General features: G+C 41.2%; 5 protein-coding genes across 8 annotated transcripts; 2 read left to right on the top strand and 3 right to left on the bottom strand.

The window, feature by feature from the left end:
* Positions 1-27,470: 27,470 nt before the first annotated feature.
* On the bottom strand, positions 27,471-38,788 carry MCAT (malonyl-CoA-acyl carrier protein transacylase). The gene is made up of 4 exons (XM_070755316.1): positions 38,160-38,788; positions 35,362-35,449; positions 31,735-31,952; positions 27,471-29,373 (listed from the first exon to the last, which is right to left on the bottom strand). The coding sequence occupies exons 1-4, from the start codon at positions 38,577-38,579 to the stop codon at positions 28,951-28,953; spliced, it is 1,149 nt and encodes a 382-aa protein (XP_070611417.1). The 5' UTR covers positions 38,580-38,788; the 3' UTR covers positions 27,471-28,950.
* Positions 36,610-56,525, top strand: TSPO (translocator protein). 3 transcript variants are annotated; one of them, XM_070755319.1, is made up of 5 exons: positions 36,610-36,740; positions 39,744-39,892; positions 50,359-50,551; positions 53,825-53,963; positions 56,231-56,525. In XM_070755319.1, the coding sequence occupies exons 3-5, from the start codon at positions 50,364-50,366 to the stop codon at positions 56,405-56,407; spliced, it is 504 nt and encodes a 167-aa protein (XP_070611420.1). In that variant the 5' UTR covers positions 36,610-36,740; positions 39,744-39,892; positions 50,359-50,363; the 3' UTR covers positions 56,408-56,525. The 3 variants fall into 3 exon arrangements, with proteins under 3 accessions (XP_070611420.1, XP_070611419.1, XP_070611418.1); XM_070755318.1 differs by having other exon boundaries at positions 39,693-39,892; XM_070755317.1 differs by lacking the exon at positions 39,744-39,892.
* A 3,587-nt stretch (positions 56,526-60,112) lies between these two features.
* Positions 60,113-89,442, bottom strand: TTLL12 (tubulin tyrosine ligase like 12). Of its 2 annotated transcripts, none has more exons than XM_070755309.1 (14): positions 89,057-89,442; positions 79,820-79,992; positions 78,497-78,695; positions 77,097-77,256; positions 75,488-75,621; positions 74,102-74,178; positions 71,847-71,963; positions 71,546-71,740; positions 68,199-68,310; positions 65,593-65,744; positions 65,414-65,495; positions 63,044-63,112; positions 62,503-62,641; positions 60,113-60,782 (listed from the first exon to the last, which is right to left on the bottom strand). In XM_070755309.1, the coding sequence occupies exons 1-14, from the start codon at positions 89,174-89,176 to the stop codon at positions 60,631-60,633; spliced, it is 1,881 nt and encodes a 626-aa protein (XP_070611410.1). In that variant the 5' UTR covers positions 89,177-89,442; the 3' UTR covers positions 60,113-60,630. The 2 variants fall into 2 exon arrangements, with proteins under 2 accessions (XP_070611410.1, XP_070611409.1); XM_070755308.1 differs by lacking the exon at positions 89,057-89,442 and adding an exon at positions 81,004-81,200.
* Positions 89,443-109,626: 20,184 nt separating this feature from the next.
* Positions 109,627-335,017, bottom strand: SCUBE1 (signal peptide, CUB domain and EGF like domain containing 1). Its single transcript, XM_070755321.1, has 23 exons — positions 334,908-335,017; positions 316,163-316,285; positions 279,123-279,251; positions 256,288-256,422; positions 211,058-211,183; positions 207,454-207,570; positions 203,971-204,060; positions 189,955-190,071; positions 168,173-168,295; positions 153,296-153,412; positions 146,560-146,682; positions 145,385-145,504; positions 143,777-143,869; positions 139,418-139,537; positions 136,070-136,228; positions 131,107-131,310; positions 127,461-127,622; positions 122,717-122,884; positions 120,723-120,884; positions 117,858-118,055; positions 114,462-114,614; positions 112,158-112,237; positions 109,627-109,779 (listed from the first exon to the last, which is right to left on the bottom strand). The coding sequence occupies exons 1-23, from the start codon at positions 334,993-334,995 to the stop codon at positions 109,627-109,629; spliced, it is 3,060 nt and encodes a 1,019-aa protein (XP_070611422.1). The 5' UTR covers positions 334,996-335,017.
* Positions 335,018-412,612: 77,595 nt separating this feature from the next.
* MPPED1 (metallophosphoesterase domain containing 1) lies at positions 412,613-494,142 on the top strand. The gene is made up of 6 exons (XM_070754719.1): positions 412,613-412,764; positions 416,983-417,164; positions 427,831-428,056; positions 480,290-480,405; positions 489,084-489,197; positions 494,024-494,142. The coding sequence occupies exons 1-6, from the start codon at positions 412,613-412,615 to the stop codon at positions 494,140-494,142; spliced, it is 909 nt and encodes a 302-aa protein (XP_070610820.1).
* The last annotated feature ends 1,412 nt before the right edge of the window (positions 494,143-495,554 follow it).

The raw sequence follows: 495,554 nt of genomic DNA, 5'->3' as shown, positions 1-495,554 counted from the left end.
CATTTATTACCTATTTCTGTAACAAACTAATCAGCAAATCAATATTTCATTTTTTAAGCAAAATATAGAATAGTGTCCAAGTTAGTTGGACGTATTCTTTTCTAAAGCGGTTTACTTAGCCATCTCTGCTTAGTTCCATCAGTTTTTTAAACTAGTCTTCCATGATGGGAATTAATGGAATATTTTCCCACCATTTTTGTCCATAGAGCACTCTTGTTACTGTCAACATGTATAACAAGAAAATTACCATCCCTCTCCATTCCTTGTCCATTAAATCTGAAAGAAAAGTATCTGGTTGGATGTTTATATCCATTTTGTAAATCTTTCGTATTCAATTATTATGAATGGTGCATTTATGCACGCTCCTTACATTAGTGGCTCTTTTTTATTCTTAAGGGGGAGTTTATTTCCAAAATTATGGGGAGACTCTGAAATGATCTTGCTTCTTAATCTGAGCCGCTCCGAGTCTTCGGAGAAGGGCAGGATACAAGTCTAATAAATTATTATTATTATTATTATTATTATTATTATTATTATTATTATTATTATTATTATTTGTTCTGCCGGGCTCTCTGATAGGAGCCTCCTGAAAATTCAAGGGTACAAATTTCAGACACACACACGTTTCAAAATGCAAAACAATGTTCTTTATCACAAAAGTCAATATAAATTAAGCACTCTTTTTTTAAGGCAAAGAGCACTCTTCCCAAAACAACCTGGTAGTCTGTACAAGTTCCCTTAAACAGTCATTAAGTACTTAGCTAGCAGCTGTGAAGAAACCTCACACCCCTTCTTCTTCCAAGGAAGTGAGACACACACACACACTGCTCTGCTTTGGTGTCAAAGGTGTGAAAAAGCAACAAAGTCCAGCAACACCAGATTCCTGACGAACTGCGATCAGATATTCTTCCACAACGGCCAAACCCACATGCTGCTATTTATAGCAACAGCCCTAATTACTGGAGCCCCACCCAAACACAGGTGGCCTCACTTATTTCCTTTAATATGTTCTTACTTGGTCTCTTCTACGCATAATTCTGCACTTGCATGGGTCCAAAACATTATCATCTGAATAAATGGAAGATAAGGGAGATTGACTGCCTGGGCTGTGTGCCAATCCCTCCTCTGCCGAGTCACTCCCACCTTCTTCTTCGTCCGAGGAAACTAAACTCTGAACTGATTCTGTCGGCAATAACACAGGCCTGTGACATGTTGAATTTTCCCCTGCATCCACCTCCCCATTCCCTGGGGCAGGAGCTGAGCCAGAGCCAACCACAACAATTATTATTATTATTATTATTATTATTATTATTATTATTATTATTCAGTCCTAGGTGCTTGGGAAGTGCCCGACTGGTGATGAAATGCGAAATCCAGCATAGTGATCTCATTTGCTGTGTTGTATTGACATCATTATTATTATTATTATTATTATTATTATTATTATTATTATTATTATATATTTAAAACCTGGTATACTGTATTCTTATCATGAGACATGGTGGAGCAACGGTTAGAGTACAGTACTGCAGACTGCTTTTGCTGCAAACTGCCTGCAATGTGGCAGTTCAAATCTCACTAGGCTCAAGGTTGACTCAGCCTTCCATCCTTCCAAGGTGGGTCAAATGAGGACCCAGATTGTTGGGGGAAATATGCTGACTCTGTAAAACGCTTAGAGGGGGCTATTGCTATCATCTACAGCTTTGATTAATCAAGATTTTTAATCTATGATTTTATTTTAAAAATGTAAAAGGAAGTAAAGAAAAAAAAATACCAGTAAAATAGAAATAAAAGGGAAAAGATACAAACATACCTCTAATCTTCCTTTAGCACTTATTAGTGCTATTATACATTTACCTCTGTCTTCGGAGAGGGGCGGCATACAAATCTAATAAATAAATAAATAATAAATAAAATATTAGTTATCTCTCTCTTCTTTCTTTAATCTGTCCTATCTAATCTCAAAACCAAAAAACAGACATTCTCTTTTTTTTTTGCAAAAAGTCAGCAGTAAATATAAGTACTGGTCCCCCCCCCCATCAAAGAAGTCTTCAAAGTTACACAACCATTCAAGGTTATGATAGACCCTGAAAAAGTATTTATGACCCGGTTCTAAAATTATGTCCACTGCAGTTTTCCCTCAGTCATATGAACAAAATTTGCACAGAATCATCCTCATGTTGCTATAGCTCAGTGGTTCTCAACCTGGGGGTTGGGACCCCTTTGGGGGGGTTGAACGACCATTTCACAGGGATCGCCTAAGACCACGGGAAAGACAAATTTCCCATGGTGTTAGGAACTAAAGCTTCTATTGTGGCGCCTTGGAATATATTTTTACAATCGGACCAATCAGGCGTTTAGAGTGGGGGTGTCCCTCTGACCTTCCTGCCAATCAGCTTAAAGCTCTGGTGGGAGAATTGGCGCTAGACTTATGGTTGGGGATCACCACAACATGAGGAACTGTATTAAGGGGTCGCGGCATTAGAAAGGTTGAGAACCACTGCTTATAGCATATCCTCCCATTCCCTCCCAGCCCTGCCAGATCCACCCTGGCTTGAGACTTTTTTCTTGATACTCTCGGTTCCCTAGGGCAGTGTTTCCCAACCTTGGCTTCATTCATTCATTCATTCATTCATTCAGTCCAATATACAATGAGAGTTTTAGTGGGTATATTACACAGGGCAAAACCCGAACTCAGAACAATCTACATACATATATATATACAGTATATATATACATATATATGGGGGTTTTTTTTTGAATTTGAAAATTATATATATATACAATTATATATATATACATTATATATATATATATATATATATATATATATATATATATAATATTTATATATATATAAAATTATATATATATACACATAGTAAAATAGTAAAATACATGATAAAGGTTATAGAGGAGATACTCATAGTAAAATATATATCTATGAAAGAATATAAAAGAAGATATAGTAATAGAACATATCAATGAAAGAATAGAAGAAGAGATATAGGAACAGAAGAAAGGAATAGGAGATATAGCAGAGCAATAGGACAGGGGATGGAAGGCACTCTAGTGCATTTGTACTTGCCTCTTACTGACCTCTTAGGATTCTGGATAGGTCAACCATAGATAATCTAAGGGTAAAGTGTTGGGGGTTTGGGGATGACACTATGGAGTCCGGTAATGAGTTCCACGCTTCGACAACTCGGTTACTGAAGTCATATTTTTTACAGTCAAGTTTGGAGCTGTTAATATTAAGTTTAAATCTGTTGTGTGCTCTTGTGTTGTTGTGGTTGAAGCTGAAGTAGTCACCGACAGGCAGCATATGATCTTGTGGGCAATACTTAGATCATGTTTAAGGTATTCGCTGGCTGGGGAATTCTGGGAGTTGAAGTCCAAATATCTTCAAGTTGCCACGGTTGGAAAACACTTCCCTAGAAGCCTTCGTCCTGCTTCCAACTCTATTGAGTCCCACCCTTTCTTCTCCCATCACCAATCGGTCACTTTTAACTGTAGATATAATTCTGGAAGCTCCCCAGATCCCTTTGGAGAAGGTTGCTCCATCTCTTGAGTTCCTTGCAGACCATGTGGCTCCATCCTGGAAACATGTGCTATTTGGGGAGTGGCCACCCTGGTATTATCTTCGCTTTGAAAATTGAACTTTGCACATGTAAAAAAATATTTAAAATAAAAATCAGGAAATGGGGAAATGTAAAGTCCTCACAACTGGAAAGAATTATAGCTACTAAAACAGTACTCCTCCCTTAATTATTTTTATTTAACGATTTACCAGGTCATTTGATTTCATTAATCTTTTGATGACAACAAATATATATATTGATTTTATACTTTCTGGGAAAAGATTGAGGCTTGTAAACAATTGTTGTTTTAAAATAAAAGGAGTTAGAATTCCAAACTTATCTTTTTATTATGAAGCTTTCCAATTACAGAATGACATATGGTTATTAGCAGAGATGGAAACCAACATCCAAGTTGAAATGGAAGCAATAAAAAGCATTACTGAGATAATCATCTCAACTTATTTTGCAGGTTAATCATGTTACTTAAAATTAAAGCAACTCCCCAGCCTTGGGAAATCCTCTGCGGAAAAAATATATCTTTTTTATTTAATGCCGCAGACAAGTGTTTTTATAAAGGAATAACAGTGGTTTTCACTTTATGTACAGGATGGAATGAGCCATAATTGCTTGTAAAGTATGAATTACTGTAAGGGTGAACCACCTGCTATTTAGGGTTAGAGTAACTTTTTAGGGTTTTTTTTTAAAGGTTAGTATGTCACTTTCCCTATTTGTAATCTGGATAGGAAACAGTTGAACCCAAGCAAATAAGCATCTGACTGTTGCAGAAATGAATAGATTTACAATAAAAATTAAGGATAAACAAGACTCAGAGTTTTATACAATTTGGAGAAAATAGTTAATGTAATGTAACTTCAATGTAAAAGAGATAAAGAAATGAGAAATATAATTGAAAGAACCCAGATGAGAGAAAGAGGAAACCAGGCGGCATTAAGATAAATATGTAACACATATTTATAATTAAATTAGAAATAGGTTCGAAATCGAATTGAAGAGCTAAGAACTTGATTATTAGAACTGAAAAATGAAGGAAATCATTCAGTCTATTGATTTTTAGGTTAAAATTATACAGTTTCTTTTTTCTTAGATAGACTGAATAATTTATGATTTATAATTAATGTGATTCAGGATTTTTAACTACTCTTTATATAATAGATCTTATAAGTATGTTGTTATTCATTGAATATATATGTATTGTTATGTATGTATGTTTTTATGGTGGAGAAAAATAAAAAACTATTTTAAAAAAGAAGCTTTGGCTTCTGATTAATAGAATTTATTAGAAAGAATGTTAAGATTACAGTAAGCACTCCAGTGAATGATCGAAATGAAATATATATATATTTAATGAGGCTGAAATAGATCTATCCTAGTCTCCCTTAATTTTCAAATTCAGCAAAAAAAACATGTATATAAGTGCACTGATGTGCCTATCGTCCCCTGTCCAATTGTCTTCCCTTATAGAAACATAGAAACATAGAAGTCTGACGGCAGAAAAAGACCTCATGGTCCATCTAGTCTGCCCTTATACTATTTCCTGTATTTTATCTTAGGATGGATATATGTTTATCCCAGGCATGTTTAAATTCAGTTACTGTGGATTTATCTACCACGTCTGCTGGAAGTTTGTTCCAAGGATCTACTACTCTTTCAGTAAAATAATATTTTCTCATGTTGCTTTTGATCTTACCCCCAACTAACTTCAGATTGTGTCCCCTTGTTCTTGTGTTCACTTTCCTATTAAAAACACTTCCCTCCTGGACCTTATTTAACCCTTTAATATACAGTATTTAAATGTTTCGATCATGTCCCCCCTTTTCCTTCTGTCCTCCAGACTATACAGATTGAGTTCATTAAGTCTTTCCTGATACGTTTTACGCTTAAGACCTTCCACCATTCTTGTAGCCCGTCTTTGGACCCGTTCAATTTTGTCAATATCTTTTTGTAGGTGAGGTCTCCAGAACCGAACACAGTATTCGAAATGTGGTCTCACCAGCATTCTATATAGCGGGATCATAATCTCCCTCTTCCTGCTTGTTATACCTCTAGCTATGCAGCCAAGCATCCTACTTGCTTTCCCTACCGCCTGACTGCACTGTTCACCCATTTTGAGACTGTCAGAAATCACTACCCCTAAATCCTTTTCTTTTGAAGTATTTGCTAACACAGAACTGCCAATACAATACTCAGATTGAGGATTCCTTTTCCCCAAGTGCATTATTTTACATTTGGAAACATTAAACTGCAGTTTCCATTGCTTTGACCATTTATCTAGTAAAGCTAAATCATTTACCATATTACAGACGCCTCCAGGAATATCAACCCTATTGCACACTTTAGAGTCATCGGCAAATAGGCAAACCTTCCCTTATCTTAAATATCATACATATCTATCTATCTATCTATCTATCTATCTATCTATCTATCTATCTATCTATCTATCTATCTATCTATCTATCTATATTGGACAAAGAATAAATAAATAATAAATAATAATAAATAATATATATATGATTTATATGTGTGTGTTTTTGTATTTTCACAGGTTTTCACGAAGAAACCCGAATATGCCAAGACCCCCACACACACATAATTTTTATAAGTATAATAAAGTAGGAAAAATTATTATTATTATTATTATTATTATTATTATTATTATTATTATTATTATTATTATTATTATTATTTAGATTTGTATGCCGCCCCTCTCCATAGACTTTATTATTACATGCAAATTCTAGGAAGCATTTCCTTTTCTCCAATACAAGATGACAGGCCAAAGAAAACATGGAGTTCCCTAGGCAGAAACTGAAGAAGAACCTGGGCTGAGGCGGGAACACCTAGCCCGGCTTTTGTTTTTGGGCCGCCGCTTTCCAGAGCGGAGGCCGGACGGGGGTAAGAGAGGGCAGGGCCAACCGGGGCGAGGCTGAGGGGGCGCGTGGCCAATCCCGCGCCCGGCTTCGCTGAGGCCCTCCCTCCCCTGGCTTTCCAATCCCCGCAATGGGGTTGAACGAGGTTCGTCGCACGCTTCCGTCGGCCTCCTCCCAGTCCTCGCTTTCGTCTCGGCGCGGCTGCGGGACAGCTGGCGCTCGGCGGCGTGGCTTGGCGTGGAGGCTGAGGTGAGGCGCGCGGCTGCCGGCTTGGATGGGACCGGGCGGGGGAGAAGCAGCAGGCAGTCGCGGCGGGGCGCAGAAGGGAGACTCTGTGGGGGCTGGAAACGGAGCGACGGAGTAGTTGCGCCGCTCTTTCCTCCTTCCTTACTCCACGTCTGAACTCTTGCAACCCGTGGGAAGTGCGTGCAGGTTGCGCTTTAGCTATGAGGGACAACTCTCCATGTTTGGCACGTATGAAGTGCAGGGATATAAATATTAATATAATTAATAAATATAAATATTAACCTAGGGACCCGCGCCATTGACTCAACTCATTCTTTTTTAAGGGAAGAAAACTCGGTTAGGGAATGTTGGCCCTTTAAATAAAAATTAAAAATTAAAATTTTTTAAGGCCATGAAGATCTGCCTTTTCCGGCAGGCCTGGGGCCCATGAATTAACTACCATGGCCGAATTGTATGAATGCTGTATGTACGTTGATTATTTAGCTTATTATGGGTTTTAATTTGGATTTTGTTAAATGGCATACAGTATTTGACTTCTTTGTAATTGTTTTGATGTTTTATATTGTAAGTTGCCTTGAGTCCTTTGGGATTGGGCGGCATGGAAGGAAGGAAGGAAGGAAGGAAGGAAGGAAGGAAGGAAGAATGAGAGGGAGGCAGGGAGGAAAGAAAGAGGGAAGGAAGGAAGGAAAGACAGAAGGAAAGAGAGGAAGGGAGGGAAGTAAGGGAGAATGAGAGGGAGGCAGGGAGGAAAGAAAGAGGGAGGGAGGGAAGGAAGAGATAATAAGAGGGAGGGAAGGAAGGAAGGAAGGATGAGAGGAAGGGAAGGAAAGGAAGGAAGAATGAGAGGGAGGCAGGGAGGAAAGAAAGAGGGAAGGAAGGAAAGGGAGGGAGGCAGGGAGAGAAGAAGGAGGAAAAAAAAAGAAAGAAAGAAGTCGCTGGGCAATCCAACAAATTGCTTCAAAGGCTGGTTTGACAGGTACCATCTTAAAACATCACATTCCTCTTTTCCTGGGGCAAAAGAGAGAACGCTTTTTATAGGATGTGTCTGCTATGACAGGTGCCTGCAAAAGCAAGAGGAAAGAAAACCATTCCCCCCCCTCCCATAGAGATTTTTTTCATACCGATCTGGGACAGTCCTTTAAATGCTGAGGTTGGTGCCAGTGAAAGGGGGAAAGGCAGAGGGACTCCATTTTGAAATTGTTGGGCCCATCGGGTGCCAAAAGGAGTCATTGGAGGAGGGCTGTCCTGTTTATAGTGCACCTGTTGATGGAAAAACAGGAAGAGAAATAGCTGCGGTCATGTGAAAAACACACCTAGGATTTGCACCTCCCACACTAAGGCTCATCTACGGTAATTTGCTTTCACTTTGCAGCATGTTTTCCAGACAACTGGGGGTAAAACAGGCCTTCTTTTTTACTTGATATACACTGCTCCAAAAAAAATAAAGGGAACACTCAAATAACACATCCTGGATATGAATGAATGAAATATTCTTATTGAATACTTTGTTCTGTACAAAGTTGAATGTGCTGACAACAAAATGAAATTGATTGTCTATCAGTGTTGCTTCCTAAGTGGACAGTCTGATTTCACGGATGTGTTCCCTTTATTTTTATGAGCAATAAAAATATACAGTATATATATTTACTATATGTGTGTGTGTGTATGTGTAGATTTTCACAGGTATATGTATGTAGATTGTCGTGAGTTTGGGGTTTGGGGTTGAGTGTCTTTGCAACCTTTTGGCAAAATCACATGATATCCATGAAACATCGCAAAGACATTCAAAATATTACATGGGGATAAAACCCGAACTCACAACAACCTACATGTGTGTGTCTGTATATATATATATATATGTATGTATGTATCACAGGTTTTTGCTGAATTTTTAAAATTAAGGGAGACTAGGATAGTGCTATTTCGGCCTTGTATGTGTGTCTGTGTGTGTGTATGTGTGTATGTATGTATACACACACACACACACATATATATATATATATATATATAGAGAGAGAGAGAGAGAGAGAGAATTTGTTACCTGAGAGATTGACAAAATAACTTTTTAAATATAGTTTAAATGCTTGGGGAGTTTTTTCCACTGAAAACAGGATTGCAAAGGCATTGTGCAATTTTCAAAAGCAAATTTTGTACGCTTTTGCGTTCCTTTGATAAAAACGTTTGGAAATTTAGAAATCAGTATAAGCCAGTGCTTTTCAATTATTTTCTGTTACACCCCCCTTTCCGCCCCAGAAGATGTAAACATTTCACACACACCCAACTCTCCGCCACGACTGTATCGTGGCCCGGGCCACCTGACCAGCCATCCCCAAATTGCGCCCCACTATGAGACGCACATCCTACACGACACTTGTACCAATATCTCTGTCGCCTTCCTCAGCATTGTATCCAGAGCAGCCCGTTCTAAAAGAAAAAGTCTCACAAAGTTTGAAAAGTTTGAACTCGCGAGACGTTTTCTTTTAGAACAAGCTTCCCTGGACACAACGCTGAGGAATGTCATGGGAGGTACCAGTACAAGTGTCAGGTAGGACACATGTACTACTCCCTACAATAAAAAAAACCATGCACCTCGCCTGGCATCGCTCTGCCCCCCCCACCCCCGGGCGGCTGCTTCACTATTTGAGAAGCATTGTACAGTGGTACCCTCGACATACGAATCTAATTCGTTCCAGACCCGAGCTCATATGTCGATCAACTCGCATCTCGAACGAATGCCTTTAGACTTTGTTTTTTGCGCCGAGATAACTGGAAGCAAGGAATTCTTGCGCCACCTAGTGGAAGCTCGGCTCATATCCCGAATTTGAGCTCAGCTATCGAACAGAAATTTTGCTCGCGTCTCATTCGTAACTTGGAATACTCGCATGTGGAGCAGCTCGTATCTAGAGGTACCACTGTAATTGGACCTGTTCAGTTGGCATCCTCGCTACATCTTTGTTCTCATAAACAAAAAGGCTTTCAAGTAAATTAGATGTTCCAAAGTCCCAGGCAGACTAACCACCTCAAAGAATATCCTGTAGAGAGATTAAAGGACACAAATTTCCAGAGTTTGGGATTTGGGGGGGTTGGCATTGTTTGTATCCTTATTTGGATTTTCTTCCATGGATCTTTTTGGGTTGCTTGTGTTCAGTTCTTGGTCTGAAATGCAAATATCGAATTCAATGGTTTGAGGGGAGGTTTATTTATATTTTTACTATGGATTGTATATCAAAGAAAAGTGGACATCAGATCTTTTTTAGCATGGGAAACACAGAGCCATTATCTATCCTTTGTCTTTTAGAATAGAATAGAATAGAATAGAATTCTTTATTGGCCAAGTGTGATTGGACACACAAGGAATTTGTGTGCACATAAAAGAAAAAGATACATTTGTCCAGAATCATGAGGTACATCACTTAATTATTATACAGGTCAAATAAGAAAGAAAGTCCAGCAAAGGGAAAAAAATCTCCAGAGACAGTAAGTCTAGGCATACTGCCAAGAATATAAGGGTTGAGGAGAGGCAGTTTCTGTAAACAGGGCAATAAAGATTAGGCTAGTGATGGCGAACCTATGGCACAGGTAGAGCTTGGAGCCATATCTGCTGGCACGTGAGCCGTTGCCCTAGCTCAGCTCCAATGTGCATGTGTGTGCCAGCCAGCTGATTTTTGGCTTCCAAAGAGCCTCCTGGGAGATGGGGGAGGGCATTTTTACTCTTCCCCAGCTCCAGGGAAGACTTTGGAGCCTTAGGGGGGTGAAGAACAAGCCTACTAGGCCCACCAGAAGTTGGGAAACAGGCTGTTTCCAGCCTCTGGGGTGAGGGGGAAGCTGTTTTCGCCCTTCCCAGGCATTGAATTATGTGTGTGGGCACTCGCACATGCACCCGAGGAAAAAAGGGTTCGCCATCACTGGATTAAGTTATAGAAACAGCACCAAAATGTTGTAATTCCTTACAGCAGCAATGGTGAACTTTTTTCCCCTCGGGTGTTGAAAGAGGGTGGGCGTGTGCTATCACCCATGCGCAAGTGCCCACACTTATAATTCAATGCCTGGGGAAGAGCGAAAACAGCTTCTCCCGCGCTCTGGAGGCCAGAAATGGCCTGTTTTCCAACTTCTGGTGGGCCCAGCAGGCCCATATTTCACCCTCCCCAGGCTCCTAGGGCTTCCCTGGAAGCGGGCAGAGTAAAAATGCCCTCCCCATCCTCCCGGAGGCTCTCCTGAAGCCAAGAACGCCCTCCCAGAGCCTCTGTGCGATCCAAAAATCAGCTTGCCGGCACACACATGCACGTTGGAGCTGAGCTAGGACAACAGCTCATGTACCAGCAGATATAACTCCCCGTGCCAACTATTGATCCCGTGCCATAGGTTCGCCATCATTGCCTTACAGGATTACCCCTGCAAAGTGGAAAAAACAAAAGGAGATTTCTTCCAACAACTGGTTCTCCAAACTATTTAGAAAGATAACAACCAGTTCAAGAGGACCTGTTAGAACCAGTAGAGCCCCATGTAATCCATCCCAAATGCAGGAGAAGAGATTCACGCACTTCAGGAAACCGAGCTGGTGGGACTGTATCTAATGCACAAATCCCAGCGACCGATTAGTTCCCACAGAGTCGGCCTTCTCCGGGTCCCGTCGACAAAACAATGCCGTCTGGTGGGACCCAGGGGAAGAGCCTTCTCTGTGGTGGCCCCGGCCCTCTGGAATCAACTCCCCCCAGAGTTCAGGACTGCCCCCACTCTCCTTGCCTTTCACAAACTCCTAAAAACCCACCTCTGCTGCCAGGCATGGGGAAATTGATTCCCCTCGGCCGTCCCGTTTTATGTATGCGGAGAGGGGCGGCATACAAATCCAATAAATAATAATAATAATAATAATAATAATAATAATAATAATAATAATAATGGTTTGTTTGGGTTGTATGATTGTTTTTAAATTAAGGGTTTTAACTGTTCTGTTTTTAATCATTGGATTTGTATTGTGTTTTGTTGTTGTAAGCCGCTTCGAGTCTTCTGGGAGGGGCGGCATACAAATCTAATTAATAATAATAATAATAATAATAATAATAATAATAATAATAATAATAATAATAATAATGGGAAGGCAGAGGCCAACATGCAGATTGAGTGCTATGATACGTGGCTAATTGAACACAAGAACAAGGGGTGAACACAAGAGGGGTCAACACAAGTGAACACAAGAACAAGGGGACACAAGAACAAGGGAACACAAGAACAAGGGGACACAATCTGAAGTTAGTTGGGGGAAAGATCAAAAGCAACATGAGAAAATATTATTTTACTGAAAGAGTAGTAGATCCTTGGAACAAACTTCCAGCAGACGTGGTAGATAAATCCACAGTAACTGAATTTAAACATGCCTGGGATAAACATATATCCGTCCTAAGATAAAATACAAAAAATAGTATAAGGGCAGACTAGATGGACCATGAGGTCTTTTTCTGCTGTCAGTCTTCTATGTTTCTAATTGTGCGGCACTGAAAAATGGCTGATGTCCCTGGACAAATCACCACATACAAGGGTGTGTGGGAAGAACGTGGGTGAACAAGTGCCAGGGGAGGAGCACCAGGGGAGGGCAGCCAAGGATGAATGGCCGGGGTGGGTCAGCAGCAGTGGGGTGGCAAGGTGAAGTGGGTACCACCATGTGGCTGCGACCAATTGTCCCATTCCTTGTTTCACAAGTATTAAAGGGGGAACTGGGTGTCCTAAGTAGTAGCCCCGAGTCTTCGGAGAGGGGCGGCATACAAATCTAATAAATTATTATTATTATTATTATTATTATTATTATTATTATTATTATTATTTTGAGGCTCATTTTGCAATTTACAACTCAATTTTTTTGCCCCATTCAGCTGACAAAAGACTGAACACTATCAAAAAGATTTGAAAGGCGCACATCGCCAAGTGCCACATTTTATACCTGTTCTTTTTCCAATAGCCAAGATGGTTTGCATTGCAAAAAATTAGGAGTAGAAGAAAAAAAAAAACCTAGGAGAATGGGCTAAGTTGGAAGTGCATAAATGTTCATTGCAGGGGAAAATGTGTTGTAAAGTTAAATTCAATCTTTGAAAGGAACTGTTTGAAGTATAAACAATGACTCAAGGTCACTGACTTTGGTGTTGTCACAGGAAATAACATGTAGAGGGATGAGAAGATAAACCAGGAAATATTCTGGGAAATAAGCAAACGGGAAAGAGGGTTTTTCTATTGTTATGATTGAGAAATTAATGGACTTCTTCCAATATGGAGTAAGTTTAGTATTTGCAAAGGTATGATAATATCAATTTTTAAATAATTATTTGCACTTCTGAGGAATATGTATGTCTGTAGGGTATATACTATATGTATGCAGTGAAGGGCTTCCAAACTTTTTACTACTACACTGTGGGCGTGACTTATGCAGGACGCCCTGTATTTTCTTTCAACATCTTTCAGTGCAAATTGGGTGCTCTGGGGTGGAGCTCCATTTTCACTACCCCACTGTGTCCCCCCCCCCCGTTCGGGCAGTAGCCCACCCCTGTATATATGTATGTAATGTATGTATGTACAGTGTCCCCTCAATTTTTGCGGGGGATGCGTTCCGAGACCGCCCGCGAAAGTTGAATTTCCGCGAAGTAGAGATGCGGAAGTAAATACACTATTTTTGGCTATGAACAGTATCACAAGACTTCCCTTAACACTTTAAACCCCTAAATTACAATTTCCCATTCCCTTAGCAACCATTTAGATTATTACTCACCATGTTTATTTATTAAAGTTTATTTAAAAAATATATTTATTAAAGGCAAACGAAAGTTTGGCGATGACATATGATGTCATCGGGTGGGAAAAAACGTGGTATAGGGAAAAAACCCGTGAAGTATTTTTTAATTAATATTTTTGAAAAACCGTGGTATAGACTTTTTACAAAGTTTGAACCCGTGAAAATCAAGGGAACACTGTATATCTAGACTAGCATGTTTTATTATTAAAATTCTGGTCTTCAAAGGAAGCTAGTAAAAGCTTCCAAGAGTGTAAAAATATGGCCCACTATCTTATACTGTATGTAACTTCTGGAATAAAAAGGCAAAATCCTGAACCTTTAAAAAAAAAAAGATTGGCTGGGGATAGCAATAGCACTTAGACTTATATACTACTTTACAGTGTTTTACAGCCCTCTCTAAGTGGTTTACAAAGTCAGCATATTGCCTGCAGCAATACGGATCCTCATTTTACCCACCTCGGAATGATGGAAGACTGTATCAACCTTGAGCCTGGTGGTAGTTGACCTGCCAAACTTCAGGCAGCCAGACGTCTCTTTGGTGCCTTATTTTTATGTATTGTATATTCTATGAGGGTATCTTTCAAGTATAGTGATACCTCTACCTACAAATGCTTCTACTTATGAACTTTCCTAGATAAGAACCAGGTGTTCAAGATTTTTTGGCCTCTTCTCAAGAACCATTTTCCACTTACAAACCCGAGCTTCCGAAACTAACCGGAAAAAGCAGGGAGAAGCCTCCATGGGGCCTTTCTAGGAATCTCCTGGGAGGAAACAGGGCCAGAAAAGGCAGGGAGAAGCCTCTGTGGGGCCTCTCTAGGAGTCTCCTGGGAGGAAGCAGGGCTGGAAAAGGCAAGGAGAAGTCTCCGTGGGACCTCTCTAGGAATCTCCTGGGATGAAACAGGGCCTCCACCCTCCCTGTGGTTTCCCCAATCGCACACATTATTTGCTTTTACATTGATTCCTATGGAAAAAAAATGCTTCTTCTTACAAACTTTTCTACTTTAAGAACCTGGTCACGGAACGAATTAAGTTCGTAAATAGAGGTATCACTGTATATTGATACCAGAATGAATTGCATTACAGATGGCATAATTATTAGGAATCAGACATATGAGGAATAATATGTGGATATTATTCTTCAAACCCTCTATGGGACACTGAATTATTGGATCACTGCTCTTTAGATAACTATATATACAGTAAAGATTAGATTATAATTCTTTATCGGCCAAGTGTGATTGGACACACAAGGAATTTGTCATTGGTGCATATGCTCTCAGTGTACATAAAAGAAAAGATACATTTGTCAAGAATCATGAGGTACAACACTTAATGATTGTCATAGGGTACAAATAAGCAATCAAATCATACTAGGAAACAATATAAATTATAAAGATACAAGCAACAAATTGCAGTCATAAGTGGCAAGAGATAAGTGATGGGAGTGATGAAATTATTAATAGTAATAGTAATGCAGACAGTGAATAGTTTGACAGTGCCAAGGGAATTATTTGTTTGGCAGAGTGATGGCGTTTGGGAAAAACGTTTTGTGTCTAGTTGTTCTGGTGTGCAGTGCTCTATAGCAGTGTTTCCCAACCTTGGCAACTTGAAGATATTTGGACTTCAACTCCCAGAATTCCCCAGCCAGCGAATGCTGGCTGGGGAATTCTGGGAGTTGAAGTCCAAATATCTTCAAGTTGCCAAGGTTGGGAAACACTGCTCTATAGCATCGTTTTGAGGGTAGGCGTTGAAATAATTTATGTCCAGGATGTGAGGAGCCTTTAAACATTTTCACAGCCCTCTTTTTCACTCCTGCAGTATACAAGTCCTCAATGGAAGGTATTTTGGCAACAATTTTTTTTTCTGCAGTTCTGATTATCTTCTGAAATCTGTGTCTTGTTGGGTTGCAAAACCAAACCAGACAATTATGGAGGTGCAGATATAAAAGTATAAATGAGACACGTATGATACAATTGTACTTTGACCACATCTAGACTCTTTTCTGTAGGGCAACATTAAACAGACTCGTAAATCTTTTTAAATACAACAATGGTTTTTTCCCCAATTTGTTTCTCAAATTAAGAAGAATAAAATTATGGTACATTTTGATATTGGCCTGATGGTTTTGCCGCAACTATGTATAATTATTTTTAGAAGTAATTGGTGCAGAACCACTCATGAATATCTAAATCAGAGAATGAATCTATTAAAAAACTAGCCACAAATCCTGCCTTATTTTCTGGATCCCTTAGTTAGGAGAAGCCAGGATCAGGTGTCCCGACAGCATGGCAAACTTGGTTACCTGTGGCAGATTCAGTAGCTCACTTTACCCATGAGATAGCTTTTTGGCCTTTAATATGTGTGAATTGTTGTGAGCCGCTCCAAGTCATCGGAGAGGGGCGGCATACAAATCTAATTAATAATAATAATTATATTATTATTATTATTATTATTATTATTATTATTATTATTATTATTATTATTATTATGTCAATACAACACAGCAAACGAGATCACTATGCTGGATTTCGTATTTCATCACCAGTCGGGCACTTCCCAAGCACCTAGGACTGCGTGATGTAGCGGTGAATTATGTTTGCCGATCCCAGTAAAGCGGCCTTTTGCAATTGACAGATGGAGATTTTGTCAATTCCGATGGTTTTCAAATGTCCGCTGAGATCCTTTGGCACTGCGCCCAGCGTGCCAAGTACCACTGGGACCACTTTCACTGGCTTATGCCAGAGTCGTTGCAGCTTGATTTTTAGATCTTTGTATTTCACTAATTTCTCTAGCTGCTTCTCCTCAATTCTGCTGTCTCCTGGGATTGCGATGTCAATGATCCATACTTTCTTTTTCTCCACGATCACAATGTCTGGTGTGTTATGCTTCAGAATTCGGTCAGTCTGAAGTCGGAAGTCCCACAGTAGTTTTGCTTACTCATTTTCGACCACTTTTTCAGGCTTATGATCCCACCAGTTCTTTGCCACTGGGAAATGGTAGTTCCGGCACAAGTTCCAGTGGATCATCTGTGCCACAGCATCATGTCTATGCTTGTAGTCAGTCTGTGCGATCTTTTTGCAGCAGCTGAGTATGTGATCGATTGTTTCCTCTGTTTCTTTACAGAGTCTGCACTTTGGATCGTCTGTTGATTTTTCAATTCTGGCTTTGACAGCATTTGTTCTAATGGACTGTTCTTGTGCTGCCAGTATCAGTATTATTATTATTATTATTATTATTATTATTATTATTAGACAGGGTTTCCTATTTACCACTGCTACTGGTGCTATGCGCGCACAGCTCTGGGTAATCGTTGGGTGTGTATGCACTTCCACGCGAGATTTGGCTTCTGCGCATGCGCAAGAAGTGAAATCTTGCGAAAGGATGCATGGCCGCGTGAGATTTCGGTGGGTTTTTTTGCTTTCGTGCATGCACAGAAGCAAAAAATTGTCGAAAATTGCCAAAATCTCTTGCGCATGTCCTCTCGCAAGATTTCACTTCCTGCACATGTGCAGAAGCCAAATCTTGCTTAGACGTGAGCGCCCGTACACTAAGTCTCCTGGAGCCGCGTACAGCTCCATTTTAGCTTCTGGTACACAGTGTGGTATGTACTGGCTAACAACCCATTATTGGTGTGAATGTAGCAATTACATGAATTTACCTCTTTGGTATTTTATTTATTGCTTCTTGAAATGTGATAAAATTGTGGAAGATTTGTGCTCTTGAACTTTTTTTTGTTTTCACTCCAGATCATGCAATATTAATAATAATAATAATAATAATAATGGTATGTTTGTGTGTATGTTTTTGCTTTTTAATAAGGGGTTTTAGTAACTTTTAAACTATTAGATTTGTGTACAGTGTTTTATTGTTGTTGTGAGCCGCCCCAAGTCTGCGGAGAGGGGCGGCATACAAATCTAATTAATAATAATAATAATTATTATTATTATTATTATTATTATTATTATTATTATTATTATTATTATTATTATCAACTCCCCCCCAGGGATTAGGAGTGCCCCCACCCTCCTTGCCTTTCGAAAGCTCCTGAAGTCACCAGGCATGGGGAAACCTATATACCCCAAGCTATTATGGTTTTATGTATGGTCTGTTAGGTTGTGTGATTTTCTTTGTGTAACAAGGGTTTGAAATTGTTTTTTAACATTAGATTTGTACATGGTGTATTGTTGTTGTGAGCCGCTCTGAGTCCTCGGAGAGGGGCGGCATACAAATCTAATAAATATTATTATTATTATTGTTGTTGTTGTTGTTGTTGTTGTTGTTAATTAGATTATATTAGATATGTAACGTTAAAAAACAATTTAAAACCCTTGTTATACAAAGAAAATCACACAACCTAACAGACCATAAATAAAACCATAATAGCTTGGGGTATATAGGTTTCCCCATGCCTGGTGACATATATTAACTATAATAGAATAGGGTAGGGTAGGGTAGGGTAGGGTAGGGTAGACTAGAGAACAGAACAGAACAACACAACAGAATACAGAGTTGGAAGGGATCTTGGAGGTCTTCTAGTCTGACCCTATACCATTTCAGAAAGATGAACATACTTACTTTGATTTTCTTGTGTTTTCTTCAGGCAGATGTAACTATGGCTCAGACAGGTCAGATCTCTAGACACTATTTTCTCTCCACTTCGGAAGACATGAATGCCGTTCTGGAAGAGGAGACGCCCGACAGATCTGTGTTCATATCGGACTTTGCAGAGCAAGTGGAAATGAATATCAGGTATGGTACATTTTGGACAACTGGGCATCCCCGTTTCGTAAGGCATCCCAGACGCTGGGCAAAACAGTACAAAGCAGAACCATGTCCTAGTTTCTAGGCACCTACATCAGCCTTGGTAGCAGCAGGCTAAGTAGCAGGAAGTTATTGTCATGAGTAGCCACAGCAGAGAAACAGCTTCTGTGTTTGTTGGTCATTGTTTCTTTGTGAACACAGAACATGGAATTCTAGGGCTGGAAGGGACCCCAGAGGGTCTTCTATTCCAACCCTGCTTAAGGCAAGAGCCTAACACCATCCCAGTAAAATAATTGTCTAGCCCATGGGTAGGCAAAGTTGGCTCTTCGATGACTTGTGGACCTCAACTCCCAGAATTCCTGAGCCAATCATGCTAGCTCGTGAATGATGAGAGTTGAAGTCCACATGTCATAGAAGAGCCAACTTTGCCTACCCTTGGTCTAGCCCAGTGATGGCGTACCTGTGGCACGGATGCCACAGGTGACACGCAGAGCCATATTGAGTAGTTGTCTTAGCTCAGCTCCAACGTGTATGTGTGTGCCAGTCAGCTGATTTTTGGCTTGCAAAGAGGCTCTGGGAGAGCATTTTTGGCTTCCAGAGAGCCTCAGGGGTGGTGGTGTTGGGTTACCCTCCCCTCCAGGGAAGCCTTTGGAGCAGGGGTCCCCAAACCTTTTACACAGGGGGCCAGTTCACTGTCCCTCGGACTGTTGGAGGGCCGGACTATTAAAAAAACTATGCACATAACATATTTTAAAGTAAAAAACAAAATGGGAACGTACTGTTTAGAGATGAGTTCGAGGGGGACGTTCTCACCGCTGTCGCTCTGGATTTGGATGCGGAGGTGCCTCAGCGAGCGGGGAACAGAGACTAACCGCCTCCTCTGGGCGCAATCCCCGCTTTGGCGGGAGGCACCAGCGATAGACACAGGTGGTGGGGAAGGAGAGGAAGCCGCTGCTGCCCCCCGCACCGCCCGCCATGGATGGGCCGGTGCTTTGAAGTTCACGGCGGAGTGCTCAGCCTTCCCCCCCCCCCCTCCAGCAACATGGCAGGCTGGCAGTGGAATGGGGAGCTCCTTCATTGCTGCAAGACTTCCCCACACTTTCCTTGCCACTCCCCGCCCCAACTCTGATGCCCAGCTCCCCAATGCAGCCTTGGAAAAGACTCGTGGGCCGGATAAATGGCCTCAGTGGGACTGAGGCCATTTATCCGGCCCGCAGGTCGTAGTTTGGGGACCGCTGCTTTGGAGGGCAAAACACAAGCCTACTGGGCCCATCAGAAGTTGGGAAACAGGCCATTTCTGGCCCCCAGAGGGCCTCCGGGGGATAGGGAAAGCTGTTTTCACCCAGCCCAGGCATTGAATTAGGGGTGTGGGCACTCACGCCTGCGCGATAGTGTAAGCCCACGCTCTTGGCACCCAAGGAAAAAAAGGTTTGCCATCATTGGTCTAGCCTGTGATGGAGCACTCACAACTCCGGAGGCAACTTATTCCATGGGTTATGCTATTAGATCTTTGGTGGATGATTGTAATAAAATTCAAAATTAAACACACCACTGTAGAAACTAGGACACTGTAGCTTGGAAGACTGACCCTTGGATCTCCTCAGCAGGAAATACCCCACCACCATCACATATTTGCTCAAATTGGTTCTTGGCCATTTGACCTTTACACACTGCTCAACAAAATAAAGGGAACCCTTAAACAACATAATATAACTCCAAGTAAATCAAACTTCTGTGAAATCAAACTGTCCATTTAGGAAACAACACTGATTGACAATCAATTTCACATTCTGTTGTGCACATTCAACTTTGTATAGAACATAAGAATATTTCATTCATTCAGATCTAGGATGTGTTCTTTGAGTATTCCCTTTATTTTTTGAGCCGTATATATTGTGTGTATATATTCATTTTTTTAGACCCATAATCCAAGTTGGTCACCAGCTTGCAGTAATTGGAGATGAGTGTAACAGGAGATACAGTGGAAAATTGGAAGATCCATTATTTCAACTTGCTAAAGGGTAATTTTCAATATTCTAATTATTATAAGTTTAGGAATACAACTAAAATATGAATGGGAGATTATTTTTGAATGATCTCTAACTTTTTTTAAAAAAAATCTTGCAATTACAAACAACAGAGATCTTGACACTTAAAAAATTACAGTAATACCTCGTCTTACAAACGCCTCATCATACAAACTTTTTGAGATACAAACCCGTGGTTTAAGATTTTTTTGCCTCTTCTTACAAACTATTTTCACCTTACAAACCCACCACTACCGCTGGGATGCCCCGCCTCCGGACTTCCGTTGCCAGAGAAGCACCCGTTTTTGCACTGCTGGGATTCCCCTGAGGCTCCCTTCCATGGGAAACCTCACTTCCGGACTTCCATGTTTTTGTGATGCTGCAGGGGAATCCCAGCAGTGCAAAAACGGGCACTTCGCTGGCAACGGAAGTACGGAGGTGGGGTTTCCCAGCAAGGGGAACCTCAGTGAAATCGCAGCATCATAAAAACACAGAGGTCCGGAGGTGGGGTTTCGAGGACTTCGGTGTTTTTGCGATGCTGCGATTTCACTGATGCTCATTTCACTGGGAAACCCCACCTCTAGACTTCCGTTGCCAGCAAAGTGCTCGTTTTTGCGATGCTGGGATTCCCCTCCTGGGATTCCCCTGCAGCATCGCAAAAACACAGAAGTCTGGAGGTGGGGTTTCCCATGGAGGGGAGCCTCAGGGGAATCCCAGCAACGCAAAAATGGGCGCTTCGGCTGGCAAAAATGGTGAATTTTGGACTTGCACGCATTAATCGCTTTTCCATTGATTCCTATGGGAAACATTGTTTCATCTTACAAACTTTTCACCTTAAGAACCTCCTCCCGGAACCAATTAAGTTTGTAAGACAAGGTTTCACTGTATTTGTGATAGTTGTCCATCTCACATGAAAGTGATGTTTTTTGTAAAGTAAAGGAACAATAGTTTACTTGCTTTAGATCAGTGGTGGGTTACTGCCAGTTCAGACCAGTTTGCCCAAACCTGTGGCGGAAATTTGTCCCTACTCGCCAAACCAGCATTGATGGCCAGCTGGCCATGCCCACGAATCGGTCCTCCAGTTGCCACTCCTTAAAAGTGGCTGGCAAAGAACTCTGCACATGTGCAAAGGCTCCTTTTTACAATCTTGCACTGTTGTTTTTAATTTGTGCCAAATATCTGTTTTTTGATACTGAGCTATATTACAGCCCAAAATACATGATTAAAAACAAAATACCAAATTTTAAATCTTCCGAGGAATGCTACACGAGGCAAAAAAGTTACATTTGCTCTTCGTTTATTGTGATGCTGTTCATTATGATTTATCCCCGTTGCTCTATCATTTATTAAAATCTGTAATCTTATCACATTACAAATGTGTAATAGGATGTAGTAGTCTGTCAATGAGCTACCCAACTTTTCACAGAATACAAACTTGCAGTTGTGGCATCATGGTCAAGATTCAGCAGTATTAGCCACAACATTAAAAGGGAATGGTAAGTGGGACCCCAGGCATCTAAGAATTGGTCTCCTTAGGGTCCTGTCGACCAAACAATGTTGGCTGGTAGGATCTAGAAGAGCCTTCTCTGTGGAGGCCCCAGCCCTCTGGAATCAGCTCCCCCTGGAGATTCACTGCCCCCACCCTCCTCTTTTAGAAAGAGTCTAAAAACGTATCTTTGCTGTCAGGCCTTGGAACATTAGACCTTCCCCTGTCCAACAAAATGTTGTTAGCTTGATTACTGTATGAATGTGAATGAATGTTTTAAATTAGAAATCTAAGAATTGTTTTAGTATATTAATTGGACAAACTATTGTTATGTATTTTGGTATATGTTGTGAGCCGCCCCGAGTCCACGGAGAGGGGAGGCATACAAGTCCAATTAATTCATTAAATAATTAGATAGATAGATAGATAGATAGATAGATAGATAGATAGATAGATAGATAGATAGATAGATAGATAGATGATAGATAGATAAGATAGAGATAGATAGATGATAGATAGATAGATTAGAATGATAGATGATAGATATAGATAGATAGATAGATAGATGATAGATAGATGATAGATAGATAGATGATAGATAGATAGATGAGATAGATAGATAGATAAGATATAGATAAGATAGATTAGATAGAGATAGATAGATGATAGATAGATGATAGATAGATAGATACATGATAGATAGATAAATAGATAGATAAGATAGATTAGATAGAGATAGATAGATGATAGATAGATAGATGATAGATGATAGATACATGATAGATAGATAAATAGATGATAGATAGATAGATAAGATAGATTAGGTAGATTAGATAGAGATAGATAGATGATAGATAGATAGATAGATAGATAGATAGATAGATAGATAGATAGATAGATAGATAAGATAGATAGATGATAGATACCGGTAGATAGATATAGGCAGGCAGGCAGGCAGGGGTAGGTTCTGCTTACTTCCAAACCGGTTCGCATCGTGTTGGAAGTGCAAGTTTTTCTAAGTCACGTCAGGTAAATGACCCTCTCCGCATGTGCAGAAGCCTTCGCACATGCTCAGGAGATTCTTTGCCAATCGCTTTCAAGGAGCAGCAAGTGGGGGACCGATTCAGGGGTGTAGCCAGCCGAGTTGGAGAGCAGAAACCTGTCCACTTTATATTACTATGCAAAAGTATCTGTGGACAAAGATGTAGGTCAGCTTCATCAACCTGATAGGCTCAAGTGGAATGATCAAAGATCTGCTCCATTTTTATGTCTACAAAGCAAGCAAATCATGTTGCAAAGGTCCTTGCTACCCTATCAGATGTTTGTTTTAGTAAAAACCTATTTATTGCTTCCTTACCAGAACCATTATGTTTTAATAATTAATGTTTTGTTTCCTTTTAAATAGAATAGTGGACTGTGTTTGCCAGTCTCCGTTTAGGGACAAAAATGTAATAAAAGCTGTTGGGAGTTCTTTCGACAAGAGCTGGAGGAAGAAGATTATTGACTATGTCTGGGTAAATTCCATTTATTTTTATTATTGCAATAATGATGATACTGTTATACAGTGAGACAACTAAATTAGCAAAAGCAGTTTTTGTTTCTTACAACACAATTCTGTTTCTATTCTGTTCGTCATTGCTTGGTGTAGAAAGACATGGATAGCTCTTGATGAAAGTGCAAAACCTTCTCATATTCTGGGTGATAACACACTGCCATCCAGTTGATGGTAGATAAGAGGTAGAGAAGATGATAAATTGGATAATCTATAGGTTACTAAAATGTCCGTAACTTTTAAATGGCTGAAATGGTGCATTCTAAGACAAAACGTTTTGGGACTGAGGTACTTCAAATGGGATAACTTACAGAATGTACCCATGACCCATGAAATTCAAGTAGGTTGCTTGGCTGCATAGCTAGAGGTATAACAAGCAGGAAGAGGGGGATTGTGACTCCCTTATATAGAGCGCTGGTGAGACCACATTTGGAATACTGTGTTCAGTTCTGGAGACCTCACCTACAAAAAGATATTGACAAAATTGAACGCGTCCAAAGACGGGCTACAAGAATGGTGGAAGGTCTTAAGCATAAAACGTATCAGGAAAGACTTAATGAACTCAATCTGTATAGTCTGGAGGACAGAAGGAAAAGGGGGGACAGGATCGAAACATTTAAATATGTTAAAGGGTTAAATAAGGTCCAGGAGGGAAGTGTTTTTAATAGGAAAGTGAACACAAGAACAAGGGGACACAATCTGAAGTTAGTTGGGGGAAAGATCAAAAACAACGTGAGAAAATATTATTTCACTGAATGAGTAGTAGATCCTTGGAACAAACTTCCAGCAGACGTGGTTGGTAAATCCACAGTAACTGAATTTAAACATGCCTGGGATAAACATATATCCATTGTAAGATAAAATACAGCAAATACTGTAGTATAAGGGCAGACTAGATGGACCATGAGGTCTTTTTCTGCCGTCAGTCTTCTATGTCTATGTCTAAATTTAAATTTAATAAAATATTTATGACATAAAATTATCATGAAGCTTTTATGGAATAATTTATCTTAAAACATTTCCTGTGGTCAACTCCTGATGTTTGACTTTCAAGACAGACACATCTTATGAATACAGGCAGTCCTCGACTTACAACCACAATGGAGCCCCAAATTTATATTGCTGCGAAATTCGTTAAATAAGTTTTGCCTCATTTTGCAACTTTCCTTGTCAGTAGTTAATTGAAATCACTGCAGCTGTTAAATTCATAACACGGTCATTAAGTGAATCTGGCTTCCCCCTTGAGGTTGCTGGTCAAACGGTTGCAAAAAGGGAGGGATCACATGATCATGGGACATTGAACCGTCATAAGTATGAGTCATCAAGCATCCAAATATAAATCAAGTGACCATGGGGAGGCTGTGATAGTCTTAAAGTGTGAAAAATGGTCATAAGTCACTTTTTTCAGTGCCGTTAACTTTGAATGGTCACTAATTTATTTGATTTATGTGCCACCCAATCCCATGGGACTAAATGAAAGGTGGTAAATCAAGGACTACTTGTATCCCGCTGAATTTTAAAGAACTTTTGAAATACAGTACTGTATACAGTATTAGAAATTCTGCCATTGTTGAATATATCAAGATATTGGGTCAGAAAATACAGTGTAATCAATTATCTGGTTCATATTTCTATATGTGGTGGCTATGCCCAAAAGCTTAAAAAATATTGGACGAAAATACATACAGTGGTAACTCTACCTAAGAACGCCTCTACTTACGAACATTTCTAGATAAGAACCGGGTGTTCAAGATTGTTTTGCCTCTTCTCAAGAACCATTTTCTACTTACCAACCCAAGCCTCTGAAACTGTAACCAGAAAAGGCAGGGAGAAGCCTCCGTGGGACCTCTCTAGGAATCTTCTGGGAGGAAACAGGGCTGGAAAAGGCAGGGAGAAGCCTCTGTGAGGCCTCTCGAGGAATCTTCTAGGAGGAAACAGGGCCAGAAAAGGCAGGGAGAAGCCTCCGTGGGGCCTCTCAAGGAATCTCCTAGGAGGAAACAGGGCCGAAAAAGGCAGGGAGAAGCCTCCGTGGGGCCTCTCTAGGACTCTCCTGGGAGGAAACAGGGCTGGAAAAGGCAGGGAGAAGCCTCTGTGAGGCCTCTCGAGGAATCTTCTAGGAGGAAACAGGGCCGGAAAAGGCAGGGAGAAGCCTCCATGAGGCCTCTCGGGGAATCTCCTAGGAGGAAACAGGGCCGGAAAAGGCGGGGAGAGGCCTCCATGGGGCCTGTCTAGGAATCTCCTGGGAGGAAACAGGGCTGGAAAAGGCGGGAAGAAGCCTCTGTGGGGCCTAAGAATCTCCGTGTCACTTCCCTGCTGGCCAAACAAGCCAGGAGGGACACGGGTCCAGCAAACAGGTGGTGGAACTCACAGCTCCAATGGCCTTGTCCACTTCTATCAGGTGGGAAAGACAGAGAAGCCTCCGTGGGGCCACTCTAAGAATCTCCTGGGAGGAAACAGGGCCTCCACCCTCCCTGTGGTTTCCCTAATCGCATGCATTATTTGCTTTTACATTGATTCCTATGGGAAAAATTGCTGCTTCTTACAAACTTTTCTACTTAAAGAACCTGGTCACGGAACGGATTAAGTTTGTAAGTAGAGGTACCACTCTATGTTTGAAATGGTGACCCGAGGTGTCGTGGGTCATCTAGTGATAATAGTTGGTATAAATTCTTAAAACCCAAATTAAAGTTTTATACACCATTGTTGCTTAAAAAGCTAGACCCCTGGTTCCTAACGTGCAGCCCATGCCCCACGGAGGGGGGGGGATTTGAATTTTAATAGCGGCAATTGGAACCTTGTTTAAACCAAGTTAATGGCCTTTTAGGCTTCCTCCACATGAGTACGAGTTCACTTTTTGAATACAGTGGTACCTCGACATACGAGTTTAATTCGTTCCAGACCCGAGCTCGTAAGTCGATCAACTCGCATCTCGAACAAATGCCTTTAGACTTTGTCTTTCGCGTCGAGATAACTGGAAGCAAGGAGATTCTTGCGCCACCTAGTGGAAGCTCGGCTCGTATCCCGAATTTGAGCTCGGGTGTCGAACAGAAATTTCGCTCACGTCGCAGCTCGTAACTTGGAATACTCGCATGTGGAGCAGCTCGTATCTAGAGGTACTACTGTAGTAAGAATTACATATCTGGGGGGGAGACATCCGGATTTTAGAGATGCTTAGGTGGGGCATGGGCAAAAAAAGGATCGGAACCACTGAGCCAGACCTATTTAGAAGGCTTGGTGACCTGAGGCAAGAACCTTCCTGCTTTTGTCTTACTCATAAAAATTTAATTTTTTCCCCATATGCTCTTTCGCTAAAACTTGTAAGGAAACAGAATGCGCCGTACTCATTCTCCTTCCCCTTTCGTTTGTAACTTTTGACAACTCTTAATCCAATTCTTTATTCTCCCCACAGCTTGTTTGGATTCCCCTGAGCTGTGCATTCCAGAAATGGGGGCCGGCGGCCCTGATGGCAGCTTTCACCTGGTGGCTGCACGAACTGCAGAACTGACACTGAATTTCCATAGATGGTCATTGCTGGACATTGACCATTCTTCAAGTCACCCTGGAGGTGGCATTGATTTTGTTTGCATTGTTAAAGTTGCCTAAGAAAAGCTCTTTTTTCTATTTAAAGTGTAGGGTAGTGCTGGGTCACTGCTATTTTTCATACTTTTAAAAACAGAATTATTAATATGGGTTTGTTGCTGGGTAACTACCTGAATTCCTTGTCTTAATATATACCCGTAGGGTTAATTCATATCTATCTTTTATACCTTTATGTCTACTTCATGGGGAGATTTTATGTATTAGAAAGAAGGAATGCTGGCCATCCTTTTAAATTCTATTTGCAGTATAAAATATCTAAAGCAATTGCTTCTTCTTACAAACTTAAAAATAAAACTAAAGTTCCATTTATAATTTATAGACGTATTTGGCTGTTTCTGTGTCTTTCATGGGCTAGATTGAAGATATTGCAGAAACGGAATTTTCATCCTTCAGCTGTGTTTTTAACCAGGAATTAGTGGGGTTTTTTGTTGCTCTAGTCTGAGAGATCAATGCTGTGTCATTTCAAGAAGAGGAATATTTGCTTCCGTGATACCTTGGATATAAATTCCACAAATAGTTCAAAATTATGACTCCAAAATAAGACAATTACATCATGTAAAAACCATGTTTTAACTGGGCTTCATTCAGATAGTACAAGTGGCTGCAATACCATACATGTAAATACTGATCAAACATGTATACTAAATGTGTGAAGAACACATTTATTGATAAATCTGCCCTTTGGATATAATCAGACACTTATACGTTGCTTTTTCATGGCTGCATTTTTCAAAGTACTTCAGTGATATAATCTGGATGACTAATTTATTGCTTGACATCATTAAATATAATGGCCCTGATATGCATACATGAGCATTTATTTTGTTCCAATAGGGCTTCTGATCAAATAGGTTTCCATGTTGTCGAAATCATCGTAAAAATATAAGCATACTAACAGCAGGGATAATATCCCAACCAATAAACAATGGTGATAGCTTAATTCAAGCTGGCTTTAGAAAGAGCGTCAGAACATTATTGCTGATGTACCCTGGAAAACTGACCAGCTAAAGAATACCCCAAAGAAGTCATTATAGAAAGGTCTTATTGTGTCAATCTGCGGAATATACAGTAGTACCTCTAGATAAGAGTTTAATTCGTTCCAGAACGGAGCTCGTATGTTGATCAACTCCTATCTGGAACAAATGGCTTTAGACTTTGTTTTTCCCCGCCGAGATAATCAGAAGCAAGGATTCTTGCGCCACCTAGTGGAAGCTCGGCTCATATCCCGAATTTGAGCTCGGGTGTCGAACAGAAATTTCGCTCCCGTCGTGGCTCGTAACTTGGAATACTCGCATGTGGAGCAGCTCGTATCTAGAGGTACTACTGTACTCAGAAAAATGGGAACGCCACGATACATTATCCAAATGAAATATACAGGTCAGGAAGCCACACTAGAGACAGAACCTTATGAAAATCTTCTGAATTAGCAAAGAAGTGCAACCAGGCTAGCTCTACATTTCAGTGTCGTCATACAAGCTTACATTGCATTCAGGTGGAAGACTCCATAAGGTCAGGCAGACTGCAAATGCAGTTTTTACTCTTCACTTGTGTCACCAGGACAACTAATTGAGGGGTAGGCCTGTTAAAATAGGTACATATCAAATACAGGTGAAACTCAAAAAATTAGAATATGGTGCAAAAGTTCATTTATTTTAGTAATGCAACAGAAAAGGTGAAACGTAATATATGAGTGAGATTCATTACATGCAATTCTAATTTTCTGGGGATTGTGGATTTGGGGTTTTCATCATCACAATTATGACAAATCATGACTTGCCTTGCATATACTGAGTCTCTCTTATATACTACGTTTCACCTTTTAAGTTGCATTACTGAAATAAATGAACTTTTGCATGATATTCTAATTTTTCGAGTTTCACCTGTACATGCAAGGCACTCACAGGCAAATAAATTAATTTGACAAAAGGCTCAGAAATACAATGGAGAATACTTTTGCTCCAGACATGACAATAAACCCGTGCAAAAAAATTACCCAAGCAGCAAATTACTTTCCATTCCTTGCAAGGCTCTCTACATATCTTCATTTGTTTCATCTTCAGAAACATCAATACTACTATAATATTTTGAGGCCTTTAAATTGCAACTTTTTAGAATTGCACCTAACTGTTTTCCAGGTCCCACTTCATATGTATAAGGAAACTTTTTTCCTTGACTCCTTTCATAGATTATGTGCATAATTTGCTCCCATTTCACTGGCGAAACCAATTGTTCCACTAAACAACGCTGAATCTGTTCCGGTTGCCTGTATTTCTTGCTATCCACATTTGAATAGACCGGGATGAGGGGTTGTTGGAAGCTGATTGATTCAAGAGCTTCGGATAAAGGTTGCATTGCTGATTCCATTAGGCGGGTATGAAAAGCACCACTCACAGGGAGCATTTTTACACGTGCAAATGAAAATTTCCTTGAATTATTCTGTAAAAATTCCAAAGCCTAAGATTAAAAAAGAAAAAAATAATTACTTCACTCATCTGCTTCAGTATACAGTGATATACCTCGTGATACGAACCCCTTGTCATATGAACTTTCCAAGATATGAACCCAGGGTTTGGAAAATTTTTGCCTCTTCTTACGAACTTTTTCCGCCTTATGAACCCGCCGCCCGAACGCCGAACCCAGAAGTTCGGCAAAAATTCGGGTTTGGGTTCCTGCCGAGAAGCCCCGCCGCCCGGTTGTCGCCTTTTGAAACAGCCGGGGGGCTTCTCGGCATCCACCCGAACGCCGAACCCGAACTTTTGCTGAACTTCAGGGTTCGGCGTTCGGGAGGCCGCCGAGAAGCCCCGCCACCCAGCTGTTGCCTTTTGAAACAGCCGGAGGGCTTCTCGGTGTTCTCCTGAACGCCGAACCCGGAGCTTTGGCAAAAGTTTGGGTTCGGCATTCGGGAGGCCGCCGAGAAGCCCCGCCGCCCGGCTGTCAGCTTTGCAATCGGGAGGCTCAAACGGAGGTGGGGAATCCCAACAGGGAATTCCATGGGCGGAGCTTTGACGTCACTCCAGGAAGGACGTCTTCGTGACGTCAAAGCTCCGTGGCGCTTAGGTGCTTAGCAGACTGATGGAATAGGGGGCAGTTTTTGTGCCTGTTGTTTCGGCATGCCATCAGAGCTTTTATTTATGCAACAAATTAATTATTGTAATTAATTACTTTTGTAATAATTATGATTTGTATTTATCTTTATATAATATGTAAACGTATTAAAATATTTATAATATACAGGTAGTCCTCAACTTATGACAACTGAGCCCAAAATGTCTGTTGCTAAGTGAGAAATTTGTTAAGTGAATTTGGCCCCATTTGGTAACTTTTCTTGCCACATTTGTGAAGTGAATCTTCCCCATTGACTTTGCTTGTCAGAAGGTCACAAAAGGTGATCACATGAGTCCGGGGCGATGCAACTGTCCTAACTATGAACTACTTGCCAAGCATCCAAATATAAATCCCATGACCACGGGGTTGATCCAATGGTCATAAGTGTGAAAAATAGACATAAGTCACTTTTTTCAGTGCTGTTGTAACTTCGAACAATCACTAAGCAAACTTGCTAAGTCGAGGACTGTGTGTATTTGCGTGTGTATAATGTAATATAATGTAATGTAATATAACTGCAGAAAAAACAATTGCTGCCAACCTGCCTTCCACTGAGGACCTGCACAGTGTACGAGTCAAAAAGAGGTCTATGAAAATATTTACTGATCCCTCGCATCCTGGACATAAACTGCTTCAACTCCTACCATCAAATTGTCACTATAGAGCACCGCACACTAAGACAACTAGACACAGAACAGTTTTTCCCCCAAGTGCCATCATTCTGCTAAACAAATAATCCCCTCAACACTGTCTAACTATTTACTAAGTCTGCACTACTATAACTACTAGTTTTTTTCTCATTATTCCTCTCACCCATCTCTTCCCACTTATAATTGTATGATAGTAACTTGTTGCTTGAATCCTTAATATTTTTATTGATATTGTTTTCTCATTGCTTATTTGACCCCTATGACAATCATTAGTTTAGTTTAGTTTAGTTTAATCAGATTTGTATGCCGCCCCTCTCCGCAGACTCGGGGCGGCTCACAGCAACAGCAATACAAGACAAATCCAATATTAAATTAATTTTAAGAACACAAGTTAAAAACCAATCATACACACTAGCATACCATACACAAATTTTATAAGCCTAGGGGGAAGGAACATGTCAATTCCCCCATGCCTGACGACAGAGGTGGGTTTTAAGGAGCTTACGAAAGGCTAGGAGGGTGGGGGCAACTCTGATATCTGGGGGGAGTTGATTCCAAAGGGTCGGGGCCGCCACAGAGAAGGCTCTTCCCCTGGGTCCCGCCAAACGACATTGTTTAGTTGACGGGACCCGGAGAAGGCCAACTCTGTGGGACCTAACTGGTCGCTGGGATTCGTGTGGCAGAAGGCGGTCCCGGAGATATTCTGGTCCGGTGCCATGAAGGGCTTTATAGGTCATAACCAACACTTTGAATTGTGACCGGAAAGTGTTGTACCTCATGATCCTTGACAAATGTATATTTTTCTTTTATGAACACTGAGAGCATATGCACCAAAGACAAATTCCTTGTGTGTCCAATCACACTTGGCCAATAAAGAATTTTATTCTATTCTATTCTATTCTAATATATATTATATTATATTATATTTAGTATTTACATTGCAGTAATTATTATTGCATTTAGTAATTAATGGATGCAATTAGAGCATCTCAGGCTGGGGAAGATGACTTGTTCTTCGAGGTATCTTTACACGGTCAACTTTAATTGCTTTTAATAATACCTGTAAGTGTCCTGCAATGACTCTGCTGTCTGGGAACAGGTAATTTGAAACTTCACATACAGGATCTTCTATGCCCAGTGTCTTGCAGTATTCACGAGCTTCCAAACAGGCAGTTTTATAATCTGAGTCTCTTCGGCCAATAACAGAGAGCATCCCACTTGGTGTGACTTCGGAGGCCTCCTGCATGGCTTCGGCCCGTGTCTTAACAGCATACAGGGCTATGGGGGGAAAAACATCTCAATAATAGAGCCAAACTCAAGTTTGATTGTTGCCTCAGAGCAAAAATGGCTGTAGCAGTAGAAAATCTAAAACACTAACAAACTACAAGGACCCACTACTGTGGTCATTCAGAAAGAAAAACAGATGATATAATCTTAATGTATTTCTTCTATATTGTATTGATAGTTAAGCAAAGATTCCACAAAAAATGTATATAATATATAGTAAATTTAAATAGTGATACTTTTTACAGCATCAGTATGAAATAATACCCTCTTCATATATCTGACAAATAGAACAGGGTATTTAAAAATAGGAAAGTAGTTTTTAAAATTCAAATCAATACATTTGTAAAAATTGCATCCCAGAGTGGGCCTTCTCCAGGTCCCGTCAACTAAACAATGTCGTTTGGCGGGACCCAGGGGAAGAGCCTTCTCTGTGGTGGCCCCGGCCCTCTGGAACCAGCTCCCCCCAGAGATCAGAATTGCCCCCACCCTCCTCGCCTTTCGTAAGCTCCTTAAAACCCCACCTCTGTCGTCAGGCATGGGGGAGTTGAAATATTCCTTCCCCCTAGGCCTATACAATTTATACATGGTATGTTTGTGTGTATGTTTGGTTTTTAATAAGGGTTTTAGTTATTTTAAATATTAGATTTGTTATATGCTGTTTTTTATTATTGTTGTTAGCCGCCCCGAGTCTACGGAGAGGGGCGGCATACAAATTAATAAAATAAATAAATAAATAAATATTTATAGGATAGTGAAAAAGCATCTTGATAACAATGTGGTTTTTCTCAGAAAGAAAAGCGCTGGAAATTACCAACTTTAAAATTTCTTAGGAAAAGCTGAATCCTGCACCGGGCGCATGTGCGTTCCAATAGCGCCGGGAATGGTGGCCCGCTTCTGGTAAAGGGTCCTCTTTCCCAAAATCATAGTAAGTAAGGGATATAAAGAAACTTTATATAGTTTATATAGTTCATATTATAACTAACCCAGAAGTGTTTATATTATTTCCTTTTTGTATTACTAATAATTTGTTTATTGCTTTTTGATATATATATATACATATAAGTATATTATTATTATTTTTTGTTCAAAAAAAAATATATATAAAGAAACTCAATTAATAATCTTAATCTTTAAAAAAAAAATCTATAATTAAATTTAATGATAATGTAATCTTCAAGTGTGGCTTTTCTGCTTAGATCTTGTAACAGTTAGAGCTTTTTATATTTTGTATTAGTTAGACTTCTATGATAAGCGGAGCAACAATAGCTCCTTAAATGTTTAATGTTGTATGTGTCTGTTCGTTTAAAAAAAAAAAAAAAAAGAAACTTCAAAACCATTTAATCTAAGTCCCTCACACTTTCACTTTGGTTATCAATTGCGGCAGCTGTGCAAGGCATTTCAAGGATATTTTGCAAAAATGCTGACTCAACCAAAGCATCTTTCTTCAAAGCACCGAGAAGGCTGTTCTGCAAAAATACTCGGCCTGTTTCACTGGCATCCCCTACATCAGTGTTTTTCAACCAGTGTGCCGCGAGACATGGTCAGGTGTGCTGCGAAGAAGGAAGCTCAGGTTCCAGTCTCACAACTTTTTGCTGAGAGCAAGAGACAGAGAGAGAGAGAGAGAGAGAGAGAGAGAGAGAGAGAGAGAGAGAGAAATCAAGAGAGACAGAAAGGGAGAGAAAGAAAGCAAGAGAGAGAGAGAGAGAGAGAAATCAAGAGACAGAAAGGGAGAGAAAGAAAGCAAGAGACAGAGAGAGAGAGAGAGAGAGAGAAATCAAGAGAGACAGAAAGGGAGAGAAAGAAAGCAAGAGAGAGAGAGAGAGAAAGCAAGAAAGGAGTGAGACAGAAAGGGAGAGAAAGAGAGAGAGAAAAGGAGATGAAAGGGGAGAAATGAGAAAAAAGGAGAGGAAAAAAGAGAAATGAGAAAATGATTGAGGCAGAGAATGAGAGGAAAGAGAGAGAAACAAAAGAGAGAGAGAAATGACTCTTGATTTGAAGCATATGATAAAAAGCACCCAAAGAATAAACCCCCAGCCCTCACCTGTTTTTGGAAATGGTTCAAGAGTGTGTACACACACACACACACGGGGGAGGGGGGGGGAGGAGACAGGGATGGAAAAAGAGAGGAGAGTGTCTTAGAGTGTCATTTTGGTTGGTGGTGTGTCCCAGGATTTTGTAAATGTAAAAAATGTGCCGTGGCTCAAAAAAGGTTGAAAATCACTGCTCTACATAACTGTTACTTGAATACCCTTATGCACATAGCGACAACTTGAGAAAAAGAAATCCTGGTAAAGGGAGTTGAAATTATGATTTGAAATCATGCCTATAATGCCTGCGTAAGCTATAGTTTTCTACTCATCAATTTAGAATTCGACAGATAAACACAGAAATTAAAAAGAGGCTTTGCAGGCATAACTTGTGACTGAACAAATCAGACAGGGAAACAAATGTATCTTTACTTCAAAATGCAACTGAATTTTGGAGACAAATAAAGCCGAGTGATGACAACACATGAAGCAAAAGAAGATGAATAGCTTTACTGTTTAAAAGCTTACACCATGGATTACTGTAGACCATAATTAAATAGAACGGCCAATCTGAATTACTTTTTACAAGAAACATTTAACTTGATTCTTCAAATTTAAAATTTCACAAAAACTGCTTTTGAAGACCAGTGCTTTAAATATAGTAATATATATTCAATTTTTTTTTTTACAGAACTGCACAATTGTACTGAAAATGAATGAATTTATAACAAATTTCAAGTGTACCAAATGGATGCAAATTTCCATGGATGTTCTGTGTAAGGTCTATGAACTATAATTCCTGTGCTTCAAAGAAGCATTTCTGCATCCTCTTTTTTCATTGAAATAAACTGCAATAAGTTTCACATTTCAACAAAAATAATCATAAGCAACTTTTCTTATTTAACTTTACTACATATGAAATTCCATTTTAAAGTTCTTGCAAAAAGAAAAATCAGGATTGTTGTATTTCATCAATTTGTGAATAAACAAACAGAAATATGTGAATCAACAAATACATCACAGCTATATTAAGCAATAAATGTGTAACCTGGCAAGATATATAGGAGTTCCAGTACCCTCTTGATATTGTTGCCTAAGGGTACAATGCATACTATTATTACCACTTGCCTCATTTTTATTTTTGCTGATCAATAATTTTTTAGTCACATATTTTTGTATTTTAGGAGAATTATAATGAATTTTTTAAACCAAGAGAATTGTTCGTAACGAATTTTTATTCCTCACGTGCATTCCTTTAATGTAGATACTGTATTTAGTGCCAAAAAGTTGTTCAGGCTGGTGTAGCTCAAAGCTGAACAAAAATTGTGCATTCCAAAATAAAACATTTATGTATATTGATACTTGCTTTATACCTTCTGCGTAATCTACGGCTCCCGAAAAAACAAGGGCAGCATATTCTCCAATGCTGAATCCAGCAGCGGCAACACAGCTCTCAACAACCTGTAAAAAAAAATAATTGTTAATCACTTTTGAAAATATGTTCAGAAGTGCACTGATGACATCATGTATTTTGTAAGGAAATATCTGCAAGAAAAGCACCAAGCTCAGAGACCTCAGAGGATCTCATGTATTCATAGAACTAAACTATCATTTCCAGAAAATTCTAAATTGAAAACAATCAAGCTGACTTTTCACTTAACCTTAAGACATTAAGGAACGAATGCTTTGCTCTTAGATGGGGAAAGTCAGGTATTTCTTTATGCTTTAACATTTTTGGCATAGCACTATTCCAAGAATCAGTATTTATATGAAAGATGCCTTCCTATTAGTCTCAGATAGGTGAAAATGAAAATGATAAAACATCTGTAAACAGTGAAGGGCTACCAAAATTTTTACTACCCCACTGTGGACGTGGCTTATGCAGGACGCCCTGCATTTTCTTTCAACATCTTTCAGTGCAAAATGGGTGCTCTGGGGTGGAGCTCCATTTTTGCTATCCCACTGCGTCCCTGTCTCCCGGGCAGCAGCCCATCCCTGTCTGTAACCTCCCTTAGTGTATTTGAGAATAACTAAGGCTGAGGTTATGGTCTTCTCAATGCCCAGGAAAAAACACAGACCTTTGGAAAACACTGCAAATTCAGAATCTCTGCCCACTTCTCCGTTTTTCAAACCAAGAGAATGAAATAAGCTCTCTTTAGGAGGGTTGCATAAGGTCCTAGTGGAAAGTAGAATTTAGTAGAATTTTCTAATTTCCATTTTCAGCTCCGAACTCAAAATATTCTCAGATTGAATATAGTCTCAATTAAGCACTGTCTAGTAAAACATGTCTTTGGGGCTAGTATTTTCGTTTCTAAAATTACAGATTTATACATTTTACAAACCGGCAGGTAAATAAATAAACCCAGATAAACCCAGCTCTTCTGCAAGCAGGTGTAAATCTGTTCATCATAGTCATCACTCAACAATTACAACTGAGAGTTGTAACTTTCACTGATCAACACAGTTGTAAAAGTGGAACTCTCTCAGAGTCACAGCAGCGTCCCACGCTCATGCGATTATCGATCTCCTGCTAACTTCCTTGTTTATATTTTCCCACAAATGCCAATCCTAATCACGTGGCGTGGATACTGCACTGTAATTTGCAAGCTGTTTTTCAACTGCCTGGGTTGCAGTCACGTGATCCTGGGGACCGTTGGGGCAGTCAACAACTACAAGGACCGGATCGTAAGTGCCCCTCTTAAAGAGCTGTGGAAACTGAATGGTCACTGAGCAAGCGGTGCAAGAACTATATGTAAGTCCGTCAAGCTTTTATGTTGCAATTTTACAAAATCGGGAGTTGCCATATTGTTTGGAAAGGTTTTTAAAATCCTGAATTCTTTTTTAAGCACTTTAAAAAAATCCAAGTGCTTTTAAAGCACTTGTTAAAGATAGTTAAAGAATGAATATATTCCAGCAATGTGAGTTAAGTTTCTCAGGCAGCCTATTCTTCCATATTCTTCTGTTGTCTGTTTCCAGAGAGAAAATACTTGCTCAGGTCTCTTTCAACCACTTCACCTGGCTTATTGTCCAAATGCTACAGCTTCTCTCAGGATGGCAAACTTTTGCCCCTTTTAACCATTTTGATCGTTATTCCCCAGTCAAACAACTTGGATCTAAGTAACCATAATTTGCCTTTTCAGAATTTATTAGTTCATCCAAGACAAAAATTAACCCTCAAGCGGTTTCCACACCCCTTTGCAAGGGAGGCACCTGATTTTATGATTTTAGGTGAGAACATAATGTGCTAAAGAGATTATAAGGTGCTAAAGACTTAATTGTACCTCCCACAGAAAAAATTCATGCAGCAGCTGTGGCTTTTGTGAGAACACTCCCTGAATCCCGCCAATACATCATAAAAAAAAAAAGAACCATTAATGAGCTTGGATGTCTTCTGCAGAGGGAACAGCTTCAAAGTTTTAGAACTGGAAGGGATATTGGAGGTCTTCTAGTCTAGCCCCCTGCCAGATATCCCGAGAGCACCCCAGGCAATGGGGCTGGCCACAAGGCTCCAGCAATAGAATAGAATAGGATTGAACAGGACTAGAACAATAATAGAACAGAACAGAATAGTGAATGGGACTAGGAAGAATACAATAGAATGGGAATAGAATAGAATGGGAATGAAATGGAATAGAACAGGGAATGGGAATAGAATAGAATCAGAATAGAATGGGAAGAACAGAATAGAATGGGAATGGGATAGAATAGGAACGGGAATAGGAAGAATAGAATGAAATGGGAATAGACTCAGAATAGAAGAGAATAGAATGGGAATGGAATAGAACAGGGAATGGGAATGGGATAGAATAGGAACAGGAATAGGAAGAATAGAATAGGGAATGGAAATGAAATGGAATGGGAATAGAAAGAATAGAATAGAATGGAAAAGGAATAGGAAGAATAGAATAGGGAATGGGAAGAATCGAATGAGAATGGAAGAGAATGGGAATGAAATGGAATAGAATAGGAATGGAAAGGGAATAGGAAGAATAGAATAGGAATAGAATGGAATGGGAATAGGGATAATAGAATAGAATTCTTTATTGGCCAAGTTTGATTGCACACACAAGGAGTTTTGTCTTTGGTGCATATGCTCTCAGTGTACATAAAAGGAAAAAGACGTTCGTGAGGAATGCCCCCCCCCTCCGCGCAGAGACCCCTCCTTCCTCACCCAGGGCTGCTGGTGGTGCAGCTTCTCTACGGCAGCCAAAGAGCAGACGAAGACGGCGGGCTGGCTGTGGACGGTGCGGTGGAGCCGGGCGCTGGGGCCGTCCTGGCAGAGGCCCCACAGGTCGTAGCCCAGCACGGCTTCGGCCACGCGGAAAAGCTCCCGCACGTTCGGATAGCGCAGCAGCCCGCGGCCCATCCCCACGAACTGGCTGCCCTGGCCGGGAAAGAGCAGCACGGAGGTTTCCTCGGGGGCGGCGCGCCGGGCCTTCTGTGTCTCCTCGGTCACTTCGACGGTAGCGTTTTGCAACAGCTCCTGCACGCTGGCCGCCCCTCCGCCTCCGGGCAAAGGAGTAAACGGCTCCCGACTCAGCCAGCGCCTCTGAGCCAGCCGCGCCGCCATGCTGGCCCCGCGCAAGCGCATGGCGACCGGTCCGGCGGTTGCTACGGCAACCCTTACTTTCCTGACTAGGCCTCGTTTTAAAAAAAAAAACGTCCGCCGAAAGTTTAATGAAAAAAAGTTTCCCGCGTTTTCGGGAACGGAGGTTCGGCTGCTCCCCCGCACACACCAAAAAACGTGACGTCACTCCGGGCGCAAGCGCAGTTTCGCCCCCCTTGCTAAGCTTCTAGTTCAGGGATAGGCAGTTGGCTCTTCTATAACTTGTGGACTTCACCTCCCAGAATTCCTGAGCTAGCATGATTTTCTCAGGATTTCTGGGAGTTGAAGTCCACAAGTCAGAGAAGAACCAACTTTGCCTACTCCTGCTCTAGGTCACAGGGATCTCCAACCTTGGCAACTTTTCAGAGTTGTGGACTTCGACTCCCAGAATTCCTCAGCCAAGAAGGATGTGGGCAGAATAGGTTGCTCTGAGGCACCGAAGGACTCGCACAATTATTTACGGGGATGGGGCATCTGGCTTGGCTTTTCACCCTTTGCCCATGAAGTTCTTTCTCTTGGATCCTGGCGTGTGGCAAAGCCAACTCCAGACTGGACAAATTTGACTTGTGGAGTTTGAGCGACGGGATAATTCTGCCTTTCAGGAGTCATAATTTTCTGTTCCTTCTCATAAAAGATAGCATGTGCTATTGAATTAAACTGAGGCTGAGAGCTTGATAGCAACGCAGAAGAGCTAAAGTCATTCCCATGGCCTTCTGAGTTTTATTTTTTTAAATTATAAAGTATTTTTATTAATTTTTATAATATAGAATACCCAACACATAACATATAACAATGTGCTCAGTGTTTAAGTGCCCGCCACCAGACTTCATACCCCTCCACCAAAATGGGGGCATATTTTGTATACTGTATACCATTTAAACTCAAGAGCAAGGCTTTTAATGTTAAATTGTTATTTTAGACTTTTAATATTAGATTTGTTATTGTATATTATTTTATCACTGCTGTGAGCCGCCCCGGGTCTGCAGTGGGGCGGCATACAAATCTAATAATAATAATAATAATAATAACAACAACAACAACAACAATATATCTATTTACATACTGTATTATAAAGTGATTCTAATTTATTCTTTATAGCTTGGTCTCAAATTCTACTGACCACATATCCTTGTCCCATCGTCCCATCAGTTCCTTCAGATTGGTTTCATTGGCCGAAATTTATCCTCTTATCCATAATCTCAAATTGAATGTGATCCACCATGTACCGATACCAGTTTTGTATTGTCCATTTTGTTGCATGGGCCATGTGGTGCGGGAGCATTGATTGTGCACATGAGGTAAGTTAGAACCCACCCCTGGAGTCAACTGGGTTGCTCCCAGTTCAGACCAGTTCTTAGAATTGGTAGCGCCGGCGGCTGGTGGCTCTGCCCACCGCCCGGGATGCTTCTGTGCAAGCGTACGCACAAACTGGTAGCAAAATATTTTACAAACCACAATTGGAGTGTTTTAACTTCTTTGGTTAGAGAGCCAGTTGATCTTAATCTATGACTTATAAATTGCAGCAAATATTTAGAGACTTTTGGCTTACCTAGTAATATTTAGAATTAATTGGACTTCATCAGGTTTAATCAAACCTGTAGTAATGTAATAATGACAGCCTCGCCCCAGTTCAAGGGTGTAGCTTCTGGCGACTGGCCCTTGTATATATATGTGCAGCATTGCAAGCCGCAACCCAATTTTTCGGAACTGCCTGTAGGAGAGGATTTAATTTCTTTCAGCCGTGACTTGGAGGTGCGTGGTAGGATGCCAGGTGAGCTATTTTCCTCTTGGTGGTCCAATCTCTGACTCTAGCAGTGAACTTAAGATGGGGGTGTGCAGTGAAGGGCTACCCAAATTTTTACTACCACACTGTGGGCTTGGCTTATGCAGGACACCCTGCATTTTCTTTCAACATCTTTCAGTGCAAATTGGGTGCTCTGGGGTGGAGCTCCGTTTCGCTACCCCACTGCGCTAGCCCACCCCTGGGGGTGTGCCTGCTCACGTGTTTTTAAAATCTCTCAATCAAAAAAAAAAATCAAAAGTTTCTCCAACTAAAAGAATTGAGAGAAATCCCCTTTTCAGTCTGCCACAGATCTCTCCAAGCATTTTGGAGTCCTTTGGTTGTTCATTCAATTGTTTCCTGTGGGCTGTGTATGCACATTTGCTATGTATTTTAGGAAGTGCATGCAGTCATCTGCAGAAACTCTTTGTAAAGTAGTCCAGCAGGGTCTCCTGGCCCAGGAAAAGGTGGTAACATAAAAAGCAATGAGGATGAAGATAAAGGACCCTTCTATCAGTGGAGTTTCAGGGGGACTATGGTAACTTATTTTAGGGAGGCTTCCAGGTACTGAAACCTAGGAAATCTGCCGCCAGACATGGGGGAACTAAGATACACTTTCCCCCTAGGCCTTCACAATTTTATGTATGGTATGTTTGTATGTATGTATGATTGGTTTTTATATAATGGGCTTTTAACTGCTTTTTTAGTACTGTATTGGATTTTGTTGTACTGTTTTACTGCTGTTGTTAGCCGCCCCGAGTCTGCGGAGGGGGCGGCATACAAATCCAATAAATAATAATAATAATAATAATAATAATAATAATAATAATAATATAGTTTTGCCTAGTTTCCTGTCAAGCTCCTGACAGCCAAATAACAATGGGCTGATATATGTCATAATCATGTCTCACAGAGGCTTCTACAACCAGATTTAGTATTGGATTGCATTGCATTGGAATGGAATACAATAGAATAGAATAGAATTCTTTATTGGCCAAGCGTGATTGAACACACAAGGAATTTGTCTCAGGTGCATATGCTCTCAGTGAACATAAAAAACAAGATACGTTCGTCAAGAATCATAATGATTCTTGGCGAACGTATCTTGTTTTTTATGCTAATAAAAGACAAGATACGTATCTTGTCTTTTATGCTAATACTTAATGATAGTCATAGGGTACAAAGAAGCAATCAAATCATATTAGGATCCAGCCAATATAAATCGTAAGGATACAAGCAACAAGGTTACAGTCATACAGTCATTAGTGGAAGGAGATGGGAATATTAAAAACAGTGCAGACTTAGTAAATAGTTTGTCAGTATTGAGGGAATTTATTTATTAGAAGATAAGCGACTACAATGGGTGGCAGAAATTGCAGGCTGAATATTTTCACTTTCCACCTTATGCAACCCTCCTAAAGAGAGCTGATTTCATTCTCTTGGTTTGAAAAATGGAGAAGTATGCAGAGATTCTGAATTTGCAGTGTTTTCCAAAGGTCCATGTTTTTTCCTGGGCATTGAGAAGACCATAGCCTCAGCCTTAGCTATTCTCAAATACACTAAGGAAGGTGACATTGAAAAAAACTTCATTGAATAGTTTTTTCAACCTTAGTTTTTCAATTGAGAAGTTGAAAAATCTTCAGAACAATCTTTTCTTCATGGTTCCAAGAATACTCCAGGAGCATATGCATGAAATCATACAGAGGTTGACTCAAGATAGTCTTTTAAAAACTGAATACTGTATGTTGTTAATTAGTATCTAGGCCACCAGAAAAAAAAGATGAAGGCACATAATTTATATCAGTACATGAACAATACTATGTGCACTGCTCAAAAAAATAAAGGGAACACTTAAAAAACAGAATATAACTCCAAGTAAATCAAACTTCTGTGAAATCAAACTGTCCACTCAGGAAGCAACACTGATTGACAGTCAATTTCACATGCTGTTGTGCAAATGAAATATTTAATGAGAATACTTCATTCATTCAGATCTAGGATGTGTTATTTGAATGTTCCCTTTATTTTTTTTTTGAGCAGTATTATTACAAGGAAAGCAACCTAGGAAATTTTATACATATGCTAAGCACATAATTTCTATCAGTACATGAACAATACTATGTACACTGCTAAAAAAAAATAAAGGGAACACTTAAAAAACAGAATATAACTCCAAGTAAATCAAACTTCTGTGAAATCAAACTTTCCACTCAGGAAGCAACACTGATTGACAGTGAATTTCACATGCTGTTGTGCAAATGAAATATTTAATGAGAATATTTCATTCATTCAGATCTAGGATGTGTTGTTTGAGAGTTCCCTTTATTTATTTGTTTGAGCAGTCTAATTACAAGGAAAGCAACCTAGGAAATTTTATACATATGCTAACCAATCTCCAATTGGAGATTGGCAACTGGCAAACATTATAAACATTATTTTTACTAATGTATTGATTAATCCCAGGCGACCAGGGCAGAAGCAAAGAGCTGGATTGTTCTGTTCTCTCTCTTTTTCTTTTAAAATCAATTTATGATAGGTTCTACATCTCTTGCTTTCTCTGGATAGGTTAGCATAGAATGTTTGCATATGGTTGATTGAAAGTAATGTTACGGTTTTAATTGTTCAAAAAGTTAAGCATTGGAAGTAGAAATGTGCCTGTTGAATTTCAAGCAGTGACCAGACTCCTTAAAGTAACTGAAATGGGGTGTTGGAATTCCCACATTACCAGGAAACTTTCTAAAATTAAGTAATTGCCATGGCTGATCAATTTGTATTGGGGTTTGCAGAAAAAAAAATCTAGCACTACATTTAATACAGGCTTAAATGACTTGTGAAGCACATTATGCAGCAATGTACTGTGGAGACATTTTGACAAGCAGTTAGTCTACATCAAGTTGTCTCATCCCGATTTTTACCTCTGCACCAGTGTTTGCAATGCATAAAACCTCCAAAGATATAAAGAGGAGAGTCGATGCTTTCTGCAAGTTACTCGGAGAAAGATGGTAACATTATAATGAGAAATAAGAGTAGTTGTCATTTTACTTCTTCACTTGCTACTGAGAGCTACAAATTAATAGACAGGAATTCTCTATTACATTTTGAAAAATAAAAGGCAGGGTCAGATGATTCAGATCCTTTAAACTACAAGAGAAAAGTATTTGTCCTAGTTCAATGAAGAATAAGATTAACCATAGTTTGCACTGTGTTAATACTGTAGAACAAACAGTGCCTTGTTATGTACTTTGACATACATATAAGGGCTGGACTAATCAATCCAAATAGTATTAATTGATTAATCTATTCCATTGATTAATTGCCATGAAATTCCTCCTTATTTCCAGATTGGATCTCTCTTTAACAAGTTTTTACCATTTGCTTAGAAACATAGAAGACTGACGGCAGAAAAAGACCTCATGGTCCATCTAGTCTGCCCTTATATTATTTCCTGTATTTTATCTTACAATGGATATATGTTTATCCCAGGCATGTTTAAATTCAGTTACTGTGGATTTACCAACCACGTCTGCTGGAAGTTTGTTCCAAGGATCTACTACTCTTTCAGTAAAATAATATTTTCTCACGTTGCTTTTGATCTTTCCCCCAACTAACTTCAGATTGTGTTCACTTTCCTATTAAAAACACTTCCCTCCTGAACCTTATTTAACCCTTTAACATATTTAAATGTTTCGATCATGTCCCCCCTTTTCCTTCTGTCCTCCAGACCAGTGGTCCCCAACCTTTTTTCCACCAGGGACCAGTTTCAGCAAGACAATTTTTCTATGGCCCGGTGGGGGCGGAAAGGGGTGTGGTTTTGGGCGGGATTAAGCATGAGGGTATAGCTTATCATTCCATTGTCTCCCTTCCCTCCCCCCCCTTTTTAATTTTGCGGGGGAACCGAGGTGACAGAGGGAGGAAGTGTAGGAAGGGGCGGTTTCCTGTCTCTTTCCCCTCATGTTCACTCGGGACTGCCGTTTGCCTTTCAGCAGATTCAGAGGACACCCCCCCGCCACCGCCCGCTCCGGCTGGGATTCCAGCAAGGAATCCCAGAGGAGGGGGAGGTGCCTCCATGGACACAGTCACCTTCCTTTGTGATCGCTGCCTGCTTGGAGTGCCCACCACCAGATCCGGTAATTTTCTTGCAGCAAGGAATCCTTCCAAAAGAAAATTACCGGAGCTGGTGGTGGGGGTTTCATGGTCACACGCACACCACTGGCTTCGCTCCCACCCAGGACCCCGGGAATAGGGTGGGGGAGCCTAGCAAAAAAAAAGAGCTGCACAATGCCAAAGCCTTTCCGTTTGAGCTGCAGGCAGAGTAAGGGCTTTGCAAGGGCTTCGCAAGGAGGAAATAGACCACTTTCGACAAGAGAAGAAAGACAGGAAAGGAAGAAAGCAAGCAAGCAAGTAAAGGTTTTCTCAGCCCGATGGAAACGGCGGTCCCGAGTGAACACGAGGGGAAAGAGACAGGAAACAGCTTGGCACTCGCCGGCTCCACAACAGCTGCTGACTCCGCGGACCGGTGCAACATGCCTTGCGGCCCGGTACTGGTCCGCGGACCGGTGGTTGGGGACCCCTGCTCCAGACTATACAGATTGAGTTCATGAAGTCTTTCCTGATACGTTTTATGCTTAAGACCTTCCACCATTCTTGTAGCCCGTGTTTGCTTCTTGTTTTACGCTCAGATGCTTTGGAGAATAAGTTGAACCCCTTTCCTCTATGATAGCCCTTCAAGTACTGGAAGATATTTCACACTTTGTTAGACTAGACATACTCCCTTAATTAGTTAATGGATGGTTTCCTTAATTGTTCATTATAGAGTTTAGCCTTATCATCTTTGTTGCTCGTTTGTACTTTTTTCTAAAGTCTCAGCACCTTTTTGTATCATGGTGTTCTCACTAAACTAGTGCATCATAGAGTGGTACTATCACTTATTGTGCTCTTGATGCTAATTCTCTGCTGCTGCTGGCTAGGACTATATTGGTTTTTTGGGGCAGCTGCAGCACACAGCTGGCTTATACTTATGGTTGACTCCCAGAACCCCCTCACAGTTACTATTGTTGAGCTAAGTACTGTACTCTTTATTCTATACCTGTGCATTTGTTTTTTTTCTAGGCTAAGTGCAAAATCTTACTTTTCTCTTTCTCTTCTCCCTCCTCCAATAGCCTTGGGAGGAAACAGTTGCAGATACTCATACATTATACTGTATTCTCCTTCTCTGTTTTAGGAAAACCAGCAAGCTCCACAGGAGTGGGGTGGTTTTTTGGGTGCAGATAACAAGTGGGTAACTGGTAAATCCTTCAGGCTCTCATCAGAATTTAACTACAGTATTTGCCAGCAGAAGTGCATGGCTAGTTTATTTGCATGGCTAATTTAATTTAATTTAATTTAATTTAAATTAATGGCTAGTTTAAGTGTTGGTTATGACCTTTAAAGCCCTTCATGGCATCGGACCAGAATATCTCCGAGACCGCCTTCTGCCGCACGAATCCCAGCGACCGATTAGGTCCCACAGAGTGGGCCTCCTCCGGGTCCCGTCAACTAAACAATGTCGGTTGGCGGGCCCCAGGGGGAGAGCCTTCTCTGTGGCGGCACCGACTCTCTGGAACCAACTCCCCCCGGAGATCAGAACTGCCCCTACTCTTCCTGCCTTCCGCAAACTCCTCAAAACCCATCTTTGCCGTCAGGCATGGGGAAACTAAACATCTCCCCCTGGGCACGTTGAATTTATATATGGTATGCTTGTGTGTATGTATTTTAGTATATGGGGTTTTGTTTTGTTTTTTAATTTTTCAATATTTTAATTAATTGGATTATGTATTGGATTGCTTTTCACTTGTTGTGAGCCGCCCCGAGTCTTTGGAGAGGGGCGGCATACAAATCCAAATAATAAATAAATAAAAATAAGTGCATGGCTAGTTTAAAGTGTTTGTGGACATAAACACTTTAGAAAATGTCCAGAGATACTTTACGAGAAGAGCCCTCCACTCCTCCACTCGCAACAGAATACCCTACGCAACTAGATTTACAATCCTAGGTTTAGAAAGCTTAGAACTACGTCGCCTTAAACACCACCTAAGCATAGCCCATAAAACCATCTGCTACAACGTGCTTCCTGGCACGGGTACTTCAGCTTCAACCACAACAACACATGAGCACACAACAGATACAAGCTTAAAGTAAACCGCTCCAAACTTGACTGCAGGAAACACGACTTTAGTAACAGAGTATTTGATCCATGGAACTCACTACTTGACTGTGTAGTATCATCACCTAACCCCCAAAACTTTACCTCAAGACTATCTACTGTTGACCAACAGTACACCAGCGTGCCTACCATCCCGTCTTAATGTTTCTCTTTCACTAGTATCATGTATATAAACATGTTATATATTTCTATGCTACCAATACGTACTTGACTAAATAGATAGATGATAGATAGATAGATAGATAGATAGATAGATAGATAGATAGATAGATGTCAATCATGGAAGCTAAAGAAAGCCAGCAGCAGACAGCAACGAACAAGGAGCAAGCAGGCAAACCTCAACAGCCACTCCCAGGAGCTCTGCAGGACACGTGGGCTCCCAATCATAGAAACATAGAAGACTGACGGCAGAAAAAGACCTCATGGTCCATCTAGTCTGCCCTTATACTATTACCTGTATTTTATCTTAGGATGGATATATGTTTATCCCAGGCATGTTTAAATTCAGTTACTGTGGATTTACCAACCATGTCTGCTGGAAGTTTGTTCCAAGGATCTACTGCTCTTTCAGTAAAATAATATTTTCTCATGTTGCTTTTGATCTTTCCCCCAACTAACTTCAGATTGTGTCCCCTTGTTTTTGTGTTCACTTTCCTATTAAAAACACTTCCCTCCTGGACCTTATTTAACCCTTTATCATATTTAAATGTTTCGATCATGTCCCCCCTTTTCCTTCTGTCCTCCAGACCAGTGATTTTCAACCTTTTTTGAGCCACGGCACATTTTTTACATTTATGAAACCCTGGGGCACATGGAGCGGGGAGGGGGCGGCTTAAAAAAGTTTGGACAAAAAAATTATTTCTCTCTCTCTTCCTCCCCTTCACTCTATTTCTTTCTCTCTCCCTCCCTCTTTCTCTCCCTCTCCATCCCTCTTTCTTTCTCTTCCTTCCTTCCTCTTTTTTGCTGTCTCTCTCCCTCCCTCCCTCCCTCTATGTCTTTCTCTCTCTCTCTTTCCCTCCCTCTTTCTCTCTCTCTTGCTTTCTTTTTCTCTTGCTCTCTTTCTTTCTCTTGTTTTTTCTATCTCTCTTGCTTTCTTTCTCTCGCTCTCTCTCTTTCTCTTGTTTTCTCTCTCTCTTGCTTTCTTTCTCTCTTGTTCTCTTTCCCTCTCTCTCGCTTTCTCTCTTGCTTTCTCTCTCTCTCTCTCTCTTGCTTTCTTTCTCTCTGAGCTTCGCGGTACACCTGACAATGTCTCGCGGCACACTAGTGTGCCACGGCACACTGGTTGAAAAACACTGCTCCAGACTATACAGATTGAGTTCATGAAGTCTTTCCTGATAAGGTTTATGCTTAAGACCTTCCAACATTTTTGTAGCCCGTCTTTGGACCCGTTCAATTTTGTCAATATCTTTTTGTAAGTGAGATCTCCAGAACTGAACACAGTATTCCAAATGTGGTCTCACCATCATCATATCCTTCGCCATGTTCTCTAAATTTACAATTTACCAAGCAAATTTCATTACTCAGTACTTAAAGCTTTACTTCGTAATTTCTGGCAGGCACATAGTAGCCCTCCCTTTTCTTTTTTGATTCTGAAACGAGAGTCTGTTTCATGATATGTAGAATCCTTTTTTTTCTGGGCTTAATCATCTCTTTGTAGGTTGATTACTGGAAAGTAGTGTGGTATCTAGAGGTTGAATTTATGCTGCCATCTTGAAGCTTCACTTGAGTTGGAAATTATATATAAATTCACTATACGTAATTTAGGTACAGTTTAATACTGTCCCAAAGAACAATTGTACAAAAGGTGCTTTGTAAATCTATATAATCACTCTGCAGAATTTACATTATGAAACAAGTGAGAACAATTCGATATGAAACTATCATTTACAGTATTTACTTCATTTTAGCCCTCCAATGACCATCAGACCTCTGGTTTTGAAATTAGTTTCTGTTCTTGTTAGACAGGTTGCATGAATCTTATAAAAATGTAGGTAAACTCTTCTTACTTTATATTATAAGCAAGATCCATCACAGTAAAGAGAGATTGCCATCGAATTCATTTTTTAAAAATGTGGATAAAATAATAGTTCCTCCTAGGAGTAAGGGCAGGGGTGGGCTACTGCCCAGATAGGGGGGAACGCAGTGGGGTAGTGAATATGGAGCTCCACTTTGCATTGAAAGATGTTGAAAGAAAATGCAGGGTGTCCTGCATAAGCCACACCCACAGTGTGGTAGTAAAAATTTTGGTAGCCCTTCACTGAGTAAGGGATATACCACTTAGAAAAAGCAAAACATGACTCTTCACTCCAGCATTTAATGAAACTCCCTCAAGGGGAGCTGAGGCCTTAATAAAAGTTTTATGTTAGGCACACCCTGGTTGATAGAACCTCTTTCTAAGAACACAATTTGCCCAGGTGCAACTGCAATAATTCCAGACACTTCTAGGTAACCTAAGCATTTATTACTGTCAATTACTGGGTTCATCTAACCTATTAAACCATTTTATTTTTCAAGAAGCTATTATTTTGAGCTCAGGCCAAAGTACTAGGATATAAATCTTGGCTTATAACTACAGTGTCAGTTCTTGGGCAACAGGATAGCATTTTTGCCGTTGCCTTCTGGGATATTTTTTCAACTTCCTGGCCTAACCTAGAACATGGTGATTTCCCCACTTTTTTGAGACCAACCAAATTACTCTATGCCAGAGTTCCCCAACCTTTCCAGATTAGCAATCTGGAGCAGGGAGAAGGAAGGGATGGTTTTGTGGGAGAGGCAGGCGCGTATGGACGCAAGAGCAGCCATTGTTTACGGGAGTGGGTTTGTGCCCATGACAGGAATGAGGCCCCAAGCCCCAACAACACTCACCTGAGTGGAGCTGTGAGTTCCTGCTATGCTCACATGAGTGGGGCCCGGTTGTGAATAGGCTGTGGCCCGGTAGTGGGCCCCCTCGCTCTACACAACTCAAGCAAAATGAATCCGTGCCTAGTTTAGTTGGGCCTGCTCAAGATGCAATTTGCATAATTTGCATAGCCACCGCTGATTGGCTGATGTAGTGGCGGCTGAAATAAACTGTTGTCACTGGCTGGCTGGTTTCAGGGAAGCTCTTAAAAGCGATTCTTCATTCTCGCGGTTCTTCATTCCACGGAAACATAACCACTTCAGACTACAACTGGAGGGGAAGGGAGATCAACGTTTTGGACCTAATCCCAAACACTAACCTAACTATAAGGAGGAAAACCTTATGGAGAACCTTCAGGTGAATATAAATGAAATATCACCCAGGATTGCTAATCCTGACAATGTTGACATGGGATCCTGCAATTGAGGAGCAGTACAAAGATTGTGTATTGGAATGTATCTAGACCAATGTTTCCCAACCTTGGCAACTTGAAGATATCTGGACTTCAACTCCCAGAATGCTGGCTGGGGAATTCTGGGAGTTGAAGTCCAAATATCTTCAAGTTGCCAAGGTTGGGAAACACTGATCTAGACCAAGGGTAGGCAAAGTTGGTTCTTCTATGACATATGGACTTCAACTCCCAGAATTCCTCAGCTAGCATGATTGACTCAGGAATTCTGGGAGCTGAAGTCCACAAGTCATAGAAGAAGCAACTTTGTCTACCCCTGATCTAGACCAACCCTGCTGGTCCAGGGTTTAGGCAATGATGCTTTTGCTAAAATAGATTCTAAGTCTTCCTTTAATGTGCTGTTTTCCTGGCTTTTTTGAAATTGTACATTTTGCAAAAACAATTTTCATTGTTTTCTATGTGCCTTCATTTCAGGGACCATGATGGAAGGGATTTCATCCTGGATTCCAGCTATTGGCTTGACCATCTTGCCTAATATAGGAGGTTTTTTGGGCGCCTCGGTAGTCAGGAGGGCAATGTCCTGGTATAGATCCTTGAAACTGCCTCCCTGGCGTCCACCAAACTGGGTGTTTGGACCCGTGTGGGGAATTTTATATACGTCAATGGGGTAAGCGTTTTATTTGTTTGGTTAATTACAGGGCAAATTGGTCTGCTATGGTGAATGTCTAAAAATTCTGTCCGTGTGGTTAACTGATATCAGCCCAGGGGGTAAAAAGTAGCCAGCTTTTAACAGATATTGAGGTGAGATGAAGCTGCTGCTATTCATTTAATTACTCGATTAAACCAACTTATAGGTTAGCATAATTATTGTAGGACAGTGAGGGCGAACCTTTTTTAGTTTGCATGCCAAGGACAGGGTTGGGGGGGGTGTGCACGCATGTGTGCCCACACATAATTCTATGCGGGGGGCTAATAACTCTTGCTAATTTAATGTCTATATCTAAGCTGCTTGCTTGGATGTTTTTATGGCAGTCTAGGGATTTCCTGCTATAGTAATTTCCCATTCAAGTATTAACGAACAATCCCTGAATGCTAGGAGTTTCAAGAAGGGGGTTTTTTTTGTCAATCCCATCTGAAAATGTTAAGAGTTTGAAATTGGAATGGAGGAAATATTTCTTCATTTCTTAAAAGTGGTTGCTTCTTCTTAGAATGCATCTTTTAGCGCCATCTGAAGCGGAAACCCGCCCTGAAATAACGCCATCTAAAAGGGAATTAATTTCATTTAAAAAAAATAGGATATCACCTTTTACTGTACTCGTAGAAGAATAATCCCATGTCAACATCTAATAAAAGATTAAATACCTGCATCAAGGTCACATTTTAGTGGACATCTCGGTTCAAAACGCTCTTTCTAGTTTTCAGTTTCTATATTTAACTGAAATCTTTCTTAGGTAATGTGCTTCTCACCCTACCCAAGTTAAATCCTGCCTCATTTGACAGCCTCTCGATGATTTAGGTCGATCTCAAAATGGGCTAGTCTTATTTAATATTAGATTTAAAACTACTAAGGTAGACTGGCAAGTTGTGGGAAATGAGTTTCATATGGTTGCCTGGACAGGTTTCTACAAGGACCAGTTGAAAGTTTGATTTGAGGGTGCCTTTGATCTCAGATGATCTTGAAAAAATCATGGCTGGGCTTAATTAGTGGTTAACTGGAAAAAATCAAAGAAATCCCAGAGCTAAGACTCCATTGAGAGCCCCAGGAAAAATGCTATGATGATGATTAAGTTGGCTATTATGCAAACTGCAAAGACTACTGTACAGGTGAAACTCGAAAAATTAGAATAGCGTGCAAATGTTCATTTATTCAATATTGCAATTTAAAAGGTGAAACTTAATATATGAGAGAGACTCATTATATGCAAGGATAGTTCAAGCCGTGATTTGTCATAAATGTGATGATTATGGGGTACAGCCCCCATTTCAGAAAATTAGAATATTACATGGCTCCATAAATCAACACCAACTGTGTAAACTTTTGCATCTCATTTGGAAACCAAGGACCTAGAGCAGTGATGGTAAATCTTTTTCCCCTCGGGTGCCAAAGGAGCATGCGTGTGCGCTATCGCACATGCACGAGTGTCCACACCCATAATTGAATGCCTGGAAAGGGCAAAAACAGCCTCCCCCACTCCACAGAGGCCTTCTGGAGGCTGGAAATGGCCTGTTTCTCAACTTCTTGTCGGCCCAATAGGCTCATGTTTTGCCCTCACCAGGCTCCAAAGGCTTCCCTGGAGCCAGGGGAGAGTAAAAACAACCTCCCCCATCCCACTGGAGGCTCTCTGGAAGCCAAAAACGCCCTCCCAGAGCCTCTGTGTGAGTCAAAAATCAGCTGGCTGGCACACATATGCACCTTGTAGCTGAGCTAGGGCAACAGCTCGCGTGTCAGCAGATATGGCTTCGTGTGCCACCTGTGGTACCCGTGCCATAGGCTTGCCATCACTGATGTAGAGTATGGAGGAAGAATGGAGAAGCAAACACTGCAAGATGCTTGAGGTCCAGTGTAAAGTTTCCATAGTTGGTGTTGATTTGGGGAGCCATGTTATCTGCTGGTGTCGGTCCACTGTGCTTCATTAAGTCCAGGGTCAATGCAGCAATCTACCAGGAGATTTTGGAGCACTCCATTCTTCCATCCACATACAAGCTTTATGGGGGTGGTGACTTAAATTTTCCAGCAGGACTTGGTACCTGCCCACACTGCCAAAAGCACCAAAAACTTCTTCAATGAACATGGGATTACTGTCCTTGATTGGCCTGCAAACTCGCCTCACCTGAACCCCATAGAGAATCTATGGGGCATTGCCAAGATGAGAGACATGAGACCGAACAATGCAGAAGAGCTGAAGGCCGCTATTAGAGCATACTGCTCTTCCATAACATCTCAGCAGTGCCACAGGCTAATAGCGTCCGTGCCACGCCGCATTGAGGCAGTAATTGCTGCAAAAGGGGCTCAAAGGAAGTACGGAGTACATATGCATGCTTATATTTTTCAAAGGTCCGATATTGTTGTATGTGCAATCCTTGTTTTATTGATTCTATGTAATATTCTAATTTCCTGAGATGGTGGATTTGGGGTATTCATGAGCTGTACCCCATAATCATCACATTTATGACAAATCACGGCTTGAACTATCTGGCCTTGCATGTAATGAATCTCTTTCATATATTAAGTTCACCTTTTAAGTTGCATTACTAAAGTAAATGAACATTTGCAGGATATCCTAATTTTTGGAGTTTCACCTGTATATGCAGGAACAGAATTGAGTTTGGAGACTGTGATTGCGAAGAAGATATATGATACCAGTATTTTTCTAATGAGTTGTAGACAATATATATATATTGTCAAATATATATATATATATATTGTCTATATATATATATCACAGCATCACAGCATCACAGCAAATAAGGAGCTGTGATGTTCCTTCAATACACCAGGGTGATTCGACACAAAAATATATAACCCTTCCCTGGTGCAGAGCTGAAGGGATTGGATACTGTAGCCTAGAAGATAATTCTCTGCCTTACAAGGCAAAGGTTGCAGGTTCACGTCCCAGGGGGTATGGCTAGCTAATGAGGCCAAAATAAGGCTGAAATAGATCTCCCTTAATTTTCAAATTCAGCAAAAAAACATGTGACATATATATAACATAACATATATATAACATAACATATATATAACATAACATATATATATAACATATTATATATATATACATCTATATATATAATATATATTTATATATTTATAAATATCTCTTTGACTTATATTTTAAATGATTTCAGTATTGTAAATAAACACATTTAAACTGTGTTTGTTTTTGGTCTTAAAAAATCCCCATGTCCAGTTTCTTTTCTGACTTATCTTTCATTCTTATAGATATGGATCTTACCTGATATGGAGGGACTTGGGAGGTTTAAATCAAAAGTCCTTTGTTCCACTGGGACTTTATGTGGGGCAATTAGCCTTAAACTGGTGTTGGACTCCTATCTTCTTTGGACAACGTAGAATAGGACTGGTAAGTTATGTAAAATATATGCACACTGTACATGTCATTGGCCCTAGGAGTCGGGGGTTCCAGGACAATACAACATGCAACAATTTATGTGTCACAATAAATTTATAAATACATAAACTATTTATTGCAGACTTTGGAAAAACAGAGTTTCCTTTTATAAATAAATAAACCTACCAACCTGTTTTCCCAAGGTCTGCAATAGTTTACAGTATTATTAAATTTATAAATGTATTCTGACACATAAATTGTTGCAGGTTGTATTGTCCTAGAACCCCCCATCCAGTACAGTAACAGGTTGCTACTGGTACGGGCCACACCATAGCTCCAGTAGCAAAAATGGAGCTGAACATGCAGCTCCATGCCTCTGGTGGGCGCATGGGTGTGTCCAAGCAAGGTTTTGCTTCTGTGCATGCGCAGAAAGCAAAATCTTGCAAGGGGATGCGCGAGATTTGCTTTTGCATACCAGAGCTGCGCGCAAAGCACACTGATGGCAGTGGTATGTAGAAATCCCTGATTGTACCTACCTACCTACCTGTTATGCTTCAGACCTAAGAATCCAAACAAAGGAAGAATCCCTGCGCAGATATTTCAAGACAAAACACTTTTGTATAGAGAAAGGATTTATACTGGCAGAATCATGCTTTTTAGTCCATGTTGCCAACTTTCTCAGTGAAATTGGTTAAGAGCCCAGGCCAATTAACATTCCTGAGATAAGGTCTCAGTCCCAAGTAAATTTACAGAACTCCAGGGTTTTATTTTCTTCTTTCTCAGACAGCTGCATCTGTGTTCGTTAGCTTTCAAAGAATAACCAGTTTGTCAGCAAGGCATTTCTGGAACTCCGGACACAAGACCTACATCATTGAAAAGTTGAAACTCCCCAGCTCATTACCCAGAAATCCTCCCTTTTATACTGTATGGGTGTGGTCACAGATCCCCAGAGCTAAAAATGACTAGACTTCTCTCACAGACTTACTATCCCATAAAGCTTTCCCTGTCTGCTTCTAAACCTTCTGACCCAGGCATCTAATAGGGGCTCCTGACCCCCCAGGTCCTCATCCCCCTGAGTCAAGGGAGACCATCATTGGGGTTTCTACAGTCTCTGGAGGTTCCTCAGGTTCTAGCTCTTCCTCACTCTCACTTGCTGTTTCAGCTGACAAGAATGCTGGCCTAGGATACCAAGACGGCCTCGATTCATCCTCAAGGTCTGTCACTAATTGGCCAGGTCATGGATCACTCACAACACTACCTACCTACCTACTGTGGTGGTATTCAGCTGGTTCTATCCAGATTGGGTGAACCGGTAGCACTGACTACGAATAGCCCCACCCACCCACCCACCCGGATGTAAGCAGTGTTTTGTGACGCTGTGCGCATGTACAGATTAGGCACGTGCGAGCAAAGTGTGTGTCTGTAAACCATTAGAGAAGATAAGTGACCTACCTAACCTACCTTTTAGATTATCACTCAGTTTTTTTCGAATACTACTAATAATGCCATAAATGTCCTCCGACTGGCCTTTACTTATATTAGCTGCTGTCTCAGCTCCCCTAGTCCCATCTAGTACAGTGATACCTTGTCTTACAAACTTAATTGGTTCTGGGATGAGGTTCTTAAGGTGAAAAGTTTGTAAGACGAAACAATGTTTCCCATAGGAGTCAATGGAAAAGCGATTAATGCGTTCAAGCCCAAAACTCACCCCTTTTGCCAGCTGAAGCGCCTGCTTTTGTGCTGCTGGGAATCCCCTGAGGCTCCCCTCCATGGGAAAGCCCACCTCTGGACTTCTGTGTTTTTGCGATGCTGCAGGGGAATCCCAGCAGTGCAAAAACGGGCGCTTCACTGGCAACGGAAGTCCGGAGGTGGGGTTTCCCAGCGAGGGGAGCCTCAGTGAAATCACAACATCGCAAAAACACAGAGGTGTGGAGGTGGGCTTTCCCATGGAGGGGAGCCTCAGAGGAATCCCAGCAGCGCAAAAACGGGCGCTTCGCTGGCACCAGAAGTCCGGAGGTGGGGCATCCCAGAGGCGGTGGTGGGTTTGTAAGGTGAAAATAGTTTGTAAGACGAGGCAAAAAAATCTTAAACCCCGGGTTTGTATCTCGAAAAGTTTGTATGATGAGGGGTTTGTAAGACGAGGTATCACTGTATATCCATCCATTGGGGGGAGCCTATAGTTGCCCGGTTAATGCTACCTGCCAGGAGAAAATGGTGACAAAACAAATGTAGCGCTGTTCTTTCTTACTTTTAAATGCATCTTTATTTTTCTGTTTCAGGCGTTGGTCGTTCTATTTCTCACTACGGGAGCAGCAACGGCTACAACGGTGTCTTGGTATCATGTGAACAGATTTGCAGCATGTTTGATGTATCCGTACATAGCTTGGTTAATGTTTGCCCTTCTGCTCAATTTCACCATCTGGAAGGATAATCCTCATAAGAAAAACCAGAAATAGAGTTTAAAAAAACAACAACGTTCCACCATCTTTAAATGCGAATATAATTCCAATCCTCCATTGTTGCCTTAGTAGATCATGTTAATAGAGATTTGGGAAATAAAAAAGGGGAAATTTAGTCTGTGTCTGTAACCAAGTTGATGTTAATTCCGCAGAGGCTTTTATACGCGCAGGAGGGGACACCAGTGGAACTTTGGAGGTCAAGACTGGCTGGCACCAGCAAGTCCAACTGCTGCTGGCTTATTTATCGCAAGATTTATTGATCTTCAGGTCAATGGAGTGTGAGCAGGGAGGAGGGTGTGGGGAAACGTCTAAGGATGTGTACACAACAATGTGGGAATCAAAGCATGGACAGCCTCAGCGATCAGGTCTGATTTTCATATTGTACTTGATTACACATTTTAGTGCGTGTATTACCTACAAAACAGTATAGTACAGTGATGGCGAACCTTTTTTCCCTTGGGCGCCAAAAGCACATGCGCACACACTATCCTGCCTGTGAGAGTGCCCCCACCCATAATTCAATGCCTGGGGAGGGCAAATATTGCCTCCTCTGCCCCCCCAGAGGCCCTCTGGAGGCCAGAAACAACCCACTTGCCAGCTTCTGATGGGCCCAGTTGGCCCGTTCTTCACCCTCCCCAGCCCTCAGAAGCCAAAAATGCCCTCAAAGTGCCCCTGCGTAAGCCAAAAATCAGCTGGCTGGTGCGCACATACGTTCTGGAGCTGAGCTAGGGCAACGGCTCATGTGCCAACAGATATGGCTCTGCGTGCCTTTTGTGGTACCTGTGCCATAGGTTTGCTATCACTGGTATAGTAACTTTACTAAACATGGTTTTACGTTGTTGTAATAATGCGGGATTTTCAGTTCAACAGTTTGGATTGCAGGACAGTGACAGGCGGCAGCTGGTGCGCCCAGGTGTGCGGCTCCGGTAGGTCTCGTGCAGCCAGGAATGCAGCTCTGTAGATCTGGAGCCGTGCACGTGCACAACTGGGAGATACTGGCGATTTCTGTCGGGTTTTTGGCCAAATCTCGCTCACACGAGGATGCTCATGCGAGATTTTGGTTGCTGTGCATGCGCAGCAGCCGAATCTCATGCGAGCAAATGCGCGAGTGCACCTTGAGTACTAGTGACTGGTGGCCCATCACTGCTGCAGGATCGATTCCTGTCTCAACAGCAATATTGGATTCCTACCGGTACGCTTGACGCCATCGCACCGGTAGCAAAAAATGGAGCTGCGTGTGCAGCTCCAGGTGACTGGCGGGTAGGTGTGCACGCCCACACGAGATTTGGCTTCTGTGCATGCGCAGGAAGCCAAATCTTGCATGAGGACACTTGCGCAAGTGAGTTTTCACCGATTTTCGGTGGTTTTTTGCTTTTGCACAGCAAAAAAATGCTGAAAATCGCCAAAATCTTGTGTGCGTTCTCATGAGATTTGGCTTCCTGCGCATGTGCAGGAGCCAAATTTCACGCAGACATGCACGCGCCCCCACCATTCGCCAGAGTTGTCCACGCAACTACACCGGTAGCGCCGGCAACACTACCTTGCCTGCCCAAGAGTATTTATTCAAATAAATGTGACAGATTAGCAAACTGGAAAAAGAAAGATAAGAAAGTGGGCAGCAATATTAAATAAAATCAACACATTTCAGTAATTATTATTATTATTGTTAGTCACACAATCAACCAGATGTTTAGGTTGGATTTGACATTTTCATCCATTTATTGAGTCTCTACTCGCCCTGCGATAGGTAGATGTTACCGTTTGATGGTGTTATAGAGGCTGTCGCAGGATGGAAGCTGTTACTCTACTTAGCTGCCTTTTGCAATTGGCTGATGATTTTGTCAATGCTGATCTGTTCAAATGGCGCTCCAGATGTTTTGGGATTGCACTCAGGGCATTTAGAGGTAGTCCTCAACTAATGACCAGAACTGAGCCTGCAATTACAATGTTTAAGTCATGCTTAATTGTTAATGAGTAACCATGCGTGATTGTACTTTTCTGCAGTGGTTGTTTAGTGTCATGGTGGTTGTTAAATGAATGCCACATTCTCTTAAGCACACGTGGTCATCAGAGCATTATTTCCACAAGGAATTCTCCTTATGGGCCAACTGCGTGCAAACAAAAGTGTCGAGTTTTCTAAGGAGATGTAAACAATCCATCTGGTTTATCAAGACTACAAAATATAGAAGGTTCCATTTGAAGGATCTCAGCTTCATGCTCTATGATCCAAGTGATACATCCAGCCCAGGTTCTTTCAAACACCTATGAAAGTTAAACAACTCTCTCTCTTTGGTAAAGGTGCCCAGTATATGCCAGCTATTATAAACTGTTTGAAGCCAAGATGTTGGCATATAGGAGTTCAGTTAAACCCAGACACTAATTATGATAAGTAGGATTCTAAACAATCTTCTTAAGAAAGTTATTCTGAGTAGTGCAATGTGTGTCCTGACAGAAGAAAGAATCCTACATTCAGGTTCTTTTTGCCAATAATAATACTAGTAATACTAGTAATACTAGTAATACTACTACTACTACTACTACTACTACTACTACTAATAATAATAATAATAATAGTGGAACACTCATAAAGGAGGCAGAAGGACTAATACTGGCGGCACAAGAACAGGCCATTAGAACAAATGCTGTCAAAGCCAGAATTGAAAAATCAACAGACGATCCAAAGTGCAGACTCTGTAAAGAAACAGATGAAACAATCGATCACATACTCAGCTGCTGCAAAAAGATCGCACAGACTGACTACAAGCATAGACATGATGCTGTGGCACAGATGATCCACTGGAACCTGTGCCGGAACTACCATTTACCAGTGGCAAAGAACTGGTGGGATCATAAGCCCAAAAAAGTGGTCGAAAATGAGCAAGCAAAACTACTGTGGGACTTCAGACTGACCGAATTCTGAAGCATAACACACCAGACATTGTGATCGTGGAGAAAAAGAAAGTATGGATCATCGACATCGCAATCCCAGGAGACAGCAGAATTGAGGAGAAGCAGCTAGAGAAATTAGTGAAATACGAAGATCTAAAAATCGAGCTGCATCGACTCTGGCATAAGCCAGTGAAAGTGGTCCCAGTGGTACTTGGCACGCTGGGTGCAGTACCAAAGGATCTCAGTGGACATTTGAAAACCATCGGAATTGACAAAATCTCCATCTGTCAATTGCAAAAGGCCGCTTTACTGGGATCGGCAAACATAATTCGCCGCTACATGACGCAGTCCTAGGTGCTTGGGAAGCGCCCGACTGGTGATGAAATACGAAATCCAGCATAGTGATCTCGTTTGCTGTGTTGTAATGATAATGATAATAATAATAATAATTATTATTATTATTATTATTATTATTCGTAAAATAATTCAGAGTTTAAAGAATCCGTGCTTTACCAATCGCAAAGCAGACCAACCACAAACCAGACCTTGTTTTTAAAAAAACTCCCCAGAATGATCCTGAAACAACTGTAAAGAAGATGAAAAGAACTGGCTCTTACTGGCATTAATTAAAAGCTGGTGGATAGACATAAAAAGATTGGCACTGGTGATTGAGGCATGGTTTGAATCTTTCATCCTAATGGAAACATCTCGAAGAAACATGTGATATAAAAGGGGCACCTTTGGCTTCTTCCACTGCATCTTTATCTAGAAATCCAAATGTTGGATGTGACATCAAATTCAAATTAGTCATACTTTGCTGATAATTGTTTATTAAAAAAAATTGAAATCTCACAGGTCATAAGAGCCAGCCGAAGCTTTTGAAATGATTCTTTCATATTATTATTATTGAAACAAAGCATCTTAAAGGAAGTAGGGTGAGGACATAATTCTGTTGGATAAAATAATGGCTTCAATTACGACAAATGCAGCATTATCAAGAAAGCAAAGCAGGCTGAAAAATGCTGTACAAATATATTTCCACAGAAAAAAATTAAAAACATGCTAATTTTAGCAAAATAAAAACCAAAATCGATTTGCAACTCGGTGATCTTCAATATATGTAAAAGCATCCTTTGTTACACTGACAAATTAAGCAGACTGGTGCGTACATGTTCAAAAGCAAGCTACTTCTTTCATGTAAATTACGCATATATTCTATATGACGCACGGGACATTTTGTTCTGACAGACGCTACAGGAAAAATATTTTGCACAAGCAGCTCACAGAACTGAAATAGACCTTTCTTAAATACCACATTATGCTATGCGGACCTAAACAATAGAAGTTACGTGGCAGTTATCGGGCTCATCCAAAAACAGAGTACAGAAAACATCGTTGAAGAAGGATGGGTGATATTTGCATGCTCTGTCACAATCAGGGTTGAAATTCACCTCTAGAATCTGGGGTTGCATATGTTGCTTCCCTAGAAGACAGAGAAGTACAAAAATAACAGGTGAACGATAAAACAAAGGAAACGTCTGCATTGGTTGCCGATCAGTTTCCGGTCACAATTCAAAGTGTTGGTTATGACCTATAAAGCTCTTCATGGCACGGGGACAGATTATCTCAGGGACCGCCTTCTGCTGCACGAATCCCAGCGACCAGTTAGGTCCCACAGAGTGGGCCTTCTCCGGGTCCCGTCAACTAAACAATGTCGGTTGGCGGGGCCCAGGGGAGGAGCCTTTTCTGTGGCGGCCCCGGCCCTCTGGAACCAACTCCCCCCAGAGATTAGAATAGCCCCCACCCTCCTTGCCTTTCGTAAGCTCCTCAAAACCCACCTCTGCCGTCAGGCGTGGGGGAACTAAGATAATCTTTCCCCCTAGGTTTCTACAATTTATGCATGGTATGTTTGTATGTATGATTGGTTTTATAACAAGGGTTTTTAACTGTTTTAGTATTGGATTTTTACATTCTGTTTTTGTCACTGTTGTTAGCCGCCCCGAGTCCACGGAGAGGGGTGGCATACAAATACAATCAATCAATCAATCAAATAAATAAATATTTTTTTTTTTAAAAGGAAGCAGAAACTGGCTTCCGATTGGTCTCTGAATGCAATTCAAGGTGTTGGTTATGACCTATAAAGCAGTGTTTCCTCAATTATTTTCTGTTACGCCCCCCCACCCTCCCTTGCTGGGACGATTGTCTGCTATATTTTCACTGAAAAAAACCTTATCAGCATGATTGGGGTTTAATGTGTTTAAGGGAGGCCTTAATTTATTTGGCTTCATGCTGTCCGCTGCTAACATTTTTAGACACAGTAAACCTACCGGTCTTTCCTCGTCTCCCATCATAGTCACAATGAAGCCAAGCGCTACATACACTTTGTCATACTTCCTCATTTTAGCCTTTGGGAGACGTACGTTTGTCTCATTATCTCTGTTAAATATTTTTCCATTGTATCTCTTAAGGGTTTGTTATATACACTTCATATCTCCTACTCTGTGCTGTGTGCTATTGTTCGATGCAAAAGAAACCCTACTCCCCGTGGCCAAAAAAGCACATTCCCCGGGGATCACGTGCCTCCCCTGGCATCGCTCTGCGCCCCCCCAGGGGCCCCCACCCCACTATTTGAGAAACACTGATATAAAGCCCAACATGGCTTAGGACCAGATTACTTATGGGACCGTCTTCTGCCTCACACGTCCCAGCGACCGATCAGAGCTCACAGGGTTGGCCTTCTCCAGATCCTGTCAGCGAAACAATGTCAGCTGGCAGGGCTGTGGGGAAGGGCCTTCTCTGTGGTGGCTCCAATCTTATGGAACTAACTCCCCCTGGAGATTTGCATGGCCTCCACCCTTATGGCCTTTTGAAAGGCCTTAAAAACATGACTTTGCCAGCAGACCTGGGACCGTTGAGCGTTATTCTCTGCTCCAGCCTGTAGTTATGAACAAATGATGTATGAATGTTTATATTGGGGTATTAAACTGTATTTTTATTAACTGTATTTTCCTCTGTGAACGTCCTTGACAACTCAAGGGTTCTGCATACTCCTTAACATATACCACCTACTAATAACAGGGATAAAACTCCTTCCCAGATGGTTGGGATTATAATCCAGCTTTATTTTTATTTGAGACTTTGTTGAGTTTCAGAATATTCCCCAAACTGTCTGCGGGTAGAATGAAACAGGTGCTAAGACTCACCGTTACCAGATGGTTCCCATTTCAGCATCAGGTCAATGGCATAGACAGCTCGTGAAGATGGATAATCACAGATGCCAAGGGGGGCCGGTTTGGCACTAGCTGCTTGGAACAACTCAACAAATGCCTTAAAGATGTCTTGCTAAGGATTACAAGAAATGCAAATATTGATACATCTGGGCACTTTTTCATGTTTAAAAATCAAAAGGGTGGTTTTTTTTTAAAAAAAAATGTTTTCAATACAGTATCATTTGGGTCCCTTCTTTAAAAATTAGTCTTTTGCTCCCTCTTGTAGTTAAAGTTGAAATAATAATTAACAATTAATTTTTGCCTGTTTACTACTTTTAAAATTTTTAATTAAAAAAAAAAATTAAATTAGATTTTAAGTGATTGGTAACAGCGAAGGGAAGCAAGGTGATACAAAATTAAATCAGGAGCAACTGAGTCTGCGGAGAGGGGCGGCATACAAATGCAATAAATGAATGAATGAATGAATGAATGAATGAATGAATGAATGAATGAATAAATAAATAAATAAACTTACTTCAACAGTTTTCCAAGAATATTCCGAGTATTGCTTCTCAAAAAGTTGAATAAATTCATTATAATGGATCTGCAAATCAAAAACGATTTGATTATATATTTTCTCCCTTGCTTTTATTTTAACTTTTTGAGGTAGAATTTCTTCTTTGCCTACTGGTTGTTCTATAAGAATCTGAAACACCTTCAAAGAACAGCTAGCATTTCAAGCACTAAATCCATGGCTGATTTTGAAATTCTTACCAAAAGTTATTAATTTTCTTGGTTTATCCAAAGATTAAGGAAAAGAAAGTCGCCTTGGTTAATCAGCATTTGGCTGGCTCATTACAGACTAACTACACTGTGCCTCAAGCATGTAAATGATTTAGCTTTACTAGATAAATGGTCAAAGCAATGGAAACTGCAGTTTAATGTTTCCAAATGTAAAAGGAATCCTCAATCTGAGTATTGTATTGGCAGTTCTGTGTTAGCAAAAACTTCAGAAGAAAAGGATTTAGGGGTAGTGATTTCTGACAGTCTCAAAATGGGTGAACAGTGCAGTCAGGCGGTAGGGAAAGCAAATAGGATGCTTGGCTGCATAGATAGAGGTATAACAAGCAGGAAGAGGGAGATTATGATCCTGCTATATAGAATGCTGGTGAGACCACATTTGGAATACTGTGTCCAGTTCTGGAGACCTCACCTACAAAAAGATATTGACAAAATTGAACGGGTCCAAAGACGGGCTACAAGAATGGTGGAAGGTCTTAAGCATAAAACTTACCAGGAAAGACTTAATGAACTCAATCTGTATAGTCTGGAGGACAGAAGAAAAAGGGGGGACATGATCGAAACATTTAAATATATTAAAGGGTTAAATAAGGTCCAGGAGGGAAGTGTTTTTAATAGGAAAGTGAACACAAGAACAAGGGGACACAATCTGAAGTGAGTTGGGGGAAAGATCAAAAGCAACATGAGAAAATATTATTTTACTGAAAGAGTAGTAGATCCTTGGAACAAACTTCCAGCAGACGTGGTAGATAAATCCACAGTAACTGAATTTAAACATGCCTGGGATAAACATATATCCATCCTAAGATAAAATACAGAAAATAGTATAAGGGCAGAGTAGATGGACCATGAGGTCTTTTTCTGCCGTCAGACTTCTATGTTTCTATGTTTTTCTTGGAATGCATATATAAACATTTAGCATATTCATTCACTCAAACATCAATCCATACTGTTGTGTTATGAGAAACAATACAAACTACAATTCCTGGAATGATATTTTTTAAAGCTTTGGTAGGTATTTTTCACATTTGTATCTTCAAGTACAAGTATCCTTTGGCTTGAAATCTGTCCACCGGAGCCAAATTTACATGAAAATAACACTCTGCGCATCGACAAAGCCTCCTGTGGATGCGAAGGCCAATTTAACCCGGGTGCAACAGCCCAAACCCAAACCGGTAGCACTGTTCATGGTAGCCGGCGAAGGTTTTTCTTATTTTGAATGTTCCGGGCAGGCTGGCAGGGGGATGGGGAGCGCGCCCGCCCGCCATTGAAAATCACCTTTGCCGGCCTCTGCTGTGAGAAGAACGGAGAGAGAACGAGAGAGAGTGAGAGCAACAGACAGAGCAAGAGAGAGAGAAAGTGAGAAAGAGAGAGAGAGAGAAAGAGGGGGAGAGAGAGAGAGAGAAAGAAAGCAAGCAAGAGAGAGAGAGAAAGAGAGAGAGAAGAGAGGAAGGAAGAGAGAGAGTCAGAGAGAGAAAGAAAGCAAGAGAGAGAGAGGAAGGAAGAGAGTGAGAGAGGAAGAAAGCAAGAGAGAGAGAGAAGAGCGGAAGGAAGAGAGAGAGAGAGAAATGTTAGAAAAAAGGGGAGAAAAAAAGAGAAATGAGAAAATGATTGAGGCAAAGAATGACAGGAAAGAGAGAGAAACAGAGAGAAGTGACTCTTGATTTAAAGCATATGGTAAAAGCACTTAAATAATAACAGAGAGAAAAAAACCAACCCTCACCTGTTTTTATTAATAGTTATGTTTTTGGTTTTGCTGGTTGTTTTAGTTTTAATAGTAATGGATTTTGTTTTTCTTAAATTGTTAATTTCTTTTAATAAAAAAGAAGGGATTTATTTATACATACATACATACATACACACATATATACATACATACATACTTCTATGCCGTTTAGTCCCAAGGGGACTGCTGCTCAGACACTATACTTTTCCGCCCACACCGAAAAAAAATTAGAGGGAACATTGACCGGTAGGGAAAGTAAGTAGAACCCACCCCTGATCCAGTCCTATGGCCCCCACCTTCAACCTAACATGCATCCTGATATATTAACATGATTACAGTTTGAAGGTAACTTCTCATTTTCCTTTATCACTTACTTACTTGCTTTAAAGGTATCTCAGGGGCATAGTTCATAACAGTAAAATGCTTCTCGTAATCGTCTAAATTGTCAAGTGAAAATGGCCTTAAAGAGGGAGGGGGAAACAGACAGAGACACAAAGTCAGTTTATGAATTTCAGAAACCCTTCAAGCTTAATACCACTGTAGAAGATGATGATCACCTGTTTGAGAACCGGAGCCAGAACACATCGTAAACATACAGCTTGAGTGGGTTGACTGATCTCAACAGCACGATATATCGAATATCAAATTTAACCAGTCCCACATCTTCAAGATGAAACAAAACCGGATCTTCAATATATTTAGACACTACCTAGAAGAGCAGAAATGGTTTTTAAAAGATAGAAATAAATTTTGCTTAGAACACAGGCAATTTTGGGCAGGCAAGATAGTTTATAATTCTGAACCAGCTCTTCAAAACAAGATAGTGACAACAGATACTAAAGAAATTTCAGACGTGCCATTTTGAAAGATGAGGAACTCAAAACTCTCTAAATAGGTATGTCAACTATCCAGAATAATAAAATAACCAGTAGAATTTAGGAACATAAAGAGAAAAAGTGTTCGGAAACTTCAGATCGTGCAGAATGCAGCTGCGAGAGCAATCATGGGCTTCCCAAGGTATGTCCATGTTACACCAACACTCCGCAGTCTGCATTGGTTGCCGATCAATTTCCGGTCACAATTCAAAGTGTTGGTTATGACCTATAAAGCCCTTCATGGCATCGGACCAGAATATCTCCGGGACCGCTTTCTGCCGCACGAATCCCAGCGACCGATTAGGTCCCACAGAGTTGGCCTTCTCCGGATCCCGTCGACTAAACAATGTCATTTGGCGGGTCCCAGGGGAAGAGGCTTCTCTGTGGCAGCCCTGACCCTCTGGAACCAGCTCCCCCAAGATTAGAATTGCCCCCACCCTCCTTGCCTTCCGCAAACTCCTTAAAATCCACCTCTGCCGTCAGGCATGGGGGAATTGAAATATCTTCCCCAGGCCTATGCTGTTTATGTATGGTATGTTGTGTGCATGTTTTTAAAATTATGGGTTTTTAGCTTTCTAATTATTGAATTTGTATTATATATTGTTTTCTGTTGCTGTTGAGAGCCGCCTCGAGTCTGCGGAGAGGGGCGGCATACAAATGTAATAAATAAATAAACAAATAAACAAACAAACAAACAAATAAACAAATTGAATGGCATCTACCTAATACTTACAGTTCTTGACTTACAACCATTTCCTTTAGTGACCATTCAAAGTTTCACTTATGTCCATTGTAGCATCCCTTTGGCCACGTAATCAAACATTTATTTAGGATGGTTCCAGTATGCCAAGCAAAATCAGTAGGGAAGTCAGATTGAATTAACCACCGTGTTACTAACTTACCAACTGTGGCAATAAATGTTGTAAAATGGAGGACAAAACTCATTAAAAAAATCATCTTGCTTAGCAACAGAAATTTTGGGTTCAATTGTGATCATAACTCAAGAACTCCTTCCTGTAACCTTTAACTGGGTGAAATGAAAAGTGAGAGATGCGCCAATCTCTGGTTAAGAGGCGCATCTTGCAGTGGGGCGCAGTTTGGGAGTGGCAGGTGAGACAGGGGCTGAAGCGGGGCTGCTAAAGGAAGGGAAATTTTCCAACCTTTTCCTGAGGGTGTAGCTTGGTGGTTCATGTGAGTGGGCGTAGGCATGACATCAAGTTGGCCACACCTACCCAGTCACATGACCATCAAACCACACAAACCACAAAATAAGATATGCCTACAGAACTGGCGGTAAAAATTCTTAGAATCCTCCCCCGGAAACAATGTATAACTTATGATCAAGATTGAGTCCAAAATTTATATTGATAAGCAAGGCATTAGTTAAGTGAGGTGTGCCCATATTTTACAATATTTTTTTGCCAGAGTTGTTAAGTAAATCCAACTTCCCCTCTTGACTTTGCTTTTTGGGATCACATCACCCCTGGATGCTGCAACGATCATCAATACATGCCAGTTGTCAAGTGCCCGGATTTTAATCACATGACCATGGAGACGTTGCAACTGTTGTAAGCATGAAAATCAATTGTGACTTTTTTCAGCACCATTGTAACTTCAAATGATCACTAAACAAATGGTTGTAAGTTGAGGACTTCAGTAATTTATACTGAAAAATTAATGATGTGTTTTGGAAAAGAATGCACTGAAATTTCTTTAGAGAAGAGTGTAAGGAATGAAAAACTGCCAGACCAAAATTCCCTTACTGTCCTGAAATAAAATAAGACAAATAGGACAAAATGTGACTAAACAATGTCGTCTGGCGGGACCCAGGGGAAGAGCCTTCTCTGTGGCGGCTCCGACCCTCTGGAACCAGCTCCCCCCTGAGATTAGGATTGCCCCCACCCTCCTTGCCTTTCGCAAACTCCTTAAAACCCACCTCTGCCGTCAGGCATGGGGTTGTTTTGGTGTTAGATTGATTGTGTGCTTGTTTTTTAATATTCTGGGGTTGTTTTTTATGAATTTTTTAGCTTAAAATTGTAATCGGATTGGTGGGTATTGGATTTGTTATTATGTATTGTTTATACCATTGTTGTGAGCTGCCCCGAGTTTGCAGAGAGGGGCGGCATATAAATCCAATAAATCTAATCTAATCTAATCTTTATATTAGCTACCAAGGAAACATAATGCTTCCAACACTGTGAGGTTGCAGCCCCAAAGGAAACTTGATTTGCTTCAGACTTTTCCAGTAAAATAGTAACCATGTTTTGCAAGATGTCTTTCGTTCTGACCTTAGGGATGCTCTCTCTCTGTCTGATGATGTTGTTAAGGTTCTTGGTGATGTGAATGTCCATACTTCTGGCCAGATTCCATGGTTTGCAGATCCAATGGTTGTCTTTTCCTCTAGATCAGAATCCACAGAAGAAAGGGCATTGGGTTTAGTGTTTGAAAGTAAGCGCCTTTTTCTCAGGTCAGCTTTTTATCATGGTGTCACAAGTTTAATGTTTGTTTTATTTAATTCCAATCCTTTGATTAAGAAACCCAAATTATTCCCGTAGACGTACATGTGGGAAATCAGCATGGCACATGGATTTAGATGTTGAACCAGGACTTGAGAGACAGGATCAAATCAGTGATGAAATGCTACTGGTACGTCCCGGTTTTGGGGGTACCGGGAGCGGCAGCTGCCGTTGGTAAATGTAATGTATGGTGTGATTGGACTGTATGATTGTGTATTACATCAGGGTTTTTAGTTGTTTTTTTAAATTATTAGATTTGTGCTATATGTTTATGTCTGTATCTATTCTGTGAGCCGCCCCGAGTTTTTGGAGAGGGGCGGCATACAAATCTAATAACTTTTGCCAGACCCATCCTTGAATACAGCTCATCTGTCTGGAACCCATACCACATCTCGGACATCAACACCCTTGAAAACGTCCAAAGATATTTCACCAGAAGAGCCCTTCACTCCTCCACTCGAAACAGAATACCCTACGAAAATAGACTAACAATCCTGGGCCTAGAAAGCTTAGAACTACGGCGCCTAAAACACGATTTAAGTATTGCCCACAAGATCATATGCTGCAACGTCCTACCGGTCAATGACTACTTCAGCTTCAACCGCAACAACACAAGAGCACGCAACAGATTCAAACTTAATATTAACCTCTCCAAACTTGACTGTAAAAAATATGACTTTAACAATCGAGTTGTCGAAGCGTGGAACTCATTACCGGACTCAATAGTGTCAATCCCATCCCCCAACATTTCTCCCTTAGACTATCCACGATTGACCTCTCCAGGTTCCTAAGAGGCCAGTAAGGGGCGTACATAAGTGCACTAGTGTGCCTTTCATCCCCTGTCCAATTGTCTTTCCTTTATCTCATATATCATATATATTTTCTTCCTTTCATATATCTTCTCCTCTATTTTTACATATTATCTTTATATATATTACTTCATGTCTATTCTCTTCCATATGTATTGTGTATTGGACAAATGAATAAATGAAAAAATAAAATAAATAAAATAATAATAATAAATAAAACTGGTGGCGGCAGTAGCGCAAGGCTCCTCCCACTGTTCCTGATGTCACCATTTTCTTGTTTTTTATACTCTTTGCATGTGCAAAGCCTTCTGCAGAGGATGAAAAAACATGTCTGACAGAGGCATGCACATGAATGGAGTGAGAGCGCATGCACAAAGCATGCGCTTCCGAATTGGTAGGGAAGGTAAGTAGATTTAACCGTTGGATCAAATCCATCCCTCAGCCATGGGATCTCATGAAGTGACTTTGAATTAGTCACTCTCTAGCTCTAGAAGGGGGTAAGCTCTTTAGAGCTCCTGAATAAAACAGTATAAATCTAAATACGTACCTATAAATACATACATACAAATCTAAATGCACTAGTCACTGTTCTGCCGGCGTGTCTCAACCGCCCGTAATTACAGGGTAATTAGTCCAGGAAGCCACACACCACACCATAAAAGTAAAACCCAAAAGTTTTTATAAACAGAAAAACAGAAACAGCTCCCTTTTTAAATGTCAAAGGGATTTTCTGGTACACACAAGGCACAGGTTAAATGCAGTCCAATTGCTCACCCAATAACTGGGAAATTGAGTCCAATTCTAAAGTCCAGAGAGTCCACACACAATCCTGAAGAGCAAAAACCACGATCTTGACGAAACAATGAATCAGATAAACTGCCATGAGGCTAAAACACCAGGCTGCACTTTTATCTGTAGCACTAATTACAGCAGCCCCACCCAACCACAGGTGGCCTCATTTTCTCTTGTAATAACCCTTCAGTTGTTGTCTCCTATGCATCACTCTACACATGCGTGGATGTGTCTTTAATTCTTGTTCAGAATCCAGGGATGATACAGATGACTGATCTCCTCCTGGGCTGTCTGCCAAACTCCCCTCTTCCCTGTCACTCACGCTTCCTTGGTCAGAGGAGACTTGGTCGGCAGATTCTACTGGGAGCAAAACAGGCCTGCGGCATGTGGATGTCTCCCCCACATCCACCTCCACATTCCTTGGGGCAGGAGCTGGGCCAGAGCTAACCACAACAGTCACCAGTGAACTAATAATCATCATAATTATAAGAAAAAGTATCTATGACAGAAATACCTCTTTGTTATTTGAATGCTTTCACACGCACTGGAATCCTACTCAGGTGGAAGCTTCAAGTTATTTATGCCAACTCACGATACTACTGTGCCCACGAATTCCCATCAATTTATAGTAATATCAACACATATCTGACCTAAAGGGAGAGGCCCACTCTTGCTATTCACATGTTCAACTGAAGATATGTGAAGAGGACTATTGTCTAATACACGGTAACAGAGCCCAAGTCAATAAGAAACTTGAGTTTCTTATTGGCGAAGCATATCTATATCTAATTTTCTGCCCCTTTCTCTCTCCGTGTTATAAAATTGGAGAACTTCAGAGGCATCATACAGAATTGAGGCATTATTTCACCTCCCAACTCTAGGAAAAATGAATACTCCTGGAAGTATTATAAAGACTCCTTTTAGCTCTCTCTATCTGATAGATAAAATTGAACGGGTCCAAAGACGGGCTACAAGAAGGGTGGAAGGTCTTAAGCATAAAACGTATCAGGAAAGACTTCATGAACTCAATCTATATAGTCTGGAGGACAGAAGGAAAAGGGGGGACATGATCGAAACATTTAAATATATTAAAGAGTTAAATAAGGTCCAGGAGGGAAGTGTTTTTAATAGGAAAGTGAACACAAGAACAAGGGGACACAATCGGAAGTTAGTTGGGGGAAAGATCAAAAGCAACATGAGAAAATATTATTTCACTGAAAGAGTAGTAGATCCTTGGAACAAACTTCCAGCAGACATGGTAGATAAATCCACAGTAACTGAATTTAAACATGCCTGGGATAAACATATATCCATCCTAAGATAAAATACAGAAAATAGTATAAGGGCAGACTAGATGGACCATGAGGTCTTTTTCCGCCGTCAGACTTCTACGTTTCTATATCTATGAAGTTTGTATGCTGCCCCGAGCTCTCAGAGAAGGACGGCATACAAATTTAATAAATAAATAATAATGAGTGCCAACATTAGGGAGGATGAAAATACACAGCGGCCCTGTACCTGCTCTCACACTCCTGATAGAAACTGATGAATTGTGGCAGTTCTGTACAAAGATTGAACGTATGAGGCAGCCATTTCGGTCCCTCTGAATCCCCAACTCTTCTCGAAACGGAGGCCAGGCAATCCTTCACAGTGAGGAGATTTTCACATGGAAACTGATTCACCATCACGTGAGGTTTTTCTTCACTTAGTTTTCTGGAAAAGCAGGAAGGCATTTAGCACTGGGGACGCCTGAATCAAATATACAGATACTGAATAGGTGGAAAAATAATTGTTACTTGCAGGGAAATAGCTGTGTAACCTGTAATCTTTGAAGTGGGAGAAGATGTAGAGAATATCAGCTCCTTCTTCCAAGTCCGTAAACTCAAAACGGGGGTGGCTGAGGTTCTGACGCACCTGCTGGAGATCGGTGTAAACTCTAACAGAAAGATTGGGGAGGCAAACAGAGGTTATGCAATTCAGAAGTTGTAACACATCTGACACTCTTGAGAAATATTTCTATTCTACTGTGGGGAGTGATTTGCATATGTCAACCCTTCTGAGCTGCTGTCTAAACCATGTAATATTAGCAGCTGGGCAGACATAGGGGAAATTTTTCCCCAATAATTTATTTTAGGCAACTTAGGTTAATGTCAGCACTTCAAAATGGGCTTAAATACTGATTGGAAGACAATAAAAGTCACCAAAGAGTCATGTATGAGTATCAACTCTTGTGTTAGGGTCTTTATTTTTCACATTTTTGAACTGGATTCTGGGAAGTATGTACAATAAAGATTTAACAGTATGGGTAGGCTGCTGGGGATTTGGGAGAACCTTTAGCTAAGATTCTATGCAGTTCAGAGAACTCCCAAATTTCACTCTTGGCTGGCCCTGCCCAACCCATCTCGCCTCTCCTAAGAACCCCCACACATCCTGTTCTGGATGCAGATAAGTGCAGGGAGGCTCAGGGAGGGAGAAAAATGGCCCAACCGGAAGCTCGGTAAGGCTGGAAAGAGGCATTCACATGGCCTCTAGAGCCTGGGGAGGCCCTTTTCGCCCTCCCAGAGGCTTAATGAAAGCCTCTGGCGACTGGGGAGGGCAAAAACGCCCCCTCCGCCTTGGTGCAGGGGGCTGAATAGGCCCCACCCACCCAGCAACTGGGCAGAGTACCCCTTGCTAAACTTTTTTAGGCCCACTTGTTCTGCCGGGCTCTCTGGTAGAAGCCTCCCGAAAATTCATGGGTACAAATTTCACACACACACACACATTTGAAAGTTCAAAACAATGTCCTTTATCACAAAATTCAAAAGAAACAAAGCACCCTTTTTGTATTGCAAATAGCACTCTTCCCCAAAACAACCTTGTAGGCTGTACAAGTCCCTTAATCAGTCCTTAAGTACTTAGCCAGTAGCTGTGAAGAAACGTCACAGCCCTCCTTCTTCCCACGAAGTGAAACACACACACACACTACTCTGCTTTGGTGTCAAAGGCGTGAAAAATCCACAAACAAAGTTCAGAAACAGTGAGGCACGATCCTGAAGAACTGCGATCAGATAATCTTCCACAACGGCCAAACTAGCACGCTGTTATTTATAGCAGCAGCTCTAATTACTGGAGCTCCACCCAAACACAGGTGGCCTCTCTTATCTCCTGTAATATGTCCTCACTTGGTCTCTTCGATGCATAAGTCTGTGCCCGTGTGGGTCTAACACTTCGTCATCCGAATCGACCGAAGATAATGGAGATTGGCTTCCTGGGCTGTGTGGCAAGCCCCCTCTTCCAAATCACCCCCACCTTCTTCTTCGTCCAAGGAAACTGCACTCCCTGACTCTGCCGGCAACAAAACAGGCCTAGGACATGTTGACGTTTCCCCTGCCTCCACCTCCACATTCCCTGGGGCAGGAGCTGGGCCAGAGTCAACCACAACACCACTGGAGTATATATAAAAGCTAAAAATTATAAGGGGGGAAAGGGTGATTAAATACTATTAAAACTAGTTAAAGAGCAAAAGGAGGCTAAAGGAAAGCTGCTGAGAGATCAAAAAGAGCAAGGATGGATACCACTTCTATTCCGCTCTTGCCAAGGATCATCCATGAGTGTGACCAATGCTGAAACCTAACTGAAAAAGATCCAGATAATCTGTTTCCCTCCAGGACCCTCTGAAGTTGCAATGCAACTGCCTTCTCAAACACCTTCCCTAAAAAGGGGAGATGGAAGACTGGACAAAATTGTTTAGAATAGTAGGGTTCCACTGTGACAGCTTCTTGAGGAGTGGACAACAACAACGCCTCTTTTTCTTTTGATTACCTTTTTCACATTAATATATTTTCTATCTACTTCCATCATCTATTTTCTTCCTACACAAATTCATTGTTGCAAAAATTTTAAGAGTAACATTCATTTCTGCTTCTCTGCATCTTGTTGTAATTTCCCATTCCAGAAGAAAAAGGATTAATTAGAATCTACATCTTAGACCAGCAAACGGAATCTATCTTTGAAAAGCTGCTTTCATTCTTTAAACATAGGCACGGCAGTTAGATGCTTATCTAGAAGGCAAAAACATTTGGAAATACGTACTTGAAGATTTTGTTCTTCTCATAAATGGGAAGCTTTATTGAAGTAGGCAGTTTTTCTTTGTTTTCAGTTAACATAGCCTAAAATGCAGACAAATATAGAACCCCATCAGTTTTAATTTTCACGTTGTCCTTTGCAAGCAATCACTTCTGAATTTCAGCATGAACAAACTGTTCGCTTGGTAGCCTACTGGGCACAAAAGGGCGATGCGATCAGAAAAGGAGATGGCTACAATTAAAGCTACCCAACAAATAACCAAAGGACATGGCTTTGATTAAAAAAAACATTGTCCATGGAGTTTATGCTACATTAACCATGCTTGTTAAGAACAAGTTTCAGTCTCCAACACCATATCACCCAGAACATGACTTATGCCTAGGGAAATGGGCCTATTTCCTCGTCTAGATCATTTATGAAAATGTTGAAGGCGAGTACAAGTGCACTAGAGTGCCTTCCGTCCCCTGTCCTATTGCTCTCCTATATCTCCTATACCTTTCTTCTATTCCTATATCTCTTCTTCTATACTTTCATTGATATGTTATATTACTATACCTTCTTTTCTATTATTTCTTAGATATATTTTACTATGAGTATCTCCTCTATAACCTTCATCATGTATTTTACTATGTGTATATAGATATATAGATATGACGGTCTTGGTATATTCGGGTTTCTTCCCGTGTAGGATTTGGAAATTTCTGGCAACGTTTCGATGAGGTCCCATCATCTTCAGGCTGGTGTTTCTGTCCTTGTTCTAAGGCGAACACTGCGAGACCTAAGCTGCCTTCCTTCTATAAATACTGGTGGCTGGGTGGCCACCAGTATTTATAGAAGGAAGGCAGCTTAGGTCTCGCAGTGTTCGCCTTAGAACAAGGACAGAAACACCAGCCTGAAGATGATGAGTGGGACCTCATCGAAACGTCGCCAGAAATTTCCAAATCCTACATGGGAAGAAACCCGAATATACCAAGACCGTCATACCTGTACCCGTGAAAATCTACGAAAACATATATAGATATATACCCACTAAAACCCTCATTGTGTATTGGACAAAATAAATAAAATAAATAAATAAATAAATTGGACTCAATACTGAATTTTGAGATATCCTGCTGCATTCTTCCCTCCATGTAGATTATGGTAGTCAGTGAACCAATTATGAATCCATCTGGTGGTGGTACTAGTATCTTTGACTAGATTTTCAGCAACAGCTTGCTACTACCTCCTTTCTTTGTTAATTAAAAAAAATGGAATGTGTGAAACCATTAAAATGTCTGCATCTTACCTCCAGATGAAAAGTCACCACGAACTTCCTAAAATGTTCTGGCAGGTCTGTAGCTAAATTATATGAATTATTAAGTATCTTTTCTTATTAAAAAATATGCATACCTGATAGTGATCATCTGAGGGTTCAGTGATGAAACAGCTAATATTGAGTAGTTCACTGGATCTCCATGGCAGCAGGCGACATTTTCTAATTAAACAATCAGTTTCCCCATAGGCATAATCCCGGGTGACTTCTTCTGCAAAGAAAAGAATTGAAATAATTCAAAAGTGTGCAGTGAATATAGAAGTCGATGAAAGAGCAGACTTCTGAGATTCTGCCCAAAGCATGGCTGGCAGAATAAGCATCTACTTGAGATTGCATTAAGACTGAATGTGAACGTTTGTTGTGAATTCCAGAACTGAACTGAACTCACAATCCTTTGCTGACCAAATGCACTCCTGCTGATGCCTTCTGCATTCCAACAATGCAATTTTGGGGATGGAGGTGAAGAAGGCAATATGTTGCTATTGCCCCTTTTGGACAATTGAGATTTAAAATCACCCAAAATCTACCAGCAGAGTAGAATCTTATCTCTTATCTCTTGGTTTAGTGGGGGATATTCATGTCAGAGAAAGGAGTTGGAATAAATACTGCAGTTGCTAGGAAAAGCAACTGGTGGTTCTTTAATTTGAGAAGGTATGGGAGAGGGAGGGAGAAAGAGAGGGAGGGAGGGAGGGAGAGAGAGACACACACACACACACAGAGGGGGTAAGCAAGTCTTGCCAGGCTTTTTTGTAGCTGCACCAGATCTGAAAGGGCCTACCCCTACAACTTAAGTTTATCTTAACTTTAGCCACTTTCTAGAAGCAGGTGAACTGAGATCTTCTATAGCAGGGCTGTCAAACACGCGCTGGCCACATTCATGCCCGGTTTAGCGAAGGGGGAAAAAGTCGCAATGCATCATGTGACACCCCTGTTCTAGAGTATGTTTGGGATTTGATGCCAGGATTATTTAAAAAAAAGTTTTTTTTTATATTTCTAAGGAAGTATGTGAAACATAGAAACATAGAAGACTGACGGCAGAAAAAGACCTCATGATCCATCTAGTCTGCCCTTATACTATTTAATAATAATAATAATAATTTATTAGATTTGTATGCCGCCCCTCTCCGAAGACTCGGGTGGCTCACAACAACAATATTATACTGGCACAAATCTAATATTAAAAAACCCTAAAAACCCTATCATAATTAAAAACCAAACAGCACATACATACCAAACATAAATTATAATAAGCCTGGGGGAAAGGTGGATTTCCTGTATTTTTATCTTAGGATGGATATATGTTTATCCCAGGCATGTTTAAATTCAGTTACTGTGGATTTACCAACCACGTCTGCTGGAAGTTTGTTCCAAGGATCTACTACTCTTTCAGTAAAATAATATTTTCTCATGTTGCTTTTGATCTTTCCCCCAACTAACTTCAGGTTGTGTCCCCTTGTTCTTGTGTTCACTTTCACGTATGTGGTGCTGGATTGGGACTATAAACATATAATTTACAAATATGATCTCCATTTTCCTACCAACAACAAAAGCAGTGCTTTGAAGGAAAGCCATAAAACCCATCCCCCTATCCAGTTTTCAAAGAATCAACGTTGAATTTGCAAGCAGTTGATACGATTGGACATTTATCCTACTCCAAAAGCCGAATGGGAACCCAGACATACTTACCACCATTCTCAAGGTCTCTTAAGGGCCAGAGAATAGTGAAAGCAATTTGTTGTGGCACATAAAACAAAGGTGCAGTTGCAAAAGTGGGTTTGTCTGAATGCTGGATGCGGGATCCAAATTCATCCATAATGTACCAAACTGGGATTTTCTCCTCAGCTGTCTGTTAAAAAAAAAGCACAAAAGAAAAAAGAAGAAGCAAAGATGCCCCTGTAAGAAGTTATTTTAATATAACTTGGCAACCCAATGTACTTCTGTTACGTTTCATTTTCTTAAATATTTCCTTTCCTAGTCATTTCAACAATTTTTAAAAGATTGTTGATAAATGTAACTTTTTAAAAAGTTTTTTATGTGTCCCAAAGCAAAAAAATATTGGAGGGAAATCCATAAATGGTTGCAGGAAATGACTGATACAAAAATTGAATATACACCGGAATTATTCTTATTAGGTATTGTAAAGAAATCATACCCTTAAAACAGTAAGTACTTAATGATACACATAGCGACAGCGGCTAGAATCATCTACCCGCAATGGTGGAAAGATCCCCAGATACCGTTGGAGAAGGAGTTTATTTAAAATCTACGATTGCATGGAAATGGACAAGCTAATGGTGGAGTTGAACGATCAAAAAGACTCGGACTACTATAACATTTGGACTAAATTTATTTATTTATTTATTACTTAGATTTGTATGCCGCCCCTCTCCGAAGACTCGGGGCGGCTCACAACACGTGGAAACAAATCATAAATAATCTAAACAGATTTAAAATATTTAACGATTTAAAAAAGACCCCATATACTAACAGACATACACTCAGGCATACCATATATAAATTAAACATGCCCAGGGGAAGATGTTTCAGTTCCCCCATGCCTGACGGCAAAGGTGGGTTTTAAGGAGTTTTCGGAAGGCAGGAAGAGTAGGGGCAGTCCTAATCTCCGGGGGGAGTTGGTTCCAGAGGGCCGGTGCCGCCACAGAGAAGGCTCTTCCCCTGGGGCCCGCCAACCGACATTGTTTAGTTGACGGGACCCGGAGAAGGCCCACTCTGTGGGACCTAATCGGTCGCTGGGATTCGTGCGGCAGCAGGCGGTCTCGGAGATATTCTGGTCCACTGCCATGAAGGGCTTTAAAGGTCATAAAAACGGGGGGGGAAAGGGCAAAACACCAGTAAGAGATGGATGTGGGGGGAAAAAAAAGACAACGAAGAAAAATAGTGTATACAATGTACAAATTATACATTGTATTATTATCAATGTAAATATATAGATGTTGATCTACCTGAAAATGTTAAGTTGTAAAAATAATAAAATCCATAAAAATTACTCCCCCCCTCCCCCCCAAAAAAAGCTGCCTTACAACACCAGAGCTAGATCTCTTTCAGTCACTCTGGTATGGCCATACCCCACATGACAGCTGATAGGTCTGATTGTATCTCCACATGTCTTCTAACACTTGGTTGACCACGGCCTCATCTGGAACCTCTCCATGGAAGGCTATTCCCATCAAGTTGGCCATTCTGTGAAGAAGTCCAGGAACCTGCATAAGCTGCTGGCGGGCATGTTCCACACGGTACGTCCAGGCGTGATCGATAAGAAAAATGCTTGGAAGACAAAGAGATGTTAAACATAAACCTCACAGAACATAAACTCCTGCAGCGATAGAAGTCTAAGAGCAAAGCAAAAGATTAGACATTTGATTTTTTGAAATTCCTTTTCCACTTCAGACTACAGGCAGTCCTTGATTTATGATCAGAACTTTAAGCTCAACATTGCTATCACTAACTGAAATGGTTGTTAAGTGAGTTTTGCCCCATTTGAATATCTTTCTTGCCACAGGTGGTAAGTGAATCATTGCATTGCTTGTTTATTTATTTATTTATTTTATTTATTGTTAGAGTTGGAAGGGACCATGCGGGTCATCAAGTCCAACCCCCTGCCTAAGCAGGAACCCTATAGCATCCTAGCCAAATGGCAGTCCAATTTCCTCTTAAAAATATCCAGAGTATTGGAGTTCACAACGTCCGCTGGTAGGTTGTTCCACTGATTGATCGTTCTGACCATCAATAAGTTAGTAACATGGTTGTGAAGGGAATCTGGCTTTCCCACCGACTTTGCTTGTCAACAGGTCATAAAAGGATATCATATGAACCCGGGACACTGTACTGCTATATGATAACTATGAATCAGGTGCCAAGGGTCTGAACTTTGATCATGTGACCATGGGGATGCTGAAATGGTTGTAAGTGTGAACCACAGTCATGAGTCATGGTTTTCAGTGCCATTGTAACTTCAAAAGGTCACTCAAATAAACTGCTGTAAGTCAAAAACTATCTGTATTCTCCACATACTTATATAAAATTTTATTGAAGTTATTACAATATACGGTAAAATGCAAAGGAAGCAAAGATAATAGGGAAATTGGGGAGGGGGAAAAGAGGGGGTAAGTGAAAAAAGAGAAAAAACCACATTAATTTGCAACTTTCTTCAGTGCGGTAGAATAAAAATACAGCAACTCTTTACTTTCACATATTTAGTGAATGTGCTAGCTAGCCATTTCTATAATAATGAACGTATCTAATCAAGATTTTCAATTTATTCCTATTTTGAGCACGAAGTCTAAAAGTGGGTTTCAGTAGAAGTAGAAAAGTATTTCTTACATTTGACTCACTATAAAATACTTCATAAACATCACAAAAACTAAAAGTATTTTCAAGCAATAACTCACCTATCACAACTTGAGGCCTGAAGACCATTTTCATTCGTGACTATCACTTTGTAACAAAGTTCATCGGCAAGATTGGGTTTCCTTTTCAGTTCCTCCTCGGTTTCTTTGTTACCATTTTCCTCGTTTGCTTCCTCCACCTGCATTATCCCAAAATATTCACCAGCATCGAAGACCTAGAATCGTAAGAACAGACATTGACAACTGAAGAGGAAACACCCCAAATTGATATGGTGCTGGTTAAATGTCCTTTTAAGTCAAAGTATTAGAGCAGACAGGAGCATCAGAGAAACTTGGCTAGTCTCAGAAAAGCTAAGCTTTTGGTTGGGTATGACCTATAAAGCCCTTCATGGCACCGGACCAGATTATCTCAGGGACGGCCTTCTGCTGCACGAATCTCAGCGAACAGTTAGGTCCCACAGAGTGGACCTTCTCCAGGTCCCGTCAACTAAACAATGTCATTTGGCGGGACCCAGGGGAAGAGCCTTCTCTGTGGCGGCCCCGGCCCTTTGGAACCAACTCCCCCCCAGAGATTAGAATTGCCCTCACCCTCCTCGCCTTTTGTAAACTTCTTAAAACCCACCTCTGCCGTCAGGCATGGGGGAACTGAGATATTCTTTCCCCCTTACGCATGGTATGTGTGTATGTATGTTTAGTTTTTATAAGGTTTTTTTTAGTTATTTTAGTATTGGATTGGATTGTTACATGCTGTTTTTATCATTGTTGTTAGCCGCCCCGAGTCTACGGAGAGGGGCGGCATATAAATCAAATCAAATCAAATCAAATCAAATCAAATAAATTAATTAAATAAATAAATAGAATGAATGAATGAATGAATAACTTACTAGCTAGATCAGATATTTATAGCTTGCTTGCTTATTTATTTATTTGTTTATTTGTTTGTTTTTAAATTTATTTATTTATTAAAATAAATAAACAAACAAATTTTAAAAAACAAACAAATAAATAAATAAATAAGCAAGCAAGCTATAAATATCTGATCTAGTTAGTAAGTTATTCATTCATTCATTCATTCATTCATTCATTCATTCATTCATTCATTCATTCATTCAATTTTTATGCCGCCCTTCTCCTTAGACTCCGGGTGGCTTACAACATGTTAGCAATGGCACTTTTTACGAGAGACAGTATATTGCCCGCACAATCTGGGTCCTCATTTTACCCACCTCGGAAGGATGGAAGGATGAGTCAACCTTGAGCCGGTCATGAGATTTGAACCGCTGATCTATAGTCAGCTTCAGTGGCCTGCAGTACAGCACTCTACCTGCTGCGCCACCCCGGGACTTGAGGGACATATTCATCAGGAAATGCCGGGTTGTGGAATACAAGTGAATATCAAAACATCTTCTTAGAAAACGACAATGGCAAACCACTCCTGCTTTGCTGTCAAGGAGCTAGGTGGCATATATTTTTAATAATAATAATAATAATAATAATAATAATAATAATAATAATAACAACAACAACAACAACAACAACAATAATAGAAATAATAACAATAATAGAAACTATGCTGTTGATTTGAGTTCCAAGCTTGGCAATCTGGCTGCAAATGCTTCGTTACCATTCAAGGTGTGTTTTGAATTGTGCTCATCCGTCAGAACACAGGTCTTTAAATACCTTTTTATGCAAATTAATTTGAGTGTTGTTTGTTTGGATATTCATTTTAAATAAAATAAAATTTTATTTTGCTAGATAGGGTCCAGGGTTCAAATCTGTCAAAATCCATCTGGATCTTTAAGCCTATCTTCTGGAGTGTTGGCTATTCCTGCCAGTTTAGTGTCATCTGCAAGTTTGAGTTTCACTTTTATTCCCTGATCTAACATGCTTTTCAGAGTGCAAGACGTACCTTAGTTTTGGGGAGGAAAATAGGAGGAAAAAATGGCTTCATTCATTCATTCATTCATTCATTCATTCATTTATTAGATTTGTATGCCGCTCCTCTCCGTAGACTAAAGCTAGCATCTTTATTCTGGTCAGCTTCAGCACATTATTTTATCCCCTGATTAGGTCTTTAAAAACCCCCAAAACAACCTTATTTGGAGCGAGTAGCCTTAAACAAGATCTAAGTATTGCCCACAAGATCATATGCTGCAACGTCCTGCCTGTCGGCGACTACTTCAGCTTCAACCACAGCAACACAAGAGCACACAACAGATTTAAGCTTAATATTAACCGCTCCAAACTTGACTGTAAAAAATATGACTTCAGTAACCGAGTTGTTGAAGCGTGGAACTCATTACCGGACTCCATAGTGTCATCCCCAAACCCCCAACACTTTACCCTTAGATTATCTACGGTTGACCTATCCAGATTCCTAAGAGGTCAGTAAGGGGCGAGTACAAGTGCACTAGAGTGCCTTCCGTCCCCTGTCCTATTGCTCTCCTATATCTCCTATACCTTTCTTCTATTCCTATATTTCTTCTTCTATTCTTTCATTGATATGTTCTATTACTATATCTTCTTTTCTATTCTTTCTTAGATATATTTTGCTATGAGTATCTCCTCTATAACCTTCATCATGTCTTTTACTATGTGTATATAGATATATACCCACTAAAATCCTCATTGTGTATTGGACTAACTAACTAACTAACTAACTAACTAACTAACTAACTAACTAACTAAATAAAATAAATTTAAAAAGCCTGCAAAGACTTAGGGCTGGAAAAAACCTTCTTCGGAGATAGTAGCAATGAAAAAGCCTGCAGAGCCTGGAAGATCATTAGTGTCTTATTAGGGATGAAAAAAAGGGTTGGGGGTTTTTTGGGGGGGGGGGGGAAGGTGCATCTTACACTCTGAAAAATATGGTAGATTGTTTATGAAGATGGGGAAGAAATTCGGTCCCATTGCTTCCTTTCTTCCATGTAAATGTAGTTCCATTGAGGACTATACGCCGAGTGCGATTTTTTGGCAAGTTACAAATCCATCTGATGGTGATGTCGTCAATCTTTTTTTTTGGGGGGGGGGGGGGGAAAGCATCCAACCTAAGACGCTTGCATGACTGCAGAGTTCAAAAGGGGTAATGACATAGTTCCCTCTAAGCTGAGCAGTGAGCAATCGCTCACTTAAAAATCATCATCAACTCAGAGTTTTCCAAACCTGCCCAGAAGCCGAGAGGGAAAGAGTGAGAGGGAAGGAGAGAGAGAGGAAGAGAGGAAGAGAGAGAAACAGATAGAAAAAAGAGAGGAAGGAAAAGAGAAAGAAAAAGAATGGGAGTAAGGAAGAGAGAAAGAAAATCAAAATCTAGTTTGAAACTAGCTCAACTATTTAAGTGGCATTTTGATATTGATAGAGTTGCCCTATTATGAGCTCACTGTTATAGACACACAGTACAGTATTTTATTTTGAAATTCTCTGAGGCAAAACAGGGTGGGTTTTTTGTTTGTTTGTTTGTTTGTTTATTTATTATTTCTGTGCCGCCCAGTCCCGAAGGGACTGCCGCTCAGACACTATACTTTTCCGCCCACCCCCCCAAAAAATTAGAGGGAACACTGGGTAATGATTGAACTTTGGCGACTCACTGTGTGACTCATTATGCGTATCTAATTGCTCCGCTTCCCACAAAATCAATACAGATTTCGGATAGAAAAATAGCTCAGTCTCACAAAGTTATGGCAGTATCAAGTTTTAGCTCAGTAAACATCTTTGTTAAAAGATTTCACTGTGTGGACATGGCTTCCAGGGTGTTTTTAATTGCTTACTTCTTCTTTCTTTGTTCTACCCTTCCTCCCACCCACCGCAGCACAGTGAGAATTACAGGTAATTCTCAACTTACGAACAAAATTCACCCCGAAATTTCTATTGCTAAGGAAGACAATTAAGTGAGTTTTCTCCCATTTTATTACTTTTCTTGTCACTGTTGTTAATTGAATCACTGCAGCGGTTCAGTTGGTAACAACATTGTTGTTAATTGAACCTGGCTTCCCTAATAATTTTGTTTATTAGAACATCATAAAAGTTCACATGACATTACGACTGACATGCCAGTTGCCAAGTGCCTGAGTTTTGATCACGTGACCATGGGGAAGTTGCAATGGTCATGTGAAAATCGGTCGTAAGTCATCGACCGTCTTCTGCCTCACACTTCCCAGCGACCAATCAGATCCCACAGAGTTGGCCTCCTCCGGGTCCTGTTGACCAAAACAGTATCGGCTGACGGGACTGCGGGGGAGGGCCTTCTCTGTGGTGGCTCTGGCTCTCTGGATCCAACTTCACCCAGAGATTCACACCACCCACCACCCTCCTGGCTTTCCAAAAGGCCTTAAAAACATGGCTTTGGCGCCAGGCACGGGGCTGTTGAGCAACAACATACAGCTCTGGCCCATAGTGATAAATGATTGATGGATGAATGCTTTTAATTTTACTTACTTATTTGTTTGTTTATTTAAATTATTTATTTATTCATTCAATTTTTATGTCGCCCTTCTCATTAGACTCAGGGCGGCTTACAACATGTTAGCAATAGCGCTTTTTCACAGAGCCAGCCTATTGCCCCCACAATCCGGGTCCTCATTTTACCCACCTCGGAAGGATGGGAGGCTGAGTCAACCTTGAGCTGGTGATGAGATTTGAACCGCTGACGTATAGATCTACAGTCAGCTTCAGTGGCCTGCAGTACAGCACTCTACCTGCTGCGCCACCCGGGTTTTACGCATTGTATACTGTTTTTATTGTTGTACACCGCCCAGAGTCCATTTTGGAAATGGGTGGCTTATAAATTGAATTAATTGAATTGAACTTTTCAATTCAATTCATTCAATTGAACTTAGCATCATTATAACTTCAACCAGCCACTAAAGGAATGGTTGAAATACTACCTGTACTTCAAAACAGCCCAACTGCATTTTCTTGGGATTAATTAATTAATGTTATTGCTATGCAAAGCAGCTACATCTTTTTCTGGGATCAGAGCTGGGGAAGCTGCTGCTGTAGCTGTTCAATTTTGAAAAGAGGCATGGTTGTTTTATTGAGTCTAAGCTTGTACTCTGAATTGAATTCATTGCTCTACCCAGCCCTCTTGTGGGAAAGTGTGGCATAATAAAGAACTAATTAAGTTAGTTCTGCTTTCCATTTGGCTGTTTACAGAAATTATTAGAGCTAACATAGACATCCTTGGCAGCAGTGAATTACACTGGATAGGCAGCGCTTGGTAAAAATCAGACAATTTTATGGTTTATTTTTCTGGAAGTGATGTCATCAGACGAAAAGGGGTTGCATTCTGCATAAGCAAATAAGCAGCCCAATTTATTGAGAATCACGGAGTATACGGCGATTGCATAACATCCATCCACATAATCCACATTCAAAGCAAGCCATTGAAAATCACCAGACTACAAATCTACGCCATCCACTGTAGGCCAGGATGACTATGAAATTAAAACTTGTTTACAGCGAGCTTCATTGTGTTCTCAAGCAAATATCTAAAAAGGATCTTTGGTATACTATGGGCGTTTTCAGTATAAAGGCAGGCCAAGGACAATGTGCAAGAATAGTAGGCAAGTTTGCGCTTGGTGAATGGAATGAAGTTAGCAATCCATCTAGTACAATTTTGCCAGGAAAAACATCTCAACATAATGAACCCATGGCTTATGTAACACAAGCAAATGTTATTTATTTATTTATTTATTTATTTATTTATTTATTTATTTATTATTTAGATTTGTATGCCGCCCCTCTCCGCACGTGGACAGCACCAAACAGACAATACTGAAATCAGACAAGATTTCATTTTATACCAACAATGCTGAAGAAGTTCAGATGCAACTGTTAAGACACTTCTCCTGGTGCTGATTGTAGCTTAGACCAGTGTTTCCCAACCTTGGCAACTTGAAGGTATCTGGACTTCAACTCCCAGAATTCCCCAGCCAGCATTCGCTGGCTGGGGAATTCTGGGAGTTGAAGTCCAAATATTTTCAAGTTGCCAAGGTTGGGAAACACTGGCTTAGACTATCAGCTATTCATAGCTAAACTGATGCTTAAACTGTGCAAGGTTAAAAAAAGAAAATACTGTCCAAAATTCAACATGAATAACATCTACCATATTTTTGGAGTATAAGACGCACCTTAGTTTTGGGGGAGGAAAGTAGGGGTAGGAAATCTACCTATCGAGTATTCACCTGGCAAATGTCCTTTGTTTGTTTAGCCTCAGCACATTATTTTATCCCCTGGTTAGGGCTGGAAAAAATCTTCAAAGCGAGTGGGAACGAAAAAAAGCCTGCAAAGACTTAGGGCTGGAAAAAAACCTCTTTGGAGGGGGTAGGAATAAAAAAAGGCTGCAAGCTGGGAAAGTCATTAATATCTTGTTAAAAACTGAGAAAAAACTTTTCCCGAGGAAAAAAGCATGTACTAATTTATATGCTTGAGACAAATTATAGTCGGGTGTATAATTAATATAATATAAATATGGTGACTTTAATGCTAATATAATGCTAATATCTGTATATTTATTTTATTTATTTATTAATCAAATTTGTATGCCGCCCCTCTCCGTAGACTCGGGGCAGCTAACAACAGTAATAAAACAATATAAACAAATCTAATATTTAAGTTAATTTAAAAAGAAACCCCAATTTAAGAAACCAATCATACATACAGACATACCAAGCATTTTTTTTTTAAATAAGCCTAGGGGGAAGGGAATATTTCAATTCCCCCATGCCTGACGACATATACTACTATTTGATTTTCTTCTGTACTTACTATCGTGTTTTCTTTTGTAAAAAGTGGAAAATTAATAAAAATATTTTAAAAGAAAAGAAAAAATACACACCCCTTAGTTCAGTGATGGCGAACCTATGGCATGGGTGCTAAAGGTGGGACGCGGAGTCATATCTGTTGGCACGCAAACCGTTGCCCTACTTAAGCTCCAACGTGTGTGCCGGCCAGCTGATTTTTGGCTCACACAGAGGCTCTGGGAGGGCGTTTTTGGGTCCCAGAGAGCCTGGGGTGGGGGAGGAAGAGGGAGGACGTTTTTAACCCTCCCCGAAGCTCCAGGGAAGTATTTGAAGCCTGGGGAGGGCGAAACAGGAGCCTACTGGGCCCACCAAAAGTTGGGAAACAGGTTGTTTCCAGCCTCCAGAGTCCAGAGGACCTCCAGGGGGTGGGGGAAACTCTTTTTGCCCTCCTTAGGCATTGAATTATGCGTGTGGGCACTCGTGCATGCATCATGGTAGCGTGTGCACATGCTCTTTCATTATCCGAGGGAAAAAAGGTTCACCATTACTGCCTTAGTTAATGTATCAATATTTACATTTTACCCATAGGGTGTTCTTACAGCTATTGCTATTGACATATTAATTAGACAGGTTATCTATATTATATCTAATGTTGTTCAACTTTCACCACCTTTCTCTTATCATTTCCCAATTGTTCCATTTCACGCAAATTCTACATTCTATCAAATACCATTTTTAAAAACAAAATTATTCTTTAAACAAAATAAGTTCCTATACTTTTATGTTTATTTGATTACTGTATTCTAATGTTGTATTTTCCTCGTTTCTAACCATTCATAAAATATATTACTGTCAACTGTATACAGCCTCTTGTTATGCCCTTTCCTAATAGGGCATTATAAATAAATGTTGTTGTTGTTATTATTATTGTTGTTGTTGTTATTATTATTATTATTATTATTATCATTATCATCATCATCCAAATTTTGTAATATTCCGAATCTTCTCTGTTATGGTTTTCCCCCCCCCCCATTTATTTATTTTATTTTTTCTTTATTTGTTTTGTCAAGTACATATTGGTGATATACAAAGGTATAATAATATTTACATACATGATGCTAGTAAAAGAGAAACATTAGGATAGGGGACAAAAGGCATGCTGGTGCCCTTATTGCCCTTTGCGTTCTTTCACGCAAATTCTACATTCTATCAAATACCATTTTTTAAAACGAAATTATTCTTTAAACAAAATAAGTTCCTATACTTTTATGTTTATTCGCTTATTGGACTCTAATGTTGTATTTTCCTCGTTTCTAACCATTCATAAATAGAATAGAAATAGAACACTCGAAATAGAATACCCTATGAGACTAGACTTTCAATCCTGGGCCTAGAAAGTTTAGAACTAAGACGCCTTAAACATGATCTAAGTATTGGCCACAAGATCATATGCTGCAACGTCCTGCCTGTCGGCGACTACTTCAGCTTCAACCACAACAACACAAGAGCACACAACAGATTTAAACTTAATATTAACCGCTCCAAACTTGACGGTAAAAAATATGACTTCAGTAACCGAGTTGTCCAAGCGTGGAACTCATTACCAGACTCCATAGTGTCATCCTCAAACCCCCAACACTTTACCCTTAGATTATCTACGGTTGACCTATCCAGATTCCTAAGAGGTCAGTAAGGGGCGAGTACAAGTGCACTAGAGTGCCTTCCGTCCCCTGTCCTATTGCTTTCCTATATCTCCTGTACCTTTCTTCTATTCCTATATCTCTTCTTCTATTCTTTCATTGATATGTTCTATTACTATATCTTCTTTTCTATTATTTCTTAGATATATTTTACTATGAGCATCTCCTCTATAACCTTCATCATGTCTTTTACTATGTGTATATAGATATATACCCACTAAAACCCTCATTGTGTATTGGACAAAATAAATAAATAAATAAATAAATAAATATTACTGTCAATTGTATATGGCTTCTTGTTATGCCCTTTCCTAAAAGGGCATTATAAATAAATGTTGTTGTATTATTTTTATTATTATTATTATCATCATCATCATCATCCAAATTTTCTAATACAGTATTCCGAATCTTTTCTGTTATGGTTTTTTCTACCATTTATTTATTTATTTATTTATTTATTATTTGTTTTGTCAAGCACATATTGGTGGTATACAATATTTATATAAATGATACTAGTAAAAAAGAAACATTAGGACTGTGGACAAAAGGCACGCATGTGCACTTATTGCCCTTTCCGTTCTTTTTTTTTAATGAGCCACCAAAGAAAGTTAAAACCTCCGCACGACTTTAAAGTCCCCTGAGAAGAGGCGGGAAATGGAGCCAACGTTATTATTAAAGAGACGAAAGCTTCCCAAAAAAGGGGGGGGCTCATGAGGGAAGCTTTCCCCCCTCAACTGCATCGGAGGAACTGGGCTTCCCCCCTCTCGAGATTTCAGGCCCGTAAAACCCCGCCGGTTCTTCGCCTCCCGATGGAGAAGCGCAGCCCGGCCTCCTGCACCCACCTCGTTTTCCAGCTTTCGCCATAGGCTGGGCCAGTAGCGCTGAGGTACCGCTGAGGCGCTGAGCGCGGGCCCGTGCAAAGCCACGAACGCCACATATGCCTCATTCTCGTCCGCCGCCATGCCGCCGCTCGGCCTCCTTCGCCCGCCTTCTCCTCAGCCTCTCTCTCTCTCTCTGGCCGAGGCCCAAGCGGGCGGAGCCTTAAAGGAAAAGCCCGGGCTTGCCCGGGAGGCGGCGTGGTTGCGTCGGGCTCTTCGTTGGGAGCCTCTCTCCCTGTGGCCCTTTTTTTTACGGGGCCTGCGGCGCCTCAGGGATCCTTGGCGAGGGGGGAAGGGGCTCCGTCTTCCCTCAATAGGTCTCCTTTCTTTGCGGCCTCCGTTTTATGTCCCGCCCGAATTGGGGATTTTGGACGAATCTTTTTTTTTCCAAAGCAGCTGGAAGGAAATTGAGGGACAGAACCGCTTTAATAAAAAAGATTGTGGAAGAGCGGTTGTTCAAGGCGGGGGCATGATGGGGCCGCTTAAAAAGTTCCAGGTTTTAAAGTATTTCACACATAAAAAGAGGCGAAGCTGTTGTCTTAACTCTTTTGACACCCCAAGTCTTGAAAACAAAACCGAAGGGCTAGAATGCCTAAGGATTCTTTCTTTCTTTCTTTTTCTTTTTTCTTCCTTTTCTTTCTTCCTTCCTTCCTTTTTTCCTTCCCCCTTCCTTTTCATTTTCCTTCCTTCTTTCCTTCCTTCCTGCTTTCCTTCCTTCCTTCCTTCTTTCTTCCTTCCTACCTGCCTGCTTTCCTTCCTCCCTGCCTACTTTCCTTCCTTCCTTCCTTCCTTCCTTCCTTCCTTCTTTATAGTAGTAGTTTGTATAAACATCCGTGAAAAGTAACAACAAGTAGGACAGGAACACAGTGGGTTGTTTATTATGCACACTCCTTACAAGCCTCTTAGAAACCAGGAGAGGTCAACTGTAGACAATCTAAGATTAAAGTTTTTGGGGTTTGGGGAACAAACCACAGAATCAGGTAGTGCATTTCCAGGCATTGATCACACTATTGCTGAAGTCGTATTTTCTGCAGTCGAGTTTGGAGCAGTTTACATCGAGTTTGAATCTATTACTTGCTCGTGTATTGCTGCGGTTGAAGGTGAAGTAGTCTTTAACAGGAAGAACATTTTGGTATATTATTTTATGAACTATATTTAGATCAGATTGGAGGCGACACAGTTGCAAATTGTCTAATCACAGTATTTTAAGTCAGGTGAAATAAGGTATTTTGTTGTGAGCAGAGGAGTAACCGACTATTCTTGTGAAATATTTCTGGACTCTCGATTGCAATGATATTAAGTTTGTAAATTTAATTTACAAATGTGGGTAAATAGTGTGTGTTGCATGATTCAGCGAAGGCATCAAACCAGAAAATTAGTAATGTAAGTTGCACATTTGAGTTTGGGTGTTGTTGGGTTTTTTTGCACATTCTTTGAATAAATATGGGCGGGCAATTAGAAGTCTTACAAGATTCCAAAGGCAGCATCATGGTCTCCTGCCAGGTTTAGAGTTCAAAATCATGAAGGCTCAGCAGCATAAATAACATGGGGAGAGAGGAAGATATAGGTAGTCTTTCACTTACAACAGCTCATTTAGTGACAATTTAAAGTTAAATGGCACTGAAAAAAGTGGACATGACCAGTTTTCACAGTTACCGCCATTGCAACATCATCAGAGCCATGTGATCAAAATTCAGATACTTGCCATTTATCACAGTCTATGATATCATAATGTTTATGATGGTTGCAGGGGTGTGTCATGTGATCCCCTTTTGTGATCTTCTGACAAGCAAAGTCAATGGGAAAACCAGATTTACTTCACCCTGTTACTAACTTACTAACTGCAGTGATTTACTTAGCAACTGCAGTAAGAAAGGTGGCAAAATGGGACAAACTTCACTTAACAAATGTTCTGTCGGGCTCTCTGGTAGAATCCTCCCAAAAATTCACAGGTACAAATTTCAGACACACACGTTTGAAAATTCAAAACAATGTTCTTTATAATGAAAATTCACTTAAACCAAGCCCTCTTTTGATATAGCCAAGAGCACTCGTCTCCAAACAAACTGGTAATTTGTACAAGTCCCTTATCAGTTCTGTGATACTTAGCTTGCAGCGGTGAGGCAACTCACAGTCCTTCTTTCACAAAGTGAAACACACTTTGCTCTGGTTTAGTTTCAAAGCGGGGAAAAATCAGCACACAAAGGCAGTGTTCTCTCTAAAATTTTTTTGGGGTGGGCGGAAAAGTATAGTGTCTGAGCGGCAGTCCCTTCGGGACTGGGCGACACAGAAATAATAAAATTTCCCTCTCGGCTTCTGGGCAGGTTTGGAAAACTCTGAGTTGATTATGATTTTTAAGTGAGCGATTGCTCACCTCAGCTTAGAGGGAACTATGCACAAAGGTCAAAGTCAGCAAAGCAGCACGAAACACAAAGATCAGATAATCCTCCACAATGGCCAAACCCACAGGCTGCTATTTATAGCAGCCTCACTAATTACCACAGCTCCACGCAACCACAGGTGGCCTCATTTTCTTTTATAATAATCTCTCAGTTGTTGCTTCCTATGCATCGCTCTCCGCATGCGTGGCGGTATCGTTAACTCTTGTTCCGAATCCAAGGAGGAGCTAGATAATTGATCTTCTTCTGAGCTGTCTGCCATACTCTCCTCCTCCCTGTCACTCATATCTTCTTGGTCAGAGGAGCCTTCATCAGCAGATTCCACCGGGAGCAAAACAGGCCTGCAGCATGTGGATGTCTCCCCCACATCCACAGTCCTTGGGGCAGGAGCTGGGCCAGAGCTAACCACAACAATTATGATAGGTGGATTTCACACTGAGAAAGAAAACACCAAGCCATTACAGAGCTTTATAGGTGAAAAGCAGCATTTGAACTGTAGCCAAAATGATTGGAAAGCTAGTACATGACTCAAAGTATTGATATTACATACTCATTGTGGTGAGTGCCAACACCTGAATTGTGTTCAGGGCTAGCCCATCTAATGATATATAACAATAATCCAGTGTGTAATAGGCCTGAATCTCTATTTGTGATGTATTTCCAACTTCTTTTCTGCAAATAGCCAAATCCATAGTAAGTGTATATTCTGTCCCTGGTAAAGTCTCTACAACAGAGTTCCCCAAACTTGGCAACTTTAAGACTTGTGGACCTCACCTCCCAGCATAGCTGGATGGAGAATTCTGGTAGTTGAAGTCCACAAGTCTTAAAGTTGCCAAGTTTGGGAACCCACTGATTTTGACTGAAGACGTTACTTGGGTGAATGGTCTGCTTAACCAGTTGTAGTGGATACTTTCTAAGGCAGAGTTCTTCAAACTTGGCAATTTTAAGACTTGTGGATTTCAACTCTCAGAATTCAATTCTGGGAGTTTGAAGTCCACAAATCTTAAAGTTGCCAAGTTTGGGGAGTCCTGCTCTAAAGTTTAACATAACTGCTAAAACAAGGGAGTTTAACAATAATGTTTTCAGAGCTAACTATCAGAGTCTCCCATTAAGCTTATTTAACAATTCAGATTCAACCTCTACCATAAGAAGACTTTGTGCACTAAACAGAGACAAGAAAATCCTGGTTTCTGGAGAAAGATATAAGCTACAAAAAAATCTTACGTTTTTTTCATATACAGTGTTCCCTCGATTTTCGCGGGTTCGAACTTTGCGGAAAGTCTATACCACGTTTTTTCAAAAATATTAATTAAAAAATACTTTGCGGGTTTTTCCCTATACCATGGTTTTTCCCACCTGATGACATCATATGTCATCGCCAAACTTTTGTCTGCCTTTAATAAATATTTTTTTTTAATAAACTTTAATAAATAAACATGGTGAGTAATAATCTGAATGGTTGCTAAGGGAATGGAAAATTGCAATTTAGGGGTTTAAAGTGTTAAGGGAAGGCTTGTGATACTGTTCATAGCCAAAAATAGTGTATTTACTTCCGCATCTCTACTTTGCGGAAATTCAACTTTCGCGGGCCATCTCGGAACACATCCCCCGCGAAAATCGAGGGAACACTGTACAGGTAGTTCTCAACTTACAACTATCCAATTAGTGACCATTTGAAGTTACAATGGCATTGGAAAAAAATAGACCTTTGACCACATTTCACACTTATGACTGCTGCAGCATCCTCATGGTCATGCGGTCAAAATTTGGGCAACTGAGATGTATTTATGACAACTGTCTGCCAGATTACTTATGAAGAGGCAGCCTCACCCTTTTGATGATGGGCTAGCACGGGTAGGAAAAGTTGTCTCTTCTATGACATGTGGACTTCAACTCCCAGAATTCCTGAGCTAGCATGATTGACTCAGGAATTCTGGGAGTTGAAGTCCACAAGTCATAGAAGAGACAACTTTGCCTATCCCTGGGCTAGCAAAAGCTGGACAGATGGAGACAATCAGGGGTGGGTTCCTCCCGGTTTGGACTGGATCGCCCGAACCTATAGCAACCTGTTGGTGATGTCACACAGGTCCGATTTGGTCGGTACTGGTCCGCAGGCACTGCCATCTTTTTTGGGGAACTTTTTGTGACTTTTTTTCTCCTGTTTGGATGGCTTCTCCTCTTCCGCTGCTTGAAAAAAGGAAGGGTTAATACTGACCTTTATTTCTTTGCCTGAAGCCCAGCTGACCAGCTCCTTAGCTGTGTTTTGGGCTGATTCCTGCTAATGAGCATGCGCGGAAGCCAAATTAGATTAGATTTAGATTTATTGGATTTATATGCCGCCCCTCTCCGCAAACTCGGGGCGGCTCACAACAAGGTAAAAACAATACATAATAACAAATCCAATACCCACCAATCCAACTACAATGTTAAATTAAAAAATTCATAAAAAACAACCCCAGAATATTAAAAAAAAGAAGCACACAATCAATCTAACACCAGAACAACATGGGCAAGGGGGAGATGTTTCAGTTCCCCCATGCCTGACGGCAGAGGTGGGTTTTAAGGAGTTTGCGAAAGGCAAGGAGGGTGGGGGCAATCCTAATCTCAGGGGGGAGCTGGTTCCAGAGGGTAGGAGCCACCACAGAGAAGACTCTTCCCCTGGGTCCCGCCAGACGACATTGTTTGGTCGACGGGACCCGGAGAAGGCCAACTCTGTGGGACCGAACCGGTCGCTGGGATTCGTGCGGCAGAAGGCGGTCCCGGAGATATTCTGGTCCGGTGCCATGAAGAGCTTTATAGGTCATAACCAACACTTTGAATTGTGACCGGAAACTGATCGGCAACCAAATTGCATGAGGGGACGTGCGCGTGTGCGCTTGCTCTGCTTGCACGTATGAGCATAACATTGCTATGTGAAACGGTGGTGAAGGTCAAGTGGAACCCACCCCTGGAGACAATGTTGGAAATGTGTTTGTTTCCTGGCAACTTGCTTTTGCCTACAGAGATCCGGTGTGGCGCAGTGGTTAGAGTGCAGCACTGCAGGCTACTTCAGCTAACCGCTAGCTGTAGTTCAGCAGTTCAAATCTCACCACCGGCTCATGGTTGACTGAGCCTTCCATCCTTCCGAGGTGGGCAAAATGAGAACCCAGACTGTTGGGGGCAATAGGCTGATTCTGTAAACTGCTTAGAGAGGGCTGTAAAAAAAAGCACTATGAAGCGGTATATAAATTTAAATGCTATTGCTATTTGCCTTGAGGACTAGTATTGACTTCATCTGAGTAGCTCTGGAACGCATTGGGGTTGAGCTGATTCTAGCACAGGGAATTGTTGGGGAATACCCCTTCAGGCTTGGAAGCCTTAATAAAGACACACCTGTGATGGGTGTTTGCATGAGTGGGATAGCACACACTGTCTTGGGATCCTGGGATCACCATTTGTAACTGTTGTGGTTCAGCCTGAGGCTTCTCAGGGACCGGCTGCGTCTCTGCTGGCTCCATGCCCGGAGGAGGATGACAGCGCAGAGGAGGGGCTGAACAGTCGGACGGGGGAGAGGAGAGTCAGGAATGGGATGAAGGAGAACAGCATGAGAGGCCCGGGGGGGGCTCTCCCCAGCCAGTAGCTTGGAGTCATTAGATGATGACGCACAAGCTGTCATTGACATTAGACAGAGACGTTCAGAGCAACGAAAGGAGCAGTTAAAGAAATATTATCACCATTGAATAAGAAACAGCTGGGTTTGGGTGTGGTCCTCATCAGCAGGGTTTAAAAGGCAGGCAAGGTCTTGAAGCCATGTGGAGTGTTATCAATTGGAGTTGTGGTGACCTGTTTTGATTCTCAGCGTCTCTGATCTTGGCTTGTGGCCTCGCAGTCTGGAAGACTCGTGGGAGGCGTCTGTTTGCTATCTACAGCTTCGTCTTGGCAGCAAGAATCTGGTATTGCTTCATGGACTATTCCCTTCGTGTATATATTTGAAGTTCCAGCGTTTTTCCTGTTTGTAAGGACATTTTCTGTTACCTGTGTTTTCCTTGAATTATATAAACTGCCTTTGCCTTTTACCAGTGTGTCTGCATTCTCTTTTTGGGTTGGTATTGGCTTCTGGAGTGACCCAGACAGAACAGTAACCTTCCCCAGATGGGAGAAACCAGATTCACTTCATGACTGCACGATTCACTTAACTCAAGGGTTCTCAACCTTCCCAATGCCACAAACTTTTCACCTTACAAACCTTGTCCTGGAACCAACTAAGTTCATAAGCCAATGTATCACTGTATGTGTTTTCCGATGGTCTTAGGTGACCCCTGTGAAAGGGTCATTCAACCCCCAAAGGGGTTGCGACCCACAGGTTGAGAACCGCTGACTTAGCTGAAGCTATTCACTTCACAAGTGTGGCAAAAAGATCGTAAAATTGGGGGAAACTCACTTAACAATTGCCTTGCTTAACAACATAAATTTTGGACTGAAAATTGAGTCCTTCCAGAAAACGGTTCCTTAATCAGTGGGGCTTTTTCCCCACTCCATTGGCAGATAGCTGGTTTTGCTGCCAAAACTTGTCCAACTGCTGTCTGCATTTTAGGAGGTGCTGATTTCTACTTTTAACTTGCATTTCACAATTTTGCTTTTTGTTTTTCATTCTTGATGAGTGGATTAGAAGTTAATTGCCTGTCGAAGTGTGGTTAAGATTGACATCCTCTTGATGGATTACAATTAAGGATTTTTATTGCTTAAAGTGCAATATGATTTACTACAAGGAGCGGCTGGATAAAACTTCAGCCTTTTGCCTTAATGTGATGGGGACTTCAATTATTTTAGTTATTTATTTATTCGATTTTTATGCCGCCCTTCTCCTGTGACTCAGGGCGGCTTACAACATGTTAGCAATAGCACTTTTTAACAGAGCTAGGCTATTGCCCCCACAATCCGGGTCCTCATTTTACCCACCTCGGAAGGATGGAAGGCTGAGTCAACCTTGAGCCGGTGGTGAGATTTGAACCGCTGACCTTCAGATCTACAGTCAGCTTCAGTGGCCTGCAGTACAGCACTCTATCTGCTGCGTCACCCCGGCTCATTGAAGTTACTCATTGAAGTTTTGTATATAATGTATTAATTTCAAGGAACTCTGATATCCCCCCCTCTCGCATGTATTCCTGCCTCTGGTTCTTCAGACCAAGTGGTGTTTTTTTAAAATCCTTGTTAGGACTCTGTCCATAATTTATAATATATTGGCTGCAGGTGTTGCAGATTGCCACAAGAGGGAGCTGGAGTTTATAGGTTATTTCTCGACTAGATGGACCATGAGGTCTTTTTCTGCCGTCAGTCTTCTATGTTTCTATGTTTCTATGTTTCTCTGAGTCACCCTCTTTGTCTCTCTTTGTCTTGCTACTCACTGTTAAGTTTACTCTGCAATTCTCCGCATGCTGTAAACTGTAGTCATGTATTACAGCTAAAATGTGTTTAGGCTTGATACCTTTGTTTGCTGATTATGATTGTGATTTGTGATTTATTAGACTTGTATGCCGCCCCTCTCCGGAGACTCGGGGTGACTCACAACAGTGATAAAAACAGTACATGATGACAAATCTAATAATTAAAATCTAAAAATAATGATAGTACATTTAAAAGTCTAAAAACAAGAAACCCCAATATATAAAAACATACATACAACCCTATCATACACAAATACTACATAGGCAGGGGGAGATGTCTCAGTTCCCCCACACTTGACAACAGAGGTGGGTTTTGAGGAGTTTACAAAAGGCAAGGAGGGTGGGGGCAATCCTAATCTCTGCAGGGAGCAGATTCTAGAGGGTCGGAGCCGCCATAGAGAAGGCTCTTCCCCTGGCTCCCGCCAGACGGCACTGTTTAATCGACGGGACCCGGAGAAGACCAACTCTGTGGGACCTAACCGGTCGCTGGGATTCGTGCGGCAGAAGGCGGTCTGGCAGATATCCTGGTCCGGTGCCATGAAGGGCTTTATAGGTAATAACCAACACTTTGAATTGTGACCGGAAACTGATCGGCAACCAATGCAGACTGCGGACTGTTGGAGTAATATGGGCATATTTGGGAAAGCCCATAATTGCTCTTGCAGCTGCATTCTGCACGATCTGAAGTTTCCGAATACTCTTCAAAGGTAGCCCCATGTAGAGAGCATTACAGTAGTCGAACCTCGAGGTGATGACAAAGACAACTGGTAAGAAAGGCTATGTACTTGATAATATTTGGATTGTTATTCTGACTTACGATGTATATGACTTTAGACTGTTTATCTGACTATGTTATTTCTCAAAGTAAACTTTAATTCAAGTTAATATATCTGTGTGTAGCCAAGTAGTTATTCACAACTAATCTCAATTTAAACATTTCTGTACGTTCACAAGCTGTATGTGCTCATACATTAACAATCTTTCTCTTTTCTCACTGTGGTAATTGCTATGTAGCTTATTTTAAAGTGGTTGTTTGAGAGTTCAATGCTAGGTAATGGCAGATATCCTAGGGCACAAAAATAAAAATATCTGAAAACTCCATGTGGTGTCAGGAAGGGCATCCAGCTAGTAAATGCTCAGATCTATTCAATCACCCCAACTCTATCCCAAATTAAGAGAGTAGATAATTGTCGAAAGGGAGTTTATTTAATGTAAGAGGAAGTTGTATTGTTTGGGAACACACTGAAATACTTTTGGCCTTGAGCATTGCCCAGTGACTGTTTATCTTGTGCACTAAATCAGTGATTTTCAACCTTTTTTGAGCCGCGGCACGTTTTACAAAATCCTGAGGCACAACACCAAACAAAATGACACAAAATGACACTCTAACATAGTACATATTATACATAGACATAACCAGCTGAGACTGAGGCTTCATCTAGTGGTGGCAACATTTACCTCCAGTCCTGACTAGGATTAGAAATCGGGACCATGGGGAGGAGTAGCAGCTTCAACTACTCGCCGTGGCCACACAATGGCAAGTGCGCGGCAGCCCGAATGGGGACCTTCCTGGGTGTGGATGAGAGGCGGACTGCTATTGGTTCATCGCTGGTGGTTGGGATGAATCCTAGAAGGTGATTGGTCAGTGAGCGTTCACTGTGCCTCCACTCTTCCTGTCGCTGATAGCTGGAGGGATTCTGAGGGGAATGTTTTTGTAAATGGCCTCCGTGGGCTATATCCGGCACATGGGCTGTAGTTTGGGGACCCACGGCACACCTGACCATGTCTCACGGCACACTAGTTGTAAAACACTGTACTAAATAACTGGCAATATAGACATTGAAGCCTATTGACAAACAAATAAATTGACATGAGTAATTTTAATATTACATATTAAGTACAATTTAAGAGTTATCCAGTGGTGAGATGGGTGCCCAGTACATTTAATAAATAAAAAATAAAATAAAAACATATTAAGTAAAATGCCCCCAGAGAATAAAGGAGGCAAAAAGAGAATCGGAGGACTTTATTGTTCAACTTTTTATGAAGAATTTTGAGCAGAAAATATTCCTGAATTTACAAACAAATTTACAAATTTACAAACAAACCAAAAAAGGAGATGACTGCATTAATTTGTTAGGCATTGACTAGTAAATTGTCAATGGCTAAAAACCTAAATGAAAAATTGGATCAAATATTGGAAGAATTTACAACAGTTAAACCAACTGAAAAAGGATGTTAGGAATATTTATGTAAGAGCAGAAAAGTCAGATATGCAAATTGGAGCAATCAATTTATTATTAATGGATTCGAAGGAGAAAGTTTTATTGGAGAATTAGGGGCTTGCCAGAAAGTGAAAAAAAAAGGTATTAATATCAAACATATAATTATAACATTAATTACAAAATGGATGAGGAATGATAATTTGGATTTTCCCAGAGAAGGTGATAAAATGTATAGACTGAGTTCAATATGTGCAATTAGAAGCCGACTGTCAAGAGATCTTTTGATCCAATTTGTAAGAAAAATCTATTAAAGAACAAGTGTTGCTGAAACATTGTAAACAGTGCCCACTGTTCGGAAAAATTTTAATTACAATTCTTAGAAAATCTTGGCATATCTTTTATAACAGAAATAACACTGTCTTTCGTTGGGATAAACTAGGAGGAGTTATCTTAATTTTTCAAAACCAACATTTTAGACTAAATTCTATAGCACAAAGTCCAACATTTTGGGGAGAGATGTGGAACGATAACATTTTTCAAAAGAAAACAGGAGGACAATGGCAAAAGAAGTCAGATATAAGTTCGGGACATGCCACAGAGATAGGAACCATAGTTGAACTTGAAGCACTGGAAAGTTTGTTGTTATAAACAGGATGGGTTGTAACTTGGAATGTAAAGGGGGCAAATTCCCAGAAAAAAAGCAAAAAACAAACCAAACCAAATCCCAAACCACCTTTCCATTATTTAGAAAATGAAAATAGGCAAAAAATATTTAGATAACAAAACATTGGGTTTGGAATATATTTCTGCCAATCACAAAAAGAAGATTAATGTTATAGTTTTATACATAATTCCTCAATTACAACTACAGCTATTACTAGCTAATGGCCAAGGCAGATATGTACAGTAATTGTTCAAATTGAATACAAGGACTAAAATTCATTGTTACTGGTTTATACTGTATAACCTATATCAAGGAAAGGCTAAAGTTTTTGAACATTTACTCTAAACATTTATTTTCTTTTTCTTACAACACTGGTGCATTCTTGGAGATCGGAATGAGGTAGCAACCCTATAACTGGACATATTCTTAAAGGGGTAAAAGTAATGCAAAAAAACCTAACTCAAATATTTTTTGAGTCGACAGACACTTTAGATATACTTAATGCATGGAGATACAAAAATGGACTCACAAAAGACTGTACCTTTTTTCCAGAAAGACAAATCTTTGACATGATACGGACTACCAAAAATTTGGCTCATAAGATAATTGAAGGATACATTATTCTAAAATCTTTTTCAGATCACAATCCAATGACTGCATTTTAAAATTCAGATTGCAGTTTTTAAAGTAAAGGTTAAATGAATCCATATTGTAAAGACCATAAATTGTCAAAGAATGTAAAAAAAAAAATTCAAGATTATTTTAATAATATGGATAAGGGAGCCAACTTGACCACAGGTTGGAATGCCTATAAAACTGTGATAAAAGGTTATTTGATACAATAGATACATGGATTAAGAAGAAATTGGGTGAAAAAAATTCAAAATGTTTTAGGTGAGATAAAATGAAGGGTAAAAATAAAAAATCATTAGAAGACCAAAACACATTTAATTAATTAAAACTATTGCAATAAATTTTTTCTCTGTTAACAATTTCAGACATGAAAAAGATATTGAAATATACAAAGCAGATTTTTAAAAAAACATGCAAATAAACCAGGGAGATAGCTGTACAAATTAAGAAAACAAACTGAAAGGAAAACAACTAAAATTATTAAGGAAGGAAATAAGACTCACATGGATAATAAAAATATCCAACAACTTTTGGGGACTTAATTTATAGGAGGAGCAAGAAACTATATACAAAACCAAAATTTACCCAAATTATTGGAAGAACAAAAGAAAATTATGAACAAAGTAATAACCTTTGAAATAACAGAAGCAATATGAACAAATAAGATAGGTAAAGCAAGGGGACAAGATGGTTTAGAGTGGGTTTATAAAATGTTTGAAGATCAGTTATTATTTTCAATGAAAGATGTAATGAATTCTATTTTACACAGACAGTCTATGGTTGATTCATGGAAAGAAGCATAGATTGCTCTGATGCTCAAGGAAGGGCAGGACTTAACTCTTACCATGTATTATAGTCTTCTTAATGACTACAAACTTTTTACATCCAACTTAGCTGAAAGACTAAAAACATTTGACAAGATGATGGTCATGAAGATCAGTGTAATTTATTAATTAAAAGACAACTAAAGGACAATGTAAGAATCGTCTAGGATATAACTGAGTATTTACAACAATGCAATGACAAATAGTCTGTACATTTTTTTAGATGCAGAGAAAGCTTTTGATAATCTAAATTGGGATTTCAGGTTTAAAGTAGTTGAGAATATGGAGTTTTATACAAAAACTGAAATCTATTTATACACCACAGAAGGCCGAGATTATGGTCAATGGAGAATTGATGGAACCGGGTAAGATTCAGAAAGGAAAAGACAAGGAAGATAAAAGGGAAGATAAAAGAAAACTGGAAAATAACACTGAATTTAAGATTGTAAAAAATGGTAAAAATACCTTGCATTTAACACTAATAAAATATCTATCTTGTATAAAACTAACTATATTAAAATGTGGAATGAGATAAAACTGGATTTTCATAGATGGGAAAAACTAGATTTGTCACAAATGGGAAGAATTTCAGTTATTAAAATGACTGTTTTATCCAAAACGTTTTTTGCAGGGATGAAACCCTCTGAAGCCTGCTATTGGTTCACTGCGCTTCCACATCACAACCGCTACTGTGCAGTGCTGAAAAAGGAGCATTTTGAAGCCATCAGAGTCTGCAAAGGTAAGTAGATCAGCGAGGGGGGAAATCAGCTGTGCTGCACGATTTAAATTAGCCAGAAAGCAGGAAATCCTGCTTTCTAGCTAATCTAGATCAGGTAGCACAGCTGATTGTTGCACAGCTGATCGTCAGATGTAACAGTTCGCTTGAACCTGTACAATTTTTTGCTACCAGTTTGGGTGAACCATAACATTTCACCCCTGTTTTTTTGACTCAATTTTACCAATTCTGATAAAAGAGCTGTCTTTTAAACCAGTGTTTCCCAACCAGTGTGCCACGGCACACTAGTGTGCCGCGAGACATGGTCAGGTGTGCCGCGAAGAAGGAAGCTCAGCTTCTGGTCTCACAACTTTTTGCTGAGAGTGCGAAGAGCAAAAAGTTGTGAGACCGGAAGCTGAGCTTCCTTCTTTGCGCCTTCCAAGTTTTCCGGCAGCTGCAGCGCCCTGCCCAGCTTGAACTTCCCTGGCAGCGGTAGCAGGTGAGCTTTGGAGTCTGGCGGCAGGGCGGCGGTAGTAAGAGGGCGGCGATAGCAGCAGCAGCAGGCAGTAGCCACTAGGCGGCAGCAGGGTGGTCAGCTGCGAGCCAGAACTCCAGGACAGAGGGATCGACAGCGGCAGCTGGACATGTTGCTGTATGCCGTACATGCTGGCATTGTGTGGCTGGCACTTGCCTGCTGGCTGGGCCGGGATGGAGGCTCCAGCCCCACGCCCATGCCCAGCGCAACGCCAGCATGTACGGCATCTAGCAACATGTCCAGCCGCTGCCATCGGTGCCTCTGTTCCGGAGCTCCGCCTCACAGCTGACCACCCTGCCGCCACCTCATGGCTACTGCCCAATGCCGTTGCTGCGGCGTGGTGTACGAGAAAGAGAGAGAAAGAAAGAGAGATAGCAAGAGAGAGAAAGAAATAGCAAGAGAGGGAGAGAAAGAGAGGGAGAGGGGGGAGAGAGAAAGAGAAAGCAAAAAAGAAAGAAAGATAGCAAGAGAGATAGCAAGAGAGGGGGAGAGAGAAAAAGGGAGAGAAAGAGAGAGAAAGACAGCAAGAGAGAGAAAGCAAGAGGGGGGGAAGGAGGGTGAGGGAAAGACATAGAGGGAGGGAAGGACGGAGAGAGAGCAAGGAAGGAAGGGAGAAACAAAGAGGGATGAAGAGAGAGAGAGGGAAAGGGAGAGAAAGAAGGGGGAGAGAGAGAAATAGAGTGAAAGGGAGGATGAAAGATTTTTTTTTGGTCCAAACTTTTTTCAGCCCCCCCCCTCCCCCCTGGCTCAATTTTCCCCAGGATTTTGTAAATGTGAATAATGTGCCGCGGCTCAAAAAAGGTTGGGAAACACTGTTTTAAACAACAGCAGGAGGATATTTCCAAATTTGACTTCTTCTCAAAATGGCTGCTGCATGGAAAGTTTATGTTTATGTTTATTGGATTTGTATGCCACCCCTCTCCGTAGACTCGGGGCGGCTAACAACAGTGGTAAAAACAACATGCAACAATCCAAAATTAAAACAGCTAAAAACTCTTATTTTAAAACCAATCATACATACAAACATACCATACATAAATTGTAAAAGCCTAGGGGGAAAGAATATCTCAGTTGCCCCATGCCTGACGACAGAGGTGGGTTTTAAGAAGCTTAAGAAAGGCAAGAAGGGTGGGGGCTATTCTAATCTCTGGGGGGAGTTGGTTCCAGAGGGAGGGGGCCACCACCACAGAGAAGGCTCTTCCCCTGGGTCCCGCCAAACGACATTGTTTAGTTGAAGGGACCTGGAGAAGTCCCACTCTGTGGGACCTAACTGGTCGCTGGGATTCGTGCGGCAGAAGGCGGTCCCGGAGATATTCTGGCCCGGTGCCATGAAGGGCTTTATAGGTCATAACCAACACTTCTTCCCCCTTACTGACAATCTGCTGATTTCACTGCCAAAGCTGACTTCATCTACCTTAAAAGGCTGACATTTTCTTTTCTCACTGCTTTGGATAGCGCTGGTATTGATGGAAAAGTCATAGTGCAATTCTTCTGGTTCTGATGTCACTAGAGCATTGATTCTCCTGATAGATTGTCTTTAAATCAAAAGAGGAAATTGATTATTACAATGAGCATATTAATCAAGTGGATCCCTATTTTGCTGAGGTTTCATGAAAAAAAAATCCAGATATTTTCTTCCTGAGAGAAACACTTACAACTCATTCAGTTTGCGCTCTGTTCAATCATTCCATTACGCGATCTGGAGACTAGGTGTTGTGATTCAGCCTGAGGCTCCTCAGGGACCAGCTGGAGCTCTGCCGGATCCATGCCCAGAGGAGGAGGATAGTGACCAGGAGGGGGAGGACCAGGCAGACGGGGGAGAGGAACGTCAGGAAGAGGAGGAGGGAGAGCAGCCTGAGACCTCCGGGGGGGGGGCTCTCCCCAGCTAGTAGCCTGGATTCATTGGATGAAGACGCACAGGCTATAATAGACACGAGGCAGAGACGTGCAGCTCAAAGAAGGGGCCAATTAGGAAGGTATTTCCATCCCTGAATTGGCAACAACTTGGTTTGGGTGTGGTTCTCCTCAGCAGGGTTGAAAAGGCAGGCCCGCCCTTACAGTCTTGTGGAGAGTTATCAACTGGGAGTCCTGTGACCTTGCTTCGATTCTTGGCGTCTCTGATCTTGGCTTGTGGCCTAGAAGGCTGAAAGACTTGGGGGAGGCGTGGGTTTTATTATCTCCAGTGTTGTTGTTGCCAGCAAGAATCCTGTTTTATTGCCTGGCCTTCATGAAACCTCTGTGAAGCTTCATTGTGTTCCTGTCTGTAAGAACAGTTTTTGTTACCTGTGTTTGCTTTCCAGTATATAAACTGACTTTGCTTTTTACCAGTGTGTCTGGATACTCTTTTTGGTTGGTGTTGGTGTCTGGGGGGACCCAGACAGAACACTAGGTATGTCTCCACTTGCGTTAGTAATTGGAAGCTGTTCTTTGAAGATCCCTTGGACTTGGTTATATCCTGACTTTGCAGATTTCAGTCAAAGTATTGTCCATTCACACTGTATATATTGTTCCATAATCTGGTGGGAAAGTCAGTTGTACTTTGTATAAGTAGTGTCAACTTGTTATGGAACCATGACTCCTGCATCACTGATCACCTGATTACCTGATCCCATATCATTCTTTCAGTGGTATCCTCCCTGCCAAATTGGCTGGAATTGGCCACCAATGCAATAAATTATATACCCTGATAACACCATTCAACACCATTAGCAAGTAGAACTGGAACTAGAGTTAGGCAGTAATTTCACTACAGTGGTACCTCTAGATACGAGCTGCTCCACATGCGAGTAATCCAAGTTACGAGCCGCGATGCGAGCGAAATTTCTGTTCGACACCCGAGCTCAAATTCGGGATACGAGCCGAGCTTCCACTAGGTAGCGCAAGAATCTCCTTGCTTCCATTTATCTCGGCGCGAAAAACAAAGTCTAAAGGCATTCGTTCGAGATGCGAGTTGATCGACTTACGAGCTCGGGTCTGGAACGAATTAAACTCATATGTCGAGGTACCACTGTATTTCAGTTTAGAGCCAAAGTGGCGCAATGGTTAGAAAGCAGTACTGCAGGGCTAACTCACTGCTCACTCCAAGAGTTAAATTCTGAGCGGCTGAAGTTTAACTAAGCCTTCCCTCCTTCCAAGGTGGGTAAAATGAGGACTCAGATTGTTGGGGACAATATGCTGATTCTATAAAATGCTTAGAGAGGACTGTAAAAGCATTATGAAGTGGTATATAGTGCTATTACTATTACTAATTTCCATTGGTGAAGGAGGGCTTTGCAAAGTATTCCGCGGTGGGCAGCCTCAATGGCTACAGCAATGCAGCCCGAGAAGGACCAGCTTCAAGGAACCAACAGCTGGTCCTTCTCAGCACTGCGCTGCTGTAGCCTCTGAGGCTGCCCACCACGGAGATCCCCTCGCACGAACAGAGGTGGCGGCGGAGGCAGCAGCCTCAGAGGCTGCAGCAATGCAGCACCGAGAAGAACCGGCTGTTGTTCCTTGAAGAAGCTGCCACCGCCGCTGTGTAAGTCGGAATATTCATGTAAATCGGAATATTCTGACTTACACCAAACTCGGCTTACGACGGACCATGGGAACGGATCCCCGTCGTAAGTCGGAGACTACCTGTACTAGAAAATGGATACATTTTTTTTTGGCTTCTGTATATTATTTATCTTTTAAAGCAGAATGCAATTTGAAATAAATTACTGTTAGGAGCAGGGGTGGGCAACTAGGAGTTCGCAGGGGTTCAGGAGAACTTCTAGCTAAAATTCTGTGCAGTTCGGGGAACCCCCAATACCCATTCCTGCCCCCCCTCTCCCAGGAGTCCCTAAGTGGCCTGTTTTGGATGCAGGTAAGTGCAGGGTGCATGTGGAGGCTCAGAAAGGTCAAAAAACAGGCATTCCAGAAGTTCGGGAAGGCTGGAAATGGGCCTCCAGAGCTTGGGAAGGCCGTTTTTGCCCTTCTGTGGGCTTGATGAAAGCTTCCGGTGCACGGGGAGGGCAAACACCGCCCCTGTGCAGGAGGCCGACTAGGCAATGTACCCTATGGCCACGCTCACCCAGAAACTGGACAGAGAACTCCTTACTAATTTTTTTTAAGCCCACCCATGGTTAGGAGTAATTTTTCAGTACTCCTAAATCAATATCAGAGCAGGGCCATCTTAACAGCATTATGGGCCCTGGGCAAAGCTGTGTACTGGGGGCCATATGACAATTACTTACAGGAATAAAAATGTAAATGGTCAATAAAATTAAGCATGTATTTGCATGTTAGTATTAATTTAAAAATGCAGTAAAATATTAAAAAATACTATATTTTTCAGAGTATAAGACGTATTGGAGTATAAGACACACCTTAGTTTTTGGGGAGGAAAACAGGGAAAAGAATCTGCTTACCAGGTATTCATCTGGCTAACGTCCTTAGTCTGGTCAACTTCATCACATTATTTTATCCCCTGGTTAGGACTTTAAAAAAGCTTTATTTGGAGAGAGTAACAATGAAAGAGCTTGCAAGCCAGTAAGAGCTGGGAACATCATTAGCACCTAGAAAGAAACATTTGGAGCAAATAGAGCAATGGAAAAAACCCTACAAAGACTTTGGGCTTAGAAAACATTCTTCGCAGAGAGTAACAGTGAAACAGCTTGCAAGCCAGTAAGAGCTGGGAACAACATTAGCACCTGGTGTGGGCTGGAAAGAAACATTTAGAGCAAGTTAGACCAATGGGGAAAAAACCCTGCAAAGACTTAGGGTTTTGAAAACATTCTTTGCAGAGAGTAACAGTGAAAGAGCTTGCAAGCTGGTAAGAGTGGGAACATTGTTAGCACCTGGTTAGGGCAAGAAAGAAACTTATCCAGAGCAAGTTGGAGCAATGAAAAAAACCCTGTAAAGACTTAGGGCTTGGAAAACATTCTTCGCAGAGAGAAACAATGAAAGAGCCTGCAAGGTAAGAACTGGTAAGATCGTTAGCAACTAGTTAGGGCTGAAATAAAAAAGCTACATTCAGAGTATAAAACACACCCAAATTATCAGCCCCTTTTATGGAGGAAAAAGGTGAGTCTTATCTTCTGAAAAATACGGTATATACATACAATGACAATAAAGTATGCAATGTATCTGCTAGATTTCATGGGGCCCAGGGGCAAATGCCCATCAGACCTCTGCGTTAAGACATCCTGTGTCAGAGTGTTGTGAAAAGTTCACAATTTTACTGGTTTACATATAGAAGAGTAGTTCTGTTCTTCCTGCCAATTTTTCCCTGCTGATTTATTACCGAAAATGTTTGGATTACAACATCGAGTAGAATGGAAGAAAGTAAGACTACTTTTGTGGCTAATTTAATCATTCTCCTAGTTTCATGGGCAGGGAAGAGAACTTGGGATTTTCAATTCTTGCCACTTTTCTTCCCTGATCAAATCCTGTTAAACTCTCTGCCCGTTCTCGGAGTTTCCTATGCCAACCACAGCAGATATTGTAGTCAGCCTTGATGCCAATAAGTAGAGTTAGAATAATGTATTTCTCCTCCAAAACTCAGAGATTCATAATAAAACCATTATGATAAGTAGATCATATTGAGCAAGGATTATAAGCTGTCGACCCACGAATGCACACATGAAAGGACAAAATAATTTATCTTTCCCAAGGTCTAAAAAAACCCCCTAGTCCTTTGCAGAGAGAGGGAGGGAGGGAGGGAGCAGTGGTGGGTAACTAAGAACTGGTAGTGTAGTGGTGGAAGGCTCCGCCCACCAGCCCGGGATGCTTCTGCACATGCGTAGAAGCGTTGTGTCTTCGTGAGCGCACACACGAACTGGTAGTAAAGAGTTTTAGAACACACTACTGTGAGGGAGGGTGTGAGGGAGAGAGGGAGGGAGGGAGGGAGAGAGGGAGGGAGAGAAAGAGGAAGGAAGGGAGAGAGAGAGGACATGAATTTCTTTCCCTATTTCATCACAACTAGTACTAGTACCAAGCATCTGAGCTGTGGTTTATTCCTCTGAAAAACATTATTACAGTAGTACCTCTAGATACGAGTTTAATTCGTTCCAGAAGGGAGCTTGTATGTCGAACAACTCGTATCTGGAACAAATGGCTTTAGACTTTGTTTTTCCCCTCCGAGATAACCAGAAGCAAGGATTCTTCCGCCACCTAATGGACGCTCGGCTCGTATCCCGAATTTGAGCTCGGGTCTCGAAAAGAAATTTCTCTCCCCTCGTGGCTCGTATCTTGGAATACTCGCATGTGGAGCAGCTCGTATCTAGAGGTACTACTGTATATGAATGATATTTCTGTTGCCCTGGTATTCACAAGCAGATCCCTGTTAGATTTTGTACATATTTAGATATTCAATCAAGAGCAAAAAAATAGCTACTAGTTTTCCCCACTTAAGACTCTTCCTTCTTGGTATAAAATTTAGCAGAGAAACCAATTCTGTGTCTAATTCAACCAGTGCATTTCATTTTCAAAACAGACTTTTAAAAATGTTATACTGGGGGCAAGAAATCTATGGATTGTAGGATTATTCTTGCCTAACCCATTAAACAAAAGTTAAGGCAACTATATTTTATCTTCATCTTCTTTTTGGTTTATAAAAAAAAAAAGTCTCCATAAAACCCCCAAAAGGAAAACAATGAAGTTTAGATTCCTCTTCCCAAAATTTCACATATAAAGTTCAAGTGCAATTCAAAATCCAAGTATCATTTATACTACATACTTTTTCTATCAATAATTCTTCTTTGCAGGTAGTTTCTTCAAAAAAGATGAACAGGGGTCTTCGTGGTTAAACCCAACATCTTCTTTATGCGGTAGATGAATACGGTTCCTTTTCTAAAACAAACGCTTCTCTATGATAAACTGAAAATAAAGTTGTGCAGCCAAAATATGGATCATCAACTGGATGTGTTCTGGAATTCCAAGATACTTTGCTTCGAGGTGAAAAAAAAATTCCCATCAAATATTGGAGATTATAAAACAATAGTTATTCTTCAATATACAATTTAAGATAAAGATGGGCAGGAAATCTTAAAGTCAGCAAAAATGTTTCTACAGTCAAACTCAATACAATATTGGACAGGAATGCGAAAGAACCCAAAATAAAACAAAAACTCCTGGGAAAAAAAGCACTAGAAGTTATTTGTATGGTCGTAGAAATCTGGAAACTTTTGATCGCAAGAGCTTTATAAACGATCTTGGAAACATCTCCTTCGATTCTTGCGCTGTGTACTTGAAATAGTTTTGAGGATGGGCCAGTACATCGAAAAGCGCTTTAATCAATTTCTTGTCCTGTGGGAAACAGAAGAAGCAAACACACATCATTTTGCAATGGCTTTCATGCCCTCCCATTTGGCTAGGCGGGTGGGTTGCTCCTTCTGCTCCTACCGGTGCGCTGAGCATGCAGCTCCACGTTTTTGCCGAGGGGACGAGCGTGCGTGTGAGATTTGGCTATTTTTTTGCCTCTGCGACCGGTTAGGTCCCACAGAGTGGGCCTTCTCCGTGTCCCGTCGACTAAACAATGTCATCTGGCGGGACCCAGGGGAAGAGCCTTCTCTGTGGTGGCTCCGACCCTCTGGAACCAGCTCCCCTCTGAGATTAGGATTGCCCCCACCCTCCTTGCCTTTCATAAACTCCTTAAAACCCACCTCTGCCGTCAAGCATAGGGGAACTAAAACATCTCCCCCTTGCCCATGTTGTTTTGCTGTTTGATTGACTGTGTGTTTGTTTTTTATATATATTGAGATTATTTTATGAATTACTTAACTTAAAATTGTAATTGGATTGGTGGGCATTGGATTTGTCACTATGTACTGTTTTTTTTTTTTGCTATTGTTGTGAGACGCCCCGAGTCTGCAGAGAGGGGCGGCATATAAATCCAATAAATCTAATCTAATCTAATCTAAAACCCACCGAAATCTCACACGTGTGTGTCCCCTCGCAAGATTTTTCTTCCTGCCCATGCGCAGAAGCAAAATCTCAGTTGCGCACACACGGCAGAGATGTTGAGCTGCGCGCACAGCTCAATTTTCGCAACTGGTACAATGGCATCAACTATACTGGTAGGAACCCTGGGCGTTTGCCCAGGTTCGCCTGGTGCACCAGTTGCGGCCCTATTTGGACAGGGAGTCACTGCTCACAGTCATTGACGTCCTTATCACCTTGAGGTTCAACAACTGCAACGCTCTCTACCTTTGAAGAGTGTTCAGAAACTTCAGATTGTGCAGAATACGGCCGCGCGAGCAGTCATGGGTCATCCAAGATACACCCATGTTTCGTCAACACTCCGTGACCTGCACTGGTTGCCGATTAGTTTCTGGACACAATTCAAAGTGTTGGTGACCATGGCATTGGACCAGAATACCTACAGGACTACCTTTTGCTGCACGAATCCCAGCGGCGGATTAGGTCCCACAGAGTTGGCCTTCTCTGGGTCCCGTCGACTAAACAACGTCATCTGGCGGGGCCTAGGGGAAGAGCCTTCTTTGTGGTGGCCCTAGCCCTCTGGAATCAACTCCCCCCAGAGATTCGGACTGCCCCCATTCTCCTCGCCTTCTGCAAGACCCTAAAGGCCTATCTATGTCGCCAGGCTATGTGCAATTAATGTATCCCCTTTCTGACCATTAAGAGTTATGTGTGGTTGTGACTGTATTGTATTGATTGTTTTTAATGATGTTCTGCCAGGCTCTCTGGTAGAAGCCTCCCGAAAATTCACGGGTACAAATTTCAGACATACACACGTCTGAAAATTCAAAACAATGTCCTTTATCACAAAATTTAAAAGAAACAAAGCACCCTTTTTGTATTGCAAAGAGCACTCGTCCCCAAAACAACCTTGTAGGCTGTACAAGTCCCTTAATCAGTCCTTACGTACTTAGCTAGTAGCTGTGAAGAAACGTCACAGCCCTCCTTCTTCCCACGAAGTGAAACACACACACACTTTTCGCTGCTTTGGTGTCAAAGGTGTGAAAAATCCACAAAGTTCAGAAACAGCGAGGCACAATCCTGAAGAACTGTGATCAGATAATCTTCCACAACGGCCAAACTAGCACACTGCTATTTATAGCAGCAGCTCTAATTACTGGAGCCCCACCCAAACACAGGTGGCCTCTCTTATCTCCTGTAATATTTCCTCAATTGGTCTCTTCGATGTATAAGTCTGCGCCTGCGTGGGTCTAAAACTTCGTCATCCAAATCGACCGAAGATAATGGTGATTGGCTTCCTGGGCTGTGTGCCAAGCCCCCCTCTTCCAAGTCACCCCCACCTTCTTCTTCGTCCGAGGAAACTGCACTCCCTGACTCTGCCGGCAACAAAACAGGCCTAGGACATGTTGACATTTCCCCTGCCTCCACCTCCACATTCCCTGGGGCAGGAGCTGGGCCAGAGCCAACCACAACAAATGATAGTTGGTTTTTAGTCATAGTTTTTAATTATTAGATTTGTATTATATTATATTGTTCTTTTGTTGTTGTGAGCCGCCCCGAGTCTTTGCAGAGGGGCGGCATACAAGTCTAATAAATTATGATTAATTATTATTAACCTGCTAGTGCATTTGGCCCCCACTGCGTAAGATTTTCTTTCCCTAAGAATGGAGTCACCCAATTTTAAGAAGCACCCTGCAACGTCTTAAGTAAAAGCCACTAGGAAAGACTAGGGATGAAAAACTCACTTTTAAAATTTCTTGGTGATTTTCCGAAGCGTATAAACGTCCATCACGAACAATGTCTTCTATTAACTGCTGATAGTCCTCTGAAAAGTGAATGGCAAAAGGACCAAATCAGTGGTTTAATTTCCATTTTTTTGCTGACAACAACATCCAGGCAGATTAGTCACATGTTTTGAAGTGATCCTGAATTTAAACACAGGCTTTTTGTTTATTTAAATGTATTTTATTTGTTTATTACATTTATATGCCGCCGATCTCCCTCTCACAATCTTGGCGTCAAGGTGCAGTCCAATGGGTTCCGTTGGCCTTCTCCGGGTCCCGTCGACCAAACAATGTCGTTTGGCGGGCCCCAGGGGAAGAGCCTTCCCTGTGGCGGCCCCGGCCCTCTGGAACCAACTCCCGCCAGAGATTAGAAAAGCCCCCACCCTCCTTGTCTTTCGCAAATTACTTAAGACCCACCTTTGTCGCCAGGCATGGGGGAGTTAAGTTATCCTTTCCCCCTAGGCTATTACAAGTTATGCATGGTATGTTTGTGTGTATGTTTGGTTTTTTATAATAAGGGTTTTTTAATTAATTGGATTGTTCATGTTGTTTTACCACTGTTGTTAGCCGCCCCGAGTCTGTGGAGAGGGGCGGCATACAAATCCAATAAATAATAATAATAATAATAATAATAATAATAATAATAATAATAATAATAATAATAATGGCCTTTTAGGACAACATCTCAGAGAGGGGCGGCATACAAATCTAATAAATTATTATTATTATTATTATTAACTACAGGATATGGAGATAGAAACAGGAGCGAAATCCTCTGAAATCTGCTACTGGTTCCCTCTGCGCATTCATGCGCGCATCAGACATTACCACACAGCGCTGAAAAAAGAGCATTTTGAAGCTATCAGAGTCTGCAAAGTTAAGTAGAACAGCGAAGGGAGGGATTCAGCTGTGCCAGGTGATTTAGATTAGCTAGAACGTAGAAAATCCTGCTTTCTAGCTAATCTAAATCCCCTTGCACAGCTGATCATCGCACAGCTGATTGTCAGATATACCGGTTTTCCTAAACCGGCAGCATTTTTTCCTACCAGTTTGAGCGAATTGGTCCAAACTGGTAGCATTTAACTTCTGGTTACAGGATCTTAGAAGTGAAACTGATATATTTCTCCTCAATGCATAAAACAAATAAGTATGACTGTATTTATTTTTTTGAGGAAAATACCCTGAATTGGTACAAAGGCATCTTCTTTCTAGTAGAAATATGATAGGTCTCTCTTGAGTTTTAAGCATGGTTAAACATTTCATCAATAAATGGTTTCTAAAATTGTGTGATCATCCATCATTAATAAAACAACTAGGGAAAGGGAGCCAAGTAAACTTTCAGTTACTAAAAAATACTTTTGGAGTACTTTCTGGATATTTAAGTTAAAACAATTTGTAAATAGTAATTACAGTGATACCTTGTCTTAAGAACTTAATTGGTTCTGGGACGAGGTTTGTAAGGTGAAAAGTTTGTAAGACAAAACAATGTTTCCCATAGGAATCAATGGAAAAGCGATTAATGCGTGCAAGCCCAAAACTCACCCTTTTTGCCAGCCAAAATGCCCATTTTTGCGCTGCTGGGATTCCCCTGAGGCTCCCCTTCATGGGAAACCCCACCTCCAGACTTCTGTGTTTTTGTGATGCTGCAGGGGAATCCCAGCAGCGCAAAAACGGGTGCTTTGCTGGCAACGGAAGTCTGGAGGTGGGGTTTCCAGCGAGGGGAGCTTCAGTGAAATTGCAGCATCGCAAAAACACAGAAGTCCTTGAAACCCCACCTCTGGACTTCTGTGTTTTTGTGATGCTGCGATTTCACTGAGGCTCCCCTTGCTGGGAATCCCAACCTCCGGACTTCCGTTTCCAGTGAAGTGCCTGTTTTTGCACTGCTGGGATTCCCCTGCAGCATCGCAAAAACACGGAAGTCTGGAGGTGGTGCTTCCCATGGAGGGAAGTCCAGAGGCGGGGCATCCCAGTGGCGGCAGCTTGGGTTTGTAAGGGGAAAATAGTTTGGAAGAAGAGGCAAAAAAAATCTTAAACCTCGGGTTTGTATCTCGAAAGGTTTGTATGACGAGGGGTTTGTAAGAAAAGGTATCACTGTATATATTCCTGTATGGAAAATCATGACCAATACTGATTCTAAAAATGCTAAAGGAAAAGTAAGAGTCCAGGAAATTTTATATCCCTTCTTCTCTATTAACATGATTTTTTTGGGGTTTTTTGTGCATATACACCTACTGTATATTAGAAAAATACTGGCGTATATTTTACCGTCATATGTTACATAGGGCACTTGAAATCCTTTTCCGCTGTTTCCTTCGTTTGATTTGAACTGAATCCACAATTTCCGTGACCGGGAGGTAAATGCTATGGGTCGCTCATAGGTTTGGCAGGTTTCATAGGTAGTAATTGATGTAGGTGAAGCTTAAAAATAAAAAAAAAATAAACGTAACAGATTTTAAAACCTTGCAAAAATAGAATTTAATGTACATTTAGCATTCTCTGTAGTCGAAGTTTAGCAAGATCTCTATACAGTAGTACCTCGACATACGAGTTTAATTCGTTCCGGACCTGGGCTCGTAAGTCGATCAACTCGTATCTGGAACGACTTTTCCCCATAGGAATTAATGTAAATAATTCTAATTGGTTCCAGCCCTCAAAAAAGTCACAAAGTTAGTCCAAATTATGCAGAAAGACATGTTTTTAATGAAGAAATGTACATGTACATATACAGTGATCCCTCGATTATCGCGAGGGTTCCGTTCCAAGACCCCTCGCGATAATCGATTTTTCGCGATGTAGGGTTGCGGAAGTAAAAATACCATCTGCGCATGCGCGCCCTTTTTTCATGGCCGCGCATGCGCAGATGGTGGAGTTTGCGTGGGTGGCGGGGAAGACCCAGGGAAGATTCCTTCGGCCGCCCAGCAGCTGATCTGCTCGGCAGCGCAGCAGCAGCGAGCAGACGAAGATCGGGGTTTCCCCGCCGCCCACGCAAAGGGGAAACCCCGATTCGGCTCCTCGCTGCTGCTGCGCTGCCGAGCAGATCAGCTGCTGGGCGGCCGAAGGAACCTTCCCTGGGTCTTCCTCGCTGATGCCCCCGCTCTCCCGCACGCACGCCACCCGCCAGCAAGAGGGGGAGAGATAGAGAAAGAGAGAGAAGGAAAGAAAGAGATGAGAGAGGGAGGAAGAGAGTGTGAGAGAGGAAGAAGCAAGATAGAGAAAGAGAGAGAGAGAAAGAAAGATGAGAAAGGAAGAGAGTGACGTCATCGGGTGGGAAAAATCGCGATATAGCGTTTCGCGAAGAACGGGATCGCGAAAATCGAGGGATCACTGTAAATGAATAATAAAGTTTCTTACACTTAACTTGTAAACTTTCTTAAACTTTTACATTTACATATGTACACAGTAGCCTAATCATCTGTTTTTGCCTTTTTGGCTGCACTTTCACTTGGAGCAGCTCTTTTCATAAGAAATTTATCCAATGACATCTGCTTTTGCCTGCTTTTCAAAATGTTGCGAAAGTGAGTCAATGAGGTGTCATTGAAAAGTGCTGCTGAACGACTCGTGGCTACTTTCTCTGGGTGATTTTTTTCGATGAAACCAACAACGTTCTCCCACTGCGCTAGCATCGCTTTTATTTCACTGGTAGGAATGACTTCCTGTGGTTCCTGTACCTCTGTATAGTCCTTCAGATAGAAATATTTCCTAATTATCCATGTTTTCCTGGGTACTGAACACTGAAGCTCCCCTATGCAAAACCTGTATTCTGTCACTGAGTTAAGACCATTATTCAAATTATATCCCACTATCTTGCAGCTGATCTAATTAAACCGGCATTAGCAGAATTTCAGGAATCATTTGTAAGTCTTATTTGGACTCGTGATTATGCTAGTCCAGGGGTCTCCAACTTTGTAAATTTAAGTCTGGAGGAGTTGAAGTCCTCCAGGCTTAAGGTTGCCAAGGTTGGAGGCTCCTGTACTAGTCTATATTCTGAGTGTTCTGGTTTCTGGTAGAAGTTTAGTAATTACAAATAACTCTCATTAAATGCATCATTTCATGAATAAAGCAACTCCATTTATTTCTCTGCTCTCCTGTATTTTCAACACATTCCAGACATCACTCGGTCCGTTATCTCTCTCTTAGCCGCATTTCTCACATTCCTTTTCCTGCTTCACTTAGACAAGATTTATTTCCTAACTACTTAGCTGTAAAACGACAGCAGCACTGACTAAATACAATACAAAATACTTGGCTTACTTTAGCGTGGCGAAAACACCTCCATATTTCTTTTCAGCAACGTTGAAACTCCACCCTTCTTCTCCACTAGCCCCCTGATGTGCCAAATACCTCACTACAATATTTAACCCATTCCTCTCCTTAATATCTTCTTCCAGACCTTTGCTCTCTACGTTTCTGAATCCTTCTGAATTTAGGATTAACCCAGTGAGCGTCTGATTCTCCCTCACTAGATCTGAACTCATAGCCCCATCCTGTGGCTGGCCTCCCACCTGTTCTACTACCTGTAACCCCGGGCCCCCCACTACTTCATAAACACTATCTGAATCCAAGTCCTCAATATCTTCATCATCCTCCAACTGATCAAGGGTATGTACAACACTGAGTAATACTAAATAATGTCATTTAATATTTTTTTAAAATACTGTAGTTTTTATTATATTACAAAGGTTAAAAAGGAAGAGCAAATATATCTTGTTTTACATCACTGTTTCAACATACTTATAGTTGTATACGGTAATCATTGTGCTTATCTTCTTAATTATTTTGTACAGATATTCCATGTCATTTCAAAGCGAAAACATTGTTATATCAACATTGAGATTAAATTCTAAACTTTCTATATAAATACTTTATACACTATTGCCCTTCATTCGCCCGTACCCCCCCATAGAACTGTTTTGTAACAGTTCAAAATTTCTTTAATTGTTGGTATGCGGCATATGGCGGCCGCGGTTTTTAAAGGTTTTCTTCTGTCATACCCTTTATCTAAGGTCAGTTTGGATTGAGTTTAATATCGAATCAAGTGAAGATTTTCAGAATCTATTGTTTGTTCACTATCATTGTTATTTTCATGTAAGTCCTCAATATCTTCATCATCCTCCAACTGATCAAGAGTATGTACAACACTGAGTAATACTAAATAATGTCATTTAATATTGTTTGGAGGTAGAAGTAAATTGGACAGAAGAAAGCAAAATAAAAGTAAAAAAGATCCAGAAGTGATTATTATACAATTCTGCAGAGACCATGGTCATTATCCAAGACTAGCCATTTAGACACTATTGAAAGTGTTATTTATTTATTTTATTTATTTATTTATTTATATACAAAATGTGACAAAAACTTCATCAGATATTGACTGTAGAGTCAATTCTCCCTACAGATGTAGCTTCTAAATCGGGGTGTCAAAGTCACATTATCATGGTGGCATCACGTGATGTATAGGGACTTTCCCCCACCTTCGCTAAACCGGATGTGGGCGTGGCCAGCGTCTGACCCATCAGGCCGGTGGGCCAGGAGTTTGAAACGATAAGCATTAAGTCAACACTATGAAGTTTTGCATAAATAAACATCACTTCTGAATCAGATAAATTATTCAGTGACAGTTTTCTGAGATGGTTTTCTGGCTTTTCAAGGGACAAAGCTTACCACTTTTTCTCATTACTAAAACATCACCACACTCATCTTCAATTGGGAGGAAGATCTCTGGAACCACAATGAGGATCCGTCTCTTTGGAGGTGGGCTTATATTCCAAGTGCACTCAACATTGGCTGGATAATCTCCTGGATAGTTGGGGGATTCGATGTACCCTGTATAGTCTCCAAGTTCTCCACCACATTGTTGATCTAGAGAGAGGGGGAAGAGGGAGGGAGAGAGAGAGAGAGAGAGAGAGATGAAGTCAGACTGAGCTGACCTACTCGTGTTTTACTTCCCTGTTTCTGCAACAAGGATTCTCTTCATCTACTCATTGGTCTTACCTTTAAGAAGCTATACAACAGTAAATCATTTAGCAAATTAAAATTGCTCCATGAATATTATTTTGGATGATTTTACTTTGGGTTCTTGATCTAACTGTTAAATCAGAGGCTGGAGGCCGATGAAGAGGATAACAGCTCTTTATTTAATAATCAGGAACATCTAAAGTGACCAGCTCGCAGGCAGGTAGTGACTTAAAAAACAAGCGGCCAAACCCGCACCTTATATACTTTGTTACTAGCGCTGGGATTGGTGACAATGTTTCAAGACTTCGCGCCGGAGCTTCCTATTGGTTGCGCCCGGAGGCTCCTTATTGGTCGCACCTCAGCTTCCCATTGGTTGCGCTAGCAGGCTTCTTATTGGTCGCCCTGCTGCAATCAGTGATCACCTTATTTCTAACAACTTGCAAACATAACACTAACTATAAATCTGATTGCGCTACGTTCTGTAAGCCTAGGAGTGAATATCTGTCTTTGACTGTGCTTTAAAATGGTGGGAGTGGAAACACTGTTCCTCTTTGCAACTCCTTAAGTTCAGGTCACCCCTGGTCCTTCTTTTCACTAGACTAGACATAACCACCTTGCCTCCAAAAGTTGTGAATGCTCCAACACTGGAAGTTTTTAAGAAGAGGTTGGATAACAATTTTTTTGAGGCCCCTTCCAACTCCGTTGTTGTTGTTATTATTATTAACTATTATTATTGTTTATATGTTTTAACCTCCAGTCGCCTGAACTGGAGTCCTCCAGTTGTTCTTTTCTGCATTCCTTCTAGAGTCACAGACTCTTAGGCTGTCTACTTTGCTAAAAAAAGACATTACAGTGTTCCCTCGATCTTTGCGGGTTCCAACTTCGCAAAAAGTCTATACCACAGCTTTTCAAACATATTAATTAAAAAATACTTCGTGGTTTTTTCCCCTTATACCACATTTCCCCCCGCCCGATGACATCATATGTCATCGCCAAACTTTTGTATGACTTTTAATAAATATTTTTTTTTAATAAACTTTAATAAATAAACATGGTGAGTAATAATCTAAATGGTTGCTAAGGGAATGGGAAATTGTAATTTAGGGGTTTGAAGTGTTAAGGGAAGGCTTGTGATACTGTTCATAGCCAAAAATAGTGTATTTACTTCCGCATCTCTACTTTGCGGAAATTCGACTTTCGCGGGCGGTCTCGGAACGCATCCCCCGCGAAAATTGAGGGAACACTGTACTTCTTTCTTACACAGAGAACAGACTGCCAAGATAGTGCTTCCACAATTTTTACATTATTTTAAAGGAAGTGAAAACACATTGGAGAGATATTGAGACCTTGATTTTATAGTAGAAGTAAGAAGGATTTGTCTGGCAAAATTGCCTTGATGCTCAAAAACAGTTTACTTGATGTGATCTGAGGCTGGGATACTTAGCATCTCACTGTCTTACTCTACTGCTACGGATAGATCAGGCTTTAGACGGGCTGAGTGTAGAAGTTTAGTTTAGTTTAGTTTATTTAGATTTGTATGCTGCCCCTCTCCGAAGACTCGGGGCAGCTAACAACAATAAAAAACAATGTAACAAATCTAATATTAAAAAGTAATCTAAAAAACCCCAATTTAAGAGACCAATCATACCAACAAACATACCATGTATAAATTCTATAAGCCTAGGGGAGAGGGAGAAAACAAATTTCAATTCCCCCATGCCTGACGACAGAGGTGGGTTTTAAGGAGCTTACGAAAGGCAAGGAGGGTGGGGGCAACTCTGATATTTGGGGGGAGTTGATTCCAGAGGGTCGGGGCCGCCACAGAGAAGGCTCTTCTCCTGGGTCCCGCCAAATGACATTGTTTAGTTGACGGGACCCGGAGAAGGCCAACTCTGTGGGACCTAACCGGTCTCTGGGATTCGTGCGGCAGAAGGCGGTCCTGGAGATATTCTGGTCCGGTGCCATGAAGGGCTTTATAGGTCATAACCAACACTTTGAATTGTGACCGGAAACTGATCGGCAACCAATGCAGACTGCGGAGTGTTGGTGTAACATGGGCATGCCTTGGGAAGCCCATGACTGCTCTCGCAGCTGCATTCTGCATGATCTGAAGTTTCCGAACACTTTTCAAAGGTAGCCCCATGTAGAGAGCATTACAGTAATCGAACCTCAAGGTGATGAGGGCATGAGTGACTGTGAGCAGTGAGTCCCGGTCCAGATAGGGCTGCAACTGGTGCACCAGGCGAACCTGGGCAAACGCCCCCCTCGCCACAGCTGAAAGATGTTTCTCTAATGTGAGCTGTGGATCGAGGAGGACGCCCAGGTTGCGGACCCTCTCTGAGGGGTCAGTAATTCCTCCCCCAGGGTTATGGAAGTGAATTCTGCATTTTGATAATGTTTTAGACAGCAGTCAAGCAATTTCTTCTGTAAGATTTTCAAACTCAACTCAATTTAATAGTACAAGTGTAGCTTACAGACGGGCTATGACTGGCAATAAGGTTGAAGATTAAGTGCTCCCAGGGCATTCAAGGCAATATTGCAAGTATAGCTGATGATAGTGGGAAAACTTACTTTTACAGTGTGTAACGTTAGTGGACCCATCAAAATCTGTGCTTGTATTTCCAGGGCACGTGATGCAATAATTCTGGCCAAATTCAGGTTGGTAGGTTCCTACAGGACATCTGATACATCTGTGGGTTGTAGAGTTGTAGTAATGGCCAGGAGAACAATGAACTGTTTAGAAGAGTGGTAGGTTATTTTATAAAGTATGCAAGATAAAAGGAACAGAGAGAGAGAAAAAAGAAACGTATCAGGCTGGCACTAGGCAAAAAGTCTTATTCAGGATGCATTTGCGACTTTTTAAGGCAAATAAACTGAAGGCACAAAAGACCAGCCTTAAATGATCATACTTTGGATGCATCATGCGAAGACTCAGTTCTTTGGAAAAGGCTCTGATGATGGAAGGAAAGGGAAGGAAGAGTGAAGGGCTGCAAAAAACTTTACTACCGTGTTTCCCCGAAAGTAAGACAGTGTCTTACTTTCTTGTTACCCCCAAAAGCCCCACTACGTCTTACTTTCGGGGTATGTCTTACATTGGAAAAAAATTGAAAGGGTCGCGTTCCTGAAGGCATCTCCCCGGAGTCCAGAAGGGCAGCCGCAAGCGGCGTGCACGCGTGGAGCCACAGACGCGTGTCGGGGAAGCGTGTGTCTGGAGGGGAGGAGCCGCTCTGCACAGTTGGGCAGCCCCACCTGCCTGCCGGAAAGGAGGCGGGCGAAGGAGGGCGCAGCTCCGGCCGCTCGCCTCGGAGCTGGTCGGCCTCGCTGGCCGCTTGCAGCCGAGCCTCGGCAGGACTCGGTTGCTGGGACGAGCGCCTTCGCTGCAAGCCGCCGCCCGCTCGGCTCACTTCGGACCAGCGCCGTCCTTCGCTTTGCCAAGCCAGGGAAGAGGCGGTGGCGCCGCGGCGAGGCGAAGGCGAGGGGCGCGCGGGGAGCTTGGAAGCGACGTCATTGGGCTGCCCCCCCCGGCAATACCCCCGTGTTTCCCCGAAAGTAAGACATATGTCTTACTTTCGGGGTACGGCTTATATTAGCCGACCCCCCTGAAACCCCCGATACGTCTTACAATCGGGGGTGTCTTACTATCGGGGAAACAGGGTACTACACTGTGGGCGTGGCTTATCGTGTGGGTGTGGCTTGATGGTCATATGACTGGGAGGTGGCTTAAAGGTCATGTGACTGGGCGGGAGTGGCTTACCGGCCAAGATAAGTTTTCAAATAAGTGCTTGGACTCTTTTTCAGTTGATTAAGTCACATGATTTAAACAGCCACAAAAAGGACCAACGATAGACAGCATTATTTGTTGAGGAGCACCGTCACGTTTTAAGGTTTTGTTCTGAACCCACAAGGTTCAGTATGATAAGAGATTAGGCAAGTAGCTCAGTTTTCTTTAATTGCTATAAAAGTTCAGTTCTAGATAATGATTAAAATGATTAAAGCGTTTGTGGGTAAAAACATACCGTTTAATTATTTCTTGTTTTAAAAAGTAATTAAGGATCATATTAAGGGACTAGAAGAGGAAGGAAAATAAAAAAACTATTAAGTATTCAATAAAAAGTGCATAAACCTATTACCCCCACTGTGTCCCCCGCACCCACGGGGGCAGCAACCCATCCCTGGACCAGCATACAAATGCATGTTGGAGCTGATCTACGACAACGGCTCACGAGCCAGCAGATATAGCTCCGCATGCCACCTGTGGCACCCATGCCATAGGTTCGCCATCACTGTTTTAGGATATTCTTATATTTTATTTTGAGCTGCCCCAGGTTCTGACAGGTTCTGGAGAACCTGGAGTAGAAATTTTGAGTAGTTGGGAGAACTTGTAAATACCACCTCTGACTGGCCCCGGAGTGGGCTGGGAATGGAGATTTTGCAGTATCCTTCCCCTGCTATGCCCTCCAAGCCACGCCCACCGAGCCACGCCCACAGAACTGGTAATTTAAAAAACTGGATTTCATCACTGAGCTGCCCTAATAATACATGGAAGGACAGAACATAAACATTACCTTTGGTTTCACAGTCTTGAAATGAAACTGCACCCTCGTACTTTGTCCCCAGTCCTCCTCCACAGGGGAAACAGAGGGTCCTTCCTGGTTCAGACTGGTAAGTGCCAAGTGGACACAGTCTGCAAGGTTTAAAACCATCAAAAGAAAATTGCCCAGGAGAACACTGCCCTAGAAAGGGAATAAATCTATGATTTACACACAAACATAGCTAAGGCACTGTCCCAAAGGGTGTTTTTTCAAGAGGCAACTTGGCTTTTCTTTGAAGATGTTTCTCAGAGCTGAAGAAACTTCTTGGATGAGAAGCGAAGTGTCTTCTTCAAAGAAAAGCCAGAAAAGCCAAGTTGCCTCTTGAAAAAGCACCTTTGGGACAACCATGACCTGGATGACTGAGAATCTCCATAGACAGCTAAGGCACAGCTTACCAGTCATCTCAGTTTCTGTGGCATTTGTTCTTTGGGATTTCTGTGGATGGATGGATGAATGGATGGATGGATGGATATGGATATATATATCAAATACAGTGGTACCTCATCTTACGAACGCCTCTTCTAACGAACTTTTCAAGATACGAACCCGGTGTTTAAGATTTTTTTGCCTCTTCTTCTGAACTATTTTCACCTTAGGAACCCAAGCAGCTGCTGCTGGGATGAAGGGGTTTCTTTCCCCCCACTTTTTTTAAGAAAGAAAAGGGAGGGGCAGCTTGGAGGAGTAAAGATATCGCATGCTTGCAAAGGCAATGAAACTGTGTCTTTTTAAGAAAGAAAAGGGAGGGGCAGCTTGGAGGAGTAATGATTTCGTATGCTTGCAAAGGCACTGAAACTGTGTCTTTTTAAGAAAGAAAAGGGAGGGGCAGCTTGGAGGAGTAAAGATATCGCATGCTTGCAAAGGCAATGAAACTGTGTCTTTTTAAGAAAGAAAAGGGAGGGGCAGCTTGGAGGAGTAAAGATTTTGCATGCTTGCAAAGGCACTGAAACTGTGTCTTTTGAAGAAAGAAAAGGGAGGGGCAGCTTGGAGGAGTAATGATTTCGTATGCTTGCAAAGGCACTGAAACTGTGTCTTTTTAAGAAAGAAAAGGGAGGGGCAGCTTGGAGGAGTAAAGATATCGCATGCTTGCAAAGGCAATGAAACTGTGTCTTTTTAAGAAAGAAAAGGGAGGGGCAGCTTGGAGGAGTAAAGATTTTGCATGCTTGCAAAGGCAATGAAACTGTGTCTTTTTAAGAAAGAAAAGGGAGGGGCAGCTTGGAGGAGTAATGATTTCGTATGCTTGCAAAGGCACTGAAACTGTGTCTTTTTAAGAAAGAAAAGGGAGGGGCAGCTTGGAGGAGTAAAGATATCGCATGCTTGCAAAGGCAATGAAACTGTGTCTTTTGAAGAAAGAAAAGGGAGGGGCAGCTTGGAGGAGTAAAGATATCGCATGCTTGCAAAGGCACTGAAACTGTGTCTTTTGAAGAAAGAAAAGGGAGGGGCGCCCCCTTGCCTTTCTTCCTTCCCATTCACCCTTTAGCCTAGCCTAGCTTCTTCCACCCGCCCCCTTTAGCTGCTCCTCCCTGCCCTCTGTTCGCCTCCCTTCTAAAGTTTGGGATTTTCCTGAAGGATTTGCACGCATTATTTGCTTTTACATTGATTCCTATGGGAAACATTGTTTCATCTTACGAACTTTTCACCTTACGAACCTCCTCCTGGAACCAATTAAGTTCGTATGATGAGGTACCACTGTATATATATATATATACAGTGATACCTTGTCTTACAAACTTAATTGGTTCCGGGATGAGGTTCATAAGGTGAAAAGTTTGTAAGATGAAACAATGTTTCCCGTAAGAATCAATGGAAAAGCGATTAATGCGTGCAAGCCCAAAATTCACCCCTTTTGCCAGCCGAAGAGCCCGTTTTTGCGCTGCTGGGGTTCCCTTCCATAGGAAACCCCACCTCCAGACTTTTGTGTTTTTGCGATGCTGCAGGGGAATCCCAGTATCGCAAAAACGAGCGCTTCGCTGGCAACGGAAGTCTGGAGGTGGGGTTTTCCAGCAAAGGGAGCACCAGTGAAATCGCAGCATCGCAAAAACACCGAAGTCCTCGAAACCCCACTTCCGGACCTCTGTGTTTTTGTGATGCTGCGATTTCACTGAGGATCCCCTCGCTGGGAAACCCCACCTCCGGACTTCCGTTGCCAGCAAAGCACTCGTTTTTGCGCTGCTGGGATTCCCGTTGCTGGGATTCCCCTGCAGCATCACAAAAACACGGAAGTCGAGAGGTGGGGTTTCCCATGGAGGGGAGTCTCAGGGGAATCCCAGCAGCGCAGAAATGGGTGCTTCGCTTGTAATGGACGTCTGGAGGCGGGGGAAAATAGAGGCGGCAGTGGGTTATAAGGTGAAATAATTTGTAAGAAGAGGCAAAAAAATCTTAAATCCCGGGTTTTTATCTCGAAAAGTTTGTATGACAAGGCGTTCATAAAACGAGGTATCACTGTATATATATAATATAAAGTCTAGAGGTTAAAGCTGCTGCCTTAAGGCAGACCCCACAGTTTCAAATCCCAGTAAGGGTATGGTTAGCTGAAGAGAACAAAAGAGCTCGAAATAGATCTATACTAGTCTCCCTTCCTTTTCATTATCAGCAAAAATAAGATATATATTCTTTGGATATGCCAAGTTGATTCAACAGAAAAATGATATAACACTTTCCTGGTACAAAGCTGAAAGGAGGAGATCCTGTAGCTTAGAGGTTAATTCCCTGCCCAAGGCAGAGGCTACAGGTTCAAATCCTACAAACAAACAAACAAACAAACAAACAAACAAACAAACAAACATTTTTTTCTGTTGAATCACTCTGGTATACCCAAATATGGGAAGGAGCATACTGCTTCCTTATTTGCCTCTCGCCCCCTCCAGGGGCCATATCCAAGGCAGTTTAATTTTTATAGGCGACAAACTATATTCTATATGTGTAACATATTTTTGCTGATAATGAAAAGGAAGGGAAGTATAGATCTATTTCAAGCTATTTTGCTCTCATCAGCTAGCCATACCCTTACCAGGATTTGAACCTGGGGAATCTGCCTGTAAGGCAGTAGCTTTAATCTCTAGATCATTATCATATTAACCTCTAGACCACTGTCATTGTTCCTTTTCATTATCATGAAAAATATGTTACACACACACTTTTTTATTGCTAGAAAACTACAAAAGACTTTGGAAGTTGCAATCATGTGGGACACTACAACTGGTTGTAAATGTGTCTCCTCCCCCCCTTGTGTGTGTGTGTGTGTGTGTACACATTCTGGAACCGTTTCCAAAAACAGGCGAGGGCTGGGTTTTTTTCCTCTCTTATTCTTTGGGTGCTTTTTATCACATGCTTTAAATCAAGAGTCACTTCTCTCTCTCTTTTGTTTCTCTCTCTTTCCTCTCATTCCCTCAATCATTTTCTCGTTTCTCTTTTTTTTGTCCCTTTTTTGCTCATTTCTCTCTCTCTCTCTCTCCCTTCCTCTCCTTTTCTCTCTTTCTCTCTCTCTTGCTTTTTTCTCTTTCTTTCTCTCTCTTTCTCTCTCTCTTGCTTTTTTCTCTCTCACTCTTTCTTTCTTTCTCTCTTTCTCTCTCTCTCTCTTGCTTTCTCTCTCTCTCTCACTCTCAGTCTCTCTCTCTTTCCCTGTCTCTTGCTTACTTTCTCTCTCTCTCTCTCAGCAAAAAGTCAGCAAAAAGTTGCGAGACCGAAACCTGAGCTTCCTTCTTCGCGGCACACCTGACCATGTCTCGTGGCACACTAGTGTGCCACGGCACACTGGTTGAAAAACACTGGTATAAGATACATTCTAGGACATTCAGAGTAACCTGACTGGTGCTTCACATGAACTGATTATCAGTCTAACCATATCCCAGGAAACTTTTAGCAGGTACAATAGACAAGTCAATGTAAAACAATGATTTACAGCTCAGGTCACAACTTCAGATTTCTCCTTTTCCCTATTTTCAATTAACTTTCCAGTCCAGTTTCTGAATGAAAGTTATGAAATGAAATGCTACAGCAGTCATAACTTTGAGGAGGGCCATATGCAGCTATGAAATCTGTTATAACAGATGTAGGTTGAAGGACTACTGTATAAGATATATTTTAGGATAGGAGTGTCAATGTTGCAGTGACGTCATCAAATGACGTCTTCCAACTTTTTCCCCTTTTGCTAAAACGGGGGGGGGGGGCATAGCTAGCGTGTGATGCATCTGGCCCGTGGGCCAAGAGTTTGACCTCCACAGTTCTATGACATTCGGAGTAACCTGATGGGGGCTTCACATGAACTGATTATGCAAGATCTAAGCATGAGCCGGGGTGGCGCAGCAGGTAGAGTGCTGTACTGCAGGCCACTGTAGATCTGAAGGTCAGCAGTTCAAATCTCATCAAGGCTCAAGGTTGACTCAGCCTTCCATCCTTCCGAGGTGGGTAAAATGAGGACCCGGATTGTGGGGGCAATAGCCTGGCTCTGTTAAAAAGTGCTATTGCTAACATGTTGTAAGCCGCCCTGAGTCTAAGGAGAAGGGCGGCATAAAAATTGAATAAATAAACAAACAAACAAACAAACAAATAAATAAATAAATATCCCAGAAAGCATTTAGCGGGATGCAACAGATACGTCAATACAAAACAATGATTTACAGCTCAGGTCACAACCTTAGATTTCCCCTTTTTCCTATTTTTTAAATTCACTTTCCCATCCAGTTTCTGAATGAAATTCCTGAAATGAAATGGTACTTGCCTCCACATTCTAACACACTTCGTGCACCTGTAGTGCCTTGCCCATCATTCCCTGGACAAGGTTCGCAGGAGAGCTGACCTTCTGTGTCTTGATATGTCCCTGGTGAGCAAGGGATGCAATGATTATGTTCTCCACTGTAATAGGTGCCAATGCTGCAGGTGGCTGGGAAAATAAAAATCAATTCTGCATTTATTTCTATGTTTCATTATCACAGAGTCTTCACAGTAGTATCGATCACTGGCAACCATGCCTTTAACCGATCACTGTTGAGCTTTACAGTAGATAAGATCTTACAATCTTTGAGTAATACAGTAATACATTGTCTTACGAACTTAATTGGTTCTGGAAGTAGGTTCGTAAGGCGAAAGGTTCGTAAGACGAAACATTGTTTCCCATAGGAAACAATGTAAAAGCGATTAATGTGTGCAAAAAGAACAAAAATCGCAAAATGGCGCTCTACTGGGCGCCGCCGCCCGGCTGTCACCTTTTAAAACAGCTGGGGGGCTTCTCCCGAACCTGAACGCGCCATTTTGCGATCTGCGGTGGGTTCGTAAGCCGAAAAAAGTTCATAAGAAGAGGCAAAAAAATTCCGAACCCCGGGTTCGTATCACGAGGAGTTCGTATCACGAGGTACCACTGTATTTTAAATCCTCACATACGAGGGTCGCCCAGAAAGTAATGCACCACATTTTTTTCTTCAACAATTATTTACTGAACACAATGAAACTTACACACAAGAAAGAATGATGTTTCTTCTACACCCCCTATTTTGCAATGTAATCTCCGTCCCGTTCTATGCCTTCCTCCAGCGAGACATAAGGGCATGTATGCCCTGTTGGTACCACTCCTTGTTCTGGTCACAAAGCCATTTCTACACTGTGCAAATCACCTCTAATGGCCTCACCCTCTGTGCCCAGCGACTAACCGTACTTCTGTTGACTGCAGATTCTCCCTAAACTGTACACAAATGTTTGTGAATGTTCCCAACAGTTTCTTTCTCCGCAGTGAGAAATTCAATGAAGACACGCTGCTTGTAACGTACATCACTTACAGACGCCATTTCAAAACACTGCTGCAGCTATGTTATCTATCTGAAGAAATGCAAAATTTACACACACACTCCTGACAATTCAAATAATGTATATCTAAAGTTTTGCACTTGTACCCTTACTGTGGGCTGAGAAAAAAAATGTGGTGCATTACTTTCTGGGCGAGCCTCATCGCAAAGTTGTTAATATTAAGAACACATTTTTACATCTATATATAAAACAAGCTCTGAAATGTGTACATATTATTATTATTATTATTATTATTATTATTATTATTATTATTATTATTATTATTATTATTATTTATTAGATTTGTATGCCGCCCCTTTCCGTAGACTAGGGCGGCTCACAACACAATAAAACAGCATGACAAATCTAATAATTTACAATTTAAAATATTTTTTAAAAACCCATTATTAAGCAGACATACATACAAGCATACCATACATAAATTGTATAGGCCTGGGGGAGATATCTCAGTTCCCCCATGCCTGACGACAAAGGTGGGTTTTAAGGAGTTTACGAAAGGCAAGGAGGGTAGGGGCAGTTCGAATCTCTGGGGGGAGCTGTTTCCAGAGAGTCGGGGCTGCCACAGAGAAGGCTCTTCCCCTGGGGCCTGCCAACCAACATTGTTTAGTTGACGGGACCCGGAGAAGGCCCACTCTGTGGGACCTAATCGGTCGCTGGGATTAGTGCGGCAGAAGGCGGTCTCGGAGATATTCTGGTCCGATGCCATGAAAGGCTTTAAAGGTCATAACCAACACTTTGAATTGTGACCGGAAACTGATCGGCAACCAATGCAGACTGCGGAGTGTTGGTGTAACATGGGCATACCTGTGAAAGCCCATGACTGCTCTCGCAGCTGCATTCTGCACGATCTGAAGTTTCCGAACACTCTTCAAAGGTAGCCCCATGTAGAGAGCGTTACAGTAGTCGAACCTCGAGGTGATGAGGGCATGAGTGACTGTGAGCAGTGAGTCCAAATAGGGCCACAACTGGTGCACCAGGTGAACCTGGGCAAACGCCCCCCTTGCCACAGCTGAAAGATGGTTCTCTAATGTGAGCTGTGGATCGAGGAGGACGCCCAAGTTGCGGACCCTCTCCAAGGGGGTCAATAATTCCCCCCCCCCCAGGGTGATGGACGGACAGGTGGGATTGTCCTTGGGAGGCAAAACCCACAGCCACTCCATCTTATCCGGGTTGAGTTTGAGTCTGTTGGCACCCATATTGTAGTGCAGGGGGTGTCACAGTCAATTTCATTGAGGGTTATGTTTGACCTTGTGGGACTAGGGTGGGCGTGGCCTGGGTGGGTGTGGCTAGCTCAACATCTCTCGTGCCAGGCCCCTGTGATAGCCCAAGCACTATGCCAGCAAAAATGAGCTCCTAAGCATGGTTTTCAGTTGTGATGGCTTCATGCAACCCTCTGCCAGTGAAAACAGAGCTTAGGAGGGCTGCCCACAGCTCTTGTGAGCTCTGTTTTTGGCTGCAACAGCACCCTGCAACCCTCTGACAGTAAAAATGGAGCTTGGGAGGGCCACCTGCAACCCTTCCAAGCTCTATTTTCACTGTCTGAAAACCAGTCCTTGCTGTTTCTAGGGCTGTCCTGTGGACTAAATCAAAGCACCTACAGGCTAAATCTGTCCCCAAGGCCATTCATTCATTCATTCATTCATTCATTCATTCATTCATTTATTTATTTTGTCCAATACATAATACACATTGAAGAGAAAGATATGTAATAATATAAGTAAAGAAAAGAATAGAAGAAAAGATATAAAAGTATAGGTGAACATATTTGAAAGGAAGAAAAGATAAATGAGATAAAAAGAGACAACTGGACAGGGGACAGAAGGCACACTGGTGCACTTATGCACGCCCCTTACTGACCTCTAAGGAACCTGGAGAGGTCAATCGTGGATAGTCTAAGGGAAAAATGTTTGGGGTTAGGGGTTGACACTACTGAGCAAACTCGGTTGCTGAAGTCATATTTTTTACAGTCAAGTTTGGAGCGGTTAATATTAAGTTTGAATCTGTTGCGTGCTCTTGTGTTGTTGCGATTGAAGCTGAAGTAGTCATTGACAGGTAGAACGTTGCAGCATATGATCTTGTGGGCAATACTTAGATCGTGTTTTAGGCGACATAGTTCTAAGCTTTGTAGACCTAGGATTGATAGTCTGCTTTCGTAGGGTATTCTGTTTCGACTGGAGGAGTGAATGGCTCTTCTGGTGAAGTATCTTTGGACCTTTTCTAGGGTGTTGATGTCCGAGATGTGGTATGGGTTCCAGACAGATGAACTGTATTCAAGGATGGGTCTGGCAAAAGTTTTGTAGGCTCTGGTGAGTAGCTGAGATTGCCAGAGCAGAAGCTGTGTAGGATCAGGTTAACAACTCTAGAAGCCTTTTTGGCGATATTGTTGCAGTGGGCTTTGGCACTTAGATCATTTGATATTAGTATTCCAAGGTCTTTTACCTTGAATTCGACACCCCTGTCAAATATCAGGTTTCTAATTTGTTCAAATAGAAACATCTGGGAAATCGTCTCATGAGAAAACAATTTTTTCTGGGCATGTGAAGTAAAGCATTTTATTCGAATCTTACCACATTTTCCATCTTGCTGCACTTGCCCAGTACTGCAGGAAGGTCCTTCGTTGACAATTTTAGCTGCCTTCTGAGCTACTTCGTACTCGGTCCCAGAAAACTGAATGTAAAATTGCTGCTTGTTAATCGATTTTCTCAAGGTTTTGATAGCTGTTTGTAGTTTCTGTTCCATCCTTTTTCTCAAACAGTCAACATTGCAAGTGTCTAAGCGGGAGAAATAGAAATGTTAGAATCAACTGAGAGATGAATTAGAACACAGATTTCAGAGTCACCTTGTTGTGTCTGGAGTAAAATATATTTTTTGAAGTCACTAATGTTCTGGCTTCTGGTAGAAATTTAGCAATTACAAATAACTCTTATTAAATGCATCATTTCATGAATAAAGAAACTCCATTTATTTCTCTGCTCTCCTGTAATTCAAACACATTCCATACAACACTCGGTCCGTTATCTCTCTTATCTGCATTTCTCACATTCCTCCTCCTGTTTTACTTAAACAAGATTTATTTTCCTAACTACATAACTTTGAAAAACAGCAGCACTGACTGATAATAATACAAAATACTTTGGCTTACTTTAGAGTGGCAAAAACACATCCATTTTCCTTTCCGGCAATGTTGAATCTCCACCCTTCTTCTCCACTGACCCCCTGACGTGCCAAATACATCACTACAATATTTAATCCATTCCTCTCCTTAATATCTTCTTCCAGACATCTGTTCTCTACGTTTTTGGACCCTTCTGAATTTAGGGTTAACCCAGCGAGCATCTGATTCTCCCTCACTAGATCCTGAACTCATGGCCCCATCCTGTGGCTGGCCTCCCACCTGTTCTACTACCTGTAACCCCGGGCCCCCCACTACTTCATAAACACTATCTGAACCCGAGTCCTCAATATCTTCATCTTCCTCCAACTGATCAGGAGTATGTACAACACCTAATACCCTCAAGAAAAGGAAGGCCTTCATATCAATAATTGAATTAATCAATCTCAGTTAATAAATGATTATGTCTTAGACAATGTTGCCTGCTACGCCTATTATATCTGAATCAGTATGTTGGAATTCCACAGCTTTAGAAGCGGTGCTTGTGATATGCTTACTTATTACCATGGAGAAAACGGCAAACCTCCTTATGAAATTATACAATCTTTATAAATCTCTTTACGCATTCAGTAGATTAAAAATCTCACAGGTCCACTGTTTCTAGATCTGTATTTCTCAGCGGCTTTCGATACCATCGACCATGGTATCCTTCTGCACCGGCTGGAGGGGTTGGGAGTAGGAGGCACTGTTCTTCAGTGGTTCTCCTACCTCTCCGGTCCATCGCAGTCGGTGTTAGTGGGGGGTCAGAGGTCGACCCCGAGGTCTCTCCCTTGTGGGGTGCCTCAGGGGTCGGTCCTCTCCCCCCTGCTATTTAATATCTACATGAAACCGCTGGGTGAGATCATCCAAGGGCATGGGGTGAGGTATCATCAGTACGCTGATTATACCCAGCTTTACATCTCCACCCCATGTCCAGTCAACGAAGCAGTGGAAGTGATGTGCCAGTGTCTGGAGGCTGTTGGGGCCTGGATGGGTGTCAACAGACTCAAACTCAACCCTGATAAGACAGAGTGGCTGTGGGTTTTGCCTTCCAAGGATAATTTCATCTGTCCGTCCATCACCCTGGGGGGAAATTATTGACCCCCTCAGAGAGGGTCCGCAACTTGGGTGTCCTCCTCGATCCACAGCTCACATTAGAGAAACATTTTTCAGCTGTGGCGAGGGGGGCGTTTGCCCAGGTTCGCCTGGTGCACCAGTTGCAGCCCTATTTGGACTGGGGTCACTGTTCACAGTCACTCATGCCCTCATCACCTCGAGGTTCGACTACTGTAACGCTCTCTACATGGGGCTACTTTTGAAGAGTGTTCGGAAACTTCAGATCGTGCAGAATGCAGCTGCGAGAGCAATTATGGGCTTTCCCAAATATGCCCATGTTACTCCAACACTCCGCAGTTTGCATTGGCTGCTGATCAGTTTCCGGTCATAATTCAAAGTGTTGGTCATCACCTATAAAGCCCTTCATGGCACTGGACCAGGGTATTTGCGAGACCGCCTTCTGCCGCACGAATCCCAGCGGCCGGTTAGGTCCCACAGAGTTGGCCTTCTCCGGGTCCCGTCGACTAAACAATGTGGTCTGGCGGGACCCAGGGGAAGAGCCTTCTCTGTAGCAGCTCCGACCCTCTGGAATCAGCTCCCTCCAGAGATTAGAACTGCCCCCACCTTCCATGCCTTCCGTAAACTCCTTAAAACCCACCTCTGTCGTCAGGTGTGGGGGAACTGAAACATCTCCCCCTGCCTATGTAGTTTTTGTGCATGACATGACTGTATGTATGTTTTTATATATTAGGGTTCCTTGCTTTTTAGACTTTTTAAAATGTACTATTGTTATTTTAGATTCTAATTATTAGATTTGTCATTATGTATTGTTTTTATCATTGTTGTGAGCCGCCCCGAGTCTACGGAGAGGGGTGGCATACAAATCTAAATAATAATAATAATAATAATAATAATAATAATAATAATAATAATAATAATAATAATAATAATAATTTTGGTTCCACTTAATGCCCCTCCCACAGCCTGGCTGATTTATTCTTGGTCAGCAGTTAATTCCCTAACTTCAACCTTTTGCTTCTATATAAGATCATAATCTTATAAAGTTTATATGTTTGATATATCTTTCTCTGACACTATTTGGTATACACAGAAGAATCTTATGAGTATCAGTTATTTTTAGACACAATTCTTTTAGGCAGTATGGATTCACACAAATACAGTCAGTCAGTCAGTCAGTCAGTCAGTCGTGGGTTCCAGCCAGTCAGGGCAATATAGTGTCTCAGTAGTGAAAACGGAGCGGCATGTGCAGCTTCAGTTGATTGGCGGGCGGGCAGATGCATTGGCGTGAGATTCGGCCTCTGCACATGTGCCAGAAGCGAAATCTTGTGCAAGGACATATACATGAGTGAGATTTTGGGCGATTTTTTGCTTTTGCACACTTCGCTGCATACAGTCCATTATTATCAAAACCAAGTCAGATAATTATTCCTACAGACAGATTTCCAATAGGAGAAACTTCTAGGACTATGAATCAACTTTAACCTTGACCTCAGTATGGAGTTTTGATTTCCTGTCCAAAAAATGAATAGTGGCAATTGAGAAAAGTTATATTGGGTGGATGATATCAAGTACTATAAAAGAAACTTATTGGAAGCAGGGGTGGGTTCTACTTACCTTGACTACTGGTTTGAGATCACGCCAGAAATGTGTATTTTGTGTGCTCACACCCCCATCACTCCCAGATTAAGTTTATCTGTGCATGCGCAGGAGGCTTTGCGCATATACAGAGGGTTATTTTCATGTATATTTGGCTTCCGTGGACAGATTTAAACCTGGAGGATCAGTTTGGGGGCCTTTCAAGCCAGCCATCGCTACCAGTTCAGTGAGCAGGGGAAAATTCCTGCTACCGGTTCTACAGAACTGGTCCATTCCAGCAGGAACCCACTTCTAATTCGAAAAATTTACGTTTCAAGTTTAATTGGATTCGTATGCCGCCCGTCTCCAAGAAAAGCTTCTGGGGAATTTATTTTTATTTTATTTTATTCTTTGTCCAATATACAATACATGTGGAAGAGAATAGACATTAAGTAATATATATAACGATAGAAAGTAAAAAGAAGAGAAGTAGATGGGAGGGAGAGAATATATATGATATAAGAGATAAGGAGAGAATATATATTATATATATATATATATATATATATATATATATATATATATATATATATATAATATATATACAGTATATATATAGATAGATATAGATAAGGAGAGAATATATATGATAAATGAGATAAGGAAAGACAATTGGACAGGGGACGATAGGCACATCAGTGCACTTATATACGTCCCTTACTGGCCTCTTAGGAACCTGGAGAGGTCAATCGTGGAGAGTCTAAGGGACAAATGTTGGGGGTTAGGGGCTGACACTATTGAGTCCGGTAATGAGTTCCACGCTTCGACAACTCGATTGTTACTATACATTTGTGGAATATTTGTCATCGCTATTGTATGTGTAACCCTCATATTAATAAATATATGGTGCTGATTAATCAATATTTAATTATATGGATGCTGAACAATATTTGGACTGTGCAAGGCAAAGGTGGTATTAGATTATATGTTAAATTACTAACATAGATTGGGGTTTTTTTTGGGGGGGGCTATAGATTAATTTTTTTGTATTGGATTTTAAACAAAATTGTTGTAGCACTAGGAAGTTTAAAGGAAACCTCTATTTGTCAATAGTTATTTAGCAAACTAGATATACTATATTCTTGAGTTTAAAGTAAAAATATACAGTAATCTAAAAATATGAAAAAAGTCACTCCAAATAGACTTATGGCAAGAATTCCTAGTTTATTACACTAAGCAGGAGGGCTGTGTAGAATATTAATTCATTAGCCAATACTTTTTCTATTAGTTTTTTTAAATTGTTATATTTAGTATATTTCTCATTAACATTTCATCCTGATTAGGCAAATATTCTGAGTTACCTTCCTCAACCTGATGCTTTCCCATAGTGTGATTAGAAGAGTTGTGGACTATGAAAAGCTATTCTTACAGGATAATTAAACCTGAATTTCTTGCTTTTAATAATGGGGGGTTTTAGTGTTTTTTAAATTATTAGATTTGTTCTTACATTGTCTTTGTTATTGTTGTGAGCCGCCCTGAGTCTATGGAGAGGGGCGGCATACAAATCTAATAAATGAATGAATGAATGAATGAATGAATGAATGAATGAATGAATTAATAATAATAATAATAATAATAATAATAATAATAATAATAATAATAATAATAATAATTAGTTCTACTCTCGGAAACTGGCTCAAAGAAATAACGCAAACCATCCCACTCACCTGAAACTTCTTCCGACTTCATCTCCATTTCAAACTCAGCCGTGATATGGGATACTTCTTTTGATGGAGATTTTCGCCCGCGGCGTTTTTTCTTAGAGGAATCACATTTGAGATTTACAAAAGTTATGTGGCAATTGTCTGCACAGGGGAACTGACCTCCTTTTGCACAACAGAAACAACACGGGAAAAAATTAAGCTGTGTAGTAGTAGCATTACTTCGTTGGTATTGGCTGCATTAGCTTTAGTATGGTCGATATATTAAAAATATCTTCATAGTAATTTGAAGATTAATACAGTGATACCTCGTCTTACAAACGCCTCATGATACAAACTTTTCGAGATACAAACCCGGGGTTTAAGATTTTTTTGCCTCGTCTTACAAACTATTTTCACCTTACAAACCCACGGCCGCCGCTGGGATGCTCTACCTCCGGACTTCCGTTGCCAGCGAAGCACCCGTTTTTGCGCTCCTGGGATTCTCCTGAGGCTCCCCTTGCTGGGAAACCCCACCTCTGGACTTCTGTGTTTTTGGAATGCTGCAGGGGAATCCCAGCAATGCAAAAATGGGCGCTTTGCTGGCAACGGAAGTCCAGAGGTGGGGTTTCCCAGCGAGGGGAGCCTCAGTGAAATCGCAGCATCGCAAAAACACAGAAGTACGGAGGTGGGGTTTCCCATGGAGGGGAGCCTCAGGGGAATTCCAGCAGCGCAAAAACGGGCGCTTCGGCTGGCAAAAGGGGTGAATTTTGAGCTTGCACGCATTAATCGCTTTTCCATTGATTCCTATGGGAAATATTGTTTCGTCTTACAAACTTTTCACCTTAAGAACCTCATCCCGGAACCAATTAAGTTTGTAAGACAAGGTATCACTGTATTAATATTTTACGAATCAGCGTTAGAGAAATTCTCCAAAATCATTTATTGAAATGTATCAATACTTTTCAGAAAATTGTACCATGGCTTTTATTATTAAAATAAAATATCTAGTTTTGCTCATATCTTGGCTTAAAAAAAACCCAGAGAGAGGCAGGTTGTAAAACTATGACCACAACAGAGGTGAGTTTCATCAGGTTCTGACCAGTTCTGGAGAACCTGTAGTGGAAATTTTGAGTAGTTCAGAATGCTGGGAGCGAATTGAGGAATTCGAGAGCAATGTCTATGGCCTGTGATAATTTCTACCACTTCAAGGTCTGGTGCACCAGTTGCGGCTCTATTTGGACGGGGAGTCATTGCTCACAGTCGCTCATGCCCTCATCACCTCGAGGTTTGATTACTGCAACGCTCTCTACATGGGGCTACCTTTGAAAAATGTTCGGAAACTTCAGATCGTACAGAACGCAGCCGCGAGAGCCATCGTGGGGCTTCCCAGATTCGCCCACGTTTCTACAACGCTCCGTGGTCTGCATTGGCTGCCGATCAGTTTCCGGTCACAATTCAAAGTGTTGGTTATGACCTTTAAAGCCCTACATGGCATTGGACCAGAGTACCTCTGTAACTTCCTACTACCGTACGAATCCCAGCGGCCGATAAGTTGGCCTTCTCCGGGTCCCGTCGACTAAACAATGTCGTTTGGTGGGCCCCGGGGGAAGAGCCTTCTCTGTGGCGGCCCCGGAAGTTGGAATCAACTTCCCCCGGAGATTAGAACTGCCCCCACCCTCCTTGTCTTTCGTAAATTACTCAAGACTCACTTATCCCGCCAGGCATGGGGGAGTTGAGACACCTTTCCCCCCAGGCTTCTTTATATTTTGTTTCATGTTTGGTATGAATGTGCTGTTTGGTTTTTAAATATATGATAGGGTTTTATATGCTTCTTTTAATATTAGATTTGTTTTGCTATATTATTGTTTTTATTGTTGTGAGCCGCCCCGAGTCTTCGGAGAAGGGTGACATACAAATCTAATAAATAAATAAATAAAATAAATAAAGGTCAAATGCTGGGAAACCTCCAAAAGGGGCAGATTGTTCTCAAAACAAACTGACTGTATATGATTGGTAGACAATGGATGGCCCAGGGAGGAGAGAGGTGACCTTACTAAGCTGCTTTTTTGAGCAAAAACTGGCTTAACTTCTCCTATGCCCAGTGATGGGCTCCTACAGGTATGGTCAGGTACACAGAACTGGTAGAAAAATTTGGAATCCCCCCCCCCCCTTCTGGGCTCTGGGTATGTTTTTCTTATCACAGTAAAGAAGTTGAATGTGTATAATTTTAGAAGAGCTGTGTGTTTGTGTGTGTGTTTATATAGTAGATAGTGTATATTTTTTATGCTTGTGTATAATATGTATGTGCACATATGGCACATATACATAGAATTAAATAGTATATTTTGGATGTTCAGCAATAGTAAATAGATAGGGAAATTGTATCTCTTTGAGGCAAGAGAGGTCAGGCACCCTAACCCAAACCCTTGATGTGAGTGACATCAAGTTGGCCATCTTTAAGCCAGTCACATGACCTTTAATCCACCCTCGGCCACATGATAATCAAGCCACTCCCACCTGATCACATGGTCAGAAAGCCATGCCCACAAAATAAGCCACGCCCACAGTGTGGTAGTAAATTTTTTTGCAGCCCTTCACTGCCTATACCTATGTGGAATTGTCAATAAAGTTATACTCTTGAGCCGGGGTGGCGCAGCAGGTAGAGTGCTGTACTGCAGGCCACTGAAGCTGACTGTAGATCTGTAGGTCAGTGGTTCAAATGTCATCACTGGCTCAAGGTTGACTCAGCCTTCCATCCTTGCGAGGTGGGTAAAATGAGGACCCGGATTGTGGGGGCAATAGGCTGGCTCTGTTAAAAAGGGCTATTGCTAACATATTGTGAGCCGCCCTGATTCTGAGGAGAAGGGCGGCATAAAAATCAAATAAATAAATAAATAAATAAAAACAATGCCCTAGGAGTTTATTTTGCTGCATGTGCCAACAGGACAATAGACAGGACCAGAAAAATGTCACTTTTTTCAGTGCTGTTCTAACTTAGAACCAGTAGTGGGTTGCTCCCGGTTTGGTCTGGTTCGGCGAACTGGTAGCGGTAGGGGCGTGAGACTCCGCCCACCTCTCCGGGTCACTTCTGCGCAAGCACGAGCAAACTGGTAGCAACGGGATTTACAATCCACTACTGCTTAGAATAGTTGCTAAACAAATATTGTAAGTTGAGGATCAGCTGTAGTTTATTTCTATTACTGTATCACTAGCAATGCAATTAAAACAAAACAATTAGGGCAGTTCCCACAACTTGTAAAACAGAATTAAGCAAAGCCCCAAAAGGTAATTTACACCGAACTTAGACAAAAATGTAATGTTTCATTAGATTTTTAAAAAAATTATTAAGATTAACAATTAATTCTCTTGTACCTGGAAGAGTTTGCTGCTTTCCAACTTCCTTAATCTTCTCTTTATTGCGAGGCCTTAAATGACACTTAGCATCTTTAATTTTAAAACGAGCCTTCTGTTTGATGGGTGGCATTAAGATGTCTAAAGAAAGAAGATCAATTAGAATCTATTCTATATTTTTAAGAATAAAAGATAGCCCTGGAGAGGTTTGTAAGGAGATAATTTTGAGAGAAAGGTTAAATAATAATTTTATATCACTGTTTTTAATGCTGGCATTTTGCATAGTGTAAAATTTGATGAAGCATCACACCTTTCATATTAACATTTTTTTTTTACTGAGCCAGGTTAATGAAACAAAAACCATGATGGGTTGGTAACAGGAATTCTGGAAGTTTGCTAGGTAAAAGTTCGGTTTTTGGAAAGCAATCAAAAGCTTATTTATTTACTTATTTACAATTTTTACACCTAATCCCAGTGGAATCCAGGCACAAGATAGCAGTGCCCAAAATAAGATGTGTAGTCAAAAATCCCCAAAGTACTACATAAATTATCTCAGGGACTGCCTTCTGCCGCACGAATCCCAGCGACCAGTTAGGTCCCACAGAGTGGGCCTTCTCCGGGTCCCATCAACTAAACAATGTCGGTTGGCGGGGCCCAGGGGAAGAGCCTTCTCTTTGGCGGCCCCGCCCCTCTGGAACCAACTCCCCCCAGAGATTAGAATTGCCCTCACCCTCCTTGCCTTTCGTAAGCTTCTTAAAACCCACCTCTGCTGCCAGGCATGGGGGAACTAAGATAATCTTTCCCCCTAGGCTTCTACAATTTATGCATGGTATGTTTGTATGTATGATTGGTTTTATAACAAGGGTTTTTAGCTGTCTTAGTATTGGATTTTTACATTCTGTTTTTATCACTGTTGTTAGCCGCCCTGGGTCCACGGAGAGGGGTGGCATACAAATCCAATAACTAACTAACTAACTAACTAACTAACTAACTAACTAACTAACTAACTAACTAACTAACTAGCTAGCTAGCTAGCTAGCTAAAGAAATAAAGAAATAAAGAATGCCATGTCTCAGGAACCCCAAGGGACTGAGGTTCATCAAAGCAATACAGCCTGGGCATGCTTTTACATATACATACAATTTATATAGTAGATAATGTATATTTTTGTGTGCCTGTGTTTAATATGTATGTACAAATATGGCATATATACATAGAATTAAATAGTATATTTTGGATGTTCAGTAATAATAAATAGGGAAATTTTATCTCTTTGAGGCGAGGAGAGGCCAGGCACCCTAACTCAAATCCTTGACATGAATGATGTCAAGTTGGCCGCCTTTAAGCCAGTCACATGACCTTTATGCCACCCCTGGTCACATGATCACCAAGCCACACCCACAAAATAAACCACGCCCCGGTGTGGTAGTAAAAAATTGTGCAGCCTGCACAGGCCACATTGAGACCTCCAGACTCCTGAAGCCTGGGGCGGTGAAAAACGGCTCAACGGGCCAACCGGAAATTCAACTGCTCCAGATGTCTTTTCCGTCACTTTTATTTAAATTCTAAGTAACTTAGGCATTTCCTGTTTGGTGACAGCTTTGATAGAGGAATCTTGCCGAGGGCTTGTCGCCTGCAAATCCCACAAATTGACCGGGCACAAGTTGATGAAATTGTTGGGGGAGCCCCGAGGTGCTTTCCAGGTAGGTGTTGTGGTTAGCTCTGGCCCAGCTCCTGCCCCAAGGACTGTGGATGTGGGGGAGACATCCACATGCCGCAGGCCTGTTTTGCTCCCGGTGGAATCTGCTGGTGAAGGCTCCTCTGACCAAGAAGACATGAGTGACAGGGAGGAGGAGAGTGTGGCAGACAGCTCAGAAGGAGATCAATTATCTGTCTCCTCCTTGGATTCGGAACAAGAGTTAATGATACAGCCACGCGATGCATAGGCAACAACAACTGAGAGATTATTATCAAAGAAAATGAGGCCACCTGTGGTTGGGTGGGGCTGTGGTCATTAGTGAGGCTGCTATAAATAGCAGCCTGTGGGTTTGGCCATTGTGGAGGATTATCTGATCCTTGTGTTTCGTGACTGCTTTGCTGACTTTGACCTTTTGTGTGCTGATTTTTCCCCGCTTTGAAACTAAACCAGAGCAAAGTGTTTCACTTTGTGAAAGAAGAAGGACTGTGAATTGCCTCACAGCTGCAAGCTAAGTATCACAGAACTGATAAGGGACTTGTACAAATTACCAGTTTGTTTGGAGACCAGTGCTCTTTGCTATTCCAAAAGAGGGCTTCGTTTATTTGAATTTTCGGTATAAAGAACATTGTTTTGAATTTTCAAAAGTGTGTGTGTCTGAAATTGTATCTGTGCATTTTCGGGAGGATTCTACCAGAGAGCTCGACAGAACAGGTAGGTCAATGTTTTAAGTTCAAAGGAAAATCATTGCTTCAGCACATGCTGGGGGGCACCTTGGGCAACCCACATCTTTCCACAGAATTTCACTGCAGGCACTCACATGGGGCTACCTTTGAAAAGTGTTCGGAAACTCCAGATCGTTCAGAATGCAGCTGCGAGAGCAATCATGGGCTTTCCCAAATATGCCCATGTTACACCAACACTCCACAGTCTGCATTGGTTGCTGATCAGTTTCCGGTCACAATTCAAAGTGTTGGTTATGACCTTTAAAGCCCTTCATGGCATCGGACCAGAATATCTCCGAGACCGCCTTCTGCCGCACGAATCCCAGCGACCAATTAGGTCTCACAGAGTGGGCCTTCTCCGGGTCCAGTCAACCAAACAATGTTGGTTGGTGGGCCCCAGGGGAAGAGCCTTCTCTGTGGTGGCCCCGACTCTCTGGAACCAGCTCCCCCCAGAGATTAGAACGGCCCCTACCCTCCTTGCCTTTTGTAAACTCCTTAAAACCCACCTTTGTCGTCAGACATGGGGGAACTGAGATATCTCCCCCGGGCCTATACAATTTATGTTTGGTATGTTTGTATGTATGTTTGCTTAATAATGGGGTTTTTTAAATACTTTAAATTGTAAATTATTAGATTTCTCATGAACTGTTTATTGTGTTGTGAGCCGCCCCGAGTCTACGGAGAGGGGCGTCATACAAATCTAATAAATAAAATAAAATAAATAAAATAAATAAATCATCTTGAGAAAATCATCTTTGGGACATCATCTTTCGACGAGGGAGACGTTTGCCCAGGTTTGACTGGTGCACCAGTTGCAGTCCTATTTAGATAGGGAGTCTCTACTCACAGTCGCTTATTCCCTTATCACCTCGAGGTTCAACTATTGCAATGCCCTCTACATGGGACTACCTTTGAAGAGTGTTCGGAAACTACAAATTGTGCAGAATGCAGCCACGCGAGCAAGTCATGGGATCACCCAGACATGTTCACATCTCTCCAACACTCCGCGGTCTGCACTGGCTGCCAATTGGTTTCCATACTCAAATCAAAGTGTTGGTTATGATCTATAAAATCCTACATGGCATCGGGCCAGATTACTTGCAGGACTGTCTCCTGCCACATGAGTCCCAGCGACCGGTTAGATCCCACAGAATCGGCCTTCTCCAGCTCCCTTCAACAAACAAGGTCACTTGGTGGGACCTAGGGGAAGAGCCTTCTCTGTGGGGGGCCCGGCCCTTTGGAATCAGCTCCCCTCCCAGAGATTTGTACTACCCCCACCATCCTCGTCTTCTGCAAGAGTCTGAAGACTCAACTATGCTGCCAGGCTTACGGCCACTATACAGTAGTACCCCTAGATACGAGCATAATTCGTTCCATAAGGGAGCTTGTATCTCGAGGCAACTCGTATCTAGAACAAGTTGTTTTTCCCCTCCGAGATAACCAAAAGCAAGGATTCTTGCGCCACCTAGTGGACGCTCGGCTCGTATCCTAAATTTGAGCTCGGGAATAGAACAGAAATGTCTCTCTCCTCGTGGCTCGTATCTTGAAATACTCGCATGTAGAGCAGCTCGTATCTAGAGGTACTACTGTACTCTAATCCCCTGGCCGATAAACGTAGTGTATGTCTGTTGTTTGAATGGGAATGAGTGTTTTTTAAGATCCAGGAAAGCTCCTGCATGCGCAGGGGTTTGGGGCGCATGGGAGGCATTGAATTATGGGTATGGGCACATGCACACTTTTGTCACCCGAGGAAAAAAAATGGTTTGTCATCCCTGCTCTAGAGCTTTTCTCGTCTTCTTCAGATTTGAAGTGCTACACAGGTATATTATTTTGTATTTCCTTAAAGAAGCTTCCTTTTAAAATCATATATCCAGAAGACAGAATAGGGTCATTCACCAAAACTATTAGGATGCAGGTGTTAAAATAACTATGTCAACAAATTTCAAAGAGTATTCTTACCTATACAACCTGGAAGTGTATTGTTGCGTTTCTGTTGTAACTTGCCCTGTTGTAGTGGCACACCACAGCTTACTGAATAGCTATTTTCTGAGTCTGAACAAAAGAGAAAAAAGAAATATATATATATCTGTTGTGGTTGGCTCTGGCCCAGCTCCTGCCCCAGGGAATGTGGAGGTAGAGGCAAGGGAAACGTCAACATGTCCTAGGCCTGTTTTATTGCCAACAGAGTCAGGTAGTGCAGTTTCCTCAGATGAAGAAGGTGGGTGTGACTTGGAAGAGGGGGGCTTGGCACACAGCCCAGGAAGCCAATCACCATTATCTTTTCGGATGAGGAAGTGTTAGACCCACGCAGGCGCAGACTTATGCATAGAAGAGACCAATTGAGGAAATATTACAGGAGATAAGAGAGGCCACCTGTGTTTTGGTGGGGCTCCAGTAATTAGAGCTGCTGCTATAATTATCTGATCGCAGTTCTTCAGGATCGTGACTCGCTGTCTCTGAACTTTGTGGATTTTTCACGCCTTTGACACCAAAGCAGAGTAAAGTGTGTGTGTAAACAATAACCTAATTATTAGTAATAGCTTACAAAAAGCTTCACTGAATATTCTTCCCATTTGTCTTGTCTCCAGTTATATTTACAAAGTATTTGTTTGAACAGTACTAACTGAAATGTATTTTAACTCACTTTTAATTCCAACCATGCGGTCAAAAGTCAAGAACACAGCTAGTGCATATGTACAGTATGTTGCATTTACAAATGGCCGGAGCTTCAATTACATCATTGTGACACCATCTTTACTCTTTCCAATATACCCAGGTGTTGGCTCCAGCCAGAATGCCTGGAATGTGCGTGTACGAGCAGTCGGAGCGATTCCGGTAAAAAATTACCGGTTTTTTTGCTTCCGTGCATGTGCAGAAGCAAAGAAGCCGACAATTTTAACTGCCAGAAAGATGCTCGCGTGCCGTTCCAGCTGTTCCCATCTCCAGCCGCACCTTGCCTGTGGCATCCCTGCAGACAAGGTAAGGACCAGGCGGACCGCTCGCAGCGTGGCACAGTGGGCAGGAGTGGTAGTGGTGGGGAGCCGCTGCTGCGAGAGTCGCCGGCGACGGGCATGGCAAAAGGCGGCCGGCGACTGCAGGCAGCTGCTGCCGCGAAAGGCACCGGAACGGGTAGGGCAAAAGGCAGTCAGCGGCTGCAGGAAGCCGCTGCCGCAACAGGCGCAGGGGCGGGCAGGGCAAAAGGCGGCAGAGAGCTGCTCTGACAGGTGCATGGGTGGGTGGGGGGTGAACGGGGCGAACGGCAGCAGCAAGTGGCCACTTACCCCTTTTAAGGCTATTTCTGGGTTTTTTCGCTTCTGCTCATGCGCAGAAGCGAAAAAACCCGGAAATCTCATCCTCACACAATATTAGGCTTCTGTGCATGCACAGAAGCTGAATCCCGCGCAGGGGGCGAACGCACGTAGGGCACGGGGGCGCATATTGGTGGGGTGCATGCTCCCAGCCTGTTCCCTACGTGCGGGTACTGTAGCCCGCCCGTGAATATACCTTATAGAAATTTCGTTGTAATTTATTTCATGGACCAGGGGAGAAATGCTTTTAGATACCAACCTGGAACGAACAGGGTGTTGGATGGACAGAATAAGAAACAGTTCTCAATTCCTCCTGATTTGCTACAGAGCAACTGAGCTTTGGGAACTGGATTGGCAATGGGCAAACATTTCACCATCTCTGAGGAGAAAAAAAGCAGGAAGGAAGTGACTAATTCAGAAAGACTGAAGGATGGATCTTCCAATCGATTTCACTTTGTTTCCAAATGGGGTGAACAGAGCAAACGCGTGAGCCACGATAAAACAAACTACAAATGTAACTTGAAAAATTAGAATATCGTGCAAATGTTCATTTATTTCAGTAATGTAACTGCACACCAAGACAACTAGACACAAGAACAGTTTTTCTCCGAACTTCATCACTCTACTAAACAAATAATTCCCTCAACACTGTCAGACTTTCTACTAAATCTGCACTTCTATTCTACTAGTTTTTCTCATCATTCCTATCACCCATTTCCTCCCATGTTGACTGTATGACTGTAACTTGTTGCTTATATCCTAAGGTTTTTATTAATATTGCTTCTTATTTGACCCCTATGACAATCATTAAGTGTTGTACCACATGATTCTTGACAAATGTATATTTTATTTTATGTACGCTGAGAGCATATGCACCAAGACAAATCCCTTGTGTGTCCAATCACACTTGGCCAATAAAAATTCTATTCTATTCTATTCTAACTTAAAAGGTGAAACTTAATACATGAGATACATTCATAACAAGCAAGACAAGATAGTTCAAGCCGTGATTTGTCGTAATTGTGATGATTATGGGGTGCTGCTCATGAAAACCCCAAATGCCCTATCTCAGATAATTAGAATATTACATGCAATCAATGAAAAAAGTATTGTACGTAGAACAATATCAGACTTCTGAAAAGTATCAGCATGCATATGAACTCAGTACTTTGTTTGGGCCCCTTTTGCAGCAATTACTGCCTCAATCCAGGGTGGCATGGACACTATTGGCCTGTGGCACTGCTGAGATGCTATGGAAGACCAGGATGCTTCAATAGCAGCCTTCAGCTCTTCTGCATTATTCCATGTCATGTCTCTCATCTTTCTCTTGGCAATGGCCCAGAGATTCTCTATGGGGTTTAGGTGAGGCAAATCTGCTGGCCAATCAAGCGCAGTAATCCTATGGAAAAATGTGCCTTACGTAGTGTTACTTACCAACACAATCTTTTTTATTCCAGTGTAACTTTCTTCCAGGTGGACATAAACATTCATACGTTCCCACAGTATTAAGGCATCCATAATCACAGCTTCCATTGTTGATGCTACATTCATCTACATCTAAAAATGTTTAAATTAAATAACATTGCCTTGTAAGGGGGTGTTTTCGTTTCTTTGAACAATATTTAAGAAGTACTACATTGTATTTTAATATTGAATAATACTAAATGCAATATTTTATATCAATGCCCACTGTTTCTAAAAAACCCCCACCCAATCAAAATCTCCACAACTAGTATTTGGGTAGCAGACAACCTGAGAATCCTGGAAAGAGTGTAGACTAGACCAGTGATGGCAAACCTTTTTTCCTTGGGTGCTGAAAGAATACGGGCGGGTGCTATCGCGCATGTGCAAGTGCCCACACCCATAATTCAATGCCCAGGGAGGGCCAAAACAGCTTCCTCCATCACCCCAGAGGCCCTCTGGAGGCCAGAAATGGCCTGTTTCCCAACTCATGTTTCGCCCTTCCCAGGCTCCAAAGGCTTCCCTGGAGGCTCTTTGGAGGCGAAAAACATCTGCCGCACGAATCCCAGCGACCGATTGGGTCCCACAGAGTTAGCCTTCTCCAGGTCCCGTCGACTAAACAATGTCGTCTGGCGGGTCCCAGGGGAAGAGCCTTCTCTGTGGCGGCCCCGACTCTCTGGAACCAACTCCCTCCAGAGATTAGAACTGCCCCCACCCTCCTTCCCTTTCGTAAACTCCTTAAAACCCATCTCTGCCGTCAGGCGGAATTGAGGCACCCCCCCCCGGGCCTATACAATTTATGTATGGTATGTTTGTGTGTATGTCTGTTTTAATAATGGGGTTTTTAAAAGTTTTTTAAATTTATTAGATTTGTTATGAATTGTTTCACTGTATGCTGTGAGCCGCCCCAAGTCTATGGAGAGGGGCGGCATACAAATCTAATAAATAAGTAAGTAAGTAAGTAAGTAAGTAAGTAAGTAAGTAAGTAAGTAAGTAAGTAAGTAAGTAAGTAAATAATAAATAATAAATAAATAAACAAACAATTTTTTAAAAAAATTAAATAAAATAAATAAATAAATAAATAAATAAAATCAATCAATCAATCAATCAATAAATCAATCAATCCTACCAGAACCTTTGTGCGAGCTAAAGATCAGCTGGCCAGCACACACATGCATGTTGGTAATGACCTATAAAGCCCCACATGGCATCGGGCCAGAATACCTCCGGGACCGTCTTTTGCTGCACGAATCCCAGCGACCGATAAGGTCCCACAGAGTCGGCCTTGTCCGGGTCCCGTCGACTAAACAATGTCGTCTGGCGGGACCCAGGGGAAGAGCCTTCTCTGTGGCGGCCCCGGCCCTCTGGAATCAACTCCCTCCGGAGATTAGAACCTCCCCCACCCTCCTTGCCTTTCGCAAGCTACTTAAAACCCACCTATGTTGCCAGGCATGGGGCAACTGAGTTGCCCCTAGGCTATGGTAGATTTGTGTATGGTATGACTGAGTGGTATGGTTTTAATAATGGGTTTTTAATGTGTTTTTTAATATATTGGATTTGTGACATTGTATTCCGTTGTGAGCTGCTCCGAGTCCCCGGAGAGGGGCGGCATACAAATCTGATAAATTATTATTATTATAAATTATTATGTTGGAGCTGAGCTAGGACAATGGCTCGCGTGCCAGTAGATATGGGTCCGCATGCCACATGTGGCACCTGTGTCATAGGTTCACCATTACTGGACTAGACCCATGAGGGTGAACCTATGGCCCAGGTGCCACAGGTGATACGCGGAGCCATATTTGCCGGCACGCGAACGGCTGTCCTAGCTCAACTTCAGCGTCCATGTGCATGCTGGACAGTTGATTTTGACTCATGTGGAGACTCTGGAAGGGTATTTTTGGCCTCTGGGGGTGGGTGGATGGACGAGGGCATTTTCACCCACCCCAGGCTCCAAGAAAGCCTCTGGACCTACTCAGCCCAATGGAAGTGGGGGAGTGGGGGGGATTGTGAATGCAAGTGCAGGGGGCAGGGTAGCATGGGGGTGTCACACACTCGTGAAAGGCGTTGCGGCACACAGGGGCATTGAATTAGGGACGTGGGCATGCACATGTGCATGATAGCGCACCCATGCGCACTTTCATTACCCAAGCAGGGCTACCTTCTGTGTATAAGACACACACAAAATTTCACCCTCTTTGGGGGGGTAAGTGTGTTTTATACTCTGAAAAATACGGTAAGTAATTGGACACAATGGGGTTTTAACATATTACAATTATTATTATTATTATTATTATTATTATTATTATTATTATTATTATTATTATTATTATTATTATTTAGATTTGTATGCCGCCCCTCTCCGTAGACTCGGGGCGGCTCACAACAGTCATAAAAAACTATACATGGTAACAAATCTAATAATTGAAATCTAAAATAACAGTTTTACATTAAAAAGTCTAAGAAGAAAAAAATCCAATATATAAAATACATACACACAGTCATAACATGCACAAAACTACATAGGCAAGGGGGGGATGTTTCAGTTCCCCCAAGCCTGATGACAAAGGTGTGTTTTAAGGAATTTACGAAAGGCAAGAAGGGTAGGGGCAATTCTGATCTCTGGGGGGAGCTGGTTCCAGAGGGTTGGGGCCGCCACAGAGAAGGCTCTCCCCCTGGGTCCCGCCAAATGATATTGTTTAGTTGACGGGACCCGGAGAAGACCAACTCTGTGGGACCTAACCAGCCGCTGGGATTCATGCAGCAGATAACGCACTTGTAATTCTGTCTCTCATGTAACCGGCATCTGTAAAACTATCCTGCTTTCCCATTCTTTCCTCCCCCCCGCTCTAATTTAAAAGAGAAAGAAGAGAAAGAAGAGAAAGAAGAGAAAGAAGAGAAAGAAGAGAAAGAAGAGAAAGAAGAGAAAGAAGAGAAAGAAGAGAAAGAAGAGAAAGAAGAGAAAGAAGAGAAAGAAGAGAAAAAAGGAAAAAAGAGAAAAGAGAGAAAAGAGAGGAAAGAGAGAAAAGAGAGAAAAGAGAGAAAAGAGAGAAAAGAGAGAAAAGGGAAAAAAGGGAAAAAAGAGAAAAGAGAGAAAAGAGAGAAAAGAGAAAAAAGAGAGAAAAGAGAAAAAAGAGAAAAAAGAGAAAAAAGAGAAAAAAGAGAAAAAAGAGAAAAAAGAAAAAAAAGAGAAAAAAGAGAAAAAAGGGAAAAAAGAGAAAAAAGAGAAAAAAGAGAAAAAAGAGAAAAAAGAGAAAAAAGAGAAAAAAGAGAAAAAAGAGAAAAAAGAGAAAAAAGAGAAAAAAGAGACCTGCAGTTCATGATAGTTTATGCCTTTTAATAAAAAGTGTTAACCCCTTTCAATTTTTTGGTGAACTCCAATAATTCTTCATCCAAAACTCAAGCTTTTTTAGATGAAAATCATGAGATAAAGGCCGTCCTCTATCTATCTTAATGTGACAATGGTACTGTGTCTCTTTCCTGCATATAAATGTGTGGCATATTGGCATTTCCATTTTTATTCCCTTTCTAGGTTCCTCTACCAACTAATCTTGGGACCATTTGAATTGAGGTTTGGGCAGGGCACGGATTATGTAATTATTCACAGAATAGAAATAATTCTAGAGAAAAGATTGGATTTTGCTAGAAAAAAAATCAATTATTATTGTGACACATATCCTATGGAAAAAATGATTAATAAAAATAGTAAATGCATATTGATGATTACCAGAGCTATGCAGGGCCTTTCCTTCGAAAGGAAAACGTATTTTGGAGTACAGTGGTACCTCTACCTAAGAACGCCTCCACTTAAGAACTTTTCTAGATAAGAACCGGGTGTTCAAGATTTTCTTTGCCTCTACTTAAGAACCATTTTCTACTTAAGAACCGGAGCCCGGAAAAATTTCCCAAGATATTAAGGGGCGAGTACAAGTGCACTAGAGTGCCTTCCGTCCCCTGTTCTATTGCTCTCCTATATCTCCTATACCTTTCTTCTATTCCTATATCTCTTCTTCTATTCTTTCATTGATATATTTTATTCCTATATCTTCACTTATTCTTTCTTAGATATATTTTACTATGAGTATCTCCTCTATAACCTTCATCATGTATTTTACTATGTGTATATAGATATATACCCAGTAAAACCCTCATTGTGTATTGGACAAAATAAATAAAATAAATAAATATTTGAGAGTGGCACGAAGGCCTGGCTAGTTTCCTGCCATTCTTCCTTTAATCCTGGCCATCTGGGCCGCCAGAGGAGCCTTTTGGTGGCGCTTAAGGAGGCTTTGGCAGTCCAGAGTGAACAAAGCATTTTCCTTTCTCTGGGCTCTTGGACAGGGAATAAACCTCTGCCAGCGCCCAGAGAAAAGAAACGCTCCCTTCGCTCTGGGCAGCCAAGGAGTCACCACAGTGAAGGAAAAGTGCCGGCTACAAAGCAAGCAAGCAAGAGGAGAGGGGAGCCCTTCAGCATGGGAAGGAAAAGGAAGCAGGTAGCAGCAGCAGCAGCCAGTGTATGGGAAGCAGCCTCGCGCTGGGTGTATTGGAGGCGTGTGCTCCTCCTCGCCGCCTCAGAGTCCCTGGGTTTTTTTTTTAAGCCTTGGATTTTTTTTATTCCCCTCACCTCACCTTCTTCCTTCGGCAGCAACTGTCCTCCTTCTCTTCTTCCTCTTCCTCCTCCTCCTCCCACCCAAATTCCGAGCTTTTATTTCTTTCCTAATGGGTTTGCACGCATTATTTGCTTTTACATTGATTCCTATGGGGAAAATGGCTTCTACTTAAGAACGTTTCTACTTAAAAACCTGGTCACGGAAGGAATTAAGTTCTTAAGTAGAGGCACCACTGTACATGTAGGTTTGCAGATAGAAACTCTACCCACTATAACCAAAAGCATCTTGGTTAGGAGCCACACAGTCAGAGCTGCTTAACGAGTTACTTTGCTCTTCACAACAACCTTTTCTGGCTGTATCTGAATCACAGCCATGACAATCCCTAGATTCGCCCATGTTTCTGCAACACTCCGTGGCCTGCACTGGCTGCCGATTGGTTTCCGGTCACAATTCAAAGTGTTGGTAATTACCTTTAAAGCCCTACATGGCATTGGACCAGAATACATCCGGAACCGCCTTCTACCGCACCAATCCCAGCGGCCGATTAGGTCCCACAGAGTTGGCCTTCTCCGGGTCCCATCGACCAAACAATGTCGTTTGGTGGGCTCCAGGGGAAGAGCCTTCTCTGTGGCAGCCCCAGCCCTCTGGAATCAACTCCCCCCAGAGATTAGAACGGCCCCCACCCTCCTTGTGTTTCGCAAATTACTCAAGACCCACCTTTATTGCCAGGCATGGGGGAACTGAGACATCCTCCCCCAGGCTTTTATATTTTATGTTTGGTATGTATGCGTTGTACGGTTTTAAATTGTTGGGGTTTTTACATATGTGTTATTTTAATATTAGATTTGTCTCACTGTCATATTGCTTCTATTACTGTTGTGAGCCGCCCCTAGTCTTCGGAGAGGGGCGGCATACAAATCTAATAAATAATAATAATAATAAAATAATAATAATTTTAACAGCCCTTTACATTGAGGTGGATTCTATCTTATCTTGCTGCCGGTTTGCTTCCTCTTGTGCCGAGTGGCCATGCCTCTTGGGCATGGGTGTGCTTTGTGCATTGACATGCACAGTGTCAAAAATTAAAAATTAAAAAAAGACTCCAAAACAAGATGGCGACGCATCCACAGTGCCAGAAACTCGGCTTTGTGAATGCGCGGAGGAAAAAAACATGGGGGGAAAATCCCCCCCCCCCAAAGATTGCAGCATCCATGGACTGGCACCGACAGTTCCGTGACGTCATTGTGACCTCATCAGTGGCTTGCAACTGGTTCAGGTGAACCGGTCTGAACCGGAAGGAACCCACCTGATTGACATGAACATGATCTTCTTTATGACCAATCATTAAAATGCGGAATAACTAATGCTAAGAAATCTACATATTCAAATAACATCCCCTCATTTTTGCACTTAGATTTTCTTTTCGTCTTTACCTTTTAAAGATTTCATTTCATTTTCATTTTATTGGATTTGTATGCCGCCCCTCTCCGTAGACTCGGGGCGGCTAACAACAGTGGTAAAAACAACATGCGACAATCCAATACTAAAGCAGCTAAAAAACCTTATTTTAAAACCAATCATACATACAAACGTACCATACATAAATTGTAGAAGCCTAGGGGGAAAGAATATCTCAGTTCCCCCATGCCTGACGGCAGAGGTGGGTTTTAAGAGGCTTACGAAAAGCAAGAAGGGTGGGGGCTATTCTAATCTCAGGGGGGGGGGTTCCAGAGGGCCGGGGCCACCACAGAGAAGGTTCTTCCCCTGGGCCCCGCCAAACGACATTGTTTAGTTGACGGTACCCGGAGAAGGCCCACTCTGTGGGACCTAATTAGTCGCTGGAATTCGTGCGGCAGAAGGTGATCCCGGAGATAACCTGGCCCGGTGCCATGAAGGGCTTTATAGGTCATAACCAACACTTTGAATTGTGACCGGAAACTGATCGGCAACCAATGCAGACTGCAGAGTGTTGGTGTGACATGGGCATATTTAGGGAAGATTCTTCGCCTACGTCAAAATCTGCCCTCGGGTTAATGCAATTTTGACAACGTTGCAAGAATTTCACGCATAAATAGATAAAAAGTGTCTAATCTTCCAACCTCCACAATGTGTCATTCCATATAACGTGTAACCGTGGCGACATAAGCATTCAAAACTTCCGGGATAGTTGATGCAGGTATGGTCACAGGTCCTTTCAAATGAACATTCGTCGATATCTTGATTTGAAAAATAGGAGAGAGAAAGGAGTATAAGAAGTAATAAATAAACCATCAAAAAATAAATTTAACCAACACACATATTGAAAATATCCACGTTTCTTAATAGCCCGGTTAACAGCCCGAGTCTGCGGAGAGGGGCGGCATACAAATCTAAATAAATAAATAAATAAATAAATAAATAAATAAATAAATAAATAACAGCTGTCAAGCTATGAACAAAACATACAAGCTTTAATTTTCTATGTGTCTTCCACGTGGAACAAATTGTCTAAATGAAATGACATACATTTCTGTATTTTTCTTCCCAAAATTACTGCTGAGTAAATAAAAAGAGAACCAAACTGATGTTTAAAATATGAGTTGAAATGTCATATTCGCCTGTAGTGTTCGTTTTGACCACAGGGTGTCACCACTGAATCTTGTATCACACGAGAAATTAACTTTCCACTCTGGGATTTCAGTTCCATTAAATTTGTGGGTTTTTTGATGGTTTAACAAGAAAATAGCCCTCCCTAATAGTGACACTTTTAAAAATTCATGATGCTTATAGTTTATTTTTATTTTTTAAATTTATTTTATTTATTTATTTTGTCCAATAAGGGTTTTAGTGGGTATATATCTATATACACATAGTAAAATACATGATGAAGGTTATAGAGGAGATACTCATAGTAAAATATATCTAAGAAAGAATAGAAAAGAAGATATAGTAATAGAACATATCAATGAAGGAATAGAAGAAGAGATATAGGAATAGAAGAAAGGTATAGGAGATATAGGAGAGCAATAGGACAGGGGACGGAAGGCACTATAGTGCACTTGTACTCGCCCCTTACTGACCTCTTAGGAATCTGGATAGGTCAACCATAGATAATCTAAGGGTAAAGTGTTGGGGGTTTGGGGATGACGCTATGGAGTCCGGTAATGAGTTCCACGCTTCGACTACTCAGTTACCGAAGTCATATTTTTTACAGTCAAGTTTGGAGCGGTTAAAATTAAGTTTAAATCTGTTGTGTGCTCTTGTGTTGTTGTGGTTGAAGCTGAAGTAGTTGCAGACAGGCAGGACGTTGCAGCATATGATCTTGTGGGCAATACTTAGATCATGTTTAAGGCGTCTATAGTTGTATATAATGTACTTTTTCTAAATACTCAAAATGTTTGACACCCATTCAGACACTTAAAGCAACAGATAGTTTGGATATATTACTATGCACAGTTCCCCTTTTTGGGAAGATTCCATCGTCACTTTGACAGGTACTGTACTTTTCAATTTGCATTGAAATGTTCTGAGCAAAGAAAGTGCCATTTGGGAATATGAAAAAAATAAATCTTTGATTCTGATTTGAAGTTTATAAAAATAGATGAAGATTAAGACACAACATACATCTAGCTGACTGGGAAAGAACTTGGAACATAAATTGTAAAATTACAAAAATCAGTTGCATTTAAAGAAAATTATTATAAACTGTTTTACAGATGGTATCTGGCCCCATCAAGATTGGCAAAAATATATTCAAATTCTAATTCGAATTGCTGGAAATGTAAAAAAGAGTTAGGCACCTTCTTCCATATGTGGTGGAGGTGCCCCTAAGTGAAGGGCTACTAGAAAACTATATACAAATGGCTACAAGTTATAACAGAAACAGAAATCGAATTCATCCCAGAATTTTTTCTACTTGGTATAATGAAGAAACAATATCCTATTTGGCCCTATTTGGACCGGGACTCACTACTCACAGTCACTCATGCCCTCATCACCTCGAGGTTCGACTACTGTAACGCTCTCTACATGGGGCTACCTTTGAAAAGTGTTCGGAAACTTCAGATCGTGCAGAATGCAGCTGCGAGAGCAGTCATGGGCTTCCCTAGGTATGCCCATGTTACACCAACACTTTGCAGTCTGCATTGGTTGCCGATCAATTTCCGGTCACAATTCAAAGTGTTGGTTATGACCTTTAAAGCCCTTCATGGCATCGGACCAGAATATCTCCGAGACCGCCTTCTGCCGCACGAATCCCAGCGACCGATTAGGTCCCACAGAGTGGGCCTTCTCCGGGTCCCGTCAACTAAACAATGTCGGTTGGCGGGCCCCAGGGGAAGAGCCTTCTCTGTGGTGGCCCCGACCCCTGGAACCAGCTCCCCCCAGAGATTAGAACTGCCCCTATCCTCCTCGCCTTTTGCAAACTCCTTAAAACCCACCTTTGTCGTCAGGCATGGGGGAACTGAGATATCTCCCCCGGGCCTATACAATTTATGTATGGTATGCTTGTGTGTATGTCTGCTTAATAATGGGTTTTTTTAATATTTTAAATTGTAAATTATTAGATTTGTTATAAACTGTTTTTATTGTGTTGTGAGCCGCCCCGAGTCTACGGAAAGGGGCAGCACACAAATCTAATAAATAATAATAATAATAATAATAATAATAATAATCCCAAGAAAATCAAATAATAATACATATTATAACAGCTGCAAGGACAGCTGCCTATGCACAATATTGGAAAAATGATTCAACCCCACCAGAAAACGCACTTATAGATAAGATATATAGGTGTGCAGAAATGGACAGGCTGACAATGTAACATAAAGACCTAGATAATTCTGAATACTATGAACCATGAAACAAATGGTATGACTGGATTAGGAAAAAAAGAAAGGACTGTGAAACAATGTGAAATGACTGAAAAAATAATAATAACAACAAATATGTAAATATAGGATAAAATGTATATTATGGTGAGACCACATTTGGAATACTGTGTTCAGTTCTGGAGACCTCACCTACAAAAAGATATTGACAAAATTGAACGGGTCCAAAGACGGGCTACAAGAATGGTGGAAGGTCTTAAGCATAAAACGCATCAGGAAAGACTTAATGAACTCAATCTGTATAGTCTGGAGGACAGAAGAAAAAGGGGGGACATGATCAAAACATTTAAATATGTTAAAGGGCTAAATAAGCTTCAGGAGGGAAGTGTTTTTAATAGGAAAGTGAACACAAGAACAAGGGGACACAATCTGAAGTTAGTTGGGGGAAAGATCAAAAGCAACATGAAAAAATATTATTTTACTGAAAGAGTAGTAGATCCTTGGAACAAACTTCCAGCAGACGTGGTAGATAAATCCACAGTAACTGAATTTAAACATGCCTGGGATAAACATATATCCATTGTAAGATAAAATACAGGAAATAGTATAAGGGCAGACTAGATGGACCATGAGGTCTTTTTCTGCCGTCAGACTTCTATGTTTCTATTATTAATGTAGACACAATGTAAGAAAATGGGCATGGATCTGTGTAAAAATATTATGATGTTCTAAAAATGAAAAACCAATTTAAAAAATAGATGAAGGCATACAAGGGAAACTTAAGGACGGTGGTGGCTCATAACTTCCAAGCCTCTATTTTGTAATCCTCAGATTGAAGAAAATAGGGGAGTGGGAAATGATTTATTGATACTTTTTTTTCTCATTATGCTTAAATGTGCTAATCTTTAGATGACTTTCCCTAAATATAGTGGTGGTGGTGATGGAAGTCCCTGGATTTACCTACCTCTGTTAATCACTCCAACCAGATCTGTATCACTGGCTAACTACCTGCCCCACCTTCTACCCCAAAATGTCAGGTGCATTGAAAGATAGTCTGATGTTTGATTGTTTGCAGACTGCTTACTTGAACCCTATGACAATCACTTTGTGATCAGAACAAAGAGTGGTATCAACAGGGCATACACACCCTTGTGTCTCACTGGAGGAAGGCCAAAAAACAGGACGGAGATTACGTGGAAAAATAGGGACTGTAGAAAAAACATCATTCTTTCTTATGTGTAAGTTTCACTGTGTTCAATAAATAATTGTTGAAAAAAATGTGATGCATTACTTTCTGGGCGGCCCTTCCTTCACCTTTCCTACCCCATCCGATTCCCATATTTCTGCTGGACCATGGGAAGCCAAAGGGAGTTCCTAGAGAGGCTCATTTTTGGGGAGCTACTCTAGGACTTTTTTCTGATCTTGAAGGTCATCCCTCTCAGTCCTTTTTACACAACACAGAGGATGGGAGGAAAGGATTAATGCGTGTCTGAAATAAGGGCATTTGAGGATTAAAATTATATCCCCCCCCAAATTATCTTGTTCTATTTGGTTTTGGTGTTTACATAGTGTTGTGATTCCGTCTGAGGCCCCTCAGGGAACGGCTGATCCTCTGCCGGCTTCCTGCTCAAAGGGGGAGGATGAGGAACAGGAGGTTCAGGCAGACGGGGAGGAGGAATCTCAGACTGAGGGAGAGGGAGGACAGCCAGAGTCCCCCGAGGGGGAGCTCTCCCCAGCAAGCAGCCTGGATTCCTTAGATGAAAATGCACAAGCAATCATCGATCTCCGGCAGAGAAGAGCAACACAACGAAGGGGACAATTAGCCAGGTACTTTCAGCACTAAAGAGGCAACAGCTGGGTTTGGGTGTGGTGCTCTCTGGAAAGGCTGAAAAGGCAGACCCACCCTTCCTGGCTTGTGGAGTATTATCTTTGGGAGTCCTGGGACCTGGCTGTGATCTTTGGCGTCTTGGAAATCTGGTTTGTGACTTTGAATACTGAAACCTTGGGGGGAAAAGGTGTGGGTCTTATTCTCTACAGTGGTGGGTGTGCCAGCAAGAAGTCTGCTGTATTGTCTGGCCGTCAGGACTCTGCTGTGAAGTCTCATAGCCTGCCTGTTGGGAAGAACAGGTTTTTCTCTGTGTTTATTTTTCAAACTATAAAGTGCTTTTGCTTTTACCAGCGTGTCTGGCTGTTTTTTCCAGTTGGTGTTGAAGTCTGGGGGCACCCAGACAGAACACATAGTATGCCCTAGTGCAGTGATTTTCAACCTTTCTTGAGCCACGGCACATTTTTTACATTTACGAAACCCTGGGGCACATTGAGCGGGTGGGGGGGGGCTGCTAAAAAAAGTTTGGACAAAAAAAATTCTCTCTCTCTCTTCCTCCCTTTCGCTCTATTTGTCTCTCCCTCCCTCCCTCTTTCTTTCTCTTTCTTTCTCTCTCTCTCTCCATCCCTCTTTCTTTCTCTTCCTTCCTTCCTCTCTTTTTTGCTCTCTTTCTCTCTCCCTCCCTACCTCCCTCTATGTCTTTCACTCTCTCCTTCCCTCCCTCTTTTTCTTTCTCTCTCTCTCTTGCTCTCTCATTCTCTCTTGCTTTCTTTTTCTTGTTCTCTTTCTTTTGCTTTCTCTCTCTCTTGTTCTTTCTCTCTCGCTCGTTCACTCTTTCTCTCTCTTGCTTTCTTTCTTTCTCTCTCTCTTGCTTTCTCTCTCTCTTGTTTTCTTTCTCTCTCTGAGCTTCGCGGCACACCTGACCATATCTCGCGGCACACTGGTTGAAAAACACTGCCCTAGTGTACTTATATTCTTATGATCCTGAGAATATTAAAGAAGCTACAAGAAGACCAAGCTACAAGAAATAAATTGGAATCACTCTATAATATGTAAATAAATATATTGCTCTTGGGTCAAAGTGGATTATATAAGAAACACCCCCGATTGGTGGTGGGGTATGTGTGTGTATGTGTCGGGGTGGTGGGCACATTTCACTATGCACTGTTTTATGTTGTGTGTATATTAAACTTGTTAAAAATTAATAATAATAAAAAAGAGAATATTAAAGAAGAATGATTTAAAAATAATTAGAACCATTTTATGTGCTATAAAATAATCCTTCTTTCCTAGGCAATCCCAGCTTTATTTCCCTTTCTTTTAGGCTTTAGATGTCTTTATAAACTGTTTTCTTTGAGGTTTAGTAAAACCTGCTGCTAGGCTGTCGTTAAGCTACATTTTCTGCAATTTTTCTCTTTAGACTCTCCAATCTGTTGTGGAATTCAGCACCTTGTGTAGAAAAGAGAAAGGTATTTCCTTACCTTAAGTCTACAGAAAAGAAACATATTATGAGATAAAGAAAGGACTCTAGAATTTATCCAGGATTCACTCTCTTAACCAACCTCTGATCTCAACCGTTTATTTGATTCATGTAGGAACTGGGCTGTAAAAAGTCTCAGTACAGTGTTCCCTCGATTTTCGCGGGTTCAAACTTCGCGAAAAGTCTATACCACGGTTTTTCAAAAATATTAATTAAAAAACACTTCACACTGGTTTTTCCCCTATACCACAGTTTTCCCCGCCCGATGACATCATATCTCATCGCCAAACTTTTGTCTGCCTTTAATAAATATATTTTTTAATAAACTTTAATAAATAAACATGGTGAGTAATAATCTAAATGGTTGCTAAGGGCATGGGAAATTGCAATTTGGGGTTTAAAGTGTTAAGGGAAGGCTTGTGATACTGTTCATAGCTAAAAATAGTGTATTTACTTCCGCATCTCTACTTTGCGGAAATTCGACTTTCGCAGGCAGTCTCGGAACGCATCCCCCGCGGAAATCGAGGGAACACTGTATATCCTCTAATTCTTCATCCTATTGAGAATTGGCAAGCAAAAGTTGAGAGGATGCACTACACACAAATCCCTAGACTAATGTTGGGCAATTGTACTTATTTGGAGCAAAATGAAACTGACGATATATAAAAAGTATACAGCAGTACTGTACACTAATAGAAAAAGTATACAGCTATAATAAAAATAGTATGCAGCTAATATAAAAAGATTACAGCTCTAGTGAAAAGAGGCAAAGCTCAAATATTTTTTTGTAAGTATCCAGAGTTGCTTAAATGGGTGACCATATTTTTACATACATGTGTACGTATGTACACGTGCCATCACTGGTATAGGGTCTCATGCTTGGACAGGGGTTTTGGACTCCTCCAAAGTCCTTTCCAGCTCTTTTCTGATTGATTGTTTTTCTACTTGAAATTTGCATTTATTCAGACAAGCAGGAAGAGGGAGATTATGATCCCGCTATATAGAATGCTGGTGAGACCACATTTGGAATACTGTGTTCAGTTCTGGAGACCTCACCTACAAAAAGACATTGACAAAATTGAACAGGTCCAAAGACGGGCTACAAGAAGGGTGGAAGGTCTTAAGCATAAAACTTATCAGGAAAGACTTCATGAACTCAATCTGTATAGTCTGGAGGACAGAAGGAAAAGGAGGGACATGATCAAAGCATTTAAATATGTTAAAGGGTTAAATAAGGTTCAGGAGGGAAGTGTTTTTAATACGAAAGTGAACACAAGAACAAGGGGACACAATCTGAAGTTAGTTGGGGGAAAGATCAAAAGCAACGTGAGAAAATATTATTTGACTGAAAGAGTAGTAGATCCTTGGAACAAACTTCCAGCAGACGTGGTTGGTAAATCCACAGTAACTGAATTTAAACATGCCTGGGATAAACATATATCCATCCTAAGATAAAATACAGAAAATAGTATAAGGGCAGACTAGATGGACCATGAGGTCTTTTTCTGCCGTCAGACTTCTATGTTTCTATGTTTCTATGTAATTGGGGGTATTTAATTGCAACTACATGGATTATGCTGCTGTTCCATGTTTGAGGGAAATAATTGCTTGCACTATACTCTACAAAAAAATACACTGTACTCGCCAAATAGAATACACTATACTCGCCCAAAAAAGATGGTGGCGCGCTCGGACCAGCAAAGATAGTACCGGAGCTATCAAATTGCGCAATCAGTGGGCCACTACCGGAGCTGCACACTGGACTTCAACGGTAGGAAACCACCCTTGCTACTGCTTCAGTGACCCCATACAGCCACCTCATTTTCTGCTGTCCCCTTCTTCTTTTGCCCTCAATCGTTCCCAGTATTTCCCAGTAGAAGCACATCACTGAAGCTAACACCAGAAAGAGTTGGCAAAACAGATGGCTCAGTTCAAATTATATCTCAACAAGAAGGAGGCTCAGCAGAAGCACCTCACTGAGGACTACAAGCATAGGCTTTCTGTTCTGTTGGGCTCTCTGCTAGAATCCTCCCGAAAATTCACAGGTACAAATTTCAGACACACACACGTTTGAAAATTCAAACCATTGTTCTTTATAATGAAAATTCACTTAAACTAAGCCCTCTTTTGGTATAGCAAAGAGCACTCGTCTCCAAACAAACTGGTAATTTGTACAAGTCCCTTATCAGTTCTGTGATACTTAGCTTGCAGCTGTGAGGCAATTCACAGTCCTTCTTCTTTCACAAAGTGAAACACACTTTGCTCTGGTTTAGTTTCAAAGCGGGGAAAAATCAGCACACAAAAGGTCAAAGTCAGAAAAGCAGTCACGAAACACAACGATCAGATAATCCTCCACAATGGCCAAACCCACAGGCTGCTATTTATAGCAGCCCCACTAATTACAGCAGCCCCACCCAACCACAGGTGGCCTCATTTTCTTTGATAATAATGTCTCAGTTGTTGTTGCCTATGCATCGCTCTCCGCATGCGTGGCTGTATCATTAACTCTTGTTCCGAATCCAAGGAGGAGCTAGATAATTGATCTCCTTCTGAGCTGTCTGTCCCACTCTCCTCCTCCCTGTCACTCATGTCTTCTTGGTCAGAGGAGCTTTCATCAGCAGATTCCACCAGGGGCAAAACAGGCCTGCAGCATGTGGATGTCTCCCCCACATCCACAGTCCTTGGGGCAGGAGCTGGGCCAGAGCTAACCACAACACTTTCCAAGCAGAGGGAAGAGCTGCAGGAGTGTAAGGCCAGCTATTGGCGCCTGGAGGCTCAGCGGGCTAAGGCGGTCAGCAAGTTTCAGGCCATGATACAATCCCACTGGAACAAGGTCCTCCAGCTCTCGACCACTAGTGGCCCTTCCCTCCAGCCTTCACCCAAAGCCCCACAGCAGGAGGCTGAAGCAGACCCCAAGTGAGAATTTCTGCCCCCTCTGACCCACAGAAAAGGACCCCGAAGGGGGAGAGACTCTCTGCAACAACACAAGTGTTCATTGTACGTATCCGGCCCAGGGGCCGTAGTTTGAGTACCCCTGGTTTAGTAAAATATAAAAAATGCAAATAATTTTTCTTTGGACCACTAACATTTTCTTGCAGACCACCAGTGGTCAAAGGACCATTAGTTGGTGACAGCTAGTAGAGATACTAGTAGAGTACTCTAAATCCAGCCACTAAAACCTTTGTTCAAAAAAAGAAGGTTTGTGTGAGTTTAAGTAAAATGAGTCTTCAATATGTTTTTGTGTTTGGATGCAAACTTCTCCCCTATTTTTGTAAATTTCCAGTCACAATTCAAAGTGTTGGTTATGACCTATAAAGCCCTTCATGGCATCGGACCAGAATATCTCAGAGATCGCCTTCTGCTGCACGAATCCCAGCGACCGATTAGGTCCCACAGAGTGGGCCTTCTCCGGGTCCCGTCAACTAAACAATGTCGGTTGGCGGGCCCCAGGGGAAGAGTCTTCTCTGTGGCGGCACCGACTCTCTGGAGCCAGCTCCCCCCAGAGATTAGAACTGCCCCCACCCTCCTTGCCTTTCGTAAACTCCTCAAAACCCACCTTTGTCGTCAGGCATGGGGGAATTGAGATATCTCCCCCGGGCCTATACAATTTATGTATAGTATGTTTGTATGTATGTCTGCTTAATAATGAGGTTTTTAAAATATTTTAAATTGTAAATTATTAGATTTGTTATGAACTGTTTTATTGTGTTGTGAGCCACCCCGAGTCTACGGAGAGGGGCGGCATACAAATCTAATAAATAAATAAATAATAAAATAAAAGCATCCTGTGCAATCTTTTGACGGGTACTCACTGGATGCCCTCCTCCTTGGCTTGGGAAGACTACAACCACCTGTCAGTCTTATTTGCTTATTTGACTGCTTATTTGTACCCTATGACAATCATTTTTTTCCTCATGATTCTTGATAAACGTATCTTTTTCTTTTATGCACACTGACAGCATATGCACCAATGACAAATTCCTTGTGTGTCCATTCACACTTGGCCAATGAAATAATTATATTTCATTCCATTCCATTCTACTCTATTCTGTCATCTGCATCTCCATAACTGTCTGGTTTGGTTCTGCAACCCAACAAGACTGACACAGACTTCAGAGGAGAATCAGAACTACAGAAAAAAACAATTGCTGCCAACCTGCCTTCCATTGAGGACCTGTATACTGCACGAGTCAAAAAGAGGGCGGGGAAAATATTTACTGACCCCTCACATCCTGGACACAAACTGTTTCAACTCCTACCCTCAAATCATCGCTACAGAGCACTGCACACCAAGACAACTAGACACAAGAACAGTTTTTTTCCGAACGCCATCACTCTAGTAAACAAATAATTCCCTCAACACTGTCAGACTTTTTACTAAATCTACACTTTTATTCTACTAGTTTTTCTCATCATTCCTATCAACCTTTCCCTCCCATTTAGGACTGTATGACTGTAACTTGTTGCTTATATCCTAAGATTTTTATTAATATTGATTGTTTCTTCATTGCTTCTTTGACCCCTGTGACAATGGTTAAGTGTTGTACCACATGATTCTTGACAAATGTACGGTATCTTTTTCTTTTATGTACGCTGAGAGCATCTGCACCAAGACAAATTCCTTGTGTGTCCAATCACACTTGGCCAACAAAATTATATTCTATTCTATTCTATTCTCATTTCCACCTAAGTGAAAGAGGCACGTTCAGTAATTCTTCTTCCACCAAATTCTACACCTTCATAAAGACATATTTTCTCCCAAAACATTTTCACATACACCTGGAAGAATGAAGATCATAATTTTTGATCGAAAGTTCCAGGATGAATAATTCAATAGCCTAGTGATAAAAATAAAAGTTGGAAAGATTTTCTAGTGGAGTCTCTGCTGAATTGTTAACTGCTTCTCATCTCTTATTCATAGAAACATAGAAGAATGACGGCAGAAAAAGACCTCATAGTCCATCTAGTCTGCCCTTATACTATTTCCTGTATTTTATCTTACAATGGATATATGTTTATCCCAGGCATGTTTAAATTCAGTTACTGTGGATTTACCAACCACGTCTGCTGGAAGTTTGTTCCAAGGATCTACTACTCTTTCAGTCAAATAATATTTTCTCACGTTGCTTTTGATCTTTCCCCCAACTAACTTCAGATTGTGTCCCCTTGTTCTTGTGTTCACTTTCCTATTAAAAACACTTCACTTTAACATATTTAAATGTTTCGATCATGTCCCCCCTTTTCCTTCTGTCCTCCAGACTATACCGATTGAGTTCATTAAGTCTTTCCTGATACGTTTTATGCTTAAGACCTTCCATCATTCTTGTAGCCCGTCTTTTATTCAAAAGAATTTTAAAAAATTGTTAGGCTTAAATTAGTCTTTACCACTCTTAATCACCCATGATGGCGAATCTATGGCATGTGTGATAAAGGTGGTACGCGGAGCCATATCGGAGGGCACGCGAAACTTTGCCCTGTGTCAGCTCCAGTGCCTATGCGTGGACTAGCCAGCTGATTTTCAGCCTTGGGAAAGGCCGTTTTGCCCTCTGGACACTTCAGGGAATGTTCCCTCAAGACCCGGAGGCAAAAAAAATTGCCCAATGGACAAACCTACCAAATGTAAAATAATGCACTTGGGGAAAAGGAATCCTCAATCTGAGTATTGCATTGGCAGTTCTGTGTTAGCAAAAACTTCAGAAGAAAAGGATTTAGGGGTAGTGATTTCTGACAGTCTCAAAATGGGTGAGCAGTGTGGTCAGGAGGTAGGAAAAGCAAGTAGGTTGCTTGGCTGCATAGCTAGAGGTATTACAAGCAGGAAGAGGGAGATTGTGATCCCCTTATATAGAGTGCTGGTGAGACCACATTTGGAATACTGTGCTCAGTTCTGGAGACCTCACCTACAAAAAGATATTGACAAAATTGAACGGGTCCAAAGACGGGCTACAAGAATGGTGGAAGGTCTTAAGCATAAAACGTATCAGGAAAGACTTAATGAACTCAATCTGTATAGTCTGGAGGACAGAAGGAAAAGGGGGGGCATGATCGAAACATTTAAATATGTTAAAGGGTTAAATAAGGTCCAGGAGGGAAGTGTTTTTAATAGGAAAGTGAACACAAGAACAAGGGGACACAATCTGAAATTAGTTGGGGGAAAGATCAAAAGCAACGTGAGGAAATATTATTTGACTGAAAGAGTAGTAGATCCTTGGAACAAACTTCCAGCAGACGTGGTTGGTAAATCCACAGTAACTGAATTTAAACATGCCTGGGATAAACATATATCCATCCTAAGATAAAACACAGGAAATAGTATAAGGGCAGACTAGATGGACCATGAGGTCTTTTTCTGCCGTCAGTCTTCTATGTTTCTAAACCAGAAGTTTGGGAAAACGCACTTCCATTTTGCCATTGTGCTGTTTTTTGCACACCGGAGGGTTCAGGGAAGCTTCTTGAAGTTCCAGAGTGCAAAAAATAGCACAACAGCAAGCACCCAGTTCTTACCTAGAAAGGTTCGTAAGTAGAGGCGTTCTTAGGTAGAGGTACCACTGTACTGACAAATCCAACTGGTGCAGTGCTGACCTACTTTATCCTGGGAACCAAGGACATTCTCATACCTGGTTGGAAGAAGGCGGAGTGATGCCAGCAGGTTGTTGCACTACATGATGATTCGACCACGTTTTGAGAAAGTAGAAAAACTTTTTTTCTACACCAGCTCAGGGAGCTCAAACTGCCCAAGGAGCTGCTGATACAGTTCTACAGAGGAATCGTTGAGTCTGTCATCTGCACCTCTATAATTGTCTGGTTTGGTGCTGCAACCCAACAGGACCGACACAGACTTCAGAGGATCATCAGAACTGCAGAAAAAACAATTGCTGCCAACCTGCCTTCCATTGAGGACCTGTATACTGCACGAGTCAAAAAGAGGGCGGGGAAAATATTTACTGTTGTGATTCAGCCTGAGGCTGCTCAGGGACCAGCTGTGTCTCTGCTGGCTCCATGCCCGGAGGAGGATGACAGCGCAGAGGAGGGGGCTGAACAGTCGGACGGGGGAGAGGAAAATCAGGAATGGGATGAAGGAGAACAGCATGAGAGCCCCGGGGGGGGGGGGCTCTCCCCAGCCAGTAGCTTGGAGTCATTAGGTGATGATGCACAAGCTGTCATTGACATGAGACAGCGACGTTCAGAGCAACGAAAGGAGCAGTTAAAGAGACATTTTCACCATTAAATTAGAAACAGCTGGGTTTGGGTGTGGTCCTCATCAGCAGGGTTTAAAAGGCAGGCAAGGCCTTGAAGCCATGTGGAGTGTTATCAGCTTGGCGTGGCGTTATCCTGTCTTGTTTCTCGGCCTCTCTGTTCCTGGCTTGTGGCCCAGCAGCTTTGGAAGATCCGTGGGAGGTGTAGGTCTGCTATCTACAGCCTTGGCTTGGCAGCAAGAATTCTGTATTGCTGCATGGACTTTTGGCCTTGGTGAATCTATCTGAAGATACAGCATTTTCCTGTTTGTAAGGACATTTTCTGTTACCTGTGTTTTTCTTGAATTTTATAAAACTGCCTTTGCCTTTTACCAGTGTGTCTGGCTTCTCTTTTTGGGTTGGTATTGGCTTCTGCAGTGACCCAGACAGAACAATTTACTGACCCCTCACATCCTGGACACAAATTGTTTCAACTCCTACCCTCAAAACGTCGCTACAGAGCACTGCACACCAAGACAACTAGACACAAGAACAGTTTTTTTTCCAAACGCCATCACTCTACTAAACAAATAATTCCCTCAACACTGTCAGACTTTCTACTAAATCTGCACTTCTATTCTACTAGTTTTTCTCATCATTCCTTTCACCCATTTCCTCCCATGTTGACTGTATGACTGTAACTTGTTGCTTATATCCTAAGATTTTTATTAATATTGCTTCTTCATTGCTTATTTGACCCCTATGACAATCATTAAGTGTTGTACCATATGATTCTTGACAAATGTATGTTTTATTTTATGTACTCTGAGAGCATATGCACCAAGATAAATTCCTTGTGTGTCCAATCACACTTGGCCAATAAAAATTCTATTCTATTCTATTCTATTCTAATGAGATGAAAACAGGGGAGTTTCGGAGTCGGTTTTCAGCAGATATGGGCCAATAGCATGTTTCCAATAAAAGTAATCTCTGAGAAACTCGAGTGCCTCGGAGTCTTGCTTGCAATGGATTTATTACTTGGAACCCTGATACCTGCTATGTCTATGAAATTAGATTGTTTTCCAAAGTATGCAAAGTTAGTTCTGTTTTATAGGTTACCTTGGGAGAGTTTGTGGCATACTTTTAAATAAATATTTTAAATAAATATTTAAGGAACAATCCTAGAAGGGCTACACCAGATCTATTCCCCATGTGCTTTGAGTCTGGAAGTAAGAAGAGCTGTCAAGAAGGCTCCATATCTTCTTGCTCAGAGGGTAAAAGAACCCAAATGGCGGCATCTGGGCGTCCGAGTCTCGACTCGCGCTGCCTTCGCGACCGGCTCTCCGACGACCAAAAGGCATGGCTGAAATGGGAGCATTTCACTTCCGATATAAACCCTTCCATTCCCCACTGTCCAGTCAGAGCTGAAGAAGCTTCTTGGATGAGAAGTGAAACGTCTTTTATTTAAAAAACCCGAGAAAGTCCAATTGCCTCTTGAAAAAAGCACCTTTGGGGCCAGTAGAATTTATCCTTTTGTTTGTAATTTCTAAAAAAAAAAAAGTCCTTCCTTTTTATTTTTCCTCTGGCTCTAGTGTCTCCTTATAAAAACAAAAATCAGGAACATTTTGATGGGCACTTGATGCCCTCCCTACGTAAGAAGAAAAGAATTAAGATTTAATTTAAGCAATTACCTTGGCAGGTCCGTTCATCCGTTAGTAATTTGTAGCCCTTTTGGCAGCTGCACTCAAAGCTTCCCACTGTGTTCCGGCAGAAGTGATCACAGCCACCATTGTTCATCAGACATTCGTCTATATCTGTCCAAAACAGCAGGTGAAGAAACCAGAATAAAAGATCAGGCTTGTAATTCTAGGAGAAATTACCTAGGAATACTATATATCATCCTAAATTTGGGGATACATGAAAATTTCATTTGAATGAAGATTCCCATATCTGTCCACAGTGGAAGGGGGAAAAACCCACATTTTAACATACCGGAGGATTTATGCAAAACAACAACACAGTTTAACATAAACTTTTCCCCAATGGTGCAAAATAAATTGAGCAAAGCAAATAAACGGCATTTGTGCAGTCGTGATACGTTTGTGCAAAGATCACTTCCGCTTATACACTGTGTTCATGTTTCTCACAGAGTTAAAATTCTTCAATTAGTTTATATATTTGAACCTTCTATCAATATCTTTCACTTCAAGGTGTTTCTGTCCCTTCAGTGTAGAATGCATGTATGACTGTAACTTGTTGCTTATATCCTAAGATTTTTATTAATATTGCTTCTTCATTGCTTATTTGACCCCTATGACAATCATTAAGTGTTGTACCACATGATTCTTGACAAATGTATATTTTATTTTATGTACGTTGAGAGCATATGCACCGAGACAAATTCCTTGTGTGTCCAATCACACTTGGCCAATAAAAATTCTATTCTATTCTATTCAAAATCTTCCCTAGCTACTCGGAAACTTCTCTCACCTTTTCCATGATTTAATCTTGATTCTTTCATTTATTTTTATTTATTTTATTATTTATTTATTTATTTATTTTGTCCAATACACAATGAGGGTTTTAGTGGGTATATATCTATATACACATAGTAAAATACATGATGAACGTTATAGAGGAGATACTCATAGTAAAATATATCTAAGAAAGAATAGAAAAAGAAGGTATAGTAATAGAACAAATCAATGAAAGAATAGAAGAAGAGATATAGGAATAGAAGAAAGGTATAGGAGATATAGGAGAGCAATAGGACAGGGGACGGAAGGCACTATAGTGCACTTGTACTCGCCCCTTACTGACCTCTTAGGAATCTGGATAGGTAAACCGTAGATAATCTAAGGGTAAAGTGTTGGGGGTTTGGGGATGACACTATGGAGTCCGGTAATGAGTTCCACGCTTCGACAACTCGGTTACTGAAGTCATATTTTTTACAGTCAAGTTCAGAGCGGTTAATATTAATTTTAAATCTGTTGTGTGCTCTCGTGTTGTTGTGGTTGAAGCTGAAGTAGTCGCCGACAGGCAGGACGTTGCAGCATATGATCTTGTGGGCAATACTTAGATCTTGTTTAAGGCATCTTAGTTCTAAACTTTCTAGGCCCAGGATTGAAAGTCTAGTCTCATAGGGTATTCTATTTTGAGTGGAGGAGTGAAGGGCTCTTCTGTCTGTCCACTGTTCTGTCCAAACTATGCACCTTTTCTTGCTTAATCCTTATCTTTAATCTTTGCACCGGCTTTGGTCATGCCCAAATTCTTTGCCCTTCTCTCCTCCATCCCACTTAATTTAATTAGCAAGGAAAGACTCCTGGTTTATTTTTTCTCCTAAGAGTATATTTTGTTGAGAATAAAGTGGTTCCAGATTAGAGCAGGCAGAATCTGTTGGCTTCACAGGGAAAAACCATGAGTCTGCGGAGAGGGGCGGCATACAAATCTAAATAAATAAATAAATAATAAATAAATTCATTTTCCCTTTTCTCCTGCCTATCCATCCCCCTGTTATCAGTCAATGTCCAATTGACAATTCTCGAGTTGTTTTGGAAATAGACCCGGCTGTTGGCGCCTTTCCCATCTCCACATTCCTTTGGCTGACCTTTTTCTTGACTAGTGCTCCTCATAGTTAGATATTATTATTATTATTATTATTATTATTATTATTATTATTATTATTATTATTATTATTATGACAGTACAACACAGCAAACGAGATCACTATGCTGGATTTCGTATTTCATCACCAGTCGGGTGCTTCCCAAGCACCTAGGACTGGGTGATGTAACGGCAAATTATGTTTGCCGATCCCAGTAAAGCGGCCTTTTGCAATTGACAGATGGAGATTTTGTCAATTCCGATGGTTTTCAAATGTCCGCTGAGATCCTTTGGCACTGCGCCCAGCGTGCCAAGTACCACTGGGACCACTTTCACTGGCTTATGCCAGAGTCGTTGCAGCTCGGTTTTTAGATCTTCGTATTTCACTAATTTCTCTAGCTGCTTCTCCTCAATTCTGCTGTCTCCTGGGATTGCGACGTCGATGATCCATACAGTAATACCTCATGATACGAACTTAATTGGTGCAAGGAGGAGGTTCGTAAGACGAAAGGTTCGTAAGATGAAACATTGTTTCCCATAGGAAACAATGTAAACTCAATTAATCCGTGCAACCAAAAAAACGGCTTTTGGCGACTGCTGGGAAGCCGCGCGGCTGTTTTAAAAGGTGACAGCCGGCCTGGGGGGCTTCCCAGCACCCCCCGAACCCGGGTTCGGGGTTCGGGGGTGCTGGCAAGCCCCCCAGGCCGGCTGCGACCTTTTAAAACACCCGCACCGCTTCCCAGCTGTCTCCTGAAGCCAAACGCTAAAGCCGAACTGCCGCGTTCGGCTTCGGGAGACAGCTGGGAAGCGGCGCGGGTGTTTTAAAAGGTCGCAGCCGGCCTGGGGGGCTTCCCAGCAACCTCCCGAACCGAACCCGGGGTTCAGCAAAATTTTGCCTCTTCTTACGAACTTTGTTCGGGAGGCTTCTGGGAAGCCCCGCCGCCCGGCTGTCACCTTTTAAAACAGCCGCGTGGCTTCCCAGCAGTCTCCGAACGCCGGTTCGTAACTCGAAAAAAGTTCATAAGAAGAGGCAAACTTTTTCTGAACCCCGGGTTCGTATCACGAGTTGTTCGTAAGACGAGGGGTTCGTATCTTGAGGTACCACTGTACTTTCTTTTTCTCCACAATCAGGTTGTCTGGTGTGTTATGCTTCAGAATTCGGTCAGTCTGAAGTCGGAAGTCCCACAGTAGTTTTGCTTGCTCATTTTCGATAATAATAATAATAATAATAATAATAATAATAATAATAATAATAATAATAATAATAATAATAATAATTATTATTATTATTATTATTATTATTATTATTATTATTTATTAGATTTGTATGTCGCCCCTCTCTGCGGACTCGTGCTCCTAACAGTCATAGTGCTCCTGATAGTCTGTTTCAAACCCACCCACACCTAACCGCCCACATTTCACTCTCTCTCCTCATGTTGAGGTCAGACTGACAAGATGCCATGCGAAGCAAGCAGGGCAATGACATTGATGACTTCAAAGATCTCTTGGGCTGTGTACATTCATGTTTTGCTTGGCTAGGCATTTTAACTCTTCTAAAGTTTTCCTGCTTTGTCCTCCCTTTGTCCTGTGCAGAAAAAAACAATTACTGGCAACCTGCCTTTTATTGAGGACCTGTATACTGCACGGGGTCGTGAAAATATTTACTGACCCCTCGCCTCCTAGACATAAATTATCCACTGTTGACCTCACCTGATTCCTAAGAGGTCAGAAAAGGGCGTGCATAAGTGCCCCGAGTGCCTACCGTCCCTGTCCTAATGTTTCTCTATTATTGGTACCAATATCATGTGTATAAACATTGTTATATCTTTGTATACTACCAATACGTAGATGACAAAATAAATGAATGAATGAATGAATGAATTAATTAATTAATAAAAACAAATAAATAAAAAAATTGTTTCAACTCCTACCCTCAAAACGATGCTATAGATCACTGTGCACCAAGACAACCAGACATAAGAACCGGTTTTTCCCGAATGCCATCACTCTGCTAAACAAATAATTCCCTCACCACTGTCACTAAGGCTGCATCACTATTACTATTAGTCTTCTCATCATTCCTATCATCCTTCTCCTCCCACTTATGAGTGTATTGCTTGTATAGTTACAATTTATATTAATATTGATTATTTCATTACTTATTTGTACCCTATGACAATCATTGTGTCTTGAGAAATGTATCTTTTCTTTTATATACACTGAGAGTATATGCACCAAAGACAAATTCCTTGTGTGTTTACTCACACTTGGCCAACAAAGAATTCTGTTCTATTCTATTCTATTCTATTCATTCTGTTCTATTACAGTAAGACCTCACCTATCGCGGGTGTTACATTCCAGACCTGGCCGCGATAGGTGAAATCCGCGATGGGGAATTTATCGACTGATAGGACTTTAGGGGCCGGCTAACCTTCCCCCCCCTACTACTTACTCTGCGCCTGAGGAAAAGAAGGGGAGGGGGCAAAAGAATCGCGGCCCCCGAGCATTCCCGACCCACTGCTGTTCTTTGCAGCAGTTCGGCCAAACGTTGTCTTTTTTGCCTTGCCTCGGCTGGAAAGTCCCTGGTGAGCTGCCCCGGCTGGTTCTTTTTTCTGTCTCTCTCTATTTTCTTTTCCTTTTCCCCTCCACCCGCCCAGCACTTCCTCTCCCGCCCTCGAGCCCAGTCTAGAAATCCCCGCCGCGTCGCGTTCCTTTCTTTGCTCACGCTCGCTCGTTCACGCGCTGCCAGGAGCTCTTTCTACAACCCCAAGCACATCGCCGCCGCCGCCAACCACTAAGCGCGCCTCCAAAGACTGCCTTCTCGGCACTGGCGAGGCGGGTTGAATGAGGGGACAGGCCTCCGCCAGAGCTCAGTCCCCGCCCCGCTCATCATTCGCCCAGCCGCGGGCTGGTTGGCTCTCTTGCCTGGCCAAACGGAAAAGCGGGGGGCGCGGGGAGGGGGGGCGCTATTTCTGCACGCATTTCATTCAAGAGGGGGGAAAAGGAATGGCCGACCCCTAGCCGTAGTTCCGAGGAAGAAGTGACAGAGATGGCGCTCTTTTCATTCGTGCGTAATTGGGGTTTCGCTTACATTGGGAGTCCCGCTGGAATTATTCTAGCGCTTATTTGTGTGGTGAAATGATTCAAATGAAGCTTCTCTCTGAGCATGAGCTGAGCGCTTGTCCTGCCCTTCCAAACTTCTAAGTGCCGTATCTGTGCCAACGCTGACTTCAAAACCCGCGATGAAGTGAAGCCGCGGTAGATGAACCGCGATATAGCGAGGGACTACTGTATATTATATTCCTAATCTTCCTATCTTTCCTGTTTGTTCTGAAATGTTCAGTGGATATTATTTTTTAAATCATCTTTTTAATATTTCCACAAGAATATCTCCAGCATTGGTATACTGTATTTCCTCTGCCAAAGGGTAAATTGCAATTCCTTAGAGGAAACATATCCCCAACTGCTGTCTGAACAGTATCTTGATGCTGAGCTCTGGGCGAGATTATTGGTTTTTAAATTTATCAAGGAAGCATGTCCATCAAGCCAAATGCGTAATTATTATAATGTTTTGCATTTTCCATACATCATTAACCAAATGAGTTGGGATTCTGGATTAGAGATGTGAATTGCTGTTTGTTTTTTAATGCATTCAGCCGTTATGTTCCTTCCACGCTAACATCAGCGCTGTTATATTGAAGGCAATCAAATAGATTATCTGAGATGGTTGCATCTTATGAGCCACACTTGGGGGATGGCGTAATCTTCAAATAATAGGAATTGGAAGAGTCAGCTTAAAATGTCAATAAATCCCCGTCAACTTCCGTATTCTTCTTTTCACTTTCAGCTCTTAACACGCAGCATTTTAAAACAGAAGAAATTGTTTATTGTACAGTGTCTAAAATGAACTGAAGCATACCAAAAACCTGGATCTAACTGGCTCCGTTAATTATAAAGTAATTACATTTTTATCGTTAGCTCTGTGAGTTTAAATGAATAACTTTAACTGCAAATACTGAAGCTAACCTAGCAGTCTCTTAGTTTCTGACAGAAGTGTTTTCCATTCTACATTTTCTTTTAATTTAGCCAAATTTTCAATTTCTGTATTTATTACAAGATGCTGCACCCAAGGGAATCATTCCTATCACCTCAGCATCTAAAACTTAGTTTATTGGAGTGAAACTAACTGATACCTCAGTAATAAAATAGAACAATAGTTATACAGAAAAAAAGCAGTTATAATTTTTAAAATAAATATTTAAATATTTGCGGGACAAAAATACTTGAGGCAAACTTTTTCTATTTCCAATTACAAACATAGAATATTAACTTTTTAACATGATTTTTATCCCGGCAGACATTGTGAGCCCCTGACCGTGCATGCGCACACGCCTCTCACAAGAACCATGTTCCACTTACAAACCCAAGCCTCCGAAACTGTAACCCGAAAAGGGAGAGAAGCCTCCATGGGGCCTCTTTGGGAATCTCCTGGGAGGAAACAGGGCTGGAAAAGGCAGGGAGAAGCCTCTGTGGGGCCTCTCTAGGAATCTCCTGGGAGGAAACAGGGCCTCCACCCTCTCTGTGGTTTCCCCAATCGCACACATTATTTGCTTTTACATTGATTCCTATGGGGAAAATTGCTTCTTCTTACAAACTTTTCTACTTAAGAACCTGGCCACGGAACGATTTAAGTTCGTAAGTAGAGGTACCACTGTACTGGGTAAAGGGGCAGGAGTATTTGTTTTGTTACTAAGATTTCTTTTAATTGGTCTTTTTTTAATAAATTGTGAAATTGGTGCTGTTTTTAATCTTGTTCACTGCCAAGAGTGCTCTTCATGGGTGGGTGACCATGTAAATGTACTAAATAAATCAATTAAAAACAAACATACATATTATTAGTATAAATGTAGAAAACTAAGAATTAGAGAGGGTAGATTGGTTTAAATGTACATTATTTGAAAAATCCATTATGAGGAGATCGGAAGAATTAAATGACTTGGAATAACGTAGATAAAGTAATGATGATGAATATGAAAAGCATTATGAGAACCTAAGAAAATTATATAAATGAAGTTTTGATCCTTGTGAGGCATTTAGTTATGATAAAATAGGAGATAAGAAAAACAAAGATTAAGAAAAGTGAGTAAGCAATACAGCCTAAAATTAAAAGGCAAGAGAAAAAATTAACGGTAACTATCATGGTAAATTAAGCTAATAGTTTTCAATTTGGAGATTTTAAAAAAAAAATAAATTGGTGAAGATCCCAGAAGGCAAAATTAGTTTTTTTTCTTTTTAGAAGCAGTATTATTTTATTAAAATATACCCAGAATAAAGTGTTTTATACATATACAGTGATCCCCCGATCATTGCGAGGGTTCCGTTCCAGGACCCCTAGCAATGATCGGGTTTTCGCGAAGTAGCGCTGCGGAAGTAAAAACACCATCTGCGCATGCGCAGATGGTGTTTTTACTTCCGCAGCGCTAGCGAGGAGCCGAAGATTGGGGTTCCTGGGAAGGGGACTCAGTTACGAAGCCGGGCGGCTGTTTTAAAACGTCGCCGCCGGCATGGGGGGCTTGCCAGCACCCCCCGGACCCCCAACCCGGGTTTGGGGGGCTGCTAGGAAGCCCCCCATGCCGGCGGCGACGTTTTAAAACAGCCGCCCGGCTTCCCAATGAGTCCCGAAGACAAACGTCAAAGGCGAACTTCCGCGTTTGTCTTCGGGACTCATTGGGAAGCCGGGCGGCTGTTTTAAAACGTCGCCGCCGGCATGGGGGGCTTGCCAGCACCCCCCCGAACCCGGGTGGCCGGGCGAGCAGCGAGCGAACGGCGGGCGAGCGGGTGCTGGGGGGGGCTTCTCGCCCTCCCGCCAGCAAGAGGGGGAAGACCCAGGGAAGCCGCCCAGCAGCTGATCTGCCCGGCGCCATCTACGCATGCGTGGCCATAAAAAAAGGGCACGCATGCACAGATGGTGTTTTGACTTCCGGGTTGAAAAATCGCGATTTAGCCCGTTCGCAATGATCGGGATCGCGATACCCGGGGGATCACTGTAAAGAATTTATGAATGATCAATTAAAATGTATAACTATGTACTTCACTGTAATATTAGAATACATTAAGGTATATTGATTTATGTATGGAGTGATGGAGAAAAAATAAATAAAACTTTTTGCAATAAAAAAATAAACATACATATGCATTCTTGTCCCTGGTTTCTCCAATCATATGCTGTATATTCTAATGCACGGATATGGGTTAGACATTTGCAGAAGCACAAACAAAATGGTGGGCATGGCAAAGGCACATTTCTGCAATAGGAAAACAGTGACAAAACTCAATGGTATTTTCACTTGTGCATTGGGGGGGGGGGAATCCCAGGACCACAGGCAACATCACAAATTGCATTCATGGGAAACTGTCTACCCTGCAATTCCTGAGGAAACTCGGAAAAATTATTCCTTGCATTTCCTCTTGATTAACTCCACTAATTATCAGTTAACTTCTAAAGTTAATTGCTTCATTGTGCACCTCCCCCCTAAGCCCCACAACGTTGTGGGACACATTCATGTCAGAGGCCCCTAATTATGTACCCATTGAATTTCTACCTGCCATCATGGCACAGTCAAAGATGTGTAAAAAGAAAGAAAGACAAAAGACTACACTTAAAGAGTTTGGAAGGAATTGGCAGCCATGATCTCAAGAACCACTGGAATATAGCTTTCCAAGTTCTTACAACACTGGGGAATTCACTGAGGACTAGGAAAGAGCTGATATGGTTCCCATCTTCAAAAAAAAACGTGGGTGGGTGGGGGGAACAGATCTAGGAAATTACAGACCAAACAGCCTGACTTAAATACCTGACATTAACAATTTATCTTTATTGCAAGATGCTATTTTTTAAAAGATTTTTTTTAATTTTCTCCACCATAAAGTAAAACAATATACAGTGGTACCTCAAGATACGAACCCCTCGTCTTACGAACAACTCGTGATATGAACCCGGGGTTCAGAAAAATTTTGCCTCTTCTTACGAACTTTTTTCGAGTTACGAACCGGCGTTCGGAGACTGCTGGGAAGCGGCGCGGCTGTTTTAAAAGATGACAGCCGGCCTGGGGGGCTTCCCAGCACCCCCCCGAATCCGGGTTTGGGGTTCGGGGGGGGTGCTGGGAAGCCCCCCAGGCTGGCTGCGACCTTTTAAAACAGCCGCGCTGCTTCCCAGTAGTCGCCGAAAGCCGTTTTTTTTGCGGGGGGGGGTTTGGTTACACGGATTAATTGACTTTACATTGTTTCCTATGGGAAACAATGTTTCGTCTTACGAACCTTTCGTCTTACGAACCTCCTCCTTGCACCAATTAAGTTCGTATCATGAGGTATTACTGTATAGCTATAAACACAACAACAATGCTTAAAATCAATCATATATAAACTTTTCTTTTCTTATTAATCCCTCAATGGAGGCTCTTATCTCTCCTCATCTAAAGTTTTCTATTAATTTTATACAACTTTATCAATTCTTAAAAATCTAAATAAAAATTCTTCCTGTCTGTCTTACTGTAGAAAGTTACATTACATCAATGCAAAGAATAATAAAATCTCTTTTATCTAAATTTTAATACCCTGTTTCCTTGAAAATAAGACGTACCCCAAAAGTAAGGCATGTCAGAGGTTTTGCAGAATTTGCTAATATAAGGCACCCCCCAAAATAAGGCGTAGTCAAGTTTACATACAGCATGGTTGAAAAACATACAGTACCATTCAAAGCTGTTCATAGCGGTACCGTAATAATGTGCCGTCCCCTGCTGGCCCCTTCCATCACTTTGTACCATCCAGTACAGCAGACAAAGTCTGCTGCTGTCTCACCGCCATTACAGTCTCCACTACAGTGCGTAGACTGTAGTTCCTCTGGTGGCCGGAAGCTGCAATAGTGGGAGTATACTGTTGTACCATATAAGTGCCGTCGTTTGTGTGTGTGGGTGCCATACTGACAGGTACCGTACCGTAATCAGTGTACCGCACGGTACACTTTCTTTGGGGGTGTCAGCTTTTCTGCCTGTGAATTTATCTTATTTGAGAAATATAAGGCACCCCCCGAAAATAAGACATAGCATAACTTTTGGAGCAAAAATAAATATAAGACAGTGTCTTATTTTCGAAGAAACACGGTATTCTATCATATAGCTATTAAAAATTCTATATATAGATATATTTAGTAAAAGAAACTATTCATAATATATCACCGACTTCATCAAATAAAGTTCTATATGTTTAAAATCTAAGCAAGATGCTATTTAGCACAACTCATTAATACACTGTCAAGCAGTATAAAAAGGCAAACAGTATAATTGCTGAGCCTCAACCTTAATATTTAATATTTAGTTGTCTGATGCCATCTAAATCAGTGGTCCCCACTGACTGGTCCGTGGACATTGGTGGTCCACACGAAAATGTTGGTGGTACGAAGAAAAAATATTTTCATTTTTATATTGCACTAAATCAGGGGTTCTCGAACTACGGCCCCTGGGCCGGATACATACAATGAACACTTGCTGCAAAGTGTCTCCCCCTTTGGGATCTTTTTATGCAGATTGGAGGGGGGCAGAAATTCTGAGTTGGGGTCTGCTTCCGCCTCCTGGTGTTCAGTCGGCTTATGACACAAGCCTTCAATTAAAGGGAAATATAGCCAAAGCAGACAGACACACACACACACGAGAGAATGCAATTAGAGTTTCTTTATCCAAACAAAAGAGCAGCAAAACTCCCTTTTTAAGTTCAAAGGGATTTCTGGTACAAACAAAGCACACTTGAATACAGTAAGATAACGAAGGCAAGAGAGAAATCCAGGCGATAAACCAGTAACTGTGAAATTCGTCACAGCTACTGCTTTTCAGACGTTGTAAAAACTCACAATGATTTAGATCCCAAAGTCCTGAAATCCAAACAAAGTTCTGAGCACAGTTGTGAAACAGCAAGTCACAGTCCAAACAAGTGCGATCAGATAATCTTCCACACTGCGAGGCCGACACGCTGCCAATTTAACAGCAGCCCTAATTACTTGAACCCTACCCAAACACAGGTGGACTCAATTATCTTCTGTAATACTTTTGAAGCTGTTCTCTCCTATGCATAGTTCTACGCATGCGTGGGTCTATCATTATTTCCTCATCAGAATCTAACGAAGATAAGGAGGATTGGCTTCTTCCCGGGCTTGTCTACCAAGCCCCCCTCATCCATCCCACCGACACTTCCTTCTTCAGAGGGTAATTCACTGGCCGAATCTGTCGGCAGAAAAACAGGCCTGTGACATTTGGATGTTTCCCCCACATCCACCTCCACAGTCCTGTTGGTTATGACCTACAAAGCCTATAAAATTTCTTAAAACCCACCTCTGCTGTCAGGCATGGGGGAACTGAGACGTCTTTCCCAGGCCTATATAGTTTATGTATGGTATGTTGTGTGCATGTTTTTTAAATTATGGGTTTTTAACTTTGTAATTTTCGATTTGTATTTTATATTGTTTTCTATTGTTGCTGTGAGCCGCCCCGAGTCTGCGGAGAGGGGCGGCATACAAATTTAATAATAATAATAATAATAATAATAATAATAATAATAATAATAAATGAATATAGGATTTTATAAGTTTGAATGTAATGGATATATATATATACTTAGCAATAGACACTGTAAATAGATAAAAACTGTAAAATAAGTACAGTTTATATGAACTATATATAAATTAAAGTTTAACATTAAGACAATTTACTGTAGAAATTGATATGTATATTTGCAAAATGTGTTGTTTTGTCTTGTTTATATTTTTGTCCTTATTTCAATGTTTTTAATGTTTATACTTAATAAAAATCATTTTTTTAAAAAAAAAAAATCTTCAAAGAAAAAACTGAAAATCTAGTTGCCTCTTGAAAAAAGCACCTTTGGGATTCCCTTCTACTGACTGTCTCTTTTCCAAATTTTATTTTTTTCTACATTCTTTCATCGTTTTGCTGTTTTATATAAGGACATAGAATCATCTTTACAACTACTCTGCAAAGTTGAGTCTCTATACCTACCTTTTCTTCAGTCCCAGCTCTTTCACACATGCACACAGAGTCAATGCACTCAAGAATTTGAAAATACAAGTGGCATTTGTTGTTGCTGTTGTTGCATCTGAAAGCACAATGGTAAGTAGGCAGTGTATTATGGAGCTGGGTGATCATGGCAATGATACAGAAAGAACAAGAACTGTCTGCTTAAAATGGCCTCCAGTTAAGCAATCTCTCCATCCCTCCGTGGTTAACTAACACATGAGAAAATTAAGAAGAGCTCATATACAGTGGAACCTCGACATACGAGCAGCTCTACTTACGAGCTACTCGAGATAAGAGCTGGGAGGGGGGCGACATTTTTGTTCGCCTCCCGAGCTCACATTCGGGATACGAGCGCCAAGGAGCTGTCTCGGCTTCAGGAGACAGCTCCTTGGCGCTCGTATCCCGCGTGTTTTAAAAGGTTGCAGCCGGCCTGGGGTGCTGGGGGGGGTGCTGGCAAGCCCCCCAGGCCGGCTGCAACCTTTTAAAACACGCGCGCCACTTCGCAGCTGTCTCCTGAAGCCGGAACGCTAACTTCCGCGTTCGGTTTCAGAAGACAGCTGCAAAGCGGCGCGCGTGTTTTAAAACGTGGCAGCCAGCCTGGGGGACTCGGGGGCTTCCCCCCGAGCCCCCCAGGCCGGCTCTGACGTTTTAAAACACGCGCGCCACTTCGCAGCTGTCTTCTGAAGCCGGAACGCTAACTTCTGCGTTCGCTGCGCTAAACAGTAAAAAAGCGGTTTGGCTACGGGGTGGATTCTCCCTTCTTAACCGGGCAGTTGCAGCTTCTTTCTGTTTAGCGCTCGAACGCTGCGCTAAACAGAAAGAAGCTGCAACTGCCCGGTTAAGAAGGGAGAATCCACCCCGTAGCCAAACGGCTTTTTTACTGCGTTCGGCTTCAGGAGACAGGTGCAAAGCGGCGCGCGTGTTTTAAAACGTCACAGCCGGCCTGGGGGGCTGGGGGGAAGCCCTCGAGCCCCCCAGGCCGGCTGCCACGTTTTAAAACACGCGCGCCGCTTCGCAGCTGTCTCTGAACGCTAACTTCCGTATTCGGCGGCAGCGGTTTTTTTTGTTGTTGCACGGATTAATTGACTTTACATTGTTTCCTATGGGAAACAATGTTTCGTCATACGAGCGTTCTGACTTACGAGCCTCCTTCCGGAACCAATTAGTCTCGTAAGTCGGGGTTCTACTGTATAGTGGTACCTCTGCTTACGAACTTAATTTGTTCCGTGACCAGGTTCTTAAGTAGAAACGTTTGTAAGAAGAAGCAATTTTTCTCATAGGAATCAATGTAAAAGCAAATCATACGTGCGACTGGGAAAACCACAGGGATGGCGGAGGCCCTGTTTCCTGCCAGGAGATTACGAGAGAGACCCCATGGAGGCTTCTCCCCACCTTTTCCGGCCCTGTTTCTTCCCAGGAGATTCCTAGAGAGGCCTCACAGAGGCTTCTCCCCACCTTTTCCGGCCCTGTTTCCTGCCAGGAGATTCCGAGAGAGACCCCATGGGGGCTTCTCCTCGCCTTTTCCGGCCCAGTTTCCTTCCAGGAGATTCCTAGAGAGGCCTCACAGAGGCTTCTTCCTACCTTTTCAGGCCCTGTTTCCTCCCAGGAGATTCCTAGAGAGGCCTCACAGAGGCTTCTCCCCACCTTTTCCGGCCCTGTTTCCTCCCAGGAGATTCCTAGAGAGGCCTCACAGAGGCTTCTCCCCACCTTTTCCGGCCCTGTTTCCTCCTAGGAGATTCCTAGAGAGGCCTCACAGAGGCTTCTCCCCACCTTTCCCGGCCCTGTTTCCTCCTAGGAGATTCCTAGAGAGGCCCCACAGAGGCTTCTCCCCACCTTTTCCAGCCCTGTTTCTTCCTAGGAGATTCCTAGAGAAGCCTCACAAGAGGCTTCTCCGTGCATTTTCCGGCCCTGTTTCCTCCCAGGAGATTCCTAGAGAGGCCCCACGGAGGTTTCTCCCTGCGTTTTAAGTAGTTTCCAAGGCTCAGGTTTCTAAGTGGAAAATGGTTCTTGAGAAGAGGCAAAAAAATATTGAACACCCGGTTCTTATGTAGAAAAGTTCATAAGTAGAGGTGTTCTTAGGTTGAGGTACCACCGTATAGTAAAACGTATCCTTTGAAAGAAGTTGTACAAAATTCGCTGAGATGATGAAATAAATATATATACTATCAATACATTTTTGTTTCACATTTCCAATTGTTTTATTAAAGTATTAAGCCGAAATATATATTACAGGCAGTCCTTTTTTAATGATAGGTCACTTAAAAGCCTTTCAAAGTTACAATGGTCTTCAAAAAAGCTTTAAAACCATTCAAAGTTGTGACAGACTTCAAAAAAGCTTGTTACTTCAAGTGCACAAAAGTTTGCATTTATGACCAGATGCATGTCGTGCAGTCATGTGATTGTGATTTGCGATAAAACAATACCCACTTAAGGATTTACTGAACAAATTGTTGTAAAAATGGTCACAAAATTGAGTGGTCACATTAATCGAGCCCCATAGTGACTCGATTAATGTTCACGAGTTACGACCAAACATCCAGACATGATACAATACCAACTGTAACCCTGAAAAAATTAATTATGCCCTGTTTTAATAACAGAAAACTCTTGAGATGATTGAAATTATCAATTATTGAAACATTATTGAAAGTCGTTGCATTCTAAAGTTAAAAATTCTCGATCTCCATAGTAAACCTACAGAATTGAGAAAGAATTCTCAAGAAGAAGTAAGATAGCATTCCCCCAAGCATTGAAAAGCCCAAACTAAGTCTTGGTTCAAAAAATAATCCATTGAGATTATTGAGATTCATTAGAAAAGCAGTGATGATGATGATGATGATGATGATGATGATGATGATGATAATAATAATAATAATAATAATAATAATAATAATAGAAATAAGGTACAGTCACTTCGCTTATCTCAATAAAGTTTTAACCCTAAAATATTAATTAGTGTGAATGAACATAGTCTGGATTCCCAGAAAGGAAGGCTTGTATTTCAGAGAACGAAGAGGCAACAAATCTTAGATAATTTGATCAGGAGAAGGGTTTGTTTGTTTGTTTGCAATTTTCGGAATACAGTGATCCCCCGCTCGTTGCGAGGGTTCCGTTCCAGGACCCCCGCAACGAGCGGGTTTTCGCGAAGTAGCGCTGCGGAAGTAAAAACACCATCTGCGCATGTGCAGATGGTGTTTTTACTTCCGCAGCGCTAGCGAGGAGCCGAAGATTGGGGGCGGCACGGCTGTTTTAAAACGTCGCCGCCGACATGGGGGGCTCGCTAGCACCCCCCCTAACCCGGGTTGGGGGTTCGGGGGGGTGCTAGCGAGCCCCCCATGTCGGCGGGGACGTATTAAAACACCCGCGCGCCTTCCCAACTGAGCCCTCAAGCCAAGCGCCAAAGGCGAACTTCTGCGCTTGGCTTGAGGGCTCAGTTGGGAAGGCGCACGGGTGTTTTAAAACGTCCCCGCCGACATGGGGGGCTCGCTAGCACCCCCCCCGAACCCCCAACCCGGGTTAGGGGGGGTGCTAGCGATCCCCCCATGTCGGCGGGGACGTTTTAAAACACCCGCGCGGCTTTCCAATGAGTCCCGAAGACAAACGCGGAAGTTTGACGTTTGTCTTCGGGACTCATTTGAAAGCTGCGTGGGTGTTTTAAAACGTCCCCGCCGACATGGGGGGCTCGCTAGCACCCCCCCTAACCCCCAACCTGGGTTAGGGGGGGTGCTAGCGAGCCCCCCCTGTCGGCGGGGACGTTTTAAAACACCCGCGCGCCTTCCCAACTGAGCCCTCAAGCCAAGCGCCAAAGGTGAACTTCTGCGCTTGGGTTGAGGGCTCAGTTGGGAAGCGGCCCGAGCGAACGGCGTGGGCGGAAGAAGGGCGCGCGAGCCGCGGGCGCGCGGGCAGGCAGGCTGCGGACAAGCCGTTCGCTCGGGCCGCTTCCCAGCTGAGTACTGAGCTGGGAAGCGGCCCGAGCGAACGGCGTGGGCGGGAGAAGGGCGCGCGAGCCGCGGGTGCGCGGGCAGGCAGGCTGCGGACAAGCCGTTCGCTCGGGCCGCTTCCCAGCTGAGTACTCAGCTGGGAAGCGGCCCGAGCGAAGCGGCAGCAGCGAGGAGTTTGCGTGGGCGGTGGGGAAACTCCTCGCTGATGCCCGCCAAGAGGGGGAAGACCTAGGGAAGCCGCCCAGCAGCTGATCTGCCCAGCGCCATCTACGCATGCGTGCCCATAGAAAAAAAGGGCACGCATGCGCAGATGGTGTTCTGACTTCCGGGTTCAAAAATCGCAAATTACCCTGTTCGCAATGGTCGGGGACGCAATAACCGGGGGATCACTGTATATCTGTTGTGAGGCAAACAGTTTGACAAAATTTCTGTCTAGAGTTGCCAAAAAAGCCCACACAGTTCTATGCTGCATTAACAGAGGGATAGAATCAAGATCACGTGAAGTCTTAATACCATTTTATAATGCCTTGGTAAGGTAGCACTATTTTACTCATTAGCACCTTGTTAGGGCTGAAAAAAAAGATCACTTGCTAACAAAGCAAGGAAGATCGCTTCACTGGTTAGCATCTCGTTAGGGCTGAAAAAAGGCTTCTAAACTTCAAAAGCCCAGCTGATTGTCGGAGGGAGCAGCAGTGAAAAAAAAGATCGCTTAGCTAGCAAAGCAAGGAAGATTGCTTCACTTGTTAGCAACTTGTTAGGGCTGAAGAAAAGCTTAGTTAAAAACTACATTCAGATTTTAAAGGGAAATTATTCTTATAACTTCCTTTTAGCAATAGCAAAAGCACTTAGACTTGTATACCTCTCCATAATGTTTTACAGCACTCTCGAGGTGCTTTACAACATCAGCACATTGCCCCCAACAACTTCAGGCTGAGTCAATTCCAGGCTGTGGGGCAGAGTTAACCTGCAATACTGCCTTCTAACCACCACACTACTATGGCTCACCTATTTCAAAGACCCTAGTTACCAAGACTTGCGGTATAGCCAAATAAAAATATGGAATATTCTCTTCATCTGAATACCTGCTTTTCAACAAATTACCCCCAGCCTCAATAATTTATTTTGAGTTATATTCATGTACACATATAATAGTACCTCTAGATACGAGCTGCTCCACATGCGAGTATTCCAAGTTATGAGCTGCGACGCAAGCGAAATTTCTGTTCGACACCCGAGCTCAAATTCGGGATACGAGCTGAGCTTCCACTAGGTGGCGCAAGAATCTCCTTGCTTCCAGTTATCTCGGCGCGAAAAACAAAGTCTAAAGGCATTCGTTCGAGATGCGAGTTGATCGACTTATGAGCTCGGGTCTGGAACGAATTAAACTCGTATGTCGAGGTACCACTGTATATCTAGAGCGGATTATAAACGGTCCTTCAAGAAAAGTCCATTTTCCTGATGAACTGGATGGAAGGGGCTACAAGTCAATGGAAGAGCACATTCTCAGACCACAAATGCCCAAGGGTGGAAACCGATTGTTCGGACCAGTTAGGGTGAATTGGTAGAGACAATTTGAATCAATTTGCTGAACCGGAAAAATCTACCCTTGGTTGGCCCTGCCCACACCTACCCGGTCTCTGTTCACCCCTTCTGGCCACTCGCCACTCACCCCTGCCCTCCATATATATGTTCCCTTCACCACGCAGCCCAGCTAATCATTTCGCCAGTCGCCTTGCCCACTCAACTCAGCTCACCAAAGCAATAGAAACATAGAAACATAAGCAATAGAAACATAGAAACATAAGCAACATAGAAACATAGAAACATAAGCAATAGAAACATAGAAACATAGAAGTCTGACGGCAGAAAAAGACCTCATGGTCCATCTAGTCTGCCCTTATACTATTTTCTGTATTTTATCTTAGGATGGGTCTATGTTTATCCCAGGCATGTTTAAATTCAGTTACTGTGGATTTATCTACCACGTCTGCTGGAAGTTTTTTCCAAGGATCTACTACTCTTTTAGTAAAATAATATTTTCTCATGTTGCTTTTGATCTTTCCCCCAACTAACTTCAGATTGTGTCCCCTTGTTCTTGTGTTCACTTTCCTATTAAAAACACTTCCCTCCTGGACCTTATTTAACCCTTTAATATATTTAAATGTTTCGATCATGTCTCCCCTTTTCCTTCTGTCCTCCAGACTATACAGATTGAGTTCATGAAGTCTTTCCTGATACGTTTTATGCTTAAGACCTTCCACCATTCTTGTAGCCCGTCTTTGGACCCGTTCAATTTTGTCAATATCTTTTTGTAGGTGAGGTCTCCAGAACTGAACACAGTATTCCAAATGTGGTCTCACCAGCATTCTATATAGCGGGATCATAATCTCCCTCTTCCTGCTTGTTATACCTCTAGCTATGTAGCCAAGCATCCTACTTGCTTTTCCTACCACCCGACCACACTGCTCACCCATTTTGAGACTCAGAAATCACTACCCCTAAATCCTTTTCTTCTGAAGTTTTTGCTAACACAGAACTGCCAATGCAATACTCAGATTGAGGATTCCTTTTCCCCAAGTGCATTATTTTACATTTGGAAACATGCCACCCACTCACCCTTCACCTTGGGTCGGGGGTCCTGGCATTATTTAAGGTCCCAGAGCCGCCGCCCGCTCGCCACCTGCCTTGGCTGGGTCAGGGAAGGTGCAATTCCCTGGTTCTGGCCTTGCTCCGCGACAGGGCTACTTTCCTCCTTCCCAGGCTCATACAGAGCAAACATGAAGGAGGCAAGAAGCAGCCAGATTGAACGCTAGAAAACTTGACCAATCTTTCCTGTTGGTTCTGTGGGCGTGGCTTGATGGGCTGGTGCTACCTCCCCTTACCATGAGTGATATCAAGTTGGCCATGCCCACTCCGTCACATGACATACACCCTCTCCATGAAGCTATGTCCACAGAACCAGTAGGGAAAATTTTTGAATTTCACCACTGTAGATACCCAATACTTGGCCTTGGCATTTCTTGCCAAAATGATTGGGAAAAGCCTATACAGTGTTCCCTCGATTTTTGCGGCTTCGAACTTCGCGAAAAGTCTATACTGTACCACGTTTTTTCAAAAATATTAATTAAAAATATTTTGTGGTTTTTTCCCTAGACCATGGTTTTTCCCGCCTGATGACGTCATATGTCATCGCCAAACCTTCGTCCGCCTTTAATAAATATTTTTTAAATAAACTTTAATAAATAAAAATGATGAGTAATAATCTAAATGGTTGCTAAGGGAATGGGAAATTGCAATTTAGGGGTTTAAAGTGTTAAGGGAAGGCTTGTGATACTGTTCATAGCCAAAAATAGTGTATTTACTTCCGCATCTCTATTTCGCGGAAATTCGACTTTCGCAGGCAGTCTCGGAACGCATCCCCAGTGAAAATCAAGGGAACACTGTATCTGGAAGACTCACATTAATCAAACAAAGAAAATATATGTAGAGTTGTTTCATGCAGTACAAAAACTAATAATAAACAAATAAACATAACTGATGAATAACTGCTTATTAAGAAACGTACAGTAAGTGCATATTTTTAAACTGTTGCTATAAGGCGCATCTAGAAATTAGGTTCATCTATTTAGTATTCTGGCTGTTACATTGGTACATTGAATATAACAATATCCACAATGAAATCATTAAAACTGGTAAAAATGAAAAGAAATGTAACTTAAATTATCTTATTATATTAGTTTGTCATTGTTTCTCATTATAATTACGATAACTATAATAATGATACTCGTTAATATTGATATTAACGAGTCCTCAGAGAGGGGCGGCATACAAATCCAATTAAATAAATAAATAAAATAAAATAAATCATGTTAAATCCACATACATGTAACCATGGCATCATTTCATGCTGCAAATAGTCAATGAAACATTCCTATTTAAATCTCCTGAATGATTTTTTTAAAACATAGAATACAAACTTTTGCAACGTGAGATCCAAGTTGAAATGTCATATTTTCATCTTTTTCTTAGTTTCTATCATATATCTATTATCTATCATATATATGTATATTTACTAAAGTATGGGAAATATATAAAGGATGATGGAAAAATGTTTCCATGCATGCTGAAATAAACCTAGATCAGAGGTGTCACACTAAAGGCCCACAGACTGGATCTGGCCTGCTGGGTGCTTAGATCTGGCACATGGGCCCACAGTGGAACTGCGAAGGACGTTATTGCGCATGCGCGAGTTCCCACACTCATAATTCATTGTTTTGGGGAGGGTGAAAATGGCACCCCGCCATCCCCCAGAGGCCCCCTGGAGGCCAGAAACGGCCTGTTTCCCAACTTCTGGTGGGCCCAGTAGGCCTATTTTTCACTCTTCCTGTTGAATATTCATTAACCTGATGTAAATAGTTGTATATTGAATGTTTGAATTTGATTGGTTTAAGAATCACCGGGAATTTCAAGTGACCATCAGTTACATTTGAACGGGAAGAAACAAAGTATAAAAGCTGTAAACCGACACTGTTATTCATTCGCGTCTGGAGTAGAGTTATCAAAACAACATTGTGTTCCCGATATATGGAGAAATAAAGTATCATAAGTGCACTGGTGTGCCTTTGGTCCCCTGTCCAATTGTCTTTCCTTTCTCTCACTTATCATATATATTTTCTTTCTTTCATATATCCTCTCCTCTAAGTTCACTTTTACCCTTATATATATTACTACATGCCTATTTTTCTTCCTATGTATTTGTGTATTGGACAAATGAATAAATAAATAAAATAAATAAATAAATAAGTGCCCTTCATTCCTCCACTCGAAACAGAATACCCTACGAAACTAGACTTACAATCCTGGGTCTTGAAAGCTTAGAACTACGACGCCTTAAACATGATCTAAGTATTGCCCATAAGATCATATGTTGCAATGTCCTGCCTATCAAAGACTACTTCAGCTTCAACCACAACAACACAAGAGCACACAACAGATTCAAGGTTGAAATTAACCGCTTCAAACTTGACTGTAAAAAATATGACTTTAGTAATCGGGTTGTTGAAGCATGGAACTCATTACCGGACTCCGTAGTATCATCCCCTAACCCCCAACATTTTACCCTTAGACTATCCACGGTTGACCTCTCCAGATTCCTAAGAGGTCAGTAAGGGGCGTACATAAGCGCACTAGAGTGCTTTCCGTTCTCTGTCCTATAGTCTCTCTTATATCTCGTATTTCTTCTCTACTATATCCTCTATAACCTTCATTGTGTATTATTGTGTATTGGACAAAATAAATAAATAAAAATAAAAAATAAATCTATCAATTCAACAGTCTCAGTTCTTTTCACTGGCGATGAAGGAGGTCTTACCTACGTGCCTCCTACATGGAAAACCTACCCGTGGGAAAACCACCCGACCATTTCGATCCTGAGAAATCTACATGGGACAAATACATGGGAAAAAGCTCCAGAGGCTTCCCTGGAGCCTGAAGAGGGCAAAAACACTCTCCCCCGTTCCCCTAGAGGCCCTCTGGAAGCTGAAAACGCCCTCCCAGAGCCTCTGTTGAAGCTGGAAATCAGCTGGCCGGTGTGCACATGCATTCTGCAGCTAAGCTAGGGCAACAGCAGATATGGCTCCGTGTTCAATAGGTTCACCATCACTGTTTTAATGCATACCGATTAGTTTACATTCAAAGTGACAATAAAAGTTATTCTAAGTCTATAACAATACAATCAGATTTTTAAGGGTATAAAACTTCCCTAGCTTTGATTATAATTATGTGCATTTAAGCTCCGGTATTGTAGCTGGTAAAGGGAAGCGATGCACTGCAAAACGAACAGAAGCTGACCTTTGCACGTTTTCCCATCGGGCTGCAAGGTAAATCCAACTGGACAACTGCAGCGGACTCCTGTGGCTGTATCCTTGCAGGTCCGGTCACAGCCTCCGTTATTAACAGCACATGTTTCTGAGAAATAGAGAGAAAAACAAGAAGAGGAAGGGACAGAAAAAAAAACATTGTAGTCCCCTATGTGATCTGCATACCATAACATATAATCTATTCTTAAGCATACACCATTATATTTCTGCTTAAGTTACCGAGAACACTCTAGGAAAAGCCAAGTAAAATCAGTTTTTGTTCCAAGATATTTCAATATAGATTGGAAGGTACCTTTTAACCAAGGCACCTCCGATATTTATTACAGACATTTTAAACTTTCTTAAACTTCAGTCCCAAAAAACATATCAAATCGGAATCTGAATTGATTTCTAATTGGGTTTGGAAGTAAAGTATACAAAATTCAGTGTGGCTGATTCTCAAAGCATTTTGCCAAGATTGTAGCTTATACTCGGGTGCCTCACATTAATTAATGGATTTTTTTTTTCATGTGAACTAATGAAAGACAACTTATTATCAACCATTTTTATATGAAACCTTTTTGATGAATGTAATAATTTTCAACAAAATCAATATAAATTGAATAACTAAATAATGATTTTAAACATAGAAACACAGAAACATAGAAGACTGACGGCAGGAAAAAGACCTCATGGTCCATCTAGTCTGCCCTTATACTATTTTTTGTATTTTCTCTTAGGATGGATATATGTTTATCCCAGGCATGTTTAAATTCAGTTACTGTGGATTTACCAACCACGTCTGCTGGAAGTTTGTTCCAAGGATCTACTACTCTTTCAGTAAAATAATATTTTCTCACGTTGCTTTTGATCTTTCCCCCAACTAACTTCTTGTTCTTGTGTTCATTTTCCTATTAAAAACACTTCCCTCCTGAACCTTATTTAACCCTTTAACATATTTAAATGTTTCGATCATGTCCCCCCTTTTCCTTCTGTCCTCCAGACTATACAGATTGAGTTCATTAAGTCTTTCCTGATACTTAAGACCTTCCACCATTCTTGTAGCCCGTCTTTGAACCCGTTCAATTTTGTCAATTAAAGATTATATGTTAAAGATATATTTTGGAGAAAATATCATTTCAAAAACAAAACAAAACAAAAAACAAATGCCCAAGTTATTAAGTCCCTGAAATTTCGGCATCACTTCCTTTCAAGTAATACCGTTGATGTCCTGTACTTATGAATTATTCACTAGTGATAACTTTTTAATACTCATTTTGGAATGAAAAGCCGCTCTTGATGAACTGCTGAATTTGCAAAATAAAGGAGCTGAGAAAAGAAACACAGCGGCCCGGAGACTCCCAGCTGACACGTTAAATCTTTTCCCTCGCGGAAAGAGTTAATAGAAGATGAACTACATACATCACTTTGACAGGAATCTACAAGTCCAATCGGTTCCTACTGAAGTGCAAGAGAAAAGGCATCTGGGTTTTGTCCACTTAAAGCTTTTTTGCAAATTGAAAGGGGTTTTGGAGTGGGTGGGGAAGGGCATGATTGAGGTCACTGAACCCATTCCAAGCTGTGTCATTGAAATTTCCCAGGGCTTGTAGGACGTCAAATGGTAGATAGGCAAACACTGGGGAAGAGGAGGCTGGAGCACTTTTTTGTAACTTTTACAATAATGGGAAATGGTTATTAGGTACCACTTCAGCAAGAGAAGGAGGAAGAGGACAATGCAACTTTATTACAAACAAACCGGCAGGATGGAATCCAGTTTTTGTAAGCTAAATCATAAAAAACCAAAACAAAACAGGAAATCTGCATTACCTTTATCTCTATAGACCAAAGAAATAGCTATATTAATTTGACCATGGTTTCATGCAATAATTATTTCATGGCCTGGAGTTCTATATTATATGACCCTAATACTGTATGTCTTCTCTATCTGAATTCACAACTCTGCCACAATGCTATACATTGTGTTTTGTTGTCAGAGTGGGAGAAAATCGCAGCTTTACACACAGCTTGTGTAAACAAACTTTCAAGCTGTAAGTAGGTGTAATTTATCGCCTTCTTCCTATTGAGTTATATTAACTACTTGCTCATTTGTAGGCCAATCTCGCTGGAGAATTCGCCTTGGTTCCAGTGACAGGGTTATGGCTAAATTATACATTAAACTGAATGTCATCAAAGTCAACAAGTAAATGTCATCAAAGTCAACAAACAAGTCAACAGCCGGTTTGGAAGAGAAAATGGAGATTATGGGAAGAAATACTTCATACATACTCTGCTTTTTTGTTTAAAGATCCTGCCCCTTGAAATTTCAATTCATTTATTTTATTTATTTATTTTGTCCAATACACAATGAGGGTTTTAGTGGGTATATATCGATATACACATAGTAAAATACATGATGAAGGTTATAGAGGAGATACTCATAGTAAAATATATCTAAGAGATAATAGAAAAGAAGGTATAGGAATAGAACATATCAATGAAAGAATAGAAGAAGAGATATAGGAATAGAAGGAAGGTATAGGAGATATAAAAGAGCAATAGGACAGGGGACGGAAGGCACTCTAGTGCACTTGTACTCGCCCCTTACTGACCTCTTAGGAATCTGGATAGGTCAACCGTAGATAATCTAAGGGTAAGGTGTTGGGGGTTTGGGGATGACACTATGGAGTCCGGTAATGAGTTCCACGCTTTGACAACTCGGTTACTGAAGTCATATTTTTTACAGTCAAGTTTGGAGCGGTTAATATTAAGTTTAAATCTGTTGTGTGCTCTTGTGTTGTTGTGGTTGAAGCTGAAGTAGTCGCCGACAGGCAGGACATTGCAGCATATGATCTTGTGGGCAATACTTAGATCTTGTTTAAGGCGTCTTAGTTCTAACTTTCTAGTTCATTTTATATTTTATAATTACTGTATGCCACCCAGAGTCTGCAAGGAGTTGGGTGGCTTAAAAGTCAATTAAATTAAATCAAATTAATGACCTGAAAGATTATTTTATGAAGATCTTCTTTCATTTTATTGCGACAGCAACTACCCTGTCTGTTACATCAGGCTGAGAGAGAAGGACTAATATAAAGGGGAAGAGCTTTCTCTGTGGCGGCCCCGGCCCTCTGGAACCAACTCCCCCCAAAGATTAGAACTGCCCCCACCCTCCTTGCCTTTCGTAAGCTGCTTAAAACCCACCTCTGCCGTCAGGCATGGGGGAATTGAGACCCTTTTCCCCCTAGGCCTTTACAATTTATGCATGGTATGTATGTATGTATGTATGTATGTATGTTTGGTTTTTTATATTAATGGGTTTTTAATTGTTTCTAACATCAGACTATTATTGTACACTGCTTTATTGTTGCTGTTAGCCTCCCCGAGTCTCCGGAGAGGGGCGGCGTACAGATCCAATAAATTAAATAAATAAATAAATAAATAAATAAAGTTATCCAATGAATGTGATGGCTGAAGATGAATTTGAATGTAGCCAATCAACTTAAATCATATGGTGTATTGATTTTTAATTATACTATGCAAAAAATTAAAAAAATAATACATTTTGGTATCTGTTGAGGAACGCCTGGACGAACCGAAGGATCAATACGGAAAACATTGTAATACGGTGATGATGGCAGTGACTTAATGTTTACTAATGGAGATGAAATGATAGAAGGGGTTGAAGTTGCAGGAAACTTTGGGGAACTGTATCATATTGGAATTCATCATAGTGCAAACACAAACAACAGAACAAGGTCAAACTAATGTCTTAGAATTTAAAGAGCTGATTTCAATAAACCCAGAGAGTGCTTGTGAAGGATTCTTTGGATGAAAATCTGAAAGGGAAAAACAACTCAAAACTATGGGAAACTCTGGAAAATGAAATTATAAAAGCCCAGTCTAGCACAATGCCATTAAGAAATAGAAATAAGATGACCCAGACCAAAACCAGCATAGTTCTACAAGGAACTCGCTAATAAATTGAAAGACTAAAAGGACAAGTACAAAAATGGAAAGGGGGACAGAAGAACACTAGCAAATAGCTGAAATCTACAAAGATGACATCGGGAAAGCTAAGGCTCAGAATGAGCTAAGACTTAGAAGAAAATGTCGTAAATAATTATGACATAAATAAAGAAACAATTGGTCCATTAATGGGAGAAGATGGCAAGAAGGAATGGCAGCAAGGAAAAAGTGGAACTGCTTACCGTATTTTTCGGTGTATAAGACACACCCTTTCCCTCCCTAAAATAGGCTGATAATTAGGGTGGGTCTTATACTCTGAATGTAGCTTTTCCCCCCCAACCCTAACTAGCTGCTAACAATCTTCCCAGCTCTTATCTTGCAGACTCTTTCATTCTTTCTCTCTGTGAAGAATGTTTTCAAGCCCTAAGTCTTTGCAGGGTTTGTTTCATTACTCTAACTTGCTCTGAGTAAGTTTCTTTCAGCCCTCACCAAGTGCTAAGGATGTTCCCAGGCACTTGCAAGCTCTTTCACTGTTAATCTCTGCCAAGAATGTACGGTGTTCCCTCGATTTTCGCGGAGGATGCGTTCCGAGACCGCCCGCAAAAGTCGAATTTCCGCGAAGTAGAGATGCGGAAGTAAATACACTATTTTGGGCTATGAACAATATCACAAGCCTTCCCTGAACACTTTAAACCCCTAACGTGCAATTTCCCATTCCCTTAGCAACCATTTAGATCATTACTCACCATGTTTATTTATTAAAGTTTATTAAAAAAATATTTATTAAAAGCAGATGGAAGTTTGGCGATGACATATGACGTCATCAGGCAGGAAAAACCATGGTATAGGGGGGGAAATCCGCAAAGTATTTTTTAATTAATATTTTTGAAAAACCGTGGTATAGACTTTTCGCGAAGTTCGAACCCGCGAAAATCGAGGGAACACTGTATTCCAAACCCTGCCTTTGATTTTTTAAAAATTCTCTATTTGCTCCAAATGTTTCTTTCCAGCCCTAACCAGGTGCTAACGATGTTCACAGCTCTTACCACTTGCAAGCTCTTTCATTGTTAAATCTTTGCCAAGAATTTATTCAAAACTCTGTCTTTGTAGGGTTTTTTTTTCATTGCTTTACTTGCTATAGATATTTGTTTCCAGCCCTAACCAGGTGCTATTAATGTACCCAAGCTCTTTCATTGTTATTCTCTGTGAAGAGCGTTTTCAAGCCCTAAGTCTTTGCAGGGTTTGTTTCATTACTCTAACTTGCTCTGAGTAAGTTTCTTTCAGCCCTAACCAGGTACTAACAATGTTCCCAGCTTTTACCCGCTTGCAAGCTCTTTCACTGTTGCTCTCTGCGAAGAAGAATGTTTTCCAAGCCCTAAGTCTTTGCAGGGTTTTTTTCCACTGCTCTACTTGCAATGTAAAGAAGATCTGAGGAAGGCTCGCACCTGGAATCAGCTGGGGTGTGAGTTCAGATGGGGGTGGCTAGCTTTCCACCTGGTTCTTTCACTGGCCAGCGAATGCTGGCTGGGGAATTCTGGGAGTTGAAGTCCAAATATCTTCAAGTTGCCAAGGTTGGGAAACACTGGGTTAAACAACCATGCTTTATGGAATTCCAGAATACAAAGCTGGCCAATGCCATATTGTGTAACTGTTGTGGATATTTCTTTTGCAGAGAAGTACACTTTTTTCCAGAGATTGATCAAGTGAAGTTAACAACCTACTCCTGTGATGGCGAAACTCTGGCACACTAGCCATGTCACTTGCAGTGCCCGTTCTTCTTCTGGGTTTCTGGTGCGCATGCACAAGTGATGGTCTGCTGACCTTTGTGTGTTGGCAGTGCCGGAAACCAGAAGTGCTGGTCTTCCATTTTCTGGCATGAGCATGAGCACCAGCCAGGTGATCACTGTGTGTGCATGCGTGCCAGAAACCCGGAAGAGGAACGGGCAATGCTTCAAAGTGCTCCCTTTTTGACACTTGGTGCCAAAAAGGTTCATCATCCCTCATCTACTGTTGTGGTCAGCTCTGGCCCAGCTCCTGCCCCAAGGAATGTGCAGGTGGATGTGGGGGAAACATCCACATGCCGCAGGCCTGTTTTGCTCCCGATGGAATCTGCCGACAAAGCCTCCTCTGACCCAGGAAGCGTGAGTGACAGGGAAGAGGGGAGTTTGGCAGATAGCCCAGGAGGAGATCAATCATCTGTATCATCCCTGGATTCTGAACAAGAATTAATGACACATCCACGCATGCGTAGAGTGATGCATAGGAGACAACAACTGAAGGATTATTACAAGAGAAAATGAGGCCACCTGTGGTTGGGTGGGGCTGCTGTAATTAGTGCTACAGATAAAAGTGCAGCCTGGTGTTTTAGCCTCATGGCAGTTTATCTGATTCATTGTTTCGTCAAGATCGTGGTTTTTGTGCTGTTCAAGATTGTGTGTGGACTCTCTGGACTTTAGAATTGGACTCAATTTCCCAGTTATTGGGTGAGCAATTGGATTGTATTTAACCTGTGCCTTGTGTGTACCAGAAAATCCCTTTGACATTTAGAAAGGGAGCTGTTTCTGTTTTTCTGTTTATAAAAACTTTTGGGTTTTCCTTTTATCGTGTGGTGTGTGTCTTTCTGGACTGATTACCCTGTAAATACGGGCGGTTGAAACACGCAGGCAGAACACCTCCACATTGCTATTTTATCCTCTACTGAAAACTTAGCAGTTAAAATGCAGTTGGAAAATGTTCCGCTGAACATTTCAAATGACTATGGGATGAAAACCCATAAGGAAAAAAGAAAGTAATGATGTATATGTTTTTATGTAACTTGCAATAAAATTTCAAAAATCAATGTGAGATTTTACATTAATTCCTTTTTTTCCCTTTTGGTTGTGTTGTTTATGTTGTAAAACTGAAAGGTAGGGATGTTATACCTTTAGTTAGCAGGACTTAGTTAAGGCTTTCAAAATTATAACTCCCCATGATATACAGTGATACCTCGTCTTACAAACGCCTCATCATACAAACTTTTCGAGATACAAACCCAGGGTTTAAGATTTTTTTGCCTCTTCTTACAAACTATTTTCACCTTACAATCTCACCACCGCCGCTGGGATGCCCCGCCTCTGGACTTCCATCGCCAGCAAAGCACCCATTTTTGCACTGCTGGGATTCCCCTGAGGCTCCCCTCCATGGGAAACCCCACCTCCAGACTTCCGTGTTTTTGTGATGCTGCAGGAGAATCCCAGCAACACAAAAATGGGTGCTTCGCTGGCAATGGAAGTCCGGAGGTGGGGTTTCCAGTGAGGGGAGCCTCAGTGAAATCGCATCATCACAAAAACACAGAGGTCAGGAGGTGGGGTTCCGAGGACTTCGGTGTTTTTGCGATGGTGCAATTTCACTGATGCTCCCTTCGCTGGGAAAGCCCACCTCCGGACTTCCGTTGCCAGCAAAACACTTGTTTTTGCGATGCTGGGATTCCCCTGCAGCATTGCAAAAACACAGAAGTCCGGAGGTGGAGTTTCCCATGGAGGGGAGCCTCAGGAGAATCCCAGCAGCGCAAAAATGGGCACTTCGGCTGGCAAAAGGGGTGAATTTTGGGCTTGCACGCATTAATCGCTTTTCCATTGATTCCTATGGGAAACATTGTTTCATCTTACAAACTTTTCACCTTAAGAACCTCGTCATGGAACCAATTAAGTTTGTAAGACAAGGTATCATTGTATTCCAGTTCTTTTAATGACATTCCTAAGGCACCAGGACCATAAACAGAGGTAATAGCAGGTGAAGGAAACCCAAAGCAGAAATACAGGGAGGGGGGAAAAAACTTGAGTCATGGTGGCGCACTGGTTAGAGTGCAGTACTGCAGGCTACTTCTGCCGACTGCCAGCTGCCTACAATTTGGCAGTTCAAATCTCACCAAGCTCAAGGTTGACTCATCCTTCTGTCCTTCCAAGATGGGTAAAATGAGGACCCAAATTGTTGAGTGCAATAAGCTGACTCTGTAAACTGCTAAGAGAGGTCTACAGCCTATAACGAAAAGAAGTCTCCTTAGAGGAAAACTACAGAAAAGAAAATGGCCACAGTGAGGCCAGCTTCCAGGTTGACAAAAGCACTGTTAAGGGGTATAGCTCTAAGTGCTATTGCTATTGGGACCTATCACTTCTAGAAATTTTCGTCCTATTCTAGTTTTTTGTTGTTAGAGGACCAGGAAAGATGATGGCTGTGGCCCTATTTGGACCGGGAGTCACTGCTCACAGTCACTCATGCCCTCATCACCTCGAGGCTCGACTACTGTAATGCTCTCTACATGGGGCTACCTTTGAAAAGTGTTCGGAAACTTCAGATCGTGCAGAATGCAGCTGCAAGAGCTATCATGGGCTTCCCGAAATACGCCCATGTCACACCAATACTCCGCAGTTTGCATTGGTTGCCGATCAGTTTCCGGTCACAATTCAAAGTGTTGGTTATGAAATATAAAGCCCTTCATGGCACCGGACCAGAATATGTCCAGGACCGCCTTCTGTCGCACGAATCCCAGCGACCAGTTAGGTCCCACAGAGTTGGCCTTCTCCGGGTCCCGTCAACTAAACAATGTCGTTTGGCGGGACCCAGGGGAAGAGCCTTTTCTGTGGCGGTCCCGACCCTTTGGAACCAACTCCCCCCAGATATCAGAGTTGCCCCCACCCTCCTTGCCTTTCGTAAGCTCCTTAAAACCCACCTCTGTCGTCAGACATGGGGGAATTGAGACTTTCCCCTCCCCCTAGGCTTATAAAATTTATGCATGGTATGTTAGTATGTATGATTGGTTTTTAAATTGGGGTTTTAAATTAACTTAAACATTAGATTTGTTTACATTGTATTATTATTGCTGTGAGCTGCCCTGAGTCTGCGGAGAGGGGCGGCATACAAATCTGATTAATAAATATAAATAAATAAGATATTTTGGAAACAAAAACAGAAACCCACAACACCAGATTTTGTTCCATTTCTAATGAATATTTATTCTTCTTACACCTTTGCTAAAAATGTAGCTTATTTATCGGCAGCTAAATTTAAAAATAAGACTTCAATTATGTCATTTTAATTACACTGTGGTAGCCAACACAGATTATTTGTTCATGGGTGGCCTTTACTGAGGTAGACAAAAAGACACCCAGTGCCACTTAAAGAGTTTATTAGAATTTGGGCAGGTAATAATGGCAACAACAAACCAATCTTTTGAGAATGAGGACAGCGCTGTACTTGTTGTCAAAATCTTTTTGATTCTACCAAAAAGTGCAATTAACACTTTTCAAGAGAAACGATATTATGGTTGTAAATGGTTTAGTACTGCTTTGTTCTAAAGTTGTGATTTACAGAAAGGATTATGTGGGTCACACAGATTTATTGAAAAGAGGTACAGTGATACCTTGTCTTACAAACTTAATTGGTTCCGGGATGAGGTTCTTAAGGTGAAAAGTTTGTAAGACGAAACAATGTTTCCCATAGGAATCAATGGAAAAGCGATTAATGCGTGCAAGCCCAAAATTCACCCCTTTTGCCAGCCGAAGCGCCTGTTTTTGCACTGCTGGGATTCCCCTGAGGCTCCCCTCCATGGGAAACGCCACCTCCAGACTTCTGTGTTTTTGCGATGCTGCAGGGGAATCCCAGCAGGGGAATCCCAGCATCGCAAAAACAAGCGCTTCGCTGGCAATGGAACTCCGAAGGTAGGGTTTCCCAGCGAAGGGAGCATCAGTGAAATCGCAGCATCGCAAAAACACCAAAGTCCTCGAAACCCCACCTCCGGACCTCTGTGTTTTTGAGATGCTGCGATTTCACTGAGGCTCCCCTCACTGGGAAACCCCACCTCCAGACTTCCGTTGCCAGCAAAGTGCCTGTTTTTGCGCTGCGGGGATTCCCCTGCAGCATCACAAAAACACAGAATTCCGGAGGTGGGGTTTCCTATGGAGGGGATCCTCAGGGGAATCCCAGCAGAGCAAAAACGGGCGATTCGCTGGCAACGGAAGTCCAGAGGCGGGGCATCCCAGCGGTGGCGGTGGGTTTGTAAGGTGAAAATAGTTTGTAAGAAGAGGCAAAAAAATCTTAAACCCCGGGTTTGTATCTCGAAAAGTTTGTATGATGAGGCGTTTGTAAGATGAGGTATCACTGTACGTGTTTTCAAATTTCCAGCTTGGTTTGTACAATAGTCCTGAGATTTTAAAATATTTTTTCACTTGAGTCTTGATTTAATTGCATAAAAAGAATATCTAGTATCTAAATCAGAGGGGTCAAAATCAAGGCCCTTGGGCCAGATCCATCCAGCTGCCCTGGAAACAGCAAAGGACCACCCTGTGGTGCTTCTGCCAGTGAAAATGGAGCTCTTGAGGGAGGCGGGCGGGCCTCCCGAGCTGTTTTCACTGACAGAGGATTTCAGGAGGCCATCGCAGCCGAAAATGGAGTTTGGGAGTCCATTATCACGGGCAGAATGCTTGGGCCACCACAGGTGCCCCTGACATAAATGACATTGAGCTGGCCCTGCCTCCTGCCCCCGAGATGAAACGCAACCCTGATGCGGCCCTCAATGAAATGGAGGTTTACACCCCTGATCTAAATGAACTCACTTTACTAAATGAAGATAGTGATGCTTATCAATGACCTTTAGTCGGCTCAGGATGGATGTGTTGTATCCACCCATGTGCTCCTTGATTCCTCAGTAACTTTTGGTATCATCAACATGGTATCCTTCTGGACTGGCTATGGGAATAAGGACTAAGAGTTGTGGGTGGTGCAGTGATTAGAATACAGTACTGCAGGCTACTGCTGACTGCCTGCAGGTTGACAGTTCGATTCTCACTGGCTCAAGGTTGACTCAGCTTTCCATCGTTCCTGTTGTGGTTAGCTCCTGCCCAGCTCCTGCCCCAAGGACTGTGGATGTGGGGGAGACATCCACATGCTGCAGGCCTGTTTTGCCCCCAGTGGAATCTGCTGATGAAGGCTCCTCTGACATGAGTGACAGGGAGGAGGAGAGTGGGGCAGACAGCTCAGAAGGAGATCAATTATCTAGCTCCTCCTTGGATTCAGAACAAGAGTTAATGATACAGCCACCCATGCGGAGAGCGATGCATAGGCAACAACAACTGAGAGATTATTATCAAAGAAAATGAGGCCGCCTGGAGTTGGGTGGGGCTGTGGTAATTAGTGAGGCTGCTATAATTAGCAGCCTGTGGGTTTGGCCATTGTGGAGGATTATCTGATCGTTGTGTTTCGTGACTGCTTTACTGACTTTGACTTTTTGTGTGCTGATTTTTCCCCGCTTTGAAACTAAACCAGGGCAAAGTGAAAGAAGAAGGACTGTGAATTGCCTCCCAGCTGCAATCTAAGTATCACAGAACTGATAAGGGACTTGTACAAATTACCAGTTTGTTTGGAGACCAGTGCTCTTTGCTATACAAAAAGAGGGCTTGGTTTAAGTGAATTTTCATTATAAAGAACATTGTTTTAAATTTTCAAACGTGTGTGTGTGTGTGTGTCTGAAATTTGTACCTGTGAATTTTTGGGAGGATTCTACCAGAGAGCCCGAGATTGGTAAAATGAAGATCCAGATTATTGGGGGCAAATGCTGACTCTGTAAACCGCTTAGAGAAGGCTGTAAAAGCACTGTGAAGCGGTATATAAATCTAAGTACTATTGCTACTGTGTTGCAGGGCTTTGCCTCCATCCTTGTAGTGTTTTGAGATGATACTCTCAGAAAAGTAGAGATTGCATCCGTGGCCCCTCTCTAGCAGGGCTTAAACTTCTATATGAAAGTACTGGGTTAGATTATCCATCAGTTTAGAATTTGGCATCAACTTTGGGCTGCGCTATGTAACGCTATGTAATAGGAAGGAATAATTCTACAAGAGCAATATGTAATTATTGTTTCTGCATTTACCAGCTTCAAATACTTAAAATAAAATAGAAAAAAACAGCAGCTATTGTATTTGGCTATATTTATATACAGTAGTACCTCTAGATATGAGCTGCTCCACATGCGAGTATTCCAAGTTACGAGCTGCGACGCGAGCGAAATTTCTGTTCGACACCCGAGCTCAAATTCGGGATACGAGCCGAGCTTCCACTAGGTGGCGCAAGAATCCTTGCTTCTGGTTATCTCGGCGCAAAAAACAAAGTCTAAAGGCATTCGTTTGAGATGCGAGTTGATCGACTTATGAGCTCGGGTCTGGAACGAATTAAACTCGTATGTCGAGGTACCACTGTAGTATCTTGATTAGAAAAAAAAGCACAGCTACAATAATAGGCAAGGAGATTTTTCCAATAATTTCAAAATTATTTCAAGGAAACATATATTATTCTACGACTAAACCATTGTTTTAAAGATTCACATAAAAGAGATCAATTATTTTTACAATATCATTGCTTTAACCTAAATCTCGAGTTGTGTCCATATGCATTTTATAGCCATCATATCATAATACATCCTCACGTATCACATATATATTTGAATGATACAAATCCTATGTGAAAAATGAGCCTGCTCCAGGTAAGCAGGTTAGTTGCCAATGTTTTTACCTCTGCTGCAAATCCTTTCAACATTTAACATTACAAGATCATAAACAACGAGCCGAGGTGGCGCAGTGGGTAGAGTGCAGTACTGCAGGCCACTAAAGCTGACTGCTAGATCTGCAGGTCAGCGGTTCAAATCTCATCACCAGCTCAAAGTTGACTCAGCCTTCCATCCTTCCAAAGTGGGTAAAATGAGGACCCGGATTGTGGGGGCAATAGGCTGGCTCTGTTTAAAAAGTGCTATTGTTAACATATTGTAAGCCGCCCTGAGTCTAAGGAGAAGGGCAGCATTAAAAAAAAATCAAATAAATCAAATAAATAAATAAACAGATTGCGTATACAGAGGAAGTAAATGTAAAATGGGGGGAAAAATGATTCTCCCCCCCAATGAAAACTCAAGATTCTTAACCAATTAGGAACCTGGACCGGTGCTCACTGCTCACAGCAACTCATGCCCTCATCACCTCGAGGTTCGACTACTGTAACACTCTCTTCATGGGGCTACCTTTGAAAAGTGTTTGGAAACTTCAGATCATGCAGAATGCAGCTGCGAGAGCAATCATGGGCTTCCCAAGGCATGCCCATGTTACACCAACACTCTGCAGTCTGCATTGGTTGCCGATCAATTTTCGGTCACAATTCAAAGTGTTGGTTATGACCTATAAAGCCCTTCATGGCATCGAACCCAGAATATCTCCGGGACCGCCTTCTGCCGCACGAATCCCAGCGACCGGTTAGGTCCCACAGAGTTGGCCTTCTCCAGGTCCCGTCGACTAAACAATGTCATTTGGTGGGACCCAGGAGAACAGCCTTCTCTGTGGCGGCCCCGACCCTCTGGAACCAGCTCCCCCCAGATATCAGAGTTGCCCCCACCCTCCTTGCCTTTCGCAAGCTCCTTAAAACCCACCTCTGTCGTCAGGCATGGGGGAATTGAAATTTTTCCCTTCCCCCTAGGCTTATAGAATTTATACATGGCATGCTTGTTTGTATGATTGGTCTCTCAAATTGGGGTTTTTTTAGATTATTTTTTAATACAATAGTACCTCTAGATACGAGCCGCTCTACATGCGAGTATTTCCAGATACGAGCTAGGAGGGGAGAGACATTTCTGTTCTAGTCCCAAGCTGAAATTCGGGATACGAGCTGAGCGTCCACTAGGTGGCGCAAGAATCCTTGCTTTTGGTTAGAATCTTTGCTTTTGGTTAGCTCGGAGGGGGAAAAAGTTATTTGTTCCAGAATACGAGTTGCCTCGAGATACAAGCTCCCTTATGGAACCAATTATGCTCGTATCTAGGGGTACTACTGTATTAGATTTGTTGCATTGTTTTCTTTATTGTTGTTAGCCGCCCCGAGTCTTCGGAGAGGGGCGGCATACAAATCTAACAAATAAATAAATAAATAAATAAACCTCAGCACAGAGATGAACAAATTAGGTACAAAAATAACCCCCCCATCCCCCACAGAGAAAGACAAAGTTGGGAGCACATCAAAGGAAGTGGAAGAAAAGTGTTACCCATAAGTAGCCGCCGTTTCACCCGCTTGTCCACATCAGCTACTGACGTGGCATTGAACTCAGAACTCTCAATTGCAGCCTTATCCTTCTCTAAAACAAAGGAAGGGACAAACATGGAGCACTTGGTTAATGAGAAGCCCAGTTTCCCACTGTGGAAGACAGTCTTTTGGCTTTGGGCAACTAAAGCATGAAAACACGAAAACCCCATTTAGAAATGTGACTCAAATCCCAGACACAAACCAAAGTGCGTTTTGGAGAGAGGGAGAAGATGTTAGAGGTGATAGAAGGGGGTGAAAATCGAGTCATCCAGCAGGCAACATTTAAGGAGATGATTACTCACTAATAAAAACACATACACAAAGAAAGGATGCCCCAGATGGGTGTTAATTTAGAAACACAATTTACAACATTTAAAGTAAACATATTGTTAACAAAAGAGGGAACCAAAGGTAAGTATGACATGTTGAGCAATGGTAGTTTTTAAAGAGAGAACAAAGCTACAAGAATCCGGTGATGGGTGAGCATGGGAATGTGTTCAATGTTGATTTAAAAAAATAATAATTAAAAAAAACCATTTTTTTTTAAAAAAATCATGCATTAAAAAAAAAGAAAAAGAAAAGAAAAACAAACTTAAAAATGAAACAAATTTGGGCAGTGCTGGTTGCCTGCTTGTCTAATGGAACACAACTAGCTAAAACATTTAGTGCTACAAAAAAAGATGTCACAGGGAGAGACTAACAATTTTCAAAGCATGCGGCACAGCAGAGGGCGGTGTTAGTGATAGGGGCATCTTGCGGGTAATTTCTGAGGTTTGGTATATGAGAAGCTCCAATTCAGCGTTTACGGCAAATTAGTGTGGTATTTCAAAATACACCCCAAATGATCCATTTGCAGGAATGAGAAGAGATGATATGAGTAAAAGAAGGGTTAAATCATGTGGAAAGCAGTGGTGGCGGGAATAAAGTTATATAAAATGGAGGACTGCATTTCAAAGGAAAAAAAAGAAAAGAAAAGAAAAGAAAAACACAAGGGGGGAACTTGTACATGCAGCAGACATAAAATAAGAGAATAAGCCAAAGAAACAAAATGGATTAGATCAGGGGTGTCAAACTCAAAACCCACAGGCCACAGCTGGCCCTGGGGTGCTTAGGCCACCTTGGAAACAGTGAAGGACAGGCCCATGTTGTTTCTGTCCGTGAAAATGGAGCTTGGAAGCTCCACCAGCACCCCTCCAAACTCTGTTTTTAGATTAGATTAGATTTATTGGATTTATATGCCGTCCCTCTCCGCAAACTCGGGGCGGCTCACAACAAGGTAAAAACAATACATAATAACAAATCCAATACCCACCAATCCAATTACAATTTTAAACTAATTTTTTTTTAGTTTTGCTGGCAAAGGGCTACAGGAGGCTGTTGTGGCTGAAAAAGGAGCTTGGGAGCCTGTTTTCGCTGGCAGAGCCCTCGACAAGAGTGACCTTAAGCTGGCCACACCCATCTTGGCCACATCCCCCACCCCCAGAGGTCAAACACAACCGTGATGCAGCCCTCAATGGAATAGAGTTTGACACCCCTGGATTAGACAAACAGATAACTTCGGCGCCTTTGCAAATATTTGCATCCGTGCAGTGATGCCAGAAACAAGGAGCAAAAGAAATCGCAGGATGGGGAAGAAGCTGGCAGGGTTTTTTTTTTCTGCGGAAATGCTAAATGGTTCTGTTGTTCTAGGAAGAAATCAAGTTCTAGATGGGATCAGGCTGCAATAGAGGCTTTGGTTTGACTTATTTTTTTCCTTTTTTTTTTTTTGAATTTTTGTTTTTTTCCAGAAATAATAATTTATTAACTTCAGATATCATACAAGACAGGCAATCAGGAACCATCACCAGAAAGCAGGAATAAAATGAAAACAAAACAAAAGAAAAATTGGGAAAAAAAATCTAAGAGAAAACTCAGAAAGTGGAGAAGGAGGAGTTAAAAAAAATATGCACACACAAGCAGCAATATGCGACTTACATCAGAACGAATAGTGTAACGTGACATCGTATTACATAGCAACATTGCGAAAATGGAAGGAGAAAGTATAGTGTTCAGTGATTCAACAGTATGCCAGACCAAACAAAAATGATTAAAAGATACAGAATAGAAATTTAAGCATGGTTTGTTCGTTCTCTCACTTACCCTCACATCAATACTCAGATTCCCAAGCCATCTACAACCTAAGATTATCCTCTGCAATTTTGTGACTTTTGTAGTCTTATTAGGAAGATTCTTAATGATTCAAAAGTAAAACCATGGAGAATCCTGAAATACCCTAAACTTAGCATATTAGCAGCTACATTTTACTTAGAATGTTAATCTGCCCGCTTTTTAAAATGAAATTATTCATTTCACCAAAGCTAAGAGTTGTGAATTAACCCCAGGCTGAGATATTTTCATGTTGGGGCCAAAACCTCTGTTTTATATAATCGAAGTTTGTTAAAGACAAACTTCAGTAGACTTTAACATAAATATTGACTTCATGGAATTAGACATTTTTTTAACAGATGACAATTTAATTTTCTATAGATATAAGTTAATGCATCCATATTTAAAGAGAGAATTATGTATAAATAGTATAGTTTACACAATTGGCTCTGGTTCGTGAAAGCCGATCCTTCTATTTTATTCAATGTTTCATGGTAAAAGTTAACTAGGAATTATTATTGGACTTTCTGACTTTTGTATTTTAAAAATTAAGTAAAAATGCCATCATCTGTTACCTGTCAGAGTTATTTAAAGCTTATATCACTGCTAAATTGGAGAAAAACCTAGGTGTGGATTTCTTTAAATACGTAACTCACACCTTAAAATCAGCTGGGATTTAGCCAAGATACTCATTTTTGTTTAAAGTGACAAATCCTTAACCAGCTAATGCATCATTATACAGTGTTCCCTCGATTTTCACAGGGAATGCGTTCCGAGACCTCCCGCGAAAGTCGAATTTCCGCGAAGTAGAGATGCGGAAGTAAATACACCATTTTTTGCTATTAACAGTATCACAAGCCATCCCTTAACACTTTAAACCCCTAAATTATCCTTGCCCATTCCCTTAACAACCATTTACTCACCATTATTACTGGTACTCACCTTTGAATAAGACACTTAGTGATTCTGATATTTATAAACATAATTATTTATTAACAATAATTATGTTTTTTGTTATTTATTTGCAAAAATTATTAGCTTGGCGATGACGTATGATGTCATCGGGCAGGAAAAACCGTGGTATAGAAAAAAACCCGCGAAGTATTTTTTAAATAATATTTTTTTAAAAACCGTGGTATAGGCTATTCGCGAAGTTCGAACCCGCGAAAATCGAGGGAACACTGCACTCCTTATTTGCTGGCTTATGTGACATTCACAATCCAATCTTACCAAATAACATTAAGATTCCTTAACATACCCTTTTCTACAATGGAAAACACAATGATGGAAAGGTACTTACCAATGCACGTTCGACCATCTGAATGCAGCGCATATTTCTGATGACAACCGCACACAGGACCGCTATCCGTGTCATCACACGTGTGTTGGCAGCCTCCGTTTCCATAGTTACAGGTTACTAGTTATTTCCCCCAAAATATGTATAGACATATATATGAATAAAGCAACAATAAACCCAATTAGTTCTTTCTGTGTTCCAGACACAAACAATGATTTACAACTTAGAAAAGCAATGAACATGACATTGATTGATAAATGTAACTCCAAACTTCCTTGCTAAAGAGCAATAGTTTTAAGAAATGAGCCGGGGTGGCGCAGTAGGTAGAGCGCTGTACTGCAGGCAACTGAAGCTGACTGTAGATCTGTAAGTCAGCGGTTCAAATCTCATCACCGGCTCAAGGTTGACTCAGCCTTCCATCCTTCCTAGGTGGGTAAAATGAGGACCCGGATTGTGGGGGCAATATTGCTGGCTCTGTTAAAAAGTGCTATTGCTAACATGTTGTAAGCCGCCCTGAGTCTAAGGAGAAGGGGGGCATAAAAATTGAATGATTGATTGAATGAATGAATGAATGAATGAATGAATAAGTAAGTAAGTAAGTAAGTAAGTAAGTAAGTAAGTAAGTAAGTAAGTAAGTAAGTAAGTAAGTAAGTAAGTAAGTAAGTAAGTAAATAAATTACTAGTCCCAATGAAATGTCACTAAAAGTAAAGACATTGTAGAATGGACTTCAGTTCTTTTTTTTAATGAGGGGTGCACCTGCCTCTCGCTTGCTCTCGCTCTCCCCTCTGGAAGCCGCTCTTTCTGTGGTGGGCACTCTTTTGGCTGGGGGAGAGAGTGAGAACGAGAAAGAGAGCATATAAATGAGAGGCAGGTACAGGCACACCCCACGGGACTGGCTCAACTTCTCTGGGCTGCCTCTGGCAGCATTTTGAAACACTCTCCTGCCTGCGAGAGACAGGGATCAATGCTGGCCCCCTCTTCCTCACAGGCAGGGTGGGTGGGTTGGGTGGGTGGGTTGATGGATGGGTGGGTGGATAGATGGATAGACTGCTCAAAAAAATAAAGGGAACACTCAAAGAACACATCCTAGATCTGAATGAATGAAATATTCTCATTGAATACTTTGTTCTGTACAAAGTTGAATGTGCACAACAGCATGTGAAATTGATTGTCAATCAGTGTTGCTTCCTAAGTGGACAGTTTGATTTCACAGAAGTTTGATTTACTTGGAGTTATTTTGTGTTGTTCAAGTGTTCCCTTTATTTTATTTTTTTGAGCAGTACAGATAGATAGATTCAATAAATTAAATTAATAACTAGATAACTAGATAGATAGATAGATAGATAGATAGATAGATAGATAGATAGATAGATAGATAGATAGGAAGCTCGTAAAATAAATAAATAAATAAATAAATAAATAAATAATGATAGAACATTTAATCTCTAAGGAATCAGTTATATTAATGGTAAATAGAACAGCTTCGGAAAATTATTTTCAAATGTGTGTGTGTGTGTGCCTTGAAATCAGTTTTTGATTCTTGAATACTGCCTGGACTAGTCCCTCCAACTTTCTTTGTAAGGGGTTTGGGAAGTAGGTTATCATTGCCTCCCTCCTAGGGCTATGTCAAAGTGATAGCATTATTTATTTATTTTATTTATTTGACTTCTATGCCCCTCAATCCTTTGGGACTCTTTGGGTGGCTTTCATGTTTAAAGCGGGACTAGAACTTGTGGATACCCGGTTTGTACCCTGATGCCGTGACTATTGCACTGCATTGGCTTTCACTGTGCACTGTTGAACGCAAAAGTTATTTCTTCAGTCAAAACTCAATTTAAAATCTGAGAGTTGGTAAAGCAACAGAATCATATTCACTCATTTGGGAATGCTGGGGGGAAACATGGTGTTTTAAAACAACTCAAGGTCTTTGAAAAGTAGAAGGAACATACTATGGAGTAAGGAATTAGTAAGGAGTCTTCGGAGAGGGGCGGCATACAAATCTAATAAATTATTATTATTATTTTTTATTAATTTTGTAAACTATCCAGAGTCCCTTAGGTTAGATAGGCAGTTTATAGATTTTTAGAATATTATTGAATAATTATTCAATTATTCAGTTTCTACTAGTCTTAGACTATGCATTTAACTTTAGATTACCATAATAATAACACGACAGATACAAAAAAGAAAATATAGATAATTGTGGCAATATCAAGGGATAGTAGAATAGAACACAATATATTGGAAAAGACTACGAAATATCAACATTTGAAAATCAAAACAGAAAGATTATGACAGCTGTGGTGGCCAAAATTATGATTGGCACTTAGAAAATTTGTGTATTGACAAAATTTCCATCTATCAGTTGCAAAAGGGCCACGCTGCTTGAATCTGAACATATACTAACTACACCAATACATTACGACATCCTAGTTTTTTGGGAAGAACTTAATGCATATGAATAATGACACCAGTTAAAGAATTGGCAGCTTTAAACTTCTCATTGTTGGAAACAGATAATGATGATTAAACTGGCTCAGGAGGTAGCAAATGCAACAGAAAAGATTACGACTGGACATTCTAATTTTCAACTACCAGTTTAACTTCACAAAATGGTTGGAAAAGTAATATGTTAAACCCATCTAAATCAGGGGTCTCCAACCTTGGAAATTTAAGAAACATAGAAACATAGAAGACTGACGGCAGAAAAAGACCTCATGGTCCATCTAGTCTGCCCTTATACTATTTTCTGTATTTTATCTTAGGATGGATATATGTTTATCCCAGGCATGTTTAAATTCAGTTACTGTGGATTTATCTACCACGTCTGCTGGAAGTTTGTTCCAAGGATCTACTACTCTTTCAGTAAAATAATATTTTCTCATGTTGCTTTTGATCTTTCCCCCAACTAACTTATGATTGTGTCCTCTTGTTCTTGTGTTCACTTTCCTATTAAAAACACTTCCCCCCTGAACCTTATTTAACCCTTTCACATATTTAAATGTTTCGATCATGTCCCCCCTTTTCCTTCTGTCCTCCAGACTATACAGATTGAGTTCATGAAGTCTTTCCTGATATGTTTTATACTTAAGACCTTCCACCATTCTTGTAGCCCGTCTTTGGACCCGTTCAATTTTGTCAATATCTTTCTGTAGGTGAGGTCTCCAGAACTGAACACAGTATTCCAAATGTGGTCTCACCAGCGCTCTATATAAGGGGATCACAATCTCCCTCTTCCTGCTTGTTATACCTCTAGCTATGCAGCCAAGCATCCTCCTTGCTTTCCCTACTGCCTGACTGCACTTGTGGTCTTCAACGACCAGAATTCTGGGCGTTGAAATCCACAAGTCTTAAAGTTGCCAAGGCTGGAGACCCCTGTTCTAAAGGATTCAATTTCTGTTGCTTCTTACAGGGGGTAAAACCCACCCTTCCATCAAAGTATAGTAACCCACCCCTCCAGCAAAGTAAACCTGTTGCTTCTTACAGGGGGTAAAACCCACCCCTCTAGTCAAAGAAATCATACTGTTTCCCTCCAATGTTAGATAATAACAGCACTATGGAAAATAAACATATTGGACATATGAAATTTAGCATACATCTACCTACATTTGCAATCCTTCTGGTTTTTGGCAAGTTCAAAGCCAGGCCTACATTCACAGGCAACCCCACCTTTGGGTGTCTCCCGGCAGATATGTTCACACCCGTGGTCTTTGTTCATGCAGTTCATACCCTCTGGGAGAAAAAGAGAGAGAGAGAGAGAGAGAGAAATGAAGATGTTCTAAGAATAATCTGAATAATAATTATATTCTCAGTCGTAAGGATTTTCTGTCTCATTTCATATAATATAAGAATCTTTCTTAAACCCCCGACATCACTAAATATTTATATTCATTTAATAAATATTCATTGATTATTGTTTCATTAATACACTCTTCCATTGCCGAGATTAGGTTTTGGGGATCCCAGGATTTGTTTGTTTGTTTACTTACTTACTTACTTACTTACTTACTTACTTACTTACTTACTTACTTACTTACTTACATACATACATACATACATACATACATACATACATACATACATACATACATATGTACATGGCATCTGTTCTGCCGGGCTCTCTGGTAGAAGCCTCCCGAAAATTCACGGGTACATATTTCAGACACACACACAAGTTTGAAAATTCAAAATAATGTCCTTTATCACAAAATTCAAAAGAAACAAAGCACCCTTTTTGTATTGCAAAGAGCACTCTTCCCCAAAACAACCTTGTCGGCTATACAAGTCCCTTAATCAGTCCTTAAGTACTTAGTTAGTAGCTGTGAAGAAACGTCACAGCCCTCCTTCTTCCCACGAAGTGAAACACACACACTTTACTCTGTTTTGGTGTGAAAGACGTGAAAAATCCACGAAGTTCAGACACAGCGAGGCACGATCCTGAAGAACTGCGATCAGATAATCTTCCACAATGGCTAAACTAGCACACTGCTATTTATAGCAGCAGCTCTAATTACTGGAGCCCCACCCAAACACAGGTGGCCTCTCTTATCTCCTGTAATATTTCCTCAATTGGTCTCTTCGATGCATCAGTCTGCGCCTGCGTGGGTCTAACACTTCCTCATCCGAATCGACCGAAGATAATGGTGATTGGCTTTCTGGGCTGTGTGCCAAGCCCCCCTCTTCCAAGTCACCCCCACTTTCTTCTTCGTCCGAGGAAACTGCACTCCCTGACTCTGCCGGCAACAAAACAGGCCTAGGACATGTTGACGTTTCCCCTGCCTCCACCTCCACATTTCCTGGGGCAGGAGCTGGGCGAGAGCCAGCCACAACAGCATCGGACCAGAATACCTCCAGGACCGTCTTCTGCCGCACGAATCCCAGTGACCAATTAGGTCCCACAGAGTTGGCCCTCTCCAGGTCCCGTCGACTAAGCAATGTCGTCTGGCGGGGCCCAGGGGAAGAGCCTTCTCTGTGGCGACCCTGGCCCTCTGGAACCAACACCCCCCCGGATATCAGAACTGCCCCCACCCTCTTCACCTTTTGCAAGTTGTTGAAAACTCACCTTTGCCAACAGGCATGGGGAAATTGACATCTTCCCTAACTACTTTGGTTTATGTATGGTCTGATTGGGTTGTGTGATTATTTTATTATAAGGGTTTTTAAATTGTCTTTTAAATATTGGATTTTTACATTGTTTATTATTGTTGTGAGCCACCCCGAGTTTTCGGAGAGGGGCGGCATACAAATCTAATAAATTAATTTATTATTATTATTATTATTATTATTATTATTATTATTATTATTATTATTCAACTTCTACGCTGTTCAATCCTGAAGGACTTAAGGTGGCTTACAAAACAATATAATACAGATACAAAAAGATACAAAGCAATGGAAGAAGTCGAATATAATATCTAAAACTAAATCCCCGTAATAATCGCATGCATACACACCACTCATTCAGTTTGCCCATGAAAGATGTACAATTCATGGCTCCCAGGCCTGCTGGCAAAATCAGGTCTTTGCTTGCTTTATGGAAGGCCAGTAGGGTGGGAGCAGTATGGACATCGGGGGGTTGGGGGGTAGTTGGTTCCATGATCTCTGTAACACCACTATTTCGTGAACTGCATTGGTTGCCCGGCTGCTTCCTGGTGCTATTCAAGGTGTTGGTGATCTCACCTTTAGAACCCTTTATGAGATGGGTCCAAGTTACCTGATGGACCATTTCATCCCACTGGGATTGTCCCATACCACTTGTGCCAGCAGCGGAGGTATGCTGCTGGTCCTGTCAACCTGACTGTTCTAGCTGGCGGGGACCAGGAGCAGGGCCTTTTCTGCTGTTGCTCCTGCCCGTTGGAATATCTTAATCGCTCATCTTAACCCCCCAATGTGATGTTTCAGTGCATGAAATTTAGTTTCCACTCAACATAGAGCTATATAAAGATACTTTGAATCTGCTCATATTATTTGCTACTAGCTGGACATCCATGCTTTGCTACGAAACTGTGTGATCGGGCTTGATAATTTGAAAGTTTAAGCTTGACGTTAATGAGTAGTTATGATCAGATTAGATACATTGACACTGAAAGCTTGAAATTTTTATGTAGCATGTGTAACTGTTTAGCATCAGTGTGTTAATATAAGGCAACTGGCAGTTGGAACAGAGTTTTTTAAGGGAGGGAGGGAGTAGAATGTCTAAACTTCCAGCCTACAGGTGGGATGAGTTAGCCGATGATCATGCCCATGCCCAGTTTAGCAAAGGGGTAGCATCACAGCATGTTAATATAATGCAACTGGCAGTTGGACCTGAGTTCTTTTCAAGTGGGGATGGGGAGTAGAATGTCTAACTCCTCAGCACCAGAGCATGTTAATTAATATAATACTGTATAAAACATACTAATAATCTGCTGCTTCCCATCCCCTGTTGTTATTTTTTTTAAACTGGGGACTCTAACATATTTAATCTGCACCCTTACGTTTGAAAGGTACTATTGTTATAGAGTCCATGAAAATTGCAAAAAGACCAACTTAATTATCAGACTGATACCAAAGAGTACATGTTTTTTTTTAAAAAAATGACAAAAGTCCCACCATGAATTTCACACATTTTTAAAAAGTTTTTCTTGTCCTGCTGTGCAGCCTTGGCTAGCCAGCTACTTATGAAGTTTGGTTTTGATCTCACAAAGCTATTTAGCACCTCGGCCTGAATTTGTTTTTACAAGTCTCTGTGTGTGTACCAACTTACAGAATTGATGAGAGCATAGGTCAAGTTAAAGGTGACAAAACTGCAAAGCCTGGATGCGTAAGAGTGAGGAGGAAGGAGAGGGAGCTTGTCAACGTGGAAAAATATTTGCTACCTCACTGAACTAAGGACAAAGTTATTTCTTCTTCCTAACTTTTGAAACACATTTTAAAAATGATGCACAGGCTGATCATCTCGCCAAATATTTGGGGGCGCAACCCAGAGTGATGGTCACCACTGTGTGTCTTATCCATTTCCACAGAAATTTCCATTTAAACAAGGTTCCAATTGCCTCCATTAAAAATCAAATTGTTACCCTGTGAGGCATGGTCCCACACTGGGAAACACTGGTCTAGGGGAATATCTAAGATGTTATCTAAGTACAGTGATACCTCGTCTTACGAACCCCTCGTCATACAAACTTTTCAAGATACGAACCCGGGGTTTAAGATTTTTTTGCGTCTTCTTCTGAACTATTTTCACCTTATGAACCCGCCACTGGGATACCCCGCCTCCAGACTTCCGCTGCCAGCCGAAGCGCCTGTTTTTGTGCTGATGGAATTCCCCCGAGACTCCCCTCCATGGGAAACCCAACCTCCAGATTTTGTGATGCTGCAGGGGAATCCCACCAGTGTGAAAACGGATGCTTCGGCTGGCAAAAGGGGTGAGTTTTGGGCTTGCACGCATTAATTGCTTTTCCATTGATTCCTATGGGAAACATTGTTTCGTCTTACGAACTTTTCACCTTATGAACCTCGTCCTGGAACCAATTAAGTTCGTAAGACAAGGTATCACTGTATTTTTCAATTCATACATCCACATCAGTGAGGGTTGCTGCCAGTTCTAACTGGTTCCTTAGAACCAGCAGTGGAAATTCACTGCCGCTTGTTGAACCGACAGCAATGACTGGCGGTCCACACTCCCAAAACGGTCCTCCAGTGGCTGCAGATTGCCAACAAAACCCCTCTGCACATGTGCAAAGTCTTCTGCGCATGAGCAGAGGGTCATTTTCGGGAAAGGACGCACCACTGTCATGATGCGAACCGGTGTAGAAGGTAATTAGAACCCACCTCTGATACACATGATGCAGGAAAACTATCCTACTTGATCCTTATTATTCGCCAATTGTTATTTAGAAACATAGAAACATAGAAGTCTGACGGCAGAAAAAGACCTCATGGTCCATCTAGTCTGCCCTTATACTATTTTCTGTATTTTATCTTAGGATGGATATATGTTTATCCCAGGCATGTTTAAATTCAGTTACTGTGGATTTATCTACCACGTCTGCTGGAAGTTTGTTCGAAGGATCTACTACTCTTTCAGTAAAATAATATTTTCTCATGTTGCTTTTGATCTTTCCCCCAACTAACTTCAGATTGTGTCCCCTTGTTCTTGTGTTCACTTTCCTATTAAAAACACTTCCCTCCTGGACCTTATTTAACCCTTTAATATATTTAAATGTTTCGATCATGTCCCCCCTTTTCCTTCTGTCCTCCAGACTATACAGATTGAGTTCATTAAGTCTTTCCTGATAAGTTTTATGCTTAAGACCTTCCACCATTCTTGTAGCCCGTCTTTAGACCCGTTCAATTTTGTCAATATCTTTTGAGGTCTCCAGAACTGAACACAGTATTCCAAATGGGGTCTCACCAGCGCTCTATACAGCGGGATCACAATCTCCCTCTTCCTGCTTGTTATACCTCTAGCTATGCAGCCAAGCATCCTACTTGCTTTTCATTTGACAATGAAAAGCAGCAAACCTCCTGACGATGCATAAATACTTTAAAAAATCTTAGATTGTGCAGAATCTGATGCTTTAACTTTTAAATTTAAAAAACAAGACTCCGATTACTATAAAACATGGAATTACTTTTATGATTGGTTTAAAAGAAGAAATAAAAACTCAATTTAAAATACAACAATAGCAATAGCTTTTTTTTTATATATAATAGATTAAATATGATACATATACAGCGATTTTTAGAATAAAATTTGTATGAAATTAAATTAATTAAGTAAGAGTGTATGAAAGCGGCTAAGAAAATAATAACAATAAAAAAACATTGATAACCAAAAGAAATAACAGTATATACCGATTGTATTTTACACCAGAAAATAATTTGATATCAGAGAAGATGGTTTATGTTTTTCCTCCTCACAAGAGAATGTAAATGATATATACTATATTGTTTGTTCATTGTTATAGTTAATATTGTTTATTGTGTTTAAATAATTAATTAATTATTATTATGATTATAATTATTATTATTTCTGTCTGTATGTGTAGTTTTGTTTTGTTTTTTGTCTTTTTTATTTTCCCTTCTGTTACGTTTTGTAAATGTGTATATGTATATGTATATATATATATATTTTAAATCAATAAAAAAATTTCAAAAAAAAAGAAAAAAGAAAAGCAGCAATCCATTTGTTGTGGCCCGCCAGCAGCCCGTGCAGCTGGTAGTGGAACCTGTCAGAGAAGAGGCTGATGTGCGCAAGCGGCCTGTGCAGTTGGTAACTGAGTTGGACAGTGAGGAGTCTCGAGAGGACTCAGTGCCAGAGGCAGAGATTCAGCCAGAGCCTTCAGAACCTCCAAGCTCCCAGAAGAGAAGGAGCCTATTCTTAATGCACAGGCATGCAGTGCTGCTGAAAGGCAGGAGTGGTTCCTCAGGAGGAGGTCTCCTCGGGAGTAGGCTTGGGGCTAATTGGCCACTCTGATAGCCTATTTAAGGGATGACGATGTAGGCAGCAATTTGCAAGGAATAATCATAAAATTCAGTATACAGTGATCCCTCATTTTTCACTGGGGATGCGTTTCAAGACCACCCGTGAAAAACGAATTTCCGTGAAGTAGAGGAAAGATATTTTTTAATGTATTTAATGAGTATTTGGACTTTTAAAATCCACCCTTTGGATTAAACAGTTATTCTATAATGTTTCTCAGCTGGAACTACATATGATATCCTACCAGATTCTTTAATAGAGCACAGTAGTACTGTAGAAAAAATTTATGAATTTTTACTGGATTTAAATTTTTTAATGGATTTAATGGATTTAAGCCCCCTTTAAAAACCTGTGAAATAGCGAAAACAGCTTTTCATACTGGTAGGTTTCTGAAAGCTCTAAATAGGCTGGTGTTCTCTACGAAAGTGTTCATTTCATCATAAAATGAACCACTTGTATTACATACTGAAGGCCAATCTAAAGTCTTGCTTCATGACTACTGGATTCTAAACAGAAAGATTATAATTTTAAAGACATGTAATTAGAGAAGGGGAACGGAAGATTATTACCTCAATTTGAGTGAAGTACCCGGACATAAGGGTTTAAATTAAGATTTGGGGAATTTATTGTGGCATGAAAAAGAACTTTTGTGGCTCAAGCAAATATTGTGCAGACCGTAACACACATAGTTGGACTTTAAATATTTTAATAAATAGCGTTAAGGGTTTCTTTTTAAATTGGAAAGAGCCACTGAATAAATAAAAAAATAAGTTCCTCAAACAAAGCAAAGAAACTAGAGAGGATAATTATAGGTGTTATTAAGGTCATTACTGCCTGCTAAATTTTTCAGTTCCAGACTTTTTATAAAACGCTACTTCAAGGTTTCCATTTGGTTTAGTGCAAATATCCAGCTCTGAATATTCCACAATTCTTCCTGGAAAATGTTTACTTGTTATTCTTACAGCTGGAAAATATTTTCTGCTAAAGTCAGCATAAGTTGTGTAGTTTATCCAGTTCGGTTTCCCGACTCTAAGATTCCTTTGTCTGCCATTCTTCAGAAGATTTGAGAACCATCTGCTAGGCCGACTTTTCTTAGGGTAGCTCCAAAATGCAACCAAAGCATACTCAGGACTCTCCAGGTTGCAACTGGCTGCATGGCTGGATTTGTCAACGGAGATGGATTTGTCAGGAGAGGGGACAAATCCTGCAAGCAGTTTTCTTTAATATCAAAATGGTACAGGGAATTTTAAACTGCCCTGAGTCCTTCAGGATTGGGTGGCATAGAAATAAAATAAAATAAAATAAAATAAAATAAAATAAAATAAAATAAAATAAAATAAAATAAAATAAAATAAAATAAAATAAAATAAAATAAAATAAAATAAAATAATAAAATAAATAAAATAAAATAAAATAAAATAAAAAAATAAAAAATAAAAAAAATAAATAAATAAATAAAAAATAAACAAAATAAATAAAATAAAATAAAATAAAAAATAAAATAAATAAAATAAATAAAATAAATAAAATAAATAAAATAAATAAAATAAATAAAATAAATAAAATAAATAAAATAAATAAAATAAATAAAATAAATAAAATAAATAAAATAAATAAAATAAATAAAATAAATAAAATAAATAAAATAAATAAAATAAATAAAATAAATAAAATAAAATAAAAAAATAAAAAATAAAATAAAAAATAAAAAATGAAAAAAATAAAATAATAATAAAATATAAAATAAAATAAAATAAAAAGTACCAAAATGATACACGCCCACACATGCACATACAGGCACTCATATACCTATAATCAGAGTTTTCCTTAAGTTTGTGAATCCAGTCTTTGCCCCCCCTCATTCCAGACGTTTTCCCATTGTATATTTGCCACCATTTTGTTTCCTGTCCCTGTCCAGCCTTTGTTTTCTATCCCATAGCTACAGTCTGTCACTTATACTTTGTTGTAGGAAACTGCCATGTTTTATGCTGTGGCCTTTCTTAGTCACTCTGGTCCCTGAGTCTCTTCCATTCCCCAGAGTTTTGTTTTGTCTGATGGTTGGACAGCTAGAGGAACTGTATTTTACTTTTATGCCACGCAAACCTGAAGGACTCACCTCACCTTCTTCCTTTCGCATTGACTCTCCTCCTCCTCTTCTTCCTCATTTTCCTCTCACCCAAATTCCGAGTTTTTATTTCTTTCATAATGAATTAAGTTCTTAACTAGAGGTATCACTGTACCTTCATGGCACTGGACCAGAATATCTCCGAGACCGCCTTCTGCCGCACGAATCCCAGCGACCGATTAGGTCCCACAGAGTGGGCCTTCTCCGGGTCCCGTCAACTAAACAATGTCGGTTGGCGGGCCCCAGGGGAAGAGCCTTCTCTGTGGCGGCCCGGACTCTCTGGAACCAACTCCCCCCAGAGATTAGGACTGCCCCTACTCTCCCTGCCTTCCGTAAACTCCTTAAAACCCACCTTTGCCGTCAGGCATGGGGGAACTGAAACACCTCCCCCGGGCATGTTCAATTTATACATGGTATGTTTGTGTGTGTGTTTATTAGTAAATGGGGTTCCTTTTAAATATTTTTAAATATTTTAAAGCTATTTGGATTTGTTATGATTTGCCGTATCTTGTTGTGAGCCGCCCCGAGTCTGCGGAGAGGGGCGGCATACAAATCTAAATAAACAAACAAACAAACAAACAAACAAACAAATAAATAATATTGAAGAAATAGTGGAATAGAATGCGCAGAAGCAAAAAAGATTGCCAAAATGTCACACACGCCTGTGTCCCCTCGCATGATTTTGCTTCCTGAGCATGCGTAGAAGCGAAATCTCGCTGGGACACAGGTACTCGCACACCAGAGACCTGAAGCTGCGCACGCAGCTCAACTTTTACTACCGATGCGCCATTCTCTACCGTTTCAGTAGGAACCTATTATTGCTCCCCTCCCCCAAGACAATTGGATAAGTTGCCTACTCTGAGTAGAGTTTCACAGAGCACCCGTTTGGTATCCCTTAGCCCAGTGATGGCGAAGCTATGGCACGGGTGCCACAGGTGGTACGCAGAGCCATATCTACTGGCACACAAGCCATTGGATGTCCATATGCCGCCTCTATGTTGGTTGAGGCAGGCAGGATTCCCTTGAGTACCATTTGTTGAGGGGTCAAGGGAAAGGGAGGGTCTTGCCTTCTCTTTCTGCTCAAGATCCCCATGGACAATTGGTGGGCCACTGTGTGACACAGAATGCTGGACTCGATGGGCTTTGGCCCGATTCAGCATGGCTCTTCTTATGTTCTTATTTTCTTATTGCCCTAACTCAGGTTCCAATATGCATGCGCATACTGGCCACTTAATTTTTGGCTCACATGGAGGTTATGGCAGGGTATTTTTGGCTTACGGAGGGCCTCTAGATGGTGTTTTCGGCTTACAGAGGGCCTCCGAGGGAATGGGGGAGAGCATTTTTGCCCTCTCCAGGCTCCAAGGAAGCCTCTAGAGCCTGGGGAGGGCATAAAATGGGCCTAAAGGTCCCACCCAGGAAACGGGCCTACCGGGGCCACCAGAAGGTAGAAAATGAGCCATTTCTGGCCTCTAGAGGGAGGGGAGGCCATTTTACCCTGTCCAGGCATTGAATTATGGATGTGGGCATTCACACATGCACAACAGTGCGGTGCACACACTTTCGGCACCCATGGGGAAAAAAGGTTCGCCATCATTGCCTCAGCCTCTCCATAAGTCAAAGACATATTTTCCTGAAATGTCATTCAAATTTCCAGGCAAAGGTGCAGTTTTATTCCCAACAGGCAACAAAAGATGTACCCACTGCAACCCAACAGGACCGACACAGACTTCAGAGGATAATCAGAATTGCAGAAAAAACAATTGCTGCCAATCTGCCTTCCATTGAGGACCTGTATACTGCACGAGTCAAAAAGAGGGCAGGTAAAATATTTACTGACCCCTCGCATCCTGGACACAAATTGTTTCAACTCCTACCCTCAAAACGTCGCTACAGAGTACTGCACACCAAGACAACTAGACACAAGAACAGTTTTTTCCCGAACGCCATCACTCTACTAAACAAATAATTCCCTCAAAACTGTCAGACTTTCTACTAAATCTGCACTTCTATTCTACTAGTTTTTCTCATCATTCCTATCACCCATTTCCTCCCACTTAGGACTGTATGACTGTAACTTGTTGCGTATATCCTAAGATTTTTATTAATATTGCTTCTTCATTGCTTATTTGACCCCTATGACAATCATTAAGTGTCGTACCACATGATTCTTGACAAATGTATATTTTATTTTATGTACGTTGAGAGCATATGCACCAAGACAAATTCCTTGTGTGTCCAATCACACTTGGCCAATAAAATTCTATTCTATTCTATTCTATTCTATTCACATGTGCCCTAAGTCATGTTTTTCTTTTGGTTTCTAGATTGCCACATAGCATGAAAAGGCCATGATGAGTCACAGGAGTTCCTTGGTTTTTTGGCGAAGGTTTTCAGTGTGGGAGTTTAAATTACTGGGCACGGTGACTGTATTTAAATGATTTAATGCGAAGGGTCCACTGAGAGAAATCCGTGCTCCTTTTTACCACATATTCAAACACATGTACAAAGAAATACTTTCAACAGTGCGACCCCTTATATTTCTAAAGCCCTTTTCTAAAACATTTCCTTGCATAAGTTCTACATAAAACTTGTATAGAAGTACTTTGCTTTTACATGAACTGCCTGTTGGGTTTGCAAATAATACAATAGCAGACATTGAAAAATAACATTTATAATATTCTGAGCAAATATTTATGCTAATGAAGGTTAAAGATCTGGCCATCCTGAAAACGATATTCCTCTGTTTATCCAACTGAATGTCAAAGCTGGAGTAGAAGCTTCCCCTCATTGGCTTGGCAACAGTTTAAACCTGACCTAAAGGCACCTTCTATAGAAGGAAGAAATAACACATCCCTTATGTGAATGGAACTCTGATCCTCTTTGAGTCTAAGCTGCCACAGAAGCCACATGGAGCAGTTACCATATATTTCGGACTATAAGGCGCACCGGTGTATAAGACGCACCAAGAGTTGCTCTCTACATGGGGCTACCTCTGAAGAGTGTTCGGAAACTTCAGATTGTGCAGAATGCAGCTGCGAGAGCAATCATGGGCTTCCCCAGGTATGCCCATGTCACACCAACACTCCGCAATTTGCATTGGTGGCCGATCAGTTTCCGGTCACAATTCAAAGTGTTGGTTATGACCTATAAAGCCCTTCATGGCATCGGACCAGAATATCTCCGGGACCACCTTCTGCCGCACGAATCCCAGCAACCGGTTAGGTCCCACAGAGCTGGCCTTCTCCGGGTCGTGTCCATGAAACAATGTCGTCTGGTGGGACCCAGGGGAAGAGCCTTCTCTGTGGTGGCCCCGACCCTCTGGAATCAACTCCCCCCCGGAGATTAGGACTGCCCCCACGCTCGTTGCCTTTCGCAAACTCCTCAAAACCCACCTCTGCCATCAGGCAAGGGGAAATTTATTCCCCTGGGCCATTTCCACTTCATGTGTGGTCTACATGAGATGTATGATTATTTTTATGTTAAGGATTTTAAACTGTTTTTTAAAATATTGATTTGTACTGAGAGGGGCGGCATACAAATCTAATAATAATAAATAATAAATAATAAATAATAAATAATAAATAATAAATAATAAATAATAAATAATAAATAATAAATAATAAATAATAAATAATAAATAATAAATAATAAATAATAAATAATAAATAATAAATAATAAATAATAAATAATAAATAATAAATAATAAATAATAAAAACAATAACAATAATAATAATAAAAAGAAAGTATGGAGAAAAAGAAAGTATGGATCATCGACATCGCAATCCCAGGGGACAGCAGAATTGAAGAGAAGCAGCTAGAGAAATTAGCGAAATACGAAGATCTAAAAATCGAGCTGCAACGACTCTGGCATAAACCAGTGAAAGTGATCCCAGTGGTACTTGGCACGCTGGGCGCAGTGCCAAAGGATCTCAGCGGACATTTGAAAACCCTCGGAATTGACAAAATCTCCATCTGTCAATTGCAAAAGGCCGCTTCACTGGGATCGGCAAACATAATTCACCGCTACATCACGCAGTCCTAGGTGCTTGGGAAGTGCCCGACTGGTGATGAAATACGAAATCCAGCATAGTGATCTCGTTTGCTGTGTTGTATTGACATAATAATAATAATAATAATAATAATAATAATAATAATAATAATGCCACCCAAGACAGTGACTTCTTGCTCAATGCAGCCCAGGGAAGCCAAAAGCCAACCATGATTTATATAGCAATAGCACTTAGACTTATATACCGCTTCATAGTCATTTACAGCCCTCTCCAAGCGGTTTACAGCATATTGACACCAACAATCCTGGTCCTCATTTTACTCACATCTGGAGGACGGAAGGCTGAATCAAAGGGTAAAGGGTATCATACTTGGCAGAATAATTTGATGCAAGCTGTGAAAGTACTCTAGGGGTGCCTAATGTCAATAAGAGACGCTGACCTTAATCTGCTTATTTATTAATGTGAGTGGATCAATTTGGAACCTTTTTTAAAAATACAATGGTAGCTCTACCTATGAACGCCTACTTACAAACTTTTCTAGATAAGAACCGGGTGTTCAAGATTTTTTTGCCTCTTCTCAACAACCATTTTCCATTTACAAACCTGAGGCTCTGAAAGTGTAACTGGACAAGGCAGGGAGAAGCTTCCGTGGGGCCTCTCTAGGAATCTCCTGGGAGGAAACAGGGCCGGAAAAGGCAGAGAGAAGCCTCCGTGGGGCCTCTCTAGGAATCTCCTGGGAGGAAACAGGGCCGGAAAAGGCAGGGGGAAGCCTCCGTGGGGCCTCTCTAGGAATCTCCTGGGAGGAAACAGGGCCGGAAAAGGCAGAGAGAAGCCTCCGTGGGGCCTCTCTAGGAATCTCCTGGGAGGAAACAGGGCCGGAAAAGGCAGAGAGAAGCCTCCGTGGGGCCTCTCTAGGAATCTCCTGGGAGGAAACAGGGCCGGAAAGGGCGGGGAGAAGCTTCCGTGGGGCCTCTCTAGGAATCTCCTGGGAGGAAACAGGGCCGGAAAAGGCAGGGAGAAGCCTCCGTGGGGCCTCTCTAGGAATCTCCTGGGAGGAAACACCCTCCCTGTGGTTTCCCCAATTGCACGCATTATTTGCTTTTACATTGATTCCTATGGGAAAAATTGCTTCTTATTACAAACGTTTCTACTGGTCACGGAACAATTTAAGTTCTTAAGTAGACGTACCACTGTCCTCTAGAGGTGCCTAACGTCAGTAAGAGATCCTGGCCTAAATCTGCTTATTTATTAATGTGAGTGGATCAATTTGGAACCTTTCCAAAAAATACATGATTTTTTCCTCTCTGCAAACAAAAATACTTGACTGTATTAATCAGCATTTGAGTAACTGCCGTACCAATCTAAATAAGTTTCCCAATAAAATGATTGGGAAACACATCCTGTAGTTATCCCCTTTTTAAAAGGTCATTTCCATTCCTGAGCTCCTGCAGATGCGAATTCTGCTTTTACAAGAACATGCGTGAAGAGCTGGGGAAGGACCGTTGGAGGTGAAGTGAGCCTCAGTGTTTGTAGTTACTGCCTAGGGCTACTCACCAGGATCTGTTTGTTTGAAACTTATTTCGCTTTGCTTTTTGAGTTGCAGACACTTCCTGAACAGCTTGCAAAAATCAGCACTAGCGGGTCTTCAGGATTCGATGAAAGAAGAAAATCAATTATTGGTAATTGTGAGAAGCAAACAGCTGGACGCATGTCTAGCCTGCAACTTTAAGCACGGCAAATTAAAGAGATAGGGCAGAAATAATAACTTCTGTACTTATAGGCCATCCTTATTCTCACACGACCATGGAACCCGGTTCACCCAACAAGGTCAGATTGTTATTCCAAATGTCCATAAACAAAAGGTTTTTCCTTTTAACAGGAACACGGGGCTGTGTTCCTAGGATGGGAAGAATCAAAAATCTTGGCCAGATGTGTCTCTTCTTTTGGGTGTTTGTCGGGGGTGGGTTCCACTTACCTTCCCTACCGGTTTCCATCACAATGGAAGTGCACGTTGTTGAAGTCCCCTATGTCACGTCAGAGAAATGACCCTCTCTCTTTGTGCAGGGGGTTCTTTGCTGGCTGCGGGGACCAGAGGACCGGTTTAGGGGCGTCAGGGGTGGGCTGGTAGCCGGAACGCCTATCTATCTATCTATCTATCTATCTATCTATCTATCTATCTATCTATCTATCTATCTATCTATCTATCATCTATCTATCTATCTATCTATCTTTCTTTCTATCTATCTATCTATCTATCTATCTATCTATCTATCTTTCTTTCTTTCTTTCTATCTATCTATCTATCTATCTATCTATCTATCTACGGTATCTATCTTCTATCTATCATCTATCATCTATCTATCTATCTATCTATCATCTATCTATCTATCATCTATCTATCTATCTATCTATCTATCTATCATCTATCTATCTATCTATCTATCTATCTATCATCTATCTATCTATCTATCTATCTATCATCTATCTATCTATTTATCATCTATCTATCTTTCTATCATCTATCTATCATCTATCTATCTATCTATCTATCTATCTATCTATCTATCTATCTATCTATCATCTATCTATTTATCTATCTATCTATCTATCTATCATCTATCTATCTATCTATCATCTATCTATCTATCTATCAATCATCTATCTATCTATCTATCATCTATCTATCTATCTATCTATCTATCTTCTATCTATCATCTATCTATCTATCATCTATCTATTTATCTATCATCTATCTATCTTTCTATCATCTATCTATCTATCATCTATCTATCTATCTATCTATCTATCATCTATCTATCTATCTATCATCTATCTATCTATCTTCTATCTATCATCTATCTATCATCTATCTATCTATCTATAATCTATCTATCTATCTATCTATCTATCATCTATCTATCTATCTATCTATCTATCATATATCTATCTTTCTATCATCTATCTATCTATCTATCTATCATCTATCATCTATCTATCTATCTATCTATCTATCTATCTATCTATCTATCATCTATCTATCTATCTATCTATCTATCTATCTATCTATCTATCATCTATCTATCTTTCTATCATCTATCTATCTATCTATCTATCTATCTTCTATCAATCATCTATCTATCTATCTATCTATCTATCTATCTATCTATCTATCTATCTATCTATCTATCTATCCTTCTGTGCTGCCCAGTTCTGAAGGACTCAGGGTGGCTTACAACAATAAAATAATTACAAAACAATAGAAGTCAAAATTATTATCTACTTGCTACCTGCACGGGCGCAGAAGCATAATTCCACTCGAACTCACATTACCTCCAGAGCCACCGAGGTAAGCCCACTGAGAGGTATGGACAGCCGGACATCGCTAATAGTTCGGCGAGCGGGGGCAAATTTTCACCACCGGTTCTTGTGAACCGGTCCGAACCGGCAGCAACCCTCCACTGGTGGCTGTGATTATTTTATAAATGGATGACAATTCTTCACATGCAGGGTATCAGTAATACTGCTAATAACTTGGTGTAGGACCAGATTATCTCCGGGACCATCTTCTGCCTCATGTATCCCAGCGGCCAGTTAGGTCCCACAGAGTCGGCCTTCTTCAGGTCCTGTCGGCCAGACAATGGGGCCTAGGGAAAGAGCCTTCTCTGTGGCAGCCCCCGGGCCTCTGGAACGAATTTCCTCCAAACATATGTACCACCCCCTCCCTCCTGATCTTTTGTAAAGCCTTAAAAACCTACCTCTGTTGGCGGGCATGGGGGCTATGAGTGATGAGACTGTCTCCGGCCGATACTAGATATGATTAGATTGGATGAATGTGTGTGAGTATACATGGGGTCTTATAAAATGTTTTTTAGTAAATTTTCATAATTTTTATAGTTATTTAGTTTTCTCATATGTTATATTTAATGTTGTACAGTACACCGCCTTGAGTTGCCTTGAGAAGGGCAGGATAAAAATATAATAAATAAATAAATAAATAAATAAACAAACAAACAAACAAACAAGCAAACAAACAAACTTGTTTTTTGTTTTTAAAAATATCTGGATATCATTAAATATGGATATTTCCAGAGTCTACAGAAAGAAAATGCGGTTGAATATTCCCTTCATTTTCTTCCAACCACGTTGCTTCAAAGCCTAGTTTGTTCTAACCACCCACCACCTAGGGAAATACCAAAGTGTGCACTCTTTAGTATTTAGCAGACGCAATTGGGCATGAGAACATCAATGAGGATTAATAACTTAAGAAACAAAGTAACACCATTATTGCGAACGAACCTACGTTCTCATCTTTGCATAATTCCGTGTCCCACCTACTCCACGTTCCAGAGAGAAAAAAAGTAAGGTAGTTTGCAAAGCAAAGGGCAGCGAGGTTAATGCTAATGAGATGGAAATAACCACCACAACCACACCTTGAATAAACCAAGTGGGGAAAAAAGACTTTCGTATCCAGCTGAAAAATATTTGTAAGCCATTTAACCCCAAAAAGAAGCAAGGCTCTGTATAACATTTAACTAGTATCTCTGAAGGAAAGGAAAGCATATCCCAGCGACCAGTTAGGTCCCACAGAGTGGGCCTTCCCCAGGTCCCATCAACTAAACAATGTCGTTTGGCGGGACCCAGGGGAAGAGCCTTCTCTGTGGCGGCCCCGGCCCTTTGGAACCAACTCCCCCCAGAGATTAGAATTGCCCCCACCCTCCTTGCCTTTCGTAAGCTTCTTAAAACCCACCTCTGCCGTCAGGCATGGGGGAACTGAGATATTCTTTCCCCCTAGGCCTTACAATTTACGCATGGTATGTTTGTATGTATGTTTAGTTTTATAATAAGGGTTTTTTTAGTTGTTTAGTATTGGATTGTTACATGCTGTTTTTTGTCACTGTTGTTAGCCGCCCCAAGTCTGCGGAGAGGGGCGGCATACAAATCCGATAAACAAACAAACAAACAAACAAACAAACAAACAAACAAACATTTCAAATTGCCTGGTATTTATTTTGAGATGTATTTGGTATTGTTATCTGTCACTGTATTATAATTATTTTCTGATTTTAAAAAAGAAAGAAAGATAGAGTCTAATCTTGGCAGTAATTATTATTTTTCTAATTGTTCGTTTACTTTCACAGGAAAATTGTGTTAATTACTCTTGCAAATTCTTGTTTGGTATTAGTGGGAAAGGCCTGGCTTACATCCAGACTGGCTTTTCGGTAGAATAGAAGTTATAATTTCTTTTGCTTCCCTTTACTGAGGGAAGTGAACCAAGCTAATACTAGAAGGAGAGACCACAAGGAAATTCCCAGCCTTCAGACCAGATTGGGAACCTGCAAACATATGCAGCAGAGACAAATTCCTTGTGTGTCCAATCAGACAAGATCAATCAAGAATTCTAGATTCTAAAGCACAAACTTGGTCTGAAGTGTGTATTTATTTATTTCAAGATCTCAAAGTCCACTTTCAGGGTTTTTATGCTATTGCCTGAAGTTTGCTGAAAAGAGAAACCTGGCGTAAGCCGTCTGTCCATGCAACCGCCCACTATTGCCCCTCCCTCAAAAAAAAGAAGATATATAGGCCAACCATTTCTCACTCTTGTCAAGAAAACCACTGGAGTAAAGCTTCACTAGAAGGAAACTTTGGCCACCAAAGTAAAACATAGTTGCCAAATTAAAATGCAAAAATCTCCCTGAACAGGAAAAAAAAATGAGGTTGCATTTGAAATTCTGCAGTTTTCTTAAAATATAAACTCTTGTAGGAAGAAGAAAACGAATGCAGTGGTGCCTCTACTTACGAACTTAATTTGTTCCGTGACCAGGTTCTTAAGTAGAAACGTTTGTAAGAAGAAGCAATTTTTTCCATAGGAATCAATGTAAAAGCAAGTAATGCAATTGGGAAAACCACAGGGAGGGTGGAAGCCCTGTTTCCTCCCAGGCGATTCCTAGAGAGGCCCCACAGAGGCTTCTCCCGGCCTTTTCCGATCCTGTTTCCTCCCAGGAGATTCCTAGAGAGGCCCCATGGAGGCTTCACTCTAACTTTTCCGGCCCTCCTCCCAGGAGATTCCTAGAGAGGTCCCACGGAGGCTTCACCCCACCTTTTCCGGCCCTGTTTCCTCCCAGGAGATTCCTAGAGAGGCCCCACGGAGGCTTCTACCAGCCTTTTACGGCCCCGTTTCCTCCCAGGAGATTCCTAGAGAGGCCCCATGGAGGCTTCTCCCTGCCTTTTCTCGCCCTGTTTCCTCCCAGGAGATTCCTAGAGAGGCCCCACGGAGGCTCCTCTCTGCCTTTTAAGGTTACAGTTTCGGAGGCTCGGGTTTGTAAGTGGAAAATGGCTCTTGAGAAGAGGCAAAAGAATCTTGAACACCCGGTTCTTATCTAGAAAAGTTCGTAAGTAGAGGCATTCATAGGTAGAGGTACCATTGTATAAGAATAAAACTGCCTTTAATTAGACTGTGATCATGACTGTATATAGTGAGTGCGGAGTAATTAATAATTTCTTCGATCTATTAAATCTATCTTTGTCCAGCCTCAGGATTGCCTAGCTGCCAGCTCATCCTTTCCTGAAACAGAAGTTTTAATCCCTCCTTTAACAGCAAGCAACTTGTTAGGCCGATATGGCTGGAGAAGTAGAAAACAGTGTTGGCATACTGTGAGCCAGCTCCTGCGGTGAAATATTCATCGACTAAGTGTTAATTATATACCTTTCCACAGTGTAAAATAAAGAGACTTTTCTATTTCTAGACGCTCTGTGTTCTATGTTTAGACTACTTAGGAAGGAAAAATACTGATTCATCCCTGTATTTGTATTATTTGTAAAATTTCATTATTGAAGTGTGCAAACTTTAAATATTTGGCATTAAACCTACTATGAAAAAACAACCGCCAACAAATGAGGGTTGGAATTGTAGACACCAAAATATATAGAGTTAAGTGGACATTTATTTATCAGAATTGAAAGTATCCCTGTATTTGTACTTTCTAAAATTTCATTATCAAAATGTGCAAACTTTAAATATTTGGCATTAAACCTACTATGAAAAAACAACCGCCAACAAATGAGGGTTGGAATTGTAGACACTAAAATATATAGAGTTAAGTGGACATTTATTTATCAGAATTGAAAGTATCCCTGTATTTGTACTTTGTAAAATTTCATTATCAAAATGTGCAAACTTTAAATATTTGGCATTAAACCTACTATGAAAAAACAACCGCCAACAAATGAGGGTTGGAATTGTAGACACCAAAATATATAGAGTTAAGTGGACATTTATTTATCAGAATTGAAAGTATCCCTGTATTTGTACTTTGTAAAATTTCATTATCAAAATGTGCAAACTTTAAATATTTGGCATTAAACCTACTATGAAAAAACAACCGCCAACAAATGAGGGTTGGAATTGTAGACACCAAAATATATAGAGTTAAAGTGGACATTTATTTATCAGAATTGAAAGTATACATAGTAGTAGTAGTAGATAGTAGAATGGAAGACAAATAATTGGAAAAGATCACAAAGTACCAAGGTCTGAAAATTGAAATTCAAAAATTAGGGGATAAACAGGCCATGGTGGTCTAAATGGTTTATTAGTTCACTGGTACCAGTGCTTAAAAAAATCTGTCACCATTTCTGTCTGTTAACTGAAACATGGCATATTGTTTTGACTCTTAACATCCTGGCTTCTTGGGAAGACCTTGATGCATATTAAGGATATCACCAATTAAAGAACTGGCAGCATCTTAGCCACTGAGCCAACATTCCCCCTTTAAAATGCAGGATTAATTGGAAAATATATTAAATTTTCAGGTTAACGAATCAGAACATTTTATAGGATTTCTTCTTAGAAAGCTATGCGTAGTATTATATTCTACACTAGTAACACTGTCCAATGAAGGTTCACATCTTTACATTGTACTTAACTTTTATTTAAAGAATTGAATCACGACTAGTTAGCAATTCATTAAGGTTTGTGGCTTTTTTCCATCCCTACATGAACCAGGAGATGGCAGGCTTTTCTTTCTAAATTAGCAACTGTCAGTCATAGTTTTAATCTGCTGATGATGGTACATGGATGTAGGCCACGAAATTCATAGATGTCAACACCTTTAAAATGCAAAACAATGGCTTGTTTTTTTAAAAAAAAAAGGTTATGGGGGCCAATTATTTTTTTTCATTTCATAGGGGGAAAAATCAGAATCTACTACTTTGATCAAGAGTACACATAGTGATGGGAGTATGTATGTATGTATGTATGTATGTATGTATGGATTGATTGATTGATTGATTGATTTGATTTGTATGTCGCCCCTCTCCGTGGACTCGGGGTGGCTAACAACAGTGATAAAACAACATGTGACAATCCAATAGTAAAACAATTAAAAACCCTTATTATAAAACCAAACATACATACAAAACATACCATGCATAAATTGTAAAGGCCTAAGGGGGAAAGAATCACAATTCCCCCATGCCTGACGGCAGAGGTGGGTTTTAAGAAGCTTACGAAAGGCAAGGAGGGTAGGGGCAATTCTAATCTCTGGGGGGAGTTGGTTCCAAAGGGCCGGGGCCGCCACAGAGAAGGCTGTTCCCCTGGGTCCCGCCAAACGGGACCTGGAGTTGACGGGACCTGGAGAAGGCCCAGTCTGTGGGAGCTAACTGGTCACTGGGATTCGTGTAGCAGAAGGCGGTCCCTGAGATAAGCTGGTCCGGTGCCATGAAGGGCTTTATAGGTCATAACCAATACTATGAATTGTCACCGGAAACTGATCGGCAACCAATGCAGACTGCGGAGTGTTGGTGAGACATGGGCATATTTGGGGAAGCCCATGATTGCTCTCGCAGCTGCATTCTGCACGATCTGAAGCATGTGTAGTTTATGTCAAATAAAGCATAAATACTTAACACATTAACACATTTTTATTTATTTGTCTCTCATGTTGACTGGCCCAAAATTACCGAGTTGGCTTTCATGCTACCATGGGACTAGCACAGGGATGAAGTTCAGCAGATTCTGGGAAACCGGTAGCAAAAACTGTTGAGTAGTTTGGAGAACCGGCAAATACGGCTTCTGGATGCCCCAGAGTGGGGCGGGAATGGGGATTTTACAATATTTTTCTCTAAGGAGTGGGGAGGGAATGAGGATTTTCTGCAGTATCCTTCCCCTGCCATGACCACCCGGAACACCCTTCATTAATTCTTATGATTGCTGTGAGATATATTTATTCTTTATTATTTTTATACCATTTCAATGCCATTCAAATTGGTGCTTCCTCCTCAGCCGATACAACAGTTATCAAAATACAATGACAACGTAGATAAAGCGTCTGTCGGCTGCTCTCTTTAGGGAAAAAAAGATTGCAAAATACAGAAGCTCTTCTCACCTGCAAGAAGTTGTTAATTGCTCGCCCACGCCAGAAGTGTTTCTGTATCTTGCAATCTTTTTTTTCCTAAAGAGACCAGTCAACAGACACACGGAGCTATTAAACTCCAGTAAGATGCCCATCTCACTGTGGGATGCAGTTTGTAGGTGACGGATAGGATGGGGCGGAGCGGGGCGGGGCCTCTTAGGAAGAGGAGCAGATGGGGCGGGGCGGTGACTCTTAGGAAGAGGAGCGGATGGGGCGGAGCGGGTCGGTGACTCTTAGGAAGAGGAGCGGATGGGGCGGAGCGGGTCGGTGACTCTTAGGAAGTGGAGCAGATGGGGCGGAGCGGGGCGGTGACTCTTAGGAAGAGGAGCGGATGGGGCGGAGCGGGGCAGGGATTCTTAGAAAGAGGAGCGGATGGGGCGGAGCGGGTCGGTGACTCTTAGGAAGAGGAGCAGATGGGGCGGAGCGGGGCGGCGACTCTTAGGAAGAGAAGCGGATGGGGCGGAGTGGGGCGGGGATTCTTAGGAAGAGGAGCGGATGGGGTGGAGCGGGGCGGGGCCTCTTAGGAAGAGGAGCAGATGGGGCGGACAGACAGAAAGAAAGATGGTAGGTAAGAAATGTTGTGGTTGGCTCAAGGCCAGCTCCTCTGGCCACTGATTTTGCCTCAGAGGAGCCGGGTCCGTCAGATCAAAGAAGACCTATCTGGCTTAATGAGGAGTCAGACAGTGAACAAGAAGGAGAAGAGGAGGTGGAAAGGTCTGGAGGGGCAGAGAGGCCAGCAGAGACTGTAAGAGCTCCAGCCAGAATCTCATCTGAGTCTGACGAGGAAGGGATGATGAATGATCCCATCCTAAATGTCCGGGCCAGAAGAATGCTGGGACACCAGGAGCAGCTGCGCAGACACAGAAAGAGATTCTAAGTCAGCTGTCAGGAATCAAAGATGCTGCCGCAGAGTTAAAAAAGGGAAGGGCGTGCAACAGGTGGTTTATCGTTCAGATATGAGAGAGACATTGACGCTTGTGGTATCATTTTTCCTTTGGACATCTTTGAAGAATTCTGACACTCAATCTCAGTGAGTAATTGGCTGACGTAAGCCAGAAAGACTTCTGTTGCCGGCTTGAGTGATTAACTCTGACTCTGGGACTCATAAACCAGCATTTCTCTTGCAGTCGCTGGGACTCATAAACTAGCATTTCTCTTGCAGTCGCTGGGACTCATAAACCAGCATTTCTCTTGCAGTCGCTGAGGCTTGCAGCCATTCATACATAAAGAAACCTTTTGCCTTTTTTCAAGCTTGTGTGTGTTTGTATAATTGCCTTGTTTGGGTGGCCCGTTGGCCAGGCAGAATAGGAAGGAAAACAGGCAGAAAAAGAAAGGAAGGAGGGAAGAAGGAAAGAAACAAAAAGAAAGGAAGGAAAATAGACAAAAAGAAAGGAGGGTAGGAAGGGAAGGGAAATGGAGGAAGGGAAGAAGGAAAGAAAAAGGAAAAAATAAAAAGACAGACAGAAAGGTGGAAGAAGAAAGGAAGGAAGACAAACAGAAAAAAAGGAGGGAGGGAAGAAGGAAAGAAATACACATTCTGCTGTTCCTCCCGATACAGTGAAAAAAACAGTAACTGATTATTTATCAGCCAACTGCAGATTACTAAAACAATGTTTGGCTGTTACAGCCAACTCAGTAATATCCATGCAAACTAATGAAAATAAATAGTTTAGAAATTGGTCAAAATTACTGAACTTTAGCTTCATTTACCTCATTGTGCGATTTACAGTAATGAAAGTTTGTGAACCCATGAGAACCAATTTTAATTCTGCAACCCTGTGATCAAAGCATTAACAAATACAGTTGCTTAAACAAACAGTATTCCCAAACAATTCACTACATAATATCTTCGGTGTTGTGTTCAGCTGCCCTGGACACAAGATCGAGGAATCCGACGGAGCTACAAGTCTTAGGTAGGATGCCCGTCTTGCGGTGGGATGCAGTCTGGGGGCGACCAGTCGGGTAGGGCAGAGCGGAGTAGAAGAGGGGGGGCATGAGTCCTACCTAACACTTGTACCTTTGTTGAGTTCCTTGGTCTTGTGTCCAGGAACTCATTCTAAAAGCCCATTCTAAAAGAAAACATCTCGCGAGTTTGAGACCTGAAACCTCTCAAACCCGCGAGACATTTTCTTTTATAACGGGCTTCTCTGGACACAAGACCAAGGAACACGACGGAGCTACAAGTCTTAGGTAGGACGCCCGTCTTGCAGTGGCATGCTGTTTGGGGATGACCAGTTGGGTGGGGTGGGGGCTGGGCGGGCCGCAATACGGGTGTCCTACCTGGGACTTGTAGCTCGGTCAGGTTCCTTAGCATTGTGTCCAGCCCAACCTGTTCTAAAAGAAAAGTCTCACAAGTTCAATGAAACTGTCTCTGAAGATACCCTTATAATTTTTAGGGGAAGTTTACTCTTGCCTTCTTCCAATGGCTGAGAGATGGGCCAAAGCTAGATGCCCCCTTCTTCTCTGACCGTTAAATGTTATGTATGGATGTGATTGAGTAGACTGACTGTTTTTTATATAATGGGATTTTAGTTACTGCTTTTTAACTATTAGATTTATATAGATATTGTTTGTATTGCATGTTGTGAGCCGCTCCGGGTCCTCGAAGAGGGGTAAGTCTAACAAATAATAATAATAATAATAATAATAATAATAATAATAACAACAACTAATAATAATAATAATAATAATAATTTAAAAAAACGCTGGGCGCAATGCCAAAGGATCTCAGCGGACATTTGAAAACCATTGGAATTGACAAAATCTCCATCTGTCAATTGCAAAAGGCCGCTTTACTGGGATCGGCAAACATAATTCGCCGCTACATCATACAGTCCTAGGTGCTTGGGAAGCGCCCGACTGGTGATGAAATACGAAATCCAGCATAGTGATCTCGTTTGCTGTGTTGTATTGACATAATAATAATAATAATAATAATAATAATAATAATAATAATAATAATAATAGAGTGATAACAACAACAACAACAACAACAACAACAACAGATCCAGGAGTGAAATTCAGAATTTTCCCTTATTGGTTTTGTGGGTGTGGCTTGGTACGCATGGCAGGGGACGGATACTGTAAAACCTCCATTCCTACCCAGTGGTAAAATCCATTTTTTTTACTACCGGTTCCATGAGCGTGGCTTGGTGGGCATGGTGTGATAAGAAGTTACTGCAAAAAACCCATTCCCTCCCCATCCTGGGTCCAGCCAGAAGTGGCGTTTGCTGGTTCTCCAAACTATTCAAAATTTCCGCTACCAGTGCTCCAGAACCTATCAGGACTTGGTTTGATCCCTAAGGCAAGACTAGTATTCAGTGTCTCCTAGATTCTAGTCTGCTTTTTTAAAAAAAACCAATAGTACATTAAACTTGCTCTCATGAGAGGCACGGCAACATGATATTAATTCCAGATAAATGATTCTTAGCTGATGGATGGTATCATCAACACATATAAAAGAGCAGAGGGATTCGACAGCCTCATGATAGACTGTAGACAATATGCGAACAGCAAAACGCTTGTCAGAGACAAGAATGCATAACGTATCTGGCTAAAGGAAGCCTGACATTTCTCCTTGCCTCAAAAAAGAAAAGGGGGGGAAAAAAGAGACATTGACTCCGAACATCTGTCTGTTTCTACAACGTTCTTTGAAATCATTCAGTTACTCACAAGTTTACAGCTTGCACCAAAAAGAATAAAAAGAGTGTCACTCATCAAATATGGTGAAAGCATTCTAGTCAAGCCTATGGGCATAAAAGCCTATGCAGATTAAGTCTCAGCCATGTGGTCTGTCCATCATAAAAATGTATGAATAATCCCTATAGTTATTTCCTTGCTGATAGAAACCAAGTTGTACAGTGGGACTTAGAAACAAAAGTACAGTGGGATCTCGGTTAGTGAACAATTCAGTTAGTGACCAAAAACTTGCTAAAAAGTTGCACTGGCTAGTGAACAAAATTTCGGATTGCGAACAGCTGATGTCACCCCCACGCGTCCCTGCATCTCAAACCAAGCATCATTTGCGCTCGAGACACAGTTATATTCGTCCATTGAGTATCTTTATCGTGCTGCTTCCTACTTTTTTTTAGTGATTTTAGTGCTTTATCTTAATAATAAAGCTTGTTGCCTGTATTTTGGGAGAAGAGAGGGAGGTGTCCCTTGTCAATATTTAAACTGCTCCTCTTTAAAATTATTAGACATACATGAATCATAAAAATAGCTATAGCAATAGTACTTAGACTTATATACCACTTTACAGTGTTTTACAGCCCTCTCTAAGCAGTTTACAGAGTCAGCACATTGTCTCTAACAATCTGGGTCCTCATTTTACCCATCTCGAAAGGATGGAAGGCTGAGTCAACTTTGAACCTGGTGAGATTCGAACTGCAAAATTGCAGGCAACCAGCAGAAGTAGTAGTACATAGTACTGCAGGCAGCCAACAGAAGTAGTAGTACATAGTAGTGTACCCTAACCACTTCACCACTGTGCCTCATAATCTTAACATAACACTGTTGCTAAATAGATTAATAAACAGTTGCTTAATAGTGAGATGGGTGGCACATACATTTAATAAAATAAATAAAAATAATGAACCAGGAAACAAGGGAACTCAAATTCACAAATCTGTTCTAACACTGTCTGATCCAACAGGCAGTAAATAAAGTAATTAAAACTATCTTGCATTGACTGCCAATCAGTTTCCGGTCACAATTCAAAGTGTTGGTCATGACCTTTAAAGCCCTACATGGCAATGGACCAGATTACCTCCAGAACCGCCTGCTACCGCACGAATCCCAGCGACCGATAAGGTCCCACAGAGTTGGCCTTCTCCGGGTCCCATTGACTAAACAATGTCGATTGGTGGGCCCCAGGGGAAGAGCCTTCTCTGTGGCAGCCCCGGCCCTCTGGAACCAGCTCCCCCCGGAGATTAGAACTGCCCCCAACCCTCCCTGTCTTTCGTAAACTACTCAAGACTTATTTATACCGCCAGGCATGGGGGAGTTGAGATAGCTCTTCCCCCTAGGCCATTACAAGTTATGCATGGTATGTTTGTGTGTATGTTTGGTTTTATAATAGGGGTTTTTAGTTGTTTTTTATTATTGGATTGTACATGTTGTGTTTATTATTGTTGTTAGCCGCCCCCAGTCTGCGGGGAGGGACGGCATACAAATCCAATAAATTATTATTAATTATTATTATTATTATCTACTTCCCTCCATGTGGATGTAGCTTCGTTGAGGACTACTTGTTGAGTACAGTTTGTCAGCCAGTTATTAAACCATCTAATGGTGATGCTGTCTATCACACATTTTTCTAGTTTACCAAGAAGTAGGTTATGGTCTACTCCATCAAATGCCTTACTAAAATCTATATATACTATGTCCATAGCATTTTGCTGATTCACCAATTTAGTCATTTTGTCAAAGAATGAAATAAGATTTATTTGGCATGATCTGTTTTGATTTCTGGTTATAACTTTGTTTGCTTTGCAGATTTATTGCTTGTTTCATTTCTAAAATCTTCCCAGGTATTTATGTCAGGTTGATTGGTGCCTGTATTTTCCTGGGTCTACTCCCCCCCTTCTTTTTTTAAAAGATGAAAACCACAACTTTTTTTCCAGTTCTCAGTTCACATCTTTGAAAGATGTGGTTCAATGGTTTTGAGATATCTGCCAGTTCCTTCATTACCTTGGATGTAGTCCATCAGGCCCATCAATTTGAATCTATCTAGAGCTAACAAATGTTCTTTTACCTTATTTTTTTGTATATTTTAATTTGCATTCATAGCTTGACTTTGATGGGGTGTTTTTTTTTGCTAACTTGGGTCGTATCGTCTTTTTGTATGAAGACATATGCAAATAATTAATTTTAGCAGCTCTGCTTTCTCTCTATTGCCCGTTGCTTCTTCGCCATCTTCTTCCATTAGTGGACTGATTTCTTTCTTTGAATTTTTTCTTGTTTTTTATGTGTCAAAACAAACTTTTTAAAATTGCTTTTGATATTTGCTGCAAGTCTTACTTCTGTGAGCTTTCCTAACTTCATCTTTGCAGTATCAGGCTATTTGTTGGTATTTTGCCTTAATTATGTGTCCCTTTTTCCATTTCTTTGCACTAAGCCTTCCCCCCTGCCCCTTTCTTTCTTTCTTTCTTTCTTTCTTTCTTTCTTTCTTTCTTTCTTTCTTTCTTTCTTTGTTTGTTTATCTATCTATCTATCTATCTATCTATCTATCTATCTATCTATCTATCTATCTATCTATCTATTTATTGGATTTGTATGCCGCCCCTCTCTGTAGACTCGGGGCGGCTAACAACAGTGGTAAAAACAACATGTGACAATCATAGTTCCCTCTAAGCTGAGCAGTGAGCAATCGCTCACTTAAAAATCATCATCAACTCAGAGTTTTCCAAACCTGCCCAGAAGCCGAGAGGGAAAGAGTGAGAGGGAAGGAGAGAGAGAGGAAGAGAGGAAGAGAGAGAAACAGATAGAAAAAAGAGAGGAAGGAAAAGAGAAAGAAAAAGAATGGGAGTAAGGAAGAGAGAAAGAAAATCAAAATCTAGTTTGAAACTAGCTCAACTATTTAAGTGGCATTTTGATATTGATAGAGTTGCCCTATTATGAGCTCACTGTTATAGACACACAGTACAGTATTTTATTTTGAAATTCTCTGAGGCAAAACAGGGTGGGTTTTTTATTTATTTATTTGTTTGTTTGTTTGTTTATTTATTTATTTATTATTTCTGTGCCGCCTAGTCCCGAAGGGACTGCCGCTCAGAAACTATACTTTTCCGCCCACCCCCCCAAAAAAATTAGAGGGAACACTGGTGACAATCCAATACTAAAACAGCTAAAAACCCTTATTTTAAAACCAATCATACATACAAACATACCATACATAAATTGTATTAGCCTAGGGGGGAAAGAATATCTTAGTTCCCCCATGCCTGACGACAGAGGTGGGTTTTAAGAAGGTTGCGAAAGGCAAGAACGGTGGGGGCTATTCTAATCTCTGGGGGGGAGTTGGTTCCAGAGGGCCGGGGCCGCCACAGAGAAGGCTCTTCCCTTGGGTCCCGCCAAACGACATTGTTTAGTTGACGGGACCCGGAGAAGGCCCACTCTGTGGGACCTAATTGGTCGCTGGGATTCGTGTGGCAGAAGGCGGTCCCTGAGATAATCTGGTCCGATGCCATGAAGGGCTTTATAGGTCATAACCAACACTTTGAATTGTGACCGGAAACTGATCGGCAACCAATGCAGACTGCGGAGTGTTGGTGTGACATGGGCATATTTAGGGAAGCCCATGATTGCTCTCGCAGCTGCATTCTGCACGATCAGAGAGTTCTTTCTTCAATCATTCTAGGCTTCTATTGCTTTTCTTATTTTTCTTTTTCAGGACAAAGACAAACTTCCAAGCAGCCTCAATGACTCTCTAAAAGAATACAAATGACTAGCAATATAAATCCTTCTATTCCCCACCATCCAATCAGAGCTTCTATTCCCCACCATCCAATCAGTTCAAAGATAAACAAGAAAGTAGTTGCCTCCTGAAAAAGCAACCATAACCTGGATGACTGAGAATCTCCGTAGACATTCAAAATGTGTTGGCAAGTTGGCTGCCTCACCTGGATGACAGATTGGATCACCTGATGGTTGCTTTACCTTTCTTGAGGAAAGGTTCCCAGATAATTTGTACAGATACCTTTGCATTGGTACAAATAGAAATAAAGCGATTGTGCAATTAGGTTTGTGATAAATACAGGCTAAAAATTAGCCCAAGCTTCACTTCCCTAATTGAATGATGTTTATACATTTAGAAACATAGAAACATAGAAGTCTGACGGCAGAAAAAGACCTCATGGTCCATCTAGTCTGCCCTTATACTATTTTCTGTATTTTATCTTAGGATGGATATATGTTTACCCCAGGCATGTTTAAATTCAGTTACTGTGGATTTATCTACCACGTCTGCTGGAAGTTTGTTCCAAGGATCTACTACTCTTTCAGTGAAATAATATTTTCTCACGTTGCTTTTGATCTTTCCCCCAACTAACTTCAGATTGTGTCCCCTTGTTCTTGTGTTCACTTTCCTATTAAAAACAATTCCCTCCTGGACCTTATTTCACCCTTTAATAAATTTACTGTTTATTATTTTATTTTATTTTGTTTTCTCATTCTGCTTGTTTTTTCCTCTCAAAAATATTCAGCAAACTCTCCTTTTACGTGTATAGTGGTGCCTCTACTTAAGAACTTAATTCGTTCTGTGACCAGGTTCTTAAGTAGAAAAGTTCTTAAGCAGAAGCAATTTTTCCCATAGGAATCAATGTAAAAGCAAATAATGTGTGCAAATCCATCAGGAAAGAAATAAAAGCTCGGAATTTGGGTGGGAGGAGGAGGAGGAAGAAGAAGAGGAGGAGGACAGTTGCTGCTGAAGGAAGAAGGTGAGGTGACTCTGAGGCGGCATTGTTTAGTTGACGGGACCCGGAGAAGACCCACTCTGTGGGACCTAACTGGTCGCTGGGATTCGTGCGGCAGAAGGCGGTCCCTGAGATAATCTGGTCCGGTGCCATGAAGGGCTTTATAGGTCATAACCAACCAAGATTTTTGCCTTCCCCCAGTCTCTAGGAGATGTCTGCAGGCTCTCTGGACTCTTTCCCCAGGTTTTTTTTTGCAAAAACAGGGGCATTTTTGCCCTCCACCAGCACCCAAGAGCTCTCTGCAGAGAAGGGGAGGGGGCAGGGCTTTGTATAAGACGCACCAACATTTCCACCCTCTTTTAGGGAGGGGAAGGTGGGTCTTATAATCCGAAAAATACAGTATATATTCTGTACCTTTGCAATACCTGTGCAAATGTTAAACGGTTGAAGGAAATGACAGCAAATTGTAAATTGTCCATACAAATTCTGTAAAGCTTTTTAGAAGCTGAAGGGGTTGCAGATCACGCGATAAATGCTGACACTTACAGAAGGATTGAAAGATAGCTTGGAAACAGCTGTCAAGATGGTTTCAGGGATTCTCATTCTATCCTCACTGTCAGAACTGTCAAACTTGCATCAAACTTTCTGAATTTCATACATTCTTGCCGTTAGACAAGCAAGCCAAACTCCTTCATTTCCTTTAACCTGTTCACCCTGTAGGAATGTTGCTTGTACACTACTTTGAACTCTATATGTAATAATCACACTGTATTATTGGACTGTTCCACAGAGCGTGTTAGGATCCATAGAACCGTAGCTCATTCGTACATGATCTGAGATTTACAATGGAGCAAAGGGAGAGCAATATTTGCCAAAGACTTCACCTTATTCGTGTCATTTTAAATTGAGTTTCGTAGTTCATAGTTCATATCATTACATAGTTACTGGATGTGCAACAAAACTGCAAATGATTTTAGTGTATGCAAAAGTAAACTGCTGCACACAGAAGTATAACTTTATAGTTTGTTTGTTTGTTTGTTTATGTATTTATGCATTTATTTATGCATTTATGTATTTATTTATGTATTTATTTATGTATTTATGTATCTATTTATGTATTTATGTATTTATGTATTTATTTATGTATTTATGTATTTATGTATTTAATTAATTGGACTTTTATGTCGCCCCATTCCGAGGACTCGGGGCGGCTCACAACATATAATAAAACAATACATAACATTTCGGGTCCAATTAATTAAATATATAATCTAAAACTAAAAAACCCTTAAAAAAAACAGTCATTCTCATTCAATCAGTTTCTCTCAGTCCATTCATCGGGCAAGGGGCAAGAATCTAATGCCACAGGCCTTGCAACGTAAGTGGGAAGGCAAGGAGGATGGGGCAGTGTGGATCTCTGGGGGGAGTTGATTCCAGAGGGCCAAGCCCCCCACAGAGAAGGCTCTTCCCCTAGGCCCCACCAACCGGCATTGTCTAGTTCAGTGATTTTCAACCTTTTTTGAGCTGCGGCACATTTTTTACATATACAAAATCATGGGGCACATTGAGCGGGGGAGGGACTGGGGGGGGGGCTAAAAAAAGTTTGGTCAAAAAATTATATATCTCTCTTCCTCCCTTTTGCTCTATTTCTCTCCCTCTTTCTCTCTCTTCCTTCCTCCCCCTCTCTGTCCATCCCTCTTTCTTTATCTCTTCCTTCCTTCCTCTCTTTTTTGCTCTCTTTCTATCTCTCCCTACTTCCCTGCCTCTCTTTCTTTCTCTCTCTTGCTTTCTTTCTCTCTCTTTCTCTCTCTCTCTTGCTTTCTTTCTCTCTCTCTTTCTCTCTCTCTTGCTTTCTTTCTCTCTCTGTCTTGCTTTCTTTCTCTCTCTCTCTTTCTCTCTCTTGCTGAGCTTCGCGGCACACCTGACCATGTCTCGCGGCACACTAGTGTGCCACGGCACACTGGTTGAAAAACAGTGGTCTAGTTGACGAGACCTGGAGAAGGCCGACTCTGTGGGACCTAACTGGTCACTGGGATTCATGCGGCAGGAGGCGGTCCCATAGGTATTCTGGCCCGATGCCATGTAGGGCTTTATAGGTCATAACCAACACTTTGAATTGCGTCTGGAATTGCCTTCCATTGAGGACCTGTACACTGCATGAGTCAAAAAGAGGACTGTGAAAATATTTATTGACCCCTCACATGCTGGACATAAATTGTTTCAACTCCTACCCTCAAAACGTCGCTACAGAGCACTGTACACCAAGGCAACTAGACACAAGAACAGTTTTTCCCCAAACGCCATCACTCTGCTAAACAAATAATTCCCTCAGCACTGTCAGACTATTTACTAAGTCTGCACTACTATTGCTACTAGTTTTTTTCTCATCATCCCTATCACCCACTTATGACTGCATGACTGTAACTTGTTGCTTGTATTCTTAAGATTTTTATTAATGTGGATTGTTTCCTCATTACTTATTTGACCCCTGTGACAATTATTAACTGTTGTACCTCATGATTTTTGACCAATGTATATTTTCTTTTATGTACACTGAGAGCATGAGCACCGAGACAAATTCCTTGTGTGTCCAATCACACTTTATTTATTTATTTATTTGTTTGTTTGTTTGTTTATTTTGTCCAATACACAATGAGGGTTTTAGTGGAGATATATATATACACACACACACACACACACACACACATATATATACATATATATACACACACACACACATAGTAAAATATATGATGAAGGTTATAGAGGAGATACTCATAGTAAAATATATCTAAAAAACAATAGAAAAGAAGATATAGGAATAGAACGTATCAATGAAAGAATAGAAGAAGAGATATAGGAATAGAAGAAAGGTATAGGAGATATAGGAGAGCAATAGGACAGGGGACGGAAGGCACTCTAGTGCACTTGTACTCGCCCCTTACTGACCTCTTAGGAATCTGGATAGGTCAACCGTAGATAATCTAAGGGTAAAGTGTTGGGGGTTTGGGGATGACACTATGGAGTCCGGTAATGAGTTCCACGCTTCGACAACTCGGTTACTGAAGTCATATTTTTTACAGTCAAGTTTGGAGCGCTTAATATTAAGTTTAAATCTGTTGGGTGCTCTTGTGTTGTTGTGGTTGAAGCTGAAGTAGTCGCCGACAGGCAGGACGTTGCAGCATATGATCTTGTGGGCAATACTTAGATCTTGTTTAAGGCGTCTTAGTTCTTGGCCAATAAAAAATTCTATTCTAATATCTGCTGGTTGGGTGCAAAGATCAGACTAAAACAATGAAACATCATAAGGAGGTCTTGGCAGATAATCAGCATTTAAGAAATCTGGAGTGATCTAGATTAAGGAATCTAATACTTAGAGGGGAAATTTTATCCCTCTTATTTTTTCTAGTAGCGATTCCAGATTCTGCAGTAGCTTTGTTCCCTATGTCACCTGTCTGGTAAACTTGCAAGATTTGTTTTTCTCGCCATGTACATGTATACAGTAACATCAGAATTAGACTGTGTTGTTTCTCTGTGTCATATACAGCAGTGTTTCCCAACCTTGGCGAGTACAAGTGCACTAGAGTGCCTTCCGTCCCCTGTCCTATTGCTCTCCTATATCTCCTATACCTTTCTTCTATTCCTATATCTCTTCTTTTATTCTTTCATTGATATGTTCTATTACTTTATCTTCTTTTCTATTATTTCTTAGATATATTTTACTATGAGTATCTCCTCTATAACCTTCATCATGTATTTTATTATGTATATATAGATATATACCCACTAAAACCCTCATTGTGTACTGGACAAAATAAATAAATAAATAAATAAATATATATATCTGGACTTCAACTCCCAGAATTCCCCAGCCAGCATTCACTGGCTGGGGAATTCTGGGAGTTGAAGTCCAAATATCTTCAAGTTGCCAAGGTTGGGAAACACTGATATACAGTATGTGGATACAGTGTTCCCTCGATTTCCGCGGGGGATGCGTTCCAAGACCGCCCGCGAAAGTCGAAATTCCGCGAAGTAGAGATGCGGAAGTAAATACACCATTTTTGGCTATGGACAGTAAGTATCACAAGCCATCCCTTAACACTTTAAACCCCTAAATTACCATTTCCCATTCCCTTAACAACCATTTACTCACCATTATTACTGGTACTCACTGTTGAATAAGACACTTAGTGATCCTGATATTTATAAACATAATTATTTATTAACAATAATTAATTTTTTTGTTATTTATTTGCAAAAATTATTAGTTTGGCGATGACATATGACGTCATTGGGTGGGAAAAAACGTGGTATAGGAAAAAACCCGCGAAGTATTTTTTAATTAATATTTTTTGAAAAACCGTGGTATAGACTACTCGCGAAGTTCGAACCCGCAAAAATCGAGGGAACACTGTATACAGTATGTGGATATATGCAAATGTATGTCATGTTTATGTAGTGTATATAAGAAGTGGTGATCCTTTCAGAGTGGCATGTAACGAAATTTCATTTTAATGCCAATTAGTGTAGACAATAAATTTATTCATGTATGTTTTGTTTTATGTACACTGAGAGCATATGCACTAAAAACAAATTCCTTGTGTGTCCAATCACACTTGGCCAATAAAGAATTCTATCTCTCTTAAAGATCTTAGAAATTGCAAATAAATTCAGGTTGAATGTTTTAATTTTAAAATCATATGTTCTTGGTCCTTCTGGCACATTTATATTGTTAGGGTTTTTTTCCCCCCTACAAAGGTTAAAACTCAATTTTTTAAAAACTATTTCATTGTGATGTGCCTCAAGGAACTATGATACAGTGTTAGCTTCAGGGATTGATGTCATTTGATAGCCATGTGTTTTCCTTGAAGCATAGATACCATTTAATCAGATTAAATGTTTTTGACAGAACTGACAGCAAAACCCAGAAAGGCAAATGATTTAAATGCCGCAGAAATGATATTGGTTTAAGCTGTACCTTCCGAAAAATGTGCACATGAAGTATGACTTTAAGGTATTCAAATTTTTTTTAAGGTAGTCAGCTATAGAAAATTGTTTTATAAGGCAGGACTTTCCTTCTGCTGTGTTTTTTGAAAGTTACTCATTCGCTTCAAATTTTAAGATGGACAAATAATCTCCCATAAAGATGAAATTGTATTATTACTATGCCGGAATGGTGATTAACCAATAGCACAACTAATTATCCATGGCAAACATCAGCTAACTGCTTCAAGCAACAAATTCACACTTTCATGTACTTAACCAAATTTGGAAGATATTTACAAACTACAGATAATTCATCATTATCGGAGGATGACAACTCTAACTTAAACATAAAACTAGCTCCTTTTAAATTTTCAAAATGACAAACCTTTTTCAGTAGAATGTTTGTTTTTATACAAAAGACAAAATTGCATCAAATTATTCTGCCAAGTATGATACCCTTTACCCTTTGATTCAGCCTTCCGTCCTCCAGATGTGAGTAAAATGAGGACCAGGATTGTTGGTGTCAATATGCTGTAAACCGCTTAGAGAGGGCTGTAAATGACTATGATATAAGTCTAAGTGCTATTGCTATATAAATCATGGTTGGCTTTTGGCTTCCCTGGGCTGCATTGAGTAAGAAGTCACTGTCTTGGGTGGCATTATTGTTTTATTAGTCTTCGGAGTGGGGCGGCATACAAATCTAATAAATTATTATTATTATTATTATTATTATGATTATTATTATTATGTCAATACAACACAACTAACGAGATCACTATGCTGGTTTGCTGTGTTGTATTGACATAACAACAACAACAACAACAACAACAATAATAATAATAATAATAATAAACAATAATGCCACCCCAAACATTGTCTTCTTACTCAATGCAGCCCAGGGAAGAATTATTATTATTATTATTATTATTATTATTATTATTATTATTATTATTATTATTATTATTATTATCCTCTTGTGGAGCCATGGGCATATGCCCACAGGTTGAATATGGCTGATATAAATTAAGCTCACCATATAAAAATTACTGCAGATGTACTTCATTAAAGAACCAGTATAACACAACTGGCATCTTCAACTTGTAACTTTTAATCCAGTTTCTGTGGCCTAAAGGTGGAGCTCTTGTCTCACAATCAGGAGCTTGTGAGTTCAATCCTAAGTAGAGGTAGATGTAGGGTCTCCTGCTTGGGCAGGGGGTTGGACTAGATGACCTGCAAGCTCCCATCCATCTCTGTTAATCTGTTAAATTGAGCCATCCATATTTTTACCAGACAAATATTTTACAATATCCTTTTTATTCCATAATGTTGAAGTCTTCGAACAACCTAATTGATTTTTTTTTTTTGCAATGTGCACAATAAAGTAATTAATCTGGCTTATTTAGATATTAAATTTATATGCCACTCATTTTGCGATTCAAGAGATGAATGATATCCAGATTATTATTATTATTATTATTATTATTATTATTATTATTATTATTATTATTATTTAGACTTCTAGGCCGCTCCTCTCCGGAGACCCGGGGCGGCTCACAACATACAATACAAAACAATGTATATACAAATCTAATAATTAAAACTATGACTAAAATCCGATTCTCTTAAAAACAATCAATATTTCACAATCATATCCACGCATAACATTTAATGGTCAGAAAGGGGGGCATGTACTAGCTGTCCCATGCCTGGCGACATAGACGGGTCTTAAGGATCTTGCAAAAGGCAAGGAGGGTGGGGGCAGTCCGAATCTCTGGGGGGAGCTGATTCCAGAGGGCCGGAGCCGCCACAGAGAAGGCTCTTCCCCTAGGTCCCGCCAGATGACATTGTCTCGTCGACGGGACCTGGAGAAGGCCAACTCTGTGGGACCTGATCGGCCTCTGGGATGTATGAGGCAGAAGGCGGTCCCGTAAGTAATCTGGTCCGATGCCATGTAGGGCTTTATAGGTTATTACCTTTCATGATTATTGCTGCTAAGCCAGAGCCCCATAATTAATAATTTAATTTTGTTAAGGGCTTAAATGAGCGTTTCTCAACCTCACCTGGTTAGGAATTCTAGAGTTGAAGTCCCCGTATCCAAAAATGGTCACAGTTGAGAAACTGGCTTAAAACTTCTTCACACTCTTGAGTGAGTAGATGGACCATTTTGTGTCTGGAGAAAACTCTTTGCTTAACAAAATGCTCATCTTTCATCTAGTAACAGACGGAGTGGCTGTGGATCTTGCCTCCCAAGGACAATTCCATTTGTCCGTCCATTACCCTGGGGGGAGAATCACTGACCCCCTCAGAGAAGGTTCGCAACTTGGGCGTCCTCCTCGATCCACAGCTCACATTAGAGAAACATCTTTCAGCTGTGGCGAGGGGGGCGTTTGCCCAGGTTTGCTTTGTGCACCAGTTGCGACCCTACTTGGATCGGGAGTCACTGCTCACAGTCACTCATGCCTTCATCACCTCGAGGCTCGAATACTGTAACGCTCTCTACGTGGGGCTACCTTTGAAAAATGTTTGGAAACTTCAGATCGTGCAGAATGCAGCTGCGAGAGCAATCATGGGCTTTCCCAAATATGCCCATGTTACACCAACACTCCGCAGTCTGCATTGGTTGCCGATCAGTTTCCGGTCACAATTCAAAGTGTTGGTTATGACCTATAAAGCCCTTCATGGCACCGGACCAGATTATCTCAGGGACCGCCTTCTGCTGCACGAATCCCAGCGACCACTTAGGTCGCACAGAGTGGATCTTCTCCGGGTCCCGTCAACTAAACAATGTCGCTTGGCGGGACCCAGGGGAAGAGCCTTCTCTGTGGCGGCCCCGGCCCTCTGGAACCAACTCCCCCCAGAGATTAGAATTGCCCCCACTCTCCTTGCCTTTCGTAAGCTACTTAAAACCCACCTCTGTCGTCAGGCATGGGGGAATTGAGATCCTCTTTCCCCCTAGGCCTTTACAATTCTATGCATGGTATGTATGTATGTATGTTTGGTTTTTATATTAATGGGTTTTTAATCGTTTTTAGTATTAGATTACTATTGTACACTGTTTTATTGTTGCTGTTAGCCGCCCCAAGTCTCCGGAGAGGGGCGGCATACAAATCCAATAAATAAATAAATAAATAAATAAACAGTGGGAATTATCTTATAGTTTCCTTGAATTATTAATAATAATTACAGGCAATTATTAGATTACCTAACGGTTGTAGATTTAATGCAAATTGCTGCATTTTGACTGCAAAGCTGTCTTTGACCACAAGAATTACATATCCTAAAAAACAATAAAAATCCTGCCATTTTCATGAGCTTAAGATGCTAGTCTCATTTCCTGGCGGTATTTATTTCAAAAATTGCAGTCATGCAGGAGAGTCTTATACACATTTTTGTACATCTCTATAAATATATATTACCGCCTTGGAGGGACAGGCTATCTAGTTGAAGATTGGCCACTATTAAGGGTTATTTTCAGAAGCCTATTCCAGTCCTATTTTTTTGTTAGCTTAAAATTACAATCCTTCCAAGCCTGGCAGAAATTAACATAATAGCCATAATAGTTATCATCAACTTTTCCCTTTGATCGTAATCATAACTTGGTTCAAATTATTGTTGTATTCAGAATATATTTTTCTCTGGTGCCGTTTGAGTGCAAGTGGTACTTACTTTTGCCATCCCTTATTATTTCATTGCCATCATTTTGTTGTTTGCTAATTGATATCTTTCAAAAGCCTGGAGGTTCAAAGAAGCCTCAATCAGTTGGACCTCCCACACTCGCATCTCTATGTTCTTAAAACCCATTAGGTCCACCACATCAATTTTCCTATAAGCCAGTTCTCGCAACCTATTTCAAGCATCCACAACTGAAGCATCGTCTCACAGGCAACTGGGATTGTCCCATAGCTGACCTGTTTCTCCTTTGCTGTTTGCTAAATTAATAGCCAAGGTATTAAAGTGTGAGATGCATTTTCATAAATTCTCAAACATAATTCATCCATTCATTACTGTTAATGAAAGAGTCTTGTCTGGATATATATATATAAGCGGAGTACTGCAGGAGGACTAGATAAGATATCAGAATCTATTGTGGCAATTAGAAACATAGAAACATAGAAGACTGACGGCAAAAAAAGACCTCATGGTCCATCTAGTCTGCCCTTATACTATTTCCTGTATTTTATCTTACAATGGATCTATGTTTATCCCAGGCATGTTTAAATTCAGTTACTGTGGATTTACCAACCATGTCTGCTGGAAGTTTGTTCCAAGGATCTACTACTCTTTCAGTAAAATAATATTTTCTCATGTTGCCTTTGATCTTTCCCCCAACTAACTTCAGATTGTGTCCCCTTGTTCTTGTGTTCACTTTCCTATTAATAACACTTCCCCCCTGAACCTTATTTAACCCTTTAACATATTTAAATGTTTCGATCATGTCCTCCCTTTTCCTTCTGTCCTCCAGACTATACAGATTGAGTTCATTAAGTTTTTCCTGATACGTTTTATACTTAAGACCTTCCACCATTCTTGTAGCCCGTCTTTGGACCCATTCAATTTTGTCAATATCTTTTTGTAGGTGAGGTCTCCAGAAATGAACACAGTACTCCAAATGTGGTCTCACCAGTGCTCTATATAAGGGGATCACAATCTCCCTCTTCCTGCTTGTTATACCTCTAGCTATGCAGCCAAGCATCCTACTTGCTTTCCCTACCACCCAACCGGATAAATGAATGAAGACACATTTGTATAAAACAGTAGTTTACTCTTCAGTGAAAAATATCTTCAGTCTTCTATTTACAGAAACTTTATATCAGCTATATTTAGCTTACTTACAAGTAGATGATGATGATGATGATGATGATTATTATTATTATTATTATTATTATTATTATTATTATTATTGATTGATTGATTGGATTTGTATGCCGCCCCTCTCTGCAGACTCGGGGCGGCTAACAACAATAATAAAAACAGCATGTAACAATCCAATACTAAAACAACTAAAAAACCCTTATTATAAAACCAATCATACATACAAACATACCATGCATAAAATTGTGAAGTCCTAGGGGGAAAGAATATCTCAGTTCCCCCATGCCTGGCGGCAGAGGTGGGTTTTAAGAAGCTTACGAAAGAAGAAGCTTACTATTATTATTATCATTATCATTATCATTTATTAGATTTGTATGCTGCCCCTCTCCGTAGACTCCGTAGATATTCAACCAATCCAGGTTACAAGTAGATACAAAACCTATTCAGGATTTTTAGCATATACATACTCAGTGATGGGCTACCAAAATTTTTACTACCACACTGTGGGCGTGGCTTATGCATTTTGTTTCAACATCTTTCAGTGCAAATTGGGTGCTCTGGGGTGGAGCTCCAAATTTTGCTACCGGAACTGAGTTTCTGACCGTTCCCATAGGAGCCCATCACTGTATATACTAAACCTATCCAGGTTTCTTCGTACCACTATCTCAGTTCTACTCAATATCTAACTCATGCTCAAACTGCTCCAGCCACTACAAATGACCACCATCGACCAACAGACCAACAAGGAAATGGTGAAGAGGATCTGCATATTATAATGCTCTGGCTCAATCGCATTGGAGTTCATACCCAACGACTCAGCAGGATCATGGTTACATTCTACCTTTTATCTTAGATTGTAATATATTGTTACATTTCACATTATATGGTACTACAATGAAATATCACCCAGGACTGCAATTCCTAACAAATAATAATAATAATAATAATAATAATAATAATAATAATAATAATAATAACAACAACAACAACAACAACAATCTACTTGTAAGTAAGCTAAATATAGCTGATATAAAGTTTCTGGCTGGCCGAAACATGGACTCCAGGAAGGATGTCTCCGTGACGTCAAAGCCCCGCCCATGGAATTCCCTATTGGGATTCCCCACTTCCGTTTGAGCCTCCCGACCGGCTGACAGCTCCGTGGCTCTTCTGGCAAGGTGACAGCCAGGCAACAGGGCTTCTCGGCGGCCTCCCAAACCCGAACACCAAACCCGAACTTTTGCCGAACTTCTGGGTTCGGCATTCGGGAGAATGCCGAGAAGTCCCCCGGCTGTTTCAAAAGACGACAGCCAGGTGGCAGGGCTTCTCGGCGGCCTTACGAACCCAAATGCCGAACCCAAACTTGTGCTGAACTTCCGGGTTCGGCGTTCGGGCAGTGGGTTCGTAAGGTGAAAGAAGTTTGTAAGAAGAGGCAAAAATTTTCTGAACCCCGGGTTCGTATCTCGAAAAGTTCGTATGGCGAGGGGTTCACATCACGAAGTACTACTGTATTTAAAAACACCAAAGGAGGTATGATTCGGTTCTTATCTAGAAAAGTTTGTAAGTAGAGGCATTCTTAGGTAGAATACAGAGGTACCACTGTATTTCTCAATTTATCAAGTTGAGATGTTATTACATAGATTATCAGTACTATTTGTGCATTTTGGAATGCACAAACTTTGTGCATTGCGGGTTGTAAAATACTGTTGTGGTACATGAAATCCCAATCCCAGATCCCAGAAATGAACTATGAATTGATATTCAATTCAATTCACAGTGTGGAAGTGGTAAAAGCTGTTCGTACAACTGTTGATTTCTTGCAATTTTCTTCCACCATAATCGCTGAACGTAAATTTTCAAATCACAATATTTCGTTATTTTTTTCTAGCGGTTTGGCTTCAATTTGTATATCACCCCATATTGTAATATCAATGACCCCAACTTTTTCCTTTCCACAATAGTGATATCAAGCATGATGTGGGCCAGATGTTTGTCTCTTTGGATCTTATTTTATTTATTTATTAGATTTGTATGCCGCCCCTCTCCATAGACTCGGGGCGGCTCACAGCAATATTAAACAATATATAACAAATCAATTAAGATTTAATTTAAGAGAAATACTAAAAACCCAATTATTAAAAGCAAACATACACACAAACAAACATACCATACATAAACTGTATAGGCCCGGGGGAGATGTTTCAATTCCCCCATGCCTGACGGCAGAGGTGGGTTTTAAGGAGTTTACGAAAGGCAAGGAGGGTGGGGGCAGTTCTAATCTCTGGGGGGAACTGGTTCCAGAGGGTCGGGGCCACCACAGAGAAGGCTCTTCCCCTGGGTCCCGTCAACTAAACGGCATTGTTTAGTTGACGGGACCCGGAGAAGGCCTAATCGGTCGCTGGGATTCGTGCAGTAGAAGGTGGTCCCGGAGATATCGTAGCCCGATGCCATGGAGGGCTTTATAGGTCATAACCAACACTATGAATTGTGACTGGAAACTGATCGGCAACCAATTCAGACTGCGGAGTGTTGGGGTAACATGAGCATACCTAGGGAAGCCTATGATTGCTCTCTCAGCTGCATTCTGCACGATCTGAAGTTTCCGAACACTTTTCAAAGGTAGCCCCATGTAGAGAGCATTACAGTAGTCGAACCTCGAGGTGATGAGGGCATGAGTGACTGTGAGCAGTGAGTCTTGGTCCAGATAGGGCCGCAACTGGTGCACCAGGGGAACCTGGGCAAACGTCCCCCCTCGCCACAGCTGTAAGATGGTTCTCTAATGTGAGCTGTGGATCGAGGAGGACGCCCAAGTTGCGGACCCTCTCTGAGGGGGTCAATAATTCCCCCCCCAGGCTTATGGACGGACAGATGGAATTGTCCCTGGGAGGTAGAACCCACAGCCACTCCATCTTATCCGGGTTGAGTTTGAGTCTGTTGACACCCATCTAGACCCTAACAGCCTCCAGGCACCGGCACATCACTTCCACTGCTTCGTTGACTGGATCTGAAAGTCCCACAGGATTTTGACTTGCTTGTTTTCAAGAACTTGGTGTTCCCAGTAATTTTTGCTGCATTCAAACCCAAACTTTTGGCCAAGCTTCAAATATATGACTTTGGTAACTTGATTATGACGTTTGGAGCAAGAGTGTTGGCCCAAATCCAGAAAAACTGTATATAATTATCCTGGTGTTATCTTTTAGCAGTTAGGGACCAGCTTTCTTTCTGTCAGAGAAATCAGATTTACAATCCAGACAGAAGATAGTTACTAAGTTAGAACTAAAGTTTCCCAGACCAGCCATACAAATACACGAAAGATGATATTGAAGTTTCCTGATGTCTGGCCCACACTACTTTAATCTTTGAGACTTTCGACATATTTCAAAGATACTTTATTCATATCAAAAATGTAGTTAAATTCTCAAAATGATATATAGAAGGCAAAAGAAACAAAGTGCTCCACAAATTTCATGGTTTTGTTTTCCCCATTTCATGGGAGTATGACGAAACTAAAGTTTTATACAATGTAAGATGTCACAATTCTGTTAAAACTCGTGTTAAAATTCATTGTGAATGCCCCGGACTCATTGTGATGTCAATATATCAAATAATATAAAGTGTCTGCTAATGTCTGGTATGGATCCCCCTCTTTCTCAGAAACAATTATAATGGAAAATAGTGGAAATCACTATTTTGCACGTGGAAATCACTTTGTTTCAACACTTTAAATCAAGCACGTTCAAATTCTGCAATACCATAACTATCTGATACAATAAAATATTATTTATTAATTATTATTTATTTATTAATTAGATTTATAGGCCCCCCCTTCCCCTCGCGGACTCTACAAGAGGTTAATTCTACAACCTCTCTATATGAATTAAATAGCTGATACCCATGCTTCACTATGGAACTATGTGATGGGGCTTGATAAATTGACACTTAAAGCTTGAAAATTAATTAGTTAAAAAAGGGATTGTATTATTTCATTAGAGATGGAAAGCTAGGTTTCTGTTACAGATGAAGACCTTATTTGCACAGCAAAGACTTTTAATTCGTCCCTCAGATGAATTGCTCAGGACCTCCCTGTAAACAACATTCCTGGTTTTGCTGTCTGGCTGGAGGATGACCAGGCTGTCAGGTGAACTGACTCTGGAGCATGCCACATAGAACTATCAACTTCCCTTACTTCTTACTTTCATTCCCTTACTTCTGTAAATCTTTTCCTGTGTTTTTTCCCTCTTTTTCCTTTAAGGGACAGATTCGTCCGAACTGAGGAGGAAAATAACTGGGGGGGGGGAATCTGTCACTGCCTCAGGTAGGGGTTGCCGTTCCCGCCACGACTGGTGCAATGCGCGTGCAGCTCTGGGTGACTGGCGGGAGTGCGTGTGGGTCCCAGTGAGATTTTCCTTCTCTGCATGGGTTGGTCAAGAAATGTACCACAAACCAAAAGATATAAAATCGATATATTTTCTTGGTAAGTTTAGTTTTACCAGCACTACTAGTAATTTGGATATCTTACATTTTTTTCTCACTGCTCAACCTAAATTTCTATTTTGAACGAGGCTGTCAAACTGCCGGCCTGCAGGCTGGATGCGTCATGCGTAGGCCACGCCCACCCCAGCTCCACGAAGGGGAAAAAACCTTTATGAAATATCATGTGATGGCAACGTGACGCCGCAAGTTTGACACCGGTGGGCTAGAAATTTAAATTAATGGACAACAATACTGAATGTCACGAGCTCTTAAATATAATTACTCTGAGTCAAGAGATATACTAATACACACTATGTGGGAAATGTCCAGGTGGATGGAAACCAGCTCTTGATCCCAATGTTGCTACAATTAGTGGGTCACCTACCAGTTTTGATACTATTGTGCTTATCTTCTTACTGCAGTGCTACTTCGGCAAAGTGCCAGTGAGTTTTGGCAATGGACTCACTTTGCTGTGTAAATTTGGTTAGAAACATAGAAACATAGAAGTCTGACGGCAGAAAAAGACCTCATGGTCCATCTAGTCTGCCCTTATACTATTTTCTGTATTTTATCTTAGGATGGATATATGTTTATCCCATGTTTAAATTCAGTTACTGTGGATTTATCAACCACGTCTGCTGGAAGTTTGTTCCAAGGATCTACTACTCTTTCAGTAAAATAATATTTTCTCATGTTGCTTTTGATCTTTCCCCCAACTAACTTCAGATTGTGTCCCCTTGTTCTTATGTTCACTTTCCTACTAAAAACACTTCCTTCCTGGACCTTATTTAACCCTTTAACATATTTAAATGTTTCAATCATGTCCCCCCTTTTCCTTCTGTCCTCCAGACTATACAGATTGAGTTCATGAAGTCTTTCCTGATACATTTTATGCTTAAGACCTTCCACCATTCTTGTAGCCCGTCTTTGGACCCGTTCAATTTTGTCAATATCTTTTTGTAGGTGAGGTCTCCAGAACTTAGCTTTAAATAAATGCTGCAACCCCTTTTAAGTTGCTCCCAACAGATCATCAAAGGAGTGAAAACCCAGATTTTAAAATATACCAATAAATTTTCTATCAGTCTTCTAATAACATTGATACTTAAGGTTAATTCATATTCTTCAGGAATTGGAGACTTACCATTAGAGCGGTGGATACAGGTGTGCTGGTTATCGCTTAGGAAAAACCCGTCTTTACATTGGCATTCATAGCTTCCCATAGTATTGACACAAATCTGTTGGCAGCCACCATTGTTATCCAAACATTCATCAACATCTAGAAACATAAATTTTAATACAAGACGTTAGTACTCAGAATACAATAAGAAGCCACAAATTCTTCAGACACAAACATATGGTCTCATCAACCATCATTTAAGAAATTTATTTATTTATTTATTTATTATTTAGATTTGTATGCCGCCCCTCTCCGTAGACTCGGGGCGGCTCACAACAAGTGAAAAAACAATCTACAACAAATCTAAATTACTGTTTAAAAATATTTAAAAGACCCCATATTCTAAACACACATACATACAAACATACCATTCATAAATTGTATCTGCCCAGGGGAGATGTTTCAGTTCCCCCATGCCTGACGACACAGGTGGGTCTTAAGGAGTTTACGAAAGGCAAGGAGAGTAGGGGCAGTTCTAATCTCCGGAGGGAGTTGATTCCAGAGGGCCGGGGCCGCCACAGAGAAGGCTCTTCCCCTGGCATTGCGCTCATCCCCACCTCCCCCAATGCTAGCTTCCAGGATTTCAAATTTGAGTGATTTAAATAATTAATAATAATAATAATAATAATAATAATTTATTAGATTTGCATGCCGCCCCTCTCCAAAGACTCACAACAATAACAAAAATAATAGTAATACAAATCTAATATTTAAAAAAGTATATATAAAACTCCAACAATTAAAACCATACAACACATGCATACCAAACATAAAATATAAAGCCTGGGGGAGGTGTCTCAGTTCCCCCATGCCTGGTGATAAAGGTGGGTCTTGAGTAATTTGCAAAAGACAAGGAGGGTGGGGGCCGTTCTAATCTCCAGGGGGAGTTGATTCCAGAGGGCCGGGGCCACCACAGAGAAGGCTCTTCCCCTGGGCCCCGCCAAACAACATTGTTTTGTCGACGGGACCCGGAGAAGGCCAACTCTGTGGGACCTAATCGGCCGCTGGGATTCGTGCGGTAGAAGGCGGTCCCGGAGGTATTCTGGTCCATTGCCATGTAGGGCTTTAAAGCTCAGTTAATGGGACTATTTGTTGAAGCAAATTATTTTCAGAATCATTCAAAGCCTGGCTAAAAAGTATAAGCATGGTTGCAGCACTTTAGTAATCAATACATACACGGAAGTATACTTTTAAAGGTATAGAAACAGTCCTATGCAATTTAAAAAATCTTTAATTCTTCTGCAGAATACAGCCTGGGCTACTTTGCTTACCTTATTCCTAGGGGGGTGATGGCTAACTTTTTTTGATTCGCGTGGCAAATGGGGGTGTGTGGGTATGCTAGTGTGCCCCCACTCCCCCCCCCAAATAACTTGAATCGAAACATCAAAACAGCAAAATTAAGTTCAAACACTGAGTCTGCAATGATATACAGGGTTATTCAAAAAGAATGAACCAATTCCATGACGCATAGCTTCAATTCTCAAGCATGGTCATTGTAATGAGCCGGTGAACATTTGAAAGAGGAATTATCTAAGTTTTGAATGGCTGCCACAGAGGCTACCCACTAACTAACTATACACCGCTACCCACTAACCTCAATGACTTTAAACATTGAATAATAACAGTGATCAACTCAGTGGATTGTGATGTGCTGACACCTGCCAGGTAGGAATTCTCTCGTCGCATTGATGTTGCCTGTGCTGCAGACGATGGACACATCGAACACTTGTAATAAGGAAATTACACAGGAAATAAAAGTTGATTGGGAGTAGAGTACTTGTGATTTGGCTGGAGTTTTGTATTACTTTTCCTTAATAAAATATTGTGTCATGGAATATTGAGTCTTCGGAGAGGGGCGGCATACAAATCTAATAAATTATTATTATTATTATTATTATTATTATTATTATTATTATTATTATTATTATTATTAGTTCTGCCGGGCTCTATGATAGGAGCCTCCCGAAAATTCAAGGGTACAAATTTCAGACACACACACGTTTGAAAATTCAAAACAATGTTCTTTATCCCAAAATTCAAAATAAACTAACCACTCTTTTTGTACTGCAAAGAGCACTCCTCCCAAAACAACCGGATAGTCTGTGCAATTACCCTTAAGCAGTCATTAAGTACAGTGATACCTCGTCTTACAAACGCCTCGTCATACAAACTTTTTGAGATACAAACCCGAGGTTTAAGATTTTTTTGCCTCTTCTTACAAACTATTTTCACCTTACAAACCCACTGCCGCTGCTGGGATGGCCCACCTCCGGACTTCCGTTGCCAGCGAAGCACCCGTTTTTGTGCTGCTGGGAATCCCCTGAGGCTCCCCTCCATGGGAAACCCCACCTCTGGACTTCCGTTGCCAGTGAAGTGCTCATTTTTGCGATGCTGAGATTCCCCTGCTGGGATTCCCCTGCAGCATCGCAAAAACACAGAAGTCCAGAGGTGGGGTTTCCTATGGAGGGGAGCCTTAGGGAAATCCCAGCAGGACAAAAATGGGCGCTTCGGCTGGCAAAAGGGGTGAATTTTGGGCTTGCACGCATTAATCGCTTTTTCATTGATTCCTATGGGAAACACTGTTTCGTCTTACAAACTTTTCACCTTAAGAACCTCATCCCGGAACCAATTAAGTTTGTAAGACAAGGTATCACTGTACTTAGCTAGCAGCTGTGAAGAAACTTCACACCCCTTCTTCTTCCAACGAAGTGACACACACACACATACACACACACACACACACACACGTTGCTCTGCTTTGTTTTCAAAGGCGTGAAAAAGCAACAAAGTCCAGAAAACACAGGATTCCTGACGAACTGCGATCAGATATTCTTCCACAACGGCCAAACCCACATGCTGCTATTTATAGCAGCAGCCCTAATTACTGGAGCCCCACCCAAACACAGGTGGCCTCTCTTATCTCCTGTAATATCTTCTTACTTGGTCTCTTCTACGCATAATTCTGCGCTTTCGTGGGTCCAAAACGTCATCATCTGAATCAATGGAAGATAAGGGAGATTGACTGCCTGGGCTGTGTGCCAAGCCCCCCTCTTCCAAGTCACTCCCACCTTCTCCTTCGTCCGAGGAAACTAAACTCTGAACTGACTCTGTCGGCAATAACACAGGCCTGTGACATGTTGAAGTTTCCCCTGCATCCACCTCCACATTCCCTGGGGCAGGAGCTGGGCCAGAGCCAACCCCAACAATTATTATTATTAAGTGATTCTTTTTTTTTGTATTTAAAATCATCCCAAAGTCTGAAAGAAATAGTAGCTTGCCTATTTTTCCCCTTTATGTACACTGAGAGCATATGCACCGAAGACAAATTGTGTCCCTGTTTGTGTGTCCAATCAAAGAATTATATTCTGAGAACACTTCAAGATTATGTCAATCTTCTTGTGACCAGTTGTAAAAAAGAAGAAGGCTAAACACCATCACCACAGTGGCCCATCCCAAAATATGATTAAACATGAGATCTGAAAAATCTCAAGGGCCGATACTTTAGTGGGGAATAATGTTCCCCTTCCTCATCACCAGAATTTAGGAGCTACATGTAATTTATATTCCCAAATCATTCACTACTCAGTGTCATCCAAAGTTTTACGGTAATGAACATCCTTGGTGCATCAACAAAAATTAATGTCAAAAAATGGAATTTGGACCTTAAAAATGAGATTAAAGAGGAGGAATGGCATACACTCTGGAGTAGGAACTATAAATTGACTATTGCCACATCCTATAAAGAAAATCTGGTCAAAATGTTTTACCGATGGCATATTACCCCAATTAAGCTAACCAAAATAAATAATAAACTCTCACCAAATTGCTGGAAATGTCAACAAGAATTGGGCACCTATTTCCACCTATGGTGGCAATGTACCAAAGCTAAACTATATTGGAACAAAATTGGAATTTGGATTGATGAAATACTAAATCTATCACTAGACAAAACTCCTGAATGTTTTTTATTGGGCATAATCAGACAAAATCTATCGAAATCCCAAGTACACTTAATCATTCACTTAACAACGGCAGCAAGACTATCTTATGCGCAGTGGTGGAAAAACGACGAATTGCCTCCAAACGAAGTAATAATTAAAAAAATAATATACTGCGCAGAAATGTCGAAATTGACTACATTAGTTAGAAATGAATCATTGGCTACGTTCAACAATTGTTGGGACCCTTTCTATAATTGGCTAGGAAGTAAAAGCGAGAATAACAGACTACAAGATTGAAATGTCAGATATAATCTTGAACTGTTACAAATCTGGTATAAAGCAACTTCTTATCTAATATAATAACATGAGACTTTATATATATTTGGATATGAATTTTATTATTATTCGTTAATTTCTCTGCAATACGATTATTTCAACCCTTGCATTTAATCATTCTAGATAAACTACTCGAAACATGGTAATGAGCAAACATAATTGGATCTAATTTTCGTTCTTAATACAACTCCCATGTACATTCGCCGATACTTTTATCCTTATTACCTACTTGGATTTTGTTTGTTTGCTTTGGTTTTTTTTTCTCTCGTATTTTATGTTTTACGTTTTGTATTGTACTAGATGTTGTATTAAATGTTGTACATGTTTTAATTTTAATAATAAAATATTTATTAAAACAAAACAAAACATCCTTGGTGCATCTAATAGAAGCAATTAGGATTCTATCCCTTTCTCCGGTTTCAAAGAAAGCTATTGACCAATGCTCTCAAGCACAACTTTCCCCTCCAAAATCTAGTCTGGATTAAGTAATACATTTCATTCAATAAAGCCCAGAGTTCAAGCCCCTTACAAAAGCTCTCAAACAAAAAAGGAATATCCTCACCACTTCAGAGTAGGCAGATTTATTGGAAAGGGAAAGGGCTTAGGTTACATTATCTTGGAAACTGGATATGTTGGCATTGGTGAGCATGTTAAGCTCCCCCTATTGCCTTTGATCCTTTCTTACTGAATCTTGGTTTAATGGGGAGTTTCTGTTTGCTTAAAACCGCCAAAAAAAAATCCATCTATTTTTGTTCTCTGATACTGGGGAAGAAACGTCTGTTTTCATTCCCAAAGTTATAAAATCTCATCACAATAAGGCAGAATTGCCACTTCTTTCTTTCTTTCTTTCTTTCTTTCTTTCTTTCTTTCTTTCTTTCTTTCTTTCTTTCTTTCTTTCTTTCTTTCTTTCTTTCTGATTTGATTTGTATGCCGCCCCTCTCCAGAGACTTGGGGCGGCTAACAGCAATAATAAAACAGCATATAATAATAATCCAATACTAAAAACAGTTAAAAACCCATTATTATAAAAACCAAACATACATAGAGACACACCATGCAGAAATTGTAAAGGCCTAGGAGGAAAGAGTATCTCAGTTCCCCCATGCTTGGCGGCAGAGTTGGGTTTTAAGCAGCTTACGAAAGGCAAGGAGGGTGGGGGCAATTCTAATCTCTGGGGGGAATTGGTTCCAGAGAGTCAGGGACGCCACCGAGAAGGCTCTTCCCCTGGGGCCCGCCAACCGACATTGTTTAGTTGACGGGACACGGAGAAGACCCACTCTGTGGGACCTAACTGGTCGCTGGGATTCGTGCAGCAGAAGGCGGTACCTGAGATAATCTGGTCCGGTGCCATGAAGGGCTTTAAAGGTCATAACCAACACTTTGAATTGTGACCGGAAATTGATCGGCAACCAATGCAGACTGCGGAGTGTTGGTGAAACATGGGCATACCTAGGTAAGCCCATGACTGCTCTCACAGCTGCATTCTGCACGATCTGGAGTTTCCGAACACTTTTCAAAGGTAGCCCCATGTAGAGAGCTTTACAGTAGTCGAACCTCGAGATGATGAAGACATGAGTGACTGTGAGCAATGAGTCCCGGTCCAGATAGGGCCGCAACTGGTGCACTAGGCGAACCTGGGCAAACGCCCCCCTCGCCACAGCTGAAAGATGGTTCTCTAATGTGAGCTGTGGATCGAGGAGGACGCCCAAGTTGCGGACCCTCTCCGAGGGGGTCAATAATTCCCCCCCCAGGGTAATGGACGGACAGATGGGATTGTCCTTGGGAGGCAAAACCCACAGCCACTCTGTCTTATCCGGGTTGAGTTTGAGTCTGTTGACACCCATCACAATAAGGCAGAATTGCCACTTCTTATTCTAGGACATTATTTCCTCTCTGCCAAGTAGTCTGAGTTGTTCTTCTAGATCAGTGATTTTCAACCTTTTTTGAACCGCGGGAGTTTTTACATTTACAAAACCATGGGGCACATTGAGGGGGGTGGGCTAAAAAAAGTGTGGACAAAAAAATTCTCCCTTTCGCTCTATTTCTCCCTCTTTATCTCCCTCTTTCTCTCTTCCTTCTTTCCTCTTTTTTGCTCTCTTGCTCTCCCTCCCTCTCTCTCTTTCTCTCTCTTGCTCTCTCTCTTGCTTTCTTTCTCTCTTGTTCTCTTTCTCTCTCTTGCTTTCTCTCTCGCTTGCTTTCTCTTGCTTTCTCTCTCTTGCTTGCTTTCTCTTGTTTTCTTTCTCTCTTGCTTGCTTGCTCTCTCTCTCTCTTCCCCCTCTCTCTCTTGTTTTCTTTCTCTCTCTTGCTTTCTCTCTCTTGCTTTCTCTCTCTTGCTTGCTTTCTCTTGTTTTCTTTCTCTCTTGCTTGCTTGCTCTCTCTCTCTCTTCCCCCTCTCTCTCTTGTTTTCTTTCTCTCTCTTGCTTTCTCTCTCTTGCTTTCTCTCTCTTGCTTTCTCTCTCTTGCTTTCTCTCTCTTGCTTGCTTTCTCTTGCTTTCTCTCTCTTGCTTTCTCTCTCTTGCTTTCTCTCTCTTGCTTTCTCTCTCTTGCTTGCTTTCTCTTGTTTTCTTTCTCTCTTTCTTGCTTGCTTGCTCTCTCTCTCTCTCTTTCCCCCCCTCTCTCTTGTTTTCTTTCTCTCTCTTGCTTTCTCTCTCTTGCTTTCTCTCTCTTGCTTTCTCTCTCTTGCTTTCTCTCTCTTGCTTGCTTTCTCTTGTTTTCTTTCTCTCTTGCTTGCTTGCTCTCTCTCTCCCCCCCTGTCTCTTGTTTTCTTTCTCTCTCTTGCTTTCTCTCTCTTGCTTTCTCTCTCTTGTTTTCTCTCTCTTGCTTTCTCTCTCTTGCTTGCTTTCTCTTGCTTTCTCTCTCTTGCTTTCTCTCTCTTGCTTTCTCTCTCTTGCTTTCTCTCTCTTGCTTTCTCTCTCTTGCTTTCTCTCTCTTGCTTGCTTTCTCTTGTTTTCTTTCTCTCTTGCTTGCTTGCTCTCTCTCTCTCTTTGCCCCCCTCTCTCTCTTGTTTTCTTTCTCTCTGTTGCTTTCTCTCTGTTGCTTTCTCTCTGTTGCTTTCTCTCTGTTGCTTTCTCTCTCTTGCTTTCTCTCTCTTGCTTTCTCTCTCTTGTTTTCTTTCTCTCTTGCTTGCTTGCTCTCTCTCTTTTCCCCCCCCTCTCTCTCTCGTTTTCTTTCTCTGAGCTTCGCGGCACACCTGACCATGTCTCGCGGCACACTAGTGTGCCACGGCACACTGGTTGAAAAACACTGTTCTAGATTATTGGGAATTCCTACAAATGTTCCAGTCAAATTATGATTGTCCTCAAAGCCAAAAAAAAATCTTATCAGCATTAATATATGGCTCTGCACAAATGATACAGCATGCCTGGGTAGAGTGCTGTACTGCAGGCCACTGAAGCTGACTGCAGATCGGTAGGTCAGCGGTTCAAATCTCATCACCGGCTCAAGGTTGACTCAGCCTTCCATCCTTCCGAGGTGGGTAAAATGAGGACCCGGATTGTGGGGGCAATAGCCTAGCTCTGTTAAGAAGTGCTATTGCTAACATGTTGTAAGCCGCCCTGAGTCTAACGAGAAGGGCAGCATAAAAATTGAATAAACAAACAAACAAACAAACAAACGAATGAATGAATGAATGAATAAATAAATAAATAAATAAATAAATGCTTCTAATCTTGATTTACTGGAATGAAAGTGATCTAGAGTAGAAGTTGTTGGGGGGGGGAGTTTTCTGCACACAGAAGGTAACCCTTTTACTGAAAGAGTAGTAGATCCTTGGAACAAACTTCCAGCAGACGTGGTTGGTAAATCCACAGTAACTGAATTTAAACATGCCTGGGATAAACATATATCCATTGTAAGATAAAATACAGGAAATAGTATAAGGGCAGACTAGTTGGACCATGAGGTCTTTTTCAGCCGTCAGTCTTCTATGTTTCTATGTTTCTAACCCCACCAACTAACCACAGTTCACCAGGGGCGGCATACAAATCTAATATTATTATTATTATTATTATTAGTGCTCCTCCCGCATGCGCCCTCCTCCGCGCATGTGCAGCAGAGATCTAAAAAGTGTCCAGTGGGAGGCGCAGATACATGCACGGTTGAGCTGAGCTGGGGTGGCAATTCGCGTGCCCGCATATAGGGCTTGCTTGCCATCTGTGGCCCATGTGCCATAGGTTCGCCATCACAGCCATGGGGTGCTAAATTTGGTTTTCCTTGGGATTGTCAACTTCTCCTGGTTTCTGCCCTTCCATGAAGGTCTCTAAGAGAATGTCACCTGCAAGGAGCCCAAAGATGAGACTTTTCATTCTCTACCTCAATGGTTCTCAACCTGGAGGTTGGGACCCCTATGGAGATTGAACAATCCTTTCACAGGGGTTGGCTAAGACTATGGGAAGAGACACATTTCCCATGCTGTTAGGAACTAAAGCTTCTATTCTGGCGCCTTGGAACATATTTTTACAATCCAACCAATCAGGCGTTTAAAGTGGGTGTGTCCCTCTGACCTTCCTGCCAATCAGCTTAAAGCTCAGTTGGGAGAATTGGCGCTAGACTTATGGTTGGGGGTCACCACAACATGAGGAACTGTATTAAGGGGTCGCGGCACTAGAAGGGTTGAGAACCACTGCTCTATCTGCTTTCTTTACAGTGGCGTTCCTGCTCACCTCACCTCCAATGTCAACTCTGAAGTGAAGCTGGTTGAAGCCACCTTGTGTTGCCTCAGAGTTGAGTGCTGTTACATGAAGCCTGAGAGAGGGAAGGGATGGGAGAAGTAGATAGCCCGGCTACAGTCAAAATAAAAAAAAAATCCTATGGGAATGAAGGACATTGAAACAGGTGGCTGAGGAAGGAGGGGAGGAGCCTGCTTTCCATCTCCATTGGACAATGTGACCCCTGACCCCTGAGAGCGGGGAGATTTACTCTTTTCATTAGGTGAAAACCACAGGAACTGTAAGAGTTGGTTTTCACTGGCTCTGCAGATATGATGTACTCCTTCAATCATTCATTCATTCATTCATTCATTCATTCATTCATTCATTCATTTGATTTCTATGCGACCCTTCTCCTGGGACTCAGGGTGGCTTATTTATGCAAAACATTATTATTATTATTATTATTATTATTATTATTATTATTATTAATTAGATTTGTATGCCGCCCCTTTCCGTAGACTCGGGGCAGCTCACAACACAATAAAACAGTTCATGACAAATATAATGAACAATTTAAAATATTAAAAAACCCCATTATTTAAGCAAACATGCATACAAGCATACCATACATAAATTGAATTGAATAGGTCCGGGGGAGATGGCTCAGTTCCCCCATGCCTGACGACAAAGGTGGGTTTTAAGGAGTTTACGAAAGGCAAGGAGGGTAGGGGCAGTTCTAATCTCTGGGGGGAACTGGTTCCAGAGAGTCGGGGCCGCCACAGAGAAGGCTCTTCCCCTGGGGCCTGCCAACCGACATTGTTTAGTTGACGGGACCCGGAGAAGGCCCACTCTGTGGGACCTGATCGGTCGCTGGGATTCGTGCGGCAGAAGGCGGTCTCGGAGATATTCTGATCCGATGCCATGTTAGAAATTTACAGTAAAATCTGCATTTAAAATACTGTTTTAAACTAATTTAGTTTAAAACTAATTAAACCAATACAGTGGTACCTCTACCTACGATCGCCTCTACTTATGAACTTTTCTAGTTAAGAACCAGGTGTTCAAGATTTTTTTGCCTCTTCTCAAGAATCATTTTTCACTTATAAACCCGAGCCTCCGAAAATTGTAACTGGAAAAGGCAGGGAGAAGCCTCCGTGGGGCCTCTCTAGGAATCTCCTGGGAGGAAACAGGGCCGGAAAAGGCAGGGAGAAGCTTCCGTGGGGTCTCTCTAGGAATCTCCTAGGAGGAAACAGGGCCTCCACCTTCCCAGTGGTTTCCCCAATCAAACACATTATTTGCTCTTACATTGATTCCTATGAGGAAAATTGCTTCTTCTTACAAACTTTTCTACTTAAGAACCTGGTCACGGAACGAATTAAGTTCGTAAATAGAGGTACCACTATACTTAAACTAATCAATCCCATACACACATACATTCAGTCATTGGCCGGGGCTAGATATTAGCAGCTCAGTGGCCCCCAAGCCAGCCAGCAAATGTGGGTTTTCAGAACCTTACGGAAGGCGGGGAGGTGTTGGTTCAGTGCGAATCTCCAGAGGGTGTTCGTTCCAGAGGGGCCACCACAGAAAAGGCTCTTCCCCTAGGTCCCACCAGTCGGCATTGGAGAAAGCCAACTCTGCAGGACCTGACCAATTGCTGGGATACATGAGGCAGAAGACGGTCCCGTAGGTAGTCTGTATCCAATAAATATGTCCTTTGAGGAATCTATGCTTTCAATGGGTGCTTTACTCGGAAAGCTGACACCCACCCCTGTTGGAACTGGACAAGTTCCTTCCTGGTTAACTATCTGGAAAACAATTGAGACTTGGCTGTCCCCAAAGGTTTGGAGTGGGGAATGTAGGCAGGAGGTATGGCTCTTGTTCTAGAACAGCCTGTTTGTTTATTCCTCTGGTACAGAGTTTATTGCAACTGCAATTTGGGGTTGGTTGGGTTTTTTTTTTTGTGTTTCTAATTTCTGTTGTTTTTAGCACTTTTACTGGATGGGGTTTTGTAAGCATCTCGAAGCTGGAGTGCTCTAGCGAATAAGTAAATAAATGAATATTTACTCCGTATACTAATAAGAAAACACTGTAAATAAAGTCCCGAACCGTATTTCACTTGTAAATAACTCATTGTTCAAAGCACGGAACACTGCATAATGAATATATTTTCTCTTGCATACTCGTTTGGGCTTTGCTCACAACCTTTATATAGTTATTGAGAGAGGTCTGCAGAATGCGAAAACTGGCCTTCTAACCATCCCACTCTGCGGAAAGTTATAGATTTATGGCATCTTTTGCAGATTTCCACAGGTCCAAGAGCAAATTCTTTGGAATGTCCTTCTTTTTAAAAATAATAATAATTTACTGTAAATTTCTAACATGTTTTGCATAAATAAGCCACCCTGAGTCTCAGGAAAAAGGTCGCATAGAAATCAAATGAATGAATGAATGAATGAATGAATGAATGAATGAATAAATAAATAAACCAGATTGCTCACAGCTGTACAGCAGTGGCCCCCAACCTTTTGGACCTCAGGGACTGGTTCCGTGGAGAGAGGTTTTTCCATGGACCAAAGAGGATGTGGTTTCATATGCTGCCTGAATCCCATGGATGGGGCTTAACTTATTATTATTATTATTATTATTATTATTATTATTATTATTATTATTATTATTTATTAGATTTGTATGCCGCCCCTCTCCGTAGACTCGGAGTGGCTCACAACAATAACAAAGTCAATGTAAGAACAAATCTAATAATTTAAAAAACACTAAAAACCCCATTGTTAAAAGCAAGCATATACACAAACATACCATGTATAAACTGTATAGGCCCGGGGGAGATGTCTCAGTTCCCCCGTGCCTGATGGCAGAGATGGGTCTTAAGAACTTTACGGAAGGTAAGGAAGGTGGGGGCAGTTCTGATCTCCGGGGGGAGCTGGTTCCAGAGGGTCGGGGCCACCACAGAGAAGGCTCTTCTCCTTGTCTGTGTGGCTCAGTTTCTGCCATGCCATGGCTCACTGCTGGTCTATGGACCAGAGGTTGGGGACCTCTGCTCTACAGAGTTACAACTGGAAAGGCTTTGTTTTGTGGGTCATTTGATATGCACTTAGGCCAGTGTTTCTCAAATAGTGGGGCGGGGCCCATGGGGGGGCACAGAATGATGCCGGGGGGGGGCACGTGACCCTGGGAAATATGCTATTTTTTGCTACAGGGAGTAGGGGTGTTTTGCACACAGCACACAGCAGGGGATATGAAGTGCAGATAACAAACCCTTAAGAGACATCATGGAAAAATATTTAACAGGGATGAAAAGAAAGGAGGAGAGAGACGGAGATAACGAGACAAACTTAAGTCTCCCAAAAGCTAAGACAAGGAAATATGATGAAGAATATGTAGCGCTTGGCTTCACTGACTATGGTGGGAGACGAAGAAAGACCGGTATGTTTACCGTATCTAAAAATGTTATCAGCTTGAAGCCAAATAAATTCAGGTGTCACTTAAACACATTACACCCAGTGAACGGCTACCAAAATGTTTACTACCACACTGTGGGCATGGCTTATGCAAGACACCCTGCATTTTCTTTCAACATCTTTCAGTGCAAATTGGGTGCTCTGGGGTAGAACTCCTTTTTCTCTAACCCACTGCGTTCCCCCCTGTCCAGGCAGCACCCACCCTCCCAATTACACCCCTATCACACTGATAAGCCGCTTGAGGTTTTTTTCAGCAAAAACATGTCAAATATAGATCTTCCCCCTGACCACTGAATGCTTAAGTATGATTGTTGAATGTTTGGTCGCTAAGTTTTTCTTTTAATTCTTTTTAAATTGTAGTATTAATTGGATTTACATTATTGTTCCGTTTTTATATATGCTGTGAGCCGCCCCGAGTCCTCGGAGAGGGGCGGCATAAAAATCCAATTAAATAAATAAATTGCAAACAATCATCCCAGCGGAGAATTGGGAGTGCGCAAAATGTTTACTTCTTCCGGGAGAAGGGGGGGGGCGTAACAGAAAATAATAGAGAAGCACTGATTTAGGCTAAAATAATGCAGAGCATGATACCATGGTCTTTCGAGACTGAAGGATGCCAATGCAAGGCTAAGATAAAAATGAAAAGGTTTGAGAATCACAAATTCTGAAATTTTGCTTATACTGCATGTATAGCTCCCCCCGGAGATTAGAACTGCCCCCACCCTCCTTGCCTTCCGTAAACTCCTAAAAACCCACCTTTGCCGCCAGGCATGGGGGAATTGAGATATCTCCCCCGGGGCCTATACAATTTATGTATGGTATGTTTATATGTATGTCTGATTAATATTGGGGGTTTTAAAATGTTTTTAAATTATTAGATTTGTTATGAATTAATAATAATAATAATAATAATAATAATAATAATAATAATAATAACTTATTGGATTTGTATGCCGCCCCTCTCCGTAGACTCAGGGCGGCTAACAACAATAATAAACACAACATTAACAATCCAATAATAAAAACAACTACAAACCCCTATTATAAAACCAAACATACACACAAACATACCATGCATAACTTGTAATGGCCTAGGGGGGAGAGCTATCTCAACTCCCCCATGCCTGGCGGTATAAATGAGTCTTGAGTAGTTTACGAAAGACAGGGAGGGTGGGGGCAGTTCTAATCTCTGGGGGGAGTTGGTTCCAGAGGGCCGGGGCCGCCACAGAGAAGGCTCTTCCCCTGGGGCCCGCCAAACGACATTGTTTAGTCGACGGGACCCGGAGAAGGCCAACTCTGTGGGACCTTATCGGTCGCTGGAATTCGTGCGTAGCAGGCGGTTCCGGAGGTAATCTGGTCCATTGCCATGTAGAATTGTTCTATTGCTGTTGTGAGACGCCCCGAGTCTACGGAGAGGGGCAGCATACAAATCAAAACAAATCAAATCAAGAAAGAAAGAAAGAAAGAAAGAAAGAGAAAGAAAGAAAGAGAAAGAAAGAAAGAAAGAAAGAAAGAAAGAAAGAAAGAAAGAAGTAGGCAGGCAGGCAGGCAGGCCGACAAAGAAAGAAAGAAAGAAAGAAAGAAAGAAAGAAAGACAGACAGACAGACAGAAAGAAAGAAAGAAAGAAAGAAAGAAAGAAAGAAAGAAAGTAGTGTTGCATTAAAACACAGAACAAGCACCAGTTAGGAACAAAGTATGAAACAGAAGGAAAATCAAGCAAGAAACCAATTTCATCATTTCCTCAAAAATATTTTGTGTTTACACAGCGCACAGAGCCTTCTAAAATTTGTTTAGCCTCAGTTAACAATAATCAGTGCTTTAATGTAGAGGGAAAAACTTAGTTGAGCTGTTGAGTAATGTAGAGACAACAAATATCAGGAACAGAAAAATACATCTGGGGTTCTTATGACCCACATGTTGTAACCAGCTGTCCAAAGAGAGGAAAACAAAGCCAAACAGCCAGAATAGAAGAAAAGGAAGCCTTGCTTTCTTTAATCAGGGCAGTGATTGTGTAATCTTAAATCAATTAATGTTACAACTTGTTGACATTTCACATCTGGCAGTTTCTGAAATGATTTTTTTCCCCCACAAGTGTAAATCTAATTTTTCTTGATGTTTGGAGAATGGTCCTTTTTAAAGAGTGGAGAAAGGCAAATAAGTAAGGTTTTTCTGACCCCACTTGAAAAATACTATTTTCCTTTCATTATAAAATGCACTATGCACTTATTCATCATGAATGATGAATGTTTCATTTTTCACAAAAGTTTTTTGTGGTTAAATTTGAAATCATTTCTAAAATCCATTACAATGGCAAAGGAAGTTCTTACGTATGAAGATTTTCCAAACTATGAGGGTCGCCCAGAAAGTAAGGCGCCACATTTTTTTTCTCAGGCTACAGTAATGGTATGAATGCGAAACTTTAGATATACATTATTTGAATTGTATGTGTAAATTTTGTGTTTCTTCTAAGAGATAGTGTAGCTGCAGCAGTGTTTCAAAATGGCATATGTAAGTGATGTATGTTACAAGAAGAGTGTCGTCACTGAATTTAATAATAATAATAATAATAATTTATTAGATTTGTATGCCGCCCCTCTCCGAAGACTCGGGGCGGCTCACAACAATAATAGTAACAATATTACAATGGAAACAAATCTAATATTAAAAAGCAGCTAAAAAACCCATCATTTAAAAACCATGCAACACACGCATACCATACATAAGATGTAAAAGTCTGGGGGAGGTGTCTCAGTTCCCCCATGCCTGGCGATACAGGTGGGTCTTAAGTAATTTGCGAAAGACAAGGAGGGTGGGGGCTGTTCTAATCTCTGGGGGGAGTTGATTCCAGAGGGCCGGGGCCACCACAGAGAAGGCTCTTCCCCTGGGGCCCGCCAAACAACATTATTTAGTCGACGGGACCCGGAGAAGGCCAACTCTGTGGGACCTTATCGGCCGCTGGGAATCGTGCGGTAGAAGGCGGTTCCGGAGGTATTCTGGTCCGATGCCATGTAGGGCTTTAAAGGTCATTACCAACACTTTGAATTGTGACTGGAAACTGATCGGCAGCCAGTGTCGGCCACGGAGTGTTGGAGAAACATGGGCGAATCTGGGAAGCCCCACGATAGCTGTCGTGGCCGCATTCTGCACGATCTGAGGTAGCCCCATGTAGAGAGCGTTGCAGTAGTCAAACCTCAAAGTGATGAGGGCATGAGTGACTGTGAGCAATGACTCCCTGTCCAAGTAGGGCCGCAACTAGTGCACCAGGCGAACCTGGGCAAACGCCCTTCTTGCCACAGCCGAAAGATGGTGTTCCAATGTTAGCTGTGGATCAAGGAGGACACCCAAGTTGCGGGTCAATAATTCCCCACCCAGGGTAATGGACGGACAGATGGAATTGTCCTTGGGAGGCAAAACTCACAGCCACTCCGTCTTGTCAGGGTTGAGTTTGAGCTTGTTGACACCCATCCAGACCCCAACAGCATCCAGGCACCGGCACTTCACTTCCACTGCTTTGCTGACTGGACATGGGGTGGAGATGTATAACTGGACATCACCCACATACTGATGATACCTCACCCCATGCCCCTGGATGATCTCACCCAGCGGTTTCATGTAGATATTAAATAGAATTTCTCACTGCGGAGAAAGAAACTGTGGGGAACATTCACCAACGTTTGTGTACGGTTTATGGAGAATCTGCAGTTGATAGAAGTACGGTTAGTCGCGGAAGACATTTTGAGGATGACGAAGAGGGTGATTCACACAGTGCAGAAATGGCTTCATGACCAGAACAAGGAGTGGTACGGGCAGGGCATACACACCTTTGTGTCTCGCTGGAGGAAGGCCATAGAATGGGACGGAGATTAGGTAGAAAAATAGAGAGTGTAGAAGAAACATCATTCTTTCTTGTGTGTAAATTTCATTTTGTTCAATAAATAATTGTTGAAGAAAAAAAATGTGGTGCATTACTTTCTGGGCGACCCTAGTAGCTCTTCTGATGAAGGCTGCCTTTCTATAGTTCAGGGGTCAGCAATCTGTGGCTGTGGAGACACATGTGGCTCTTTCATCCCACTGCTGTGGCTCCCTGTCGTCAGTCAGTTCCACAATTGATTGGTTAGGGCAGGTAGAGTAAAAAGGACGCTGCCCAGGAGGAGACTCTATAGTGGGGGAACTAGATTTCTGGTTGGCAGAAGAAAAAGGATGCCATTCTAGGAGGAGACTCTATGGTGGTGGGGAAACAGATTTCTAGTTGGTAGAGGAAAAAGGATGCCATGCTAGGAGGAGACTCTATGACTTCTGGTCAGCTCCAGAATTGAACAGGGGGCTTCCGGTTATGACATTTGTGGCTCTTTGAGTGTTTAAGGTTGCTGACCTATTCAACTTAACTATAGTTGGATAACATTTTTTCCCAGATCTTATGTGCCTCTCCAAACAAGATCAAGTAGGATGCTTGGCTGCATAGCTAGAGGTATAACAAGCAGGAAGAGGGAGATTATGATCCCGCTATATAGAGTGCTGGTGAGACCACATTTGGAATACTGTCTTCAGTTCTGGAGACCTCACCTACAAAAAGATATTGACAAAATTGAACGGGTCCAAAGACGGGCTACAAGAATGGTGGAAGGTCTTAAGCATAAAACGTATCAGGAAAGACTTCATGAACTCAATCTGTTTAGTCTGGAGGACAGAAGGAAAAGGGGGGACATGATCGAAACATTTAAATATGTTAAAGGGTTAAATAAGGTTCAGGAGGGAAGTGTTTTTAATAGGAAAGTGAACCCAAGAACAAGGGGACCCAATCTGAAGTTAGTTGGGGGAAAGATCAAAAGCAACATGAGAAAATATTATTTTACTGAAAGAGTAGTAGATCCTTGGAACAAACTTCCAGCAGATGTGTGTGGTAAATCCACAGTAACTGAATTTAAACATGCCTGGGATAAACCTATATCCATCCTAAGATAAAATACAAAAATAGTATAAGGGCAGACTAGATGGATCATGAGGGCTTTTTCTGCCGTCAGTCTTCTATGTTTCTATGTTTCTTTGAGTGTTCCCTTTATTTTTCTTGAGCAGTGTATTTTCCTTATGCATAAAAAAACATAAATTAACAAGAGTTGGAAGGGGCATTGGTGGTCATCTAGTCCAACCCCCTGCTCAAGCAGCAAAGTCTATACATTTCAGACAAATGCCTCTCCTGTCTCTTCTTAAAAATCTGGACAACTTCTGCAAGCAAGCCATTCCATTGGTTGATTGTGAAATTTCCATTAGGAAATTTATCCTTAGTTCTAAGTTGATTCTCTCTTTGATAAGTTTCTATTCATTGCTTCTTGTCTTGCCTTCTGGTGCTTTGGAAAATAGTCCGCCCCCTCATCTGTTGGTTATGACCTATAAAGCCCTTCATGGCACCGGACCAGAATATCTCCGGGACCGCCTTCTGCCGCACGAATCCCAGCGACCGGTTCGGTCCCACAGAGTTGGCCTTCTCTGGGTCCCGTCGACTAAACCAGAGGTCCCCAACCGCCGGTCCGCGGACCGGGACCGGGCCGTTGGGGTTTTCCAGCTGGTCCGCGGCGGCGCTGCCCTCCCGGCAGAGGACATTATGCAGGACAGGGTGGGGCGTCGGGCAGGGCGGGGAGAATCAGGAGGCTCCTTTGGCGACTGGGGGCTGCCTGGCTTTGAGTTTTTGGCTGGGGGGGACTTAGGAAGGTCCTACTTCTCCCCCCCCAGCCAAAAACTCAAAGCCTATCTGCTGGATACGGGCGATGAGCGGGACGAGCGGCGCCGAAGCCGGTGGCTGTGGCAGCTGCTGCAAGAGGCTTCCGCGCTGCTCTGTCCCACTCATCGCCCGTATCCAGCAGATAGGCTTTGAATTTTTGGCTGGGGGGGGGGAGAAGTAGGACCTTCCTAACTCCCCCCCCAGCCAAAATCACAAAGCCAGGCAGCCCCCAGCCGCCAAAGGAGCCTCCTGATTCTCCCTGCCCTGTGGAGAAGTGTGGAGGGCTGCGTCACTAAGCTCCACCCCTCCATAACCCCACCCCCATTTGACCAAAGCCCCCCCCCCCCCCCCCCACCGGGCCATGGAAAACTGGTCTAGCTTAAAGCCGGTCCCTGGTGCAAAAAAGGTTGGGGACCTCTGGACTAAACAATGTCGTCTGGCGGGACCCAGGGGAAGAGCCTTCTCTGTGGCGGCTCCGACTCTCTGGAACCAGCTCCCCCCTGAGATTAGGATTGCCCCCACCCTCCTTGCCTTTCGCAAACTCCTTAAAACCCACCTCTGCCGTCAGGCATGGGGGAACTGAAACATCTCCCCCTTGCCCATGTTGTTTTGGTGTTAGATTGATTGTGTGCTTGTTTTTTAATATTCTGGGGTTGTTTTTTATGAATTTTTTAGCTTAAAATTGTAATTGGATTGGTGGGTATTGGATTTGTTATTATGTATTGTTTTTACCTTGTTGTGAGCCGCCCCGAGTTTGCGGAGAGGGGCGGCATATAAATCCAATAAATCTAATCTAATCTAATCTTTGTGGCAGCCCCTCAAATACTGGAACATTGCTATCATATCTCCTTTAGTCCTTCTTTTCACGAAACTAAACTAGACATACCCAATTCCTGCAACTGTTCTTCGTATGTCCCCTAACCATATTTTCTGCTCTTCTCTATACTCCTTTTACATCTTTTTTTATATTGCGGTGACTTTTGGATTTTGAGTCTTTTTGCCCAGGAACAGACAATTTATTTCAACCACTGGTTTCAAATTAAGGCCCTGAGAACTTTTCCTTTCTCAAAGTTAAATATTAATCCCGTGTTGGCTGAACCGAACATCAAATAATAATCTTCAGAAGAACTTGTGCAGTTTCAAGCAATTACAATGTTAAAACGGATTATATTTAACCAGATGAGAATCTCCCCATGGTTTGAAAAACCCCACAGTAACATTTCATATTATACTTGTGAAATTGTTCAATAAAAATGACATATAAAAAGCGACTTGCCCCGAGGGCAGGTATGGACTATATCCAATATAAATGCAAAACCAAGGAATCTCAACCAAAGAAGGTAAAACAAAACTCATTCCATCTGAATAAAAAGAAGAAAAAAAAATCTCAATTTAAGAAAGAACCCCTAGTGAGTAATAAATCAACCTCATCTCCACAAATTTAAATAGAAGTGACATTTCTGTTTTTTCTGGTTACAAACATTATTATCCTTCTGCAGTTGATTTTGAAACATTACTATACATAGTCCCCAATAAGAAAATTGTACTGCAGAGTATTAGTCTGAGAAAATTATTCACAAAAGAATAAAGAAGGTAAAATGTTGGCTCATCCAAATATGCCAAAATATTTGCAAACTTTGCTTATGATATTCCGTGTGTGTGTGTGTCTTTCTCTCTGTGTGTGTTTATATGTGTGTTTAACAAAACGAGTCTTTCTACAATAAGCAGAAATAGCATAGAAAGGTCACAATTCTTTTTAAAGAATGAGACAGCTCTATCACATACAGAAATTGAAATACTTAAATCTTTTTAAAATAATAATAATAATAATAATAATAATAATAAATAAATAAATTTACCCCCAAAAAGAAATATTTAAAAAAGAACACTTTAAAATTTTATTTATTTATTTATTTTATTTTTATTGGATTTGTAGAATATAGAATAACAGAGTTGGAAGGGACCTTGGAGGTCTTCTAGCCCAACCTCCTGCTTGGCAGGAAACACTATACCACTTCAGACAAATAGTTATCCAATGTCTTTTTTAAAACTTCCAGTTCCTTCACAACTTCTCCGGGTCCCGTCGACTAAACAGTGTCGTTTGGCGGGGCCCAGGGGAAGAGCCTTCTCTGTGTTGGCCCCGACCCTCTGGAACCAGCTCCCCCCTGAGATTAGAACTGCCCCCATCCTCCTGGCCTTTCGTAAGCTCCTTAAAACCCACCTCTGCCGTCAGGCGTGGGGGAACTGAGATAACTTCCCCAGGCCTATACTGTTTATGTATGGTATGTTGTGTGTATGTTTTCTTAAATTATGGGTTTTTAGTTTTAATTATTAGATTTCTATTGTACATTGTTTTTTCTATTACTGTTGTGAGCCGCCCCGAGTCTACAGAGAGGGGCGGCATACAAATTTAATAAACAAACAAACAAATAAACAAACTAACTAACTAACTAACTTCTGGAGACAAGTTCTAAGTTGCTTCTGTCCTTGATTACTTTCCACCCATTGCTTCTTTGCTTCTTATCCTGGTCCTATGCCATGTAGGGCTTTATAGGTCATAACCAACACTTTGAATTGTGTCCGGAAACAGATCGGTAGCCAATGCAGTCTGCGGAGTGATGACAGTTCATCTGTTAAACTACTGGAGTTTGCAGACAATACAACAGTGATCAGACTCATTCGAGACAATGATGAATCCACATATAGACAGGAACAGAACAGGACAATCTAGAACTGAACACACTCAAAACCGTAGAAAGGGTGGTAGACTTTAGGAGAAACCCTTCCATCTTTCCACCTCTCACAATACTAGGCAACACAGTATCAACAGCAGAGATCTTCAAATTTCTAGGTTCTATCATATCTCAAGACCTAAAATGGTCACCTAACATCAAAAACATCATCACAAAAGCACAACCAAGAATGTTCTTTCTGCGCCAGCTCAGGAAGGTCAAACTGCCCAAGGAGCTGCTGATACAGTTCTACAGAGGAATCATTGAGTCTGTCATCTGCACCTCTATAACTCTCTGGTTTGGTGCTGCAACCCAACAGGACCGACACAGACTTCAGAGGATCATCAGAACTGCAGAAAAAACAATTGCTGCCAACCTGCCTTCCATTGAGGACCTTCTTAAGAGGGCGGGGACAATATTTACTGACCCCTCGCACCCTGGACACAAACTGTTTCAACTCCTACCCTCAAAACATCGCTACAGAGCACTGCACACCAAGACAACTAGACACAAGAACAGTTTTTCCCCGAACGCCATCACTCTACTAAACAAATAATTCCCTCAACACTGTCAGACTTTTTACTAAATCTGTACTTCTATTTCTACTAGTTTTTCTCATCATTCCTATCTTCCTTTTCCTCCCACTTAGGACTGTATGACTGTAAGTATCCTTAAGATTTTTATTAATATTGATTGTTTCTTCATTGCTTATTTGGCCCCTATGACAATCATTAACAGTTGTACCACATGACTCTTGACAAATGTATCTTTTTCTTTTATGTACGCTGAGAGCATCTGCACAAAGACAAATTCCTTGTGTGTCCAATCACACTTGCTCAATAAAATCCTATTCTTCTTCTTCTATTCTTCTTCTTTGGAGAATAGCTTAACTCCCTCTTCTTTGTGGCGGCCCCTGAGATATTGGAACACTGCTACCGTGTTTCCCCGAAAGTAAGACAGTGTCTTACTTTCTTTTTACCCCCAAAAGCCCCACTACGTCTTACTTTCGGGGTATGTCTTACATTGGAAAAAAATTGAAAGGGGCATCTCCCCAGAGTCCAGAAGGGCAGCCGCGGGACAGGAGCTTCGTGAGCCCTTTTCCAAGTTCAACCTCAGGGCTCCAAGCGGCGTGCACGCGTGGAGCCACAGACGCATGTCGGGGAAGCGTGTGTCTGGAGGGGAGGAGCCGCTCTGCGCAGTTGGGCAGCCCCACCTGCCTGCCGGAAAGGAGGCGGGCGAAGGAGGGCGCAGCTCCGGCCGCTTGCCTCGGAGCCGGTCGGCCTCGCTGGCCGCTTGCAGCTGAGCCTCGGCAGGGGAAGAGGCGGTGGCACCGCGGCGAGGTGAAGGCGAGGGGCGCGCGGGGAGCTTGGAAGCGACGTCATCGGGCTCCCCCCCCCCGGCAATACCCCCGTGTTTCCCCGAAAGTAAGACATATGTCTTACTTTTGGGGTACGGCTTATATTAGCCGACCCCCCTGAAACCCCCGATATGTCTTACAATCGGGGGTGTCTTACTATCGGGGAAACAGGGTATCATATCACCCCTAGTCCTTCTTTTAATTAAACTAGACATACCCAGTTCAGACTCATGACTGATTGGTCAGGAATTCTGCTAGTGACATTGAGCAATGAAAGTTCTCATTTTTTCTCACGCTCCTTCAAACCTTTTGCGTAAAACAGCTGTGAGTTTTCTGCAGGAGAGGCAGAGCTGCTAGACCTGGAACAGAACCTGGGGCCATTCTGCATCTGCTGAAACAACTGGACCACTGTAGCTGACACCTTCATTTCCATACAGATACAGATTCTACCTCTAGATCAGTGTTGGTGAACCTTTTTCCCCTCAGGTGCTGAAAGAGCGCGCGCATGCGCTATCGTGCATGCGTGAGTGCCCACACCCACAATTCAATGCCTGGGGAGGGAGAAAACAGAAAACATCAATGATGACTCACCAAGACAATTGTGTCCATCTTCAGCCAACATGAAGCCATCGTAACACATACACCTGTAGTTCCCTGGAATATTGATGCATTCATGTACACAGCCTCCATTGTAGAAGTCATTTTCACATTCATCAATGTCTGAAAACAAGAAAAAAGAAGAAAATAAACCTAGTGGCTGGTATATAATCCCAAATTTAAGAGAAAGTGGTGTTGATTAATATTGTAAAATTAATGCTAAAATACTTTTATAATGTTTTATGGTTATTTAGTATTTTTGGTATGGCCAATGGTCTAATCAACAATAAAGGCAATTAATAATAATAATAATAATAATAATAATAATAATAATAATAATAATAATAATAATAATAGTTGTTGTTGTTGTTGTTGTTGTTGTTGTTGTTATATTTTATTAGATTTGTATGCCACCCCTCTCCGAAGACTTGGAGTGGCTCACAACAATAAAACAGTGCAAATCCAATTGATTAAAATAATTTAAAAACCTTTAATATAAAAAGCAATTATACATCTCATATAAACCATACATAAAACAGAAACGGCCCAGGGGAATCAATTTCCCCATGCCTGACGACAGAGGAGGGTTTTAAGGAGTTTACGAAAGCAAGGAGGAGGGGGACAATCCTAATCTCCGGGGGGAGTTGATTCCAGAGGGTCGGGGCCGCCACAGAGAAGGCTCTTCCCCTGGGTCCCGCCAGACGACATTGTTTCGTTGATGGGACCCGAAGAAGGCCAACTCTGTGGGACCTAACTGGTCGTTGGGATTCATGCGGCAGGAGGCGGTCCCGGAGATATTCTGGTCCGGTGCCATGAAGGGCTTTATAGGTCATAACCAACACTTTGAATTGTGACCGGAAACTGATCGGCAACCAATGCAGACTGCGGAGTGTTGGTGTAACATGGGCATATTTAGGGAAGTCCATGATAGCTCTCGCAGCTGCATTCTGCACGATCTGAAGTTTCCGAACATTTTTCAAAGGTAGCCCCATGTAGAGAGCGTTACAGTAGTCGAGCCTCGAGGTGATGAGGGCATGAGTGACTGTGAGTAGTGATCCCCAGTCCAAATAGGGCCACACCTGGTGCACCAGGCGAACCTGGGCAAACGCCCTCCTTGCCACAGCCGAAAGATGGTTCTCTAATGTGAGCTGTGGATCGAGGAGGACGCCCAAGTTGTGGACCCTCTCTGAGGGGGTTAGTGATTCCCCCCCAGGGTGATGGACGGACTTATGGAATTGTCCCTGGGAGGCAAAACCCACAGCCACTCTGTCTTATCACGGTTGAGTTTGAGTCTGTTGACACTCATCCAGACCCCAACAGCCTCCAGGCACCGGCACATCACATCCACTGCTTCGTTGACTGGACATGGGGTGGAGATGTACATTTGAGAGTGGCACAAAGGCCCGGCCTCTTTCCTGCCATTCCCCTTGGGTTTCTCTCTCTGGCGCAGTATATGGGAGGCAGCCTCGCGCCGGGCGTATGGGAGGCGCGTGCTCCTCCTCGCCGTCTCAGAGTCCCTCTTTAATTTTTTAAGCCTTAAAGTTTTGGATTTTTTTGATTCCCCTCCCCTCACCTTCTTCCTTCGGCAGCCACTGTCTTCCTCCTCCTCTTCCTCTTCCTCCTCCCACCCAAATTCCAAGCTTTTATTTATTTCCTAATGAGTTTGCACACATTATTTGATTTTACATTGATCCCTATGGGAAAAATTGCTTCTACTTACAAACTTTTCTACTTAAGAACCTGGTCACGGAACGAATTAAGTTCATAAGCAGAGGTACCACTGTATTTCTATCATATGCTTGAAAACAGGGAAAGAATGTGTAAAGTAGATTGTGCGTGAGAGAGAGATGATTCGAATTGTAAATTGGGCATGTCTGAAGGTCTCCTGCCCCTACAGCAAATGATGCTTTTACGGTCATGGTCAACATTATCCTCAAGAAAAATAATGAGCAATCTTAAACTACAGTCTAGACACTCCTATCCTGAGCATTGCTTAATGACAGCCTTTCATCCAGCATGAGCTGTAGTTGGCTAGAATGTATGTTTTTCTTTCATGCCATGCTCCTTTTACAATTGGATCTGGAACTAATTTGAGAAACATAAATTGCAATTGACTTTCATTAATTTATGTTCTTGAACCTCTGTAGCAATGCAGTCATCAGGAAGCCGCCTGCCTGCATAAATCTCAGCTATCCAATTCCAAAACATTGCACTTGGGGGAAATCAGGCAAGCTGCAGAGTTTGAGCACTAAAGGGGAAAAGCGCTTGAAATGTAATATTTTGATTGCTGATGTGTCAGCAGTTAGTTAGACGGAAATATTTCTTCAGCCTCTGAAACGAGCAGGTAGGCTTGCACGAATGTTGAAGAAGCACAAATTGAAATAAATGATAAGGCACAGGAGAGGACATTAATGGGCAGTGAATGCTAACGGTCAAGATTCCCCTCCAAGGGCCTGCCACTATCTTGTATACTCACCTCTTCCTGGGCTGTTGGTGATCACAACTTTGAAGGTCAAGGTTTGTTCAATGAGCTTGTGGGTTGGTTACCTGAGGATAAACGGAAACCAACCTACAAGCTCGGAGAACAAACCTTAGAAACATTTTTATGTATTTTATGTATTTTTAATGTATTTGTACTTTATCTTAGGATGGATATATTTAAAATTCAGTTACTGTTTAATGTTTAAATTCAGTGACTGTGGATTTACCAACCACGCCTGCTGGAAGTTTGTTCCAAGCATCTACGACTCTTTCAGTCAAATAATATTTTCTCACGTTGCTTCTGATCTTTCCCCCAACTAACAGAGCCGGGGTGGCGCAGCAGGTAGAGTGCTGTACTGCAGGCCACTGAAGCTGACTTGTAGATCTGAAGGTCAGCGGTTCAAATGTCATCACCGGCTCAAGGTTGACTCAGCCTTCCATCCTTCCGAGGTGGGTAAAATGAGGACCCAGATTGTGGGGGCAATAGCCTAGCTCTGTTACAAAAGGGCTATTGCTAACATGTTGTAAGCCGCCCTGAGTCTAAGGAGAAGGGCGGCATAAAAATTGAATAAATAAATAAATAAATAAACAAACAAACAAACAAATAAATAAGTGAGTGAGTGGGTGAGTGAGTGAGTGAGTGAGTGAGTGAATGAATGAATAAATAAATAAATAAAATTAACTAACCTCAGATTGTGCCCCATGTGTTCACTTTCCTATTAAAAACACTTCCCTCCTCAACCTTATTTAACCTTTTAACATATATAAATGTTTTGATCATGCCCCCCCTTTCCCTTCTGTCCTCAAGACTATACAAATTGAGTTCTTTAAATCTTAGCTGATAAGTTTTATGCTTAAGACCTTCCACCATTTTTGCCCGTCTTTGGTCCTGTTCAATTGTATTAATATCTTCTTGTAGGTGAGGTCTCCAGAATTGAACAAAATTGACAAAAGTGAAGGAGGTCTGAATATTAAAATGTAATAAGTGACTGTTTTAAGAATTGAATAACAAGTTTTTAAGAATTTTGAGATATGAAAGGTTCATACAGGGCACAAAGCGTGACTTCGGTGACAACAACAACAACTCGAAAACAAACAGCTACGCCAACTCCAACTCCTACACCTAAAGTTTCTCCAACATCATCTCCATTACAACAAAGAACAATAACTACAATGTTGGCCAAGGAGAAAGAAAAAGAGAAAGAAAAGTTGCCTAGAGACTCAAATTTTCAGTCCGTCCAAGATGCATTAGCAGGTATCCAAATCTATACAGATTTCCTGATAAGTTTTATGCTTAAGACCTTCCACCATTTTTGCAGCCCGTCTTTGGACCCGTTTATCAATATCTTTTTGTAGGCGAGGTCTCCAGAACGGAACACAGTATTCCAAATGTGGTCTCACCAGCGCCCTATACAGCGGGATCACAATCTCCCTTCCTGCTTGTTATACATCTAGCTATGCAGCCAAGCATTCTACTTGCTTTCCCTACCACCTGACCGCACTGTTCACCCAGTTTTGAGACTGTCAGAAATCATTACTCCTAAATCCTTCTTTTCTGAACCTTGACCCTCATCCTACACCTGAGCTACAGATATTCACCTCTATGCTGTTGTGGTTCAGCCTGAGGCTGCTCAGGGACCAGCTGTGTCTCTGCTGGCTCCATGCCCGGAGGAGGATGACAGCGCAGAGGAGGGGGCTGAACAGTCGGACGGGGGAGAGGAGAGTCAGGAATGGGATGAAGGAGAACAGCATGAGAGCCCCGGGGTGGGTTCTCCCCAGCCAGTAGCTTGGAGTCATTAGGTGATGACGCACAAGCTGTCATTGACATGAGACAGAGACGTTCAGAGCAACGAAAGGAGCAGTTAAAGAAATATTTTCACCATTGAATTAGAAACAGCTGGGTTTGGGTGTGGTCCTCATCAGCAGGGTTTAAAAGGCAGGCAAGGCCTTGAAGCCATATGGAGTGTTATCAATTGGAGTTGCGGTGACCTGTTTTGATTCTCAGCATCTCTGATCTTGGCTTGTGGCCTCGCAGTCTGGAAGACTCGTGGGAGGCGTCTGTTTGCTATCTACAGCTTCGTCTTGGCAGCAAGAATCTGGTATTGCTTCATGGACTATTCCCTTCGTGTATATATTTGAAGTTCCAGCGTTTTTCCTGTTTGTAAGGACATTTTCTGTTCCCTGTGTTTTCCTTGAATTATATAAACTGCCTTTGCCTTTTACCAGTGTGTCTGGCTTCTCTTTTTGGGTTGGTATTGGCTTCTGGAGTGACCCAGACAGAACATATGCAGACCACCATTTTCTTTCAGTTGACCTAACTATGACCCAGGGAGACCACAAAGTCCAATGTATCTCCTGACCATCATGCTTTCTTTATTTCTTCTGCTACCAAACGTCTGTTTCACCCGTTTTGGTTTTTAGCCAGGTAAAAAGATATTTCCCTTTCCTTCTCACTTGAATTAAACATAAACAAAAGATGAGTTATAAGGAAGGGAGGTTGTTACTTTGTTGTGAAGATTTTTTTGCAGCTACATTCTCCAAAGTTTCTAAGAGGTTTCTAAGAACAAAAAGAACAGCCTGTTCCCCGTTGCTTTGATAATTGTAGCAGCAGAGCAACAATGGTACCTTATAAGTAAAGAAAAAGCAAATAGTCTGTTTTATGGTCAAAGAAGATAATTCAGAAATGCACCTGTGCAAATATCTGGAAAAATTAGTATGGTTGGTCAGCCAGTTATGAATGCATCTGCTGCTGCTGTTGCTAATTGATCCCACATCTTTCCATCTTACCAAGAAACAGGCTATGGTCTACTTTGTCAAATGCCTTACTGAAGTTTACTATTGTACATTTACAGTATTGCCCTTGTTAGTACAGGGTACATGTGTGTTAGGGTTTGCCATTGTAAACTGCATATTATAAACTGTACCAAACCTGTACTGTCACTTTAAATGTTACAGTTGCTACTGTAAAACTGTACGGTCACTTAAAGGGTTAATGTGCACTCAAAGAGTTAACATTTAATTGCAGAGTAAATGTTCAAGGCTATGCCGTCATTGAAGCTATAAAAGCTCATGATTTTATTTATTTATTATTTAGATTTGTATGCCGCCCCTCTCCGCAGACTCGGGGCGGAGATCCTGCCCGGTCACTTCCTTGTTACTTTATATTTGCCTGAGATGGGGGAGTTGTTTTTCTAAGCTCCCTGCTTGTATTAGCTTTGTGCTTTTATCTATCTTATTGTATTTTAGCTTCATGCTTTATCGATATTATATATTTAGCTTTGTGCCTGTTATCTATATTCTGTTTTTGTAATCGCTCAGTGCGTATTGTTCTGTATTTGTTAAGTGCTTATTCTGGATTGTTTATATTTTGTTTATATGTAAATAATACTTATTTAACTAAGTCTGTGTCTTGGCTTTATCACACATCCACGCTCTGTTAAAATTCTCTGCTCGGTGTTGTTGAAGGTTTCATAGCATAGCTAACCAAGACAAGCCAACAGCCCTGATCCATTAATTTAGTCACCTCATCAAAGAATGCAATAGCACAATCTATTTTTGACAAACTCATGTGGGCTGCTAGTAATACTTTTGCTTATTTCTAGGTATTTACGGATCCTTTGCTTGAGTCTCTTTTCCATGATCTTCCCAGATATTGATGTCAGACTCATTGGTCTATAATTTCCTGGACCCATTTTTGCTCCTTTATGAAAATTGGAACCACATTAGTTCCATAGTCCTTTGGTATTTCCCCGATGCTCCAGGATCTTTGAAAGATATGATACAATGTTTTTGAAAACTTTTGGATCTTAGGGACCACTAAATTCACGATTTTAAATCCTGTGGACCACTAATATGATCTGCCTAATGATTGGCTGGGTGGGCATGGCCAACTAGATGTCACTCACATTCTGCACGATCTGAAGTTTCCGAACACTTTTCAAAGGTATCCCCATGTAGAGAGCGTTACAGTAGTCGAACCTCGAGGTGATGAGGGCATGAGTGACTGTGAGCAGTGACTCCCGGTCCAAATAGGGCCGCAACTGGTGCACCAGGTGAACCTGGGCAAACGCCCCCCTCGCCACAGCTGAAAGATGGTTCTCTAATGTGAGCTGTGGATCGAGGAGGATGCCCAAGTTGCGGACCCTCTCTGAGGGGGGCCATTTAGCGCCCGACTGGTGATGAAATACAAAATCCAGCATAGTGATCTCATTTGCGGTGTTGTATTGACACAATAATAATGATTTGATTCCCAGCAAATAAAATAAAGTAGTATTTTCTAGCTTCTCTTGAGTGAGATTTGTATGTATATCAAGACATTATTTATTTATTTATTCATTCATTCATTCATTCATTCATTTATTGGACTTTTATGCGGCCCCTCTCCGAGGACTCATGCATTTGTTAAGGTGAAGGCATTTTGCCTGTTAAGCGTTATGGGCTTCTAATTGACGTGGTTTTTGAAAGCCCTATGAAAATCAATTAAAAACACAGCCACATGCCTCTTTGTTTTATTGTTTTCTAGTTGTCATGATATTTTCAAGATGTGAAGGCCTGAGGAAACTGTAAAAAAATTTTTTTAAAAAAAAGACTGAAGGATTGTTTGTGGAGACAAGGTCAAGGGTGATAGAAACAAAACCTGATGTTTATTAGGGAGAAAGAAAAGACAGGACTGGAATAGCTTTGATAATAGCCCATGAGGAGTAGGAGGAGAAGTTGCTAATTAACATTCTAGGACTGGGGTATCTGTTATTAGTCAACCATCAGACTACACAGTTGTAAATACTTAACATTGGTTTTTTCCCCTAACTATAGCAGAAAATGGGGGATATTTATTTCCGACTTCTATCTGTTCATATGACCAGCCTGGTTAGCTTTAGTTATCCATTTACCCCAAGGGATAAAATGTTTGTCTCTTATCATACAGGGGGACTGAGCAACTGAGTAAAAGATTGTACAATGTGATCAAAAACGGGGGGGAAAATACACTCGCAAATGCACAAAGATAATTGTCAGAGTTAATGACAATTATATTTATGGTAAGAAGTATAGTGTTCCCTCGATTTTCAAACTTCGTGAAAAGTTTATACCATGGTTATTCAAAAATATTAATTTAAAAATACTTCATGGTTTTTTTCCCCATACCACGGTTTTTCCCGCCCGATGACGTCATATGTCATTGCCAAACTTTTGTTTGCCTTTAATAAATATTTTTTTAAATAAACTTTACTAAATAAACAGGGTTAGTAATAATCTAAATGGTTGCTAAGGAAATGGGAAATTGCAATTTGGGGGTTTAAAGTGCTAAGGGATGGCTTGGGATACTGTTCATAGCCAAAAATAGTGTATTTACTTCCGCATCTCTACTTCGCGGAAATTCGACTTTCGCGGGCGGTCTCGGAACGCATCCCCCGCGAAAATCGAGGGAACACTGTACTCTTTCTTTCTTTCCTGCCTGGTGATAACAGTGGCCAAGGTTGCATATAATTATACAACTCCCCTAGGACTGGTTACAGCAATAAAGGAACACTAAACGTTTACTGTAATGTCAATAGAAGAAGGAAAAAAACCCAGGAAAAATTCAAAGAGAGATTCAAAACCAAGGGAAGAAATGTACTTATATTACCAAAACTTGGAGTCAACCCTTACTCTGCAAAAGACCTTGGAATACTCATATCAAATGACCTAAGTGCCAAAGCCCACAGCAACAACATCGCCATAAAGGCTTCAAGAGTTGTTAACCTAATCCTACATAGCTTCTTCTCCGGGAATATCATACTACTAATCAGAGCATACAAAACTTTCACCAGACCAATCCTCGAATACAGCTCATCTGTCTGGAGCCCACAGCACATTTCGGACATAAATACATTAGAAAACATCCAGAAATATTTCACGGGAAGAGCCCTCCACTCCTCCACATACAACATAATACCCTACCCAACAATACACGGGCACACGACAGATACAAACTCAAAGTAAACTGCTCCAAACTCGACTGTAGGAAATACAACTTTAGCAACCGAGTAGTTAATGCATGGAACTGAGTACCAATTTTGTGTGTTTGTGTGTGTTTGTGTTTGTGTGTGCATATGTGTTGCGCAATGGGCTTCATTAACCTGTGCAGAAATCTTATATTTGGCCAAGCAGATCAAAAGACTCAGGGCGGCTTACAACATGTTAGCAGTAGCACTTTTTAACAGAGCCAGCCTATTGCCCCCACAATCCGGGTCCTCATTTTACCCACCTCAGAAGGATGGAAGGTTGAGTCAACCCTGAGCCGGTGATGAGATTTGAACCGCTGACCTGCAGATCTAGCAGTCAGCTTTAGTGGTCTGTAGTACTGCACTCTACCCACTGCGCTACCTCGGTTCATATATATTTATCTTTATATATCTTTATATTTCTTGCAGGCAGCTGGAAATTTGCATCCTTTTAGAGTCTTGTTGTTGTTGTTGTTGTTGTTGTTGTTGTTGTTGTTGTTGTTATTATTATTATTATTATTATTATTATTATTATTATTATTATGTCAATACAACACAGCAAACGAGATCACTATGCTGGATTTTGTATTTCATCACCAGTCGGGCGCTTCCCAAGCACCTAGGACTGCGTGATGTAGCGGCGAATTATGTTTGCCGATCCCAGTAAAGCAGCCTTTTGCAATTGACAGATGGAGATTTTGTCAATTCCGATGGTTTTCAAATGTCCGCTGAGATCCTTTGGCACTGTGCCCATAGTGCCAAGTACCACTGGGACCACTTTCATTGGCTTATGCCAGAGTCGTTGCAGCTCGATTTTTAGATCTTCGTATTTCACTAATTTCTCTAGCTGCTTCTCCTCAATTCTGCTGGGATTGCGATGTCGATGATCCATACTTTCTTTTTCTCCACTATCACAATGTCTGGTGTGTTGTGCTTCAGAATTCGGTCAGTCGGAAGTCGGAAGTCCCACAGTAGTTTTGCTTGCTCATTTTCGACCACTTTTTTGGGCTTATGATCCCACCTGTTGTTGTTGTTGTTGTTGCTCTTCTTCTTCTTCTTCTTCTTCTTCTTCTTCTTCTTCTTCTTCTTCTTCTTCTTCTTCTTCTTCTTCTTCTTCCTCTTCGTATTATTATTATTATTATTATTATTATTATTATTATTATTATTATTTATTAGACTTGTATGCCACCCTTCTCCAAGGACCATGTGCTGGTCACACTCACAACTGGGTGACTTTGGGCTGATTCCTCTCAGCCCCATGAAGAAAGCAAGAAGTAAACCTGGAGTCCCCAAACTTGGCAACTTTAAGACTTGTGGATTTCAACTCTCAGCCATAACTGGCTGGAGAATTCTGGGAGTTGAAGTCCACAAATCTTAAAGTTGCAAAGTTTGAAGACCTCTGTGATAAACACTTCTGAAAAATGTTGCTAAGAAAATTGCACAAACTTGTCTGTGAAATCCCTGAATCCAACGACTCAATCGGCACGTTTTTCTTCGAAAGAGGTCAAACAGTTTTGTAATATTTTAAAAATGAAAATCTGTTCAATTTCACCCAGGGAAATTATGAATTCATAAAAGCTCAGAAGTGTAAAGGACCCCATAACTCTGTCATCCTAGTGTTTCTAAAACCTAAAATTCTATCACCAGAATATAGTGCAATCCCACACGAGTGGGTCTTTTTGAAATTTTAATTAACTGCAATACTTCTACGTAATGAGCAGTTATAGAGAGACTATGTTATTATCTAAAAGTATTTTAAACAAGCCATTTAAAAAAGGAGTTTGATGGGGGGCGGTTCCTTATTGTGGGATATTTTTAATTTCAAAGGAAAGCTTTTAATTAAGTTTGGAACAGCTTAATTCAAGCAATAGTTTGGTTCTTGGGTTAGTAAAGCTCTATTAAGATACAAAGCAGTTAAGATTAAATGGTTTCGGGGCAACATTTTCGCCTCAAATAATATAATGGAAGGGAAGGCTATATCCAGGGTTGAAATGCTCCCGGTTCAGACTAGTTCTTGCGTATCGGTATCAGTAGGCACCGGTGGTTCACCGAGCTACCCTGTTTCCCTGAAAATAAGACGCACCCCGAAAGTAAGGCATGTCAGAGGTTTTGCAGAATTTGCTAATATAAGACACCCCCCGAAAATAAGGCGTAGTCAAGTTTACATACGGTACGGTGGAAAAACATACGGTACCATTCAAAGCTGTTCATAGCGGTACCGTAATAATGGGGCGTCCCCTGCTGGCCCCTTCCATCGCTTTGTACCATCCAGTACAGCAGACACAGTCTGCTGCTGTCTCACCGCCATTACAGTCTCCACTACAGTGCGTAGACTGTAGTTCCTCTGGTGGCCGGAAGCTGCAATAGCGGGAGTATACTGTTGTACCATATAAGTGCCGTCGTTTGTGTGTGTGGGTGCCATACTGACAGGTACCGTACCGTAATCAGTGTACCGTACAGTACACTTTCTTTGGGGGTGTCAGCTTTTCTGCCTGTGAATTTGTCTTATTTGAGAAATATAAGGCACCCCCCGAAAATAAGATGTAGCACAACCTTTGGAGCAAAAATTAATATAAGATAGTGTCTTATTTTCGGGGAACCACGGTAGTAGCGATGGCTGGCTGGCCACACCTCCAATCCAGTCCCCCTGTCACCGCTTGCTCGCTCTGCCCCGCCAAGTCTCTGCTCTGCAGCTTGCCTGACTGAAGCACTGCGCCCCGGATCGGTTTGCCAGTAAGCCTAGGAAGTGGAGGTCTACCTAGCTGCCCCTGCCCACCTTGTCCCACCCTGCCTTCCCTACTCCATTCCCCATGGCCGGCAGCCCCAACATACTTTCCTGCCTTCCACACAGCCTTCCCGGTTTCCTTGTGGTCATCTTGCAAAGGCAGGCAAGTGGAAGTTGCATGGAAGGCCGGCAAGCAGGTTGGGGTGGCGGGGAAAGGGAGGTGCCTACTCCCTTCCCTGCAGCCCTGACAGGCTTGCTTGCCTTCCATGCAGCTTTCCCGGTGCCTCTGTAGCCAACGTGTAGAGAGGCAGGGGGCGGCGGTTTTCTGGAAGAGCAATTGGATATCCTGCGGCTGCTGCACATGAAGCCACCTCATTTTTCCAAAGGCAGAGACCACCACCAGAGTGATCCAAAAAGGGGAGGGGTATGCTGCAGAAAAGGCCGCCTTCCACCCAGGGCCCATGGCGCCGCAGTGCTTGGGGCTCCACAGCAGCCCACTGGCCTCCCATCCAGCCACCTGCCTGCTCTTTTGTCAGATTGGCACGGCTGTTTGCTGGCGCCACTCTAGGAACTTAGCCGTGAAGGGTAGCAAAATGTTTACTACCCCTTTCAACATATTTCAGTGCAAATTGTGTGCTCTGGGGTGGAGCTCCATTTTCGCTACCCCACTGTGTGTCATCCGTCCCCCCTGGTCCGGGCAGCAGCCCACCCCTGGAACTTAGTCTGCAGTGATGCTTCCCACCGGTGAAGAAGCAGAGTCAGAGGCGTAGAGAGGCACTCAACCGTGGGGCCGGGGCAACGCAACAAAAAGAAACGCATTGCACTACTGTGCTGCGGAGAGGGGCGGCATACAAATCTAATAAAGAAATAAAGAAATAAAGAAATAAAGAAATAAATAAACAAACAACCAAATAAACAAACAAACAAACAAACAAATAAATTCTTCGGAGCCTTCGGAGAGGGGCTGCATACAAATCTAATTAATAATAATAATAATAATAATAATAATAATAATAAATAAACAAATAAACAAACAAACAAACAAATAAATAAATAAATAAATTCTTCGGAGAGAGGCGGCATACAAATCTAATAAATAATAATAATAATAATAATAATAATAATAATAATAATAATAATATAGATAGATAGATAGATAGATAGATAGATAGATAGATAGATAGATAGATAGATAGATAGGCATGGAAGTTCCAGCTCATCCACCCCACGAGCGAAGCAGGCAGCATTAAAGAGACTGCTCAGCAGCATCAGGTTGTGCAGAGGAGGGGCGCCGGGTGGGGAACCCCCTGCCCACCCCTCGCCTGCCCCCTCCTTGCACATTAAGATGAAATGCCACCTGCCATGAACTCCCTGCTGCTCTCTCACTAGTACCGTCACTGGGGAATCACCACAGGGTTCCCAATCATGCTAGCAGAGGCTGGGGGGGGCGGGCCCTGGACCACCAAAACTTCAGAGTCTTCGGAGAGGGGCGGCATACAAATCTAATAAATAATAATAATTTTAAAAAACCTTGCAGCTGCGACATCTCTCCAAGCACTGCCACTGTCTCCCTGCCATGTCAAATCCCCTGCCAGCCCGGAGACCATGCTCTGCGATGGTACATGGCAGGGGACATGCCACGGCTAGCTGGAGCGCAGTTGCCGACGACATCATCCCGCTCGCTTTTTCCTGCTTTGCCTCTGGGACTTTTGCAGGCCAGGAAGCGCTCGGGCTATGCATCTACAGAGCTCCGGCAACCTTGTATTGGCAGTTCTGTGTTAGCAAATACTTCAAAAGAAAAGGATTTAGGGGTAGTGATTTCTGACAATCTCAAAATGGGTGAACAGTACAGTCAGGCGGTAGGGAAAGCAAGTAGGATGCTTGGCTGCATAGCTAGAGGTATAACAAGCAGGAAGAGGGAGATTATGATCCCGCTATATAGAATGCTGGTGAGACCACATTTGGAGTACTGTGTTCAGTTCTGCAGACCTCACCTACAAAAAGATATTGACAAAATTGAACGGGTCCAAAGACGGGCTACAAGAAGGGTGGAAGGTCTTAAGCATAAAACTTACCAGGAAAGACTTAATGAACTCAATCTGTATAGTCTGGAGGACAGAAGGAAAAGGGGGGACATGATCGAAACATTTAAATATATTAAAGGGTTAAATAAGGTTCAGGAGGGAAGTGTTTTTAATAGGAAAGTGAACACAAGAACAAGGGGACACAATCTGAAGTTAGTTGGGGGAAAGATCAAAAGCAACATGAGAAAATATTATTTTACTGAAAGAGTAGTAGATCCTTGGAACAAACTTCCAGCAGACGTGGTAGATAAATCCACAGTAACTGAATTTAAACATGCCTGGGATAAACCTATATCCATCCTAAGATAAAATACAGGAAATAGTATAAGGGCAGACTAGATGGACCATGAGGTCTTTTTCTGCCATCAGACTTCTATGTTTCTATAAGTTTTAAAAGCCAAGGATATGCAAAGAGTGCTATTTTCCATTGCTCTTTTATCATTGAATCACTCCGTTCCTTATAATTCTTCGTGATCTGATTGTTATCAAGTCACCGTCACTTTCTGTCTCTAAGAAAGTTTTTACAAGCCCCTGCTTATGCCATCATCTATCTCCTTTGTTTTCTACTAGACTCTTTTCATGGGCTTTGATTTTTCCGCAAGGCTCAGGTTTTTCTCTTAATGATTTTGCTTTTGCATCATGAATCTAAAAATATTGAAGGTTTTGTTGCAATATTAATGCTTCCAGTAAGCTGTCTAATTTTATTTCATTCCGTATTGAATTATTTATTCTTCTTGCAATCCAAGGCAATCTCAACCCTCATCTCCAGCATCCACAAGTCAAAGGCATCTAGTTCAGAATTTCTGATTTCTTTCCCAGCCGTATGTTAGAATTGGGAAAAGCAGGGCCTTGATAATGTATATCCTTATATTATTCTGCACTTTAATATTTAATTTGGTTTGGTCATAATCTTCCTTTCTTTTATTTTCTTTTCCGTCTCCCTCCCTCCCTCCCTCTCTCTCTTTCTTTCTTTCTCTTCCCCCCCTCTCTTTCTCACACACACACTCTCTTTCTTCTAAACTGCACTGCACACCAAGACAACTAGACACAAGAACAGTTTCTTCCCGAACGCCATCACTCTACTAATCAAATAATTCCCTCAACAGTGTCAGACTTTTTACTAAATCTGCACTTCTATTCTACTACTTTTTCTCATCATTCCTATCATCCTTTTCCTCCCACTTAAGACTGTAACTTTTCGCTTGTATCCTAAGATTTTTATTAATATTGATTATTTCTTCATTGCTTATTTGGCCCCTATGACAATCATTAAGTGTTGTACCACATGATTCTTGACAAATGTATCTTTTTCTTTTATGTACACTGAGAGCATATGCACCAAGACAAATTCCTTGTGTGTCCAATCACACCTGGCTAATAAAATTCTATTCTATCTTTTTGTAGGTGAGGTCTCCAGAACTGAACACAGTATTCCAAATGTGGTCTCACCAGCATTCTATATAGCGGGATCATAATCTCCCTCTTCCTGCTTGTTATACCTCTAGCTATGCAGCCAAGCATCCTACTTGCTTTCCCTACCGCCTGACTGCACTGTTCACCCATTTTGAGACTGTCAGAAATCACTACCCCTAAATCCTTCTCTTCTGAAGTATTTGCTAACACAGAACTGCCAATACAATACTCAGATTGAGGATTCCTTTTCCCCAAGTGCATTATTTTACATTTGGAAACATTAAACTGCAGTTTCCATTGCTTTGACCATTTATCTAGTAAAGCTAAATCATTTACCATATTACAGACGCCTCCAGGAATATCAACCCTATTGCACACTTTAGAGTCATCGGCAAATAGGCAAACCTTCCCTACCAAACCTTCCCCTATGTCACTCACAAACATATTAAAAAGAATAATTTCTAAGAGTGGCTCTTAAAGATTAAAGTTATAGTTGATATTTAGAATCATAAGAAAATAACCCTAGTTTTGTGATTTCTGATTAATCATCATTAACCAGACTAGGTAGACCAGGAAGAAAAATTGGGATCCATCTGTGTAACAATTTCACTCTCTTTGATGGAAATTTCACTAATGTTTTATAGCTCTTCCATTCAACCATTGCTGTGCAAAGTACATCCACAAGGACAGATTTTAACACAACTCAGTGAGGTTTGGAGAATACAGAAAATTAACAGTTTTGTGAGCAGCTGGAAATGAACAGGCTTTCTTAGTAATCGCCAGCTCCTGTTCTCTTTGGGAGATCTAATGATTTATTTTATTTATTTTGTCCAATACACAATAATACACAATGAAGGTTATAGAGGATATAGTAGAGAAGAAATATGAGATATAGGAGACTCTATAGGACAGGGGATGGAAGGCACTCTAGTGCGCTTATGTACGCCCCTTACTGACCACTTAGGAATCTGGAGAGGTCAACCGTGGATAGTCTAAGGGTAAAATGTTGGGGGTTAGGGGATGATACTATAGAGTCCGGTAAGGAGTTCCATGCTTCAACAACCTGATTACTAAAGTCATATTTTTTACAGTCAAGTTTGGAGCGGTTAATATTAAGTTTAAATCTGTTGTGTGCTCTTGTGTTGTTGTGGTTGAAGCTGAAGTAGTTGCAGGACGTTGCAGCAAATGATCTTGTGGGCAATACTTAGATCTTGTTTAAGGCGTCTTAGTTCTAAGCTTTCTAGGCCCAGGATTGAAAGTCTAGTCTCATAGGGTATTCTATTTCGAGTGGAGGAGTGAAGGACTCTTCTGGTGAAGTATCTTTGAACATTTTCAAGGGTGTTAATGTCTGAGATGCGATATGGGTTCCAAACAGATGAGCTGTATTCGAGGATGGGTCTGGCAAAAGTTTTGTAAGCTCTGGTAAGTAGTGTGAGATTGCCAGAGCAGAAGCTACGTAGGATTAGGTTTACAACTCTTGAAGCCTTCTTGGCTATATTGTTGCAGTGGGCTTTGGCACTTAAATCTTTTGTTATTAGTATACCAAGGTCTTTAACCGAGTGGGGATTATCTGTGATAATTTGATTATTCAGTTCGTATTTGGAGTTCAGATTCTTCTTCCCAATGTGTAGGACAGAGCATTTGCTAGTTGAGATTTGGAGTTGCCATGTGTTGGACCACTCAGAAACAGCGTCAAGGTCTTTTTGGAGAGTAGTTGTTGACGCAGCTTAAGATTGTGTTGGCTTTTCTAGCTGCCGCTGCACATTGTTTTGTTTGTAAGGAACTTTTAATATTTACAAAATATCTCAAGTCAGCTTTTGATGCTGCTTTCCTTCCATTCTGCTCACTTTCAGTGCTCTTTAATTATAAATTCTACTCTGAAACACATCAGGCATTAAATGTCCTACTTGGAAACAACTGGCAGCTGCTTTATTTTCCTTGTGGGGTTTTCACAGCTGCCTTCAGCCTTGGGTTTTGAACACTAGAAGCTGCTGGAGATGGAAGGGAAAAGAGACTTGCACACTCTAGGTTACAAGCTCCCAGCTGCAATTTCCTAGAATAAAACCTATTAAAACATCCCAGAATGTGGCCAGAATCTGTTGAGATCGGCCAGATTTGCTGTCTTCAGGATCAGTTGGCAGCCCAGACATTGAGCAAAGACGAGTCACAGATGCTTGCTTTGCATCCAGGAAAAGCTGAGCTCAGAGGCATGTCTGAACTATGAAATTAGCCGTCATAAAGAAAACACTGTTTTCATTGCTCCGGAATCAACTTTTTTCCTGACAAACAATAATTATGTCTTGCTGTTCTGTCGGGCTCTCTGGTAGACTCCTCCCAAAAATTCACAGGTACAAATTTAAGACACACACACACGTTTGAAAATTCAAAACAAATTCACTTAACCTAAGCCCTCTTTTGGTATAGCAAAGAGCACTCGTCTCCAAACAAACTGGTAATTTGTACAAGTCCCTTATCAGTTCTGTGATACTTAGCTTGCAGCTGGGAGGCAATTCACAGTCCTTCTTCTTTCACAAAATGACACACACTTTGCTCTGGTTTAGTTTCAAAGTGGGGAAAACTCAGCACACAAAAGGTCAAAGTCAGCAAAGCAGTCACGAAACACAACGATCAGATAATCCTCCACAATGGCCAAACCCACAGGCTGCTCTTTATAGCAGCCTCACTAATGACCACAGCCCCACCCAACCACAGGTGGCCTCATTTTCTTTGATAATAATCTCTCAGTTGTTGTTGCCTATGCATCGCTCTCCGCATGCGTGGCTGTATCATTAACTCTTGTTCTGAATCCAAGGAGGAGCTAGATAATTGATCTCCTTCTGAGCTGTCTGCCACACTCTCCTCCTCCCTGTCACTCATGTCTTCTTGGTCAGAGGAGCCTTCATCAGCAGATTCCACCGGGGGCAAAACAGGCCTGCAGCATGTGGATGTCTTCCCCACATCCACAGTCCTTGGGGCAGGAGCTGGGCCAGAGCTAACCACAACACTTGCTAGGTTTTAATGTTGCTAAAAAGAAGAGGCCAAGCTCTGGTAAAAGTTGAAATTTACTTCTAAAAGATCGTACGCCACTTCTGGGAATCTCCTATTTTAACTTCAGATAAAACTATATTATTTGCATCATTTATGTAACTGTGATGAGATAGAGTGACGTTTCCTGTCTATAGGATGTTTCGCAATATATCGTCCGTATGTTGGAAATGTAAACGAGATATTGGTACTTATTATCACATGTGGTGTACTTGTTCAAAAATAAGGAAATATTGAAAAACAAAACAAAACTGGATTGAAGAAGTAAGCAAACAGACTGTAGAACTTAAACTTAATCCGGAAACCCTTTTGTTAGGAATATTCAGAACAAAAGTAGACAAATGGCTCCAATATCTCATATTGCACGTTATAAAAGCTGCTAGAATTCTCTATGCTCAATTTTGGAAAACAGACATAATCCCTACAAACACAATGATAATAACCAAAATATTGGAATGTGCAGAGATGTGTAAAATGACAATGCAACTACAGAATAAGGAGGACAGCGAATTTTATAAAACGTGGAAGTATTGATATAAATGGTTGGAATACAAAAAAAATTGGATACAATAAAAAATATTACACAGGATATGATAGGTGATGAAAGACAATAAGGATAAGAAGAAAATCACGTCAACATAATAGATTTAAGATAGTGATATGTAAATGTTTCAGTATACATATATAAATATTTTCCCCTTTTTCTTTTTGTTTAATTTTGTTAGGTTGGGGGGGATTGGGTAGGTTAGGTTAAATTGTATATTCTTTCTTTTTATATGTTGGTCTTGTATATATGTATATTTTGTATTTGTATTTTGTATGTTGGTTTGTTTAAAACTCCATAAAAAATTACTTTATGAAAAAAGAGAACTACCTGTACAGTAGATGGCAGTATTTACAAGTTTGAATCTGTGGTATATACTCTGTGCTCTTTTATTGTAAGCAGAGTTTCCTGTTTCCTGTTACAAAACAAGAGTTGAGCAGTAAAGCACATGGTGACTGTAAAAAAAAAAAAGACTTATATTCCCCAATCTGATTTGATTTGATTTGATTTGATTTGATTTGATTAATTTAATTTAATTTAATTTAATTTAATTTAATTTAATTTAATTTAAATCGATTTCTATGCCGCTCAATCCTGTAGGACGCAGTTGTGGTTGCAGTTGTGGTTTTGTAATATGGAATAAGCAGGGGTGGGTTTCTTTTACCTTCCCTACAGGTTCTGAAGTGTGCACATCGCATCGGTGGTGTTATGTTTGTTCTTTTAAAATGCGTTATGTTTGGAAGCTGTATAATAAAGGTGATAGCTGATTGGAGCAGGGCGACCAATAAGCAGCCTGCTAGCACAACCAATGGGAAGCCTGGGCGCGACCAATGAGGAGCCTCCGGGCTCAGCCAATAGGAAGCTCCAGCGCCAAGTCTTGAAACATTGTCACCAATCCCTGTGCTAGTAACCATGTATATAAGGTGCAGGTTGTGCTACTTGTTTCCCAATTTTTAACTTATACATCGAGCTGGTCACTTCAACTGTTCCTGAATGCTAATAAAGAGCTATTAGCCTTTTCCTGAGCCTCCAGCCTCTGATTTAACAGGTAGTGCACACGCATTACATCCAGGTACTGACCTGCGCAGAAGCCTTTGAGCATGAGCAGAGGGTTCATTGCCAGCCATTTCCAAGCAGCGGCAACTGGGGAACCAGTTCAGGGGCGTGACAAACTGGCCATTACTACCAGTTCAGCAAATGGGGTCAAATTTCCGCCACTGTCTCGCACAACTGGTCTCGCACTACTGGTCCGTACCAGTAGCAACCCACCACTGGAAGTAAGCATCTGTGTATCAAGCCTAGAAAGTTCAGGATTATGAGTCGTGGTGGTGCACTGGTTAGAGTGCAGTACTGCAAGCTACTTCTGCTGCCTGCCCGCTGCCTGCAATTTGACAGTTCAAATCTCCCCAGGCTCAAGGTTGACTCAGTCTTCCATCCTTCCAAGGTGGATATAATGAGGACCCAAATTGTTGTAGGCTATACAGTGTTTCCTCGATTTTCGCGGGGGTTGCGTTCCGACACTGCCCGCGAAAGTTGAATTTCCGCAAAGTAGAGATGCGGAAGTAAATACACTATTTTTAGCTATGAACAGTATCACAAGCCTTCCCTTAACACTTTAAACCCCTAAATTGCAATTTCCCATTCCCTTAGCAACCATTTAGATTATTACTCACCATGTTTATTTGTTAAAATTTATTTAAAAAAATATTTATTAAAGGCGGACGAAAGTTTGGCGATGACATATGACGTCATCGGGCGGGAAAAACCATGGTATAGGGAAAAAACCCGCCAAGTGTTTTTTAATTAATATTTTTGAAAAACCGTGGTATAGACTTTTCGCAAAGTTTGAACCCGCGAAAATCGAGGGAACACTGTATACTGACTCTGTAAACTATTAGAGAGAGCTGTAAAGCACTGTAAAGTGGTATATAAGTGTAAGTGGCTATCGTCATTATGTCTCAAAGTGTTATTTACATTTGGGGAGGTGAGGACTTGAGACAAGCAATACTGTATTTGGCTCTCAAATTTAGACCATTGTATTTAGCTTTTCAGGCTGGTTTCAAGTACAGTGCATTCATGGATAATTATCTGTGTTAATGGACAGACATTAATACTATTTTGAGTGGTTATGGAATTGTGCTAAAATTGAAGGGAAAAATTTCTGTCGTGTTTAAAATTCATTTGAAAATATCAGCTCCAGAATTGGAAGTTAGATAAACTTAAGAGGTAGATTTGATTACTGGGAAAAAATAATTGGACATATTTTTATATATGATTATTGAGCCAGTCACTCTTTAATCAGGCACTGCAGGAAGCTTGCCCCATGCCAAAGTGTGGCCTCTGGCCATAATGGTAATAGTGATGACCTTAGGTGCCACACTGGTATCCCAAGAACAAATTTGTTCTAATGGTGCAAAGATCAACACCATGCAACATTGAACGCTAAATTTATAGGTAAAGTGCTTTCGTTCTTATAAACCCTCTCTAAATTAGCTTGGCTATTTGACCTTAGTTCGTCACACAATGAATATCTTCAGAAACAGAAAATGTTTTTCACAAACAGAAGAGACTCAAAGTCAGGCACGTCGTACACCTTTTCCAATTTTACAGATTATAACAGCAGCGGGAACAAAACGTCTTGAAGAACGCTTCCACCTCTCACAATACTAGACAACACAGTATCAACAGTAGAGACCTTCAAATTTCTAGGTTCTATCCTATCTCAAGACCTAAAATGGTCACCTAACATCAAAAACATCATCAAAAAAGCACAACAAAGAATGTTCTTTCTGCGCCAGCTCAGGAAGCTCAAACTGCCCAAGGAGCTGCTGATACAGTTCTACAGAGGAATCATTGAGTCTGTCATCTGCACCTCTATAACTGTCTGGTTTGGTGCTGCAACCCAACAGGACCGACACAGACTTCAGAGGACAATCAGAACTGCAGAAAAAACAATTGCTGCCAACCTGCCTTCCATTGAGGACCTGTATACTGCACGAGTCAAAAAGAGGGTGGGAAAAATATTTACTGACCCCTCACATCCTGGACACAAATTGTTTCAACTCCTACCCTCAAAACCTCGCTACAGAGCACTGCACACCAAGATAACTAGACACAAGAACAGTTTTTTTCCGAACGCCATCACTCTACTAAACAAATAATTCCCTCAACACTGTCAGACTTTCTACTAAATCTGCACTTCTATTCTACTAGTTTTTCTCATCATTCCTATCACCCATTTCCGCCCATGTTGACTGTATGACTGTAACTTGTTGCTTATATCCTAAGATTTTTATTAATATTGCTTCTTCATTGCTTCTTTGACCCCTATGACAATCATTAAGTGTTGTACCATATGATTCTTGACAAATGTATATTTTATTTTATGTACGCTGAGAGCATATGCACCAAGACAAATTCCTTGTGTGTCCAATCACACTTGGCCAATAAAAATTCTATTCTATTCTATAAGTCAAGGGTGAGTAGCTGATCAGAGGCACACCACCCAAAGGGAATGTGCAATTAAAGACAACAATTTTCAGTCTATATAAAGAGGCTGCCAAAATAATTGAAAGCAATATGTATGTCACTCCTCAACTGCTTTCAATCTGTCCTCACTTGAAGTAACTAAAATGCACCATAGTTTTCTAGAGAGTCTGACTAGAGAGTCAGTATATAAAGAATTTTGGCTTGTTACCCAGTCTCTTCTTTTTTGTAAAAATATGTTTATTGGTTATATACATTAAAAACAGGGTGCAGAAAAGTAAAGGGAATATATATAATGTACATTCTAGCAATTATAGTTTACTTATATAGCACGCATGATTGGGGAAGGAGAGGGAAAGAAAGGGAAAGGGACCTAGAAACATAGAAACATAGACGTCTGACGGCAGAAAAAGACCTCATGGTCCATCTAGTCTGCCCTTATACTATTTCCTGTATTTTATCTTACAATGGATATATGTTTATCCCAGGCATGTTTAAATTCAGTTACTGTGGATTTACCAACCACGTCTGCTGGAAGTTTGTTCCAAGGATCTACTACTCTTTCAGTAAAATAATATTTTCTCATGTTGCTTTTGATCTTTCCCCCAACTCACTTCAGATTGTGTCCCCTTGTTCTTGTGTTCACTTTCCTATTGAAAACACTTCCCTCCTGGACCTTATTTAACCCTTTGACATATTTAAATGTTTTGATCATGTCCTCCCTTTTCCTTCTGTCCTCCAGACTGTACAGATTGAGTTCATGAAGTCTTTCCTGATACGTTTTATGCTTAAGACCTTCCACCCTTCTTGTAGCCCGTCTTTGGACCCGTTCAATTTTGTCAATATCTTTTTGTAGGTGAGGTCTGCAGAACTGAGCACAGTATTATTCCAAATGTGGTCTCACCAGCACTCTATATAGCGGGATCATGATCTCCCTCTTCCTGCTTGTTATACCTCTAGCTATGCAGCCAAGCATCCTACTTGCTTTCCCTACCGCCTGACTGCACTGCTCACCCATTCTGAGACTGTCAGAAATCACTACCCCTAAATCCTTTCCTTCTGAAGTTTTTGCTAACACAGAACTGCCAATGCAATACTCAGATTGAGGATTCCTTTTCCTTTTCCCCAGACTATACAGATTGAGTTCATTAAGTCTTTCCTGATACGTTTTATGCTTAAGACCTTCCACCATTCTTGTAGCCCGTCTTAAGAGAAGGGAAAGAAATACAAGAGGAGGACGAATAGAAAAATAGAGCAAGAAAAGAATAGTAAGAAGAGTGTTACCCAGTCTCATATGTGTACTATATAAATTAATCTCCTTATTTAATAATACATTTTTGATCTCGCATACTGATGTTATATACCGCTCAAAAAAATAAAGGGAACACTCAAAGAACCCATCCTAGATCTGAATGAATGAAATATTCTTATTGAATACTTTGTTCTGTACAAAGTTGAAGGTGCACAACAGCATGTGAAATTGGTTGTCAATCAGTGTTGCTTCCTAAGTGGACAGTTTGATTTCACAGAAGTTTGATTTACTTGGAGTTATATTGTGTTGTTAAGTGTTCCCTTTATTTTTTTTTGAGCAGTGCACATACATATATATACAGTATGAGCTCATATACTGATAATTATAAGAATTGAGGCCTTTGAACTATAGTGCTGGAGAAGACTCCTGCGAGTCCCTTGGACTGCAAGTCAATCGGATGAGTTAGTCCTAGAAGATAGGACTAGAAAATAGACTAACAATCCTGGGCCTAGATAGCCTAGAACTGCAGCGCCTAAAACACGACTTGAGTATTGCCCACAAGATCATATGCTGCAACGTCCTACCGGTCAATGACTACTTCAGCTTCAACAGCAACAACACAAGAGCACGCAACAGATTCAAACTTAATACGAACCGCTCCAAACTTGACTGTAAAAAATATGATTTCAACAACCGAGTTATCGAAGCGTGGAACTCATTGCCGGACTCAATTGTGTCAACCCCTAACCCCCAACATTTCTCCCTTAGACTCTCCACGATTGACCTCTCCAGGTTCCTAAGAGGCCAGTAAGGGGCGTACATAAGTGCACTGGTGTGCCTTTCGTCCCCTGTCCAATTGTATTTCCTTTCTTTCACCTATCTTATATATTCTCTTCCTTTCTTTCACCTATCTTATATATTCTCTTCCTTTCATATATCCTCTCCTCTAAGTTCACCTTCACCCTCTTTTATATTATCACATGTCTATTTTCTTCCTATGTATTTATGTATTGGACGAATGAATGAATGAATGAATGAATGAATGAATGAATGAATGAATAAATAAATGTGAAATTGGTTGTCAATCAGTGTTGCTTCCTAAGTGGACAGTTTGATTTCACAGAAGTTTGATTTACTTGGAGTTATATTGTGTTGTTAAGTGTTCCCTTTATTTTTTTTGAGCAGTGCACATACATATATATACAGTATGAGCTCATCTACTGATAATTATAAGAATTGAGGCCTTTGAACTATAGTGCTTGGACTGCAAGTCAATCGGATGAGTTAGTCCTAGAAGAGAGCAATCCTGGCTGCTCTTTAGAATGCCAGATCCTGAAGATGAAACTCAAATACTTTGGCCACCCAATGAGAAGGAAGGAAGGACTCACTGGAGAAGAGACTAATGCTGGGAATGATTGAGGGCAAAAGAAGAAGGGGACGACAGAGAATGAGGTGGCTGGATGGAATCATTGAAGCAGTCGACATGAGCTTAAATGGACTCTAGAGCAGTGTTTCCCAAACTTGGCAACTTGAAGATATCTGGACTTCAACTCCCAGAATTCTGGGAGTTGAAGTCCAGATATCTTTAAGTTGCCAAGTTTGGGAAACACTGCTCTAGAGCAGTGTTTTTCAACCAGCGTGCCATGGCACACTAGTGTGCCGCGAGACATGGTCAGGTGTGCTGTGAAGCTCAGAGAGAGAAAGAAAACAAGAGAGAGAGAAAGAAAGAAAGAGAGAGAAAGAAAGAAAGAAAGAAAGAGCAAGAGAGACAGAAAGCAAGCAAAAGCAAGTGAGAGAGAAAGAAAACAGAGCGAGAAAGAAAGCAAGAGAGAAAGCAAGAGAGAGAGAAAGAAAGAAAGAAAGAGAGAAAGAGAAAGAAAGAAAGAAAGAAAGAAAGAGAAAGACATAGAGGGAGGGAGGGAGAGAGAAAGAAAGATGGATGGAGAGAGAGAGGAAAAAAAGAGGAAGGGAGAGAAAGAGAGAGGGAGAGAGAAATAGAGCGAAAGGGAGGAAGAGAGAGAGAGAGAGATATAATTTTTTTGTCCAAACTTTTTTTAGCCCCCCCCCCAATGTCCCCCATGGTTTTGTAAATGTACAAAATGTGCCGTGGCTCAAAAAAGGTTGGAAATCACTGCTCTAGAGGATGGTAGAAGACAGGAAGACCATGGGGTCGCGATCAGTGAAGGGCTGCAAAAAATTTTACTACTACACAGTGGCCGTGGCTTATTTTGTGGGATTTATTTTAGGTAGAGAAAAATTCTCCTTCCAAGAAAATTATAAGGGCTATGATTTTTTTAAAAAAAATCATTACATAATATTTATTGCATTACACTACAACGAAAGGCTCTCTGCATGGTTAGGTTTTGTATTTTAGGAAATAAGCAACAAATAAAAAACCTAATTTGGAGCAAACCAATTTGAAGCAGATGGAAAAATTTATTTACAGAAACTTTCTTTCACAGCTATGTCAATTCCTCTTTGGCACAGTTTGTTTTAAAAAAAACCCTCCTCTGTTTTTAGGAACATAACCACAATTTACAAGAATCTGCATTGTGAAATATGCTATGAGATGGAAATCAATTAATAAGACTGTACAGTTTGCGTCTTGTTATTTTTGTAAATTCCACCTCCTAACCAACAGCTTCTTCTTGTGTGGAAGAGATACTTCTTTTAAGCTGTGGTCAATTTGTCTTGTACATTGTTTTCTTAACTGTTCAGCATAGATCTTCATTTAAAAAAATGCATTGATGTATCCCAACAATCAAAATAGATTTAGTGAGAAGCTGATTTAAGAGCTGTTTTTAGTATAAGGCTGTATGTTGTTTGGCTACTTTGCTGATTAATGCTGATTAATTATTAGGTTTAATAATAAATCCATGATCATCTGTCTTGGATAAACAATTTAATCTACTGATACCACAAAATCTGATGAGAAAAAAGGAAGGAATGAAACTCGAATGCCTTCCTAATGCCGTGAACTTTTAATACAGTTTCTCATGTTGTCGTGACTCGCGACTCGTTTATTTTTACGTGAAAGGACTGCCCTTTGCTTGCAGTGCCACTGCGGCATCCTTTTTCGTAAAATTAACAATGTTTATTTTTATGTGAAGACTTCCCTTTGAAGGAGCTGGAGAAACGAAGAGATTCCGGGGGCGGAGCCTTGACGTCACCGGCTTCTTGCTAAGGACGCCAAGGTGATTACATCCTGGATTCCATGGAATCCAGGAAGTGATCACCTTGGCGTCCTTAGCAACCTGCCGGTATACGTGACGTCAAAGCTCTGCCCCCGGAATCACTTGGGATTCCCCGTTCAGTTTCGGTTTCGGTTCAGGTTCAGCCAAATTTTGCGTAAAGTTCGTCCAAACTTGCCGAACCCGTACACCGTTGGGTTTGCCCATCACTACTTAACAGTTCACTTGAACAATGATGATCGTTCAATCCACTCCCACCTGGTCACATGGCCGGCAAGCCACTCCTACCCAGTCACATGACCATCAAGCTACACCCACAAAATAAGCCACACCCACAGTGTGGCAGTAAAATTTTTGGCTGTCCATTACTACACATAAGGTAAGTTATTTTGACATGGGTTTCCCAATGGATCATTTGTTTAATATATAGACCGAGGTACCGGTCTCTCAACCTCTTATATAGGCTATACTATTAGAAAAATGGGGAGTGAAAGAACACAATTTTTTTGTCATTAAGAGAGAAATAACCAGCGAGGTTAATTATATAGTGCGTTAAACGTTTGCTAGTTGGGAGAGCTATTACAGGTTTATTGACTTAGATCACTGTTTCCCAACCTTGGCAACTTGAAGATATTTGGACTTCAACTCCCAGAATTGCTGGCTGGGAAATTCTGGGAGTTGAAGTCCAAATATCTTCAAGTTGCCAAGGTTGGGAAACACTGACTTAGATGCCCCTGGACTGACTCTTAGGTGTAAACTACCATAGCAACGTTGGCACTGTCCAGTGACAAACTTCTCATTTTGGTTTAAGACCTAGAGTACATAATACTGTAGTGACAAAACTCCAGAAATTCTTGGTTGAAGTTGATGAAAATTCTCCCTGATTTTAAGAGTTGGTCTGGTCTAAAGAGTCTTGACCATTATAGGATCTACTAGATAGGATGAGTGCATCCTTAGTGGATCTGTTGGATCTCAGAGGTCGGAGATTTAATCCTGAAAAGAATAGGAAAACCCCACTGCCAATTGAAAGGAATGTATTATAACACAACGTAGTGCTGAGAATATGAGCTCTCTTTTCATGATTAATGCAAAGTTAACCTATCATATCTGGACATTAAGAATTCTTGGCATCTTACTATCTTCCAGGTCTCCAAGGTTCAATTTTAGCTTTCTTTTCTTGCCTATCCCTTAGAAGGCTCTAAGTAAAGGGGAAAGTTGCATTTTACGTTGCATTTTGTGACGGAATAACTTTAATTCCTCAAGAAGTTTTTATTATATGTGAGCCAACAGATATTGGGACAGAAAGACAGTTATGCATTGAATGTCAGATAGGTTTGACATTAAACAAAGATCAGCACCAAACATTCCCATACTTTTAAGATATAGAAAACCTCCTAGCTGGGATGCAGTAGATGAGTGAAAGGTTAAGATTGTGGCTTCAACTGAATAATTGAATTTTCTATCTTGCCTTTTTTGACTTTTGCTAGCTAGACTAGCTGTACAAACCAGCATTGAGGATTCTGCCTTAAATTACTGCAGATATTATTATTATTATTATTATTATTATTATTATTATTATTATTATTATTATTTATTAGATTTGTATGCCGCCCCTCTCCATAGACTCGGGGCGGCTCACAACAATAACAAAGTCAATGTAAGAACAAATCTAATAATTTAAAAACACTAAACCTCCCATTGTTAAAAGCAAGCATACACACAAACATACCATGTATAAACTGTATAGGCCCAGGGGAGATGTCTCAGTTCCCCCATGCCTGATGGCAGAGATGGGTCATAAGAACTTTACGAAAGGCAAGGAGGGTGGGGGCAGTTCTGATCTCCGGGGGAAGCTGGTTCCAGAGGGTCAGGGCCGCCACAGAGAAGGCTCTTCTCCTGGGTCCCGCCAAACGACATTGTTTAGTCGACGGGACCCGGAGAAGGCCAACTCTGTGGGACCTAACCAGTCGCTGGGATTCGTGCGGCAGAAGGCGGTCTCGGAGATATTCTGGTCCGATGCCATGAAGGGCTTTATAGGTCATAACCAACACTTTAATTGTGACCGGAAACCGATCGGCAATCAATGCAGACTGCGGAGTGTTGGAGTAACATGGGCAAATTTAGGAAAGCCCATGATTGCTTTCGCATCTGCATTCTGCACGATCTGAAGTTTCCGAACACTTTTCAAAGGTAGCCCCATGTAGAGAGCGTTACAGTAGTCGAGCCTCGAGGTGATGAGGGCATGAGTGACTGTGAACAGTGAATTAGATTTTTTCAGAAGGTAGAATTAATTCCTTGGATCACAGAGGCACGGGAGAAAGGGCTTTTCTCCTTGTCTTTCTGTTTGCAAAGCAGGAGAATTGACTTCCTTGGCGATTGAAGCTTTCCAAGTTTTGAGACATGGAAACCATGACATTAGAACAAATCCGAGCCAAATATAAAAATAAAAGACAAACCACAAAAATGTTTACAGGCACACAAGCAAGTCATGACCAAACAGTTTCAGTGCCCTCCGAGAATATGAAATTTCACTGTTTTGTTTTTTAATCATTTTAAATAAATAATATTCCGGTCTTCAATCTTATTAATGGACTGACTTTATATTGTGCCAAAAATTTCAAGTACAATTTGCCCTGCCATTTGAAAAGCATTTAGAAAAACACTGACTTCATTTATGAGTGAATAAAACCACATGTTTTATTTAGAAAGAACTGTGTTGGTTTGGGTGTTAGCATTCACTAAATTTATTTATTTATTTATTTATCTATTCGATTTTTATGCCGCCCTTTTCCTTAGACTCAGGGCGGCTTACCACTTATTAGCAATAGCCCTTTTTAACAGAGCTAGGCTATTGCTCACACAATCCAGGTCCTCATTTTATCCACCTCGGAAGGATGAAAGGCTGAATCAACCTTGAGCCGGTGGTGAGATTTGAACCGCTGACCTACAGATCTACAGTCAGCTTCAGTGGCCTGCAGTACTGTACTCTACCCACTGTGCCACCTCGGCTCATTATGTCTTTCTTATAGAAGAATAGAGAATCACTTGCGAAGATATCGCTGTCCAAATATGAATGTGGAGAAGTAAAGTAACAGAGACACAATCCAAATTATGATGCATGCAACGTCTTTGCATAGGGATATTTTTAATACAAAAATATGGAACAAAAGTGGGACATCCCACTTTAGCATCTGCGGATGTCACCTTTAAAACTGCCAAATATGAGCACAAGCAGGGGAGGGTTCCTCCCGGTTCGGACTGGTTCGCCCAAACTGGTAGCGACCCACTGGTGACATCATGATGATGACATGGACCCAGTTCGGTCGGAGCCAGTCTGTGGGTGCCGCCATTTTTTATATATATTATTTTATAATTCTTCTGAGCATGCACAGATGCCGAGTTTCCGACACTGTGCATGCAGTCGCCATCTTTTTTTTTGGCTTATTTTCCTAGATGTTTTAGCACTCATAGAAGTGATATATAACTTTTAGCAATACAGTGGTACCTCTACTTACGAACTTAATTCATTCCATGACCAGGTTCTTAAGTAGAAAAGTTTGTAAGGAGAAGCAATTTTTCCCATAGGAATCAATGTAAAAGCTAATAATGAGTGCGATTGGAGAAACCACAGGGAGGGTGAAGGCCCTGTTTCCTCCCAGGAGATTCCTAGAGAGGCCCCACAGAGGCTTCTCCCTGCCTTTTCCGGCCCTGTTTCCTCCCAGGAGATTCCTAGAGAGACCCCACAGAGGCTTCTCCCTGCCTTTTCCGGCCCTGTTTCCTCCCAGGAGATTCCTAGAGAGGCCCCACGGAGGCTTCTCCCTGCCTTTTTCCGGCCCTGTTTCCTCCCAGGAGATTCCTAGAGAGGCCCCACGGAAGCTTCTCCCTGCCTTTCCCGATTACAGTTTCGGAAGCCCGGGTTTGTAAGTGGGGGGCAAAAAAATCTTGAACACCCGGTACTTATCTTAAAAAGTTCTTAAGTAGAGGCGTTTTTAGGTAGAGGTACCACTGTACAGTACTATAATGAAGGATAATCTGTTTCTCATTCGTCCGGTATTCAGGCAAGTTCCTTTATAAAGTATAAAAACCAAAATCACAGGAAGTCATGATACAAAATGCAAGTTAAGTAAGATGTCAGGCCAAAGCCATCCTTTGGAGTTAGAGACTTTGGCCTGCCACAGTAGAATAGTATCGTGGGAACTGGGAGGGGTAAGTTGCATGAGAGGGAAAGTTACTAGCTGCAACAAATTCCTTTCTTAGAATCCAAGGTCATCCTTTGTTCTGCACCAGTGGATGTAAGGAGGAGGTTGGTGAAATCCCTGCACTCGGACTGGTCCTCGTGATAAACTTGTGGGTGTGGGGATGGGGGATGAATCTTAATCTGGGTGGGGAACTGGAGGGAAGTTAGTATCGGGATGGCAACAGCGTGACCAACACGGCTCTGATAATAAATTGACCCTTGGATGAGAGAATTGAACTGGAATCTGATTTATTTCTCAGATGCTATTTGGGGTGCTGACATTAATCCCGATGCTCCTTATTTCTTGGGGACTTGATCTCCCATCTGTTGTGATTCAGCCTGAGGCTCCTCAGGGACCGGCTGCGTCTCTGCTGGATCCAGGCCTGGAGGAGGAGGACAGTGAACAGGAGGGGGAGAGGAAAGTCAGGAAGAGGATGAGGGGGGGCAGACTGAGAGCCCCAGGGGGGCCCTCTCCCCAGCCAGTAGCCTGGCCTCATTGGATTTATTTATTTATTTATTTATTATTTGGATTTGTATGCCGCTCCTCTCCGAAGACTCGGGGCGGCTCACAACAAGTGGAACAAATCATAAATAAGGATGAGGAAGCACAGGCTATAATTGACATGAGACAGCGACGTGCAGCTCAGAGACGGGACCAATTAGAAAGGTATTGGCATCACTGAATTGGCAACAGCTGGGTTTGGGTGTGGTTCTCCTCAGCAGGGTTTAAAAGGCAGGCAAGCCCTTTAAGCCATGTGGAGCGTTATCAACTGGAAAGTTCTGTGACCCTGCTTTGCTTCTCGGCATCTCTGATCTTGGCTTGTGGCCTAGAAGACTGGAAGACTTGGGGGAGGCGTATGTTTGTTATCTCCAGCGTTGTTTTTGACAGCAAGAATCCTGTTTTACTTCATGGCCTTCGTGAAACATCTTTGAAGTTTCAGCGTGTTCCTGTTTGTAAGGACATTTTCTGTTACCTGTGTTTGCTTTGAATTCTATAAACTGCCTTTGATTTTTACCAGTGTGTTTGGCTTTTCTTTTTGGGTTGGTGTTTGCTTCTGGAGGGACCCAGACAGAACACCATCCCTCTGCTCCCAGCCATGACATTATAACTTTAAAAACAAACGAATCAAAGCATCTATACCAGAGGCGTCAAACTCAAGGTTCGTGGGCTGTATCCAATCCCACGGGATGCTTAAATCTAGCCCGGGGGGCCGGCCTGGAAATAGCATAGTTGAGAAACACCGTGCTAGAGTATTATCTGCATTGTATGGGAGACTATAAGCAGTGAAGGGCTACCAAAATTTTTACTACCACACTGTGGGCGTGGCTTATGCAGGACACCCTGCATTTTCTTTCAACATCTTTCAACGCTCTGGAGTGGAGCTCTATTTTTGCTACCCCACTGCCTTCCCCCCACATCCAGGCAGTAGCCCACCCCTGACTATAAGTCAATAAACAAGCATCAGGAGAAAACAGTGGCCAAGTAAGGAAAGTTATCCCACATCCCTGGGCAACTCTACTAGTGAAAACTGCAGACTACCGATCAGGGGTGGGCTTCAAAAATTTGAACAAGAGGTTCTCTGCCCAGTTGCTTGGTGGATGTAGCCATGGTGGGTGTGGCCTACTTCACCTCCTGCACCATGATCGTGGGGGGTGTTTTTGCCCTCCTTGGGCTCTGGAGGGTTTTTTTGAGCCTCCGGGAGGACAAAAACGGCCTCCAGAGGCCGGAAACAGGCCCGTTTCCGACCCTCCTGAACTTTCGGTAGGCCTGTTTTTTACCTTCCCTGAGCTTCCGCATGCGCCCTGCATAGAAACATAGAAGACTGATGGCAGAAAAAGACCTCATGATCCATGTAGTCTGCCATTATACTATTTCCTGTATTTTTATCTTAGAATGGATATAAGTTTATCCATGTTTAAATTCAGTTACTGTGAATTTACCAACCATGTCTGCTGGAAGTTTGTTCCAAGGATCTACTACTCTTTCAGTAAAATAATATTTTCTCATGTTGCTTTTGATCTTTCCCCCAACTAACTTCAGATTGTGTCCCCTTGTTCTTGTGTTCACTTTCCTATTAAAAACACTTCCCTCCTGAACCTTATTTAACCCTTTAACATATTTAAATGTTTCGATCATGTCCCCCCTTTTCCTTCTGCCCTCCAGACTATACAGATTGAGTTCATGAAGTCTTTCCTGATACGTTTTATGCTTAAGACCTTCCACCATTCTTGGAGCCCGTCTTTGGACCCGTTCAATTTTCTTATTGAGCTTATCTGTATCCAAAATGGGCTGCATGGGGACTCCTAGGAAAGGTAGAACGGGGTGGACGGGTTGCGATGGGGTGGGCAGGGCCAACCAGGAGTGGGATTTGGGGGTTACCCAAACTACACAGAATCTTAGCTAGAGATCCTCCCAAACCCCCAGCAGCACACCCCTGCTACCGATCATTGCTAGATGTTCACATCTTTGACACTGATTCTGAAGACAAAGACACAAAGAGACAAATAGATACACATACTCCTTTTAAAACTAGCTGGCTGACATTGCTTCACCATAAAGTTTTATCGCTGCTCTGTTTGATCCTAAAAATGATAATAATAAAAATTCACATAAAACCCACATCAGTTGCCAGAAAATAGGAATCCATGCAGACTCTTTGGCAAGACTACTAAAGTATGATGAAGCAAAAAATTTAAAAAGCTACATGGCCTTATTTTCAGGGGATGTCTTATTTTTCCCCAATGAATTGTATCCTGTATCCTGCTGCAGCAAAAACGCATCCAAACACGCAGCCGCATGTCGGGTGCGTGTTGGATGTGTTTTAAATCTGATTGATGCAGCGTTTTGGGATGCAATCTATCAACGACAGCAGTGTTATATATGTTCTGTTTGGGAATGCTGCAAAACGGAACCTCTCCTATGCCTTACTTTCTGGGTTGTCTTATTTTCAGGAAAACAGGGTATGCATCTTCCTATTTTGTAACACACCTGCCCACAAGAAAGGGATCAAGTAGGACATTCTCACCCATCTTAACAGTTAGAAAGGAAACCTCCACTTGGAGGTTTTGAAAAATCAAACCCAGGAGTCCTCCTGAAAATGGTACATGATGCGATTTTGTTTTCTCCTTCCACCAAATAGCTGTTTTTGTCACCAAGGTCAGTTCTTTGGCAGTTTGCCCTCCAGATTTGAATGGCAGCAACTAGAAATGACACAAGATGATCTTTGTGCACTAACCTGGGAATAAAAATCTTGACATTTGTCAATTTTATTAAGAGCAATCAGAGCTTTACGTTTCCATCTTTTGCTGTCAATGTTTTGTTTTTCGGCGCACCTTGGTTTTAACATCACACTTTGAATTTTTCTTTTGTTTATCTTTAACTGTCAATCATCTGGTGGAATTCTGGCTTGTTTTATACCCTTGCTAGATTATAAATATGATTTTTTTTTACCTCTTTTACTGATTTATCTTGAAGTTGTGATACACTTTAGCTTTTGCTGCATAGCAGTCGATGGTATAAAAAAAATTCCCCTTGCCAATGAAAATGATCTGATCTGATTTACATATCAGATCAGATTTCTACTGCAAGGACTTTGTATTTTACTAGTTTTTAAGGGAGCTGTGTTGCTCTTTTTGCTTCTGAATATATTTCTGGTTTTTTTCTTCTTAAAGAAACAGAAGATTTTCTACTCATTTTCTATTGTGGGAAATATTAACCTAATTTTTCCCGCAGTCATTTTATTATAGAATATCTACTTTTATTTTGTCCCTAAGAGGAATTACCTACATTTCATTGTGAAAGTCCAGCCATAAAAAGGATGGGCAATTTGCCGTCAGTGATACAGGGTCTTTTGCTTGAGCAGGGGTTGGACTAGAATATGTCCAAGGTCCCTTCCAGCTCTCTTCTGATTGAAGAGCTATGACAGCATTGAACAGAGGGGTTATAAGCCTAGTTCACAAAGTGGTGGCCACCACAGCATCCTTGCAAACACATGATTGCAATTCAGGCACTTGGCACCTAGCTTGCGATTACAAGGGTTGTAGTATCCCATATTTACATGATCCTGTCTTGCAACGTTCCACCAAGCAAATCAATGGAAAAAGCAGCCTTTTTTGCCTACCTACCCCATTGCATCTACTTATAGCCTGGGCTCCATTGCACCTCCTGCTCGTAACTCTCCCCCACCAGTCAGCTTGGCTGGGACTCACACCTCTTCCCACTCAGCTATATGCACAGTCTTGGGGTTATGACAATAGCTGAAACTGCTGGGATTGAGGCTGCTAACAAAGAATGTTCTTTCCGCGCCAACTCAGGAAGCTCAAACTGCCCAAGGAGCTGCTGATACAGTTCTACAGAGGAATCACTGAGTCTGTCATCTGCACCTCTATAACTGTCTGGTTTGGTTCTGCAACCCAACAGGACCGACACAGACTTCAGAGGAGAATCAGAACTGCAGAAAAAACAATTGCTGCCAACCTGCCTTCCATTGAGGACTTGTATACTGCACGAGTCAAAAAGAGGGCGGGGAAAATATTTACTGACCCCTCACATCCTGGACACAAACTGTTTCAACTCCTACCCTCAAAACGTCGCTACAGAGCACTGCACACCAGGACAACTAGACACAAAAACAGTTTTCCCCCAAACGGCATCACTCTGCTAAACAAATAATTCCCTCAACACTGTCAAACTATTTACTAAGTCTGCACTACTATTACTACAAGTTTTTTCCTCATTATTCCTATCACCCATTTCCTCCCACTTAGGACTGTATGACTGTAACCTGTTGCTTGTATCCTAAGATTTTTATTAATATTGATTGTTTCCTCATTGCTTCTTTGATCCCTATGATAATCATTAAGTGTTGTACCACATGATTCTTGACAAATGTATTGTCCAATCACACTTGGCCAATAAAGAATTCTATTCTTACCTCTATTCTATTCTATTCTATTCTATTTTATTCCATTCCATTCTATTCCATTCTACCCTACCCTACCCTACCCTACCCTACTCTAATTGATGCAGGCACACAATGTTGTGCTTTATGACTACATCAGTTAGCAATGGAAATTCCATTGCAACCCAAGGAATCCTTGTGATTGTATTAAAAAGCATACGTTTTCGTGAGTTACCCCTTCCGATTTTTGGCTACCACAAAATAACGCGGCTCTGCTACAATGTCTGCAGAATCTTTGCTATCAACAGACTGAGAAGGCACCGGGGGAAAACAGATACACTTCCATTTGTAGCCCATTCCCAATTCAATTTCAAAACAAGGCAAGACCTGTATAGAAAAGGCACCTAATCCACAGACGTCTTTCCCTGATGCTATTTTGAGGTTCAAATGTCCCCCAAAACAGTCCAAAACATGGCACACACACAGAGAGACAGGAGGCACACATGCTTAAATGAAAGAGAATCTCTAACATTTAGCTTCCTGCGTTAAAGCCAGTTTTCCAGAAGTAGCTCACAGAAAGTGGGCAGTACAGGAGCAGTAGGACATTTTTCTTAATAAACTGCCACAAACTGAGATTAACCAGAGGTTAGATTTATATGATGGATTTCGTATCACAATATTGCAAGTCAAACACTTCCTAAGCATCTAGGACTGTGATTTATTATTATTATTATTATTATTATTATTAGTAGTAGTAGTAGTAGTAGTAGTAGTAGTATTAGTAGCAGTAGTAATTAGTAGTAGTATTAGTATTCATAATAGTATTTTATTCACAAAAACAGTAATACACAACAAACAAGATTTATATGCTGGATTTCGTATCACAATATTACAAGTCAAACACTTCCTAAGCATCAAGGACTGTGATGGATTATTATTATTATTATTGTTGTTGTTGTTGTTATTATTATTATTATTATTATTATTATTATTATTATTATTATTTAGATTTGTATGCCGCCCCTCTCTGCAGACTCGGGGCACCCACAGCAATGATAAAAACAATATACAGTAACAAATCTAATATTAAAGTTGAAAATAACAATTTTACATTAAAAAGCCTAAAACCCCCAGTATATATATATAAAAAACATACACACAAACATATCATACATACAGCTACATAGGCAAGGGGGGATGTCTCTGTTCCCCCATGTCTGATGGCAGAGGTGGGTTTTAAGGAGTTTCCGAAAGGCAAGGAGGGTGGGGGCAGTCCTGATCTCTGGGGGGAGCTGGTTCCAGAGGGTCGGGGCTGTCACAGAGAAGGCTCTTCCCCTGGGTCCCGCCAGATGACATTGTTTAGTCGACGGGACCCGGAGAAGGCCAACTCTGTGGGACCTAACCGGCCGCTGGGATTCGTGCGGCAGAAGGCGGTCTCGCAGATATCCTGGTCCGGTGCCATGAAGGACTTTATAGGTCATAACCAACAGTTTGAATTGTGACCGGAAACTGATCGGCAACCAATGCAGACTGCGGAGTGTTGGTGTAACATGGGCATATTTAGGGAAGCCCATGATTGCTCTCACAGCTGCATTCTGCATGATCTGAAGTTTCCGAACACTTTTCAGCTAGCTTCAGCCAGCATCATTTCAGAGGAGATATATAGGCCGAAGTAGGAGAGTGGCTAATCTTACCTTCACACTGTTTTCCTTCTCCCTTATAACCTGGCTTGCAAATGCATTTGAATGATTTAGGTGTGTTCTGACAAATTGCATCAATGTGGCAGTCATCTGTCCCTTCTGTACATTCATCAGCATCTGTGCAACAAAACATTTGTTTTTTTTTAAAAAAAGAAAGTAAAACATAGCACATGGTTTCATGACAACCTTCAGCAGAACTAGCAAGACCACTCAATCAAGCAAGGATCACCCCAGGGGAAATCAAAGCTAACCTAATCCCTACAGTCACGGTGGCGCGGTGGTTAGAGTGCGGTACTGCAGGCTCCTTCTGCTGATTGCCGGCTGACTGCAATTTGGCAATTCAAATCTCACCAGGATTTAGATTTATCTATCTATCTATCTATCTATCTATCTATCTATCTATCTATCTATCTATCTATCTACCTATCTTTCTTTCTATCTATCTATCTATCTATCTATCTATCTATCTACCTATCTTTCTTTCTATCTATCTATCTATCTATCTATCTATCTATCTATCTATCTATCTATCTATCTATCTATTTTGTCCAATATACAATGAGGGATTTAGTGGGTATATATATATATATATATATATATATATATATATATATATATATATATATATATATTTGTTTTCGTAAATTTTCACGGGTATATGTATGTAGATTGTTCTGAGTTCGGGTTTTGCCCTGTGTAATGTTTTGCATGTCTATGCGACGTTTCGGTGAAATCACATTCACCATCATCAGGCTGGAGTTCCAATCTTTGTGTTTTTGCAAATGAATATTAGCAACTGACATTTCTTCTTAGCATGTAGTGTGGGGGTGGAGATTTGCTTTGAATGTAGCAAATAGATTGGGTGACTATGCTTCCGTGATCTGATTGGTTGGTGTAATCATGGTTATAGAAGGAATGGCATGAAGATTATGAAGTGTTTTGTTTAAGTCTGATTTCCAAATATAAAATTCTAAAATCATAATAATTAAAGGATTGACCTGTTGATTATAATGAGGTGTTTATTTTGTTTAATACAAATACAGTTTACTATGGAAACAGAAATCAATGATCAACTTCCCTTTCTAGATGTACTGGTCTATAAAAAACCCAATGGCAGCCTAGGACATACTATCTACCAAAAGAAAACCCATACCAACCGTTATCTAAATGCACACTCACACCACCACCCCGCACAAATCACCTCAGTGGCCAAAACTCTCATCACCAGAACCAAACGCTTAGCTGACCATGAGCACTTAAAAACTGAATTGAACAAACTCAAAGATGTACTAATTTCTAATGGATTCAAAGAGAAAACAATAACAAACCTAATCAATAAAGAGACACCCCCCAAAAAACAAGATCAAGAACAGGACAATGGCACCACCATCCTTCCTTACATCAAAGGCACCACGGATAAAATTAGTAAAATTCTACAAAAACATAACATCAAAACCTCATTTTGCACTAACCAAAAAATATCTAATATCCTAAGGAGCCCCAAAGATAAAATCCAATTAGAATACCAAGGTATCTATGAAATCCCTTGCAAAACATGTGCAGCCACATACATTGGACAAACTAACCGAAGAGTGAGCCAGCGCATGGCAGAACATATGAATGCAGTCAAGAAACAGGAGAAGACCTCCTCCCTTGTCCAGCACATTAAAAAAACAGGGCACGAAATTGACTTTGAAAAAACTAAATTACTCCACAAAACAGAGAATTTATATAAAAGAATCTCTCTAGAAGCTATTGAAATTGAAAAAAGATCTTTTTGTTTAAATAAAAGGGATGATACCTCGCGCCTGCCAGAGATTTGGAAACCAGCCTTAAACAAAATAAACACCTCATTATAATCAACAGGTCAATCCTTTAATTATTATGATTTTAGAATTTTATATTTGGAAATCAGACTTAAACAAAACACTTCATAATCTTCATGCCATTCCTTCTATAACCATGATTACACCAACCAATCAGATCACGGAAGCATAGTCACCCAATCTATTTGCTACATTCAAAGCAAATCTCCACCCCCACACTACATGCTAAGAAGAAATGTCAGTTGCTAATATTCATTTGCAAAAACACAAAGATTGAAACTCCAGCCTGATGATGGTGAATGTGATTTCACCGAAACGTCGCATAGACATGCAAAACATTACACAGGGCAAAACCCGAACTCAGAACAATCTACATATATATATATATATATATATATATATATATATATATATATATATATATATATATATACACACACACACACACACACACACACACACACACACATAGTAAAATACATGAAGAAGGTTATAGAGCAGATACTCATAGTAAAATATATCTAAGAAAGAATAGAAAAGAAGATATAGGAATAGAACATATCAATGAAAGAATAGAAGAAGAGATATAGGAATAGAAGAAAGGAATAGGAGATATAGGAGAGCGATAGGACAGGGGACGGAAGGCACTCTAGTGCACTTGTACTCGCCCCTTACTGACCTCTTAGGAATCTGGATAGGTCAACCGTAGATAATCTAAGGGTAAAGTGTTGGGGGTTTGGGGATGACACTATGGAGTCCGGTAATGAGTTCCACGCTTCGACAAATCGGTTACTGAAGTCATATTTTTTACAGTCAAGTTTGGAGCGGTTAATATTAAGTTTAGATATATACCCGCTAAAACCCTCAATGTGTATTGGACAAAATAAATAAATAAATAAATAGATTAAAAGATAGATTTTTAAGCACTGGAGCCCTCCCGTCCCCTGTCCTATTGTCTCTCGTATATCTCATATATCGTATCTACTATTCTTCTATTCTATTCTTATATTACTCTCATAATATCCTTCTATTCTCTAATTGATATATTCTCTTCCTAAATATTCACTTCTATTTGTTCTCTAATATATTTTACTTGAGTATAACCTCTATAGCCTTCATTGTGTATTATTGTGCATTGGACAAAATAGATAGATAGATAGATAGATAGATAGATAGATAGATAGATAGATAGATAGATAGATAGATAGATAGATAAATAAAATATATTTAGAGAGACACAAATGCAGGAAGGACCATTCTCTTTCAGCAAATTTTATATTTAGAGGTAAGTGTCCAACCTCAAACGGGTCAGGGTGGTGTAGCGGTTCAAGTGCTGGATAATGATTGGTGAGGTCCAGGTTATATCTCTTCAAGAGGAATGGATCTAGTTAGTACTTGGATGGAGTCAGAGGTGGGTTTGGACTGGACCGGACCGGTTCACCCGAACCAGTAGCAACCTGCTGGTGATGTCATGATGTTGTCACAGAACCAGTCTGGTCTGTGCCAGTCTGTGGGCACCGCCATCTTTTTTAAAAAAAATTGGATTTTTTAAAAGATTTTTTTTTTGTTTCGGGGGGGGGGGGGTTCTTCTACGCAAGGCAGAGAAGCTGAGTTTCCAGTACTGTGCATGTAGTTGCAATCTTGTTTTCAGCTTTTCGGGGGATTTAAAAAAAAAAAATCCCCCCCCCCTTTTTTCCCTTCTGCGCACGTGCAGAAGCCAAGTTTCTGGCACGGTGCATGTGGTCGTTATCTTGTTTTTGGCTTTTTTTTTTTTTGACGGGGGGATTTTTTAGATGTTTTGCCACTACGCATGCGCACATGTGTGAAGCACAGCCATGTTACACGGGAAGAAGCACACCGGTAGCGAGGTAAGTTAGAATCTATCCCTGGATGAAGTGCCATTAGGAAACCCTGAGTGGTGGGATAGACTGGGAAGTTTTTTAAAAAATCTTCCGGAAAGGATTGCCAATCACTGTCACATTCCTACCAGGAAAATATATGGTATGAATCCTGCAAGTCTACAGGCATAACGACTTTACCTTTTTTTCATAGCAGGTGGTACCTGCTATGAGAATATAGTATATAGCATATACAGTGGTACCTCTACCTAAGAACACTTCTACTTACAAACTTTTCTAGATAAGAACTAGATGTTCAAGATTTTTTTGCCTCTTCTCAAGAACCATTTTCCACTTACAAACCCGAGCCTCCAAAACTGTAACCGGAAAAGGCAGGGAGAAGCCTCCGTGGGGCCTCTCTAGGAATCTCCGGGGAGGAAACAGGGCCGTGTAAGGCAGGGAGAAGCCTCTGTGGGGCCTTTCTAGAAATCTCCTGGGAGGAAACACAGCTGGAAAAGGCAGGGAGAAGCCTCCGTGGGGCCTCTCTAGGAATCTCCTGGGAGGAAACAGGGCCGGAAAAGGCAGGGAGAAGCCTCCGTGGGGCCTCTCTAGGAATCTCCTGGGAGGAAACAGGGCCGGAAAAGGCAGGGAGCAGCCTCTGTGGGGCCTCTCTAGGAATCTCCTGGGAGGAAACAGAGCCGGAAAAGGCAGGGAGAAGCCTCCATGGGGACTCTCTAGGAATCTCCTGGGAGGAAACAGGGTGGGGTAAGGCAGGGAGAAGCCTCCGTGGGGCCTCTCTAGGAATCTCCTGGGAGGAAACAGGGCCTCCACCCTCCCTGTGGTTTCCCCAATCGCAGAAATTATTTGCTTTTACACTGATTCCTATGGGGAAAATTGCTTCTTCTTACTAACTTTTCTACTTAAGAACCTGGTCACGGAACGAATTGTAAGCACTGTATATTGACAGCGCTGTATGAAAGTCACTTTTAACAGCTTCAAACTGTGTGCATTAGTGTCCCCCCAAACGCCATGGTTCTTAACCTAGGTGGCAATTCACAGCAGACCCATTTGTGATCGCGTGAAAATCCTATTTTCTAGCCAAATGTCTGTGAAAAGAACCCGTGGCGTTCGTCTTCACTGGGTTTCTAAATGGATGCAGATTTAAGGAGCGGAGAGCATTCAGCTGTATTGCCAGGGGTTAGGTTAAGACCAGATTTCTGCAGAGCGACAATCACGGCAACTCCGGGCTCTGCAAACAATAACCAGCGCATAAATAAATAAATTAACCTGGTTCTTTCACTGCAGGGATTATTGCAGTTAAAGAATATTGCTGCCTTTTGGCTACTTGTCACATTTAAGGCAGTTTTATGCACTTTATTCCTTTCTGTTGTTGTTGGAAGACATTTCTCCAATAAGAGCTACTTTTCTAAAAAATATATATGACTGTGCAGAAATGGACAGATTAACCCAAAAACTTAAAGATAAAGAAGAATCAAAATATTACGAAATTTGGAAGAAATTTTATGACTGGGTCGAGATAAGAAGAAATAATAGTAGTAAATCATTTAGATGTTCTCAACATCAATCCAAAATATAAAACTAAGATCAAATTAATCTGACTTTAGATTAACTGAATGGTAGAACAAATACTTGATAACTGCTGATGCCATAAGCTATATAATGATATCATAAAAGAAGAACTGTTTGGTTAACAGTTCAACTGGGAGGGAGGGGGAACTATGGGCAGTTCTGTAAAGTATATCTTAGAATGTAAGACAAACAATAATTATACTGTGAAACGACATAACATGCACAATACTATATCTCTGCTCTTTTTAATCCTTGTATAATAATTTTTTTTTTTAAAAGAGCTACTTTTCTAAGAGGGCTGTTTAAGCTTCTTGTTCTTTATTATTCATTCCCAAAGCAGATACAATGCGAATTTGATTCTCCTACCACTCTTTACCCTTCCTTCCTTCCTTCCTTCCTTCCTTCCTTCCTTCCTTCCTTCCTTCCTTCCTTCCTTCCTTCCTTCCTTACTTACTTATTTATTTATTTATTGGATTTGTATGCCGCCCCTCTCCGTAGACTCAGGGCGGCTAACAACAATAATAAAAACAGCATGTAAATCCAATACTACAACAACTAAAAACCCCTTATTTTAAAACCAATCACACCTACAAACAAACATACCATGCATAAATTGTAAAGGCCTAGGGGGAAAGAGTATCTCAGCTCCCCCATGCCTGACGGCAGAGGTGGGTTTTAAGGAGCTTACAAAAGGCGAGGAGGGTGGGGGCAATTCTAATCTCCGGGGGGAGTTGGTTCCAGAGGGCCGGGGCCGTCACAGAGAAGGCTCTTCCCCTGGGCCCCGCCAAACGACATTGTTTAGTTGACGGGACCCGGAGAAGGCCCACTCTGTGGGACCTAACTGGTCACTGGGATTCGTGCAGCAGAAGGCGGTCCCTGAGATAATCTGGTCCGGTGCCATGAAGGGCTTTATAGGTCATAACCAACACTTTGAATTGTGACCAGAAACTGATCGGCAACCAATGCAGACTGCGGAGTGTGTAAAGCAGAAGTGAAACGCTACCAGTTTGGCCCTGTTCGGGTATATCGGTAGCAGTGGCTACTGGTGATTCAGAGAACTGGTAGTGGCGGCACCGTGAGGCTCTGCCCACCCTTCTGGACGTCACCATTTTAAAAACCCTCTGCGCATGCGCAAAACGTATGCTTCCAAACCACTAGGAAAGTTAAGTAGATTTCATCGCTGGTGTAAAATTCCTTTTAATTATAACCCTCCCACAAAAAAAGCTTATCTTTAAGTGGAGCTTATACCTTCATTCATTCATTCATTCATTTTGATTGATTGATTGATTGATTGATTGATTGATTTAGTTAGTTAGTTAGTTAGTTAGTTATTTGTCAAAACATGTACAAGATAGCTGATATAGTGGTACATCTACTTACAAACGCCTCTACTGATGAACTTTTCGAGATACGAACCTGGTGTTTAAGATTTTTTTGCCTCTACTTACGAACCATTTTCTACTTATGAACCCAAGCCACCGCCGCCAATGGGATGCCCCGCTTCTGGACTTCAGTTGCCAGCCGAAGCGCCCGTTCTTGCGCTGCTGGGATTTCCCTGAGCCTCTACTCGCTGGGAATCAGTTGCCACCCGAAGAGAAATCTCAGCAGCACAAGAACGGGCCCTTCGGCAGGCAACATGAGTCCGGAGGCGGGGATTCCCAGCGGCTCAAGGCAAAAGGGTGACTTTTGGGATGGAGTTGCACGCATTATTTGCTTTTACATTGATTCCTATGGGGAAAATTGTTTCTACTTATGAACTTTTCGTTCGCTGGCTGGGGAATTCTGGGAGTTGAAGTCCAAATATCTTCAAGTTGCCAAGGTTGGGAAACACTGCTCTATCTATTCACTATTACTGAACATCCAAAATACATTATTTAATTCTATGCATGCATGCCATATGTGTACACACATATTACACACAGGCACACAAAAACATACATTATCTACTATATAAACTGTATGTTTATGTACACACACACACACGCATACACAGCTCTTCTAAAATGATACACATTCAACTTCATTTACTGCGATAGGAAAAACAGACCCAGAGCCCAGAAGGGGGGAAAAAAATAAAAATCAATTTTTTTCTACCGGTTCTTTGTACTTGACCGTACCCGTAGGAGCCCATCACTGAAAAACCATGCTTCAGAATGAGCAGGGCTATGAGTTTCCCAAGCCCACAAGACGGCTGTTGAAGATAGCTATGTGCTTTCAGGGAAAAAAACACAGCAATTTTAAAGAAATGCAGACAAGGCTGCATCTATGTGTCTACATACTGTAAAAAGTATGTCTTTTTAATATAATTCAAAGCACTGAATTGCTCTATAGCAGTGGTTATTATTATTATTATTATAGTAATAATAATAATAATTATTATTTTATATAATTATTATTATATTATATTTTATTTTATTTATTTTATACAATTTATTATAATAATAATAATAATTATTATTATTAATAATAATAATAATAATAATATTGTTATTATTATTTATTAGATCTGTATGACGCCCCTCTCCGAGGACTCGGAGCGGCTCACAACAAGAAATAGTACAAATCCAATACTTAAAACAAGTTAAAACCCTTAATATAAAAACAATCATACATCTCATACAGACCATACATAAAGCGGAAACAGCCCAGGGGAATCAATTAGCTGACCCGAGTCTACGGAGAGGGACAGCATACAAATCCAATAAATAAATAAATAAATAAAATAAATTTCCCCATGCCTGACGACAGAGGTGGGTTTTAAGGAGTTTGCGAAAGGCAAGGAGGGTGGGGACAATCCTAATCTCCAGCGGGAGTTGATTCCAGAGGGCCGGGGCCGCCACAGAGAAGGCTCTTCCCCTGGGACCTGCCAGATGACATTGTTTAGTCAACGGGACCCGGAGAAGGCCAACTCTGTGGGACCTAACCGGTCGCTGGGATTCATGCGGCAGAAGACGGTCCTGGAGATATTCTGAAGTGATGGCTAACCTTTTCCAGAGCAAGTGCCCAAAGCCCCAGAACCCCCAAAATACAATGCATGTATGATCCCCGCGCATGTGCCCCATGCACACATATGCCCCTCTGCCTTTCATGCGCATGTAGCCCCCTGCAAGCATCTCAGGCCCCTGTACATGCACTTGTGGTCCATCTGCAAATGTACACATGCTCCCGCATACATCCTGCCCCTGTGCATGCGCGGGAGAGACCCAATGACCAGCTGGCCAGCGGGAGGCACACACCCATGCACAGTGGAGCTGAACCAGGGCAACGGCTCATGTGCCCACAGAGAGGGCGCTGTGTGCCACCTATGGCACATGTGCCATAGATTCGCCATCACGGCTCTATAGAATATTGTGTCCATGTTTGTGGACTAGAAAATGTTTTAAAAATCAAGGAAGAGCCCCTTGAGTTAAATTAACCCTTTAGCAATTGGCTAATTTACTAATTTTAGTCATCTAGTTTTCTTAGCAAAATATTTCAACACTGAAAAGCACTATTGCCCCAGTGTATTTTTAACTAATAAAACCGTTCTGAATATTTTTCATCATCAGGTGTTAAAAACAGATGGATAATTTTACATCAGTGTTTTTCAACCTTTTTTCTTCAGGGGAACCCTTTGGTGTCGTCAGATTTCAGGCGGAACCTGTACCGTGTACCGGTACCGTTTGTTTGTTTGTTTGTTCTATTTATCTATTTATCTATTTATCTATTTATCTATTTATCTATTTATCTATCTATCTATCTATCTATCTATCTATCTATCTATCTATCTATCTATCTATCTATCTATCTATCTATCTATCTATCTATTAGATTTGTATGCCGCCCCTCTCCGTAGACTCGGGGCGGCTCACAACAGAATAAAACAGTTCATAACAAATCTAATAATTTACAATTTTAAATATTTTAAAAACCCCATTATTAAGCAGACATATGTACAAGCATACCATACATAAATTGTATAGGCCCGGGGGAGATATCTCAGTTCCCCCATGCCTGACGGCAAAGGTAGGTTTTGAGGAGTTTACGAAAGGCAAGGAGGGTGGGGGCAGTTCTAATCTCTGGGGGGAGCTGGTTCCAGAGAGTCGGGGCCGCCACAGAGAAGGCTCTTCCCCTGGGGCCCGCCAACCGACATTGTTTAGTTGACGGGACCCGGAGAAGGCCCACTCTGTGGGACCTAATCTGTCGCTGGGATTTGTGCAGCAGAAGGCGGTCTCGGAAATATTCTGGTCTGATGCCATGAAGGGCTTTATAGGTCATAACCAACACTTTGAATTGTGACCGGAAATTGATCGGCAACCAATGCAGACTGCGGAGTGTTGGTGTAACATGGGCATACCTTGGGAAGCCCATGACTGCTCTCGCAGCTGCATTCTGCACGATCTGAAGTTTCCGAACACTTGTCAAAGGTAGCCCCTTCAAGGCAAATTCCCCAGTTTTTTTCGATCTAAAAATGTTCGTAGGTGAGTTGGACTGTTGGAGACCATTTTGACTTCAGAAAAGTCAACACTCTGCTATAATACATTTCATGCCTGCAATTTTTTCGGTCTAACAACGGAAACGGAAATCGTATGAAGGTAAACAAGTGCAACAACTAATAACCACATAGTGCGCATACATAGCATGGTGCAGGTACACAGGTTAGGAGTGATACAGTCCTGGTTGGTTTTGCCATAACTTTTTTTAATCAATTTTTTTTTGTTATTAAGTCGCGGAGGTGGGAGAATTCAGAGAAATAAAACAAGTAGCGATAGAAAGCGCTCAGGCGGTAATAGTCTTAGGTTGGAAGGACGCGACAAAATAGACAATGCAAAATTGGTACAGGTACATGGTGGACCACATTCAATTTGAGATTATGGACAAAAGGATGAATTTGACTAATGAAACTGAATTGCATTAACTGATGGGGTGATGGGACAAGATAAGACGATATATGGCGAGTAGGATCCAAGACCAAGCTATAAGAAACAAGTTGGAATCACTTTATAATATGTAAATAAATATTCCGCTCTTGGGTTAAAATGACTTATACAAGAATCACCCTCGATTGGTGCTGGGGTACGAATGTTTGTCTGGTGGTGGGCACAATCACTGAGCACTTGTTATATGTTGTGTGTGTGTTTTTATATTATAAAAATCAATAAAAATATTTTAAAAAGTAGAGAGCCAGGGTGGCGCAGCAGGTAGAGTGCTGTACTGCAGGCCACTGAAGCTGACTGTAGATCTGAAGGTCAGCGGTTCAAATCTCATCACCGGCTCAAGGTTGACTCAGCCTTCCATCCTTCCGAGGTGGGTAAAATGAGGACCCGGATGGTGGGCGCAATAGCCTAGCTCTGTTAAAAAGTGCTATTGCTAACATGTTGTAAGCCACCCTGAGTCTAAGGAGAAGGGTGGCATAAAAATCGAATAAATAAATAAATAAAATAAATAAAATAAAAGTTATTAAGTCACGGAACCCCTGGCTGGCCCTTGTGGAACCCTTGGGTTGCGCGGAACCCTGCTTGAAAAACACTGTTTTACATTAACCTAACATTAGCCCTTACTTTCAACAGGAGAAATAATTGCTCATGTTGGGAGGAAACAAAACCCACTTTGTTTTTAAAAACCCATGTTGTGCAGGAAAAAATAACGAAGGAAGGTCAACCTATTCAATATCCAATAAAGAACTAAAAGAAAATTCATCAATTTTCTTTTTGAGGTTTGTAACATTGATTTTTGTAAAAAAAAAAAAAAAACTTGTTTAGAGAAAGCCAATCACTGCTAGAAAGAAGCATCTGGTCTTTTAGAAGAGCATTTTCGATGTGAATCAGTTTGGTGTTTAGGGAAGAAAGTGGCAAACATCTATTGATTGTGGCCAAAATGTCAATCGGCTAATTTTGCCTCCCAGCCAGAAGAGCCATTTTGTTTTAAAACTTAATACCAGCAGCCCATCTGGGACTCGTAGAAACCATGAATAATAATACATCTAGCAATTGGCTAACAAAAAGTAGGAGTTTGATTAATGCTATTTATGGACTCGGGTAAGGGGGGAGGGAGGATGCAACACACCTGCACCATCCTTGGGTAGATTTATTTTATGCCACTTAAATGTAAAGACCTCAAGAAAATATCTCCCAGAATAAAAAACCACTTTGATTGTTAGCTTGGAAGCTTCACACTCAACGTTTCAGAAATGTTCCAACGGTGTGTGTTTGTGTGTGGAAAGGCTCCATCAAGCATCAAGGAAGAGGGGGTGAGCAGCTGTGAAGAGGCAGCAATAATAACCAGATATTGTTGCTGCACCTCAGAGAATTTTGCAAAGGGAAAGATACGAGGTACGGGGAGGAGGAGTACAGTTATTTCAGTCAACTATCCGAGAACCTTAGATTATTAGCACAGACATATAAACAGATAGACAATACTTTGCCCAAATCTGTTGGGAGGTCCGAGTCTTCGGAGAGGGGCGGCATTTGTTAGATTTGTATGCCACCCCTCATCATTTGTATTAACATAACGAAGTACAGTGGTACCTCGTCATACGAACCCCTCGTCATACCAACTTTTTGAGATACGAACTCGGGGTTCGGAATTTTTTTGCCTCTTCTTATGAGCTTTTTTCGCCTTACGAACCCCCCACCGCCGCTGGGATGCCCTGCCTCCGGACCTCCGTTGCAAGCGAAGCGTCCGATTTTGTGATCCTGGGATTCCCCTGAGGCTCCCTTACATGGAAAACCCCACCTCCGGTCTTCCGCGTTTTTGTGATGCTGCGATTTCGCTGAGGCTTCCCTCGCTGGGAAACCCCACCTCCGGACTTCCGTTGCCAGCAGAGCACCTGTTTTTGCGATCCTGGGATTCCCCTCCTGGGATTTCCCTACAGCATCGCAAAAACGCAGAAGTCCAGATGTGAGGTTTCCCATGGAGGGGAGCTTCAGGGGAATCCCACCAGCACAAAAACGGGCGCTTTGGCTTGAAATAGGGGTAAATTTTGGGTTTGCACGCATTAATCAGTTTTCCATTGATTCCTATGGGAAACATTGTTTTGTCTTACGAACTTTTCACCTTACGAACGTCCTCCAGGAACCAATTAAGTTCGTAAGACAAGGTATCACTGTATAAAGAAGTTACAAAAAGGATCATAGGACAGAAGGACAGGGACGGTAGGCACAATAGTGCGCTTATGCACGCCCCTTACCAGACTTCTTAGAAAAGGGGAGAAGTCAACAGTAGATAATTTAAGGTTGAAGATTTGGGGGTTGGGGGAAGAAACAACAGAGTCAGGTAGTGATTTCCAGGCATCATCATCATCATCATTATCATTATTATTATTTATTAAATTTGTATGCCGCCCCTTTCCGTAGACTCGGGGCAGCTCACAACAACATTGATCACTTGGTTGCTGAAGTCATATTTTTTGCAGTCAGGTTTGGAGCGATTTACATTTAGTTTGTATCTTATTACGTGCTCTTATGTTGTTGTTGTTGAAGGTGAAGTAGTCACTAACAGGAAGGACGTTGTGGTGTATGATCTTATGAACAACAGTTAAATCAGTTGGGTTAACTAAATAAATCAGTTATTTATTTATTCAACTTGCTTCCACAAAGAGGAGTAAATTTGCTTGGGGATCTGAAGGAGAGAGGGAGGGAGGGAGAGATAACGATCTACTCCATTCTCAGGTGAAACTTCTATAACAAGTTTTTAAAAATTGTCTCAGCTGCCTAAATATCATACTTTTGACTCATAAAGGCCTCTGTTCCCATCACCGAACAGCAGAAGTGACAGCTGGACCCAAGGATAGGGTTGAAAATAGTCAAGATGGTAGCTGCAATAAGGCCCTGTCCATTTTGTGCACGTAGAGATTTTACCATAAACGTTGTAGCCCCCATCTTGACTTTTTGGGTCAGGTTCTACACACCTTAATGGACCATTTCACAACAACCGAACCACATCTGCATGTCACATGTGGAAATGCCCACTGTCAATTAGAACATGCCAATGCACTGTACTCATTTCTCGCCTAGTGTTTCTTTCATCCAGTTTTGTTGATTTTTGTCAATCTTCTGATAGCCGAAATACTTGATGAATCTCCCCAAAGTAAATTAAAAACACATTCAGTACCATATCTGGAAAAAGTTTGCTATTCAGAACATGGAAGAATAAGAATTATTAAAAGATGAAGTAGACCTATCTACCGCACGAATCCCAGCGACCGATAAGGTCCCACAGAGTTGGCCTTCTCCAGGTCCCGTCAACTAAACAATGTCGTTTGGCGGGCCCCAGGGGAAGAGCCTTCTCTGTGGCGGCCCCGGCCCTCTGGAACCAACTCCCCCTGGAGATTAGAACTGCCCCCACTCTCCCTGTCTTTTGTAAACTACTCAAGACTCATTTATACCGCTAGGCATGGGAGAGTTGAGATAGTCCTTCCCCCTAGGCCATTACAAGTTATGCATGGTATGTCTGTGTGTATGTTTGGTTTTATAATAGGGGTTTTAGTTGTTTTTTATTATTGGATTGTACATGTTGTTTTTATTATTGTTGTTAGGCGCCCCGAGTCTACGGAGAGGGGTGGCATACAAATCCAATAAATAATAATAATAATAATTATTATTATTATTATATTACTATAATTGTTGTTATTATTATTATTATTTATAAATATTATTATGGTGTGAAGCATAACACACCAGACATCCCGATTGTGGAGAAAAAGAAAGTATGGATCATCGACATCGCAATCCCAGGAGACAGCAGAATTGAGGAGAAGCAGCTAGAGAAATTAGTGAAATACGAAGATCTAAAAATCGAGCTGCAACGACTCTGGCATAAGCCAGTGAAAGTGGTCCCAGTGGTACTTGGCACGCTGGGCGCAGTACCAAAGGATCCCAGTGGACATTTGAAAACCATCGGAATGGACAAAATCTCCATCTTTCAATTGCAAAAGGCTGCTTTACTGGGATCGGCAAACATAATTCGCCGCTACATCACTCAGTCTTAGGTGCTTGGGAAGCGCCCGACTGGTGATGAAATACGAAATCCAACATAGTGATCTTGTTTGCTGTGTTGTATTGACATAATAATAATAATTTATTAGATTTGTATGCTGCCCCTCTCCGAAGACTCGGGGCGACTCACAACAACATAAACAGGGTACAAATCCAATTATTAAAAAATACAGTTTAAAACCCTTATAATAAAATAATCACACAATCCAATCAAACCATACACCAACCTTGAAAATTGGGGTGTGTGTTAATTTCTCCATGCCTGTCGGCAAAGATGAGTTTTTAATAACTTACGAAAGGCAAGGAGGGTGGGGGCAATCCTAATCTCCGGGGGGAGTTGGTTCCAGAGGGCCGGCGCCACCACAGAGAAGGCTCTTCCCGTGGGTCCCGCCAGACGACATTGTTTAGTCGACGGGACCCAGAGAAGGCTGACTCTGTGGGACCTAATCGACCGCTGGGATTCGTGCAGCAGAAGGCAGTCTCGGAGGTAATCTGATCCGATGCCATGTAGGGCTTTATAGGTCATCACCAACACTTTGAATTGTGACCGGAAATTGATTGGCAGCCAGTGCAGGCCGCGGAGTGTTGATGAGACATCGGCATATCTGGGTAGACCCACGATTGCTCTCGCGGCCGCATTCTGCACGATCTGAAGTTTCCGAACACTCTTCAAAGGTAGCCCCATGTACAGAGCATTGCAGCTATCTTGGAAGTCGGATAATTGAGGTTTTCTCACTTGAATGCAGAAAAGGGGGGAAATGTGCCCACTTCAAAAGGGACTAACTGAACAAAAGTCAAGTCCAGCCCAACGGATCAAGGAAAACCCAGTGGTTCTGCCTCTTTCGTAGCAGAGAAGCAGTTTTCGATAATGTTATTTTCTTTCATTAGAGTTTCAAAGTCATCGTCCAGCGATGCAATTCACTAGAAAGGCTTGCCTTTTCCAATCACTTTTGCACATCTTTCTACATCAAAATGAACGGATTAAAACCTCACACGTGTGGACAGATCCCTCAAGGTGCACAATATTTTGCTTGGGGGAAAAAAGGAAGGGCATTTCCTCCCCAGAGCCCAAACCCAGATACAAGGCTGAGCAAACCTATCAGCATCCTCTGAAATGAGAAGGCAGAGAGAATCAAGTCCATCATTCCCGTGGCTTGGCCCATCCCATTTAACAGTTAACTGCCAGACTCAAAATGCAAGAAGTAAACTTATATCTTTAAACATAGAAACGTAGAAGACTGACGGCAGAAAAAGACCTCATGATCCATCTAGTCTGCCCTTATACTATTTTTGTATTTTATCTTAGGATGGATATATGTTTATCCCAGGCATGTTTAAATTCAGTTACTGTGGATTTACCAACCACGTCTGCTGGGAGTTTGTTCCAAGGATCTACTACTCTTTCAGTAAAATAATATTTTCTCACGTTGCTTCTGATCTTTCCCCCAGCTAACTTCAGATTGTGTCCCCTTGTTCTTGTGTTCACTTTCCTATTAAAAAGACTTCCCTCCTGGATCTTATTTAACCCTTTAACATATTTATTATTATTATTATTATTATTATTATTATTATTATTATTATTAATTGGATTTGTATGCCACCCCTCTCCGCAGACTCGGGGCGGCTAACAACAGTAATTAAAAACATCATGCAAATCCAATACTAAAAACAACTAAAATACCCTTATTATGAAACTAAGCATCCATATAACAAACATACCATGCATAAATTATAAAGGCTTAGGGGGAAAGAATGTCTCAATTCCCCCATGCCTGACGACAGAGGTGGGTTTTAAGGAGGTTAGGAAAGGCAAAGAGAGTGGGGGCAATTCTAATATCTGGGGGGAGTTGATTCCAGAGACTTTTCCCCTGGGCCCCGCCAAGCGACATTGTTTTGTTGACGGGACCCGGAGAAGGCCCACTCTGTGGGACCTAACCGGTCGCTGGGATTCGTGCGGCAGAAGGCGGTCTCGTAGATACCCTGGTCCGGTGCCATGTAGGGCTTTATAGGTAATGACCAACACTTTAAATGTTTCGATCATGTCCTCCCTTTCCCTTCTGTCCTCCAGACTATACAGATTGAGTTCCTGAAGTCTTTCCTGATACGTTTTATGCTTAAGACCTTCCACCATTCTTGTAGCCGGTCTTTGAACCCGTTCAATTTTGTCATTCCATATCTTAACAGTAGTAAGGAAACCCTGCAAAAGTTGGCTTAAAAGTGGGGAGGGGAAGCTGGCTGGGAAACATAAATTGAAGTGAATACACTCTGTAATTAATGGCTTGTGTTATTGATGGCAAAGGTAACTCCTATACTTTTCTGTCTAGACAGGTTGCCCTAAACTGGCCATGTGTGAATGTGAGAGTATGTATGTGAATTAGAGGTTTTAATGAACTTTTTTTAATGCTGCTTTTAAAAAATTGTCTTTACTTGTGCTCAGAGTCCTTTGGGAGTTGGGCGACATATAAGATAGATAGATAGATATTATTATTTATTAGATTTGTATGCCGCCCCTCTCCGTAGACTCGGGGCGGCTCACAACAGTGATAAAAAACAATATATGGTAACAAATCTAATATTTAAAATTTAAAAATAACAATTTTACATTAAAAAGTCTAAAAAACCCCCAATACAGTATATAAAAACATACACACAATCATATCATACACAAAAACTACATGGGCAAGGGGGAGATGTGTCAGTTCCCCCATGCCTGACGGCAGAGGTGGGTTTTAAGGAGTTTATGAAAGGCAAGGAGGGTGGGGGCAATCCTAATCTCTGGAAGGAGCTGGTCCCAGAGGGTCGGAGCCACCACAGAGAAAGCTCTTCCCCTGGGTCCTGCCAGCCGACATTGTTTAGTCAACAGGACCCGGAGAAGGCCAACTCTGTGGGACCTAACCGGCCGCTGGGATTCGTGATAGATAGATAGATAGATAGATAGATAGATAGATAGATAGATAGATAGATAGATAGATAGACTGCTCAAAACAAAAATAAAGGGAACACTCAAAAAACACATCCTAGATCTGAATGAATGAAATATTCTCATTGATTACTTTCTTCTGTACAAAGCTGAATGTGCACAACAGCATGTGAAATTGATTGTCAATCCGCGTTGCTTCCTAAGTGGACAGTTTGATTTCACCGAAGTTTGATTTACTTGGAGTTATATTGTGTTGTTTAAGTGTTCCCTTTATTTTTTTTGAGCAGTGCAGATAGATAGATTAAATAAATTAAATTAATAACTAGATAACCAGTTAGATAGATAGATAGACAGACAGACAGACAGACAGACTGATAGATAGATTAAATAAATTAAATTTTAAAAATTAATAAATAGATTAATAAATAGAGCCGGGGTGGCCTAGCAGGTAGAGTGCTATACTGCAGGCCACTGAAGCTGAATGTAGATCTGTAGGTCAGCAGTTCAAATCTCATCAAGGTTGACTCAGCCTTCCATCCATCCAAGGTGGGTAAAATGAGGACCCGGATTAGTGAGGGCAATAGGCTGGCTCTGTTGAAAAGTGCTATTGCTAAGACGTTGTAAGCCGCCCTGAGTCTAAGGAGAAGGGCAGCATAAAAATCAAATACATACATACATACATACATACATACATACATACATACATACATACATACTTTTAATTATTAGATTTGTTATATATTGTTTTATTGTTGTTGTGAGCTGCCCCGAGTCTGCAGAGAGGGGCAGCATACAAATCTAATACATAATAATAATTAATAATAATAATAATAATAATACATAAATTAAATTAAATTTTTAAAAATTAATAGATAAATAGATAGATCGATAAGTAAAAAATAAAATAATAAATAAATACATAAATAAAATTTAAAAAATTAATAGATATAATATAGGTCGATAAATAAAAATAAAATAATAAATACATACATACATACACACATAAATAAAATTTAAAAAATTAATAGATAAATAAAAAATAAAATAAATAAATAAATACATACATACATAAATAAAAATTTAAAAATTAATAGATAGATAGAACAATAAATAAAAATAAAATAATAAATAAATACATACATACATAAATTAAATTTAAAAAATTAATAGATAGATAGATCGATAAATAATAAATAAATAAATACATACATACATACATACATATATACATGCATATCATTTCATCCTTTTCCTGTGCTTGCAGAAGGCGTCTGAAAATGAACTTTTGCTCAGTCTTTTCAGGGACAGAGACCACAAACCCACCCTGGAAAAGCTCGGTGTAACTTTTTTCCAGCCCTCCCTTGCCCCCTTCCTTCCCCCGGAAAACTCAAGCCTCCGTTCTCTTTTTGGTGGCATCCAGAGAAAGAGAGAGAGAGAGAGAACCCAGGGACCAGAAAGGCAAAGCCGCAGACTCCCAGGGCAAGCCAGGGCTGGTGTTTTTCGGGAGGGAAAGAAGGGGCGAAGGAGGGAAGCGCCAGGGACTCCGGACAGCCTCCCCCGCGCGTGTGTAGCGTCGCCGCTGGCTCTTACCTGGCACCCCGCTGCCGCCGGCCAACCTGTCAAGGTGGAGGATGGCCAGAGTCCAACACAAGCGCCGCGCAAAGTCACCAGTCCCCATTGCTCCGGCTCTCGGATTCCGCGCAACCTGCGGGGCTGCTGCTGCTTTTTCTCTTTTTTTTCCCCCTTCCCCTCCTTTCCTCTCCCCTCAGCTTAAAGAAGACGCGCTCCGGGCTGGCAGAGGGCAGCCACAGACAACTGACGCGCTGACAGCATCCCGCTGATTCGCAGATGGGACGGCCCGGTGGGCGGGACCGGAGGGGCGGAATGCCAATCGCTCCTCGCGGGAGGACGGGAAGGTGGGGGGGGGGGGGGGAGACGAAAGGAGGGGAGAGGAGGAGGGGCGGCCGAGCGCCGTCTGGGTCTCTCCTCTCTCCCTCAGTTCTTCGGAGGCCCGAGGAACGCGGCGGGACGGGATGCTTCGCGCACCCTTGTGTGTGTGTCCGTGTGTGGGGTGGAGAAGAAGGGAGACCCGCAACCTTGAGGGCTTTAGTCGCAGACGGTTGGAGTGGTGGGGGGGGGAGGTTGAGGGGGGGGAGAGAGAGATGTAAATCCTTTGCATGCCACAGACTGAGAGGCAAAACAATTCACTTTTCCTCAGGAAAAGTTGGACTCCGTCATTAGGTTTAGGAATAAAGTGTCTTTTTTCACTTACGGCATACAAAACTACTACTCTCCTATACATGTTTGACAAACAAACAAACAAACAATAAATAAATAAATAAATAATTTTAAAAAATGTGTCTCGTCATCGTCCCTCCCCCACTTCACGTTTAAAGAGAATTCATATCAATTCCCCAAAATGTATATTTTTCTTCTATGTACACTGGGAGCGTATGCGCCAAAGACAAATTCCTTGTGTGCCCAATCAAGCTTGACCAATAAAGAATTCTATTCTTTAAAAAAGAAAAGAAAAGAAAGCAACTAAAAGAAGCAACTTCGAACTAAGGAGACATTTCCTGACAGGACAATTAACTCGTGGAACGGCTTGCCCTCCAGAAGAAGTTAGGAATGCTCCAACACTAGAAGTTTTAAAGATGATGTCTGTCTGAAATGATGTAGGGTTTCCTGCCTAAGCAGGGGGTTGGACTAGAAGCCCTCCAAGGTCCCTTCCAACTCTGTTGTTATTATTATTATCATCATCAACATCTCTTATTCATTCAGCATGAAAGGCAGTCAACTGGACATTTAAAAATGCTTCACAAATAGCACTAACTGGTGCTAATGGTTGATATGGATTGCTGCCAGCATCCTAGGTATCAACCAAGTACCTTCTTAAGATATATGATGTTCTGAGTTATTATTATTATTAGTAGTAGTAGTAGTAGTAGTAGTAGTAGTAATTATTAGTATTTGTATTAGTATTTTATTCACAAAAACAGTAATACACAGCAAACGAGATGTATATGATGGATTTTGTATCACAATATTACAAGTCAAACACTTCCTAAGCATCTAGGACTGATTTATTATTATTATTATTATTATTATTATTATTAGTAGTAGTAGTAGTAGCAGTAGCAGTAGTAGTAATTATTATTATTATTCGTATTCGTATTAGTGTTTTATTGACAAAAACAGTAATACCCAACAAACAAGATTTATATGCTGGATTTCGTATCACAATATTACAAGTCAAACACTTCCTAAGCTACTAGGACTGTGATGTATTATTATTATTATTATTATTATTATTATTATTATTATTATTATTATAATAATAATAAAAGGAGAGGGGAAGAGAAGTTCTGAATCCAGCATAAAACTTCCCTGCATGCCATTGCTCAGGGAGGACTAGCCTCAAGCAGGGTCCTTTTCATCCTGTTATTCTGGCTGCAAGGGATGGGGGGGGGGAATTTGAGGGTGTGTGGAAGAGGTCATAAAAGTCAATATGGTGGCTGTGACCATGCAGTTGGAGCTGCACCTGCCTGCCTTTTAGGGGCAAAAAAAAGCCCCCCTCCCAAAAAAGCCGAGTGTGCTTGAAGGACCAGAAGTGCTTGAAGGACCAGAAGCAAAAGTGGACACCCTTGTGTGGGAAAGACTTTTTGGAGGGGGGGGGGTTGTTTAAAAAGTCTTCCATAACTTGAGGGACAAGAGCATTTTTCCTAATTTTCCAAACCCGCCAAACTCCCATCCTCTCCCCCGACTCCAGAGGTCCCTGAAGCGGATTCCCACAATCCCACCGTGTTTCATTTCCCTTGGTTTTGTAGGCTAAATGTCACATCAAGGGCTCTTATTCAGATCCAGTTGATCTCCTTCTGCAGGATTTAGAGTGGGACCCCTCCTATTTTTCAGGGCTCTTCAACTTCTGCTCTCCACCCCCGCCCCCACCTCCCTTAGGTTTCAGTGACAGGCTGGTTTGTTAAAAAAAAAAAAAATGCTCCTTACAGGCTAAAGGCAGACGGGCTTTGAAGCCACACAGTCCAGAAACTCAACAGCAAATCTCCTTGACAACACTAAGAGGGATTCCCCTTCCCCCCTCATGGTGCAGACTAAAAGAAAACTTTTTCTATTCTTTTTTTCTTTTTTTGCTTTGCCTTCGGGCTCATCTAAGCTGGAGCTGCTGCCTTTTCCACTTGCTTTGGGTCATTACCATTAATACCAGCCACTAGATTTCCATAACATTTGGAGAGAGCTAAAAGGGAGGGGGTGGGCATATTTTAAATTTCCTGCCATGTTAACAAGTTATTCTTATTCATTTTAACGACGATGTGTCAAATTGCCAGGTTTCATTGACCGTTGATTAATAAAACAATTCTGTGTCAAGTAAAGGAGGGAGACTTCAAACAAGCACTTATCTTTTAAATAGCCCTGGGACCAAATGTTACCAAAATGGACAGGCTTTCTGTTGCTTTTCATTCTTCCCCTCCCATTTTCTACACTGGCATATACAGTACAGTGTTCCCTCGATTTTCGTGGGGGATGCGTTCCGAGACCGCCCGCGAAAGTCGAATTTCCGCAAAGTAGAGATGCGGAAGTAAATACACTATTTTTGGCTATGAACAGTATCCCAAGCCTTCCCTTAATACTTTAAACCCCTAAATTACCATTTCCCATTCCCTTAACAACCATTTAGATTATTACTCACCATGTTTATTTATTAAAGTTTATTTAAAAAAATGTTTTTTAAAGGCAGACGAAAGTTTGGCAATGACATATGACATCATCGGGCGGGAAAAACCGTGGCATGGGGGGGAAACCGCGAAGTATTTTTTAATTAATATTTTTGAAAAACCGTGGTATAGATGTTCCGCGAAGTTCGAACCCGCGAAAATCGAGGGAACACTGTATACCTAGATTATTTTAAGAAATATGCTGGGAAATAGTTTTTTATTAATAAAAAGAAACTGAGACAGTCAAAATAGAATAGAATAAAATGACCCTCTGATGCACAGACGCCTTGAAAAAAATGTTTTAAAGTGTACTTGTATTAAATTGACTATTTCCAAGTAAATTGAATATTTTAGAGGTGTACATACCGCATATTCTTCATTTCTTGTCTCAATTTATATTTCTGTGTATAACTCAAGAGTTTTCCAAGTGTTTCAACCTCTCCTTTGTCATTCAAGAATAGATTTTTTTTATTTTATTTCTTTTCAAATGTTTTCTATTCTGCCTTATTCTCTACATTGGTGCAAAAATGCACAAAGGAATACTTGTGAGTTTATGGCTGACTTACCACACTGAAAATGTTCAGTCTAGTTCCCTGGGAAGATTCCCTGATACCTTAGAGCTCCATCTAGTGAATTCCAAGGCATAAGCAAGAGATTCATGGTTTCAAAATACACATTTAATTGAATATCTCTCTAATTAGCAGATGTCAAAATGCAGTCTGGTTATGAAAATGAAGTTTGAATCAATGGTGGGTTTCTCCCGGATCAGCCCAATTCTAAGAATCAGTAGTGCTGGTGGCGGGAGGCTCCGCCCACCCACTCAGGACACTTCTGCGCATACGCAGAAGTTATTATTATTATTATTATTATTATTATTATTATTATTATTATTATTTATTAGATTTGTATGCCGCCCCTCTCCGTAGACTCGGGGCGGCTCACAACAATAACAAAGACAATGTAAGAACAACTTTAATAATTTAAAAAACACTAAAAACCTCATTGTTAAAAGCAAGCATACACACAAACATACCATGTATAAACTATATAGGCCCAGGGGTGATGTCTCAGTTCCCCCATGCCTGACCGCAGAGATGGGTCTTAAGAACTTTACGAAAGGCAAGGAGGGTGGGGGCAGTTCTGATCTCCGGGGGTAGCTGGTTCCAGAGGGTCAGGGCAGCCACAGAGAAGCCTCTTCTCCTGGGTCCCGCCAAACGACAATGTTTAGTCGACGGGACCCGGAGAAGGCCAACTCTGTGGGACCTAACCGGTCACTGGGATTCGTGCAGCAGAAGGCGGTCTCGGAGATATTCTGGTCCGATGCCATGAAGGGCTTTATAGATCATAACCAACACTTTGAATTGTGACCGGAAATTGATCGGCAACCAATGCAGACTGCGGAGTGTTGGTGTAACATGGGCATACCTTGGGAAGCCCATGATTGCTCTCGCAGATGCATTCTGCATGATCTGAAGTTTCCAAACACTTTTCAAAGGTAGCCCCAGAAGTGACAGGCGTGCACACAAGCATGTGTGTGAAACGGTAGTAAAGGGTTTTAGAACCCACTACTGGTTGGAATATGCTACAGAGAAATGCAATTTCAAATCTTCCCAATTCAACTAACTTAAACCGTGATGGTACTTAAATGTGCCAGTTGTTCAGTGCCAAATCAATTAATGGCAAAATGATCACCTAGGGCCTGGTTATGAATCAGTACATATGCTCATCTGGTTTGTAGTATGGAGACTGAAAAATTGTTTAGTAAAAATGACCTACTTTATGTGTGGCAAAAATAACATTTAACACAGCACAATACTTAAGCAAAATGGTTTGGTTGTGGGACTGTATGTGGGACTGATTGCAGTAGATTGTAGGGGTAATACTGAAATATAATTTTATCATATTTTATATATCTATATATTAAATTGTTGTATTTTTTTCCAATTTTATTTTAAACTGTATTTTAGGACCAACACAGACTTCAGAGGAGAATCAGAACTGCAGAAAAAACAATTGCTGCCAACCTGCCTTCCATTGAGGACCCGTATACTGCACGAGTCAAAAAGAGGGCCGGGAAAATATTTACTGACCCCTCGCATCCTGGACACTACCCTCAAAACGTCGCTACAGAGCACTGCACACCAAGACAACTAGACACAAGAACAGTTTCCCCCCGAACGCCATCGCTCTGCTAAAGAAATAATTCCCTCAACAGTCATTCCTATCCTTTCCCTCCCTCCCTCCCTCCCATCCTCTTTCTTTCTTTCTTTCTTTCTTTCTTTCTCTCTCTCTCTCTCTCACACACACACACACTTCTAAACTGCACTGCACACCAAGACAACTAGACACAAAAACAGTTTCTTCCTGAATGCCTCATTCTACTAATCAAATAATTCCCTCAACACTGTCAGACTTTTTACTAAATCTGTACTTCTATTCTACTAGTTTTTCTCATCATTCCTATCATCCTTTTCCTCCCACTTAGGACTGTAACTTGTTGCTTGTATCCTAAGATTTTTATTAATATTGATTGTTTCTTCATTGCTTATTTGACCCCATGACAATCATTAAGTGTTGTACCATATGATTCTTGACAAATGTATCTTTTTCTTTTATGTACGCTGAGAGCATCTGCACAAAGACAAATTCCTTGTGTGTCCAATCACACTTGGCCAATAAAATTCTATTCTATTCTATTCCAATTTCATTTTAAACTGTATTTTATTCCAACTTCATTTTAAACTGTATTTTATTCCAACTTCATTTTAAACTGTATTTTATTCCAATTTCATTTTAATTGTACTTTATGCAATTCCATTTTCAATTGTTTTTATTAGATGTTAATAATAATTTGTGCCTGGAACTCTGCACTTTGATATGCTCCAAGGGCTAATCAATAAAGAAAAGAAAAGTTTAGTAGACATGTTTATGTATCATTTTGCGGAGTATCCAAAGAAAGCGGCTAAATAATTCAAAATAATGTCCACAACCATGTGATAGAAGCTCTTCGCATAAAACTCCCAGGCTTCGATTGCAAATTTGTGACCATCACTTTGTTTAATACTTCGGATGGGATGCAGATCTGTATTATTTAATGCCTATTTATCTCACCACTTTGATTGTATTCATCTGAAGTTGGGTGCTCTGGATAAAGTAGGAATCATATTGGTGTACAGTCCAATCTGCTGTTTATTTAGTTTATCTTCCTGCAGTAGCTAGGTTGATCTCAAGATATTGATAGGTTGATACACTGTAGTATCATCACCTAATCCCCAAAACTTTATCCTTGGACTATCCACTGTTGACCTCTCCGGATTCCTAAGAGGTCAGTAAGGGGCATGTATATGAGCACCAGAGTGCCTTCTGTCCCGTCCTAATGTTTCTTTTTTACTAGTATCATGTATATAAATATTGTTATATCTTTGTATACCATCAATACCTATACCACCAATATGTACTTGACAAAACAAACAAACAAATATGTTAATCTTGATCTTCTGATCTATGTCAGCATACAGTATATGCTGAGCCTCTCCTGCTTGAAGCATTTCATGTCTTCAATTGTAACAAGGAGAACCAATTTGGTGTGGTGGTTAAAGGCATCAGTCTAGAAAGCAGGAAGCTATGAGTTGTCTTACGTCAGGCAAAAAACTAGCTGGGTGACTTTGGGCCAATCCTAGGAAAAAGATAGTGGCAAACCACTTCTAAAAGTCCTTGCAGTCAGGCGGTAGGGAAAGCAAGTAGGATGCTTGGCTGCATAGCTAGAGGTATAACAAGCAGGAAGAGGGAGATTATGATCCCGCTATATAGAGTGCTGGTGAGACCACATTTGGAATACTGTGTTCAGTTCTGGAGACCTCACCTACAAAAAGATATTGACAAAATTGAACGGGTCCAAAGACGGGCTACAAGAATGGTGGAAGGTCTAAAGCATAAAACGTATCAGGAAAGACTTCATGAACTCAATCTGTAGAGTCTGGAGGACAGAAGGCAAAGGGGGGACATGATTGAAACATTTAAATATGTTAAAGGGTTAAATAAGGTCCAGGAGGGAAGTGTTTTTAATAGGAAAGTGAACACAAGAACAAGGGGGCACAATCTGAAGTTAGTTGGGGGAAAGATCAAAAGCAACATGAGAAAATGTTATTTTACTGAAAGAGTAGTAGATCCTTGGAACAAACTTCCAGCAGACATGGTAGATAAATCCACAGTAACTGAATTTAAACATGCCTGGGATAAACATATATCCATTTTAAGATAAAATACAGAAAATAGTATAAGGGCAGACTAGATGGACCATGAGGTCTTTTTCTGCCGTCAGACTTCTATGTTTCTATGTTTCTTGCTAAGAAAAATGCATGGAGCTGTCAATGAACAGTAGATCTATTTTATTTGTGTTTAGTTTACCAAGCTAATAGAATATATTCTTGGTTTTCTGTGTTGCGTGTGATATAGCTGAGAAAGAATGTTCTATTCATTTATTTATATCAATATATCAGAGCTTATTGGGATTTAAAATTACAGATCAGAGGAGCTCAGTAAAAATGGAGAGTAACCAATTAATCCTAATAGTTTTATTGTAGTTTTATCCTATTGCAAAAAATGTTCTTTGGCATGTAATATTTTTGAAATTCTGCTGGACTTCTATCATATGGAAATGGCCTGGGAGTTTGATGCAGTTAGCCCTGGATGTTTTCTTGACTGCCCAGAGATCAATGCAATAGGGACATTGTAGCAGAATGGGTGGAAATGTAAGACAAATATGTCCCAAGATATGGAAGAGGCCTATGCCACGAAGATGATTTTTTTTAAAAAAAATACTTTCTCCCTCATAACTGAATTCCATCATAGGAAAGAAATACAGTGACCCCTCGATTTTCACGGGGGTTGCGTTCCCAGACTTCCTGCGAAAGTCGAATTTATGCGAAGTAGAGATGCGGAAGTAAAAACACTATTTTTGGCTGTGGACAGCCAAAAACTACCCCCACGCACCCTTTTCCAAGGCAGCGCAAGGAGCCAGGCTTGAAGTTGCGGGCGGGGAGTGATGAAAGTGCGGAGGCCGGCAAAGATTGTTTTGAATGTCGGCTGCCCCCGCCCCCCCAGCGCCTCTGGCCCCCTCGCCGCTACCCCCCGCCCGCCTGATCCGCCCCTCTCACCGGCTTTCTTGGGACACGGGTCCTCCTGCAGCAGTGCTGGCGGCTACGGCTTCTCATCCTCCTCATTCGGCTGCTAGCCGCTCTGAGCGCTTTGAGAATGCCTGCCCCTCCCCTCTCACAGTCCCTTAGCTGAGAGCGCTTTTGTCCCAGCTATCAGTGAGGGGGCTGCAGGAGAGGCGGGGCAGGCGTTCTCACAGAGAGTGAGAGAGAGAGAGAGCAAGAGGGGGGAGAGTGGAAGGTAGAGAGAGAGAGAGAGAAATGATAGAAAAAAGGGGAGAAAAAAAGAGAAATGAGAAAATGATTGAAGCAGAGAATGACAGGAAAGAAAGAGAGAGAGAGAGAGAGAAGTGACTCTTGGTGATGACGTATGACGTCATCAAGTGGGAAAAACCGCGGTATAGAAAAAAAACCGCGGAGTATTTTTTAATTAATTTTTTTTAAACCGTGGTATAGCCGTTTTGCGAAGTTTGAACCCACGAAAATCGAGAGATCACTGTATACTGTACAAAGAACCAGATGACCTATTGTAACAATTTTCGAAATGTGTTGTATTTGTGTCAAATTCATTGCCATAGTTGATATAAATCTAGTGGGTGTAACTTTGTTTGCTTAACCAGTTGTAGTGGATACTTTCTAAGGCAGAGATATTCAAACTTGGCACCTTTAGGACTTCAACTCTCAGAATTTTCTGGGAATTAAAGTCTACAAGTCTTAAAGTTGCAAAGTTTGGGGACCCCTGTTCTAAGGGATGCAGGCCTAGGGATATGAATGGGAACTTTGAAAAGAAAGACAAAATAAAATATGGGGGAAATTTTACGACTGGTTAAAGGAAAGAACAGCGAAGAAATAATTAAAATTCAAGCAAAGCAACATGTCAAATAAAAGAATTAATACTATGTGAAAGAAGTAAAATTCTCTGATCGAACATTCAAAAAAAAAGTGGGGAAGCTTTCGTTTCCCAAATGTTGTATGTATATGTTTTGTGTATGTCTTTTTTGTTATATTTGAAAAAATAAATAAATTTTATTTAAAAAAAAGAAAAAAGAAAAGAAAGACAAAAACATGCCCGAGAAGATATTTGTTCTCTTGTATACCTTTTCAAAGTATTTTCCAGATTCTCTTTCTTATCTACTCATCTCTCTTTTTCTTACAACTTTTTCAATTGCCCCCTGTTAAAAGGCAGATTAAAAAGAAAAACCTCAGCCAAGCTGAAAAGGACAGAGAATAGAAATCTGAGATACAGTGATCCCCCGGTTATTGCGTCCCCGACCATTGCGAACAGGGTAATTCGCGATTTTTCAACCCGGAAGTAAACTCCACCATCTGCGCATGCGTGCCCTTCCACGCATGCGTAGATGGTGGAGTTTCCCCGCCGGGCAGAGGCTTCCCTGGGTCTTCCCCCTCTTTCTCTATGTTGCTTCTTCCTCTCTCACACTCTCTTCCTCCCTCTCTCATCTCTTTCTTTCCTTCTCTCTCTTTCTCTATCTCTCCCCCTCTTGCTCTCGAGCGGCCGCCTAGCAGCTGATCTGCTCGGCAGCGCAGCAGCAGCGAGGAGCCGAAGATCTTCGGCTCCTCGCTGGTGCTGTGCTGCCGAGCAGATCAGCTGCTAGGCGGACGAAGGAACCTTCCCTGGGTCTTCCCCGCCCGGATCTTCGGCTCCTCGCTGCAGCCGCGCGCCCCTCGCCTTCGCCTCACCTGGCGGGCGAAGGAGGGCGCAGCTCCGGCCGCTCGCCTCGGAGCCGGTCTGCCTCACTGCCTCCAGTCCGCGGCAATTCCCCTCAGCACGCTGCCGGATCCAGCGGGGGAGGGGGGGAAGCGAAGGCGCGGCGATGGGCAAGGGCTGCCAGTGAGCCTTCTCCGTCCCTTTCCTGCTGCACCGGTCTGGGGCCAAGTGGGCGGGGGGCGGCCGGGACCTCGCCTGTCTCCGCCGCCCGCATCGCCCCTCCGGCGGGCCGGCCTCCCCCGCCCGCCTCTGCTGCAGCCGCCACCGCCTCCCCGACTGGCACAAAAGGGCCCCGCCCGCCCCGCCCCGAAGCTTACCTTGCGGCGGGATTCCCTCCCCCCGCAGCCAAAACTAAAAGCCTGTCTCTTTTTTTTCTTGCGGCGAGCCCAAGCCGTTTCTCTCTCGACCGCAGCCGAGCTTCCCTCGGCCCCCTTTGGCCCCGTCGCCTCCTCCCCGCCTGCCTTTCCTCGCCAAGCGCACGAAAAAAAAGAGAGAAGGCTTCTACCAGAAGCCGGGTTGGGGGTTCCCATGTCGGCGGGGATGTTTTAAAACACCCGCGCGACTTTCCAATGAGTCCCGAAGACAAACGCGTTGTCTTCGGGACTCATTGGAAAGTGGCGCGGGTGTTTTAAAACATCCCCGCCGACATGAGGGGCTCGCTAGCACACCCCCAAACCCGGGTTGGGGGTTCGGGGGTGTGCTAGGGAGCCTCCCATGTCGGCGGGGATGTTTTAAAACACCCGCGCCACTTTCCAATGAGTCCCGAAGACAAACGCGTTGTCTTCGGGACTCATTGGAAAGTGGCGCGGGTGTTTTAAAACATCCCCGCCGACATGGGAGGCTCGCTAGCACACCCCCAAACCCGGGTTGGGGGTTCGGGGGTGTGCTAGGGAGCCTCCCATGTCGGCGGGGACGTTTTAAAACACCCGCGCCGCCCCCAAGTAAAAACACCATCTGCACATGCGCAGAAGGTGTTTTTACTTCCGCAGCGCTACTTCGCGAAAACCCGCTCGTTGCGGGGGGTCCTGGAACGGAACCCTCGCAAAGAGCGGGGGATCACTGTAATTCAACATTGTTTAAGACCTTCAGACAAAATATAGTAGAAAACCACACAATCTATTTATGATGCTGGAGTTGTATTTCTGTTTAAAGTATCATACTTTTAAAAGGATCGTGTATCTATTGTCAATTAACATATCCATTTCAATACATGAGTCTATTAATCTTTTAAATTATTTTCGGGAGATTTGCTTCCTTCTTTGGGGAATACGTACATATTTTTCTTCAATAATGCATAATTCCAATTATCAATTCATCAGAGTTGCCTTGCTTGTTCTGCTGAACATACTGCAGTGTATTTCTTATCTCATTAAATCTCTATTAATTTTCTGTGCATTCACATTATTATCTATTGGTCTGAAATTTCAGTTTTGTCTTGAACTACGTTCCCAGCATGACTGTGTTGCTGATTTATTCATGTGAAGGGTGAAGAAAAATGAGATGGAAGAAGTAGTAGAAAATATATGTAAGATAAAGAACACAAGAATTAGAGAGATGAGAAGGAAAATTTTACATAAATGGTACTTCACGCCAGTAAAACTAGCACACTTCCAGAGGAAAGGGAAAGGAAATTGCTGGCCTGGTTGCCAAATAAAAGGAGTCTTTATGCATATGCTCTGGGAATGCGTTGAAGTTCAAAAATTTTGGAAGGAAGTACAGAATGAAATAAATAATATGCTAAACATTAATTGGATAATCAGGAAAGAATCAGCAACACTAGTTAAACATGGGGAATTACGAGAATTTAAAGATATCAAAAGAGCAGCTTTGGAAAGCGCTCAAGCAGTAGTGGTATTAGGGTGGAAGGACAGCAATAAATGGACAATCCAGAATTGGTACTGGTACATGGTGGACCACATCCACTTCAAAATTATGGAAATAAGATTAAATAACTTTGATGACAATAAATTGGAGAAGCTGATGGCACGATGGAATAAGGTGAAAGATTATATCTTAAGTAGAATATATGACGACAATGTGAAAAATAAACTCCAATCACTCTTTGTATGTAAAGAAATGTAAACCGGAGCCAAGGAAGAAATTGAAATTTACTGTAAATAATTTAACCCCCTAAATGGTGGAGGGGTTATTGGTGTTGGGCACTTTTTCTTTAAGATTTTTTTGTTGGTTTGTTGTGATAAAAATTTAATTAAAAAAATTATTTTAAAAAAAATGTGAAGGGTGAAGAAATGGATCTTGGGTAGCTACTATGCAGAGGTAGGTTCCTCCTGGTTCGGACCAGATCACCCAAACCATTAGCGACCCACTGGTGACGTGACGGTGGTGTCACAGATCCAGTTCGGTCAGTGCTGGTCCGTGGGTGCCACCATCTTTTTTTTAGAATTTTCTGTGAATTTTTCCATTTTGGGATGGCTTCTCCTCTTCTTTTGCTTGAAAAAAAGCCCTCCTGCCCGCCCCGGGTTAATCCTGAAGTTTATTTCTTCACACGAAGACAGATTATCAGCTCCTTAGTTGTGTATCGGGCTGTATCGGGCTACTGAGCATGCGCAGAAGCAAAATTTCATGAAGGGACACACGCGAGAGCAGAGCGAGCATGCATGGGCAAAACATTGCGATGCAAACTGGTTTTCAAAGGTAAGTGGAACCCACTCTTGCTACCGTGGCCAGTGTTCCCTCTAATTTTTTTGGGGGGTGGGCAGAAAAGTATAGTGTCTGAGCGGCAGTCCCTTTGGGACTGGGCGGCACAGAATAAATAAATAAATAAATAAATAAATGAATGAATGAATGAATGGATGAATGAATGGATGAATGAATGAATGAATGAATGAATGAATGAATGAATGAATGAATAAACAAGCAAACAAACAAACAAAAAACCCACCCTGTTTTGCCTCAGAGAATTTCAAAATAAAATACTGTACTGTGTGTCTATAACAGTGAGCTCATAATAGGGCAACTCTATCAATATCAAAATGCCACTTAAATAGTTGAGCTAGTTTCAAACTAGATTTTGATTTTCTTTCTCTCTTCCTTACTCCCATTCTTTTTCTTTTTCTTTTCCTTCCTCTCTTTTTTCTATCTGTTTCTCTCTCTTCCTCTCTCTCTCCTTCCCTCTCACTCTTTCCCTCTCGGCTTCTGGGCAGGTTTGGAAAAATCTGAGTTGATGATGATTTTTAAGTGAGCGATTGCTCACTGCTCAGCTTAGAGGGAACTATGACCGTGGCTTATAACTCTTCTTTCAAAAGGACCTGTCATTGCTCTGACATTGATTTTGGTCAGAGCTGTATTAGGGCAATGGAAATATCTTCGGAGTCTTCGGAGAGGGGCGGCATACAAATCTAATAAATTATTATTATTATTCTTTAGTATAAATGAATTTTAATGTAAAATAAATACGACCTACTTTTTATCCATCTTCATTCAAACTGTAAAGAAATCTGGTGCAAGTCTTAAATCTAATCACACATGTAGGAATATAGTAATTTTTTATTTGGAAGCATTAAATTCCCATTCTATTTCCCCCCCCCCCCTAAATAAGATGCATGAATAGAAGAAATAAGGCTTGTAAGAACAAGTTAACAGACCATAGATGCATTTGAAGTGTTAAAATTATACATTGGGGCTACAGTAAGCACACAGGGAAATACATTAAGTCTTAAGTTTCATCGATTGTTCATTGGCATAGAAACTATAAGTAGTGTCTATTTTGACATTTAAGCAATTTTACAGTCTGCCCTGCTTTATTGAACTTCCTTGCAACTACCATTGGAGATATAAAAGAAATTTGTGACAAGGACTAGATTTGAAAGATCGTTTCTATCTATGGCATGGTTGATACTCTGAAGTCCACCAGACTGTCTTCTTTTAAGCAAAGCTCCATAATTTATCAATAAGCTATGTTTCTGATGCTGCATTTGAAAAGACTTTACACTGAGGATTTTAAATAAACTTTTAAAATGAAAAGGCATTTGTGTAAGGACCATGCCACTCAGTGATGCAGGAAGGAAATTATCCTGAGCAAAATATGTGTCTTAGGTTCCCTTCTCCATTCCTCGTGTATTATTCTCTTCCAATTTAGTGTTACTCTCCCACCAGAGGTGGTATTCACTTACTTTCCCTATTGGTTCGCAAATGTGAATGCGTGCGCATACACACTCGTTTTGGTTGTGCACGTACCTTCCTTATACCCTTCCAGACAAATGCTGTCTAATATCTTCTTGAAAACTTCCAGTGATGGAGCACCCCCAATTTCTGGAAGTAAGCCATTCTACTGACTGATTGTTCTCATTTGGAATACTGTGTTCAGTTCTGGAGACCTCACCTACAAAAAGATATTGACAAAATTGAAGGGGTCCAAAGACGGGCTACAAGAATGGTGGGAGGTCTTAAGCATAAAACGTATCAGGAAAGACTTAATGAACTCAATCTGTATAGTCTGGAGGACAGAAGGAAAAGGGGGGACATGATCGAAACATTTAAATATGTCAAAGGGTTAAATAAGGTCCAGGAGGGAAGTGTATTTAATAAAGTGAACACAAGAACAAGGGGCACAATCTGAAGTTAGTTGGGGGGAAAGATCAAAAGCAACGTGAGAAAATATTATTTCACTGAAAGAGTAGTAGATCCTTGGAACAAACTTCCAGCAGACATGGTTGGTAAATCCACAGTAACTGAATTTAAACATGCCTGGGATAAACATATATCCATTGTAAGATAAAATACAGGAAATAGTACAAGGGCAGACTAGATGGACCATGAGGTCTTTTTCTGCCGTCAGTCTTCTATATTTCTATGTTTCTCATTTTCAAGATATTTCTCCTTAATTCTAGATTGGATCTCTAATGATCTTCCAGACATTATTTCTTTCCTTCCCTCAGATACTTTAGAGAATATGTTGAATCTTTCTCTGTGCCAGCCCCTCATGCACTGGAAGACTGCTATCATATCAACAATGGTACTTCTTTTTATTAGACTAGACCAGTGATGGTCCACTAGACCAGTGTTTCCCAACCTTTTTTGAGCCGCGGCACATTATTCATGTTTTCAAAATTCTGGGGAACACTGAAGGGGGGGGCAGGGGGGGCTAAAGAAAAGTTTGGACAAAAAAAATATCTCTTCCTCCATTTCACTCTATTTCTCCCTCCCTCTTTCTCTCTCTTCCTTCCTTCCCTTCTTTCTCTCCATCCCTCTTTCTTTCTTTCTTCCTCTCTTTTTTGCTCTCTTTCTCTCTCCCTCCTTCCCTCCCTCTATGTCTTTCCCTCTCCCTCTTTCCCCCCTTTCTTTCTCTCTCTCTCTTGCTTTCTTTCCCTCTCTTTCTCTTGCTTTCTTTCTCTCATTCTCTCTCCCCTCCTTTTTCTCTCTCTCTCTTTCTCTCTCGTTCACCACGCCAGCAACAGAGAGAAAAAGAAAGAGCGAGAGAGAGCCGGAGAGAGAGTGGAGTGCGCAGCAGCCATCAGCCTCCTCGCCCTCTCAGACGTCCCCAGCGCCCGGCCTCACGCCGCCTCCCGTTAGCCCGGCCGAAAGCCACACAGTCCCGGACTCCCGGATCGCTCGCTTCTCCGGCCAGCGCGGCGCTTTCCTGGGCAAATGGTTTTGCTGACCGGAGAAGCGAGCGATCCGGGAGTCCGGGACTGTGTGGCTTTGCGCCATGAAGAGAAAACGGCAGCAGGGAAAAGTCGGGCGTTTTCTCTTCATGGCGCAAAGCCACACAGTCCCGGACTCCCGGATTGCTCGCCCCAAGGCAGGAGGCGGCGGCGGTGGAGGAGAGTGGGCGGATCGGGCGGGCAATGGGGCAGGGCGGAGAAGCCAGGGGCGCGTTTGGCCGGAGGCACCATGGGGAGGCAGGGGCAGGGAGGTGCGGCAGTAGGTGCCTCCGGCCAAACGCGCCCCTGGCTTCTCCGCCCTGCCCCATTGCCTGCCCGATCCGCCCACTCTCCTCCGCCGCCTCTCGCCGCGACACACCTGACGATGTAGTGTGCCGCGGCACACCGGTTGGGAAACGCTGCACTAGACCACCCAAATGCCGACACCCATAATTCAATGCCTGGGGAGGGCGTAAACAGCTTACCCTACTCCCCTGGAGGCCAGAAACAACTTCTGATGGGCCCAGTGGGCTTGTGTTTCACCCTCCCCAGGCTCCAAAGATTTCCCTGGAGCCAGGGGAGGGTAAAAATGCCCTCCCCATCCCCTTGGAGGTTCTCTGGAAGCCAAAAATGACCTCCCAGAACCTCTGTGCGAGCCAAAAACCAGCTGGCTGGCACAAACATTCATGTTGGAGCTGATCTAGGGTAACAGCTCATGTGCCAGCAGATATGGCTCCGCATGCCACTTGCAGCACCCGTGCCATAGGTTTGCCATCACTGGACTAGACAAAGCTATTTCCCTCATTTTTTTTTCCATTGTAAGATCCCTTATCTTTGTTGCTCTTCTCTGCATTTTTTATAGTACCTCAACATATATTTTTTTTTGTATTATGGTGACCAGAATTGGATAGAGTATTTCAAGTGTGGTATTATCTGTCTTCTCCAGATGGTTCCATTGGAGGGGAACATGCCACTTCATGGGACAACCTAGTCCATTGGTTGACAGTTCCCACTGTTGAGATGTTCTTCTTAATATTACAGTGATCCCTCGAGTTTCGCGATCTCGATCTTTGCGAAACGCTATATCGCGATTTTTCCACCCGATGACGTCAATCCCTTCCTTTCTCATCTTTCTTTCTCTCTCTCTTTCTCTATCTTGCTTCTTCCTCTCTCACACTCTCTTCCTCCCTCTCTCATCTCTTTCTTTCCTTCTCTCTCTTTCTCTATCTCTCCCCCTCTTGCTCTCGAGCGGCGGGCGGCACCCAGGGAAGGTTCCTTCGGCCGCCCAGCAGCTGATCTGCTCGGCAGCGCAGTAGCAGCGAGGACCCGAAGATGGGGTTTCCCCTTTGCGTGGGCAACGGGGAAACCCCATCTTCGGCTCCTCGCTGCTACTGCGCTGCCGAGCAGATCAGCTGCTGGGCGGCCGAAGGAACCTTCCCTGGGTCTTCAACTCCCAGAGCGGTGGACAAGCGGCGGCCGGACAAGAAAAGCGGCGGGCGGACAAGCGGAAAAGCTGCGGGCAAGCGGCGGGCGGACAAGCGGCGGAAAAGCGGCGGCCAGACAAGCGGACAAGCGGCGGACAAGCGGACAAGCGGCGGACAAGAAAAGCGGCGGCCAGACAAGCGGACAAGCGGCGGACAAGCGGCGGACAAGAAAAGCGGCGGCCGGACAAGCGGAAAAGCGGCGGACAAGCGGCGGGTGGAAAAGCGGCGGGCGGAAAAGTGGCGGGCGGAAAAGCGGACAAGCGGCGGACAAGCGGAAAAGCGGCGGAAAAGCGGGCAGGCAGGCGGCTCTTCAGCTGCTGGGTCTTCCCAGGTGCGGAAGTAAAAACACCATCTGCGCATGCGCGGCCATGGAAAAAGGGGCGCGCATGCGCAGATGGTGTTTTTACTTCCGCACCACTACATCCCGAAAAATCGATTATCACCTACTTCCTTGAAGTTTTCAACACATTAGTTCTCCTTCTGCCCTCTGGGTCTAGAAAGAACAAGAAACCACCCTTCTATGACACCCTTTCTGATATTTGAAGACTGCTATCATATCTTCCTTTAGTCTTTTCTTGGGCAAGCTAACCATACCATTGCATCCAATCAATTCTTCTATTGGTTTCCTATCCTTTATCACTGCTCTTTTTGAAACATAATCGTCAAAACTGGCTATAACATTCCAGTTCTAGGACAATTAAAGGAATTTACAGGGTTTATATTCATTGTAGTTTGGGTCTACCACAAATATAGTAATTTTCAAAATCATTGCCAGCTGTGAGAATTGCCCCAGCGCACAGTCTGCTGAGCGATTATTCAAGCCTACTCTGGTTTTCAGTTTATCATTCCTTGTTGAACTATTTATTCTTGGTTAGACTGTAGATGGCATGTGAACTGTCATGTTGAAAGCCTTGTCCATCTCATCACTCCATTAAAAGTGAAGAAGACACAAATTGACAGCATTTCTGTCAATTAGACCCAGAAGAAATAGTACAATGACACGTACAAGAGCTGCACAACGCAGGATAAAGCATTTGGCTTGAAAATAAATCTGAAAAAGAGACTGGTTATATTTAATAAATTCACCAAAGAAAGATATTTTTAAAATATCTGAAGAAGAACTAGATGTAGTAGACCACTGTGTATATCTTGATCAATGGATTTCAATGAAAGATGATCACGAGTAGGTTCTGACTTACCTCGCTGTCAGTTCACTTCCTCATGCGCTGCGCAGGTCACGTGTGCATGCACAGCATAGTTCCCTCTAAGCTGAGCAGTGAGCAATCACTCACTTAAAAATCATCATCAACTCAGAGTTTTCCAAACCTGCCCAGAAGCCGAGAGGGAAAGAGTGAGAGGGAAGGAGAGAGAGAGGAAGAGAGAGAAACAGATAGAAAAAAGAGAGGAAGGAAAAGAGAAAGAGAAAGAATGGGAGTAAGGAAGAGAGGAAGAAAATCAAAATCTAGTTTGAAACTAGCTCAACTATTTAAGTGGCATTTTGATATTGATAGAGTTGCCCTATTATGAGCTCACTGTTATAGACACACAGTACAGTATTTTATTTTGAAATTCTCGGAGGCAAAACAGGGTGGGTTTTTTATTTGTTTGTTTGTTTGTTTGTTTATTATTTCTGTGCCGCCCAGTCCCAAAGGGACTGCCGCTCAGACACTATACTTTTCGGCCCCCCCCCCCAAAAAAATTAGAGGGAACACTGAGGCACAGTGCTAAAAACTCAGCTTCTGTGCATGCGCAGAAGCAAAAAACAGCTTCTGCGCATGCACAGAAGTGGGAAACAAGATGGCAGTACCTATGATGCCGCCAAGAGAGCCAGTTTGGGAGCGCGTCCAACTGGCCATCTCTGCCGGTTCGGTGAGCAGGGGGGAAATTCCCACTACTGGTTCTATAGAACCAGTCCGAACTGGCAAGAACCCTGAAGGTGATACAATAAAGAAAACTGAGTGATGTGTTGAAAGTTATTGGCATGCATTCAGCAAACTAAGCATAATTTTCCCAGAACAACTTCCCGCTATGGCTGATAGTAAAATTTTCGATCACTGTGTGTGTGCTACCTACTCTAACATATGCCAGTCACTATCCTCATATTCAATGCAAAAACTATGAGTGGTGCAAAAAGCCCTGGAAAGGTATATGCTCGGCATCATCAGACGAGATAAAAGCCCTACACGTGGATTAAACTGTTCTGCCCCAGCTACGGACCAGAGAAAACATAGCACACTTATATTCCAACCTATATTTAATTGATTAACTACTAGTAATAAACCGGCTTAGTAGTGTTCACAGACAAATAAATCTTAAATCAGTCTCTTCTGATAAAAAACAGCTATTAATTATATGGCATTAACGCAGTGATGGGCCCTACCCGGTACGGATGGGATCGGCGAGCCGTTAGCACTTTTTGATGGGTTCTGGAGGCCGGCCTGGCCACGTGCGTGTCCAACATGTGCGGAAGCAAAAAAAAGGGCAAAACCTGCCAAAATCTCACCAACGTGAGCATCTTCACGCAAGCTATCACTTCGGACACATGCGCAGAAGCAAAATCTCGCACAGGGGCTGTTCTGCCTGACTGGCTCAGGCAATGCGTAACAGTCCAAGGAAAATAAATCAAACACACACGTGCTCTGCTAATCAGCAAACTTGTATTAAATAAACAAAAAAGGATTACTCCAAACAGTTCTTAGTGTCCGAAAACAATGCAAGGCTTACTTCAGCCGCATACAAAAACACAGGAGAAAACAAACAAAGACAACCTGGAATGAGGAAAGACATTTCAGGAGTCCTTTTGAATCTTTGGAGCAAACAGCAATTCCCAGAGTTTTCACCTCCCACTTGTCTGAAAAAGCTGGGTTGAAAACTCCAACGGCATGGAACAGAAACTTCAGAGCAGGAACCACAAAATAACACAGATAAACAGCCACAGTTTGCCTTGGCCCTTTGTTCCCTTTTATCCCTTTAGCCCTCATTAAGAGAACCACACCCAGCCCAGGTGCTCCTATAATGACTTGTAATACTCCTTAAAGCGATCCCTTCTTTGCATAGCTCTTCGGCTACGCAGATCAATATATTGATCTGCAGAAGAACCCAGGGACAAAAGACTGTCTGAGGGACTGCATGCCAAATCCCCTGGGCTCTCTGCTGAATCCTGCATCCCAGTGGCCTCGTCCTCCTCGCTGTCTGCCACGTCTTCCTGGATGTCAGCCAGGCTTTCGCATTCACTTTGTGCCGCGTCTTTCCCATCTGTGGGAGCAACGGCTGGCCGAGGCCGAAACACAACAGGGGCATGCACACATGTGTTGGGCACACCCGCGCCGGACTCAGGATCCCGTAGTGGTAGGAAAAAGTAAGTGGCGCCCTTTGCTGCATTAACAGTTGGCATAAGTCCATAAAGTCATAAAGCAAAGATAAATAATTAGTCCTGGATATCTCAGGAGGCTTATGGATGTTGGCAAGATGCCTGGAATGAATCCACAAAACAGATGTCAAACAAATAAGCCGAGCAGAGGTTTTTCCAAACAAGAGGCACGTGAATGAACAAACTATCAAATGAGTTGTTTCCTGCAGAGTTTTTCCCCATCTTTGTCATTCCTCAAATAGGCTTGGGGAGTGGCCAATTAGCCCCCAACTTTACTCCCGAGGAGACCTCCTCCTCGTGCATTATGAAGAGGCTCCTCCTCTTCTTCCTCATCACTGCTGTGAAGTGCTGGAGGTTCCGAAGACCCTGGCTGAACCTCTGCCTCTGACACCGAGTCCTCACCAGCCTCCTTACTGTCTGACTTGGGTGCCAGCTCCACAGACTGTTTGCGCACCACCTCATTGGCCTCGCCTCAGATGGGAATCTGCTACCAGCTGCACAAGCTGCTGGTGGGTCACAACAAAACAAACAAAAGTACTGCACATGATATCATCAAGAGAGTAAAAGAATTGAAATGGGCTGGTTACATAGGAAGACGAATTGATGTCGGGTGGACCAAGGAAATCATAAAATGGACCCCGCTTGATAAAAAGCATCCACGGGGACTAAGTACTGTGGGTCCAATTGGCAAAAGAAGGCTCAAGACCATATAGTTGGAAACCTGCAGAAGAGGTCTTCATCCTGCAGTGGATAGACAATGGTGAAGAAGAAGAAGAAGAAGAAGAAGAAGAAGAAGAAGAAGAAGAAGAAGAAGAAGAAGAAGAAGAAGAAGAAGAAGAAGAAGAAGAAGAAGAAGAAGAGCAAGAGCAAGAAGAACAAGAACAAGAAGAACGAGAACAAGAGGAGGAGGAGGAAGAAGAAGAAGAAGGAGGAGGAGGAGGAGAACAAGAACAAGAAGAAGAAGGAGAACAAGAACAAGAACAAGAAACATAGAAACATAGAAGTCTGACGGCAGAAAAAGACCTCCTGGTCCATCTAGTCTGCCCTTATACTATTTTCTGTATTTTATCTTAGGATGGATATATGTTTATCCCAGGCATGTTTAAATTCAGTTACTGTGGATTTATCTACTACGTCTGCTGGAAGAAGAAGAAGAAGAAGAAGAAGAAGAAGAAGAAGAAGAAGAAGAAGAAGAAGAAGAAGAAGAAGAAGAAGAAGAAGAAGAATAATTCCCACATGAAAAGAAACTTTATACTTTGATTTCCCTGCTGCAATTTTATAAGTAAGGAAGCCTACATTTAAGAAAGGCAAATGTAGCTCAAAAATGCAAGCTCAGTACATCAGCACTCTTTTTGTACCACCCCCACCCCCAAAAAGCCAACAGAATGTGTAAAGGCAAACATTTAATCTCCCCCCCCCCTTTTTGCATTGTTTGGGGATTTGAGAGGTCTTTAAAGAGCAAAAAGACAGCCTTGAGTTTGTAGGAAACCCAATTCAGCCTTAAAATTCCTGAACTCCCTCTGATGGGCCTTCATCCCATTCAATTTACATCCACTTCTACCTTAAAGCATGCAATATTCTGCACATTCAGATCAATCTACTTCCAATCAGTTATGGTTCCTTGAGCCACTTATGTTTCTCCACCCCCCAAAAAAATAAAGTTTGTAATGGTTTTGGAGATTTCATTCCTAATTTCCTTTCTTCTTGCAGGAAAAGTCTGCATCACAGTCAAGTTAGAGTTTGTTCAAGTGTCATGTGTACAGTGGTCCCTCGATTTTCGCGGGTTCAAACTTCGCGAAATGGCTATACCACGGTTTTTCAAAAATATTAATTAAAAAAATACTTTGCGGGTTTTTTCCCTATACAGTGTTCCCTCGATTTTCGCGGGTTCGAACTTTGCGGAAAGTCTATACAGGTACCACAGTTTTTCAAAAATATTAATTAAAAAATACTTTGCGGTTTTTTTCCCTATACCATGGTTTTTCCCACCCGATGACATCATATGTCATCGCCAAACTTTCGTCTGCCTTTAATAAATATTTTTTTAATAAACTTTAATAAATAAACATGGTGAATAATAATCTGAATGGTTGCTAAGGGAATGGAAAATTGCAATTTAGGGGTTTAAAGTGTTAAAGGAAGGCTTGTGATACTGTTCATAGCCAAAAATAGTGTATTTACTTCCGCATCTCTACTTCACGGAAATTTGACTTTCGCGGGCGGTCTCAGAACGCATCCCCCGCGAAAAGCAAGGGAACACTGTACCACGGTTTTTCCTGCCCGATGACGTCATACATCATCGCCAAACTTTAGTCCACCTTTAATAAAAAAATTTAAAAATAAATTTTAGTAAATAAACATGGTGAGTAATAATCTAAATGGCTGCTAAGGGAATGAGAAATTGCAGTTTAGGGGTTTAAAGTGTTAAGGGAAGACTTGTGATACTGTTCATAGCCAAAAATAGTGTATTTACTTCCGCATCTCTACTTCACGGAAATTTGACTTTCGCGGGCGGTCTCGGAACGCATCCCCCGCGAAAATCAAGGGAACACTACTATTTTTGCTACAAAGAGAATTCAGATGACAGCATCAAAATGAGTTAATAAATCCATGTTTATGGGTTTAACATAAATGTAACAGGAAGGCCTTTTCCACATTTCCTTAATTTTTCATATCTGGCATCGTTCAAGCGAGAGAGATGGTAATTATTAAAATACAGTAGCTGCTAATTAAGACCAAACTACATTCTTAACAAAGGAAATTCTTGAAATTTCAGAACTTGCATCTCTTAAAACACGCTTGTCTTTCAGAGATATTTTTATCCTTGTTTACAGCAGTAAATTAGACAGAATGTACAGATTGGGTTTTTCCCCCCAAAATAAATGGCATGCTAAAAAAATTATTTTGCTGAAAATAACACAGTTACAGCTGGTTCCAAAAATATCAATTGTTTTACAAAGGCAGACCTTATAGTTCCTTCTTAGTTTTTACTGGGACTTAGCCAAACAGACATCTTGTTACCAGCTCTGCATAATCAAGATGATAAATGTGATTTCGGTTGCTGAAGCCAGGATACAATGTGCTACAAATTAAAATGGAGGACTAAATAAAAGAAATATAAGCAGCCCAAGAGATTATGAAACATAATAAAAAATGAAAAGCAGGCATTTCTCTCTCTCTCCATTGTCCCAACTTTATTTATTGTTTCTCACCAGTGGGCTTGTCTTACACAAGAATTTTATCGTGTGAATTATAATTTAAAATTTGAAAAGTTTTATAGATCACACAGGGATATTATTTATCTAGTGCAGAGATCTTCAAGGTTCCAGAGAAGCAAATACATTGTGATTAATTAGAAAGGGTTAACCAAGAGTAAAGCAATCACTCGTGAAATCAAGTATTATTATTAATATGAAATGTCTCAAAGCATGAAAACAATACATACTGCAGTTAGCAGCCGTACATAAATAACATTGGAGCTTGGTTCAGTTTCCAGCTACATTATTGAACTATTAGTTACACCGCCCACCTAATCCATCTCCCCGCTCTGTTTTTACAAACTGGATATTTATGAGACGTTTTAATTTTCAAAGGGAGCGCCAACATTTCTCTTATATCTGCTTTTCAATATGTGCCATTATACATAACATTCACTGTCATCCTTTTATTTGCACCCAGCAATTGTGCCTCTCTTCTCCATGTCATTGCTCCCTTGTCTCTCTCTTTTCCTTTTGCTTTATAAGGGATGTTGTTTTGAAGTTGGCCAACGAAACATGTTTTATTTAAGCACAGTATTCCTGGAGCAATAGGTTCTTTACAGAGCTAAAGGCTGCAGAGCACTTCATTAGTTCCAGATAATGAAAGAATGGGGCAATTGAAGGAGGTCTCTAAGGGAGAATGGCGTGAAAATTAGAGATCCGTCTGCTCATTTGCAAAAAAAAAAAGGAGAAAAAAAGTGGATTTGCTAAATAAAACACACCGTCTCCATTCAGGTCCACTGAGAAAAGGGTCCCCCCACTCAGTATAATAAAACCAGAGGGGCTTTTTTTTGAAGTAGATCTGTGCATTCCACATTTGGATTCAGAAGCAATGAACTGTTGAAATTGCTATTTACATTTCCAGCTGTTTTACCAGTGATTTGCCCATCTTAATAGCTCTTTAAGCTTTTAAGGAAGAAAATAGCTATTCTCATGACTCAAAGAAGAAACCGTGGTTATTTCAGCCGGCTTCTTTTGTGAAGAGCTTAGCTCCCTCTGCCTTTATGTGTGTCATTCTCTTTATGTTACTACATCCCCGTTTCCCCCCCCCCTTCCAATTCCTTGCTCGCTTCTAAAATTCGGTCCTTTCACTTTTTAAATTTTAACTTATGTATTTTACTACAAGTTGTTCCTGATATTGTTAGTTCAAGGAAGAAGAAATCTTCTAAGCCAGAAGTAGGGAACTTGAAACACTAAATCTGCTAGTTATTAGAAAGTTAGATTAGTATTAAATCCTCGGGGATGATGAAAATGTTAAAATAAACTTCCATACATTTCTCTGGAGATTCATGAAATATAGAAATTGATTGTGTCGTGATACCTTCCTTATTTTTTAAGGATTTTGAGGGAAAGGAATCATAGCATTTACTAATTACTTTTTTAAAAAAGTTTCTTTCAAGATAGACCTATAAAGCTCTGCAGCAGCTTCCAACGAAACAATCTTTTATTTTTATTCATTCATTTTGGTCGGCAGCTACAGTATCTCACCCATTATCTACACCAATCAAAGCTTTAGCACCTTAAAAAAATAAACTATCTGACATGGTTTTTAAAAATCTAATACATAAGCAAGCAATCAAATCAAACCTTTAAATACTACTTGCCTACCTCAGTATTTTTTTTTAAAAAAAAATCTTGAAGTAGCTATACTAGATTCTTTGGCTGGACAATATCAATCACTGGGCTAAATATTGAAAATCCCAAATGTTGGATAAATATTGCTAAATATATTGATCCGCATCAAGGAATAGGAACCATTCACTTAAAAGCACTGTTCTGCATGAGGATGTCTCAAAGACTGTAGGAAACCTACAAGATTACTTGAGAGTAAGTGGATTTGAAGTGTGTGGACAAAAGACTGACAGTTGTATATAGCCTGCAATTATGTACCTACTTAAGCAGTTAAATAACCCTCACTAAGATCAGTGAGATTATTCTGAATAGACATATGTTGGATTGTAGTGCTATGAAGCCTTTCTTTTTATCTAGAAAACTTGAAACAAACAAACCCCCTGGATGGCTAGACTTTCTCAGACAAATGCAATTTAGTATTTTAACTATGTTCTATTAAGTAGAATGATGTTAAACACTAACTATAACATGAAAATCGAAGAAAGGTTTGAAAGCTGCAATTCTTACATTCTCAGAGGGGTTTCGCTCTTCAAACTTGTTACTGCAAGATCATTATGAGGTTCACAGTTTGTGTATTAGTTCAACATTTTTATTACCGGTATCTATCTATCTATCTATCTATCTATCTATCTATCTATCTATCTATCTATCTATCTATCTATCTATCTATCTATTTGGTTTTCTACGCTGATAAACCTCACAGCAGCTAATGCTGAAGCTCTTCTTTGGATACACAGATTTATTTGTTTGTTTGTTTGTTTGTTTGTTCGTTAATTAATTTATTTATTCATTCATTCATTCATTCATTCATTCATTCATTCATTCATTTATTTGGATTTGTATGCCATCCCTCTCCAAGGACTCAGGGTGGCTCACAGCATATATAAAAACAGAACAATAATGTAAATCCAATTAATGATGAGATGAGAAGGAATCCAGTTTTGAAGGATTTTAACTCTTAGGTTTTAGCTTTGTTGCTGATTGAGCTACTTTTTTTACTTTTTAATTCATTGTTAATATTGTTAATTTGTTTACCCTGTTTTAAATTTACAAAGCTAGTTTACTGGTTTTCTTTAAAATAAATATTCTAAAACATGTAATCTACTGATGTCTCAATTAATGTAATTTTATTGGTTTCCATTTTTATAAGTTACCAGTAACCACTGCATTTTCTTACCTCGGCTTATACTCGGGTCAATAAGTTTTCCCAGTTTTTGTGGCAAAAACTGGTGCCTCGGCTTATACTCGGGTCGGCTTATACTCGAGTATATACGGTAATTGTATTGTTTTGGTCTTTACTTTGATTACCATCAACAGAAAAGTCAGAGCTTGGGGTGGGGGGAGAGACAGATAATTAGTTTGTACTCATGCTGGCTGGGAAATTCTGGAAGCAGAAGTCCAGATATCTCCAAATTGTCGAAGGTTGAAAAACACAACCTAGGAAGTTGCCCAGAATTGTGTATGACTGGAAAATCGTGGGAATAAAATTAACTAACTAAATAAGGAGGCTCCAGTTGACTATTATCCCTTTTTCTTAACTTCAGCTACTCAAAAACCAAAGGAGTTGGCATTATAGAATAGAATAGAATAGAATTTTTATTGGCCAAGTGTGATTGGACACACAAGGAATTTGTCTTGGTGCATATGCTCTCAGTGTACATAAAATAAAATATACATTTGTCAAGAATCATGTGGTACAACGCTTAATGATTGTCATAGGGGTCAAATAAGCAACGAAGAAGCAATATTAATAAAAATCTTAGGATATAAGCAACAAGTTACAGTCATACAGTCAACATGGAAGGAACTGGGTGATAGGAATGATGAGAAAAACTAGTAGAATAGAAGTGCAGATTTAGCAGATTTTTTAAAGAAGATATTGTAGTGGATTCAATCCAAACAAAGTTTTGACAGATATGCCAGTGGAGTTTATAAAGAGACCAATTTAATTGCTTAACCTTCTGAGTAAAATTATTCTTAATTAGTTCCTCCATATTTGCAGAGTACATTCATCTAAACTCTATGGGAGCCAAGAAGAATATCAGCAGTTATATAATACTATCTTCCAACTCAGTAACATGGGATACTGCACAAGACTATCCCCGCTAGCTTAAAAAGAGAGTTTTCTTTAATAAACATTTATTTTGGAATACCCCAAAACCTGTAGGATTTGGGTATGGAATCCTAGGTCAGCAGGTGACAAGACATTCATTTCATCCTTCTGAACAACATATTCTAATCCTGAGAGGCCTTTTCTCACTTTCGCCGCAAGAGATTTATTCCCTGGCTCAATCTATTCTCTGTGACTCAATTCAGTCTGGAATGTTCATCAATGTTCATTAAGTTCTGGATGTCCTTTACTTCCCCTTTTGCAAACTGACGGAATTTAGACCCTCTCTTCTATAGGGGAAGGTTTGGTAGGGAAGGTTTGCCTATTTGCCGATGACTCTAAAGTGTGCAATAGGGTTGATATTCCTGGAGGCGTCTGTAATATGGTAAATGATTTAGCTTTACTAGATAAATGGTCAAAGCAATGGAAACTGCAGTTTAATATCTCCAAATGTAAAATAATGCACTTGGGGAAAAGGAATCCTCAATCTGAGTATTGTATTGGCAGTTCTGTGTTAGCAAATACTTCAGAAGAGAAGGATTTAGGGGTAGTGATTTCTGACAGTCTCAAAATGGGTGAACAGTGCAGTCAGGCGGTAGGGAAAGCAAGTAGGATGTTTGGCTGCATAGCTAGAGGTATAACAAGCAGGAAGAGGGAGATTATGATCCTGCTATATAGAATGCTGGTGAGACCACATTTGGAATACTGTGTTCAGTTCTGGAGACCTCACCTACAAAAAGATATTGACAAAATTGAACGGGTCCAAAGACGGGCTACCAGAATGGTGGAAGGTCTTAAGCATAAAACGTATCAGGAAAGACTTAATGAACTCAATCTGTATAGTCTGGAGGACAGAAGGAAAAGGGGGGACATGATCGAAACATTTAAATATGTTAAAGGGTTAAATAAGGTCCAGGAGGGAAGTGTTTTTAATAGGAAAGTGAACACAAGAACAAGGGGACACAATCTGAAGTTAGTTGGGGGAAAGATCAAAAGCAACGTGAGAAAATATTATTTCACTGAAAGAGTAGTAGATCCTTGGAACAAACTTCCAGCAGACGTGGTAGATAAATCCACAGTAACTGAATTTAAACATGCCTGGGATCAACATATATCCATCCTAAGATAAAATACAGAAAATAGTATAAGGGCAGACTAGATGGACCATGAGGTCTTTTTCTGCCGTCAGACTTCTATGTTTCTATGTTTTTTAAAAATAGTTTTTATTGAAATATGTACTTTAAAATTGAAACATATAAACAGTTAAGACAAACAATTGTTCATACACACATAAAAAGAAAAGAAAAAAGAAAGAATACTCAATTAAATTATTCACATCCATTAAACACAACGTCTCTTCTAAATTGACATTTGACACTTAATTTCATTAGGACTAACAGTGGCCAAAAAGCAACCCCCAAACCACTTTTCATTACAAAATGAAAGAAGGAACGATAGGACTACTTGCACAATTCAGTAGAACTCACCCACAGATAATTCAATTGCTCCTGGTAATAAAGTAGTAATATTTTAGCACCAGACCTAAATTCTGGTGTTCCTATGGGGCAATACATACAGATAATAACGGACATGTGCAAATAATAACAAAAAAATTGCTTTGCAAAATAGATTTCTGTCTCAAGTTTCTACTGCATTTCAGTTCTTTTCCCCTCAATTGTTCTCAAGGAATATAACAAATGTGGACAAGAAACATATGAAATGAGTTAGTACTAGTCTTCCTGCTGCTTGCTTTACTAAATGTTTCCACCGCTCCCACACTCTTTGGAGATATATGTGGCGAGACTCTCAAAGAAGTTTCAAATAATTCCATTCTTAATAAGATGTTACACCACTCCAAGATATAAAGATATATGACTGTGATTTAAGGGTTGGGGGGGGGAAAGGCCAAGGATTTTTTAACTTTCAAAGACAAGTACCAAACCCAATGGACACATTTGTCTTCCGCAAACCACTTAACTGAACGGAGAGTTCAATTTCAGGAAGTGGAAAAGAAAGAAAACAGATGACATAAAATGGCAGCATAAATTGTCCAATTGTCCATAAATAATTGGAAAGATTTGCCTAAATTATGTTTTTGTTGACTGATGCTTGAGAAATGAAATATTAAAGCTTCAATAGCCTCCTGTGTGCAATTAGCTATTTTTTCTTTTGTTACTAAAGTAAACATGATGTAGATGGTTATGTAAAAAAGAAAAATATACAGGTTTATAATTCAACATGTTTTGATAAACCAATATAAATATAAAATGTTGAAAATCCAGTATTTTTCTACACCATAGAAACATAGAAACACAGAAGACTGACAGCAGAAAAAGACCTCATGGTCCATCTAGTCTGCCCTTATACTATTTCCTGTATTTTATCTTAGGATGGATATATGTTTATCCCAGGCATGTTTAAATTCAGTTACTGTGGATTTACCAACCACGTCTGCTGGAAGTTTGTTCCAAGGATCTACTACTCTTTCAGTGAAATAATATTTTCTCACGTTGCTTTTGATCTTTCCCCCAACTAACTTCAGATTGTGTCCCCTTGTTCTTGTGTTCACTTTCCTATTAAAAACACTTCTCTCCTGAATTTTATTTAACTCTTTGACATATTTAAATGTTTCAATCATGTCCCCCCTTTTCCTTCTATCCTCCAGACTATACAGATTGAGTTCATGAAGTCTTTCCTGATACGTTTTATGCTTAAAACCTTCCACCATTCTTGTAGCCCGTCTTTGGACCCATTCAATTTTGTCAATATCTTTTTGTAGGTGAGGTCTCCAGAACTGAACACAGTATTCCAAATGTGGTCTCACCAGCGCTCTATATAAGGGGATTACAAGCTCCCTCTTCCTGCTTGTTATACCTCTAGCTATGCAGCCAAGCATAGCTTGCTTTTCCTACTGCCCGACCACACTGCTCACCCATTTTGAGAAATCACTACCCCTAAATCCTTCTCTTCTGAAGTTTTGCTAACACAGAACTGCCAATGCAATACTCAGATTGAGGATTCCTTTTCCCCAAGTGCATTATTTTACATTTGGACACCAATTTTAATTCGGAAAAAACCCCCAAGGCCCTGAGTCTCTGAAAAGGTAAAACTAATTATTACATTTCTGGATATTTGACTATGTCATATGACAATATTTTTATAGACCACAGCTGGATTCATTGATCACACTAATTCAGAGGTGTCAATTGGTGGCCCACGAGCTTGATGCATCATGCGCAAACCCTGCCAGTTCCGCGAATTGTAAAAACATCACAAAAATGTCATGATGGCAATGTGACGTGGAGAGTTTGCACGACACCCATGCATTAAATCATCAGTTATTTTAAAATGGTTCCATGGAGTTTGCTCATTGTAATAACACCAATCTAATAATTTAATAATAATAAAAATAATTTATTGGATTTGTATGCCGCCCCTCTCCGCAGACTCGGGGCGGCTAACAACAATAATAAACGCAACATGTACAATCCAATAATAAAAAACAACTAAAAACCCCTATTATAAAACCAAACATACACACAAACATACCATGCATAACTTGTAATGGCCTAGGGGGAAGAGCTATCTCAACTCCCCCATGCCTGGCGGTATAAATGAGTCTTGAGTAGTTTACCAAAGACAGGGAGGGTGGGGGCAGTTCTAATCTCCGGGGGGGAGTTGATTCCAGAGAGCTGGGGCCGCCACAGAGAAGGCTCTTCCCCTGGGGCCCGCCAAACGACATTGTTTAGTCAACGGGACCCGGAGAAGGCCAGCTCTGTGGGACCTTATCGGTCGCTGGGATTCGTGCGGTAGCAGGCGGTTCCGGAGGTAATCTGGTCCATTGCCATGTAGGGCTTTAAAGGTCATAACCAACACTTTGAATTGTGACCGGAACCAATCTGCCGAGAACTGCTAAAGATAATCACTGAGTCCTGATGTACAGGACTTCTGATGGATTCTCACATTTTCAAAAATTAGTTAAAAAATCTTGAAGACATAATCTCCAATGATCACAGCAGCAGGGGTGGGTTCCACTGACCTTTGCGATGTCCCCTTGTGTAATTTCACTTCCTCGCATGCTCAGAAGGTGGATTCAGCCCGAAACACAGCTGAGGAGCTGATCAGTTGTGCTTTGGGCAAAGAAATAAAGGTTAGTATTAACCTGGGGGCAGTGAAGGGCTACCAAAAGTTTTACTACCACACTGTGGGTGTGGCCTATGCAGGACGTCCTGCATTTTCTTTCAACATCTTTCAGTGTAAACTGGAGTGCTCTGGGGTGGAGCTCCACTTTTGCTACCCCACTGCGTTCCCCTCGCCCGTCCAGGCAATAGCCCACCCCTGCCTGGGGGTGGGCAAGAAGGATTTTTTCAAAGCACAGAACGAGGAGAAGCCATCCAAACCCAGGAAAATCAGCTGAAAATTCAGAACAAAACATGGCGGCGAGCATGGACCGCCATAGACAAAACCAGTTCCGTGATGCCAAAATTACATCACCAGCGGGTCGCTAATGGTTCGGGCAATCCAGTCTGAACCGGGAGGAACCCACCCTTGCACAGGGGCATAAAATTTATTTATTTATTTATTCATTCATTCATTCATTCATTCATTCATTCATTCATTCAATTCATTAGATTTGTATGCCGCCCCTCTCCGCAAACTCGGGGCGGCTAACAACAATAATAAAACAGCATGTGACAAATCTAATATTAAAATAATTAAGAAACCCTTATTAAAAACCAAACATACACGCAAATATACCATGCATAACTTGTATAGGCCTGGGGGGAAAGGAACATCTCAATTCCCCCATGCCTGACGACAGAGGTGGGTTTTAAGGAGCTTACGAAAGGCAAGGCGGGTGGGGGCAATTCTGATCTGGTTCCAAAGGGTCGGAGCCACCACAGAGAAGGCTCCTCCCCTAGGTCCCGCCAAATGACATTGTTTAATCGACGGGACCCGGAGAAGGCCAACTCTGAGGGACCTAACTGGTCGCTGGGTACCTGTGTGAGGGGTGTATGTATGTGTGAATAAATGGGGAGTGTTTGCACCCATGCTTCTTCTACATTTGGCCTTCTGTCTCTTTGCAAGCAAGAAAACTTTGGTCAGGTGTAGTCTTATTATAGAGTGGGGGAATGGGGTGGGATGTCAAATGAGCCCAGATAATCACAGCCACCGTCTTAACTTCTTTGAGTCTCCCTGATGTAATGCCGCTAATGTCAGTTAGCAGTTGTGGGCTCTGCTTGGGCAGCTCCATTGATCTCCTTCTGAATGTCTTTTTACACAATTCAATCATGCAGCCTTCTTGACAGATGGGTGGTAGGTTTTTTTCAATTCCCAGACCAGCTAATAGTCTTGAGACTTCCTAATGATTCCCCCATCCAAATATTACGCATGGCCAATTCCGCTTAGCTCCCCAAATCAGGCAAAGCTAACTAGATGGTGCCTCTGATTTGTTTTTTTCTTCCCCAAAAAAGGTTTCAACGCGTAGAAATCTCCCAAAAAGACCAGTAGGAAAGGACACTTTTACCAATGGACAAGGAAAAAGCCTGGTTATAATTTTTATCTTCCATTTCTTTATGGAAGACTTGAGAGGAAAAAAGGTTTAAAAGATTCATGAAAACTTTTTTCTCTCTCAATGTAGTTGTGTGTGATTATTCTTTGGCTGGACATCAGCAGGTAATGCTGGAGATGGACATTAAACAAAAAAACAGTTTTATTTTTCAGGCTGCGAAATAAAATTTAAAAAGAGAAAGATGCTTGGATTACAGATTTGAGAGTGGAAAAATCCTTTACGCTGTTGCAATGGGTTATTCAAATGTGATCCTGGTCATAAGTAGGGTCAAAGCATGGATAAAAGACCAGCAGAATATCCCAGATCAGTAGATTAGAATGGAAAGTCAAGAAAATATTGCAGGAGAAGGAAGAGGCAAAATTATGCCTGTCTTTTTGCTTTCATCAAAACTACATGGGCAAGTATCACTGGAAGAAGACTTTGCCAATAGGAATTACCATATAATTATTCCAGTGTTCTGCTTTATTACAATTGTTTCCACCTCATCCCAAAGGAACTAAACAGTCCATTCTTTTAAGAACAAAGGTCAAAGTCAGGTTTCACTCCCTTTGGACTTTGGGCCACTCATCGTTAGTATGTAGTTTTTGAGAGACAACATTTATTTATTTATTTATTCATTTGTCCAATACACAAATACATAGGAAGAAAAATAGACATGTAGTAATATATATAAGGGTAAAAGTGAACTTAGAGGAGAGGATATATGAAAGAAAGAAAATATATATGATAAGTGAGAGAAAGGAAAGACAATTGGACAGGGGACGAAAGGCACACCAGTGCACTTATGTACGCCCCTTACTGGCCTCTTAGGAACCTGGAGAGGTCAATCGTGGAGAGTCTAAGGGAAAAATGTTGGGGGTTAGGGGTTGTCACAATTGAGTCCGGTAATGCGTTCCACGCTTCGATAACTCGATTGTTGAAATCATATTTTTTACAGTCAAGTTTGGAGTGGTTCGTATTAAGTTTGAATCTGTTGCGTGCTCTTGTGTTGTTGCGGTTGAAGCTGAAGTAGTCATTGACCGGTAGGACGTTGCAGCATATGATCTTGTGGGCAATACTCAAATGTTTTAGGCACCGTAATTCTAGGCTTTCTAGGCCCAGGATATGCTTGAGCTGAGATTCCTTTTTCTCGCCCTGTTCCTGGAAAAGGGTTACCATTTTCTACACCAACATTAGTGCTGCCCTCTCCATTTTACTTACTTGCAGATTGCATGGATCTGAGCTGTTATATTTATTCGGGGCTTCCTTGCAAATAAAAATGCGCAGGAGGTGTCCTACTGCAATCTACATAAAAATTAAGACATTCAAACATTTAAGTGAGAATGGGAAAATATAGAATAGAATAGAATAGAATAGAATAGAATTCTTTATTGGCCAAGTGTGATTGGACACAGAAGGAATTTGTCTTGGTGCATATGCTCTCAGCATACATAAAAGAAAAAGATATATTTGTCAAGAATCATGAGCTAAAAAAAACACTTAATGATTGTCATAGGGGTCAAATAAGCAATCAGGAAACAATACTAATAAAAATCTTAAGGAAGCAACAAATTACAGTCATACCGTCATAAGTGGGAGGAGATGGGTGATAGGAATGATGAGAAAAAACTATTAGTAATAGTAGTGAAGACTTAGTAAATAGTTGACAGTATTGAAGGAATTATTTATTTAGCAGAGTGATGGCATTTGGGAAAAAACTGTTCTTGTGTCTAGTTGTCTTGGTGTGCGGTGCTCTATAGTGACGTTTTGAGAATAGGAGTTGAAACAGTTTATAGAATAGAAGAATAGAATAGAATTTTATTGGCCAAGTGTGATTGGACACACAAGGAATTATGTCCAGGATGTGAGGAGTCAGTAAATATTTTCCCAGCCGTCTTTAAAAGGACTGTAATTTTTTATTTGTTTATCAAATTTCTGCACTATTTATCTCATTTGCATGACTCTGGGCAGTTTAAAAAAAAAATAAAACCATATAATCATATAGAACGGTGCTGTCAAACTCCCAGCCCACGGGCCAAATGTGGCATGCGAGTCTACGGAGAGGAGCGGCATACAAATCTAATTAATAATAATAATAATAATAATAATAATAATAATAATAATAATATGCTGGCCACGCCCCTGCCATGGCAAAAAAGTCCCGATACATCATGTGATGCCATCGTGACGATGTGAGTTTCACATCCCTCCGGAACCGCCTTCTACCGCACGAATCCCAGCGGCCGATAAGGTCCCACAGAGTTGGCCTTCTCCGGGTCCCGTCAACCAAACAATGTCGTTTGGCGGGCCCCAGGGGAAGAGCCTTCTCTGTGGCGGCCCCGGCCCTCTGGAATCAACTCCCCCCAGAGATTAGAACAGCCCCCACCCTCCTTGTCTTTTGCAAATTACTTAAGACCCACCTATATCGCCAGGCATGGGGGAACTAAGACATCCTCCCCCAGGCTTTTATATTTTATGTTTGGTATGTATGTGCTGTATGGTTTTAATTGCTGGGATTTTATATATGTTTTTAATATTGGATTTGTTTTACTGCTATATTGTTTTATTATTGTTGTGAGCCGCCCCGAGTCTTTGGAGAAGGGCGGCATACAAGTCCAATAAATTATTATTATTATTATTATTATTATTATTATTATTATTATTATCCCTGATACAGAACAACACACTTAAAAGCAACATTAAAAAGAGCATTAAACCAAATTTAAACTGCCCATGTTTATAAAAGCCCAGTCCATTCAATACCACTTAACAAGAAACACAAAAAAACCCCAAGAAAAAACCAGCATGGTTGCACAAAGAAGATCAACTGAGAGAGAGAATAAAATAATAAGTCCCAAAAATGGAAAGGCAGAATGCCAACAAATAGCCCAAATCTGCAAAGATAAAATTAGGAGACTTAGGATTTTGAGCAAAGTAAGACAAACATCAAAAATATTTTTTTTTAAGTTCTTTCAACACATAAAAAACAAGAAAACTATTTTCCAAAGCCCCAAAATGCAAGACAAGGAACAATGGATGGAAATTAATCAAGGAAAGAAGCAATCTGGAAGAAAGAAGAAAATCCCTAATGGTGAGAGCTATAAACCAATGGAATGGGTTGCCTTCAGAAGCTGTGGGGGCTTTGTCACTGGAGGCTTTCAAAAAGAGACTGGACATTTGTCTGAAATGCTAGAGGGCAGTGATGGCAAACCTTTTTATCCTTGTATCAGGAAAGACTTAATGAACTCAATCTGTATAGTCTGGAGGACAGAAGGAAAAGGGAGCACATGATCGAAACTTTTAAATATGTTGAAAAGTTAAATAAGGTTCAGGAGGGAAGTGTTTTTAATAGGAAAGTGAACACAAGAACAAGGGGAGACAATCTGAAGTTAGTTGGGGGTAAGATCAAAAGCAACGTGAGAAAATATTATTTTACTGAAAGAGTAGTAGATCCTTGGAACAAACTTCCAGCAGACATGGTTGGTAAATCCACAGTAACTGAATTTAAACATGCCTGGGATAAACCTATATCCATCCTAAGATAAAATACAGGAAATAGTAAAAGGGCAGACTAGATGGACCATGAGGTCTTTTTCTGCGGTCAGTCTTCTATGTTTCTATGTTTCAGATGCCAAAACGCATGCGTGCGGACTCTTGTGCCCACACCCATAATTCATTGTCTGGTGAGGACGAAAATGGCTTTCCCCAGCCCCCGCAGAGGCCCTCTGGACGCTGGAAATGCCCATTTATTACTTCCGGTGGACCCAGTAGGACCATTTTTCGTCCTCCCCAGGCTCCAGAGGCTTTCCTAGAGCCTGCCGAGAGCAAAAATGCCCCCCCCAAGACCCTCTGGAAGCCAAAAACATCCTCCCAGACCCTTCATGTGAGCTGAAAATCAGCTGGCTGGCACGCACATGCACACTGGAGATAAGGTAAGACAAAACCCAGGGGAAGAGCCTTCTCTGTGGCAGCCCCAACCCTCTGGAACCAGAGATTAGGATTGCCCCCACCCTCCTTGCCTTTCGTAAACTCCTTAAAACCCACCTCTGCCGTCAGGCATGGGGGAACTGAGACAGCTCCCCTGGCCTATATAGTTTATGCATGCTATGTTTGTGTGTATGTCTTGCTTTTAAATAAGGGTTTTTTAGATATTTTAATTATTAGATTTGTTATTGTATATTGTTTTTACTATTGCTGTGAGCCGCCCCGAGTCTATTCCACATTTGGAAGACTGTGTTCAGTTCTGGAGACCTCACCTACAAAAAGATATTGACAAAATTGAACGGGTCCAAAGACGGGCTACAAGAATGGTGGAAGGTCTTAAGCATAAAACGTATCAGGAAAGACTTAATGAACTCAATCTGTATAGTCTGGAGGACAGAAGGAAAAGGGGGGACATGATCGAACATTTAAATATATTAAAGGGTTAAATAAGGTCCAGGAGGGAAGTATTTTTAGTAGGAAAGTGAACACAAGAACAAGGGGACACAGTCTGAAGTTAGTTGGGGGAAAGATCAAAAGCAACATGAGAAAATATTATTTTACTGAAAGAGTAGTAGATCCTTGGAACAAACTTCCAGCAGACGTGGTAGATAAATCCACAGTAACTGAATTTAAACATGCCTGGGATAAACATATATCCATCCTAAGATAAAATACAGAAAATAGTATAAGGGCAGACTAGATGGACCATGAGGTCTTTTTCTGCCGTCAGACTTCTATGTTTCTATGTTTCTACGGAGAGGAGCGGCATACAAATCTAATAAATAATAATAATAATAATAATAATAATAATAATAATAATAATAATAATAATGATAATAGTGGCTTGTGTGCCAGCAGATATGGCTCCATGTGCCACCTGTGGCAAACGTACCATAGGTTCGCCATAACTGGTATAGGGTCTCCTATTTAAGCAGAGCCTTGGACTAGAAGAACTCCAAGGTCACTTCCAATTCTACTATTCTAGGTTCTGTGTTCAATAGTTTCGTTACTACCGTGTCAATATATTTTTGGTTAGTGAATCAAGGAATAGAACTTTAGTCCTCCTCAACCAGTCTTATGAGAGAAAGTGCTAGCCAGTGTAACGAAGAGCACGAAATATTATACTTAAAACGTTATATAATTGCCTTTGCCTCCTACACAAATCAACTACCAGAATTGCAAAAATGTTACTAAATTTACTGCAGATAAATGGGCCTGCTTTTTCGTGCCAACAAGCAGTCCATGGGGACTTCTCACCGCCCAACCTCTTGTCTAATTTAATTCTTTCAAAAGTTTTTCTGTCCCCCGTTCCCCCCCCCCCGCCAACCTCTGAGACAGATGACAAAGACACTGCTGCCTCCTCGTGGTAAAACATGTTGGGTGTGAAGGTAGCTTTATACACATGTATGTGTATATACAGTACATTCTCTGCTTGTGTGTGCATTATAAAGTAGGGGGGAAATAGCTCACTTGTTCAAAGGAAAGAAAGCAATCCAATAATGATGCAAATGCAGAAAGAAAAATGAGGATATTTCTGGACAATATCGGGGTAGGTGTTTAACACCATCGTGGGGCTTCCAAGATTCGCCCACGTTTCTTCAACACTCCGTGGCTTGCATTGGCTGCCGATCAGTTTCCAGCCACGACCAGGATATCTGAGAATCTCTATCGTGGAAGATGATTAAAATGGCAAGGAGATTTCAGATTACATTCTGTTTTTCGTTGGGCATTCCTGTATAAAACAGCTCCGGCTTTGTTTGAATGTGCCAAACCAGGTTTTAGGTTTCTAAAGAGAAGCTTCCCAGCTTCCTTCTTCAGCCGCTCCTCCTAATTGTTGTGGTTCCGTCTGAGGCCCCTGATCTTCTGTCGGTTTCCAGCTCAGAGGGAGAGGATGAGGAACAGGAGGTGCAGGCAGACGAGGAGGAGGAATCCCAGGCTGAAGAAGAGGGAGGACAGCCAGAGTCCCCCCAGAGGGAGCTCTCCCCAGCAAGCAGCCTGGATTCCTTAGAGGAAAATGCACAAGCCATAATTGATCTGCGACAGAGAAGAGCTACACAGCGAAGGGACCAATTGGCTAGGTACTTTCAGCATTAAAGAGGCAACAGCTGGGTTTGGGTGTGGTGCTCTTTGGAAAGGCTAAAAGGCAGACCCACCCTTCCTGGCTTGTGGAGTTTTATCTTTGAGAGTCTTGGGACCTGGCTGTGAACTTTGGCGTCTTGGAATCCTGGTTTGTGCCTTTGACTACTGAAACCTTGGGGTGGGTGTGCCAGCAAGAAGCTTGCTGTATTGTCTGGACATCAGGACTCTGCTGTAAAGTATTATAGCCTGTCTGTTGGGAAGAACAGGTTTTCCTCTGTGTTTATTTTTTCCAACTATAAAGTACTGTTGCTTTTACCAGAGTGTCTGGCTGTTTTTTCCAGTTGGTGTTGAGGTCTGGGGGAACCCAGACAGAACACTAATTAAGTGTTTTTCTCATCTAGCTCAGCTCAAGAGGCTTCCTACTTCCTTTTCACTTCAAGGCCAATTCTTCCACAAGGAAGGTGTGATGAGTGAATCATCACATCAACTTTTGATAACTACAAGCTGAGAAGTATCAGCAATAAATGCTTAATTAGAATAAGTGTGAGGACATCCTATGCTCTGGGAAACCCCTTCCCCGAAAATGAGCTCCAACTCAAGCCATCTTAACAACGGTGGAACCCACAACTGGAATTCTTAAGGGATGCATTGCTGCTCTGTGTGAAAAGGATGCACTCCCAATGGCCAAGGAATATTGGTGTTCGGAAACTTCAGATGGTGCAGAGTGCAGCTGCGAGAGCAATCATGGGCTTTTCCAAATATGCCCATGTTACACCAACACTCCGCAGTCTACATTGGTTGCCGATCAGTTTCAGGTCACAATTCAAAGTGTTGGTTATAACCTATAAAGCCCTTCATGGCACCGGACCAGAATATCTCCGGGACCGCCTTCTGCTGCACGAATCCCAGCGACCAGTTAGGTCCCACAGAGTGGGTCTTCTCCGGGTTCCGTCAACTAAGCAATGTTGCTTGGCAGGACCCAGGGGAAGAGCCTTCTCTGTGGCGGCCCCAGCCCTCTGGAACCAACTCCCCCCAGAGATTAGAATTGCCCCCACCCTCCTTGCCTTTCGTAAGCTACTTAAAGCCCACCTCTGCCGCCAGGCATGGGGGAATTGAGATACCCTTTCCCCCTAGGCCTTTACAATTTTATGCATGGTATGTCTGTATGTCTGTTTGGTTTTTATTATAATGGGTTTTTAATTGTTTTTAGTATTGGATTATTATTATATGCTGTCTTATTATTGCTGTTAGCCGCCCCGAGTCTCCGGAGAGGGGTGGCATACAAATCCAATTAATAATAATAATAATAATAATAATAATAATAATAATAATAATAATAATAATAATAATAATATTACACTCCTGAATTTCTTTCTTTCTTTCTTCCTTCCTTCCTTCCTTCCTTCCTTCCTTCCTTCCTTCCTTCCTTCCTTGATTGGATTTCTATTTTATTTATTTATTTATTTATTTTATTTATTTATTATTTAGATTTCTATTTCATTTCTATGCCATCCCTCTCCCCCCCCCTCCGTGGTTTCCCCAATCGCACGCATTATTTGCTTTTACATTGATTCCTAAGGGAAAAATTGATTCTTCTTACAAACTTTTCTACTGAAGAACCTGGTCACAGAACGAATTAAGTTCGTAAGTAGAGGTACCACTGTATACACACACACTTCCCCGAATATTATGTCTCTCCATCCCACCAGTTATGAATAGCACGTGTTGCTTCTGAAAGTAAACAAGCAGTGTCTTTATCTTATCACTAGATGGCAAAATTCCCCACAAAAGTACAAGATTCAGAGCAATGTTTCTCAACCCAAGTTTTTTTATCCTTTTATCCCTTTCAGATTGCAGGAACATCAATTATCAGAATTCGTCTGCAGCGTGCTAGCTAGGGAATTCTGAGAACTGTAGTAAATACAGTTGCCAAAGTTGAGAAGCGCTGTTCTGTAAAGAAAAAAAATTCAGCAGGAGGTTTTGAGAGTCTCTTTCTGTCTCTTGCCAAACTTCATAAAGCATTATGTACTGAATTTTTATCTGGAGAAAGGAGTATTAATTATAAATAAACCAGGTATTTTGAAACAGAAGGAACCTTCCATCACCTGGCATCAAGTTTAATAGATCCCATATCCTCAGTAATGAGCAGCATGGATGCCCATTATATGAGGAGCTCATTGGCTTGGGAAATGCTGCATATACCTGTACAACTATTGGTTTTATCATCACGATTCTAAGCAAGACTGTTTTTTCCTTCAATACAAAAACTGAATTGCCCCCCCAAGTTTTCCTAAATTCCATTAAGTATTCACAAACACGAGTGCATTTTTACAAGGGATGCATTAATGTTTGCTGCAGTGGGTACTTTACACAAAGCAGTGGGAACAAAACGTGAAGATTCAGACTACGGAATTTCATATGCTGGATCCATATGGCCATATGAATATATATACATACATACATAATCCATATGGCTCAACAGCATAACTGTGAGAGGAATCTAAACGTCCCTGTGGGCAGCAGGGTGCTACGACTGCCAAAAAAAGCCAATGCAGTGTTCTTAGGTTGCATCCACAGAGGGACAGCATCAAATTTATGGGAGGTTGTAATACCACTCTTTACTGCATTGGTGAGGCCACATTTGGAATAGTTCTGGTCCAGTTCTGGTCAACACATATCAAAAAGCTGCTGCGATCTTAGAACAGTGATGGCAAACCTTTTTTCCCCTCGGGTGCCGAAAGAGTGTGGGCGCATGCTATTGCGTATGCGCGAGTGCTGACACCCATAATTCAATGCCTTGGGAGGGCAAAACAGCCTCCCTCACCCCCCAGAGGCCCTTGGGGGCTGAAAACGGTCTGTTTCCCAACTTCTTGTGGGCCTAGTAGACTCGTATTTTGCCCTCCCCAGGCTCCAAAGAATTCCCTGGAGGTGGGGGAGGGTAAAACGCCCTCCCCCCACCCCCCTGAGGCTCTCTGGAAGCCAAAAATGCCCTCCCAGGGCTTCTGTGCAAGCCAAAAATGAGCTGGCCAGCATACACATGCACATTGGAGCTGAGCTAGGGCAACTGCTCGTGTGCCAGCAGATATGGCTCCACATGCCACCTGTGGCATTTGTGCCACAGGTTCACTATCACCGTCGTGCAGGGAAGAGCAATGAAGATGACGAAGCATCTGGAGACCAACTCGTATCAGTTAAGGGAACTAGGTATATTTAGCCTAATAAAGAGAAGCCTTAGGGGAGACCTGATATCTTCCAATAAGTAAAGGGCTCTCACCGGGAATATTGGCAGAACAAGAAGCCATGGTGGGAGCTCATCAGAGGGGGATCCAAGCTGGAAATAAGGAGGAATTTGCTGACAGTGAGAACGATTCACCAATAGAAGAGTTTGCCTCCCAGAGGTGTGGGTGCCTCCCTTTCAAGAAAAGATTGGACAACCATTTGTCTAGAACAGTGATGGCAAAACCTTTTGATTCCAGTGCCAAAAGGGTGGTTGTGCATGTGTTAGCATGTGTGCACATGCCCACACCCATTTCCTCCTCCACACACATGGGTACCCCCTCGCGCTGCCCTCGCAAAAGTGCACAATCCCCCCATCTATCTATCTATCTATCTATCTATCTATCTATCTATCTATCTATCTATCTATCTATCTATCATCTATCTATCTATCATCTATCTATCTATCTATCATCTATCTGTATCTATCATCTATCTATCATCTATCTATATCTATCATCTATCTATATCTATCATCCATCTATCTATCTATCTATCTATCTATCTATCTATCATCTATCTGTATCTATCATCTATCATCTATCATCTATCTGTATCTATCATCTATCTATATCTATCAATATCTATCATCTATCTATCTATCTATCTATCATCTATCTATCTATCTATCATCTATCTATATCTATCATCTATCTATTATCATCCATCTATCTATCTATCTATCTATCTATCTATCTATCATCTATCATCTATCTATCATCTATCTATATCTATCATCTATCTATCATCTATCTATATCTATCATCTATCTATCATGTATCTATATCTATCATCTATCTATCATCTATCTATCATCTATCTATCTATCTATCTATCTATCTATCTATCTATCTATCTATCTATCTATCTATCTATCTATCTATCTTGCCCAGTATGTATTGGTAATATACTGTACATAGATATCATATAACATTGTTTATATCTTTAAGATAAGAGGGAATATTAGGACAGGGGATGGTAGGCATGCTGGTGCACTTATGCCCGTCCCTTTCTGACCTCTTGGGGTGAGGTCAACAGTGAACGGTCTAAAATTGACTCCATGGTTATCCAATGCAGTTCTTCTAGAACAAATCAGGTTCTCCATTCTTACGATCCAATAGACCTCCCTTAGCCACTCTTCTCCTAATATATTGCATTTCAAACCAGTTGAATGGAGAAATACAATGTTACCCGATACCATCTTTTGTTATTAAGTATGTATTACTGGTTAGCTTGACGTGTATTTTCAGTTCAGTAATTATGCTATTTTGCATGCAATGCATTACTTACCTTTAAGAAACTTCCGCTTGTCATTCTCATTGTGATACAGAGTTTGGGAACGGTTTGAGAATATAAATAAAAATTAACTACGTGATAAATGAGTATCATATAAGCCATAATAGTGTAAATAACATTGCTGTTAATTGGTTTCTGAAATTTGGGACAGGTAGTTCAAGTCATAGCTATGCAACACATTTCTCACCACCTAGTATTTTTTAATTAAATTTAAATATTTGTATATATAGGGTGAGTTATTAAAATCCAGTTAGCGGAAGTGCTATTTAATTTTGAATTATTTCTACATAAGAGTTCAAATGGTGAAAAGAAACAGAATTTGAATTAATGACAGTAATTAAGACAAGTGTAAACAATTAATATACCATACTCAAATTTTATATGCATAGCATGTAATGTTAATGTTTTGGCCTACGTTTCCACAAACCACGCAGATTCCTTGTCCCCAAAAAACCACCTCCTTTTTATTAAGTTATTGTGAATTCTTCTCATTCACATCCAGCAAAGTCTTTCAAGGGTAAATTTACTATCACAGGCCTTATCTGGCTTGGAGAGCTGCCAGGCTGATACAGTGGTACCTCATGATACGAACCCCTCGTCATACGAACTTTTCGAGATACCAACCCAGGGTTTGGAATTTTTTTGCCTCTTCTTACGAACTTTTTTCACCTTACGAACCTGCCGCCGCCGATGGGATGCCCCGCCTCCAGACTTTCATTGCAAGCCAAGCCCCAGTTTTTGCGATCCTGGGATCCCGAGGCTGTCTCTGCCTCCAATGCAGAGCATTTGTGAGAGTCTAGGACTGGCTCATGTTTTTGTTTTGTTTATTATTTTTCATTTATTTTATTTTATTTTATTTTGTTTTGTTTTGTTTATTTTGTTTTATTTTTTTATTTTGTTTTATTTTATTATTTATTTTATTATTTATTTTATTTATTATTTTATTATTTTATTATTTTATTATTTTATTATAATTTCTTTCTTTCTTTCTTTCTTTCTTTTATTTTGTCCAATACACAATGAAAGTTATAGAGGATATTCTCGTAGTAAAATATATCAGCGAAAGAATAGAAGAGATATAGGAATAAAATATAGGAATAAAGATATAGGATATAGGAATAAAAATATATCAATGAAAGAATAGAGAAAGGATATAGGAATAGAAGAAAAGATATAGGAGATACAGTATAGGAGAGACAATAGGACAGGGGACGGAAGGCACACTAGTGCATCCTCCTCACTGTACGAATCTGCTGCCAGCTTCGCTGGCCACAGGCGGATCACAACAGTTAACTGCAAACAAAAGTAACATTGAAATGTCAGTGGATTTAAGGAATCTCTCCCCAAATACAATATTTCCTCTTCTTATAAGACTATCTTAAAAGACTATCATTTCAATATGCTTTTCATCCCATTGTTGTTGGTAATCATGAACCATAATCCCAGTTAATGAAGTGTCCAAATGCTTGTTAAGGGAAAAACTGAATGGTTTAAGAAATTCAAAGCTATTATTCCCAATAAATAAGGAACACTAATTTGGAGTTCCCATAATGAATCAGCTCCCCAGAGATCTGCACTGCCTCCATCCTCCTCACCTTCAGCAACAGTCTCAAGACTTGGGGCCATTAGACCCTAGCCCCGCAGCCAAACGAATGTAGTGTATGTTTGTTGTGTGAATGGCAATGATTGATTTTAATCAATCTTCAGAGAGGGGCGGCATACAAATCTAATTAATAATAATAATAATAATAATAATAATAATAACAACAACAACAACAACAACAACAACAACAACAACAACAATAATATTATGGGGGTTTTAGATTACCTGTTTTAAATTAATTGGATTATGATGTTGCATTAGTTTTATATGTTGTAAGCCACTCCGAGTCCTCGGAGAGGAACGGCATATAAACCCAATGAAGCAAACAAACAAACAAACAAACAATCCCAGTTAACGAAGTGCTCAAATGTTTGTTAAGGGCAAAACAGAATGGTTTAAGAAATACAAAGCTATTGTTCCAATAAATAAGGAACACTAAATTGGAGAACCCCTAATGTCAAGCATAATTTGTTTCCTTGACCATACCACATTTCCTTAATTCCTCTCAAAGTTTGTGGGTGCTCCTGTGGAGACCTGAGAACAGGAATGATATCAGTTCACCCAATGTATGACAGAGAGGTAAGGTTCTCTCCCCCTTGCATTCCACATTATATTCATTATCTGCTGTGCATGCTAATGTACTTAAAGAACTTAAGATGTAATTACGGTACATCTTAAACGATTTCATTGACTGGAACTGTAAAATCAATTTAGGATTGATTTTAATGATTCAGGATAGAAGATAAATTTCAAATACATGACAATCATAATTCTATGCTCTCGATCTGTCCTTAGGCACAATAGTATTGTAGTGTTCAGTTTTCAGGTATTGTGTTCATAGAACATATTTATTTATTATTTGTATGCCGCCCCTCTCCATAGACTTGGGGTGGCTACACATACACGCGGCTACACATACACATACACGCACATATCAGTAAATGATAAACAAAATAAATTTTAATACAAAGTTAAAATATATCTATGAAATACCAGGATACAGACTATATAGATCAGGGATGCAGACAATACTGTATTAAAATATAACATAGGCATTATACGTATATGAAATAAAATAACATCTAAAATTACAACAGTAGTAATGTGAAGAATTTCAATTTATTTATTTATTTATTTATTTATTATTTGGATTTGTATGGCGCCCCTCTCCGAAAACTCGGGGCGGCTCACAACAAGTGAAAAGACAATCCAATACATAATCCAATTAATTAAAATATTATAAATTTAAGAAAAACCCCTATACTAACATACACACACACAAGCATACCATATATAAATTCAACGTTCCCAGGGGAAGATGTTTAGTTTCCCCATGCCTGACGGCAAATAAATGAATTTATTATTTATTTATTTATTTATTTATTTATTATTTAGATTTTTATGCCGCCCCTCTCTGCAGACTCGGGGCGGCTATGCCTTGGGGAAAATTGTCCCATCAGGGTTCCAAAAAACCTTCTGTGCCACTGCCCAAAACCTAGCTACCCATGCTGTAATAAAAGTTAGCTTGTCATCTATGAGCAAAATCTGGGCTTAGGCTGATTCTGAGCAACCAGGATATCTCCTAATAAAAGTTGGGGTGAATCTGAACTGCGTGTCTCTGTAAAAGGAGCAATAAAGAAGAATCCCTACCACTTCTGTGGAATCACAGAGGAAATCCCTTTTTTAATTGTGCTTTTTTCATATTTACCAGCCAATACTGAAGGGAGAGCATGGCATTGGGCGAGAGAGAAAGCTTGGGGGTGGCAGAGTGTTTCTAGCTGTGTAAGGTAGCAGGCAGCAATAACAACGAGAGGTAGTGGTGACTGAGTGGGCCCATCCAGGCAAGGGTTTCTCGTCTCCAGCGCTACCGGTGCGTTTCTAGAGACCAGAGCGGACGTGCACATGTCCAGCGGGCGCGCGCACATCATTGTGAGATTTGACTTCTGCGCATGTGCCGGAAGTGAAATCTCGTGATTTTGCCAAATTTCGTTGATTTCTTTGCTTCCGTACATAAAAACGTTTTGTGAAATCTCTTGTACGTGAGCGTCCTCGCAGGAGATTTCGCTTCTGGCACATACACAGAAGCCAAATCTCATGAAGGTGCATGCGTACACATGTTGGGAACACAGAGATACATGTGCATATCCATCCATCCATCCATCTATTCATTCATTCATTCATTCATTCATTCAATTTTTATGCCGCCCTTCTCCTTAGACTCAGGGCGGCTTACAACATGTTAGCAATAGCACTTTTTAACAGAGCCAGCCTATTGCCCCCACAATCCGGGTCCTCATTTTACCCACCTCAGAAGGATGGAAGACTGAGTCAACCTTGAGCCAGTGATGAGATTTGAACCGCTGACCTACAGATCTACAGTCAGCTTCAGTGGCCTGCAGTACAGCACTCTACCTGCTGCACCACCCCGGCTCTTGATTAAGGGGTCATGGCATTAGAAAGGTTGAGGTTAAAAGGAAAGGAAGAATCAGAGTATTACAAAGTATGGAATAAAGTCTATAAATGGCTAGGGGGGGAAAGTAGTAAGATACATATGTAAATAGCAAATAATAGCAGAATTTTGAGTATGAAGAACTATAAAAACCATTGATAAGGTGTATCATAAACGTTATTGAAAGGTTGTAAATAATTAAAGTATCTGTAAATACAGTATATTCAACTCCGGAAAACAACTTCTGATAAGAGAAGGGCTGTATAAAAACCCTTTTTATGTTTTATGTTTGTTTGTATTTTGTATTGTCTTATCTTTAAAAAAATAATAAAAAAGAAAGGTTGAGGACCACTTTGCAACTTTCTTATCAAAGCTGAGAAGCATTTTCTGTTTCTTGCAAGATGTTTCTCAAAAAACGTAGAAGATCTCCTGGTGGTCTCCTACCTAATGCTATTCAGGCTTTTGCTTTTGAAGCTCAGCCCAGCTAATGCCTTCATCTCTTAAAACCAGCCAGGATTCTTGCCCCACGTTCCTAAGAAGGTTATTGGGCTTCCTACAGGCCAGGGATCTCCAAATGGTCTCCTGCCCTTCACTCCTCCACTTGCAACAGAATACCCTACGAAACTAGACTTACAATCCTAGGCTTAGAAAGTTTAGAACTACGTCGCCTTAAACACGATCTAAGCATAGCCCATAAAATCATATGCTACAATGTCCTTCCTGTCAACAACTACTTCAGCTTCAACCGCAACAACACACGAGCACATAACAGATACAAACTTAATGTAAACCGCTCCAAACTCGACTGCAGGAAATGTGACTTTAATAACCAAGTAGTTGATGCATGGAATTCACTACCAGACTCTGTAGTATCATCTCCTAACCCCCAGAACTTTACCCTTGTTGACTTCTCCGGATTCCTAAGAGGTCAGTAAGGGGCGTGCATCAGTGCACCAGCGTGCCTTCCGTCCCCCGTCCTAATGTTTCTTTTTTTTTTTCTCTACTACTACCATGCATATGAATATGAATATCTAATGTTTCTCATTTTCTTGTTACTAGTTTCATGTATATGAATGTTATTATATCTTTACATACCTCCAATATGTGACCCCACTGTATGGAGCGCTGGGGAGACCACATTTTGAATACTGTGTTCAGTTCTGGAGACCTCACCTATGAAAAGATATGGATAAAATTGAACGGGTCCAAAGACGGGCTACAAGAATGGTGGAAGGTCTTAAGCATAAACCTTATCAGGAAAGACTTCATGAACTCAATCTGTATAGTCTGGAGGACAGAAGGAAAAGAGGGGACATGATCGAAACATTGAAATATGTTAAAGGGTTAAATAAGGTTCAGGAGGGAAGTGTTTTTAATAGGAAAGTGAACACAAGAACAAGGGGGCACAATCGGAGGTTAGTGGGGGGGGGAGATCAGAAGCAATGTGAGAAAATATTATTTTACTGAAATAGTAGATGCTTGGAACAAACTTCCAGCAGGCGTGGTTGGTAAATCCACAGTATCTGAATTTAAATATGCCTGGGATAAACATATACCAATCCTAAGATAAAATACAGGAAATGGTATAAGGGCAGACTAGATGGTCTTTTTCTGCCGTCAATCTTCTATGTGAGAAAATATTATTTTACTGAAAGAGTAGTGTTGTATCCTGAAATGGCTACCTTGTATTTCCTGTAAATAGTTTGTTCCTCTTTCCAGCGCTGTCTGAGCCGAAGCAGGAAGTCGCTCCTGATTGGCTCAGACGCGGCTGGCTCTTGCTTTGGCGGGAACCGCAAAAGTATAAAAGAAGCGGTTTTTCCAAGCAGAGTCAGTCGGTACTCGCTGAATTGTCACTTTGCCTTGCTGAGCTGTCACTTGTTCTCTGAGCTGAATAAAAGTACCGATTTACTTGAACCCTGTCTCTGGGTCTACTTCACTGGCGACGAACGGACGGAAGAAACATCGTGTGCAACATGAACAAAGTCCAGATCGGCCAGGCTCCGGAACTCTTCGATCCCGAAAAAACGTCCTGGGACGAATACATGGCCACCTTCGAGATCTTCCTCGAGGCGGCAGGGATACAGGACGCCGAAGCCGATCGCAGACGGGCTATCTTTCTAAATTACTGCGGCCCAGAAATCCGTGGCCTTGCCCAGACTCTCACCGACCCGCAGCCAGCAAGAACCGTAGCTTGGGACGTCCTACAGGAAAAGCTAGCGAGCCATTTCAAACCGACCAAACCAGCCATGGTTTTTCGGCATCAGTTTTCCATGATGGCTCAGAAGGAAACTGAATCAATCAACCAGTTTACAACGCGACTTCGGACGGTACTTGCTCAATGCAAGTTTAAAGACCCGGAAGCTCGCCTCACCGATGCCCTGGTTTTCGGCATGAAAAGCGCCACAGTGAGAAACAAACTCCTCACCGAAGAAGAGCCGACTCTACAAACCGTGATTAAACTAGCGCAAACCGCAGAAGCCGCCGACGCAGCAGCTAGAGAATTAAAAGAACACGGAAGGCGAGAACTCATTGCCAAGATTGACTCCGCGTCTCCCCGCGCCGTGGAATCAGACGACCCCAGCCAACCAGCTCACAACGGGGACAACTGCTTCCTGGTACAAGACCAGCCGAGACACCACAGAGCTACTCACCCAGCCCCCTGCGCGGGCTGCCGGGGAAACCACCAGCGCCATCGATGCCCTTTCCGAGACGCCACATGCCACCGCTGCAACCGTCGAGGCCACATCGCCATCGCATGCAGAGCAACGGCACCAGAAGAGACATTCGCCACACCGCAATACCAACGACCACAAAACCAGACCCCCCAACCGCGAGAAAAAAGACCGTTCCGCAATTCGGGTCAAAGGAACTACTCAACCGCTAACCGCGACTACTATAGAGGTAACACTCAATTTTCCGTGAATAACACGGCAACAAAAAAAGGGGCCAAAATTGTTATCTCACTGTTACTAAATAACCAACCTTGCTCAATGGAGCTTGATACTGGGTCTAGATATACCATCATGCCTTGGGAGAAGTTTAAACTGTATATGCCTAATATGTCTAAATCTGATCTAAATCAAACCTCTTTAGTGATCAGAGATTTTCAAGGGGGGGGGTAATCTCGGTCCTGGGAACAGCAAATGTACCTATTGCATTCAAGAATGTCAAATGTACCCTACCCATGCTTATTGTAACGGGGGCTAAGCACTCTCTATTGGGGTTGGCTTGGATGGAACCTTTGGGGATTGAAATTTCGGGTGTGTGTAATGTAAACTGTGATAATATGCCTAACTTTGTGCAAGAGTTCCCTGAAGTGTTCAGCCCCACCTTAGGATCGTATAAGGGGCCCCCTATATCATTTTCTATTGACCCCAAGGTCCCACCAGTCAGGCTAAAACCTCGCAGGGTCCCCCTTCCGCTTCTCCCCAAACTAGACCTGCAGCTTGATAAACTTATAAGCCAAGGTATTTTGGTCCCTGTGGAACAAGGGCCATGGGAAACTCCCATAGTGACGCCTCTGAAGCCAGATGGTTCTTTAAGGGTTTGCGCTGACTACAAATCTACCCTGAATAAGGCCCTCCAACACCACCCCTACCCCATCCCGGTTGTACAACAACTCCTACACTCCCTGGGGGAAGGGAAAAGGTTTGCAAAGATCGACCTCGCGCAAGCTTACCAGCAACTCCCGGTCGATGAACAAACAGCAAATGCACAAACAATTGTAACGCACAGGGGGGCTTTCAAATGCACGAGGTTACAGTTTGGGGTAAGCATAGCCCCAGGAATATTCCAGAGCATTATGGAACGCCTATTGTCAGGGGTAAATGGGGCCATTCCATATTTTGATGACATCTTAATTGCAGGGGAAAACCAGGAACAAGTAAACAAAAGAATAAGGGAAGTACTTAAGAGGTTACAGGACAAAGGTTTAAGAATCAAGCCTGACAAATGTGTCTGGGGAACCAACAGTATAGAATTCCTAGGATATAAAGTAGACAAAGAAGGTATCCACCCCACAACAGAGAAGCTGAGAGCCATTAGGGAAGCCCCAGAGCCATGAGATAAGAATGAGCTGCAGGCATTTTTAGGCCTCCTTAATTTTTATTCCGTTTTTTTAAAACAGAAGGCAACAGTAGCAGAGCCTCTACATCGTTTACTCCAGAAGGAAGCCCGCTGGACCTGGGGGGAAACTGAACGTGAAGCTTTTTTCCAAATAAAGCAATTGTTAACTTCTAAAAGTGTAGTAGTCCAGTATAGTGCTTCACTACCCATTAGGCTCACGTGCGACGCTTCACCGTACGGCATAGGAGGAGTCCTAGCTCACGTTCTGCCTAATAAGACAGAGGCCCCAATAGCATTTTTTTCAAGAACCATGACCAGCACAGAGAGGAATTATAGCCAGTTAGACAAGGAGGCTCTAGCTTTAGTGGCAGGGGTAAAGAAATTTCACAATTACATTTTTGGAAGAAGTTTTGAATTAGTCACTGACCACAAGCCCTTACTAGGTCTGCTAGCCCCCAACAAGCCCACTCCGCCTTTTATGTCTCCAAGACTGATCAGATGGGCCCTTTTCCTCTCAGGGTACCAGTATGATCTCACCCACAAGGGGGGGAAGGAAATCAATCACGCAGACGGCCTCAGCAGGTGCCCCATAACAGACTTAGTGGAGGACCCTGCTCCTTCCACAGATGTACTAATGATAGAACTCGAGGATAACCCACTAACCACGGCCAAAGAGGTAGCTGCACACACGCAGCAAGATCAAATCCTTAAACAAGTGGTAAACTGTGTACTTAAGGGATGGCAAAATGATGCTGTGAAACTTGAATTGTGTGACTTCAAAACCAAAAGACTTGAGTTATCTTATGTAAAGGGCTGTCTGCTGTGGGGAGATAGAGTGATCATCCCCAAAAGCCTAAGGGAAAAGGTACTCAAAATGTTACATGTGGGCCATCCTGGGATTGCCAGGATGAAGAGCCTAGCAAGAGGGCATTTATGGTGGCCAGGTCTGGATGCTGATATTGAGAACTGGGTTTCGAAGTGTGAACCATGCCAAGAGTCCCGGCCTAATCCCCCCAAAACAACTCCGGCTGAGTGGGAGCAGCCTACGGGTCCTTGGTCAAGAGTCCACATTGATTTTGCTGGTCCAGTGGGGTCCCAGTATTTCTTAATAGTGGTTGATGCGTTCTCCAAATGGGTGGAAATAATAGCAATGAACAACATCACCACAAGTGCCACCATCAAGGTATTGAGTAGACTGTTTGCCTCCCATGGGTGCCCAGATATCTTAGTGTCTGACAATGGGCCACAGCTAACAGCCAGGCAATTCGAATTGTTCCTAGATGGCCTAGGGGTCAGGCATGCCCTCATCTCGCCTTACTCGCCTTGGGCTAATGGATTGGCAGAACGTTACGTTCGGGTGGCAAAGGAGGCATTGCGCAGGTCAGGCCCTGGGGATGTACAACAAAACTTGGACCAATTCTTACTCACCCAACACATCACCCCTAACTCGCACACACATGTAAGCCCTGCAGAGTTATTAATGGGAAGGAAATTAAGGTCACCACTGGATAGGTTGAACCCAAGGTTCTGTATTAATAATAATCAAATGTGTGTAAAACCTGAAAGAGAAATGTATTTGGGACAAAATGTATATGTAAAAAGTTTTGATGGAAATGTAAACTGGATGAAAGGAATTGTTGTTAAGCAAAATGCACCAAAAACTTATATTGTAAAACTAGAGGATGGTCGTTTGTGGAAACGACACATAGACCACATTCGGAAGCGAACAGAAAACCAATTGCCACAAACCGCTGACATGGACTCTCCCCCTTCAACAGACTTTAACACACTGCCCGAGTTAAGAAACACGCAAAGAGACTTATCGGGCCAGGGGGAGCCATCCAGCGACGCCGAGCCATCCTCATCCTCCGAAGCCTTCGTTGGGCCCGCCAGGCCAAGTCCGCCGCGCCGGGAGAACAGCGGCGAGCCATCCTCCACAGTCGGTGTCGAAGGAGAAATTGAACTGCGCAGGTCAGAGCGAGCTCCACGGAGGCCCCACCGATTGGACGACTTTGTCACATGGCTTTCATGATGGATGTGTCCAACTATGAGGGGAGGGGTGTTGTATCCTGAAATGGCTACCTTGTATTTCCTGTAAATAGTTTGTTCCTCTTTCCAGCGCTGTCTGAGCCGAAGCAGGAAGTCGCTCCTGATTGGCTCAGACGCGGCTGGCTCTTGCTTTGGCGGGAACCGCAAAAGTATAAAAGAAGCGGTTTTTCCAAGCAGAGTCAGTCGGTACTCGCTGAATTGTCACTTTGCCTTGCTGAGCTGTCACTTGTTCTCTGAGCTGAATAAAAGTACCGATTTACTTGAACCCTGTCTCTGGGTCTACTTCAAGTAGTAGATGCTTAGAACAAGCTTACAGCAGACGTGGCTGGTAAACCCACAGTAACTGAATTTAAACATGCCGGGGATAAACATATACCCATCCTAAGATAAAATACAGGAAATAGTATAAGAGCAGACTAGATGGACCCTGAGGTCTTTTTCTGCCGTGAATCTTCTATGTTTTTATGTACTTTATTTTATTTATTTATTTATTTTGTCCAATGCAAATTGAAAGTTAAGAATAAAAACGTGTAGTAGTAAATATCAGGGAAGGGATAGAAGAAGAGATATGAGAATAGAATACATCAATGAAGAGTAGAGGAAGGATATATGGATGGGAGAAAAGATATATAAAATATAGGAGAGACCATTGGACAGGGGACGGAAGGCACACTACTGCACTTATGCTCACCCCTTAAATAATAAACAAATAAATAAATGAATGAATGAATGGATGGATGGATGGATGGATGGATGAATGAATGAATGAATGAATGAATGAATGAATGAATGAATGAATGAATGAATAAACAAACAACCTGCTTAAATTTAAATTTTCTTGACAGAAGTCCAGCCTTTACGACCCGGAAAGGGCCAGGTTCCTGCCCCGGTGTTCTCCTCAGGGCTGCCACTTTGGGCCCCGCCCGGTTCAGCCGGCGTTCCCTTCCCATCGGCAAGCGGGGAACAGTTTGAGGGAGGGGGGCGCCGCGCCGGTCGCCTGGGCCCAGAGGAGGTGGGGGCGAAGGCGGGGAATGGGGAGGGAAAAGCCGGCGCCGGGCTGGCAGAGATGGTTGCTTGCCGCTTGGAAGAAGCGGAGGAGAGAGAGAGAGAAAGAGGGTGAAAGCTGGCCGAGGGTGAGTTTGGGCGACCTCTCCGCGGGGTCCCAAAGAAGCGGCTGCAGGCAAAAGGGCGGGAGAGCCCCGGGGATGCCCTCGACGAGGAGGGCAGGGCAGGGGCCGCGCGCGCGCGCCTGTATGTTTGAGGCAGGCAGGTAGGGCGGGCAAAGACGGTGCCCTGCAACGGGGAACGAGGCGAAGCAGCCCCGGCGGGGACCCTGGAGGGAGGCTGGCACCGTCCCTCCGCCTCTCCTGCAGCCGACGCCGCCTCAGCGGTCCTTGGGGGCGCTGCGGAAGCGGCGAGCAAGCGCTTCCCCCCCTCCCGCCTTTTTTTGCCAAAGCGCCTCTCCCGGCTCGGCAGCGCTTGCAAGGGGACCGCCGCCCTTCCCCGTCAGCGGGAGGGTCGCGGTAGCGTGTGTGTATGTGAGGGAAGGAACGGTCTCCCCTGCCGGGCAGCTGCCGGCCCTTCGGCGGAAAGTTACTTTCTTGGCGAATTTCTTGCCCCTGAGGGGATATTGGGGGGGGGGGGGCATTCCTCTTCATCGCCGTCTTCGGTTAAAGGTTGAGTCTGTCGTGTGCCCCCCCCCCCCCGGGCTGAGTCCCTGTTGGAGCCACAGAGCTTCCGCGGCCCCCTGAGACGCCGCGCTCCGAAATACTGTACTGTACTTTATTTTATTTTATATTTTATTGCGAACGAGCACCTAGCGCCCCCTTTTGACCTCTTCCCACCTTCCCCTCACGCCCGCCGAGAGCGTGTGAGCGCGCGTGGCAGGGAGGGAAGGAGCGCGTGCGGACCCGGGTGAAGACCTGAGGTACAAATGAAGCCGTGAGAGTAGCCGAGATTATTTTTTGGGGGGGGGGGGACGTCTGGATGGCAGAAGGCGCGGGGTGGTGGTGGCGACCGCTGGGACACACCTGGAATGTTTTGGACGCCGAGCCCGTCTCGCTGTCAAGTCGCCGGCGCATCTTTTCTTCTGGGTTCCGCCGCGTCCTTTGCTGTCCGGCTCTCGCGTGGCCGGTTGTAGTTAAGGATGGTGCGGACGTGGCTGTGTGTTCCTCGGGTCTAAATGGTTGTGGGGATGGGTCGAGGGGAGGGCAGGATTTCTCGCCTTTCCCGATCACGCCAACAAAACCCGCACCTGAAGTCGGGCTAGGAGAAAAAGAGAGAGAAAGAAAGAAAGAAGGAGAAAAAAGGATAGATAGATAGATGGATAGGTAGGTAGGTAGGTAGGTAGGTAGATAGATAGATAGATAGATAGATAGATAGATAGATAGGAGAAAGAGAGAAAGAAGAAGGGAGAGAGGAAGGAAGGAAGGAAAAGAAGGAAGGAAGGAAAAGAGGAAGGGAAAAAATAAAGGATCAGCTGAGAAGACCTCAACCATGGTCTCTCTTTGAGACAGTACTACTTCTCTTTCCTACCAGAAAAGACATGGATTTCTCCATATCTTTTGAAAGGCTGTTCAAGTTTAATTTTAAAAAGCCAGAGATTAATTACCCTCTGATGGAGCAGGTAGCTCTCTTGATTTTCCAAAAGACTTGAAGCCTATCAGACATATCAGGATCACCTTTGGGAAAGGGGCTTTTCCCAAAAGCCCAATCAAGATTGTTGAGTAGGTTTAATAATAATAATAATAATAATAATAATAATAATAATAATAATAATAATAATACCACCACTAACAACAACAATATTTCTAAGGATCTGCATATCGGAGCTGCAGGACTCAAAGGAATCTTCTACGTAACGCACAAGTTTAATAATTTGCAGTTGCTAGGAGGCCTATAATGGAATCTGGAAGGGTGATATATATGGCGGACATTATACCTGTAGGACTTGTATATGCATGCACTTTTTCAAGGCTTCAGCTTTCTTACTCTGTGTAGTGCCATATGTGAGGTGTAGTAAAATGATAGGCTGCACCATAATTTTAGCCACAGAGCCGAAAGATAAACCATTACTTCCAAATTGTTGGGATGTTTTATCTTTTCTTGCTGTGTGTTTTGAAAAATGAAAATGAACCTTAAAATTGCCTGGATGGATTTACAGGTTAATGTATTGGATAGTTATGTGCATGGGCTGTTTCTCTGAAACTGTAAGAAGTTATGTATCTGTTGAGAAAGTCCACAAAATATGTTATTTTCTTTGCCTACAGTGTCATTGAGAAGTATTCTTAAAATGTTGCTACAGCTATTCAAAGGTAGCTTTTTATTCTTTAAGAATTCATAGCTATGAAGAGCCCCGTGTTTTATTTCTATAGATGAAGTCTTTCCGTTCATGGGAGATTTTATTGGTAAGAGAAGCAGTTTTACTGCATTAATGTCATTTCTGTTTATTTCTATTCAGAAGGAATGAACCTCACTGAAGTTCATTGGATCTTATTTCCAGTAATAATACCTAAAATTGCAGCCACCTTAGATCAAAACCTTTTACTTAATTAGCCTCAATGCATTTTGCAGAAATTAAATTCTAAGTGGACCTAGAGAATTGCATTGTAAACATCTATATGTTAAATATACTGTACAAAGAAGAAGCATATTGTATATTTTTTATAAGGACTCTTCAATTCTCTCTCCATTTTCCAACGAATGATCAGAATGGAAAGCTATAACCATCATAAAATAATAGCTGCATTGTGAGCCGCCCCGAGTCTGCGGAGAGGGGTGGCATACAAATCTAAATAATTAATAAATAAATAACACATAGAAATAACTTTTTTATTCTGCATAACGTATAGAATAACCTTGTATTCAATATATTTTTCAGTTTGAGCGCAATGCTACAGCACTCACTTTCACTGTTTAATGTACTTTGGTTTGTTCATCTCAGGCAATCTCTCATAGAGGAAACAGCAGATATCATGGGATGTTATTAGAAACAATACTTACTTTATAATCAAATTCATCTTTATATACAGTATTTCTGATTTGCAGATGGTGAATTTTCAGGGCCAGAACCTGTTTTGACTCAAAACCTGCATTGTTTTTTTGCATACAGATTCACATCTTTTAATCAAGATAATGAACGTGTAAAATTGGCTTCTGTCAGTATTTTTACTTTTGCTAAATCATATTTTAATATTATGGAGTAGAAAGCCAAATTGATATAGTTTTAATGTTAAAGATGATAAGTCTTTGCTTAAACATTTCTATGTATTTCTATATATATCTACTAGACAGATTAGATATGATCCATAACTATACATCATAAAATACAATCTATAGGTCAAAATTTTGAAATAATAAGTTCTCAAAATCTGAAAACATGGTTTATAGATTAGATTCTTATATGAATTGGATCGGTTTGAATGCTTCTGCGTTTCTGTTAAGCTACAATTATATTTCAGTAGTTAAAAAATCTAGAACCTTTCCATTCTTTGTTCACTTTAAAGGGAGAAAAGAAATATCTTTATCGCTGCCCTTGGCCCTTTGAAACTAGTTAATGTTATTAGGTAGATTTATAACTTTTTTTATAATGAGGAACAGATCCATAGTTTCCTTTTCATTTACATTTCAAAAGTAAAATAATGAACTAAATGAAACCTAGGTTGGTAGAATTCAAGGGAACAAAACAGACAGCAGGAGCTTGACGTCTGATGGAATGATTGTGATTATACGATTAAAATTAGGTGCCACAGTAAGAGAGGAGACTGAGAAAATTCTCAGCCTGTGGCACCCAATTTTACATATAATTACAATCATTTCATCAGACTTCAATATTTGCTTTTGATTCTTCCTCAGCAAGGAAGTATTTTACACATTGAAATAAACCAAGATCTAGTCATTATCATTTGACATAAGGGTATTGGTATTATGCAGCAATAAATACTGTTGTGTCCAATATAAAAATCTCATGCCCCAGAAATTTTCTTTTAAGCAGCTCAATTATAAAGCCAAAGAGGGTGGCCTTTGCCTATTTATTTATTCTTCCTTTCTTATGTTCACCCTCTTGAAACCTCCATTGCATATGAAACATAGAAACATAGAAGACTGACGGCAGAAAAAGACCTCATGGTCCATCTAGTCTGCCCTTATGCTATTTCCTGTATTTTATCTTACAATGTATATATGTTTATCCCAGGCATGTTTCAATTCAGTTACTGTGGATTTACCAACCACGTCTGCTGGAAGTTTGTTCAAAGGATCTACTACACTTTCAGTAAAATAATATTTTCTCACATAGAAGATTGACGGCAGAAAAGACCTCAGGGTCCATCTAGTCTGCCCTTATACTATTTCCTGTATTTTATCTTACAATGGATATATGTTTATACCAGACATGTTTAAATTCAGTGACTGTGGATTTACCAACCACGTCTGCTGGAAGTTTGTTCCAAGGATCTACTACTCTTTCAGTGAAATAATATTTTCTCACGTTGCTTTTGATCTTTCCCCCAACTAACTTCAGATTGTGTCCCCTTGTTCTTGTGTTCATTTTCCTATTAAAAACACTTCCTTCCTGAACCTTATTTAACCCTTTTAACATATTTAAATGTTTCGATCATGTTCCCCCCTTTTCCTTCTGTCCTCCAGACTATACAGATTGAGTTCATTAAGTCTTTCCTGATACGTTCTATGCTTAAGACCTTCCACCATTCTTCGATATGGATCGAACATCTGGTGTCCAAACTTGGTTTCTTAACCAGGGGGCAGAATTGTATACTCCTAATTTTTTAATGCTTTTTTTTTTTTTAAAAAAGCATTAACATCTAATTAAATTACTTAGACTTCTTTTTAATGAGATGTTTATAAATTGTGGAAAAGTTTGGAGCCACACAAACACATTCGGGTAACATTTCCTCCTTTTCATTCTTGTAGGAGCTGTATTGTAGATAATTCCCCCCGGGGATAAATTCACACAGTACATATTAAAATATTACTGTTCATCAAATACTTGCCACTGAATTACTTGTGCAATCTTATATCTGTATAAGTTTTATGCTGTTGTACATAGAGAATTAACAAATGAAGGCAAATATGGCCCAGGATAATGATCCAATTTGGACAGGTAACCAGTCTGATGACAGATTAGTTAGAGTCTACGGAGTCTACGGAGAGGGGCGGCATACAAATCCAATAAATTAGTATTAATTAATTAATTAATTATTAGCTCCCTGAGGATGGGCTCTAACATAAGTCCAAAAGCTGGAAAGATCAAACTTCTTGTCCCAATTACGGACCCAAATTGGATCCTATAATTAAAGCTGTGAAATAAAGACTATTCCCAAAACAGAGAGGTGTAATGTGTACCTGATTTCAGTTTTTAAATTGTCATGCATTCATTTGAATGTTTATTGGAAAGAACTATTAATGATTTTTAAAAATCACTTAGGTCAAGTTAGTTATGTCTTTTTCTGCGAAGTTTGCTGTTTACTTGGTTAAATCCTCACACATATGACAATTTCTCAAAAGCAACTTTTGTAGAGATCAAGATAAACAGGTAAAAAAACATGTAGAGCTTAATTAACAAAACCCTATATTGCTCTTGATATTAGTTCCTTTCAAAAGAGCATGAACATTTTTGCTACCTTTGTTTCATGGCTTAGCTTTTGTGGTTTAGAACTTAACACAACCCCAAATTATTTTGATTTTCTTTTTGCCCACTATAGATTTTCAACACTGTCCTTTGGAATTCATAACTAAAAATAGGATTAGTTCTTGCTACAAGTATACTAGGACATTATCTATGCAATGAGTATCAGGAAAGACTTAATGAACTCAATCTGTATAGTCTGGAGGACAGAAGGAAAAGGGGGGACATGATCGAAACATTTAAATATATTAAAGGGTTAAATAAGGTCCAGGAGGGAAGTGTTTTTAATAGGAAAGTGAACACAAGAACAAGGGGACACATTCTGAAGTTAGTTGGGGGAAAGATCAAAAGCAACATGAGAAAATATTATTTTACTGAAAGAGTAGTAGATCCTTGTAACAAACTTCCAGCAGACGTGGTAGATAAATCCACAGTAACTGAATTTAAACATGCCTGGGATAAACATATATCCATCCTAAGATAAAAGACAGAAAATAGTATAAGGGCAGACTAGATGGACCAGGAGGTCTTTTTCTGCTGTCAGACTTCTATGTTTCTATGTTTCTATATGGGAATAGCTACGTAGCTCTGTAATTAATGGGAAAAATAGAAGACTGATTGATATTTTAATTACATAATAACATAAGTGCAAGCATAGTAAGGAAAGGGACCATTGATCTTGAGCTTTAGCAAATAAGCAAAAATGTTTAGTTCAGGCAAAGGGAGATACTTATTCTATCCTAATCTGGACATTGTTTAGAACAACTCTTCAAAAACAGGTAAAACATAGTTTGAAGTAAATAAATCCTCAGAGAGGGGCGGCATATAAATCCAATAAATAGGTAGGTAGGTAAGTAGGTAGATAGATAGATGGATGGATAGATAGATGGATAGGTAGGTAGGTAGGTAGGTAGGTAGATAGATAGATAGATAGATAGATAGATAGATAGATAGATAGATAGATAGATAGATAGCAAGCAAGCACATGGTAAGAGATCTAGGAAATATATGGTATTTCAAGCTTTAGTTTTTCCAATAAAGAAGCACTGTTTTTTGGTGTATTCTATTATATCAAGCCTATAGCATAATTTTTGTCCATATGAACATAATTAAAAATTAGAGCTATGATCTTTTAAAAATTATAAAATAGAAACATAGAAACATAGAAGACTGACGGCAGAAAAAGACCTCATGATCCATCTAGTCTGCCATTATACTATTTTTTGTATTTTATCTTAGGATGGATCTATGTTTATCCCAGGCATGTTTAAATTCAGTTACTGTGGTTTTACCAACCATGTCTGCTGGAAGTTTGTTCCAAGGGTCTACTACTCTTTCAGTAAAATAATATTTTCTCATGTTGCTTTTGATCTTTCCCCCAACTAACTTCAGATTGTGTCCCCTTGTTCTTGTGTTCACTTTCCTATTAAAAACACTTCCCTCCTGAACCTTATTTAACCCTTTGACATATTTAAATGTTTCGATCATGTCCCCCCTTTTCCTTCTGTCCTCCAGACTATACAGATTGAGTTCATTAAGTCTTTCCTGATACGTTTTATGCTTAAGACCTTCCACCATTCTTGTAGCCCGTCTTTGGACCCGTTCAATTTTGTCAACAACTTTTTGTAGGTTAGGTCTCCAGAACTGAACACATTATTCCAAATGTGGTCTCACCAATGATGAATTTCCATGCTAAAACCTGAATATTCGACAATGCATTTGACAAATAACAATATAAAATGACTGGTGTTTGTTTCTAATGTGAAATTTCTGGGAGTGTTAAAAAGTCTCGTAAAAATAAAGTAAAATAAACACTTGGGAAGGTAGGGGGAACTAGATAATGGAGCAATTGTAGGAAATGCTCTTGAAGAATTGTTCTGTCCTTTTGAAGTTATTTCCAGAGATATCAGAACTAGGCAGAACATTGAAAAAGTAAATGTTATCATACCAAAGAAAGGTGGGTTTTCAAAAGATTTGCAAGAAGAATGTTTTGGAGGAATAGAAAAACATCATTGGTTTGCTCCCAATTTGGGGGATTCAACCACACCTGCCTGACATTAAGAGGGAAAGAGTAATAGATTCAAAATCTGCTGACACTGGGAATAAAATTGTGACACAACTAAGCAGCCAAAGGAAGGCTTCCTACAGAAAGGATATTTTTGCCTTACGAAGAACAGACTTGCCTTGTTAAGCAGGCACTGATTCCTCTCTAACTAGCTGTTTGTGGCAATGCCTTTTGGGGGATACCGAAAGCTCCAGGCTGTAGACAGATGGCAGCAATTGCTTCCTGCACAGGGAAAGGTGAGCTTAATGAACAAATTCAGCTAACTGCTAATGAGTAAACTGCCACCACTAACAACACAATGATCTTCCCTGCCTCCCATCTGATTATCAGGATCAGCCGACAGCTAAGGATGAGAATAATTAAATCTCAAGACAGGGAGTGTGAGTTTTCTGGTTTGGGGGACATTGATCTGAATGCGGAATGAAATATCATATATTTAAAATATCGTATGTACAGGCAGGCAGGATTCCCTCGAGTACCATTTGTTGGGGGTCAAGGGAAAGGGAGGGTCTTGCCTTCTCTTTCTCAAGATCCCCAAGGACAATTGGTGGGCCACTGTGTAACACAGAATGCTGGACTTGATGGGCTTTGACCTGATTCAGCATGGCTCTTCTTATGTTCTCATGTTCTTTTATGGCCCATAGACCTTCAACTTGTTCTAAATTTATTTATTTATTTATTCTATTTTTATGCCACCCTCCTTAGACTCAGGGCGGCTTACAACATTTATCTATCTATCTATCTATCTATCTATCTATCTAATTTGTATGCCGCCCCTCTCCGTAGACTCGTGGCGGCTCACAGCAATAATAAAACAATGTACAACAAATCTAATAATTTAAGGAAAAAAACACTAAAAACCCCATTACAGTATTAAAAGCAAACATACACACAAACATACCATGCATAAACTGTATAGGCCCGGGGGAGATGTTTCAGTTCCCCCAAGCCTGATGGTGGGTTTTAAGAAGTTTATGAAAAGCAAGGAGGGTGGGGGCAGTTCTAATCTCCGGGGGGAGCTGGTTCCTGAGGGTCAGGGCCACCACAGAGAAGGCTCTTCCCCTGGGCCCTGGGCCCTGCCAAACGACATTGTTTAGTCAACGGGACCCGGAGAAGGCTGACTCTGTGGGACATAATCGGTCGCTGGGATTCGTGTGGCAGAAGGCGGTCCCGGAGATATATATATGGTAGGAATAGCACAAAAGAAGTCTGCCGCCGCCCGCTTGAGCCAGGATGACAGGCAGGGCAAAGCGGCGTGGAGTAATGGGAAGCTGAAGCCGGCGGCGGTTTCAGTCTCCCTTTGCCCCACGCTGCTTTGCCCTGCCTGTTGTCCTGGGTGAAGTGCTGGGGGGAGATGGCAGCCGGGCAGCGGGGCTTTTCAGCGTCCTCCCAAACCCGGACTTTTGCTGAACTTCCGGGTTCGGCATTTGGGAGGCCGCCGAGAAGCCCCGCCGCCCAGCTGTCACCTTTTGAAACAGCTGGGGGGCTTCTCGGCGGCCTCCCGAATGCCGAACCCGGAAGTTCGGGTTTGGCGTTCGGGTTCAGGAGGACGCTGAGAAGTCCCCCGGCTGTTTCAAAAAGCAACAGCCAGGCGGCGGGGCTTCTCGGCAGCGGCAGTGGCGGGTTCATAAGACGGAAAACATTTGTAAGAAGAGGCAAAAAAATTCTGAACCCTGGGTTCGTATCTCGGGTTGATCGTATGGCGGGGCGTTCGTATCATGATATACCACTGTATGTTTGGCTTCCAGGTGAAAGAGAGAGAAGACAACAGCAAGGAAACATTAATATGAATTCCATTTTCTTGTAGATAAGAATAATGCAGAAGAAGCTATGCTTCACCCCTTAAGATTCATTTCAATACATTCACTTGTAAGAAAGCCGATTTATTTGTCTTACTATTATGCTTCAAATCATCTTTAGCCATTTGACCTTAAAAGTCAAACAGGTACATCACATAGTGGTTTCAGAATAAGAAATTGAAATTAAGTTAGATTATCAATTTAACCTTTTTTATAGTACTAGTTGCATCTGGTTATATACGTGCAGTGTTTTCAATTGTGCTCATCTGCATCTTTTAATATAGGTTTTCCTATACAGTACAACTTTATGCTGGTATGCACCAATTTCTCACTCTTTTGTAATTTTTCACCCTCACTGAACCACAATCTACATCTTTTAAAATTGTAAACATTAAAAATAATAATAAAAAAGTGGAAATTAAGATCATATTTACATATGAGATTTGCAAATCCATGAAATCAGCATTTCATGGATTTGCAAATCTCATATGTAAATAGGATCTTAATTTCCACTTTTTAAATTATTTTTAATGTTTACAATTTTTAATAATGATGTAGATTGTGGTTCAGTGAGGGTGAAAATTTGCAAGAGAGTGAGAAATAGATGCATATCAGCATAAAGTTGTATAGGAAAACCTGAATAGGAAACTCCTACTTTAAATAGCAGATAAAAGGGGGAGAAATGTAATAAAAAAGGGTCAGAGAAATGAAGCTCAGGTAAAAAAATTGGATTAAAATGCGGTTAGGATAGATGGTCTGTTATATTGTTCAAATAATTTATTTAAAAGGTGCTGTATTTTGGACATGTCTCCAGCATTTTTATATGAAATTATCCATTGTTTAAAATTACTTATACAGTACTACCGGTATGTAAGATGTTATGCAGGAGTGCAAAAATGATGTAACTTCGGAATGCTTTCAGAAATAGAAGAATAGTTTATTTTTATCAATGAACAAAATGGAATGTAAATGGATGTTATGAAAGTAAATAAATATTTTGGTCATACTAGATATGGATTTTGATTTGGGTATCTCTTCTGTTCATTTACTTTCCGTTTGCTTGATTATTTTTATCAATTATTTTTAACACTTCTATTCCTGAAAACAGTCTCAATTTAAAGCATTTTTGCACAACTGCCCTACACTTTTGCACAGTACTGTATATTTAAGGTACATTTTCATTTACGGTTTTCCATAATTAAAACTTGATTGATTGATCGATTGATCGATTAATTGGATTTGTATGCCACCCCTCTTCGAGGACTCGGGGCAGCTCACAACAAAGCAGAACAACATAACTAATTCTAATTCTTCAAGTCAATTGAATAGACCAAATAGCATTATAGGTATAACTTCTGCTTACTCAAGAAGTGCAGCAAAAGAAAACGAGAGAGAAGGAGATAAGAAAGAAGAAGAAAAAGAAGAAGATAAATCACAAACAAAATCAATAAGAGAAAGACAGAGGCCAAGAGAAAAACGAAGATCAACAGGAGTTTCCTTTTGGACTCAAGATGTGAGATTACATTAAGTTTATCCCTAAATATGCATTTTGAAACAATTTAGAAGACTTAGAAGTTTTCTATTAAACGTTACATGATACATGATATATAAGAGCCGGGGTGGCGCAACAGGTAGAGTGCTGTACCGCAGGCCACTGAAGCTGATTGTAGATCATGGCATCAGACCAGAATATCTCCGAGACCGCCGTCTGCCGCACGAATCCCAGCGACCGATTAGGTCCCACAGAGTGGGCCTCCTCCGGGTCCCGTCAACTAAACAATGTCGGTTGGCGGGCCCCAGGGGGAGAGCCTTCTCTGTGGCGGCACCGACTCTCTGGAACCAACTCCCCCCGGAGATCAGAACTGCCCCTACTCTTCCTGCCTTCCGTAAACTTCTCAAAACCCATCTTTGCCGTCAGGCATGGGGAAACTAAACATCTCCCCCTGGGCCCGCTGAATTTATGCATGGTATGCTTGTGTGTGTGTATGTTAGTATAGGTTTTTTTAAAAACTTTTAATATTTTAATTAATTGGATTATGTATTGGATTGTTTTTTCACTTGTTGTGAGCCGCCCCGAGTCTTCGGAGAGGGGCGGCATACAAATCCAAATAATTAATAAATAAATAAATCTGTAGGTCAGCGGTTCAGATCTCATCCCCGGCTCAAGGTTGACTCAGCCTTCCATCCTTCCGAGGTGGGTAAAATGAGGACCCAGATTGTGGGGGCAATAGGCTGGCTCTGTTAAAAAGGGCTATTGCTAACATATTGTAAGCCGCCCTGAGTCTAAGGAGAAGAGTGGCATAAAAATCGAATAAATAAACAAACAAACAAATAAATAAATAACAATACATCTAAAAATCCAATTAATATGGCTAAAAATTATTGCCCAACTAGTTTTACTATTCTCCATTTAGCTTTCCCCCAAAAGGGTTGATTTTGTGTTGATTTTGTCTTCAACTTCTTACAAAGTGTTGCTCTTCATACACAACTTGTACATCTTTTTTAAAAAATAGCATTATTTTTTTTCAAACAAGGAATACCAATAGACCATTTAACCTTTCTTTCTGTGGTGCAGGGGTGTCAAACTCAATTTCATTGAGGGCCGCATCAGGGTTGTGTTTGACCTCGAGGGACTGGGGGGGGGGCATAGCTGGAGTGGGCATGGCCAGTTCAACATCACTCGTGTGAGGGGCACCTATGGTGGTCCGAGAACTCTGGCATTAAAAACAGGCTCCAAAGCTCTGTTTTCACTGCCGGAGGCACCATGGGACAGCCCTTCGCTATTTCCAGGTCGGCCCTGCAGGCCAGATCTAAGCACCCAATGGGCCAGATCCAGCCCATGGGTCTTGAATTTGACACCTCTGCTGTAGTGAGTTCTATGCAGGGGTGGGCTACTGCCCGGATGACAGTGAACGCAGTGGGGTAGTGAAAATGGAGCTCCACCCCAGAGCACCCAATTTGCACTGAAAGATAGAAACATAGAAACATAGAAGTCTGACAGCAGAAAAAGACCTCATGGTCCACCTAGTCTGCCCTTATACTATTTTCTGTATTTTATCTTAGGATGGATATATGTTTATCCCAGGCATGTTTAAATTCAGTTACTGTGGATTTACCAACCACGTCTGCTGGAAGTTTGTTCCAAGGATCTATTAGATGTTGAAAGAAAATGCAGGGCATCCTGCATAAGCCACGCCCAGAGTGTGGTAGTTATAATTTTGGTAGCCCTTCACTGGTTGTATGTAAAAAAAGGAACACATAATGTGAAATTATTCTGTAACTTAAGCCTCTCCCAAAAACATATTCTGGAGTTTGAGATTAGCTGGGTGAATCTGTGAAAGATTATACCATGGAAAGTTCTTTTCTTTGGTCATAACTCATGAAGGCTCTGGCCACAGAAGAAAATCTACCCAATTTTATGTGCTCTGGTTTCATAGTCTTCAGTGTGGAAATTCTGAGAACATCCATGCAATGACACTCTTGTGTATCAAGCATGGCAACCTGACATATTTCTGCCTACCTTGTTTTCCCCAAAATAAGACATCCCCTTATAATAATTCAATTCAATTTACAGTATTAGATTTGTATGCCGCCCCTCTCCGAAGACTCGGGGCGGCTCACAACAACAATAAAAACAGTATAACAATGGAACAAATCTAATAATAAAATTACATTAAAAAACCCCAACAATTTAAAAACCATACAACACATACATACCAAACATAAAATATAAGAAAGCCTGGGGGAGATGTCTTAATTCCCCCATGCCTGGCGATATAGGTGGGTCTTGAGTAACTTGCGAAAGACAAGGAGGATGGGGCCGTTCTAATCTCCAGGGGGGAGTTGATTCCAGAGGGCCGGGGCCGCCACAGAGAAGGCTCTTCCCCTGGGGCCCGCCAAACGACATTGTTTGGTCGACGAGACCTGGAGAAGGCCAACTCTGTGGGACCTTATCGGCCACTGGGATTCGTGCGGTAGAAGGCCAATCGGGCTTTTGAGTGCATAGCAATAAGGCCTGGCGCTTATTTCAGGGTTCAAAAAACTATAAGACAGGGTCTTATTTTCGGGGAAACACAGTAGTTGGGATACCTTTAAAAATGTTCAGCCTTAAAAAATTGGCACACTATTATTGATACAGTCCATTAGCTCCATATATGTGTGTATGTGTGTGTGTGTGCGTATACAGTATTCTGTATATATGTATAAAAGACAAGGACTTAGTTAAAAAAAAGTAACTTTGCCATATATTTTTTCTACTGCTGTTGCTCAGATTAAAGAGAAGGAAAGGTTTTATGCATTAATTTTAAAGATATAATATTTTCACATATGGCTACATTTCATAAGGTAAATGTAGAAATACCACTTTGGATAGAAGGTCTTTAAATGTAAGAATTTATTTTGATACTGTCAACGACATACAAGGAAAACCAATATAGAATGTTCTATCTTCCACCATCAATAATAGTTAAGATGTTCCCAAATATGATACTAAACCATTGGAAATGTAAGAAAGCGTATGGATCCTACTATCATCTATGGTGGACATGCCTGAATGCAAAAAAATATTGGACTAAAATAAAAAAAATGGTTGGAGGAAATAATTGGTCAGGAGATACAGTAGAAACTGGAATTATTTTTATTGGGAATGCTTACTAAAAGATACAATAAAGGAACTTATTACTTAATTTTGCATGTAATAACTGCATCATGGATAGCTAATGCCCAAAATTGGTAGAATCAAGTAATACCAATAGAAGGAGGAGGAGGAGGAGAAGGAGAAGAAGAAGAAAGTGATAAGAAAAATCTTGGACTGTGTGGAGATGGACAAAATTAAGAAAAGAGATAAAAACAAAAAGAAGAAATGGAATTACTTAGTGTGGAACAAATGGTATAAATGGCTAGAGGATAGGAATAAAGAATGAGTTAGAAACTTGGAATATTAATTGGATTATATTAAATAAGCAATGTGTGTAGCATATTATAAAGAGATAAATATGAAACATAACACGTAAGAAATAGAATATATATAGAAAGTATAAAGAAATAAGGTAAACCATAAATGGATACACACACACACACACAAATAAACAAGGGTGGGAATGGAAAATGTATATCACTGATAAGAAATGTTGCAATATGGTAAACTAATTTATGTTTTTTCTGTATATTTAATTTTTGTTCTTTTTTCATGTATGTATATATTTTATATGTTGAACAAAGTATGTTTGTTTTTTAAAGATAAAAACTAATAAAATTATTTTTTTGAAAAGAATTAATTTTGATAGATTGAATTATGCAGAAAAATCAGATTATTAAAAAAGAATTCAAAACAATCATGGACCGAAGAGCATCATGCTTTAATTTTAAAAAACCCCACTTCAACTAAAATCTTTATAGTAAGTTGAGACTCTTAAATTGGGATGCAAATATGCTATCTCTTCTAGTGATTTCCAGGAGCTGATCTATATCAAAGGCAAACTTTCTCTATTCCAGCTTTTCACATTATGGAGTTACTACCCCTTTCTCCTTTATCATTTTTGGAGTTATTTAAGGCAGAGCTTCCTATGGCACCTTTGGGAACGGCTGAGAGTATGCTATCTTGCTTTACTGCTCTGCTTATTATTTTGTTACTTTTATTGTGGGTGTTTTAATTTGCTTTATTTTTCTTGCTATGAATGTTTTATTCCCTTATTGGATCTTTTTAATTGCTAACCACCTGGTAGATTGCAATAATAAATTAATTGGATAAACAAACCAACAAACTAACTGAGGCCAAATCAGCCCCTTTGGCTGAAGGGCGATTGGAATTGGCTCAGGATATTGGTATCACTCAGATTGCTCCAGTTTTTTAAAAATTTATAGCTGAGGTATAGATGTGATATGTTTAGCATTTTCTTCTAGCTGGCAGACATAGTTCCTGCTGTTATTCTTCGCATGCCCAGTTTTTGTACTGTGATTTTTCAGGTTCACCATAATTGTTTAAGAATCACATTTGGTGTCAAGTAAGCTTTTTAGAAGTCTTGCCACCATGTTTATTCCAATATTTTGTTCGTTGGTTATCTTTTCTTCTGAACTACTCAATGCTATAATAAGTATTTGGTTTGGTTTTGATAATGCCAGGTGGAATATTAAAGCAGGCAAGGCAAAAGTTGGCTTAACCTTGCCCAGGTTCGCCCAGGTTCGCCTGGTGCACCAGTTGCGACCCTATTAGAACTGCGACGCCTAAAACACGATTTAAGTATTGCCCACAAGATCATATGCTGCAACGTCCTTCCGGTCAATGACTACTTCAGCTTCAACAGCAACAACACAAGAGCACGCAACAGATTCAAACTTAACATCAACCGCTCCAAACTTGACTAAAAAATATGACATTAACAATTGAGTTGTCGAAGCATGGAACTCATTGCTGGACTCAGTGGTGTCAGCCCCAAGCCCCAAACATTTCTCCCTAAGACTCTCCACGATTGACCTCTCCAAGTTCCTAAGAGGCCAGTAAGGGGCGTACATAAGTGCACTGATATGCCTATCGTCCCCTGTCCAATCTTCTTTCCTTATCTCATATATCATACATTTTCTCTCCTTTCCTCCAACCTCTCTTCTTTCCTACTTTCTATCATTATATATATTACTTAATGTCTATTCTCCTTCATATGTATTGTATATTGGACAAAGAATAAATAAAATAATAAAAAAATAAATAAAATTTGGACCGGGAGTCACTGCTCACAGTCACTCATGCCCTCATCACCTCGAGGCTCGACTACTGTACCGCTCTCTACATGGGGCTACCTTTGAAAAGTGTTCGGAAACTTCAGATCCTGCAGAATGCAGCTGCGAGAGCAATCATGGGCTTTCCCAAATATGCCCATGTCACACCAACACTCCGCAGTCTGCATTGGTTGCCGATCAGTTTCCGGTCACAATTCAAAGTGTTGGTTATGACCTATAAAGCCCTTCATGGCACCGGACTAGATTATCTCAGGAACCGCCTTCTGCGGCACGAATCCCAGCGACCAGTTAGGTCCCACAGAGTGGGTCTTCTCCGGGTCCTGTCAACTAAATAATGCCGCTTGGCGGGACCCAGGGGAAGAGCCTTCTCTGTGGCGGCCCCGGCCCTCTGGAACCAACTCCCCCCAGAGATTAGAATTGCCCCCACCCTCCTTGCCTTTCGGAAGCTACTTAAAACCCACCTCTGCCGCCAGGCATGGGGGAATTAAGATTCCTTTTCCCCCTAGGCCTTTACAATTGTATGCATGGTATGTTTGTATGTATGTATGGTTTTTTATATTAAGGGGTTTTTAATTCGCTTTTAGTATTGGATTGTTTACGATTGCTGGTAGCTGCCCCGAGTTTTCAGAGAGGGGCGGCATATAAATCCAATAAATAATAATAATAATAATAATAATAATAATAATAATAATAATTTACTATACACTTGCACTGTTTCAGGTGTAACAATCAGCGTGTAGCAAAAAGAAAACAAAACGGGGGGGGAACCCCACACTCATAGTAAGAACCCCTCAAATGAGCAAAAGTCAATTAATCACAACTTTGAGATCTGCATGACAAATAATCTACAGGTCTCAAATTTCATTTTCGGTCATATTGACCTGAGCAGAACAGCAAGGTTAAGCAGATAAGGCCCACTGGATCTTGGTTGAAATAAAGAATTCAAATCTGTGACAGTCTGAGAAGATTCTCTGACAACAAAATTTCATTTTAATGTATGTCGATGAGCGTGCATTCAGAGTGGACAATAAAGTTATTTAAAGTCTATGTGTCAAGCTGCCAGTCAGAATTCAGACAAATAAAACTCTGAGTCCTTTTTTGTAAAAGTTCAAAAGTGAATTTATCAAAATCAGAACCAGAAGCATCAAAAGAAAAGTCTGAGAAAATGGCGCGATACAAGCATATATCAAAACCCCTTTTCCAACCCCCTTGGGACAATGCCCAATCCCCATTGTCCATAACCATCAGGTGGCACATCTTGGCCCTCACCTCACTTTTCTGGAATTTTCCTCTAAGGGTCTCCTCCTGGTACTTAGGAAAACGAAACCTAACTCTCCTCCTGTGCTCTTCCCTCCCACGCCCTTATCTCTAACCCACCCGTAACTAATGCAGCAGCGAAAGAATGTGGCAGCATAAGCGAAGGTTGACACTATGTCTTTCATTTCAGCAATAGCCCTATTTAGCCCTAGGAGTAGCAACAATTGTGTGCAAAAGCCACATTGGCTTATGTCGTTCTGGAACTAGATCTTCTATGTTGAGTTGAATCAACATTAGAATCTCTAGATCTGTGGCAATAATTAAGTCAACCAATACAGGACCTTGATGTAAAGGGATCCGTGGCTCTGGAATGTGAGTGCGCAATTGAGCGCAATTATGCTTTGGCATGTGGGGAAGCAAAAAGCCTCACCAAAACGCACCTGCATGCGCGTCCCTATGTGCAATTTTGCTACCTGCACAGGTGCAGGAAGCATAATTGCGCTCGATCCCGCACTCGCATTCCAGACCTGCGGAGCTGCACGCAATTAGGCGTTCTGGCATCAGCCCACCTCTGACTCTGGCTCACAGGGCCTTAACCAATAATAATACTAGAAAGAGCCCATCCAAACATGAATGTTCTAAGTTTCTTTCCAAAATACAATGGTACCTCTACATACGAACTTAATTCATTCCGTGACCAGGTTCTTAAGTAGAAACGTTTGTAAGAAGAAGCAATTTTTCCCATAGGAATCAATGTAAAAGCAAGTAATGTGTGCGATTGGGGAAACCACAGGGAGGCTGGAGGCCCTGTTTCCTCCCAGGAGATTCCTAGAGAGGCCCCACGAGTCTACGGAGCGGGGCGGTATACACATCTAGTAAATAATAATAATTTTTTCCCCTTGTTTTCCTCCCCCAAAATCAAGGTGAATCTTATCCTCTGAAAAATACGGTAAACGTGATTCTCCTGTGCCAAGCTACATCTATTTAGGAGGAATGTAAATGTATCCTACTTCTTGTTAATAAATTAATTGTTGCCAATAAATAAACAATACCCCCATTGTTTGGTGTCTTTCAGAAGCTGCATTTTCATCAAGGTGAACATGGACTACAAAAAGAATCCAGAGTTTAAACACTGTAAGTTCTTAACTTTTGGGGAAAAAATGCACAAAATTGGGATGGTAATTGATCTGCATTTACATGCAAGTAAGGCTCATTAAATAGAGTGCATTTAAGTACATACAATTTGGTTGAAATGAGATATTGTGAAGGTAGAAAATAATTGTCAGGCCTGCAAGACATCTTTTACCTTTTGGTATTCAGGCCTGCCACATTTTCGACTGTGGGAAAAAGGAAGCGGGGAATTATATGGAGTACAGTAGTCCCTCACTATACCACGCTTCACCTACTGCGGCTTCACTTCATTGCGGGTTTTCAAGAAATATTAATGAGAAAAATCATTCGCGGATCTTCGCTGGTTCGCGGGTTTCTGAGGAAGTCGATCGGCAGATTTAAACAGCCCGCGGAACTCGATCGGCAGGTTTTTCAAAAAAAAAATATCTAAAATTGTAAATACTGTATTTAAATACTGTATCTAAAATAAATACTGTGTGGGAAGGGTTTATAAACACTTAAAACAATGAAAACGTACCAAACAATTACAAGATAAATACTTAAATAAGTACTATCAGTCGATAAATTCCCCATCGCGGATTTCACCTATCGCGGCCGGGTCTGGAACGTAACACCAGCGATAGGTGAGGGACTACTGTAGTCTAAATCAGTGTTTCCCAACCTTGGCAACTTGAAGCTATTTGGACTTCAACTCCCAGAATTCCCCAGCCAGCGAATGCTAGCTGGGGAATTCTGGGAATTGAAGTCCAAATAGCTTCAAGTTGCCAAGGTTGGGAAACACTGCTCTAAAAGTAAGTATTCGCTAGCTGGGGAATTCTGGGAGTTGAAGTCCAAATAGCTTCAAGTTGCCAAGGTTGGGAAACACTGGTCTAAATAACATTCTTTCCAGAAAGTCAAAGCTGTTGTGTGCAGCAGCTGTGAAGAAGTGATGGGGAAGCATCTTCAATTTTGGATGGCGTCTAATTGGATTGTGTAATCCACATGTGATGCAGGGTAGGGGCTTGAACTTTTGTTTGGGTGGAAAAAACTTGGAAGATTTCAGATTCGGGTTTTCCCAGATATTGCCAATATGACATTTCTAATAAATTGGAACTTTGAAGAACTTTGAGGAACCTTTAGCCTCAGAGTCTCGTTTTGTTGGGGGTATTTATTGGAATGCTGACAATAATATGAAAAGTAACTTTTTCCTCTGAAAATCTTATACCTCAAATGAAAGTTGTTATAAATAACCGGAGAATTGAGTGTCCCCTCTTCCTGGAACTCAATCTGCAGAAGAAATTCTGGCAAATGTGAAAATACAGTTAAAAATCAGTTTAAAACATTCGAAACTGGGAAATGGAATAGAATAGAATAGAACTTAATGAACTCAATCTGTATAGTCTGGAGGACAGAAGGAAAAGGGGGGACATGATCAAAACATTTAAATATGTTAAAGGGTTAAATATGGTCCAGGAGGGAAGTGTTTTTAATAGGAAAGTGAACACAAGAACCAGGGGACACAATCTGAAGTTAGTTGGGGGAAAGATCAAAAGCAACATGAGAAAATATTATTTTACTGAAAGAGTAGCAGATCCTTGGAACAAACTTCCAGCAGACGTGGTAGATAAATCCACAGTACCTGAATTTAAACATGCCTGGGATAAACATATATCCATCCTAAGATAAAATACAGGAAATAGTATAAGGGCAGACTAGATGGACCATGAGGTCTTTTTCTGCCGTCAGACTTCTATGTTTCTATGTTTCTATGAATAGAATAGAATAGAATGAATTATGGAGGAATTCTTAACAAGCAATGAAAAATATCGCCTATCTGTACACAGAATTTGAATATTGAATTGAAAAGCTCTCAAAGTTTAAAGTTTGATAAATGAAGTAATAAAAAAATCTGTGAAGTTTACAAATGGATGGCTTGCCTAAGAGACAAAGATTGCTGGAGAACACAAAACTGTGTTGATTTTTGGAGAGCTAAAATAATTGTGAGCTGATTGGTGGCCTATAGAAACATTTACAAAAATCAATATTTCAACAAAATGAAATGTGGATATGCATCATTTAAGTGACATTTGCGTGATTGAAATAATACGTTGAATAATATATTCAACTTATTAATTTTTAGGAAAAATCATGAAAGGGAAATATACTTCTGATCATAGTTCCTGAGCAGTGAGCAATCGCTCACTTAAAAATCATCATCAACTCAGAGTTTTCCAAACCTGCCCAGAAGCCGAGAGGGAAAGAGTGAGAGGGAAGGAGAGAGAGAGGAAGAGAGGAAGAGAGAGAAACAGATAGAAAAAAGAGAGGAAGGAAAAGAGAAAGAAAAAGAATGGGAGTAAGGAAGAGAGAAAGAAAATCAAAATCTAGTTTGAAACTAGCTCAACTATTTAAGTGGCATTTTGATATTGATAGAGTTGCCCTATTATGAGCGCAGTTATAGACACACAGTACAGTATTTTATTTTGAAATTCTCTGAGGCAAAATGGTGGGTTTTTTGTTTGTTTGTTTGTTTGTTTATTATTTCTGCTCAGACACTATACTTTTCTGCCCACCCTAAAAAAAAATTAGAGGGAACACTGCTTCTGATATTTTATTATCTGAATTTGACTAACGTTTTAATGGTTCTATTCATTTCAGATAATTAATGGATTTACCATGATCAATAAAATACAGAAAACATACATTATATAGATCTTTGGAAACACAAACGTTTCGTACATAGTCATATAGACAGCATGAAGTGCAGAAGAAAATTAAAATGTTTGTGTTTGCAAAACATCGAAAGGTGACATACATTTTCTAGAATTAATGTCCTATTTCAGTGGCCCCAACCTTGTGGGCAACAGGGACTGGTTCCATGGAAAGAGGTTTTTCCGCGAACCTGAAGGGGTGTGGTTTCATGTGCTGACTGCATCCCACGGATGGGGCTTCACTTGTTTGCGCAGACCAGTTTCTGGCAAGCTGCAAAGCGGTATCAGTCCATGGACCAGTGGTTGGGGACCTCGGCCCCATTCAATAGATATGTCATTAAATCTCTTAAAGATTGGAACCTGTTTTAGCATGTCTTCTTTAACAATTTTGTTTGCTTCCTTTCGTCTAGATCAGGGGTGTCAAACTTGTGATCCGTGGGCCGGATTCGTCATGCACTTGCCACGCCCAGTTTAGTGAAGGGGAAAAAATGTCACGATATATCACGGGCTGCTGCTGTGACGCCACCAGTTTGACAACCCTGATCTAGATAACATTCATCAATTTGCTGAACTGGAAGTATTTGTAATGAGATGCTTCAGCCGTTAGCCTTTACCGTCCTCTCATAAATTTGTGACAGCAAATAAATGAGATGTATCCCAAGCAGGTCAATTATCAAACACTTGTATCCAGTGTTGTGGTTAGCTCTGGCCCAGCTCCTGCCCCAAGGACTGTGGATGTGGGGGAGACATCCACATGCCGCAGGCCTGTTTTGCTCCCAGTGGAACCTGCTGATGAAGGTTCCTCTGACCAAGAAGACATGAGTGACAGGGAGGAGGAGAGTGTGGCAGACAGCTCAGAAGGAGATCAATTATCTCTCTCCTCCTTGGATTCGGAACAAGAGTTAATGATACAGCCACGCATGCAGAGAGCGATGCATAGGCAGCAACAACTGAGAGATTATTATCAAAGAAAATGAGGCCACCTGTGGTTGGGTGGGGCTGTGGTAATTAGTGAGGCTGCTATAAATAGCAGCCTGTGGGTTTGGCCATTGTGGAGGATTATCTGATCGTTGTGTTTCGTGCCTGCCTTGCTGACTTCGACCTTGGTGTGTTGCTTTTTCCCCACTTTGAAACTAAACCAGAGCAAAGTGTGTTTCCCTTTGTGAAAGAAGAAGGACTGTGAATTGCCTCCCAGCTGCAAGCTAAGTATCTCAGAACTGATAAGGGACTTGTACCAATTACCAGTTTGTTTGGAGACGAGTGCTCTTTGCTATACCAAAAGAGGGTTCAGTTTAAGTGAATTTTCGTTATAAAGAACATTATTTTGAATTTTCAAACATGTGTGTGTCTGAAATTTGTATCTGAATTTTCGGAAGGATTCTGCCAGAGAGCTCGACAGAACAATCCAGTATCATTGTTTTCTGTTTGATTTTACATTTTCAGAATCCAGAAAAGGAAGTTATACCTTATATGATTAAGTTAGAGAGAAACCAGGGGATGTTTTCAGCCAATATGGAGAGGTGATTCTGCGAAAGAGGAGGGTTGCTACAGAAAGCAAGCAATGGCATTTGCCCAATCACACATCATGACGGCTAGAAGGCACCAACACAGTCGACTCATAATCGAAGTAGATGAGTACAGCTCCAATCCAACACAGGCCTTCACCTTCTACAACATTAATCAGGGACGTTTCCAGCCACCACATGTACAAATGTAAGTCCTACCATTCAGCTGATGCCATATCATGGATTACTAAATGGTTATTGCTGGGTGTTTGTGATATTTCACTGAACAGTTGCCACTTCATAAACCTTGAGAATAATTCTTAGGTGAAATAAATATTTCTATTAATACAAGTAAAGGATAGCTCTGTGGGTATTTTACGTACAGTGGTCCCTCTACTTAAGAACTTAATTCATTCTGTGACCGGGTTCTTAAGTAGAAAAGTTTGCAAGTAGAAGCAATTTTTCCCATAGGAATCAATGTAAAAGCAAATAATGCGTGAAAACCCATTAGGAAAGAAATAAAAGCTTGGAATTTGGGTGCGGGGAGGAGGAGGAAGAGGAGGAGGAGGACAGTCGCTATTGAAGGAAGAAGGTGAGGTGAAAGGAATCAAAAAAATCCAAAACTTTAAGGCTTAAAAAAAAAAGGAGGAACTGTGAGTTGGCGAGGAGGAGCACGTGCCTCTCATACACCCGGCACGAGGCTGCCTTAAATACATTGTGCTAGAGAGAGAAACCCAGGCAGGCAAGAGGGGGAGCACCACCGAAAGGTTCCTCTGGCAGCCCGGAAAAGCCCAAGATGGCCGTGATTAAAGGGGGAATAGTAGGAAACTGGCCGGGCCTTTGTGCCGCTCTCAAATTTCCTGGGAAATTTTTCCAGACTCGGGTTCTTAAGTAGAAAATGGTTCTTAAGAAGAGGCAAAAAAATCTTGAACACCCAGTTCTTATCTAGAAAAGTTCTTAAGTAGAGGCGTTCTTAAGTACAGGTACCACTGTACTGTATTTTTCGGAGTATAAGATGCACCAGAGTATAAAACGCACCTTACTTTGGGGGGAGGAAAACAAGGGGAAAAATATTCTGCCTCTGCCTACCAACATCTTTAGCCTGGTCAGCTTCAGCAAATTGTGAGTGTGCATGCGTGCTTTGCTCACACTTATCTTGTTGGGACTGCTAAGCAGCTTCAAAAGCACAGCTGATCATCAGAGGGAGCTCCAGTGAGTATGAGATAAAAGAAAGACAATTGGACAGGGGACGAAAGGCAGGCTAGTGCACTTATGTACTGACCTCTTAGAAACCTGAAGAGGTCAATCGTGGAGAGTCTAAGGGAGAAATTTTGGGGGTTAGGGGTTGACACTATTGAGTCCGGTAATGAGTAAAGCAGGTGAAGTGCAGAAGCGGTAAGATAAGGCAGTAGGTGTTCCGGTTTGCAATTTTGGACTTTGCACCTTACATTTTCAGCCTCCAAATGCTGTTTGAGTACCGTTCAAAGCTGCATTTTTATTTATTTTGCTGTACGTTGGTTATAAACTTTATTCTCTGTTACTATTTATATTTGTAGAACATTTTGGGTAATTTCAGGCTGTTTTCCATAAGATTTTTATTTTCTTTATTTGTAAGATGAAATCTAATTTGGAAGCAGAGATTGTACTCTACCTCTCAAATTCCAGCACACCTGTACTATTTTTTTGGTCTGCAGAAAATATTGTGGTTTTGTAAATTAGCTTTTGCATATCCTACATGAAGTTTGATTTTTTTTTAAAAAAAAAATAGTTTTATTTATCTTTTGTGAAATGGATTTATCTCCAAAATAAAAAGAAAGCTATGAAATCCTTAGTTATACAGCTTTAAGCTGCTGGTTTTGGACATTGCTGGAGAAAGTTTGTCAATTTTGCTCTTTTACTTGTCAAAAGGACAGTAGAGAATTATGGGGTTGAAGCAGAGGTGGGTTTCAGTAGGTTCTGACTTGTTCTGTAGAACTGGTAGCAGAAATTTTGATAGTTTGGGGAACTGGTAGCGGAAATTTTGAGTAGTTCGGAGAACTGGTAATGGAAATTTTGAGTAGTTCGGGGAACTGGTAATGGAAATTTTGAGTAGTTCGGAGAACTGGTAACGGAAATTTTGAGGAGTTTGGGGAACTGTTAGCGGAAATTTTGAGTAGTTCGAGGAACTGGTAGAGGAAATTTTGAGTAGTTTGAGGAACTGGTAACGGAAATTTTGAGTAGTTTGGGGAACTGGTAACGGAAATTTTGAGTAGTTCGGAGAACTGGTAACGGAAATTTTGAGTAGTTCGGGGAACTGGTAGCGGAAATTTTGAGTAGTTCAGAGAACTGGTAATGGAAATTTTGAGTAGTTTGCAGAACTGGTAATGGAAATTTTGAGTAGTTCGGAGAACTGGTAACGGAAATTTTGAGTAGTTCGGAGAACTGGTAATGGAAATTTTGAGTAGTTCGGGGAACTGGTAATGGAAATTTTGAGTAGTTCGGAGAACTGGTAATGGAAATTTTGAGTAGTTCGGGGAACTGGTAACGGAAATTTTGAGTAGTTCAGAGAACTGGTAATGGAAATTTTGAGTAGTTCGGGGAACTGGTAACGGAAATTTTGAGTAGTTCAGAGAACTGGTAATGGAAATTTTGAGTAGTTCGGGGAACTGGTAACAGAAATTTTGAGTAGTTCGGGGAACTGGTAACGGAAATTTTGAGTAGTTTGGGGAAGCAGTAAGTACCACCTCTGGTTGTCCCCACCCCATATATTCTCTTCGTCTTGAGTCCCACCTAATTGGAAGGAAATGGGGATTATGCAGTATCCTACCTCTGGAGTGCGGACGGAATGGAGATTTTGCAATATCCTTCCCCTGCCATGCCCACCAGAACTGGTGGTAAAATTTATTGAAAACCACAACTGGTAAGTATGTAGTACCAGTAGATTTCTGTGAGATAAGAACTATCCTATGGGCTGATCTTTGTCTTTACAACACAAACACACATGCACACACACAACTTATTTCTACACTGAATCATGAAACTGTCAGGTTGTGTTCTATCGAGGAAACATGAAAATCTCTAAGGAAAAGTATTCTAATTTATTATTCTGTACAGTAACTTAAAATGTATAATTCCTAATTAGTTACATCTTATGTATATGTCAAAAACTATTTGTCTTAGGTTTCAAGTTAAACATGTACTGAGATTTCATTTGGCGCGTAATGTGGTATTAATGAAAAGCACGACAAAATGTTGCCTCAAAAAACTAGTTTTGCTCATAAGCCACAATGTGTATTTTAAAACTGTATTTAAATTTAAAATATTTAAAGGCAATCTGCAAATGAATTTTTTTTAGATGTAAAACCTAACTCGGGAAGTGCGTTTCATTAGGAAAAGTTTAAACATATAATATATATGTGTGTGTGTGTGTGTGTGTGATGTTTTTTGCTGAATTTGAAAATTAAGGGAGACTAGGATAGATCTATATTTCTTATTTTGGCCTCATCAGCTAGCCATACCCTCACTGGGACTTGAACCTGCAACCTTTGCCTTGTAAGTCAGAGAATTAACCTCTAGGCTACAGTATCCAATCCCTTCAGCTCTGCACCAGGGAAGGGTTACATATTTTTGTGTCGAATCACCCTGGTGTATTGAAGGAACATCACAGCTCCTTTTTTGCCTCTCGGCCCAACCCAGAGCCATTTCCAAGGCAGTTAATTTTATTGATAGCCGACAATTCTCTCTATATATGTGTCACATGTTTTTTGCTGAATTTGAAAATTAAGGGAGACTGGGATAGATCTATTTCGGCCTTATTTTGGCCTCATCAGCTAGCCATACCTTCAATGGGACTTGAACCTGCAACCTTTGCCTTGTAAGGCAGAGAATTAACCTCTAGGCTACAGTATCCAATCCCTTCAGCTCTGTATTAGGGAAGGGTTACATATTTTTCTGTCGAATCATATATATGTGTGTGTGTGTGTGTGTATCACATGTTTTTTTTGCTGAAACTTAAAATTAAGGGAGACTAGGATGGCACCATTTCGGCCTTGTTCTGGCCTCATCAGCTAGCCACACCCTTACTGGGATTTGATCTGGCAGCTTCTGCCTTGTAAGGCAGAGAATTAACCTCTAGGCCACCAGACCTGATCCCTTCAGCTATGTACCAGGGAGGGGCTATATGTTTTTTTATGTCGGATCACCCTGGTGTATTATATATTATATATATAAAATAAATAAAATAAAATAAATAAATAAATAAATAAAATATAGCTATTTTGTCTAAAAATGGGGGGGGCGGGGAATCTTGTTGAAATAGGTGTGGCTAAGCTGAATATTTAACATGCTTTTCAGAACTGCTGAAAACATACTTTATGTTGTGGCTATGAATCCAATATGTGAATATAACATAAAGCATCTATATTTGTGTCTCAAACTTTAAACGTAGGGTAGATCCTGTTCCACACGATGCTCCCAGACCTCCAGGGTACACCCGTTTTGTCTGTGTGTCTGATACTCACTCCAGAACAGATCCAATTCAAATGCCGTATGGAGATGTCTTAATTCACGCGGGTGATTTCACTGAACTGGGACTTCCTAGTGAAGTTAAAAAATTCAACGAATGGTTAGGTGAGTATTGTGTAACAAAGAATTATGAAAGACTGTCACACTTGGTTCAATCTCTCGATACCTTCTTTCTGGTACCTTGTAGATCAGGGATGTCAAACACAATTTCATTGAGGGCCACATCAGGATTGTGTTTGACCTCAAGGGGCTGGGGTGGGCATGGCCAGCTCAATGTCATTCGTCAAGGCTCCATTTTGGGCCACAATGGCCTCCTGCAGCCCTCAGCCAGCAAAAGAGCCGGGGTGGCGCAGCAGGTAGAGTGCTGTACTGCAGGCCACTGAAGCTGACTTGTAGATCTGAAGGTCAGCGGTTCAAATCTCATCACCGGCTCAAGGTTGACTCAGCCTTCCATCCTTCCGAGGTGGGTAAAATGAGGACCCGGATTGTGGGGGCAATATGCTGGCTCCGTTAAAAAGGGCTATTGCTAACATGTTGTAAGCCGCCCTGAGTCTAAGGAGAAGGGCGGCATAAAAATTGAATGAATGAATGAATTAAAAAAATAAATAAATAAAATAAATAAAATAAAATAAAATAAAATAAAATAAAATAAAATAAAATAAAATAAAATAAAATAAAATAAAATAAAATAAAATAAAATAAAATAAAATAAAATAAAATAAAATAAAATAAAATAAAATAAAATAAAATAAAAACAGAGAGGTAGCACATGGCCTGCCCAGGCTCCGTTTTCAGCCTCGACGGCCTCCTCTGAAGATTTCTCCGAGCTCCATTTTCACTGTCAGAGACACCAGAGGCTGGTCCTTTGCTGTTTCCAGAGTAGCCCTGCGGGCCAGATCTAAGCTTCCCACAAGAGGACAAATAAAGGGAAATATTTATTCTCCCAGAGGGTCGTTGGTTGATGGAATTCACTTCCAGAAGAGGTTGTGACAGCTGTCAGCCTAGATAGCTTCAAGACAGGATTAGACAGATTCATGGATGCCAAGTGTATTGGTGGTTATTGAAACGGATGTCCATGTGCCGCCTCTGTGTTGGTTGAGGCAGGCAGGATTCCCTTGGGTTCCATTTGTTGGGGGTCAAGGGAAAGGGAGGGTCTTGCCTTCTCTTTCTGCTCAAGATCCCCATGGACAATTGGTGGGCCACTGTGTGACATAGAATGCTGGACTCGATGGGCTTTGGCCTGATTCAGCATGGCTTTTCTTAGGTTCTTATGTTCTTAAGCCATATCTAACCCACAGCCTTGAATTTGACACTCCTTTTGTAGACGATTGATGAGCACTTTGAGTACAATTTCCAAGTCATATATTTATTTATTTAACCACCATGTTTTCCAGTTTATTTTATTTTATTTATTTATTTTATTTATTTTATTTATTTTATTTATTTTATTTATTTTATTTATTTTATTTATTTTATTTATTTTATTTATTTTATTTATTTTATTTATTTTATTTATTTTATTTATTTTATTTATTTTATTTATTTTATTTATTTTATTTATTTTATTTATTTTATTTATTTTATTTATTTTATTTATTTTATTTATTTTATTATTTTATTTTATTTATTTTATTTATTTATTTTATTTATTTCATTTTATTTTATTTTATTATTTTACATTTTTATTTTATTTTATTTTATATTTTTATTTTATTTTATTTTATTATTTTATTTTATTATTTTATTTTATATTTATTTATTTTATTTTATTTTATTTTATTTTATTTTATTTTATTTTATTTATTTCATTTCATTTTATTTTATTATTTTACATTTTTATTTTATTTTATTTTATATTTTTATTTTATTTTATTATTTTATTTTATATTTATTTATTTTATTTTATTTTATTTTATTTTATTTTATTTTATTTTATTTTATTCGATTCGAATCCCAATGGGACTCACCTACAAGTTTAACAGGTTTATTCTCATTTAGAAGATTCCTCAGATGGAGCGAGTGGAATAACAGAACTCAGACAGACTCTAGGATTGAGGCTGAAGAAGCAGTGGTATAAAATGGAATCTGCAGGCGAACTGTACTTTGAAGGGTCATTCCTATAGTATCTAACTAGAGAAACATCACATGAAGTACTGCTAGAATCTTCTGCCCTTCTTTAGGCTCTAATGGAAATTCTACAGGCAAAGAGCCAAGGTGGCGCAGCAGGTAGAGTGCAGTACTGCAAGCCACTAAAGCTGACTGTAGATCTGTAAGTCAGCGGTTCAGATTGCATCACCGGCTCAAGGTTGACTCAGCCTTCCATCCTTCCGAGGTGGGTAAAATGAGGACCTGGATTGTGGGGACAATAGGCTGGCTCTGTTAAAAAGTGCTATTGCTAACATGTTGTAAGCCGCCCTGAGTCTAAGGAGAAGGGCAGCATTAAAAAATTGAATGAATGAAGTTTCCAAATACAGTGGTACCTCGAGATACGAGTTTAATTCGTTCCAGACCTGGGCTCTTAAGTCGAGCAGCTCTTATCTCGAACGACTTTTCCCCATAGGAATTAATGTAAATAATTTTAATTGGTTCCAGCCCTCAAAAAACTCACAAAGTTAGTCTAAATTATGCAGAAAGACATGTTTTTAATGAAGAAATGTACATGTACATATAAATGAATAATGAAGTTTCTTTCACTTAACTTGTAAACTTTCTTAAACTTTTAAATTTACATATGTTCAACTTCTCTGCCACCCAATCCTGTAGGACAGAGGTCCCCAACCCTTTTTGCACCAGGGACCGGCTTTAAGCGATCAAGAGAGGAATGGGTGAATGAATGGACGGAGGGTGGGAAGGAAGGAAGGAAGGAAAGAGGTAAGGGACAGGAACAGAGGAAGGAAGCAAGGAAACTTATGAAAGGGGAGAGTAAGAGAGGAATGAGTGAAGGGAGGGAGGGAGGGAAGAAGGTGGGAAGGAGAAAGAAAAGAAGAAATAGAGGAAGGGAAGGTAAAAGAGAGAAAGAAAAAAAGCAAGAAAGAAAGCAAGAAAGAAAGAAAGAAAGAAAGAAAGAAAGGGGGAAGGGACAGGAACAGAGGAAGGAAGCAAAGAAACTTATGAAAGGGGAGAGTAAGAGAGGAATGAGTGAAGGGAGGGAGGGAGGGAAGAAGGTGGGAAGGAGAAAGAAAAGAAGAAATAGAGGAAGGGAAGGTAAAAGAGAGAAAGCAAAAGAGCAAGAAAGAAAGCTGCAAGCACCCCCCCGAGCCCCCCAGGCCGGCTGCAACCTTTTAAAACACGCGCGCCGCTTCGCAGCTGTCTCCTGAAGCCGAACACGGAAGTTAGCGTTTGGCTTCAGGAGACAGCTCCTTGGCGCTTGTATCTCGAATTTGGGCTTGTAAGTAGAACAAAAATATCTCTCCCCTCCCAGCTCTTATCTCGAGTTGCTCTTAAGTAGAGCAGCTCTTATGTCGGGGTTCCACTGTATGGGGAAAAAATCTCTTAACTCTGCTGTTCTGTTTGGGTCTTTTTGGACCCGAAACAAAGTTTGAGACCCTGTAAAAAAATTTCCCTGCATAGACCCGGGAATAGTACAAGTGTATAGTAAATGAGAACAGAACAGCAGGGTTAAAGAAAGCAGTACAAAAAATATTGCCAGCACTGTCAGACCTCTGGACCAGTTTGAAAAAGATGGCATTTCAGGCATTGGGAGGTAAACTTACCGGACAGTGAATAGAGATTTCATTCCATAAATAATTCTAAATGTATTCATTAGGTCAGGGGTTTCAAACTCAAGGCCCATGGGTCATATCTGGCCTACGGGATGCTCAAATTTGGCCCACTGGGCCTCTGATTTATTTATTTATTGGATTTGTATGCCACCTCTCTCCGTAGACTCGGGGCGGCTAACAACAGTAATACAAAACAGCATGTAAATCCAATACTAAAACAACTAAAAAACCCTTATTTGTAAAACCAAACATACATACAAACAAACATACCATGCATAAATTGTAAAGGCCTAGGGGGAAAGAATATCTCAGTTCCCCCATGCCTGACGGCAGAGGTGGGTTTTAAAGAGCTTACGAAAGGCGAGGAGGATGGGGGCAATTCTAATCTCCGGGGGGAGTTGGTTCCAGAGGGCCGGGCCCGCCACAGAGAAGGCTCTTCCCCTGGGCCCCGCCAAACGACATTGCCAAAATGCCCGCCATGACCACACCCACACTCCGAGGTCAAACACAACTCCGAGGCAGCCCTCCTTGAAATTGAGTTTGACAGCCCTGCATTAGGTACTATTATCATAATTCGGAGAGTTGTTAAGCAGTCCGGCTGCCTCTGAGCTTTTGCATAATATTCAGCCATTTCTCTTCGTCAGGTTGGTGGGGAGGGATTTTGAAGCGGGCAACTACACCGAACCCCAATTTGAATGACAGGAAGCATCCTCCCCTCCACCCATCAGCTCCCACACAGAATAAGCAGCCATCGCACAAATTACAATGGGTGCATTTACAGATACTATTTTCTTAGCAACTTCTTCATTTATCACAGTGGACTTGGAAAGTTGCAGTTTTAATCACAGGCATTTGGAAAGGAATTCTAGAGGATTTTAGTGAGATCATTCAGTTAAATTGTCTTTGGTACAGAAGTACCTTTTTAGCACCGGCAATTATCTCTCTAAGATGTGTGTACCTTTTTCTGTTCTGTTTATATAGATATATGGGCATAGAAAATCCATTTCGTGCTTTACATTTTTATCTAATTGCCTGCTTTTATGTGTTAGCAATGCTCAGATACAATAATTTAAAGAAGACTTAAGAAGGTGTATTCATTTCCAGCGTTAATGTAAATTTCCCAGGCTCTAGCCAACTGTTTAAGCAGAGAACTGTCAATGAGATGCTTAAAATGCAATCTCAGCAATGATATTATCCTTAGTGTATCGCTCACTGCAGTATTCTAAAAGACTGAAATGAGGGAAAGAAAGCTTTAAGTGGGCACTTATATGATTGCCACTTCGCTCACAGAATACTAAAATCTGTTCAGCAAAATGCTTTGGTGAAAAGTGAAACAATTTGCGTATATGCCTTGCTGAAGTTAATATGGCGTTTATTTGTAAATTCCTCACTTAATTAAATATCCTTTTCAGGAGGAAAGGATCAATAGGTAAGGATTTAGGAATATTTATTTATTTATCTATTTATCTATTTACTTACTTACTTACTTACTTACTTACTTACTTACTTACTTACTTACTTACTTACTTATTGGATTTGTATGCCGCCCCTCTCCGGAGACTCGGGGCGGCTAACAGCAATAATAAGACAGCGTACAACAATAATCCAATACTAAAAACAATTTAAAACCCATTATAATAAAAAACCAAACATACATACAGACATACCATGCATAAAATTGTAACGGCCCAGGGGGAAAGGGTATCTCAATTCCCCCATGCCTGGTGGCAGAGGTGGGTTTTAAGTAGCTTACGAAAGGCAAGGAGGGTGGGGGCAATTCTAATCTCTGGGGGGAGTTGGTTCCAGAGGGCCGGGGCCGCCACAGAGAAGGCTCTTCCCCTGGGTCCCGCCAAGCGACTTATCCAGACAGTCTCCAAGAATCAGACATGACTGCATCTAATAATCGAATTAGACCAATATCTAACATATGTTAAAAAAAACAAAATAAAAAAACAGTCAATGGGCAATGGCTGAATCTTCATCATATCCAATATATGTCAACCATTTAGGATGGAAATGCAGGGATGAAATTTAGGTGGACATCTATAGTTTATATAATCTTCTGTGCTTCCCCCCCCCCCTTAACTCACTTTCCATGGCTGACTCAGCCTGATATCAAATCATTTTCAGGATGTAAATAAATAGCTCGCATGAATCACTTTCCCTTGTTTTGCTTTGAGGATCCGTGAAACTTAAAATATCAAAAAATTAAAAGCTTAAGTAATTTTCTAAATTTTATATTTAGAAAATAACAGTCTGCATTGGTTGCTGATCGTTTTCCGGTCACAATTCAAAGTGTTGGTTATGACCTATAAAGCCCTTCATGGCATCGGACCAGAATATCTCCGGGACCGCCTTCTGCCGCACGAATCCCAGTGACCAGATAGGTCCCACAGAGTTGGCCTTCTCCGGGTCCCGTCAACTAAACAATGCCGGTTGGCGGGTCCCAGGGGAAGAGCCTTCTCTGTGGCGGCGCCGGCTCTCTGGAACCAACTCCCCCCGGATATCAGAGTTGCCCCCACCCTCCTTGCCTTTCGTAAGCTCTTAAAAACCCACCTCTGTCGTCAGGCATGGGGGAATTGAAATATTCCCTTCCCCTAGGCTTATAAAATTTATGTACGGCATGACTGTATGTATGGCTGATCTCTTAAACTGGGGTTTTTAGATTTTTTAATATTAGATTTTCCCCCAAGGCCTTTACAATTCTATGCATGGTATGTCTGTATGCATGTCTGGTTTTTATATTAATGGGTTTTTAATCGTTTTTAGTATTAGATTACTATTGTACACTATTATTGCTGTTAGCCGCTCCGAGTCTCTGGAGAGGGGCGGCATACAAATCCAATAAATAAATAAATAATAAATAAATAAGTCCAGATTTATTTCCTGCCTCTTGAAAGGCTTCCCCATACTATTCCAGTAGGGTTGTTCTAAATAGCAGTTTTAAACTGTTTGTTTGCCTCAACTGGCACCCGGTGGAAGTGAATACAGTTTGTGAATTGTGGTCTAGATTTCAATCCATTCCTCAACATTGACCAATCATTCCACGCTGAAGGTGGTGCCAGGGCCCCGATTTGTGAATTCACCTACTTCTTTGCCCTTCCCACCTATCCTTGGAAAGCAAGCACCAATGGCTTTCATTTCCATGAAGTAAGGTCTTTGAGATGGAGGTTTTCATTGATAGATTTTTTTAAATAACCCCCCTCTTATTACCTCCCTTTTGCGTTGGACACTTTTAGTTTGGAACTTGTAGAAATTTAAATCATTTATTTGTTTGTTTGTTTGTTTGTTTGCTTGCTTATTTATTTACTTACTTACTTACTTACTTACTTACTTACTTACTTACTTACTTACTTACTTACTTACTTACTTACTTACTTACTTATTAGATTTGTATGCCACCCCTCTCCATAGACTCGGGGCGGCTAACAACAATAGTGAAACAATATGAATAAATCTAATATTTAAGTTAATTTAAAAAACCCTTATTTAAGAAACCAATCATATACACAGACATACCATGCATAAATTTTATAAGCCTAGGGGGAGAGGATATGTCAATTCCCCCATGCCTGACGACTAGAAGATTAACTAATGCATCAACAACAACAACAACAACAACATTCATCATCCCTTAGTCCAGTGATGGGCTGCTGCCCCCATCTGCTACCGATTTGCAGAACCGGGCCAAGCTGGGAGTAACCCAGCTGTCCGTCCATTACCCAGGGGGGGGATCACTGACCCCTTCAGAGAAGGTCCGCAACTTGGGCGTCCTCCTCGATCCACAGCTCACATTAGAGAAACATCTTTCAGCTGTGGCGAGGGGGGCCTTTGCCAAGGTTCGCCTGGTGCACCAGTTGCGGCCCTATTTGGACCGGGAGTCACTGCTCACAGTCACTCATGCCCTCATCACCTCGAGGCTCGACTACTGTAACGCTCTCTACATGGGGCTACCTTTGAAAAGTGTTCGGAAACTTCAGATCGTGCAGAATGCAGCTGCGAGAGCAGTCATGGGCTTCCCCAAATATGCCCATGTTACACCAACACTCCGCAGTCTGCATTTCGTTAAGGGGAATTAATCCCATGATTCTTCATGTTAAGAAAACTTTCCAAGTGACTAACAACTGTGGGAAAGACTAGGAAAACTATTTTGCAGAGTCATCAGAACCAGAGTTGTTAATTGATAAACCTGACATATCTGTAACCACGATATTGATTGCAGCTGCCACTATAATAAATGTACAGCAACTATGTGTTTAGAGGAATTTATTTAAATAACCTGTATAAACACAGCCACTGAAGCAATAACACCAGCTAGCTTGAAGTAGTTATGTTTGATGGATGGTTATCTTAGATGGCTGAAACAATATTTAGAAATAACAATGCGGATGAAGTTATGAACATAAACTTAGCACGTTTCTTTACATATGTCAGAGATTTAAGAATAGCAGCTCAAAACCTGTGTCCTAGATATATGTGAAAAACTGTGGGATGTTGAAGTTTTAAAAGTACTCAAATAATTTCACTGTATATGAAAAGGAATGTGATGGTTTGCAGCCAAGAAAACATTTGCTGCAAAGCACCTTTAATTCATTTAAATAATTAAATTTTTGATTATCCTGTGTGTCCTGGATATATATGCAGTAATTGTGAGAGAAGGCTATTTTGAAAGTCTGTACAATACAGTCACTGGTGGAGTTCTTGTTTTATTGTTTCTAAAATCACAAAGGCATTGTCTCTCAGGTGAGGGAAGGTCATAAGAATGTGTCAGAGTTAAGGTTGTGTCGGAGTTAAGTATGTATCAGAATTAAGATTTGCTGGTGGTTAGGTTACTTCGAATTTACCATATTTTTTTGGAGTATAAGACACACCGGGGTATAAGACGCACCTTAGTTTTGGAGGAGGAAAATACAGGGGGGAAAATCTACCTAAAATCTGGCTAGCATCCTTATTCTGGTCAGCTTCATCACATTTTATCCCTTGGTTAGGGCTAAAAAAATTTCATTTCTATTTATTTATTTGTTCGATTTTTATGCCGCCCTTCTCCTTAGACACAGGGCGGCTTACAACATGTTAGCAATAGCACTTTTTAAACAGAGCCAGCCTATTGCCCCCACAATCCGGGTCCTCATTTGACCCACCTCGGAAGGATGGAAGGCTGAGTCAACCTTGAGCCGGTGATTATTATTATTATTATTATTATTATTATTATTATTATTTGGATTTGTATGCCGCCCCTCTCCGAAAACTCGGGGCGGCTCACAACAAGTGAAAAGACAATCCAATACATAATCCAATTAATTAAAATATTATAAATTTAAGAAAAACCCCTATACTAACATACACACACACAAGCATACCATATATAAATTCAACGTGCCCAGGGGAAGATGTTTAGTTTCCCCATGCCTGACGGCAAAGGTGGGTTTTGAGGAGTTTACGGAAGGCAGGAAGAGTAGGGGCAGTTCTGATCTCCGGGGGGAGTTGGTTCCAGAGAGTCGGTTCCGCCACAGAGAAGGCTCTCCCCCTGGGGCCCGCCAACCGACATTGTTTAGTTGACGGGACCCGGAGGAGGCCCACTCTGTGGTGATGAGATTTGAACCGCTGACCTACAGATCTACAGTCAGCTTCAGGGGCCTGCAATACAGCACTCTACCTCCTGCGCCACCCCGGCACATTTTTGCCTAATTCTAAGAATGGTGTGTTTCATCTTAAATCTTTCTTTGGCGTATCCACATACACAGTAAAGGGCAGCCATTCGCAGCCCTATTGGAACGCTCCGGTAGTGTAGGGGAGCGGTACGTGCGTATGCGCACCCACCCTTCAGTTGGCGGCTCCCAGAAAGGACTGACCTCCACCACCACTGTGTCTCACAGTACCCAGCCTTGTGGCCGCCAGCCAACCCAATCAGCAGCACGGCCAGAGGCGTCCGATGCCCACTGGACGTGTGCCGCACTCTCTGGGCTCACCTAGCAGGGGGCGCTGTTGCTGCTGGCTGTTGCAGCGAGATTCGCCTGCTACAAATGCACAGAAGCTGAATCCTGCGTGCATGGCGCGTGCACAGCCGGCAGTGATGGAGCTGAGCGCGCAGCTCCATTTCCGCAAGTGCAACCGTGTTCCACTTCCTGCCCACCCCTGCACATATATTTTCAGCACAATTCAGAATACACTGGTACCTCTATTTAAGAACTTAATTTGTTCCATGACCAGGTTCTTCAGTAGAAAAGTTTGTAAGATGCAGCAATTTTTACCATAGGAATCAACGGAAAAGCAAATAATGTGTGCGATTGGGGAAACCACAGGGAGGGTGGAGGCCCTGTTTCCTCCCAGGGGATTCCTAGAGTGGCCCCATGGAGGCTTCTCCCTGCCTTTTCTGGCCTTGTTTCCTCCCAGGGGATTCCTAGAATGGCCCCATGGAGGCTTCTTCCGACCTTTTCCGGCCCTGTTTCCTCCCAGGGGATTCCTAGAATGGCCCCATGGAGGCTTCTCCCTGCCTTTTCTGGCCTTGTTTCCTCCCAGGGGATTCCTAGAATGGCCCCATGGAGGCTTCTCCCTGCCTTTTTTGGCCCTGTTTCCTCCCAGGAGATTCCTAGAATGGCCCCATGGAGGCTTCTCCCCACCTTTTCCGGCCCTGTTTCCTCCCAGGGGATTCCTAGAATGGCCCCATGGAGGCTTCTTCCGACCTTTTCCGGCCCTGTTTCCTCCCAGGGGATTCCTAGAGAGGCCCCACGGAGGCTTCTCCCTGCCTTTTCTGGTTACAGTTTCAGAGCCTCGGTTTTGTAAGTGGAAAATGGTTCTTGAGAGGAGGCAAATAAATCTTGAACACCTAGAAAAGTTTGTAAGTAGAGGCGTTCTTAAGTAGAGATACCACTGTAGATGAATTTAAGTCACAGTTCCTAGAATTTCCTGGATAAAGCGCCTATTCTGGAAGTTATTATGCTAGCCCACAGCACATTGCAAAGCTCGGCACTGTTTTATGTCATTTTTTTTAAAAAAAAAATCCCTACAAAACGCAACACTGAAGCAATGTCTATTTTTCTCCTTTTTAGGTAGCCTGCCGTATGAATACAAGATTGTGATAGCAGGGAACCATGAGCTGACATTCGACCAAGAGTTCATGGCCGACTTAATCAAGCAGGACTTTTATTATTTTCCCTCGGTCTCAAAACTGAAGCCGGAAAGTTATGAAAATGTGCAGTCTCTCTTAACGAACTGCATCTATCTGCAGGATTCAGAAGTCACAGTGAGAGGCTTCAGGATATATGGTTCTCCATGGTAAGCATTTAAAAGCTTGATAATGCTGATGAATGAAGAAATGCCCTATTTGTATTTCGATGATTATACAACAGCAGCGGCATTTGCCACACTGTAGAATGTAATATATTGATTGGTAAAAGTAATCAAATACTTTTAATTAACTGAAAAGATGCCCCTTGGTGAATCACGCAAAGACGCACATAGACACTGTTAATTTTAAATGGCAAGTCCATTTTTTAAAAGTTGTTTTTCCTTCTTTCGCATACACAAGTGTGTCTCTTTTGTGTGATAATGCCCTGTTATGTAGAAACATAGAAACATAGAAGTCTGACGGCAGAAAAAGATCTCATGGTCCATCTAGTCTGCCCTTATACTATTTTCTGTATTTTATCTTAGGATGGATATATGTTTATCCCAGGCATGTTTAAATTCAGTTACTGTGGATTTATCTACCACGTCTGCTGGAAGTTTGTTCCAAGGATCTACTACTCTTTCAGTAAAATAATATTTTCTCATGTTGCTTTTGATCTTTCCCCCAACTAACTTCAGATTGTGTCCCCTTGTTCTTGTGTTCACTTTCCTATTAAAAACACTTCCCTCCTGGACCTTATTTAACCCTTTAACACATTTAAATGTTTCGATCATGTCCCCCCTTTCCCTTCTGTCCTCCAGACTATACAGATTGAGTTCATGAAGTCTTTCCTGATACGTTTTATGCTTAAGACCTTCCACCATTCTTGTAGCCCGTCTTTGGACCCGTTCAATTTTGTCAATATCTTTTTGTAGGTGAGGTCTCCAGAACTGAACACAGTATTCCAAATGTGGTCTCACCAGCACTCTATATAGCGGGATCATATATTGATTGGTAAAAGTAATCAAATACTTTTAATTAACTGAAAAGATGCCCCTTGGTGAATCAAGCAATGGCGCACATAGACACTGTTAATTTTAAATGGCAAGTCCATTTTTTAAAAGTTGTTTTTCCTTCTTTCACATACAGAAGTTTGTCTCTTTTGAGTGATAATGCCCTGTTGTGTGATTTGTGTTTCAACTGAAAGTATGCTTCAAACCTCAGAGCAATCCAAACAGAAAGGCTAATCAATCAAAATTAGTTAAATCGTTAATTAATAAATCAAAAGGAGCATTTAATGGATTGCCATTTCATTAGTTCATCGGAGGAAAGAGAAATTAACTGAAGTTCACAGGTAGAATGTAATGCCAACTTCATTAAAAGTCCCAGATTTAAACCCTAGCCAATCCCAGGTAGAAATTCTAGAGTTGTTGATCTAGACCAGTGATGGTGAAACCTATCACTTCATCATTTCTTGTGCTGTCGCTTTATATCCTAGTACAGTGATCAATGTTCCCTCTAATTTTTTTTCCGGGTGGGCGGAAAAGTATAGTGTCTGAGCGGCAGTCCCCTTGGGACTGGGAGGCATAGAAGTATGTATGTACCGTATGTATGTACCGTATGTATGTATGTATGTATGTATGTATGTATGTATGTATGTATGTATGAATGAATGAATGAATGAATGAATGAATGAATAAGAAAAAAATCCCTTCTTTTTTATTAAAAGAAATTAATAATAAAACAAAACCAAAATATATTACTATTAAAACTAAAACAACCAGCAAAACCAAAAACATAACTATTAATAAAAACAGGTGAGGGCTGGGTTTTTTTTCTCTGTTATTATTTAAGTGCTTTTACCATATGCTTTAAATCAAGAGTCACTTCTCTCTCTGTTTCTCTCTCTTTCCTGTCATTCTCTGCCTTAATTCTCTCTCGTTCTCTTTCTTGTTTTCTTTCTCTCTCTCTCTCTCTTTTTCTCTCTTGTTTTCTTTCTCTCTCCCTCTCTTGCTTTCTCTCTCACTCTTTCTCTCTTGTTTTCTCTTTCTCTTGCTTGCTTTCTTTCTCTCTCACACTTTCTCTCTCTTGTTCTCTCTCTCTCTTGCTATCTCTCTTTCCCTCTCTCTCTCCCCCCTCTTTCTCTCTCTCTCACTTTCTCTCTATCTTGCTATGTCAATGCTCTCTCTTTCTCTTGTTCTCTCTTTCTCTCGCTTCCTTACTTCTCTGCGGAGGCCGGCGAAGGTTTTTATTTTGAATGGCAGGGGGATGGGCGCGGCTCCTCCCGTAGCAGTGGCTGCAGCGGCGCTGGTGGCTGCGACTTCTCGTCCTCCCGATCCGGCTGCTAGCCACTTCGAGAACACCCGCCCCGCCTCTCCTGTAGCCCCTTCGCCGACAGCCAGGACGAAAGCGCTCTCGTCGAAGGGACTGTGAGAGGGATGGGGCGGGCGTTCTCGAAGCAGCTAGCAGCCGGATTGGGAGGACAAGAAGTCGCAGAAATAAGTGCCGCTGCAGCCACTGCTGCGGGAGGAGCTGCACCCCAAGGCAGGAAGTGGAGGAGAAGAAAGAGGGGCGGATCAGGCAGGCGGGCGGGGGGCAGCGGCAAGATGTCAGGGGCGCGAGGGGGGCGGAGGTGCTGGAGGGGCGGGGGCAGCCGCGGCTCCTTGCATTGCCTTGGAAAAGGGTGCATGGGGGTTTTTTGGGGCGCACGGCCACGCGGCCACACACCTTAGAGGGTACATTGACAGTGATGGCGAATTTATGGCACGGGTGCCAAAGGTGGCACACGAAACCATATCTGCTGGCGTATGATCCGTTACCCTAGCTCAGCTCCAATGTTCATGTGTGTGCCAGCCAGCTGATTTTTGGCTGGCACAGAGGCTCTGGGAGGGCATTTTTGGCTTCAAGAGAGCCTCCAGGGGGATGTAAAAGGGCGTTTTTACCCTCATGGGCTCCAGGGAAGCCTTTGGAGCCTGGGGTGGTGGTGAAACATGAGCATACTGGGCTCACAAGAAGTTGGAAAATGTTGTACATACTCCTGATCAGTGGGAGGATGATGAAGATATTGAGGACTCAGATACAGATAGTGTTTATGAAGTAGTGGGGGCCACAGGGTTACAGGTAGTAGAACAGGTGGGAGGCCAGCCACAGGATGGGGCTATGAGTTTAGGATCTATAATAATAATAATCTAAGTAATAAATCTAGTGAGGGAGAATCAGACGCTCGCTGGGTTAACCCTAAATTCAGAAGGGTCCAGAAACGTAGAGAGCAGAGGTCTGGAAGAAGATATTAAGGAGAAGAATGGGTTAAATATTCTAGTCATGTATTTGGCATGTCAGGGGGTCAGTGGAGAAGAAGGGTGGAGTTTCAACGTTGCTGAAAAGAATAATGGATGTGTTTTTGCCACGCTAAAGTAAGCCAAAGTATTTTGTATTGTCATTGCTGCTGTTTTTTCAAAGTTATGTGGTTAGGAAAATAAATCTTGTTTAAGTGAAGCAGGAAGAGGAATGTGAGAAATGAGGCTAAGAGAGAGATAACGGACCGAGTGCTGTATGGAATGTGTTTCAAGTACAGGAGAGCAGAGAAATAAACGGAGTTGCTTTATTCATGAAATGATGCATTTAATAAGAGTTATTTGTAATGACTAAATTTCTACCAGAAACCAGAACAGGAAACAGTCCATTTCTGGCTTCCAGAGGACCTCCCGGAGGGGAGGGAGGTTTTTGCACATTTTCCAGGCATTGAATTATAGGTGTGTGCACTCGCACATGTGCGATAGCACACACGCATGCTCTTTCGGCAGCCGAGGAAAAAAAGGTTTGCCATCACTGATCTAGACCAAAGTTAATGTATAATCTGTTAACACTACTGAAAGTGCTGCGATGAGTAATGAGAGGGGGAAGTGATCCAATACTAAATACTGTACAATACGGTGGTCCCCCGATTATCGCAAGGGTTCCGTTCCAGGACCCCTCGCAATGACCGGTTTTTCGCGAAGTAGCGGTGCGGAAGTAAAAACACCATCTGCGCATGCGCAGATGGTGTTTTTACTTCCGCCGCAGCAGCGAGGAGCCGAAGATTGGGGTTTCCCCGCCGCCCACGCAAACTCCTCGCTGCTGCCGCGCCCGCCGCTTGTCCGCCCGCTGCTTGTCCGCCGCCTGCCCGCGCGCCCGCCCTTCGCCCGCCCACGCCGTTCGCTCGCGCCGCTTCCCAGCTGAGTCCTGAAGCGAACTTCCGCGTTTGGCTTCAGGACTCAGCTGGGAAGCGGCGCTGGGGTTTCCCTGCCGCCCACGCAAACTCCTCGCTGATGCCCGCCGCTCGCCCTCCCGCCAGCAAGAGGGGGAAGACCCAGGGAAGCCGCCCAGCAGCTGATCTGCCCGGCGCCATCTACGCATGCGTGGCCATAGAAAAAAGGGCGCGCATGTGCAGATGGTGTTTTTACTTCCGGGTTGAAAAATCGCCATATAGCCTTTCGCAATGATTGGGATCGCGAAACGCGGGGGATCACTGTACATCCTTGAATCAGATTGCGCTTCTCACTTCTTAAAATGTTTGATTTCAAGAGCTTACGTGGAATTCAGTCCATATGAAGTCGACGGCACATGAAGCCATATTATGGTAAACAAAAAGATTTATTGTGGCATAAGCCTGGGGTGTTATTAATCATGCGCGTAGGCAAAAGTAGATGAGATATTTGCTATGTGTGAAATTCATCTTCCAATATTACAATGCCTTCTTTTGCTAAATTCAACGGAAGAGAGAAGGGTGAAACTTTCTGCCTGCAACCATTCCTTGATGAAGATCCATTCCTAAAATGTTCATTAGCTATCGAAGCAAAGGCAGGATAAAACTACTACAGTGGTACCTCTACCTAAGAACGCCTCTACATACGAACTTTTCTAGATAAGAACCGGGTGTTCAAGATTTTTTTGCCTCTTCTCAAGAACCATTTTCCACTTACAAACCCAAGCCTCCGAAACTGTAACCAGAAAAGGCAGGGAGAAGCCTCCGTGGGGCTTCTCTAGGAATCTCCTGGGAGGAAACAGGGCCGGAAAAGGCCCTTGCTAAAATTTTTGAAGTCCACCTCTGTTCTAAGGTTGTGCAAAGCCTCTATATCCATCCATGAGCTGCTGATTTGTTTCAAAGAGACTCAGTGAAAGAGTTACCTGAATCTGCACATGCTGATAACCAGGGCTACATTCTAAACTTAAATTACTTAATATCTATCTATCTATCTATCTATCTATCTATCTATCTATCTATCTATCTATCTATCTACCTACCTACCTACCTACCTACCTACCTATCTATCTAACTATCTATCTATCTATTGGATTTATATTCTGCATTATGATGGGTAGCTAATAATTTTTACAAATCTATAAATAAAAAACAGTTGTAAATCCCTTGAAAAAGGATATGACTGTTTTAATAATCTGAAAAGAGCTGAGGGTGGTCCAAAAAGATTCTTGTCCAAAATTTCCATAAATTCAGAAGGAAAAAGAGTGTAGAGTTGAACCACAAACTCATGAAATGCAACAAGCCAGATCTGTGATCCGTAGGGGATCGGTTAAAATTTACCCTGATGCTATCTTCTGGAGCGTTATAAGAAGCTATTGAGCCGTGGTGGCACAGTGGTTAGAGTGCAGTACTGCAGGCTACTTGTGCTGCCTGCCAGCTGCCTTCAATTTGGCAATTCAAATCTCACCAGGCTCAAGATAGACTAAGCCTTTCATCCCTCCAAGGTGGATAAAATGAAGACTTAGATTGTCAGGGGCAATATGCTGACTCTGTTAACCCCTTGGAGAGGGCTATAAAGCATTGTGAAGCGATATATATACATATCAATAAAAAAATTAACTGCCTTGGAAATGGCCCTGGGTTGGGCCGAGAGGCAAATAAGGAGCTGTGATGTTCCTTCAATACACCAGGGTGATTCGACACAAAAATATGTAACCCTTCCCTGGTGCACAGCTGAAGGGATTGGATACTGTAGCCTAGAGGATAATTCTCTGCCTTACAAGGAAAAGGTTGCAGGTTCAAGTCCCAGTGGGTATGGCTAGCTGATGAGGCCAAAATAAGGCCAAAATAGATCTATCCTAGTCTCCCTTAATTTTCAAATTCAGCAAAAAAACATGGGACATATATATATATGTTTTCGTAGATTTTCATGGGTATAGGGATGATGGTCTTGGCATATTCGGGTTTCTTCCTGTGTAGGATTTGCAAATTTCTGGCAACGTTTCAACGAGGTCCTAGTCGTCATCTTCAGGCTGGTGCTTCTGTCCTTGTTCTAGGGTATGTTCCACCAGTATTTATAGAAGGAAGGCAGCTCAGGTCTCGCTGTGTTCGCCCTAGAACAAGGCCAAAATAGATCTATCCTAGTCTCCCTTAATTTTCAAATTCAGCAAAAAAACAAAAAAAACCCCACATGTGATATATATATATATATATAAATGTGTGTGTGTCACATGTTTTTTTGCTGAATTTGAAAATTAAGGGAGACTAGGATAGATCTATTTCGGCCTTATTTTGGCCTCATCAGCTAGCCATACCCACTGGGACTTGAACCTGCAACCTTTGCCTTGTAAGGCAGAGAATTATCCTCTAGGCTACAGTATCCAATCCCTTCAGCTCTGCACCAGGGAAGGGTTACATATTTTTGTGTCAAATCACCCTGGTGTATTGAAGGAACATCACAAGCTCCTTATTTGCCTCTCGGCAAATATTACAGTGCTACTGCTAGCTGTTGCATTACAGATATTTCTCAGATATTTCTTTTCTGCACTCAGTACTCTGAAATTATCTAGCTTGCTTCTTTAAGAAAAAATCTGTAGTTGTTTTTTTTCTAGAGGAATAACATTTCGTTTCTTAAAATTAGCATCTGCTGGAAGAAATCTCTCCATTAATCCTTTTTGTTCAGAAGGGGAATTTTGTATTAAGCCCAATTTCCCAATTAAAAATAATATTTAATACCTATGAAACAGCAGGTTCTACTTTAAAAAGATCTGTGGTGTAATAAAACAGTTTGTAAGATGTATATTGCTCTTTTTTTAAAAAAATCATGAAACAAATGGAAAAATTCGGGCAATTTATAGCCCACCCAGAGAAAAAAAATACAGATTGTTCTACGGAATGAAGAATTTCATTCTTCATTCAATGACCAACTTCCATTTAAAAAACAATCCACTTTATAGTATTATATGGCTGATAAATTTGATACAAAAATCTTCGTGAAGTAGCTGGTAAAAATCTCAGAAGCTAGAACCGTGATTAAATAAAATTTCTTGTAATCATGAGATGGGGCTTAAATGCACTACTCATTTCTCCTGACAAAATTATTCAGCTTTATTATAATGAAAATCTCAGGCAAACACAGCTTTTATCCGCTGGGAGCTGTTCTGTCTGGGTCCCCCCAGACGCCAACACCAACCAAAAAGAGTATCCAGACACACTGGTAAAAAGCAAAGGCAGTTTATATAATTCAAAGCAAACACAGGTAACAAAAACTGTTCTTACAGACAGGAACACTATGAAGCTTCACAGAGGTTTCACGAAGGCCAGGCAATAAAACAGGATTCTTGCTGGCAAAAACAGCGCTGGAGAGAATAAAACCCACGCCTCCCCCAAGTCTTCCAGACTTCTAGGCCACAAGCCAAGGTCAGAGACGCCGAGAATCAAAACAAGGTCACAGGACTCCAAATTGATAACTCTCCACAAGACTGTAAGGGCGGGCCTGCCTTTTCAACCCTGCTGAGGAGAACCGCACCCAAACCCAGCTGTTGCCAATTCAGGGATGGAAATACCTTTCTAATTGGCCCCGTCTTTGAGCTGCTCGTCGCTGCCTCATGTCTATTATAGCCTGTGCGTCTTCATCCAATGACTCCAGGCTACTAGCTGGGGAGAGCCCCCCCCCCGGGGGTCTCAGGCTGCTCTCCCTCCTCCTCTTCCTGACGTTCCTCTCCCCCGTCTGCCTGGTCCTCACCCTCCTGTTCACTGTCCTCCTCCTCTGGGCATGGATCCGGCAGAGATCCAGCCGGTCCCTGAGGAGCCTCAGGCTGAATCACAACAGGAGCTAGCCTTGATTCTTTTAGCGCAGTATCTATACAGTGCTAAATCTGGATAACTAAAGTTTATCTCAGAAATTGTGTGCAAAAATTTTAAGAAATGCCTTAATTCCATGGACCTTCCAAATCATCACATCAAAGCAGATTTGTGAATCAAAATGGACACCCAGTTTGAAGCAGTTAGTCATGTGCTGCCAAAATTTTTACTGCCATGCTGTGGGTGTGGCTTATTTTGTGGGTGTGGCTTGATGGTCATGTGATCAGGTAGGGGTCGCTAATTGGATTCCCAAAGATCTCCTGTATGGTGAATTGGTATAGGGGAAACACTGCAGAGAGATATAAGAGGGATCTAAAGTAGGGTGACCAGATTATAAATTCGGTGAAGCGGGACATCATTGACGGGAGGGGGTTGGCAACGACTGGAAAATCTCTATAGACTTTTCCAGCCCTTTTAAAAAACGCCGCGTGGCACGGGACAAATTGGTAAAAAGCAGGACTGTCCCACCAAAAGCAGGACGTCTGATCACCTTAATCTAAAGACCTTGGGAATGGACATTAAAAGTTGGGAAACCTTGACCTCTGATTGTTAAGCTTGGAGGCTAAAGACACAGCAAGGCCTTCTCCATTTCGAGGAGACACTTGTTCAGCAGGTAACGAACAATGTCGTTTGGCGGGCCCCAGGGGGAGAGCCTTCTCTGTGGCGGCCCCGGCCCTCTGGAACCAACTCCCCCCGGAGATTAGAACTGCCCCCACCCTCCCTGTCTTTCGTAAACTACTCAAGACTCACTTATGCCGCCAGGCATGGGGGAGTTAAGATATTCCTTCCCCCATGGCCATTACAAGTTATGCATGGTATGTTTGTGTGTATGTCTGGTTTTATAATAAGGGTTTTTAGTTGTTTTATTAATTGGATTGTTACATGTTGTTTTTTATCATTGTTGTTAGCCGCCCCGAGTCTACGGAGAGGGGCGGCCTACAAATGCAATAAATGAATGAATGAATGAATGAATGAATGAATGAATAAAAAAGAAAGAAAAAAGAAAAAAAGAAAAAAGAAAGAAAGAAAAAAGAAAGGAAGAAAGAAAGAAAGAAAGAAAGAAAGAAGGGAAAAAAAAAAAGCAATCCCGGAACCAGCGAAATCCCGGAGCCAGGCAGGGGATAGAATGGATCTGCCCTCAGGGTAGAAGGGATTGCCACTCCCAAATTGGTCTTTTTAGCCACACTAGATGCTGTTTTTAGGAACTCTTTCCAGAGCACGATACCCTAGTCTTTCGAGACAAAGAAGGTTACTAATGATATGTGTGAGTAATCCTTGAAACGCAATAGAAATTTTCAAGATTGAAATTTGGCATTCAGTCTCCCAACTGTTGGCGCCCCACCTGCTCATAGTCCTGCATAGTGTAAATTTAAAACCTTCCAGGCTTTAAATGTATCCATTTATTTCAATTAGCCAGATTGTTTTGTGTTTTCTCTGTGTATACCTGCTGTGTGGCAATTCCACATTCCAAGCTGGTTGTGTGTCTGTTTCTGTGCACTGATTTTCAGGGCAGAGGTAAGGCTGGCTTCCCAATTCTGAGAAGAACGTGTATCATCCTTAGATATAATTTTACCTACTTAATGCTTGGTATTAATTTTGTAGAATAGGTTTAAATTAATATTTGCAAGTGTATTCCGGTATCTTTCTTGCCATCTCCATAGTTTGCAATAGGGCATGGGAACACAAATGCAGAAAGAAGTAGAGAAAAGCACTATCAAAAACAGAACTTGAAGTTACTTTAAATAATATGATCTGCATGTATGTATGTATGTATGTACTGTATCTATCTATCTATCTATCCATCCATCCATCCATCCATCCATCCATCCATCCATCCATCCATCCTGCTCTGGTGAGGCCACACTTGAAATATATTCTCCATTTATGATAACCAGATGCTGAGGTTCTAGAAAGAGTATAGACAAAAGCAACAAAGATGGTAAGGGATCTAGAGGCGAAACCATATGATGAACCGCTAAGGAAACTTGACTGTAAAAAATATGACTTTAACAATCGAGTTGTCGAAGCATGGAACTCATTACCGGACTCAATAGTGTCAACCCCTAACCCCCAACATTTCTCCCTATCCACGATTGACCTCTCCAGGTTCCTAAGAGGTCAGTAAGGGGCGTACGACACCTAAAACACGATCTAAGAATTGCCCACAAAATCATATGCTGCAACGTCCTGCCTGTCAATGACTACTTCAGCTTCAACCGCAACAACACAAGAGCACGCAACAAATTCAAACTTAATATTAATCGCTCCAAGCTTGACTGTAAAAAATATGACTTTAGCAATCGAGTTGTCGAAGCGTGGAACTCATTACTTGAATCAGTAGTATCAACCCCTAACCCCCAACATTTCTCCCTTAGACTATCCACGATTGACCTCTCCAGGTTCCTAAGAGGTCAGTAAGGGGCGTACATAAGTGCACTAGTATGCCTTTCGTCCCCTGTCCAATTGTCTTTCCTTTATCTCATATATCATATATATTTTCTTCCTTTCATATATCTTCTCTCTTTTTACATATTATCTTTCTATATATTACTTCATGTCTATTCTCTTCCATATGTATTGTGTATTGAACAAATGAATAAATAAAATAAAAATAAATAAACCAGGTATGTGTAGCCTAACAAAGAGAAGGATTAGGGGTGACATGATAGCTGTCTTTTGGTATTTGACGGCTTGTGATAGAGAAAAGGGGATTGAATTATTCTCCAAGGCACATGAAAGCAGGACAAGAAGCAATGGGTTATAAGATAACACTATCTATACCCTACAAAGAAAATTTATATAAAATGTTTTTCCGATGGCATTATGCCCCAGCAAGATTAGCCAAAATATAAGCAACGAATGTTGGAAGTGTAAAAAAGAGGTAGGGACTTATTATCACATGTGGTGGCTATGCCCGGAAGCAAGGAAATTTTGGACCAAAATTCAGATCTGGATGGAAGAAATATTAGATTATAAATTAGAGACGAAACCTGAAATGTATTTACTGGGAATAATTAGAGGACAACACAGTAAAGAAAATTACTATTTAATAACTCATATACTTACAGCGGAAAGATTGGCATTTGCGCAAATCTGGAAGCAAGAAAAGATTCCAAATGAAGATATGGTAATTAAAAAAATATTAGACTGCGCCAAATTAAGTAAATTAACATATGAAATACAAAATCAACAAAATAAAAACTACTATAGAGTATGGGAAAAATTGTACAACTGGATCGGGGGGGGGAAAGAGAAACTACAGTAAAGGATTATTGTGTATAGTAAATAGAATTGTAAAAAAAATAATTTTTGTTTCATGTACATAGGGTTAGGGTTAGGGTTAGGGTAAATGTTAGGGTTAGGGTAAATGTTAGGGTAAATGGTAAATGTTGTTTGTATGTTGGTTTGTCAAAAAACTTAATAAAAATATTATCTATAAAAAAGAAGCAGTGGGTTGAAGCTCCTTAAAGAGAAACCCACTTAACCTACTTGGATAAGCAGGGAAAGGTTTCAAACCAAACAAGAAAAGCTCAGCTGCCATGATTGAACTTCTAGACATTTCATCAAATACCTGCCTCGTTCTGCAGCTTAAAAAACAAAGGGAGGGAATCTATATTTGTCATATATGCTTTACCAAAACATGCTTTTTGAAGTAATGGTTTCTAGGTATTTCCACATGTGTCTTTCCTGAATAAATAAATTACTCTATTTGGAGTTCCCCAATGTAATAATTTTTGATATCGGTTTTGAGCGGAATACTGCAGGAAAAAATGCAGAATTTGAGAATAACTGGGATCTCATTTGCATAGAAGTCCAGGAAATGTGAATTAGGCCAGTTTGCTTTAAAATGTATTTATTTAGTTATTTAGTTATTTAGTTATTTATTCCAATACACAATGAGGGTTTTAGTGGGTTTATATCTATAAACACATAGTAAAATACATGATGAAGGCTATAGAGGAGATATTCATAGTAAAATATATCTAAGAAAGAATAGAAAAGAAGATAAAGTAATAGAACATATCAATGAAAGAATAGAAGAAGAGATATAGGAATAGAAGAAAGGTATAGGAGATATAGGAGAGCAATAGGGCAGGGGACGGAAGGCACTCTAGTGCACTTGTACTCGCCCCTTACTGACCTCTTAGGAATCTGGATAGGTCAACCATAGATAATCTAAGGGTAAAGTGTTGGGGGTTTGGGGATGACACTATGGAGTCCGGTAATGAGTTTCACGCTTCAACAACTCGGTTACTGAAGTCATATTTTTTACAGTCAAGTTTGGAGCGGTTAATATTAAGTTTAAATCTGTTGTGTGCTCTTGTGTTGTTCTGGTTGAAGCTGAAGTGGTCGCAAACAGGCAGGACGTTGCAGCATATGATCTTGTGGGCAATACTTAGATCTTGTTTAAGGCGTCTTAGTTCTAAACTTTCTAGGCCCAGGATTGAAAGTCTAGTCTCGTAGGGTATTGTACTTCGAGTGGAGGACTGAAGGGCTCTTCTGGTGAAGTATCTTTGGACATTTTCAAGGGTGTTAATGTCTGAGATGCGATATGGGTTCCAAACAGATGAGCTGTATTCGAGGATGGGTCTGGCAAAACTTTTGTAAGCTCTGGTAAGTAGTGTGAGATTTCCAGAGCAGAAGTTACGTAGGATTAGGTTTACAACTCTTGAAGCCTTCTTGGCTATGTTGTTGCAGTGGGCTTTGGCACTTAAATCTTTTGTTATTAGTATTCCAAGGTCTTTAACCGAGTGGGGATCATCTGTGATAATTTGATTATTCAGTTCGTATTTGCAGCTCAGATTCTTTTTCCCAATGTGTAGGACAGAGCATTTGCTAGTTGAGATTTGGAGTTGCCATGTGTTAGAGACTACTCAGAAACAGCATCAAATCAAGTCTAACATGCTAGTCCATTGTGTTTCTTCCTTTCCCCATTCTCCCTAATGTTTCTTTCATTATCCATTAAGCTTACCTCCACCCCAAAAAAATATAATTGATTGATAGGTTCATTTCAGAATAAGGCCTCGATTTCATTTTTTTTGTCACGAATTAATTATCTCTTGTTTATTTTCTCAACATTGCAAAGATTTTGACTATTGCTGAAATGTGCATCAACTAAAGTCAAATATTGATTTCATCTCATGTGACATGTTAAATATTTGTGATCGTTCCCACATTAGGGAGTTCCAAAGAACAAATGCTTCTTGACACGTATTTTAATTGTTAATGCTAAATATTGATCTGGATATTACATTGATGGGGCTTTGAAACGAATAGGAAGGAATTAAATTTGTTTCATTTTAACCACGTCAGCAGAAGAGGTCACATTTTGCAAATCCTTCATCTTTCCTGCAGATCGGAAGGTTAGATGGCATTTGAGAAATCTATCCAGTCAACAAGAATGAATAGCTGCAGCAGGAGAGTTTTCAAATTCAATCAACTGCAGAGCTAGCATCTATTATTATTATTATTATTATTATTATTATTATTATTATTATTATTATTATTAATTGGATTTGTATGCCGCCCCTCTCCACCGACTCGGGGCGGCTAACAATAGTAATAAAAAACAGCATGTAACAATCCAATACTAAAAGAACTAAAAAACCCTTATTATAAAACCAAACATACATACAAACATACCATGCATAAATTGTAGAGGCCTAGGGGGAAAGAATATCTCAGTTACCCCATGCCTGACGGCAGAGGTGGGTTTTAAGGAGCTTACGAAAGGCAACAAGGGTGGGGGCTATTCTAATCTCTGGGGGGGAGTTGGTTCCAGAGGGCCGGGGCCGCCACAGAGAAAGCTCTTCCTCTGGGTCCCGCCAAATGATATTGTTTAGTTGATGGGACTTGGAGAAGGCCCACTCTACTGGTCGCTGGGATTCGTGCGGCAGAAGGCGGTCCCGGCGATAATCTGGTCCGGTGCCATGAAGGGCTTTATAGGTCATAACCAACACTTTGAATTGTGACCGGAAACTGATCGGCAATCAATGTCTTTTTTAAAAATATTACCTATCCTCCTAATAGAGGATAGAGCCATTTGATCTAGTGGTTAAAGCACCAAGTTAAAAAGCAGAAGACCATGATTTCTAGTCCTGCCTTAGACATGAAAGCTGGCTAGATAACTTTGGTCCAAACACTCTCTCTTTCTCAACTCAACCCACTTCAGAGGGTTGTTATTATGGGTAAAATAAGAGGAGGGAGGTTTGTTAGATATGTATGTCACATTGAGTTATAAACAAGCAAATAGTATTTATATATTTTATATATTTTATTTATTTATTTATTTTATCCAATACACAATACATATTGAAGAGGATAGACATGAAGTATTATATATAAAGAAAAGATATAAAAGTAGAGGAGAAGATATATGAAAGGAAGAAAAGATGGATGATATATGAGATAAGGAGAGACAATTGGACAGGGGATGAAAGGCAGGCTAGTGCACTTATGTATGCCCCTTACTGACCTCTTAGGAACCTGGAGAGGTCAATTGTAGATAGTCTAAGGGAGAAATGTTGGGGGTTAGGGGTTGACACTACTGAGTCCGGTAATGAGTTCCACGCTTCGACAACTTGATTGCTAAAGTCATATTTTTTACAGTCAAGCTTGGAGCGATTATTATTAAGTTTGAATTTGTTGCGTGCTCTTGTGTTGTTGCGGTTGAAGCTGAAGTAGTCATTGACAGGCAGGATATTGCAGCATATTATTTTGTGGGCAATACTTAGATCATGTTTTAGGCATCATAGTTCTAAGCTTTCTAGACCTAGGATTGATAGTCTGCTTTCGTAGGGCATTCTGTTTCGAGTGGAGGAGTGAAGGGCTCTTCTGGTGAAGTATCTTTGGACATTTTCTAGGGTGTTGATGTCCGAGATGTGGTATGGGTTCCAGACAGATGAACTGTATTCAAGGATTGGTCTGGCAAAAGTTTTGTAGGCTCTGGTGAGTAGTGTGAGATTGCCGGAGCAGAAGCTGCATAGGATCAGGTTAACAACTCTAGAAGCCTTTTTGGCGATATTGTTGCAGTGGGCTTTAGCACTTAGGTCATTTGATATTAGTATTCCAAGGTCTTTTACTGAGTGGGAGTTGGCTGTGAGATTTTGTTTATTCAGTTTATATATGAGGTTTGGATTCTTTTTGCCGATGTGGAGGGTAGAGCATTTCTTGGTTGATATTTGAAGTTGCCAGGTGTTAGACCAATCTGAGACAAAGTCGAGGTCTTTTTGGAGAGTAGATGTGTTGTCCGTGGTGTTGAATAGTTTTACATCGTCGGCGAAAAGAACACAGTTGCTTATGATGTGATCGCAGAGGTCGTTGATGAAGAGAATGAAAAGAGTAAATAAATAGTCAGATTTTTCTATATACAGTATTTATATCATTGAAGACTGATGAAGCTATGAGAGTGAGAAAGTAGGGTTTTTAGAGAAGGAAAACTGAATGTCTCTTAAATGAGAATGCAAATAGTAAGAAATTGAATTATTTTTTGTCCTTTAAGTCTTATCTTTTGTGCCAAAAATCTCTGTAGTGGAGGGGGAAGGGAAGGGAAAGGAGGAGAAACAATTTGGTCACTGTGACCACAAATCGGAGAAACATATACAATAGAAAAAAGGAGTGATAGTTGGAGATAGTAAAACTGGTGAAAGAAATGCCAAAAGGCTTTAGCAAAATGTTTCTCAACTCTCTATTTTGTCAAATCCCTTATGAAATCTAACTACTGTATATACTATGTCTACAGCATTTCGCTGATACACTAATTTAGCCACAGAATGAAATAAGATTTGTTTGGCAAGATCTGTTTTTGACAAACCCACGTTGGCTTCTGGTTGTAGCTTAGCTTGCTTCTAGGTACTTGCATATTTGTTGCGTGATTATCCTTCCCAAGATCTTTCAAAGTGTTGATGGCAGTCTAATTGGTCTGAATTAGACCATGTCAGTCAGTCAGTAGCATAGATGTTTATTTATTTATTTATTTTTTATTTATTTATTTTGTCCAATACACAATGAGGGTTTTAGTGGGTATATATCTATATACACATAGTAAAATACATGATGAAGGTTATAGAGGAGATACTCATAGCAAAATATATCTAAGAAATAATAGAAAAGAAGGTATAGTAATAGAACATATCAATGAAAGAATAGAAGAAGAGATATAGGAATAGAAGAAAGGTATAGGAGATATAGGAGAGCAATAGGACAGGGGACGGAAGGCACTCTAGTGCACTTGTACTCGCTCCTTACTGACCTCTTAGGAATCTGGATAGGTCAACCGTGGATAATCTAAGGGTAAATTGTTGGGGGTTTGGGGATGACACTATAGAGTCCGGTAAGGAGTTCCATGCTTCGACAACTCGGTTACTGAAGTCATATTTTTTACAGTTTGGAGCCATTAATATTAAGTTTAAATCTGTTGTGTGCTCTTGTGTTGTTGTGGTTGAATTGGTAGTCGCCGACTACTTAGCGGCACAAACATTTAAACTGTAATTTAATTTGTAAATTAAAGATGAGTTTTGAATTCACTACGATACATCTGAATCATTTGTGGCAGTATACAAAGTTACTTGCACATTTAGCATTATGTAGTTTTAGTTTTACGTTATAAAAGAAAACGAGTTTCGTTTTCAATGTAAACAAATTCATTGCTTTGCAGAACGAGAGACATTCAGAATAAGACCTCTAATTTCACTATCAGAAATTGCTTCATTTCCAAGCACTTAATAAAGCACAACAATGAAAAAACTATTGCCGGGAGGACTTTTTTCACTTTTATTTTTTCTCGTTGCCTTAAAAGTTTAATTTTATGAGAAACATCTGCTTTCTAAGTTAAAGTTATACTTTTGTGCTATATGCTATAAAGAACTTCTGCTATCAATTGCTCTTAATTTAATAAGACCTCTATTCTTATTAGTGTTCTTGAGGTATAGTCCTATCGTTGTGTATGCATGGATAAACCCCATTTACTTACCGTAAGCTTTGCCATAGGGTACAATGCAATCCATAGATACGGATATTTAAATTCCATTTATTTCAGTAGAAAATATAACCACAGAATAATGGCACACTAACAGTGCAATGCCAAAGCATAAAAACTAATGGGTTGAATCCAGATGTATAATGTAACCTGTGTATTTGGATTTAAATTTCAGTATACAGGTAGATTTACCTACCACGTCTGCTAGAAGTTTGTTCCAAGGATCTCCTACTCTTTCAGTAAAATAATATTTTCTCATGTTGCTTTTGATCTTTTCCCAACTAACTTCAGATTGTGTCCCCTTGTTCTTGTGTTCACTTTCCTATTAAAAACACTTCCCTCCTGGACCTTATTTAACCCTTTAACATATTTAAATGTTTCGATCATGTCCCCCCTTTTCCTTCTGTCCTCCAGACTATACAGATTGAGTTCATTAAGTCTTTCCTGATACGTTTTATGCTTAAGACCTTCCACCATTCTTGTAGCCCGTCTTTGGACCCGTTCAATTTTGTCCATATCTTTTTGTAGGTGAGGTCTCCAGAACTGAACACAGTATTCCAAATGTGGTCTCACCAGCATTCTATATAGCGGGATCATAATCTCCCTCTTCCTGCTTGTTATACCTCTAGCTATGCAGCCAAGCATCCTACTTGCTTTCCCTACCGCCTGACTGCACTGTTCACCCATTTTGAGACTGTTAGAAATCACTACCCCTAAATCCTTTTCTTTTGAAGTATTTGCTAACACAGAACTGCCAATACAATACTCAGATTGAGGATTCCTTTTCCCCAAGTGCATTATTTTACATTTGGAAACATTAAACTGCAGTTTCCATTGCTTTGACCATTTATCTAGTAAAGCTAAATCATTTACCATATTACAGACACCTCCAGGAATATCAACCCTATTGCACACTTTAGAGTCATCGGCAAATAGGCAAACCTTCCCTACCAAACCTTCCCCTATGTCACTCACAAACATATACTTGGGTTATCTTCGCATAATATTGGAAAAATGAAGACATACCATGACTCAATTCAATTCAAGTTATTAGACTTGTATGCCGCCTCTCTCCAAGGACCCGGAGCGGGTCACAACATGCAATACAAACAATGTGTATACAAATCTAATAGTTAAAAACAGTAAACTAAAATCCCATTATATGAAAAACAGTCAGTGTACTCAATCACATCCATATATAACATTTGACGGTCAGAGAAGAAGGGGGCATGATCTAGCTGCCCCCATGCCTGGCAACATAGATGGGTCTTAAGTGTCTTGTGGAAGGGAAGGAGGGTGGGGAACAGTACGAATCTTCGGAGGGAGCTGATTCCAGAGGGCCGGGGCCGCCACAGAGAAGGCTCTTCCCCTAGATCCCGCCAGATGACATTGTTTGGTCGACGGGACCTGGAGAAGGCCAACTCTGTGGGACCTTATCGGCCGCTGGGATTTGTGCGGCAGAAGGCGGTCCGTAAGTGAGATGAAGAAATAATCAAGAAGATACTAGATTGTGCAGAAATTAGTAGATTCAATGGTGAAATTTACTTACCGATCTGGAAGCGCATGAACATGTCCTGCATGCTTCTTCTGCCGTCAACACTGATGGCAGAAAAAGACCTCATGATCCATCTAGTCTGCCCTTATACTATTTTCTGTATTTTATCTTAGGATGGATCTATGTTTATCCCAGGCATGTTTAAATTCAGTTACTGTGGATTTACCAACCACGTCTGCTGGAAGTTTGTTCCAAGGATCTACTACTCTTTCAGTAAAATAATATTTTCTCATGTTGCTTTTGATCTTTCCCCCAACTAAGTTCAGATTGTGTCCCCTAGTTCTTGTGTTCACTTTCCTATTAAAAACACTTCCCTCCTGAAACTTATTTAACCCTTTAACATATTTAAATGTTTCGATCATGTCCCCCCTTTTCCTTCTGTCCTCCAGACTATACAGATTGAGTTCATTAAGTCTCTCCTGATACGTTTTATGCTTAAGACCTTCCACCATTCTTGTAGCCCGTCTTTGGACCCGTTCAATTTTGTCAATATCTTTTTGTAGGTGAGGTCTCCAGAACTGAACACAGTATTCCAAATGTGGTCTCACCAGCATTCTATATAGCGGGATCATAATCTCCCTCTTCCTGCTTGTTATACCTCTAGCTATGCAGCCAAGCCTCCTACTTGCTTTCCCTACCGCCTGACTGCACTGTTCACCCATTTTGAGACTGTCAGAAATCACTACCCCTAAATCCTTTTCGTTTGAAGTATTTGCTAACACAGAACTGCCAATACAATACTCAGATTGAGGATTCCTTTTCCCCAAGTGCATTATTTTACATTTGGAAACATTAAACTGCAGTTTCCATTGCTTTGACCATTTATCTAGTAAAGCTAAATCATTTACCATATTACAGACGCCTCCAGGAATATCAACCCTATTGCACACTTTAGAGTCATCGGCAAATAGGCAAACCTTCCCTACCAAACCTTCCCCTATGTCACTCACAAACATATACTTGGGTTATCTTCGCATAATATTGGAAAAATGAAGACATACCATGACTCAATTCAATTCAAGTTATTAGACTTGTATGCCGCCTCTCTCCAAGGACCCGGAGCGGGTCACAACATGCAATACAAACAATGTGTATACAAATCTAATAGTTAAAAACAGTAAACTAAAATCCCATTATATAAAAAACAGTCAGTGTACTCAATCACATCCATATATAACATTTGACGGTCAGAGAAGAAGGGGGCATGGTCTAGCTGCCCCCATGCCTGGCAACATAGATGGGTCTTAAGTGTCTTGTGGAAGGGAAGGAGGGCGGGGACAGTACGAATCTCCGGAGGGAGCTGATTCCAGAGGGCCGGGGCCGCCACAGAGAAGGCTCTTCCCCTAGATCCCGCCAGATGACATTGTTTGGTCGACGGGACCTGGAGAAGGCCAACTCTGTGGGACCTTATTGGCCGCTGGGATTTGTGCGGCAGAAGGCGGTCCATAAGTGAGATGAAGAAATAATCAAGAAGATACTAGATTGTGCAGAAATTGGTAGATTCAATGGTGAAATTTACTTACCGATTTGGAAGCGCATGAACATGTCCTGCATGCTTTTTCTGCCGTCAACACTGACGGCAGAAAAAGACCTCATGATCCATCTAGTCTGCCCTTATACTATTTTCTGTATTTTATCTTAGGATGGATATATGTTTATCCCAGGCATGTTTAAATTCAGTTACTGTGGATTTACCAACCACGTCTGCTGGAAGTTTGTTCCAAGGATCTACTACTCTTTCAGTAAAATAATATTTTCTCATGTTGCTTTTGATCTTTCCCCCAACTAAGTTCAGATTGTGTCCCCTAGTTCTTGTGTTCACTTTCCTATTAAAAACACTTCCCTCCTGGACCTTATTTAACCCTTTAACATATTTAAATGTTTCGATCATGTCCCCCCTTTTCCTTCTGTCCTCCAGACTATACAGATTGAGTTCATTAAGTCTTTCCTGATAGGTTTTATGCTTAAGACCTTCCACCATTCTTGTAGCCCGTCTTTGGACCCGTTCAATTTTGTCAATATCTTTTTGTAGGTGAGGTCTCCAGAACTGAACACAGTATTCAAAAAGTGGTCTCACCAGCGCTCTATATAGCGGGATCATAATCTCCCTCTTCCTGCTTGTTATACCTCTAGCTATGCAGCCAAGCATCCTACTTGCTTTTCTAATGGCCTTCAATAGGTTAAAGCAGTGGTTCCCAATCTTTTTTTTCCCATGCCCCACCTGAGCATCTCTAAAATCCTCATGCCCCCCCCCTTTGTGACATATAACTCTTACTATTCAAAAAGTGAACTCCCACTCGTGTGGAGGAAGCTTAAAAAGGCCATTAACTTGGTTTATTTATTTATTTTATTTATTTATTCATTTTGTCCAATACGCAAATACATAGGAAGAAAAAAAGACATGTGGTAATATATATAAGGGTAAAAGTGAACTTAGAGGAGAGGATATATGAAAGGAAGAGAATAGGTGAGAGAAAGGAAAGACAATTGGACAGGGGACGAAAGGCACACTGGTGCACTTATGTACGCCCCTTACTGGCCTCTTAGGAACCTGGAGAGGTCAATCGTGGAGAGTCTAAGGGAGAAATGTTGGGGGTTAGGGGTTGACACTATTGAGTCCGGTAATGAGTTCCACGCTTCAATAACTCAATTGTTGAAATCATATTTTTTACAGTCAACTTTGGAGCGTTTCGTATTAAGTTTGAATCTGTTGCGTGCTCTTGTATTGTTGCTGTTGAAGCTGAAGTAGCCATTGACCGGTAGGACGTTGCAGCATATGATCTTGTGGGCAATACTCAAATCGTGTTTTAGGCGCTGTAGTTCTAGGCTTTCTAGGCCCAGGATTGTTAGTCTATTTTCGTAGGATATTCTGTTTCGAGTGGAGGAGTGAAGGGCTCTTCTGGTGAAATATCTTTGGACGTTTTCAAGGGTGTTGATGTCTGAGATGTGGTATGGGTTCCAGACAGATGAGCAGTAGTCTAGGATGGGTCTGGCAAAAGTTTTGTAGGCTCTTGTGAGTAGTGTGAGATTGCCTGAGCAGAAGCTTAAACAAGGTTCCAAATGCCCCTATTAAAAATCAAATTGCCCCCCTGTGGGGACCAAGGAGTTAAAGGCTTTTGCTGCAGATGAATGATTGACTTTAATTCTGCACGATAATGCATGGTGATTAAAAATCTGATTTGCACATCCTTCCAACCACACTCCCTTTTCTATGCACAGGAGGTTGGGGGTTTTTTCCTCCCCTGCAGAAAAATTCAGGCATTGAGATTATAAAAAAATACAACGATTCCAGGGGTTTTTTTGGTTATGCAAGTCAAAATATTGAAAAATGAATCGTTTGCTCAGGGAAAGAAAGAAGCGTGAAAGGAGCTTAAGAAAATAATTGATTTGCCTAATTTTGCAAGAATATGCCAAATGAACCTTATAGAATTAGACGGGACGATAAAGTAGGAATCTTGAACACACGAGACATTCCTAGGAAAATTAGAGGGATACAATTTAATGACCATTGTCAGAGGTAGTAGATCTTCCACAGCTTGAGTCCCTCTCTTGACTTAATAGTAAGCAACTACTTCAGCTTCAACCACAACAACACAGAAGCACACAACAGATACAAACTTAATGTAAACCACTCCAAACCCTACTGCAGGAAATACGAATAGTTGATGCATGGAACTCACTACCAGACTCTGTAGGATCATCACCTAATCCCCAAAACTTTACCCTTAGACTATCCACTGTTGACCTCTCCCAATTCCTAAGAGGTCAGTAAAGGGAGTGCATAAGTGCACCAGCGTGCCTCAAATCCCCTGTCCTAATGTTTCTTCTTTTATTTTTTTACTAGTATCATGTATATGAATATCTCCAGGTGTATTTTATGGAAACAGTTTGTGACCACATTAGATGAACCTGCAGTGGTGTCTAAAGCAGTGTGGGATTCATTTTTTTTTTACTACTGGTTCTGTGGGCATGGCAAGGGAAGGATACTATAAAATCTCCATTTCCTCCCCACTCCAGGGGAAGGTTACTGCAAAATCCCCCATTTCCTCCCAATCAGCTGGGACTCGGGAGGCAGAGAATAGATGGGGCCAGTCAAAGTTTAGTTTAGTTTAGTTTAGTTTATTTAGATTTGTATGCCGTCCCTTTCCGAAGACTCGGGGCGGCTAACAACAATAAAAAACAATGTAATCTAATCTTAAAAGGTAATCTAAAAAACCCCAATTTAAGAGACCAATCATACCAACAAGCATACCATGTATAAATTCTATAAGCCTAGGGGGAAGGGAGAAAAAATTTTCAATTCCCACATGCCTGACGACAGAGGTGGGTTTTAAGGAGCTTGCGAAAGTCAAGGAGGGTGGGGGCAACTCTGATATCTGGGGGGAGCTGGTTCCAGAGGGTCGGGGCCGCCACAGAGAAGGCTCTTCTCCTGGGTCCCGCCAAATGACATTGTTTAGTCGACGGGACCCGGAGAAGGCCAACTCTGTGGGACCTAACCGGTCGCTGGGATTCGTGCGGCAGAAGGCGGTCCCGGAGATATTCTGGTCCGGTGCCATGAAGGGCTTTATAGGTCATAACCAACACTTTGAATTGTGACCGGAAACTGATCGGCAACCAATGCAGACTGCAGAGTGTTGGTGTGACATGGGCATGCCTTGGGAAGCCCATGATTGCTCTCGCAGCTGCATTCTGCATGATCTGAAGTTTCCGAACACTTTTCAAAGGTAGCCCCATGTAGAGAGCATTACAGTAGTCGAACCTCGAGGTGATGAGGGCATGAGTGACTGTGAGCAGTGAGTCCCGGTCCAGATAGGGCCGCAACTGGTGCACCAGGCGAACCTGGGCAAACGTCCCCCTCGCCACAGCTGAAAGATGTTTCTCTAATGTGAGCTGTGGATCGAGGAGGACGCCCAGGTTGCGGACCCTCTCTGAGGGGGTCAGTAATTCCCCCCCCCAGGGTTATGGACGGACAGATGGCATTGTCTTTGGGAGGCAGAACCCACAGCCACTCCGTCTTATCCGGGTTGAGCTTGAGTCTGTTGACACCCTTCCAGACCCCAACAGCCTCCAGGCACCGGCACATCACTTCCACTGCAAAGTCGGTATTTTTTCGTGCTGTTATAAGTGTGAATAGTCACTAAATGAACTGTTGTAAGCCGAGGACTACCCGTACTCATAGTCTCCCTGTTTCTAGTCTGCTGTCCTAACCACTACACCAAACTGACTCTTTTCTCAAATTATAGACAGCAAGAAATTCTAATTCTCCACTGCACTGTGAAGGAGAGTCCAGCATGGGTTGGAGTCTTATTGAGTTAAAATTTGCATGTTAATTAGGTCCTGCCCTCTCGCTGACCACATAGGTCAGGTCAGTGCTGGGGTTTTATATATGTTTTTTAATATTGGATTTCTTTTACTGCTATATTGTTTTACTATTGTTGTGAGCCGCCCCGAGTCTTCGGAGAGGGGTGGCATACAAGTCCAATAAATTATTATTATTATTATTATTATTATTATTATTATTATTATTATTATTATTTACCGGTTCTCCGAATTACTCAAAATTTCTGCCATCAGTTCTCCGGAGGTGGTCAGAACCCTTTTAATCCCACCTGTGGTCTAAAGATTGAAAAAGTTTAAATGGCTTCTGTTAAGGCCACCACCTTTAAAAAAAAACCATGGGTAGAACTCAGGCTTTGTTATTGAGTCAGATAAATTGCACTCTACATGGGGCTACCCTTGAAAAGCGTTTGGAGACTACAACTAGTCCAGAATGCAGTTGCGCGAGCTGTTGTGGGTGTACCCAGGTATACCCACATCACACCAACTCTCCGCTAGCTACACTACATGGCTTAGGGACAGACTATTTTTGGGACCGTCTTCTGACACACAGCTCCTAGCGGCCCACACGATTGACCTTCTCTGGGTCCCGTCGGCTAAGCAGTGTTGGCTGGTGGGGCTACGGTGGAGGGCCTTCTCTGTGGTGGCACCAGTTCTCTCGAACCAACTACCTCCTGAGATCTGTACTGCCCCGAACCCTACTGACCTTCCGGAAAGCCTTTTTGATCTGGCCCCAAAAGAAAAGATATGTATGATAAGATTAAGGGGTTTTAAATTGTCTTTTTAATTGTTCCTTTTTAGGTGTGCTTTTTTGTTGTAAGCCTCCCAGAGTCCTCCAGGGGTTGGGTGACATATCATATCATATCTTATCAATCAATCTTCATACTTTTCACCCTTAGCCCTCCCTGTATAAAAATTAATAATAAATAATTAAAAAACCAAAAAAAAAAAATCTTATCAATCAATCAATCAATAACTCTAAACTAATTTAATTTAAATTGATTTAAATTAAATTTTATTTTTTTATTTATTTATTTACTTACTTACTTACTTACTTACTTACTTACTTACTTACTTATTTACTTATTTATTAGATTTGTATGCCGCCCCTCTCCGAAGACTCGGGGCGGCTAACAACAATAAAGAAAACAATGTAACAAATCCAATATTAAAAATAATCTAAAAAACCCCAATTTAAGAAACCAATCATACAAACAAGCATACCATGTATAAATTCTATAAGCCTAGGGAGAAGGGAAAATTTCAATTTCCCCATGCCTGACGACAGAGGTGGGTTTTAAGGAGCTTGCGAAAGGCAAGGAGGGTGGGGGCAACTCTGATATCTGGGGGAAGCTGGTTCCAGAGGGTCGGGGCCGCCACAGAGAAGGATCTTCCCCTGGGTCCCACCAAATGACATTGTTTAGTCGACAGGACCCGGAGAAGGCCAACTCTGTGGGCCTCAAAGAGAGACGGAAGGAAGGTTCACTCATTTTGGTGATCTCATTCTCTTACTTATTTTAAAACACACACACACACACACAAACCCACACACAAACACACACATACACACCACGATTCCTAACAGGATACTTGTATTCCTGGTGGTGATATCCACCTTGATCATTCTACACTGCCGCAAAAGTTTGGTTGAAATGTTGTCGCCTGCACAGTACTGTTCGTTTATTTTTGCAAGTTATTTATTTATTTATTTATTTATTTTGTCCAATACACAATGAGGGTTTTAGTGGGTGTATATCTATATACACATAGTAAAATACAGTGGTACCTCAAGATACGAACCCCTCATCTTACGAACAACTCGTGATACGAACCCGGGGTTGCCTCTTCTTACGAACTTTTTTCGAGTTACGAACCGGCATTCGGAGACTGCTGGGAAGCCGGGCGGCTGTTTTAAAAGGTGACAGCCGGGCGGCGGGGCTTCCCAGAAGCCTCCCGAACGCCGGTTCGTAACTCGAACAAAGTTCGTAAGAAGAGGCAAAATTTTTCTGAACCCCAGGCTCAGTTCGGGAGGTTGCTGGGAAGCCCCCCAGCCCGGCTGTCACCTTTTAAAACAGCCGCGCCGCTTCCCAGCTGTCTCCCGAAGCCGAACGTGGAAGTTCGGCTTTGGCGTTCGGCTTCAGGAGACAGCTGGGAAACGGCGCGGCTGTTTTAAAAGGTCGCAGCCGGCCTGGGGGGCTTCCCAGCACCCCCCCGAACCCGGGTTCGGGGTTCGGGGGGTGCTGGAAAGCCCCCCAGGCTGGCTGCGACCTTTTAAAACAGCCGCGCCGCTTCCCAGCTGTCTCCTGAAGCCGAACATGGAAGTTCGGCTTTGGCGTTCGGCTTCAGGAGACAGCTGGGAAGCCGCGCGGCTGTTTTAAAAGGTCGCAGCCGGCCTGGGGGGCTTCCCAGCACCCCCCGAACCCTGAACCCGGGTTCGGGGGGGTGCTGGGAAGCCCCCCAGGCCGGCTGTCACCTTTTAAAACAGCCGTGCGGCTTCCCAGCAGTCACCGAAAGCCGGTTTTTTGCGGGGGGTTTTTGGTTGCACGGATTAATTGACTTTACATTGTTTCCTATGGGAAACAATGTTTCGTCATACGAACCTCCTCCTTGCACCAATTAAGTTCGTATCATGAGGTATTACTGTACATGATGAAGGTTATGGAGGAGATACTCATAGTAAAATATATCTAAGAAATAATAGAAAAGAAGATATAGTAGTAGAACATATCAATGAAAGAATAGAAGAAGAGATATAGGAATAGAAGAAAGGAATAGGAGATACAGGAGAGCAATAGGAGAGGGGACGGAAGGCACTCTAGTGCACTTGTACTCACCCCTTACTGACCTCTTAAGAATCTGGATAGGTCAACCATAGATAATCTAAGAGGTAAAGTGTTGGGGGTTTGGGGATGACACTATGGAGTCCGGTAATGAGTTCCACGCTTCGACAACTCGGCTACTGAAGTCATATTTTTTACAGTCAAGTTTTGAGGTGGAGTTGTTGGTTTTATCAAATCTCTCTTGGCCACCACAAAGAGTTTTGCAGCTCTGAATTCGAGGCATGACAGCGCGCGTGTGTATGTGTATACTTGCCTCCAATAATGAGTGAATATAAAATGCAAGTGAATTATTAATGCTAGTTATTTATAGTTAGCTGAAGACTGCAACTAAAAACAGAAACTTGGCATCCTTCCTTCATTGGAAGCTTCAAATCTTTAACTATTGTGCATGTATACATTCATGATCATATATATACATTCATATTACATTCATATATCTGTATGTGTGCGTATGCATGCACATATACATGTACGCATTCAATCAGACATGAACTTTAATGGCTTCAAATATATATTTTTGCTCATTTAATTCAAACCCAGCTCTGAGTTACAAAAAAGAAGAAAACAAATTGGCAGGCAGCTTGTCCATATGGTCTAATTACTTTTAGTATTTTTAAGAAAAAAGAAAGCTTTATGAGTGATATTAAATTGGAAAATGGATCCAGTGAAGATTTTCCTTCTGCATTTTAAATGTGTGTATTACATAAATATTCACCGTTCCTTAGAATTTTGGATCCCCGTCAAATTCCTGAGCTTTGGAGGTTAATCTTGAGAGAGAGAAAGACATTTCTCATATGCCACTTGGCATATTCTAGATTAGGTAGACTTTCCAATTTAATAAAGCACATTTCCCTTGGAACGAAAACAGAGGTGCAAAAACACAATCGCATATTAAATGCTTTCCATACAGTAATGGGTTGCAGCCAAGTCATTCCCTGTCAAGTGGACCAGTTTTAAAGATCATCCCCTCCTTACCATCTCAGATTTTGATGAAATTTGGCACATAGTTTCTTTATGATATAAAACTATGCTGTGCAAAATTTTAGTTCAAAAGACTAAACATTGGGAGGGCTAGGACCGTGATTTTCAACCTTTTTTGAGCCGCGGCACATTTTTTACATTTACAAAATCGTGGGGCACACCACCACCAACCAGAATGACACAAAATGACACTCTAAGAAAGTACATATTATACATATTATCCCCCCCTTGTGTGTGTGTGTATACACACTCTTGAACCATTTCCAAAAACAGGTGAGGGCTGGGAGGGGTTCCCTCTCTTATTCTTTAGGTGCTTTTTATCACATGCTTTAAATCAAGAGTCACTTCTCTCTCTCTCTTTTGTTTCTCTCTTTCCTCACATTCTCTGCCTCAATCATTTTCTCATTTCTCTTTTTTCTCCCCTTTTTTCTCTCATTTCTCTCTCTCTCTCCCTTCCTCTCCTTCTGTCTCTCTCTCTTTCTCTCTCTCTCCTGCTTTCTTTCTCTTTCTCCCTCCCCCTCTCTTTCTCTCTCTGTGTCTCTCTCTCTCTCATTCTCTCTCTCTCTTGCTTGCTTTCTCTCTCTCTCTTGCTTTCTTTTTCTGTCTTGCTTTCTCTCTCTCTCTTGCTTGCTTTCTCTCTCTCTTGCTTTCTTTTTCTCTCTTGCTTTCTCTCTCTCTTGCTTTCTTTCTCTTTTTCTCTCTCTTTGTCTCTCTCTCACTCCCTTTCTCTCTCTTGCTTTCTTTCTCTTTCCCTTGCTTTCTTTCTCTCTCTCTCTCTCTTTCTCTCTCCCCTCTTGCGGCACACCTGACCATGTGCCACAGCACACTGGTTGAAAAACACTGTGCTAGGAGACCTTAAGTAAAGGGTTGCAAAATGCGGAGTCAGCAAAAATGACATTTTGAGCCAACTTCCAGAAGCTGTAAACGCAGCAGTTTCAGAAGTATGTTGGAGATATTTGGAGAACCTGCACACCTTGTCAGGCTTTATAAACTGGCAAAACCCCATGTACCTGGTCCTCTTACTTTTTACATGGTTCAGGCTCAAACTTTGCAAAAAAAAACCCCTCCTCAAAAATGAATTTACAGCAATCTTTAGGTTGCTGGAGTTTGAAAACTACTTGGCCTTTCAGGTTGATTTTTGGCAAATGCTGGAGGCTGAATGCTGAAAATCAGCTGGCCGGTGCACTTGCCCTCAAATATGGCTACATGTGCCATCTGGCCATGTACACATGCCTTCAGATATGGCTACATGTGCCGTAGGACAGCACCTCACTGTTGTGGTTGGCTCTGGCCCAGCTCCTGCCCCAAGGAATGTGGAGGTGGAGGTGGGGGAAACATCCAATGCCATAGGCCTGTTTTGCTCTCGATAGACTCTCCCGACAAAGAATCCTCTGACGAAGGAAGCATGAGTAGCAGTGAAGGGGGGAGTTTGGCAGACAGCCCAGGAGGAGATCAATCATCCTTATCATCCCTGGATTCTGAACAAGAACTTATGACGGACCCACGCATGCGTAGAGTGATGCACAGGAGAGAACAACTGAAGGATTATTACAGGAGATAAGTGAGGCCACCTGTGGTTGGGTGGGGCTGCTGTAATTAGTGCTACAGATAAAAAGAACAGCGTGCTGGTTTAGCCTTGTGGAAGTTTATCTGATTCATAGTTCGTCAAGATCGTGGTTTTGCTGTTTCCCTGTTCAAGACTGTGTGTGGACTTTCTGGACTTTGGCATTGGACTCAATTTCCCAGTTACTGGGTGAGAAATTGGATTGCATTTAACCTGTGACTTGTGTGTACCAGAAAATCCCTTTGACATTTAAAAAGGGAGTTTTTTCTGCTTTTCTGTTGATAAACACTTTTGGTTTTCCTTCTATCCTGTGGTGTGTGTCTCTCTGGACTAATTACTCTATAATTACGGGCGGTTGGGACACGCCGGCAGAATACTCAAATGCCCTCAGATATAGCTACGTGTGGCTACATATCTGTGGCACATGTGCCATAGGTTCACCATCATGGGTATAGACTCTCTTGCTCATACAAGAGAGGGGGTTGGACTAGGAGATCTCCAAGGTCCCTTCCAAACCTTATTATTCTATGTCGAGTACTGCATTCTAAACAGCGAAGGGCTACAAAAAGTTTTACTACCACCCTGTGGGCGTGGCTTATTTTGTGGGTGTGGCTTGCCAGCTATGTAACCAGGTGGGAGTGGTTGTTGGCCATGTGACCAGGGAATGGTTTAAAGGTCATGTGACTGGCTTAAAGGTGGCCAATTTGATGTCACTCACGTCAAGGGCTGGTTAGGGTTAGGGTTCTCCTCGCCTCAAAGAGATATAATTACCTATTTATTATTTACTATTTACTATTACTAAACATCCAAAATATACTATATGAACTGTATGTGTGTTCTGTTGGGCTCTCTGGTAGAATCCTCCCAAAAACTCACAGGTACAAATTTCAGACACACACACGTTTGAAAATTCAAAACAATGTTCTTTATAATGAAAATTCACTTAAACCAAGCCCTCTTTTGGTATAGCAAAGAGCACTGGTCTCCAAACAAACTGGTAATTTGTACAAGTCCCTTATCAGTTCTGTGATACTTAGCTTGCAGCTGTGAGGCAATTCACAGTCCTTCTTCTTTCACAAAGTGAAACACACTTTGCTCTGGTTTAGTTTCAAAGCGGGGAAAAATCAGCACACAAAAGGTCAAAGTCAGTAAAGCAGTCACGAAACACAACTATCAGATAATCCTCCACAATGGCCAAACCCACAGGCTGCTATTTATAGCAGCCTCACTAATTACCACAGCCCCACCCAACCACAGGTGGCCTCATTTTCTTTGATAATAATCTCTCAGTTGTTGTTGCCTATGCATCGCTCTCCGCATGCGTGGCTGCATCATTCACTCTTGTTCTAAATCCAAGGAGGAGCTAAATAATTGATCTCCTTCTGAGCTGTCTGCCACACTCTCCTCCTCCCTGTCACTCATGTCTTCTTGGTCAGAGGAGCCTTCATCAGCAGATTCCACCGGGGGCAAAACAGGCCTGCAGCATGTGGATGTCTCCCCCACATCCACAGTCCTTGGGGCAGGAGCTGGGCCAGAGCTAACCACAACAATGTGTATGTACACCCACGCACGCACAACTCTTCTAAAATTATACACATTCAACCTCATTTACTGCGATAGAAAAAACAGGGAAAAAAATCAAAATTTTTCTACCGGTTCTGCGTACTTGACCAAAATCTTTCTACCAGTACTGCGTACCTGACCGTACCCATAGGAGCCCATCACTTATTCTAAACCAGTGTTTTTCAACCAGTGTGCCGTGGCACACTAGTGTGCCGCGAGACATGGTCAGGTGTGCCCCGAAGCTCAGAGAGAGAAAGAAAACAAGAGAAAGAAAGAAAGAGAAAGAGAAAGAGAGAAAGAAAGCAAAAGAGAGAAAGAAAGCAAGAGAAAGAGAACAAGAAAGAAAGAGAGAGAGAGAGAGAGGGAGGGAAGGTGGGAGAGAGAAAGACATAGAGGGAGGGAGGGAGGGAGGGAGAGAGAAAGAGAGCAAAAAAGAGGAAAGAAGGAAGAGAGAAAAAAAGAGGAAGGGAGAGAAACAGAGCAAAAGGGAGGAAGAGAGAGATTTTTTTTGTCCAAACCTTTTTTAGGCCCCCCCCCCCCAAAATGTGCCCCATGTTTTTGTAAATGTAAAAAATGTGCCGCGGCTCAAAAAAGGTTGAAAATCACTGTTCTAAACCACTATGCCGCCATAGCTCCTAACTGGATGCAGCTATTGCTCCAGGAATTTGAACACAATGAAATCCCATCACTGTGTATTTCTTTTAGATAGCTGAGTGGTCCAGATGATTAAATTACAGGTGAGAAATGCTAGGTTTGGCCCAATCCTCCTCTGTGACTGGGGAGGGGCGAAGGGAGAAGTCCTTTCCTTTTGTTTGAATGCAAATTATTCAAATCAACACGTGCTAAACACATTTTCCTTTCCTTCTGCATCAGGTCCAGGTCCTCCTTATTGTTCCCTTTCTACAAAAGGAGATTTGGAGATAACGTTCCATAGTCAACTTTATGTTGCCCCTCCAAAGAGTCTTATCATTTGTGGCATTGCAAAAATACTGCTAACATTAAAAACATTTTAAAGCTTTTTCTCTTGCCATATTATCCGTTGTTATACCCTGTTTCCCCGATAGTAAGACACCCCCGATTGTAAGACGTATCGGGGGTTTCAGGGGGGTCGGCTAATATAAGCCGTACCCCGAAAGTAAGACATATGTCTTACTTTCGGGGAAACACGGGGGTATTGCTGCCTCCCTCTCATCTAGCTGCGCGCCGCCTCCTGCCCACGTCCGCACCGTCCCCCTCTCCATACGTCGCCGCGTCTGCCACCTCCCTCTGATCTTAATGAGCGCCGCCTCCTGCCCACTTCCGCGCCGCCCCCCTCCATACGTCACCGTGTCTGCCGCCTCCGTCTGATCCAAATGAGCGCCGCCTCCTTCCCACTTCCGCGCCGCCCCCCTCCATACGTCACCGCGTCTGCCACCTCCCTCTGATCTTAATGAGCGCCGCCTCCTGCCCACTTCCGCGCCGCCCCCCTCCATACGTCACCGCGTCTGCTGCCTCCGTCTGATCCAAATGAGCGCCACCTCCTGCCCACTTCCGCGCCGCCCCCCTCCATACGTCACCGCGTCTGCCACCTCCCTCTGATCTTAATGAGCGCCGCCTCCTGCCCACTTCCGCGCCGCCCCCCCCCTCCATACGTCACCCCGTCTAAATGTTAATTTTATGGTTAAAACAAAAAATTCGACAATTTTTTTCCAATATAAGACATACCCCGAAAGTAAGACATAGTGGGGCTTTTGGGGATAAAAAGAAAGTAAGACACTGTCTTACTTTCGGGAAAACACGGTAGTATCTCTCTCTTTCTGTTTCAACAGAGTTTTGTTTTTCTTTTTTAAAAAATTTATATGCCAGCTACTTCTTTGGTTTATTGGCAAATTCCATTTTTTTTGTCTTGTTTAACTTCAATGAAATCAGAAGTAACTTCTTTATAAACCCTCTTGTTTGATTTTTCCATATTTGTCTTCCATCTTTTCTTCCTTCAACTTCCTTCTTTTTTTTTTCATTCTAAATAATACTTCCTGTTAGTTTTTATTCTGTATTAAATATTTTAATAGAAAGCTTTTTTTTTTAAATTTAAAAAAGGAATTAGATTTTTAGAAAATTCTCTACATAGCCTGGCTTTGTCTGTGCAAAGCAGATGTCACTGAATCCATCGCTCACTTTTACAAGGATTTTTACATACATTGCATAAATCCTCTTTTAGTTAAATTTCCTGGGCCACTCAGATTAATTTTATCTTCACTATTTATCATGTAATCTGAACGACATTGTCTTTTTAAGTGCTGCAAAATTGTGCTTTGCTCTTTGTAGAATCCATTAAGCATTGATTACTTTGTGTTAGTTCTATTGTTATTACTAGAGTTGTTTGGTTTTTGTCTTATTGCTGATTGCCTGCTTTTGTTTTTATTGTCTTCATCATTTTATTGTCTTATTGAAATTTTCTTGCAACTGGCCAGAATAATAATAAAAAAAGAGAATGTAACATGTATTAAGAACAGCTATAAATTGGTGACAAGCTGTCAGGAAGGAGGGGAAATTGGGGTGGGGAAGAAATGAGTGACTGTGCTGATAATAGCTTAGTTTTCAAGGGGTAACAGAAGGAATAAAAGGGTTGGAAGAAGACTTGGGGGTCTTCTACTACAACCCTCTGCTCAAGCAAGAGACCCTAGACCAACTGCTACTTTACATCAGTTGCAGCATCCAACTTGACGCTGTTTCTGAGTGGTCTAACACATGGGAACTCCAAATCTCAACGAGCAAATGCTCTGTCCTACACATTGGGAAGGAGAAATTGAATTCCAAATACGAACTGAATGATCAAATTATCACAGATAATCCCCACTCGGTTAAAGACCTTGGTTTACTAATAACAAAAGATTTAAGTGCCAAAGCCCACTGCAACAATATAGCCAAGAAATATATGGACAAATATATGGACAACTCATCTAGATCAAGGGAAATCTACAGATGCAATTTATATTGACTTCTGCAAAGCCTTTGATTCAGTGGTCCACGACAAACTACTCCTAAAACCCAAATCCTATGGCATCTCAGGATCCCTCCATAGCTGGATTACAGCATTCCTGTCAAACAGACAACAAGTGGTCAAAATAGGAAGCACCATATCCACCCCCGTCCCAGTTAAAAGCAGTGTTCCCCAAGGTAGTGTACTAGGACCAACGCTCTTCATTCTCTACATCAATGACCTTTGTGATTACATCACAAGCAACTGTGTCCTCTTCGCCGACGATGTAAAACTCTTCAACACCACCGATAACACAACTACTCTCCAAAAAGACCTTGACGCTGTTTCTGAGTGGTCTAACACATGGCAACTCCGAATCTCAACTAGCAAATGCTCTGTCCTACACATTGGGAAGAAGAATCTGAACTCCAAATACGAACTGAATAATCAAATTATCACAGATGATCCCCACTCGGTTAAAGACCTTGGTATACTAATAACAAAAGATTTAAGTGCCAAAGCCCACTTCAACAATATAGCCAAGAAGGCTTCAAGAGTTGTAAACCTAACCCTACCTAGCTTCTGCTCTGGCAATCTCACACTACTTACCAGAGCTTACAAAACTTTTGCCAGACCCATCCTTGAATACAGCTCATCTGTTTGGAACCCATATTGCATCTCAGACATTAACATCCTTGAAAATGTCCAGAGATAGTTCACCAGAAGAGCCCTTCACTCCTCCATTCGAAATAGAATACCCTACGAGACTAGACTTTCAATCCTGGGCCTAGAAAGCCTAGAACTAAGACACCTTAAATAAGATCTAAGTATTGCCCACAAGATCATATGCTGCAGCGTCCTGCCTCTCGGCGACTACTTCAGCTTCAAGCACAACAACACAAGAGCACACAACAGATTTAAACTTAATATTAACCGCTGCAAACTTGAGTGTAAAAAATACGACTTCAGTACCCGAGTTGTCGAAGCGTGGAACTCATTACTGGACTCCATAGTGTCATCCCCAAACCCCCAACACTTTACCCTTAGATTATCTACGGTTGACCTATCCAGATTCCTAAGAGGTCAGTAAGGGGCGAGTACAAGTGCACTAGAGTGCCTTCCGTCCCCTGTCCTATTGCTCTCCTATATCTCCTATTCCTTCTATTCCTATATCTCTTCTTCTATTCTTTCATTGATATGTTCTATTCCTATATCTTCTTTTCTATTCTTTCTTAAATATATTTTACTATGAGTATCTCCTCTATAACCTTCATCATGTATTTTACTTTGTGTATATAGATATATACCCACTAAAACCCTCATTGTGTATTGGACAAAATAAATAAATAAATAAATAAAATAACTAACTAACTAACCAACCAACCAACCAACCAACCAACCAACCAACTAACTAACTAAATAACTAAATAACTAACTAACTTCACACCAGAAGTTGTATGTTGGGCAAGTCAACAACAACTAGAAAGGAACAGTTGGGCCTTCTCAAAGCTACCAATGCTGGTGGAGATAACAGAATAACAGAGTTGGAAAGGACTTTGTAGGTCAGCTAGTCCAGCCCCCACCCCATCGCCATCCAAGCAGGAGGCCCTACCCCATTTCTGTCAGATGACAATCCAGTCTCTTGTTGAAAGCTTCCAGTGGTGAAGCTCCCACAACTTCTGACATCAAACTGTTCCATTGGTTGATTGTTCTCACTGCCAGAACATTTCTCCTTATTTCTTGGTTGAATCTCTCCTTGTTCAGTTTCCATCCATTATTCCTTCTCTTTCTCAATGAAGATTTTGGATCCAGAGGTTGAATTTGACTCATTATTTAAATTTGAATTACGTCCTCCTTATCCTTTTGGCAGACTGGGAAAAAAAGAGAATATATTCACCTTTCTGTGTTTTGTCTTTCTTACTTAGAAAGGTACTCAATTTTATTTTTCATTGTTTTATAACAAATTAATTTTTGGAGACAATCTTTTCACGTTATTAACAGCTCAGCTTTTTCTTCTTTCCAGTTAGAGATGCCTGAATTATTCTGTTAAACAAAAGGTGAATGATTCCATGTATCATTCGGAAAGAAAAACAAATTCAGATTGCTAGTAATAAGTATGGGGTTTTCCCCCCCTATCTTTGCGTTTTCCTTTCCTGGGGGGTAAAATGGAACAAATTAATTTGAATACTGCTTTTGATTAAAAAACAACTTTGGTTTGTGCAAAATCAGATCTGATTCAAAAAGAGATTTGGATAAGTACACCAGCGTGCCTTCCATCCCCTGTCCTAATGTTTCTCTCTTACTGGTATCATGTATATAAACATTGTTATATCTTTGTACACTATCAATATGTACTTGACTGACTGACTGACTGACTGACTGACTGACTGACTGACTAACTAGGTAGGTAGGTAGGTAGGTAGATAGATAGATAGATAGATAGATAGATAGATAGATAGATAGATAGATAAGATAGATAGATAGATAGATTAGGTAGGTAGGTAGGTAGGTAGGTAGGTAAGATAGATAGATAGATAGATAGATAGATAGATAGATAGATTAGATAAGATTAGATTAGATTAGATTAGATTAGATTAGATTAGATTAGATAAGTAGGTAGGTAGGTAGGTAGGTAGGTACGTAGGTAGATAGATAGATAGATAAGATAGGTAGGTAGGTAGGTAGATAAGATAGATAGATAGATAGATTAGATAAGACAGATATATAGGTAGGTAGGTAGATAAGATAGATAGATAGATTAGATAAGACAGATATATAGGTAGGTAGGTAGGTAGGTAGATAAGATAGATAGATAGATTAGATAAGACAGATATATAGGTAGGTAGGTAGGTAGGTAGATAAGATAGATAGATAGATTAGATAAGACAGATATATAGGTAGGTAGGTAGATAGATAGATAGATAGATAGATAGATAGATAGATAGATAGATAGATAGATAGATAGATTAGATAAGACAGATATATAGGTAGGTAGGTAGGTAGATAAGATAGATAGATTAGATAAGACAGATATATAGGTAGGTAGGTAGGTAAGTAGGTAGATAGATAGATAGATAGATAGATAGATAGATAGATAGATAGATAGATAGATAGATAGATAGATAGATAGAGCTGTATCTCTCAGTGCCTGACCACATTCAGAAGAGCCACGGTGGTGCAGTGATAAGAATGCAGTAGTGAAGGCCATCTCTGCTGTCTGCCATTGGTTTGGCAGTTCGAATCTCACCAGGCTCAAGGTTGACTCAGCCTTCCCTCCTTCCGAGGTGGGTAAAATGAGGAGCCAAATTGTTGGTGGCAATTGGCCGACTCTATAAACTGCTTAGAGAGGGCTGTAAAAGCAATGTCAAGTGGTATATAGGTCTAAGTGCTATTGCTATTCTAGATTAAATCTGTTAGTTACTGCAGGCTTCTTTGTCAGGAGAAAAAATGAAACAATATTTTAAAACCAGAATGACCGAAAATGCATTTAAACTGGCTGTTTGTATGGCCAGAGAGGAACAAATTCTTCATTTGAAGGACAATATTACATAAGTGGTATTATACACCTGTACAACTTGCGCATATTTCTAAGAATGCTAAGGCACTCTGTTGGCATAGATGTCAGGAGAGAGGGTTGTTTATGCATATGTTTTGGGAGTGTCCAGTAGTACAGAAATTTTGGAAAGAGTCTTCGGAGAGGGGCGGCATACAAATCTAATAAACTATAAACTAGGATGAGATTAAAAGGATGCTGAATATAAAATGGGTGATTACAAAGGAGATGGCACTACTAATAACAAGGAGGGATATGGGCGATTTCAGAAAAATTAAAGAAGTAGTTATAGAAAGTGCCCAAGCGGTAATAGTTTTAGGTTGGAAGGATGCAACAAAATGGATAATACAAAACTGGTGTCGGTACATGGTGGAACACATTCAATTCGAAATTATGGAAATTAAAATGAATATGATCGATGAAAATAAAGCGGGAGAACTGATGGGACAGGGTCAGAGGTTTTATGGCTAGTAGAATTCAAGACTGGGCCATAAAGAACAAATCGGAATCACTCTACATTTTGTAAATACATTGATGTTCCTGGTTTTAAAAAAATTATAAATTAGTACACCCTCATTTGGTGGAGGGACTGAATGAATGTTGTTGGGTGGCGGGAGCACAATGTTGTGTGTATTCTTTTATATTATAAAAATCAATAAAATTTATTTTTTTTATAAAAGGAAAAAAGAGAGGAACAAATTCTATAATGGAACCATGTTTATGTTGTGGTTCAGCCTGAGTCAGATGAAAGACCAGCTACATCTCTGCTGGCTCCATGCCCGAGGGAGGATGAGAGCGGAGAGGAAAGTGACGAGGAAGCAAGGCCTGGGAGCCCTGGGGAGGGGCTCTCTCAAGCCAGTAGCTTGTTTTCTCTAGAGTCTCTGGAGTCATTGGATGACGAAGCACAAGCTATCATTAGTATGCGACAGAGACGCATAGATCAAAGGAGGAATCAATTGAAGAAATATTATCAGTGTTGAACGAGGAACACCCGGGGGTTGGGTGTGGTCCTCATTAGCAGGGAAGGGTTTATAAGGCAGGCAAACTCTTGCGGCAGCGTGGAGTGTTATCAGAGTGGAGTTGCTGTAATCTGCATTGTCTCTCAGCGTTTCTGTTCCTGGCTCGTGGCCCAGCAGTCTTGAAGACCCGTGGGAGGTGTATGTCTGTTATCTACAGCCTCGTCTTGGCATTAAGGATCCTGTGATTCTGTATGAACAATTGCCTTCATGGATCTATTTGGAGTTCCAGTGTTTTCCTGATTTGTAAGGACATTTTCTGTTGGCTTCTTTTCTCTTTACCATTATAAAACTGTGTTTGGATTCTACCGGTGTGTCTGGCTTATCTTTTTGGGTTGGTCATAGCTTCCGGAGTGACCCAGACAGAACAGTTTATGGCATGGTTAAAGTACAAATATAAATCCAGTATTTGCTAGCTGTATTGTACCAGTCTGGCTTTTGATACCACATCGAGGATAGTTGTAATAATAGTCTGAAAGGCAAACTGAAGTTCCCATTCCACTGAAACATCTGTATTTTTAAACAGAATACAAATTTATTCTTGTATCTTCCTATGAGAAATAAAAAAGAAGTGAGTCGATATTAATAAAAAAAATTGTTTTAATTTTGTTGTGCCACGCAAAAGCCATGTATTTGCATGATTCTCATGGAAGGCTTGAGTATAGTTTCTATTCCACAATGCTTTATGCAATAAAATATTACTCTGATTCAGCTGAATTCAGCTACTGATTAAACAGCCTCTTTGGGGCATTCTTGGTGGATGCATTTCATTAAAGCAGGAACTTCGCAAGAGTCTTTACAACATTATTTATCTGAGTGGGGCTTCTGCAGGATAATATGCTTGAGAATTATTATTAATACATTGAGAATCTGAATAATAGAAAGTAACTTGACAGAATGTGCAGGACTAAAGCAATTTAATGTGATAGGAGAAAGACAATGAACACGTCTCGGAAGTTTTTAATTTACCGTGCAATTTATTGTACAACCATAGTCCACCTAATAATATTCTGTTTGATAAATTGCAATTAAATAAAATATGAGGTGCTGATGAATAACCAAAAGAATACTATGATTTCTTCAATCAATCTTCATGGCACAAACAGATCATTTTCAAAGACAATTTTCTGAAGTTTGGAACTATTTCAACTGTTTTTTAGAATAGAATAGAATAGAAGTAGAAATACAAATAGAAAAAACAATAGAGAACAGAACAACGGAATAGAATAAAATAGAATTTAAAATGCATTAGCTATCATTTCATTCATTCATTTCATTTATTCATTTGTCCAATACACAACTACATAGGAAGAAAACAGACATGTGATAATATAAAAGAGGGTGAAAGTGAACTTAGAGGAGAGGATATATGAAAGGAAGAGAATATATAAGATAGGTGAAAGAAAGGAAAGACAATTGGACAGGGGACGAAAGGCACACCAGTGCACTTATGTACGCCCCTTACTGGCCTCTTAGGAACTTGGAGAGGTCAATCGTGGAGAGTCTAAGGGAGAAGTGTTGGGGGTTAGGGGTTGACACAATTGAGTCCGGTAATGAGTTCCACGCTTCAATAACTCGATTGTTGAAATCATATTTTTTACAGTCAAGTTTGCCGCGGTTCGTATTGAGTATGAATTTGTTGCGTGCTCTTGTGTTGTTGCGGTTGAAGCTGAAGTAGTCATTGACTGGTAGGACATTGCAGCATATGATCTTGTGGGCAATACTCAAATCGTGTTTTAGGCGCCGTAGTTCTAGGCTTTCTAGGCCTAGGATTGTCTATTTTCGTAGGATATTCTGTTTCGAGTGGAGGAGTGAAGGGCTCTTCTGGTGAAATATCTTTGGACATTTTCAAGGGTGTTGATGTCTGAGATGTGGTATATAAGCAAGAACAACAAAGTAATAGTCATAAGATACCAATAGGAATATGAAATAATAAAGGTGAGAAGGATAATTGTAATACAGTCCTACTACATGATTAGATATCTTAGGCTAAGACAGTGCTGTGGGACTTACAGTATTTGTTTAATAGAGTGATGGGGGGTGTGTGTGTGTGTAACTATCTCTGTGTTGCTTTGGTATGCATATAGTGTGGTCCTGAGAGGAAGAGTTTAGTTGTTTATGTCCAGGATGTGAGGGGGCAGTAGATATTTTCTCAACCCTCTTTTTGGCTTGTGCAATGTACAGGTCCTCAGTGGAAGGCAGGTCGGTTCTTTTTTCTGCATCTTAACTAGTTGTTGAAGTCTGTACCTGTCCTACTTAGTTGCTATACCAAAACAAATATAGAAGTACAAATGACATACTCAGTAACTGTACAACCGTATCAGCAGCTCCTTGGGTAATCTGAGCTTTCTGAATTGGCACAGGAAGAACATATTTTGTTATATCTTTTTAATGATCATTTCAATGTTAAGTGTGCATTTCATGTCCTGGGAGATTGTAGAAGTGCAAAGTTATGCATATCGGGGCAAAGAACCCCAATTATACCTACCAATTGATGGGGACCAAGCTTTCTGAGACAACCCAAGAAAGGGATCTTGGGGTTTTGGTAGACAGCTCAATGAAGATGTCAATCCGGTGCACAGCAGCAGTAAAAAAAAAAAAGCAAATTCCATGCTTGGCATGATTAGGAAGGGAATTGAAAATAAGTCAGTAAGTGTTGTGTTGCCTCTTACAAATCGATGGTGAAGACCACACTTGGAATACTGTGTACAGTTCTGGTCACCACACCTCAAGAAGAATGTAATGGAAAATGTGGAAAAAAGGGCAACAAGAACGATCAAGGAAATGGAGCACCTCCCTTATGAAACCAGGTTGCAGCGCCTTGGTCTCTTCAGCCTTGAAAGAGGTGACTTGATCGAAGTGTATAAAATCATGCACGGGATAGAAAAGGTGGATAGAAAAAAAATATTTTCTCTATCACACAATACTAGGACGAGGGGGCACTCCCTAAAGCTCATAGATAAGAAAGTGAGAACAAATAAAGGGAAATATTTCTTTACCCAGAGGGTCATTGGTTTATGGAATTCACTTCCAGAAGGGATTGTGACAGCTGTCAGCCTGGATTGCTCCAAGGCAGGATTAGACAGATTCATGGATGCCAAGTGTATCAGTGGTTATTGAAACGGATGTCCATGTGCCGCCTCTATGTTGGTTGAGGCAGGAAGGATTCCCTTGAGTACCATTTGTTGGGGGTCAAGGGAAAGGGAGGGTCTTGCCTTCTCTTTCTGCTCAAGATCCCCATGTGCAATTGGTGGGCCACTGTGTGACACAGAATGCTGGACTCGATGGGCTCATGGGTGTACACCCACAGCGGCATCACATGATCATGGGCTTCCCAAAGTATGCCCATGTTACACCAACACTCCGCCGTCTGCATTGGTTGCCGATCAATTTCCGGTCACAATTCAAAGTGTTGGTTTTGACCTATAAAGCCCTTCATGGCATCGGACCAGAATATCTCCGAGATCGCCTTCTGCCGCACAAATCCCAGTGAACGATTAGGTCCCACAGAGTTGGCCTTCTCCGGGTCCCGTCGACTAAACAATGTCGTCTGGCGGGTCCCAGGGGAAGAGCTTTCTCTGTGGCGGCCCTGACCCTCTGCAACCAGCTCCCCCCTGAGATTAGAATTGCCCCCACCCTCCTTGCCTTTCGTAAACTCCTTAAAACCCACCTCTGCCGTCAGGCATGGGAAAACTGAAATAACTTCCTCATGCCTATATTGTTTATGTATGGTGTGTTGTGTGCATGTTTTTAAATTATGGGTTTTTAGTTTAAATTATTAGATTTGTATTACATATTGTTTTGCTACTATTGTTGTGAGCCGCCCCGAGTCTACGGAGAGGGGCGGCATACAAATTTAATAAATAATAATAATGATAATGATAATGATAATGATAATGATAATAATAATGATAATGATAATGATGATGTATCGAGACTTTTTTTCCCTTTACTAAATCAGGCGTGGGCAGCGCGTGACACATCCGGTCCACAGTCCAGGAGTTTGAAAGTCCTGCTGTAGATGCCTGAATACGCTACTGCCTGGGGTGTATTTACCTTTTGTAGGTGACCAAAAAGTATTTAGAGAACTGTTGCACAATGCAGATGAATAGACTTGTGTATTATTTTGGGGAGGGATGCAACAGGAGCAGTAGTTTATTTATTATTTATTTATTAATCAGATTTGTATGCCGCCCCTCTCCGCAGAGTCGGGGCGGCTCACAGCAGTAATAGTACAAAGTAAACAAATCTAATATTTAAGTTTAAGTTAATTTAAAGCCCCAATTTAAAACCCAATCATACATGCTAGCATACCATGCATAAATTTTATAAGCCTAGGGGGAGGGAAAGTATCAATTATCCCATGCCTGACGACAGAGATGGGTTTTAAGGAGCTTACGAAAGGCTAGGAGGGTGGGGGCAACTCTGATATCCGGGGGAGGGGTTGGTTCCAAGGGGTCGGGGCCGCCACAGAGAAGACTCTTCCCCTGGGTCCCGCCAAACGACATTGTTTAGTTGACGGGACCCGGAGAAGGCCAACTCTGTGGGACCTAACTGGTCGCTGGGATTCGTGCAGCAGAAGGCGGTCTTGGAGATATCCTGGTCCGGTGTCATGAAGGGCTTTATAGGTCATAACCAACACTTTGAATTGTGACCGGAAACTGATCGGCAACAAATGCAGAATGCGGAGTGTTGGTGTGACATGGGCATATTTAGGAAAGCCCATGATAGCTCTTGCAGCTGCATTCTGCACGATCTGAAGTTTCCGAACACTTTTCAAAGGTAGCCCCATGTAGAGAGCGTTACAGTAGTCGAGCCTCGAGGTGATGAGGGCATGAGTGACTGTGAGCAGTGACTCCCGGTCCAAATAGGGCTGCAACTGGTGCACCAGGCGAACCTGGGCAAACGCCCCCCTCGCCACAGCTGAAAGATGTTTCTCTAATGTGAGCTGTGGATCGAGGAGAACGCCCAAGTTTCGGACCCTCTCTGAGGGGGTTAGTGATTCCCCCCCTGTTTCACACAGTTTTTTTCTGAAATAGAGGACATTCATCCAGCTGACCCTTCACGCTAGGTTACCCTAGGAGGGCAAAAACGTCTATTCTCAAATTAATTCGTGATCAGATTTACTGTTAATATAAATTCCATGCACAAATATGAAATTTATTTATTTATTTATTTATTTATTTATTTATTTATTATTTAGATTTGTATGCCGCCCCTCTCCGAAGACTCGGGGCGGCTCACAACAGAGTAAAACAAATCATAAATAATCCAAGTAAGTTTAAAATATTTAAAGAGTTAAAAACCCCATATGCTAACAGACACACACACAAGCATACCATGTATAAATTAAACATGCCCAGGGGGAGATGTTTCAATTCCCCCATGCCTGACGGCAAAGGTGGGTTTTAAGGAGTTTACGGAAGGCAGGAAGAGTAGGGGCAGTTCTAATCTCCGGGGGGAGTTGGTTCCAGAGAGCCGGTGCCGCCACAGAGAAGACTCTTCCCCTGGGGCCCGCCAACCGACATTGTTTAGTTGACGGGACCCGGAGAAGGCCCACTCTATACAGTCGCATTTTCACCAGATTCTTCCTCCTTAAACATCTTGGGTTTAAGGAGAAGATCTGTTTTAGTCTACGGTATCTAATTAGGTGGTAGCATGGTAACACCTTATCTGATTAACCAATTGTATTAAAATGCATGAGAAATTGTATTAAAAGGGGATTAAAAGCTTATACCTTTTAGTTCCATTTATTGGTCAGAAAGGTGCTATCGGGCTCCTTCTGATTTGGAATTCCAATTAATAAGTCAATTGTATTTGACTTCCATCACTTATTTCTGCTCTTGCGGTAACAGAAATGAATACTTCACAGAAAGCTAAAGTGCTAATTATAGCTAAAGAGGTCATTGATATGAGGTTAAATGGTTTAATTAGAATTTATTTGAAGGTTACACAGGAGTACAAAGAGATGTTAAAGGGTTAACACATAAGAGATTACATTGTAGTCAGTGTTCTGTTAAAGTTTCAATTAATTTTTCCCATGGGGTTTTCACATTCTAATTTTCAACTAAATGAGACATCTGTTTCAGAAAAACGAAAATTTGCTATGGTTGTCATAGCAACCATCATTCTGTAGGAAAATTATTCCAAGAGTTATTTTACAACAGAAAGGCTGAAAAATCAGTACATAAAGAAGCATCCAGGAGTGAGTAGAGATTCAATCTTTTTGTATTTGACCTGTAAAAGTTGTTCATACATTTTTAACATAAGGTTAATTATACAGTAAACAAATTCTGTTGCAATACATTTTTCTCCCTCGAGTCTTTCACAGATCAAGTGTTCTCCCTGGTAGCATTAATATGGAAGGGAGATGCATTGGTTCCTTTTGGAAAAGTTGAGCTTTTAATGCTTCGTCATTAATATGTCTCATAGATGGGGAGGAAAGTTCACAAGTGTTTAGTATATTAGCCATATTAGTGCTTATTTTTCTCAAGGATCTTTAGTCTGTTGAACTCTTAGTTCTTAATTGAATATATAGAATATATATATAGAATATATATAGAATTTTTATTGGCCAAGTGTGATTGGACACACAAGGAATTTGTCTTGGTGCATATGCTCTCAACGTACCTAAAATAAAATATACATTTGTCAAGAATCATGTGGTACAACACTTAATGATTGTCATAGGGGTCAAATAAGCAATGAAGAAGCAATATTAATAAAAATCTTAGGATATAAGCAACAAGTTACAGTCATACAGTCCTAAGTGGGAGGAAAAGGATAGGAATGATGAGAAAAACTAGTAGAATAGAAGTGCAGATTTAGTAGAAAGTCTGACAGTGTTGAGGGAATTATTTGTTTAGTAGAGTGATGGCGTTCGGAAAAAAACTGTTCTTGTGTCTAGTTGCCTTGGTGTGCAGTGCTCTGTAGCGACATTTTGAGGGTAGGAGTTGAAACAATTTGTGTCCAGGATGTGAGGGGTCAGTAAATATTTTACCCGCCCTCTTTTTGACTCGTGCAGTATACAGGTCCTCAATGGAAGGCAGATTGGCAGCAATCAATAACACTTTTTTTTAAGTCACCCACAGGAAATATTAAATATCCTTGATATAATTCTTTAACTACAAAGCAAATATGTTTTTCAGTGAAGAGTCAAAGAGTTTTCAACTTGTTGGTGTCAAGCACAATGAAACATGAGCAGAAGCTTTGGAAATGTCAAGAAAAAAACCCCCTTAAAAATCAATTTTTTTCTAGGCTTCATTTTTTCTTCCAGATTTCTGGCACTCTCAAGGTTGTCAGAAGAGAAACAGCAGAATTGCAAATGTGCAAGTTTTAGTGTGGTGTGCTTGTTTGAAAAAAAGTCTTCAAGATGCAGAGTCTGGCAGATATTAACTCCAGGTTTTGCAGCTACAAAGAACAAGAGGGGAAGCAAAATTTTCTCTTCTAATTTTTACCCACAAAGAAGCATTTCTCAAGAAGAGAAAAAATGAATTTTAGATCTAAGGATAGCAGTGCAGTTATGTATATATTTTTCCAATTCCTTAGCAGCAATACAGTTTTCTATTTTCAGAATAACATACCCCTCTTTAAAAAATAAATACATTGTTGAGCCAATTTTAAAAGGACATGCATTTTTAAAATGCAATATAGGATTACAGTGTTCCCTTGACTTTCGTGGGGGATGCGTTCCAAGACCGCCCGCAAAAGTCAAATTTCCGCGAAATAGAGATGCAGAAGTAATTACACTATTTTTGGCTATGAACAGTATCGCAGGACATCCCCTAACACTTTAAAACCCTAAATTACAATTTCCCATTCCCTTAACAACCTTTAGATTACAGTGATACCTCGTCTTACGAACTTAATTGGTTCCGGAAGGAGGTTCGTAAGGCAAAAAGTTCGTAAGACAAAACAATGTTTCCCATAGGAAACAATGTAAAAGGGATTAATGCATGCAAGCAAAAAATATATATAGCAAAAGCGCCGCTGCCCAGCTGTCACCTTTTGAAACAGCCGGGCGCTTCTCGGCGTTGCCCTGAACGCCAAACCCGAAAAGTTCGGCAAAAGTTCGGGTTCGGCGTTCGGGTTTGGGAGGCCGCCGAGGAGTGCCACCGCCCGGCTGTCACCTTTTGAAACAGCCGGGCGCTTCTCGGTGTTCCCCCGAACGCCAAACCCGAAAAGTTCGGCAAATTTTGGGTTTAGGTTTGGGAGGCCGCTGAGGAGCGCCGCCGCCCGACTGTCACCTTTTGAAACAGCCGGGGGCTTCTCGGTTTTCCCCCAAGCGGCGAACCCAAAAAGTTCGGGTTTGGGAGGCCGCCAAGAAGCACCGCTGCCCGGCTGTCACCTTTACAGAAAAGCCACGGAGCTGTCGGCTGGTCGGGAGCCTCAACGGAGGTGGGGAATCCCAATAGGGAATTCCATGGGTGGAGCTTTGACATCACGGAGACGTCCTTCCTAGCCAGCTGAAACGTGGACTCCAGGAAGGACGTCTGCTGATTTTGAGCCTTGTTTTCAGCCGTTTTTGCTCTCCCCAGGCTTCAGAGAAGCTTCCTGAACTTTGGGGATGGTAAAAAACAGCCCAACAGGTCAACTAGAACTTCGTAAAATTCTGTTGGCCTGTTTGGCCATTTTTCACCATCTCCAGGCTTCAGGAAGCTTTCCTGAAACTTGGGGATGGCAAAAAATGGCCCAACAGGCCTACTGGGAGTTCAGAGGCTTCAATGAGTTCTTGATTATTAATGTGCTCTACATGGTGCTACCCTTGGAGAGTATTGGGAGACTCCAAATTGTCCTGAATGCAGCCGCACAAGCTATCACAGGAGATTAACCTTGACTGCTCTTCAGAAGGCCAGATCCTGAAGATGAAACTCAAATGCTTTGTTAAAAAATGATCAGTGATGTGCAATCAGTGAGTAGAATGATTGAGAAAATGTCCTTTTAAAATGTATATATTTGAAATAAAATTATTTTTTATATAAAAAAAGAAAAGAAACTCAAATACTTTGGCGACCAAATGAGAAGGAAGGACTCACTAGAGAAGAGCCTAATGCTGGGAAAGATTGAGGACAAAAAAGAATGAGATTGCTGGATGGAGTCACTGAAGCTTAAACAAGATCTAAGTATTGTCCACAAGTTCATATGCTGCAACGTCCTGCCTGTGGGTGACTACTTCAGCTTCAACCACAACAACACAAGAGCACACAACAGATTTAAACTTAATATTAACCGCTCCAAACTTGACTGTAAAAAATATGACTTCAGTAACCGAGTTGTCAAAGCGTGGAACTCATTACCGGACTCCATAGTGTCATCCCCAAACCCCCAACACTTTACCCTTAGATTATCTACGGTTGACCTATCCAGATTCATAAGAGGTCAGTAAGGAGCGAGTACAAGTGCACTAGAGTGCCTTCCGTCCCCTGTCCTATTGCTCTCCTGTATCTCCCATACCTTTCTTCTATTCCTATATCTCTTCTTCTATTCTTTCATTGATATGTTCTATTACTATACCTTCTTTTCTAATATTTCTTAGATATATTTTACTATGAGTATCTCCTCTATAACCTTCATCATGTATTTTACTATGTGTACATTGATATATACCCACTAAAACCCTCATTGTTTATTGGACAAAATAGATAGATAGATAGATAGATAGATAGATAGATAGATAGATAGATAGATAGATAAGCTGTCGTAAGGTGACCAATTTTTTTACAGTGAAAAGGAGGACGAAAAAATTTAAGGAAAAAAGTACAACGCAAATAAACGAAACATTTATGTCATTTTGAATAAATAAAATTAATAATTAAAACTAAAACTTTAATAACAAAAGCGATAAAACTTTACTAAATCCATCTTTAAATTGTTTTGCACTTGTGTTGAAAACAGGGTTGTATAAAATTGAATTAATTAATTAATTAAACGTGAATTGTACTTACCTGAGTATAATATTCACGGAGAAAGAAATAATTTCGTATTTCCGCTAGAAGTAAACACGAAGTATAATATAGAGGCAATGGTGGGAAACAAGTCCGAGACACATTAAGTTCTCCTGTGCCCTGCGCATGCGTTTCATTATCGCGTCTTTCCAAACTGTACCGTCACATGATGTGTAACAATTCGGCACAGCATCTCTAATTAACAGATTAATTTTAAAATATCAAGAAGGAGGACAGTTAGGAGGACACTTTTCAAGGAAGGACAGAACCTACAAAAGAAGGACTGTCCTCCCTAAAGGAGGGTGATTGGTCACCTTATCTGTCGGCATGAACTTAAATGGACTCCAAAGGATGGTAGAGCAGTGTTTCCCAACCTTGGCAACTTTTTTTTTAATTTTATTTATTTATTCTTTGCCCAATATACAATATATATGAAAGAGAATAGACATTAAGTAATATATATAAAGATAGGAAGTAAAAGAAGAGAAGTAGATGGGAAGGAGAGAATATATATGATAAAAGGGATAAGGAAAGACAATTGGACAGGGGACGTTAGGCACATCAGTGCACTTATGTACGCCCCTTACTGGCCTCTTAGGAATCCGGAGAGGTCAATCGTGGAGAGTCTAAGGGAGAAATGTAGGGAATTGGGGGTTGACACTATTGAGTCCGGTAATGAGTTCCACGCTTCAACAACTCGATTGTTAAAGTCATATTTTTTACAGTCAAGTTTGCAGCGGTTAATATTAAGTTTGAATCTGTTGCGTGCTCTTGTGTTGTTGCTGTTGAAACTGAAGTAGTCGTTGACTGGAAGGACGTTGCAGCGTATGATCTTGTGGGCAATACTTAAATCGTGTTTTAGGCGCCGTAGTTCTAAGCTTTCAAGGCCCAGGATAGTTAGTCTATTTTCGTAGGGTATTCTGTTTCGAGTGGAGGAGTGAAGGGCTCTTCTGGTGAAATATCTTTGGACGTTTTCGAGAGTGTTGATGTCTGAGATGTGGTGTGGGTTCCAGACAGATGAGCTGTATTTGAGAATGGGTCTGGCATAGGTTTTGTAGGCTCTACTCAGTAGTGTGAGATTGCTGGCTGGGGAATTCTGGGAGCTGAGGTCCAGATACCTTCAAGTTGCCAAGGTTGGGAAACACTGTGGTAGAGGACAGAAAAGCCTGGAGGTACATTGTCCATGTGGTCGCGATGGGTTGGACACAACTTCATAACTAACAACAACATCTGATTTCCATAAGCATCTCATTCTGAAACTCAGATAAGGAAAACTTGGTAGGGAGAATAACTACAGGGAAATAAATAAATCAAGGGGAGGGAGAGAAAGATCCTTAAGAGTTATATTTTTAAAAAGAGGAGAGGACAATTTTTAAAGATTTCTACATCCTCTTGTTCCAGTAAATTCTTATGCTAGACAACACTGATTCTCTCTGAAAAATAGTTTATATTCAGAATAGCTCTTGGCGTGCATACTCTTTACATATATTTAAGGTTGTGTGTAATCTTGATAGAATTTCAAAGGTACACATTTAAAAATCAGAAAAAGGGAAGACAACATCATTTTTTGAAAACACTATTAATGCATCAGTACTATGGAAACAGTCTTTACAGCATTGAGGGCAGGTTCTTTGGAGTTTGTCAAGCAACGTACAAGGAATAGATTAGATTAGATTTATTGGATTTATATGCCGCCCCTCCCCGCAAACTCGGGGCGGCTCACAACAATAATAAAAAACAATACATAATAACAAATCCAATGCCCACCAATCTAATTACAATTTAAAATTAATAAATTCATAAAACAGTCCCAATATATATATAAAACAGGCACACAGTCAATCAAATGGCAAAACAACATGGGCAAGGGGGAGATGTTTTTTTTAGTTCCCCCATGCCTGACGGCAGAGGTGGGTCTTAAGGAGTTTACGAAAGGCAGGGAGGGTGGGGGCAATCCTAATCTCAGGGGGGAGCTGGTTCCAGAGGGTCGGGGCCCCCACAGAGAAGGCTCTTCCCCTGGGTCCCGCCAGACAGCATTGTTTAGTCGACGGGACCTGAAGAAGGCCGACTCTGTGGGACCTAACCGGTCGCTGGGATTCATGCGGCAGGAGGCGGTCCCGAAGATATTCTGGTCCGGTGCCATGAAGGGCTTTATAGGTCATAACCAACACTTTGAATTGTGACCGGAAACTGATCAGCAACCAATGCAGACTGCGGAGTGTTGGAGTAATATGGGCATACTTAGAGAAGCCCATAATTGCTCTCGCAGCTGCATTCTGCACGATCTGAAGTTTCCGAACACTTTTCAAAGGTAGCCCCATGTAGGGAGCGTTACAGTAGTCGAGCCTCGAGGTGATGAGGGCATGAGTGACTGTGAGCAGTGAGTCCCGGTCCAAATAATTTAGAAGACTTTCAAAGAATGATCATTTATTTAATGCAGAAAGGAGGAAGCATCTCTGAAGAACGAGTAGCTGATATTAAACAGTCTTCAAGCGGCACTTATTATAAAACTTATAAAATCATACCAGCCTTTCATTCTTTCCTTATGGGACAGAGCAAAAGCAGCAGGCAGTTAGCTAGATACGACAACCAACACGTTCAATTTTTGATACAGTTTTTATTATTAACATCCCAGCCCTAGATGAAATGAACACTACATCAAAACAGCAACTGCAGAACGAAAGGTTTCAACATGAAAAATGAGAGTAATAGATCTCGTAGCAGGGGAATGTGGCACATATTAATTTTTCCGAAACTTCTAACCGTACATTTCAAATTTTATAATCTAGAGCAGGGGTAGGCAAAGTCAGCTCTTCTATGACATGTGGACTTCAACTCCCAGAATTCCCAAGTTAGCATGATTGGCTCGGGAATTCTGGGAGTTGAAGTCCACAAGTCATAGAAGAGCCGACTTTGCCTACCCCTGATCTAGAGGTTAAAAAAGATCAGCCCAATAGTTTTCCTAGACTGATATAATCCAACAACGTAGACTGGAAGTGATACCATATATCCCAGCCCAGGGGTAGGCAAAGTTGGTTCTTCTATGACTTGTGGACTTCAACTCCCAGAATTCCTGAGCCAATCATGCTAGCTCAAGAATTCTGGGAGTTGAAGTCCACATGTCATAGAAGAGCCAATTTCGCCTATCCCTGTGACCCAGCCTGGATAGGAAGTGCCCCTTTTCAGCATGCCACTGGATATTTAAATATACTGTATCACCATCTTACTTAGAAATGGAATGCGATGGCTCAGTGGCTAAGATGGCAAACCTATGGCACGGGTGCCACAGGTAGCATATGGAGCCATATCTGCTGACACACGAGCTGTTGCCCCTAGCTTAGCTCCAACATGCATGTGTGTGCCTGCCAGCTGATTTTTGGCTCTCACAGAGGCTCTGAGAGGGCATTTTTGGCTTCCAGAGAGCCTATGGGGGGTGTTTTTACCCACCCCTGGCTCCAAGGAAGGAATGTTTCTCTATCCACCTTTTCTATCTCATGCATGATTTTACACACTTCGATCAAATCACCCTTAAATGCCATCTTTCAGGGCTGAAGAAACCAAGGCGTTGCAACCTGGTATCATAAGGGACGTGCTCCACTTCCTTGATCATTCTTGTTGCCCTTTTTTGCACCTTTTCCAGTTCCATTATAACCTTCTTGAGGTGCGGTGACCAGAACTGTACACAGTACTCCAAATGTGGTCTCATTTGAGGTTATCTACACTGGATCAAACATGCTAAAATTAGTAAAAGCGTAATTATTCATTGCTTACTAATGAATATTCTTTGAAAGTAGATATGGTAATGGTTTTTTTTCCAGGTTACATGGGCGTCTTTGCATTATAAATAAACTCAGAATTGCAGTGGCACACACATGCGTCTGTATCATTTGAGTTGAGCTGTTATGACACACTGCCTGCGTTCAGGGCCTTCTCCTCTTGTACTAGAGCTCAGCCGGCTAACCACAGCAAGTGTGAAGCATTGAAGACTTTTCCCCTTTCTTTGGCAGGCAACCTTGGTTTTATGGCTGGGGCTTTAATCTTCCACGAGGCCAAGCGCTCTTAGAGAAATGGAACCTGATTCCAGATGGAACAGACATTCTTATTACACACGGACCGCCTCTTGGTAAGAAGACACTGAAAAAAATGCTTATCTGGTTCATTTTATATGCCTCTGTTGTGTCCTTGGGGACAGATAACAATTATGGTGCAGATCTGGTGTGTTTTGGGTGCTTTTTGCTGAAATACAGTAGTGGTCCATGTCTGCTTATTGCTCTAATATTAACAAAGTCTCTCATGGAGAATAAAATAATTCAAAATTAAAGCTAAGTTACATTTCCAGGACCGCCTTCTGCCGCACGAATCCCAGCGACCAGTTAGGTCCCACAGAGTTGTCCTTCTCCGGGTCCCGTCGACTAAACAATGTCGTCTGGTGGGACCCAGGGGAAGAGCCTTCTCTGTGGCGGCCCCAACCCTCTGGAACCAGCTCCCCCCGGAGATTAGGACTGGCCCCACCCTCCTTGCCTTTCCTAAACTTCTTAAAACCCACCTCTGCCATCAGGCATGGGGAAACTGAGATATCCTCCCCAGGCCTATATAGTTTATGTATGGTATGTTGTGTGTATGTTTTTTTAAATTATGGGTTTTTAGTTTTTTTAAATGTTAGATTTGTATTCTACATTGTATTCTGTTACTGCTGTGAGCGGCCCCAAGTCTACGGAGAGGGGCGGCAAACAAATTTAATAAATAAATGAATGAATGAATTAATTAATTAATTAATAATAATAATAATAATAATAATAATAATAATAATAAATTTAAAATTAATCTCATTCCACTGAACATCATTATTTCCCAATTCAAAGTTTCTTTATCAACAGAAAAGCAGAAAAAACTCCCTTTTTAAATGTCAAAGGGATTTTCTGGTACACACAAGGCACAGGTTAAATGCAATCCAATTACTCACCCAGTAACTGGGAAATTGAGTCCAAATTCCAAAGTCCAGAAAGTCCACACACAGTCTTGAACAGGGAAACAGCAAAACCACGATCTTGACGAATTATGAATCAGATAAACCTCCACAAGGCTAAACCAGTACGCTGTTCTTTTTATCTGTAGCACTAATTACAGCAGCCCACCCAACCACAGGTGGCCTCACTTATCTCCTGTAACAATCCTTCAGTTGTTCTCTCCTGTGCATCACTCTAAGCATGCGTGGGTCCATCATAAGTTCTTGTTCAGAATCCAGGGATGATAAGGATGATTGATCTCCTCCTGGGCTGTCTGCCAAACTCCCCCCTTCCCCGCTACTCACCCTTCCTTTGTCAGACGAGCCTTCATCGGGAGATTCTATCGGGAGCAAAACAGACCTGTGGCATGTGGATGTTTCCCCCACATCCACCTCCACATTCCTTGGGGCAGGAGCTTGTCCAGAGCCAACCACGACACCTTCTGGGAGTATCAACCTGATGTCTTATTTTCCATCTCTAACCTACTTTTGTTTTGTGTACAAAAGAATTAAAAATTGGGAGTGTCCGTGCTCATTGTCCACAAGGTTGTTTCAACTTCACATCGTGCAGAATGCAGCTGCGAGAGCTATCATGGGCTTTCCTAAATATGCCCATGTTACACCAACACTCCGCAGTCTGCATTGGTTGCTGATCAGTTTCCGGTCACAATTCAAAGTGTTGGCTATGACCTACAAAGCCCTTCATGGCATTGGACCACAATATCTCCGGGACCGCCTTCTGCCGCACGAATCCCAGTGACCAGTTAGGTCTCACAGAGTTGGCCTTCTCCAGGTCCCGTCAACTAAACAATGTCTTTTGGCGGGACCCAGGGGAAGAGCCTTCTCTGTGGCGGCCCCGACCCTTTGGAACCAACTCCCCCCAGATATCAGAGTTGCCCCCACCCTCCTTGCCTTTCGTAAGCTCCTTAAAACCCACCTCTGTTGTCAGGCATGGGGGAATTGAGACTTTCCCTTCCCCCTAGGCTTATAAAATGTATGCATGGTATGTCTGTATGTATGATTGGTTTCTTAAATTGGGGTTTTTAAATTAACTTAAATATTAGATTTGTTTATATTGTCTTATTATTGTTGTTAGCCGCCCCGAGTCTACGGAGAGGGGCGGCATACAAATCTGATAAATAAATAAATAAACAAACAAACAAACAAACAAATAAATAAATAAAGTGGCCGTTGGAAATTCTGCACCTTTTGATAAATACAGCTGAAAACATTTTAACACATACATGTATATGTATATATATATACATATATATATATGTATATTGTATATTATAAATACAGGAATTATGTATATTGTACAGGAATTATGTATATTGTTGCTCGTTGCTAATGTTCTTCTTACCCTGCTGTTTCACCAGTTATTTGCTTTTGATGTTCACTGATGTTTATTAAATAAATATTGAGCTTTACTTTGCTATTTAGTCCAAATTTGGGGTGCGCCTATATCTGATCTGGATGCAGTATTTGAATGGCTGTGTACCAGGTACAAACTAAAGTAGAAATTAGCCACTATAATTTTCCAACAAAATCTAACTTGGAACCTGCCTAGGCCATAGTGATTTATACTTTTCTAGTAGTTGCAGATTACTGTTTAACCATTTTAAAATGTAACAAGAAAGGAAAGGAAAGAATATCTAAGGCAGTCTCCTTAGTGTTCGGTAGGTGTAATAAATTATTCTTAGTTTGTGTAGTCAGGTGTACATAATAAGTTGCAAACATGTGGGAAAGCTTCGGAAGGCTGGCATTGCATACAGACAAAAACATGTTCAACATAAATAACGCCTAATTTAATGAAGAAGTTAATTTCATGGATTTGAGCTTGCAAAATTTTTGAAGTGGAAATACTTTTTTTTGCCTTTATACACCACCTCATTTACAATGAATTATTTCCAGTCATGTGACGACGAGTTGAATTTCAGTCTTTCTTTGCTCGAGCGAAGTTTTGCAAAAAGCAGAAATTGCTGTACAATACATGACGTCCGTGAGAATCTTGTGCAAGTGCACCAAAGGCAGTTGCTAAGTTTCACTGGTTAACAGTGGCGCAAGAACATAAAGTCTACGGAGAGGGGCGGCATACAAATCTAATAAATGAATGAATGAATGAATGAATAAATAAATAAATAAATAAATAAATAACAAAAACAATAGAAGACCCAGCACATGATGCAACCAGTTGGTTGCTAGAGGAATGAAATACGAACAGAAAGGCAAATCAAAAGGGTGATGTAGAAAAGAAAGGAGATTATTATTTTTAAATTATTATTATTATTATTATTATTATTATTATTATTATTATTATTATTATTATCAATACAACACAGCAAACGAGATCACTATGTTGGATTTCGTATTTCATCACCAGTCGGGCGCTTCCCAAGCACATAGGACTGCGTGATGTAGCGGCGAATTATGTTTGCCGATCCCAGTAAAGCAGCCTTTTGCAATTGACAGGTGGAGATTTTGTCAATTCCGATGGTTTTCAAATGTCCGCTGAGATCCTTTAGCACTGCGCCCAGCGTGTCAAGTACCACTGGGACCACTTTCACTGGCTTATGCCAGAGTCGTTGCAGCTCGATTTTTAGACCTTCGTATTTTGCAAATTTCTCTAGCTGCTTCTCCTCAATTCTGCTGTCTCCTGGGATTGCAATGTCGATGATCCATACTTTCTTTTTCTCCACGATCACAATGTCTGGTGTGTTATGCTTCAGAATTCGGTCAGTCTGAAGTCGGAAGTCCTACAGTAGTTTTACTTGCTCATTTTTTACCACTGTTTCGGGCTTATGATCCCACCAGTTCTTTGCCACTGGTAGATGGTAGTTTCGGCACAAGTTCCAGTGGATCATCTGTGCCACAGCATCATGTCTATGCTTGTAGTCAGTCTTTGCGATCTTTTTGCAGCAGCTGAGTATGTGATCGATTGTTTCATCTGTTTCTTTACAGAGTCTGCACTTTGGATCGTTATTATGGATTATTATTATTATTATTATTATTATTATTATTATTATTATTAATTAGATATGTATGCGGCCCCCAGGTCACAACAAAAACAACAATGTGACAAATTCAATATATTAAAAGACATATAAAAACCCATTATTAAAATCATGAAACACAATCATACCATACATAAACAATATAAGCCCAGGGGTATTTTAATTTCCCCATGCCTGATGACATAGGTGGGTCTTCAATAGCTTACGAAAGGCAAGGAGGGTGGGGGCAGTTCTGATCTCTGGGAGGAGTTGATTCCAGAGGGCCGGGGCCACCACAAAGAAGGCTCTTCCCCGGGGGCCCACCAGACGACATTGTTTAGTCGACGGGACCCGGAGAAAGCCAACTCTGTGGGACCTTATCAGTTGGTGGGATTCGTGTGGCAGAAGACCGTTCCAATGGTATTCTGGTCCGATGCCATGTAGAGCTTTATAGATTATTACCAACACTTTGAGTTGTGACCGGAAACTAATCGGCAGTCAGTGCAGGCCGCGGAGTGTTGACGAGACATGGGCAAATCTAGGAAGCCCCACAATAGCTTCACGGCCGCATTCTGCACAATCTGAAGTTTCCGAACACACTTCAAAGGTAGCCCCTTGTAGAGAGCGTTGCAGTAGTCGAACCTCGAGGTGATGAGGGCATGAGCGACTGTGAGCAATGACTCCCTATCCAAATAGGGTCGCAACCGGTGCACCAGGCGAACCTGGGCAAGTGCCCTCCTCGCCACAGCTGAAAGAATAGGATAGAATAGAATAGAATAGAATAGAATAGATGGAATGGAATGGAGAATAGGATAGGGTAGAGTAGAGTAGAGTAGAATAGAATAGAATAGAATAGGTAGTGGCGGTCAGCAGCCAGTATGCTCAGGTGTGCGGCTCCGGTAGGAAAATCCCGGATGCGTGCGCAGCTGGACGCCCCTGACATGCCCCTGCGTGAGATTTGGCTTCTGCGCATGCACATCAAGCCAAATCTCGTACGAGGGTGCATGCAAGAGCGAAATTTCGGCTATTTTCACCGATTCTTTGCTTCTGCACGTGCGCGGAAGCTAAAATATCCCAGAAACTCAGAGCTGTGCTTCTGCAATGCAGCAGCAAGTTCTCAAAATGAGCAAAATTAGGGTGCTTATTAGAGGAATTTATTCACACCGTGGAACAATTTGCTAATGCTCACATAAGGCGAGTGTTCCCTTCTGTTTATCCAAGTTAAATACACGTAATTACAGTCCTCAATATTCAGCTGAACTTTCGTTAACTAAGAGAATTCAATCTTCTCTTTGAAATCAGTAATTTTCACCCCAGCAAGCCTCTTGTAACTATTATTGTAATGGAAAGGGAATAAATCACATTTGCCCTTTTCTGCCTTTAGCCTCTGGAATGATTCCCTTATTTGTCAAGGTCTATTTCCAGGACTGTCCTGGGGCAGGGGGGAGGTAAGGGGTACGGACAGGGGTAGACAGCAGGCAGGATGGGGTAGAACGCAGTTCCGCCGGCGGAAATGAAGATGCATGCCCAGCTCCAGCTGATCAGTGGCTGTCACTTCCTGGATTACTGGTCTCGGCTCAACTGTCCCTTTTTTCCCTGCTGCTGCTGCTGCAACTGCGCTCCTTGCTTTTTTCCTCTTTCCTCCTCCCTGGCCTCGGACGAGCTTCCCTCTCGCCTGCCTGGCTCCCCTCCAGCCTCACGTGGCCACCTCCCGCCTGAGGTGCAAGCACAAGGCGTGGGTGGAAGCGGCGCTGGCAATATTTATGCTTCTGGCAGCACCCGTTTGCCTAGCTACCCAGCCTGAGGCGGGAGTGTGACCCAGGAAGGAGAGCGCAGGAAACGCAAAGCAAATTGTCACCCCAGCAAGTGACAGTGGTAAGGTTGTAAGTCGAGGACTTAATAGTTCTCTTGCCTAATGCAGTGGTACCTCTACTGAAGAACTTTTCTAGATATGAACCGGGTATTCAAGATTTTTTTGCTTCTACTTAAGAACCCGAGCCCAGAAAAAATTCCCAGGAAATTTGAGAGTGGCACGAAGGCCCGGCCAGTTTCCTGGCATTCCCCTTTTAATCCTGGCCATCTCGGGCCTTTCTGGGCTGCCAGAGGAGACTTTCAGTGGTGCTTAAGGAGGCTTTGGCAGTCCAGAGCGAACAAAGCATTTTCCTTTCTCTGGACGCTCAGAGAGGGAATAAACCTCTGCCAGCGCCCAAAGAAAAGAAACGCTCCATTCACTCTGGGCAGCCAAGAGCGAACAGAGCATTTTCCTTTCTCTGGACGCTCAGAGAGGGAATAAACCTCTGCCAGCGCCCAGAGAAAAGAAACGCTCCATTCACTCTGGGCAGCCAAGAGCAAACAGAGCATTTTCCTTTCTCTGGGAGCTGCCTCAGAGTCCATCCTTTTTTTTTTAAGCCTTAAAGTTTTGGATTTTTTTTATTCCACTCACCTCACCTACTTCCTTCAGCAGCAACTGTCTTCCTCCTCTTCTTCTTCCTCCTCCTCCCACCCAAATTCCAAGCTTTTATTTGTTTCCTAATGGGTTTGCACGCATTATTTTCTTTTACATTGATTCCGATGGGAAAAATTGCTTCTACTTAAGAATGTTTCTACTTAAAACCCACCTCTGTCGTCAAGCGTGGGGGAACTGAAACACCTCCCCCTGCCTATATAGTTTTCTGTGTATGATATGACAGTATGCATGTTTTTTATATATTGGGGTTCCTTGTTTTTAGACTTTTTAAAATGTATTATTGTTATTTTAGAGTTTAACTATTAGATTTGTCATTATATATTGTTTTTATCGTTGCTGTGAGCCGCCCCGAGTCTACGGAGAGGGGCGGCATACAAATCTAATTAATAATAATAATAATAATAATAATAATAATAATAATAATAATAATAAAGAACCTGGTCACAGAACGAATTAAGTTCTTAAGTAGAGGTACCACTGTATAAGGCATCCCCCGAAAGTAAGACATAGGAGACATTTCATTTCGCAGCATTCCTGAACAGAACATATGTAACACTGCTGTCCATAAATTGCATCCCAAAACACTGCATCAATCAGATTTAAAACACATCCAACACACAACCAACATACGACTGCGTGTTTGGATGCGTTTTTGCTGTAGCGGCATACAGGATACAAGTCATTGGGGAAAAATAAGACATCCCCTGAAAATAAAACATAGCACATCTTTGGGAGCAAAAATTAATATAAGACGCTGTGTTATTTTTGGGGAAACACGGTACAGTTGCCCCAAAATGAAGATCTTGAATAGATTTCCCAGGGTTTTCCGAATATTGCCATCAAATTATAATTTTTAATATGCCAGAAAGCAAATATTGAATAATATATATTCACAGCTCTTAACTAAAGTCACCCTTCATACCTAGATTTGATCCTTTTCCTTCATGTTACTGTCATTGGATGACAGCTCCCTTGTTCAATGCTAAACTGTTAAGTGAATTCTTTCTCTGTAAAAAAAATATCTGTATTTAAGACATTGTAATTATTTTAGCTCCCTTACCAATAGCACAAATGGCCTCTGATCTTATTTTATATTTTCATTTGGGTTATACCCCAATAATAAATCATATCCTAATGTAAAGAAAATGATCTGATGGATTTATTGAGAATTCCTTTTGCATTTTTTGACCAAAATTGTATATTTGCATTTATTAGAACCATCTCTATCTTACACACACCCATGAATGCAGCTTTGAGTGGGTAGATTGACTATAATACCTTCTGCTTGTATACACCATCATTCAATTTTTGTTGTGGTTCAGCCTGAGGCTGCTCAGGGACCGGCTGTGTCTCTGCTGGCTCCATGCCTGGAGGAGGATGACAGCGAAGAGGAGGGGGATGAACAGTCGGACGGGGGAGAGGAAAGTCAGGAATGGGACGAAGGAGAACAGCAGGAGAGCCCCAGGGGGGGGCTCTCCCCAGCCAGTAGTTTGGAGTCATTAGGTGATGAAGCACAAGCCGTCATTGACATGCGACAGAGATGTTCAGATCAACGAAAGGAGCAATTAAAGAAGTATTATCAGCACTGAATTAGGAACAGCTGGGCCTGGGTGTGGTCCTCCTTAGCAGGGTTTAAAAGGCAGGCAAGCCTTGAAGCCATGTGGAGTGTTATCAGTTGGAGTTACGGTGACCTGCTTTGTTCTCAACGTCTCTGTTCCTGGCTTGTGGCCCAGCAGTTTGGAAGGCCCGTGGGAGGTGTAGGTCTGCTATCTACAGCCTCGTCTTGGCAGCAAGAATCCTGTATTGCTGCATGGACTTTTGCCTTCGTGGATATATTTGAAGATACAGCGTTTTCCTGTTTGTAAGGACATTTTCTTTTACCTGTGTTTTTCTTGAATTTTATAAACTGCCTTTGCCTTTTACTGGTGTGTCTGGCTTCTCTTTTTGGGTTGGTCTTGGCTTCCGGAGTGACCCAGACAGAACAATTTTATTCAATTTTATTATTGTTATTCTGTATTGCTGTACATGAACAAAAATAAGTTTCCAGACAGACATTCTGGAATCCAGGAAGTGATCACCTTGGCGTCCTTAGCAACCTGCCGGTGACGTCAAAGCTCCGAATGCCGAACACGACCCCGGACTTTGCCCGAACGTTGGAAAAATTTCGGGGTCGTGTTCGGCATACCGAACACCGCAAAATTCGGTACCGAACCAAATTGTGCAGGTTCAGTTCGCCCATCACTAGCTAGAAGTGCTAGATATAGAATGAAGTAAAGTCTTGAATTTGATATATATATATTTTCAGCATTTCATAAATTGTGTTTCTTATTTTGCAGGTTTTCTAGACTGGGTCCCTAAGAAAATGCAAAGGGTGGGCTGTGTTGAGCTGTTGAATACCATCCAGAGACGAATACAGCCACGACTTCATGTTTTTGGACACATTCATGAAGGTCAGGAATTGTATGGCGTGCGTATTGTTTACATGCATAACAATTAAAATGAATAATACAAAGTTTTTGAAATATTAACTGTAGTAGTTAATAGGATGCTTGGCTGCATAGCTAGAGGTATAACAAGCAGGAAGAGGGAGATTATGATCCCGCTATATAGAGCACTGGTGAGATCCCATTTGGAATACTGTGTTCAGTTCTGGAGACCTCACCTACAAAAAGATATTGACAAAATTGAACGGGTCCAAAGACGGGCTACAAGAATGATGGAAGGTCTTAAGCATAAAACGTATCAGGAAAGACTTCATGAACTCAATCTGTATAGTCTGGACTGGAGGACAGAAGGGAAAGGGGGGGGGGGACATGATCGAAACATTTAAATATGTCAAAGGGTTAAATAACGTTCAGGAGGGAAGTGTTTTTAATAGGAAAGTGAACACAAGAACAAGGGGACACAATCTGAAGTTAGCTGGGGGAAAGATCAAAAGTAACGTGAGAAAATATTATTTTACTGAAAGAGTAGTAGATCCTTGGAACAAACTTCCAGCAGACGTGGTTGGTAAATCCACAGTAACTGAATTTAAACATGCCTGGGATAAACATATATCTATCCTAAGATAAAATACAGAAAATAGTATAAGGGCAGACTAGATGGATCATGAGGTCTTTTTCTGCCGTCAGTCTTCTATGTTTCTATGTAGGTAAGAGATACATTGATTAATTGCACTTCAATTACCTCTGCTTTGGGCTATGAAAACTTCTGTCACATTGAATTAGCTTAAAAATCAGTCTTTGCACAGCAAGGAACAAGAGTGACTAGTGGTATCGACAAGAAAAACCCTTGTCCAGTCACGAGGCACTTCTACTGATTACGTTCCCACACTGCTGAGCTCCAGATAGGAATTAGGAAAGAATCAGGGTTGAAGTTAAGATTAAAGAAAATTAAATATTTGGGAATTTGGTTATTGAGAAACCCGGCGAAAATCGAGGAGGTGAATTATAGACAAATATGGAGGAAAATGTTGAAACAGATGAGGAGCTGGAAAGAGAAAAGGCGAAGGAGAATGGGTAAAATAAGAGCATAAAAAATGATGATAGTTCCCAAAACGATGTACCTGTTTCAGGTATTGCCAGGGGGGTTATTAGCATCCAGGTTTAGAGACTGGGATAAAAACCTTAATTATTGGGTTGAAGAAGATAAGAGACCGAGAATAAGGAAAAAGTGATTAATAGCAAATGAAAAAGAGGGTGGATGAGGAATTCCTTGTTTGGAGTTGTATAGAGAAGCATTTCAAATTAAAAGATTAATGGAGTGAGCAATTATCTCCCCCGGGCCTATACAATTTATGTATGGTATGTTTGTATGTATGTCTGCTTAATAATGGGGGTTTTTAAATATTTTAAATTGTAAATTATTAGATTTGTCATGAACTGTTTTATTGTGTTGTGAGCCGCCCCGAGTCTACGGAGAGGGGCGGCATACAAATCTAATAAATAGATAGATAGGTAGGTAGATAGGTAGATAGGTAGATAGGTAGATAGGTAGATAGGTAGATAGGTAGGTAGGTAGGTAGGTAGGTAGGTAAGTAAGTAAGTAAGTAAGTAAATAAGTAAATAAACAAACAAACAAACAAATAAACAAATAAACAAATAAGCAAGCAAATAAATTATATCCATAGAGGAAGACCAAAAAAATCTATAATGCAACTGTATAATCATGGCCACTATGTTGACTCCCATTCGCACACATAGTCCATTCTATGGATGCCCTTGAAGAGTTAGAATCCTAGTAGGTTAGGACCTACTTTTTACTAACTAGCTAAATACCAAACGTCCACCATCATAGAGAAGGGACAAAAGCTGCAAGTAGTGGACCAATTTACATACCTTGGCAGCACCCTCTACCATGCAGTGACAGTTGGCATTGAGGTCAACTACAGAATCGCCAGGGCAAGTTCTGCATTTGACAGATGATCATCAACCAATGTGTGGGACCCTTGTGGAATAAGCTACAAAGCTCAAAGTCTATTCAAAATGGTGATGTTGGAAAAACCCTAAATACAAGAATGTTCCATTATGACATGACTGTTGATGATATCTGTTACTAACTAAAAAGACAAAAGCAAATGTTCATTTCTTGAATTTCTGGAAGAAATTACAGTACCACGAGTCTATTTTCATGAAAATCTTATTGTTTGTGAAAACATCCCACTTTGACATTCTTCCTAATATGACAGAATTTGTTACTTTCAGTTAAAAAAAAAGCTGTTCCTCATTATCTTCTCTGCACCCTGCTTTATTTTTTAACATACATTTATTACATCTACATTATTATCTCTATATCTCAAGATTTTTCATACAAGAATGAAAAAAAGTGCTAGGAAGATTTTCTACAACACAATTTTGCTAGACTATATATATATAAGCCAAATACCACTCACACATCATCACAAAATCTCCAGAACCATAAAACCTACAAACTTGAAACTTGGCATGTACGTTCTTCTTGGTTTCTAGGTGTTCACTAAGAAAGGATTTTTTAAAATAACCACCAGATCATTAGTATTTCTTATATTATTATTAATACACTCTGATGCTAAGGAGTTGGACGTTATATTCCCCACCTGAAATAACTCTGTTCCAACTGCCAATTGGGCCTGGGCATGGTTAGCGCGTGACTCCTCTGGACTGTAGGCTGGGTGTTTAGACATTCTACTTCCCCTCCCCACCTGAAAAGAACTCTATTCCAAGTGCCAGTTGCCTTGTAGGTGACAGGGAGGGAGGGAAGGGAGGGAAAGAAAAGGGAGGGAGGAAGGAGGAAAGAAAGGGAGGGGAGGAAAGAAAAGAAAGGAAGGAAGGAAGAAGAAAGAGAGAGGGAGGGAGGGAAGGAAGGAAAATATAAAGCAACTGGCAGTTGGAACAGAGTGGGAACATTTTCAAGCTTTAACTGTCAGTTTATCAAGCCAGATCACATAGTTTTGTAGCAAAATACTGGTATCCAGCTACTAGTTTTACATACACTGCTCAAAAAAATAAAGGGGACACTCAAAGAACACATTCTAGAAATATTCTCATTGAATAATTTGTTGTGTACAAAGTTGAACGTGCTGACAACATGTGAAATTTATTGTCAATCAGTGTTGCTTCCTAAGCGGACAGTTTGATTTCACAGAAGTTTGATTTACTTGGAGTTATATTGTGTTGTTCAAGTTTTTCCTTTATCTTCTTGAGTGGTATATATTTCAAAGATAATTGCGGAAATAATAATTTTCTGAAACTTTGGATCTTCCAGAACCATGATTAACCTCAACTGTCTTATGCCACATATTTTTGTTTTCTGTATCTTTCTTTCTGTAAAATACATTTTCTTCAGTCTTTACTTATGATTTGCTCCATGGAAATGTCTCCATAATTTAGCTAAACTGCACTCTGAAATTCCGTAGCATATGGAACCTTAAGAAATTAATAGGTTGTTTCCATACATCCATATATGTAGAGTAGCAACCAAGCCAAACTCCTTATAAAGGAGACATGGGTCATTGTGACATTCAGTTATATAGAAGTAACAGATGTTCAACCTCTGGATGCTATTTAAAAGTTCTTAATGTCAAAAATATTAAAGGGCAAGAAACCGGAGCATGAAAACCATAACGCCTTGATGGTTGCCGTCCTTTTTTCTTTCTTCTTCTTAACTCACTTTGGATGTACGTTCAATTTGGCTTCAGAATATCTCAAAGGAATCTGAATTCTATGGAGACCTCCATATCCAGCATGCAAAGACACTTCAGTGAACGGAGACTTCATAGCCATTCATTTGAATGATGATTTCATAGGAAGAGAACCATTTTCTCCTAAAGAATTTAGTAGAATCTTCTGACAGTCTCAAAATGGGTGAGCAGTGTGGTCGGGCAGTAGGGAAAGCAAGTAGGATGCTTGGCTGCATAGCTAGAGGTATAACAAGCAGGAAGAGGGAGATTATGATCCCGCTATATAGAGCTCTGGTGAGACCACATTTGGAATACTGTGTTCAGTTCTGGAGACCTCACCTACAAAAAGATATTGACAAAATTGAACGGGTCCGAAGACGGGCTACTAGAATGGTGGAAGGTCTTAAGCATAAAACGTATCAGGAAAGACTTCATGAACTCAATCTGTATAGTCTGGAGGACAGAAGGGAAAGGGGGGACATGATCGAAACATTTAAATATGTTAAAGGATTAAATAAGGTCCAGGAGGGAAGTGTTTTTAATAGGAAAGTGAACACAAGAATAAGGGGACACGATCTGAAGTTAGTTGGGGGAAAGATCAAAAGCAACGTGAGGAAATATTATTTCACTGAAAGAGTAGTAGATCCTTGAAACAAACTTCCAGCAGACGTGGTTGGTAAATCCACAGTAACAATTTAAACATGCCTGGGATAAACATATATCCATTGTAAGATTAAATACAGGAAATAGTATAAGGGCAGACTAGATGGACCATGAAGTCTTTTTCTGCCGTCAGTCTTCTATGTTTCTATGTTTCTATTCAGTTGGAGGGGGCTTAATCTAAATTCAGATTTAATGTTAAAGTTTTAGAGAGAGAGAATTAATTGCAGAGGGGGCTCCAAATTTTACCGGGAATTATTTAAATTGTAGGGATTGGAAACTATTCTTCACAGAATGTTATTTGCTTGGATTCAAGAAGGCATTCAGATTTAGTGCTGTGATTTATTGATGTTCAATGGGATAAATAAGAATTTCTATATGACCAAACTTTGGTGTATGATAATAGAAACAGTCTCCTGAAGAAATGTTTATTTATAACAATGTTTTTAATGTTTTTAGGTTACGGTGTTATGGCTGATGGAACGACTACCTATGTCAATGCTTCAGTCTGCACCATGAATTACCAGCCATTGAATCCACCTATAGTAATTGATTTACCTACTCCAAGAAACACATAATTGTGCCCGAATGGAATTATGTAATTTATGCCAACGTTAAGAGCCAAGTGACCATGAAATTGTGGCATTATTTTTATTGTTCTTTATAGACAATGTGGAAAGACAGAAATGGACAAGTAACAAAGGCATTTGGCATCACAACCTTTTGAAAATATATTCCTGGATTTAGCATTTCATTGTTTTGAAAAAATTGTCAATATGAAAAAGGAAACACTTCTTCTGCATTATAGACATTGGTGCATTTTGTATATTATGAAAGGACTTGTCTTTTTCCGCAACATGATTTGTTATGAATGCTTGCAGTTTTATATGTGTGTTCAGTAACAGCCTTCTTCATTTATATCTGTACAGAGGAATAATCATCACACCGAGAGTCAAAAATTGTAATTGTGTGAAATACACTTTCTTCAAACAGTATCTCCATGTAATCACCAAAAGAATAATAATCTTATTCTACATTATTTGGAAATCTATACACATTCTTGCAGTTTTACAGTGCAGAAAAAAACCACAACTCTTTGTTTGCAACAGGGAATGAACGTGAAAATGAAAAATGTTATAATATGAATTACTGAATTGCTGTGCACAACAGAAACATTTTGAAAATGAAATGGATTAAAATCAGATGAAAACTCAGGAATTAGTTTTCCCTTCCGATGAGTAAGAAATTCTGCTATTTTTAAATCTTATCTACTAACTTATACGTTGTGTAGTCTTAGGGCTGATAGCAATGGTTTCAGTTAGATTTTTCGTGAGCAATGGTGTTGAAGCATCAGTTATAACCCATTGTTAAACAAAGCAAAACAAAGGGATTGTTCAGGTCCTGTTGTTGCTTATTGCTGTAATTTTTAAATATAATTTGCCCATAGCAGTGATCCTGGATAAGATCTATCTGTATGATTATTAAGACTAAAAGCCAGTTTGCCCAGTGCTTAAGGCACCAGGCTAAAAACTAGGAGATTGTGAGTTTTAGTGCCATTTTAGACATGACAACTGGCTGGATGACTTTGAGCCAACCATTCTCTCTCAGTCCAATAACAATGTTATTTTTATTATTTATTTATTTGTTTATTTTGTCCAATACACAATAATACACAATGAAGGAAATAGAGGACACCTTCGAGGAAATAGAATTAGAGAAAGAATAGAAGAGAGAACATAGGATAAAATAAATCGATGAGAGAACAGAAGAAAGATATGGGGATAGAAGATAGGAGAAAAATAAAAAGAGTGGGGAGGAGAGAAGAAGAGAGAGAGAAAGAGAGAAAGAAGGGAGGAGAGAGAGAAAGAAGAGGGGAGAGATAGAGAGAGAAAGAGTGGGGGAGAGAGAAAGAGAAAGCAGGGGAGAGAGAAAGACAGAAAGAGGGGGGAGAGAGAGAAAGAAAAGGGGAGAGAGAAAGAGAGGGATAGAT

Source organism: Erythrolamprus reginae, chromosome 6, assembly GCF_031021105.1.
Source record: "Erythrolamprus reginae isolate rEryReg1 chromosome 6, rEryReg1.hap1, whole genome shotgun sequence".
Lineage (NCBI taxonomy): Eukaryota > Metazoa > Chordata > Lepidosauria > Squamata > Dipsadidae > Erythrolamprus > Erythrolamprus reginae.
This window is presented reverse-complemented; position numbering and strand designations above follow the sequence as displayed.

Bases quoted from the DNA above. Each gene is read 5' to 3' on its own strand.
- MCAT (XM_070755316.1), bottom strand. From the start codon at position 38,579: ATGCGCTTGCGCGGGGCCAGCATGGCGGCGCGGCTGGCTCAGAGGCGC. The intron at 35,450-38,159 runs GTGAGGAAGGAG...TTTTTTTTACAG, and splicing joins TGCACCACCAGCAGCCCTGG to GTTGTTGAGAGCTGTGTTGC. The intron at 29,374-31,734 runs GTATTATTAAAA...TTTTAATCTTAG, and splicing joins TCATTGCAGGACACTTACAG to GCTTTGGAATTTTTACAGAA.
- TSPO (XM_070755317.1), top strand. From the start codon at position 50,364: ATGATGGAAGGGATTTCATCCTGGATTCCAGCTATTGGCTTGACCATC. The intron at 50,552-53,824 runs GTAAGCGTTTTA...TCATTCTTATAG, and splicing joins ATTTTATATACGTCAATGGG to ATATGGATCTTACCTGATAT. The intron at 53,964-56,230 runs GTAAGTTATGTA...TTTCTGTTTCAG, and splicing joins GACAACGTAGAATAGGACTG to GCGTTGGTCGTTCTATTTCT.
- TTLL12 (XM_070755308.1), bottom strand. From the start codon at position 81,138: ATGAATATGTCCCTCAAGTCCCGGGGTGGCGCAGCAGGTAGAGTGCTG. The intron at 75,622-77,096 runs GTAAGTATGTCT...TTTTCTTTGCAG, and splicing joins AAGAGACCTTGAGAATGGTG to AAGAAGTCACCCGGGATTAT. The intron at 71,741-71,846 runs GTTACACAGCTA...CTGCTTTTCCAG, and splicing joins TCCCACTTCAAAGATTACAG to AAAACTAAGTGAAGAAAAAC.
- SCUBE1 (XM_070755321.1), bottom strand. From the start codon at position 334,995: ATGGGGACTGGTGACTTTGCGCGGCGCTTGTGTTGGACTCTGGCCATC. The intron at 316,286-334,907 runs GTAAGAGCCAGC...TTTGTTGCACAG, and splicing joins CGGCGGCAGCGGGGTGCCAG to ATGCTGATGAATGTACAGAA. The intron at 146,683-153,295 runs GTTGGAAGATTA...AAACATTTTTAG, and splicing joins TGGAATGACACATTGTGGAG to ATGTAGATGAATGTAGCATC.
- MPPED1 (XM_070754719.1), top strand. From the start codon at position 412,613: ATGGCATTTGCCCAATCACACATCATGACGGCTAGAAGGCACCAACAC. The intron at 412,765-416,982 runs GTAAGTCCTACC...CTTTAAACGTAG, and splicing joins CAGCCACCACATGTACAAAT to GGTAGATCCTGTTCCACACG. The intron at 428,057-480,289 runs GTAAGCATTTAA...TTTCTTTGGCAG, and splicing joins AGGATATATGGTTCTCCATG to GCAACCTTGGTTTTATGGCT.